We start from the raw sequence: 576,716 nt of genomic DNA, 5'->3' as shown, positions 1-576,716 counted from the left end.
CTTCCCCATACTCAGGGTCTGTAAATTCCATATCATGTATTTGTGTTTACCTGCCAGTTAGAGCACATTTTGGGCAAAATTCATCCAATGAAGTTCCTTTTGTTATTAGTATTGCTTTAAAAATACCTGCTATTTTTTTTTTCTCAAGGTGCTTATCTGTGAAGCTGGACCATTGCATCCATCACTGCCCAGTTCCAAAATCTCAGAAGGCCCCTTTTTAGTGGTCCTGTTGTTCAAATAAAATTGTGTTTTCCTCTCAGGCAACTCAGATCGCCTCATTTGTGCAAACTTCAACTTTCTTAGTTGAGAAAACTCTAAACTTTCTATAAGTACTTTCTAGCCTTAGGCTCCCAGTTCATACTTCTCAGGAAATCTGCTTTCCTTTCAGACACAAAGTGACCCATCCCAGGTGTTTCCAGGACCAGACTAACATTTAGTATATTGGATTAGATAGGTGGCATTTAACAGCCCAGTCCTATGCTTTTCAACCCCACAGATGTAGCTCTGCAAAAATGACTTGCACTATATCCTGCGGGTGGGGTGGGGGCAGTCCCAGAGGTGGTTGATCATCCAATCAAGAGACAGGCCCAAAATCTTCTGTCTGACAGCCCAACCCTATCCACACTTTCCTGGGAGTAAGCCCAATTGACTCTAATGAGACTTACTTCTTATTAGACATGCATAGTATTGGGCTGTGAGTGATGTAAGGAAGTCACTGAGTGTTCTGAGGCCACTAAAAAGGTCAAAACAGTTAGCCCAAGTGGTAGGTCATCAGTTGGATGGAATCTTCTTGATTGCAGTGACCTCACAACTTCAGCTGGATAGAACCCTTGTGATTGCAATGTCCTTGCACCTTCAGCTGGAGCAAACCTTCTTGGTTTACAGTGTCCTTGCACCTTCCCTGACCTCCTGCCATCTGCTGGCATTTAGCAGCTTCAACTCTACTCAAAATGGAGGCCACTCCACAAAATGGAGTCCAACCATGGCCTAGTCTTGTTTGGTTTTCTACACCCAGTAGCAATGCAGCTATGCCGATTAGGTATGCACTGCATCCTGCAGTGGTGGCTCCAAAATGGCTGCTGATGACTCTCTGGGCATGCCGCCATATGGCCATTTAAAGCAGCAGAACCTCTGTTTCACTGTCAGAACTGCTAGTTAGGACTTGGCTGTAAATCAACCCCACACACAAATAAAACAATATTTCTGCCACCACCTACTGGATTATTGAGCAGCAGAGACTTTTTATACTGGATCCAATTTCCTAGCTGAGAACAGAGTGGAAATAAAATTCTTTATAAGTTTTGGATGCAGAATCAAATGATTATAGTGATAAAAGGATGTGGAACTCATCTAGCCCCAAATTCAGCATGATTCTTCCTACCTTAACAATGTAGCTCAGGACTTCTCAAACTGTGAGTTGCGACATACTTAGTGGGTCACAACCTGATTGGCAGTGGGTTGGGAAGCTGAAAGTGATGAGATAACAAAGAAAATGCATGGAGCCCTATGAAAAGTGAACCTGAGCCACACTGCATGTTTATTCATGAGACGATGAATATGTCTTAGTCCATTGCGAAGGGCAGGACAAGAGGAATCTGCCACCAGAATGGTCCTGATCCAATGAACGCAGCCCCCCAAAAGCACCCAAAAAGGAAGTCCCTCCTTCCAAGTTGATGAATGAATTTCCTATGGAAAGTGAAATATGTTTGTTTTTACTCATGAGTAAGCAACCATGCCTTGGCTTGTGTTGAAGGGCAGGCAAAGGGTGCAAGGCTGCCCAAATGGACCTGACATGATGAATGTGGAGCTCAATAAATTCTCCAGAAGGCAGGCCCCCCCCCCCAAAAGGATACAAACAGAGACTTGAGCTAGTAAAGTGATTTTTTTTTTTTTTTTTTAGTCTTTGAAAGCTAGGTGGGACCTAATAGTTTGCCATTATAAAAAAAATGTGTTCTGGTGATTTGGGAACCACAGCTTTACTGGAAAGGGTTGCTGTCTTTTCCAAACTCTTCCTCACCCCCTCATGTGTCTCATTTTCTCTCCTCATCACTCTAGGGTTTTAGTGGTATGTTAAGTGGGAAGCTTTGAATCTCAGTCTAGCCCAGTAGTTCCCAAACTGGTGGGTCGCAACTCAGTTATCCCCACCCCTTTAAGAGACAGGGAGGAGGGGAACTGCAGCAATGCAATCCCTAGGATCCTGCTATTGCCAGGGATGGGAGGAAGGGTTTGCACTTACCTGCAGCCAGTTCTGCAGGGCTCCCCTTGCCTGCAAATGTCTAAAAAAAGAAAAAAAAAACACAGATGAAACAGGATGTGCTCTTTCTTTAAAAGACTTTTGCAGGCCCTGTAGAGTGCTCCCCAGATTCCCATCCCCCCCCCAGACTACAGCGCTGGCTGTAGGTAAGTTTTAAAAAAAACACCCTTCCATTCCTGACAGCAGCTTGAATCTGGGGTTCGCATTGCTGCCTTCCCCCCTCCTCCGCACATACTTATAGTGCTCCCAACTCCCTTGTATGAATTTGGGAAGCACTGGTCTATCCCAAACAAAAAAAAATGTTGGATTTAAAACTGATTTTGTCCCAAATCACACTGAACTGGTTTAAATAAAAGAACTTAAATTGGACTGGCACTGGGTAGGGCTGACAATCTTACCAATATTTTTTTTTTGGGGGGGGGGGGGTTTGAGGTTTTTGCAGGCATGCTGCAGAGAGAATTCACTAGGTGGAACAGGAACAGGGCTTGCTTCCCCGTCTCATCTCCCCTTATTTATTTGTTTTACTGTAATATTCATAATTATTTATTTTATTTATTTATAGTCCTATCTAGAAAAATGGAGCAATTTCAGAGCTTGCTGCATTCTCAAGAAAGCACTTCCTGCTTGATGATGTCATTTCTGGCCATGATATCACTTCCAGGTTAATGATATCACTTCTGGTGGGTCCAAGACAGATTGTCATTGTGAAAAGTGGGTCCCAGTACACAAAGTTTGAGAACCTATTTGGTGTAGCTCAAATCGTATAAGATTCAGCCTGTGATCACCAATATTGTTGAGTTCTATTGTTAAGAAGAAAAAGGAAGCAACCCACCACATCTAGTCAGTATAATCAGGGAGTGAATTCCAACTTGATCCAAAATATGGCCAACTCTTGAATCCCAAACATGTAGCAATGACCTATTCAGCTCCTCCCTCCATCCAGAGAGGATGAATGGAAATGAACTGTGCTCATGAAGCAAACAGATAGATACCAAGATGACACCTGTAGCAAGGTAATAGGTATTATGGTAATCAACAATTTGAACAATGGCTGCACAACTAGAATAGTCCCAAGCACAGCAGAAGCATTGCTTCCACAGTGGCAAGATCTTCACTGAGTAGTTTTATGCCCTGAGAAGGACAGGTGACTTCCAAAAATGAAGTTGCAAGGAAATGGAAGGCTTTGCAAACAACACTTTGGCTTGCTGTTGTATTGTGGCATCACTGAACAACCTTGATTTGTGTATGTTGCCTCTAAGCTAGGGCTCTCTAAGGGAACAGACAGCCTGACATCATAACCGCAAAAGAGGACAAGGCACCCCAAAATGTAGGACATCCAAGAAAAATGTAGAGCATGACAAAATAAAAGCCAAAAACACTCATATATTGATTTCATATGGTTAATTTAAACACTATATTATTATTAAATTTTTAACTATATTACATAGAATTTATTAATTGCAAGAAGACTATGTGCTACCTGCAGGGGTCTGCTCACAGGGAAAAGGAGGACATTTAAGTTCTTTTCCAGGACATGAGGTTAAAAGAGAGGACATGTCCTGGAAAAAAGAGGGCATCTGGTCATCCTGGCCTGATGCAGTTGGTGCACTGATGTACCAGGGGTAGCTAAACTCCTCACTTGATAGATGTGAGATCTCAGTTTCAAGTTCAACAGCAGATAACCTGCCCTTGGTCTCAGATAGGTCTTCAGAGTTCTCCCTCAGCAGAGTTTGGATAATGCTGGGATATTGATGATTCCCATTCACTTAAGATCATTGTAACAGATCTTGTAACCCAGTTATGGGGCTGGGTTCTATCAGCAATTGGATTCCAAAGATGGCGGCTCCCATTTCCATGTAAGATAATGGTGCTGATTACTGGTTCCTTGGGTTGAATTGTGTACTTAAAACATTAAGGTGGTGCTATCCTTGATTTGCCAGACCTGTGTGGAATGGTTGAGACACACGTTGTCCTAAAGTTAAACTTTCACTAGTTTTAACAAGAATGCCCATCCATGCCATTCCTGGTGAGCAGCAGTGATCTTTCCTGGTCTTTTAAGGCAGGAAAGTTCAGGCTCTCAACTGGTACCTTCCTGGGGCTGGAGATTTGTTGACTGTTAGTTGGCATTTTGAGGTTACAGATGATGCCTTGGTATCCGCGGGGGATCTGTTCCTGGACCTCCTGCAAATTCCAAAAAACCGTGCATAAAAATCCGCAATTTGGTACCCTATAAGGCTTCTGAAAGTGAGTGGAGCTTGTTGCCTCCATGGGCCTCAGAAGGCCTTCTCTGGGAGGCCTTAGAAGATCACCAGGTTTTGTGCAAAAAGTGCAATTTTAAGGCCTTCTAAGGTCTTTGGAGAGCTGGGGAAGTTCTCCCAGGCCCTTCTAAGGTCTTATAAGGCCTTAAAACATCACCTCTGGTTTTCACAGAAAAACAGAATGACCTTCTAAGGCCTCCCAGAGAGAGAGAGAGAGAGAGAGAGAGAGAGAGTACAGAGGCTTCAGTTGGTCATAATCTGGCTCAATGTGGGTCCAGGGAACCCACATTGAGCCAGATCCACAGGTAGCTAATCCGCAGATATGGAGGCCCCACCTCATTACCTCACAGCCCAGTCCTATCCACACTTTCCTGAGAGTAAGCCCCATTGACTCTAATGGGACTTACTTCTGAGTAGACACGCATCGGATATAAGCAGGTGTTTTTTGCTTTTGTTTGTGTGTTTGCCTACCTCAGACTGTTCATTTGGGTTTGATGGTTTTGTTTTTTCTCTTTTGGCATTTTTGGTCACTTTTGGCACATTTTGTGTGAGGTACACAATGAGGGAGATTGGCATTGGGATTTTGGTGTGCACACTACAGTAAGCAGAAGTCAGTGGGTGAGCCTGGACTGATCCCTAAAGGCTGCCTTCCTGAGCGAGGCTGGCTGGTGAGCCCTCAGGCTTGGTTTGCACAGTCAACCTTAAAGGCATTCCAGCTGGGGAGAGCCAATGCAGTTCAGCTGCCTCAACCCTTCGGGATTAGCAAGGAGAAGCTTGGGCTACCTATTTTGACTACAATTTTGAGTCATTGTGGGAATGCCCAGAAGGGGAAGAGATGGTCATGTGTTGTAACCCCTAGGTTAGATGACTGCATAAAGGGGGGGGGGATGAGTTTGAGGTTTGGCACACTACAGATTTGATATGTTTTGATTGGCTTTCAGTAAGTGGCCTAATTTTATTCCAAGGCATCTGTCTTGTGTCTTTATTGCGGGGTGCACAGGCAATGTAGAGGAATTACCCCTGCTTAGTGGGTAAGAGGCACTTTTTAAGTGGGTACTCTTCTTTTATTTAGCAGGGGGAGACTAACTGGCCCTCCTCACCCCAGCAGTGTCTTTTCTAGTGGCTCTCTGCTGGTGTTCTTTGGCATCTTTTTAGATTGTGAACCCTTTTGGGACAGGGAGCCAAGTGTTTAATTTTCTCTGTAAACCGCTTTGTGAACTTTCTGTTGAAAAGTGGTATATAAATACTGTTAATAATAATAATTATAATGCCCTCAAGATATACTTGGGAGAAGTGCTCTGAGTATCAGAGAAAAATGGGATTCTGAAGGAGTGAAGCTATTTTGAGATTTGGAGGGGTCACGAAAACTGTGGGAATTTATACCAGCCCTATACACAAATCTGAAAAAAGCATCTTTTAGATTTTTTTAAACAAGACTCATAAGTTTTATATTGGCAAGAATGTATTCACAGAGGAAGTTGCTTTGCAATTCAAAAGGATTATTTTTAAACCATCATTATTAAGTATACTTGATATGGAACAATAAACCTGTATTTTTTCCTCAGCAATAAAGAAGTCAGCCTTTATCAACCCTTTGAGGATGTAGTAGAGCACAGATACCAATGAACACATAATAAATAAGCCACTGTGCCTTTTTCGCAGAGACAAAGATGGGTTTTTAGATTCCACAGTCTTCGGTTTTCAACTGCTCAAATGAAAAACAGATATGATATTCTGACAAGGACTGCCTGAAACATTCATTGCCATTTAGCAGTCAGGAAGGCATGCAATTGTCCAAATAAGTAAATGCGCCTTCCCAGCATGCTTTTGTGTACTGCGACAATTGCCTCAGGACAAGTAGAACTACAGAAATGCTTTCTAGGAACACAGTGCAAACTGGTATCTGAAGGAAACTATTTAGAGTTCATAAATGGATAAATGTCCATTTATCATGGACATAAATGTCATGGATAAATGTCAAGAGTTAGAGAAAAACAACAACATTACTGCATGTCTCAAGGTAACAATTCAGAACACCGCCCAATGCCACCTTGGCACCACCACCCCTGCATAATTACAACAAATAAAAAATAAAAGCACCACTTACCAACATGCTTCATGCAGTTTCTTCAATTACAGAAGCGCAGGACTTTTGGTTTGATTTAAACCAGCCATTTTCAACCACTCTGCCATGGTGGTGTGCCATTCATAGTGTGCCATGAATGGTCCGCAGGTGTTCCTCGGGTGTTTGGGGGACGGTCTTTTCTTAATAGGGTCATTGGGAGATGTAAGCTCCTTACAGGCAGTGCAGTGTGCCTTGTCAATCGCAAAAAACAAAACAAAAAAAAACACAAAAAACTGATGGCATGCCTTGACAATTTTAGTGCCTTGGTGTGCTATGAGATAAGAAAGTTGAACAGGACTTTAAATTTAAAAGGACTGTGTGAAAGAAGGAGCTCCTTTGTTCACATGGTGCCTATAAATCAAACTGGAAGTTCTGATCTTCCATGTTTGAAGGAACCATGTCTGGATCAAAATAAGGAGGCAGGTGATCCACTTTCCACTTGCTTTTGGGGGCAGAAAGCAAATCGGTGTGTGTTGCTTCCATGGTAGATAAGAACATAAGAACAGCCCCACTGGATCAGGCCATAGGCCCATCTCGTCCAGCTTCCTGTATCTCACAGCGGCCCACCAAATGCCCCAGGGAGCACACCAGATAACAAGAGACCTCATCCTGGTGCCCTCCCTTGCATCTGGCCTTCTGACATAGCCCATTTCTAAAATCAGGAGGTTGCGCATACAATCAGGAGGTTGCGCATACAGATAGTGGCGGAAGACACCCAAGTGAAAGACACCTCTCTCTAAGCTGTCTTATCTCACCTAATGGATGGGCCACCACGGCTACATGTGAACAACAAAACAATAATCTTGTTTTACAATACAAGTACTAGGGGAGGTGAGCGTGATGTTTTTAGTTTAGATTTCACTGCTAGTGAATTTGTTTCAGACTTTTAGATCCTAGTCCTACCACCACCAGGCTGTAGCATGCAGACTCATGAATATAGAATACAGAATTTTGTACCTGGTAGAGCATAACATGCAAACAGAACCTACATAATCATATATAATCCATGAGCCATCCAGCTCTAGTCCATCCATGAGGCCAACTGAAGCAGTCACCTCAGGCAGTGGATTGGGGGGCACCTATCTCCTAGCAACAAGCCTCCTCTGCTTTTCCTTCCACTCCCAAACTGGAACAGCAAGAGGGTAGAGCGGAAGAGGAAATGGGGGGAGGAGACTGCTAAGCTTAGGACAGTGGTCTTCAATCTTTTTCATGCCACGACCCTAACAAACAAACAAAGTATGAGACTGGGAACCCACTTCAATCCCGTCCCCACCTCTCAGGATGCTATTTGTCCACTGTCAATCCTGTTGCCACCCATTCTCTGCCTCCATTATACCTGTTCACTGTAACCAAATATTCTTATAAGAGAGAGTAGAAAAAGTTATCATGAAGCCTGGTACTAGTGAAAGCTATTTTGATACAATCACCTTTAAACAACTCGAGCAGGACTGGGACAACACAATCACCTGGGATCTGAAGGGGTACACCAGATCAAGGCCTCTGAGAGGAATTTTATCAGGGGGTACAAAGTTTCTTTTGGGCCCCTTTGCAAAGGGGGAGGGGTGAAACAGAGTGGGGAAGGGTGGTGATAGGAGAGCAGAATGGGGGCAGGGAGGGACAAAACAGGGTGGTGGGAGGGTGAAGACACCTGGAAAAGTCTTTGGAGCCCAGGTCTACCCACCCATGTAGCATCGGCAACTAGATACAGTAATGCGGAAAACCAAATACACTCCTAAGCCTCTCTCAAATCTTTTAAATATAGAAAATCATGCAGAACATTCATCATTGGCATCCTCAGTCTTGGAAGACTATGGTATCGCGCTATGCAAAGTGGTTCTAGAACGGCGTCTAGTGTGGCTGAAGAGGCCAATTTGGGAGTGACAATCCCTTCCACACTGGGAGCAAGTGCAGTCTGTTCCTGGTGTGTCTCCCTGGCTGTGGGCCTTCCTTCTTTGCCTCTTTGCCTCAGTCTGTTGGCCAAGTGTCTCTTCAAACTGGGAGAGGCCATGCTGTACAGCCTGCCTCCAAGCGGGACGCTCAGAGGCCAAGGTTTTCCATCTGTTGAGGTCCATTCCTAAGGCCTTCAGATCCCTCTTGCAGATGTCCTTGCATCGCAGCTGTGGTCTACCTGTAGGGTGCTTTCCCAGCACAAGTTCTCCATAGAGGAGATCCTTTGGGATCTGGCCATCACCCATTCTCACGACATGACCAAACCAACACAGGCATCTCTGTTTCAGCAGTGCATACATGCTAGGGATTCCAGCTCCTTCCAGGACTGTGTTGTTTGGAACTTTGTCCTGCCAGGTGATACTGCGGATATAGATGCCTTCTGTTGCAGTTCCAAAGGCATGCTTCAGCAGGACAGTGAAGAAAATCCCAAACAAGATCAGAGCAAGAACACAGCCCTGCTTCACTCTGCTTTGGATGTCAAAAGGGTCTGATGTGGAGCCATCAAAGACTACAGTGCCCTTCTTGTCCTCGTGGAAAGACCTGATGATGCTGAGGAGCCTGGGTGGACATCCAGTCTTGGGGAGAATCTTGAAGAGGCCGTCCCTGCTGACCAGGTCAAAAGCTTTCATGAGATCTATGAAGGCTATAAAGAGTGGCTGTCGTCATTCCCTGCATTTCTCCTGCAGCTGTCTACCATATCAGTGGTGAACCTGTTGGCTCTGAATCCACACTGCGATTCTGGATAGATGCTCTCTGCAAGTACCTGGAGCCTCTTTAGTGCAACTCGGGCAAACAGCTTTCCTACAACGCTAAGGAGAGAGATGCCATGGTAGTTATTGCAGTCACCCCTGTCGCCTTTGTTCTTGTACAGTGTGACGATGTTTGCATCCTTCATGTCCTGTGGTACTCCACCTTCTCTCCAGCAGAGACAGAGGATTTAATGCAGCTCAGTGGCAATGATCTCTCTGCAGCACTTTAGGACCTCAGCAGGAATGCTGTCTTTCCCAGGTGCCTTGTCAGAGCCGAACAGAGCCAAACTTCCCAGTGCCAAACTGACCTAAGCAAGTGGGCCACGAACTGTGATCAGCACCAACTCTAGCACTGAAGTCACCAAGGATGAACAATGACTCTTTCTTGGGGACTTTCTTGATAGTGGTGGCCAGGTCGTCGTAGAATTTTGTCTTCATCTTCTGCTGGAGCTGGCCTAAATATTATGATGGTAAAGTTCTGCATCTTCCTGCACTGGAGATGCAGAACATTACCATCATAATATTTAGTCTCACACTAGAATGGAAAGTATCCTGTGCATACCAAAACTTGCAACTGCAGGAGCTGTAGTCCCACAGCTGCATACCTGATCTCCTCTATACTCCTTCATGCTAAACGGATCCACAAGCCAGAGAGCTACTGTAGCAGGCCAGGTCCTCCCAGATTTGACACTGTGTTAAGGAGTGTCATGTATGCATTCCTCAGACTAGCATATATGGCTTGCCAGTAGCTGCAGCCACACACTCATGGTAGTGTCCCCAGCATCCTATGTGAACACCAAGTCTGAGTGGACACGAAAATGTAAGATCCCAGGAAGTTTCTGGGCCCCCTCCTTTAGCTGCTGGGCCCCCTTTTTAACCCTGGGCCCGGGTACAAATTACCCCCCTCTCTTAGGCCCTGCACCAAATACCTCCACCTTTACCTGGTGGTATTCTAGCATTCAGCGTTTTTATTCAACCTTTCAAAGGTCTTCAACATTTTTATTCCTTTAAGTTGCAGGAAACCAATAACTGAGGCATTGCAACCCTATTGGGGTAATGACCCTAAGACTGAAGAACACTGGCTTAGAAGATTGGAGAGTGGGAGGAGCAGAGGCTGGCCCTTCATTGGGTAAGGGGGCAGTATTTGGCATGTCACTTCATGTGTCAGGAGGGCTTGGGACAGTCCAGGTGTCATCGCAACTGAGAATTGGGGGAAATGCAAGAACATGCAATGAATGCAGGAAAGTAGCTTTGTTTCTGGAATGGGAACAAATGTATGACTGAGGGCCCAGTCCTATCCAATTTTCCAGCACTGATGAAACTGTGCCAACAAGGCGTGCACTGCATCCTGGGGTGGTGGGGGGCAGTCATGGAATGTTTGTTCCCTAACCTCGGAGCTGCATTGTGGCTACATTGGTGTTGGAAAGTGGGATATGATTGGGCCTTGTATTTTCTCTTGGATTACATGGATTCCAGGATCTGACATGGCAGTGGGAATGAAATAATTTTTGGGGGGAAGGCAAGTGTTTCAGAAGTGGGGAGAGTCATTGCTACATAGGAGGAGTTGGTGGTTACCTGAAGGCCACTCTTCTGAAAGGGTGAAACAATTGGAGAATACACAAGTGCAAAAGACCCATCATCTGTCCCTCTTGCCTTCATATCATCCTTGGTGGGGGTCAGATTTGACTGGCAGTGCCTAGTTGGATAGCTGCTGCTGACCTGGTTAGTTTTTTTTGCAACTGTCTCCAGATGCTTAGAATTTGGATGTAGCCAAGCCCTGTCCAAATTATTATTGTATTATTCCCAGAGGCAGAAGCCTCAGCTTAAGGAGAGGTAACAAATATGGACATTCACGACCAGGATTAACAGCAAGCTACACTGGTGAGGAAGGGCCAAAGGCTGAGCTGAACTGAACGTAACTCAAAACCTCCACAGCTGTTTTCATTTTCCTCCCTTCAACGCAGCCCCTGTGTGGCACTTCAGGGAGAATTATGAAAGTGGTGTGTAATTCAGAGAAGAAATGTCCTCCTCGACTCCACCTCTCCCCCTGCCCCTGTGCTGCCTTTTCCTGAAACAGTGAAAACGGCTGTGGTAGATCATTTTCTGTTCAAGGGAAATCTCAGGTTCTCTTTAATATAGATTGGTTGTGTAGCTTTCAATTGTATCTAGCTCCTGATTTGACAGACTTGTTCTGCTTCCATCTTCTTGTAGATCAACTATCCATTAACCTATGAAACCTGACATTTGCGATCAAAAAATAGTGTTGACTTCAGTGGAGGCAGCATTGTTTATTGCCACTGAGGAGCTGGAAGATAGCACTGAGCTGTTTGGTTTATGTCAGGGACAATGTTTCATGAATATCTCGCAGGGTTGAAAGGAACATACTTTTTAAAATGTATGCAATCAAATCTAGGCAGCTTCTGGAAGCTTAAATTGGTTTTCAGTCATTGTATTTCAGCTCCTGAAAGCTGGTCCTGAAAGCCAGGACCTCAAGGGTAGCGTTCTCTGAAGTGCTACCTGTTTCACACGCAGGGCCAGCTAGGCAGGCGGAGATCAGGGGTCTCAATGCGTAGATGAGACAGTGGTGTAGGGAGGAGGGGTTTAAATTCGTTAGGCACTGGGGAATGTTTTGGGTCAAGCAGGGCCTGTACAAGAGGGACAGGTTTCACTTGAACCAGAATGGAAGCAGACTGCTGGCGCATAACATTAAAAAGGTGGCAGAGCAGTTTTTAAACTGATCCCTGGGGGGAGGCTGACAGGAGCCAAGGGTCATCCGGTTCATGACTCCTCATCCCTATGGGACGAGGATGGAGAGGTTAGAGAACAATAAGGTAAAGGCAGAGTAGGAGAAGAAATTGGGAATGGTAGCATGATGGGATGTGATAGACGGTTTGGGACAATGAGAGGATGCAGGGATAAAGGAGCTAATAAGCAGCCCATCCTGGGACATTCCATGTACAAATGCTTTTATGCAAATGCCCGAAGTCTCCAAGCAAAGATGGGAGAACTGGAATGTCTGGTGACAAGGGAAAACATTGACATAGTGGGCATAACAGAAACCTGGTGGAACGGAGAATCAGTGGGATACCGCAATCCCAGGCTATAAACTCTACAGGAGGGTCAGGGAGGGGCTGGTTGGAGGTGGGGTGGCCATTTATGTTAAGGAAGGGATAGAATCCAGCAAAGTAGAGATTGAAGGTGGGTCTGACTCCATAGAATCTCTATGGGTTAAATTACCAGGCCTGAGGAGTGATGTAATACTGGGGGTGTACTATCGTCCTCCAGACCAGAAACCGGAAGGGGACCTTGAAATGAGGAAACAGATCAGGGAGGTGACAAGGAGGGACAGGGTTGTAATCATGGGGGACTTCAATTATACTCATATTGACTGGGTCAATTTGTGTTCTGGTCACGAAAAGGAGACCGGATTCCTTGACATGCTAAATGACTGAGCCTTAGAGCAGCTAGTCATGGAGCCCACCAGAGGACAGGTGACTCTGGATTTAATATTGTGCGGTACTCAGGACCTGGTTAGAGATGTCAGTGTTACTGAGCCATTGGGGAACAGTGATCATGCTGTGATCCGTTTCGACATGCCCGTCGGGGGAAGAATACCGGGCAAATCTCTCACAAAAACCCTTGACTTCCGACAAGCGCACTTTCCTCAGATGAGGAGGCTGATTAGAAGGAGGTTGAAAGGGAAGGTAAAAATAGTCCAGTCTCTACAGAGAGCATGGAGGTTGCTCAAATCAACAGTAATAGAGGCCCAGCGGAAGTGTATACTGCAAAGGAAGAAAGGCTCGACTAAGTTCAGGAGGGTGCCCGCATGGCTAACCAGTCAAGTTAGAGAGGCCGTAAAGGGCAAGGAAGCTTCCTTCCATAAATGGAAGTCTTGCCCTAATGAAGAGAATAAAAAGGAACATAAACTGTGGCAAAAGAAATGTAAGAAGGTGATATGGGAGGCCAAGCGAGACTATGAGGAACACATGGCCAGCAGCATTAAGGGGAATAATAAAAGCTTCTTCAAATATGTTAGAAGCAGGAAACCCGCCAGAGAAGTGGTTGGCCCTCTGGATGGTGAGGGAGGGATAGGGGAGATAAAAGGAGACTTAGAGATGGCAGAGAAATTGAATGAGTTCTTTGCATCTATCTTCATGGCAGAAGACCTCGGGCAGATACCGCTGCCCAAACGGCCCCTCCTGACCGAGGAATTAAGTCAGACAGAGGTTAAAAGAGAAGATGTTTCACCTCATTGATAAATTAAAGATCAATAAGTCACCGGGCCCTGATGGCATCCACCCAAAAGTTATTAAGGAATTATAGAATGAAGTTGCTGATCTCTTGACTAAGATATGCAACTTGACCCTCAAAACAGCCACAGTGCCAGAGGACTGGAGGATAGAAAAAGTCACGCCGATCCTTAAAAAGGGAAAGAGGGGGGACCTAGGAAACTATAGGCCAGTCAGCCTAACATCTATACTGGGTAAGATGGTGGAATGGCTCATCAAAGATAGAATCGCAAAACACATAGATGAACAAACCTTGCTGAGGGAGAATCAGCATGGCTTCTGTAAGGGTAAGTCTTGCCTCACAAAACTTTTAGAATTCTTTGAAAAGGTCAGTAGGCATGTGGATGCGGGAGAACCCATGGACATTATATATCTGGACTTTCAGAAGGCATTTGACACGGTACCTCACCAAAGGCTACTGAGAAAACACCACAGTCAGGGAATTAGAGAGCAGGTCCTCTCCTGGATTGAGACTTGGTTGAAGACCAGGAAACAGAGAGTGGGTGTCAATAGGCAATTTTCACAATGGAGAGAGGTGAAAAGTGGTGTGCCGCAAGGATCTGTCCTGGGACTGGTGCTCTTCAACCTCTTCATAAATGACCTGGAGACAGGGTTGAGAAGTGAGGTGGCAAAGTTTGCAGATAACACCAAACTATTCCAAGTGGTGAAAACCAGAAGTGATTGTGAGGAGCTCCAGAAGGATCTCTCCAAACTGGCAGAATGGGCTGTAAAATGACAGATGCGTTTCAATGTAAGTAAGTGTAAAGTCATGCACATTGGGGCAAAAAATCAAAACTTCACATATAGACTAATGGGTTCTGAGCTGTCTGTGACAGATCAGGAGAGAGATCTTGGGGTGGTGGTGGACAAGTCGATGAAAGTGTCGACCCAATGTGCGGCAGCAGTAAAGAAGGCCAATTCTATGCTTGGGATCATGAGAAAAGGTATTGAGAACAAAACCGCTAATATTATAATGCTGTTGTACAAATCTATGGTAAGGTCACACCTGGAATATTGTGTCCAGTTCTGGTCGCTGCATCTCAGCCGCCTTGGGTGCATCTCAGCCGCATTGGGGAGAAAGGCGGAATACAAATCTAATAAATAAATAAATAAATAAATAAATAAACTGGAAATGGAAAAGGTGCAAAAGAGGGCAACTAAGATGATTGGTGGGCTGGGGCACCTTCCTTATGAGGAAAGGCTATGGCATTTGGGCCTCTTCAGCCTAGAAAAGAGACACCTGAGGGGAGACTTGACTGAGACATACAAAATTATGCATGGGAAAGATAAAGTGGATAGAGAGATGCTCTTTACACTCTCACATAACACCAGAACCAGGGGACATCCACTAAAACTGAGTGTTGGGAGAGTTAGGACAGACAAATGAAAATATTTCTTTACTCAGCGTGTGGTTGGTCTGTGGAACGCCTTGCCACAGGATGTGGTGACAGCATCTGGCCTGGATGCCTTTAAAAGAGGATTGGACAAGATTCTGGAGGAAAAATCCATTATGGGGTACAAGCCATGATGTGTATGCGCAACCTCCTGATTTTAGAAATGGGTTATGTCAGAATGCCAGATGCAAGGGAGGGCACCAGGATGAGGTCTCTTGTTATCTGGTGTGCTCCCTGGGGCATTTGGTGGGCCGCTGTGAGATACAGGAAGCTGGACTAGATGGGCCTATGGCCTGATCCAGTGGGGCTGTTCTTATGTATTTGTGTTCAATAATATCAGGCACAAATCCAAATTATATGTATATAAATGTTAGTAGTTTTTGAAACGCAGTGTGTGGGAGAAAATTCCATTGTGTTTCTGTGCTAAAAATATTTGATCTTCCCCCTCTTTCCCCTCCCCCTATGGCAAGCCCCATAAATGACACAAGACAAAGTCAGCTCATTGATTGGGCTGTAAGTTTCACTACCGCTTCCAAGGAAACCCTTGGGTTTTAAGGGCTCCTTATCACTAGAGGAGCTATCCCTAGAGGGGAAGAGGCTTTCCAAGGTAGCCTCCTCTGACTGGGCTCCCTAATTTTGAATGATGGCAGCAAGTAAGTCTACCAGTTTGTCAGCAAAGGGACTGAAATGGAGAACAGGAGGCTGCATGTTAGATGCTACAGGGGTGCTATGCTCCGGTCAGCCTTTTGGCTTCCTTTACAGTTTTTCTATGATAAAGTGGAGTCCAATAATACAGGTTTAAAGGTAAAACATGCCACAAAACAGAACAATAAATATCCACTAAGCTAAGGGCCACTCTTATCCTCGTCCACCTTAAAAGGTGCGCACTGCGACTAGCAGTGGGAGAGGGCGACACAAAGTCCTCCTAGAAAGCCCTGGGGCTGCGTTTGGATCTTCTTGGACACAGTAACGAACCCGCCCTTCACTGCATCCCTGGGCAAAGATCTGTGAAGCCACTCCTCTGCACGATGCCCCCCCATACTTACCCAACACAACGGCGCCTCACATAATGCTGGGAAAGCCTTTTGAGAAACCGGACGTACTGCTTAAGATCGCGTCAGAAGCTTCAGAAGGTTTCCCGCATGGTCTGGAGTGCTGCATGGACACAATGCTCAGGGCATTTACACCCCCCCCCCCGCCTGTCTCTAGGCCTGCCACTGCTGTTGACCACTCCAGACATACCTGCTGTGGAAGAAAAACATAAAATAAAATGTATGCTTAGGGTGGAGTAGTGTTTAACTAGAAAATGAGAGAGGCATTTGGTCACAAACATACAATAAGAGATGCACAAGTCTGACTTTCATTAAAATAAACACATACACACACAAAAACTGAAAACACCATTCCCAGTGATGTAGATGATCGGACTTTCATTTCCACAGTATTCATGGAAATTCACACAAAATGGCTGCCTCTCAGTGGGGTTTATTGGCAATTGACCTAGTGATGTTTTGCAAATGTCAAAAGCGCTTAGCAGGAAATGTTCTGGTGTGGTATATATATATATATATATCTCATATCAAGCTTAAATGTTGAGGTCACTGAATGGGTTCTGACTAAATTCTGCTCTGACAGCACTGGGCTCATTTAATACAAATGAGTAAATTATGGTAGCTGTGAATTGTTGTTGCCTTCAGATTTGATGATCACAAATATGAATAAACAGACACTCCAACTTAACTGACTTCTATGAAAATTGAAATATACTGTAAACTTACAGATAATGGTAGCATCTGCTTGCCTTCCTGAGTGTATTCTTGCCTGTAATCAAACCCGAGGAGAGCCAACAGCAGAGGCTGAGCCAGGAACACGTCCAGGGCTCTTACTGCTGCCAAGGCCCTTGTGAGTGGGGGACTATGGCTCACCTGCATGTAATGGCATCTGCTTCCTTCCCCCACTACCTGATCAGCATTTTCTGGCTTATAAGGCAATGGGAATAACTAATGGGGAAAGTCCTCCTCCTTTCTGGCTATTCTGGGGGGGGGGGGCATGGTGTCTGGGAATTTAATCTGGCCAGCTCCAGAAAAGAAGACAGACTACTGCAAAGGTTACGACCCTCCGCATCACCCTGACAGCCACATGATGCATACCAAGCAATGGAAGCGGAAGCAGATGCCACAGTGGAGGCGCATTTTCCTTTGTGCTGAGAACTGCCTGAGGAATGGGGGGGAGAGTTGGTGCAGCATGTGTGCACATGTACACACTGTACCTGAGGGCCCCCACCCAGCTGACAATGACTCTGCACTCACTTATGGCATATTGGCCATTCTGGGAAAGAAGTATCCCAGCAATACTGGCAGCAATACACGGACTTGAACGTACGTTGACATATACTTGAAAGTACAGACTTTTTGAAGTGGTTCTATTTTGCTCCCAAAGTACTATGTACTATTACTAGGCATTCGACCATTTAGTTAGCTATCAGAGGAAAATGATGCTTGCAATGACATTGTAACTACTAATCAAATTCTATACAAAGCCCAATCTGATGTAACTTCTTCTAATGGGGCAGATTGGAATACACTCCTATCCAGCGGGGGAGGGGGTTTCAGGCCCTGAAAGACTCCTCTCAGTAAGGGAGCATTTGGTCCCTTGCCTGTGGGTAAGTCTCCACTGCCTGGGTTTACTTGGATCTGTGCAAGCTACTTTACTGGTGCATGTCCAAGTGGCCCTGGGAAGGTAGAATGAGGCTGGGAAGGGAGTAGGATGTTGGTGATGCCACTGCCACAATACTGCACTGTTTCTGGCCTTGATCCACCCTCCCCTGCCCTGTCTCCTACCTATTCAGCCCTCTTTCCTCCCCATTCTGCCCACACCTGGCCTTGCTGCCATCTGACTTATCTGTGTGGTCCTCCTGCTCTGCCACTGTTTGCTGCAGCTTTACTAAAATAGCTGCTGGTGGCACATTGTGCCCAAAACCATTTTACAACAGCAGAACTTTGTAAACTACAATAGTGGAACCGTGTCATAAAAAACATCTGCCTGCCAGCTTAATCCTGGATAGGATTGGACTGAAAGATTACTAACAACATAACTTTTATATTGTTGTCCAGCCTTCAGATGAATAATTTTCTCCATGGTACTCCTGTGTCAAATTTTCAGCTATTACAAAAGTTCTTCAGTGCATGGAAGTCAACTGAAATTCCTAAAATTATGCTCTATTAGATCATAATATTTAATAGACAGCAAAGTTCGGTGGGCTGAATACTGGGCTGAATTAGCTGTACTGATCTCTGTGGAATTGCACTAGTAGGAAATGTTTCCATCAGAGGTCTACCACAGAGGAAGAATTGACAGCTGTTTTAATTCAGAAGTGATTGCAGCAGTATTATTCTGAAGAAATAAGTGTGAGGATCTAAGTGTGAAAGCGGTTTAAAACAATCCCAAACTAGACTGTAGAACAGTAATATTCCACCTTTGACGTTGAATGTGATTTCTAACATTATAAAAACTATTTTTAGATAAGTGAAAATAGTTGCTTTTCTGGACTGTGTCAAAGAGTCATATGAAACTCACATCATTCAGAAGAAACTATGTTAATTTTGTTTAATAATTTGTCAAGATTGCTACCTAGGAGGTCTCGAATGGTAATGCTGTGGTATGGGTGATGTGGGAGTCAATACTCTGTTCAGCCTATGACGTCGTGTTTGTGGAACAGAGCTGTAAATGTATTTCTTCTGCTGTGGTAACCTATATAAGAAAATTACCACAGCTATGCTTGTGAAATTCAGGCCTGTGCTTATGATGGTTTTGTCACACCAAGCAGAGCTAGAGTTACTACATTTTGTTTTCAAAAATATCAGTCATAAAGAACAGGCAACTCAAAATAAACAGGGCTTGGGCATGAAAATGTACAGGCTGGTCAAACGCCAACTAGGTAGTAGTCCAAAAGAAAACAGTTAGTTTGACTAAAGGTCAGAAACAGTGCACTCCTATGCACGTCAACTCAGAACAAAGCCCCAGTGAGTTCAATGGGACTTATTCCTGGGTGTATATGTAGGATTGCTGTCCTAATCTAATCTCCCAAGAGATAAGCGAGCTCACCTAGGCTGGAATAGAAATGGATCCGAATAAGGCAAACTGGGGAACTGTTTAGCTTAATCTGAGCCAATCTGAATCTATTTGAACCCCATCACAATCCTGAATCAGGGATGCAATGTTCCCTCCATTGCCCACCATTCTGTGAGCCTCCAAGCCCACCCTCACATCCTTACAAGTCTGCTTTCCTCCTCCAGATGTCTCCTTTCACTTTTCCCTCCTCCTCCTCACCTAGCTGCTTTCCTGGTAGGGCACAAACAGGAAGAAGAAAACATCATGCCTCCTTCCAGAGCTGCTGCACATTGTGCCAGGCACAAGTAGATGTAGGAAATGTAGTTTTCCCAAGGATTACTGCAGATGTCAGTGGCCCCTGGGGAAATAACATCTTTCATCTGCTTGGAAGCTCCTAACATGCTCAGCTCATCCAGTTTATTTTAAGCAGAATGCCACAGAAGGAGATGACACTGGAGCTCAGGGTAAGGGTGGGGGTGAAATTGATCGGATGGCATTGTCTCTCCCTCTTTGCCCATCCTGGCTGCTTAGTGGGTGAGGAGGAGGGCAAAGATGGCTGTGGCGAAGTGTGATTCTTCCCTTCTTCCTGTAGTGGTGCAGGCAGAAGGGGTGGGCTGCCACTGCCCCTCAAGCAGGAAGGGGATTGGTGGGCAGTGAGCTGGAAGAGGCCAACAGGCAAATATGGGGTCAGAGCAGCCCTTATTACTTTGTCATCCTCCAACCTGCAGCTTGAAGCAAGTATTTGCTTGTGGGGGACTCCTCTTTAATCTAGCAGGGGGAGAGTAACTGGCCCTCCTCATGCCAGCCATGTCTTTTCTAGTGGCTGTCTGCTGGTGTTCTTTTTGCATCTTTTTAGATTGTGAGCCCTTTGGGGACAAGGAGCCATTGGTATTTGATTTTTTTTCTGGAAACCACTTTGTGAACATTTTCTTGAGAAGTGGTATATAAATGCTGTTAATAATAATAATAATAATAGTAATAATAATAATAATAATAATAATAATAATAATAATAATAATAATAATAATAATAATAATAATAATAATAATAAATATTATTTCAGTCAACATTATCACTAGGCTGGCCCTGTGGGAGACACACATCTTTTGCTCACTGTAGTTTGTTGCTATGGCTAACTTGAGCTATTTTGTGGGTGGTTGTAGCATATAACTGACCATTTTGTGGATGTGCTGCTATAACTGGGCAGTAGCAACAGATGCTTTGGGTAACTAGCATGATCTCTCTCTCTCTCTCTCTCACACACACACACACACACACACACACACGCACATGCACACGCACACGCACACGCACACACGCAGGCAGGCAGATAGATACATTCACCTTTCCTGGCTGCTTATGGACTTCCCAGAGGTAACTGGTGGATGACTGTGAAAAGCAGGACACTGAACTGAGTAGGCCTTTGGCCTGATCCAGGAGGCCTTTTCGCATGTTCTTATGTTCACCTTGAGCCTTTTGGATGGGATGTTTAGGAAGTTTTGATACTGCACCTTTTCCTAGCAGTCACACAGTCATCCTGCCATTTCAGTACCATATCAACAAGGCAATTAATTTGATTGTGTTTTGGGATTTGGGCCTTGATGGAACAGATTTTGAAATGAAATCTGGCTGGATGCTTTCATCTCCTGCTTGAAAAAGTTGCCTAGTGACATCCCAAGCCCTCCAGAAAATGAACAGGAAGTCTCTCTAATTGTGCAGTCATCTATTTTGAGAAATACTCTGTGGCAATTATCACAAAAAGAGATCAAGAGGTGATGTATAATGATGAAGAGTAGCCATCAAGCAGCCTATTTACCTGGGGCAAGTGATACTGCAGAGCAGGGATGCTGTTGCAACTTGGAGAATGGAGCTCAGGATGATAATTGCTCTTCAGTTATAGTAACAAATATCATGCTTGCAATTTCCATATTTTTGAAGCCCTTTGGCTTGCAAGAGGGTTGCACAGGCACAGAAGCTTAAGGATCAGACTTTTTGTTTTTTCTCTTCAGCTTGTGCTGACTAGAATATTAAGGCCACAAAGTTAGTTCTTCAGGGCCAAATCCTATCCAACTTTCTAGTGCTAATGCAGCAGTATTGTCTAATGGTTGTTGACGCAGCCTCTGAAACCTGTTCTAAGCCAGGTTTGATTGTTCTTCTGCTGAATTTCTTTGTGCCTCCAACCTGTATCCATGTCCTGTTTTAGATTCCATCTTCTTACTCAGGCCTGGCTCAAGTCTAACAGGTGTCTGAGGTGGTGCCAAATTCTGCCACCCACAGCCATTGCGTACCCCCTATGCACCATCAGGCAGCATTTCTTCTTTCCCCTGGGTGCCATCCACGTCTTTATTCTTTCCTATCCCTCTCAAATTCTCAGTTTGAAAAGCCTGAAGAGTGGGCCTAAAAGGAACCATATCAGTAGAAGAGAAGTCATTGGCCAGTACCTCCCCTCCCCTCTGTATACTTACTTTAGGAAGAAGGGGAAAGAGGAAGTTGTGGCTGGCACTGGGCACTCTTTCTCTTGGCCAAACTGGGTGCAGAAAAGAGAGAGGGCAAGGCAAGCACCTAGCCTGGAGGTGGTGACGGTGTTCTGATCAGAAGAAGGTCTCAGCAGCCTTCTCTACCAACCCCAATGCCTTGCCTGCTTGCTCATAGCAGCAATGCTGGAGGGAGAGTGTCAGTCAGTGAGAAGAGCATTGGCATATATGGCAAAGTGGTGGTGGGTAGCAGGCTGGAGGAGGTGGTGGATAGGCAAGGAATATCCGTTGACTGAAGTAGCCTCTGCACAGGCCTCATTGCTGAGTCGGCTTTGTCATCCCTCCAATAAATGGATTGACCACCACAGCAGTATATGTTCTAGTGAAACCGCAATCCTATGCCATGAACCCTTGGCAATGCCAGTTCTGACTCACTTTCTTGAAAATCAAAAAAGCACTGCATGACCTTCCCTGATCCCCAACCCAATCCTCCCCATCTCAATCTTGTTACTCCTGCCCAGTGCTCCAACATACTGTTGCCGGGGGAGCTGCCACTGCACAGTCACTGCAGTGGCCTGGCAGCGGTCTGATAGCACACAACATGCTGCAAACCATGCTGCACTGCTGAAATGCAAGTTCCTGCAGATGGGGAATAGCACTGGGCAGTAAGCTGTCTCCTCATGGTGGCAGTGGCTAGAGGTCCTGTGAGTCTCTAACTTCACGCCTTATGGCTGTGGGGCATTAGACCTTTACTGTGGGAATTAAGCCACAAGGCACGCTTTCATTGTAGGAAACTGACTCTAAAGGCACAATCCAAACTATGAGTTAGGCTGGCACAAGTCCCTTGCTCCAACCTAGGAGGTTCGCAAACGTGCCCTTACCTCTGGAGGAGCCGCTTTGGGCACCTATCCTGTGCTGGATACAGAGCAAGCCAAGAGGCTTGCCTGTTCCAGTACAGGGTAGGAGTGTGCCCTAAGTCTGGTCGCTGTCCATACAGTGTACCCAGATGTTCCAATCTGAAACCATTGTTGGTTCGGAGGCAGTCAAAAATTGTATACAAAACCCACCGCACAAACCTTAATAATCTGCTTAAACGTCTTTAAACTGTTCTAAAGCAAACACCATCACCCCTGCTGACAACTCACATACCTACTTTGTCAAGCAATGTTATTATATACATAGCAGGGATTTAGAAACCTCTGAAGGCTGAAGTCTGAAGCAGAAATGCTGACAGCTCCTTACCACATCATTTCAAAGATGGGAGGTGGGGAAGGGGGGTTGTGGATGTAACTGGCCATGTTCTTGTGCTAAAAAATGTTTCCCTTTATTGACTTAAGGATGCAGCCAGATAAATGGTCTTCCTGTGCATTCATCTTGAGTGTCCAGCCAAGATGGCACAACTGACACAGGAGAAAATATATGAGGTGTCTGATGTGGATTGTTTCCATAAGTAGGGCTTGATTTCCTATTTTGTACTCAACCATCATGTGCCATGCACTTACAGTGCAATCCTAACTTGCTCTCTGGAACAGGCAGGCCAGCGGATTGCCGCCAACTTTACTACTTTAAAGTTGCCGCCAACTTTACTACTTTCCCAGAGCACCAGGGTGCTGAATGGAAGGGAGGTGGAAGCAATCACAAGGGAATCCAGTTGATGCAGTCCAGCTCAAGCACAATGTGTATATTTGTTGGGGACCATGAAGGGTGTGTATGCAATTCTTTTTAATAATAATAATAATAATAATAATAATAATAATAATAATAATAATAATTTGAATTTTTATTAAGGCATTTTTAAAAGTCTTATAAGAGAAACAATAACCAGTAACAATGGGTGGTTCTGATGATGATCATCAGACCAGCCGCTCAGTATGTGATGAGAAGCAAATGTGCACAGATTATGTCCTCCCACCAGGCATTTATTATCTCACAGAATTAAAGGCACAATTCCTCTCCCAATAACTAGGTAAAGAGGAAACACAAGCATGAAACATTATACCATTGCATGTACCATAACCTAGGAAGGGGTCCTCCTGAGTATTTATCATGATGCTGGTCTAATCCAGCTGTATTCTGGTTAGCTAAGGATGAAGTAGGATTATACTGCATCAGAAGTTATTCGCTGAAAGACACTATGGATTACAACACTCAAACTGACTTTATATGAGGTCTTGCTTCAGTCCTCAGCAGGTGCAAGAGTATTGTGGGTCCTGTCAATTTTAAAGGAGGTAAGCTGGTTTGCAGCATCAACAACTTTTGTGCAGTGCTAAGAAAATAGCATACCTGTAGTTCATAAGGAATGCGAAACTGGGAATTGAGAACAGACTGTGGTGGTTTCTTTAAGGCTTACTCGCAATAAATTCCATGTGTTCCTCTTGCTTCATGTTTCTTCCTCCTGGCCAGAGAACTTTCTTTGTAAAAGTCTGTAGGGAAAACATGCTACCCATTAGATTTATGCCCTTAGAAGTCAATGTGTTAATTTGTGCTGTGCAGTGGAGAGGCAGTGTTGCCATATCGTCATTAAATTAAGATGTGCAGGCCAGATGTGGAATCCCGATAGGACGCTTTATTGCACAGTGGGTCTCGCCTGTTGATTAGCCTTCTAGACATAGCAAGCAGACCTCTTCAAGCTCTTCTGCGTACGAAAGAGGGTCTATTTGTATGTCTTCAAATTATCTCACCTTTGGTGTGTCTGATCTTTGCACAGCATGATCCAATAGTACTGCTTCATGCTTTGGATTAAGACATGTCAAGGCTTTGTAGAAACTATAGAGAAGCAATCCTACTCACATTTATAAAAACTTCAGATTTTCCATAAAATGTTGGTGCTTTTGCATCTCTATTATCAAAAAGATTTCGACACAGACAATGGAATGAGGAAGTACGAGATATTCTCATATCATAGGAATGTAAAACTGTGGTTTCAATATGTGTCTAAGGCAAATTTCAAACTGTTTTTGTTTCTAGATTTTTTTGATCTGCTAAGGTAACCAGTGCCTAGCTCTTTAAAAATGGAATCTAAGGTCAATAAATATATCTGCATTGGAGAACACATATGTCCACTATAAGAGAAGAACAGAGATGAAAAATTCATACACGAGAAGAAGGATTTTTAATCAGCATAGAGCAGTATTAGTGAGTCAAACAAAAGGGTTATTTAGTCCACTGTTCTATGGGAGCAGTGGCCAATCCAGGATGCGCAAGAGGAAGTTCAATGTATTGATTCACTCAACCCAAATCTCATCTTCAGTATTAATGAATGCCTTTGCCCCTGTGTACCTGTCTGAGGGCCCAATCCTAACTAAATAGTAGCAACCCCCATCCCTGCATCTTCTTGCTTAATATTTAATTATATCATCTCAGATATATGCTAATAAAGCATTCTGATCTGAATACAGGTGTGAACCACTTAAGAGGGCTTGGGCATGAAAATGTACAGGCTGGTCAAATGCCAAATGTTATGAGATTTTGGGAGCAATCCTAACCCCTTATGTCAGTGCTTTCCAGCACTGACCTAAGGGCAATGAAGCTCTGAGGTGAGGGAACAAACATTCCCTTACTTTGAGGAGGCCTCTGTGAGTGACACCCGACTGCAGGATGCAGCACATGTCCCATTGGCACTGCTATGCCAGTGCTGGAAAGCGCTGACACAAAGGCTTAGGATTGCGCCCTAGGTTGTTAAGCGAACATTCAGCCCAATCTAGTGCATTAGTTGTGTAAACAGACACTCCCTGCCAGACACTAGCTGGCTGCACAGGCTACTGGAGATATATGGCCTCTTCTTTGCATTAAGAACCTCTTTGTTGTGTGAACAGACCCTCTGCTGCAGGTTATGGGAGTCCTGACTGCCTCATTAAGAGCCTCTTTGTTGTACAACTACCATCATATACGTGGTCCATCGTTAAGTGGAAGGTTGTTAAGCGGTGCACGCCTGTATTTAGTTGGTACAGTAGTATGCAAGGTGCTGTATGGATTATAGCAGTGACTGAGAGTCCACACCTGTGTGTGTCTGCTCAGACATAAATCCCATTGTGTTCAGTGGGGCTTACTCAAAGGGAAATGTGTAAAGAATTACAGCCTGAGTCTCTTTCCCATAGGATTTAAAGGCCACATTTTTAGACCAATATGGATTTCATCTGGCTGTACACCAAAACAGTAATCTGCCTACCTTGTCACATTCCAGATTGCTGCTCAGTGTGCAATGAAATGAATGGAGGAGGAAAAACAGTTTGACTGCATTGTGCACTGAACATTCAGGCAGATGAGGGAGATATTGAATGACCACTTTACTACGCAGCTATCTGTAGCACATACTAGAGTCTCTTAGTCCATCACATGCTGAGGATGGATTTTGAATCATGTGAATTAACCCTACTTAGTAAGCAACACATCCATTACCAATCAGGTGGAAATGAAGGCAATTGGACTAAATCAGCCATGAACTTTACACTTAACTGGATTGTGATGTGGGTTGTAAACTGGGGCCAGATCCTTAGCTAGAGAAACTTGGTTTGTTTATAGTACAATGCAGTTATGCAAACTCAGTGTGTGGACACTTTCCCACCCTTTGTGTGACCTTCCTCTTGGTCTCTGGAGTGGGAGCTGATGATGGCAGGAATAGTTTCACACCTGTTCTTAGAAGTGTCATTCATTGCTCAGAAAGGGGCTCATGTTTACAAGCAGTATTGTCCAATTTGAGGAAAATGGGATAGTCTGACCTACAGCCCAATCCTCCCCCTCCCACAAATGCAGCAATGCCAAATGACTATCACTGCATCCTGCTGGAGGGGGCGATCATGGAGGTCTCATGGGGTAAAACAGCATGGCACAGTCTACTGGAACCAGCACCAGTGAAATTGCTGGTGTGAGTCTATGTGGACCCATGTCATGAAATCGGGAAGGGGGTTTGGATTCCGTGGCTGTCACTGCCACTAAACCCACCCCCTTCTCAGATTGTGCTGCCCTCCCCCGCTCTGTTTTGCCCTTCCCTGCTCCATCTCACTTTCTCCGTCATCCTACTTGAGTTGGTGGGCTCACACTGGATCCAGCAGTGTGTGGGAAATAAGTTCTGCCAGCATGTGAACCCAGTAGGATTGAGCTGCTAGTATCCTATCTTATCAGTTATAGGGCACAATCCTAACCCCTTATGTCAGTGCTTTCCAGCACTGACATAAGGGCAATGCAGCTCTGAGGGAATGGAACAAACATTCCCTTACTTTGAGGAGGCCTCCGTGAGTGACACCCAACTGCAGGATGCAGCACATGTCCCATTGGCACTGCTATGCCAGTTCTGGAAAGCACTGACATAAGGGGTTAGGATTGCGCCCATAGTTGCATTGCAGCTTTCTATTTATTTATATAATCAATTAATTCTTCAGACTTTTATACTGCCCTTCCTATACCAGGTGAAATGGGGCTGGCGAGTCTGTAGAATGGGGCAGCAATGGAGGCATGGAGGAGGGTGGACTGGAACTGTGAAGGGCCCATTTCAGCAGCAGCATTGATCTCTAAAACAGAACCCAAATCCCGGGCTTGATCTGCCTTCGTGGGTCCATGCAGATGTATGCCAGTGATTTTGCTGATGCAGGTCTAAGTAGACCCTCCAGGCTGGCAGGGGCTTATGCCAGGGCAAGGGAACAAATTTCTCTTGCCCCATGAAGCCACTGGAGACCAAAACCCTCACTGGATGCAGTGGGTGCCATGTTAGTGCTGCTGCATCACTGCTCAGGGAGTTATGGTGGATTGGGCTGTGAGTTAAATACATGTGGTTCCTGCAAAATAAATCTTTAGGATTAGAGATGCTAGGAAATGTTTCAACTTGAATGTCTCTTCCCACTTGCATCGCTTTCAGGGCAATCCTATAAATGTTTCCTCAGAAATAAGTCCCACTGTATTCAGTGAGTCTTTCTCCATTCTCTACATCTTTTAATAAAATCTATATCAGTTTGTCTCACAACTTATTGGGATATTAGAGCAATGATTGTATTACAGCATACATTAAGAAGTAATGATGTTCTTTCATAACTCCTGCTTATATCACAGAGGAAATGTAGGGAATCTATGCATTTCCACCCTGTATCAATATTTTTCTGTCAGGAGGCAAGTTGCCCCAATGGGCTCACTATGACCCACTGCAGCACCTGACATGGCATCCATTAGCACCACCAGCATGGCTGCAGGTCACACCCCCACCATCCCAAAGGAGCACACCTGACATCTTGTTTACTCTGGCAAAGGGGACACCACATCTGGGGCTCAGGGGGTTGCAGAGGAGGCACAGAGAGAGAAGGAGGTATATGACCAGCAGTTGGACATAAAAACCTTGCCACTGGCCAATGTTGAAGGCTAGTTGCCAGGGAGTAGGATGGAGGGCAAGCAGCATACATCTGCCCCAGCTAGGGAGGGCTGATGAGCCCAGTGACAGCAGCCCAACCAGTCACTCCATGGAGGAGGACTGTCCCTTTCCCTTCTTAATGCCTCTTAGTGCTTCAGAGGCGTCTGTGCCAGAACTCAGGGGAGCATCCAGACATGTCCAAGACCCCCCTATGCCACCTGGGGAAGTAAGTGCTACATTTCTGTCTTCCACTGGTTAATAAAAGGTTGATCTACTGCTACCAAATCATAAGGATTTGCCCCCACATTTTACTGCAGTGACCTTATGAAAAATACTGCGTAGTTTACAAGCTTTGAAACAATCAGAACACCCCTCACACACACACACACACACACACACACACACACACACACCTTAATGTACAAGATGGATTACTGCTCCATGGGTTGATGAATATTGCAAATGGGGCTCCTCCACTCAGCAGAAACTCCCTTTTTACAACTCATTACAAGATGCTGTTATATGGTTTCAACTTGTAGTGTAGATTATAACAAAATATGTTTTGAATCTGTCCCCAAATAGCACTAAACCCTCAAGGGCCTACCACAGAAGTGGCAGATCTAAGTTCTCTTTAAAATCAAGGCTCTAGCTTCCCCTCCTACAGGATATGACTAAATCTTATTCATATCTTGCGGTAGGAGAATAGATACTTTCTCCTTCCATTGACTCTTTATAGTTTACAGATCGGTTTCTTGTATCCTGGACTTTATACATAAGGAGATACAAAATTCATTCAGCCATTTTGATGTAAAACAAATGTGTATGTTTATCTATTGTTCTGCCAAGCTCCCTGTTCTGAGCTTTGCCTAGTGATCCGATGGCCCCTTAAAGGCTAATTAATTGACTACAACTAGATCTGCCTGTACCAGCAGGAAGGAGACCATTAGGTGGTTTGCATGTAAGTCTGCAGGGTCCCAGCTCTCCAAGCAGTAGTCCTTCCAGGTACATCAGCAGCACCTCAGGTCTCCACCACTCCACCACTCATTAGTCTGTCTGAGGAGTCAGTTAGTTAGTGAGCCGGATAACACAGGCCAACACACATTTTGCTTCCTTAAACATTACACCAATTCCTGGATATATTTGGGGTGCCAATTCAAAAAATGGCATCTGTTTTGCCCTATCACGTTTAGTTTTGGAAACATGGCATAACCTCTTTAGTGAATGGTTCAAGCAGCTTCCTCATGAGGCGCTGGGAGCCCAGATCTACCCATTGTAAGTATGGGTGCTGGGAGCCCAAGTCTACCCATTGTAAGTATAGGCACTGTGAGCCCAGGTTCACCCATTCTAAGTATAGGCGCTGGGAGCCCAGGTCACCCCATTCTGCCAACCTATACACGCTTTTTTGAGGGCAAGCTCAATTGAACAAAATTTGAGTAGGCATACATAGGGTAATATAAACAAATAGCACTTCTCTCCCTAGCAATAAGAGGATAATAATAATAACAACAACAACAACAACAACAACAACAACAACAACAACAACAACAACAACAACAACAACAACAACAACAGGTATTTATATACCGCCTTTCTTGGTCTTTATTCAAGACTTTTTTCAAGGCGGTTTACATAGGCAGGCTTTATTTAAATCCCTTATTAAACAGGGATTCTTACAATTGAAAGAAGGTTCTTTCTTTCAAGAACCACTACATTCAGGTGTTTCATTCCGATCTGGCTTCACATTCTGGGATCAAAGTACTCTTGGTTTTCCCCTCCTTCTCCTCCCCCCCCCACCCCAAGCAAATAGAGCTAAAGATCAAGTAAAAGCTGCTTTTGCTGTGGTCTCCCCAATCTGCTCTTTAAAGCCAAAACAAGGAAAGAGGAGCTGCTGTGGAAAAGGTTCCCCCAGGATCTCACTCTAGGACACTGTTTCATCGACTAAACTCATGGATATTGGGTTTTGCAACCATATAAAAACCCATGTAGAACACTCCAAACTCATGAATTTAGAGTGGAATGAATAGGAAAAAGGGATATTCTGTGGCACAAAACCCACAGGATAAGGAAACCCGCTTGAATATTACTTCCTAATGTGACTTACAGCCCAATCCTAAGCTTCCCAGCACCTGGAGAAACAGCAGCACCAAAATGGTGACCGCTTTATCCTGCAGGTGCTGGGAAGCTGCTGTTAGCAGTTAGATATGTGTTCATATGTTTTTATTTGTTTTAAATTATGTTTTTAATCTGTTTTAACCTGTTGTAAGCCGCCTTGAGTCCCTTCGGGGAGAAAGGCGGGGTAATAACAACAACAACAACAACAACAACAACAACAACAACAGTATTTATATACGGCTTTTCAACTAAAAGTTCAATAATAATAATAATAATAATAATTATTATTATTATTATTATATATAATTATATATATATATATATATATATTATATATATATATATATATATATATATATATATATAATTATATATATATATTATATATTATTATTATTATTATTATTATTATTATTATTATTATTATTAGTCTCCTTGGGTGAAGGGGATATTCATCCTGTTACCCCAAGTAAGGGTACAGACCCTACAATGGGCTTCCTCAAGTCTGCACTGGCTGTTTTGCCAGTGCGTGCAGGGGAAGCTCCATGTTGGGCTTGAAAGCCCAACACAGAGGATTGGATCCAGCGGAGGAGGACTCCACCTGTTCCACCCCCCTCCTGAACTGGTTCCTTCTGTTGTCCCACCCTCTCCACCCCAGAACACACTCCCCCAAAGCCCTTACTGCTGCCTGGTGGTCTCACTTACCTCTGGGCAGCGTCCTTCCAGTGCAGAGCCCAGCGCTGACTTGTGCTGAACTGGTGTCAGCACTTCCTCATCCTGCAGTACCATAAACGTGCTTTATGGCACATTTATGACACCTTATGCCACTGCTGGAACTCAGCGCTATGGCCCTATACGATTGGGTCCTTATTCTTTGCAAAATGCCCATTGCCCAAAGGGTTTCTGCACATTTGGTTTGGGTCTTAGCTTTGCTGTGGATGTTTTGCTTACAACTCTGGTCCCCATACTACTGGCACATCTACCCAATTCAGTTGTTTTAGAGCATCCAGAGATAATATCACCTGTGGTGTCTGCAGGTCACATACTAATCTGAAAGTGGGGAACAAGGCTCAGTACATACTGTGAAGTGAAACCTAGTGATGTTTAAGCACATCCAACTCTTTTTTATGTTGTGTTTCCTTGGAGTTTGGGGTTAGTAACAATGGGATTTAATGGATTTTTAAAATAGTGTAATAATGACCTCTGCTCTGAGCAGTAGCTCAGAGTCCATCCTGAGGGCTGAGTGCAGTTGAGTCAGAAGAACCAGACTCACAGCCCAAGCCTGAGCTACCCGTGCACCCAGGTCTGGCAGCTCCATGGCGGGCTCCCACCGGATCCTGCACCTCCCGCACTACCACGGGAGGCTCCTCAGGAGAAGGGACATTCGTCCCCTTCCCCAAGTAAGGGAAGCAGCCCCACAGCGGGGCTACTCACTTTAGCGGCAACCTTTTGGTCGCCGCTAAAGCAAAGGTGCTCATGTAGGCGCTCCGCAGATCTGCCTCTCCCCCTCCCCAGACACGCCTCCCCCACACCCCCAGCCATGCCTCCCCCCTCCCCAGAACACCTCCCCCACTCCCCCGACCACGCCCCCACCTCCCGTTCCGCAGCCCGGCGGTCTAGGAGACCGCCGAACCATGGAACCCGGGCGCCAGCCCAGCTCCAGCTGGTGCAGGGCTAGCTCCAGTGGGAGCCCAGCGGTAAGCCCCGCAAACGTGCCTTACAGCATGTTTGCGACTGTGGCACGTGCCGCGGAGCTGCGCCATGGACCACAGGATTGGGCTCTCAGGCCCAACTTGACACCTGGCATCTCAATCTGACAGTCAGCAGATCCTCCCTTGGGTCAGAAATCCAAGTGGAGATCACAGAAACAAGTTCTATCCAGCTGGGAGCTGAGCCCCTTGAGAGCCAGTCCTATCAATGCCCAGAACCTCATGCTCTCTCTAACCTGCAGCTCAGCACTGCCAAAGGGCCAGAAGAAGTGTGGAGTGATGGAGGAGTACAAGTTTTGGTCTGAGGGCTAGCCTTTCAAATCTTTCCACTCTCCAGGCAAGGAGACAGAGCTTCAGAGGGGCCATCTAGAACTTGAGTTACTCACCTTATTCTGCCTCTGGCCCTTGGAGCACATTGCTAACTTGGAGCTCTCCAGGGTACTGCAATTATGTTAGACCTTGACTCACAACACCTTGTCTTGTCTCATAGGCTCCCCCTTGAAGGACAGAACAGGCAGGTTTTTTTTTACATTGTCTTCCCAATTCATTACCAAAATTATTATTTATTATTATTTTAAATGGAAATAGTATGGGTCTTTTCTCAAACTCTGACTTGTAACAACATTGATTCAAAAATTCAGAATGCCAGAACCTTTTTGTCCTTGTTGCTCTCAAAAAACAGACCCCCCCCCCCCGAATTCCCACACTAATGCTTCAATATCTTGACACTTTCTGTAGCTACTGCTTGGCTTGCTGTACTGTAACTGACCCCAGACATTTTTTCCTTACCGGCCACAGAATTTATTTGACACTTTTCACATCACTTCATTTCATTAGTAGTTTGGGATGGAAAGTTTATAAAAGAGCAATAAAAAAGTGAATAGATTATTGCTCCCAAAGAAAATGAAACCTAAGTCATTTAAGCAAGAAGGAATTGAGGATTTGGCTAAATCACACGAGGCATATGCTAGAGCCATTAACACAACATAAAAATATAAGTTTCCAATTGTTCATTTCTAGCTATAGAGAACCATGACGATGCAGTGTTTTTCTTGCCCACTATTCATAAGAGTGGCAACTGTTTCATATTGGTCTAGAACTCTTCACCTAATCTATCACTGCCATTATTTTAGTGTAAAATATGCTAAATAGGTTTTGTGACAGAGAAGTCAGGACTGACCATTTCACATTTCAGAAATGACACATGATAGCACTAAAGCAGTGGTTCAAAATCTTTATAGCCCCATGACCCACCTTCAGTGCGGAGCTCTGTAGACTGGACGTTTTGACAGCATCCTGATGACATGATGACATCACCCTCTCATCGCAAAACATCTGGGTAGTTGAACTTTCACATTTTTTTTTTACATGAAAATCCTGTTTCCAGATCATGCTTTTGTCAGCGAGCATGTTAGAATTTAGCCATAATGAGAATTATGTGAATGACAGCTGTTTCCTGAATGTGACTAGTCACCTGTTGCTTTTGAATGCTGTTGTGGGCAGAACAGTAAGTGATATATTTCAAATTCTGCACAAAACACTCAAAAAAATTTATCAGGGCTGATTAGCTTAAGTGAATCCATGGTTTAGATATCCAATCAATTGGTTTCTTTATTGTTCTCATTAAAAACCTGATTCCGAGGTGATGGTCAGAGCTGCCCCCACTCCTATGGCCAGTAATTAACCCAAAGAGTTGGTTGTTTCTGGCTGGCAATTCTTTAGGAGTAGTTGTACCATCTAGAAAGAGTGAGCGCCCCATTCTTGTTCATCCCTTAAGCATTTGTTTGGCAGATTCCATGGCAAGAGAGGAGAATGAAACCATAAATTGTTGCTAGGAAACAGCCTAAGGGCCTCTAAAACCATTTCCAGGTCAGGCTGCAAGTGGTTCAGAGGTTGAATTGGAATGAAACAGGGAGGGCGCATAAAGCTATTGGATAGGTAGACGAAGTACACAGCATACAGAGAGCAGTGACTAATTTGGGAGATGAAAGTTCCCAGAAGCTGGCTGAGCTCCGCATGCCTGTATTCCAGATTGATTTGGGGTTCAGTGCATGTGTGACATGTGGAACTGACTACCAATAATACATAAAGATCTTTCATTAAAGTCTTTAACTTCTCTGTCATATCTCACAGTCTGGGTGACGGCAAGGGCAAAGGTGGATTTTTTTCTTTCTGTTAGCAGAGTCAAGATTTTAATCTTTCTTTGTGCTTGTAAACAAGGAACCAAGGCATGACACTTGCATCAGGTCAATACAAACTCCATAGAAATGATCACATATGTATGAAGATTCCTCAGTCTTATTCAGAATGAAAACACTGGTTAGTCTAGTTCACTGACATCAGCAGCTCTTCTCCAGAATTTTTATCATGTCTTTTGTACCCAAGATCCTTTAACCAGAGATACCAGGAATTAAAGCCTGAAGTTAGTTCCTACAGCATGAGCTTTAGTCCCGAATGGTAGCCTCTCCCCTTGTTTATCAGAAACCACAGAGATTCTTTCAGAACAATAGCAGAGAAGGAGGAAATCTACACAATAGAAAGTTCACACCATTTTTGCACCTCTTTGCAAATATAATTTAAATGGATGGAAAATGCTAAAGCTTTGATAGAGCAATATCCAGTAATCATTCCTTCTTTGTGCCACCAGCAGACCTGAACTGTTTGCCTGAACATAAATATAAAATGAATGGATTAAAAATACATTGCTATCAGACTGTTACCTTGGTATAATAAAAAGGTATTCAACGAAACCCTGGAATTCTATTATATTTGTTATTCTATCATTTTTTTCCTCGAAGAGCCTTCTAATGCTGATTCCATTCCTAGAGTTCACAGTTAGGGCAAGAAAAATAGCTTGCTGACCCCACCAGTAAATGTAGTATGATTATTGATGGCATCTGGCTTCCCTTCTTTTTGTACAGTAAAAACAAATGCCTAGCATAAAGATAATTGAGTTTAACCTGTGAGCAAATGTAGGAGATGAAGTTTTGTTTTCTGAGAATTCAGCACCATAGTCTTTGAACCCATAATAATAGCATGTTTCTTCCTTGTTATGTTTTGTGCCATTTGGTTCACTTGCAAAATTATTCAGTGAACACTATTGATTTACAACTCGAGTCAGAAGCCTGTTTGAAACAACTCATGGGAAAATGGTGTTGAACTCACTGTGACTTCACACACCTGGCTGTTTTAACTTTTATAATGACAATTTGCAAAGGAAATCACATCAAATTACTGAACATTCAGAGAAGCCATTATATCTGAGTAACTCTAAAATATGTTTATGAACACTCCTGGAATCTTGAGGGAGGATCTAACATGTTTGTTGACTCATTTCAAAAATCTTTCTTCTATTCTGAATTCTGGATTGGCTAGATGAGAGAGCACCATTTCAGAAGAGGTTCAGTCAAAAGCTATTTGCATTGGCTGCCTCTTCAATAAACACACATACTCTAAACTCAGTAGAGCCATAATTACATCCAGATCTCTCCAACATTGGGCTGATCTGGAGCCAGTTATGTACCATGGGTGCAGGCATCTATCAAGCACATGAAAGTTCAGTGTTATGTTGCAATTGTCCTTCACCACCCTTAGAACATTCACTTTGCACAAACCCAGAGTGAACTCTGTGATCTGAGAACCCAATCCTGAGCTCAGCGCACCAGCTTACTGCCGGCACGCACTATTGCAAGCATGACATAAGGCACTTTTGCGGGCCCCAATGCTGGGCGGTTGCCCATACTAGCCCAGCACTGGCTGGCACTGGGCTAGTGCTGGGCGGGTGCCCGGCCTCCACTGCTTAACGGTCACACGGACCACCAAGCAGTGGAGAGGAAAGTGGAGGCGGGGAGGCGTTCTGGGGAGGGCGGAGGCAGGCAGAGGGCGGAGAGCAGGTGGAGAGGAGGCGTAATGAGGGAGGGAAGGAGGTGGGACCGGTGAAGCAACGCTTCACTGGATCCTGAGCCTTTGCATCAGGCTCAGTGCCTGATACATAGGCTCTTACCTCACCGCCAACCTTTTGGTCAATGGTGAATTGAGTAGCCCCATTGCGGGACTACTCCCTTTACCTGGGAGAAGGGGATGACAGTCCCCTTCTCCTGAGGTGCTGCCCCGGCTGCAGTGGGTATGCAGGATGTGTCGGCAGCTGTTTTTGGTGCCGCTGCAGCTGCGCGCCCCGGGAGCTCAGGATTGGGCTCTTAGTTGCTCTGACATCCCCTCTCTGCTAGGTGTCCCTATCATATTTGTTTATTCAAGGCACAAGCATAATTAAAAATGATTGAAAATATAAGAATAAAAATATACACAAAAAGAACTGCAGTAGGGAGCACAACTCCCCATGGATGATGAACCTGTAAGGAGACTGCAGCCACATCTAGAATAAGCAAACTTACCTTATTTGAATCACAGGGATCACCACCTATCACTGCATCTGCTGTGGCATCAGGGGTTGGCCAGGTTGAGCACTGGCCAAGGGTCCAGCCAGCCAGGAAGACCTCTCTCAGTACCATTGGTAGAGGCAGTACTTGATATATGATATCCTGCTTTTGTGTAAGGTTACCAGATGTCCAAAGAGCATATGCCTGTACAGTAGGGAATGCAAAGACAAATAGCCAGTAAAGACAAATAGCTTTGGATTGGGGCCCGCCATCATGCTTTTCTCCCACAATATGTGTTCACTATATGAACTTCAGGGCCCAATCCTAACCAACTTACCAGTGCTGATGCAGCCGTGACAATGGGGCACTTGCTGCATTGTATGTGTGTGTGAAGTGGCAGTCACAGCAGTGGCGTAGCTAAGGGGGTGCAGGGAGTAGCAACTGCACTGGGCAACAAGTTTTACGGGGGCAAGAGGCTGAGCTTGACACTAGTGGCCAAAATTGTGAAAACTTTGCTATGTATGAATAATACCATCAAGTTATATACCATTGGAAAGGTAATTTAATGTAGAATACAATGAAACAAACTGCATTGGAATATCAGTTTTCTATCAGGCGTTCTGGCCAACTAACCAGAAAGTGAAAACACAACTGCCTTGTTGAGCAAAAAGTGGATTTCAACTCAAAACTGACCTATGAGACTGATTGATCTGAGAGCTAATGAAATATTATGATACAGCATGGAACCAATGAAGTGTTAATATGAGTCAGCTCTCATTTCCTTGTATCATGGTATAGTTACTTCTGCTAACTGGGTAAAGAGGCACTTTTCCAAGTGGTGTTCCTGTTATATTTAGCAGGGGGAGAATAACTGTCCCTCTTCACCCTAGCACAATGTCTCTAACCAATAAGAAGCACACTTTTAATTTATTTACTTAATTAATTAAATTTGGTTTTGTAGTGGAGGGGGCGGGGCTTCAAAATCTTCTTTTGATCCCAGGTAGCAGATAGATGCCTTAGGGCCCAATCCTATCCAACTTTCCAGCACTGGTGCAACCATAATGCAGCTCTGAGGTGAGAGAACAAGTGTTCCCATACCTTGAGGAGGCCTCTGTGACTGTCTCCCCACCACAGGAAGCAGTGCATACCCCATTGGCACAGCAACACAGGCACTGGAAAATTGGATAGGATTGGGCCCTTAGCTATGCCACTGGCTGGGGGGGCAAGTGAGTGGTGAGCTGCTGGGGGGAGGAGGTGGATTTCCCCCTGATTTTCACTTTTTTAAAAGCCTGGGTGTGATGTCACTTCCAGTTGTGATTGACATCACTTCCAGGGGGCATCATTTTGAGCCTGGCACCAGGCGACATGATCATTAGTTACGCCACTGAATCACAGAGTCCTGCTCAAGATAGTAGAATGTTTGTTCCCACAGGGCTGCATTGCAGATGCATCAGCACTGGAAAGTTGGATAGGATTGGGCCCTCAGTTTCCTAAAGAGGCCCTGTATCTTAAGTGTGGTTCAGAGGAAATGGAAAGAATGAATAAGAATATTCTTATCCCCTGGGGGCTGAGGTTAAGAATAGGCCCTCAGTTTGGTTGTACTTGTCGTAAGAGGTGACTGCGTAGTTGAGGCTCGTCAGCCTGGGAAGGCAGCTCATCTGAGAGAAGAAAAACTCTGATCCCAAACCTCCACTGCCTTGTGGCCACATCCAGTTATGGAAGAGGCTTCAGGAGTCAACCTTGAGGCAAAATCTGGAGCCGGAGTCCCTGAGGCAGTTCATGGCTGAACACAGTCACGTTCTGGCAACTCCTGCGACGCCGCTGGAACCAACCGTATTAGCCTCTGCCTTTCCATTGGACCATTTCAGCGACATGGAGAGGGGGGATTTGCTGCATGGGAAACAGTCTATTCTCCATATTATTATTATTATTATTATTATTATTATTATTATTATTATTATTATTATTATTATTATTAACAGTATTTATATACCGCTTTTCAACTAAAAGTTCACAAAGCGGTTTACAGAAAAAAATCAAATGACTAATGGTTCCCTGTCCCAAAAGGGCTCACAATCTAAAAAGATGTAAAAGAACACTAGCAGACAGCCACTAGAAAAAGACACTGCTGGGGTGAGGTGGGCCAGTTACTCTCCCCCTGCTAAAAAGAGGAGCACCCACTTGAAAAAAGTGCCTCTTACCCAGTTAGCAGGGGTTGAACATCTACTTTACCCAGGCTGGAATATCTACTTTACCCAGGCTTCGTGCTGGAGAGGACACTCTGTTCCAGAACAGGGTGCCCAAACCCCAGCCCTGGGGCCACTTGCGGCCCTCAAGGCCTCTCAATGTGGCCCTCAGGGAGCCCCCAGCCTCCAATGAGCCTCTGGCCCTCTGGAGCGTCATTGGAGCCCACATTGGCCCAACGCAACTGCTCTCAGAGTGAGGGCGACTGTTCGACCTCTCACATTAGCTGTGGGATGAGGGCTCCCTCCACTGTTTGTTGTTTCACATCTGTGATGCAGTAGCAGCAACAAAGGAAAGGCCAGCCTTGCTTTGTGCCAGGCCTTTTATAGGCCTTGAGCTATTGCAAGACCTTCATTCATTCATTCATATAAGTTCATCTTTAATATATTCATTCATGTAAACTTATGTAAATTTATTCAAATTTTAAATGTAAATTAATTCTTCCCCCCCCCGGCCCCCGACACAGTGTCAGAGAGACGATGTGGCCCTCCTGCCAAAAACTTTGGACACCCCTGTATCCAGAACCACCATTCAGAGCGCGATACCATAGTCTTCCGAGACTGAAGGATGCCAACAACAGGTTCAGAGGAACTGGCAAATAAAAATAAACATGTTTTTGGTTTACTAAAAGCATATCTTAATCTAAGCTAGCATGCTTACTTGTTTAGGCAGAGGGTTTCCCCAGCAGGTAACAGAAAATTTAGTCTTTCCACCCTGAGCCGAGAGGTGGGATGACAAAACTGACCAGAGAATTAGCCATAGAGAAGAGAAGTAATGCAATCCCTCCAGAGGCATATAGCTTATATGTGTCCAACTGTTAATGCCTTGCTGCAGTAAGGACGTGGCATGCTGCCTTAACCATGCTGCCCAAATAGGTGCAGCACAAGTACCTTCCAACTTCTGCTTCTAAAATAAGAATCAGCATAACCCAAAAGGTTGATAGCAAAAAAGAGGGAACTGACTACTTAATGGGACAGTTTAAAAGGGTCTAGGGCAGCCATTTTCAACCACTGTGCCATGGCACACTGGTGTGCCACAAATGGTCCCCTGGTGTGCCGCAGGAGTTTGGTGGAGGGTCATTTATTAATAGAACCGTTGGGGATATGAGCCCCCCACCAGCAGCAAGGTGTGCCTTGTCAATTGTCCAATAACTGATGGTGTGCCTTGACAATTTTAGTACCTTGTCAGTGTGCCATGAGATGAAAAAGGTTGAAAATCATTGGTCTAGGGAAACAAAATGTTCTCTTCTTCTTCCTTGCAAAATTATGACAGAAATATCACAGTCAGCTGAGATGCAAGAAAGTTCTGACAGGTCAGCCATGCCTCTTAAGGCCAAAGCAAGCACACACACACTATGGAGGCAGGCTTCCTATTGTGAGCACCTCTTATTGGTTAAAAACACCTATGTAGCAGTGGGTTTATTTATCACATTTTTTATACTGTCCTTCTTCCAAGGAGCTCAGGGTAGTGGACATTGTTCCTTCCCTCCTTTTGTCCTCATAACAACCCTGTGAGGTAGATTAGGCTGAGAGATAGTGACTGCCAAGGTCACCCTGAAAGCTTCATGGTTGAGCAGGGATTTGACCATGGATCTTCCAGGTCTAAGTCCAGCCACTACACCATCCCACTATTTGGGGGGAAATTGCTGCTTCAGTGGCAAATTGCCATTCCAGGGTGGGCAATTTTCAACTTCAAAACAGCATGTGGGGGAGGGGGAGATCAAATTTCCTTGTCCCTGTATGTCTCAGTCACAACTGCAGTTGGCCTCCACACAGGTTTTTTATTTTTTTTAAAAAATAAGATGTATCTCCAGTAGAAAACATGACTATCTAATTTGACCCCTTGTGCACATTATAGTGATACAGTCTTGAAGTCACTGAAAATGAAATGTCAGTTCTGCATCTGGGGTTATTTGTGCAGGGCCTCCTTAGTAACAAACACACAGGTTTTCTGTGAAAATGTTTCTGCACACATGAAACTCCACCAGCCTTAGTTGGGAGAACCATGTTCTTCCCTCAGTTTTATTCTAAGAAAACTGGTAAAACCAGAAGTAGCAAAAAATCTAGACATAGCAAACCCATTATTAAATCCTTCAGCCTCCCTTTAACTTCCTCAAATTAATGGCAAATATTTGAGTAGAAAAGATGTTGCTCAGCAATAACATTGGAGTTGGCCAGTTCCTTTTGCTTAGTGGGAGACCTCATATTATAGCTTTCTAAGCCCCACAGTTAGAATTAGGAGAAGTGTACAGATTTGTTTTTCAAAAACTGAAACTAGAAACTCCAATTTCTCCAATTAGGATAATGCATGTGTATCAGCCTCATTTTTGCATACATAATATAATCTGAAAATTTTGTTTGAGAGTGCAGAATATTCTGTGTATAGTATTCTGGGATTTTATTTTTTTATTTTTTAATGAGATATTTTGATAACAGCAGCAAAGATATGATGGCAGATGTCCTTCAGCATGTGCTAACATTTCTCTACAATGGCAAAAGCTAGCATTACACTGATGTAGTATGAAATAGGCAAGATATGAAATTTTAAAGGCCCAGTATTACAGTATATATGAAATACAACCAGCCCAATCTTACCTAACTTCCTCTCCCCCTGATGCAGGAATGCCAATGGAACACACTCTACATCCTAGCACAGTGATTTTCAACCTTTTTCAACTTGTGGCACACTGGCAAAGCAGTAAAATGGTCAAGGCACACCATCAGCTTTTTGACAATTGACAAGGCACACTGTTCTGTCATTGGGGGCTCACATACCCCAATGGTCCTATTGATAAATGACCCTCTCCCAAATTCCTACGGCACACCTGGGGACCATTCGTGGCACACCAGTGTGTTAAAAACTGTGGTTTTTAACCACACAGTGGTTAATAATGGCTGTCCTAGAGTGAGGCGCAGTTGTTAAGGTCTCAAGGCAAGGTAACATTTCCCTTTTGTTCCCTTGCCCTGGGGAAGGGCTCCACTTTCTCTGCAGGTCTCCTCAGTCGCATACCAACTATTTTGTTGGCATGGAATCAAGGAGTGTAATGGCAGTGGAAAGAGAGAAGGAGAGGGATAGGATTCGACTGGATGTGTGTGCCACAAATCTTGCCACCTTCCTCCCCCATTCCACTCCACCCAGAAACTTGTTCCTATCCTCCCAACCCCATACTTCATACTGCGTGCCCCCACAGCTACTCAGCTCGTGCCAGCAGATAGAGTCTTCAGCGAGACAATACAAATGGCAGAAACAGTTTGGCTCTAAACCCAAAAGATTAATAAATAAGGTTCCAAAGGTTATGTGGCATCCAGACTCTAAAAGCTATAGTTATTGTGAACTTTAAAAAAAAAAGGATTCACTGTCTAGTGATAAGAAGACACGTTCATTTCATATTCTTATGGTTGAAAGACCAAATACTGGATATCCAAAACTTTGCATTGAAGGGAGTGGTTTATTAAACTTTGGAATTTGGCTGCATTACATAAGAAAACAGTGGTTTATGCAAATAAAATTGTGGGGAAACTGAAGCCAGTAGTTTTGGGGGAAAATGAAAACTTTTTCTGAAAATTTTGCAGTGCTAAGCAAAGTAACCTCGAAAGGAATCCTTTTCCTTTGTTGTTGTTTTATGACATGGTTTTGAATATATCTATGAGATATTTATTTACATGTATATATTACAATTATTCCTCGTTTAAGATCTGTTGTACATATTTATTTAAAAGATTTATATACCACCTGCTTCCCACCCATGCCTTCACTCTCTGGCTGTTGGCCTGGGTGATACCCTTTCATTTTTATTCACTGTATAAAAGCCATACAGGTCACAGGGGGGATTTGAAGGAGAGAAGAGCTGCAAGTCCCTGGGATAGAAGCAGAAGTAACCCCCCTTGCCATCTGACTTCTAGCAAAAATGGCAGCCTGGGAAGAAGTCAGTCACAAGCTTGGCAGTGGCACTAGAGGATGACCAGGCATCCTGTAAGATGATTCAGAGTGGAATGCCTATTTTTACTCCATCTGTCGAGAGAGACTATTTTGTGAATGGAATGCATACATTTTTATATAGAAATAAATCATAACTTTTAAAGCCAAGAAGACTTCCTTTATAGCACAGACCAGAGAAAGTAATTCCTTCCTCATGCCACTTAATTCTTAGCATAGTCTGAGATAGTCTTTCGGAAATAAAAATATCAAGCCTGCAGACACTGAACCATGGTGTCTTCTTTTGCTTTGGCTGAAGAAGATACATAACCCTTATGGAAGAGAGCCATCACTCCTATCTCAGCTTCATGAAGGCTATTGGTCCCTCTTTCTGTCCCCACTTTTTTAAAAAGCATTTTATGATTCACAACTAGTCACAGCATAAGACACTGTTCCACTTCACAGCTTTGATAAGAACACCGGGAGGCCTGAATCCTCTTCAGCTACTCCATTTCCATTTCCGAAACCAGACAGTTACTTGGTTGAATCTGTCAATAAATCCCCCTGAGAGACCTGGACCATTAAAAATTATCTCAAAATTAGAGATCATTATAAACAGCACTAAAAAGTGCTGCGTTGGACATCCTTGGTGTAATAAAAATTCACATTTTCAATCAAGAGAAAATAGAGAGGTTGCCAGCAAATACTTCAACTGATCAAAATGTAAAGTGTAATATAAATATTCATACCCATTTCTCTTTCAAAAACTGATGAAAAGAACATTCTTGAATACCATATTATGGCACGAAGCCAAAACAGGCACTTGTTGTTACTATGGGAATGAGCAAAAACAGTGCTGAAAGGGCCGCTTGCCATAAATATGGATGGATTTTTCATGATTAGGAGTCCCTACAGAAACCAATTTGCCAAGCCTAAGCGATCTAATTGAGGGCAGTCATTGTGATGGAGAACCAAAATATACTAGACTTCCATTTTCGTATTAAAATGCCATGCCTGGGTTTAACATCTCCAAGTGGTTATTTTAGTCCTTTCTGAAAAAACAATAGCTTGCTCAGGATAGAGTAACTCTGTTGACCAGTATATTATTGAACTTGCTTGTCTCTGGGAAATGGGACCACCCGGTCTCAATAGGGTTTTTTTTTTCCCTACTTGTTTGAAACATTTCACAATTAAAGCAGAAGAGGCTTGTTCTGTAGTTCTCACCTTTTGTGGCTGTGGCACTGAATAGCTTCAGAAACAGAGGGACACTTCCCCCCCTCCCCATTGAAGTCTGGTGTAATTTTCCTTTGAATGGGCTCTCATGATAAGAACAAGGGAGAAGGGAGGGAGTCACTAGATGGGGTGGTATGCAATAAAGCTGGTGATTGCACAGTCCTCCACCACCACAAAACAGGCCCCCAACTCTCAGCTTTATGGTAGCACAATTGGCCAGCACAATGGATTGAAGGGAAAGCTAGAGAAACACAGAGAAGGGGTATAGATATTAGTTAGCTGATTGTCCCTCTTGGTATGTTTCGAGTGCTGAAATGTACAAGTGGCTGAGAACAGGGTCCCCAAACATTAGGCTGAAAAGCAGTGAATGAGGGGGAAAGGATGCTCGTAATGGATCAATCGTGCCTATAGAATGCACCTTTGTGGCCCAATGTATAAGATAATATATAGCAGCTGTGTTATAAGCCAGCAAAAAAAAAGAATGTACAAAGCACAGCATGTCTCAATAGAGTTTGTTGTGGGAACACCAAAAGTTTAAGAGCCAAAAGAAGACTAGAATCTTTGCATTATAATAATTGTCTTGTATACTGCTGAACACAATTTCAGCCCATATTCATTCCTATTATAGTAAAGTGTTGCCTCAACAGAACTTGGTCCACAGTTAATTCAGGCATATTTCATTAGATCTATTTCAATAACCAGCCAACAGAAAACTTGTGTTGTTTTGACAGGAGCTGCTAAGATCATTTCCCTCTGATCTGAAAAATCCCGAAAAAGTTCCTTTGGAAGTTGAAGATGATTTCCTTGGATTGAGAGTGCAGGCTTCTGTCCCAATTGCAAAGTAATCATTTACAGGGGAATTGATGAAATCAGTATTTATTTTTTGAATTGAAAGATGTCATGGTATGAGCCAGTGCAGAAGCCAGCATTTTGCACATTCTCAAAACCACCTTCTTCTTCAGCCCCTGTAGAGATGACATGAACAGCAGTTGCTACTACTAATGTGGAAGAAGAGACGTGTGGGCTTCAGCATTCAAAAAGTGTTGTTTTAATGTGTTGATAGTTGCCTTCCTTAACATGTTCTAGGACTGCTCTTTAGTGCTTGAAAATGAGTTTTGAGTTGGACACCTGGTAAAATTAGGATTTAAATTGGGCGCTGATATATAATGAAAATCAGGAAGAACCTGTATCATGCAAAAACTCAGCTGGTATTCAAGCAGAAATCTTTTTTTTTTTTTTTTTTTTTAACCACAGCCTTTATACTACCAACACATGCTGCTTTTTAATCAATAAAGTCTAGGTCTGGACAGATATTGATGCTTAGCAAAATATTCCAATGTAAACAAATTACGCAAAGAAATTAAACAAATATTTACATTAAAAATTTTGATCACAGAATTTAGATATTCTGGCCCAGAATAAGGTCTAGTGATGGAAGGTTGTACATTTATGAAAATTGTATGAAAATGAATGCATAATCATGATAGAGCTAGGTACCTAGGTTATAAAAATGAAAGTGCCGAGATTAACCTGGATGTGAAAGATCTGTTACTAGGGAAGGATGGACCAGTCAGAACAAGATTTGTAATGTAATATAGAAGTAACAGAGGACAAACCATATTAAAATCATCAGCTGGAACCATGGAGTACAGCCAATGAGACCACACTGCTGGCCAGACATCATCTTAAATAGATTATTCAAACAAATATTAATATAAGTTGCTAGGATGGAATATCTTGCTTAACTGCTAAAACTCACTGCATTTAATGTGCAAACCAGTGATTAATAACAAATGTACATACAGAGCAGAATGGAAACCAGAGGAATATTGTAGGAGTCATTAGCTTGCAAGGCTTAGCCTTTTATTTTACTTGAATTTGCTCTGTGGTCAGATGTTCCAAGCTCTGAATACTTCCTTGGTGGCCTCTCTGTATTAAAGTTTGATTTTTTTTTTAAGGAGTTTTTTTTTCTTTTCTGTTTGCACAAATTGCTATGCTATCAGAGGGATGCTTTTCAAAGGCCAGAACAAGAAAATCCTCATTTAGGATTATGGACATGACAAGAGGTTGAACTCAGGAATTTCTCAGATTACGGGCACAATCCTATCCTGCACTAGAACAGACAAGCAAAGATGCTTGTGCTGTATCCAGCACAGGATAGGGGCCAGAAGTGGCTCAGACAGAGGCAAGGGGAAACTTTCCCCCTTGCCCCTAGGTGAGGTCCACTGGACTCTAAGGGTCTCCTCACGCTTATACCACCTCCTGAGGTGGTGCAAATCCGAGGAGAGCAGAGCAACTTGAAGCCGCTCCGTTCTCCCCGGGAACGGGGGTTGGGATCTGGCAAAACTTCCAGATCCCAGCCCCGCCTCCCACTTCCCACCTGCCTGCCCCCAGAAGTAGCTTTCCAAAACTGGAAGTAGCTTCCATATGCTTCTGCAGGCCATTCTGAGGGCCATGGAGTCCTGGCATGACACAGATGAGACATCTGGAGCCACCTAATAACAACACCACCAATGCAATGTAAGGAGTTTTCAGTTACTGCACAGCTACTCATATATGATAGTCATATACAGATTGTCATATATGTGGTCTGTCATTGGTTGGAATGTTAAGCAACACGCCTCTGTGTGTGTGTTGCAGGTATGGGGGGCTTGGAGGCATTAGGACTTGGCTCTCATATGATTTCACTGCTGTTTGTATGCCCTGCATGCTATTTTAAACAGAAAAAAAGGTTTCATTGAAAGTCAGTGTTTAAAATACTGCACAAGAGAATGAATTTGCTATCTGAACAAAGTCTTAAAGACCCAACACCCACCCCCATTGTTCCATTCAATTTCTGTGCCACCTACCACTATTTAAAACCATATTTACAAATGTTTATAAGCACATCTAAAGTAGTCCACAATCCAATTCCAGAATCTCAAGTCCAGGTGAGTGCTACTTTTTGACTCTCCAATCAGTGACGGGCCATATATGCGATGCTGCTGCTGGCCCCTAGACACCCCCTCCCCCAACTTCTGAAGACAAGGGGAACTCTGGAGTTTTTTCTGAGCCTCACAGAGGCAGCGTGCAGTCATGTTCTGCCTCTGCGAGGCTCAGAAAAGCCTTCAGACCTGAGGGGAACACAACTTCCCCTCATCTTCAGAGGCCTCGTATAGCGTCAAGCCTAGCTTGATGACGGGGGTGCCCGTTCGGATCCCTGACACTAAGAGACTTACCACTGTATTAAGATGTAATATTTAAACAACCAGTCTTAAAACATTCCCTTAGTGTATAAGATGTGAAGAACAGAATAAAGCAGTGTTTCTCAAACTGTGGGTCGTGAGCCAATTTCAGGTGGGTAATGGGTGGGTCCCCATTCATTTCAACATATTATTTTAAATATATTAGACTTGATGCTACCATGGTATGTGTCTGCATTTGGGGAAAACTTACAGATCTGTACTTTTAACAGGCTACTCTCTATATGCTTTTAACCATGATAGTCAAGGGGGCTTACTCCTGGGTAAGTGTGGATAGGATTGCAGCCCAGCAGCCCAATCCTCAGCTGCCTGCTGTGCCCAGGCTTGGTGGCTCCGAGGAGGGCTGCCGCTGAATCCTGTGCCTCCCACACTACCGCGGGAGGCACCTCAGGAGAAGGGGATATTTGTCCCCTTCCCCTGAGTAAGGTAAGCAGCGCTACAATGGGGCTACTCTCTTTAGCATCAACCAAAAGGTCGGCGCTAAAGTAATGGTGCTCGTGTAGGGCATGCAGCCCTGCACGAGCGCCCTGGATCCTGCGGAGCACAGCTCTGCAGAACTGCCTCTCTTCCTCCTCCCGACATGCCTGCTGCCTGCCCCCTGGCACACCTCCCTCCCCGGGACGCCTCTCCCACACCCCCATCTCCTGTTCTGCAGCCCGGCGGTCCAGGAGACCGCCGAGTCGCGCTAGCCCAGCATGGAGCCGTGCCACGAATCACAGGATCAGGCTCTAAAATTGTTAAAAAATTTTCATGACATCGCTTCCGGTGGGTCCTGACAGATTCTCATTCTAAAAAGTGTGTCCCAGTGCTGAAAGCTTGAGAACCGCTGGATTTGGATCTGGACTCTTCCTATTCAAGTGACCACATGTCCTTAATGCCTATTTTCCTGTTCTTCCTCCTCCAACTGGGGTGAGTATTCCTCATTTCTCCAATGTTTGTTTGGCTCTTTTCATTTCCATTTCTCATTTATCTTTCACCAGTCACCTCCAGAGCTGTACAGCCATGACTGTTTGTTCACCACATGCTTTACATCCAGTTCCAACTCCTCCGTGCTAATTTAGCAAGACTTAAGTACTTGGTTTTGTAATGAAAAGATTCCTTGGAGTATTACATCTTGGTCCCTCCTGGCTCTTTCATCAATGAATCATATTTTTGCTCATAATTGAAGACATGCTTCAAAGGTGGAGGGGCTAATTTTGTGTACAGGGCTTTGCATGGACAGCCCCCCCCCCCAATAGCCTCTCCTGTTTATTGGTAATCAGACTGGATTATAAACTGTGAACATAGATAACCCAATGATAACTCAAAAAATATAGAATGTATCAGGGCAAGTTCAGTTAAGCATGGGATTCCTGGAGCTCCATAAACAGGTCTATATGTGCATTGCTTTTATTGACTTAATATGGCTTCCCAGCCTGCTGCATGTATCCTAGTACTGCATCCAGGAAGTGAATACCCAAATTTCAAACTTTCAAATAAGGCTATGTGGTTGGGCAGAGTTTTGAATATCTGGTGAGTAAACAAAGAACTGTTAGAAGTTAACCAAAAAACCATGATGTGATTTCCAGCACATCATACAGAAACACAAATTACATTCTGAAGGACTGCCTGGCTACTTTAGGATATATGCCAAACATAAGTCAGGGATAGCAGGGCTTAAAGTAGGAGTCTTGATGTGGCCAACAGACACCTGTGAGTTTCAGTGTTCCACCCTGCCCCAGGCTCAACACACCAAAGTTGCCACTTCGCATGATTTCCCTCCCCCCCTCCCCTCCCCAGGCAAATGATCTGACTCTACAGAGCACTTTGATGGCAACCAGCCATTATTTGACTTAGCAACTGTTTATCTGAACTGCTTCTGTAGCACTCCTGCCTCCCTGCTTCAGAAACACGGCATCTGTATCCCATCCCTGGGATTTATTGCCTTCCTGTTCCTGCCTCAGTTCATACCTTCCTTGCATGTCCATCCCACCTTTTGCTCCTTTCTGTTATTTGCCTTTGGCTCTGTTAATGGTCTAGGCTTCCTACTTGCACAGAAACCTATTGCTCCACTTGGATCCTGATGACCATCTTTGCTCGTAGAAAACTTAAAGTAACTTCAGAAACAAAAAGAAGTCTGTTCAGGAAGGAGCAACATTTCTGACTCTATGGAGGTTTCACAGTAAGGATAGTTACTAAATGTAATCCTAAACATACTTGCCATGTTTTCAAGCTCTATGGAAGGCCACATGGAGTTCCTCATTCAATTCAAGATTGGAGACTTCTTGTGCACAGTCCTATTGCTTGTATCGAACATCCCCCAGTGTAAAAGAAAATGAGGAAATCTGATCCAACTGACCTTTGTGTGCACACTGGAGCTACCATGTTGCACATTTGAGCTGACAGACTGGAGTTAGCAAAATACAGACCTTCTGTGAGTTCCTGCTTCTGGAAATATTTTAGCAGTACAACAGTCTCGGCTTATACATGAGGGCTCATCAGTTATACCTCATTTCTAAAATAAAATACATGAATCTAAGGTTACATAAAGTGCTGGCATCCTTTGTTTCTTCCTTTTCTATAGGGTCTAAAAGGCATGTTCCCTTCACATCCTGCTTACACTTTGCTTACCCCCCCCCCCCGTATTACAAGATCATCTTAGCCAGCCAGCTTCCCACATTTATGCATATATAGTTAACCTCGTCTGTTTCTCATACCTCTCACATTTGTACATAAGCACTTCTGGGGCCCTCACTTGAAGTTCCTTTGAATTACTTGGCAGGTGGTCAAAAAGTTTCTCTGCTCCCATTCCTGTTATACATGAATCACAGTGTGCGAGTGCACAATCCCCATTTATTTCTTTGATATTTTCTCATTTATTTTTCAGCCTTCAGTAACATTATGCCACAGAAGAGATTCACAAAAAAATAAAAAAATAAAAAAAATGGAACTCTGCAAAGGGGCACAGCCTCACTTTGGCTCTTCAGATACAGAAGCTCCAGGCTTCCTGAAAGTACCAGGAAAGTTGCAAATTCTGAAACCAGTCAACCTAAATTCTGCAAATGAAAAAAAAAAAAAGTCACATGATCAGAAGCCCCATTTTACAGTGTTATTAATGAAGTTAAATTAGGTCCAAAGAACACAGAGCTGGACTTTCTTTTGGAAATGTTGCATTCTAGTTCCATATATGCCTCTGGCTCATTTTGCAGCCTTAGACAAATCTTCACCCTTAGAAGTAAAACAGGTATAAATACATAACTGAAATCTTACCACCCTTTGCAATTTAACCCTGAGCTTCAAACACTGGCCCAAAATGATTAGCAGTGCAGCCCTATGCATGACTATTCAGAAATACGTCCCATTGCATTTAGTAGGGATGACTCCCAGGAAACTGTGTATGGATTGCAGCATTAGTTACTGTATTTATGAATGTTATTTTAAGTCTGAGCTTTGGTGAGTCTGCAATTAGAAACAGTTATCACCCACTGCCATTTTTGTTGTTTTAACAGCCCAGTCCTATCCTGGATTGGGCGGTCATGAGGAGGGCTTTATGATAGCAGAAGAGTTTTCAACTGCCATGAACTGATTGCTGTTGGCTTACACAGTACTCCTTCAGTGGCTAGTCTGTGAGTGGTTGGTTGGCAACCTTTAGTCTCGAAAGACTATGGTACAAGCCTACAGCACCCGGTATTCCCAGGCGGTCTCCCATCCAAGTACTAACCAGGCCTGACCCTGCTTAGCTTCTGAAATCAGAAGAGATCCGGCATGTGCAGGGTGCCATTGGAAGCATCAGCACTGCAGTTTCACTGCTGGACCTCACCGTGCCCACCAAACCTGGTAATTCAGCAATGGGGGTGGGAGATGGGCAGGGTGGGGGAGGACTGGGGCATAAATGGGTGGGGAGGAAGAGGAAGCAGGGATGGGAAGTAGTGGCAGGGGTTGAATCCAGTGGCAATTATGTGCACACTAGGCGGCCCCAGGGCTTATGCTGTAAAAATGTTTTTTACTTACCTCCCATTTGCACCACACTGGATGCAGCACATGCCTTTTTGATATGGCTGTATCGGTGCTGCTGGTGGGGAACAGGACTGGGATCTTACTGTTCCTTTTCACTGCTTTTATTATCTCTGTGGTTTTTGTTTTGCTGTATTTTATTGCGTATTTGTATTTTAAATTATTGCTGCCTTGGGCATCCCAGTTTTGGGAGGAAAGGTGAGATATCATAATTTAAATAAATAAATAAATAAATGCATCTGTCCAAACGTCTTTGCAGTGGACCACAAGATGGCACAAGGTCTTATCTGCCTCTTACTTCAGTTAATTCTTGCAGGCATTTTTTTTTCCATTAATTACTAGGAATGCAAGAACCTCATAAATAAACACATGTATCAAAAGCTCTTCTCGAGCAGATTCTTTTGGTACAAAGCCTGCAAGCAGGGCTCTGTAGAACATATCAATGTAAGGAATATCTTCTCTGGTACATGGGAGATCCTAAAGTGAAACTTCATGAGTTGCTTCTGGAATTGGTGAATCCTTGGTAGCTCATCCAAGTTTTTGCAATGCAAGTCAGGATTTGTGAGCAGTTTCTATGTGAAAAGTTATTCCCAGAAGAAAGTCAGTGAAATACCAACAAGCCCTTGTTCTCGCCAGTGCCACTTTTTTCTATTTGAGCATATCATTGTTCTGTAGGAGGGAGTGCCTGTGATGCATAAGCTTTAGGCTACCAGCATGATGGAGATTGTCCTCAGAGAAGGCCTGTTCTGATCTTATGCAATGAGGCATCTTCTGAAACCAAGATGACTTTGTTTAGGTTATACAAGACCAAAGTGGAGGTGACTTTTCTGTTGGCTGTTCCTCTAGACCAGAGGTTCTGGGAGAGCCTTTGAAATTTCTTCATCCAGAGTGACCAGTTTTCAGGGTTCTGGAAATCAAATTCTGCTTGGAGTGTTAGAAACTGGCTAGGGTCAGGCTGGCCATGACAGCAGTCTATAGCGCTTGAAGCTTTGTTTGGATTCACCCTTAATTCTCTGCCAGGGTGGCCAGATGTCATAAATGCAAAAGAGGACAAATAACCCTAAAATGCAGGACATCCAATAAAAATGTAGGAGTCAACAAAATAAAAGCTAAAAACACTCATATATTGATTTCATGTGGTTAAACACTATATTAATTATTAAATTTAAAACTATATAACATATAATTTATTACATACAATTTATTAATTACAAGAAGGCTATGCGCTGCCTGCTCACACAAAATAGGAGGACATTTATTTTCTTTTCCAGGACAAAAGATTAAAAAGGAGGACATGTCCTGGGAAAAGAGGACATCTGATCACCCTGTTCTCTGCAGGTTGAGCTGTCTCAAGTCTGCTTCTATAGCAGGGATATGCAGATTGTGGCTGCAGCAGCTGGGGGTTCCTTGTGCTGCCATCTGTGTTTCCTGACACTGTCAGGTGGTCTCTGTTCTGCAGAGGCTCTAACTATTCTCCATATTGACATCATGTAGAGTTAATGGAGAGCCTGAACACCACATTGAGGTAAAAGTGAAACTAACTTTCATTGTGCACATCCCCTACTCCAACAAGTAGACCCCTTGCAAAGTGTCACCTACTGGTCCCAGTGCTTTCACAGCTAACATCCCCAGCTTCTGCAATATGGGCACAACAAGCCTTACTTGCTTGTTGTTGCTAATTGATAGTAAGAATTATATCAAGAAAAGACTTACAGTCCAAAACTTTCCACACTTTCCTGAGAGTAAGCCCCATTGACTCTAATGGGACTTACTTCTGAATAGATACACATAGGATTGGGCTGCCAATCTTTGCACTAAAAAGAAAAAGGCACTATACAAATGCAAAGGACCGTTATGACCTACCCATGAAATTCTGAAACATCCAAATATTGAAATCTTTTAAAACAAGATCACCAACTAGTTAAATGATTTTCTGCAGAGAGCTGAGGTTTCAGCATCTGCATTGGCAGCAACAACTGTGGACTTTCTGAACAATCTGATTAGATAAACAGTGCTTCCTGAACTGGCTGAAAAGAAAAATGCCTTGTCATCTTTGTGCTAAGAAGACCCCCAACTTTGCAGTAGATGGAACGTGGACTAAAAAACTGCTGAGCCAGACTTACTTTGAGACCAAGAAGAAAATGGATATAACAACCCTAGACTTAACGAGTTGATGGGAAGTTTGTATTGAAAGAAAAATATTTGAGACGGCAACCCATACCAATGATCTGAGAACAGAGACAGATGCCCATTAGGGATTTGACTGATATCTGGGAGTGTGTTTTGTTTTATTTGTTTTTATTTTATTTTCATGCTTTTACATCTGGCTCTTTTGCCATATTAATGATTTAAGGAATGATTATTGTAAGGTTGAATTTCCTTTTAAAAACGTCAGAGTTCCATCCTGGAATTTGTTCCAGATGCTGGTAACTAACACTGAAGCAATAGGCTTTAGAAAGATAGTCCTTTCTGAATCAGGATGACAGCAAAAAATGTGAGCAGACCAATGGGCTTCCTCTTAGCTCGGTTCTTTATAGGCTATCTGATTCTCCTGCAGTTTGTTTAAAATTTTTACCATGCAGATGTTCCTCTGGGTGACCAATTTTTATAGTTTTGAAAAGATTATATCAGTTTTCCATGGTATTGTGTTACTGTATTTCTTGGATTTTTGAAATAGCACTTGAAAGGCTAAATTTCTTAATCAGACATTACTAGTGGAATGTAGAAAGAGAGGTTAAAAAGCCAACTTGGCACAGAGAATTAAACACAGGTCCGTAATAACATGAAAGGAAAACAAAATACATCGACCAAAGGATGTTGTTATTGAATGAAAGTGGCTAGGAACATGCATATTTTATTATTATCAAAGGTGTTAAAATATATAGATAGCATATGTTTGGCACAAGCTGATTTCGTTATACAGTTCTGCAGTATTCAGCTGTCTTGGGTAAAGAAACACACACTATCACTTTGATACTGGAAAATGATTATGAAAATGTTAGTTTTGGGCCTAGTAGTCAAAGGCAAAAGCTGCCTTGCATACCGACAAGGTCTGAGGATACAATCTGAGCTGTTTCCAAAAACAATTCTTGGCAATTGTCAGGTTTCACCCCTATCAATAAACCTGTGTAGTAATGCTTTGTCCTCTTTTATCTTCCGCTAAACAGAACTGACAAGGAGACAAAAGACTCAGAGTGGCCTGATGCCATGAAATCCACATGTAGATTTCCAGCAAGGCTCTGTGGTTATAAAAAAAGTGCTTTTTGCAGCAGAGTATAAATGACATGTTGATCTATTTCTGGATTTGCATCCAAGACCAAGATCAAGGGCATTGTTTACTCTTTGGCACTTAGAAGTTGTGGTTCAGACACTCAAGGCTCTCAAAGGCTACATCTGCATTACAAATGTAAACTGGTATTGTACTGGTTTAATGGTTATGGTCTCCTGCCATCACATCATGCCACCCAAGCAACCTTAAGAACTGTAGGGCTCTGTAGCTTGCAACACCTCTGCAAACCTATACAGTAGTCTTACGAATTTCTTGGGGGAAGCTATAACATCCATCTATTCTTAAAAACCATTTATGGATAGCAAAACCCATATGTACCTATTGACTCTAATCATTGAGAACTCACTGTCTTGAGAGTAATCATCTTTCCCTAACTTTTCCTGGCACAGAAATGCCAGGATTTTTACAATCATTCAGGAAATGGTGGGGCCTTGGTACTGCAAGAATGTTCATTGTTCCCACAGGCTAGCTGCACACGACCAGAAAGTTTGATGATATTTCTGATATTCTTGAAATCATGGATCAGAAATTAGTCATGGTTCTGGCACTAGTCTTTGCACTAGTTAGAAATTCTATGCAATTCTGCCAAGGGCAGACTTCCTTTAGGCTTGCTTAGATGTAGGTCAGCACTCACAGAGGTGCTTTGCACAAAGGAAATTGTGTACAATTAGGTATCACTACATGTTTTGAATGTATATACTGTTTCACAATAGGTCCTTGGCACAGGAACCGATTTTGTGGTGAAACAGATGCACATGTTCAACCCATGGATGAGGTAGCTCAGAGCAAGGTCAATGTATAAAATATTACTATTCTTAAGAATATTTATATACCGCTTTTCAACAACAACAAAAAGTTCACAAAGTCCTTTACAGACAAAATCAAATAATTAAATGACTCTCTGTCCCAAAAGAGTTTGCAATCTAAAAATATGCTGAAGAACAGTAACAAACAGCTGCTAGAAAAGACACTGTGCTTGGGGGAAGAGGGACAGTTACTCCCTTCCTGCTAAATCTAAGAGGAGCACCACTTGAGAAAGTGCCTCGTTGCCCAGTTATAGCAGGATAAACAATAAATTTTTATTGTTTCGTTTATTTTAAGCCATTTCTGCCCAATGTTATATATACACAACAGGGATCAAATGTGTACACCTGGGGGCTGGACAGAAATGGGTTAATTGGATTTCATTCACAAAAATCCAAGAGCTGCCTTACTTCTGTTATTGGATTACAAAGGGAAAGGTTGCCAAAGTTGAGTGTTTTTTGTTGTTCTTGAAGTAATTTCTAAAAGGGGAAGATAAAGTTAAATTTATGGAGTTGCTAGAGTAGACGGGATTTTGAGGACCTTTTCACAGAAAGCTTGCATCTTCAACCAGCACCAGTACCATAGTCTAAAGCAGCCTAGATGGGAACAGACAATGAATAAACAAGTTTATTTGTAACCATGTGTAAAGCAAACATATGCAAGGTTTGAGATTGGAAGGACTCGCTTACTGCAACCATAAAGCATAGCACATAAGAACACAAGAAGAACCTTGCTGGATCAGGCCAAGCGTCCATCTAATCCGTTCTAGACTATCTAGTCCAGTGTTTCTCAACCAATGGTATGAGTACCACTGGTGGTACTTGAGGTGGTGTCTGGTGGTACTTGCAGGACTCCCAGAGCTCTGCAGCTTGGCAGTGAGACCAACAATACAACATGACAAACTGCAGTAGGAGACTCGGCACAGCTTGGCAGGCAGAGCTCTAATGTGCGCTTTTCACAAACTCAAAAAATCCCTCCTGTCCACCCTCTCACAGGTGTTTGTGGTGTTGCGTCTGGCCTCCCAATCTGGAAGTAACTGCTGATGACAACATCGCCAGTTACTACCAGTAGTACTTCCAATAAGTGGACTATGCATGTGGTAGAGGGGGTCCACCCTGGGTGCCACCCTGATGACAACATCACCAGTTACTACCAGTAGTACTTCCAATAAGTGGACTATGCAGGGGGTAGAGGGGGTCCACCCTGGATGCCACCATCAGGGGATGACACCACTAGTGACCAAATCGGCTAAAATTGCAGTTGTTAGGAATAATACCAGCATGTTATATACCATTTGATGTGTAATTTACAGCAGAATGCAATGAAACAAACTGGAGTGAAATAGCTATTCTATTAAAAGTTATGGCCAAAAAACCAGAAAATAAAAATGCAACTCTTGTGTAACAAAAAGTACAATTTCCTTAACTCAAAATGGACCAATGAGACTGATTGTTCAAAAACCCAATGAGACATTATCATGACACAGCATGGAACCAATAAGGTGTTAGCAGGGTGACATCCTGGGGGGGGTGACACCAGGGGTGGATCCAATGTTTGTGTTTGGGGGGGGGGGCATTAGCAGTACCTTAATTCCAGAGCCCAGGTCAACCAGGCCAGTAGACCTGGGCTGCTGGTTGAAGTTTGACCTCTCTGGCCAAGGTTTGATCATCAGGTAGACCTGGGCTCGTATTCGGACTTGGAGACCAGATCTACCTGCCAGATAGACCTGGGCTCCCATTCTGGCTGCCCTCTGGAGCCACCTCTTCCAGGCAGATAGACCTGGTCTCTCGTCTGGATTTGGAGCCCAGATCTAATTGCTTGGTAGACCTGGGCTCCCATCCTGATTGCCCTGTGGAGCTCTCTTTTAGGCAGGTAGACCTGGGCTCCTGCCTAGACTTGGAGCCCAGATCTACCTACTGGAAGGACTGGGCTCCCATCCCAACTGGTACATGATTTCGATTCCCATTGTGGCAGCCACTCTTACCCACTGACAAATTAATTTTGTCATATGGAGGTTGACAAAAATATATGGGCCCTGGGTGTCAAATGACCTAGGTATGCCACCATGACTATGTGAAGTGGTACAGTGGGGATCAAACATTAAGAAATGTTGGTCTAGTCCATCTAGAACCATCTAGTCCAGCTTCCTGTATCTCACAATGGCCCTCCAAATGCAACACGTCTGCATCTCTATTGGTCTGTTTGTTCATCTATTACAGGTTGTTTTTTTGCAGCTCTGAAACTTGAGACAATACACAAATATAAAACAGCATACAGAAAAATATCATACAGGTTAGGCATCCCTTATCCGGAATTCCAAAATAAGGAACTTCTTGTGCGCAGAAAGAAATAAAATCAAGTTTATTTGAAAATAAATTTTTGCCTAAAGAAATAAAATCACAAACTGTGATTCATCAACAAACCTTGTTTCATGCATAAAATTATTAAAAATACTGTATAAAACTACCTTCAGGCTATGTGTATAAGGGTTATATGAAACATAAATAAATACTGTGTTTAGGCTTGGGCCACAAGATCTGTATATAAGATCTGTGTATAAGCAAGTATTCCAAAATACAGAAAAATCTGATATATAAAATACTTCTGGTTCTAAGCACTTTGGATAAGGGATGCCCAACCTGTAGTAAACCAAGTAAGTAATTATTCAGTTCTCTCAAATATTTCAGAAGATAAGATAGATAGGTAGATAGGTAGATAGATGGATTACACATTCTGCCCCATGCTTGACCATTAAAGGTATTACAGGTTACAGATGACTCTGCCACACTCCAGGAGTGTGACCTGGCCCCTGAGATCTGGTTAAGTAAAAAGAGAGCTAGATCTTTTAACTTGGAGGTCCCAGTTTCAGTACAGAGCATAGTGGTCATGATGGCGGCAACTTACAATTGCTAAGTTAATTTAACATGAGGTACTATGTTTGTTTTAACCAAGACTTGCACATTTGATTTAGAAGAAAGAAGGGTTTTTTTTTTTCTAAAGCCATATATGAGGGATCATTAATGTAAGCCCACCCTGGAATTGAGGAGATAAAGCAAGCTGATACCTTGCCAAGCTAACATATTACAGGTGTACACCACATGAGCAGGTGAAAATGCAGCTTTGGAGGCGTGATGACAGTTCTCTGCCCGCAGTCTGTTTGCGCATCTGTTATACATTTAAAGAGGTTTTTTTTACTGAGTTATTTTAAAGATATTTAAGCCTTTGCAGTAAAAATTTAAGAGAACACATGTTGCGGAGGGTACGTCTGTGGGTGGGCAGGAACAGCCTGCTTCCCACAGGGGCCCAAGACAGGAGTCCTTCAGAAGTTGTTCATATCAGTCATTCGCTTTCCTAGTTCACAGATGAATCCAAGACCTGCTGGATAGCAGAACCCCAAAGGGTAGAGTGAAAACTGGAATGCATAGACACATATTTGGTAACAACATCTACAAACACACAACGTCAATGAGAAGGGAAAAAACCCACAACCTTTTCATATGAATTGGTTTACACAAATAATACATCATACACAAACTGCAAGCAATTCATAACAAGATCAAATATTTATGAGCACCCAGATCGTGTCTCAGTCCAGAAAGACCTTCTTCAAAACATATTACAGAACTATATCTGATTACTGTTAGTGCTAAACACTACTGTATCTTGCAAGGCAGATTCTGCTAAATTTTGTAAGACAAACTCCAAATGAGCTGAGGAGGCAGCTGGGTATGGAAAAAACAACAACCTTTTCAGATAGAGGTCCACCCCCCCCCCTTTTTAGATTGTCCTCTACATTTCCTTGCCTGTCCTCAAACTTCAAAAATTGGAACTTAAGCTCAACAATGAAAACCAGTAAATAGCTATGTATATGTAAAAGGGCTGACAGGGTACTAGCGCAGCTGTGTGGCTACTGAAGTATATGGTTGAGGGCAGGACAATTCAGTCAACCCAAAACCAAACTGCACATTTACCAGACTATCTACTCTTAAACTGAGTTTATTCTAAGGTCAGGAATCCATATATGCACCTTCCTGGATGTTTGTGACATTTGTACAGGTGTGGCCGCTTTATCTGCAGATCTGCAATCTGCGGATTTGCCTTACTGTGGATGTTGAACCCACAGATGACTACCCCCTGCAGATCTCCCTGACGTGAGCAGAACCTCATTCCAGCCACGTCTGGGAGCCCTTCTGAGTCTCAGAAAATACGCAAAATAGCTGGCGTAGATCTGTAGAAGCCCATAGGGGCTCAGGCATCAGTTGAGAAGGTAAGTAAAAATTTTAGTTACCTTAAAAAAGCTTAATTCTTCTAGCCCGCCTGGTCCCCTGCTGGTGCACAGGATTTGATGATGAAGTTTTCACTGGTGACCATAAATCCTGTGTGCTTGCAGGAGGTAGGATTGTACTGCCAGTGATTATGACTAGCCCAGTGTCATGCACTGAGCTTCTTCACAAGCAAAAATCATGCAGGTTATTGTGAAACAAGGTGGCAATCCTATGCATGTCCACATAGAAGGAAATCACAATGTGTTGAATGGAACTTACTCCCAGGAAAGCATGTATATTGCCTGCAGCCAAGATGACTGCAGGCAAAATGAAAATAACAGAATGAACTGAACAAACATAAAATTTGTCTGGTAGCATCTCATTGGCAGGTCATGCAGTGATGAATTAAAAGGCATGGAAATTCCTGTTTCAGTCCAGATTAAATCCTTTTCTGGGGCACCGTTAATACACTATGGATGTCTATGAGCCCAATCTTATCCCCCCCCCGGGGGGCCAAAAAGGCTTGTGCTGCATCATGCAGGAGGGGGAGGTTGATCAGGAGGCTTGGAAAAGGGCAGGGAAAATATTTTCCCTTATTTCTGGGTAAGCCTCCTGATCACCAACAAATGTCCTTGGACCTTCACAAGCTCTTGAGCTGGTTCAGATCTGAGGAGAGAAAGGAGGTGTGTCAGGAGGCAAAAAGGGGGATACCATACTGACTCAGGTTGTACATGCCAGTATACACCCCCTTCTGCCTCTATCATGCTCCCTCCCCCACTGCTGGTCCCGTATGCATGACAGGGTTCATCAGCAGAGTTGCAACACAGCCATTTCTTGCAGCAACACTTACAAAATGGCTGTCAATTGAGCACTCTGTATATCGGCAGTCATTTTACCACAGCGAAAGTGTCACTGTTAGTCTATATAAACCTAAGCAGGGACTTTCATGGGGAGGGGCTGTGACTCAGTGGTAGAACACATTTCTTTTAGAACATTCTACAAAGTTTTGCATGGAGAATGTTCCAGGTTCTATCTCTAGCATTTCCAGGTGGGGTTCATGAAGAATCTATCTGGTGTAGCCACTACTGGACTAGATTAACATGTAGTCTGACTCAGTGTAAGATAGTTTCCTATATTCATTTACTTATCCTGTGACTCCTTCATAGCATTCAGACCAATGTCCCTCAACAACTATGCAGGATAAATAGTTTTGATTGTTTATACAGTTTTCTGCCTATATCTGAGAGCATGGCCACCTTCTGTTACATGAACCCTTGGATAATGGAACACTTTATAACAGACTCTTCTAGAAAGATGCATACTGATTATACATTAAAAAAAAATTATACCTCAAGCCCTCGGTTTGGCTGAGGCTTCTTCTACATCATCCGTAGTCTGGCAATTAAACTGGCTTCAAGCATATGTGACATGCAGTAGTATTTCAGCCAAAAAATGGAAGTCTCACACACACACACACACACACACACACACACACACACACACACACACTTACTATTCTTTATAAACCAATAATATAAATCAAATAATTTTATTGTTCCAAAAGATGGGTATTAATCTGGCTTCAAGCATATGTGACATGCCATAGTATTTCAGCAAAAAAATGGAAGTCATATATATATATATATAAAGTCATCCTCTTGTTGAGTTTTGAGACTAAGCAATGGTTTCATTTCTCCTCACCTGGTCCTACAACAGACACAGTGGATGGAGGAGATCACGTAGGGATGCAGACACCTTTTGCCCCTATTTTCCCTGCCTGGTGTCATAAGGGTGTCTTTGCAGAATCCAGAAATTCCATGAATAATGTTATTCACACTAGGGGAAAACTAGATGAGATAGGCAAGCTGTTATTCAGGAAAGTTTGTCCACCATTACTTATATTCTCATTGAATTCCACTTGATAAACTTCTGAGAAACCCAGCGGTTTCCCTGGGACATGATTTGAAAACAAACACAGTGAAGGATAGAAAAATGTTCATTGTTGCTCAGATCAACATTTTGATTTGTGGCTTTTGTGAGTCCCCAGTTTCGTTTTCATTATTTGTCATTACGCTCTTTATGATATAAGATCTGCAATGACCACCTGCTCTGCTGGTTTCCATTCCGAGAAGGCCATTCTTCCAAGCAAGAAAAATACATGAAAGTTAAGTATCATATTTACAGAACAAAGAACCACACCAGTGAGAATCCTCTTCAAGGGGAAGGGCTGACTTGAACCATATTCGCAAAGAGGCATATTGACACAGGGTGGATATGCAATATCTCTCTGTGAAAATTAATTGGAGATTAATGTAATTTTCTTCCAAGTCAACAGTAATTGGTACTGAAAGGTTTATAAGGGTTGAGAAAATGAACATTTCCTGTTGTGGTTTCTGTAATGTAGCTCTAGTTGCAGCTGGGTTAGTACCTTAGGCATGTACATGAGCACATAACACTATTCTCAAGGAAGACTGTATCAGTACTTAAACATAAGGCTATAAATTATGCAATGTATTATCTTGTTAATATCTTGTGGAATTCAGAAGCCCTGTGTCTCTATCCAGTAAAAACCCAACAGTTTAAAAATCAAACAGAATAAGCTTAGAACAAAAGGCAATTTAAAAGCAATCCTACCTTCTCCCCATGTTTTGGGTGGATGGGGCTCAACATGCGCATGGCAGCTGGTGAAAGAACAGGAGAGGCAGGACGCTGCTTGGTTAGCATCAAGCACCTCATCAGGGGGATCAAGGGGATGTGGTTATCAGCCCCTGATACTCTATCCAACCACCTTTGTGCAATTCACAGGTTAGTATCCACTCAATCCTTTGTAGATTGGAATTAACAGGTCAGCTAATGAGGGCAGAGTAGGAATCTCCCCCCTTGATCAGAATTGTTTATGGGGATAATGTTTTTGTACACAGTGATGAAAATGGCATGTAGGGTCTGTCACACTACCACAGAGCTGACACTCACTTTGTCCATCATAAGGGCACAACCAGTGTCCAAGACAAACAGCAGTTTGTCCCAGATCTGTCCCAGATCTGTCCCAGATCAGCAGCAGTTAAGAGTTTTACTCAGGCAACAGTTAATGAGTCAAGTAAGCAGAATTTAAAAGCAGTAAAACACACCAAGGAGTGTCAGAAAACCTGAGAAAACAAGAACATGTTTGACCTGGCACCTCAACGAAAGCAGCAAAGACACAAGACTAGGGAGTGCCTTAGAGCTCAATCCTGGGCTCGACGCGCCGACTTACTGCCAGCGTGCACTGTTGTAAGTTGGCCAGTGCTAGGCTAGCGCCAGGTGGGTGCCCGGTCCCCGCCACTCAGCGGTCGCATGGACCGCCAAGCCGCGGCAAGATAAGTGGGGGTGGGGAGGAGGTGTTCTGGGGAGGTGGAAACTGGGCAGAGAGATTTTGGTATTGGAGAACATATGAACTTATTTAATGGCCCAATCGTATCCAGGGCTGGCCCAGAGCATGCAAAACTGCTGATGGAGGGTGAAAAGAATGCTATTGGCCTGATGGGGACAGGGTGGCTTGGGAGAGGAAAGTCAAGGAAATTTTTTCTTCTCCTCATAGGCTGCCTGGTCCCCAGTGGGTCTTCTGAGACCTATGCCAGCACTTTGGCTGGCGTAGGTCTTAAGAGCCTTCTGGGGACAAGTCCAGGCTGGGAAGGGGAGATATGTTCCAGTGTGCATAGCTGCCGCCAAGACCCACCCTTCTTCCTCCACTCAGCTTGGCCTAATTTTCACCCCCACCCACCCCTAACCCTATCAATCTCCAAAGGTGAAAGACAACCTTAATTACTCCAATGGAGGTTCAGTGGCCCACTGCTGCCAGCTCTTGTGCCCTCACTATCAGGCTGCAGAATGACAGAGCATGTGTAGCAGCACCTGCTGAATTTTGCAATCTGCCAGTGTAAGGCCTGGATAGGAGCTGAATCAGTGGTCCAACACTGTGGGTTGCATGCGACCCGTGGAGCTTCTTCTAGCAGCCCTTGAAAAACCCCACTGCATCCACCACCTCCTCCTGCTTCAGTAGCTTTTCAATCCACCTGCCACACTATTCTGGTTTATCTTTTGGAGAAAGAGAAGCTGGAATAGAACAGCAGGAAGATTGAAAAGTCCAGCCATTCCATCTACCTCCTCTGCCTCTTGTGCCACCACCTCCTCCTTGGGTGACTTTATGGCTCAGAATCCAAAAGTAATTGGCAGTGATGTATTGGATTACTTCTAATTGTATACAATTACTTCTGGATTTGTGCCCGGGGGGGAGGGGGGGTGGCGGCGCCAGGGTATTGTGGCCCCCTTAGTTGTAAGAGTTGATCTAAATAGTCCAAACAGGACAGAAGCCCAGATAGGATTTAAATGCTTTACTCAGACCTGCAGGATCTTGTTCAGCAAATTATTTTCAAAATGAAATTTGTTTGCATTTGGCAACTATAAATGAATTCCAGGTTTGATATTTGTCACCTTTAAAGAAGAAGATGAATGACAAATTCTGTATATATTCTGTTGTGGAATTACACATTCATTACTGGTCCGAGTTTCACAAAAAATATTTAAGCATACAAGTACATGAAATTCCTATAATAATATATGATATGTCTCCTCATACTTACTGAAGTTAAGAAAAAAAAACTGACAGTTCACTGATCTATTTCCTACACCTTATTTTGGGACTATAGAAAGCATAGCAACAATGTGAAAGTGAATAGCTCCATAAAATAATATTATGTGTGGTAATAAAAAATTCCTATGCGACAAGATATTTTAATTTAAGGGCCCTGGATTTTATAGTATTTCAGCTAGTTTGGAAGGCACAGAATAATCAGATATTCTTCTCCAATCTAGAATGAAGATTATCTTGGAAGAGAAAATATTTTCTTAAGCTTTTACTGGAGTATCATCAAGGTAGAAGTGATCAGCACTGTAATTTCCTCAGGATACTCCTCACAAAATCCAGCAGTTATTGGTGACGATAATCAGAGAAAAAGATAGGGGAGTTAATTAAAAATGAAAGTGACTGACTCTAGGTCTGTCTTCTTATTTCATCCCAAACATGGAAACTTCTCCACCATCACTACCTTCTATAACAGGGATGGCCAAACTTGCTTAACATAAGAGCCACATATGATAAACTTCAGATGTTTAAGAGCAGCAATATTTAAGAAGCATTAAAATGTTTCAGCATATTTACTCACCATGAACATTAACAGGTTTTAATTCAGTGGACTGTCAATTTATACCCAGTAAATAATTATAAAGCATGGAAATTTCTTATTTACTTTTTATATCAATTGTGATGCAAAAAGGAGCTCAGCCAACATACTTGCGAGAGCTGTGCATTATATGTCAGAGAGCTGCAAGTGGCTCTCAAAAAGCTGCAAGTGGATACCATACCTAACATCTAGTAGGCAGATCAGTTAAGGTAAACTTACACGAGTATATTTTTAAAAATCACCATGAAGTTACTTTTCCATCACTCTTCTACATTTAAGGTTTTTTTGGAATGTGGTTCCACAAATCAAAATGATTTTAATGATTCAGATTTTAATGATTGTTCATTTTCCAAAATGTGGTCAAATCTTGATTTCATGGCCTGTTGACATATGCAGAAGAAATCTTCACTCCAGGAGACAGGCAGCCCAAACCTAAGCCTCCCAGCACCCACAGATCCAGTGGAGCAAAATGGTAACCACCAGATCCTGTGGGCACTGGGATACCACCAGAGGTCTCCTCGGAGGAAGGGAGCGTTTGCTCCCTTATCCCAGGTAGGCGGCAGCCGGTGGAAATGGGTCTCCTTGGCTCTGCGCCCACGTTTGGTAGGGTGCAGAGCTGAGGAGACCCATGTCCGGTCGCCCAGCTCAGGAAAGGGGTTAGGATGTGGCGGAAGAGGCTGCTGCTGTCTCCCCCCATGGCCTAATTATCCCACCATCCTTCCACCCTGTCTGCCCACTCCCCACCTCCCTTCCCAGCTCCAGAAGTCTTATCGCTGGCCGGTGCTGGAGAAGCGCCATCCATCCATCTACATGGCACTGAAGCTCAGCCCCCATTGGCGCTGGCTCAGCGCCGGCACTCCCTCCCCCCTTTGTGCTGTGAACATTCTTAATGGCATATTTGCAACACCCTGCACCGGCACTGAGCAGCAACACTGGCACTTCAAGTCCTCAGAACTGAGCTCTGAGGCCGCAATCTTATCCACACTTACCTGGGAGTAAGCCCCACTGACTATAATGTGACTTAATTTTGAGTAGACTTGCACAGGATTGGGCTCTCAGAGGAAGCAGGTATGTGCAGATTAGGGTTATTGATTATCTTGGGGCTTTGCTATTCCTCCAAATGCCATCAGTGTTGTTCCACTGTGGGAAGGATATACCAGTCCCAAATACTCGGAAATGAAGTCCTAGTGATCTCCTGGTGCACCAAATTTCAAAAGTTATATACTTAGGATCAAAGAGTGCAATCCAAGGCATGTCTACTCAGAAGTAAGTGCCACTGAGTTCAGTGGGCTTACTTCCAGGAAAGTGTGTATAGGGTTGCAACTTTAATCAGATGAAATCCCTTTGACTGAAAACAGTTTTGAGTTGTAGAGTATGAAAGTCATGGGAAAGTATAGGACGTATTTAAAAGGGAAATTCCTTCAAAAGATGGGGAATTTAATAAGGGTTTGATTTTGATTTAATTGATCTAAGCAGTTGGAAGACATTTCTACTGAAACCAGCACAATTTTCTTGCAAGTAAACATGTCTAGGAAGAATTGGGTGACAGTGTATTCAAAAATCAATAACCCCCAAAACTTCATGCCCAAGTTCTCCGTCTCAGTCCTGTTGAACCAGCAAATTCTTGGGGAAAAAATAGCTTCCAGAACTACATGCCACAACATGGAGAAGTGTGGCTCCTCAAAGCTCTTGAGGCTGGAACAAAATCACTTTATAGACAGAGAATGAGAATTAATATTGCATGGTTCAATGACAGGAGCCGCTGTAAATGTTAATTGATTCTTTTTTGGAAACAAGTCATTTCCCAAAAGACCGTGAGAAAAGGACTACATGAGGAAATAGGGAGCCACCCATTCCGTAACCTTTACAGCATGTGTTCATCTTCAGAGACAGGTCTCTTGTTCAGTGGGGATATCTATAAATTACATGAGGAGTCTGTGTGGACGTGTATGGAGACATATGGAGACCTTGTGTTCCCAAACTGCTCTCTCCCCCTCCCCCTTGTAATTTACAGTGATTCCCTTGTTGCTGTCATGTCTGACCATTAAATTACCAGGGGGAGTATTCTCTTGATTTATTTGTTATGAAACCTGGATAGGAACTTATTGAAAGCCCTTTGGTGAGAAGGGCAATCTTCATTTGAGAGTGTGAAGGCAACTTTTTTTAAATATATAAAGCATTTAACATCCCAGTCACAATTCATCCCAAACCAGTGAAGGAAACCTAGGTGGAGAAGAAGGTTTCCCCAAGAAGTTCAACTTAATTACAAGCACAAAAAGCCGCTGGACCAAAGTCAGGAGATGCATGAAGGATGCAGATGGTCAAGAGAATGGCAGTAACTGCGCTTCGGAGTAGTTTTAAATCACAGAAGCACCACTGTGCATCTAACAGGAACCAGTTTCAGGACAGTAGTCATGTCAGTCTGTTGTAGTAAAAATGTCAAACAGCTCTGGCACTGATATTATTATTAACTTTATATCTATATCTGATATATAGATATATTAACTTTATATCTATATCTATATCTATATCTATCTATCTATATATATATAGATATCAGCTGTGGAAGTTTGGAGTTTTCATTGGATAGAGAGCCCACTTCACCAGATGTACAAACTATGTAGGCACATGGGAATTCAACAAAGAAGTTGGATTAATGAACCATCTTTTGGTTGGAATTGGGTAACAGTTTTTAATTAAAAAATATACTAATATTAATACAAGTAGTAATAGAAACTGTGGGTGAAACAAGGTATATTAGGAGAGGTATTTCCCTGTTTGTATCACAAAGGAGGCATGCCTCTTCAGAGAAAATGCCTGGGTTTTGCACCATGTAGAGTCCTGACCTGCAGGAGGGTAGAGACTCACCACTGGATCTGGGACAACTGGACTATAGCCAGAGCCAGCAAGTCATGATCCCTGGGTCTGCAAACAAGGGAGCCACACTTTCTGAGCCTGTCACCTAGTCACACTAGGTGAGGGGAAAGCCCTGACACAACAACCTATGTCCAGCATCTGGTGAAGGGTGTGCTGCGGTATTTTCACCCCACACTCCTGGGTTGGATGTGGCAGGCATTTACCTAAACAGCCCCAATGGGAAAAGAAAGCAAGGTGAAATAACCACTACTCTCCACTCAAAGCGGAGCAACAGCGGCAGCTCTGGGGTGAAGACTGAACCACCAGGCCCACTAGCCTTAAAGAACAAAAAGAATAGCGCTAAAGCTTGTTAAACAGCTCAAATACAGTAAGTGGCAAACTTGCCAATAGCGAGCCTCTGCCTCCTCAGGAAGTAGATGCCTTTCCTACAACCCCAAGACATTGACCTCCTCCCATGGGATGAAAGGAAGATGGGGCGGGGGCCACAGCGGCTATATATGGCCTTTGCGGCAAGAGGCAATAAAGGTTGAGATGCAGCCATGTGTTTAGTGCTGATGTAAGATCCAGTGATGTCATCAAGCCGTACTGGGAGACAACCCAGGAAGGGGAGGACCAAAAGCTATATAAGGCTCTCAGGGCCAATGGTGAGGCAGTATCTGGACAGGCTATGTGAGAGCTGATTGATATCTGTTCCCTGGGGTTGAAGTTGGGCAGGGCTAAGCCCAGGGAGGGAGCCGGGAGGACAGTATGCCAGCAAACGTTCAGATAGGGAATGCCTGCACTCATGAACAAGAGCTGCCCTGCCTGCATTGTTATTAATGCCCACTTAATTAAGCAGGATAAACTTTCCTAGAATGGGACTTCAGAAGATACAACTTGCTTATACCAGCAGTTCAACTTCATTCTCACTTTTAAAAATCAACCAAGGTTTTCTTTGTTGTCCTTGTCCAAGTACCTTCATATCATTCCTTTTCTTCTCTCCCTTTCTTTATTCCTGTAAACACGTTTTGAGAGTGTCTTGTACACTGTTATAAATAGTACTCATGTTATGCAAAGGAAAAAAAAACAGAGAACAAGAGCAGGATCATATTATTGATTTGCCTCTCAACACCTATCATTGGCCAACTGGCTTTCCAATCAAGGCCTATTGATTTTATCTTAGGACTGCAAATGGGAAACTGGAAATGACTAAGCAGTTAAGTGAATCAATTAAGAGGTTCAAAATAAATTAAATGATATGCTCAATTAATCAGGCAACACTTTTTCAAAAGTTTACTTTTAAAATGTAAATGCTTATAAAAACTGCAGACAGCAGGCACCTGTGTGGCAGTCTAGCAGCGCCAATGTGGCGTTTGTTGCATACTGATTTGGACTGCATGCGGTAAGGGAACATTTTCTCCCTTCCCATTGGGTAAGCCCCTGCTGCCTCCATGGGTCAATGTGGACCTGTGCCAATGATAAAGCTGGTGCAAATCCATATGGACCTGTGAAGGCATAATGAGCACAGAAAGCGGATGACAATTCAGTGGGTGCTGCTGCCACTGAACCAACTCCCTTCCTGGGCCTGATCCACCCTCTTCTTCACCCTGATTTGCTCTTGATCGCCAACCTTTGGGCTGGTGGAGAATCGAGTAACCCTGTTGCGAGGCTATTCAGTTTACCCAGGGGAAGGGGACAAAAGTTCCCTTCTCCCGAGGAACTGCAGGATGTGAAGGCAGTCATTTTTGGCAATGCTGCAGCCCTGTGCCCCAGGCAGCTCAGGACTGGGTTGGGAGTATCCTGCAAATGATCAGAGGGAGAGTTCCAGGCATACAGGGAAGCAATGGAGAAGGGGTGGAGCCTACTGAGGAAGCAGAACATTGAGAGGCTGGGGAAGCCAAAGCAATGAAGGTTATGGAGCTGGATACAAGAGCAGAGCAGAGATGCAAGAAGGTCTAGGTACAGAAAGAGTTTCTTTCACTGTAAACCACACAAATGATGTTTCAAGTTATAACTTTGTTGCCAGTGCTTATTTTCAAATTATATTTCTTTCCATCCCAAGTCAGCTTTAGTTCATTGATTATTGTTTTTCAAAAGAACCCAAACTTTTATTTTAAAAAGATAAAGGAAAACAGGAAAAGATAAATATGTTGCAAGAGAGAGTGAGATTTCCAAGATAAACCCACACAAATGCACGATTGTGCTTCTTTTACCCAATCTGCAAAATAAAATAAGAGAGGTAGTGGGTAGAAGCAAAAAAGAGAGAGCCTACACTGAGGATTAGAAACCAAGCAAATCAATTAGTCATTACTGACATAAATTTCCCTTTCTTGGGGACGTTCAAACTTCTCATATCCCACGGATGAACTCTGAAGCACCTGCAGTAGATTTCTTTTCAGTAAGGAGATTATAACTACTGTAGATGTTTTTCCAACAAAAATACAAGGTAGACAGAATAATGTGTGGAAGAAAAGAGACTACTTATGTGACTGCTATAAATTGCTTGGGTAATATTCCCCCTTGCTGAATGCCCCACATTACAGGATGTGCATTTCTTGAAGCTCTCCATATGGTTTGGAGTGAATGTCATTCCCTTCCAAACAGGATGAAAACTAAAAATGCAGCATCATAGCACATTACATTGTGAACTTGTTGTGCATAAACGTTCAAGTATTTAAAAAAAAATGTTTTGAAAGCTCATTCAGTTTGTGGCTTGCGTTGAGTTTCATTCCAGGACTCACTCAGAAGATTCTAGTTTGTTTCTGAAACTCTTTTTGTCTTTGTGTTTAAAAATCTTACTTCTACTGGACTTTCTACTGAAACCAGTTGCATATTGTTGCTCCTGCCACCATCAACACAGTTGGCAATTAAAATAAATGTAAATTTTAAAATTAAAAAATACAAAAAAAAAAAAGATGAATGAAAGTGAACCTCCTTAATACAGCATATGTTCTACAACAGATTAGGCAATAACAGATGAGGCAATAATGAGTGTCCCTTGGAATGATGAGATGGATGATGAAAGAACCAACTTTTTTCCTGTCTGTTGGGTCACTGGAGGCTTCTCTCTACAGCCTTTACTCAGCAGCAGATACACAAACTGCTACATCATGGCCACCTTCTTCATTGAATTAACATTTGTAAGAAAGCCCATTGGCATGTGCTGGAAGCAAGCCCTGTTTATAGAATCATTTATCCTGTGATGACAACACCCAGATTCATTTCAGGCTCTGATTAGTCTAAAGGGGATCTCTGATGTATTCAGGGCTAAATTGGAAGCTGAAGACTCTTGAAAAAGAGCTAGTGCTCCCTAGTAAAATCTGGGGTTGTTGATTGAGTTCTCTTTCCTGCTAGGATAAATTATAATGTGAACAATAGCCGGGTTGTTATCACTGGGATACAGAACTGGGTGGAGTGTTGAGTTCCCTGGAGACATGCAATAACCTGTAGATGACCTGAAACAGACAGCAAAGAGGTATGGCTGACATTTCTTATCCATGTATGGGGGGAAGAGAGAGTATTGTTATCTAAGGAAAATAATTCTTAGATAACAACTAGGGATGCTGCCAAATTCCAGAGTGTTTGACATTTCTACAATATGTAGGGATTTCATTTTGGATGGAGATTCTTCCAAAATGAAACTCTGACTGCCCAGACTCCATGTAGGTTCTGAAGGGTTTCAGTACATTTCTATGTAAGTACAGTGATTTTTGGCATGGTGTAGACCAGGGGTGCCCAAACCCCAGCCTGGGGGCCACTTGCAGCCCTCAGTGCTCCCAGTCTGGCCTGCAGGGAGCCCCCAGTTTTCAATGAGCCTCTGGCCCTCCGGAGACTTGCTGGAGCCCATGCTGACCCAACACAACTGCTCTCAGTGTGAGGACAACTGTTCGACTGCTCACCTGAGCTGTGGGACAAGGGCTTCCTCCACTACTTGGTGTTTCTTGTCTGTGATGCAGCAGAGGCAGCGAAGAAAAGGCTGGCCTTGCTTTGTGCAAGACCTTTTATAGGCCTTGAGCTACTGCAGGACCTTCATTCATTCATATAAGTTCCATCTCTACTATATTCATTTATGTAAATTTATTCAAATTTTAAACATAAATTAATTCTTTTTTTCCTCCAGCCCGCAACACAGTGTCAGAGAGATGATGTGGCCCTCCTGTCAAAATGTTTGGACACCCCTGGTGTAGACTGATAATTTAATATACCACCCCATGCACTGAAGCATAGATATGCATTCTCCAATGTCTCTGATGTGAGATTGGCTCGATGATGTCACTAGAGAGAGGTGAAAAGCGGTGTGCCGCAAGGATCTGTCCTGGAACCAGTGCTTTTCAACCTGTTCATAAATGACCTGGAGACAAGGTTGAGCAGTGAGGTGGCCAAGTTTGTGGACAACACCAAACTTTTCCAAGTTGTGAAGACCAGAAAAGATTGTGAAGAGCTCCAGAAGGATCTCCCCAAACTGGGAGAATGGGCAGCAAAATGGCAGATGCATTTCTATGTAAGTAAATGTAAAGTCATGCACTTTGGGGCAAAGAATCAAAACTTTACATATAGGCTAATAGGTTCTGAGCTGTTTGTGACAGGAGAGAGATCTTGGGATGCTGGTAGCTCAAAGAAAGTGTCAACCCAATGTGTGGCGGTAGTAAAGAAGGCTAATTCCATGCCTGGGATCATTAGGAAAGGCAGTTCTGTCCAGTTCTGGTCACCACATCTCAAAAAGTATATAGTAGAAATGGAAAAAGTACAGAAGAGAGCAACCAAAATGATTAGTGGGCTGGGGCACCTCCCTTGTGAGGAAAGCCTACAGCGTTTGGGGCTCTTCAGTCTAGAAAGAGGCACCTGAGGGGGAGAACATGATTGAGATATACAAAATTATGCAGGGGTTAGATAGAGTGGATAGAGAGATACTCTTCTCTCTTTCACATATCACCAGAACCAGGGGACAGCCACTAAAATTGAGTGTTGGGAGAATTAGGACAGACAAAAGAAAATATTTCTTTACTCAGCATGTAATTAGTTTGTGAAACTCCTTGCCACAGGGAATGGTGATGGCATCTTGCCTAGATGCCTTTAAGAGGGAATTGGAAAAATTTCTGGAGGAAAAGTCCATCATGGGTTACTAGTCATGATAGGTGGAGTTACACGTCATGATAGGTATGTGCAAATTCCAGATTTTGGAAGTAGACTACCTTGGAATGCCAGATGCCGGGGACAGCACCAGGACGCAGGTTGTCTTGCTATCTTTTGTGCTCCTTAAAGCATTTGGTGGGCCACTGTGAGATACAGGAAGCTAGACTAGATGGGCCTTTGGCTTGATCCAGCAGGGCTCTTCTTATGTTCGTATGTTCACTGAATTATCAGTGTGCCAGGCAATAGAACAGCTTCAACAGAAGGCTTTCCAGGTTCCATTTTGGAACCAAGTTTCAATTGCAGCACTACAAAGGAAAGGGCACCCCAGTTCTCTGAGTGCAAGGAAATTCTAGGGAGTGTCTCTTTATAGGTCTCTAAGAGAGTCAGCACTGTCAGTGAATGATAATGGATTACGCACAGATATTTTATTTACAAATATAAAAACAGAGGTTATCGGAAAAGATACTCCAGTTGTTCAGATTCGAGAGGTAGTGTCGCCAGGAGGAAAAGAATGAAGACCTCTTTCTGTTGTGGCACCATGTCTCAGAAACCAACTACCAGAAAATTTGAGAAGAGCCCCGTCATTACATGGTTTCTGGCAGGGTTTAAAAACTTATTTATTTGGCATTCAAGGAGGGAGGAACCAACTAAGGACCACTTTTAACTTCTGTTGCTGTTTTATGTTATTGCTTTTATGTTATAACTGTTTCATATCTTAAGCTGCTTCTGTTTCATTTTTGTTTGTTTTAATGGTTGCGCAGCGCAATCCTAACCCTCGGGTTAGGCTGGCACAAGTCACTTGTGCCGACCTGGGGGTGTTGCAAAGGTGCTGTAAAGCATGTTTGTGCCAACTTTAGAGTCGGGGAGGCCAGCACACAGTGTTCCCGGGGTGGCTGGGTGGGCAGGGAGCAGGAGGCAGGGCTAGGATCCGGTGATGGCTCAGACATGAGTAGACCCATCGGGGCCAGTGCAGTGCAATACGGGGTAAAGGGAGAGTTTTCCTTTGCCTTGGATTGTGCCAGTTCTGGCCCCATATGTGTGCTGGATGCAGTGCAGTCCCGCCAGCCTGCCCACTCCAGTGCAAGTCAAAATTGTGCCCTTAATCTAATATTTTTATTCTAATGATTTAATGCACTTTAAAAAAATTCTTATGTTGCGCTCTGCTTTGAGCACCAGAAAGTAAATCTTATAAATAAATAAATAAATAAATAAATAAATAAATAAATAAATAAAAGACACAAAGTGGAGGAAAGGAACTGGTGGATGATAATCATTGAAGAAGTTGGAGAAGGAAACTTAAGGAAGTCTTCTGAACTGCTTCTGAACAAAGACTCAGAAAGCTGACTAGTTAGTGGCAATCTTTGGGTAGTGATTCAGCAAAGCATGAAGAACAGCCCAATCCTATGCTCGCTGCCTGCCCTGTGGGGTCAAGGAGGCAGCAGGAGTTTTCCTCAGTGCAAAGAAACATCGGTTCCCTTTAATATTAATAATATTAATCCATTTAATATTGGATTTTGTGATCATCGCCATGTATACACCTTATAAGGATGTGAGGGGAAAGGTATTTAGCATATAGTGGAAAGGTAATGGTAAGGGAGTCAATAGAAGGAGGAAAGGGGCAGGTTTTTGTAGGAGTCCTTCCAGTTACCATTAAAAATGAATTTCCTCACAAATGATCAATGGGAATGGGATTTTCAAATCCTCCTGTGATGTTATTTAAAGAACGGTGTGAGGAGTTTAACAGAAAGGGGAGGTGGCAGATTCTGCCTGATCTATGTCTAATCCGTCTCCCTCCCCCACACGTCCTCCCCCACACCGCACAGCTTCATATTAATTTCACTTCTGAGTCTGTAATCTTTGGCCTATTTACTACACTGGAGTCGTTCAAAAACAAACATGGCTTTGGTTCAAGTTAGTGGTGACGCTTCATCAGCAGTGCTGCCAGGTGGGCAGGCAGGCTGTTTAGAGGAGGGCAAGAAGGGGATCACTTTGGTTAATTTGAAGTCATAGACTAGCCACCAAACTATGATGTGATCAACCTTCAGTGTCATCCTGCACTTCTCTCAAAATCTCTTGCTTGCTTTCTGCATTCAGAGAGTTCCTGGTTAGCACTTGCTGTACAGGTCTATGACCTTTTTTCGAAATTTTTTTCTTGATGAGTTGATTTTGGCTACTCCCAGGCATTCGTAAAATTCCTAGGGAACTGAGGTTTTAAGCAAGGCTTGTAAAAGGAGGGGAAGGGAGGTGGGAGAATGGGTTGGGGAGGAGAGTTTTCCATTACCATGTCACAGCTTCTCTAATGGGAGCCTTACACCTTTCAAATCCTTACCGAAACAGCAAGCTTCTGAAAAAAGGAGGGGGGGAGGACAGTAAAATGCTTCCAATGGCCTTTATTTTTCACTCAGTGCAGCAAGCCTGGACCCTATGCGGAGAGGTCTCTCTCTCTGTTTCCCTTGTCAGTCATTCTTCTGAAGCTTTTGGTCTTCTCAGCAGGTCAGTGGAGTTGGTGAACAGCTTAGAAAGCACAGGGCATCTGAAACAAATTAGATCTGTTATAGCCACCCAGAGACCGATGATGGATGGAGGTCTGTATTTACAGCAAAACTAATTGGCAACATACACAGACATCTCCCCCCCAAAAAAACTATATTATTTTGCCAGACTTCAGAATCACTGGGACAGTTTTATAATTGTACAACATTATACTGCTAGAGATAATAATATTAAAAAAAAAGGAACAGTGAAAGTTTTCAATCTAATAAAAGTATTTGACCGGAGAGTTAAAAATAACAGGGAGTAAAGAGCTTGATTTGGAATTGAGTTCTATGCCTGGACTTTTCTTTGCAAAAATGTTTCCAATTATAAAACAATTCAGAAAGTGCTATATTAATAAATGTCCTCTCCTCTATTTTAAACGTGAAGTGGATAAAGGAGGGGGAGAAAAGCAACGGACAGTTATTAAAACATAATTTAATATAACCTAAGTATATGGCGTATACATATATACATACCCCAGATGGAGTCTGTTGCACTGCAGAATCTAAAACAATAGGAAAATGTTGACTTTGTAACTGAAGTGTGAGCTACTGATTTTTCAAAACAGTCTCTCTTCCACCCAGTAACATATTATATGCAACAAAAAGTAAATGCAAACAAGGCCTTTGACTTGCACGTTGTGGGCATGCCACTAGATTTTCTGAAACAAAAGAAAAGAGGAGGAGCTGAAAAGGCACAAGAAAGCAATGACCTGAATCGTAACATGTTGCATTGTTGAATCTGTTTTTACTAATAACTTATCTGTACATTGTAAGCAGGAAGATACCACTGGCAGCAATGTTAGCACTGGGTTGGTGGGGATCTGGGGGCAAAGTCCTGCACTGGGCTCCTCATGCTACAGTCACTGAAGATTCTGCCCTACTGGGAAGTTTTAAAAATTTGCGCTCCCAGAATTTAAAAAATTTCATGCTCCTGGAATAGCCCAACAGCAATTTACCCTGGAATAAATGGTTTGAGGACAGCACCTACGCTCTTTCACAAAAAAATAAAATATGACTGTATATAGTTGGAGGCTTTGTATTGGATTTGAATGAACATGACAATTATTGCAGCCTGTCTACTCTCATGAGTTTTCCTGGTGAGGACAAGGGATTTCTCCCCCCCCCCCCACACACGTTTTGATTTTTCTTTCAAATGAACTCAGCTTAAGGTCTGAAGTTGGATATTTATGACAAAATGTTAACGTTGTGGGCCTAAGAATTTTTGCTTACAATAAATTCTCCTGACTCATCTTTGGCAGCGTGAATAGGTCTTACAAGAACATGCAGAATTTAAAGTCCTTGTATGGCTACAGCGATGTTGTGCAGCCCCAGTGATGCAAAAATATTGTAACAGTTTCTATAGAAATTAGATGCTAGATGTTCTTCAGGAAGGGAATTCCTGATTATGTATTATGTAAATGCTGTGCTTGCTTCTTAGTTAAGCTCTCCGAGAATCTCTCTTCTGGACCTGGGAAGCTGTGCCTTGTATAAACAACTATCAGAAAGCACCGGAGTATGTGAACACTTAGCTCTGCTGAAAACACAATCATTGTGTTATTCCAAGTTGATGAAAACACCCTCCACAGTTTTCCCTCACAAGGTCCACATGCCAATCAGCGTTTGTCAGTGATATAATTTTCTCTCATAAACACAACCTTTGTACAACTTCCACTCAGAGTAAATAGACATAATTCCCAAACCAAATAACACACGTCGAAGGGAAATGGAGATTATACAAGGAGGGAGGGGAAGGAGAGAAGTTATATGAGAATAGCCCTAATTGCAAGTGTATGTGTGCAAGGCGGGGCAGAGAGGGCCGGGGGAAGAACATCTTCTCAGGAAACAAGCAATGGAAGGGGGAGCTGGCTTATTTCTTCACACTGCAAAGAAACGAGGTAAGGCAAATATTTGAGGGAAATGTTTTTATGCTTGTTGATGGCTTGAGACCACCAGGAATTGCTGAAAGAAGGATTCAGGCTGTTTATGGGACAAGGAAAACATTTGTGTTGCTGACCTATCTAGAAGGAAATGGACAACATACATTGTTCAAGGAATGCGGTTTCCAGTCCTTTATTCTTTTTGCCCGAGGGCCTAAATGGGGCCCATTTTTTCCAGTACAGAATGAAAATGTCAGGATTTGGCAGGGTAATTCTATCCAGTGCAGGATACTGATAGAAAAGAGTCGATGCACCATCCAAATCCATGCCTGGGCACTTGTGTACATGCTTGTTCTAGCAATCTCATTCAACAGAATGAAACCAAATCAAACCAATTGACAAATCAGCTGAACCAGCTGATGTTTCTTTCATCTCAAACTCACAGATGTCTCAGAATCTCAGGTCTTTTTTGAAGGAGAAAAAAACAGTTCTGATAAATCTGGAACATAGTTGATTATTTGTGTTTCTGTTCTGCACAGTTATATTGTGCTTTTTTTTTACATTTCAGTGCCAAATGCTGAGGTGATCACGCTAAAATACTTCAGACATGTCCGATACTGTATTAACATGAGACTCACAGCCTTATAAAATATAGTGTGCAAACATTCTTCGATATATCATGCTGGCAAACAGAAAAAAGTAGCATGTTTTTAAAAGTGTCCAAATTGGAGGTACGTGTTACCCATGTCTTTCTTGGTGGAGGAGTTAAGTGCCTTGTAACTAGATCAGTAGTTCTCAAACATTTTAGCACCAGGACCCACTTTTTAGAATGACAATCTGGGCAGGACCCAACGGAAGTGATGTCATTAGCTGGGAAGTGACGTCATGGCCAGAAGTGACATCATCAAGCAGGAAAATTTTTAGCAACCCCATATGACAAAATCAAATAAATTAATTAAGATAAACTTTCTCCAATGTGATTAAGCACAACCCCCAGGCACAAAGGGAGGGACAGTCCATGTGCTTACACTTGCCACACTCTTCTTAAATCATAGGGGGCTGGTCCAAGCAGCCCAAAGTCATCTGACTCAAACCTGTATGTTCAATGGTTACAAAGAATTTGCCAAACAGCAGGCTACGATTAAACACTGAACTGGTGTAGCTCAGTGGCTAAGAGATTGATCAGTACCCAATCCTATCCAACTTTCCAGTGCTGAACTTTCCAGTTCCCTTACCTTGAGGAGGTCTCCATCACTGCCCTCCCACCACAGGATGCAGCCTGCATACCTTGTTGGTATGGCTGCATCAGTGCTGGAAATTTGACTAGGATTTGGCCCTGAGATGCAAGTCAGAACTTTCTTGGTAGAAATCTTGCCTCTGCCAGGAATTCTCATTCAGTGACCTTGTGGCATGCAACCCTCTCACCCTCAGGTCCCCCATTGCAATGGGGGTAATACAGCAGTGCTTGAACAGAAGGGGGAATATGTTCTTTGAAAGTTGTGTGTTGCATGAAAGAAGCACTATTGGAGACATTGTTGATCAGATCATTGTTGATCAGACATTGAGGCAGGAAATAAGTGCTGAATGACCCAAAATGCACTGCTCCTATTGATTAGAATGGCTGTCAATCATGCTGGGACAAACAGCACTATAACAAATCAGCAGTAAAACAGAGTTATAGAAGGTCTGGCAATGTATATATTTATAGGTCTGCTGAAAGAGCAAGAATAATACATGTGAAGAGGGTTGCACACTCAGGATGCTATTCAAATGCTAAGTATCTTCATCAATACACTAGAAATAAACATGAATATAAAACAGTGTTCTGGTTTATAATAAGTGTAAATACTGTAACTGAAGAAACATGGATGTCATGGCAAAGTTGGATGTACATTGAATAATAGCTGCTATTTTTGTTACCACTTCTAAATAGAAGCTCTTGGAAAAAAATAAACTTCTGAATAAAGAAGCTCTTTTTTTTTTTACTACTGTGTTCTATTGAGATTTATTTTTGTATATTTGGAGCTGCCTTGAGTGTTCCCTATGGACAGAAAGGCAGGAGAAAAACATTTTAAATAAATAAAACATTTTAATTAACATTCAACACATCTATAAAGGGTTGCATTGCAATAAATAATATTCTTATTGTGGTTATTAAATAACATCCTTATGTAGCCAAAACATGAGCTTTTGCCACAATCCAGCATAAAGTTATGTGAGCTTAAGCCCATTGAAGTCAATGGGCTTAAAGTTATTCAGACTGGTGTTGGATTGATTATTTTAAACACAAAAAAAACCCGTCTGGATCAGATCAAAGGCCAATCTCATCTGGCATCCTTGGCCCACTTCTTTCCCTCCATTGCTCCTCTGGAATCGGCATTCAAGGGTACCCTACGACTGAACCCAGAGGTAGAGCATAGCCATCCTGACTAGTAGCCAACAATAGACTTGTTATGCATACATCTGTCCAATCCCTTTTTAAAGCCACTCAAGATTGACCATCCCTTTATCATCGGGCAGTGACTGATTATCACAGACTACCAGTTGTGTGAAGAAGATCTCTTTTTGTCTGTGCCTCTTCCACTTGGCATTCTGCCCATAAACTTTTCTGACCTTTTAAGCTGTCTTATATATATATATATATATATATATATATATATATATATATATATATACACACACACACACACACACACACACACACACAATTAATTGGTGGCTGTTGTTGTTTTTGTTCTAAATCATCTACTGCTGGTTCTTATTGTTTTTCCTGCTTTGCTGTTATATTTATTATTAATTTGCTGCTTTTAGCCAATGTGATTTTCTTTTTTGTATTTTTTTTTGTAATGTTGCCTTTTAGCCTTTGTTATTAGGTGCCTTTTCCCATTTTAATAAGAGAAGGTAGGATCTAAATATTTAAATAAATAAATAAATAAATAAATTCTACTACTACCCAGTTGCATGGAATGACACTGGTTCTAATACTGAGAGAGAAAAAACAAACCTCTCTCTCTCTCTCCACACCATACATTTGTTAAGTCTCATCATGTCCCCCTTTCCTCAGTGTTGCCACTTTTCATCATAAGGAAGATGTTCCAGCTCTCTTGATCCCATTGGATGCCCTTTTTTGCAGTTTTTTTTTTCCAGTTCTACAATATCCTCTTTGAGGTGTGGTCATCACAACTGTACACACTATCCCAAATGTGGCTCCACCATTGACTTGCATAGGGGCAATATAATGTTAGCAGTCTTACTCCTGAGCCATTTTCCCAGCATGGAATTTGCCTTCTTCACCATTGCTGCACATGAGTCAGTGTTTGCACTGAGCGATCCAAGTTCTTTACATAATTAAAGAACAAGTTATATATTTTTGTTCGAAGATCAGCAATTTCATATGCAAGTTCTAGGGTGCATGCTATTCAAACCTGATGATTTGTTAATCTTTAATCCATCCATTGACTGATAAAGGGACTGATAATGGGGAACCTCATCCCTTATCAGTTCGACCCAGTTCTTCCAAAATCCTCTCTGAGAGTTCAGGTATTGGTATATTTGCCATAAGTCTTCTGTGGTGAAAACAGATGTAAAGAATCCATTCAGTTTCACTTTAAGCTTTGCTTTTACTCCTCCATTATCTAATGGTCCAACCACTGCCATGGCAGGTTTCCTTCCTACAGTGTATTTAAAGACGTTTTCACTGTTTGCCTTGCTGTTTTCAACCATGCACTCCTTATATTTCTTTTTCATATCCCTTAGTATCAGCTTACATTCCTTTCACTTGTCTGTTCTATGCGGTTGGGCAATCCATCCATTTTCTGAAGGAAGCCATCTTGCTTTTGTGTAGTTTGCGTGATTCAACTCATGAGCCCGCTGGCATCCTCTGATGATGATGCCTTCCCAATCCAAATGATGACTTGTGCCAGCACAGGCCCCCTATGTCAGCTCCTTGAGTGTCAAAAACATACCATAAAGCACATTTGTGCTGATTTGGGAGCAGGCCACACTGGCCTGCTGGTGTGATATCCTGTCCCTTTGCCAACTTAGGAAGGTAGGTTTGCACCAGGTGGCACAGGGGGTGGGAGAGCGTTGCGGGAAGACTTCCAGGGTGGAAAGGGTTCATTTCTGGACAGGGGAGGGCAGAATGGGGGGAGGATCAGACCCAAGAGGGGGTGGGATCGGCAGCGGCAGTGCATGCCGTATCCTAACTTCTGTCTGAGGCAGTTTCTGTTTCCATAAGGCTCATGACATTCCTTGCCAGCTATCACCTTGTCAGTTTTGCAACCAATCAAAAATTGGGCTGCGACCAACTGGTGGGTCACAACCCATATATGGGAGAACCGCTGACTTAGCTGATGCAACAGCTCTGTCAGTGAGTTTCCAGGCCCAAGGGGCCTTTGAGCCACTCCCAGCCCAATTTCCAGGCTTCTTTGGAAGGCCAAACTGCAGTCCTTTATCAGGTCACAAATAAGGGAACCCACAACATTTAAACCTCTATAACTCAGTCATTACTTCTTGGAAATTCCTGAAATTTGGCCAGATTCCCTAGGTTGATTCTTTATGCCATATTTCATGCTAGTAGAACAAATCATCTTGATTGTATGCAGAACAGAATTTTCAGGCTTCATAACAAGAAGACTGGAAAAAAATCCCATTACCTTAACTCTGCAGTTGCCTTCATAGCTGCCACTTGATTCATCTGACACTGATGGCAACACTCTGCAAGAGAGCAATGCGTCTCTTATGAGGATCCTTGGGGGGGGGGGGACAATTGGCACAAAGTGTCCTCCAGGATCCTCATCATATACAAACCCTCTTTCTACATACATTCTACATAATGACAGGAATTTTGCTAGTAAACATAAGAATGGTCCTGCTGGATCAAATTGAAGGTTCTTTTAGTCCTGTATCCTACAGTGGCCAATCAGATGCTTCAAGGAGTTACACAAAAAGTCCTCTCCTGCCATTGCTCTCCTACAATGGTATTCAGAAGCACAGGTATGTATTTTCCTTTTCCTCAAAAATGAATGCTAAGCAGAATATTGCTCTTTCCACAGTTCACACAGATGGTATAATTCTAACAGAAAAACAAATGACTTTGCTGTTGTATCCATACTCTGAGACACCTTTTAACAAATTTTATTTTGCTAAAATACAGATTTCAACATGCAAAACAAAAGGAGGGGTTTTGTTAGACTGTTTCACAGATTCAAAAATCACCAAGAAGAATATTCTGAAGATCTTTTTTCAGCCACTCATGACCATCAGCTGTGCTCATTAGAAAAATTAAAAGAAACACCCAACAATCTGATCTCTACAGTTTGTTTCCAAGTTCATAAAAGCAATTTAAGAGGCAACATCACATGATTTCTGAGAACTTGGAAGACATTACTATGATTGTTCTCACCCCGACTCCAGCTTTTCATTTCTTTTCATGGCAATTCTGCATTTTTATTAACATGGTTATCCAGAAAATTGCATTTTTAAGATGCTGGTTACCCATCTGAAAGCCATTAGCTGTTCAAAATAACTGCCATGTGATCCCATAAGATAAAAGGATACCAGATTCCTTAAAGGACAACAATCAGGACACAAAGGACTTGACAGATGTTTGCAAAATTCAACCGTGAGCACAGAGGCTGTGATATAAGCCAAGAGTCTTGATTTGACATATCAAATCAGTCTGATCCTAAACATTTTGACACAGAAATAAGTAAACCTGAAGCAAGAATAGGATTGCAGCTTCAGTGGAAGTCATGCAGTGGAAACAAAGGAGCATTATTTTGCTTTGGCAGTTATATATATTTAAATAATAGTCTTTCTCCTATATCATTTTGCTCAGGAGTAATCACCACAGATGCACTTTTTAAGAATGTGAACTCAGGGCCCAATCCTATGCAGTGCGTTCCAGCTCACTGCCAGTGCTCACTGTAGCAAATGTGCCCCAAGGCACGTTTGTGGTCTCAGCTCTGGTGCTAGCTCAGTGCTGGGCTAGTGCTGGTGGAGCACCAGTGCTCCACTGCTCGGTGGTTGCACGGACTGCCAGGCAGTGGAGAGGTAGGTGGAGGCATGGGGGAGGCAGGGAGGAGGCATTCTGGTGCGGGGGAGGAGGAGGGAGGGTGGGGGAAGGGCAGGTGGAGGCATGCCAGGGGGAGGGAGTGGGGTGGGAGGGAGGTGGAACCAGTGGAGTTTTGCTCCACTGGATCCTGAACTTTCTGTTTTGGGTTGGCAACCTTGGGGCCTTGGGTCACCATAGAATCGAGTAGCCCCATTGTGGGGCTACTCGCCTTACCTGGGGGAAAGTAGTCATTTTTGGCACTGCTGCAGCCCTGGCTGCTGGGCAGCTCAGGATTGGGCTGCTCTTCAACACACTGAAGAGCAGAAATTCAAAGAATCAGACCCCCCAAAATAAAGCTGAAATCCAACCTTGCACAAATTTAAAATTCAACCACACTTCTGAACTCAAATTTTTCTTTTCAATTGCAAACATTTCCAGATTTTGCTGGTTTCCTAAACTCTAACAACTACTGGCAGTTTTATCTTCATTTTACTGGAAATGGACTGATATAGAATTCGACTGTATCACAACCATATATCCTGTTGCTTTATTCATAATTCTGGAGTAGCTGTAATAGAGTAGGAAAAAGAGACTAGGCCTGGTTCATGATTAACATATTAGTCTAAATGAAGTTTATCTCCCTTGAGGCAGTTACGTGTGTGGGCTTTCACCATGCAAACTAGCAGAAAGTTGATCCTGTTGCAAACACGTGCTACATATTACCATATTTACATTTTCCTGTTTGGAAAGATGGGAAGCTTGCAGAGGTCCTAGGTTAGGTGAGCCGAGAGTTGAAATCTTAAACCGTTTCATGCTTATTTATTTTATGATCCTATTGGGTCCAGTGTTTATCCAGATTGTTCAACCATCTGGATTAGATAATTTGTTGGAAATTAACAGTGTTTGATGGTTATCAGCCTCAGAGTGATTAAAACTGGTTGAAAATTTATGGAGGCAGACAGAGATATCCTTGCACTGAACAGTGGATTTACTTCTACAAAATTCTGATCTCTGGCAAAGGGATTGAGCATTACTGAAATTACTTACCTCTCATCATCCAACAGTACAAAGACTGTGTATCCAGACTGTGTACACTTGTACCTGTGTACAAGGCAGTGCCTCTGTGTACAAGGCACTTCTCAAACTGCCTGGGAATACCGGGTGCTGTAGGCTTGTACCATAGTCTTTCGAGACTGAAGGTTGCCAACCAGAAGCTGAATCTCTGAACAGCCTTGATGGCTGTATAACATTACTTTATCATACTGGTAATCCAGTTAGGAAACCTGGCTGCATGCTACAACAAAGTTCAGGCACTATTCAACTGACTATGAGCGCAATCCTAAACAGTAGCAACACCAGCGCTTTAGCACATCTGCGGCACCCAAAAAGGGGGGGTTGCTGGCACTGGGCCAGCGTCCATCAGTGATGAACCTCAGCGCAGCCCAGAATACTGGCTGGGGCTTCAGCAGTGCCAGCCGGTGATAAGTAATATTGGGGTGGGGAGTGGGTGGAATGGGGCAGGAGGAGGTTGGGGCAGGGGGAGAAATTGGGGCAGGACTTACAGGCTCCCACCTGCTCTGCCAGGTTCTGAATTCTGTGTCTTGCCAGAAGGACTGCCATGCAATCAAGTCTACTCTGGCAAAATAACCAACACAGACTTGAGAAGCCCCATTGCGGGGCCTGCAGCTTTCTTTGGGAAAAGGGTACAAAAGTCCCTTTCCCCTGAAGAGAGCTCTGGAGGCTGCCGTGATGCCGCAAGATGCAGCAATGGCTGCTTTGGTGCTGCTACAGTGCCACCTACCCAGTATTTTCCTAAAAGTATCTATTCATTTCTTTAAAATATTTATAATTCCACTCTTTAAGACAAATCCTCCCAGGGAAGCTAATTTTTGAATAAAACAATAAAAACAAATAAAATCGCAGTATGAAACCACTAAACAGAAGGCTATGAAGGGCCGGAATACTTTATCTGACATGACATAGGGCAACACTTCTCAAACTGTGGATTGTGACACACCAGTGAGTCACAACCTAATTTTTGGTGAGTCACAGGCCTGCCACAATCAGGAAGCTACAGGGTAAAATGGCATGTGACCTGGAAGATGCTTCCGGGTTGCACAGGTAATTAAACCACTTCGCTGGCTTCATTGTGGTGCTTTTGGATCCAAAAACTGGTTACAACTCACCCCGCAATAGTCATGATACACTGTTTGAAAACTGCAATACAATGTGGCCAATGAAGTGGAGCATGCACCAGTATGACCTGAAAGCAATTTCTGGGTTGCATGCGCCTTTTACCCTGCAGCTTCCTGGTCATGGCTGGTCCCAGATCCACCATAGATGACATAGGGCCCAATCCTATCCAGTTTTCCAGTGCCAGTGCAGCTGTTCCAACGGGACATGTGTTGCATCTTGTGGTTGGGGGGCAGTCACAGAGGCCTTCTCAAGGTATGGGAACATTTGTACCCTTATTTCGGAGCTGCAATGCAGCTACACTGATGCTGGAATGTTGGATATTCCTGACCTCTGGCATGCACAAGGAATGAAGGAACAAGGGCTACAATCCTACCTGTGCTTACCTGGTTGAAAGTAAGTCCCACTGATCTCATTTGGACTTACTTCCACATAAGCATGCATAGGATCAGGCTGCAGATATTATATTCCTTATTAAGGAAAAAAAACAAACACTTTTTGGGGGTGGGGGTAATGAAATGCTTTCTTTTCAACATCTTGATGCATTAAAATCATATTGATGTTCAAGATGTGTGGGGCCCTCCCAGGCCATTATAATATATATTTAACAGTTAGAAATAGAGCCTGCCACTGTGATGCCACTCTCCCCCAACATGTTCATTATACATGCCCCAACATCTTTTCACATCTATGGTAAAGTGATAGTGCTTACAAACACTGATGTCCCCAGCAAATTCTAAAGGAGTCTGGTAGAGTTTAAATTAATGAAAGGTAATTACTAGAATTTTAGGGTACAAATATTTGTTTCTTGAGTATCCAAAAATATTGGTTCATTTTCTTCCACGCCCAGAATAAAGACATTAGCCTTGACTTGTGGGATCGATCAGGGTCGCAACTTTCCTAATTAAACTTGCAGGTTCTGCAACTAATTACACGTCTTCACTAGCCTTCCCATCCCTGCAGGCAGGTGTTAATTTTTAGGCACAGCTAGAAAGCATATTTTTCGGTTCCCAGAGTGGTGACTGCACCAGTTGAACCAAGAGTCTTTGATTTTCCAGCTGCCAGTCTTATTTGGGCAACCCCACACTGGCTCAGAGCCAGGATGAAGCCAAGCCCAACCCTTCCTCCTTATTGTCAACCCCCTTATGAAATTTGCTAAGGTGGCCTCTGGCAGCATCACCAGTCTCAATGAGCCCGTGAGAATACATGAGGCTACCACTCCCCAAAGATTCTCAATTCCAGGGCTCTTCTTATGTTCTTAATGTTCCTCCTGTACCAATCTAAAAGACAAACAAGAAACCCTACTTGATTCTGTAATTGGCTAATCTCAAATTGCTGGTGAATGGGTAGATAGGTAGATTGCTGCCCAATTATCCAGAGAGGAAAGGGAGGAGGATAGGATGTCAATTTACACCAGTTTTCCAGCCAATTCCACAGCACAGCCAAGCCAAACAGTTATACCCCATTTCATGCTATCTTTCAGCCACCTTCCTTCCCTACTCAGTGGTAGAGCAAAGCTAACCTCTCACAACTCTACAGTACTGATGTCTATTGACAACACAGCCACAATTAGTGCATTCTCTTTAAAGCACATACAGCTGGTACGAAGCTTTTCTTAAGGAAAAAAAATGGTGTAAGAGTCTGATTTGGCATTTTTATAAAACATCAAACATTGAGAACAGAGATGACCTGCACTGTCAACATCATTGTATGTTACAGGAGTAGTAATGAGCTACAAAGTCATTCTGATAACTGAGGAACAAATCTGAGATATTTGACTCTTGTTGCCATCTTGTTGGATATTTTGTTTGATTCTTCATGACTCACACATGTAAATACCAGATAATGAATAGATCCCTTTGTTATGTATTCAGTTTATGGATGAATGCAGCTTAAAAAAACAGTTTATTTCAAGTCTGATGCTGACTGTAAGAACTCCCTTCATCATTCCATACAATTTACAGTATTTCTTTTCCAACAAACATCTGCTCCATGAAAGTCTCTTCACTAAAATTCCTGCTTGCAGTTCAGAAGCCGAAGAGTTCACAGGGCTTTCATTACTATCTCTGGAGAGGTAAAGAACTCTTGACTGCTGTGACTGCACTGTATGACAGTACATTTCCCTTACTGCCTTGTTTAATTAACAGTCCATTCCTGTTGAGTATTTACGATGGCAGATCTCACAATCTGCTGCCATGCCACTGTGTCACCTTAAACGTCACACTGCTGTTTTGTGTATCGGAGCTGCAGGTGTAAACATCTAGTTGCCACACACCTGCCACAGAAGGACCCAGCCCGCATCACAGCAGGTAAGGTGCAACTGTGGGCGAATCATGAAGGGTTTGGAGGAGGATCAGAGCAGGGACCAGGGATTGCAGGGGGTGGTTCAGGGGCAGGAAGGGGTGGATCTCAGTGGCAGCAGTGTAAGCCAGATCCTATTCGTTTTCTTGGCCTGAAATGCCCCCTGCCTCTCCTCAGGCTTACACCAGCAAAATAGCTAGCATGGGGCCAAGGGAACCCACTGATGCCCAAGTGGACTATGGTGAAATAAGGACCTCTCCCAGGCTGATTGCCCCTTCTACCATAATGACCAACGTGCACCCTGTCAGTGTGTCTACTAACATAAAATGGTGGGGCAACAAGGTTGCACTGTGAAAGCTATTCATAAATTTCAGCTGCTATTCTAACAATAGTTACAAGGGAGTAATGTCGCACTGAATGCAGCAAGACTTAGTTCTGAGGAAACATGAATAGGATTGCATTGTTAAACTCCAATCATTTATCTTATCTCTTTTTTTCCTTATTTCCCAAATATTATGTTGCCTTTCACTATTAGTTGATCATTCTAATTTCATTATCTTTGGACAGCAGAATTTCCATACCCCCAAAATATGGGCGCCTCTTTTGCACCAGTTTTTGCTTGTAAGATCATCTACCAAATGCCAAATTATGTCCAGATCATTTTAATGCAGATAGCTCTGTCTTTAACATGCATTTCTTTCCAGTATTGAGATGAACCCACAAGAAAACACCTCCACATCACAAACCATTTGTATGAAGTGCTTCCCACATTGTTGTGGCAATTTTCATTATGCCTAGGGGAAAAAAATGTGCTGCTTTTTCATATTCATGCTGTCGTAAAAATCGCCAAACCTGATTGAGAAGATGCTACACCCAGATATCTCGCAAAACAGAGTTATCTCCGAGCAATGACATTTCAAGAGGCTCCCATGCCACAATTTGTACGCAGCAACTGGCCCTAAGACTAGTGGTATCAAACCTTCAATGTACAGAGCCTTGATTCTACTATGATGAAATTCATCTTTTGACACAAGTTGGAGTTCTTTGCTATTTAAAACAAAAAACAAAAAACACATATGACTTATCCCATTGGCATCTGTATTATAATGTCAGAGGATCAAATTAGCATGCATATTTCCAAGAGTTTTTTAACAGAATGTTGAACTTCTTCCCTGAGCTTTCATTCCCAGCCTGTTCTTTCTAGGCATACCTTATTCTGAAATTGCCACTAGTAAACCAACCGAGATTTGTGCTAAGAGCATGTCATTATGTCAAGTCTTCCCAGCACAGCCTCGGTAAATATATATTCGGCAGCTACTTTGCACTCATTGACATTTGACAGTGTACTGATATTTTTTCCCATTAGCATGCTTTTTTCATGAAGAGCACTTGACCTAGGCCAAAAATATCCCACAACTTTCATCATTATTTACTAAGTGCCAATGGCACTAAAAAAGAAATTCAGAATTTCAGATGCCGCTAAAGTTTCACAGAAACAAGAGGTCCATTTCTAGTGCTTAAGTATCTTGTTGGCACAAGATAAATATGGCACTGGATTTAATTAGGAGATATGATAGCAGTACTGACGCAGAAATTCCATGAGGAGGTGGAACTAAGAGTGCACTTTGCATTGAAGACTAACCTTTCTTTTGCAGGCAGACAGCAAATGATGTAATACAATTTGTCTTGAACATGCTGAGAAGTGTTTCTGTTTTAACTTGGGTCAAATCAAAACCTGATGCTTAGAAAAATGTACCTGTTTTTTGGAAAGATGTACTAATCTTACTATTCAGTGTCGCTTTAAACTGAAGCTCAACAATTCAATTTGCTTGGGAACTTTTCTACTGTTTGACCCTAGAATTTTAAAACTTCTTCCATGGAAGAAAATTCTATTGAAATCAAAAGTGAAGCTGGGGGGGGGGGCACAATGGTACTTTGCCACTGCTGCCCCAAATGGCTCCAACGATGGGGAGGGGTCACTTACGTAGCACGTTGCAGAGCATGTCATACTTACCATGCCAAAATGGAAGGGACAACTTTCCAAATAACTATGTTTAGTGCTTTGGCTACAAAACTATTCTACAACATTGTTAATTACACAGGACTACAAAATTGAGGGTCAGAAAAGCTTTTCCCAAACTTTATGGTGGTTTGATATGAATTTGGGGTGCCGATTCAAAAAATGGCATCCGTTTTGCCCTATCACGTCTAGTTTTGGAGATATAGTATAGTCTCAGCAGTGAATGGTTAAAGCAGCTTCCTCACGAGGGAGCATGGTGTAGGCTTCCTCATGAGGAAGCTGCTTGAACCATTCACTAAAGAGGCTATGCCGTGTCTCCAAAACTAGACATGATAGGGCAAAACGGATGCCATTTTTTGAATCGGCACCCCAAATATACCCAGGAATTGGTGTAACGCTTAAGGAAGCAAAATGTGTGTTGGCCTATGTTATTAAAGGCTGCAATCCTAACCACACTTTCCTGAGAGTAAGCCCCATTGAACAAAATAGGATTTACTTCTTAGTAGACCTGGTTAGGATTGTGCCCAAAGTCACTGACTAATCCAGCACAAATTCCCGTGCGGTGATGCAGTGGGGCCAGTGTGAGCTGAGCAGATGTTTTGCATGTTGGAGGTCTGCTCTAAGGTAAGCCCCAGCTCAGACCTGCGCAAGCTCTATAGGTGGCACAAGTCCACACTGCCCCTTGTCAGAGGATCAGGCCCAAGAAGGAGGATAGGCTTTAGCATGTGCAGCTGTCAAAACTTTCTTGATGGCTAGCCCTAGCTAAGCATGTGCTATACCAGCATGGAGGATGTGCTGGATTAGACACTCAATTTGTTATCCAGGACAGGCACTTGGGATGGATAGACTAAGCATTTGAATAAGGAGGCACATACATACCAAGTAATATTTCTGCACTCCTCTATTTTTAAGTTGTGGTTTGGATGTTCACAACCTGAACATGCACTTCAGGGTGCTGCTTCTTCCTCATGTCACACAAAAATATGCTGCTTTTCAAATAAGCATATCTTACATACAGCATTTATTACCTAAAATTCAAACTTTATTTAAATAATTATTTGAACAATTGATCAGTGAGTTATTCCAGCTTGGTTTACACTGTATACACCTTTAAAATGCTTCCTCTTTCTTATCTAGGTAGAAGAATGTACATGGGGCACAAGAAGTTTCAGTTCAAGAGTATTGTTGGTTTGGATTCAAATTCAGAGTCCCTTTATGTGTGTACACTGGGGCTTCCTTCATCTTCTCCAATGGCAGCTTTCTGTGTTGCATGAAAACCCACTTTGAAAGATCTCCTGAATTCCAAGTTGTCAGGCGGTCATGGGAGGTTGTAGAAGGAAGGCATTTGTAGAGTTCCTCAAGTCTTGTTGCATCCTTTACAATATATTGTTTCTTCTGAGGTTTCCGCAACAGAAGATTTTTCTTATTCAACGTAATGACAGGGATTTTGCTGATCTGAAATAGTTATCACATTCTTGTCTAAAGAGTCAAACCAGGTAAGAATCAGCTCTGAAGAATGGTATTGGTCAGTTATTAATAATCCTAAAAAAAATGCATTATGAATAAAGTTTCTGACTTATAGAGAGGTTTTATTGGCAGTTAATAAATTTAACAGCAATTAAACTTAAGTTTATGACACTGACCAGTCAAAATGACTAACTCGGTCTTAAGCTGGTGTTCTGCCAAATTCTCGACTCCTTCCGACTACACCAATTTGTCCCGTCCAAATATCTCAACTCCCTTCTAATGCCCGCTTGTTGGCTAATTAACACCCTCTTTATCTCTAGAACAACCGCTGTGGTGTGCAAAGGAATGAACACAGAACTCCTTATCTATAGCAACTACCCAAATTTATTGCTGTGAACACAGACACTCCCTGCAAGTCCTCTTGTCCAGAGGCTTTCCCTCCCCAAAACTCCACTTAACTCAGTGGGTAAAGGTCTGAAGCCTCCAATTCAAGTCCAATCTGGTCTCCAAAGCACAATTCAGTCTTCCCAGTCTTCTGTGTCCTCCAGCAGAGTCCTGGCAGTCCCCTTCTCCTGTAGGTCTGGGTCAGGTAGCCCTCTTGGTCTGGTTCCCTCTGGGTCAGGGTTCAAGTTTCCCTCTGGGTCAGCATCCTGCTTCCAGCTCTCCCTCTGGGTCAGCTTCCAACTAGGTCAGCATCCCATTCTCAGCTCCTTTGGTCTTTCTGAAGCTGCCTTTTATCCTTTGTGTCCCATTAAGTGCAAATGCAGCTCAGCTGTGAGCTACCTCCTTAGCTCATTTGAAGTCCCATCAAGGTCAAATGAAGCTCAGGTGTCCAACTAGGTCTCCATTGGCCTTGATTGATTACAGCTGTGGAGCCAGCCCTGCCCTTCCCAGAGCTATCAAACAGCTGTCAAAACATGGGATCACTGTCAACACCACATCATCCACCTGATGATCTTCTGATCTTCCGTTATAGCTGGCGCAGTGGTCTCTACGCTGGCCAGGGGTGTCACAAACACTCCTTGAAGAAAGTCTGCAGCACCCAGAGAGTAAGTAGTGCTGGTGTGGAGGCCTGCACCGCCCTGTTGATGCTACATCCTGAGGAGCAACTGCCAGAAGAGGTAAGAGCTGTGCCAGGCGTTGGAGGGGCAGATGTAGGGTTGAATGGAGGCAGGAGAGGGAACACTTTTGGATGAGGGGAGGGCAGATTGGGGGCAGGAGGGTGACAGGATTTGTGGAGCAGGCTTCCACCATATCCTAACCTGCTTTCTGGGCCTATGAGTTTTGCATGTGGCTGCTCAGACATGCACCAACTAAATAGCTGGCACAGTTCCCAAATAGCCCCTTTGGGCTACCCCAAGGAGACCTCCAGCCTGCTCCAAAACTGCACTGGATATAGTGGAGGCCATGCAGCCCTGCTGCACCAGCGCACCTTAGGATTGGGCTACCCATCAGATATTTGGGAGTTGCTTGTATTTCATAAATAGATAGCAAGAGAATGATAGAAATAGGATGGTAACTTCCAGATGTTTGCATACTGATTGTCCACACTTATTGATTGTCCAATCACAGTTTTGTCAGGCTGTAAAAAAATATGGAAAACATATTGGAAATCATAGCTTGGACTGTGCAGATTAAATTCTAAGTAATCATACAGATTGGTCACATCTCACTGTTTTGATGGCATCTTGAACGGCTATAAGCTGCTGAAAAACGTTAGCATTCATAAATGCATCTGAAAGACAAGGTTGGGCTGCTTACTATTCTAGCAGATTAATGTCTTTCCCAACTTTCATCTTGCGTCAGTGGAAATAATGAAGAACATCACTATTAAGCCAGTGAAAATAAAATGGGTGATGTTCAGATTATTGTACTATATCTAATACGACTAGATTGACATAATTATTGGTGTAACTTCCACTCCCAGGAGTTCAAAGACAGCACCTTTACCCTCTCATACTCAGTGTTGAGTCAGTGTTTCTCAAACTGTTTCTCCAGCTGTGGGTTGGGACCCACTATGTGAGTCACAAGCCAATTTCAGGTGGGTCCCCATTCATTTCAATATTTTATTTTTAATATATTAGACTTGATGATCCCATGGTATCTGACTGCATTAGGGGAAATGTTACAGACCTGTACTTTTAACAAGCTACTATGTATATTCTTTAACAATGACAGTAAATGGGACTTACAGCTGGGTAAAAGTGTGTAGGATTGCAGCCTAGGATTGCTAAAAATGTTCCTGCTGGATGATGTCAATTCCGGTCATGACATCACTTCTGGTGGGTCCTGACAGATTCTCATTCTAGAAAGTGGGCCCCTGTGCTAAATGTGTGAGAACCACTGCAATAGTTAACAAAGTGTACAGTATTCATGAAAGTTTACAGAGAACATTAGAACACAGGGACCTTCAGTTAAAGGGGTGAAGAATTAACTGATCGGCAGCCCAATCCTGAGCTGCCCGGCACTGCGGAAACTGGCGGCTCCAGAAAGGGCTCCCGCCGGATCCAAAGCCTCCCGCACTACCGCGGGAGGCTCCTCCGGAGAAGCGGACGTTCATCCCCTTCCCCTGCGTAAGGGAAGCAGTTCCACAATGGGACTGCTCACTTTAGCGGCAACTGTTTTGTTGCCACTAAAGTGAAGGTGCTTGTGTAGGGCGAGTAGCCCTACCCAAGCGCCATGGATCCTGCGGAGTTTGGCTCTGTGAACCCACCTCTTCCCCGCCCTGGGAACGCCCCCGACCACACCTCCCAGCTCTTCAGAACACCTCCTCCAAGCCTCCGGGAACGCCTCCATTCCCCGTTCCGTAGCCCAGTGGTCACAGGCACCACCGAGCTGGGGAACGTGGGTGCCCACTGGGCAGTAGCGCGGCACGGACCACAGGACTGGGCTCTTAAGCTGCAATCCTAACCTCACTTTCCTGGGAGTAAGTTCCATTGAACACAATAGGACTTACTTCTGAGTAGACCTGGTTAGGATTGTGCCCTTAGCCTTTGGTTTAAGGAGCTATTCAGGTCTTTGTTCTTTTCTTTGGATCCCATTTGCACCTGGTTCCCTTTGATTTTTTTTTTATTATCAGATACTTTCATAAGGAGAAGCCATGCTGATGGCACCAAAATTATAACTTTTACATTAAAGGTAAGATTCTCTTGTTTCCTCCTGACCATCCTGCCCTCCCATCCCTTGCCTGGATGCCTTTAAGAGGGCATTGGACAAATTTCTGGAAGTTCATTACAGTCTGCATAGTAGGTATGTGCAAGCTCTTGGTTTTAGAGGCAGGCTGCCTCTGATTGCCAGATGCAGGGGAGGGCACCAGGACGCAGATTGTGTCTGTTCTTGTGTGCTCTCTGGGGCATTTGGTGGGCCACTGTGAGATACAGGAAGCTGGACTAGATGGGCCTTTGGCCTGAACCAGCGGGGCTCTTCTTATGTTTTTTTGTGTCATATTTTGATCCCAATTAGGGATTAGCCTAGCCTAGTGCTGGTGGCTGAGCCTAATCTGCTGCCACTTGGAAGAAATGTCTTCATTTTGTTGGCTGGCAGGGAAGAGAAGGAAGCACACACACACACACACTTCAGGCTGGTGTTTCCTCTACTCTCACTTGGCAAAGGAAACACTCCCAGCTGTCTGTTCACCTGCTCAAGGGCAGGAAGGCAGGGGGGTCCAGGTGCACAAGTGCTGGGGGGGTTATGTAAATGGTATCCAAAGGCCTGGTACAGTCTAGTGCTGACGCTTATACCACCACAGATAGAAGATCCTGTAGTGGCTCCTCCTGCAAAAACAGATGTGCCAGGAAGAAAGCTAGGCAACAACATCTCACTGATATGCTAATTTTGTACATGGCAAGATGTTTAACCAAATATGATGGAGCATTCACAACTACAAACCTGCAATCCGCACATATCTGCAATCATGCGGAGCTGCTGCGCATTCATGTTGCCTCCAAGTTCAAGAGCAGAAGCCAAACCTACCAAGTGATTCAGCCCATTCATTAGGACTGCATTTCTTCAATTATCCAATTTATTCTTAAAACCTAATACCTAAAACCATCAGGAGTCACTTATGAGTAACATGGTAGGAATCGTACTAGCCCATCACACATCCAACCATATTTGCTGGAGCCAGGACTTGGCTTGCAGAATGGTTCATTACTGGATAAAATATGGTTATGCTTAAAGCGTGTTTATTTTTTGATTTTTTTTTCCTTTCTGTCTAATGCATTTAGCTGGTTGGACTCTCTTCAGCCGAATGCTAATATTTTGACAGACACAGAGGCAGCCTCTGAGAGACTCATCTATTATCAATGGTATTCTTCACAAAAGAAGTGCCTGGATTAATGGACATGTTATGAGCCAGGACTCATAGCATGTGAACATATCAGAAGGACTGTATGTGGATGAGTACATTTGCAGAAGCACTTCCAAGTTGCATATTTTATGAACTCCAACTCAAATCCAATTACTGTCATGCACATAATATTAACCAAGGCATATCATTCCAAAGACATTTTGAGACTGCCTGGTGTGGTGGAGGAACCTTATGTTAAGTCTTAGACAAAAGGCTACCCAACGGGCTAAGAGCATTTCACTTCCAGGCCAGGAATGGGAACAAACTGGTTCCGATCCAACTTAAAATTCCATTAAGCAAGTCTTCTGAGAACCTCTGTTCTAACTCTGCTCCATACGAGGGTCATGGGAATCACATGGGAATCTTTTACTTGCAGGCACTGTGCCCTTAAAAGATCAAGCCCTTAAAATCAATACATGGAAATGAATTTTCAACATGGAGTTGTTTTTTTTCCACCTTCCATCCCTTGCCTGTGTGAGCCCCAATTACCAAATTGGGGCCCAAATTAAAAAGGTCTTATACAATACTTTCAAAAGGCTTGCGCTCAGTGGCCCCAGCTTCGCCTGATCCCTGTTTGTTCTTTCTGCTTCCTGAAGGTGTTTAGTGCATCTTCTTCTGCCTTCATCCTCTCTATTGTACATCCCATTCTGACTTACATACCAAAGTTTGGGACGCTGCCTGCTTCCGTGTGGTCTCATGGGGTGCTGGAGTGATAGCAGGCTGATTTTTGGCTGCGGAGGCTACAGTGCTGGAGCTGCAAACGAGTTCAATTAGCAGTTCAGAGCCGAGACCCCACACACTGGGCCTGGGGGAGGGAGGGGGAGCTGCCATTCTTCCATCCTCACTCCCCCAGGGTGAGTGCGCCGACCCCTGGCACAAGGGTCATGCCACACCGCAGACAGAGCTGCAGCTCAGGAAAATCCACAGATCAGAGATGAAATCTGTCGCCCATTCAATCCCCCTCCCTTGTACAACTCAGGGGGTCGAATCAGGATCATTTGGAAAGCATTTGCTAACATATGGATTGCCTTTAAGCTGAGACTTTTTTTAATTTGCTGCATTTCCCAGTTTCATTTCTTAATTGTGGGTTGGGTTTTTCTTACTCTTGTTTCCTGTGCCGGAGAAAGCATCGCTGCAAATATAAGGTGAGGTCTACATCCTAAACCAAATAGACCATGACAAGCCCTTCTTCCGTCATGTCGTTTCACAAAGGCAGACGGCGAAAGGACAAATATTCTGAACCTCCCATGAAGCCACCTCCTTGCCAGCAGCCAATTACAGCAAAAGAACCTGCATTTATCGCATTGAGGACTGTCAAATAAAATCTGTAATTGAAAAACAAGCACCAGTGATTTCTCCCCCCCCCCCAAAAAAAAGACAGTTATTAGGCTTGATGCTTTTCAAGTACTGGAGTAGTCACCCCCCCACAACCCCACCCCAATCAAATCCTCATTTGGAGAGGGGAGCCCATGTTGTCCTGCTTTTCTGACCCTTTATGCCACAAGGAGAGCAAAGAATTTCCTGGATTCAACACTGTTCTGATGTTGCTGCTTGTAGGGACTGACAGCCTCATTTCTACCCACAGAAGTCCAGAGGCATCTTTATAGTATTATATAATGAATTGGAAGCAAAGGATGGGGGACAGGGGGGTTTTGCACTCCTTTGGGAAGCAGTACATGAAATAAATTCTTCTGCGAAAAAAAAATTGCAGAGAACATTGTGGGAGGCTACTCAGAACAATACGTTACCACGGCCTCATTCAATAACAGCTTCCATTTGCAAAATTGTCCCCGCACAGAAAAGCCCGTGTCTGCACACTAATTTCCTTCTTCAAAATGTTTACATACAGAGGAGGTACCTAGATGAACGACTCATTTCACATGTTTACCTGCAAACAGAATGGAACACAGTGTCTTGCTCTGCCCCAGTAGAAAGTGTCCTACCCCCACTTTTTGGTATACTTTCTCACTGATTTACTCTTACTTTTCTGAGCAGAACTTTTTGACTGAACCATTTTTAATAACAATGACGACCTCTAAAAGAACGTAGTTCATTCATTGAGTTTGAAACTTTTGATCGATGAATTCATCAAATGTCAAACAATTTCAGTTGCTCGGTGTAATGCAATATCTTGCAATTTGACAAGAAAAGTTGGTACTCATTGCTAAAGACGAAAGACTGTTTAAAATATTTCATTTTTCATCCCATTAATAGTAACACATATGCAGCAACTGTTACCCTGCACATGCCTGATCTTGTTTGATCTTGGAAGCTAAGCAGGGTCAGGCCTGGCTAGTACTTGGATGGGAGACCGCCTGGGAATACTGGGTGCTGCAGGCTTATACCATAGTCTTTCGAGACTGAAGGTTGCTAACCATACACATGCATATCAAAATAGCGTCAAGAAATAAATAAGTGTGCCCTAAGGTTCCAGCTCTTCTGATAAAATGATTCCAAATGCCAAACTAACTTTTAACTGATCAACCCACCAATTCCAGCTTTCAAGGTCTGTAGCCCTAATATTAAACCAGTGTTAAGTCTGAGCAAAAACTCCTGGGTCTAAAAGCAACAGTGTTTGAGGTGTGCTGAGGTTTGTGGCCTACATCAGCCCTGTTCAGGCAAATGTAACAACGGACACAATCCACACTGTTGAAACTTCTTAAGAATGTGCCAGCAAGCTCCACCCCATCATATTCCTAGCCCTGCTCCTCCTGCTCTGTCTATGGAAAGGATTTATCTGCAGCAACAAACATTTTCCACAAGGGAATAATGCCTTAGTGATCAACTTTCTAGATTAGGGACTTTCCACAGCCCAATTCTTTACACCAGCACAAGTCAACACCAGCCTTTACAAAGTAGCACACAAATACAGATCTTCTCTCTAGCACAATACTCTGTTTATCCTTTTAATCAGTGATCTGCTGGGGGCCAACCAGAACCAGTGAGGATGTGTCACCACTGCTCAGATTTCTGCTACTTAAGAGGCAAATGGAAATCATCTTTTGTCATTTTTCTTAGCAGGCCCACTGTAAGTGTCTGGAAATAGTAAGTGGAGAGAATTGTGTACAATTTTGTACTTATTTACTTTATTTACTTATTTAATTATTTACTTATTTACTGATTTATACACTGACTTTCTCTTATGTAGTTTGTTTGTCCTTGTATTTACGTGCCTCTATTTTTTTAAATTAAGATTGAGCTAATTTCTTGCAGGAATCAAACGATTAATTGAACACTCTTATCAACTCTCATCTTCTGTTCCTCAATATGAAACCCCACTAAATTGTTATCCTTCCTTACAAAGGGCGCATAACTCTCGTCAACTGGGAAGCCATCAGTTAAAACCAAGATGGTCTCTTCAATCATACCACAACTCATTGGGTCTTTCCCAAGAAAATTGGAAATAAACAAATTTTCTGGGAAATTCGCATGGAAGAGGGAGGGGAATTCTGACATGGTTCGTGCCAGTGGTCAGTTAACATGCCTAGTTTAATATGACTGAATGCACGTTATCACGTTAACAGCTAAAAACACCCTTTGAGTGCAGCATAAGTGTGCTAACTAATGCTTTTAGAGATGGGTGGGTGTGTGAGTGTGTGTGAGAAAGAGCGAAAGAGAGAGAGCGCGCGCAGCTGCCAAAATGTCAAATAAACTTGATTACTTGCTTTAAACTGATTTGCAGCCTCATTCGATGAATGTTTATTTGAAAGTAAGTCTCACTGAGTGTAACGGGACTTACTTCCAAGTACATGTGTATGGGACTACGACTTTAATCTTATTAAAGTCAATGAGACTAAAATCAGCTTAAATACAAGCACTTTGACTTACCCGAGTTGTGGATCAGTCTCTTGGTGTATCTAATGCCTGTGACTGCAGGCTTGCATTTTTGGATATATTCATTTTTGTATATTTGAATTTTTCTAGATGAGACATTCATGCATTTATTGAATACAAACACGCATTCACATAGAAAGTAAACTGTGCAATACTTTCCCCAAATCACTGTAGACTGATTGGGAGATTTTTCAAGTTGTTAAAATACTTTATCACTAATTTCTTTACCTAGAGGAATCATAAAGTGTGATTCAATGTTTTATTTATGGCTGGTGAAAAAGTCTAATTTAAAAAAAACAACTTTTTATAAAGTTTTTGCTTCTCCACTTTCTCCCCAGCTGAAAACCATTTCACTTCTGTAAAAAACATTCAGATCCCATGCTCTCTCCCATCTGCACCTTATTTGTACAAATGTTCCGTGTCTTTAGAAATCATCTTCAAAACACACACACACACACATACAAAACAAGAACCCTACACCACCAGCCCAGCCCATATTGTGCTTTAAACATTTGTGAATATTTTGTCTCTCTCAATATGGGAAAAGCTCGAAAAGGGAGGAGAGGCCAGGAGTTGCCTGGAGAAGTAGGGTTTATTCACTCTCCTGAGTCCCCTCTTTAAAGCTGCTTTGCAAGGCTCTTTAATGTTGGGCAAACTGAAAAGAAAAACAATAATTAGAGATAATTGCTTGTGTCCAAACACAGGCATCAAAGCCTTTGGGACTCATTTGTCCTGAGCTTTGGTGTGTGATCCAGAAAAGTGACCCGTATTTTATTTAGAGTGGGGGGACACATAGAAAGTGGCAGATGGAGGGACCCCTTTGCACTTACCATCGGCTCAGCTGTGTCTGCCAAGGAGAATAGGCACAGAGGCCAGGACGAAAGGGAAAGAAAGAAGGGTCACAAGAGGTTGAATAATTACCAGGGTAAAGGGTAAGGGAGAGGGAATAGTGGAGGGTACTTCACCACCACCTTGGAGTTAGCTCTATGTATGTGGCAGGCTGTCTGGGGGCCGGCAGGGCGGGCATCCGCTCTCATTAACTCCATGTTTGGGGAAATCATACACATTAAAGAAAGAGGAACCTCATTAAGATAACTCAGATCTCAACGAAAGCCCCCAGTACTGACTTCAATGGAGGTGGTGAAACACCACCCTCCGTTGAAAGGGGGTGACCCGAGAGCAAAGGCACACACTTGATTTTAAGAGATTTCAGATAAATTGCCAAAGATTTGAGGAGAAGAATATACACAACATCCTAGCTCCCTGTTTATACAGAGGCGCACCCCTTTTGCCAAAATTTAGCTAGGGGCTTGTGAATGTTCCACAATGGCCAGCTGAAAACATTATAGAGAGAATCTAATTCTAAAAACTGAATTGGTTCTATTTGTTCTTTGGTCGTTTGGGGGATAAGAATGGAAAGGCAAGTGGGAAGACGGTAGAGCGACTCACAATTTTGTTTTCTGAACACAATCAAGAGAAAGAGATAGGAGATCAATAGTGGGGGTGGTAAAACAAAAGTAATTAATTCGCTGAAATGTTTGCTTAAACAGGCCTACTGTTGGTACAAAAGTTGTGATTTAGTTTTTCCTATTAAAACTCAGCATCTGACTATAGATTTTATAGTTTATTACTCAGCCTTCTTCCTTGCTATGTTTTTAAATAGTCAGCTGGTTAAAAAGGATATGGAATTTTTTTTTCTTCAAAATAAAAGGGAGGGGAGCTTTTGCTTTTTACCCACACACACACACACATGCACACACACTTCTTTTAACAGGAAAACCCACTAAAATGAAAAGATCTAAGCATTCCTTCCTGAATGTGTATGTTTAATATTAAGAGAGAAAAACCTCTGTTGCAAATAAGACAACTCTGAATCACCAGTTGAACAGAGTAAGCTGAACAATGGCACAGCTCCAGAAAACCTTGTAGGCTGCATTTACAAGTCATTGGTTTGTATGATAAGTTAGAGTGAAGGTTTCTAGCTGCCCAGCCTGCCTCTCTGTAATGAGATTGTAATGACCTAAACGATCTGTTGATGAGGGACAATAAATCTGTCCTTTTCATCCTGTCATTTCCAAGGACCCTGAGTAAGGTTATTGGCTTAAAATAAACTCCTGTCCATTTAAAAAGACTTTAAACAGTAGGTGGGTGGGTTTGAATTGATGTTCCTGAGTGATCACCATTCTTAAAATAAGAGGAATGTGTTGCAGAAAAACAATTGTAGATGGTATTAGGGGTGTGTATAATATGATTCAACGTTTACAGGCAACTTTCAGCTGGAAATCAGGACTGTAGACATACGATGTTCCTTCTACATATCACGTGATTTCTAATGACTTCTGTTGCATGTGAAAAGTTGGACTCTTCCTAACTGCAGGTTTCTAATATGGCAAAAATTTCACGTCATATATTATTGCTGCACACTGTGTTTACCACAGACAAACTCTATTGATGTGCACTCTTCATGTGGACTATTTGGAAGGCTACAGAATAAAATCAGAATTCTATTTGCACACTGTGTGCCTAGACTAAAACTTTATTCATTCACTAATCGATATGGTTCTATTTGAACTAAGGCTCATAAATATAACCATATAAAAGTCACACTCACACCTGGAAAGCAGAAAGAGAAGTAAAATCTTTAAAACAACTTGTTAGCCATGACATGTTTTACTCTGTACAGACCAATGTTGTGACTGGAACAACACTGCAAAATTCAGCATTGAAAAAGAAAAAAAAATTAAGCCACAACTCAGCAAGAAGTGTATATACTCGTATTTCTGTGCATGCAAGTATGTCAATCTTTACTCCAGGGCAGGAGTAACGCAGAGGAAAAAATGAGCTGTGATGTGACAAAAGAGTAACTGGCCCTCCTCACCCCAGCAGTGTCTTTTCTAGTGGCTGTCTGCTGGTGTTTTACATCTTTTAGATTGTGAGCCCTTTTGGGACAGGGAGCCATTAGTTATTTGATTTTTCTCTGTAAACCGCTTTGTGAACTTTTGTTGAAAAGCGGTATATAAATACTGATAATAATAATAAAAGTGATTCTACCTCCTCGGTGGCAAGTTGTGTTTTTTTTATCAATCTACATTTCTTGTGCTGAATGTGTTCATTTATTCATCAGTGCTTTATCATAAGTATGCAGACCATTTAATTGGGATTGAAATAATTAAACCTGTAGTCCTATGCACAATTTTGTATGAAATTCTGCTAAAATTGGGGGAACTATAATATTATATGACTTGGTCATAAGACTGCAATCTGTCTGAGTAAGGTTGCAATCCTACGCACAGATTCCTGGGAGAAAGCCCAGTGAACACAGTGGAACTTTCTTCTAAGTAAACATGCATAGGATCGCTGTGCAAGTTCAACTTACACATGCCTGTTCATCACTTAAGGAGCAGATGTGTAGAACAGCCACCATAGATTCCAGATTATCCTACACAGTCCCCATTTGATCTTGCATTACCTCAAAGGCACAATGAAGAGGGCACAAGGTGAAATGTCTGTATGTGTGAAGAAGACCCAGAAGGAAGAATTAAATTCTGCAATACTTGTAACTGTAAACTGTAATTTGTAAAATGAAGATTTTTGATCAGATTTCCATCAGTGCAATGGTTCTTGAAAAGAAAAAAAAAAAAACACCATTGTTGCAAATTGCACAATCTCTGCAAACAGATGTAAGTGAACAGTTCAAAAAAATACATGATGGCTCAGTTAAAAAAAATTAGCCATTTGCAGTTTCGTTAAAATCATCTGACTACCATTATTGTCATATTTGTCTTGATCCATTGAAGTTATTGGCAAGTTAAAAAAACTTCACAAATAAGCTAAAACAATGCAATGCACCAAAATCATTCTTTAAAACAAAAGGCTGTAAGATAAATATATAAGGCATGCAGATTTATGTATCCTCTAGCAGAAATTTAATATGGCTTTAAAAAATGCTTTTTAAATGCTAAATGCTTTATTTAAACAAAAAGGTTTTTTAAATGCTAAATGCTTTTTAAAAAGAAATTATAAATATTTTTTAAAAATATATTATAATATACTTCAGGAGTCACACAACCCAGTATCTCTTGCAATGTATACAGTATCAGTCTGCTATTCTGTGAGCTGACACATTTCGGGGGGGGGGGGAACCCTTGCCAAGCCAAGGGTGTGTTTGAGCTCAACTTTTCCTAAGCGCACATGCGTGAGCCTGAATTGGTGCACAGGGGCTCTGAGATCAGAGATCAGACCAGGGAGAGAATCAAGGGAGCAGCATGACAGACCAATCCTATGCATGTCTACTCAGAAGTAAGTCCCACTGTAGTCAATGGGGCTTACTCCCAGGAAAGTGTGGATCGGATTGGGCTGTGAGTCTGTCTTGCTGGCAACTGTGCTGATCCGAACTGGGAGGCAGCCTTGCCTCTAGCAGCGGAAGGGACCGGGAGGAGGGCTACTGGGGGGCAGGCATCGCACCTTTACCTTTTTTTCCCCGGCGACGACTGCTCCGTGAAAGCTCCAGCCGCGCCACGCCAATTACCTGCGCTCTCCCCGGCTGCGAATCCCCGCGGCTCCCTTCGCTCCCTTCAAAAGACCTGCGGCAGCACTCGGCCGCCTACGCGTTGAAATAATCCCAAAGCGCCCCCTAGGCGTGAAGGGGGAAACTGACGCGTCGCTTTCTGCCTTTCCCAGCACCAAAGTTTTACTAACTCTAACGCGGTTTCCACTTTCTCCCTGAATGCTACTATCTCTTTCTCAAGCAGGCTAGACTTGAGGGGGGAGGGAGAAAACTTTACTCAAACTTTACTCAGAGTCCTCACAAGAACCCCACTTCTTGCCCTGGGGAGGGGGAAAGTGAAATCAGTGGCGTAGCTGGGGGTGCAAAGCACTAAGTTTTGCAGGGAGCCTATTTTCGGTGCTCAAGCTAACCGTCCCCTTCAGAGCCATTCTGGGCAGTGGGAGCAAATCGGAAGTGAACACAGGGTGAGTGAATGGGCTACAGCCTGCTACTGTGATTCCTCCCCCTCCCCCCCCCACACAGAAGAATGCACATGGCTGTTGTTTCAGGTCAACTATTATGAGATGCCTTTTAGGAAAAACCAATCTCATAATCTCATAATTAGTTTACGTATTATGATTACCACATGGAAAGAAGACATGTGTGGATCCCCTTTGTCCCTCTCTAGGTGTGTTTTTGAGGAAGCAGATTTTGGTACCTGGATTCTGCTAAAATTTCAAACTGGATTTCAGAATTCACTGGGTTCCAGATTCCTTGATGCCTCTCAGAGGACATTCATGACCAATCCTAGAACAGCCATTCTGGAATCATACAGAATAGCATGAAGTGGAGATGTCAGACCTTACAGCACATGCATAAGGTCTTGTACCTCCCATGGAGGCCTGAGGCAGCTCTTGATGATGCCACAAACTGGTGCATCAGGCTGAAGGCCTCTACATGTGCACTGATGAGGCCTAACTCCGCCCAAGGCCTTTTGAAACATGCTAGACTGACAAGGGATTCTAGAAAGTGCTACTGAAGAATGCTAGCTATATCCACTTTTGAACCTTGGCTTCAACTGAATTTCCACAGTATCTCTCACACAGCAGTGGTTATGGCATACTGGATGGTTCACAAGCAGTAGGTCAACATGTGGACTGAGCAATTTTCACCATGATGCTACAAACTGAATGGGCGTTAACCTGTCTAAAATCATATGGCAGAGCAGGAAAATGGTTTCTTCTGTCTTGGCCTTCAACATTTTACCTACATAGATGCCTGAGTATACCTTTGTCAAATGTATTTAAATGCATTGCATGCTTTGAAAGTTATTTTCAGCTACCTGAAACCGGGATATATGCTTCTATTGTCATGACCACAATAGTCATATTGTGGCCATGACAGTGAAAGCCTCACCAACTGAAGACTGCATTTTGATAACATGAAGCAAAAACCACAAGTGGCATTTGCACGCTCCACCCTCTAACCATTTGCTCTCTTTCTGGAAAGCCTATGGAGCTAGGTGAGCTCATTCCCTTCCTCTGTCCTTCTTCATTATCTGGGCTACACAGGGAAGCAGCTAAGGTCAGGCAGGATCTCACAAAAGAGGGGGATTATTTTTAAGAGGGGAGAGTTGTTTGCAAACATACCAGCTTCCTATGGCAGGAACCATTGGCACAATTACTTGTGTCAATATGGGTTTACGATCTGACTATCATTTCCTTGACTGTGGCATTGTTTAATGATGGGGGATGACCTTGAAGTTACTTATTAGATACACCTGAACCAGGCAATAAACTGAAACTGACTAGCTAAAGTCATTTACATTCTCAGCCCCATCAGACAACAGCCTCCAGGGCAGTAAAACCTTCAAGAAGTGGGGGAGTAGAAGACATAGAAGTGTTTACAAGTCTGTCAGCACTGTGTTTTTCTCTCCCTAAGACCTCTGATCCTGGTATCAGCTGTTATTCTAAACCAGGGGTCTCCAAACTTTTTGGCCAGAGGGCCGCATCAAATATCTGGTGTGGTGTGGAGGGCTGGGAAAAAAATTTAAATATAAAATTTAAATAAATAAATTAGAGATGGAACTTAGATGAGTGAATAAATGAATGAATGGGCTCCTTTATTCAACCTCTCTGGCCCTCAGAACACCCTCCAGACACAATCAGAGCACAGTTCTGGTCATGTTCAGTTGAGTGGGCCAGAGGCTTTCAGGGGACAAGAGGTTGGCCGTGGGCCAGAAAGAGGCTTGCTGTGGGCCGCATCTGGCCCCCGGGCCAGGGTTTGGAGACCCCTGTTCTAAACCACAGGGATCAGACTAACAGAGAAGTTGGTTCTTACCATGGTCAACAAATTGCCACTGTTTTGCTGGGAAGAAATTGACTGAGTGCAAAGCTTATCCAACAGAGTTAAACAGTATAGACAACAATTTTTTTAAAATCTACTTTTAATATATTTTCTTCTCTTCATTTTGCTTTGGTTGGATGATTTTCTTTTCTATTGAGGACTTGTATAGATGACCACTGCCTCTGGGAAACAGGCCCAAACTTCTCCCTCAGTACTAAGCTGGCAAGACTTCATTTTTGAAATAGTATAGCTTAATGACTTGTCAAATGTACATCCTGAGAGCCAGGGTGGTATAGTAGTTCTGGAGTTGGATTTATTCAGGTTGAAATTCCCACTCAGTGTGTGTGTGTGCGAGAAAGAGAGAGAGAATATAAAAGGGATGTGGGCTCTAGTGCTAGGGGAGGGGAAGCTTGTATCTGTTTATTTGAAGTTATTTTCAAATTAAATTACAGCTGTCTTCAGAGACAAAACAATAGACTTAACAGTTTAAAACTCCTGCAGTACTTTGCTCAACTACAACAAATCTCTAACACATCAGCAAATAACATTTCAGTTTGTACTGTAGGTGAGAGATGGCAAATATTGGTGCAGTGCCGTGGAAATGAAACTAACAGCCCAATCCTATCCTGGGCTGGCCCAGGGCAGGCAAAGGTGCTGACACAGTCTCTGCCACATGCTATGGGCTGGCTGGGAACCAAGCAGTGAAGGAGAGGGTTTTTTTTTTTTTAAAGGAGAGGTAAGTAAAAAAAACCCAATATTTTTTTAACCTAGTTATGCTACCACTGCCTGGTCCCTAAAGGGCCTACTCAGATCTGCACTAGTTCTTTGGTTGCTTTAAATCTGACTGGGTCCAAGGGGACATGAAGTGGCCAGGCTGAGAGCATAGGATATCAATGCTAAGATCAATATCTGCCCCCAGGCTACCATCAACATGCACCCAGTTAGTCCCAATCCCTGCCCTGATCCTCATTCAGAACACCTCCTCCACTGACCTGCTTGCTCTGGCAGGGGGTTTGCATTCCATTGGCACACGCACAGGGCTGCCAGCCATTTGTTTTTGTGTCCCTGGCCCGCATGACATTGCAGCAGCTGTCATGCAAAGCCTCAATAGGATTGGGCTGTTAGCTGCAAATCAGAACTCCCTGGTTTGCATCTTGCCTCTGGTGTGAAACTCACTAGGCTGTCTTAGAGTCAAATTGCACATTGCAATAAATACATGGGCTGCCTTTTTAGAAGATCTGTTTTCATTAAAAATACAGCTTGTTGGAATGGATCGTAACCATGGTGGGGCAAAGCTCTGCTAGCCTCTCATCATGGTTTTGCATCAGATTGCCACCCTCCCATCATGTGTTATTTTTAAAGAAGACAAACTGTTAAAGGTCCAGCTCACATTTTTTTTCATAACGTGTAGCTTGGTCCTTAGGTAAGCCACTCAACCTCAACTGTAACAGTCATCATTTGATAGGAAATCTGCACAAGACTGACCCTCCTCACTTGGTTCAAGGTGACCCATACAACTAGGGCAGAGTTTTAAATAAAATAAAAATACCCTACAGCAGTGGTTTCCAAACTGGGGTGTTGCGATGCCCCAGCCTGAAGGCCCTGTCCTCTGCCCCCTTAAGGGGCGGGGGCAGGGAGGAGGCAGTGACACGATCCCCAGGATCACGTCACTAATGGGGCTGCAGGGACTGGAATGCACTCACCAGTCCCTGCAGCAGCCATCCTGGGGTGCAGGGAGCTCTGCGCGAGCGCCCGAAGGGCTCCCCAGACTTCTAAAAGTGAAAGTGGAACAATTGTGCTCCCACCAAGACTTACTGTCCTACAGGGATGTTATAAGAGTTAAGATAATACAAATAATTCAGTTAATATAATACAGATAATAAGATAATACCACTTTGCATATTTGAAAGCACTCTTAATGGGACACAAAATATTCTAAAAATATTCTACTGGGAAACCTTCTTACAAAACAGGCCAGATTCATTTAAATGCTGTCAACTTCACCATCCAAAAGAAAGAAAGAAAGAAAGAAAGTAAGTTTCTTGAAACACAAGGCAGTCTTTGTGTATTTAAGTACAGTAACAGAAACATAAGTACAGTATTTTGCTTTTCTTTATGAAGACCTACCCATTTGGTAATGTGGGCAATACTTATCTTTTTAAAGGTATTATTAATTTTTAAATTATGGGGCAGGGTCAATGTTCCACACACTTATCTAGTTGAGACCAGAGGCAATTACATAAAACCACACATGACTCTTTGTCAGAAGTACTGGTTGTACACTTAGGGGGTAAAATCAGGTTTAAGCTATTATTATTAATTATTATTATTATTATTATTATTATTATATTTTCACACAAGTAGATCTAATTGACTCGTTTTTTTTATCCAGACATCGAGTCCTTCCCAATGACCTGGGATGCCTGACTTTTATCCTGTTTTGCTGTTATAAATATCGTGCAAGATGTAAACTTTACCCAGTAAAGCTACTTTTTGTATTTGGTGGATTGTAATTTCTGTGGCCTCTCTGCTGTTCAGGTGCTCTTCAAGGTGTTTTGGAGTAATGCTGAGGGCACCAATCACACTGGGATCACTTTGGTCTTCTTCTGCCATAGCCTTTCAGTTTCTATTTGTAGAACTTTGTATTTTGTTGTTGTTGTTAACATCACAGCCCTCCTGATGGTGGCTGGTATTTTCTAAATATCAAGTTGTTCCCAAGGGCCTAGGATATCTACACCAGCAACAGCCACTAAAAGAGTCGCTGTGCTGGGGTGAAGAGGAAGAGTTTCTCTTCTCCTGCTGAATATACTGAAAGAGGAGCATCGCTTTAAAAAGTGCCACTTTGCCCATTTAGCAGGGTAGCTTCTGAAGTAGCTTTAGAAGAGCTGCTACTAACCTGAACAAAACAAGTGTGCATCTTTTACAGTGGAAGTTGTTGGACTGATTTGTTGAATGTTCAGATTAAGATTCAGCCTGGCTGGCAGACAGGTTGTGATAAATAGGTACCCTTGAATAACTGGCAGGAAAAAAAGAAACCATTATAAACTCTCATGTTGATTGCAGCTGCCTCCAGTGTTTGAGAACTCTCTATTTAATGTCTTGTAGGGTTATTTAATGTTAAGTAGTGCAGAGCAGAATGGATCTCTGCCTGTGCCGTGGCAGAGGAAAGGAAACTGTGGGCAGGATCATACTTAAATCCCTAAATGTTGTTTTAACTGGGTGGGGGATTACACTGCAAACAATAATGTATAAGCAATATGCCATGACAATCAAGTGTGACTAAACTGATATTCATCCTGCCTGCTAAGTTGCTTTCCATAGTTTTTCTCTGTATACATTTTTTTTCAGCATGCATACCCCACCCAGCCACTCAATGTTTTTCAGCCAGAGCTCTGCTGTCAAAGGCACTTTAGTAGAAATAGTTCAGGACGTCTCCCAAAACATAACATGGAAAACTTAACTGCCTTGCTCGCTCTTTGATTTAGAGTGACTTCCATGCAATTTCAGGGATAACAATGCAAAAGGGATGACATTGCGAGCAAAGGAATGGCATTTTCCTATGGAACACATGACACCAACCTGGACGGGAGGGAATGCATCCCATTCTGTTAGTGGACTTGGTACCTAGGGATCTCTTTGGGGTGGAGGGCTGGGTTTTCAAAAATTGAGCAATCAAAACATGCCATGATTTGAATACGCTGAATATCAGCAACGCTGCTTAAGGCAAAAAAAAAAAAAATGTACATAGAGAACACAGATGTGCAAAACAACAGACATTGTGAAAATTGGCTGAATTCTGAGCCAAATGCAGTACAGGCAAGGAGTGGGAAGGCAAAAGGGCATTTTTACAATTCTTGTTGGGAAGGGGGGTGCAACCTGGAATGCCGTCCGATGCTGCCTCGGGTCCACCACTGCTGCCTCTGCACTTCAAAAGTCAAAACTGTGCTCCTTTCTGTGCTCCTTTCACAGTTTCTTCAACTGCAGAAGTGTGGGACTTCCAGTTTATTTAGAGGGGCTGCACAATAAAGCAGCTCCTTTGCTCACACAGCCCTTGTAAATAAAACCGGAAGTTCTGTATTTCTGTGCCTGAAGAAACCTCACAAGGAATATGGTAAAGAGGTGGACTTTCCACTTGTCTGTGGCCATCTATGGCAGGCTGGAGGCAAATGGCAGCAGACACAGGTTGAAGAATATTCAAAATCTGCTCCCCCCCACACACACAATTCACCATTGAGAGAACCTGTATTACCTCACCTAATGCATGGGCCACCCTAGTGCATGCTTTCTTCAGCATCCCCCTCCTGCCCCTGTCCAGAGCATGGAATCCCAGCATATCACTCTCCATCACACAATTCCCACACAAGACTTTCAATTTCATAGGCTTCAGTCTCTATGTCAACACTATGCCATCAATTTACCTTCATCCACTTTTGAACTCCAACAGAAAAGCAAGGTTATAATTTCCTTCATGTTGCCCACCCACATTCTGACCTCCTGGATGCAAAGGTCAGAAACTACCTTAGATCCAACAGCTTTAGATACTTGCAATTAAAACTGAAACTCATAAACCTTCTGTATACATTAAAATGTAACACACATCTCACTGTACCTGAGGAGGCCAGCAAGAGTGTGCTTTCACTGAAGGGTGCAGGGAATCAACAGTGAATCAATAAATGTCGAAAATTGACAATACAACGCTTTGATTAGCTTTATGATTCAGAGGGTTTTGTTTCTTGAACCACCCTGTGGTAAATGCCAGTTAAAATTTGGTGGGTCAACTCATAATCAGAAGAAGCACCCATGCCACATTACTAAAACTACTTTGAAAGAACCAAAAGTATTAAGTTGCATTTGATATTGCTACAGTCTATGACTGAAAGCTAGGTTTATATTTTTCCATTTTATGTGCAAATTGCAATCTTAATTGATTTACAGCCCAGTCCTGAGCTGACTGGCGCACAGGGCTGCAGTGGCGCCAAAAATGGTTGGTGCCACATCCTGCGCGCTCCGGGCAGCTGCTGTTGGCTCCTCAGAAGAAGGGGACTTTCGTGCCCTTCCCCTGAGTAAAGCTCCGCAATGGGGCTTCTTGATTGGGGCTTCACCGCAAAAGGTTGGCGGTGAATCAAGAGCCTCCATGTAGGACAGTGTGCCTAACACAGAGGCTCTGGGTCCGGTGGATAAAAGCTCAACTGGTCCCACCTCCATACCAGCTCCCTCTCCCGGAATGCCTCCTCCCTGCCCTTTCCCCGCCTCCCCCTTCCCTGGAATGCCTCCTCTCCGCCTCCCCCAAACACCCCCATTTACCTCTCCACTGCTCAACAGTCCTCGCAGCCTCTGAGTGGTGAAGCTTTGGTGGCTGCCCAGCACTAACCCAGCGCTGTCCAGTGCTGGGCTACCACTGGTGCTCACCTGGCAGTAGGGACTGCAAACGTGCCTTATGGCATATTTGCGACAGTGCGCGCCGGCGGTAAATCAGCGTGCACTGTTCAAGATTAGGCAGTGCTTTCTATAGAGAAAAATGTGGTCCTATATCTAGGACCATATATGTTGACAAGCAGTTACCACATCCAGTGGTGGTCTTATAACTGCATCAATATGTATATTCAGGTTTGCATGTGTTAGTGATCAGACTAAATGTGGATTATTTAGGGGCATGTAAATATGTAGCATGTGTTTGATTGTGTAAAAGGATGCAACATATTGAAAAGTATATGTGCACAACAGCTGCAGTTCCACAATATCTGGGAGACTGCAGACCAGATAGTCCTACTTTATTGGCTGCTTCTTCACATACCATGTGTGGTCTCTATGCACTCTCTGCTTGGTTGATCATTATAGCCTACTGTGAATTAAAGAAGAAGAAGAAGAAGAAGCCTAGACTAATGAAGGGAGAAAATGGGAGAAAAGACCTTGCCCTTCCCTCAGGTAAGAATTCATACTTGTCACTGATGCAGGGTGAGGTACTGCAAACCATGAGCAGTGGCGTTACTAGGATTCGCGTCACCCAGTGTGGGAGGCCTGTGCATCACCCCATGTAGTGGGTGGGGCAATGCCCCAGGTGGGCGTGGTGATGTACCATCGCCCTGCCCCCACCGGTTTTTTGGCTGTACCTTTTGTTATAACACAGATATTTCAATGTGGTTTGTTTAATTGCATTCTGCATGAAATTACGCATTGATTGATATATAATATGATAGGATTAATCCTCCAAATTCTGATTTTAGTGATTTTGAAAACTTGTAGAGCCTCACACACACACAACCCATGTCAACTTACTAACACCTTATTGCAGCAGTTCTCAAACTTTTAGCACTGGGACCCACTTTTTAGAATGCCGATCTGTCCAGGATCCTTTGGAAGTGATGTCATGGCCAGAAGTGACATCATCAAGCAAATTAAAATAAATAATTATAAATAATCAAATTAAAATAAAACAATTAAATAAGGGGGCACCAGTCCTGTTCCACCAAGTGAATCTACTCTGAAGTAAGTCCCATAGTGGTCAATGGGGGCTTACTCTCAGGAAAGTGTGGGTGGGATTGCAGGCTGTGAGCCCAATTCTATGCATGTCTACTCAGAAGTAAGTCCCATAGTGGTCAATGGGGCTTACTCTGTAGTCTGCCTGCAATAACAACCCCCCAAAAAGAATCAGTGAGATCTTCAGCCCTCCCAGTGCCCAGTTTAAAGTTCTTCTATTTCAGGCAAATCAGAATAAAGACCCACCTGGATTTGCAAGTGCAAAACAGAAAACTTTCCCCTTACCATTCAAGCCTCTTTTTTGTTCTTGGGGGGGGGGGGGGCTGCCTTCTGGAGCAGCTCCATCAGGACCCTTCTGTTGTCCTCACATTCCCCTTTGCCCCTTTGTGCTTGACTACCAGCCAAGCACGTCTGCCTACTCGCCTACTCTGTCTACTCGCGAGGAAATGCGACTGTGAGGTTGCTTTGCTTTCCATAGGGCTCCATAGACTGGGAGGCAGGCAGCTGGGAGTGAGGAACCTCCTTTTCTGGTGTTTTTGGGGGCTGCACTCATTGGATGAGGACCATTCTGACGTCCTTGGAGCCTATCAGCCTGCCTCAAGTCCACCTACTCGTGAGTAAACGCGGCCACGTGGCTTCGTTTCTGGCTCAGGCTAGCAGCTGGGAGGGGGGACATTCTCTGGTGTTTTGGGGGGGTTGCATTCATTGGATCGGGACCATCCTGGTGTCGTTGGATTCCTCTCAAGCTGCCCTTTCCGACGGACTATGGCAAGTACGCCTACTCGCGAGTAAATGCGCGATACAGCTCACTTTCACTTTCCATAGGGCTCCATTCATTTTTTTCCTTCCGGTTTTTTGGCCATAACTTTTGAAGGAAAGGAGCTATTTCAATTCTGGTTTTTGCATTGCACTCCGCTGACCATTCCGCATCCAACAGTGTTTGGCATGATGGGGTAGCCCCTAACCCCGCGAAGTTAGCGCATCCTCCCCAGGGCATGTCACCCCCCTGGTGGGTCACCCCGTGCGGCCCGCACCCCCGCACCCCCCTAGCAATGCCAGTGACCATGAGCATAGTCATGGTCATCTAAAAGTCAACTCTGTCGGTAAAAATCAACACACATTACAAAACACAATTCAGATGAAATTTCAACAATGCCTAACAGGGTCATTGATGTTCATTGAAACTCATGTAGGACTGGCTCAAGTTGTGTAACTTAGGGTGCAATCCTAACCAAGTTTCTAGCACTGACATAGCTTTGCCAATGTGGCATGCACTGTATTCTGCAGTGGGGAGGCAGTCAAGGGGGTGTCTTCAAGGTAGGGGCATGTTTTTTTTTTTTCCTTACCTTGGGGTTGCATTGCTGCTAAGTCAGTGCTGGAAATTTGGTTAGGATTGCACCCTTACTGTCTTCTCGAGATGAACTGAGATTTGTTCCATTAATCAGAAAAACTGCATTTTCCAGGGGCATTTCTAGTGTGTTCTCCAAGTTGTCAAATAGTGCACAGTCAGAAAGAGGAGAAGCTTCTTTCTGAATGAATCTATCACCTTACACCAGAATCTATAGGAACCATTGCTCATTTATAAAAGGTAGGATTCTTTTCCCTGTGTCACAGTGGTGAATAGTGCCACTGTCATACACACATTTGCGTGCAAGGCAGTGCACAAACATAACACGAAGATAAAAGGCATATGAGGGGGAAATGCTTACATTTCAGAGAAATTCTATAATCCCTGAGGTTCAGAGATATACCCTAGCCAAATAAATAAACATACAGTTCCAGCCTGCCATTGATGTATGGATAACCGTACCAAGGAGGAATGAGTTTCAGCTTTCACCTTCTCTTGATGGTGAGTTAGTGATTGCGCTTTCTATTTTGTTGCTGCTGTTATTGTTCAGAAGAAAATTATATTTGAAATGGAAGGTTAAAGAGCAGCACAGGCTGAATCTGCAGTAGGGGAAATGTGATCAACCTATTTTAGAGATGCTAATGATTTCAAAAAGCCCCATTTCCTTTTGATAAGATTTTAGGAGTCTAATTTAGAGGTTGGATCTGTCAGATTCCATCCATAGCTGATAAAAAAGTCAGATCAAAGGTTGACCTATTTCTCAAAGCATAATAGTTACCTTGTGCAATTTACAGTCTGGTGTTAATCTCAGTGCTATCATCTGCCTGCCCTTGCTGTTAAAGTGCACTTAGATTTGCCTCATGTTAATCTTAGAACTGGACAAACAAAAAAATAAATACTCTTGCTTAGATATAGGGTACCTTTTAGATCTGTGCCAATGCTGGGAGCTACCATGGATCTAAATGGTGAAACAAAGTGTCAATTCAAGCTGTATGTGAGAACCATGGGTATATCTTATTATCTGCTATTTACATAACACTTTGAATTATGTTGTTTGGTATAATGAAGTGGAACATTATGTCCTTTTTCAAAAAACCAATAGGGAATTGAGGCTTATAGCTACTGTAATGGCTCTATTCGGATGCTATGGACTTATTGCTGGTGTTATTGGTCACACAAGGTCCACGAGAACACTGCCAGGCTCTGTCATCAGCATGGTAGCACCATTCTTGCTCTCCCCATGGGCAGTGTTTGTTTAAAGAGGCAAAAGCTGATCTCTGGGAGGAAGTATCTCTGTGATTTGGAAAGGCTGGTATTAAATAAATTAAAAAATACCATTAATTTACTGTAGTACAATATTTCATTTGCATGTGAAGGGTTGGTTTGGTTGAACTCCTTCCTACATTCAACCCTACATCTAAGTGTGAAAACTGAACAGTATGGGACATGGAATTTGCCAACTCACATCTCTAGTTGTATGCAGGTGGCGCTACTTCAGACGTATAATCAGAACCAGCTGATGGTCTCTGGTTGTTTCCATCGGACATAATTTCTAATAGCTGTTAACAGACCCATCAATGAATGGATCAACTTCTTTTTAAAGTCCATCTAAACTAGTGAAGTATGGCAAGTAGGCATGAGGAACAGGGCCTATTCTGTAGTGGTGCCAAGACAATTGATTCTCTTTTGAAGGAAGTCTGCCAGATCCCATCATTTTTTGTGTTTCAACAAGCACTGAAGACATGTCTTTTTCAACAAATGTTTTCTGGTGTGTTTCAAATCATTTCACTGATTGCAACTGTATCTACTCGAATCTTCTTGACATTTGCTGCTCTTGGGCATTAAAAGTTGTATGGTTTTTTTTCTATTTTTGGTATTGCTTTGTGATTTATTACATTGTTCGCCATCTTGGGTACCTTGTACTGAAAGGAAGGATCAACATCTGGAAGAAAAATACATTTATATCGAGATGCTTTCCATTTTATTTCCAAGTCTGAACCTAATAAGAATTCTTAACACTGATTTTTTTTTCAGTTCTGCATCACAACAAGCTGAGGTTGTCACAGACCTTTCCATCCCAAACGTAGATTCCAGATATCTGACAGCCATTTTGTGCATTATGTATTGCACAGTGTACCTAAAGTACACTTTAAACTGTAGTTGGATAGGCTTACTTTTTAAAGGGGAAAGTGTGAAGGTTTGGACTGTGTGTGTGTGTGCACATGTGCTCTGAACCTGTTTTGTAATTCCAATCTTCATTCCCTGACAACAACCTTAATAGCCTAAATGAAGCAGAACTGTTCAGAAATCTACCATCTCATGTTGTTTAATGTGTAGAATGACTCTTAAGATAAGCCATTATAGAATCCAAGATTAACATTTTGTCTTCAGCAATCACTGCTATCTTAACTCCAAACGTACATGTCAACCTGATGTGTTTCTTGAACATCTCTTGTGATGTGTCATGCATCGCAGCGTCACCCTTTGCCCAACAGGGAAACTAACTTGGACTCTAGAGCCAGCACCATTTAACCTTGGAGTCTTTAAGTCAACAACCTCTATCTGAAGAGGCACTCCAAAGCGTACACATTTTATGCTTTAACATGGCTGGTAAATCCTGGGCGGTTAAGTCAACTTAACCTTCATTTATGAAACTTGTGAACCCAATGCGGCTTGTGCAAGGAATTATGGACGAGTCTTTGAGAGAGGAGTGATCACTTACAAAGACAGAGCATTGCTAATGAGTTGACTGAGAATTGATCCTTTTGTAATTTGGCCATTTATATGCAACTCCTCTTTTTGGCACACAGCCATAGGTCAAGCCTACTTTGAACTGTTCTGAAATCCCCAAGTTTGTCAAGCAAGGTCCCAAAGCCATGGCAAAATGATATTTTAGAAAAGCAAATATTGTCCTGAAGGGGGTTGAAAAGGAGGAGGGAAAAACTGTTTATTTTAGAGCTTGTTCTTTAAACTGGACAACTGTTTCCTGTTAATAGGCAGTCTCTCAGCAACTGGGCTTCAGTGAAACAGGAAAGATCTCCGAGAAAAAAAAGAAATGTCAGTAGATGTGTTTGCAATGTGTGGGAGAGATGGCAAAAAATACTAAGGCCAAGGCTTCTTACACAAAGCAGCTATCTCGACCCTATAAGAACTTGCTAAAACACAGCATGGTTACTAATGGTAACCAATCATAAAGCCACACACTGTTGCACAGTCTTTAATGTCATAAAGGAGAAGATGCTTTTGCTATGTGTCCCTGGAAGCCCAACACAATGTGGAAATCTGGAATGTGACAAATAATGGAGTTCTCCGGGGCTGGATTGCCACGTGCAAAATATGCCTGGAGGATGCACCTCAGGGCTACCACTCTATGCTTGATTACCCACACCTGAGTCCCATTGATGTGAGGCCAGATCTAGACATTGAAAGGGCTCCTGTCATGAAGAAATGCTCAGAACAAAGTGTTCTGTCTTCAGCCACACAGCCACTGTTTCACAGCAATGGAAAAAGCCACATCTGGGATGGTGACAAATTAACCATTGAACTGTTGTTTACGGGATACTGATTGCAGGAAGAACAAAATGACTATAGTTCCATCTCTCCCAACTGTGCACATGTGTATTGCATAAGCCCACACAGAAGTTCCATGAGTTTTTCCTTGACCAGGTAATAGCACCCTATCACCTAGGGTAGCATGACTAGCGAATGTCAAAGTTTTCAGATTGCACCAAATTATTCTGGATGCTGAGAACCAGACCAGACTGCAAAGAGCTTCCAAAGAAGCTCTCCAAACTGGTGAGTAGTCAACCAGGTACCCAATCAGATTTGGCAGCTAAAATTACCAGGAGGTTAAAGTACATTAATCTTAAGGACACGTTAAAGTGTTTGGAGCTTATTAGTGTTTGGATCTGATGGGCAGCCCAATCCTAACCCATGCTGGAATGGGGAGGCCAACTGACCTGCCCCGTATCCAGAGTGGGGTTGGAGCTGCCTGTGGCTTGGCCCAGGGCAAGGGGAATGCATTCATTCCCCTTATCCCAGGTAATGCCACAGCAGCCCCAATGGGGCTACTTGAGTCTGCACCACCTTAAAGGGGTGCGCAGGTCCGAGCAGCCCGGAGCGGTTCTGGGTTGCCTGGGAGTGAGGACAGGATCTGGCTTAAGTGCCAGATCCGGGTACCACCCCCCACTCTGTCCCAGCCTGCCCACAGACCTGCCCGCCGCCCACCTTTCCCCTGTCCTGCAACACCTCCAGTCTGCCCATCCCTCCCACCCTCCCCAGACCCCTGTGCCGGCCTGACTTGGCTGGCACAAACCTACCATTCCAGGGCTTGCTTCGGTGCAGGGAGGTGTCCCTGCACTGGCCTCCCTGATTCCCAAGTCATTGCACATGTGCTTTATGGCACATTTGTGACACTCATAGGCCTGCGCAGGGGACCAATGCGTTGACCTAACCCAAGGGTAGGATTGCACTCTGAAGCTTATAAAATCAGGTATGGTGTGGAGAAAATGGATAGAGAGACAGTATGGCAATCTCCTTTGAGGCATCAGTGAAGTTCCTATAAGCGCAAGCAGGAGCTTGATCATTTTCTGGAGGGAACATATGCCTTCAGGAATGTCTGAGTTTCACTCTTTCTAAAACATGAAATCTTAGCTCAAATATGGGTGGGAGGGTGGGGGGTCGAATGATCTTTCTCTGCAGATTCATTGCATCTGGTGGGATGCCAAGTTACCCTAATCATCAGTAGCTTTCCTATGCTCATGTGGAATGGGCTAGCTTGACTTCATCTGATGTGTTTAGCTGGCAATTCTGCACCTTGTAATTCATGCCTTCATAATTTATTTAGATTTTTTTTGTAACCAGTAACACATGCTACATGATTGAAAACTTAAATGCTTAAAAAATTGAAATAATAAATTATGAGTTGCAGAGGAAGTCACAAGTTAGGAATTAAAAAAAAAAAATTGGCAATCACTTCACCAGCATCAGAAACATGTAATAACTTGATTTCAAACTTACTATTTGGAGATGAGTAAAATGCATTGACTTCATGCCATACTGTGACTTCACAGAAACATGGGTAAGGCTTGAGAAGGCTGTCCAGTCCAGATAATGTCAAAGTTAGGGCACAATCCTAACTTGTGCTGGAAACAGGCAGGCCAGTGGACCAGTGTTGCATCCAGCGCATGACTGGGACTGTCTGAGGCTCGGCCTGAGGCAAGGGAAAACTTTTTTCCTTACCCATGTCACATAGCAACAGCCCCAATGGGTCTACTTGGTGACCCATTGATGAGGTGACGCAAATCCGAGCAGCCTGGGACTGTCCTGGGACATCCGAGAATGGGGGTAGGATCCTGCATAACTGCCAGATTCCGGCCCTGTCTCCCACTCGCCACCTGCTGCCTACCCTTCCCCCGCCTGGAAATGCCTCCCTCCTGCTTCCTCCCTGCTCTCCCCACACACTCTCAGACCTTCGCACTAGGCAAGTTCGGCCGATGCAGCTCACCTTTTACCTAGGCCTGTGTTGGCACTCTCTCTCCCCTCAGAGTGGTGCAAAAGTGGTTTATGGAACTTTTGTTACACTTCCGGGCTGGCACAAGGGAATTGCATTGGCCCAAGGACCAGTTAAATTGGGCCCTAAATTGCATTGTGCCTTTCTAAACGTTGGGTATAGTTTGACCCAAAGTTGGTGAAAGGGAGATGGATAGATTAAAAGTGTACTGGTCTGGTCAGAACACAGTAAGCATCAAGCACGAAGATATAAAAATCCTCCCACAAAGAAATAAAATGGTGTACATCAAACCTCCTGCATTCATCCTAAGGGTTAGAGATGGCAGACTTCCAACTGGACTTACAGTCCAGTTCTATAGGGCACTTATAGCAGGAGAACTCCCAGTCTGCTGCCATAAGAACCTATCCATGGCCAGACTTACCTGGCCCAGGGAATGGCCTGTCTGACAGGCACAGGGTCAGGTACAGGCCAAGAGGGGCTAGAGAGAGTGGGGCATAGCATGGGCCATCAGCCCATTGAGTGAGAACACTGACCCACATGACAAGTACCTGCAGGATCCTTCCTGTACCGTGGAAGAGGAGGTGTAGAACCCAGAAGGTAACCAGGGTGGGTGAGTGGAATCAGGAAAGGGGGAGAGCTCAACCAAGGCAAGTGGTCCAGGGATGAATGGGCTGGCAGAGAGCTGGAGGTTGGCTGAAGGAGAGATGCCAGAGCCCTGGGAGAGTGGAGGACTGGTACAAAATGTAATGAAACCCTGTCCCTACATCTGCTGTGAGGCCTAGGGAAGGAAGAGGGAGACAGCCTAGAGGAGACAAGTCAGGTGGGTGTGGCCCTGGAAACCCTATGTAGGGTACTCTCCCTATACAGCCAGGGACCTCAGTGATGGACAGAAGCCCAAGACCTCCCTTCTTGGGGGCCCTGGCATTGCTGCTGTGGTGTTGTAAAAGGCATACTGCTGTTGTGCACTTTGTGACTGCTGGCAAAAATGGCTGGCAGTCCCTTGTGTTTGGCAGTGGCTCCTGGATGCCGCACTGGAGCTTGTAAGGTGGGAGAGGGGGCAGTTCTTGGGCAGATTCAGGTGGGGAGTGGTGAAGGCAGGGGCAGCAGGAGGTATCCACTAAAACTGAGTGTTGGGAGAGTTAGGGCAGACAAAAAAAACCTTGCCACATGATGTGGTGATGGCATCTGGCCTAGATTCTTTTAAAAAGGGATTGGACAAATTTCTGGAGGAAAAGTCCATCGTAGGTTACAAGCTTAGGTGGTTGTATGCAATCTTGTGGTTTTAGAAGTAGACTACTTCAGAATGCAGGTGCAAGAAAGTGGCACCAGGATGCAGGTCTCTTGTTGTCTTGTGTGCTCCCTTAGGCATTTGGTTGGCCACTGTGAGATACAGAAAGCTGGACTAGATGGGTCTTTGGCCTGATCCAGTGGGGCTCTTCTTATGTTCTTATGGCAACAGCAATGCATGCTGAGTCCTATCCTCCTTTCCCAGCCCCAGCCTACCCGCAGGAGTCTCCTTAGAACTACCCCAGCTAAAGAGCAGCGTTGCAGGCTATGGACTGGCAGGAGATAGGAATCTGCCTCTCTCCTCCTTTTTTGATTTGCTTATCATTCAACCTGAAGAAATTCGGGAGAACGCAATAATTTGCTGATTACTTTGTTATATTTTAGTTGATCCTAGAAAAGATATTAACCTTTTTTTGATTTTTGTATTTTTTTTAATGGCCTAACGGCTCTCTACAATTTTTGTGTGTCCACACAACCACCTTCCAAGGGAACCTTATCCCTGATGCCAGAGGAAAGTCTTCAGTGTACGACAGTTAGAAGCCATTGGGTGCCCTCTAGTGGCGACTAGAGTATGCATGTCTTCTCTACTGGTCCTCCCTAAGTAATGCATGAAGAATAGTGGCATGGCAATGCTCTTATTCTCCCTTTTCCCAGGGCTAAATCATAATATCTTCCTCAGCAGAGAAATGGCTGTGGTTTGTAGTAGACAGTGGATCAAGCTGTGAGATGTGCATTGAGAAGTTATGGGTTCAAATCTGTCCATCCCTGAACTCAGCAGGTAGATTTTGACAGTATTCTCTCAGCATTGGCATTATCCCTCTCTCACATTCAATATGGGGATAATGCCTACTGACATAACTCCTTATATCAGTGGTTCCCAAGCTGGTACCAGAAGCAGGACATTCTTTCTTAAGGGGAGTGGCCCTGCTTCAATGGCAAGTGCTGCAGAGATTGTAGCGCTGCTGCCACCAAGGGCTTTTTTTACTCACCTTAAGGGGCAGCTCTAGCCTCCAGCAGGGTGCTAGAGGCTCACTGCCCCCTCTGAACCCCTCTGCAGTTTACCTTATCTCCAATCTAAAGCTACTTCTGGTTTTCAGGAAAAATAGGAAGTACCTGTAGAGTGGAGATAAGGGCTTTGTAAACAAGTTTACAAAGGAGATCAGAGGGGACTGCAAGCCCCCAGAACTCTGCAGGAGGCCAGCGTTGCCCCCAGATAAGTAGAAAAAGCCCCTTGGCAGCAGCAACAGTGCTGCAATCTCTGCAGCACTGTCACTTCCTCCCTTCCCACCCACACAAACATTTACCTGGTTCCAACTCCCCTGTGGGAGTTTAGGAACCACTGCCTTATTACAATGTGGTAACTATACCAAGTTAATATATGTGAAGTAAATGCTAAGTGATGAATCGCTATGTATACTATAATATTCACCAAAGTCCCCAACACAGACATCTCAGTATGTCTGCAATAGCAACAGCCCTGAACTGTGAAGCCCTGATTTGAAGCCAGACCAAAAGATGGAAAGATCTGGATGCATAACCTGCATATAAACACAAAGGCACCAGAGTGGGTGGTACAGACCACTGTACAAAAATTAAGTAGGTTGACATCTGGTCAGTGTACCTCCTGAAAATCCCAGGTAAGCTACTTTGAATTCCTTGGTGGAAGAAAGGTACTCCTACAGTGGTTCCCAAGCTATGAGCCATGGTTCCCTGGGGAGCTGAAGAAACCAGTCAAGGGAACTGCGGAATCCTCATGAAAACCCACCATCCTATACAATGTAAAGGATTGTAGCCCTAATGGGGAGCTGTGGCCAACAGCCCAGTAGGTCAAAGGAAACCACCAGTCAAAAAAGTTTGGGAACCATGGTCTTACAGTATTCCGTTGCTCCATCACAGATACTGTGAATAAAAAACAAAATTTCCTTCTTTACTCACATTATAATCTTTCTCCCCCACCCTTAAACATCAGCAGGTTGGAATTTCAACCAAATCAGCCTCCAAATGCTGAAACTTTTCAGTACTACCATTTATAAACACTTGAATTGTAACTACTTTATAATGGAATACTGCCATACACCAGTAATATACCTTAAAATACAAAAGAAAGCTGCATCTCAAATGGACTTTTTTTTTCTGAGACAAACTTTACTTCCTCCAGTTTATTTATTTGTTTTTTACATTGCTTTTCTTCCAAACAGGCATCCAAAGCATCTGTAATTCAGTGCTAGAGCCTCTTGTTAGATAAGATTCACTTACCATGTGCTGCTAGGTCCTAAGTGTTGGCTCGAACTGTATAGGAAAGAGGCTGTTGTCTTTGGCTATGTAGTGGGTAAAGCATTTGCATGCTTCCACAGTCTCCACAGGGGAAAAGTCTGGTGAATGCTGACTGCCAAACCCATGGTTGTTCAACCACATCCAACAGACCAGCCAACTCCCTGTGCAGTTACAGTCACCATATGGGATGTTTTAAGTACTTACCACACAATCAGAGCTTCTCTGTACCATCCAGTGATTGTGAGCTGTATAATCCATACCTCGTTCCATTTTTATCAGTGTTGGTGATCCCCCTTAAAATGGGTCCCTATAATGCTCCTTTGCTATGAATTCATGGATAGCATGAATTCATGCTATTTCCCCTGGGGGTTGGGGATAAGAATAGGCCCTCAGTTTGGCTGTACTTGTCGTAAGAGGTGACTAAACAGCCACCGGGTAGATGGGACTCATTAGCCTGGGAAGGCAGCTCATCTGAGAGAAGGAAAATTCTGATCCCAAACCTCCACTGCCTTGTGGTTACATCCAGTTATGGAAAAGGCTTCAGGAGTCAACCTCGAGGCAAAATCCGGAGCCGGAGTCCCGGAGGCAGTTCATGGCTGAACACAGTCACGTTCTGGCAACTCCTGCGACGCCGCTGGAGCCAACTGTATTGGCCTCTGCCTTTCCATTGAACCATTCCAGCGACGTGGAGAGGGGGGATTTGCTGCATGGTTAACAGTCTATCCTCCATATTACTTTACCCAGGCTTTGCGCACTGGAGAGGACACTCTGTTCCAGAACCACTTTTCAGAGCGCAATACCATAGTCTTCCGAGACTGAAGGATGCCAACAACATGAATTCATGGTCATCCATGGTCATAGGGAAGTGTTAGGCTAAGAGCAGTGTACTACCTCCAGCATCGCTGGATACCCTTGAGATACAATAAATCCACTGAAGAATTCTAGGAACACAAACCTTTCATTTTTCCAGGAATAATTCTGGAGAGAAACTTTGAGAAGCACCTAGTTGAAATCTCTTACTACTCGTGTGAATCACTGTAACTTCTGATAGGCCTCACCTCTCATAACATAACATAAGAACATAAGAACAGCCCCACTGGATCAGGCCATAGGCCCATCTAGTCCAGCTTCCTGTATCTCACAGCGGCCCACCAAATGCCCCAGGGAGCACACCAGACAACAAGAGACCTCATCCTGGTGCCCTCCCCTACATCTGGCATTCTGACTTAACCCATTCCTAAAATCAGGAGGTTGCGCATACACATCATGGCTTGTACCCCATAATGGATTTTTCCTCCAGAAACTCGTCCAATCCCCTTTTAAAGGCGTCTAGGCTAGACGCCAGCACCACATCCTGTGGCAAGGAGTTCCACAGACCGACCACGCGCTGAGTAAAGAAATATTTTCTTTTGTCTGTCCTAACCCGCCCAACACTCAATTTTAGTGGATGTCCCCTGGTTCTGGTATTATGTGAGAGTGTAAAGAGCATCTCCCTATCTACTCTGTCCATCCCCTGCATAATTTTGTATGTCTCAATCATGTCCCCCCTCAAGCGTCTCTTTTCTAGGCACACACACTCTCTTTGTAGACTTTCTGATCTCCGACTCATCACATTCTTCTCCCTTGCAATCTGTTCCATAGAAAGCAAAAGATCTTGTATTCTTCCCACCTACACATATTTCTTTGAAATGGGGACAAATAAATTTTCTTCTGTTGACTCAAATGGGTGATGCAGTTGTAGCCTGGAAGGTAACTGGATTTTGCCATCTAGTGGATAACATTATTATTCCAGCCACTTTTACAAGAGATTTCCTGTCTTTAAAAGGAGAATAGGGACATTGACGTCCTAGTTTTTATTTCTGGTTATAAAGAATAACCACAAGAATCTGTTTTTAAAAGAATCAACAAAATGACTGCCCATGCTTTGTGTCAAAATATTGCTATCACTCTCCCAAACTCCACTGGGTTTTTAGAAATAATCTCTAACTTCATGGAAGAAAACACAAGGTGAAATAGTTAAAGTGGAGAGAGGCTATAGCTCAGTGATGGATCACATACTTTTCATTCCCAAAGTGTCACATTCAATCCCTGACATCACCAGTTAAAATAGGGAAGCTGAGTAACAGCCATGATACACTGGTGTGCCGTGAGTGGACCACAAGTGTTAAATAACTATCACTTATAAATAGCGCCATTGAGGGATGTGACCCCCCCCCCCACTAGCCACATGGTGTGCTTTGTGAATTGTCAAAAGACTAATGGTGTGCCTTGACAATTTTAGAGCCTTGTTTGTGTGCCGTAACATGAAAAAGGTTGAAAATCACTAGTCTAGCCCATGACTATCCTCTTCTCCATGCTTCCATTTCCACACATCCCCCCTCTCTTCCTTTTCCAGTCCAGGAAGCAGGAGGAGCAGAAGATGCACATCATCAATTAAGGGACACACACACACACACACACACACACACACACACACACACACACACACACACACACGACATTTGGCATGCTGCTCAGGTGCCAGGAGATCAGGGCTGTCCCTATGTGTGGAGGTGGGGTCTGGCCAGAAAAAGGAAAAGAGTGGGGCAGCAGAAACCTTCAGTATGTTTTAGATATGCAGTGATATATAATATGGTTAGGATGACCACATATTGCATGAACATAATACTTGCTCACTTAGTACTAAAGATGCCACCTGAGGGCCCAATCCTATCCAACTTTCCAGTTATGGTGCAGCCGCAATGCAGCCTCAAGGTAAGGGAACAAATGTTCCCATACCTTGAGGAGGTCTCTGTGATTGCCTGTCCACCACAGGATGCAGTGCATGCCCCACTGGTACAGCTACACCTGGAAAACTGGATAGGATTGGGCCCAAAGTCTCCAACTCAAATTTGGGAGTGGATTTGCACTTCAGTCCATGACCACAGGTTGAGATCAAAACCAAGCCTGGATATTTTGTTGACATAGTAGGTTACAGAAGACCCTGAACCAGTGTCATATAAAGACACAATCAAATCAGTGCAGGATACAGTATGTACTTGGTATGATCTACAGCAGGGGTGCCTAAACCCCGGCACGGGGCCACTTGTGGCCCTCAGGGGCTCCTAATCCAGCCCGCAGGGAGCCCCCAGTTTTCAATGAGCCTTTGGCCCTCCAGAGCCAGACTTGCTGGAGCCCGTGCTGTCCCAACGCAACTGCTCTCAGTGTGAGGACAACTGTTTGACCTCTCACCTGAGGTGTGGGACAAGGGCTCCCTCCACTATTTGGTGTTGCATGTCTGTAATGCAGCAGTGGCAGCGAAGAAAAGGCTAGCTTTGCTTTGTGAAAGACCTTTTATAGGCCTTGAGCTACTGCCAGACCTTCATTCATTCATAGAAGTTCCATCTCTACTATATTCATTTATGTAAATTTATTCAAATTTTAAACATAAATTAATTCTTTTTTTTCCTCCAGCCCCCAACACAGTGTCAGAGAGATGATGTGGCCCTCCTGCCAAAATGTTTGGACACCCTTGATCTACAGTATCGATGAAGCCTACAAGGTGATCACTGCTCCAGGTTCTGGTAAATGAGGTGGTAAAACCGTTTTATTCGGAATGCAAGACAGATTTCAGAATACATTCTGGAAATTCACTGGAATTTGGAAGGAAAAAAACCATAGATTTTAAAGGTTGCCCTGGAACACTGTGCATTAATGGGATCATCTGATGCTCATGAACTGTTATTGGATTACTCTGAAGTACGTGACAACAAGGTAAAACCTACAGTTTTTCGAAGTTGTATACACTAATAATTTTGAGACCAATCATACTATAAAAACGTAATAGCATTCCAATTTCTTACTGTTTAGACACTGCTGTATTCACTCAAGATTTAATGGTTTAAACCCCATAGCCATAGCTAAAGGTGTGATTTTTTTCAGTGATAAAATCCAAAATCTGTGAAAAAATCAAACACCTCTACATACTGGTCACTGTAGGCTGGTTGGGCTGGACTGGGGGGGGAGGGTGCATGGGTAATGACTGTGGCTGCATCTGCTGACACTATACCACCTAACTATGGGTGCAATCCTAACCACTTATGTCAGTGCTTTCCAGCACTGGCACAGCGGTGCCAATGGGGCATGTGCTGCATCCTGCAGTTGGGTGTCACTCACGGGGGCCTCCTCAAAGTAAGGGAATGTTTGTTCCCTTACCTCAGAGCTGCATTACCCTTATGTCATTGCTGACATAAGGGGTTAGGATTGCGCCCTATATCACCTACCAAGTACACTTTTAAAGCTATTATAATTTATAATTATATTTTATAAAAGTGCATTCTTGGAATAAAAACACATAATACCACTTTCTGCATTTTTCCTCCTTAGGGAAAACCAAAATCTGCTAAATAAATAAATAAATAAATTTAAGAACATCTCTAGCCATAGCAATATTAAAATCTATAGAACAAAACAAGAGTTACATTTGAACAATAACATAACCAATATAAGAAGCACATATTCTAATCAGAATTTGCTATGCAGTGTTTGGTGATCCTCTTGATGAATTCTCCTTTTGCTTTTGAGAAGGTGCAAATGCTTCGTTCCAAATTCATAGAAACAGAAAATTTGTAGCATTTCTCTATTTTTGTGTGGTTGAGGCAGGGGCAGTGATTATGAGACTATAATCAACTGAGGCTTCACCAGTGCAGGGGTAATAATAAGATTGCACAATTGTCACACATTTCAATCTTGGGGTGTGGGGTAGAAGCATATTGAAGTTCATAATCTAAATTCGCATTGTGAATTCTATAGATTCCTCCTTTCTTTCTGCTTTCTTCCTTACTGACCATGTCAGGAATACTGAGTGGTTGAACAAGTGCAGTGTGCTACTTTAGGGATGTCTGGTCGACTCTTAACACACACACACACACACACACACACACACACACACACACACACATTTGTAGGTTGCTTTGTAAATGTTTTAGTATCCCCACTTGACTATATTTATTACTTGTTTATGGAATATACCTCCTGCTAAAGCCAAAGTTCACTGTAATGGAAAAATGTTAAGTATTATTGTTAAGAGAATTCGGCTGCTATTTAACTTGGCTGCTTTTCAAGGGGTGCTCATATGTACAAGAGAATGGCATATTCTGTGACTGAAGAAACACATAAGCTGCAAGCCCAATTTTACAACCCAAACGGATGTTTCCCCAGGCTCATAAAAGGTGCCCTTTAAGTAGTAGCTGTTTTGCTAAAGCCGCTCCCACACCTGCAATGGCCTTGTAAATGAACTTGGAATATACAGTCCTAAGTCTCCTTGTAAAAACCAAGATCAACACAAGATTTACACAGGTTTATGGATTGACTTTAAAAGTTAGTTTGACAATGGATCCTGCTATCAAAATCACCTCTGGCATTAACTGAGGATTAAATGGTAACTTGACCCCCAACACCACTGTATTGTAAGGCCACTGGTAAAGAAGATGTGGTCAACTTGAGCCCAACAAACTCTACTGAAGAAAGAAGAGGTTCCAGGGTGAATTCTTAGTGACAGAGGAAGTTAAGTTTTGCACAAAGAGGGCAGCACAGTGTACTGGAAGTCAGCTGCCCAGCCAATTGTATTTATGATATGTCCGATATCTAAGACTTTTTCATTGTTCCCGGTGGCAGTCAGGCTTATTGGATACCTGGGCATAATTTAAGGAACAAAAGTGATTTTGGTATTCAAGAATTGCAGTGATGGTAATTTTTTTCTCATATTTTATCATCACACTCAATGGTACTAGAAAGTCATCTTTCTGTCCTTGCTGTGCTCTACTCAAAAAGTAGAAAGCTCCCTCCCTGTGCTGCATCCCTGATCCAAACCTTTCTACTTACTTGCAGTTGCTTTTAGAAGAAGAAAGTTACATCAGAAGAATCACAGATCACTCACCAAAGCAAACCACCTGATCTGTTAACTGAACTTTGCTGTTTGAGAAAATTTTTAAAAAGCCATTGGCGATATTAAGACATAGTGGCTTAATATTAATAGTAATTTCCTATCGGCCTGGCACGTATCCAATGGATAGTACAGAAATGAAGCACTGTATTAAAATTGCTATTGTAGTGGACTTACTTAAGAGCGAGAAAGTTTGTGCAAATGCATCTATAGGCAAATATTTATTGTGTCTTGGGGGAATTTTATTTACTTTAGCTGACTGAAATATGTCCCAGACAGAACAGAACAGGCCTTTCTGGAACCCTTGCATCACAGGGGTCCTCTTGAGCACTGTTGCATTTGGGGCCACAAAAGCATAATATTCCTTGCTGGCGGTGATGGAAAAAGGTTTCCAGTATATTGTTCTGACAATCTGTTTTAAGAAGCAGGAGAAGAGTACCTGGGAAAAAAGAGAGAAAGAGGCAAATGGTTTGTTTGATCTGCTGGCTGAAGTCTTTTGTTGAAAACTCACAAGTCGGTGAAAGGCAAAGGGAAAAGAAAAAAGAAAAATCTTATTATAACACTGCACACTGAATTATTGTACTCAAGGAGCAGGCGACAGCCCACCTGCTGTATCTAATCTCTTGTGGTTCAGTTGTTTGGAAAACAGGACTTTTGGTACAACCTTTCTCAAGGCGGCCTCATTCCATTTTCTGTGGGTTTGGTGACACAGAAGATCAATCAAAGAAAAAGGTGTTTGCTAGTTAAGTGAGGAATAAATTCAGAAATGTTACAAATGTTTTTAAAATGTCTTCACAAAAACTTTACAGTTGATTACAGTTGATGGCAAATTTTGATAAACCCCAATCCAGCAGTGGATTTTGGTGTCAACCTAGAAGAAACCCACTCTAGGATTCACCAAATGGCAGGGCCAGGATACATTCCCCATCACAACAGATGGCAGAGAGCTCGGCCTTTTGACCCTAGCATGCACTAATGATATAGTTGGCCACTGTTTGCATCAAGAAACCTCTATAAAACCCTGTGACCTAAACAATGTTAATAGCCCTCTTTGCCTCCTTTGTGAAGTCATCAAAAGGGTCAAAACCATTATATACCATGCGGAAACTTTAGGATCTAGAATGTAACATCAGTGTTACTCAGTGTAACATCAGCAAATGTCTGGGCTTTGGAGATAACTGGTAAGGCTGGTATAAAGGGGCCCTATGTGACAGTGGTGCTGGTTAATGTTGAATTTAGTGGGACAGTCATGGGGACATATGGACACTGTGCACTCATATCCTTTATAGGAATTATAATTAGTTGAAGATATTGCCTAGTACAGTTGGGACCTGGGTATCTGTGGGAGATCTGTTCTTGGACCCTTGCAGATTCTGAAAATCACTGATAATCAAATCTGCAATCTTCAGCCCCTTAAGCCCTCCAAAGGGAACTGGAGCTGTGCTTCAGTCCCCTCCAGAGGCACCCGCTGCCTCTGCGGACTTCAGAATGGCTGTTTTGGCCAAAAAAATCACTACTTTCAGTTTCTTGAGGAGAAATGGAAGTCATGTTTTTATGCCATAAAATATGGTTTTTTCAACTAAAACATTCTGTAGCTTGCAGAGGCAGTGGGCAGGTGTGTGCTGCCTTTGTGGGCTTCGGAAAGCCCTCTGGAGGTGACAGGAGCATAGCTTCGGTCACCTTTAGAGGTTTCAGGTGGGACCAAGTCTGGCCCCACTCAGGTCTGGATAACCGCATTTGGCTAGATCCACAGATGTAAAATCCGTGAATAAACATGGTCCATCTATACTTTATTTGTAAAGAAATGAATGAGTAGATTCATTTGTAATGAAATGAATGTTCTGAATGAGTAGAACATTTCACTTTTAAAATTTTTTTTATCTCAGAGCCTAATCCTCTCCTTTTCCCTTGCTCTAGCATGCAGCTACTGCTCTGAGTGGGGTTCTCCCTGTTTCCTGAGGAAGCAGCCTGGAAATGTGTGGCTTCTCATATTCAGAAGGTATTTTACAATGCCATAAAGTACCCAATAGGGTTAGACTGTCAATTAAATGTTGGAAGTATGGTTCATTGGTAAAGACCTACAGCTAAAATGGAACATGCAAGACACATGCCCCATTCCTATCCCCCCCCCATTACCTGCTGATGGAGAACATACTGCATTCAATGGTTGGGGGCGGGGGGGGGCAATCAAGTGACCTGCCAGAGGTAAGTACAAATATTTTGACTTACCTCTGGGTAGGCCTTTCAGTCACCAATGTGTCTCCTAGGCTAGCTATGTAGCTAGCCTAAGGAGAGATAAAGGGTAAAGCGGGTTGGAAAAGAGGGGGTAGGATCTTGGTAAATGCTTGTGCCACCAAGGATCCACCCCCTCCCTGCCCAAAATTACTCTGTCTTCCCCCCTCTGCCACAACACAACCCTGTGGACAACTTACCTAGAGCAGTGGAGCCCCCAGGAGTGCTGCCACATGTTCCTGCTGTTTGTGGCGGCAGCCCCAAAGTGTGCAACGGCAGACTGGCTTTAATGCCACCATAAAGGTCTTGCACTGCTGGAACGCGGGTTCCGGCAGCATAAGACACAGATAGGATTGGGCCATAAATGTAAATAAATTAAAAGAAAGAAATATAGTAAAATATCTGTATCCAGCACCCATTAGCCATTTATGCCCTTCTTTTCTGAGTTTTCACATTCCAGAATCAGTCTTTAGACGTTACACTTATATTTGTGATGAGAAGTTAAGCCACAAATTCAGCACCTCCTAACATTTTGGTTGCACTTAACTGCCTCTAGATGGCAGTATAGCAGTAAAGAATACATAAGCAGATTTTTCATCTCCTTAAGAGTGACATTGCTATGGAGCTCATAAAATGAATTATAATGATTAAAACATTCGTTATCTGGATTTAACTGAGCAATTAATTTATGTCTTACAGGTTTTTAGTTTTGTGTCTTTTAATTATGGTCCTTTTCCCCCCATTTTTATACTTCTACTACCAAGGTACGTATGTATTACTTTGCATTGTATTGGCATATACATGGGAACTACAGAGCCCTGAGGATCTCTGGTGATGAAACCTCACTGAAACAAATGGATGCTTCATCATCTTCCTATATATGGCTTGTCACATAAGACACTCCTAATAGATTGTGACTATCTTGTGAGTGCTGTACACAAAGCAGCATTTCATAACTGATATCAAGTAGTCCTGATATACATACAGTATTATAAAAACTGAGTAGAATTTCAGTTGCATGTCCCAACTTCAAACCTCTTTCATGTTTTCACATTTTTCTGGCGCTATGCTTCCGTTGGGCTCTTTTAACCCTTTGATCCATTTTAGAAAAGAACAGGAGTCCAGTCCTATTCTCCAAATATGCCAGTGTAGTTAGTTCCACATACACAGGTGCAATGTCAGCCCCACCAGCATGGAAGCTCACCCACTGATAGATGTGCAATGGACACTGGTACAACATCAGAAAATTGAAGTGCTAGCTTTGCTTGGATGTCATTTGGACAACTCCACCAGCAAAGGGGCCAAATGGGGAGACTGGGGTATGATGTGGGAGAGACAAGGAGAAACTGATGCATGCTGTATCCCAAGCACATCAGATGGAAATGCCTCCCAACATGAAAAGGCACTTGGCACACAAAGGGAGTACTTGGCAGAAACAATCTTTTGTCCCCTCTTAACAGATATGGTGAAATATTTGGGTTACACCTGTATTCTCAGAAATCTCACTGCTCCAGGAGGTCTCCATACACAAACACCCAACTGGAACCACTACTTCATCAGCCCAACAGGAGAAGCGAGCACTATGCACACCACACAGATAAGCAAAGAGGGGGAGAGGGAATTCCATGCTGCAATGTATTGATGCTACATTTCTGTCTCATGTCTCTATCCCCATCTGACCCCTAGGATTATCACATGTGTCTCTGCTATCAACTGTGTTGCCTGACTATCCACCTCTTTTGCAACAGCAAAGAAGAGGGGAGTGTCTCTTCCCTTTTGGCAAATGCCAGGGATTCCAACCATTGGTATGGCTGGCCCAACACTTATTTGAATCCCTTTTGTTCTTCAGGACTGCACAATTGCCACAGGGGCAGAACAGTGGTCTTCTCCTGAACTCCAGTGCACTACCCTCCAGGAGAGGAGCAGGTAATGTTCCAAGCCTCCATTCTTGCCCCCAACGGAGCAAAACTGCATGTGCACTCTGGTGGCACCAGACTCCCTTCCAAACACTGAGTGTACATCTTAATCCAGAGAACAGGGATGAAGAATGCTGTTGTTAAATCCTTGTTTCTCTTCGTTCATCTCAGGCAGCTGGCCCATAGGCAAAGACACAGTGCAGACCTCAAAGGAAGCCTACAGCCTGCCTGAAGGAACCAGTGTGCTGACCTCTCCTTCCAGTCAGGTCCCTGTGCCTTTATAAATTCCATAACCAACAGTGAACCAACAGGTGCAAACAGACATCTCTATCCCTGATACCGTTCAGTAAACACCTGGGCTGGATCACACTAGTTATTACTTTGTTAGCAGACAGGGATCTGAGAGGGGGAACACTCTTCAGTGATCATGAGCCCCCTGTTTTCTGGTACCATGTTCTATGTTGGGCAGAGGCCAGTATATGGACAGCCATGCCAGCAGGAGCTAGCAATGAAGCAAAGGACATGGGGTAAGTGTTAATGTGAGTGGAGCTGTTGAAGTAGGAGCTCTGTGTCACATGCCAGCCCAGTGATGCACCCATGCAGTGTCCCCTCTGATAGGTACATGTACAACAGTTCCCCAGCCAGGTGTTAAATGGTGGCTGAGGTGATCTTTGCCTCTCTCCTGGGTGGATAGGGAGTAGATTTGTGGAGTAGCTGGTGTGGGTTCTAGACCTGCCTGCATGCTCTGACCTGGCCCTGGATAGGACTGGGATGTTAATATATCAAAAACAGTTGTAAATCCTACATAGATATCTCTCTGGGGAGAAAGAGAGAATCTCCAAAGTTCAGGGCAACAAACAAATAATGAGACTATCAGGATCCAGCCAAAGTGAAAAACTTACATTTCCAACATGTGGGTGACATCCAGCTCTTTCTCTCTCTGTCATTTAATCCCAGGGAGAGTGTTGAAATCCTGGAACACTGCCTAGAGGCAGTTGGGGACTGGATGAAGATCAGCAAGCTGAAATGACATCTGAACAAAACGGGGATCCTCCGGGTTTGGAGAACTACAATCGGGTACTGGACTGTTAGCTTGTCCTGAATGGGGTTGGACTTGTTCTGCAAGTTTCCAGTTTGGGAGTTCTCCTAGATTCTTCACCGTTCTTTCCAGGTGATGGCAGTGGCCACGAGGATCTTTACTCATTTGAGGCTGATACATTAATTATATCCATACTTGAGTCAGATGGTCCATGCCTTGGTGACATCACAACTTGACTACTGTAATGGATAATCTTTGTTTTAGGAGCTGCCCCACCCCTTTCTTCCACTTGGACTTGCTCCAGCCACAGAGCTGGCACAGGTCTGAGGAGACCCATCTTGGAATAGGAGGCTTACAACGGGGTGAAGGGAATAATTTCCTTTTCCCTTCCAAAGCCTCCCCCCCCACACACACACACGCACGCGCGCGCGCTGGATACAGCACACTCTTTTTTTGGCACAGCTGCACCAGTTTAGGGGGGGGGAGATAGGATGGGATTCAAATTCCTGTGGAAAACAATGGCACGGAACAAAATGGAAGCTAACATAACTTCTCTTAACTTAGGAAGTTAAGCCAACAGTTGTTGGCTTGTTCTACTAATCAAAGTGTAAGTAGGGCTAAATCTTTATTTAGTCACATTTACAAATGAGTGTGTTTGGCCTTTATGCACGCATCAGAGTTGTTTCCAGTGGAAACTTTATACTTTGTTATCTTTGTATTCCAGGTGCCTCAGTTCGGCTCCAGTTTTTGTAACAGCTTTTACTGCAGATAGTAAATAGCTTTTCTAAAGGCTTTTCAGTCAGAACAACTCAAAAGCACAGTTGAAGAATGCCACAATGAAAATGGCAATAGAATACGAGTTCTAATATGGAGGAGGGGGTCAGAGAAGACAAAACAAAGCAGTATAATTTCATCAAAATGCAGGGTGTACATCCACAGAGTCTTGCACTAGGTCCTTTTGAAGTTAATAACATGCTGTGAGGATTGAATGACTCCAAGTATCAGGCTATCAAAGAAATGCTTTTTATATTATTATTGGATAACTGTAGGCTTTATAAGACAATTTGCTCTTCACCTTCACTGAGAAAAGCAGCTACTTAAGGCAAAGAAGAATGCTATGATCAAGAAATTAGGAAGCATTTCCATTAAGTGATGATTGAAAGGAAAGTAGAAAATTGCACTAAAAATCCATTTAGCCATTATCCAGAGTGTCAGGAAGTTAGGCAGCCAAGCAGAAAGGATCTACCAGATAGAGAATGTGAAGCTCTCAGTCCAATGCTGAGGCAAGGAATGAAGGCTAATTGCTGCCTTGAGTTTTTTACAGAGCCTGAAGGATGTGGAGCCAGATAGGTCTGCCCAATTGACATGTCTCAGGAAGTCACCTTCTCTCACTGCTCCCATCCAATATTGGCAAGCTATCTAGAGGGCTTTTGATATTTATCGCTTGTGAGGCCTCCCTGTGGGGGAAGGGGAGGGCCTGCCCGGCCTTTCCCAGGGGGACCCCCTTGTGGAGGCCTCAGAATAGTTCACCAGAAGAAGGGGGGGTTGTGTCACCCGGTTCCCCCTCTCTGGGTTGCCAACCTCCTCTCACCTGGAGCTGCCAGGGTTGTTCCTGAGAGGGCTGGGAAGGCTGCTGCCTTTGCTCTGGTCTCTGCCTCTGGGGGGGGGTGGGCTGGCCCTGCCCACCTGGGTGCTGTAGCTCTGCAGACGATGTCGGGAGGTCCAGTTGTGGGCCCCCGATGTCATAGCCAGGTGCCCTGCCCAGCAAGGCAGGTCCCGGCTGGCTGGGCGAGGGAGTGCTCCCCTCTTCCCCAAGGCAGGGGAGGGGCGGCTGCCTGCGTGGCCTGCGTCCTGTCTCCCCCCTCCCTCCTCCAAGGCAGAGGGAGAAGCGTGGGGTTCAGCACGCCGTGTTCCTCTGCTGCGCTTTGCCGCTTACAGGAGTGCCCAGGCAGCATATGGGGAAGTGGCCCCATGTTCCACTGGCTTCCTCCCTGATCCTCTGGCCCAGAAGCCTTCTCCCTGGGTAAGTTGGGGATTTGTGGGAGGAGGGGAACCCCGACATCACTCTAACTAAAACCAAGATATTGCCAGCATTTCACCTTTTTTTTGGGGGGGGGGGGTAAATTATGTATCTCAAATTTTGATGTAAAACTTCAAATGCCTGAAAATCTCCAAACTGAAGAAAATTTTCCATTGGTTTGTTGGTGTCACCAGCACTGGCGTTCCTGGACGGGGGGGGGGGGGGGGGAGAGCGAAAACACTAAGTTTTACAGGTGCCTGAACACCTGTGTAAAGTGGCCCTTCACCTTCAGAGCCAATTGTGGCTGCAAAAGCAAAGCGAAGGTGTCTCCTCCATTTTGCTTTCACAGCCACAAATGACTCAGGAGGTGAGGGAGAGAGACCGCTATACACAGGCATTTAGGTGCCTGAAAAACTTAGCATTTCCCCCCCCCCCCTTTCAGGAACGCCAGTGGTCACCAGTTTCAAATGACATTTCTTAGGCTGTAATCCCATCCCCCCTTTCTGGGAGTAAGCCCCATTGAAAACAATGGGTCTTACATCGGAGTAGAGATGCATAGGATTTCACTTAGGCATGTGCATGAATGATTTACAATAACTCCCTCCCCTTATTTTTCTTTCTCGTTTATTCCTTCTAGGCCAATTGTAAGGAGGGGCAGAGAGTGGTATGGCAACATTTTGCAAATTTCTGGTGGGATTCTGGTTATCAATTCAGATAACTTGGCCTTCTCTACAGTTTAAACTGTATGGTCCTGAGCCTAAAAACAAAACAAAAAATAATGGCAACACTGCCAAGACCCACCTGAGATCAGTTTCTGACTCAGTTTTTGGCCCTGACCCACCTCTGCTCTAATACTCACTCACTCACTCACATTTTTATGCTTCCCATTCTCCAAGGAGCTCAGGGTGATGGTTTCTCCTTTCCTTTTGTCCTCACAACACCCCTGTAAGGTAGGTGAGGCTGAGAGATAGTGACTGGTCCAAGGTCACTCAGGAAGCTTCGTGGCTTAGCAGAGATTTGAACCTGGATAAAGCATTTCCAGAGGGGAAACCATGTTAGCCTGTAACAGAAAAAAAAAAGCAACACTGAGGTCGTAATCTTATGCACGCTTTTCTTACAGTAAGCCACACTGGACATAATAGACCTTACTTCTGAGTAAACATGCAGAGGTTTGCACTGTCTTATGGCACCTAACAGAGCCCAATCCTAACTGGGCTTTATGACCGCTGTAAAGCTGTTGTAAATGACCACATAGTGGTGTGTTGCATGCACCACTGGTACTCATTTCAAAACTACTGCTGCAAATGGCAATGGTGTTGGAGGCCTGCTACCACAGCCAGCTATGAGCAGGGGCAAGCGTTGGGAGGAGTAGGGCTGGGAGGGAAAGGAATGGGAGAGTGTCTGAGTGGGGAGGTTGGCAGTTGGGAGGTGAAACGGAGGAGGGGGTGGATCCCAGCGGCACCAGGATGTGGAATCTGCTCCCATTCATCTCCCTTACTCTCCTTGGTTATGCGCCAGCAAAATGTCTGGTGCAGGACATCCATTGGGGCCACAAAGGACTGTAATACGTTTATTGTAGCAAGCAAACTGCATACATTTTGTGGCCTGTAATCCATGGTTGGTTATGCTGCAATAAATGCGTTAGTTCTTAAAGACCCCAATCCTATGCATGTCTACTCAGAAGTCAGTCCCATTGTGTTCAGTGGGGCTTACTCCCAGGAAAGTGTGTATAGGATTGCCACCAAAGTTTCACATTTTGATGTTTCTAATAGAAAGACTACCTTCAAAATCACAGTGGGCATGGGCAAATCACAGCTAAGCACTTTTAACTGATTCCAAAGGGGAAATGGAGCACCTGCTTAAAACATTTAAAATAGTTCATGTACATTGTTTCAGTGATTGTCCTTACAACCACCTAATGAGGTAGACTGCTTTTCTCCATACTACAAATAGAAACAGCGGCTGAGAGAACAGTGTTTTGCCTCATGCTGTCTTGCATGCATTTTTTGCGTCATATGTATTTAGACCATATATTATCTCTGCCAGCTCATGTTTTAAGTAGAATCATGTGAAATTGAGAGTCGGGTATATATAGAAGATTAGCAAGTATCCTTTTAGTGTCAACAGCTTTCAGAAATTCCGTGATGATTCAGTCGCACTCTAAGCTTTAGCTCCTCAATGTGTTCTCTGAGATATGCTTAGATGGAACATGGCTTTGTTTTATACAAAACTAGGGGCTTTAGCTTGAATCCGCCACTTCTTTTCACTAATGACACAAAAGCCTTTACAACAGCAGCACTGACTTTTCCAGAGCATAATGCTCTCTCTTAGAATTAAGGATAATACTAACAAAGGCCTTAATCCAATGTCAGCAGAAATTAATAGAAAAACATGAAATGGATTTTGAATTGGGTTTCCTGATGCAGCTTCTTTCTTTTTCATTGCATGGGGCATTTTATTAATTATACTCCAACCTATACAGCCTATATGGAGAAAGGCATTATCTCATTCAGTCACTTGATCCAAATAACTACTGGGGTTATGCATGCAGTTTAAGATATGGCTCAAATTAGACAAATTCAGGTGTTAAACTAGGATTTCAAGCTCCCCTCTCCAAAATCGGGGGATGGGACGGGGCGGGACAGTTAGATAAGAACATAAGAACAGCCCCACTGGATCAGGCCATAGGCCCATCTAGTCCAGCTTCCTGTATCTCACAGCAGCCCACCAAATGCCCCAGGGAGCACACCAGATAACAAGAGACCTCATCCTGGTGCCCTCCCTTGCATCTGGCATTCTGACATAACCCATTTCTAAAATCAGGAGGTTGTGCATACACATCATGGCTTGTACCCCATCATGGATTTTTCCTCCAGAAACTTGTCCAATCCCCTTTTAAAGGCATCCAGGCTAGACGCCATCACCACATCCTGTGGCAAGGAGTTCCACAGACCGACCACACGCTGAGTAAAGAAATATTTTCTTTTGTCTGTCCTAACCCGCCCAACACTCAATTTTAGTGGATGTCCCCTGGTTCTGGTATTATGTGAGAGTGTAAAGAGCATCTCCCTATCCACTCTGTCCATCCCCTGCATAATTTTGTATGTCTCAATCATGTCCCCCCTCAGGCGTCTCTTTTCTAGGCTGAAGAGGCCCAAACGCCGTAGCCTTTCCTCATAAGGAAGGTGCCCCAGCCCCGTAATCATCTTAGTCGCTCTCTTTTGCACCTTTTCCATTTCCACTATGTCTTTTTTGAGATGCGGCGACCAGAACTGGACACAATACTCCAGGTGTGGCCTTACCATAGATTTGTACAACGACATTATAATACTAGCCGTTTTGTTCTCAATACCCTTCCTAATGATCCCAAGCATAGAATTGGCCTTCTTCACTGCCGCCGCACATTGGGTCGACACTTTCATCGACCTGTCCACCACCACTCCAAGATCTCTCTCCTGATCTGTCACAGACAGCTCAGAACCCATCAGCCTATATCTAAAATTTTGATTTTTTGCCCCAATGTGCATGACTTTACACTTACTGACATTGAAGCGCATCTGCCATTTTGCTGCCCATTCTGCCAGTCTGGAGAGATCCTTCTGGAGCTCCTCACAATCACTTCTGGTCTTCACCACTCGGAAAAGTTTGGTGTCGTCTGCAAACTTAGCCACTTCACTGCTCAACCCTTTCTCCAGGTCATTTATGAAGAAGTTGAAAAGCACTGGTCCCAGGACAGATCCTTGGGGCACACCGCTTTTCACCTCTCTCCATTGTGAAAATTGCCCATTGACACCCACTCTCTGCTTCCTGGACTCCAACCAGTTTTCAATCCACGAGAGGACCTGTCCTCTAATTCCCTGACTGTGGAGTTTTTTCAGTAGCCTTTGGTGAGGGACCGTGTCAAACGCCTTCTGAAAGTCCAGATATATAATGTCCACAGGTTCTCCCGCATCCACATGCCTGTTGACCTTTTCAAAGAATTCTATAAGGTTCGTGAGGCAAGACTTACCCTTACAGAAGTCATGCTGACTCTCCCTCAGCAAGGCCTGTTCGTCTATGTGTTTTGAGATCCTATCTTTGATGAGGCATTCCACCATCTTACCCGGTATGGATGTTAGGCTGACCGGCCTATAGTTTCCCGGGTCCCCCCTCTTTCCCTTTTTAAAAATAGGCGTGACATTTGCTATCCTCCAGTCTTCTGGCACCGTGGCCGTTTTGAGGGACAAGTTGCATACCTTAGTCAAGAGGTCTGCAACTTCATTCTTCAATTCCTTAATAACTCTTGGGTGGATGCCATCAGGGCCCGGTGACTTATTGATCTTTAATTTATCAATGAGGTCTGAAACATCTTCTCTTTTAACCTCTATCTGACTTAACTCCTCGGTCAGGATGGGCCGTTCGGGCAGCGGTATCTGCCCGAAGTCTTCTGCCGTGAAGACAGATGCAAAGAACTCATTTAATTTCTCTGCCATCTCTAAGTCTCCTTTTATCTCCCCTTTCCCTCTCTCACCATCCAGAGGGCCAATGGCTTCTCTGGCGGGTTTCCTGCTTCTAACATATTTGAAGAAGCTTTTATTATTCCCCTTAATGTTGCTGGCCATGCGTTCCTCATAGTCTTGCTTGGCCTCCAGTATCACCTTCTTACATTTCTTTTGCCACAGTTTATGTTCCTTTTTATTCTCTTCATTAGGGCAAGACTTCCATTTACGGAAGCTTCCTTGCCCTTCACAGCCTCTCTAACTTGACTGGTTAGCCATGCGGGCACCCTCCTGGATTTAGTGGAACCCTTCTTTCTTTGCGGTATACACCTCTGCTGGGCCTCTATTACTGTTGTTTTAAGCAGCCTCCATGCACTCTGGAGAGACTGGACTCTTTTTACCCTCCTTTTCAACCTCCTTCTAACCAGCCTCCTCATTTGAGGGAAGTTCGCCCGTCGGAAGTCAAGGGTTTTTGTTAGAGATTTGCCTGGTATTCTTCCCCCAACGTGCACGTCAAAACGGATCGCAGCATGATCACTGTTCCCCAATGGCTCAGTAGCATTGACATCTCTAACCAGGTCCTGCGTACCGCACAATATTAAATCCAGAGTCACCTGTCCTCTGGTGGGCTCCGTGACTAACTGATCTAAGCCACAGTCATTTAGCACGTCAAGAAATCTGGTTTCCTTATCGTGACCAGAACACAAATTGACCCAGTCAATATGAGGATAATTGAAGTCCCCCATGATTACAACCCTGTCCCTCCTTGTCACCTCCCTGATCTGTTTCCTCATTTCAAGGTCCCCATCCGATTTCTGGTCTGGAGGACGATAGCACGCCCCCAGTATTACATCGCTGCACAAGCCTGGTAATTTAACCCACAGAGATTCTACGGTGGAGTCGGACCCACCTTCAATCTCTACTTTGCTGGATTCTATCCCTTCCTTCACATAAACGGCCACCCCACCTCCAACACGCCCCTGCTGTCCCTCCTGTAGAGTTTATAGCCCGGGATTGCGGTATCCCACTGATTCTCCGCATTCCACCAGGTTTCCGTTATGCCCACTATGTCAATATTTTCCCTTGTCACCAGACATTCCAGTTCTCCCACCTTTGCTCGTAGACTTCGGGCATTCGTATAAAAGCATTTGTACACAAAATGCCCCAGGATGCGCTGCTTATTAGCTCCTTTGTCCCCGCATCCTCTCATTGTGCCAAACCGTCTATCACATCCCATCACACTACCTTTCCCAATTTCTTCTCCTACTCTGCCTTTGTCTTGTTGTTCTCTAACCTCCCCATCCTCATCCCATAGGGATGAGGAGTCCCGAACCGGATGCCCCTCGGCTCCTGTCAGCCTTCCCCCAGGGATCAGTTTAAAAGCTGCTCTGCCACCTTTTTAATGTTATGCACCAGCAGTCTGGTTCCATTCTGGTTCAAGTGGAGCCCGTCCCTCTTGTACAGGCCCCGCTTGTCCCAAAACGTTCCCCAGTGCCTAACGAATCTAAACCCCTCCTCCCTACACCACCGTCTCATCCACGCATTGAGACCCCTGATCTCCGCCTGCCTAGCTGGCCCTGCGCGTGGAACAGGTAGCACTTCAGAGAACGCTACCTTTGAGGTCCTGGCTTTCAGCTTCCTGCCTAAAAGCCTAAATTTGGCCTCCAGGACCTCCCAGCTATACTTGCCCACATCGTTGGTGCCGACATGCACCACAGCCGCTACCTCTCCCCCAGCACTGTCTACTAGCCTATCTAGACAAGAAGTAATGTCCGCAACCTTCGCACCAGGCAGGCAAGTCACCATGCGGTCCTCACATCCGTCGCAAACCCCCCTCTCTATGTTTCTAATAATCAAATCCCCCACTACAAGAAGCCCCCGACCCCCCTCCCGCCGAAGAGTATCCCGAGTGCATTTGGATACGGGCCCATCCCCTGGAGAAGGGGCCCCCCCAGGGGATTGTTTCCCTCCTCTCCAGGATGACGTCCTCCAGTCCCGAGACTTCCCACCCGGGCAGCCGAGGAGCTGCACGCCTGAGGTTGGGACGAAGCCTGATCGTCCCCAGAAGTCTCCCCACGGTCCTCCTCTGCCTGCCTGCGCTTCTCCAGGTCGGCCACCAAGGCTTCAAGGGAGCGGATGCGTTCCCTGAGACCCTGGAGCTCCTCGCACCGAGGACACACCCATGACTTATGCCCCAGAGGCATATAATCATACATGTGGCACTCGATGCAGAACACTGGATAGCCCCCACCCTGCTGCTGGCTGTCTGACTGCATAGCTTTTTTGTTGTTGTTGTTGTTGTTTTATTTAGGGGTCCTTTTATAAACCCTACACTGTATAGCAGCCCTCTTCTCAAGGGAAGAGGAAGGGCAGTGTATGGGGCCCTGGCCTCCTCGCCCTGCTGCTGAACTTGCCCAGATGCTAAACTCTTGTGCCTTACCTGGCACTTAGTTCCCGAGGCACTTGGTTCCCAGAGGCCACACGCGTATGGAGAGAGCCTCACACGATGGCCGGCCTAGCTTTATACTCCTGGCTGGCTCCTCCTCCCTCCTTCCTTCCTGATTGAAAGGGGGCTGGCCTTCCCAGGTGAGTTTACAAAAGCTCAGGAAGGCAAACGGCTGCTGATGGGCGTGACCTACTCTGCAGGCTCCTGAATGGACTGCTTGGATTAGCCTAATGGGGCTCTTAATGGGTTGGGAATTGCCCCTTACTAGGTTCTTTCCCTCCTAGTTCTGTTCTCTTAGACTGGACTGTTTTTGTAACCTCAAGCTAGTTTTTATTTGGGTTTGTTTAATTATTTATTGCTCTCTAGATCCTGTGTCCTGTGTCCCAATTTACTAAACTATTTAGGTTATGTTCTAACTTAGATTAGGTTTAACCTGGGTTAAGTATAGGTTTAATTTAAACAAGTAGAAAAAACCTGCTTTCCTCTTTATCCTCCTCCCTCCCTTCGATTAGGTGCTACCTTAGGTGCAGCTAACTTTCAACTTTGATTTAAATGCCTGACCCTTGGGCTCTTACTCATGAGTAGGACTCTGCTCTTACTCACGAGTAGGATTCTGCTCCTCCCTTATGGTGCTAACTTTCAATTTTGATTTAAGGTTGATTTAAAGGTAAGGTTAAGGTTAGAAGACAGGCAGTTAGAAAGACAAAGCGTTAGAATGAGTACACTTACCCTCTCGTCGTCTTCCTCCTCCTCCTCCTCCAAAACTCAGAGGTCTCCTTGCCTTCTCCTCGCCCAGATGCTAAACTCTCGTGCCTTACCTGGCACTTAGTTCCCGAGGCACTTGGTTCCCAGAGGCCACACGCGTCTGGAGATGATTGCACTGTTGCCGCTGCACCCCAGCTCCAACTTGTCTTTTCCACTGCAGGCTCTTGAGCCTTACTGTGAAACCAATGTCATCTTTCCAAGCACATCTACACTTAAAATAGTAGTATGAGTCAAATATAGTGACACTATCTGGGACTCAAGTACTATGAAGATGGCAGGGGCTAGGAGGTGGATCAGGGTTAGGGGTGAATACAGTGGGCAGCAACTCTTTCCCTACTTAATCATCTGGCACAGTGGTTTCCAAACTCCTATGGAGGAGCCATACCACTTAAGTGTATGCAGGGACAGGGCAATGGTAGCGACAATGTGATCCTCAGGATCACACCACTGCCAGATTCAGAAGGGTTTTTCCCCCTAACTTTCTGAAGTCAACACCAGACTCCTGGGGTTGTGAGGAGCCCCAATGATGCCTTTGCAGGGCTCCCCAAATTTCTGATTGAGTAAAAATAATTATTGGAAACCACTTCCAGTTTCATAATTAAAAACTGGAAGTGGTTTCCAGTCATTATTTTTACACACTTGGAGGCTTGGGGAGCCCTGCGGAGGCATCTGCAGGGCTCCCCCACCCACAGGAGCCTGGAATGACTTCAGTAAGTAAAAACAAGCAAAGCAAACCCCAAAATAGAAAAAAAATCCTTCTGACAGCGGCAGTGGTGTAATCCTGGGGGCCACGTCTTTGCCATTGCCCTGTCTCACCATTAAGGGTCCAGAGAGGAGTGTTTCCCTGGCTGGTAGGTTTTATGATCCATCAGTTTGGGAACCACTGGTCTAGCAGCAAATCCCTGGGTCAGAGGGGTCACTAAAGTTGGTGTCACCCAGTGTGAAAAATCATGGTTTCACTCCCATGGATCTCCTCCCATACCAAACCATGCAGAATCCTTAGTAATTTTTTTTTTACTAAATATCATAATATTGTAATATCACTGAATGTAATGTCAATAGTAGTAACAAACAACTAGCAACATAAAAATTAAACCTTTAAATTACAATATCATAGACACATTTAGGATCAAAATGCACATATATCTATTAAAAGGTTGCATGCCATCTTTCACTTTCTTCTGACTTGTGAAATAAATGGTTTCCTTGCTACATTTATTTCACATATCTTTTACCTAATGGATTGCTTTGAGAACAAAATAGCTCTTGCATATTCGGTGATGTAAATAATTTTAATTGTAGCCTTCAAGATGCTACAGGACTCTTTTGATTGTATCTTAACTCTCTCTTCCATGAACAGAAGACACTTCCAATGCAAAAGGGAGCAGATTTACTTACCATTTCAGTAAGGGAAGATGGAGAACAGGATGGGCCAAATGCATAGCATTTAGCAACTGGCACTCACCTCCCTGCTCTACCCATTGAATTGGAATTTGACTGAGATCACTGGGACAATAGCTCTTGTTGCTAGTGCCCAAAATTAGAATGTCCAGGCAGGAGGAAGCCACCTTAGGAAATCCAGATTACTAGAAAGTCCCCAAATCTGGGGGACCCCTTAAAATTTGACAGCAGAAAGTGGATAGTCAGAGCAAACTAGCTCCTTCTAGAGTGAATTGAATCCAGGCAGACAAAAACAGTAAAATAAAGAAAGCATTTAAAAATATACAAATTGATGCAAGGAGAATAAAAAGGAAAGAACAGAGCATGCTGGCAACATGCAATAGCCAGGCAACCAAGTAAAAGGGGTTTGGGACAAAGGTTGGCATGGCAGTTAAAAGGCAAACTGAAAACAAAACAAAACATTAACAAGATTGTTGGGTACTTTCTCTACCCTAAGTACTCATTCTAGTCCAGGGTCTTGGTCATTACACTCACTCCTAACTGGGCAACTGGGCAACCCCGTTGATGCTTTCAACCCACTGAATGAAAAATCAGACCAAATGTGTTAGGGATATGTGCATGACTCTGGTTTTTATAACCTCTGGGCATTAACCAGACTTTGCCTGTGGGTTTGGATACTGGGAGTGTCCTCTGAAGCCCTTGTCTTCCCCACGTTTGAAACTCAGAATGGTTTCACAGTCCAATAAAACTGGTTGAACATCAATGACTTTGCTGCTGCTCAGTTTGCAAAAAAGAAGGGCAAACAATGAACAGGGTAAACATGGCTATGGCATCCAATGTCTCAGCTGCTCCTGCAGGATGGGGAGGCATCACCAGAACCTCTGTAGTGGCCAGTAGATCCAAAATAGAGAAAGAGGCAAACAATTGGGGGAAATCAGGGCTTCTTATTACATCCCCTTAACCCAACAACCCTATAACTCTCTGTGCTCCTGACCCTCTGGAATGGATTGGGGGGGCCAGGGGGCAGTTCTCGTCCATGAGTCCTTATGATGTAGCTTTTTGTTGCTTTTGCTTGCTTTTGCTATAACCGTTTCACATAGCTAACTTTCCAGCAGTTATTTCTGCTATCTCCTTTAAACGGGAAGCTGAGAGTATATTGCTTCAGGAAATATAACTTCTGATGCCTCTGTAAAAATGAACTTGTTCTTCAGCAACTTACCCTTCTACAAGCTAATCATAATTAGCTAGCACTATGGTTACCACTATTTTTGTGATGTGTTTAAGCAGGGGTTATGGGTTATGTATGTTTTAAACTTGAACCCAGTGTTACATTTTATTGGATTTTAATTAATTTATTGCTTTACTATAACTGCATTGTTAGCTTTTAATGTTGTATGTTGCCTCAGGTGCCTTCAAGTAAAAAGGTGACTTATTAATAGAGAAATAAGTAAGCATGTGTGTATATATAAAGCATATAGGAGCAGAGGAATTTTTGTGGAAGGAAAGTCACCAAATGTACAGACAGTTAAACAAAACACACATGCCTTTGAGATTCATAGCAGCTTAACAACAGTAACAACAATAAAATGGATATTTATAGACCACTGTGAACATTCAAAGCATTTCACATACATTGTATCCATCATTCTTGGAATAATCCTGTCAAGTAGATCAATAATATTAATCTGTCCTTCATGGGGGTATGTGAGGCTCAGGCATATAAGGCAGTGGCCTGTTTTTGCGGCAGATTTGAACCCAAAGGGCGCCGCTAAAGTAAAGGCGCTCGTGTAAGGCACGCAGCCTCCACGAGTGCCTAGGATCCTGCGGAGCAGAGCTCCACGGATCCTCCTCCTGCCTGCCTCCAGGCACGCCTCTGGCACACACCCCCTCCCCATGTCATGCCGGCCTCCCTGCCCCCCTCCCTGTGTCACACTGGCCTCCCCCCTACCCCATTTGCCGTTCTGCAGCCCGGCGGTCGCAGGTACTGCCAAGCTGCAGAATGCAGGCACCTGCCGGGCAGTGGCTCAGCGCTGGCCGGAGCAGAGCCACCTCCAGCGGGAGCCCGGCAGTAAGCCCCGCAAATGTGCCTAACGGCATGTTTGCGACTGTGGTCCAGACCACAGTGGCATGGTGCGGACCATAGGATTGGGCCCTGGGTCACTATGTTAGAGTAGCTTTTAAAAAGTAGGTAAACAACAACAGCCCCTTATATTCAGATATTGGTACTGTGGTTTTTAAAGTGATGGATTGTCTCTATTTAACAGGGGAGTAGTGACCTCAACAAAGCATCTCCTGCAGTGGCTGTTTCACATTGGTATGTTTGAACAAGACACTCCAATAAGTAATAGTGTAATGCACACAGGATTTACACAGGTATCTGTTTGTGAGTGTGAGGGCCCAATCCTATGAATCATTAGCATTGGTTCTGAGCTCCAGCTCCAGTACTGGTGCTACGTGTTGTAAATGTCCTGTAAAGCATATGTATGGCACAATGGGAGGAGGGGAAACTGGCACTGCGCCCAGTGCCAGAAGAATGCCGCCCGGAGATGAGTAAGACCACTGGGCGACTGTGCAGGCTTTCAGGACAGAAAGAGGTGTTCCGGGATGGGGAGGGGAAGGGGCTGGAGTGGGAGGGGAGACTAGTGGAGGCCTCCTTCACTGGATTCTATCCTCCATATTGGGTTGGAAAGCCTGGCATGGAGGTTCTCAAGTCTATAATGGCAAAATAGCTGGCACAGACATGCCCCATTGTGGGGTCTGTGCCCTTAGTTGGGAAAGGGGACAAATGTCTCCTTCCCCTGAGAAGGACTCCAGCGACTTCCTGGAGCCTACTGGATACAGCAGTCACCATTTTGGTGCTACTGTTTCTCTAAGTGCCAGGAAGTGTAGGACTGGGCTGCCTGTGGCCATAAACCAATTTTCCTTCAGGTATAAAATACACAGATCCCATTTATCTTCTGCCATCTTATGGGCCTCTTCAGCCTAGAAAAGAGACGCCTGAGGGGGGACATGATTGAGACATACAAAATTATGCAGGGGATGGACAGAGTGGACAGAGAGATGCTCTTTACATTCTTGCATAACACCAGAACCAGGGGACATCCAGTAAAATTGAGTGTTGGGAGGGTTAGGACAGACAAAAGAAAATATTTCTTTACTCAGCGTGTGGTTGGTCTGTGGAACTCCTTGCCACAGGATGTGGTGATGGCATCTGGCCTAGGTGCCTTTAAAAAGGGATTGGACAAGTTTCTGGAGGAAAAATCCATTACGGGTTACAAGACATGATGTGTATGTGCAACCTCCTGATTTTAGAAATGGGCTATGTCAGAATGCCAGATGCAAGGGAGGGCACCAGGATGCAGGTCTCTTCTTATCTGGTGTGCTCCCTGAGGCATTTGGCGGATCACTGTGAGGTACAGGAAGCTGGACTAGATGGGCCTTTGGCCTGATCCAGTGGGGCTGTTCTTATGTTCTTATGCCTTTATATTTTATCACCACTATTCTCCTTGCCACCCTCATTATCATAACTGCATTGCTCTTTGTGCATCAGCTGAACCTTGCTTCTCTCCTACTAAGCCCTTTGAGTAGAGGGTGTTTCCTATACAAGGAGACTGGAGTATGTTAAACAACGATGGAGGTTCCCCACTTGTCAGTCTTTAGAGATCCCAGGGCAATTTGTTATTAGCCTCCCACTATATTCCTAGATGACTAATCGGGTCCAATCCTATCACACTTTCCAGCACCAATGCAGCCATGCCAATGGGGCACGTGCTGCATCCTGTGGTGGGAGGGCAGTCATTGCATGACTCTGCATTGACAAGGACTAAATGGTGACTTGACACAACAAAAAAGACAGTTAACTGACATAGTTACCATTAATGTTACTAGAATGAGTAACTAGTTACTAGAATGAGGTTTTCATAGCCCATCAGGAATGACCAGAAAATGGTAGCTGAAAAGCTTACCAGGAAGGAGACTCTGAAGCTACACTCAGAATTCAAAGCAAGATAACCAAACCTGGGTTTCCAGGGTTATATGCCAGGCTGTCGTCTCTGCAGCTGCTACCTGATTTATCAGTTACAATATTTTATCCTAGCTTTCTAAATACACCTGCCTAAAATAAACGTGGAAAAACAACAGTACAAAGCCAATTAAAACAATAAAAATGCAGTCAAAAACAGCGGCTTGCCCAAGTAAATAACTTTAAACCAGGCTCAATAAAGATCCAGTGTTATTCATCAGACTACAGTACATCCTTAAAAAGGAAAGTTTTACGTTAGTATTTAAAAGATTGTGCCAAAGGGCTTAGAGAGGCTTTTCTCAGCCAATAGCTCCAGAATGTGTGGCCTGCTCCACAGATGGCCCTGCCACATCTCTGATGAACAACTTTCTTTTTAAAAGGAGGCTGTGTGTTGCCACCACAGTATGCCTCTGAATACCAGTTGCAGGGCATCAAGGGCAGGAGACAGGTGTGCCTTTCTTTCCTGTTTGTGGGATCCTCACAAGCAACTGGAGGGCCAATGTGGGAAACAGAATGATGGACCTGATGGGCCCTTGGCCTGACCTAGCAGGGCTTTTCTCACATTGTTATGAAGAGACTATATAAATCAAAGCCTAAGAATTGTAGGATGTCAAAAATGTAGCATTTTAATACACAATAACACTCAGCACGAAATCTCAGCTGTAGCACTGATGCTTCTCTCAGGCACTGCGATCTCTAGCCAGGTCAGTTGAAAGTGACCAAGCATTTCAAATACCTGAGCTGCTTGTAGTTGAATGGGGCATGCTACTAATTTTTGGCAATTCATAATTCCAGTACGCTATCCCATCTTTTTGGCTCACTTCTTGAAGAGAGCCTTGAAGAACTCTGTGGTGCAATAGAATGTTCCAAACAAATCCTGCAGGCTGCCAACTCTCTCCCCTTTTACTGCTGCCTCTGCCTAATGGACTGGTGATGCCGCTGGAGCCTGTGTGTTCCTTTCTTGAAAACACTTATGCAACTGTCGGGCATAATTTGGAAGCCTTCACCACTTCCTTGTGGTTTTGGCAGTCGGGAGCACTCTTTATTTACTGCGAGTCAGCAGCCGAGCACTTAGCTCTTTTTATCTTTCTTTCTAATCCTTCACCACTGTTCAGTTCCATCTGCTGCCATTTAAATCAGATGGAACTCGTTTGCAGAGTCGCTTCATTCCATTCGTCTAAGGGATGGATTGCAGTGTATAAATGATGCTGATGTTTTGCACAATTTTCAATTCAAAGAGTACATGAAATGATCTGAGCAGAGACTCAATAGAAGAATGTAAGAATTGTCCTACAGGATCAGGCCGAAGACCCATTTAGTCCAGCATCCTGTTTTCCATAGTGGCCAGCCAGTTGCCTGGGGGAAGTCCACAAGTAGGAGATGAAGGCATATCCTTGGTTTGTTTAACTCAAAAGATAGGCACAGGGCTGGCCCATCCATGAAGCCAACTGAAGTGGTCATCTAACAACATAAGAAATGCCCTGCTGGATCAAGCCAAAGGCCCATCTAGTCCAGCCTCCTGTATTTCACAGTAGCCTGCCAGTTGCCTCAGGGTTCACACAAGACAACAAGATACCCGTGTGCTTTACACTCTTGCATCTGGCATTCAGAGATAGCCTACTTCTAGAATAAGGAGGTTGCACATACCCATCGTGACCTGTAACCTGTGATGGACTTCTTCCAGAAATCTGTCCAATCCCCTAGGCCGTGCCATTAATTTACATGTCATATTTCTCTGACAACAGCACAAAGGTAGGTGCAGAAAGTTTAAATCTAGAAGCGAATTAGTCCAAAAGCAAGGAAACATTTATTATTAGATTTATTATTAAATACAAACACTTGGAATCAGAAAAAGAAATGTTACTAAAGTCTCTCATGGGGTACAACGCATACTTTTTTGAGGTCTTCAGTTCCATTTTTCAAGGTCAAGTTCCAGGGCCTAAGAGACAAGCATGAGCCTGAAGTATGTGTTAATGAAAGGGGGGCAAATAGCAATTTGACTCCATGGTAGTAGCATCTCCTCAAAAAGAAGCACCAAATGACACAGGAGCTGCTACTCTGAATAGAAACATGCGTTTTACTCAGAAAAACATGTCAGGATTTTGGGAAAAGGTGACTATGACTATCCATCCCTGGTTCCACTGACTGGTACATTTCAAGTTCTTAGAGACTACAAGAGCAAAGACTTGGGGAAAGGGAGCTTATTCTACACTGAGGTTTCTATTCTCCATGCTAATAAAGGGTGATATGAATTCAAACCTCTTCAGTTTTGGACCCATTTCTTTGGACAGGAAGGATACATTTCCTGCTTGGTACCTTTTGGCTAATCAGACAAGGAATTGTCTCTCCTACAGCATTTAAAGGGATTATAGTAGCCCCAAAGGCCTTGTCCTATGTGGGGAGTTTGACTTTGCAGGGGTGAGTTGTGCTCATGGAGGCCATGCCTCTAGTCCGGATCAAAGCAGAAATCCTGCTGGAATGTGATGAAACAAGATATTTGTTATGGAGAACAGCTGTACAAACTTATTCTGGCCTGCTCCGAGTCATTGCTGTCTTGTGACAATCCCGGTCCTCTGCTTTGTCTGGGCCACCTCGCATGGAGCATTGTTGGATTTATCTGTTCCATCCCTACCTTGTGAAGCCTCTCCTCCACAGGGCTCCCTTGTGACAGACTTACTCCATTCACCCTCTTTCACCTGGGGGAGGAGGCGAGCTCCCAGTTGGGCTTTGGGCAAGACTGTGATTCTTCACCAGGCAGATTTTGGAGCAGCGGTAGCTCAGGCTGGGTGCAGACTATAGTCAGAGTGGGGTAGCTGGGATCACAGTTCTGACTGAGAGGTCCTGTCCCCCTACTGGGTTTCTGAGAAGTGAGCACCTGTCTCACTCTTCACCAGGCCTTTCCTTTTGCTCTCCTCCCAGTCAATTAAGGGTTCTCCCTTTAGCTCCCTGACCTACTTCTTCTCTAATGGGCTCAGGTGGGCCTTTGGCAAGAGGAGTATTGGCTCTACCTGACACCATGGTCCCTGCCTCGATTACCTCTGTTGGATTAGATCTTGTCCTAGTAATCTAGTGATGGGGTTCGGTGCCCCTATATAAAGCACCTGCCTGCTGCACAGGGGGTTGCTCCACCAGGTTCTCACAGAGAGCATAATAATTAACTAGGGAATAATTAGCTAGCCAGGATAATGGGGGAATGGGGGTGAAAGAGCCAGGTCTTTTTGATTGAGTAAGCAACAAAATACATATCCTTTAAGGACTTCCTGTTTTGCAGGCCACCAAAGTGAAGTTGGGGGAAAGGAGAACCTCCCTAGAGCAGTGTTTCTCAACCAGTGGTACAGGTACCACCAGTGGTACTTGAAGTGGTGTCTGGTGGTATACATGGGACCCCTGAACACCTGCTGCCCAGCAGCAAGACAAGGAGCACAATTCCACGAACAGTGGTAGGAGGCTAAACTTGGTAGGCAGAGCTCCAGAGCATGCTTTTCTGTGTTTGAAACAGTCCTCCTGTCCACCCTGAGCCTCTGACCAGTGTTTGTCGCATTGTATCTGGCCTCCCAACCCAGAAGTAACTGGCAATGTCATAAACAGTGGTACTTTGAATAGGTGAACCATATGCAGTGGTATGGCAGAAGACAAATGTTGAGAAACACTGCCCTAGGAGTAAACATCACCAATAGCCATTGATAGATCTATCTTCTACAAATTTGTCTAAGGCTGCAATCCTATACACTTTTCCCTGGGAGTAAGCCCCATTGAACACAATGGGACTTACTTCTGAGACATACATAGGATAGTGCTAGTAAAGCACTGTAGTCCATAAATTGTGTACTGCCAGAAGATGGACTTTTGTCTGCCAAGTCAACACTGACAATATGTTTCATAGAATGACCTTAATATTCTCCCTCTCTTTTTGTACTGGAACTGTATAAGGGGAAGGGCTTGCTCTACCTTCCCACACTATTAGTGCTGCCACCTCTAGCACTCTGGTAAGTTAAGGAAAGGGGTGGGGTGGGGTGGAGGTTCCAACAAACTTCTCCAGGTAGAGAAGAACATTGTAGGGTCGAGCTATTTGCCTCTCCTGTCAATGGGAGCTTTTTGAACCTCTGAAATTCTTCTCCAAAGCTAAGTTTCCTGAAGTTTTCTGGCTTTTCTGTTCTGAAAATGTTGTCATCACACAACACATAATTCACTTGTGGAATTCACTGCCCTGGAGTGTGGGAAACAGCCACATAAATGTTTACAAGATCATTTTCCTAGGTAAAAGGACAGCTGAGCTTAATGTGGTGTTGTGTTAACAGCTGAGCTTAATGTGTCATGTTGTGTTAACAAAGATGCATATTCATTCTTTAGAAAAGCTTTTATTAAATGTGAAAGGGGGGGCTTGAGTGATAACGTGCTCAAGGTAATTGACAGATAACATCCCCTCTCACACAAGGCTGCAAAGCTTTTTACCTTATTGAGTGTGTGTGTGTCTGCCCACTCATATACAATAACTGGAAAAGACTTAGAACAAGCGTGCTGTTCACCATCCTTTATGGCTGGCGGTGACCTAGAGTAGTTGAAAAGATTTAACATTATACCGCATAGAGACTTCTGTAAACAGGCAGGTTGCCATGCTTCTTAGTTGTTTTTTGTAGCTGATGTTATTCTGTGAGTGGGTTTTCCCTTTGTGATCGTGGATGGAGTTATCAAAAGATTTGTGGTCTTTTAAAACACAACTAATATTTGGAGCTGTAGAGTTTGCTTTATTTCATTTTTGTTTTTCCAGCAGTAAATGAGAGCATATCCTGTCACCTTTGCATTATGTTTGCAATTCCAGATATTGACCTATGGAGATTAGTTTTTCTTTCTACTAATGAGGGCAGTCTGAACAATCTAACAGGAAAGCCTCTCTTTGGGGCTTCCTTGTCACAGCATTTTTTGAACCAATTGGGGATTTGGACTCTTTCAGTGCTGAATTAGCTAACTGGATGTTGTCACTATCTCTTCTTCCTGGACTGGAAGGAAGCCTTCAGGCATCGCTACTTGTTTCTGGGCAGGTACGGCAGGCTGGAGCTTCATTTGGGGGAGAGGAAGGACAACTCCTCGGTGGAATGGTGAAACGGGAACGCCTTTCCCGTTGTGCAGCCTAATCTACCCTGCCAGTTTCACTACCCACCAAAAATTGGGTTGTGACTCACTGGTGGGCCACGGACCCACCGAAAACCACTAAGGCAGTGATTTTCAACTTTTTTCATCTCACAGCACACTGACAAGGCATTAAAATTGTCAAGGCACACTATATTGAAAGCAGAGACTTGCATCCCTCAGTGGCCCTACTAACAAATGATCCTCCCCAAACTCCCGCGGCACACCTGCAGACCATCCACAGCACACCAGCGTGGATGACCATCCATGGCACACTGGTTGAAAACAGCTGCACTAGGGGATCACTGAGAGCCCAATCCTATCCAATTTTCCAGCTCTGGTTTAGCTGCATTGCAGCTCCGAGGTAATGGAACAAATGTTCCCATAATGTAAGGAGGCCTCTGTGGCTGTCTCCCCATCACAGGATGCAGTGCATGCCCCATTGGCACGGCTGCACCAGCACTGGAAAATTGGATAGGATTGGGCCCTCAATTATCTGAAAATTTATATCAGTTTTAACTTACATTTGGTATTGTCCACTATAAGAGTATTTACTGAACATGCCTAATGTATAATTCTGTCTCATCTCTTCTTTAAGAAGTATGGAAGTAAGAATTGTACTGCTGGATCAGGCCTAATTAACACTGCAGTCCCATGTATATCTACTCAAAAGTATGTCCTGTCCAGTTGCATGAAACTTATTTCCTGTTCCGTATGTATTGCAGTCTGTTTTCTCTTGCTCAGACAAAGTACTTCTGGAGATCCCAAAAGCAGATTAGAAGGAGGGACAAGCAAGCACCTCTTGTTTCTGTATTGTAATTGAACTGAGAAGGTCTGGCTCCTCTAAGTGCTTTATCTCAACTGACTTCACAAACAAGGCTGCCCCTTCCTGATGAATCATTATTTTATTTTAAGACAGAAATAAATTCCTGACCACATGAATGCTGGACATCTCATTGATATTTAGCCAAATCAGAATCTCTGAGGCTTTCTCATGGTGGCTCTCCAATGCAGTTTTGATTTTTTAGATTCTTCTACAATGGATCGGTCTCCTGTGTCTCCTGGATCTTTGTCTGTGAAGGGGCTGATATGGGTCTCCCCTTTGCAATAAAACCCTCATAAATAACAACTTCTTGTTCTTGATGTAATTCATCTGGTGATAATGGCATCCATAATAGTGGTCTTGAAAGAGTATCTACTGTCATTAATTCTTTCCTATGCATTTCTTGAATGTTATTGTCCAGAGATGAAATCTTTGAACCCTTAGGGGAAGTTCATCTAGGAAGGCAAGGGGCTGATGATATGTTCCTAGGGTAAACACCAAGCCATGATGCATGTCTATATCATTGTCAGTATGTTTTCTACCTGGGGACATCTTGTTTCTGCTGGTGTGACTACTTTTGAGAGAAAAGCAATAAAGGTTTCAACCCTCTTCAGAGGTTACAGTTTGGGGGGGGGGGTAGAATGAACCTGTTGGTGTGGGAGAGGGGTTGCAGGTGTGATCCCACTGCCCCCTTAGCGCAGTCACTCTATCCCAAATCCATGTTGGAAAAGGGATTTAATGTCTTGTACTTTACAATGAACATGACACTCTTCCTAGATCAAGGGAAGAAGCCCTTGCAACATATGCTTCACAATAGGGTCATGCTGGCCTAAAGCTAAAGGGTAGCCAAATGTCATTTTTTGTTTTTCAGTTGAAAACTGTGCGTTACACAAGGTTCTTCTCCCTTAATAAATCTCTCATTAGTTTGGTGATTGTTGACAAGCTTGGTACAAAACAGTCAAAGAATAGGAAATAATTTCAGACAGCTGCATGACATCTTTGTGGCTCTGGGAAGCCTTTGATTGCAGTTGTAGTTGAACAATCCAGCTAGAAGCCTTGCAACACAATCACCACCCTAGCATCATAAGATGAACTTGAGCATAGAAGCCGTTTCCATTCAGTGGAATCTTTGTATAGTTCAATATTTCATGTACTTCCAAAGCCTAAAATATCATTTGTATGATGGAGCACTGTCACCTGGGCCCAACCCCGGTGGCCAGGGTTTCCTCAGGAGCAGGGGTCTTCTCACAGGTAGGGACGTCCTGGGGGGGGCGGGGTAAGTCACAAGTACTGCCAGGACTCGGCCCCCAGGCAGGGCATCTCCCTGGGAGTAGGGCCCAGGGCCTCCTGGGAGCAACCAACAGCCATGTGGCCAGAAGGGGTGGGGCCAGCTAAGCCAGACACAGGCTTCATAAGCAGCCTGGGCAGACTATTGACAGGCTCACCCTTTCTACTACTGTAGCATGGCCTAAATAGCACCGGCATCATATCATTTCTGTAATTCAACATAAAATCTTTCTTTGGTCTTAATCATTCAGTGGTTGTTGGTAGGAATAAAAGGCAAAGGAAATGTACATTTAAATGAGAGAGGGGGGCATAATATACAACATTACGCTGTGAATTCATAACAACTTTATTCATATATTACATTACAAAAATATTTTGACCAAATAATGTTAGAACACATCCTTTTTGTCATTAATTCCATAAAAGAGCTTACAAAACATAGAGAAAGAGAAGAATATCCCCCAAACAGGTTGTTTTTAAAAAACATATTTTTATTGAGAACTGATAAAGTAGACACTTTGGATTTCAATGAGTTAATAAAAGTAACTGGGAACATGTCACAGCCTAATATTATAAAAGAGTGTGTGGTCTGATTTAAGAAACTAGGACTTAATGCATACCACTGAGAGCAATTGCACGGCCCAACCCTATCTAAAGGAAGTGTCAACAGGATACGTGTTCAGCAAAAGCGCTATAAAAACACTTTGTGGTAGTGCTGGCAGGAAGACTGAATCCTTCCTGCGTGAGTCAGCCAGAGCAAGTAAGCTTGTAAGGGGGTTCGAGGGAGGTTGAATGGAGTGAGCGGTGGGTGGAATGAGAGAGAGTGGCTAGAACAAGGTGGTGACAGGGTGGGGAGAAGGGTGGATCGGACCTAGGAGGGTGGCAGATTCAGCAGCCGAATTCTTACTCTGTTCCCTGACCTGATCCGCCTACATGGATCAACATGGACATGTGCCAGCGATATCACTGTTGCAAGTTTGAGGTGACCTGCTGCAGCTGCTGGGGCTTACCAAGGGATAAGGGAACAAATGCCTTCTTACCCCAAGGAGATCTCCAGCAGCCAGAAATTCCCTTGGGATGCAATGGAAGCCGTGCTGATGCTGCTGCCTCACCGCATGGGAATTTAGGTAGGATTGGGCTGCCCAGGGTGTAAGGAGGACTACAGGAAATCACACACCAAATTTGGCAAGCTTAATAAGAATATCAGGCTTGATAAAACTGAAGGTAGAAATCAATACATGAAGGATAGAGATCCATGTGGTGTTCATTTTGCTCAATTATTACTTGGGTTACAAGCCACCTAAGGAAAAGGGCTCTTAACATCATTACAGTTGCTGCTGTTTAATTCAGTACTTTGGAATTTTCTGATACACAGGGTAACTCCGGGGAAAAAAAGACAATTCCCCAACTGAGAATTACTTTATTATACTAATACTCCCCATATTAAGGCTGATCTGTGATTACTTATCCTGTTGTCTAACCAATACCACAAATCTAACAGCACAACCCTATCCATATCTACTTAGAAGTCAGATTCAGCTCAATGGGGCTTACTTAGATGTAAATGTGTATAAAATTGCTCACCTAGGGGCCCAGTTCTACCCCCCCCCCCCATAGCTTGCAGTGCTGCTGGCAGAGCATGTGCTACATGCTAAGGGGGGGGGGATTTGACAAAATGGACCAGGGAAGGTAAGTAATCTTTTTTACTTATCTTCCTGCAGGCCTCCTGGCCTCTAATGGGTCTCCTTGGACCTATGCCAGCTGCATACTCAGGGGGCAATTCTGGGCAAGGAAAAGGGGATAGGATCCTAGCATGCATGGCTGCCACTGAGATTATCCCTTTCCCACCACCAAACAGCTCCCATATCCAACCCATTACCTGCCCCCAATCATCCCCCACATCTGACCTATCTGTTCTGGTGGGGCATCTGTAAGCTAATGTTGCACATGTGGGGCTTCTGGCTATTTGCACTGTTGGCCCTTGGCCACACAACACATGCACTACTGTCATCCACCACCATAGACTGGGCTCAGATATGTAATTATATTCTGAGTATGCCCTACATCTGAGCTTTGAAAGTCAATAAGCAAAGTGTGTGAAACACCAATAAATAAAACATTGTTCTTATAATATCATAATCATGAGTTATTGCCAGCAACATTTTAAAGAAGACAGCATATCACAACTTGTGTGACCCACACTGACAATATGCTATCTACAAACACATGACTCAATTTATAATTTTTCAGAAAGAGGTTCTTCAACTATCAATGCATGTGAGGTTAACAACTTTAGGTAAATATTGGCAAAATGAGCACAAAGAATTAGACAGATGCCTTTTAAAAAAGATAATAGGACTATAGATTCATTTCTGAATGGCAAGGTTTCAATAGTTAGCAAATATTTGTTTATAGTTTCGTTATTCAGCATCGGCTGTCTCAGAAATATGGAATGAATTAAATCAAGTTTAGTTTTAAGTTTAGCTTAAGTCAAGCAAACAAGTTCACCTGGTTTACTACAGGCTCCAACTTTGCACAAACAGCAGAAAGAGGTGCACAGAGATGGTGCATCAATAATGCTGGAGGGAGTCAAGCATTTGACAAGGCTACTTGAGGACAGGTGTTCAACTTTTGAGGTGTTGAACTCAAATGATCAAGCTTTCTAACTCATATTGATCAATAGTGTCCTTCTTTTCTGGGAAAAAAATAGTGCTGATGACAGTTCTGATAGAACTGACCACCTGCTTGGAACAAGGGATTTGAAATCTCAGGACCCTATTCTCCCCTTCACTCATCCTCAAGTGATCAAGATGGCATACTGAATATAGCATCTTTCTGGGACACTATCCTATTATCTAATATTTCTAGCTTGTTAGGCACCGAGGTGTCATTTTACATTTTTTATTTTATGGACATACTATAAAACATCTGGCTGGGAGAATGGCTCTAAAGTGCAATGTGATTGTAATATATCAAAATTAAGGCACTGTGCAGAAGCTATTAATGGAGGCTTCCTCACCAATGGCACTTTGGACACTAGCCTAACACATGACACCAGCACCAGCTTGTTCTTTCTAGTTTGTAAACTGTAGTGAATACAAGTTATATCATTAATTTAACCTTTTTTGTGATATTGCAACTTATAGTTACAAAAATGCAGTGGGACAATTGCATTGAATTGAATTGATTGAAATTGAATTGAATTGAAAAAGTGGCTATCTGTGCCAGGGTTTTCCAGCCCTGAAATTCAGCAAAAGGTCAGTCGATGACTAGTTTCAGCTAGGCTTTAAAAGTACAGTTTGTTTGGGTCACTGTTTTTCCCCACACATATCCAACAGGGGGAGCCGAAAACAGAGAAAACACTCCAGCAATCAGAAGCCATATATTAACACTGTACAGAATGTATGAGATAGCTACACTCTCCTAAGGAGAAAAGGCTGATTCGTTAAGGAAATGTGGTTCAAGTACAGGTTTTGTCGTCATGTTCATCTGCAAAAAGTCCTCTGTTTCCTATTTCCTTCACTTTAAAAACACTTATGATTGTTGTGAGATGATCCCCAAGGAGTTTGAAAGCTGTTAGCCTTGTATGTCTGGGGCCACCATGTGGGCAATATTCTTATTGAATGTATGTGATGGTTCAGTTTCAAGGCCTTCTCTGCTGTTAAGAGTCAAATGAAGCTCAGAATGTGACCATTTAAGCAAATTGCCGTTTCCAAAGCAGGTTTCCAATACGTGACCCGAAGCAACAAACATTATGCAAGGTGAATGGCTCCTTGCCAAAACAAACATTTCAGATCTTCCATATGCCAAAATGCACAATGCAGAAATGTGCCACAATGCATGTCTGAAACTCTCACCGGGGCAAAGTTCCATGTTTTTAATTATATCAATAAAAAAAAAAAAAGTGTGCTGGAAAAAACAGCACCGTCAGCTGACTCATCTGAATGAAACCTGGATGCCCAATAAATAGAAGCAGAACATATGTTGGTCTTTTCTGAAACAGGCAAAGTCATCTGAAAAAGCAAGTTATTTCCTAAAGAGTTTCCTACTGGGACAGGAGGTCATTAGACATGCTGTAAATCCGTAATGTGACCTAGTAGGGAGCGTGTGTGATTTATTAATTGGCACCATAGATGTGATGCAAAATGCAGTAATACCGAAAGAGTGGGTAGAAGAGCTTTAGTGCGTTGTCCCTGGCATGGCTTGAACCTTATTGTGGCTCCCCTGTACAGCTACCCTGATTGTGGTTTCCCTTTTAAGTGGGGAAAAACCAGATTCTAGGGAGAGGTGTGATTGGTTTAAAAACAAGTGTGTTACTAACTGATAAAACAAACCATCCTATTGGACCATATTACATGTTTACAGGCATGTCCAGCCTGATCCCTATGGCCTATTTTCACTTGAAACTCAAGTAAAGACACTTGTTGTGTTCCATGGAGCTATAATGCTCTAAAAATAAGAGCCATTCCTTTAATATAAGGAAACCACTGGCAATCTAACGTTTTACTGCAGCACTACAAAGGATTATACATTATCTTAGACCCTGCCCATGTTAGGTCTTTGCCCTGGATAATTAAGTTTGGTTTACAGATGAGTACAACTCATGTAAATCTCATTTTAGGTGGTTTAGGCAACCTGTATGTAGGCTGCATGTAGGCTTACTCTTTTCTCCCTCCTTTACTCTTTTCTCCCTTTCTTCCCAGTAGAAAGAAAATACTTGGCCTGATCTTTCAGATGGAGAAAACCTCTCCACCTCCATTTGGTCTTGGTCTGAACAGGAAGGAAGTGGAAAGATGTGCCTGCTAGGCTGAAAGAATGAAGGAGGCTTAAAAACAATTATACTTTTGCTTCAGTCCAATATCTCAAGCATGAACGATAATGTACAATATTACAATGCATGCTGCTCATATAGTAGGAACTGTAAACATCCTGTAAACAATAGGTTTGTGGGCAACAGTATGACCTCCCCCACCCCCTCCACCAATTTATCTCTGTCATCATGATCTTCACGCTGCTCCGGATCACATGGGAAGGCTCTGGCTTTCCTCTTGGTGTTCCAGGAGTGTGTGGCTTTGCATGCTGCCAGAACACCTTTTACAACTGACTCTGACTGCTTTATGACATTCAGCGCCAGTGGAAGAGGAGTGCTGCCGGCAGCTGATAAGTATAGGAAAGTCTCAGAAATCAGAAAACAAATAAAGCAAATTTATTATGGTTTGCAAATCATTTTTTTCAAGCCCATTTCAGGGAAGATGCAAGGTTTTTCCACATTTGGGTGGAAACACAAGGGTGACATGTTCAACAGTGAAATCTTAGCACCTAATTGACTACAGTCCTTTGGCCTATGGGATATTTCCAGTGCAGTCCTCACTGGGGATCAAGTTTTCCATTTCTCTTCTAGAGAAGTGGTTCCCAAACCGTGAATCAGAACCCACCAGTGGGTCTCAACCTGGTTTTTGGTGGGTTGTTAAGCTGATAACAGACAAGGAAAATGTATTGGGCTCTACGGAAAGTTAAACTGAGCCACGTGTGCATATTTACTTGTAAGTAGTCAACTAGCCTTATGGAAGGCTAGGCAAAGCGAAATGCAAGGCCACCAGAATGGTTCCAATCTGATGAATGTGGAGTTCAACAAATGCTCTAGAAGGCCCATTCCCCCCAATAGTAAAAAGAATGAAAACTGAAGCTTGAGTGGCTGGTAAAGTGAAGCTTTTTCTCTTTTTTTGGCTAGGAAAGTGAGGTAGATTCCGAAAGAGTGTCATTTTAAAAAGTGGGTGCCAGCGCTAAAATGTTTCGGAACCACTGTTCTAGAGACATGTGAAAGTCATGTGAAATTATCTTCTTTGTTTCCCCCTTGAGAACCAGAAATGTGAACAGAAAACTGAAATCTCATTGTTCTAGTCCACACTGTTTAGTACACTGAAAATATTTTTTTTTCAAGTCCCAGCCTTTGAAAACTGAAATTCAGGAGAAAATTCTGAGTCGGGAGCCCCACAATATTGTGCCATCTTATCAGATTATGAATTTAGCTAATATTAGTGTACACTGAAAGTCAACATAGAGAATATTAATTTGTCCTTTGTCAGTACAGATGAACAAGGATGCCAACATTTTGCAACAACAAAAATAAGTTTACCAGTTGAATAAATACACTATTTTTCTTTTTCTTTTTTTAATATATGAACATATATATTTTACAAAACCCCATAGCAGTATGGGAAATAGGATCCTTCTACAAAAAGAAGATGTAAGTCAGTGTACAAAATAAAGCTTTAGAGTTTTAAAATCATAGCTGGGCAAGGGAGACATATACCAGTTAATTGAAGGTGCTGCTGTTCCTTTGCTCTGAAGGCCCAGGTGAAATCATTCATTGAAGACATCCATTATCAATTGGGAGATCGCCACTGTTCCCTCTTCTGCATATTGCACTTAAAAATACTTGTCTGGTCAGGAAGGATCCAGTAGATCCAACAGAAAAGAAGCCACTGCCAACCAGACAGAAGCCACTAAAGGTGATGCTATGGTGCTGCCTGTAGCAGAGCTTTTGAGATGATGGCGAAATGCAAGGTCTGGATGCTGATCCAGGCGGTTGGTAAACCAAATGGCTGGGTTGATTGAGATGTAACCATTTGTTATCCGGATGTGGGAAGGCACTGTTGTTGTGCTAGAAGAGAACACATAATGACAAGATTAAAACATGGTTTCTGTCCAGTTGAGAAGGAGTAGGAAAGCATGGCTAGATCCTTGCATACTCATGTTATGACTGTGGCGGAATTGGAGCAAAGCAAGTCTAATACATTGTGAGCGGAAGCCACCGCAAGTTGGCTTTTCATGGGGTAAGTTGGTCTCATGAAAGGAATCTCCTATAGTTAACACTGCCATAAAACAAAGAGACAGAAGACATCCTTTCAGTTTGTCATAATGTGGTTGCTTGTTGTTTTACCATCAATCAATCAACAGTATTTATATACCGCTTTTCAACTAAAAGTTCACAAAGCGGTTTACAGAGAAAAAAACAAATAAACTAAATGGCTCCCTGTCCCAAAAGGGCTCACAATCTAAAAAGATGCCAAGGAATACCAGCAGACAGCCACTAGAACAGACAGTGCTGGGGTAAGGTGGGCCAGTTACTCTCCCCCTGCTAAAAAGAGGAGCACCCACTTGAAAAAGTGCCTCTTACCCAATTAGCAGGGGTTTTTACCATCAATTACCATCAATGGCTGCTGTGGTGTGATTTGCAGTGTGCCTTGTCAAAACCAAACAAACCAATTCAAAATGACAACAAAAAAGTGCAAATTTTGCATTCTCAGAGAAATGTCAATTCTGTTTTATGAGTGAGGTTTTCTGAGTCGCTCCATCTGATGGTAACATTTGTCCCAGGGAATGTCTGAGGATAACATGCCTGAATATCCATTGGGGGGCATGGCGGTGCTGAAAATATATAATATACAAACACATCAAATAGAGGAGCACATCTTTAGGGCACCCACTGATACTCATGCAGGCTGACTGTGGGCTGGAAGGGTTCTTGATATCTGTGAACTGGTGTGAACCAGTTGCTGATTTCATTCCAAGGGGGAAAGGGGCTAAACTAGTCACCCACATCAAAGCACTCCAGACCAAGCTTATGAGGTTCACTCACTCACAACAGCTTTGGGTGGCCATTTTATTGTTTATTTGTAGTGTAACAAAAGGGAACCCATTGGGTAGGTTTCAAGGATTTCCACCAATTCATGACCTCCATTTTCTTTCTTCTGTTCCCCATCACTTCTCACTCAGGCTTTCCATCCCTTATTCTTTCTCTTGGCCCTCTGATCCTTATCCAGCCTTTCCACTTCTACTTTATATAACAATTATGCTATACTGCTATTCATAGTTAAACAGCTCCATATTTAGTTCCGTGTAGGGTAAAACTGGCTTTGTATAGTGTCAGGGAATGGCTTTTCTGAATAACAAAGCATTTTGAAAATACATTGTAATGATTACTAATAAACACAAATGCACTTTGATGACACCAAGGGCCTCATTTAACATAGCTGATGAAAGTATGCTGGATAAGGATTAAAATCAATATACAATGAGTTTTCCTTGAGGAATAGACCTTATAGTTGCAAAAATAAAGGACTGGTAAATTGCAACTCTGACACAGTGTAAATGCTCCATATAATTAATCTGATTTGAATGTGGGGGCTCATTCTCATGATCTTCTGCATGTGCTTCCTATTTATTGTCAAAATAAAAGTCACCATTTAAAAAGCAGATGTGGAGTATAGATTATTCTCTTGTGGCTTTTGTTGTTGCTTAAGGTCTGAGAACAACTAATTGTCTTCCTTCAGATCACTGAGATGTTACCAAACTATTGTGAATGCCATCAACAGCACTTTGTCAAATGAGTTTAGTAAAATAACAAAAATAATCAAAGGGCAGTCATAGAAGCATAAAATTATAGGATTGGAAGTTGCCGCGGAGGTCATCTAGTCCAACTTTCTGCTCAGCACAGGATATTTCAAAATTTATTCATTTAAAATATTTTTACTGCTTTTTCTAACATTCAAAGCAACATAACACAAGGAATAAAACCATACAAAAGAAAAACATCAGAATAAAACATTAAAATAAAATCATTAAAACAGTTAAAAATGATGATGATATAAGAGCATATTAAAAATGTAACACAGCTATAAAATAAGAGCTGCCACTGAAGTTAGCAAGGGATGCTTAGGAAATATCCCTGACAGAGGGTTATCCAGCCTCTGCTTGAAAATTTCCAATGAAAGAGAGCCCACATCTGCATGGGAGAGGCTTTTTCAGTATTTGGGCAGGTGTTACAGTTAGGAATGTCTTCTTGTGTACTTTTTCCTTAGTTATACTAAAGAACTTACAGGTTAAAATGTTTGTTACTGGTGAGTAAGATAGGAATACGGCCTAAGTCTTACTGAACACAATGGGCTTACTTCTGAGTTAAGTAAATAACATCATTTTCAAACACCTCTGCTTATATCCCAATCTTATGGGCTGTATAGATCTTGCATTTTGCCATCATAAAGGCCACAGTGGTGCTGTAAATGGCATGTTGCTGCTGTGCACATAGGAGCTGCCAGTGCATATGGCCAGCAGGTCCACACATCTGCTACCAATAGACCTGGCCTATGCCAGAGCGGTTAAGGTAGTGTCAAGGGGAGTATGGGCAGTTTGGGGCAGGGTGGAAGGAGGGGAAGGGTGGTAGATCTCAGTGGCAAGGGCATGTGCCCATTTCCTATCCCTGTCACAAGAACTGACCCAAGCTTTTTCCCCCACCACAGAATCAAGAATTTTAAAATTGGCAACCTTTTAGTTATCTATCCCAGATTAACTCTTATTAATCCTGACCAGAGTGGGCGTCATAGCTCCACCTGCATGGCAGGACAGTGCTACTGGAGCCTTATGGGGACAACCCACTTGGTCTTGGAGTGATGGCTTGGCTACTGCAGCAGTGGTAGTTCAACATTCAGAAGGGGAGGAAAGAAGGGGGCAGAGCCACTAAGGGCCTGGGAGAAGAGGAAGCAATTCAGTGACTTTTTCTGCCCCTCAGGGACCCTCCCCACATCCTGGGTTGCATACAAGGGCCCCAAATGCTACAAACACATTCTCATTAATGTTCCTTTTCCCAATTTCCTTGTGAAGATGCTGGAATATCTCTGGGAAATACAAGTATTTTAAAAATGGTGTCCACTGAGAAGCAAAAGTGATGCCATAAGTCAGGGGTGTCCAAAGTTTTTGGCAGGAGGGCACCATCATCTCTCTGACACTGTGTCAGGGGCCAGGGGAAAAAAGAATTAATTTACATTTAAAATTTGAATAAATTTACATAAATTAATGTACTAGTGGTGGAACATATATGAATGAATGAAGGTCTTGCAATAGCTCAAGGCCTGTAAAAGGCCTTGAACAAAGCAAGGCTGGCCTTTCTTTGCTGCCGCTACTGCATCACAGATGTGAAATAGCAAGCAGTGGAGGGAGCCCTCATCCCACAGATAATGCCAGAGGTCAAACAGTTGCCCTCATGCTGAGAGCAGTTGTGTTGGGCCAGTGCGGGCTCCAGCAAGTTTCCGGAGGGCCAGAGGCTCATTGGAGACTGGGATCTCCCTGAGGGCCGCATTGGGAGTCCTTGAGGGCCGCAAGTGGCTCCAGGGCCAGGGTTTGGGCACCCCTGCCATAAGTTAATTCTCAGTTGATTACAGAGGGGTGACTGCCTCACACAATCCAATCATTCTCACAGACATGGCTTTGACTGTGAAGAAATGGGTTTGATTCAACTATGGCTTTTGATACAAATCCCACTTTTTTGGCTTTGAGTCATATTTTCACCTTAAAGATTCCATCTCTACTACAGCAAAAGTCTAGCCCCAATAATACTTTAAAGAAGAATAATTATGTTTGAAGATGGTGGATAAAACATGTGGCGATCAAAGAGATCAATAATAAACTTGATTTTATATCAGAGGTTGCCAACCTTTTAACTTTAGAGCTCCTGAACCTTTAACAATTGTGTAGAGGAAGGAATTTCTGCAGGTGTGAGATGCTTCTAAACAATTGTTAAAGGTCCAGGAGCCCTAAAGTTGAAAGGTTGGCCACCTCTGTTTTAGATCAAAGGAATGGATGCAAATATCACCTTTGGTTCTGAAAACTAAGCAAAAAGTTATGGAATATTGCTGAGACATATTTTAATTTTGCCATCTCAAGAAGCTGTGCACCCTCACTGACAAATTGGAATGAAACATCTCAATCCTCATCACCCTGGTTCTGAGGGGATACCATGAGGAAACAACTCATCCCCCCTGACTTGGACAACATACATCCACCATAGGTAAACTTTGATGGAGACAATGCTCCTTAGAAATACTTTAACAGTGTTATTTGTATATGCTAGCAACTAAGGTCATTGAAACCAACTCTCTGTGTTGCATTTGATTCTTTTCTGTGTAACACGTATAGTATTTTTTATGGAGTCAGAAAAAATACTAGTTGTTCAGTAAACCTTTGTCTATTGAGTTCTTGATAAGAATTCATTCTGATGCTGTATACCTTGAACATGTTGCCCTGGGAACAGAGAGGTTCACATCCTTCATCGTAAGCTTCACACCTTTCACTTACACGAGTAGCTTACAGCTGATCTAGGGATGTGAAAATCTTATCTATTGGGAGCACAGCCTGTGACAGCATGCCCTTTAAGTGATTACTCCATCCCCAACCTAATGATTTAAAGATGTGAGAGTCTTTTCTGATTTGGCAACTAGAAGAATTTCATCCTTATTAAAACCAGTCTGTCAGGAAACTATATATCATCCATTAAAAAAAGAAAGAAAAAAAAAGAAACTTAATTTGAAAATTGCTATAACTGTTCAAGGTTATGTAGCTGGAAAACGGCACGAAGTGCCTGTGTGGTCCACACAGACAGGAGATGACAACATTAATTCTTCCTTTTGCCCTCCTCCCCACTACCTCAGAAATGCTTTGATGCTTTTGTAATATTTTGGGAACGTCCTTTCATAATTCCATAGCATGACTTACCACCGCAGTTGACGCAGCCTCCCCTGAAGAATTCATCCCATTTTTTATCCAAATCCCTGCGCTGAGACAAGGCTTTCTGTGTGTGTCGTTTATTTTGCCAGCTCTTCACAGACACCCAAGGCAGAATGAATTTAATCATAGACACAAAGCTGGGATGGTAACACTGTCTCATAAAAAGTTCACTTGCATTTCTGAGCTCATATCAGTTGTGGCATTTCGGGACTATGGCATTAATGCATGCATTTATTCAATACAAATCTATACATATGCAGGCTAAAAGAGTCAATTGATTATTTAGCTACATGAATGGCTTGAAATGCAAACTAAATGAACTCTGATCAATTGGAGCTTGTAATCCAAGGTTTGTAATGTTCTACGGTAAAATTTCATACCGTTTCCTTGTCCAGGGTGGAGGGTTTCTTTATCTGCAGCTGGGAGAGTAAAACTTGTCAAAAGGGTTACATGTAGCTGCAAGGGACTTTTGATATGACTGCTAAGGTACTGCTTTGGTCCACTGACTTTTATGGGGTATGTGGCTATTCTGTGGCAGCACCTCTGACCATCACGCATGTTCTGTGGCTTCTCCTACAGCAACAGCTGAAGAACAGTTTGAGAACCACTAGTTAGCATTCTCCTTACAGCACAATCTTATGCATGTCTACTCAGAAGCAAGTCCCGTTGACTTCAATGAGACTCCCAAGCAAGTGTGTATAGGATTACAGCCTTGATCTCTTGCCCATAACCAAAAATGCCTGGGAAGAACATTACCAGTCCAATTCTAACTAGGACTAAGGTGCCCTAGGGTGCAGAACGCAGTTCTGCTGCAACACTTCTGCAGTTGTAAATGGTTGTACAGTGGGCAACTTTGGTGCTGGAGAACTGCTGCTGGCTACTTCCAGTAGCAAGGTAAGTTGGCAGTGGGAGCTGGGTGGAGAGAGGGAGAAGCGGGAAAGTTTCTGAACAGGGGGCAGGCAGGAGGTGGAATGGACAGGGAGGGGTGGAATTTGGTGGCACCAGTATGCACCAGATCCTAACCCCATTTCCTGTCCCCTCCCCTTACCCTCCTCAAACCTGGGCAAGGAAACATGTCAGTAAAATAGATGGTGCAGATGTGAGAAGATCCATTGAGGCAGCAGAGGCTTGCCCCAGGATAAGGAAATAAAATTCCCTTATTTCTTGAGAATGCAGCTGGACTGTCCCATTCCCTCCCCAAGCAGGATACAGCGTGTGCTCCATTGGCATGGCTGCATTGGCAGTGATTGAGAATTCTAGAACAGGAAGGATGAAATGCACTATACAGCACTTTGGAGCTCAGGAAGAATTAGGCAGTTTTGGTTGCTCTTGCTTCCCCTTATTAGCAACATGGTCCCAACCTTCTAGCCTCCTCAACTGTTACCCTGCAGATGCCCAATATCGTCTGATCTTGGAAGCTAAGCAGGGTCAGGCCTGGTTTAGTACTTGGATGGGAGACCGCCTGGGAATACTGGGTGCTGTAGGCTTATACCATAGTCTTTCGAGACTGAAGGTTGCCAACCAACCTCTTTCCTAGTTTGGGATTGAGCAGACTTCACTTCAGCTATCTGTCGCCCAAAACAGCTGTAGCACTCAAAAGGAAGTTACTCAGTCAAACACACACATGGGGAGTAAAACCGACAGGTGTTTAAGTTATAAAGTCACACATCTTCAGGCCACTGTCCAACATGTGTTTCAAGAACCATTGTGGGAAACGGCTCTTAGCCTAGGGAATTTTGCCATTGCAAGGAGCTGAGAGATGAAAACTGAAGCCCTTTTAAATCTATGATTCATAACTGCAATAATTTTTTTCATCACAGTACACGAAAGACTGAAATAATACTTTTGAAATAAATAGCTCATCTACATTACAAACTTTAAAGGGCATGAAGAACCATCATGCAATAGAGAGTACAAGTACAGATCAGAATCTACTGCCATTATAGGTAACAAAAAAGATCTATAGATCTCGTAGATCTATATTAAACATCTATATTTAAACAACATTTAAATTAACAGCACACTCCTATGCATATTTACTCAGAGGTAAGTCTCACTGAATTCAATTGGACTTACTCCTAGGAAAGTGTATACAGGTTGAGATAAACAAGTGGTCATCTACAGCAATGCTTCTCAAACTGGTCCATAGACCAGTGACCAGTTCAAGACCCACTGGCACATGTGTGCATGAAATACAGCTAGTTCATAGCACACTGGCAAAAAGAAATTGCTAGCCAATACTCAGCAGGTACTTTGAGAACCACTGACCTACAGTATAAACGTGCTGTTCTTGCTACAGAAAACTACAAGTGCTTGGAAAGCTTGTGCTTCTCAGATTATTTTTCGAAGCTAACCAACTCAAAAATGCATCATCTTACAAGTGAGAGGATAAGATGGCAATTGTATATGCATTGCTTGCCTGATTTACCAACAGTCCAATCCTACCTTGGGCTTATGGTGGTGAACCTTGTGAAACAGCACTAAGTCCCAGGTCAACATGAAAGTCACACCGCTGTTGTGCTGGCCAGGGCCACCAGCACAAATTGCCAGAGGCTCCACACGCGCAACATTGGCTTTCTAAAATCCTGCTGGCAGTGGTGGGGCAGTAAATCAGGCAAGCAATGGATATACAATCATCAACTTATCCTCTCACTCCAAATCTCTTTCCCAGACCTGATGTGCTTGCATGAATCAGCTCAGTGATATCCTTGGCACAGGTCCAAGCTGCCCCAGAGTGGCTGCTGGGACTTACCCCAGGGCAAGGGGACAAATGTCCCCTTCTCCTAAGGAGACCTCCAGTAGCCAAAAATCCCCCATGGGATGCAGCATAGTCCACACTGGCACGGCTGCATCACTGCACAGTATTTGGTTGGGAATGGGCGGCCTATTCCTCACTTGAACAGAACACTTTTGGAGTCGTACAGGACAGTTTAAAATGTTTCAGTCCATTTTTATGAGTTGGAACTTTCAGGCAAACTGGAACTAAGATATGATTAGGAAACTGCCATTTGCCTAAAGTACTGATTAAATGCCCCAACAAAATACAAATAGGATTGAAATTGTCATTAACAAGCAACATATAATCATTTTCAGAAATGATCATCTTCTGGAATAACTTAGTTTTCAGTAATTTGAATAAAATCAGCTATGTTATCACAACCATGGCTCCAGCATCCACCCTCTGCATTTTATAGATGTGAATTCATTTATGAGGAGTGAAGTACCAGTAACATAATCTTTTCAAAGACATCCTTTCTAAGGACTTTCTGTTTCCGAAAGACTGCCTTCTACATTGTTACAAGAGGCTATAGCTGTCAAGATTCTCCCCAAGATCGGATGTCCACCCAGACTCCTCAGCATCAACAGGTATTTCCACGAGGACATGAAGGGCACTGTAGTCTTCGATGGCTCCACATCAGACCCCTTTGACATTCGAAGTGGAGTGAAGCAGGACTGTGCTCTCGCGCTGACCTTGTTTGGGATTTTCTTCACTGTCCTGCTGAAACAGGCCTTTGGAACTGCAACAGAAGTCATCTATCTCCAGACCAGATCAGACGGAAAGCTCTTCAACCTCTCCAGACTGAGAGCAAAGTCCAGCTGAAATGTCTGCGTAACTTCCTCTTTGCCGACGATGCAGCTATCACCGCCCTCTCTGCCAAAGATCTCCAGCAGCTCATGAACTGTTTTAGCAAGGCCTGCCAAGACTTTGGACTGACAATCAGCCTGAAGAAAACACAGGTCATGGTTCAGGATGTGGACTCACCTTTCTGCATTGCAATCTCTGCACATGAACTGGAGGTGGTCCATGACTTTGTGTACCTTGGCTCAACGATCTCAGACACTATTTCTCTGGATACCAAGCTAAACAAACACATCGGTAAAGCAGCTACCACATTTTCCAGACTCACAAAGAGAGTCTGGTCCAACAAGAAGCTGACGGAACATACCAAGATCCAGGTCTACAGAGCTTGCATCTTGAGTACACTTCTGTACTGCAGCGAGTCATGGACTCTTCGCTCACAACAGGAGAAGAAGCTGAACGCTTTCCACATGTGCTGCCTCCGACACATCCTCGATATCACCTGGCAGGACAAAGTTCCAAACAACACAGTCCTGGAATGAGCTGGAATCCCCAGCATGTATACACTGCTGAAACAGAGACGCCTGCGTTGGCTCGGTCATGCCATGAGAATGGATGATGGCTGGATCCCAAAGGATCTCCTCTATGGAGAACTTGTGCAGGGAAAGCACCCTACTGGTAGACCACAGCTGCGCGACAAGGATATCTGCAAGAGGGATCTGAAAGCCTTAGGAATGAACCTCAACAGATGGGAAATCTTGGCCTCTGAGCGTTCTGCTTGGAGGCAGGCTGTGCAGCACGGCCTTTCCCAGTTTGAAGAAACACTTTGCCAACAGAGGCAAAGAGGCAAAGAAGGAAGGCCCACAGCCAGGGAGACAGACCAGGGACACACTATACTTGCTCCCAGTGTGGAAGGGATTGTCACTCCCGAATCGACCTTTTCAGCCACACTAGACGCTGTTCCAGAACCACCATTCAGAGCGTGATACCATAGTCTTTCAAGACTGAAGGTTGCCAACAACAACAGCTGTCAAGAATGTTGTCCATATTTGTTCAGTTATGAAGAGGCAGTTAAAAGTAATAAAAGAGGATATATATTTTTGAACTGGTGCATTAAGTTGAATGCCTTTTGGATATGATATGTGTTAGAAATCTGTATCTGTTTGTATCCTTTTGTATTTTGATTAAATGGAATAATAAAAAAACTGCACACAAAAGTTGTATGTTTTGACAAAAGCCTGCAGCCTGGCTGTTTTGCTTCTTCTAAGGCTGACAGATGCAGAGTGACTAACCTGACATATCCACTAAAGAGCTGACTCACGCCCAATCCTACTGAACTCACAGTGTGGCATTGCAGCTGTGCCAATTTGGTGCCTGCTGTATCTGGAAGCCTTCTTGGAGTAAGGAAAAATATGTTCCCTTGCCCTAGGGCAGGGGTCGGCAACCCGCGGCTCTGGAGCCGCATGTGGCTCTTTCAGCTGTCTGCTGCTGCTCCTCGGGTGAAAGTGACAAAGAGGGTGAGAAGAGGCACCTGTGTTGGGAGGGCAGGCTGCTTCCCTCCTCTCCCTTCACCCCCACCTGCCCCGCATTGGTTTCCCTTTTCAATTTTGCCCGCTCTGCAGGCTTAAGCTCCCTGTTTTTCCCTTCCCCAACTCTCCAGCAGGACGCCCTCCTCCTCAGCCATTGTGAGCCATTGCAGCGTGCCTTTCCCTGAGCAGGTGCAAGGAGAGGCTTTTCCTCCATAGCAGAGGAGACATCCTGTGTGTCTACTCAGTAGTAAGCCCCATTACAGCAGATGAAGCTTACTCCCAGGAAAGGGTGCCTGTGATTGCAGCCTTGGAGCCTGCTCAAGGGGTAGGAGCCCGGCAGGTCTGTTCTCAAGCAAGCCCCGCTGTAGTCCCTGGGCTACTTCCAGGAAGGCGTGGAGGGCTGTAGCCTCAGCCCCCTCCTGTGCAGGTCTACTCACAAGTAAGCCCCGCTGTAGTCCCTGGGTTACTCCCAGGAAGGTGTGGAGGGCTGCAGCCTCAGCCCCCTCCTATGCAGGTCTACTCACAAGTAGCCAGTGAGGCTTCCTCCCAGGAAAGTGTGGAGAGGACTGCAACCTGAGAGCTCCAACCAACTTGTCTGCTCAGAAGTCCCATTGTAGTCAATGGGGCTTACTCCCAGGATAGTGTGGAGAGGGTTGCAGCCTGAGGGAAGGCAGGCAGGGCAGAAGCTGGCCTGTGGCTGCCCCAGCTCTGGCTTCTTCTCTTCCCCACCTCTGGAGTCTGTGTCCTTTTTTCCTTCCAGCAGGTTGCCTCTAGAAGGTGGGGGGAGTTCTTTAGTATTCATAAGCAAATGTCATAACCGCCATATGTATTGGAATCCTGGAAGATCTGGTGAGGAGGTAGATGTGGTGTCAGCAGTGGCCCCTTTAAGGGTAAGGCCTGGGCATCCAGCAGAGTGTGCTGCACAGCTGCAGCCACTTGAAGGCAATAGGGCCCTCAGGGATATAAGGAGCACCTGAGGAAGGGGGTGTGGGTTGTAGATGGAGTGCAGGTTGGAGAGGAGAGGCTGGGCTTATTGACTTTGACTCTCTGACTGATTTGACTGACTTACTTTGGAATCTGACCTTGGACTGTGACTTGGCTTATTGACTTTGGACTCTGCCCTGGATACTCTGACTGACTTTGTGACTAATGGACTGCTGGAGACACTGGAGTTTGAAGTGTGGCTGCTGTGCCCAAGACCTGCTGACGACCCAGGGTCTGCTGTAGTGGTGGGAGGCTGCTGGCAGGAGAGAGGACCTCTGCAGGTTGAACAGGGGAGCTACCCTGGAGGTGGGGTCCAGCAGGACTGCAGGGCAGAACCAGGGTCCTTTGTTGGGGGAAAGAAGGGGAGCTAATTTGCTTAAAGTGGTCATAATTTTCCAGGCAGAGAATGGCCTTGGAATCAGGCAAAACACCATAGAGAACTAGGTGTCTGAAAACACAGGACAAGAATGTATGACAAAACTAACTAAAAGCTACAAGAGGGGGCTACATTATAAAAATGGGACCTATAAGAGCGTAAAGGTAAGAAAAAAACTACATATGCAGTGTTATCTTCATTTTAGATGTCAATAGGGTTTTGTGGCTCCTGAGGTTTTTTCCCTCCGGAAAATGGGTCCAAATGGCTCCTTGAGTGTTTAAGGTTGCCGACCCCTGCCCTAGGGTAAGCCCACGGCAACCTGCTGGGTCTGTTGGACCTGTACCTGTTATATCCCTGACGCAAGTCCATGTGGACCTGAGTTGGGGGACTGAGGCCAGGAAGGGCAATAGGATATTGGTATGTGCTGTTGCTGCCAATACCACCCCATTCCTGGCCCTGATCTGCCCTCCTCCCTATGACCATTCCTCACCTCCCCATTCTGCTCCCTCCCTGCCTCCCTCTCACCCCTTACACTAACTTACTAGTACTGAAGGGCATCCACTGTTTGCTGGCTTGTGGACCCAGCCTCTTGCCACTTGCTGTGGCAGCCAGACCATGCTAAATGGCTTGTTGCATTTTATGAAAGCCATAAAGGCCCTTATGCCACTGAAATGAGCATTCTGGTGACGTGAGGCCCAAATAGGATAGGGCCAACAGTTTCTCAAAAATCTATCTATATCATCCTGCAATTTGTAGAGTTTATATTCCAGTCTGCCCTCAGTGCCAAGAAAATCTTGGAAAGCTGGAACTGCAGACATATTCCTTGCGTTGCACACAGTCGCTCTGTTTGCATTTTGCATTCCTGTGCAGTTCATTAAGAATGAAAGACTAGGAGCCATTTTTGGCATATCTGAGCATAAATGAGCTACATGTATAAAAATGGGGCAGATCTGACCCAGTAACACATGTCTGAAGTCAAACAAGGCTATCTGCTAACAAGAGATGGAGACTTTTAAGTTAAAATGAAATTACTATAGAAAACAAAACTAGGGAGAGGAATGTAGGCAGCCAGGACAACTAGCCTTAACCATTGACTTAAAGAATATTTGTTAATTTAAAAACATTTCTATCCCATCTTTTCTCCTGTCACCGGGACTCCCAAGGCTACCCACAGTGATACAACAAAACACAATCAACATGTTAAAAATACAACAATGAACTCTATGGCAACATCCAGGAAATGCAATTAGAATCTCAACAAAACATAACTGGGAAGTCTGGCCTGGCCTGGTGTTGTATTTATCCCATGCTTTCCAACTTCATATAGAAAACTTCCCTGCTAGGATTAGTGCCACCTTTTTAAGGGAAGTGAGAAATGCTGCCTGGGAAGAACTGCTGAGTGGACTGACATGAAACTGTTCCTCACGGCTTAAAAGAGCATAGGCTGGATTTTACATTGCTCCATCTTCTTTTCCTTATTGGACGTGAAAGTAGAATGAGACAAGTTCTTGATGTGAGAGGTACAAGGAGGAAGCAAGGTGGTGCTGGAGTGCCATCTTCTGAGCACTGAAAAACCTTCTCAGCACTCTTTCAGGGTCAGAGATTTCACTAGCATTGCCACCATAATGGTTAGAAACTTGCTTTTTCCACGATGGTGAAGATTCTCCAGATGTTGAATTCTACCCCAAATGGGATCTCTAGTTGCAATGCAGTTCCAAGGTAAGGGAACTGAATAATGCAGCTTCAAAGGAGAAGTGAACACTGGAGGCTCTGACAGTCTTCTCCAACTCAGACACTGATGTCTCCACTGAATTCAGTTTCTATCTCAATGGAGATAGGAAAAAAAGCTGCAGCACCTGCCTAAAAAAATTCTTGTGGCAACACCACCATAACAAAAGATGCTCTTGCATCAGGCCTTTGAGCTGCCATTTCTAATGGGATCTCTAGCTAGAAATGGCAGCTCAAAGGCCTGATGCAAGAGCAAATATAAAGTTAGTACCTACTGAACAAAGACATTGTGATATAGTCCATGTTCATTTGATGAGGTCATCACCACCACACTTGCAAAGTTCTAGAAGTAGAACACAAAATCAGGACATGACAATTTGAGCAGTGAAATGAGCAAATTACTTAGGAGTCACTACCCTCATTGTCCCAGTAGTGTAAATGCAGGGGATGGGGAAAAAGGACTCTGCTGATTCTACTGTTTCCCAAGTCATGTAAAATATTTTAACAACGACAAAGCGAGAGATGATGCAACGATCATGTGAAGGTGACTTTGCAGAGCTAAAAAGAAAGCAAAGGCCTGGGTGTGAGCACTAAAATTCCTTGCCTGTATTTCAATGACACAATGTCTAAGCAGCAGGAATTTGAGACCCTGTGGTGCAAAAAATGACCTCCACCTTTTGCCTACTTATCGTAAGAAAATACATGAAGAACACATGTTCAGAGGGCTTAATTAATATATCCTGCACACCCTGACCAGACAACTAATCCAAAAAGCTCTAGTAAAAGCCATCCAGAGAAAAGGAATATGTCGGCAGAGACAATGAGTGAAGAGATTTACTTCTTCCTCGCAGACACTGTTGAGTTATCCCATGCCATTATTTTACTTGCACGTCTTGTCTACATCCATCTTATTTATTGGGAAACAAGAGCTGCCAAGAGCAGATGTTGGACCAATTGCACAGGTGCAGCCTCATGGGCTTGGGCAAGGTTGTGCTGATATCGCTGAGAGGTGGATATGATCCTCTTCTATTAGCTGATTTATACCTCAGTCTTCTTGCCAGATGAGGAAGAACAAATACAAGTGCATTAAATTTAGAGGCTACTCAGCGGATTACATAATACAACTTGGCTATCTTGAGCACTTCTCAGCACCCCTTTTTGCTCCAGGGGACAGAGATTTTCACTTGTTCAAACAGCATCTTCATGTTTGTGAAAATGGAATCAGAGCAAGGTGTTTATTCTAGATGATTTAATTTTGAATTAAAAAATAGTCATCAATAAACAATAAAACTAGCATTTTATTAATAGAATTATTACATAATACTTAGCAACCCAATCCTATCCAGGGTTTATGCTGACAGATCACGCAATCCATCAGCATAAGTTCCAGAGTGATGGCACAAAGACCGCTCTGTCATTCTCTAGGCCGAAGACTGTCAGAGCAAATGGACATGGGCGACAGCAGCCTTCTGAACCTCCTCCATCCTGTGCTGCCTGGTAAGTCCTGGTTAAAATGGGGGAGGATCATGGGCAGTTTGAGACAGAAAGTGAGTCAAACTGGGGGTGGAAGGGGGAGGGTTTCAGTGGTGTCGGTGCATGCCAAGTTCCTAACCTCCTTTTCCTGGCCAACACATCCCCTGATTCTCCTTGCACTTACACCAGTAAAAAGGATACACCAGTAAAAAACTTACCACTCCTGGGTTGTCTGATCACCCCCTCCCCAATAGCATGCAGTGTGCGCTCTGTCAGCGGCGCTGCATGCTATGGGCTGGCAGGCAATCAGATTGGCCTGTAAGTTATAAATTTTAAAATGTGAAGGAAAATCATACTATTAAAGTACAGGATTATCCTCATGCTTGCTAGGGGATCAAGTGGCCCCATTTTCAGTAAAGGCTCCTTGGCCATGAAGCTTCCTGGGTGATCTGGGGCCAGTCACACACTTTCAGCCTCGTCTACTTCACAGGGTTGTTGTGAGAACAAAAGGAGGGGAGGAACCATGTATACCATTCTGAATTCCTTGGAGGAAGAGTGATATAAAAATGTGGAAAAATAAAATAAAAATCACCTAGGCCTCTTCCAAAGAAACTTAGAGCACAATCCTAACCAGGTCTACTCAGAAGCAAGTCCTACTTTGTTCAATGGGACTTACTCTCAGGAAAGTGTGGTTAGATTGTAGCCCCAGCCTCTCTCTTCATGAAGACAGGCACCATAGCTTCACACAGTGTGGAAACAAAACACAGTGGAAAACATTTGAGTTCATTTAGTGAAATTTGCCTTTCAGGAGCAGTTAAATGAAATTAAAGGTTTGTTGTGATTGACAGCATCCTGTTTGTACATGGCCTGCAAGGAACTGGGCATCCAATTTTGGATGGCTGAAAATACCAGCACAGTTGGTCAGGTTTGCTACTACTGGCTGACCAATTAGTGCAGTGTGTTGCACTCATCTGCTTTCATCACACAACTCCTTTGTTTTTTACTTTTAAACTGAAAGAGCAGTCACATGTAAAAGAAGCTGATTGTTGCTAATATTTCTGCTGTCTTCTGGGATTTAATATTCATTGTTAGAATACCACAAAATGCCATTCTTGGTGTTATTACTTTGCTTTCAGTATGATTTGTCTTCCACACATACCAAAACAAAAATAGGGGAAAGCAAAACCAACCCACAAACTGTGGGAGTAGATGGAATGCCTTGTGAGAGAGTTCTCTTTTGGAAATTATAAAACATGGGTACAAAACCCACTTGCAATTGACAATGGAGGGCTTATTTAATTTTAAATTTTAAAAGTTTAATTTTAAACTTTTAATAATTTTAAACTTAATTTTAATCTAAAACTATTTAACCTACCTTTCTTCACACTTAGCATGTCAAACCAATTTACATATTAAAAACATCAAGTATAAAAACAATATGTCATAAAATCAGGAGAGTGAACAATAATAATTAAAATCGTGTAAAAGCAGTTATATTCATGGTGAAACATAAAAAGTGAAAATACATAAGTATCAGTAATCTAGAGCAACCTGATAATGAAAACTCTGACAACACTATTTGTGTTTACTCAAATGCAATCGTCTCCATCCCCCTCATAACATGTTACTTTGTACAACAGCAAAGCAATGAGTTTGTTGCATTGCATCTGGCCACTCCATCTGGAAGTAACTGGTGATGACATCATTGTCAGTTACTTCTGGTGGTTCTTCCAATAGGTGGACCATGCAAAGTGGTATGGAGGGAAACAAATGTTGATAAATGCTGGCCTAGCTCATTACATCACGAGATTCAGTGTGGTCTAGCTGGACCAGGGGTGTCAAACTCGTTTCATACAGAGGGCCAAATAGCATTCATCATGTCTGCTGAGGGCCAAAAGTGAAGTCATTAGACAGAAAGTGATTAAACAGGTCATAACCAAAAATAAACACTTAGCTGCAAATGACAGAAGAGAAAACATGCAAAACTTGATCATATTTCAAGATAAGGGACAGCCCAATTTTTATGTGGACTGCCCTTTCAGCAGTAACACCTCAGCACTGATCAGAAGCTGAGAGCTGGATAAAAAGCTTTTGAGGGTCACATCTGGCCCCCGGGCCTTATGTCTGACACCCCTGAGCTAGACCATCAGACGTGGGCCTGGGAGATGCCTGCCTCCAATCAATCTGTTATACAGGAATAATAGTGGCCTCCTCAGAGAATCCTGTGGTGCTAAACAAGATAAGGAATGTAATGCCCTCTTCACATCAAAGTGACATAAAATGGTTATTACAGTTGTAACTTTTCAACAACAATGTTTCTTTTTGCCACAACTTCCATTCTACCATATTCACCCAGCACCTAGATATGTTGATAAACGAGCCACAAGTGAACTGCCTTCCATTTCCATTCCTACTGTATATCTAGGTATGAACTGACTGCAGAAGCAAACATGATCTTGTGTTCTATGACTACTATGCATTCTTGCACAGAAAGCAGTCTACTGCCTCATTGTAGACCTTCACACCCTCATAGAACACAGTAGACAACCATTATTTTAGAAGTATATATCTCTGTGGTTCAACAGATTGTTGCTAATATACTCTTTGGAAATAAACCATGTTTTTCTCTGCACCCTGCTTGGATCCACTTCAATCAACTGACCCACTATGCTCTTGAAGGATACATCTAAATGACTTTCTTTTTGACTTTGAATCTCTGATTTCAGCACCTGCTGGTCCTCCTCATTGATTCACACAGCTGCAAAGGACTGCCCATGGACCAGCACAGGGTGTGTAATTCACACAGGTGGCTGTCCACAGTGAAAACCACACCTTTTTATAATACAGTTCCCAAACTCTCAGTTGTTCCTAGAGTACTCAAATAAAAGTATGGGGATATATTACCCAAGAAACCCTGAAGGTGAAGACTATGAAAGTTGAAAATTGGTAAAAATCACCGAACTCAGCTTACCCATCTTCTATCCGCACCCAGAGATCATTGAATTGTCTTTGGCGATGGTTTTTATACTGCTTTTTATGCCACTTCTTTTGCCGGCCAAATTCCTCCAGCTGACTGATGCTGTCTGGCAGTAGATGTGGAGGGAGGCTGTCATCCTCACTGGACTGAGGAGGCACTGAAGAAGATGGTGGTACAAGTTCCACAAAATGGACAGCAGGTGCAGATGTGGCCAAGGAGTCCCTGGAGGGTAGGTTGATATTTGTCCCGGAGCTGCAAAGCAAGTTTATGACATGTGATGTGTGAATCTCTGGTCCGTAATACTAGCAAACTTCAGACATGAAGCACTGCATGGATTCACCATCCATATACTAGGTACAAGAAAAAGGTCAGTACACAATGTGCATGTTTTGTTCTGATGCAATGATGGCTGTACCCCTACTCGAGAATTTTTTTCATTCAAGAAAAAATATGTTAATATGCTTTTATCTGTTTTTAAATTATGTTGTTAATCTGTTTTTTGATTATGTTGTTTAATCTGTTTTTAACCTGTTGTAAGCCGCCTTGAGTCCCTTCGGGGAGAAAGGCGGGGTAAAAATAAAATTATTATTATTATTATTATTATTATTATTATTATTATTATTATTATTATTATTATTAAAAGTCTGGGGGCATAGAAGTTGTGGTTCTAGCTCTTCTTTTCCTGTAAGACTCTTCTCCTATACTGGATACATAAGATACTATCCTGAGGTAATGTGAGAACTAACACTACTCAAGGCAACAATTTAGTTGGAATTGCTTTTATTGACAGCAGTTCAGCAATGAATAAGCTCAAGAGTTGGCATAAGATAATGGTTAGAGCAGTGGTTCTCAACATTTAGCACCGGGACCCACTTTTTAGAATGAGAATCTGCCGGGACCCACTGGAAGTGATGTCATGACTGGAAGTGACATCATCAAGCAGGAAAATTTTTAACAATCCTAGGCTGCAATCCTACCCACACTTACCCAGAAGTAAATCCCATATACTATCAGTGTTTAAAGCGTATACTAGCATGTATTCACTGCTGAAACAGAGACGCCTGCGTTGGCTCGGTTATGTTGTGAAAATGGATGATGGCCGGATCCCAAAGGATCTCCTCTATGGAGAACTCGTGCAAGGAAAGCGCCCTACAGGTAGACCACAGCTGCGATACAAGGACATCTGCAAGAGGGATCTGAAGGCCTTAGGGATGGACCTCAACAAGTGGGAAACCCTGGCCTCTGAGCGGCCCGCTTGGAGGCAGGCTGTGCAGCATGGCCTTTCCCAATTTGAAGAGACACTTTGCCAGCAGTCTGAGGCTAAGAGGCAAAGAAGGAAGGCCCATAGCCAGGGAGACAGACCAGGGACAGACTGCACTTGCTCCCAGTGTGGAAGGGATTGTCACTCCCGGATTGGCCTTTTCAGCCACACTAGACGCTGTGCCAGAACCACCTTTCAGAGCGCGATACCATAGTCTTTCGAGACTGAAGGTTGCCAATACAAAAGTAGCCTGTTAAAAGTACAAATGTGTAACATTTCCCCAAATGCAGTCACATATCATGGTAGTATCAGGTCTAATATATTAAAAATAAAATACTGAAATGAATGGGGACCCACATGAAATTGGCTCACGAACCACCTAGTGGGTGCCAACCCATAGTTTGAGAAACACTTGGTTAGAGTATTTGACTGGATGAGGAGACCCAGTTTCAAGTTCTGACTCAGTTATAAAGATCACTTAGAGATAAACTGGGTCAGTCACTATACTTCAGTACAGGGGTGTCAAACATAAGGCCCAGGGGCTGGATGCAGCCTATGGAAGCTTTTTATCCAGCCCTCAGGCTCTCAGCTGCTGAGCCAAGCTGAGGTGGTACTGCTGAAAGGGCAGCCCCCTTGAAAATTGAGCTCTCCCATAGCTTGAATATGATCAAGATATGTATATTTTCTGTCATTTGCAGCTAATGAGTTCCCAAGTGAGAAAAAGTGCTTGTTTTTGGTCATGAACTGTTTAATGACATCACTTCCTGCCTAATGACGTCACTTTTGGTCCTCAGCAGGCGTCATGAATGCTATTCGGCCCTCTGTATGAAATGAGTTTGACACCCCTGCTTTAGTATAACAGCCCAATGTCACCTAACTTCCCACACTGCTCTTGCAGAGGCACTCACAGTGCATTGCACACACCATCGACAGCCATTTTACAACAGTTCTGTTTGTCATAAATCCCCTTGCCTTGAAGTTATAACCTACTTCATTATTATGAGGATACAATGAGGAAGTTTCTTCAAGGGAGAATGAGATATAAACAATAATGAGCTGCTTACAAAAGCACAGAGGAAACCTCCTGAGATGTTTGAAAACAAGGTTGCATAAGCAGTCTGCAAAATTACTTTAGAAATCTGCTTCAAAGAAGGAGGCACTGTATTAGATTATATTCCTTTCGACTCATATGAGTCTTTTCTTGGAAAGAAAAATGTCCTTGTTTTGTTAAACCTGGGTTTTTGGTAATGGAAAGGGACATGTGACATGACAGCTTTATACCTCATGACACCATTCTGCTACTGCTCCAGGACCATTCCCAAATATGAGCTGAAGTTGCTTCATCGTTTCTCACAAATTTCAGAAATATTGGTCAGTTTAAGTATTCTTCACATCTTTTATATACACATGCACACAAACACACACACACTTTCGACAGAGAAGGGTCCCAATATCTGTGGATCAGGTCCAGGCCCCCCCAGCACGCACGCCCCCTCTGGAGGTGAGGGGAGCTCTGCTCCCGGAGAGGCCTCTGCCAAGCTCAGACTGAGCTCAGGAGGCAAAAAAAAAAAAAGCTACTTCCGGTTTCACAGAGAAACTGGAAGTGATGCTTTTAATGCCTTACAAGACATTAAAACCTGTAGGGCTCCCCTGGGCCTCCCAATGCCTAATAAGGCATCAAAAAAGTCACTTCTGGTTTCTCTGAAACTGGAAGTAGCATTTTTTTTTTTTGCCTCCTGAGCTCGGTTTGAGCTCAGCAGAGGCCAGGGACGGGCATCCCCGGCCTCCGCTGAGCTCAGAGGCCCCTCCAGAGGCAAGGGGAGTGGAGCTTCCCTCACTTCCAGAGGGGGGCATTCCCTGGGACCCCGGGGATGGGTGTTCACCCATATTCACAGTTTCAGGTATCCGCGCGGGGCTCCGTTCTGTAACCCTGTTCTGGAATCCCCATTGGAATAAAAAAAAAAAATCAGTGGATACCAAATCAGTGGAAAAACAGCTTTCAAGTCCCAATTCCAGGTTTCTTGTTCTTCCATTGCTCCTAATAGAATAATTTCATTCCATTAGATTCCATTATTCACCCCATGTAGTGGCTGAATACGGAATAGCTTCTGTACTGATGCATTCTAGGGTGACAACAGAGAAGCAAGAAATCAGGAAGTGGGTCTTTAAAGCTAACTTTAACCCCGAGAAGCCTGGAACCTGTGCAGTTTAACAGCGTGATGGTAGGAAATGGGATTTTAGTACTTTTTTCCTTGTTACAAGGCATTTAAATGTGGACCCTGGTATCAGTTGTGAGTCAAATCTGTGGAAACCAAATCAGTGGATACTGAGGCACCACCTGTATATAGTCTGCTATAGGTTTGCTTTTAGGAGACAACAATGCACCAAAGGATTAGAAAGTTTCAAAATGAAAAATAACATTCTCCACACTTCATGCACACATTTTCATAAAAATGACTTGGGGAGTGGTGCCCCCATTCTGGGAAAGAATCTGATACTTTCAAGAAAAATCCTGGCTTCTGTCGCATTTTAGAACGAAATAACCTAAGTGGCAATGCCCCTGATGTTTTGTCTGAGTGACTACAGTTATGCTAAAATAAGGGACAGATGACAAGCCTGAGGGGAGAAGGGTTTAGCACACAGGAGGAGTGAGATCCTCCATATGGTTCATGTTACTGCAGAAGCCAAATGATTCTCGAAAAAGATGGGTGATAGCTGTCACAAGCCATCCTCAAGTGTAAGAAGACAGCACTTAAAGTTGTCTGCAGGCAGCCTCACTTCACTCCCATGGGCAGAGCTCACTCTTAAAACATGTGACAGCAATGCACATGCCAGCGATATTCAATGTAATCCCCATTTGTTATCAAAAAGTGATGAACTTTTTCAATAAGGTCACAAAATTGCTGTAGGAGGAATTGTGTTACTTGTCATAACACAAGTCCAGGCTGCCCCTGTCCTTTCACACTGATTGTACGGAACAGCCTCACCTCTCATTCATCTCACTCCTTTAATGTCCTTATTGGTAAAAGGGCCCCCTACTCAGGTTGGTTGTTGTCTGAATTTTGAATTTGATTCAGGGAGCAATTGCATGCATTACATAGTGTAATTTGTAAGCCTAGAGCAGTGGTGGACCTGGTGGGGGGGCAAGGTAGGGGGGCAAAAGCCCCAGGTGCTGTTCTTGCTGAGTGTTCACTATGCCCGTGCACTGCCCCTTGCCCGAGCCATTCTGTGGGCAAGGCTCCTCGTAGTGTTCAGCAGTGAACAAGAAGTCTTCTGAGGCTTCCCATGCTGTTTTAAGTAGTTTCGTTAGGAAACTGGAAATGTTGTTTAAATATTAAATATTGTTTAAAACAGCAAGAGAAGCCTCACAAAGCTTCTCAACCACTGCAGAGCATCACATGATACTCTGTGAGTATCTGGGGGGGGGGGCGGCATGTCGCAGACCTGCCCCAGGTTGCAACGAGGGCAGGTTCGCTACTGGTCTAGAGATTATGGATCTCAGCTATGGCAATTTGCACAACCTGAAAGATACCATCATATTCAATTCACAGCTTTCTTGTTACTCCTCTTGCCTTTTCTTCCAGAGAGGATGTCTGTACACAAACTATGTGGACTGCACAACTTCTTTCAGAACAAAGGTTAGGAACTGGGTAAGCTGGCATCAGTTAACTAATTTCACTATCAGTGCATTGTTATACATGGCAAATATCACAAATCCAAAATGTGGCTATTAAAGAAGCTGAACAACATTGAACACCATGAACAATAAGCCTAACAAATTCTGTTATCCCAAGAACTACACAACTGCCCTTTCATCACATACTTCCACAGCCACACAGACACAGTTGAATTGATGTGGTGGCAGTCACTGTTGCGCCCTTCCCCATAGATTTCAGACACTTTTTTTCTCACTTGGTTCAGCTTTTACATCAACTTTGACACAACAGCTGCTGTCTTTTCTCTGTTCCCTCTGCTGTCACCAGGAGCCATGGCAGATATTTCTCTTATTACAGATGAGATGACTACAGCGAGTCCTAACTTATTTATTTATTTATACAGGTATTTATATACTGCCTTTCTTTGGTCATCAGATTTCTCCTCAGTCTTTAATCCAAGGTGGTTTTCATAGGCAGGCTGTTCTAAACCTTACAATTGAATAGTTCTAGTCTTTCATAGAACTCCTCGTTCCAGCTGGATTCCTTCCCAGTCTAGCCTCTCTCTGGCCCTTCGCCTCCCATGCTCCACTTGATGGCAATTCCTCTCTGCCAGCTAGGGTCAGCTCATCAGTATATCAGCGTGTCCTCAGTTCTTGGGTACTTCCAGTTGTTTCAAACTGGCAGCCTCTGATCTTCAGGCATGCAAGGCGGCAGCTCTACCAACTGAGCCAGACCTCCTGCCCTTAACTTTAAGTTGTTTCATTCAATGTTGTTTCATTGGTTGCTCAGTGGTTGGTCAGTTGGTCAGTGGTTGGTCAGTGGTTCTCCATCATCTGACCTCCACGTCCTCCAAGGCTACTGGAGGACCTTCATAGGCCTATTGGAAGTCACTTCTAGGTCACACCAGGCCCACGACCCACTTCCATGGCCTTGTTGCACCCCAGAATGCCTTTCTACGAGGGATTATGGGGTGCAACAATGCTTTACAGTGTGACAGTGAGCCCACCACTTGAGAGAGTGATATTGATACTGCCTACAGTAAAATTGGTTGTGTTATAAGTCATTTTGCTTAAAGCTGCAGTTTCCAAGAACTTATCGACAACTTTAAGTTAGTACTTGCTGTATTCTTTTTCCTTCCAGGTGGAATCTTCTTAGTTCTTCCCTTTGAGTCTTCTCCAGTCAAAGGGGAGAAGGGATTATATTAGGGATTGCTGAAAGAGAAACCAGCAGGGAAAGGGTGAAGGCAGAGGAGCAGCTGGAAAGGAAGAGGGGACAGGGAAAGAGAGGAGTTAAGTCTCCAGTCTTCAGACAACTTCACTTTTTCCCTGCCCCCTCTTTCTCTCCAGCAGTCCTTTTGCTCCTTTGCCTTCACCCTTTCCCTGCTGGTTTCTCTTTCAGCAATCCCTAATTCCCATGGTCACCAGAACCTCCCAGATAGTCTGCTGACCACTCCTTATACAGGGTTTGCTACTAGATATTTTGCTTATTCAGGTTCACTGAAATCAACAATCTGGGAGCTCATGCAAGGAGACCTTTCCCCTGAAGCAAGAAGGATACTGAAGGAATTGCATGAACTAACTTACAACCCTAAACTTTAAAACTGGCAATGGGTAAAATTCATGTCATGATTCTCCCAAAACAATCTACTTTGGGTTTGATGTGGATTAGGCCTGAATTTGCTCATTTTAAAGCTTATCTTGGTGCTTTTGGGAACATAATGAGGCTTCAAGGCCTCAAAGTTTCCCTGTGAGTTTATCCCTTTATCTTTTTCAAAAATGTACCTTCCAGCAGCAGTGGTGGGAGAGATGTGAAGGGGTGTGTTCATTTCTTTGGCCTTCACTAGGTCTTTATTTCAGGAAATTTCAGGTGGAAATATCCTTGCCTTATTAAATTTGTCAGGGTTTCTAGTCTCAAGCCATTTGAATATTTGCTTATCTGCTGGCAAATCTTGAGGTCAATGGTTCCCAAAGTGTGCACCACAGCTTCTGAGGGCACATGGCGAACTCACAGGGGTGCTGTGGCACCCGGCGGCTTCTTCTTCCAGCTCTCCTGGGCACCACCATCTTGGATCACACTGCTTTAGAGTCTCATGAATCCTAAGGAGTAGAGCCACTCATGATTGCTGCTGGATGCGGAACATTTTGTGGAGAGGGAAGGGGAAGCAGCTTGGAAGGAGACTATTCAAGTGAAATTCCAAAGACTTTTCACTCAGCACTTAATCAAATTAATATCTCTGAACTGATTGTTTCATTTATAAAACCTTTCCATCTCCTCTTTTTCAAAATTCTCTCTATTCCTACTTAAAATGGGTATATACTTCAGCGCGGAGGCATCACTAGGGTTTGCATCGCAAGAGCTCACTGTGTCATCCCCATGCTGGACCTCTTCCTGTACCAGATCATACAGAATAAATTACAATACCAAACCCACAGCCTCAATGCAGTGGCATCATTAGGGTTGGTGTAAGCCCCATTAACTTTATTTAGTTATTTATTTTAATATAGCACAGTACAGGTCACCCAACAAATTAGTAACATATAAAAATCCACTGGCCAACTTGGTGGCACTCAAACAACTGAATAAGGGCGCAATCCTAACCCCTTACGTCAGTGCTTTCCAACACTGAAAGGGCAATGCAGCTCTGAGGTAAGGGAACAAACATTCCCTTACTTTGAGGAGGCCTCCATGAGTGATACCCAACTGCAGGATGCAGCACATGACCCACTGGCACTGCTATACCAGTGCCGGAAAGCGCTGACATAAGGGGTTAGGATTGCGCCCTAAGACTTTTAATAGTAGCTCTGATACAAGGAAAGTTGACTCATACTAACATTGGTTTTGTTCTGTGTCATAATAATGTCTCATTGGCTTATCAGAACAATCAGTCACATTGGTCAGTTTTGAGTTAAGAAAATCTACTATTTATTACATACGGCAGTTGTGTTTTCCTTTTCTGGTTAACTGACCATAACATTTGATAGAATATAAACAATTCAACACAGTTTGTTTCATTACATTGTGTCTGAAAGTACTTTTCCAATGATACATAACATGATGGTATTATTCAGAAATTCAAATTTTCCAAAATTTTGGCCTCTCGTGGTGTCACCCCCTCCCAAGGGTATCACCTGGTGTGGTCCACACTCCCCACACCACCTAGTGATGCCACTGCTTCAGTGGATAGTTCTTAAGCATGTCTGCAGTGTGCCACTGCTCATCTCATAGAGATGCCTCCAGTCCATTTTCTGTATGGCCTTCATTCCACATTCCTGTCAGCACCACTTTGAAAATCAGAAGCTGTATCTTTCTCGAGAGCTGCATTCATGGAGAACAAAGTTTTACCAGACAAATCTTATCACTTCAGACCTATTTTCATAAAAGCAGTGAAGTGATTGCTCCCACTGAGAGTTTGAATAGGAACTATGTTTCATAATATACTCTCCCCAAAGAAAAGAATTGTAGTTCTCTTACTGTCAAGAAAACTCCATTATGCAATAAACCGAAACACTGGGAAAATGAAAACCACTTGTGGTGTCCTTCCCTAGAGCACATTATGTCACTCAGAAAACATCCGCCTTGGCATGTTTGTTTTTTTTCATTGGGGGTTTGCTTATTTGTCTGGAAATGCTTTTCTCCCTGTGCCAGGTGCCTGAGATGGTATCTCGGCCATTCATTCACAGCACTTCCTAACGCCTAGAAAGCTATGTAGCAACACCGCCCTTCTCCCCCCCCTTCAATTGGCTTGGCAACTACTGCAAATTACGACTGAAACCATGGATGGCATCTGGCCTAGATTCCTGCAGTCATGTTACTTGTATTTATCCACTGTTCCATGCCAGGTTGTTTTGGAAGAGCTTCCTCTACCAGTATGCTAGCCTGCCTTCTCTTAGTCTGTGTATACAGCACCAACAATTTTGTTTAGTGACTTGACCAGAAGTTTTGTTGGGGATGTTAGCTGTTCATTTCCAGTCACATGCCAACACTTCACATTAGCATTTGTTACTTCACATACTGAGGTAATTGCTACCAGTTGACCAGCTGTTTTTTAGGGCAAGCAAATCTTACCAGTCGATCATCCAGGAGGCCAGTGGGTATCTCTGAATGAAGTATTAATGACTCCAGAGTATTCTTAATGGAGAACTTCCCTAAAAGATGGGCTAACCATAAGGGTCTTGTAAACTGACTTTCATTTCCACTTGATGGGAGGGATTGAGGTAGGGGACTCAATCCACCTCCCTCTGACTGTGAAGGGACAAAAGAAGCAGCTTACAAACATTGACTGGCAGAGTTGAGCAGGGAGAGGCAGACAAGCCCTGTACAGACAAACATAATGTGGACACTGTCCGTGCAATGCTTAGCATGCCCACTAAGCCACATCTCTCCTAAGCCCTGTCACCTGCTAGCCATGCATTCAGCATGTCTGCACTGACAAATGTCATTCCCAGGGAGTCTTTCTCCCTATGATCTGATTGCCCAGCCTTCCAGATCGCAGGAAGAGAGGCTTTCCTGACATAGCGTTTGTCAGAGCAAATGCTGTACACATGCACAGCAGAGCTTAGTGGTTATGTCCAGGACTAAGGAGAGGGGGCAGTGGGGGGAGCAAATCCATGGGGCCCAGGCTTCCTTCCAGGGGGCCTGGGCCATAACAAAAACAAAGAAACAACAGTATATAGTACACATCAAATTTATTACAAAATAAGTTTGGTACCTCAATCTCAACCTATCTAGTCATGCCAAGTTAAAACCGGCAATTAAAAACTTTTTTAAAAAATGTAGGAACATCTGATTTGTAGGAAAATTTAGGAGGGGGGCCCCAATCTAGCATCTTGCCCTGGGCCCAATCCTAGCTGTCAGTGCTGGGGCAGGGCACGTCCTTAACTCCCCTCCTCACCCAGCATCATGAGGACAACATCCAAGTAATGTTGTCAGAACAGGGTTACCAAGACAATGAAAATGGAAGCTGAGAGAGGCTGAGCTGGGAACTCAAGCACCTTCAGGGTGCAGGAATGACACAGGGGGTGGGACACCCCTCATCATTTTTCTGCCTCAGTGTAACCACTTCTGTCTGCCCCATGGCTGGGCCAGTCCTGCTCTTTTCCTAAGCTGGGGATACGTTTTTGCTCTTTGGGAGTTGGTAGAAGTTGACAGAGAGTTAGCATTTCTACCCTTTGAGCATTAAGTCATATGCTCCAAGAGCCCTCAGCGTGCTACAAGTGCTTGACTTTAATGCATAAGGAGTACAAATGTTTTTTCTGGACAAGCATGAAACTGCTCACCTATCTCTGAAATGGTTGACTGCTGTGAAAAACAAATAGTAAAGACTTTTAAAAGTAGAACAAAAATCTGGTTCAATAAACTGAACAAGAGTTGTGGTTTTCCATAGAAAAAGCAATGTTGGTCCACTTAAGTACCATACTTAAGTATGGAGTTTGTGGCTTTTCTTCTCTAAGAATTTGCTTCTTCTCTCTGAATTCCAGAGTAATTTCTGTCTAGCACTTTCACAATACTTCCTAATATGGGAAATTCATAAGGTGCAATGCGCACATAATGTATTTTAAGGATAATACCATCACTCTAAGACACAAATGAAGTTGATTATGTCTTCGGGGAGAAAGCAGGAGAAAAAAATATTCCTGGAACTATCTCTGGGCTGTGCCAAATTCCTAGCATTAGCTGGCTGGCATTAGCTGGTGGAGGGGAATCAAATAATGATATACCACAGACAAGAATTCTCAATGTATATATAGTGTGGTTCTAGATCTAGTTTACTATTCCAAGAAAGGGAGGGTTTGATGTGTACTAGGTACAAAATTAAAAGTACAATCCTATGCATGTCTGCTCAAAAGTAAGGCCTACTGTGTTCAATGAGACTTACTCCCAAGAGTGAATAGGATTGCAGCATAAGAGCTCTTCCCCTTGGAAGCAAGCAATGGATATCTGTAATTTCAGATTATAGCTCTTTTAAAAATGAGGAAGGCTAATGGTGCAAGCCTAACGTCTACTCAGAAGCAAGTCTCATTGAACTTAATCTTACTCAAAGCCCAATCCTGTGCTTGGCAGCACGGCTCCGTGCCGCCAAGCACTGTTGCAAACGTGTCGTAAGGCATATTTGCCAGCCTCACTGCCAGGCTCCTGCCAGTGCTAGCCCAGCTGGGCTAGCGTGGGGCGGTTGCCCAGCTTCCACGGCTTGGTGTCCTGACTGCTGAACTGCGGAACTGTAGGCGGGGGCGGGGATGGGGAGGAGGCATTCCGGGGAGGGGGGAGGCTGGCAGGGGGCGGAGAGAGGGCGGGGAGGAGACGTGATGGGGAGGTGTGACACGGGGAGGGGGGTGGGCTGGAGGCGCGCCAGGGGAGGGATGGGAGGTTGGTCCACGAAGCTCTGCTCCGCAGGATCCAGGGCACTCGTGTAGGGCTGCACGCCCTACACGAGTGCCTTTACTTTACCGCCGACCTTTTGGTCAGCGGTAAAGTGAGTAGCCCCATTGCGGGGTTGCTTACCTTACTCAGGGGAAGGGGACGAAAGTCCTCTTCTCCGGTGATGCCTTCTGCGGTAGCTTGGGAGGTGCAGGATCTGGCGGCAGCCCTTCTCGGTACAGCTCAGGATTGGGCTGCCCCTTACTTACTTGCTTACTCACAAGCAGGCATTTGAAAGAAGAAAGGATTGTAGTGGAAGAGTCCAAGTTTGAACATTTAATTGCAAAGTGTCATCTTTTTCTCTTGTGCCTTGGTCTACATCTAACATATAGCGCCTATATGTACTGACTCACTCATGCACCTGGCAATGAACTGGTTAAAGCTCAGTTCAGATATAACTGGGTTTTGCTCCGGTGGAGAAGGAAAAAAATCTTTCCATCATAGAAATGAGGTCTCAGACAATATATTTTCAATGGGAAAGTAACGGGTAAAACCATCTAATGGCATGTGAGACAACACAGTGATGGGCCTTTGAATGTAGAAAACAGCCTGATCCTAAGCATGTCTACTCAGTCAGAGCACATTACACCTTTACGACACCCAGCCCAACGCTGTGGCTGTCGATGCTCTCATACCATAGGATTGGGCTGTTAGGGGTTTATTGCCAACAATGAGTACTTTGAATGTGCTTGGAAACAATATGGTAACCAATGCAGACTGAACTACATGAGAATAATATGCTCCAAAAACAAATCCCATACAAAGCCCTGGCTGTTGTTTCTGTCATATTTAGGAGCGTGTTTCTTTTACAGATAGTTCAAATTTTTTTATACAAATCTTTCAAATTTTCCTTTGCTTTGGATTGTAGTACATCAAGAACAACAGGAAAAAAATAAATCATCTCCTTTCTAAGTGACTTCTCCTATTTAATTAAGTTTGCAGGAAAATAAGCTGATCATCCTCTTATTTTTTTTTTTCCTTACTCAGGATAAAGGATCAGTTTGTGTGCAGTCAATTGGCTCACAATCTCTAACACATGCAGTGGTGGCTCCCCAACATAGGGGAAAAAAGAAAGGAAGCTCTTTTGCCTGCACAAAAAATACTGCGCCTCAATCTCTTACTTGTAGAAAACATACTTGCAAGATATCCATCTAAAAAGATACCCATGAACTGCCTCCATAGAGGAATTCCCCCCCCCCCTTTCCCACAATTCTGACTGGCTTTTGGAAACATTCAAAATTTTCCAAAGGCTGCCCCAATTATCAATACTTATCCAGAATATTTGGTTACTTTCAGATGTAACAAAATTGAACGTAGAACCAACAGACATATTACATAAGCTCAAGAAAAGAGTATGTTAGCATTCATCATTCATCTTCTACTGTTTAAAATTTATTAACTGTTTATTAAGCATCTAACCGGCAGAGGAAAGGTGGGATAAAAATCTTTTAAATAAATAAATAAATAAATAACCCCATAAAGATAACTGTACTCTATAGCTTTCAAAAGTGGAACAAGGAGCAGTGGTAATGAATTGTGCGTGCGTGCGTGTGTGTGTGTGTGTGTGTGTGTGTGAGAGAGAGAGGTGGGGACTGGTGAATAATTACATACAGGACAACATAGATTTTGCTATCTTAAAAATTAGACTATCTCAGTGGTGTCGCTAGGGGTGTGGGCCGCACCGGGTGATGCGCTAGGGGGGATGTGCACTGGGGGGATGACACACTAAAATTGCAGTTTTAGGAGCAATCCTATCATGCCATATACCATTGGATGCAGAATTTCTAGCAGAATGCAATGCAAAAAACCAGATGAAATAGCTCCTTTCCTTCAAACATTACGGCCAAAAAACCGGAAACCAAAAAATGCATGGAGCCCTATGGAAAGTGAAACCGAGTTGTATCACACGTTTACTCGTGAGCAGGCAAACTTGCCTTAGTGTGTTGGAAAGGGCAGGCTGAGAGGAATCCAAGGACACTAGAATGGTCTCTATCCAATGAATGCAGGCCCCCCAAAAAAACACCCAAGAAGGAAGTCCTTCCCTCCCAGCTGTGAACGTATTGAGCCCTATGGAAAGCGAAGCTAAGCCACACGGTCGTGTTTACTGCCGAGTAGGCATACGTGCCTTGGCTTGTGATCAGGCCAGGCAAAGGGGAATGTGAGGACACCAGAATGGTCCCAATGGAGCACAACAAATGCTCCAGAAGGCAGCCTCCCTCCCCCCCACTAAAAAGGACAAAAAAAAAGAAGCTTCAGCTGGTAAGGGGAAAGCTTCCTATTTTGCACTTGTAAAGCCAGGTGGGGCTTTATCTTGATATGCTTGAAATAGAAGAACTTTAAACTTGGCACTGGGAAATCTCACTGATTCTTTTTTTTTTGGGGGGGGGGTGTTACTGCAGGCAGGCTACAGAGAAAATTCACTTGGTGGAACAGGACTGGCTCCCCCTTATTTAATTATTTCTTTTATTTTAATTTAATCATTTATTTTAATTTGTTGATGATGTCACTTCTGGCCATGACATCACTTCCAATGGGTCCTGGACAGATTGTCATTCTAAAAAGTGGGTCCCAGTGCTGAAAGTTTGAAAACTGCTGCAATAAGGTGTTAGTAAGTTGACATGGGGTGTGTATGTGTGTGAGACTCTACAAGTTTTCAAAATCACTAAAATCAGAGTTTGGAGGAATAAGACCATCATGTTATATATCAATCAATGTGTAATTTCATGCAGAATGCAATGAAACAAACCACATTGACATATCTGTGCTCTATCAAAAGGTACAGCCTGTCAGCTTGAGTTCTGAGTGCAGCAGAACCACAGCTTACAAGTTGGTTCAGGGAGCAGGTGTAGAGTGATGATTCAGCAGAATCAGCAAGCACCTGGGACAGGCACACCCTGGGTGTGACCAAGCCAATACTGATTGGCTGAGCTGACTATATAAGCTTAGTCTGCTGGAGCCTCAAGTGCAGCAGTAGGGGAGTTGATGGAGGTTACTGGTAGACTGCTGCCTGTGACCGAAGAGGCTGGATACTGTATGTATATGATATTACTGACTTATGGACTGAACCTTTGACTGTGTATTATTGGAAACTGATTTGGACTTGTTATACTGGAACTGACTGTTCTCCGTGCTGACTCTTGGACTGTTGAATGACTACTCTGAATGTGATATCCCTTGCTCAATACAACTGCTGAAAGTACTCTGCTGTAGTTGATGTGTTTTCTTGCAACCTGCTCACATTGGGACAAGACTGACAACCTACTTCAATCATCTCATAATTTAACATACAAAACCTTTAACCTTAACACAGCCAAAAAACCAGTGGGGTGATGGTACATCACCATGCCCACTACCTGGGGTGTTGCCCTGCCCACAGCATGGGGTGACGTGAATCCTAGTGATGGCACTGCTATCTTAAAAATTCTTGGGGTTCCATGGCCTTTTCACGAGGAGGCTGCTTAAACCATTCATTATGAGGCTATGCCATATCTCTGAAACTTGACATGATAGAGCAAAACTGATGCCATTTTTTGAATCAGCACCCCAAATTCATATAGAACCACTATCAATTTTGAAAAATGTTTTGCTGACCCTCAATTTTGCAGGCCTGTGTTATCTTAATAATCACCTGTGTCCAGGTAAAGTTATCCAGGCCCTAAGGCAGTGTTTTTCAAACTCTCTGGGAGTTTGGAAACTGCTCTAAGTTCTTGCAGGGGTGGGGGAGAGGCAGCAGGGGGAAGGCAGCAATCCCCAGGATTGCACCACTCAGGGAACTGCAGGGGCTTGGCTGCACTTACCAGAGCATCCAGCAGCCTCCCGGGGTTGCGGGGAGCCCTGCGCGAGTGTCTGCAAGGCTCCCTGATTCTTCAAAAGGGAAAATGGAGCAATCACGCTCAACTTCCGGTTCAGCGTAGGCTGGGCACGATCACTCCGCTTTCACTTCTAAAGCATCAGGGAGCCCTGCAGGTGCTCACACGGTGCTCCCACACCCCGGGAGGCTGCAGGAGGCTATGGTAAGTGCAGCCCCCTGAGTGGCAAAATCCTGGGGATTGCGGCACTGCCTCCTCCCTGCCTCCTTGCTGTCCCCACCCCTTAAGGGGGCAGAGGTCAGGGCCTACAGGCTGGGGGGCCCTGATGCCCCAGTTTGAAAAACCCTGCCCTACGGTAACCTTCTCTTGCATTCTTCTTAAGCAGATATGGTTGGCAGTGACCAGAGACAAGTCCTTTGCTATGATGGCCTGCCATTTATAGATTTCTTGCGTTCAGACTGTACACTAACGGCTTTATTTATTTAAAATATTTGCATCTTTAAAGGGAATATAAGAGGTAAACAACAGTATTTTAAATCTAAATCTAAAACAACTATCAAAATGATCAAAACCCAAAAGAACAAGAGGAAATACAAGGGGCTGAGCAGCAATCCTTCATTGCCATCTTTTGAAATCTACCTACTATTTTAAATGTTTTCTCAAAAATGTATAGCTTTCAATTGCTATAATATTAACGTTTTGTTTGGGTTTTTATGGTTGTAGCTGCGATGGCTGGTTTTTATACTGTTAGCGCTTGTTTGGGTGTGTTATTTTAATTCAGTGATACATTTTTAGGTTTTAACTGTAAACTACTTTACCTAAAATTTTATTTTAGAAAAGTGGTAAAGAAATATATAAAATAGGTGGGTTCACCAGGATAACATACACGTTACCTTTATGTGCAAACATATTTTTCATTACCACATGTAAGAAATCATTTTTTTCCCCTTGAGATATGTCTAGGCAACAATATTTCAAAGTAACAACACCTCGAGGATACCATTGCAATTCTATGCAGATTTACTCAAAAGTAAGTCCCATTATATTCAGTGGGCCTTACTCCCAGGAAAGCGTATAGAATTGCAGCCTAGAACAAGCAGCAAGCAGAACCTATCAATAAATAAGATATTTAAAACTGATCACTAATGAGCCAGGTCTATAATCCAGACAGAAGTGAGCTTGTGCTCTTGCACAAGCTATGGGCAGAATTAGGTGCACAGGCTTCTGTGTATGGAACAGATTCTTGAGTGGCAATTTGATTTTTCTTGAGCAAAGTCCTTGAACAAAGAGCTGTTCAGCAGCACATAGAAGTTCCCTAGAATAGATCATGGCCTACCACTGTAATTCATGATACATTTACTTTGGAGTAGCCCCACAAAAGGCGGTGAAAGCACACTGAAGCAAGTCTGGTGCAGTAGCCTTTGTAAGTCATTATTAATGGTTTCAACACATGCTGAACCACCAGTGCTGTTAGGTTTACAGAGATTCACTTTGGACACCGTTCAAGTTCAAATGTGTGAGGCATTGAAACTTGATGGTGTAATGATGCTGGGAATGCAAAGAAGTGCTGGACAGACCTGAGTGACTGCAAACAGACTGCAGACTTCGACAGATAAACCAGTGGTCTCTCAAGACGCATGATACCACTTGATACTTCTGTAAGCACTTGGGATGGTACAAAGTATAGCAGGACTTTGTTCCAGAGGGATATCAGTGGAAGTTGAAGAGCTCCTTCCACAAGACAAAAGTGCAGCATGAAAAAAAGCAGGATGACATTGCAATCACTGGGAGAGATTTAGATTAGACTGTGCTAACTGGGCAAAGAGCACCTTTCAAAGTGGTGGCTCTCTTATATTTAGCCTGGGGGAAGAGCAACAGTCTCAGTTAATCCCACTATAGTGCCCTTCCCTGATGCTTTTCATTGGTGCCTCCACTGTGTCTTTCTAGATTGCAAATCCTTTTGGGATAAAGAGTTATCTTCATAAGAATTTGTGAATTTGGTGGTGGTTGTAAAAAAAAAAAAGGTATTCTATATAACAATACTCTGCCAATGTGATTGTGAAGAGAGAAAGGTAGATTTTTTTTTTTAAACTAGAGCTCCTCTACTTGTTTAAAGTTGTTGCCACCACCATTCTTGGGTAATAAAGTACGCAACACACTGTAAGCAAAACAAAGATTGAATTACAGGTTAAAACAGGGCTCGCCAGACTCCAGTCCATAGGCCAGATGTGGCACTCTGTATAACCCCTTCCCTGCATGAATGGCACTTACCTTTCCATGGTGGAGCCTCATATTGGTAGTGGCACTCTCCCCCAAAATGTGCCCCAACTTACCGCATCTGCCTGGAAATCTGGGTGCAATGGCTGATGGGTGACAGACTCCAGAAGTAGGAAGCCAGGGCTCAGTTCGGGGGAGAGCAGCGCCGCGACCATGAGGCTTCCTAGCAGAACAGTAAGCACCATTCACCTGGGGAATCCTTTTCCAGCACACGGCTATCTCTACTTTAGAGACCGCTGGTCTAAAACTTTAGCGAGATTTTGAAAAGACCATATGCCTGGCACATATGAATCTGTTAGGGGAGGAAAACATGACTATATGCCTTTTTATTCTTACTGTATACCTTTGGGGGTAAATTTGACTACCATAAAAAGTATTTTTTGTCTTCCAAAGACCCCATTCTCATTCGTAGTTAAGAGAATTATGAAGAAGTGACCAGAACACCTAAAAAATTGCTGCTTCCTTATGATTTTCTTTATGATCCCTAGGAAGTTCACTACAGGACAGTCATTTGAAAATTCTTCTGTGGGTAGATATATTCGTGGTGGTAAACCACCATGATATTACTACCAGATTAACAGACTTTCCTAAGCACAAAGAAATAAAAGGATGCACAGAACTCATCTTGCTACTGGATTTGTGTGACAGCTCCCAACGGAACCAAACTGAAATCAATGGGATATTTGTCTCAGGAACCAGATGAAGGTTTTGTTTTTGGTTTTTTGTTTTTTTAAAAAAATCCCATCAACCTTTTAAAAAAGCATTTCCCCTCATTCTTTTATCAAAACTTCAGAACAGTTTTGACAGAAAAGTTAACTTTTATAACCGAAAGATAATCGAAGCTTTAAATGTAATAAAATCACAAAGAAAGCTATTTTATGAGCAGATGGGAATTCCTCACAAATCTGGTGTGCATATTTCCAGTTACCAATTTCTAAAGCATTAAGTGTTCATACTCCCTCAAGTTTAGATTAGACGAAGAATTTGGATACGTGCATGCTATAGCGTTCTGATTAATCCCTCACCCATTCCAAATTGGAATGACTGCAAATCACACTGTCACATAAAAACAGGTGAGGGAGGGAGAATGGGAACCACATATGCACATCAGAAACCCCATGTCCACCACAAATCAGGGAGGGCTATTGAGGCTACAAATTTGGATAAGGGTTCCCTCTGGCTTTACAAGCTCCCTAAGAAAGGATCTTATGGGCCAACTGATAGATATTTATAAAAATGCCATTTGAACTTGGTTTTATAAATTGAACTTGGTTTCTAAATTAATTCCTATTTTGAGTGAATGAGAGATAATCACAGGATATCCAGCAAATATTTTCAAAGTTATCGTGCATGTGAACTAATAAGGAGTCAGGTGTCCTTTCTGTCTTTTTTGATTGCTTCAGGATTCCCTCCCTCCAAGACGAAACACAACATATTTATTTAGTGAGCTTTGGCATTTTATTCTTGCTACATCAAATCTGAAGAAAGTGGACACCATGTTATAAATATCTTTTAGTGCTTTGATTCAAGGTAACAGCAAATATTTTGATTATCACTTTCCAGATTTTTCAAGGGGAAAAATGGAAAAAATAGAAGAGTTTTTTTAAAAAAGAAGTTCCACTCAGTAAAATTCCAGCAAGCAAATCAAATACTGCAGCTGCTGCCCATTTAATTTGAAAAGGCAGATAAAAAAGAGCAATTCAGGAAGCACCTGTGACCAGTGATGACTCTCTGTTGTTGCAAATTCTCAGTATCTAGCCTGTCCTTCAGCTATAAGCAGTACTGTGCGCCCTCCACAGCTCTGTATGCTGGCGAGATGGACTGCAGATTATATTTCCTCTCTGTTGAATTCTAGAATTAATAATCTTTTCTTCATTAATGGAAGTCGTGAGGCAATATTTTTGTTGTTGTCCTTGAAATCAACAGGATTATCAGCAAATGCTGACGATTGTGGAAACAGTATAGGGGTCCTTTCCAAAAAGAGGAATCCACAATGGCATAAATGTAAGAGAAAACTGAATTTGGGATCAAGACACTGTGACACAAAAAACAGACTGTTTTTATTAGGGCACAAACCTAACCAACTTTCTGGTTAGGATCACTGGTGCATAGCTGTGCCAGTGGGGCATGTGCTGCACCCTGCAGTTGGGGGGACAGTCACAGAGGCCTCCTCAAGGTAAGGGAATGTTTGTTTCCTTACCTCATCATTGCATTACCCTTATCTCAGTGCTGGAAAGTTGGTTAGGATTGCACCCATAGATTATTAAACTACTTTATTTCACTTGTCTAAGAGTCTTCACATTTTTAGAGCACCTCTATACAGCTAGATAGCAGCCATTTTGGCTTCCTATGAGAGCAAACTTCAAAAGATGATCACAGCCCTTCAAACCCCTTTACAACCCAATCCATCACAAATTCCCCCATGTCAATACAGTAACACCAGTATGGCTTGCACTGCATCCTGTGGAGGAGTTTAGCAGGCAGAAGATCTCCCCAAGGCAAAGAGACATTTGTCCCCTTGTAAGCCCCAGAAGCTGCAATGGGGCAACTTGGACCTGCGCTAGCTCAATCACTGGCAAGTTTGCATGACCTGTGTCAGCAGATCAGGCCAGAGAAGGGGATAGGATGCAGCTGGCATCACTGTTGCCACCTCTCCTGGACCTGATCTGCCCACCACATCCCCAATGCTGCCCCCCTTCTAGCAGTAGAACCTACCAGTAGCCAGTTTGCACCATGCTGCTGGCGGCATATGGTTTTATGGCTGTCAGCCATACAACAACTGCTGGTGGAGAGGCTGCTGTGACAGTAGGGCCCTCATTGCACTGGCCTAACTGGTGGTACACGGGCATTCAACAAGGATAGGTTTGAAACATTAATCTTATGAATACATTATGATGTTGGCATAGTGCATTATTTAAACACCTGCATGTCTTCTGTTCGTCTGTTTCCCAGGAACAGGGGAAATGATGGTTAAATAAGCTTACTTTTCAATTGGTTGTCCTGAAGGTACGTGCTCTACTTCGAATCCAGCTTGTCTCAGCACATCAATAACAGTGTTGTTGCCCAGGAAGTGACCTAAAAGACAGTCAGAAGTCATTCAAAATGCTGACAAACAGCACTCTCAGGCATATTCTAGCTTGCAACCTGATCACCTAAGCGAAAGATCTTATTTCTTTTATAGTTGGCCTTATAGTCATGCCCAACAGTCACAGGATTAGTATCAAAGTAAAGAATTAATTGAAGAACAAATTAGAGACTTGACTTCTTGTGACAACTTCAGTGTTCTGGGGACCTAGAAACCACTTACAATGCTTAAGCTCAGTTTTGCCGAGTTTATACATTTTAAAATCTTCCATACAGAGTGATCTTACTACTACAGAGGTGTGAAAGAAGACATTATTAACAGAGACAGCTATGCATTCAGTCTTCCCGATATTCTGTTCACACAATTTCTACTGCTCAAAAAGGGGAAGGGAGAGATCACGTGAGCCCGTGAGTAGCCATGGCTATTCGGATGTTATTTCTGCCATGCAATTCCAGATAGTTTTGTGTGGGATATATTGAAACCTATGACCAAGTCTATATCTTTGACATATGCAGATTTGAATCTTTCTCTGACTGTCTGAGGCCCCAATCCTATGCCAGCCTTATGCTGGTGCCATTGCCACACCATCATTCTGCAGCCTGCTACTAATGGTGCACAAGCTGGTAAGCCCTGCAGCACCAATAGCAAGCCACAGAACCTTTGGTGGAGGAGGTAGATTGGTGGCGGGGCAGACAGGGATGGGGATTGGGCCAGGTTAGGTCAAATTTGAGGGCTGGAGTAGGTGGATCTTGCCAGCAGCTACACCCAAATCTGATATCAAATTATATAACAAATATATCAAATAATCAAATTATCCCTTATATCAAATCTTATCCTGACCCATCCTGACCCAGATCCACCCCTGGAGACTCTTCAGACTTAAGCCAACCAAAGAACTGCCACAGGTCTTATGTGACTCACTGGGGACCAGGTGGCCTATGATGAGTAAAAAAAAAATGCCTTTGCTTATCTCTCTCAGACTGTCTGGTCCCTGGCTGGCCCACAGCAAGCAGCACAAGCTGTGATGGTGGTGCTACATGGTCTGGGCTGGCTGGGGTAGGACTGTGCTGTGATTATAGGAACATGTCAACAAAAACAAACCAGTTTTCAAATTACACCACGCTTTTTATCACAGAGATGCATGGAGGCAGAGAGTCAGCGACTCATGTTGGATCCAATTCCCCTTTCACCTAGTGACAAAACAACCATCATGTTTTTCATCACAGCCTGATTTTCTATCTGTAATGGTCTTACCTCTTTGGACTTTTTTTTGAAATTGACTTCAGTTTCTTTCTCTGTCTTATGATTTATCTCATCCTTTGGTCAGATATCAGCTATCTATCTAGAAAAGGCCCAATCTGCAGTAATCCAGGATGATACTTCCCTAGAGAGGCCACAACCCCATAGTGAAATGTCAGGGAGCTCTCCCCCCCCCCCCATGTGGGACCTCCTGTGTGAAGAAAGGCCACACAACACTTGCCTTTCTCTCTGCTTTTGCTTCCTCTCTGCTGGATGGACTATTTCGTTCTTCAGCAAAAACAAACACACTTAAGACATTTCTAACACTCCAGTCGCCTTCAATTATGCTTAAACACATCCTTTTTTCTGTCTCTTGTGATAAGGAACCAACAAGCTCAAATTTCTTCATGCAAAGACTTATTATCAGGCTCACAAAACAGATGGGATCCATATTCAGTGGTGTCACTAGGCTTTGCGTCACACGGTGTGGGAGGCCGGCACGTCACCCCCATGATGTGCAGTGCACCCCCTCCTGTGCAGTGGGCGGTACCTCTAGCGTCGTGCACATGTGCGAGGCTCGTGCACATGCACGACGCTAAATCTAACTGCAGCCGAGTTCAGAGGTGCCTGTGAGCCCTTCCAAACTCAGCTGCAGGTGCCTCTAGCGTTGTGCGCATGCGCGAGGCTCAAGCACACGCATGACGCTAGATCTAACTGCAGCCGAGTTTGGAAGGGCAGGAACTTGGCTGCAGGTTTGAGGCTGTGGCGTCGTGTGCTTAGTAAGCGCACAGGGGGCGGGGGCACGTGGCGCATCACCCCCACACAGCGCGTCACCTGGTGCGGCCCGCGCCCCCCTAGCGATGTCAGTGTCCATATTCACAAGGTGCAGCAATGATAGAGAGCTTACACCTGGATGATCATTGTGATGTACATCTAATAAGTGACCATTATGTGTCATTTGCTGCGCATTCAAGCCTGATCCAAACCTTGGGCTAAGCTAGTGCAGGCCCCCTGAGATGGGTAAGTTTGCACCGGGCAGCACAGGGGAAGGGTGGCAGGAGGGCATTCCAAGGGGAAGAGAGGGGCATTTTTGGGCAGGAGGGCAGAATGGAAGGCAGATCGGGCCCAGGAGGGGGATGGGAGCAGCAGCACATGCTAGATCTTAACTCCCACTCCCGGCTTGGCAGCCTTACACTGGCTGCTTGGATTTGCACCAGCTAAATACCTGGTAAAGGGGAAAAATATATCCTTACCCTGAAATGACCTCCAGCCTGCACCTAACCTGTGCTGGATACAAGTGCAGGTTAGGACTGTTCTCTCAGTCATCAATAAAGCCACAAGAGCCACAGTACCTCAGGCTGCCGGATACAGGCATCCTTCCAGAGGAATTGTATATTATTAAGAGTACACTATATGAGTACATTATATATAAGAGTACATTATATGCAGTACACTCTCACACACATAGATCCCACTTTAGCAAGGGGGTCTGCATGCTTTTTCCTATAGATCTTCTTTGCTGGCTCAGGGTAATATTGAAAATCTCAGAATAGTCAAGACTGATTTTGACTCCAACTTCTTTAAAATCTTTTTCTTCCTGTTTACAGTACAATGAAAGCATGATAATCAGTATCAGTTGTACGGGTGATATGCGTGTAGAAGTTGTAATGCTATTTGCAAGAGCGATATGGAGGTTTCTAGCCAAAAGGCACTTTTCAGAACACTTAAAAGAACACCCCATGAAATGAAACTTAAAACAAAAGCAGACAATAAAGCTCAATTAAAATGACATCTGCAGGTCTCAAACTGATCCAGCATTCCACCCACTCCTTTAGAGACGCAAATAATTCTTTGATTCTGGTTCACAAAGTGGTTTACTATAGCAAAGATGAGAGCCCCAAAAATGTGTTACATGACCTCAAAGGTTTGAGTGCTAGGACACTGGTGAGTCATTAACTTGATGCAATGGTAAGCATCCAAGAACTGTGGCTTATTTTATTTTGTTAATGCAAAGCAGGAACAAACAATGGGCCCAGATTCTGCCACCTCACCATTACAAACATTTTCCAAAAATACTGGCCCAGATCACAGTCATTTCCATGACAACCCAGTCAGTACTGCTTGTACATACAGGTTTCTTGAGTAATACGTGGCCAAACTCAATACAAATTCTTAAGAAGAGAAAATAGTATTGCATTGTGAGAAGAAATCTTGAAACCATTTAGTATTCTGTCACCCCACCAACTTCAAAGAAGTTTTATACCAGTGGTTTGAAGATTGTGGCCTCTCTCCCATCTCTAAGCTAAGTGATTTGAAGAAGTTTTTGGCTCTATAACTGAATTCAGTCATGGATATCTCTTTTCCATCTGATGTCAAGTAAAAGATTGCAACAGCATTCACACAGATAAACTTACAATAAAACCACTCTACCCAGGCAATCCTTTTTTTTTCTAATCCACATGACTGAGTTGCGGTCCAGCCTCCTCTTAGTCCAGCACGGCAGAAAGAAACCATTCTTTTATGCATGAATACAGCCAAATACAGGTGGAGCCAAATACAGGTGGATTTTATATCTGCGGATGTGGCTCAACAGGGGTCCTTTTGAACCCGTGTTGTTGCCAGACTTGCCCCACCTGAATCTTCTGTTGCCGGAGGGCTATCTGATGCCCACAGAGGGGGTGTACATCCATCCATGGCCTCTGCGGGCTTTAGAATGGACAAAAAAAAAACACTACTTCCGGTCTCCGGAAGGAAATCGGAAATGACTTTTTATTGCTTTATAAGGCCTAGGGAAGACTTACAAGGCATCAAAAAAGTAGCTTCTGGTTTCTTCAGAAATAGCATGTTTTTTCGGTTTTTTTTTTTTTTTTTTTGCTTTCCAGTCATTTGGAAGCCCACAAAGGCCACGGGCGGATGCTCACGGCCTCTGCAGGCTTCAAAAAGCCCTCTCGAGGTGACCAGAGAACAGCTCTGGTAGCCTTCAAAGGCTTTAAAAGGGCCAAAACTGCAGATTTTAGTATCCACGATTTTCAGTACTCACAGGGGGTCCAAGAATGGATTCACTCACTGATACCAAGGCCCCACCTGTACAGCTACCTAAACATTTGGGAATACATATGCTCTTTGCTTTTCTTTGCATTTGGAAAACCATGAGAAGGATTACGGTACATTGGCCAAGTTTCAATCTAGAGACTTCCCCTTTACCTTTAAACATACAGCTGAATTAGAGACAAGGCAGTCACAAGCTTTTTCCTCCTGGTCCTGTAAGACAGACCTATCCCACCTGCCACATTACAAGAAAGTCTCTGGGTATGTCACATGGTAAGAGCAGGTGGGGGCAACAGATGACAGAAATAAGAGAAAGGATGTATGGCTACCTTGCTTCTTGATTCAGCAGTAGATTTAGAAGTAAACATGGGAATGTCTCATTTGGTGGGGCAGAGAATAAGCAGAGTAAGAATCATTGCAAGACCCTCCCCCAGTACAAAAAGAGATCCCAGCCACCCAGGCTAGCTGCTGCCAATTAGGTACATACACAAAAGGAGCAGAGGCCTGGATACAGTTTCAAAAGAAAAGGTTTTACTCACAAATCATAGGATATGTACAGGCATCTTCTGATAAGGATCAGAGGCCCTAAATATGGGATGAAGGAACCCTAAAGCAGTTCCCTTGTGTGCAAGTGGGGGGGGAGCCTGCAAGTTGAGGAGCTACAGCAGAGTGTGCCCATTCCCCTTTGCAGTCTAGAGATCGAGAGAGCATGCTTAGATGAGAGGAAGGAAATAGGATTAAGACCCCACCTCTCGCAAGATCCACGGAGAGGGACAGGTAGAGGGTCTCAGGTGATGGACATCACACACTGCCCTCCATTCCTGAAAGAGCTGTTGCATCTTCCAACAATTTTCATCCTGGCAACCCCATTAACAAGGGTTTTTCTGCCCAACATTAAGGTCACACTGGTCTGATTCTTACTGAGGTGGTCAACCTGTGCCTGGGCTATACCACTTCAGACTTCATCTCAGGCTTCATTTGATTGGAAGTTCTCTACAAAAGAAGTGCAGTGAGGATTTAACTTTCTGCATCTGATGGATTGTATTTCATGAACACTTACGCTGTAATCAATGGGTGTGCCTTTAAGGCACTTCAAGATGCTTTGTTGTTTTTGCATAGAAAAGAAAAATCCCTGCAAATCCAGAATTAGATTTCAGAGAGAAGGCTGGGTGAGAACACTCTTTCCTTGAAATCTAGAGTTCTGTATGTGCAAGGAAGGCACAACTATGGCCTGCCTTGTGCCCTCCACCTCCTCCCAAGGGGGTACATCATACAGGTTGGGGAACAACATTAGTCCTATGAAAAGTCCAGATTCTTGAAGGATGCTACTGAAATTCAGAATCTATGGAGGGGATGATACACAAAGTTAGTAGGAAGGGGAAAGGTTCTTCAAGACCAGGTGCGTGCCTCATTACCAGTTTCTGCTTGCGGCCTTCTTTTCATTGTGTTCATACTAGCAAAGGCATGAAGACCAAGGTCTCAGTCCTGATGCTGCCCTTTCTTACTGTGACTTTGGGTCTCCAATGCCACCCCTTACTTAGGGATTGGGGTTTGAACTGGGGATCTCCCGACTGCTGCCTCTCCCCCTTTCTTTTGCTGCTTTCTAGCCCCTGGGGTGCCTCCTGGTTCTTTTCTTCTTCCTCTTCCTCTCTCTGAGTTGTCCCATTGTTCCTTACTGTACTCTGTCCCTTCTCACCACCTGATCTCCACCTCTCCCCACTGTTCAACCTCTTTGCTTTCCTTCTCCCTTTCTACCTCCTGTATGTCCTCTGCATCTCTTCTTTCTACTCATCTTCTTTGCTCCTCCTGCCTCTCAGTCCCTTTTCTCCTTATCAAACCTGCCACCACTATGATCCTGCCTGCCACTTGGAATTGCCATCAGCGCCAAAGCTTACAATATTCCAGCTCTCTGAGGGCCTAATCCTATCCAGTTTTCCAGTGCCAGTGTAGCTGTGTCAGTGGGGTGTGCACTGCATCCTTTGGAGGGGAGGCAGTCATAAGGGAATGTTTGTTTCCTTATCTTGGGGCTGCATCGTGGCTACACAGGTGCTGAAAAGTCGGATAGGATTGGGCCCTCTCGGTGATAACATCAAGTGGCTCTCTTGGGTCACTTGGCGATAGCATCATTGCCAAGTGCCAAATGGGGAAGGTGGGGCTGTGACAGGCCCCATGTGGCTCTTACTGCTATGGACGGAAACACCCACCTATACTATGGAACCATTTAAGCACAGGTCATGTGACTCAGGAACAACTAGGCTGAAGACTTCCTCAGAGCATCAATCTGTCTTGGAACATCAGTGGGCCACTGGGTTTGAGCATGTTATGAAACACTGTGCTTTAAGATTTATTTATTTATTTTACTTATTTATTTTCCACATTTTTATACCACACTTCCTCCAAGGAGCTCAGGGCAGTTTACACAGCTGCTCCTCCCCTCCTTCTTGTCCTCACAACAACCCTGTGAGGTAGGTCAGGCTGAGAGAAAGTGACTGGCCCAATGTCACCCAGGAAGCTTTGTGGCTGAGGGGGGATTTGAACCTGGATCATCCAGCTCTAAGTCCACCTCCCAAACCACTACACCACCCTAGCTCTCTACACTCACTACACTCACCCTAGCTTTAAGATATGCATCACAATTTTACAAGTATGGTCAGATGTGAGAAACATTCCTTACACTTAAGCCACTGTGAAAATTCGCCTCCCCACAACAAAAATCAAATATGGAAAAGCCACTCTTTCGCCCCCCTCCTCCCTTGGCCTAGTTCCTGCTCTGTTTTCCGCATTAGGAGAAAGGAGTTACAAATAATGACATCAGCTATACAACAAAGAAATGGGTGCCAATGTTCTGCTCAATATGGACCAGTTCCCTGACAAACATCAACTGATTATTTCCAGCAACAGTTCTCAAAAAGTAGTAATTTTAGGTTTTTTTTTTTAATACTTGGTTGCTTTTGCCAAGTAATTCATTTTTTAAAACGATAATTTCTGCTACCCAAAATTAAAACCTAAAGTACAGTTTATTCCAAAAATATATGTAAAACACACAATCCTTTGGTAAGGTTGCTTCTGTGTTGCTGTTCAACATGTACTGTGATCTGGACAATCCCTCGCAGTATTATTCTAATTTATTGTGACAGTTGATGAAAGCTAGGGCAGATGAGGGCAGGATATCTATTTGATTGGGGAATACCTAGCATAGATGCAATGAAAAGAAGAGAAAAAAAACATATGGTATTGCAATTTAATTCTGTCCATAAGCATGAAATGAATACCATGCAAATCCCTTAACAAAATATCAGCTTTAATAGTTTCAGTGCTGATGATGATGATAAAAAGGGGTGTGTGTGTAAGAACAATATAATGCATAGACTACCACTGATTGGAGAATGAGCAGTTCAAAAAAATTCTGCCTTGAGATTCACAAAGAGGTAACAAGCTAGCCTTGTTAGACCATCTGTCACAACAAGTCTGGTTCTATTGGCTGGTTAAAGCCAGGATGCAACGTGGATGACTCAGACTTGTGTTGCAAAAACACACGTTTTTTGCAACTCATACAGACTGGAGTCACTCATGTCAAACACTTGGGCATTGACTCGTTTACCCTAAAAATGAAAAGACTCAATTAGACTCAAGTCAAGACATGCTTTTGTGTGTGCTTGTGACTCTGTTGTGTGTGTGTGCTTCCTTTTTTCTGCCACTTCCACGACTCAACTTGTTTCCCAAAAAGACTCGGACTTGAGTCAAAATGACTCAAAAAAGGCTCTGAACGAGTTGCAGTGCCTACCATTATGACTTGTGGGTGATTCTAGTCAACAGGGGTGGAGACTCGAGACTCAACTCGGGGTGTGGCTCCATCAGATCCATGGTTAAAGGCAGCCTTATATGAGGATAGCGTCATATCAGATTTTAATAAGGGTTGATTTTTTATGTGACCGTTGCTGTTATTTGGGGAGGGAGAGCTAAAACAAATGCCCAGTCTTATTCCTTTTTGTGCATTTTTTTATGCCTTTATAAGTCAATCTTTCCAACATACCTGAAGCTTCTGCAGCATTTTTTTTTCTTTAAAAGACTTCTTCAGGGTCAGTCAGGATGCACAGAATGAATGCAGTGATCTCAAGCCTACATGTTATCATGGCACCACACAGCCAATTAGAACTGACTGTGTGACAGTGTCACTGAGGTCAAACAAAGCTCTCCTGTTGCCCTCATTCTAAATGAGATGGGGGGCAAGAAATGCATCTCAATTGACTGGAAAACTGAACAACTGACTTTGTTGCCCACTGTTTTGCATCAATGAGTAGAAGGCAAGAGAAAGGGGACCTTCTAATACTGGCAGGGCCTGTTGATATTGGGCAGTATACTCTCATTTGTCAGCCCAACCGGATCAGGTAATCTGGGGAGCCAATACAGGTCCTACCAGGAAGGCTTATATTGGTTGAATAAGGTTTGGCACTCAATTGGAATACTTTACCAGCCAGGGTAGTTCTCTACAGACTCCACAACTCTTTCATTGTCTGAAACTGTTGCCTCACCTGAAGCTCTATCTTGGCCTGCCTTGCCTTGCCTCACCTAAAGCCTTGCTTTTTCTTGCCTGAAGCTCTGCTGCCTCTCACCTCACTTTACCAGAAAGCCTACTATGATCTGCCTTAAGCTTTGTCTTGCTGTTTGCATGAATAGCTAGTGAGCTCCTGTTTTCAGCCCAGCTTGCCTGACCCCAGCCCTGAGAATAGCAAGGAACACGCCATCTCTGACCTTCACCTGCACACAACTATGTGAGTCAATCCTGCATAGGAATTCCTCCAAGGATTGCAAAACTGGCGATTGATTGTCAAACTCCCTTTGAACAGGTATGTTCTTTGAATGAGTTCCAAATAAGATTGCTCCTTCCAGACCCATCTCACCAATCCATTTGAGAATGTTCAGGTTTGTTTGGAGCGTGTGCACAAATATTTGTCAACTGTCGGTTTGCACATGCTCTGTACTTAGGGAAGAGAAAGTAGGATCGCTTGCAACTGCTGTCCACAGGCACAGCTACCACTGTTTGCTCAGGCCCAGCTAGTGACTGACAGCTGCAGCTTTGGCAATCTGTTGCTCTAAACGTGGTTTGTTGCCTGCTGCTCCTATCAGTTCCCCTCCCCAGCAACACACAGGTGGCATGCTCATTTGTGCGGGTGCACACAAACACGCAGAGGCCGAAAGGTTCACTTTCACCTTGACTTTGCGAATTGCAAAATGAGTTCTTACCAGGTTTTTGCTATTACACGTGAGCAAATGTTCCAATCTGCAGGCAGGTCCGTTGCACATTCTTTTCTATCTGAAGGAGAAAACCAGCTTAACCAAGTAAGCTCTCTAATGCCCCCCCCCCCTCTAACTAGGCATGTATGAGAAGGGTGTGAGATAGGTTCACTCTGGCCCAGTTTTATGCTATTTGGCACGGCATTTTGCATGGAGGCTGACAATATAGACTCATTAATGAGTTAATTCAATAAAAAGCATCTTCTCATTCACATGGGATCACGCAAATGTTATCATGCATGTCTGATGGGGCAAAAGTAATGTTTCTAAATTGTGTGTGAATGCTTTATCTGGCCCGGGAGATGCCCTTTGAATTACTTAAGCTTACTCACTGCAGCATTCAGTCATGTGGAATTAGAGGTAAAATTGTACAAAAGAGAAATGGATAATTCCCTCACAAAAGGTGTTCATCAACAGTGCCTTTGAAGCTCTGCAAAAGGTGGGGGGAACCTTCACCCTTGTTAGGCCATTAGCTGACACAGAGCAGAAACCTAAACTATTTCCATGCACACTCCAAGCAGAGTTATTTTCTGCACAATTAGTCATTAAAAGGGCCAATGTAAGCAGGGTCAGGAGTTCTTGCTTCTTTACATTCCCCACCAAATGCATCAGACACGTGTAGCCTACTGGTCTCTTTGCCTTGGAGAGCAGCAGCGGCCTCTGTCCCGATTTCTCCTAAGTCACCAGTCTCAATACATTTGGCAGAAGGACAGTGTTTACTGTAGTTCAACTTAAGCAACTGAAACAAATACAGAATGCAAGTACTGTATATTCACTACTGTTGAAAATATTTACTGGTTGCTTTGCTCCCTTTGTCAAATTGTATATTTTTGAGACGGATCAATGGTAACACTGGCAGCAGCCGAGACATCTACATAACAAAGAGACGCCACAGTATTGTGGAATATTTTTCTAGCCTCTTTGCTAAGTCCTTTTATTTTATACAAACTCTCATCCAAGAATTCTAATTGCTCAAGTTCTCTGGAATGTTCACACTTTGCTTCAGGAACTCTTTCGACATATATGGTGTTTTGCTCTTACTGTGGTATGGCTCTAACTCAGTGGTTCCCAACCTTTAGGAGACTGCGGACCATTGAGACGAACATTGGAATTGTCGTTGATCACATGCAACCCCCTCCATCCCCAACACACACAAAAATACAGTTCAGTTTGGTAGCCCATGGGGGAGCGCTCGGCAAGACACTGGAAATGCCAGCTGCAGGAGATCCACTCTCTGCCCTCTCTGGTGGTCCATGGATAAGCATCTCACCAAGTGAGTGCTCCTCCACAGATTACCATAAAGGTGGAGAATGACCCTCCCACAGCTGGCACTTCAGCAAGCGCTGGACCCCCAGATAGAGTGGAGAATGGACTACCTACAGCCACAGCCGACACTGTCTGTGGGGAAGCGCTCATTTGGTGAGATACTGGAATTGATCAAAGGTGATCATCTTTTTTCCCTAAGACCTTGGGCACCACTTCTCAGGGTCTCATGGACCAACTATGGTCCCCAACCACAGTCTGGGAACAACTGCTCTAGCTGCAGTGTGATACAATGTTCTGAGAAACAAAGCTTTATTTTTGTGCAGGTTCATTGCTGCTAGGTGAGCATAAGATACATGGTCTGATGCAGTGCGTCATGAATAGTCACCTTAGTGGGCCATACTAGGCGAAAACAGCAGGCGTGATTCAATGTACTTCTGTGAGAAGAACCTGCAACATGTTGGCAAACTACACTCCTCTAGACAATGCTCACGATATGTTGCCACTTTGACGATACAGATGGAGAAATCGTTTTCTGGTCCTGTTTGATCTTAATCCCTCAGTGAATAGAGGCTCTGGTTGACTCATAGCTGCTTTCAGAAAAAGCCATTGCAAGGAAAGTCATAAAGCAGAGAAAAGGCCAAAACTAAGTTGCAGGATTTTGAACTTGAAGTCCCTGCAGACTAATACTCTGTTCTTTCTCTAGCCCTGATCACCTCTCTTCCTTCCCTTGCAATTGTTTGATCTTACAAAATACATTCTGAACTAGAGTCACGCTGCAGCTGGGTGGAGAGATTGCCGGCCAAGAAGTCAACGAAGGTTTCCACAGATCAAGGATGGCATTTCTAAGAACAAATTGTGGTCCCACCGGTGTCATAACAAACTGGACTGTAATTCTGCACTCACTGGCGAAGCCCTGAAATCTGGACAGACACTCAGGGAACTGTTCCAACACATTATTTCTTGCTGCCTTGCAATGCACAGAAGACTTACTCAACACTGCATTTTGGCCTACAATTTTTGACTTTGCTTACTTCACTTAGATCTTTTTTCTGTCTCTACCCCACGTATCTTTTGTTAATTCTCCCTGTCCAGATTTCACTTTTAATTCCGGCAACACACTTGCAAGTCATTCCTGTGACCCTGCCTTCTTCCCAAAATCATTTCATGAAGAAGCTTTTTCTTCCTTTGTGCTCACAAGTCAGACATAAAGTTGTCACAAAGTGGTTCAGAATTCTATGGCTATAACCATACCGCTACGGCGGTAACAGTTGCAGACATGCCTTATGGCATGTTTGTGACAGTGCATGCTGGCAGGGTCAGGCCTGGTTAGTACTTGGATGGGAGACTGCCTGGGAATACCGGGTGCTATAGGCTTATACTATAGTCTTTCGAGACTGAGGGTTGCCAACCATGCTGGCAGTGAGCCAGCAAACACTCCACAGCAGTGTTTCTCAAACTGTGGGTCGGGAGCCAGCAGGTGAGTCATGAGTCATTTTCAGGTGGGTCCCCATTCATTTCAATATTTTATTTTTAATATATTAGACTTGATGCTACCCTGGTATGTGACTGCATTTGGGCTATACTTTTAACAGGCTACTCTGTATATGGTTTTAACAAGGACAGTAGATGTGACTTACTCCTGGGTATGTGTGGGGAGGATTGCAGCCTAGGACTGTGAAAAATTTTCCTGCTTGATGATGTCACTTCCAGCCATGACATCACTTCCAGTGGGTCCTGACAGATTCTCATTCTAAAATGTGGGTCCCAGTGCTAAACATTTGCGAACAACTGCTCCACAGGATTGGACCCTTAGAATACTGTGCAGATTATTGTGCAGAAGACATCCTGCAGAAAAAGGAAATGAGGGTTGATTCCAGCTTCCACCCTTTATTTCTGTGCATCTCCATTGGTCAATGTTTCACTCTCTGCCTGGGAATTTAAAACATCTTCCTGTTTTAATGCCAGCTCTACATTTCAATTTTTCCCCCAATTTGCATTGTTGAAAGCTTTTAATTGTACCCTACTTTGGGAATCCAATGGGCTTGGAAAGTGGGGTTAAAAATAAACCAAGCAAGCAAACAAAACTGGTAACTACTGCTACAAATACAGCTGGAGTGAAGGCTCTAAAGTAGTTCCACTCACATCAAGCCACTGCCGGATGCTGACCTAACACGCAGGAATACTTGGATTAAGCAATTTAAGTCAACCTCACAGATAAGGCGAGGGCAGGTTTTCAGCCAAAAATCAAGGAATATTCCACAAACCTCAGATAAGTGGGGGGTAAGACTTGGGGAATGGTGCTTGTGAGGAGGAGTTGCAGCTTGCTCTGGAGCCTAATTGAAAGAGGAGAAAGGATCTGAGCCACACCACTGTTTTTGAAGACATTAACAAGGTGCTTATGTAGTTCTGTGTGCCACCCCCCGCAAAGCAACAGAATTGAACATTGCATTGAATTGCTAAAAAAACAAAAAAATCCAGGTTTGAAACTGCAGAGAAACATTTGCAGTTTTAAAAACCACTCAGAATAAATGCAGCACCAATATAAAGCAACAAAAACAGCTTACCACAGCACAATTGCTGCCAGACAACTTTTTATAAGTTGTTTTAAGAGGCGCTCCTGGTTTTGGAGTTAAAGAACATGCTCAGAAGACTCTACAAAGGAGCTCTGGCAAAGCTGCCTGTTTGTAAGCTGTCTACAGTCACTCAGATGTTCCTCAGATGCTTTCACAGACCCCCCCACCACAGGCACTTCTAAAGCTCCTCCAATCTTCTCCTGGCTACAACCACAGCCTGAACAGCCCTGACCCCTGAGTGATCTGCAGATAAGACAAGGTGTCAATCTAAGCTTGATTTATTGATAGAAATTTCTTGCCTTATATGCAAGTATATGTACTATAGATACTTGCCTATAAGGCAAGAAATTATAGGATATAATTATAAGAAATTAATGTATAAGAAAGCACAAAACACAAACGAACATAGAAAGTCCCATCTTTTGCTTTTCGGTTGTATAGTCCTCCATATTGCTCTTTCATCCTTGATGATACAGATGTTATCACTGTCTGATAGTAAGTTATAACTGTGACTGCAAAGAAAGTTATAGGATGTACAAAATTGAAATCTTCCCAAGGGAGGCAATTAGAGGTAGCTATATAGAAGCATATTGTATGGGAGAAAACCTGTCACCACATTTTCCATAAATATCACCAACTTGTCCCCTCAGCTGGACGCAGGCAGATAACCTTGAAATGAAGTGTTTCATATCCCACTGTAAATCCCCCAAGCACTCCAAAGCTATTTTGTATGGGGTAAAAAAGCATTACTTGCCAAAGCCAAAAGAAACATAAAATGGTTTTCAAACCTCAGAGCTCTGCCTTAATTCCCATTGAAGCAGATAATCTAAATGATGTGAATGGGTTACTAAAACAAACATTATGATAAACCCAAATCTGACCTCAGTCTTCTAGAGTGCTGAGGAAGCTCTATATGTACTTAAGACTATTTAATGAATTTCAAAGGATTTTGCTCCAATCCTATCCCTCCATGGAGTAGCACAATGCATCTAATGGGGAGGGGTGATCAAGAGGCCAGCTCGAGGTACGGGAACTTTTGGGTTCTTGGCCAACACCCAACTGGGACAACCTCAGATGCCACCCATGATTAGACTGAAATCAGAAGGTCTCTTATACAATGTTGATTGCTCAACCTACCTCAATCAGTTAGATCTTCCTCATTCACTATTTGTCATTGTCTTAGGCCAGTGTTTCTCAAACTGTAGGTCATGAACCACCAGTGAGTCCTGACCTGATTGTTGGCAGGTTCTGAAACTGACAAGCTGATAGCTGACAAGGAAAATGTACTGAGCCCTATGGAAAGCAAAACTGAACCACATGTCCACACATAAGCAAATACTCAATTTCTACTCAATGCCACCAGACTGATCCTGATCCAGTAAACAGGTAGCTCAACAAATGCTTCAGAAAGGCACCCCCCCCCCAATAGTAAAAATGATAAAAACAGAGGTTTGAGCATCTGGTACAGAGAAACTTTTTTTTTTTTTGTCTCATAAAGCTAGATGTGTCTTGATAGAGTGTCATTTTAAAAAGTGGGTCCTGGTGCTAACGAATTTGGGAACCACCGTTTTAGGCTGTAGAGATTCTAACACTCATGCATATGGACCACTGGATAACAAGGAATGCGTTTCCTGAAGGGCTATTGCCCTGCTGTCTTGCTTAATGCCTTACCTGACTCATTTATTACTTGATTATTTCCTATAAATGAAATACTGTAGTTGCAACTTGAAAAAAAAGACTGGCAAACAAAAATATACTTCAGTAATTTACAAACATAATGGTTGGCAACAAAGATGACATCCAGTGTGAAAGTAAACAAGACCTCAGCCTATATCCTAAACACCATATGCAGAAGGAAGCGCTCTTTCCCATCTCCTTCCTCAGCACCCCACTGCATTGTCTGAAAAAAGTCTCTCCTGAGAGCTGGGGGACCCTGGGAAACAGGTTGGAGCATGGAGGGCCACAAAGGAAATCATTGAAAACCATGAGTGGAAATAGTCTTCTATATTCAATAAACTTACATCCTTGCTGAAGCAGAAAGTAAATTTGTTCTAGTACATTTAAAAAAAATTGCATGAATTTTAAATTTCAGCTTTTCTGTAATTCCTCAGATCTTAGCCACGTAAAAATTTGTCAGTGCTTTTAGGAGTATCTATTCTCTGCCAGCTTTTCCCAGATGTGATTTTTACAGCCACTAATAAGCACAAATCACCTTGTTGTGACTCCTGTTTTCTGCAAAGTTCTTCTCAAGAAGGTTCAAGAAAACTGCCAAAGGGCTGCCAACTGGCATTCTGTTATTTATTTTACCACATCGCTTGACCCCATTCAAAACTATTTGAAATTCAAGAAGAATGTGATCCTTTAGAAAGAGAAACATTGCAGTCATCATGTCCATTTTACAGGAAGTGCTTGGGGGTGGGCACTCGACTCAAGTTGACTCGACTTGAGCCATGCAAAAATGCTGGTTTTGTAAACTCAAGTCACTGACTGCAACTCAACTCGCAAGTTGGGATCAGTGACAGGAAAAAGAGTTGAGATTCCAAATATCTTGAATCCTGACTCTCTTTAGTGTGTGTATCCCTCCTCCTCCTCCTTCTTCTTCTTCTTCTTCATCACTTTCATGTCACGCAGAAGACATTGTGGACAATCCAGAAGCTGGTCTTCAGACCAACAGCAGCAGCAGATATGGTGGGAGGATAGGTTGGTCCCAGGAGGTGGGGGCTGGGGGGGGGGTTGAGGGAAGGAGGAAGGCTTTAGGTTTTTTTTTTTTTTGGCTGCTCTTTTTTGTTCCTCAAAGTGACTGACTTGGGACTCAAAAGACTCAAAATTTTTCTCAAGTCAACTAGTGATGGCTGCGTGCTATGACTTGCAAGTTGATTTGAGGGGTTGCTGACTCAGAACTTGACTTGCAACTCGGGCTCAGTGACTTCAGTACATCCCTGGAAGTGCTTGCTCTCAGCTGCACTTGGTCAGCTTTAATAGTCTATTAGTCAAACAAGTTATGGTGAGTGGCACTCTCAAAACTCAGGTAATTATGTGGCTCAAGTGCTTGCAAAGGAGCATTTCACAAACAGCAAAACCTTCTGTTTAACTGATATTAAAGACCTAGACCCATATCACTTTGCAGGTGTGAATTCCAATTTGTAGTATTGTTCTTCATACTGCCAATTAAGGAACAAAAGCTCCTGTTTTAATACCAGTAGGCAGAATCATTCACACATGTGGGTCAAATGGACACATGGAGAGTTCCATTCTCAGCTGATGAGTGATGGCATTAATTAGATTATGCTGGATCATTCTCAATATATTTGGGCAGTGTTTAAGCAAGGCGAGATTTTATTTTGAGGACTGACTTGGCAAATCATAGAGCGTAAGACATTCAATACAACTTGGCATTTCCAATATTCCTCATTTTCCTCACTCACACCGGAACTGCACGCACCATGAGCTTGGTCAAGGTTGCTGATTTGGAAAGGACGGGGCATAGTAGGAAAGCAGACCGCTAGTTTTCATGTTATGGATTCCACAAAACGAGGAAAAGTAGAATTCCATGGTGAAAACTGGTTATCTGGATTATACGTAAACAGTGCATTTGGCTGTTTGAGGCACTTAAACAAAGCACTGATGCACAAACACTAACAAATGAAACTTAACTCTATTCCTAGTGTTGCCAACATTTTTGTTGACCACCTACTCCTCGCTCAGCAAAAAGTCTGGAGACATGAGTGTATGGTGATGCTTATCTCTGTACTGAGGAAAGCTTCACTTGCTAATCTCTGCAGACGAAGCTGCTGCTAAAGGCATCCCAGCAGGAGATGTGCCTCCTCCTTCTCTCCTCCTCTGTCAATTCTACATGCTATTTTTGTCCTGTTTGTATTTGTGTCAATACATTTGGCAGGCACAAGGTGATATAGGAATAACAATGAGTTACCTGAAAATATGAATGAAAATATCTACACATTCCGCAGGCCCGTTTTATGCATTTCAATGCCTCTTTGCAGATGTCCTATTTGATATTGTATGTATAACTTTTGTCATCATTTCTGGGAATCCTGTTTCTTGTTTAACTTGCTGATTGAGTCCAATAAATCTTTCAGCATAGTCACAAAGTAGTAGAAGACTGATTAACACCTCTTTCTTTTTGACCACATTTTAACCTTGATTTTCAACTCACCCACCAGCTTGCACCCCAGACCTGGAAGTTTAGTGGCATTGTTTCTGCTGTTTACTGTTGGCAGTGTGGGATGCCCCACTCCTGCAACCCACTAATGAAGTGCATTGCTGGCTGTCTGCTTCACTACATTTTTTTTCCCTAGAAAGAACACAGGCTTCAGGAATTCATTGCTTTGCAAGTTCACAGGTCACAGGCCCAGCATTGCACCTGAAATTACTGTGCTTTTGGCAGAAACTACCCCTTTCACGTGTTCTGGGCATTGGCTACCTAACGATCTTAGAATAGTGTACAGTACTATACAATCTTGAGAAGTTCATAAGAGTTTAGAAACAGAATGGAAGACTATGAGTTCAATTAAGAGCAAGAAACACTCCATTCCATTATTGAAACTCAATGAAAGCCCCCAATCATTTGTTTATTCAAAATCCAGCTGCACCCACTTAAGAATCTGGCTCATGAATTTAAAGAATGGGGATCAGGTGGGGGAAGAAAAGCACAAATGTATAGGAAAAATTAATATTTTCTTGGTAAATAAAATGAACCCTTTTCACTAAAAGAAAACCATTTTAATTCTGCACAAGGAATTGTATACAGATAAAGTGTCAGCCGCCCTCATTGTTCCTCCTGGTCCTTCAATGTTAGGGGCAGAGCAATGCTTTCTTTGCAATAATCAAGGATGGATGACTCACAGTGCTGTACTGCATAAACAGATTCTGTTCTCCTGCCTAGCCTAGCCCATTGCTATTGCAAGGACATCTTGCATCAAATTTTGATTCCCTGAATTGCTTCAAGGAGAATAGGGTATGAATGTGATAAAATAAATGATAATAAATGCCTGGGCCTCTTGTGTGAAATCCACTCCATAATAAAAAAATAAAAAAGGCACAAGAAAGCATGAAAAAATGAAGGGGAATGACCCCCCTCCTCAATTTCATTGGATCAAAAGCCATAAGAAAAATGAATTCTGTAACATTCAAGAATCTAGGTTTTACCCAAGCTTTCCAGGTTTAACAAAGTATACTGTAAAGATCAGAAGACCTCCTTTCCAATAATATTGATTTTATATCATACTAGAAATGCAACTCCATGAGTCAAAGTGCTAAAAATCAGAGCAGCCATACTGGAAAATTATCAATGAAATCTGAGCCAATCCTAACTAAATCCCATCCCGCCCCCAATACAGTCATGCTAGTGGAGAACATGCTGCAACCAGTGGGGGGGGGGGAGCAATCTGGAGCTCTCCTCAAGATAAGACTCTACTATTCCAATGGGTCTCCAATGGCTATTTTGCTGGCACAGAACCAAAGAGAGTAAGGGAGAGAGAATAAGGGAACAGGGTTAGGGTCCTGGCACACACCGATGCCACTAGGATTGACCTCTTCTTCCCCATTCTGAGTCCCACATGCTGCCTCCCACAACAACAGCCCCCCTTTTGGGTACTTGTCCTCCTTAATTTGGGTGTTTTAGATGGAATTTAGCTGGAACCTTTTCAAGTAACAAGAGAAGTTCTGCCACCACATTTTCAGGAATAACAAGCTGGAAGGATCCAGAAAGGTAAAAGCAGATGGAGCAAAAAGTAGATTGAGCCTATGGGGACCAGGGCCAGAAAATGGAAACTGATGGATGGAAGAACAGAAAAAAAAGTGGAGGCAGACTGGGAGAAGTGGTGAAGAAACTACAGTCAGAGCTGCCCACTTCATTGCGATTTTGCACAGAACAAAATGGGCATGATTGTTGTGTGACAGGCTCTTGTCATTTGTGCTTCACCCAAGAAAAGCAGATTAGGAGACAGTGAATGAAACACACACTTGTAATGCTGTGCAGTGTGAACACCTGTACATTATTAGGTGATTATGAGCAGCAGATAACGTGAAATTGCTGCCCTGCCGCTAGTCACTCAGATCCTCCAGATGACATCATGATAAACTGAAGACGGTGTAATAAAAGGAGACGTATTTGTTTCCCTACTCTACTGTGGAAAAATGCTTTTCCTGGAGTCTTCCAAAATAGCTGGCTGCCTTGTTTGCATGAGGTTCAGTTCATCTGAAGGAGAAAATATTCCCCACCTGCCTTATGGATTTTTGTTGGCAATTTTATAAAGTGGATTTAGTTTTTTCAGTTTCTTTGCATGAAAGCCATTTGCTACAGATTGGCTCACCATTCCTTTCTATTTCATTATATAAATGCTCTGGCATCTGCGTGGTATATTTCATCCAGCCTCCACACTTTTTTTTTTTCTGTAGCCAACTATTTTTTTCAAGAAACAAACCACTTTACACTGCAGCTAGTTAATCCAAGAAGAACAACAAAAAAATGGAAGTTGTTAGGCTAATGATAAAAGGCCACAATACAACTGCAGACTGACTCTCTCTCTCTCTCTCTCTCTCTCTCTCTCTCTCTCTCTCGTGTGTGTGTGTGTGTGTGTGTGTGTGAGAGAGAGAGAGAGAGAGAGAGAGATTGCTGACTTTATGGGTTTAAAAGAGAGAGAGAGAAAAACACCCACTAGACACAATGAAGATGAGTTCTGATGTGTTAAATAAATTGCCTTGTTTTTCTCGCAGTCAATCGGTTTTAATCCCAGCTAACTGCATGCGGATGGAATATCTGGAGGGAAAGCAACAGGAATTGCACATTTCATATTATACATAATCAAATATTGTATTTCTGTGGAACCCATTTAAACATTTTTAAAAGAAATGATATAGATATGCATAATGGAAATGAATAAAATGTCAGTGAATTTTTGGATATTAAATACTGTTAGGAATGAAGATGAAAAGAGTAACTCTTATCAAGAGTAATAAACTAGGGGAGAATTACTTAGGCTCCCTAAACATGCTTTTTGCACATACATTTATTCCCACATGAATGACTGTTAATATTGAGGAACGAATAAGAAAGAAGACAATATGACCCAATCTCTGCTTTCTTTGATCTGATCCAAACTCCATGTGCAAAGCACAATTAGAACCTCTGTCACCACTGAATCACACCATGCTTGGTTTATGCAAGCAAAGCAAAGACCTCTTCTGTTTGCCACATCTTGCTTTCCTCTGCCTCTCATGCCCCCTCGCCTCCTCCTTGCCAACTCCGCCTCCTTTGCTCTCTGTGCTCTCTCTTCCTCACCTTCCTTTTCCTTTTCTCCAGCAACCCTTTTTAAGGACATAAGGAAAGCCTGGCTGGATCAGGCCAAAAGCCTGTTAGTCCAGCCTCCTGTATCTCACAGTGGCCCACCAGTTGCCAGTGATACCAAGCCGCGGCTGCCAACAATGGGGCTTCGTAGGCAGCTTGCAAACTGCCACTCTGCCCTGTCCTGGATTTACCTGCTCCAGCAACTTGTCGGGGAAGTAATGCTGCAGGCGTGAACACACAGGCCTTCCTGCCAGCATTCCTAGCAGCACGCTGACTAGCATACTGTCAGAGCACCTTTTATGACTGGCTCTGACTGCCTTATGGAAGTCAGCACCAGCACAGGGGGAGCGCCACCAGTAGCCAGCATGCATAAGACTGGCCCCTAAGTCATATTTACAACAACCATGTACAGCAGTGGTACCCAAATTTTGACTGGCGGCTCCCTTGACCTACTGGGCCACTGGCCACAACTCCCCATTTGGCCTACAATCCTATACATTGTATAGGACAGTGTGTTTTTTTGCAAGGATTCTGCAGCTCCCCTGGATGGTTCCTGTGGCTCACAGTTTGGGAACCACTGATACACAGTGTTGTATTCCCATTCTACTAGGGTGGGGGGTCAGAGTTTAGATGCTGAGAACAGAGTTTTCTAGTGACAACATGGCTCACACTCATAGCTACTACAGCCCTCCAGGGTAGTTTATTCCACACCCCACACCCAAGGGTTTTTTTTTTCAAAAAATTGTCAAGGTGTAGTAAGCACATGTATGAATGCTTTAGAGACATGACATCTCAATCAGAGCTCATTTGTTTTTTATTCCACACTTTGGTACTGTGCTACCTTGCAACATATATATGGGCATGTGTAACAGTAAAGGGGGAGGGAACATTAATGCTATCCAAGACGAGCAAGGAAAATGGAAAGCCAAGAAGTCTGGGCCATCACCCAACCAGACGTCTTTAAAATCCGACATATACTTAAAACTTTTTCCCCTCCTTCAAAAAAATGTGCCTAAATTTTCCAAAGTGTTTATGACTGATGTCTGCCCACAAGAGACTAGGTTAGATGAGATGGAACTGGCCCACGCCATCAAAAGCTTCTCCTTCCTGAACTGGGGAACAATAGATTAAGTGTCTGCACATGGGACTGATCCACAGTTATTCAGCTTCTTCCTCCAAAATTCCAGGATCTGCTTCTAATTACTTTGGAAGAAAGGTACACATTTGCTGGCTGCTCCCCTCCCACCTTCTGCATCTTCTACTTAAGGGCCTCAGACACCTTTTCAAAACACCTGCTCCTGAAGGATGTGAAATATTGTCTTGATATAATTCCAGGCAAATGTCTCCTCAGTACAAAGAAGGAAAAACATTCCTTTTTTTGCACCCCTTCCCATGAGATTATCTCTCTGTTCTTACAGATACAGGTGACTATGGGGATCTGACCAGAAACATTTTGAGCCAATTTATCTTAAACATTGTGAATCTCACAGTACTGTAATTGGAACAGACTGTAGACAATTGAGTAAGGGAGCTGAGAGATAAGCAAGAGACCAGGAGACATGTTTTTGTAAATAACAAGTGCTCTTGTACATTGTTTTACTGCCATTTGTTCTTTTGTGTTTTAATACAAGTTTTAGACTTATTTAGTACAACATTGTTGATATGTTTAATTTTTGTACACATCACAAAAAGAATGAACAGAGTTCAGATTCACATATTCTAATGCACACTGGTCAATGGCATCACTAGGCAGATTCAGGCCGCAGCATGTGACACGCACAGGGGGTGACGCACATGGGGGGGTCATGGGCTAAAATCGTGGTCACTCTGAATAATACCATCATGTTACATTTGATCCAGTATTTACAGCAGACTGCAATGAAAACATCTGAGTGAAATATCTCCATTCTATCAAAAGTTATGGCCAAAAAACCAGAAAACAAAAATGCAACTCTCTTATGTTACAAAAAAAGTACCTTTCCTTAATTCAGAAGGGACCAATGAGTCTCATTGTTTGAAGAAGCAATGAGACGTTATTATGACACAGCATGGAACGAATAAAGTGTTAGTAAGGTGATACTGGGGGGGGGGGCTGTGACTCTAGTAGTTACCAAAATTGCTAAAATCACAGTTTGTAGGAATAATACCATCGTGTTATATACCATTTGATGCATAATTTACAGCAGAATGCAATGAAACAAACTGTTTTGAAATGTCTGTTTTCTATCAAGAGGTATTGTCAAAAAAACAGTGGGGGTGGGGCAACGGTACATCACCACGCCCACCACCCATGTTTTTGCCCTGGCCACATGGGGTTGACAGTCTGGCCTGCTGCACCGGGTGACACAAATTCTAGTGACACCACTGACACTGGTGGAAAGGTTTGAAGTGGGAGAGGATAGACTCACAGTGGCCAGAATTTGATGTCTTTTCATAGATTCCCATCTTTCCGTGGGTCACTGCATCTTTGTTGATCCTTCTCACAGCCACTTGCATCAGAATAAAATCTATATTTGGACCAAAGGCTCACATTATGCATCAAAAACCAGCTATTTAAAAATATTGATGCCAACTGGGCAGAACTTGCTAAATGTATTAGAATTTGGGTACCTGTGTTAGAGAATTAAGGGGCAGTGGTTGGGAGAGAATTCTCAATGCCATTCCCATGATCCAAAGTTGCAACCTTTGTTCTTAGACCATTACCAGACATTGACATAAACAGGGAAGCCCGTACTTTTGAATCACTCTGCATTTCCACTGGAGTCCATGTCCTAGTGCAGGGATGTCAAACTCATTTCATACAGAGGGTCAAAGTTAGCATTCATGGTGCCTGCTGAGGGCTGGAAGTGACATAGAACCCAATCCTATGCCTGTCCACTCAGAAGTAAGTTCCATTATAACCAATGAAGCTTACTCCCAGGACAGTGAGCATAGGATTGCAACCATAATTAGGCAGAAAGTGACATCACTAAGCACATGATGGCCAGAAATAAGCCCTTTGTTCTCACACAGAAACTCATTCGCTGCAAAAGAGAGAAGTAGCTGCGATATAAGAAAGCTCAATTATCAAGCTGGGACAGCATAATCATAATGGAGGTCAGACAAGTTGCTCCTGGGGGCTGCATTCGACTCGCGACATTCGTATGACACGGGAAGAGCATTTGTACAGAGTTCAGTAGCAGAATGTGTGCAAATCCTTGGAGACATCAATTTGCTCAGGGCCAGCTTTTAGGCAACTGGGGAGATTTCGCCCAATTGGGCTCATACATAGTTGAGGGCCTGCACTGCCCTTCCGCCCACCACTGCTTCCAACAGGCCCAAAATTGGGTCACTTCAGAAAGAGCTCCCACCCACTGCTGCTTCCAATTGGCCCAAAATTGGAGTCATGCAGACAGCAGCATGCACACCTCACTCTTTCCCCAACTCGCAGCTCCCAGCACCACCCTCTCCCTCATCTTGCTCCAGTGTGGGCTGCTGTGGATGGGACAGTCAGGGAGCGCTGCGGGCTGGGTGCGTGCTCCCTCCTCCCTCCAGCTGACCTCCCAGGCACCTATTCTGCACAACCACTAAAGGTACAGGAGTCCTAGCCACTTGCACAGAAGTAACAGATTTTTTTGTTTTTATTTGGTTCCATTCAAGCTTTGAGCTAAAAAAAAAATAGTAGAGGGGATCCCACAAAAGTGTTGCCAATTGGGCCCCACAGCTTCTAAGGCCAGCCCTGAATTTGCTTTCATTGCCCTGTGTTTGAACCTGCCTCAGGACAAATAATTTATACAGATAAATAAAGATGGGAGATGAATGTTATCTTGATTTTAACGGCCTGAGACATTTTGTGTCCTCTGCAGGGCAAGGGTTTGGTGGTGAAACCCAGCATGAGTTCCTTGAGCTATCAAATATCTGGCGTGTTGCCACAAAGGCCAAATGCTGTTGTGCTTTTCACAAATTTCCATTCTCCCATCAGGTCTCAGAGCTCTCCAAAACGTAAGGTCTAGTTTCGACCCTTACCAGCACAAGAGGTTAAAAGCAGAAATCAAAGCTGGCTGCCTTTAGGTGCAATGCTGAGGTCCAAAGCACAAAGTTGCATTCTCATGAAACTTTCCTGCAGGGCTAGGATGATCAAAGAAAATGACACTGCTGTATCTGGTAAAGCTACAGAATTTCGCTGACTCTTGAATGGGATCTCACATCTGATTCGCATTGCTTGATTTGCTGTTGGGATGGCAATGGAACCAGGAATATAGCACTGGCTTCTAAAATACTGGTACTCATTCCATCATTCTGCCCATGGGGAATGCGAAGGCTTCATTCCAGGGTGGTTTTGCAAGACTGTAGCATTAATCCAGAATAATTCTGTCCACCAATGTCCTTAGGCATCAGAATCTCAGTTGCCTGGTCTTTGACTTTGCTACTTTTGTAATCCAACTTCTGTATTTTTCCTCTCAAACCTGATCTTCATGGCTCCACATTCTTCTTGCACTTGCCTGTATCTATAGCTGTTTCATCCACAGTACATTATTTTTTTTTTTCACCTGTCTCTGGCATCGTTATGTATGACTCCTTAAAAACCCATTAACATGTTCTGGCTGCATTCCAAAAGAGCTAACAAGAATGTTAAATCCTCCATCTCTTTTCTAGTTTGATAATGGTACCTTAGAGCTTTCCATTGGCTGCTAAAGATACTTTATCTAACTTAAATGTTGCAGAAAATTACACTTGGGGTCAAAGCCTGCATGCCATTACACGGGGGAGGGAAAGATCCTGCTGCTATAAATTCACTTCCCTAATTCCTGATGGTTGTTGGTATATATGAGGCTCAGCCACAACCAGGGTTGAGTGTGTGTAATTATATTAATGAGCTAGGTAATTGATGATAACTGATGGAGAATGCTGAGATGAACCCGAATCCCTTATTAAATATAAGCTTGATATTTATAACTGAGGGGCTAGTATAAAGGGTGCAAATGTCAGAGTGTAAGAGCAACAAAACAATTGACCTGCTCTAGTGAACCTCTGGCAGACTGTTTAAACTGCAGTACCGAATAGGTCAAAAAATCAAAGGCATTACTTTTTATGGCTCCTCAGTAAAACAAGGACTAATTGGTTGACGCTACAGGGAAGTAGATTTGGGCCACCAGTGGTGGGTGTTGTAAAAGTGCCACAAGGCACTTTACCACCAATGGGAGACACCCAGTGTTGGCAGAGAGGCCAGCACCAGTCAGTGTTGGGTCTCAGCGCTGGAAGGATGCGTCTGAGGAGTACAAGGAGGTGAGTATGCCTACTAAGTGGCGGGGAAGCTTTTTGGGCTGGGGGAGGGAAGGAAGGGGGCAGAACTGGGCGAAAGGAGGATGGGCCAGTGGGCAGATCAGATCCAGAAGGGGGTGGGGACGGCGGCAGAGACTGCTGCCAAATAAAATGCTCGCTCCTGAGCTGTGGTTGGCAACCTTCAGTCTCGAAAGACTATGGTAGAAGCCTGCAGCACCTGGTATTCCCAGGCGGTCTCCCATCCAAGTACTAACCAGGCCTGACCCTGCTTAGCTTCTGAGATCAGACAAGATGTGGTTGGTTTATGGGCCTCCTTGGTTCTGCACCAGCTAAGTAACAGGTGCAGCTCCAGGAGAACCCATTGACTCCAGCAGTGTTCTACACAGGTAAGGGAACTGATGTTCCCTTACCCAAAGGAGACTCCAGTGGCTGCTCTGGCCCTTCAGGATACAGCAGCTGCCATTTCAGTGTTGCTGTACCTTGCAGTACACCAGAGCACAGAACTGGGCTGCCCGGCTAAACCTTAAGAAGAATTTGCTAACTGTACGAGCTGTCCAGTACTGCTTGTGCAGCAGTGGGCTCTTTCTGCTTGGAAGTTTTCAAACATAGACTGGATGATCTCCTGTCTGGGATGCCATATCAGTTGCCAGTACTGTACAAAGGATTGGATTAGATTATCTCTAACATCCCTTCCAACTCTAACATTCTATAATTCTATGATATCAAAACTTTGCAATTCTCCATATTTGATGGACATTGAGATTATATTATCCTCATACGTGAGTCAAAAGCACGAACAGATGTTAGCAAATCTTTCTGCGTTCCTCTGGGACAGGGAATAATCTTCATATTCCTTATGATATGTCAACTTCTTTGAGAACTTTTAGTTGAAAAGCCCATATATATTCTAAGCCAATATTTCCTGAACCGGTGGGTCATGAGCCAATTTTTGGTTGGCTGTGAAACACTTTTAAAACACACACACACAAAACCTTTGCAAGCAGTATTGCCTGGGTTGTGGAAGAAAACTGTTAGCTGGAATGCTAACCTGTGGTATGAGGTAATCTTCATACCTCCAAATTAAAATGTCACATTTTCTTATTTTCTCCAGTAATTTGCATACCATAGTTTAAGCCTTTTGTCTGGCCTGAAAGTCCCTAACTGCACACCTTGCTCTCCAGTTTATGTACCCTGGAATGACTGTAAAGATTTGGAGGAACAGTCCTTGAACTCCATTTCTAGGGAGAGTCTAGCAAATGTCTACATACATATACTATATGTAAGGTCTCATGCCTTGGGAGCACAGGGCCCCAATTATTATAAATTAATAATTTTGTCTAGTGGGTCCCGGTGCGAAAATGTTTGGGAAGCCTTGTTCTAAACAAAAAATAATTAAAGGATTCTATTCCAAACTAGATAGTATTCTTTCCTTCTGAAAAAACTGGCCTATATGCTTTAAAGGTTTACATTTTTTAAGATTCTTCTACTTGGACAATCTGGAATGGTTGAGGTACTGTTCTGCAAAGTGGCAAAACGATTTGTGAAGAAATGCATCCCTCTGGGATTACACCAGAACTTATCACTCAGGCATCATTACTAAACAAATATGTCAGACTGACTGGAAACAATATGGAACATGCACATCAGCTCTCTGTCCACCCTTGCTCCAACAGGGAGCAACAGGTGTTTTCAGAAACATCTGCAAGCAAGGGCAAGGAGGGAGGAAAGAAACCCCAACATGCAATCTAGATAAATCTAGATAAATCACCATGATAATTCCAACACTTACCAATGTGAAACATGAGAGAAGATAAGCAACATGGGGAAAAAAGGCACACCAAACTAGGGTTGGAAGCACCAGTGCCAATATCCCATGCCTCCCCATAATTCTTATTTATCCCATACAAGTGAAAAACAAAACCAGCTTGATTTGCAGTAGCATTTTCAGTGGCTTATAATTCTATAAATCAGAGCATCAGCCACACTACTCACACTCCTGGTGAAATTTCTCACATGGAGTAACTGCAGGCATCTCTCTCTCTCTCTCTCTCTCTCTCTCTCTCTCTCTCTCTCATATGTTTTGTGTGTATATGTGTGTGTGAGAGAAAGAGAGAGAGAGAAAAAAATTGAACATATAAAAGAGGTACATACCTAAATTAGATTATAAATATAATAAATTCTATTCAGTCAAATCCTACTGCTCTTAGGAAGTAGGGCAACAGTATATCACAGTGTGGCAGGAAGGGAGTAGCTTATTGAATTTCCCCATGGCTCACTCCCAAGTCTAGCCTCAGTCGTGAGAGGGAAGAAGGATAAATCATCTTGAGTTGTTGTCCTCTTTCCCCAGTCTTTGGCTTCCATTCTTTCCTGTTCACTCTAGGCTGCTGTAGAATTCCAAGGCTGATTCTCCCTGACCAGTGTTTGACTGGTTTATAAGCCACCAACTAGGTTTATAAGCCACCAGGTTTGACAGGAACCTCCACCACATCCTGTGCCATCTGGGCTTTCTGACATGAGAGGACGTCCTGCCTCTGCAAAGGGGGCACACCTTTCTGTCTTCTTGCTCTCCCTCAACTAGCCTCTTCTTTGGTTCTACTGCTGAGGTGATCAGGGCATTATCAAGGTGTCTGACCATATTTGGCAGCCTCCCATGACATGCCATCAGGCTTTCTCCCAAGAAGCATGCCATGTGTAATATTGGAGGGTCCCTCCACAGCGCACATGCTTGAACAGCATCATAATGAATGCTAGCGGTGACTAACAGGAAGCAGGAGTTCCTGCTTCCTTTCATTCTTTCTATAGTGTGCGGGCTAGTTGCCTGCACCTTGGGTTCTTCAGTTATGCGAGACTGTCAAACAAGAAGCACCCACCCTGAAAACACTTCTACAATAAAACAAAGGTAATACAACGGGCATGTGGCGGCCACTATCCACGCAGGTGTCTCTCCGTACCTGTGGTTTCCATATCCATGGGGATTCCCCAAACAGAATCCTTGCAGATATGGGGGACTGCCTGTATTTTTCAAATGAAAGGTTATTTAAACTTTTTAAAAAATTAATAATTTCAATAGGAAGGCCAAATGATATTTCATGAATTTTTGCTGACTGACAGAAGTACCACCTTCCAGTGACCTCCTTTTGTTAAGTGACCCTGGAGAAAAATCGTTGAATGGATGACTGTGCAACCTGTCTTCCAGCAATCAGCCTGAGTAGTCTCTTTCATCCTATGTCAAACCAACTGTGACCTATTTATTCAGTATTGGCTCCCTTTCTGCACTGAGGGTACACGTTCTAAAGGAAAATGATCAAATGAGATGGACCGCATCAGACATAATGGAAAGTGAGGGGCTAGTTGTGTAGGAGGGGATGAGGCAGAGCTCAGCATGGGGCATGTCCTACAACACGTGTAGTGAAGTGATTAGCAGAAGTACTCAGATGCCACCTTTGGAAACCTTTTCAAATGATCTTATGCAAGAAGGAGCATCGGGTTCAACGAGGGGCAAACTGGTGAAAGGGTCATAAGCATCATTCTGCCCTGCAGATGTGACAGTATGTAAATTGTGTTACATGTATGCATTTACCTGGGAGTAAGTCCTATTGAACACAGATGGGCTCACATCTGATTAAACATGCCTCTGCTTCTATTCTAGTTTCACTTTTATATTTATTTGGGATATTTTGTAATCCCAACTTTCAGTTTTTATACATTTGCTTTTAAAATTATTTAAATTAAATTAATTATTACTGTTCACTCTTAGACTTCAGGAGGAAATGAGTTGCATCTTGAAGTATAATAAGTTTGAAAGAAGTAGAAATCAATAGTACAGGAAGACAAACAGTCTAATAAAGTCTAATTAATCCCTTTCTGCCCAGCCCACAGGTGTACACTTCTGATCCCTGTTGCATATATGCAACGTTGGGCAGAAATGGCTTAAAGTCTAAATAAACAATCTAATAAACAGTCTGATCTTTTTTGTTGTATAGACTTTGGGTGCAGTCCTAACTCTGACTTGGCCCAGCCCAAGTCCCTTGGGCCAGCCTGGGAGGGTCACAAATGTGCCGTTTGTGCCTCCTCGTGGGGAAGCCAGGCCAGCGCTTTGAGAAGCGCCGGCCTGCGGAGGCTGACAGACACCTGCACGCCGGCTTCCCCTCCGGTCCTTGCGTCGGCCCCGCAGGGCGGACGCAAGTGAAAAAGGTAGGCGTGGGGGAGGAGGAGGGAGGGAGGCATTCCTGGGCGGGGGGGAGGGAGGGCAATGGGCAGCTCTGGTGGCGGGTGGGTGGGGAGCAGGAGGCAGGGTTTAAATCCGGCAGTTATGCCAGATCCCAACCCCTGTTCCCGGGGAGAGTGGAGCGGCTTCAAGTCGCTCTGATCTCCTCAGACTTGTTCCACCTCAGGAGGTGGCGCAAGTCTGAGGAGACCCATAGGAGCCAGCAGCCCTTACCCAGGGGTAAGAGGAAAAGTTTCCCTTTGCCTCTAGCTAAGTCGCTGCTGGCCACAATCCTGCGCTGGATACAGCGTAAGCCTCCTGGCTTGCCTGTTCCAGCGCAAGTTAGGATTTCACCCTTTGTTGGGCATAACTAAGGAGGTGCAGCTGTGGGATGAATCATGGCACTTCAGATTGTTTTGCTGCACCACTAGCGGCGGGGGGGGGGGGTAAGGGAAAGATTCAGAACATCCATCCATGTTCCTCTTTTGTGGGGAAGTGCATGTGCGATTCCTCATAATTCTTGTAATGAAAGGAGATGTTAACTGAGGGCCCAGTCCTATTCAACTTTCCAGCACTGGTGCAGCCACAATGCAGCCCTGAAGCAAGGAAACAAATGTTCCCTTTCCTTGAGGAGACTTCCATGACTGCCCCACTACTTCAGGGTGCAGCGCGCACCCCATTGGCATGGCTGCTCTGCTGGTGGAAAGTTGGATAGGATTGGGCTGTGAGTAGCCGTACATAGGCATCCAATTTGGGATTTAAATAAATAAATAAACAATTTCAAAATTCTTAAATGTGATATTCAGGAACAACGAGATTTTCAGTGAGCCTGTGCAATGGTAATCATTGTGCAAAACAGAACTAATTAGTCTCCATCACTGCCTCTCTTGCAGACAGAAATTACCACAATAAGGCCAATGAATATTAATATAAGTGACATTTCCTAATCACTGGAGGACAAATCCAGAGTATGTGATGCCCCTGCAACCCTCTTGTCTGAATAGCCATATCAACCTCATAAACTTCTGTTACATCAATATTGTTCCTGTCTCAGCACTCAGCCTAATTAATTCAGATGCAATCAATGTGGAGAGGAAAACACTTTTACAAAGTGCCGCTGATGCAGCATCTCTGATGGCATTTTAGGAGTGGGTTAATCAAATGCTAATCAGGCAAAAGAGAGCTCAGGCAGGTGTTGAGAAAAATAATCTAACATGATTACAATGCCCCAGACCTGGTTTTATTGTCATGCTGTAAAGACACATCTTGATAAAGGCCACAGGTTATTCTCCATCTTGTTTTATTTAATATGGGTCACTTTAATTGCCTCATTATTTGTTTTTCCAATTGGGAGTACTTGAAATACTTGCAATGTGGAATCCATCATCTCTCTGCCTGATCTAAAGCACAGTCATGCTTCAGTCAAAATGACACGGTCAGGGTATTTGGTTGCAGAGCTGGGGATGGAGGGGGTAGAATAGTTGTTCAAAGCTTTAGTTTTTGATTTTTCTCATACTTTTCTGCACTGAAACGTATTACCACACTGGGGTCATAACTTGGAAAACAAGATGGGCATCGCCAGCTAGGATACTATACTAGTAATACTATAGATTGGAGATGGTATACGAGACTGAGAAGTAATGGCTTGTATGTAAGGTCACTTACGGCCCAATCCTATGGGTTTCCAGTGCCATCGCTTGATGTCGTAAATGTGCCATAAAGCATGTTTACAGCACTGTGGTTGGAAGATTGCTAGTGCCAGGCCAGCGCCAATTGGCACTGGGCTCAGCACCGAAAAGATGCCAAACAGAGGTGAATGAGACTGCAGGCTGGTGGTGTGGCTGTTCGGGGTGGGGAGAGGGTAGAACGGGGGAGGACCTGGGGCGGAAGGGGGGGTGGAACTGGCGGAGGCCTCTGGCAAAACAGCCAGCGCAGATGTGAAAAGCCCCATTGTGGGGTCTGCACCCTTTCTCCAGACCTCCGGATGCGTCCCGGCACGCATAGGATACTGTGATCGCAATTTTGGCACTGCTGTTCCTCTGGATGCCAGAAAGGTTAGGTCTGGGTAGCCCATGGGTTACTATGGGTGTATTAAGGGCCTCCTCGCTCATACTCTTATTGTATTTTACCAGAACACATTTTGAGTGCGAAAGCCAGATCACTGTCATTCTGTTTGGTCCTTCTACAGAAAAACAAAGGGAAATTCCCAGTATGGTTTCTGTTTCTAGTAAGCCTCTTTTTGCAATTCAGAAATGAACACTTTCCAGTGAAAAAAGGAGGGAGGGGTTCAATGGTTCCTCTACTGAAGCACCCAACCACAGTGTAAAGTGAAAGGGATCTCTGTTTTGCATCATCAGGAAAATTGTTACAAATACCTTAATCAGAACCACACAATGAAATATCACTTGAGAGCCCCTTTTGGCAGCTGACATCTAAAAATAGCTCAGATGCTAATTTTAGCAGTGTAACAGTATCCACTGAAAGTAGTCAAAAATGGAAAGGCTGAGCAATGCTGTGCTGAAGCAGGAGTGCATTGGCTCTGGGGGCCAGTTCTGACTTTACAGGCACTCTGATTCTGAAGCCAGGTTCTGTGGATGGGCACCCTCTTCCCCTAATTGAATATTTGTGGGGAGATGGCCTTGCCTTTCCTCATGAAAGGAAAGCTTCCAGCATAAGCTTAGGAGCAGTAGTTTCTTCAGGAGACTCCACCTGTTTCAGAGTGGAGCCTTCACAATGAAAACAGACTGGGTGGACTGTCATTCAGATTGCTCCTGGAAGCAGTAGACAAAGCCAGTATTTAAACAAGACTTCATTCCACCACTGCTGATAGTAGACCCCCAGCCCCATTGCTGCCCCTAACATTTTCATAACATATTGTGGGTTCCTCCAAAAGTGATGACACTCACTGCTCATTTTTGCCATCCATGTAACTATTGGTCAATATAGGGAAGGGGACTTTCTTTTTGGACATCTCTGTTGACAATACTCATTCTTCAGATCTAGACAGCCAATTGTATACATCTGTTTATAGACGTTCATGAATGCACAAATACAGGCATGCTATTACTGGTATAACAACCACCGTCTCTCTAAAGCACTACACTCCTTCCAAACTCTTTGCTTTGTGGGTGAGCATGCAAACCTCCTTTGAATAGTCACACTCATGCAGTCCACTACCACATGTATGGATTTATGAACTGGTACATTAATCCAATACTAGAAAAATAACAGAAAAGATAATCTTTGACCCTTTCTGAAGTCATACACACTTGTTCCTGAGCTCCCTTTTTCTAGTTCACGTGAAATGATGACACAATAGGCTACCATCATCAGCCACAAATAGGACACACAGCAGTGATTTTCAACCAGTGTGCTGGGGCACATTGGTGTGACATGAATGGTCCACAAGTATGCTACAGGATTTTTTTTTTTTTGGGGGGGGGGGTCATTTATTAGTAGAGTCATTGGGAGATGTAAGCCCCCCACCTGCAATGTGTTATGTCAAAACGAGTGTGGGCCTTGACATTTTTAATCACCTTTTCAAGTGTGCCATAAGATGAAAAGGGTTGAAAATCTCCAGTGTAGGAAACTCAAATCAATGACTCGGACTTGAGTTGCAAAAATGCTTGATTTTGGGTGATTCGGCAACTCGTGAGTCGCACACAAGGAAGATTCTGAAAAAGACTTGAGTCGGGTGCCCCCTGACTGGCACTCATCCCCACGCATGCTGACTTGAGTCTGCCTGTGACTGGGGGTGATTGCTTACTGTTTTCCCCATACAGTAAGGCAATTTGGTGGCTGGATAAGGCAGGTCTACCAGACTGCTGTTCTGTGTGCCAAATGTAAGCAACCAGTCAGACAATGGGGCAAGGGCCAATCAGGGCAAAGTGCTGAGTCACTGCACCGAACAAGGAGAGATGGGAAAAGCTGATGCAATCCCTGCCCAGGATGGTGCAATGACATTTCTCAGTGATGAGGTCATTGTGCCCTCCCCTCCTCGGCTGACAGGAATATAAATGTCCAAGAGCACACTCCACTGTGTGGGTTGTAGGAATGAGTTGCTACACGAATCTCTGCTGGTCTGACAGCTGATTTGTTGACTACTTGGACTGTTTGCTGGACTGCCTCTGCTTGCCGATTTCTGGAATTGCCTTCTGCTTGTAAATACTGCCTGTAAATAGACACTGGTGCTGGGACTTCCCTGGGTCTTGCCTCTTTTTTTGGCATCCTCCCCTGTGCTCTGAGCACCACACGCTGCAGCTGCCAGTTTACGCTTCTGCTATCTCTCTGTTTTTCCCATTATCTCTAACAGTTTTCGCTGCATGAAAAATCTCCTGGGGCCATCATTTTGACCAGCGAACAACAGGGAGTTCCAGTCAGGCAGAGAAGGGTTAATGAATTGTGCAGGAGGGAGGAGGCGGGAGTGAGCTCTTTTTCTCTATCTCTGATCAGAAGGAAGGAACCAATGATCATTGGATAAATTATGGGCATTTGGATATTTTCATTGGCTGAGGGAGAGCAGAATCCCAAGGGGATTCTTGCCTTACAATTGGCTGCAGAAGCCCAGGGAGGTGGCAGAAAATGCTTTTGCCTGATTCTGCCTTCCAACCTCGTGGCTTCTTGGCTGCATTGTTATGTGGGGGAGCAAGCCTCATTGAATGACCAGCCACAGTAGAACTACTTCTGAATAGAGCTACAAGGATTGGGTCATCCTGGTAAGCCTCCCAGCTGCTGCTTGTGACCCTTCTCCCTCTTGCTGCCTCTGTCTCCACTCTCTCAGTCCCCCCCACCCCTTCTGCCCTGTTTATAGGTGGGTGGGGACAGCAGGAGAGTGAGTAAACAAAATTCTGACAAACACACACCCCAGCAGCAGCCCTGCTTTTTCCACGGTAGACTTTTTAAAGGGGGGGAACTTGACTCGAGTCTAATGGGTGACTCGAGTCACTAAAGGATGACTTGGAAAGTGCCCCCATTATGACTCATTTTCGAGTCGAGTCATGGGGGGCAGTGACTCGGTGACTCAACTCGTGTCAAGCACACTGGAATTTCCCATCACTGAAAATCCCTGACATAGAGGAACAGTAGACTCCCTACAATGATGCCAAGAGATCTCAACTCATGAAATGCTGGGAAATGTAGTTTTCCTGGCATTAATTTCCAGAGCTCCTTGTAGCTAGCATGCAGCCATAGCGGAATGCCAGACAGAAGAGAGGGGAGGAGGAAAAGTGATCCTTGTCCTTTCCCCTGCTGCTGGAGCAAAAAAGGAAAATGCTGCAGAAGGAGCTTATGGTGAGAGAGGCAATTTGCTGACAGATGATAGGGAATTCATGGCGGGAGAGATCTGAGGGAGGAATTCAACCCTGTCATGCTCCCAATAGTATCAGCAGAGGTGTTACAGGATCTGAAATAGGCCTGGAATTACAAATTGCTCATCTACGTCTCCTTCTCTTTCTCCTCCATCTCCTTTTTTAAGTTGGGAGTAGTTATTTTTCCCAAGCCCAGTTTGAAGCCCAATGGTGGTGGTGAGGGTCACAATAAAGAGCAGTATCTTCAGCATGCTTCCAGCACATCACTTTTTCTTTTGCTATGTTCAAGGCTGTCCACAATCAGTTAGAGAACAATGAATCCTACAGGATATGTGAACCTGCCTAGTATGGAGTAGTCTTGTCTTTCTGGATGAGCATTAGACACGGGGACTGAATTCATCCTGCCCTCTGATTTGAGTGTGAAAATACCCAACCTTGCATAACACTTGTCTCTCTTGGTGACCACAAGAGGGGGACAAAGCACCACATACTGTATGTGCCACAGATGCAGACACTAAACCTTTAAAAAAAAAAAAAAGTCTCATGAAACTGGATCAGAATTACTGTTTTCATTGTTCTGGTCCTACTCCTGAAGTAACCGCTCCTATTCAGTGCAAGACGACTAAAACAGCAACAGGAAAAATAGCTGGAATGAATGGGACCAGGGGAAATCACTCTCCTTGGAATGTGAGCTGTCAGCAAGGTAGGGCAAAATCAAGAGCTATAGAGAAATCTACAGCACCGTAGCTTCAACCTGCACCCCAACAAAACACAGAAACAAAAAATAAAATTTTTCACTGGCAGTTTTTTGAAAGTTCACTTCGATGTACTAATTCTGTTTTAGGGTTGTTGCATTCTTTCCTTTTTTCCTGATTGATCCCATTCTCAGGAAAGAAAAAGCAAATATCTCCCAGAACATCTGAGTCAAATATATAACCACTGGCAGCTTTTGGTTTTGCATTTCACCCTGAGCTTTAACTGGCAGGAGGTAGCAAATTCATGAGCCCCCTCCCCTTTTTCCAGCAGAGCCGAGCAGGAGGGAGGGAGAAACTTTGACAGGGTTATATCTCTGGCAAGGAATGGCTTTCTGCAATGTTAATAATCACTTTCACTGGAGATGCTGTAAAGTGGATCATAATTCACTCCTTTTGTGCAATAAATGCAGGACAATTAAAATCCAGGTCTTTTCAATATTTCTGGTAAAAATCGAGGGACAATCTATCATTGCCTGTTTATGTACGGCATAGGAGAATTAACAAAGAAAAAGCAGATGTGCTTGGTTATGTTGTCTCATCATATTTTCCCACAGTTGGGGCTATTCAAGTCTTCATAACCAGCAAGCTGAAGCACTAATGTGATCTAGCAGACTGAGGGGAGGATTTATATATGCAAGATGTAGGTTCAATTCCCTGTGCAACCATCCACTTATTGGGAAGATTTGAGTCAAACTACAGTTTATATGTGAGACTGGTGACTAGATCTCCTGATATTTTTATTTTTATTTTAAAGTTGACCTGATGCTGGAGAAAGGGCTGTTTAATCCTTTCTGCACTCCATTTTCCAGATAGTCCCTTCAAAGTTGCTGTTAAACCTGTGTGTGTGTAATGCCTGTATTTCAAGGTAATGTTGAATATGGGTTGTAATGCAATTTGCAAGCTATATGCATAATAATATATAATTTATTCCAACAGGTGCTTCCTCTTTCCTCACACTCTAGTTTTGCTTTCTTGGATTTATTAGCCTCTATTTATTAGCCTGATCCAGCTTTTTTGGGGGGCAGGGTATGTTAATAGAATATCTTAACATAGCAAAACCCTAATTTTTGTTCTGATGGCAGCTTTTCTTGTTTCAGTCTACAAAATTGTTAATACTGAGAAAAGCCTATAGTAAAACTTTGCTATGGAATCTTTGTAACTGCTTTTTGAACTTTCCGCTGAAAAGCGGTATTTAAATACTGATCATCATCATAATCATCATCATCATCATCATCATCATCATCATCATCTATCAATGATGGTGCCTGGTTCTGGGTGGGGGGGCTAAAAATTCTGCTAAAGAGGTTTGCCCCAGTTGAAGTCTACTGATCTTGAAGAGCGGTTAAGCATCTCAATAGCCTCCCTAAAATGTAATGGAAAGGAGAGATGCAATGGGTGTCAGTGGCGTACAAATGGGGGAACCAGGGGGGCATGGGCCCCAGGTGCCAACTGTAGGGGAGTGACACCACTAGTGACCAAAATAACTAAAATTGCAGTTGTTAGAAAAAATACGATCATGTTATATACCATTTGATGTGTAATTTACTGCAGACTGCAGTGAAACAAACCAGAGTGAAATATCTACATTCTATCATTTAGTTATGGCCAAAAAAAAAAAAAAACCCAGAAAACAAAAATACAGCTGTCTTATGTAACAAAAAGTAGATTTCCTTAACTCAAAACAGACTAATGAGACTGATTATTCAAAGAGCCAATTACATGTTATGACACAGCATGGAACCAATAAGGTGTTAATAAGGTGACACCCTGCAAAGGGGGGGGTGACACCACTAGTGACCAAAATTGTGGAAATTGTGATTTTTAGGAATAATACTATAATGTTGTATATCATTTGATGCATAATTTACAGCAAAATGCAATGAATCAAACCACATTGAAATATCTGTGTTCTATCAAAAGCTACAACCAAATAACCAGAAAAGGAAACACAATTGCCTTATGTCACAAAAAGTGGATTTCCTTAACTCAAAACAGACTAATGAACCTGAACCATGTGAGCTGTTATTAGAGGTATTAAGACACAGCATGGAACCAATAAGATGTTATTATGAGTCAGCTCCCTTTTCCATGTGTCAGAGATAATATCTGAACTCTTATTCAGTTGTGTGAGTGTCATCAAGTTGGCCACTGTTTTTGTTGTTGTTTACTGATCAGTCTGGTAACTTGTACTGTTCTATAGTTAAACAAACAAACAGATAAATGGGGTGACACCATGAGTTACCAGACTGGGTGAAACCAACCCTACTGATGCCATTGGTGGAAAGACTGGGTGTCACTGGCTTAGATGACTTTTAACGTGGATTCTAAACATTCATAGTGGACCATGATGGCAACACTGAACCTCCAGGTGCAGGGGCAATATGTCACTGAGTCAGGGACCGATCCAGTGTTTTGTGCTGGAAACATCAGCACACTTAATTCCTGAGTCCAGGTCAACTAGGCAGGTAGACCTGGGCTCCTGGTTGAACTCTGGTCTCTCTGAAATTTACTGGGTGGGTTGACCTGGGCTCCTGCCTAGACTTGAAGCTCAGATTAATTAATCTTATTGTATGGGGGGTGTAAAAAATGCATGGGCTCCAGGTGCCAAATGATCTAGCTAGCTACACCACTGATAGGCATCATTTGCACATTGGTGACTTAGTATTCCCAATTCTGAGATAAACTTCTCCCCAGCAGATTCATGTAGGTGTGAAACAGAATCTGGGGCAAAAGGAAGTCCTGCAAGTTAACAGACCAAAGACTAAGGTGTCAAAAAGGAACAACTCAGTATTGCATTCTGGAACAATTCCTCCAGGAAGAATTAGCACACAACAAATCCATAAGTCTATCCTAGCTGGATGATCGAGAATACAGTATTATAGTATAGTATAGTATACAGTGGGCCAGTCCTATCTGCAGGCTCCACATCTGCAGATAGAAAATATATTTTAAAAAATTTGCTTACACTGCTGTAGCTTAATTTGCCTCATACCTGCCCATTGACACAAGATTAGGCAACTTGAGTAGTCTTTAGGCAGTTTGCCTAAACTTTTACAAATTGCGTAAAGTCTAAAGAAACTTGCCTAAACTTGCGATAAGTGAATGGGCATGAGGCAAAAGAAGCTACAGCAAAGTGAGAAAATTTGAGCAGCCATGGAATTTCTCATTTATGAAGTATTCTGAACCAAATCCCTGTAAATAAGGAGGGCCAATTATACTGATTGAGGATATAAAAAACTGTTGAAAAAGAACAATTAGGAGCACACTCCCCCTGTCCAGTTACCAGAATAGGTCATCCATCAGAACAACCAAGACTAACCCTAACCCAACTTGGGCCCGAAAGTGTTTTGAAATTGAGTTAGAAAGCCATGTAACCTGTTCATCTGAGGATTCAGAAGATACTTCCTTAGACATGATACTTAAAAAAAAAAAAAAAGACCATACACATATTCTGACTGCATTGTCTGTTCTTTATTATGCTGTGTCTATTTAGATCATCCTATCCTTTATCACTGTTATCAGTGGCTGTTCTATCCCCACAGTTGCAACAGCAAGGCATGGTGATATGACTGAATTAGCCCTCGTCTCTTCTCTCTCTCCCCTCCAACTTTTTAAACTCCTCTTTTCATGAGTTGGAGTGCGCCACATTGTGAAAGCTTTGCCTAGGGTGAATGCCAAAACTTGATGACTGAGAATTTGCGGTCTGAACAGAAAAATCACTGTCTTTTCATCAGATTTTCAAACCTTTCCTCTAGCCTACAGGATGCCACTTTTGAATGTTATAGTTAAGAAAAGCTGGTTGACCAGATAAATTTCAGAGTACCAGGCTTTAGTCACAGTAGGCTGCTTCCAAAACACTTGTCAAGGGGAGAAGGCTAACCAAGAAGGAGATGAAAGACTGATGAAATCATCATGCTGCCTCAAGCTAGATGGAAATGCCAACAAGTAGTAAGAGTCTGGCAGAGAGTGAGAATGGGGGGGGGGGCAGGGGGCGGGAAGGCTATGGAATTGCTTTCACAAGTGTTTAGGTTTATTTTGCATAGTTTAGGGTGAAAGAACATGTGATTTCTGGCATGTAAAAGATTTTCAGTTCACTTTTCCCTCCGTTAGGCTCCGTATTGTAAACCAGAACAAAGGGAGGAGCTCTTGATTCATGACCCTCCAATTCAGACACTCCTAAAGAGAATAAGGAGCAAAGAAGGAGCTTGTCATGCCCATGCACAAGTCAATAGTGGGCGCCACACATGCAATATTGTATATTCATTTTGAGAAGGATATTGAAGAACTGGAGAGCTGGAAAAGGTGCAAAGAAGGGTGATACAGAGTGTTTAGGGCTCTTTAGCTTAGAAAAAACATTAAGGGACATGACTGAGATGTACAAAATGATGCATGGTGTGTAGAAGCCTTCTTAGCTTGAAAAAAGGTGATGAAGCCTGCAAATCTTGTATGCACTTATCTGGGAGTAAGCCCCACTGAAAATAATACTTTCAAGGAGTAAAAGGAGGCGAGGAGAAGGCAAGTAGACCTCTGAGTTTTGGAGAAGGAGAGGAGGAAGACGACGAGAGGGTAAGTGTACTCTTTCTAACTCTTTGTCTTTCTAACTCCCTGTCTTCTAACCTTAACTTTAACTTTAAATCAACCTTAAAGCAAAATTGAAAGTTAGCACCTAAGGGAGGTACGTAGGTCTACTCTGAGTAGGAGAAGAGTCCTACTCATGAGAAAGAACCCAAGGGTCAGGCACTTAAATCAAAGTTGAAAGTTAGCTGCACCTAAAGTAGCACCTAATCGAAGGAAGGGAGGAGGATAAAGTGGAAAGCAGGTTTTTCTACTTTGTTTTAAATTAACCCTATACTTAACCCAAGTTAAACTTAATCTAAGTTAGAACATAGCCTAAACAGTTCAGTAAATTGGGACACAGGATCTAGAAAGCAATAAATAATTAAACAAACTCAAATAAAAACTAGCTTGAGGTTACAAAACAGTCCAGCCTCAGAGAACAGGAGGGAAAGAACCTAGTAAGGGCCAATTCCCAACCACCCAGGCATAGTCCATTTTAGAATTTCAGCATCACCACCTTAGGAGGTGATAAGAGCCCCATTAGGCTAATCCAAGCACTCCGTTCAGGAACCTGCAGAGTAGGTTACGCCCATCAGCAGCCGTTTGCCTTCCTGAGCTTTTGTAAACTCACCTGGGAAGGCCAGCCCCCTTTCAATCAGGAAGGAAGGAGGGAGGAGGAGCCAGCCAGGAGTATAAAGCTAGGCCTGCCATTGCGTGAGGCTCTCTCCAGACACGTGTGGCCTCTGGGAACCCCTAGTGCCTCTGGGACCCGAAGTGCCAGGTAAACTGAGAGTTTAGCATCTGGGCGAGTTCAGCAGCAGGGCGAGGAGGCCAGGGCCCCATACACTGCCCTTCCTCTTCCCTTGAGAAGAGGGCTGCTAACCAGTGTAGGGTTTTTAAAAGTACCCCTAAATAAAACAACAACAACAAAAAAGCTATGCAGTCAGACAGCCAGCAGCAGGGTGGGGGCTATCCAGTGTTCTGCATTGAGTGCCACATGTATGATTATATGCCTCTGGGGCATAAGTCATGGGTGTGTCCTCGGTGCAAGGAGCTCCAGGGTCTCAGGGAACGCGTCCGCTCCCTTGAAGCCTTGGTGGCCAACCTGGAGAAGCGCAGGCAGGCAGAGGAGAACCGTGGGGAGACTTCCGGGGACGATCAGGCTTCGTCCCAACCTCAGGCGTGCAGCTCCTCAGCTGCCTGGGTGGAAAGTCTCGGGACTGGAGGATGTCATCCTGGAGAGGAGGGAAACAATCCCCTAGGGGGGGACCCCTTCTCCAGGGGATGGGCCCGTATCCGAATGCACTCAGGATACTCCTCGGCGGGAGGAGGGTCGGGGGCTTCTTGTAGTGGGGGATTCGATTATTAGAAACATAGAGAGGGGGGTTTGCGACGGATGTGAGGACCGCATGGTGACTTGCCTGCCTGGTGCGAAGGTTACGGACATCACTTCTCGTCTAGACAGGCTAGTAGACAGTGCTGGGGGAGAGGTAGCGGCTGTGGTGCATGTCGGCACCAACGACGTGGGCAAGTGTAGCTGGGAGGTCCTGGAGGCCAAATTTAGGCTTTTAGGCAGGAAGCTGAAAGCCAGGACCTCAAAGGTAGCGTTCTCTGAAGTGCTACCTGTTCCACGCGCAGGGCCAGCTAGGCAGGCGGAGATCAGGGGTCTCAATGCGAGGATGAGACGGTGGTGTAGGGAGGAGGGGTTTAGATTCGTAAGGCACTGGGGAACGTTTTGGGACAAGCGGGGCCTGTACAAGAGGGACGGGCTCCACTTGAACCAGAATGGAACCAGACTGCTGGTGCATAACATTAAAAAGGTGGCAGAGCAGCTTTTAAACTGATCCCTGGGGGAAGGCCGACAGGAGCCGAGGGGCATCCGGTTCGGGACTCCTCAACCCTTTGGGATGAGGATGGGGAGGTTAGAGAACAACAAGACAAAGGCAGAGTAGGAGAAGAAATTGGCAAAGGTAGCGCGATGGGATGTGATAGACAGTTTGGCACAATGAGAGGATGCGGAGACAAAGGAGCAAATAAGCAGCCCATCCTGGGGCATTCCATGTACAAATGCTTTTATGCGAATGCCCGAAGTCTACGAGCAAAGGTGGGAGAACTGGAATGTCTGGTGACAAGGGAAAACATTGACATAGTGGGCATAACGGAAACCTGGTGGAATGTGGAGAATCAGTGGGATACCGCAATCCCGGGCTATAAACTCTACAGGAGGGACAGGCAGGGGCGTGTTGGAGGTGGGGTGGCCGTTTATGTTAAGGAAGGGATAGAATCCAGCAAAGTAGAGATTGAAGGTGGGTCCGACTCCACCATAGAATCTCTGTGGGTTAAATTACCAGGCTTGTGCAGCGATGTAATACTGGGGGCGTGCTATCGTCCTCCAGACCAGAAATCGGGTGGGGACCTTGAAATGAGGAAACAGATCAGGGAGGTGACAAGGAGGGACAGGGTTGTAATCATGGGGGACTTCAATTATCCTCATATTGACTGGGTCAATTTGTGTTCTGGTCACAATAAGGAAACCGGATTTCTTGATGTGCTAAATGACTGTGGCTTAGAGCAGCTAGTCACGGAGCCCACCAGAGGACAGGTGACTCTGGATTTAAAATTGTGCAGTATGCAGGACCTGGTTAGAGATATAAACGTTACTGAGCCATTGGGGAACAGCGATCATGCTGCAATCCGTTTTGACGTGCACGTTGGGGGAAGAATACCAGGCAAATCTCTAACAAAAACCCTTGACTTCCGATGGGCAGACTTCCCCCAAATGAGGAGGCTGGTTAGAAGGAGGTTGAAAGGGAGGGTAAAAAGAGTCCAATCTCTCCAGAGTGCATGGAGGCTGCTTAAAACAACAGTAATAGAGGCCCAGCAGAGGTGTATACCGCAAAGAAAGAAGGGTTCCACTAAATCCAGGAGGGTGCCTGCATGGCTAACCAGCCAAGTTAGAGAGGCTGTGAAGGGCAAGGAAGCTTCCTTCCATAAATGGAAGTCTTGCCCTAATGAGGAGAATAAAAAGGAACATAAACTGTGGCAAAAGAAATGTAAGAAGGTGATACGGGAGGCCAAGCGAGACTATGAGGAACACATGACCAGCAACATTAAGGGGGATAATAAAAGCTTCTTCAAATATGTTAGAAGCAGGAAACCCACCAGAGAAGCGGTTGGCCCTCTGGATGGTGAGGGAGGGAAAGGGGAGATAAAAGGAGACTTAGAGATGGCAGAGAAATTAAATGAGTTCTTTGCATCTGTCTTCACGGCAGAAGACCTCGGGCAGATACCGCTGCCCGAACGGCCCCTCCTGACCGAGGAGTTAAGTCAGATAGAGATTAAAAGAGAAGATGTTTCAGACCTCATTGATAAATTAAAGATCAATAAGTCACCGGGCCCTGATGGCATCCACCCAAGAGTTATTAAGGAATTGAAGAATGAAGTTGCAGACCTCTTGACTAAGGTATGCAACTTGTCCCTCAAAACGGCCACGGTGCCAGAAGATTGGAGGATAGCAAATGTCACGCCTATTTTTAAAAAGGGAAAGAGGGAGGACCCGGGAAACTATAGGCAGGTCAGCCTAACATCCATACCGGGTAAGATGGTGGAATGCCTCATCAAAGATAGGATCTCAAAACAGATAGACAAACAGGCCTTGCTGAGGGAGAGTTAGCATGGCTTCTGTAAGGGTAAGTCTTGCCTCACGAACCTTATAGAATTCTTTGAAAAGGTCAACAGGCATGTGGATGTGGGAGAACCCGTGGACATTATATATCTGGACTTTCAGAAGGCATTTGACACGGTCCCTCACCAAAGGCTACTGAAAAAACTCCACAATCAGGGAATTAGAGGACAGGTCCTCTCGTGGATTGAGAACTGGTTGGAGGCCAGGAAGCAGAGAGTGGGTGTCAATGGGCAATTTTCACAATGGAGAGAGGTGAAAAGCGGTGTGCCCCAAGGATCTGTCCTGGGACCGGTGCTTTTCAACCTCTTCATAAATGACCTGGAGACAGGGTTGAGCAGTGAAGTGGCTAAGTTTGCAGACGACACCAAACTTTTCTGAGTGGTGAAGACCAGAAGTGATTGTGAGGAGCTCCAGAAGGATCTCTCCAGACTGGCAGAATGGGCAGCAAAATTGCAGATGCGCTTCAATGTCAGTAAGTGTAAAGTCATGCACATTGGGGCAAAAAATCAAAACTTTAGATATAGGCTGATGGGTTCTGAGCTGTCTGTGACAGATCAGGAGAGAGATCTTGGGGTGGTGGTGGACAGGTCGATGAAAGTGTCGACCCAATGTGCGGTGGCAGTGAAGAAGGCCAATTCTATGCTTGGGATCATTAGGAAGGGTATTGAGAACAAAACGGCTAGTATTATAATGCCGTTGTACAAATCGATGGTAAGGCCACACCTGGAGTATTGTGTCCAGTTCTGGTCGCCGCATCTCAAAAAAGACATAGTGGAAATGGAAAAGGTGCAAAAGAGAGCGACTAAGATGATTACAGGGCTGGGGCACCTTCCTTATGAGGAAAGGCTACGGCGTTTGTAGTTTTATAACTACATCTATAAAGGGGATGTAGTTAACAGACCCATTCTAACAGGCAGCCAAATCCTATCCTCACCGACGCCCAGAGTTACAGCTAGTGCCAGGAGCCTCTTCGGGCTAAGGGAGTATTTGCTCCCTTACCCCAGGTAACTGCAACCAGATCCAGAACCCCATTCGGGCCTCCCAGCCCAACGTGGTGTCTCTCAACTCTGCACCAGCAAAATAGCCGGAGCAGACTAGAGTAGCCCCATTGAGGGGCCTGCACCCTTACCCACGGGTGTCCCCTTCCCCCCGAGGAGATGCTGGTGGCTGCCTGCTGTGATTAGGATACAATGGTCTCCATTTTGATGCCACTGCTCCTTTGGGCACCGGGCAGCTCAGGATTGGGTTGCCTGAAAGCATATGTTTTCTAAACAAACAAATAAATAAATGGTTTGCAAATTTTAAGAAATGAGTCGCTATGTTCAGTTTTGAGGAAACGTGCAAGTTTACAACACTTGTATCCCAGTTATCGGAACTGTGCCTGAAATCTGGAGTTTCTGGTTAACATATTAAAACAGAATATCTATCCACTAACACATTACAAGGGTGTTTCTGTTGTTTTCACAATCAGTGACTTTGAATGTTACATTGAAGCATGAGAAGAAAATGCATGAATAAGCTATATATCTTCTATTTTGCTTTTGAAGTCTCCTGACAAGGGTAAACTTATGGATCTTCGCCATGGGAAGATATTTGAGCTGTATCCATGGTGGAAATGCATTAATTCCCCCCATTGAGTTAGCCGTACTCTTTTGTTTCCATGCCATATGTGAGCACCTCAAGGTTGTACCGTGTAGCAGAAGAGGGCAGCTATTTATCAAATCCATATGAACATTCATAATTAGCAAATGGTTAGGAATATTGCTCTCAGACGTCCTTGTAGAATGGAACATGCTTCCTGAATTAATGCATCATATTTTGTACAATGATCTACCAATTACTAGTAGTTCTGATGGCTCCAAATAGTGTGCAGATGTTATGGCTAACACCTCATTCTACTGCGATTGCCCATTGTAGAAAAAGAAAGGGGTCACCACAAACCCACATATGAAAAGTGTGAATGATACAACCAGTTCATTGGAACTCAGTGTACTACCCTGTTCCCTTGAGAAAAATGGCAAATATTCAAACCTCTTAAATTAAATGTACCCAATGCTTAATCTGTGTGCTGGGGGGCAAGGTTTGTTTTTTTTTTTTTTTTGGTTTGTTTTTAAACTGTAAAAGTTGTATTTTCAAAAAACACAGGAATATTCTCATGTACTATAATTACACTTTTCCTTGTTTAAATAATTCTCTATCTACCAACAGTGGCTGAGATCCAATTCTAGAGCTATTTACTTATATAAGTAATTCTAAGGAAGTGAAACATCTCAAGATCTGAGAATGGTTCTAACGTTGCTGTAGTATATCCTATTGCCACAGGTAGAGACAACAGTGGCCATGTTGGTGCTGAAACAGAAAACAATAGGGCACCACATGAATAACTGGTCTGGGTTTTAGTCTTTATTTTTATAGAATTGTATCACTTCTACCTACAATCTAAATCATGATTGGCCTCCTGCTTCTTTAGAATTTGAAAGAATCTTTTGTTACACGCATTTCATAATTGCTTCATCTAAATCCAGTAAGTGTAAAAGTGCAGAAGGACAGGAAATTGATCCCGGGATCTCTAAAGATATCAAGGGGAAAATGTACTAGATGTCATTCTTCATAAGCCAAGTGTTTGTTTAAACCATATTAGTTATAGGCAGACTGAGGGGCCAACTTTTGGATGAGAAGTTTTGCAAATATTTTAAGTAGCCTTTTAATTGACCCAGTTTGACATTAAAAGCACTCTCTAAACTCTTGATATTGTTAGCCATTTAAGATAAGTGGCAATAAATACAGATTAATTGAAACCCATGAAATGAAATATTTGAGGCAACAGCAAGGCCATGAAAAGGCCCTTTGTGCTCTGGTTGGATGCCAGGTTGTACGCTTGAGTTAGGTTAACAGAATCTCTTGTCAGACTCACTGAAGCTTTTGGTAGCTCACGCTGTGACCATCTGCAAAGACAACAAACTTTGGGCAAAGGCAAACGGCATGATTGGCAAGTCTTAAGAAAAACAGAAATGCTGGGAGGAAGGGCTCCTATTCAGGGTTGTCAGGTCTATGGAGTAAGGGTAAGAGACTGGAGAGGAAAACACTGGTGTTTTCATTGCATCTACTGAGTGCCTTTTCAAAATTGTAAGCCCAATGCCTTTAAAGGATCCGCTGCAATATTGCTTCACATGAACATTTGGCATTTCGAAGGCAGGAGTTTGAGAACTCACTTGGACTCACTCATAGTGATGTGTTGGTGTGATTTTTTAAAATTGTACCATCTCACTAGGACCAACAATATCATCAAGAAATTATACAACAAGCAGAACCCACTAGAACAACTTGAGCATTTATTGCCTATCTTCTAGACCAGGGGTCTCCAAACCTTGGTACAGGGGCCAGATGTGGCCCACAGCAAGCCTCTATCCAGCCCATGGCCAGCCTAGAGCTGTAATTGTGGGGTGGGTAAATGGGGGTCCATTTAAGTGTGTGCTTTATTTCTTGGACTGTGTTGGTGCTTGGAGAAATCCTGAAAATTTGAACTCATTCATTCATGTATTCATTCATCTAAGTTCCATCTCTAATGTATTTATTTAAATTTTATATTTAAATTTTTTTTTCCTGGCCCTAAACACTGTGCCAGATATTTGATGTGACCCTTTGGCTGAAAGGTTTAGAGGCCCCTGTTCTAGACAGCATTACAAAGAAGCAACCGTATAGCCTGTAAGTTTATTTTTGCTTATTGATTAAAGATCCAATCCAGGGAGTAAGTCCCACCACAATCAGTAAAGTTAACTTCCAAATAACTATTCTGTGACTGAATGGTAATAGTGGTTCCTGAAATGTGTCAAGAGTTTGTACTGAAGCTAAACAATACATATAGTGCCCCATTAAGTTTGTTCCTTCCCACATAATAAGCTGAACATTTCTGTACACCTTTATCACACTGTTGCAAAGTTTCTGAAAGTTGAATGGGTGCTGGCACAGCAAATCTGGTGGAACGTCAACCTGAGCACACTTCTCACAAACTGAAGTTAACTTGGAAAAGGTTCACCAACTATACACAAAGAAAGAACAGATGCGGACACGAAATGCTGAGAATGCTTTGGTGAATTCTAGGTTTATTGTTCGCTACATCACGTCCCATCCATGGATCAAATTAATTTTCCATTCTGATGTTTATTTATGCAAGTACATTTTTTGGATGAACAATCACGGTGAGAATGCAAATGTATTCTGCAGTTCACAAATGTTTTAGTGGCACAATCTACACTGGTGAGTCCATAATTGCTCTTTTCACAAGATAACTGTTATTGTTATCTTGATTCAAGAGTCTCAAAGCAACAAGTTTGTGAAATTACGTTCAGGATGTTTCTGGTAACTCAAAATTCCTAGGTCAAATGCAGCCAGTATGTGTCTCAGTATTGGGAATCTGTCATAGACCTCCCTTCGCTACCACCTTATACAGGGCCATCACGGTCTTTAAGCCCCATCATGGTCTTTAAGCTTTAAAGCAACAGTAGACAGTAAGAGGAAAGAGGAAAACAAAAAGGGGTCCTCTAAGATGCGTAAGAGGTGGAATTGTTGTTTGCCCAGATTGGCTGTCTACTGCCTGAGTGACAGAAGTATGCAGCCAAACACTTTAGACCAGTGGTATGCAGACTGGGGCGTCACAACACCCCAGCCTGAGGACCCTGAACTCTGCCTCCTTAAGGGGTGTGTGTAGGGGGGAAGACAGCGACGCGATCCCCAGGATTGCATCGCTAATGGAACTGCAAGGAGTGGGATGTACTCACCAGTCCCTGCAGCAGCCTTCCTGGGGTGGGGGGAGCCCTGCGTGAACGTCTGCAGGGCTCCCCAGCCTGCAGAAAGCGAAAGTGGAGTGATGGCGCTCCACTTCCACAGCCAGAATCGCTCCACTTTTCACTTTCTGCATGCTGGGGAGCCTGCAGACGCTCGTGCAGGGCTCCCTGCACCCCAAGAAGGCTGCTGCAGGGACTGGTGAATACATCCCAGTCCCTGCAGCCCCGTTAGCAACGCGACCCTGGGGTTCGCTTCACTGCCTGCCTCCCTCCCCTCCCCTGCAAGCTCCCCTGCTCCCAGAGAGTTTGAAAACCGCAGCTTTAGACTGATGGTGGCAGTATCATCTCTAAAATGCATTCACAATGGCTCAACAACACTTTTTGTATGGACTCCTTAGTGCTTTAAATCCTCTACTTTGGATATCTGGAGCCAAAATTTCAGAAGAAGAGACTGCTGTTCCATCTAATCCTGTACCCTTTATCTGACAGCTGCCAGTTCTGTTGTCATAGAAAGCATGTATAATGGCATATGGCAGTAAATCAATTTCAACAGCTTTGGGGATGCCCTTAGTAATGTATGTCCTATCTAGCTGAGTGAACAGTTATTGCAGTTCTTATCTGTTTGGAGTAACCTTACCAGTTTCACAGTGTTCCTCCACTGGGAAATGAATTTATACTAAAAAAAAAAAAATGCAATTCGGCTATTTCTTACCACCTGCGATAATCGTACATGCAGATGGCATTTTTCTTCTGATTTGTACTAAGGTGTCTGAAGACAAATAAAGCCTGCCTGACCATAAGCGGAGGATAAACCCTGCACATGCCTGATCTTGTCTGATCTTGGAAGCTAAGCAGGGTCAGGCCTGGTTAGTACTTGGAAGAAAGACCACCTGGGAATACTGGGTGCTGTAGGCTTATACCATAGTCTTTCGAGACTGAAGGTTGCCAACCGTTCTAGCTGGATAAACCCCTGACCAAGAGAATAAACTACCAATTTTTTTTTCTGTGTACAAGGAGCTTATTTTCATTTACTCCAGTCTGAGGAATGATGCCTCACTGACGAGGTGCTGTGAAGACAGAAGCAGCAGTGACTTCCTGCAGATGAGAGGTGAAGAAAGATCACCAGGCTTTGCACTTCTGTCTATGAGCTTCTGCTCAGCTGCTTTGCAGAAACACACTGATGGGAGGGATGGGACGGGACAGGACTGAATCTTCATATCAGCATTCATTTTGCTTCTGTAGTGACAACATTAGTTTTTTCTTTAGCCAGAAAAAATAAAGAACTTATGGGTCAAATCACATCTGTAAAGCTTTCAAGAAAACTTAGCCCATGCATGCTGTGAAGATTTTGCTCTTCTGCCAGAAGAGTAAAGTTTTGAACTGAAGTTAAGGTAAAGATCAGAAGTCTTCTGTGATGGTTCTGCCTGCAATGAAGCGTGGCATCCAAATATGTCCCTGTCCCACCCTCCCACCACCCTCTCCAACACCCAGCTTTGGCTGCCCTTGACCGGCACAAAGCTACCTTCTTTCAGTGCTGCAGAGGTTGGATCTGGTCTCCATGGGCCAGCACACATCCTTGTGCCAACCCAGCCTCCTCTGCAGCAGTCGCAAATGGGCCTTATACCACGTTTGAAACATTCCTGAGCTGGTGCAAGGGACTTGGGCCAGCCAAACGAATGCTCAGGATTGCACTCTAAGATACCTTTTTGTCCATAGTCCTTTCAGATTGGTGACAATCTATGGATTATTTGTAGCTATTTCCAAATGTACAACCATTTGCCCATTTAGTATTCTGCATTTTCTTTCTAGAATAAACCTTTCAAGAATCTCCACAGATTTCCCAAATACACACAGCTAGACGGGGTCCTTGCATTTGTGAAACATTAATACACCCTTCTCTGTGTAGGCTTCCCAAGTTCAGCGCCACAGATGCCAACATCCTCCTCTGCACAGCTAACTTTCTAATAACTTGAAGGGGTTATGTCAGAAGCGAGAAGACAGAAATTGTCTATTTCAAAGACAAGGCCTTTTGAGCATAACTACCCTCACAGCATTTCCTTTTATTTCCCTTTCTTTTTTTCTTTTCTCTTCTTCTTTTCTCTTTTTTTCTGCATCTCTTTTCCTACCACGTATGGTAATGATGACGCAAAAGCATTGTGATATTCAAAATAATAATAATAATAATAATAAATAATAAAAAAAAAATCCGGATTGCTGAGGTCCAGTTCCTCCTGAAAAAATGTGTGAGCAATTTCACATCTAATTTGCATTTCAAATGACATCCACAGTGTGAAGATTGATCACCGAATTGGTTATTTGCATGCACAATGGTTATAAGTATGCCAGCCAACTGAGACACATAAACACACATGACTGTGTGTCATCCTGTGTTGAAAGGCAATCTTAAATTAATCCATTTTGTATTGTTAGTAGCCAAATGGGTAACAACAATTTAAAAAAAATTCACTTTGTTTTCAAGCTGCCTGCCTGCCCCATCTTTTCCCCCCTACCACACAGTTCTATGTGACAAAATTTATACCAAAATGTAATATTTATATTTAAGACATTTACCTAGCCTTTCACACAATGGCTTCAGGACAGCTTTCAATAAGATTATTTTTAAGTAATAAAACATAAATATATTATTAAGAATATTTTATTTACCAGGAGATTAAATCACTAACAAATAAAAAAACAAGGAAGTGACCAGTAAGGTTTCTAGTACTTGCTGGAACTCCTGCAACTGGGGAAACCATATGGTCACCTACATATAGCCCATCTGCAGAACTACCATTTCACACCCACAGGACCTCCATCTGAGTGGAGGTCACTGCCACTCTTCCCCTCCCCACAGTACATCCTCTTCTGTTCCTCTGACTTTTTCAAAGCTCAGCACAAGTGGGAAGAGGAAGCAACTGTCAAGGCAGCTGCTGTTTGAAAATGGATAAAAATAATAATGGATAAATAATAATGGATAAATAATGTGCCACCAGATAAAGTAGGAAAGGCAGGGAGCATGCACACAGGGAAAAGTAAAGCAGGCCAGCATCAGCAATGTACTAGTCAGGCTTGCGGGTGGGAAAGCTTGGCCTGCCATGCTTGTTCTAACTCTCCAGGTTTGTACATAATGTGCAATAGTAGGTTGTTCTTAAAGTGAAAGCAAAGAAATTCACTGCCCTCCTCTTACTCACAGAGGAGGGAAAAGGGCAAAGGAGAACAAATGAGCTCAAAACTCACCACAGCTTATTCACAATCATTTAGATTTAGATTCCTATGCATGTCTGCTCAGGCATAAGGCTGAGTGATGTCAATGGGACTAGCTCCCAGGTTAAGTGTGTAAAGGATGGCAGCCTAAATCATGGTTAAATGACTGCATGAATCAGGCCAGTGACAAGCAGTGAAGTTCAAGGCTGGGGAGGCACAGCACATGGAGCTCCAGAGTGATGTCATGCTGTAAGGGGCAGCTCAGTGTACATGGAAACCTCAGTGCCTGTGCAATCACAGCGAAGGCCGAGATGTCACTGTTGGAAGCTGCAGTCTCTCAGAGAGACTCGGACAGTCTCAGAGAGTCTCTCTAAGGGACTACATTTTGTAGCAGCAGCATCTCAGTTTCCCTGGTGATCACACAACCACTCAGAAACTGGATGGAGTGTACACAAAATAACAGGGGAGGCTTAGCTGACACCCCTACCTGCACATCCGTGAATCAGGCCACAAAACTTCTCACCAGAATCATCACAACTGAGTCTACAAAAGGCACAAAGAGTCAAAGCACCAGATGGCCTGTTCAGGTCCTGACCTGGGTTTTATCATCGTGAATCTTAGGCATGGACAACATCATGAGGCTATTTTGAGACACTGACAAAATAATATTATTAAATGATAGTAGTTCGTCCAAGCTGGAAAAGTTTTACCATAAATCGCCTTCTGGCATTCACACTAAAACTTTGTCTTGTGACAACAGAACTGTCATTTCATATCAATAAACAAGAAGTACAACTCAGGAACTACAGCAATCTCATGAAAGTGACATTGCATGTGACTTCTAACTAAGAGAAAAGTTCTGTTGAAAGTCTGGTCACTAGTTAAGGGACAAAATTCCTGCTACTAGGATACAACTGTACATGAAATGCATTGTGGCGTTATCTATATAATGTGCTTTCAACTGAGATAAATCCTTCTAAATTTTTCTACTCTGCTTTCTTCTTTTACTTTGTGGATTAGAAGGGTCAGTTGTGACTGAAACACACAGCATGTTTACACATGTTGGCCACATCTTCCACAATTAAAGGTTAGTTTCCTGGAGTCCTTGGACTGAGTGAATTTGGAAGATTTGTTGATAAAACACACAAAAACAGAACAACATGCTACATCTTTGAACTGGGGCTGGGAGCTCTGAAACAGTTAATCCACCCTTTTGTACTAGAGTCATGTTTATATGACATGACTTAACTCCCTGATTTTAGAAGCTCACCCCTCTAGTGCTTGGCTAAAAACTATTTCCTTCCTTGATGATAAGGCTGATAGCAAACTTTATCTTCTGTAATGGCTTTTGAATTTGAGAGGTGATAAATACAACCATCATCCAAAAGTAGCAAAGATAATTTTTAAATAAAGGGCAAAGCACTAATGAACATAAGAAAAACTTCAAAAAAATATAATGCCCAAATTAATGGCATGCATAAATTCTGTTTGTTATCATACGTGTTATTCACAAATTATTTGTCCATAAAAATGAAATAAACCAGAAGACCTTTTTCTTCTTAAATATTCATTTTATATGTATATGCTTTGTTGCCAAAATATTAACTCTTTTTAATGGCACACGTGCTCCAGGCTATTTCTCAGCTGTTGAAGACACTCAAGAAACTCCCTGTTTCACTTCAACTCCTACAAGTTTGACTGGTACAATGTACTGTCTATCAATCACTTGAGTTCACGAGGGTGAATCATTCTAACAAAGACCAACTCCTCTCCAAAGTGTGTTAAGCAACCCCATTTATTTAATTCCCAAAGGGTGATAATCAAGCCTAATGTTCTGGAATTGTTCTTTCCAGATAACACAAATACACTACTCAAAGGGCCAGAAACTGTGCTCTAAAAAGATCTGCCAATGCAAAATCTAATTTCTACAAACACAAAACCATGCAATAAAAATAAATTGTACAACTTTATTTATCTGATAAGTTTGCAATTTTGTATGCATCACAGAATTTGCTTCATTGCAACACTTCTTAAATTTGCTTACTTGGCTTCATTGTACAATATTTTGAATTTTGTGTTGGGTTATTTGATAAATGACTAGGAAGGAATAGCTAAAAAACAGCCCAAAATATTGTATGGATCTAGAAAGAATATTATATTAAATGACAAATTTATATTCTAATCATTACAATCATCTAGATCAGGGGTGTCCAAAATTTTTGGCAGGAGGGCCGCATCATCTCTCTGACACTGCATCGGGGGCCGTGGGAAAAAAAAAAATCAATTTACATTTAAAATTTGAATAAATTTACATAAGTTTGCATAAATGAATATATTAAAGATGAACTTATATGACTGAATGAAGGTCTTGCAATAGCTCAAGACCTATAAAAGACCTGGCACAAAGCAAGTCTGGTCTTTCCTTTGCTGCTGCTACTGCATCACGGACGTGAAACAGAGAGCAGTGGAGGGAGCCCTCATCGCACAGCTCCTGCAAGAAGTCAAACAGTCGCCCTCACGCTGAAAGCAGTTGCGTCGGGCAAGTGTGGGCCCCAACAAATCTCCAGAGGGCCAGAGGCTCATTGGAGACTGAGTGCTCCCTGAGGGCCGCAAGTGGCCCCAGGGCCAGAGTTTGGGCACCCCGATCTACATTTTCAAAGGTTGTAATCTAACCTCTTTCACAAAAAGAATGAATTTCCATTTGTGTTTGAGGGGAAAGCAATCATCATCCTTTTTATCCCATAATCCCAGTGTCCTCTGAGTCCTATATAACCCTACTCTGAAGAGTCCCTCAAATTGTCCAAAGACAGTTTTTTTTTGTTTTTTTTTTTTGGGGGGGGGGGGGGGAAGAAAGTGAATGTACCAAGGAAAGGAAGTTTGCTTCTGCATGCACCCTTCCATGAGCACTTTTTGGGACACAGCCCCAAGATTCTAACACAAATATTAACAGTGAGGATCTGTTAAATGTGCCAAATTCCAGTCCACTGCATCATTCACAATTTCCCACTGAATAATATTTCATATTGATATTGCTGTATTTTGCTAAGAATGGTGAGGAACAACAGCGGGAAAGCTTACTCATAGTAGTAGAATGAGGAGTGAACAAAATATGCCACTGCTAATTTTTTTCCCTTTCAAACAGGGTGTCACAAACACAAGTCTTCTTTGTTCCACTACCTGACCGCACTTCACTTTTCCAACAAAATGTCTCTCTCCACGAGCTCTAGATTAACGAAAGTCTTGTCCAATCTGATTGGATCCAATGGGACCATGTAATCTCAAATCCAAAAACATTGCCTTAAACTGAAACAGCAGAACAGTTTCCAACTGGTTGAGCAATTCAAGACATTCACATATGCCCTCAATGCTAGTAACGTAGCCCAGAGTGGTCTCCCTCATGGAATCCAATCACATGCACATTGCCATACAGCACAATTTCCAGACTCTGAGTCATTTTTGTTGACATTTCTGGAAGCTTCCCAATTTGTATGAGCATGAGAGTGTGGTGTATTTCAGTGCAACTGTGGGGTATGGTTTTGGAAAACAATCCTAGGGGGTTTCCAATAAATGAAATTTGAGCACAGCTGTAACAATGGTTTAGCACCACAATCATGTAATACATGGCTGTGGGGAATAGAGATATTTTAGAACAGGCTATGGAAGTTCAATGCTGTCTTGCACTGAAGGTGACTGTTAAGTGTTACTGTAATTTCACCTAAGAGCCTGTTCAAGGTATAACAAAGTAGAATTCACTGATTCCTCATTACCCCAGCCTAAAGTGAGTTGATTTAAATCTCACCATCACCACCAAACTCATGTGGTGGCAGTAAGCCAACATCTCTTAACCACACTCCCAATCCACATAATTGGGGATTATGATAATGGCCTACTGTGTATTGAAGTTTTAAGAATTACAAAGATCATGTATGCCGAATACTTGGACCATCTGGAAGCAGCTATGCTCAAAACTAGCCCAGGACCTCCCAGTGCATGAGGCAGTATGCCAAATGCTGTCCTCCTTACCTGTTGATGTGCCAATCTCCCTCTAGTCCACTACTCTTCTCCACATTTCATCCTCTGTTTTGCCCCCCTCTTCCTTTTCCAAATCATAGAGTGGAAGAAAGAGGAAGAGCACTGGAAGTGAGTGGGTAGAATAGATGCTTCCCTCAGATGGATCAACCCTGACTACTCGAATGTCTTACTGTTGTGTGACGAAGAATACTAACTTGGGCAGGAGATATGGTCTGGTGGTTGAGGTGAAGGCTGCCCAAAGAATGCTAAACAGGAGTGGTCCTGGTTGAATTCCGGATGGGAGACTGAAAGCTGACAAAGCTGTTGTGAGAGGACAGAACCAGGAGGAGTTGCTGTTGTGACCTTATTGTGAGAGAGTGCTCAGCTGACCTTAAGCTGCTCCTGTGGGAAGCTTGGAAGGCATATGTTGACCATGCTGTGTGAAGGATTCTGATGAGCTCTACGAGTTGCCGATAGAACAGTTATTGTAAAAACCCATTTGTAAAAATGAGTTTAGTATAGCCTGCCTGAAAGTGGTGGTATACTAATGCTGTAATTATGATGATGATGAATAATCTGGCTCATAGTAAGAGCAATGTGTGATTCTTATGATAGCCCATATCTTCTATCTGCAATTTTAAAGGATAAGACATGTAGTGTTGGTTTATTGTCATCACTACTCATTTGTTGATGATGATCCTCATGATGTGGAATGAGGAGGTATTCCACCTGGAATTCCAGGTACATGCCTGGAAATGATCACCATTATTGTGGTAGCTGAAAACTGTGCTACGTTCATTGCCAACACTGCGACCAGGAACTTGTGTGATTATGACTGTAACTTGTCCCACAGAAGCTAATGCTTGCTACCAGACCCACAAATACCCATTCCGCTGGTAAACTATTTTTTAAGTAGAACCAGGATTGCATAATTTCATCCAATTTGGGGCTGTTCCAGTGGGTTTAGGGCTATGCCCACCTATGGCTTAAGCGGACAGCTGCTGTTGCAGGGATACCAGCACTGTGAGTGTCACAGGCTGATTTAAGCTTAGAAGTTGCTTCTGGCTAGCTGCAAATGTATTATGGATAGCTCAGGTCACACATAGCTTTCTCCACATAATCTAATGAGTCACACAAGAAAGGGGATTATTTGTTCAAATGAGAAGTTGGCGAATGCTACTATTCGCCCATCCAAATGTTATTTTTAAGGGGGACTTGCGCAGCTGCAGAAAACCAAACTTTCCCACAGATTTTTTTTTTACTCCATATGATATGGGCAGGGGGCATTATATCGTCTATGGTATTATCTAGATGAAGTTGTGGATAAAATCTCAAGAAAATAATTTTTTAAAAATAAATTGGACATTTCATGGATTTGGGATAATTCACAAAGTTGTCAGAAATGCCTATTCTGAGTTTAATCCTTCCCAACAACAATAACATTTTTAAACATTTCTGATCATTTTTCTTTAACCAATTTCCGTCCGGTGCACAGGGGTACACATTTGATCCCTGTTGAGCATATGCAATGTTGGGCAGAAATGGCTTAAAGCAGCCAAGTGCCATTGTTTAACAAGTCAAAAAATTCCAATCCAATAACTGCTGTTACGCAACCACACTAAAATTTATGTTCTACCTCAAAGACCCATCATCTTCCCAGCTGTTAATTATTAACCACTTATAATAATGCTAAAGTTAACATGATGACATTCCCACTGTGTCATTGGTTGAACAATAAAATATCAGTAGTTGCACAGAACGACATGGCCGATTTACCAAAAAATCAATGGTTCCATACCACTGAGCCCTTTTTATCTTTCAGATCATATCCTGGCAATAAAGGGATGATAGAATTACTATTTGTTTTCTTCGCAGCATGGCTTACATTAACTGTGACAAAAGGAGAACAAACTTTGTGCACAACTTTCTTTTCCACACTTTATTGAAATGATGCTGCTCAATAAACAGCATCTGTTTTCAGTTTGGGAAGGAGGAGGCAGGACCACTCCAAGTGTTTGCGATCATCTAATTCTCCCAGGGTAGAGCAGATCGCAGAAACCTGACACCCTAAGTGGATATGCATGAAGTAGGTTTGTACCTATTGTAGAAACATGTTGGCTTCATGGGAGGCAAATAATAAATTGGAAATTCCAATGCTGGACTGGGGCCAGAATACATACAGGGGACTGGTGTGTATTCCCACATGCAATATGTATGTTGTTGCAAACACCCCCTCCCCCTCCTCCAAGAGATGAATAATGGTTGGAGTTCATTTTAAGGTCTCCGTAAATGAAGGGACTCCACTGCTGAATTTGGATCCAATTGTATGTCAATTTTCTAAACATGAGAATTGCTCATTTTGCTTCACTTCAATAGAAACGTCATTGCCAGCTGTGAAATGTTGGATCCTGTTCCAATATGGCATTCCACATGTCTCCCCGGCAGCAAAGTTAGCAAAAAGGCAGATTCTTAGATTTCAGCTTGAATCTACAAGGAGCGAACGGCAGGTCTTGCAAGACTGCACTTCACAAGCCTGCGGCAAATTAGTGGGCAGACAACCTTCCGTGATGCAGTGAACACCATTGCAAATAGTAGCTCAGGCCCTTTTCCATAAAATACTGTGGAAAAGGCTGAAATAATTGTCTACTAGTAAGGAGAAGTAAGAGTTGTCCAACAGTTTCTCAGCTACTGCAGACTGTAAAACAACTTTCACAGAACTAATTTAAGGCTCATAGCACTGAAGGCTTAACTCTGTCATTCGTTGTGCCAACTAAGGACAGTTACATTGCTACAGTGGGAGAATCAGTGCACAAGATATGACTCATATTCTGATATTTACTTTGCCTGAGTAAAGTTGGCATTTATTTCATAGGGTTTTTACAGTAATTCTCTCTCTCTCTCTCTCTCTCTCTCTCTCTCTCTCTCTCTCTCTCTCTCTCTCTCAGAAAATTTACATGAAACAGTTTATCATCAAAGCAGTGCCTGGCTTGACCTTGCCAAAGTCCTGAGATGATTTATGCAGATAGGCACTCAAATTTCAGACAAAGTGGAGTTCAGAAGCAAATCTCGGGATTCCTCCCAAGTGAAATATCTGAGACTGTTCAAGTAAAGCCAACTACTTTCTGTAAGACAAGTGAAATTTCTTTCTGCATATCCTTAGAAAGGGAGGACATAGTATTTCACAGGCGGAGAGTAACTGACCCTCCCCCCTCCAACACACTGTCTTTTTTAGTTGCTGTTTGCTGGTGTTCACCTGCATCTCTTGTTGTGAGCCCTTTTGGGACAGGGAGCCATTTGATTTTCTCTGTAAATCACTGTGAACTTTTTAGTTGAAGAGTGATATATAAATCACCATCATCATCTTCATCTTCTACTACTACTACTACAGAGAAGTACTGCTACTAGGAACAAGTAGTAGTAACTGTTGCTGCTAGTAGTAGTAGAAGAATCCAAAACATGCTCCATAATAGGGCTTTTTTTTTGGTGATCAGAAGTGCTACTTTAATACATCTGATTCCTACATGCTATATCATGAGACCCGAACCAACTTGCCCACAGTTTGTAGGAACCACTTTTTCACAATACATTTCCATGCACCTGCGACCTGAATGTGAATCTAATCCCATTCAGTCTGACTTCCAGGCTGGGTTTGGTACAAAATGGACTTTGTTGTTGGATACTGTTTGCCAGGAGAGAGACAGGGGAATGCTCTGTCTCAGGCAATGACTATCCCAGACCTGCTATCTTAGATGCCAAATATCAAACTTGGAACTATCTGTTGCAAAATATATGATTTATTATTGAATGATGGCCCTGGTCCCAGTGCAATCTGATAGGAATGAACTACCTTAAAGCAAGGATCATTGAATGTATGCAAAGTGCTTCAAATATTCTTAAATGCCATACAGAGGCTAAGTATTATTATGCTGGAAATTAGTACATCTTCATATTTTCTGGCATTTGTTTTTATATAGTAATTAATCATGAACTTGGGATCAGTGGGTTACAAAAAAACATTAAAAATATGTTTCCTATCCTTTGACAGCTAAGCTTATGAATCTGCATATTGATTATTATGAATATAATGGTACTTAGAACAAAAATCATATTTCTTAAACCATTCCCTTGCTTGCTAAATAGCATTAAGAAGGTGCTTAAAATTAATGATCTTCTTAAGTCCCTTCTAAGTCAACAGGCTTCCATCAAATGACTGATTTCCATTTACGGAGACTTAGTATTGGTGTGGTCCAAGAGTGGTTTGTGATATGAGTGGAAGAGAAGCAAAAACAGTTGGCCCAGTCTCCTTTTTGCCCCTCCTCTCCTGTTGACTTCCACTAAATGGAAGTTCTTTATATCAGTGTTCGTCAACCTTGAGATAGGGACCCCAATGGGGTCTTAAAGCCTCAGTTGTGGGGTCGTGACAACTTTTGGGAACAAAAAAGGTTGATGACTGCAGCACCACCATGTAAAGGGGGAAGCATCTGATGTGCCCCTTCAGGAACCAGGGGACTGTCTCACTCCTGCTCAAGTTCTCAGCAGTTGTGCTAAAATAGCTTTCACTAGTGCCAGGCTTCATAGTAACATTTTCAGCTCTCTCAAATAAGAACATTTGGTTACAGTGAACAGTGATGAGAGAGCATAATGGTGGAGGGTGGGAGTGGTGATGTGAGTAGGGGGTGGGCAGTTGGGGTCCCAGGAAGGGGATAGGATTGACAGATCCCCAGTCTCATTATTTATTTATTGAAGTTGTGACACAAAAAAGGTTGAAGACTACTACTTTATATGCAGCTTCCACGAAAGCAGCCCACTACCTTAGGAAAACTTTTATTTATTATTCCACTCCTATACTGGGTAGGGTAGGATTGGCTATTAACTGTGGAGTGGGAAAATCTCCAGATTCAGAAACCAAGGTAAGAAAAACAACAAGAATAAATGTTTACCAGAGATCTTGAAAAGGGTTTCAATAAGCAAATGTATTGGAGGAGAAACCATTCTGGAATATATAAATATTCCCTGAATGGTCCAGCAGTGGCACAACATTTGTTCTGTTGCTGGGCTTTTTACAACAGCATATCAGGAGCTGATCTGTCATAAAAGGCTCATCGGATTGGGATTTCAAGCAACGGAAGAAAAGACACCTTTACCAGACAAAGGGATGTTGGACCTTCTTTTTTTTTACTTTTGGGACTGAGATTTGTTGTGGTCTTGTCATTTTAGGGAACACACTTAACAACAGGAATACATTCAACTCCTGAACTAAAACAGGACATAAATGAGACCCAATGCAAAAGTTACTTCCATCACTTTCAGCCCAAGCCTATCCTTCCCCCTGCTGGTACAGCCACACACAAAATGGGCATGCTGAATCCTGTGGGAGGAGGATGGATCAGGAGGTTTCAGAGGCAAAAGGGGATATGAACCACCTTACACTCCCTTAAGCCTCCTGCTCTGTAATGGGCCTCCTCAGACCTGCAATTCCACAAGTGTAAATCCAAGAAGACAAAGGGATTGGGGAGGCTGCTGAAAAGTGGGATAGGATCTGTCATGTGTCATCACCGCCAGAATCCACCCCCTCTTGCAGCCTCCGCGCATCTATTCTCTTGCTTTCCTGGCAGCATCCCAGCAGTGGGCTACTCTGCACAATGCTCGAGCGCCCTTTATGGCTGGTGCTGACTGCTCTACAGCGGTCAGGGTCAGCAGAACATGAGTTCCAGTGCCACCCAGGCCTTTAAGGATTGGGCCATTAATTTTATGAACGGATGCCTCCTTACTACACGTGTTGTAACTGACACATGTAGAAGTTAACAAAACACGTAAATGTCCTACCTGCTCCAAAGGCAAAGAAGAAACTCTTCTCAGTGTTGTCCCTTAAAAGAGCCATCACCCTTTTCCCCATTCTCTCATTCCGCTTGTAGATGAGTTCCTGCCGAAAGTAGCTGTCAATCTCTTGTGCTGTAACCTGCTCGTGTGGAGGAAGTGTTGCATTGATGAAGTTAGGGAGCTGAAATGGAAAGTAAGAGCAAGTGTCAGGAAGAGACCATGCCAGATGGGAAGATAAATAGTTACCCAACAAAAAAATGTTATAATGGAAGATTCTGGAGAACTGAGAAGGTGGTGACTTTTTTGTTTGTGGCAATTTCCTGTTCTATGCTACTGCAACCCCACAAATGTGACTGAATGATGGTGCATGAAGTTTTGCTTGTGGAAAAGAAATCATATGACTTTGACCATTTGCCGTCTACCAGGATCTATCACAGACAGGGTCCACCACAAGGAAGAGGATTGTATGCACCCATTCCCAGTGGCTAATGTATTCCAAGAAAATGTAGACATAGGTAATTCTCTTGGGTTACAAAACCTAGTCAAGTATAATCAAAGAAGCACCGAAAATATCACTATGCAACCATGGTTAATTCAACTGTGGAATGTATAGCACCAAATACAACTGAGTAAGCTGTGTTATGTTGCTGCTGCTGCTTTTATCACTAAAGGTGTAGCAAGAGTTGTGCCAACATGCTATAGTTCCTGCCCGATAGGCTTATAATCCACATTAGATGGAGACAGCAGGGATAGATCAAAGATGAAATGTGAACCAGCATTAATAAGATGAGAGGGCAGTCCTGCTTGTGCAAGGGGCAGGGGCAGATCTACCATGAAACTAATGAAGCTTTAGCTTCAGGGCCCCTAATCCCAAGGGGGGACCAGAAGTGACTATAGTCCACATTGCATAAACATGTTGTGTCTATTGTTACAGCAGTGGTTAATTTAAAAAAAATGTGACATTTGCTGTGGAGCAACCCCATTGAAGAAGATAACAGTTGCTTGTTCTTGGTTGCAAAGGGCTTCCTTGTAACAGTTCAAGCGTTAGTGCCCTAAAAATGTTGGTCAGCCACTGGCACAGAGGGCCCTCTATCTTTCACAAACTCCCTTTCTTTCTGCAGCCTCCTGTGATACACCTTGTTTCAGGGGTCTACCAAACCTCACGAACAGATTTTCAAGGGGAACAGAGGGCTACAGAAGAAATGCGGAGGTAAGAATTTGGATCTAAACCATTGGGTATACTCACTCTTTCTGCTACAAAAAGCAGGAAGGCTCAAAACCGGAAGTCTCTTTATTGAGGGCACAGTAAACTATCACTCAGGACTTCAGGGATTTGTTTTGTTTTGGTTATATGTGTCTGTGTTTTAGATACACAATTTTATTGCTTAAGTATTTCACATTCCGATCCCTTTTGGTATCTTTTTCAAATATAAATACATGGCTCATATGGTGTAAACAAAACCTTCAGAAATTAGATGGTGGGGTATAGCCTAAAAAATTCTTATGTGTATTCTTTGCAGAAAAATGCTTACAAAAGAGATTGCGTCTGCTGCTACTTCAACCCTTACCAAAAAGATCAGGAAAAGCAAAGGCTTTTTTTCATTTTCTGCTCCTGGGTTTTCAGGACATCTTTGTACATCCCACCTCAGCCACAGAAGAACAGCCAAGACCCCTGGCAAGCAATGACTGCAAGTTGTCCTCATCCACACACCGTGGAATGAGGAGCAGGCACTGTAAGCACAGTAGCTGACAACAATCTCCACTGGGCTGGAGAGGATGGAGGCCCTACAGACCCTCACACTCTCCTCCTGACTCCTGAAGAAGATCCATCTGACCACCAACAAACCTGAGTGGCTCAGCTGCAGGATCTAGCAGATATTCAAAGACATTGGGGCAAAGACCTTCCGGTTGTTCTCTGCTTCTCATTGGAGAGAATTAACTCCTATGAGTAGTTCCTGGGTCTCCGATTGTTGATTGCTGCCTTCCAAGTAAACCAAAACTGTTCTACCCTACCCCTTATGATGTGAGCCTGCCCCCTTAAGATGATGCCAGGGGATTGGGGTGGGGGTTCCACATATCTTCTGTAATCTGTGCCATTACCATGATACGCCATCATGAGCCTAAGCAAGAAAGTGTTTTTCAAAGAACATGTGAGCAATTCTATCATAGTTTTCCATAGTTCTGCACAGATTAAGAGGATCACACAATTAAGATTCATCACTTTAACTCCAAAACATGGCTTTTAAGGGTGCTACAGGATTGCATTTTTAACAACCTCCAAGTTACCATGACTGATCTGTGGCTTGGAGCAAAGCAGATAAACGGTTCAAGAATGTTCAATCGGCTTTGCAAAGTAGGGTAATCACACCCGGAGTGCTATTGCTTAGTTCATTAATCATAGATTCTTCTCTGTCTCTTAGCTCTTTTCTACGGTTTGACATGCACCATGTTTGGCTCAAAGAAAGCAGCTGCTTCTTGTTGATTTACGGAACATTTTGCTTCCTTAACCACTGGGACTCAGGAAAGGGTCAAATGCAATTAGTTGTGCTTTAATATTTAATATTTAAAAAACAAATCATGAAAAGCACAGTTTTGAGCATTCATATGGAGAACCATATACACTGGGATGAAAGAGAATTTCAATTTCAGTGTTTGTTTTTTTAAATTTACATAAGAAAAAAAATAGTTTTCATGTCTATGAAATTCTAAAGTATAGTCACCCCCCTGTATTCACAGACTTGGTTTCCACAGTTTTAGGTTCACAAATTCTCCCCGCCACAATTCATCTCATTTGTTTTGCTCGCCTGTTTGTAACCTTCCAAACTGTTTCTTCCCAATTGTTTCTCTTGTTAGCACTAGCAAGTAGGAGTGAAAAGGAACTAGTCCAGAGGGTTAGTGTAGAGCAAAAATAAGTTTTTTTTTTCTGAAAAGCAGTTTCGGATGTTTGTGATAGCAGCAGTAATATATCCCCTGCAGATACGAGGGGGGATGATGACCGTACTACACCTTAATATGTATCATATTCAACCAAAGTGTTGATTTACTCAAGAAAACAGCATGCTATTGGAATTCAAGGGGGGGGGGAATAGGCTATGGGCTGGAGACAGATCACATATTTAGAGAGGCTTTGTTTCCCAATAGGTTTACCAACATTCCAGGATTGGCCTGGAATCTCTAGAATGTGGCATCAACCAGGAGACTACTGAAAGCAATTCTGGAGATCTGAACACGGTCTGCCTGAAATTTATTCTGGTGTCATGTCATTGACACCTTTCTGGGGGAAAAAAAAAGTGTCCAGTAATTGCTTCAATCAGAGTTGGTAAAGATTTCTCTTGTGCCACTGCCATCCCTGATCAAACAAGTATCTGAGCCAGTTCAAAAATCTGTATATCCTGTGAAAGAGCACCCCTGCTCTACAAGACTATTGTCTGTCTTTGGTCAAAACTGTGAAGACAAAAGTGTTTGGTGCCAGTATTGTTGAAGTAAACCTAGAGATCTCAAAATCTGTCAACTGATGGGCTGTAGCAATTCTGGTCTGAGTCAAAGTAGTGCCTGGAATGGTAAGCAAATTCCACCCCCCCCCCCCCAAGCTAAAGTGTTAGTGTGTATGCCCTATATCCACACTTGTTAGGGAGCTGAGTTAGGCAAGTTGCTTTACATCACCATTAGTATCCCTTGTGCTCAAGATACTGTTTTGGTCAGTCTTCAAAGAAAGGTAGCTTCCAAAATGAAGTTGCTATCAAAAGCACTTCTCTATATAGCCAGGATGATGTACGAGCCAGGATGGTGTAATGGTTCAGGAGATGGACTTAGGACCTGGAAGATCCAGGTTCAAATTCCTGACAGCCATAAAGCTTCCTGGGTGACCTTGGACTAGTAACTATCTCTCAGCCTTACCTATCTACCGCCACCTGACAAGGTAGTGCAGATCTGAGCAGAACAGAATGGCCAGGGGCACACCATGCTGCCCAGGAATGGGGCTAGCATCTGGCATAACTGCCAGATCCTGGCCCTGCTTCTCGTTTAAGCCCACCCAACTCCAGGAACACCCTTTGCCCACCCTCCCTCTGACCCGAAACCCCTTCTCTCCACCCTTCCCAGGCCCCCCTAGACCTCTGGGTCAGCTGTGTTTGGCCGATGCAAAACCTTATCTGGCTGGGCCTGTATCCAGCACGAGGAGGTGCAAGGAACTTGTGCAAGGGATTTGCACCACCCCAAGTGCTGGTTTGGATTGCGCCCATACTTGATCAAGGAGAAACTGTACAATGCAGAATACAACTATGCAGTACAATACAGCTATGTGAAAAACATTGTCATATGAATTCAGTGTGGTTCTTGCCTGCACAAAGAGAATGTTCTGATGCTAGTAATGAAGGTTGACAAAGTATTGCATTTTATAAAATTACTGTAAAATATATAACTTGGACACAGAAGACACCTGCTTGCTGTGATATATGGACATTTATAACATCTGGTGGAATAATTTATGGCTATTTTAGCAATAGCACCACAGGAAATAAAGGTGGACAGTGTGGGACTTTATGACAACTGCTACTGCTGGCTCTTCTCTTCCATTTCCAGGATCTGTGAGCTGAGTTCTCAAGGCATTCCTTTTTAACCAAGACTAGCAGTGCATCATTCATTGTATGAATGGCCCAGAGTTTCTAGACCAACCCCAAACTTTCCAGCCACTTCTACGGAAGAGTCTGTCATACAGGTGATAGTGAACTTCCTAGGAACCTACAAGGACCTAGGTAGATATTAAGTATCTTATGATTCAAGTGACAACAATGCGACACTCATTTGTTCCTTGCCCAGAGATTTGCCTTAGCGGCCCGAGAGCCCAATCCTGAGCTTGGTGCGCTGTCTTCCTGCTTGCATGCACTATCGCAAACATGTCGTAAGGCACATTTGCAAGGCTTACTGCCAGGCCAGCACGCATGCTTGCCCAGTGCTGGCCAGCGCTGGGCTAGTGCCAGGCAGGCATCCATCCTCCACCGCTCAGCAGTTGCACGGACCACCGAGCTGTGGCACGGCAAGCGGGGGTGGGGAGGGGGGTGGGAAGGAGGCGTTCCGGGGAGGAGGGAGGCAGGTGGACGGCAGAGAGAGGGCGGGGAGGAGGCATGTCAGAGGGAGGGAGAGAGGCGGGTCCTGCGTGTTCGTGTGGGGCTTGGCACCCTACACAAACTCCTTTACCCTACCGCCGACCTTTTGGTCAGCAGTAACTTGAGTAGCCCTATTGCGGGGCTACTTCCCTTACCCGGGAGAAGGGGATGAAAGTCCCCTTCTCCCGAGGTGCTGCCTGCAGTAGCCCGAGGGGTGCAGGATCCGGTGGGAGCTGTTATCGGTGCCGCCCAAAGCTGCATGCCCCGGGCAGCTCAGGATTGGGCTGTGAATGAGTCTACCTTGACCTGTGCCAGTGACTTTGCTAGCACAAGTCCGTGTGAACCTGGGAAGGAGGAACAATGCCAGGAAGGAGGTTAGGATATCAGTGGCACTGCTGCTGCCATTACTGCCCCTTTCCCAGCCTCAATCTGCTCCCTCCCTGCTCAAGTATCTGCCCCATTCCCCTCCTTCCTGCCCTGTTCCTCTCACCTCCTACCTCCCACCTGCCCCCCAAGCTGACTTACTGATACTTGGGCTTCTTGGCAGGTTGCTAGCATGTGGCTAGTGCTTGTGGTGGTGGCTCAGCCATGCTCTGAAGTATGTTGCCATTTGTGACAGCCAGAAAGAAAGTTGTGCTGCTGGAATGCAAGTTCTGGCTGCACAGTGGCCCAATAGGTTGGGCCCAAAATATGGGACACAGACTCAAACACCACTTCCTATGGATTTGTTGGGCAGTAAAATACATACAACAGTGGGTGTGAACTTTCTCAAGGGATGTTGTGAAGGCAAACACATTACAGACTATAAAGTGTTTGCAAATTAGATATATAAGTGGTGCCTCTGTATCTGTGAGGGATCTGTCCCCAGGTCACTCGCGGACACTGAAAACCGCGGATAATGAAATCCATGGTTTTCTGAGCCCATATGAGTGTCGACAGCAACTGGAGTCTTTCTCTGGTCATGTCTGGAGCTGTTCTGAGTGTTGGAAAGACTGCACATGATGGCACGTAGTCTCTTCGAGACTCAGAAAGCAATCCGAAGTGGTTTTTCTATGACTTCTAGTTTAACCGGAAGTTGCTGAAAAAATGCTCTGGGTGTCAGTCTGAGCCTCAGAGAAGCTATGTGCAGCGTCCGGTACAAGAGTCCAGTCGCTTCTGGGAGGTTTACAGAGGGGCAATCTGGGGATTTAGTGTCTGTGGTGAGGCAAATTCACAGGTGCCAAATCCATGGATAAAGAGGCCCAACCTATACTCCTCACATTAATATTAGAAGTAGTATTACAGGAAGGAACTCTTTGCCAAATTATGATGCTAGGTGCATGAGAAGCAAAAAACAGGGAGGAAGGAATGGTAACAATCTGGCATGTCAGAAAAGACACACACACACACAGAGAGAGAGAGAATATTTATGGCTACTGCAGTTATACTAACTGTACATAAATGGTTTGGCATTTGATTTTGCAGGAAATCAGATTATTAAAACATAAACTACATTTGGGGGTTCAACTAACAACATTATCTTTCCATTCTCCCTGAGAGTCTAGTCGCTTTCTCCAACATAAAAGAAGCCAAACCCATGAAATCCCTGTAACTTCCGCAAGAGTATACATACCTACTCCCACACCAAACTGCCTCCCCAAAGGAGTAGTGCAAGAAACAGAACTTGGGTTTTAACTGAGTCAGCAGTTCCATGATTGCAATGACTTTTCCATGAGGCCAGCACCACTCAGTGTCCCACATTCTGGATGCAGTAGATCTAACAACATGGCTGTATATTACAGCAAGGAATAGGAGAAAGATACTCCCTCTGCTATAGATAGAAATACGCTGTATTTAGCATATGATTTCGAACGGCGCATGTGAACATACGGGACGTGAACATACGGGAAAATTCCAATTTTCATGGAATTGAGGCTGATTACAAACACATCCATAAATCAAACAGCTCCAGGTCAACACCATCTTTGGAAACAGCTTTTCACACAGCACAAAACCATTCTAGATTTCTTAGTAGTATCGTGTCAATCTCTAATCTACTGGTTAACAGTGAGTGTTGGCCATTTTCTGTGTCCATAACATTAGGTGGGTTCAGAGGACTGACAGCCCAATTCTATGCATGTCTACTCAGAAGCAAGTCCCATTAGAATCAATGGGGCTTACTCTCAGGAAAGTGTGGATAGGATTGGGCTGTGAATCCACCCATGATTATCTTTCCATTCACCCTGATGCCAGTGCAGAGCCCTTTGTTGGGAAATCTTAAGAAAGTGAAAACCTTTTGATAGTAGCGTGGAACTGAGATTTCTTAAAAGCACACTTCCACGCAGAAGCAGATCTGTTTTACTGTTGGGATCATTTATTTAATTTCTTTGTGCAATTGTGCCTTTTTAAGCACTTCAACACTGTGTAGCACTGTAGCCAAATCAGCTTCTGGCATGTTCACAGCAGAAAACTTAAAGGATTCCAATTTTTTGCTTTTTTGTCATAAGGATCATAGCAGGCAGAGGTCCATGTAGGCTCTTGATCAGGTTGTCTCGTACTTTGATGAAGTATGCCGCCGACACCACAGCTCCAGAGACTCAAGGTCAGGCAGATACTCCAGGTAAAGAACGAGGCACAGACATGGCAGTGCTCCACCACCAAACGTCCTTTACTTGAAGATATATACAATATGTACAGTGCAAAGGCAGCTCAGCAAGCAAACAGCAAAGATAGCACTTTCCTCAACGCTCAGTTTACCAACTCCACCGACGTAGCTTCCCGCAGACACTCCACATAACATCTCCCACACAGCAGCTTGCATCTCCCACAAGCTGCAATATATATTGGCACTGGCCAATGAGAGGCGGGCTACGATCTGGTGACTGCACGACTCATTGTCTGGTGACATGGTATTGCAGGGTATTGCATCATCTCTGCTGTGCCCTGTTGCATCAGCCAATCCCATGATGCACCTGGGCTATACTACATGTATGCAGGCCAAGACATCAGGGCCTAGCCTTGCTCTATCCAGCCTGTAAATTGACTATAGGCCTGGGGCATATATCATAACATACTTTGAGATTGCCACTCTGCAGTTTGCTATTTGTGGCTGAATTGAGAGATGATGCACCTACGGTTTCTTCCACCTGGGCTTTCCCCTGGTCCTTCATTTTCCCACCTGGGATTTCTGCTTACTGTGGTAAGGGGAGAACTTGGGGGTGGTGGAAATGGCCACAGCTACTTCTCTCCTGATTCAGCAACAGATTTAATGGTAAATGATTATTGTTTTAGGAAGAAGTCATAGGTGCAGTCTTTTATCGTGGACCTGATTACCCTATATACACCACCCAGAGCAGATACTAGTTTTAGAACCATTAATGGATAGAAGAATCAGTCTTGCTTCACTATATTGACATGGTCAGGGAGACCAACACAAATTTCTTTTTGTTATCCGCTCCCTGGATTGTTTTACATATGTCAGCTGATACATGAAAGCATGAACCAAGAGCACACAAATGAAAAATAAAGAAATAACATTTTGCACCTTCAGTTTTAGAAGAGTCCACCATTTAATGGAACTGTGGAGTTCCATTTTGTCCCACAGAGTTACATTTCCATGTGTGACTGCTCCAACCATACGATGGAGGCACCTGGAGATGATATCACCATCAGGTGTTGTGGAGTTGATTGAGGTTGAAGACAGCTGGTCAGGCCAATGGATTGAGAGAGGGTAGAGCCAGCAGAGGGTCTGAGGAGATTCATACAAAGCCCCAGGGCTTACTGGGAGGTAAGTAGAACTAATTTTGACTTACTGCCTATTTGCCCTTGAATTTCCCACCACCACCAGATGCAACACGCACCTTTTGGGCACCGCTGCTTCAGCATGACTGGCAGGGGACAGGATTGAGCCTTAAGCCCCATTTATTTCAATGGACTCTGCTCTGACAACTTTGGTGTACAACTTGAGATCAGAAATATGTCGGTTAGAGTTCTGATTCATGTTCTGAGAATCATACTCAACATCTACCAGTCCCTTTTCCCCATTGCTGTAATTTTTGAAAGAGACTCTGAGCGTTTCGAACATGTGGAAGAGTTCAAACATCTCTATTTTTCTTCCCAAAACTTTGTTGTTTTTCACAAAAATGATCCTGCAATTTTAGCACTAAAACACTTGCATTCAAGCTGCCAGGACACGGGAGCCCAAGATGCTGATCAAAGAGAGAATATGGCAATAAAGGGGATACCCTTGTGGCCAGGAAGTTATTTTTATCTAACCTATGAAAAATGTAATTCTATTTCCAAGGCATTTCTCCCATTGAACCCTCTTCCTATTAAATGGGAAAACAGACTTTAATGGATAAAGGAAGCAAAGACTGAGATGTTTCCTTGCTAGGAGTAGCGTATGATTTAGTTGGGAAATGGATGTGTGCTTATCATCTTTGCCAATTTTTCTTTTTCCCTTCAGATATTCGTGGCTGGAAAGAAATGCTAACAAGAAAATTTCAACATGGATTTTATCAACCTCAATACAGTGTGATCCAAAAAAGAAAGCAAAAGAATCTTTAGAAGACTGCCAGATTTCACCAGTCAATGACAGGGAACGAGCAAATATTTGTTTGTTTAATTATTTGATTTGAAGAAGAGTTCCTACAGGGTCAGGTCCGGCCTGAGCTAAAATGGTAACCAAAATGGTACCCTAATTTTTCTTTCCCTTTGTTTGTTTTGTTTTCTGTGTGCATCAGCATGATCACACCCTGCCCCCCCCCCCGGACCACCCTCATGATGAAGATCGCATTGCTGCCTTTGCCATTGCCACGTCCCTTAAGGGGGCAGAGACAGGGCTTCTCTGGTTGGGGTGTCACAATGCCCCGGTTTGAGAACCTCTGCTGTAAAAAGTGACTAATGCCAATTGTGGACATGTCATATTCATTCCTTTGCATGGCCATGATCTTTGCATTGATTTGGGATTAAATTAATGATATGAGCGTTCTAACACAAGTTCTGTATATACAATCTAAGATCAACAAACCCAGAAACCCACCACCTGGACAGCTTATTTAATTTGGATCAAGATCTGTATTAGATATATTATCACTATATGTAGATTCTTTTATTCATCATTTTGTCTTCTACATATTGCCTATATAAGAGGGACAACAGATTTTATTAACAAAGCAGAAGATTATTCAGTTTTTCAGAATATGGTTCTTGTTAAAGTGGATGTATGATCTTTATATATCACATTCCTCAAGAAGAAGCCAGACTGTGATTGAAAATACTTCAATTTATTTTTCAGTTTTACTAATGCCAATGAATGATTAAGGATTACCATGCAATTTCAGGAAAATGCACTGTATTGGGTTTATTGAATTGGTTTCATAATGCTCCTGAATTAGATTATGTGAAATAGGACAAATGACAGGCATCTCATTGGGCATTTGGAACTGTTCAAATATGTTTAGGATGTTGCAGTGAGACACATATATGTATGATACTGAATGATCTTGTACTTCACTCTTTGGAAGATAATGGCCTTGTTCAGAAAAAGCTACTGTGAGACGTGGGCAAATCCAAAAGCCACAGTGAGACTTAGCTCATGCGCTCTTTCCTCCTGTCTTCCTATTTCATCTATGAAGAGAAGAAAGTTATAGTTTCAGTTTGTAATTTGGAACCATGGTTCAAGATTGGCTCCAGATTCCAAGGGGCTCTTCACAATCTGCCCTCCATAGCCCCCTCCTACCTGGGTGGGTCGAAACAGTTATTCCGTCACCACTACACAAAGCTTATAGGCACAGAAGTGGCCTCAGGCATCAACAGTCAGTCCTTCTGAAAGTCCTGAGATCTCAGCAGCTGCCTAAAAATTCTGACCTCTAAGATCTGCTGAGGTCTTATGGCTTATATTGAATAAAGTAAAAGTGAACTTTTGCCAAAGTTAGTTAAAGCAGTGATTTTCATCCTTTTCTCTCTTATAGCACACTGACAAGGTGCTAAAATCATCAAGACACACGGCCTGTTTTTTTTTTTTTTTACAACTGTCGAAACACACCATGCTGCTGATGGAGCAGGGTTCACATCCCCCAATGGCCCTACTAATAAATAATCTCCAAACTCTTCCAGCACATCTGTGGACCATTTCTGGCACACTAATGTGCCATGGCATAGTGGTTGAAAATTGTTGGTCTAAAACCTTCAGTGTAAAAGAGACTATGAGACTGTGAGACTATGAGAAGTCCGGAGACAGTTTGATTATAGGTAAAGGTTGTTTCTGGTAAATAAGATAGGATTACAACCTAGGTCTTACTTAACACAATGGGTTTACTTCTAAGGTAAATGCCGTTTTCAAACACCTCTAATTATAGGCCCTGCACCTCATTGGTTTCTGTAAGCCAGCTAACCTTGTAACCAGCCCCTCTCTTGCTGCAGCAGTTTTAAAAATCAAACAAGTCTCAGTTTCTCCTTAGGGACAAAGTTCCATGCCAATTCTCCTGCCCTGTGTTGTGTCTAAACTTAAAGGTGATAAGGTAATGTACCCAAAGTGCTCTAAATATGGATTCCATGTGCATATTTTTTTAACCCATGATAAACATGTATGCCATTCCTTGAAAAAGTGAAAACCTTGCTTATCACTCAACACTCCACCTAATGTTCTTGCACTGTACATTTCATACTTATTGTAGCCAAGCATTCCAAAGATAGTTTTCATTGCCCAGATCTGGAGGTTGTCCAGATATTGAACTCAATTTTCCCCCCAAAGATAGACTAGAAGCAAAATAATGATGTCATTAAGACTTATCAGGAGCCTGAAATCTTTTAGGACTGATCTGAGGGTGGGATGTCCTGATAACACATTTTAAAGGGTGACATCTTTGCAATTTATAGAAAATGAGTCTGCACTTATGGCACACAAATGCCCTCCTTGAAGGGGGGCAAAGAGCCAGGACCTTTTTCTCTTTTATATAATGGAACTTTAAATCATTAGGATTTTATATGGCCAGATGAACCAACATAGGAAAGTTTCATAGTCCTACTAGAACTTCAAATCAGGGTCCCCTGACAATCTTTCCAGGAATGAGGGTGGGGAAAAAAACTAGTTGATTTCTATTGTTCGAGCAAGAACAAAAACAAGGATTTTCTTATTAGGAGAATACAAATTTCTACATAAAAACATAACCCCTTTCATTTATCCTGCTATGTAAACCATTTTGAGAACTTTTTTCCTTGAAAAAGCTCTCTCTCTCTCTCTCTCTCTCTCTCTCTCTCTCTCTCTCTCTCTCTCACCTGGGTCACTTCATAGTAACAACTGAGTAAGAGCAGCAGTATAGGCTATTTATTTGATGCAAAAAGAAAACTCTTCCTTGACAGCGAAGGGTATCCTTCTCCACTCAGAAGACAATGAGAAAGAAAAGCATTCCTTTCCTATCTTTATTTTTAAGAATTGTTCCATATCATTTTGACTGCCTGCCCAGAAAGTCCGCAGTAAATCTATCAGGTGAAGCAGTCCTAGGGGAGTCAAGTATTTGCAGAAGTGTGTATAAGAAAGTGGTCTGTTTCCTGTTCTATTTCTCTGTCAGGATCCAACTGAAGAAACTGCTCTGTTTAGGAAAGGACTTACATGACTTGAGGAAATTTCGGAGAAAAGATTGTTAGAGAGGCACATCACAGAAAGATTTTGCTCTTTTTTTGTCACTTTTGTTATTGGTTCAGCATCTCTGATGCCCCTACACTTAGAATGGTTGGGTGAGGTTTCCTTATTAACTAACAGCACATTCCTATGCATATCTACTCAGAAGAAAGTCCCATTGTATTCAATGGAGCTTACTCTCAGGAAAGAGCGTATAGGGATTGCAGTCTAATATTTTGCTTGTGTGGCCATGCAAGCCTAATGGAGCATTCCACTGGTTATAGTAGCCACTGTGCAGGCCAAGAGTATTGTAAATGTGCTGCAAAGCACATTTCCAACTACTCTAGGGCAAACTGTGCCAGCAGAAAGGCCTGTGCTGGACTGCTGTCTCTGCATCTAGATCTTCAGCTGCCAGTGGAGGTGAGTACTCTGCCAAGCGGTGCAGCAGGGTGACAAGACGGCGGAACGGAGGTGACAACGGGCATGACAGGGTTGGAGGGCAGAACGAGGTTGGGACAGACCTGGGAAGGGTTGTAATTGGTAGAGGAGGCCTCTGGTACATCCTAACACCCTTCCTGGGCCTGGCAACTTTACATGGAGCTGTTTGGTTTTGCGCCAGCCACTTATCTGACACAATTTGAGTAGACCCTCCAGGCTGAGGCTTTATGTGGTAAGGGAAAAACACCACCTTACACCTCAAGCCTCCTCCTAACCAGTGATGGATTCAGAGCAGACCACTCAGCCCAGCTGTGTCAGTGCAGGTTAAAGGTGGGCTGTCAGTCAGATAAGTCAGTCAGGGCGCAACCCTAACTCACTTTCCAGCGCCAATATAAAGGGAATGCAGCTCCGAGGTCAGGGAACAAACATGCACTTACTTTGAGGAGGCCTCCATGAGTGCCAACCAACTGCAGGATGCAGCACACGTCCCATTGGCACAGCTGTGCCAGCACGGGAAAGTTGGTTAGGATTTGGGCCTCAGTCAGATAGGAGAGCTACACTTGCACCTAGTAACACCTTGTGCCTTGTTTGAAGGGCAGGGTTTATTTTTCTGTTTGTGTAACTCAAACTCAACAAATACTTGGGAGTGCTATAAATGATTCAGATTAGGAAATAAAAGCAGACTTTTTTCCCAAGCAGAACATGTTAAAGGAATTTGCTTATCCAATTTTTCCTCTCCAGATTTATTCATTTTCTCTATCCAGATTTATTTCAGTTCTAGGTGGGAACCATACATATATTTCTAGAAACCACTGACTCAGATACCCTTCATGCACATGGATGCACACACACTCACGGAGTGCTACACAGGAGCAAATTTTTCATGGTGTTGTTCCATGAGGCTGTTGTATATGTGCACATACAAGCCTGCACTAGATGGGTGGAGCCAAACATTATTTCCCCTCCCCCCAGCCAATTAATAATCACAAAGGACAGCAATGATCACATGGGAAATATTCATTTGATTCATTCTGACAATGTTGTTGTGGTGGTGATGGTACTTGTATGCATACCGCATTGTAACACCATGGGAAGCAACTCCCATAGGTTTCATGGAGTTTTGTGATGGGGACCTCAGTGTGGTGGTTCATGGGACCAAGCTAAGCGACCAAGAAAATAAACTATGTTTCCTCCTTGGCTTAAATGTAGGTAGTAATTTCAACGGCCATCTCTTTTTACGCTAAAACCTAGGCCTTACAACCCGTCTTCTCCTTAACAACATTGGCATGGATCCTGTACAAGATGCCTAGACAAGCTCAGCATCATGCAGGTCAAAAACAATGTCTGATATTACAAGGAAGTACACTGATATGCACAATTGCTTTGATGGTTTCATCACTGGGGATGAGTAAATATTACATTTGTCTTGAAACCGAGGAGCTGATAATTTTACTTTTGGTATTTATAGCTTTCTTTGCTTCTGGTCCTGTCATCTTTTGTACAGAATACTCAGAGAAGATTTGCAATGAGCCATAAGCTATCATAAATCTCTGCGCTAAGGTCAAGGTGGTCACACACCAACATCCCTGTGGAAAACAGCAAAGGGATGTATTTTACACACAACATTTGCTTCCATTTAAATCTCAGAGGGTACTACAGCAACAACCTTTCCCCTTCTCTATTCCAGAAGCATAACAAGCCCTAAAGCTACGTTAAATAGGACAAAAAGGTTACCTGTAACTACATAGCTGGGATAATCATGAATCCATAAAACCCAATAACGTTTTTAACAAGAAAGCAATATCAGGCACAACCTAGTAAGAGTTTGTACAGGCAATACTGAGGCTCTTGCAGAGGTTGATGGAAATCAGAGTATTTAAATTTTCTGTGGCTTAAATGTATTTTAATTTTTAACCTATCATAATCTATTCTCAAAAGCGCCATTAGCCTGTGCTGGAGTGCCCTAATTGTGGTCACTATCTTGCTTTTCTAGTGATGGTAAAACTTTTATTAGCTCCAGAACATGGATGTATAGCATGTTCTATTCTACGTTTTAATGCCTTGACTGATTTCGGTAGGCTGTAGAACAAGCACAGAATTGTTCAAAAATATAAGCTACAATCCAACCAGAGATAAGGGCACAATCCTAACCAACTTTCCAGCAGTGACATAGCTGTGCCAATGCAGTGTGCACTGCATCCTGCAGTGGGGAGGCAGTCAAGGGGGCCTCCTCAAGGTAAGGGCATGTTACCTTACCTTGGGGCTGCATTGCAACTAGACCAGTGCTGGCAAGTTGGTTAGGATTGCACCCGAAGACACTTAAGTCCCATTGATTTCGGTGGCAGAATTTCAAGCAATGACACTTAAATGTTTTCACTTGGGTGAATCATATTCCATCTCTTACCCCGTCTTTCTACCAAATATTCCACAAAAGTTATATTTGCACAAGCTGTACATGTGTGCGTGACTTCGGAAGGGCGGAACTTATAAAACCGCACACGTTCTCTAACAGTTCTCTGTGATACAGAAGATCTAAGAGAAAGCAAAGAATGCTGTCCAAACTCATGCGACACATAGATTATTATTGGATGATGACATCTTTGGGAAGTTATTTGGCCTCATAGCCTATTTACATAATGCTCACATCCTCTTCAAATACAAACTCAATTATTACAAAGTCTTTTGTTCTAATGAGGGGGAATTATGTTCAAAGGCCTTCCAAGCACTTGCAATTAACTTTCATTTATATACATTCCTCTGAAAGCTTTTCAGTCACTCGCCAAGCCAAAACACACACAAAGCCACTTTAGAAAAACAGAGGTAATATCAATTGTCTCACCAGGAAACCAGACACATGTGGGGAACATAAGCGTTTCCAAGGTGCAAGAAGGACAAAGAGAAGTGTAGGAAATAGAAGAGAGAAGGCTTACAAGATGATCTAGACTACTTTAATCCTTGCTGCGTTTTAGCACATACGTACAGGACGATAAAATCAGTCTCAGGTTTTGTGACATAAACTGCAAAACTCTGTGGCCAACAGCAGGAACAGCAAACAAACACTGCTATCTTGTACTGAGTTAGGCAGATGGTCCATGGAGCCTGCTATCAGTTACTCTGACTTGCTCCAACATCTTTGTTCGAGTTGCTGCCTGGAATGCTGGGACCTTCTACTAGTCACTGAGCCAGATCACAGAAAAGGAATTGGACTGGAAAGGGAAACTCAAGGATTTTCTCTAAGCCCATTATAAATTTCAATTTCAATAAACTTTATTAGGCATAAAACCCATTATAAATCAGACCTGGTTCTGTTCAAGCAACCTGCCACCACTGTTCTCTTCCCTGGTGGTGGGGAAGAGACTATAACAGGGACTGTGGGCCCAATTCTAATACGGGCCAATGCCAGCGCTGAGCCCTAGTATCGGTGCTGCATGCTGTAAATGTACTAAAAGCACATTTATGGCACCCGGGGAGTAAAGCGTGCAAGTAAAGAGTGCGGGCATTGGGCCAGCGCAAGTCAGGCACTGGTCTGAGCACTGGCAGGAAGAGGATGCACCGCCACTGGGGGTGAGTGTAACCGCTGGGTGGCAGCGTGGCTTCTGGGGGGCGGGGGGATGATGGAACGAGAGCAGGGAAGGGCGGAACGAGAGTGGGGGGAGGAACTGGGACAGGAGGTGGTTGGGACCGGCAGAGCTCTGTTCTGCTGGATTCTGAACTCCATGTTGTGTTGGAAGACTCTCAAGTCTATGCCGGCAAAATAGCTTGTGGGGCTTGGGGCTTGTGCTGCAGCGAGTGCCAGGAAGTTCAGGATTGGGTTGTGTGTTAGGTACCTATTTTATGGTTCCTAACAAACCTAACTCTTCTAACAAAGGATTATCTCAAGCACTACGTGATATTGAAAGGCAAGTGGGTGAGAGGATTATGGGCAACACATCCTATAGATATAAGAGGCCAAACATTTCCTTCTCTTTTTTGCTGGGCAAAGGCATTCAAGTTTTGAGCCTGGAGAACTGTGAACGAGAGAAATGAAAAACGAAATTTTTGGTCAGAAGCCTCCGGACATTAAATTCGTATAGATGTCCACCTTTCCAATGAATTAAAATTATAAGACCATAAGAACAGTCCCGCTGGATCAAGCCATAGGCCCAGCTAGTCCAGCATCCTGTATCTCACAGTGGCCCACCAAACGCCCCAGGGAGCACACAAGACGACAAGAGACCTGCATCCTGGTGCCCTCCCTTGCATCTGGCATTCTGACATAACCCATTTCTAAAATCAAGAGGTTGCACATACACATCATAGCTTGTAATCTGTGATGGATTTTTCCTCCAGAAATTTGTCCAATCCCCTTTTAAAGGCATCCAGGCCAGAAGCCATCATCACATCCTGTGGTAAGGAGTTTCACAGACTAACTACACACTGAGTAAATAAATATTTTCTTTTGTCTGTCCTAACTCTCCCAACTTTCAATTTTTGTGGATGTCCCCTGGTTCTGGTATTATGAAGACAACATACCTGTGAAGTATCATGATTGAATATGACTGCATTGAGGTCTCCACAATTGTAGTGCTTGATGAGATCTTCGGTTGTATAAGGGGCCTGTAAACTGCCTGCTCGAAGACTTTCATGTTGTAACAATGTTTGGTTCAAAGCAAACAGCACCTGTATATACATGGAAAATAAATCTATGTTATTTTGTTGAGAATCCATGAAGTCAGGAGTAAAATATATGCATAGCCAAATGAATCATTTGGGAACTTTGTAAAGGAGGCCCCAAAATGACACACATCAGAAAGGGACAAAAGGTTTCATTCAGAATCTGGGGACATTTTGCTAGCTGAAAGTGTGAATATTCATGCTATTCTGCGTGTGTATTTTCATATTCTCAAAATTCATTCATTGGTAATTGCTGATTCCCAACTCATAGCCTGATGTTCTTTTCTAAAATAATGTTTTCAGCTACTCATCCTCTCATTGTTCCTGGTTGGAAAATGACACCCTACTGGTCTGCTGTAAGAGAGCTGGTTCACTCTTTTGTTCCTAGATCCACACAGCTGTGCTTTAAACAACCAGGATTCCCAGGCATGTAGAAGAAGGATAAAAAGGGAAGGGGGCGGGAGGAGAGTGTGTTGGCTCAGCAGACTTCAGGTTGTGTTCATGACTCAGTGAATCATGGGTTGTATGAAACAGGCCAATGAAATGCTGAGAATTGTTACAGCAATCCATACTGTATTTTAATGACATTGATGAGGTTAAGGGAGTATCTGTAATATTTACTTGCTTGAATTTTTACTTGTTTGTCAGCACTCCCCTCCATCTACACTTCTGAGGCTGCAATCCTAACCACACTTTCCTGAGAGTAAGCCCCATTGAACAAAATAGAACTTACTTCTGAGTAGACCTGGTTAGGACTGTGCCCTGAATCACACATATGATGGGGAGAGAAGGTCAAATGAAAATCTTTCCTTTACAGCCATTTCTCCTACCTTTGACTCAGAATAATTCACTGGAAACTAGATCAGTATTTTTCATAGTAGCCTGACCTAGATTTCGCAAAGCATGTGAAAAGAAAAGAAAAAACTCTGCAGCATTTTTGCAAAGAGTCAAGCAGTACCTTCAACTTCAAATTCTTGTCCAATTTATACTACATTGTAACCATCTTTTGACAATGACATAAAATAAAATCTGATAGACCAAGGGGCAATTTCCGGTAGTACCAAGAGACAGATGCACATGACTATGCCGCAGCAGACTGGGGATCACCACCCACAGGTTTTTATACACTTATCCCTCACTTGTGATGCACTCTGTGCCTGTTTGAAGACTCACATTTCCCAGGGAGTTAAAAATTTTCTAGTATATACTCCTACAGTATAAGTAATGGGTAGTGTCATGAAAATTGCTCTTACTGTAAACATTCTTTTCTTCCAATCAACTTCTTCTGAGCTTTTATTTTTATTAGTCTAATATTCAGAATCCACAGGAAATCCTTGGATGAGCTATTTCCTCCCCAGCCTACAGGCCTCAAAAGTAAGAAATCTTTTAAACCCATGTTTTTTGCAGCCTGTTTAAATTAGAGAGATGCTAATCTCACATTTTATGGGTCATAGAAGATGCAGAAACCTAGACTGGGACACTTGGGAAAGTTTTTGGACTTCTGAATAAAAGAATTTTCAGAGAGGCTAAGATGGGATGATCCATTTAACTCCTGAACCACAGAAACTCTTCGGTGTACTCAGCTTCCCATAGTAGCCAATTCAAACTATTTCCACAATCTGCCCTTAAATACACCTAGGAGAATTTTTGCTGCATAGCGATGGCATTTCATTTTCCAGCCAACATTCATTATGGCTCTCCAGTGAAACCACATTTGTTCTTCAGTTTTAAACTGCCATCATTTTAGAAGGAATATTAGATTTCTGCAACTGCTAACAATGTAACCGTGTGGATAGCACATTAACATAAAATTTCAACCAACAAAGCACAGGAAAAGAAGATAAAAAAAAACTGCAAACCAATTGTTGCCACAGGAATCACTGGTGTCGGATGATAAGCATAAGAACATAAGAACGGCCCCACTGGATCAGGCCATAGGCCCATCTAGTCCAGCTTCCTGTATCTCACAGCGGCCCACCAAATGCCCCAGGGAGCACACCAGATAACAAGAGACCTGCATCCTGGTGCCCTCCCTTGCATCTGGCATTCTGATATAACCCATTTCTAAAATCAGGAGGTTGCGCATACACATCATGGCTTGTACCCCGTAATGGATTTTTCCTCCAGAAACTTGTCCAATCCCCTTTTAAAGGTGTCTAGGGTAGACACCAGCACCACATCCTGTGGCAAGGAGTTCCACAGACCGACCACACGCTGAGTAACGAAATATTTTCTTTTGTCTGTCCTAACCCGCCCAACACTCAATTTTAGTGGATGTCCCCTGGTTCTGGTATTATGTGAGAGTGTAAAGAGCATCTCCCTATCCACTCTGTCCATCCCCTGCATAATTTTGTATGTCTCAATCATGTCCCCCCTCAGGCGTCTCTTTTCTAGGCTGAAGAGGCCCAAACGCCGTAGCCTTTCCTCATAAGGAAGGTGCCCCAGCCCAGTAATCATCTTAGTCGCTCTCTTTTGCACCTTTTCCATTTCCACTATGTCTTTTTTGAGATGCGGCGACCAGAACTGGACACAATACTCCAGGTGTGGCCTTACCATCGATTTGTACAACGGCATTATAATACTAGCCGTTTTGTTCTCAATACCCTTCCTAATCATCCCAAGCATAGAATTGGCCTTTTTCACTGCCGCCGCACATTGGGTCGACACTTTCATCGACCTGTCCACCACCACCCCAAGATCTCTCTCCTGATCTGTCACAGACAGCTCAGAACCCATCAGCCTATATCTAAAGTTTTGATTTTTTGCCCCAATGTGCATGACTTTACACTTACTGACATTGAAGCGCATCTGCCATTTTGCTGCCCATTCTGCCAGTCTGGAGAGATCCTTCTGGAGCTCCTCACAATCACTTCTGGTCTTCACCACTCGGAAAAGTTTGGTGTCGTCTGCAAACTTAGCCACTTCACTGCTAAACCCTGTCTCCAGGTCATTTATGAAGAGGTTGAAAAGCACCGGTCCCAGGACAGATCCTTGGGGCACACCGCTTTTCACCTCTCTCCATTGTGAAAATTGCCCATTGACACCCACTCTCTGCTTCCTGGTCTCTTTTCAAAGAATTCTATAAGGTTCGTGAGGCAAGACTTACTCTTACAGAAGCCATGCTGACTCTCCCTCAGCAAGGCCTGTTCATCTATGTGTTTTGAGATCCTATCTTTGATGAGGCATTCCACCATCTTACCCGGTATGGATGTTAGGCTGACCGGCCTATAGTTTCCTGGGTCCCCTCTCTTTCCCTTTTTAAAAATAGGCGTGACATTTGCTATCCTCTAATATTCTGGCACCATGGCCGTTTTGAGGGACAAGTTGCATACCTTAGTCAAGAGATCTGCAACTTCATTCTTCAATTCCTTAATAACTCTTGGGTGGATGCCATCAGGGCCCGGTGACTTATTGATCTTTAATTTATCAATGAGGTCTGAAACATCTGCTCTTTTAACCTCTATCTGAGTTAACTCCTCGGTTAGGAGGGGCCGTTCGGGCAGCGGTATCTGCCCGAGGTCTTCTGCCATGAAGACAGATGCAAAGAACTCATTTAATTTCTCTGCCATCTCTAAGTCTCCTTTTATCTCCCCTTTCCCTCCCTCACCATCCAGAGGGCCAATGGCTTCTCTGGCGGGTTTCCTGCTTCTAACATATTTGAAGAAGCTTTTATTATTCCCCTTAATGTTGCTGGCCATGTGTTCCTCATAGTCTCGCTTGGCCTCCCGTATCACCTTCTTACATTTCTTTTGCCACAGTTTATGTTCCTTTTTATTCTCTTCATTAGGGCAAGACTTCCATTTACAGAAGGAAGCTTCCTTGCCCTTCACAGCCTCTCTAACTTGGCTGGTTAGCCATGCGGGCACTCTCCTGGATTTAGTGGAACCCTTCTTTCTTTGCGGTATACACCTCTGCTGGGCCTCTATTACTGTTGTTTTAAGCAGCCTCCATGCACTCTGGAGAGACTGGACTCTTTTTACCCTCCCTTTCAACCTCCTTCTAACCAGCCTCCTCATTTGGGGAAGTCTGCCTGTTGCAAGTCAAGGGTTTTTGTTAGAGATTTGCCTGGTATTCTTCCCCCAACGTGCATGTCAAAACGGATCGCAGCATGATCACTGTTCCCCAATGGCTCAGTAACGTTTACATCTCTAACCAGGTCCTGCATACCACACAATATTAAATCCAGAGTCACCTATCCTCTGGTGGGCTCCATGACTAGCTGCTCTAAGCCACAGTCATTTAGCACATCAAGAAATCCGATTTCCTTATCGTGACCAGAACACAAATTGACCCAGTCAATATGAGGATAATTGAAGTCCCCCATAATTACAACCCTGTCCCTCCTTGTCACCTCCCTGATCTGTTTCCCCATTTCAAGGTCCCCATCCGATTTCTGGTCTGGAGGACGATAGCACGCCCCCAGTATTACATCGCTGCACAAGCCTGGTAATTTAACCCACAGAGATTCTACAGTGGAGTCGGACCCTTCTTCAATCTCTACTTTGCTGGATTCTATCCCTTCCATAACATAAAGGGCCACCCCACCTCCAACACGCCCCTGCCTGTCCCTCCTGTAGAGTTTATAGCCCGGGATTGCGGTATCCCACTGATTCTCCGCATTCCACCAGGTTTCCGTTATGCCCACTATGTCAATGTTTTCCCTTGTCACCAGACATTCCAGTTCTCCCACCTTTGCTCGTAGACTTCGGGCATTCGCATAAAAGCATTTGTACACGGAATGCCCTAGGATGGGCTGCTTATTAGCTCCTTTGTCCCCGCATCCTCTCATTGTGCCAAACCGTCTATCACATCCCATCACGCTACCTTTGCCAATTTCTTCTCCTACCCTGCCTTTGTCTTGTTGTTCTCTAACCTCCCCATCCTCATCCCATAGGGATGAGGAGTCCCGAACCGGATGTCCCTCGGCTCCTGTCGGCCTTTCCCCAGGGATCAGTTCAAAAGCTGCTCTGCCACCTTTTTAATGTTATGCGCCAGCAGTCTGGTTCCATTCTGGTTCAAGTGGAGCCAGTCCCTCTTGTACAGGCCCCGCTTGTCCCAAAACGTTCCCCAGTGCCTAACGAATCTAAACCCCTCCTCCCTACACCACCGTCTCATCCACGCATTGAGACCCCTGATCTCCGCCTGCCTAGCTGGTCCTGTGCATGGAACAGGTAGCACTTCAGAGAACGCTACCTTTGAGGTCCTGGCTTTCAGCTTCCTGCCTAAAAGCCTAAATTTGGCCTCCAGGACCTCCCAGCTACACTTGCCCACGTCGTTGGTGCCAACATGCACCACAGCCGCTACCTCTCCCCCAGCACTGTCTACTGCAACTACAGTAGAACCTCCAAAGTTGACCACCTCTCTATAATGACCACCTCCTTAAGTTGACCTAATTTTCACAGTATGAACAGACACTGCATATACACTATGGGAGACCAACTTCTCTATATTGACCACCTCTGTAACTTGTATCTTGACCACTTCGACCATTGCACAGTGTATTAATTTACCCTCCGTAAGTTGCCCACTGAATGCGATACTGTGGGCCTGTGTTTTGTCTGGTTTGTCCTATCTTGGAAAAGCAAGAAGCCACGCGATAATCCCTCCCCTACGCCTGCTAGCGCATACTGCACATAGCCGACAGACCTGCGCTGTCTGCTGATTGTACCTGGACATGTACCAAGTTGTGAGGGACATGAGGTTGCTTGAGCATAGTGAAGCCACTGTCCTTTCACTTTGGTTCCCATCACCAGTGCATTACTTTACACTTATATTGAAACATATCTATTTTGCTGCCTCTTCTCTTGGTTTGGAGAGATCCTTCTGGAGCACTTCATAATCTCTTCTGGTCTTCACTACTCAGAAAAGTTTAGTGTCATCCACAAACTTGTCCACCTCCCTGCTTATCCCTGCTTCCAGGTCATTTATGAAGATGTTGAAAAGCTCCAGTTCCAGGACAGATCCTTGAGGCACTCCACTTTCCACCTCTCTCCACTTTTTTTGTCAATTGCCCATTGACACCCACTCTCTGTTTCCTGATCCTCAACCAGTTCCCAATCCATGAGAGGACCTGTCCTCCTAGTCCCTGACAGTGGAGTTTTCTCAACAGCTTTTAGTGAGGGACCGTATCAAACGCCTTCTGGCATTTAATGAATCTGAGGAGACCCAGTGGAGGCCAGGCAGCCTAAATAAAAAAGTGTTTTGTTTTGTTTTAGCTGTCGGGGCTATGTAACATGCTACATGCTATGGGCTGGCAAGGGATAGCATTGGTCTGCCTGTCTGCTATGAAACCAAGTTTTTTTTTTTTTTTTTTAAACTTACAATTTTTTTTAAGCTTATGAATTTTCAGGGATTTTTTAAAACACTGATTGTGGACTGTTTATTCTCTGTCTCTTGATATAGATATAGATGGTATAAATAGTAAGCATTACAAAAGGATCAATTCTCATTGATGTTTGCAATAAAGCTTTTTAAAATCCAATCTAAATAATAACTTGGCCTTGCATTTGTTGTCCTGGGAGCTAAACATGATAATATTTAAATGCCGTTTTTCCCATATGTTGACCACCTCCCTATGTTGACCAATTTCCTCCAGTCCCTTGGGTGGTCAACTTAAAGAGGTTCTACTGTATCTCCTTACTTTTGAGAATCTCTTGCATTATAGACATAGAAAATATGGGTTTTTGCCCCTTAGACACCACTTTTTGCTTTAACAACAGGCAGCCTGCATCTTGCATGTGTTAGATTTGCGCAAATTCAACTTCACGCAGTCGGCAAACCAAAAACTAAAAACCAGCAGTTTAAATACTGCAGGCAATTCCATGGACCATTCTGTTTACTAAATAGAAGCCCTGGAGGAAGCCTGAGATAGAAGAATAAAGTGGTTCAGTCACAGTTCCTTCCTATGTTTTGTTACTTTTAAAGATCTGAAGCTGAGGAAAATGGAATGGAAGAGAAAGTGTGGAGGAGAGGACAGTAGTGTGCTTGAATATTAGAAATGCACAGGTCAATCATTCTTCTCTATAATTCCCTTTCCCCTCCATCCTCCTTTTTCTAATTCACTAGAGAAAGATCTCTAGATATCAAATGCTAGGAATTGTTTAGCAGAGCAAATAACACGTGCTCCCCACTGTTCTTTCATTTGTCTATCAGCTTTCCAGTGACAGCATCTTATTTATACTACCTATATAAACCACAGTCAAGGAGGGTCTTTATGCTAGCAAGATGCAATGCCATCCCTTCAGCCCTGCTGACAGGTCAGTGTAATGGTATACCTAAACCTGAGAGACTCTGCAGAATGACATGTGTGGAAGTGTTTGAACACATGGTTCTTTCTTGCTCTTTAGATCAAACCCCACGCTGGAAGTTTCTTGCTTCTATGTTTGTGAACTTCAGCGTTTGGGCTGACGTGGGCATTCTCCATGCCTTCTTATCACTAGAGGAGAGGGAGAAACTAGAAAATGTAGCCTCTTTTGTCCTCGCTGTTCTGAGCTCCAGAGATGGGTTTCAATTATAATCATGCTGATTGCATTGTGGCTGAATAGTTTGGGATTGTTTATATGTCTGATCTAATTACTTATTACTGTACAATTGCTAAAGTGTGGATTTGTCTTAGCCGTGTATATATTTTTGCTTGGGATGTTGATACTGTTTCTAATTGCAATAAAGTTTCCATACATAAACTAATTCAGGGAGTGAGAGGAACAGTGACTGGCAGGTAAGGGGAGGCAGCATTTGACAGTGGTGTCACTAGGGGGCTGTGGCTTGTGTCGACCACACCAGGTGCAAGCCTCAGCGGGGGATGACACACTGCCCAAGGCTCTGTTTGGCCATCTTCAGCTCTCTTCTGCCTAGTTGCCTCACACTCTCAGCAATGATTGTGTTTTCATTGCTCGCCTGCAAGAACGTGAAGGAACTGCACCTGGGGAACGACTGCCAAATGGAGGTGATCCAGAGGTAGGCCTATCACATTAAAAGCAATATGATAGGGCAGAAGGATTCCAACATTACATCACCCTTGAATTTCTGGAACACCAAGCTCCACAAGCACAGCACCAGGTGTGATGCATCCTTGGCACTCTGCTTCAGCCTCTGAGATGACTTGGGCTGACCCCTATTACAATGCAAAATATTTTGCCCTCTGTGAAAGCACAGCCAGCGAGGCAAATCTAAGATGCAATCCTGGGCACAGTGATTTGGGAACAGTACAACTCCAGATAACTCAGTGGGATTAATTTGGGAGTAAATATGCTTAGGTTCATATATTTAAGCCTGTACATGTCAGCTTCAAAGAATAAATGCCAAAGAATAAACGTAACAGGCTACCTTTGTGTAATATTACTCCAAAGCATCTGTATTGGACTGAAAGTGTCTTCAGAGCAGAATGGCATTGTCCATATGTTTCATGAAAATAATAGTTTAGGCACCTGTAGAAAATTGTGCTGCTGTGAGTTGGATGCCCTTTTCCAAGCAGGTCACCAGCTTAAGAGGAGAGGGAGTTTGGCTGCAGTCCATTGCCAGTAGACTTGAGAGCAGCACCAATAAATCCAAAGGGACGACTTTAGAGTTCAGTGGCTTGTGAACTGCGCCCTTTGCTTGTTTGGCCTTGAAATTATCATGACATTTGGGATTTGAGCTTGATCAAAACACATTCCAAGAACACAGCATCTCAGACAGAATTACCACTTTTCCAATTAGGAAACAGAGAGAAACGTACAGACATGTGTGTAGAGAGGTTGGGTGGGGTGGGGTAGAGACTGAGACTTTTCTGTAAAAGTCCGTTCTTTGGTGGATTTTGATCACACTCAAAATCTGGGAAAGAAATATACTGCACAGCGACTTGGGATGCAAGGCTATACACACTTTCCTGAAAATAAGCACTATTGAGCACAATGGAACTTGCTTCTAAGTAGATATGCATAGGATTGTGCTATTAGAATGCCACCTGTTTCGAGGAATCATTTGAAGCTCCCCATAAATTGCAATCTTTATTGTACCACAAAGTCTGCAACTACATTCTGAATATGCTTCTTATAAAAAGAGCTAATCACTGTAGCTAACAGCAAGTCAGAGTTCTCCCCCACCCCTGTATAGCTGCTTATGTTTCTCCCTTTTCAACCTTAAAAACTATGTAGTGGAAGTTATTGTGACCAGAGGCCAAAAACTGCCTATCCTATCCCCATGGAAGTGTCTTGTCTGCATACAAAATTTTCTTTGGATACTGGCTGATGGTCCCAATCCTCTACAGGCTTCCTGGAAGTAAGTCCAATTGAACTTATTCAGATACTTCAAAGTAAAGAATAGGATGAAGACTGGGCAATATCAGTTGACAAGTTTCCATGGAAAGGACTTTATCTACACAATACTACAAATGTAACATTATTTTAAACTTGTATTTGTGTTTAGGGAATTACATCCCCCTCCCCCAGAGACTTCTGATTCCCTTCACTAAAATCTTGCTTCCTAGAGAGAAGCCATGTCAGTCAGAACAGTTTAGGTTTGTTCTTTAGACTTGCCTTCGGCTGTGAAGTCTGTTGGAATTGGGTTGTTAAAGGTCAACTAACTGGCAAAAGAAGATGGCTCATTGGCAGGTGCTTCAGGGGATTCCTCCAGGTTCAGCATTCAGAATGTTGTTATCTTTATTTCTGTACCACCTTTCTTTCATGGTGTATGCAGGGATACCAAGTGGTGTCCCATCCAGGCCTGGCCAGACTCAGACCAGCTGCACTTTGGCAGTTTAGCTGCCTCATCACATGCTTTCAGACCTGTACCTGCAGAAGAAGAAGCACTAACAGCCCAATCCTACCTAACTCCCTCTGTGCCACTAGCTGCACCAGTGCGGGGTGTGCTGCATTCTGAGGGGGAGTTCCAGGTCCTGGAGGCCTTCTTGAGGTGTCCCCTGATGGGTCTACTTGAACCTGCACCAGCTACTTTGCAAGTGCAAATCCTAGTAGACTTGAGTCAGGTGATCAGCTGGGAAGAGGAAAAGGATATCGGTAGCTCACTACAGCTGATACCACTCCTTTCCTGGCCTTGATCCACCTCCTTCCTGCCCCAGTGTCCTCCCCATTTCTCCCCCTCCCTTTTCAGTCTATCCCAATGCCCTGCCCACCGGACCGCCATGCTGACTTACCAACACTGGGGCTTGTTGGCACGTGGACACAGCTGCTTGCCACTTGCAGTGGCAGCCAGGCCACGCTGTATGGCGTGTCACTATCTGCAACAGCCATACTGCATGCTGCGCCACTGTAACTTGTGTTCCATTGGCACAGCAGCCTATTAAGATTGCGTTGTAAGCATACATCTGTGTGAGGGTATCCAGAAGGGGGGAGGAATAAAACAGTGAGATTTATGTTTCTGCTAGTCACAAGGAAAAAGACATCCCAAATCCATTCTTGAGACTATCCAAATGCAAAACGTAGTTAAATACCAAGGCAGTTATGTGTTGCGCAAATCTAATCATTAGTTTCCTGAAGGAGGTTCATTTTCTCCTCCCCATCCTTAACTCACCTTCTGTTACAACAGGGGGTTGAGGAATTGTGAAAGCAACCTAGATGAGGTCAGTGTCAGGGAAACAACCTCAGAGAAACAAGTCCAGGGGGAGCCACTTAAAAGACTCCCCCAGTGTCAGAAGGAAAGCCTGTCTGAGCCTGACATCCCACAATGAGGAAAGAGCTTTCTTAAAGGGACAGTGAAGGAAGCAAAGCCATGAAATCGTCTGCTAGAATTTCTGTTTGCAAAATCAAGCCCCCTGTTAAAGTTCCTCATAAAAGCCACTCGCCTAGTTGGTTCCATATGTTCTCAAAACCTCATCATTATTGCTGCTGAAAGGCAGGAGTAGTTAATAGGCTGTGGTTTGGCAGTGACCCGAGGAGACCTTAAGACCTTGATTTTTCCCTTTCAAATTGCTAATTAACCAGTTTAATAAAATGGCTTGAAGCTGACCAAAGAACTCACTTTAACCACTATGTGTCCTACAGTGCTTTGGGGTTATGAAGCTTGGAATGATACATTTGTGCCAAAGAGATGCAGCTATGGGATTTCAACTAGGTTACTGTGCGCTGCGCGGGAGCAAGCCAAAAGTTGCATGGAATCGAGGGAAGATGAAACTATCAGTACCCTATACTCTCCCCCCCCCCCCGTTAGTTACATGATCATGGCACAAGGAATGCAAGGAATGCCAAATGGGGTACTTAAATGACAGCCTAGTTTTTCCTCACAAAGTGAGCACCCTGATACTTAAGAAATAACTGCTGCATAGCAGTTGGGGGGGGGGAAAGGATCAGATGTGCATACACACCTGACCCCAACAATACATGTTCAGCGGAAACCTCCAGCTGGCTGGCATGTGCTATATCCAGTGCGGGGTTGAAGGTGGAGGGAACGCAACTCAGGGTAAGGGGATATTTATCCACTTAACCCAAGTAATGCCCAATAGGGCTACTTGGATCTGTGCCAGTGAAATCGCTGGCACAGATCTGAGCAGCCTGGAGTAATGCTAGGCTGCTTGGAAGGGTGGTTATGATCTGGCTTTAACACTTAAGCCAACTTAAACACAGGTTATGATCTGGCTTTAACCACTCTGCTGGTCCCACTCCTTTCCCAGGCCCACTGGCCTCCCTACCACCTGCCCTGAAACACTCCCATTCCACCCTCTCCCTGCCCTCCTGAACCCCCTACGCCAGCCTCCCCAGGCTGGTGCAACCTCACCTGCTTGGGCTGACACAGAGGCTGGATGCAGCCTCCATGGGGGGGGGGTGCATGTCCTCACACTGGTCCATCCGACTCTACCAGAGGCACAAACATGCCTTACGGCATGATTGCAACACACCTGGGCCAGACCAAGGGACTTGTGCTGGCTCAACGTGAGGTTGCGATTGCACTCCAAGTGTTGGAAGGGAAAGTGCCTCTTTCTTTCAGGAACCTGTTTTGTACACTGCTCTCCTTTCTGATTTTGTACTCACTCTCTGAAGACACTCAGTGCATTCATACAGGATGTTAGATGCACCTTAAATTAAATCAAGTCACAAACATCGTACTGGAGGATTTATAGGCAAGGCAATTACTTTGCTTACTATCTGAGCATCCTTGCATATCAATTCTGAAGAGGCCCATGGCTTTTTTAAACAGAAATACCTATTCACATTTTCATATCATTAAGTGATTTTCTCTAGTCTAGAGTTTAGTTTTATTATTCCAGTTTTGTCACTTAAAAGCCATCAAATCTTCACAAAATGACTTCTAATTCCTTAACACCAGTGAGTCTGTACAGTAAAATTAGAATTTTTTTTTTTTAAAGAAAATATGAAGAGGACTGCAGCCCAAGGACAAAGCTATCTAGGAAACTAATCCCAATGAAATCAGTGCCATAAGGGATTTAGGATTGTAAACCGAAATCTTTCATTTCTGATGCACTGCTCTTCTGAACAAAGATCAGATGTATAAAATTGACTAACCAGCCTTTCCACCAATGAGGGAACTTCTCTACAGAGGGGAAAGGCACAGACGTTCCTCATTTCTGTGCATTCCACAGCCTTGACAGGAAAAGTCTGTGGAGAAACCCTAAAAGGGACTCCAACACAGCCCCCCCTGCCCCCGATAATAGACTCCAAACTCTGTGTTTCTTGTTTCTATTAGTCAAATTGGTATGAAATTTCTAAGGGGCTCAAAGAAATATTTTTGAGGTTAAACAACAAGGCTCTCTGACCACAAAAACAATTACTAATTTGTAGACAACAACAAAAACAGCTTTACAACAAACATACTTTCTTCCTTGATTGATTCTGTGTTGTGTTCGCCTGAGCCAATTCCTGCTGCAGTTAAGGGGGAGAGGGGGGAGAAGGGGGTGGTTGAGAAACTATAGTAGTTATGGAGCAGATCTTAATGTTCTTAGTACAATGTTTTGGTTATCTGACAAAGACAATCAACCTATCAGATCCTAGGCATGTTTTCTTGGAAATAAAGTTGCACTGCATTCATTGGAGCACATTCCCAAGTAAGGATGAACAGTATTGCAGCTTAAGGCCCCTTGGGCAAGGACCAAACAGCTCTGCCACAGCTGCATACTTTGCATGCAGAACACCCCAGGTTCAAATCCTGGGATCTTCTTTTAGGGCTGAGAAAGATGCCAAAGGTGCTGTTTAAAATGTGGCCAGCTGGATTAAGCTACAGGCACCAACAGCTTGATGCAGTGTAAGGCAGATCCAAATGAGATTTTTTTGTTTGTTTGTTTACTGAATATATACCCCACCTTTCTTGCCTTGGGTACGCCTTATACCCACCCCACCTTGGGTAAAGGCACTTGAGGTGGCTTACAACATTTTAAAACAATGACAACAGTAAAAACAGTAAAACCAGAGACGACCAATATATCATAACAATCACCAATCATTTGTCACTGGAAGCTGAAGTGGCATCAGTAGAATGGTATGCCTTTCACAGCTGTGGCCTTCCTGGAAAGAGATTGATGACCAGGGTCATTTATGCTGATAGCCTCCAGGTAAGACTACTTTGTTATACCTGCCTTTGAAGACTGCTCAGATACTGCAATGACTCCATTACACAGCTGCTAGCCTCCAACTGTGCTTGGGCAATGGGAATATGACAGTATTTAACAAGATTCAGTGCACTCTTGCATTGAGATCATGTTTGGAGGCCATCCTTCCAGGAGCCCCCAGCATCTGCATGAGGCAGGTGCCAACTGGGGAGAAGGCCTTCTCGGTTGTGGTGCCCTGATTACAGAGACTTGGCTTGCACCTACATTTATTTACTTTAAGCACCAGGCAAAACCATTATTTTCACAAGCCTTTCAGTGTCTGATGAAAATTTTAGCGTCCAATTCAAATTAACTTATGCTACCATCTTATTGATTGTTTTTATTTTATTGTGTTTTTAAAAGTTTACCCCCAATCTTATTCAGGTGGATTACCAGTGGAGCATGCGCTCACTGGCAGGAAGGCCAGAGCCTTCCCACATATGCCAGCAGGTGGAGCAATGCCAGCTAGAATAGGTAAGTCTGGAGCATGGGTGGGGGAGGGCGGGGAGGGTGGTGATAGGGGTGGGATGGACAGATTGGGAGCTGGGCTGGTAGTGGTAGGGCATGCCGCATCCTATCCCCCTTCCTGTTCCTGATCAGCTGTCACTGTTCAATGCAGACTTGCACCAGTGATATTGCTGGCAGAGGTCTGACCCTTTGCAGCTGCCCAAGGAGACCTCCAGCAGCCAAAATTCCCTCACAGGATGCAGCAGCCCATGCTGGCACCATTGTATTGGCATAGGGGAATTTAGGTAGGATTGGCCTATTTGTTTTATTTCTCCTTTCTGTGCAAACAACCCAACAAATACTTATTGAAAGGTGGTAAATAAATCTATCAAATAAAATAAACCTTGGATGTGCCTGATAATCACATGCTATGACCTGCTAATTTACCCCTGCTTACCCCTGGGGTAATTTACCCTCTTACCCCTGGGGTAAGAGGCACTTTTTCAAGTGGGTACTCCTTTTTTTTTAGCAGGGGGAGAGTAACTGGCCCACCTCACCCCAGCAGTGTCTGTCCTAGTGGCTGTCTGCTGGTGTGGCATCTTTTTAGATTGTGAGCCCTTTTGGGACAGGGAGCCATTAGTTATTTGATTTTTCTCTGTAAACCACTTTGTGAACTTTTAGTTGAAAAGCGGTATATAAATACTGTTAATAATAATACGACCTACAAAGTGATCCCTTGCACATACTGCAAGGTAACCCTACAGAAGTCAATTCTGGGAAAAGCTCTTTTAGGATCATGGCAGATTGCAAGCCCAGTTTGAGGCTGATAAATAGTGGTTTGTGTAGGACTGATCAGCTGGTTCATGGGTGAGAAGAAGGACATCACAACTCGTAAGAGTGAATTTGGGGTTCTTGTAATTTTAAAATCTTATCATACTTTTAATGATGGTTGTGAGGCATATTGGATGTCTCAGTTGGATGAGGGAAGGTGAGGTGTGTTTTAAATAAATAAATAAGTTGCCTCTTGCCATACAGATGAGATGGAACAATACTTCGATAATGCCATTTTATATTTCATCAAAAGTAACACCAGAAAATACTTCACAGTATTTTTTATTATCATGTCCTGTGAATGCTGGGGAAAAAAATTAATGGAGTTAAAGCTTGTTAGTTTCTGAAAAGTATTCAGTTGAAGAGTTCAATGGACCACATCCAACTTTTTCCTGCATCATTTAAAAACCAAAACTATTAATCAAATCCTGAAAGTAGCTTGACCCCTCAAGTGTATAAATGGCATTCTGCAGAACAAATTGGATATGGAGTGTGCATGACCTCATAAAAGCACCATGATCTCAATTTTATTTGAGCTCCACCTCAGCTGATTTCTAAACTTTTGGAGTTCCTCAGTGTACACTGGTGTGTGTGATTGCAATTAAGTTTAGCAAACCTCTTACATCCTCTTGTTAAGTAAAGAAGCATACTCCTTACCATCAAATTACTCCAAAGATCTACTTACTACCAAAGTACAAAATTATTACAAAGATCCAGTAAAAATTAACTCTGTACTTAGTTTGTATTTCATATTTTCTGAAACAATGTGGCAACACCAAAATGACCCAAAAGTAATGTGAAATGATAGGCAATGATAGGCAGATCATTGGCAGATAGGCAATGATTGCCTATGATAGGCAGATCATAGACAATGATCTGTTTTACCAGATCGTGGACAGGAGGATTGGTACTGATATTGAGCTATCTGTAGATATGTTCATGAATGAAATGAATGTAATACTTATTCAAACCCATTTTTCATCGTATTTGGCGTGATGTTCTAATTCTTTGTTGAGGGTTCTGGTGTGATCCTGTTATTTTTGTAAATAACCCACAGGAAGGGGGTTCAGTGGAGATATCCATTTAGAAAATCAAATGCTTAGAAAAACACAAACACCACTTATAGATGTAGCTCTGGCTAAGGGCATTATCAAGAAAACTGATAACTAGGAATTTCAAACAAGGAAGCTTAGATGTTATTGTTCACAAAGACAACAGAAAATTCCAGTTATACAGTGGCCTAAAATAAACCATAGTCACTAAATCCACATGGAGTTACTATGCTAGCAATTTAATTTTCATTTTTGTGTGATTGGGCGCGCGCGCACACACACACACACACACACACAAAACACTTTTAATTAAGTTAAACTGCATTGTTTCTGCTTTTTGTTTTTCTACAGGAGAAAACGAAACTATGTCTGAGAAACCAGGTTTGATATCAGACATAATCATGTAAAGGCAATTTACCTATTTAAAGACATGAAAATATAGTACATTAGCAGAAACCTTAAAGGTAACAACTGTTATACTGAGGCTGCAATCCTAGGCACACTTATCTGAGTAGACATGCAATTAAATTTAGCAGGATTTTCTTCTGAGTAACAGCCCAATCCTATGCATGTCTACTCAGAAGTAAGTCCCATTAGAGTCAATGGGGCTTGCTCCCAGGAAAGTGTGGATAGGATTGCGCTGTTAATTGGGCTGTATGCGTTTACTTTTTTGTTGTCCTACTAAACCAGGGGTGCCCAAACCCCAGCCCTGAGGCCACTTGCAGCCCTCGAGGCCTCTCAATGAGGCCCTCAGGGAGCTCCCAGTCTCCAATGAGCCTCTGGTCCTCCAGAGATTTGTTGGAGCCCACACTGCCCCGACACAACTGCTCTCAGCGTGAGGGCAGCTGTTTGACCTCTCGCGTGAGCTGTGGGATGAGGGCTCCCTCCACTGCTTGTTTCACATCTGTGATGCAGCAGCGGCAGCAAAGGAGAGGCCAGCCTTGCTTTGTGCAAGGCCTTTTGTAGGACTTGAGCTATTGCAAGACCTTCATTCATTCATATAAGTTCATCTTTAATATATTCATTTATGTAAACTTATGTAAATTTATTCAAATTTTAAATGTAAATTAATTCTTTTTTTCCCTAGCCCCCGACAAAGAGTCAGAGAGACGATGTGGCTCTCCTTCCAAAAACTTTGGACACCCCTGTACTAAACTGATACCCGAATCTAAACCAGGGTTGTGAAACAGAAACGCCTGCGTTGGCTTGGTCATGTCATGAGAAGGGGTGATGGCCGGATCCCAAATGATCTCCTCTATGAAGAACTCGTGCAGGGAAAGCGCCCTACAGGTAGACCACAGCTGCTTTAGGAATGGACCTCAACAGGTGGGAAACCTTGGCCTTGGTGGGAAACCAAGTGTCCCACTTGGAGGCAGGCTGTGCAGCATGGCCTCTCCCAGTTTGAAGAGACACTTGCCCAACAGACTGAGGCAAAGAAGCAAAGAAGGAAGGCCCACAGCCAGGGAGACAGACCAGGGACAGACTACACTTGCTCCCAGTGTAGAAGGGATTGTCACTCCCAAATTGGCCTTTTCAACCACACTAGACACTGTTCCAGAACCACTTTTCAGAGCGCGATACCATAGTCTTCCGAGACTGAAGGATGCCAATGAAAGGAAACAACAGTTCCACAATTTTAACTATTCATTCTGTGGCATGCATAGTGCATCACTCGCAGCCATTTTGGAGCTGCCACCATAAATAAGAGTGGTGCCAGAGACCTGCTCCAAAAGTAAGATGGCTGTGGGGGGGGGGAGCAGAATATGGCAAGGAATGGGGAAGTTTCTGAGCAGAGAGGGAGAGTGAAGGAGGTGGAATGGGATGAATTCCGGTGGCACCATTGTGCATTACATCCATATCCTATTCTCTCCATCTTATTCTCATTGGGCTTGCCCCAGCACAACAGATGGCACAGATCCAAGGAGCCCCATTGGGACAGTGAAGGCACCAATCAGGGAATTGCCAGTCAGGGAATAAAGTACACATCTTGAGGGGGCCTCTGGATTCCCCCCCCCCCAGCCAGGATAAGCACTCCATTGGCACAGGTGAGAGGATTTAGTGATGATTGGGCTGTAACAGAAAATCACAGTTTAATGAGGAAAGACCAACGAGAAACAATTAAAAGAATTGAAAGACTGCCACTGATTGCATTGGTCCGTCTGACTCAATGAATTTATTCCCCTGCAAATTAATTGTAACATGTAGACCTTTGCTTCAGGCAAAAAGTCATCCTTTCTGGCCTGGCATACTGTGGTTAATGTTAATAGAGTGGCACCGGCATAAAAGAAGATAACCGGAAAATGTCTTTTATACCATTAAAGCAGTGGTTTTCAAACTGGGGCATCGCGACGCCCCAGCCTGAAGGCTCTTGCCTCTGTTCCCTTAAGGGACGGGGGCAGCAAGGAGGCAGGGACACAATCCCCAGGATCGTGTCGCTAATGGGGCTGCAGGGACTGGGATGCACTCACCAGTCCCTGCAGCAGCCTCCTTGGTGTGTGGAGAGCCCTGCATGAGCATCTGTAGGGCTCCCCAGCTCGTCAGAAGTGAAAGTGGAGCAATCTGTATTCTGCAAAGAGGCTCTGGTAGACCAGCAACAGGAAATTTGAAGCAAGTCAAGCCAAGAAAATATGAAACAATAATAAAGAATGCCTCTGAGCATGTATGAAGGGTGCTACTGAGAAACAACAGCCCTTCCCTCCCAAGCTGGATTCCAGGTCAGAGATTGTGGCTGTTAGTTGCGGCTTCTCTCTTTTTAGAAATTAAACACTGCTCTTCAGATCACTAAGAATATCACCACTTGCAATCTCTGGAAACACCCTCTGAGACAAGAAAGTGGTGAAGGGGATTAGGCATATAAATCAGTACTCAAATGAATTGGAAACATGGACTTTAATCACGGTCTAATCATATCCCTGCTCCTCTCAGTATATTCTTTCATTGGTTTTAAACTTTATACTTCACTTGATCTATCATCCACTTTTATCAATACCCAGTTGACTCATCTAAGTAGAGTAGTTTTCATCTGAAAGCCCCACGAGACAAACCAATTAGTCAGTTAAGCCTGTTGTTGAAACATCAAGAAGCCGCCCTTGGCAGTCTGCCTAGGAGCAAGAAGAGCTGTGCCAGTGATCAGGTTCCTTCATCTTAAATATGCACATTGTCACACTGTAAAAGAACATTTGCAAAAAAGAGCAATTGCGCTGCTTTCTAAGAACCCGAAATCTTGTCGGTGGGAGTTGCTTATGAAAACATTGCCACCTAGCTTGATTCTGCTCCTTTGTCAGAAAATGCAACAGAAGAATTATTGGGATGTACTGTAAGTCTCTCTGATAAGTTAAAGTCCAGCAACAAATACCAGGATGGGGAGTGAAATTGGGACCAGTCAGAATGGGAGCCAAGTCTACCTTGCAGGTAGATCTGGGCTCCAAGTCCGGATGGGAGCCCAGATCTACCTGTCTAGCAAAACTTGGTCACAGAAGTCAAAGTTCAACCAGGAGCCCAGGTCTAACCATCTGGTTGACCTGGGCTCTGGAGTTAAGGTAGTGCTCCTGCCCCCCCCCAAACACAAATACTGGATCTAACCCTGGCATCACCCCCCCTCCACAGGGTGTCAGCTTGCTAACACCTTATTAGTTCCATGATGTGACATAATAGCATCTTATTGGCTCTTTCAACAATCAGTCTCAGTGGTCCATTTTGAATTAAGGAAATGGTATTTTTTGTTACATAAGACAGTTGCATTTTTGTTGTCTAGTTTTTTTGGCCATAACTTTTGATAAAATGGAGATATTGCACTCCTGTTTGTTTAGTTGCATTCTGCTGTAAATTATACATCAAATGGTATATAACATAATGGTATTATTCCTAACAACCACGATTTTCATGATTTTGGACACTATTGGTGTCAGCTGATGCCACCCTGAGGGTGGCATCCAGGGCAGACTGCCCCCCCTGCACCCCGCTAGCTACACCACTGGTGCCAGCCTCTGTTCTTCCTCCTCTTTGATGCTCTGGTACAGGGGTGTCAAACTCATTTCACATAGTGGGCCGAATAGCATTTATGGTGCTTGCTGAGGGCCAGAAGTGACATCATTAAGCAGGAAGTGACATCATTAAGCAGATGATGGCCAGAAAGGAGCCTGTCCAAGGAAGCTTTCTAGCCTGCTTTCCCTCTCTCAGACTTCAATCCTATAGGTCTCCAAACTCAGAACCACTACAGTAAGGAAAAATCTTTCCCTGCGTGAATGGAGCTTACCATTCTGCAGGACAGTCTCTTATCTTTGGTTCTGATCCCCCTTAAATTTCATGAAGGGCAGCTGTGTCTGCCCAGAAATCCAGGCACAGAGCCTGCTGGGGCAATGGGCAGTGGAAGCAGCTTCCCAGAACAAAGTTTAGGGGAGAACTGAGAGAGATAAGAGGTTGCCCCTGGAATGGTAAGCACGTGGGAGAAGGGTTTGCACAGGTGCCGGATCTGCCCTTTGGGGTGGGGTTTGGTGCCCGCTGCTATACACATATCTAGGAGTACGTCCCATTGGGTTCAACATGCATAGGATTGCACTATGCATCTCTCACAGCAGCTTGCTCTCTTATTCTGTCTCTCTAGTGGAGAAAAGCTGGCTGAAAATGTACACGGCCATGTGATATGGACTTGAGAAAGGGGGGAAGATGCTTGGGTTGTGGCACCTTTTGTGCATAAGAGATACACCCCTCAAGGCACTGCCTCAGATGGAATGAAGGGTTGGGCTTGACTTGCTTCTAAGAGGAACACCTGGTATGAGCAATGACAATGCCTGAGGCATCTTGTCTTGTGACTGAGCCAGCCCGATTAGGAAGGATCATCCAGAAGTCTTCTTTGGATGGATGTCCTAGGCCAGGGGTGTCCAAAGTTTTTGGCAAGAGGGCCACATCATCTCTCTGACTCTTTGTTGGGGGCCAAATTAATTTACATTTAAAATTTGAATAAATGTACATAAATGAATATATTAAAGATGAAGTTATATTAATGAATGAAGGTCTTGCAATAGCTCAAGGCCTATAAAAGGCCTTGCACAAATCAAGGCTGGCCTTTCCTTTCCTTTGCTGCTGCTACTGCATCACAGACGTGAAACAGCAAGCAGTGGAAGGAGCCTTCATCCCACAGCTCACGTAAGAGGTCAAACAGTTGCACGCTGAGAGCAGTTGTGTTGGGCCAGTGTGGGCTCCAACAAATCTCCGGAGGGCCAGAGGCTCATTGGAGACTAGGGACTCCTTGAGGGTCACAAGGCCTCTATGAGGCCTTGAGGGCCGCAAGTGGCCCCAGGGCCGGGGTTTGGGCACCCCTGTCCTAGGCCATAGCTTTCTTCTCTGTACCAGCAGCACAACACAAAAATAACTCACACAAGGGAACCTTGTGATGCACAAGTGATTGTGCCTCATAATAATGCAGTAATAATTACTTTCTTCCTAACAATTAATTGAACCAAAGTTCAACAGTGAGATTAGGTTAGCTTGAGCTCACAACAAGCAACGTCACCCACTGGGCCCCTGTTTTAAAGCAGTTCTCCTTTCACACAAGGAACAGCTCTTGGGTTCTCTGTTCCATCAGTAGTAGCACCTCTGATCCCAATTGGAGGATGCATGTAAACAACTATGAACTGGGAGCAAAGTATTTCTTACCAAACCTTAACCAAGCTTCCACTCCTGTGCTTGTTTTATGGATAGCAACAAGCCCAAGGAGGATATCTTACCATAGGAAGGGGGTACTTTTGCTGGTTACTCTTCTTGTCCTCCTCACTTTCGACAGCAGAAATTATTCTGCCCGGACTATTTATTTTATAGTTGTATCATTCAGGTAGACTGAGCATTGCAGTTTTTGGTTTTATAATTCCATGTTGCTGAAAACGTTCAAAACTTTGGGTGAAAAGGGATTTTTTTTTAAATTATCCTTTACCTATTCAAGCTACATGGAAAAAAAATGCATGGCACATATGTTTTCCTCATGTTAGATAAGAAAAGCTTTCCTACACACCTGCAGTGATCAAGGTTTGAAGCTCTCTTGACGCTTCCTATGGGGGAAATACAAAGTCAATCTATCGCCTTGTGGAAGGAAGCATGAGAGCTGAATCACAGAACAAGAAAGACGGGAAACCCAGCTGATGCTGTTATTCTTCCTGGAATCAGGTCAGATTATGGATGTAAGATTGCACAGGATTTATTTTCTTATGTAAATGTCTCTTCATATGGCATTAGCAGCATATGTTCATAAAACTTTGAAGTGTATTAGTAAACCCAGAAAGACCCAGCATCAAGGGGAAGAGAACCACATGGGAGTGAGGAAGAGGAGGACAAAGAGGCTTGAAGGGAGGGGACTAGATGAAAGTTCTGTGTGAAATTCTTGGTTGAGTTATTGAGCTGAGTCATTCACAAATCCTGGTAAGTCTTTTAAGGTGAAAGCAAGGAGCAAGCCAGGGGCTTAAGGGAAGTCCTCCAAAAACTCCACAATTTCCAAAAACCAAATGATTTGGACTCCCTCATGGAGCCCTCATCCCCTCCTTATCATATTGCTACAACATGATACGATATTCTTTGAAGCAAGTGGTGATGAGCTTTGCAGAAACATCCTCAAATTGCTTGCAGACATGTACGGTTTTGTGTTCATGGCAGTGAAACCCACAAGTGCTATACTACCTTGACGGGGTAATGTCCCAAACAAAAACACACATGTCTGGGGGGGGGGGGGTTACCACACCCAAGTTGGGCAACACTGTTATAGAAGGTGTCTGTTTTTCTAAACAACAGAGGTTTAAAATAGCCAATATGATCCTAATATGACAAAACCAAAGGACTTATTCTGAATTGTCCAAAAACAGTGCTGCAGGATTGGGTTCTCAGTTCCCATTTCTAAAAGAATGGGCGCTGACACTCAAGGCTTTGTAAACACTAGGCCTACTGCCCTTGCTTCATACACTGACCTTCACGGAAATGAATCCAGCATTTGCTTAAACCAAATCTTATTTCTTTGCAGGTAAGCACTAACACTGAAAACATTTTCCAGGGTCACCCAAAGTCAGGATATGCCCCAATTATTCCCTGCCCATGTCCTTCGCCATGCGTTCCCACTTTGGAGTTAGGTCAATGCAGGGAGAATGTATGTCCAAAAGACTGATGAGGGAGACTCGGCGTAACCTCTGTAACAGCAGCCAGCCACTGAAATTCAAAGGATCACAACTCCAAGATTTCTGTTATCAAAGCTCTGAAAGGACAGCAAACAGGAGCCATCATAATTCAAACAGAAATCAGCTGGATGCAAAGCATCCGCCCCTCCTTAGGGGTATCCCATCTGTACAGATAAAGTTACACTACTGAACTTTCTAACATAATCCTTTAGGGAATCAACTGGAGCATCTGTTAAGTTTGTAGAGCTGCAGTGAAAGTATTTCTCTCTTGGAGCTCATATTTCTTGAAAGAAAACTAAAACCCTCCTTCCCAGAGACCAAAGCTGATGCATATCTGTTCAGGGTAGAGATGAGGCTGAACAAGCCTAGCAAAATGACTCCGCACAGCCTCCAGACAAAAAGCACAGCTCTGAGAAGCACATTGACCAAGAATTTCAACCCTGTTCAGTTTGCACGAGAGCAAAACCATCCTTCATCAATGCCCAAAAAAGGCTTAGTAACAAATTCTTCGTATCCATATTAGAGATTGGTGCTATAGAATGTCCAATACTATGGATGGCATTAATATACTTTCTCATATTGTATAACATGATGCAGGATCATATTTAATGGACTGATAAAGGTCTTGCACCCCAATCTTAATTGCATTTCATTGGAAATCCCAATAAAATAGAATGGCTCTTTTGGGATCGGGATGCCACTCAGATAGGTATTACTAGACTTATTTAGCAAGTTGTATAAGTGCCTGTAAAATCATGTAGGTAGTCACAGAGCAGCAGGAATGTATATTCCCATATACGTGTGTTCTTCTAACTGACTTATCACAAGACTGAACGTTGGCATGAAACATTGGCAAGCCTGGTTTACACCTGAATAAACCCTAGCTCATTTCCAGTTAGTTCCTGGTACAATGTCTGAAGTTCCCATTTCCATGCTTCAATGTGACCCTTGGTAATACTCGTAACATGTGGATGCTCATGTGGCTTTTACCTCTGACCACCCAGCTTCTGAACCTCTCTAATACTGTTGCCTCAACTGCTGGCCTCTTGGTATTTTGGCAGACTTGGGTAAAGAATCTTTGTCTCTTCCTTTTCTGAGTCGTCCAAATGTCAGTGGGCTTTGCACATTTGATGTCCTGTCCCTTTGTCCTTGTGCTTCGCCATTCTCAAAAAAACGGATCCTACACAAACTCTCATTCATCCTGAATGTAAGAGCTAGCAGCTTAAATGATCACTGACTAACAGCAAGCTGAATATATTTGCTTGGGGAAAATCCAATGAGAAACTGGTCATGTGTTAAAACACCTACTTTCCATACATTCATTGCTAGTTTGTTCACCACAGAATCAGCCTTGTTAGACTAGATCTTTTATGTGATGTGCGAAAGTTGTCTAAGGATACAAGCTGACGGATTATTTTTCAAGTAGCAACTCTTGTGGCTCCCCAGCTGTATCTATCCTTTTCTTGCTCTTCCCATCCCACCTCCTGCCTGATTTCTGAGGAGAAACGTATTCTTGGTGTCTACTACTGAAAAGGCCACTCTCTGTCCCCTCTGATTTCTTTCCTGATTAATATTGATGTTTTGTAAATATGTACACATGTGGCAGCAAATTGGCATACACTGCCAATCTCAGAAACACTTCATAAATCCCAACCAAGTTGCTGCTTCTGTGGTTGTGCGGTGTCGGAAATACTCCAGCAAAACTGTCCAGCTGCAGGCTGCTTTGCATTTGGAAAGTCAGAATGAAAAGATGTAAAAGCAGCCTTAGAGCAAAGTGGTTTCAAGGGTTTAAAGCAGCCATTTTCAACCACTGTGCCGCGGCACACTGGTGTGCTGCAAGTGGTCCATAGGTGTGCCAAAGGAATTTGGGGGAAGGTCATTTATTAGTAGGGCCAAGAGGGGATGTGAGCTCCCTGCTGGCAACATGGTGTGCCTTGTCAATTGTCAAAAACCTGGTGGTGTGCCTTGACCATTTTAGTGCCTTGTCAGTGTGCCGTGAGATATAAAAGGTTGAAAATCACTGGTTTAAAGGCACAGAGATGTATCTCTGGGGGTGACAAAAAGTCATTTTTCCCCTAACCCAGTGGTTCTCAAACGTTTAGCACCAGGACCCACTTTTTATAATGAGAATCTGTCAGGACCCGCTAGAAGTGACCAGAAGTGACATCATCAAGCAGGAAATTTTTTACAATCCTAGGTTGCAATCCTACCCACACTTAACTAGGAGTAAGTCCCATTTACTATCATTGTTAAAAGCATATACATAGTACCTGTTAAAAGTACAGATCTGTAACATTTCCCCAAATGCAGTCCCACACAATGTCCCACATCAAGTCTAATATATTAAAAATAAAATATTGAAATGAATGGAGACCCACCTGAAATGGGCTCACAACTCACCTAGTGGGTCCTGATCCACAGTTTGAGAAACACTGCCTAACCTATTTCTTCAGCTGCTTCTCAAACTAAAAAGGCAGCTCAGTACAAACATCTTCCCAAAGATATAACCAGCATTATTCATACTGTGCATTTTACAATTTCCCTGGGTCTTTAACTTTACTGACATTAAAGAGAATTTCTCATTGAAAAGAAGTACAAATTGACTTGGCAATTTGTCATGCTATCATTGTTTATCAATTATTATGAGTAAGTTGATTATTTCATAATAAAAAAAATATTCAGTGGTCAAAAACACCTAGACCAGTGTTTCTCAAACTGTGGGTAGGGACCTACCAGGTGGGTCGCGAATCAATTTCAGGTGGGTCCCTATTCATTTCAATATTTTGTTTTTCCTATCTTAGACTTGATGCTATCATGGTATGTGAATGCAGTTGGGGAACTGTTACAGACCTGTACTTTGAACAGGCTACTCTATATATGCTTTTAACAATGATAGTCAATGAGACTTACTCCTGGGTAAGTGCGGGTAGGATTGCAGCCTAGGATTGTTAAAAAATTTCCTGCTTGATGATGTCACTTCTGGTCATGACAACATTTCTGGTGGGTCCTGACAGATTCTTATTCTAAAAAGTGGGTCCTGGTGCTAAAAGTGTGAGAACCACTGACCTAGACTGTTCTTTGAGAAATGAGGATGCCCATACAATAGTGTAACCATTGTGACCTCCTCCTCCTCTAACCACAGGGGAGGCTCCATCTCAAAGGATTGCTGTAAGTCATACTGGGGCAAAGAGAATGCAGTGAGGCAAGAGAGGTTTAGCTTCAATTGTCCCTTTATGAGACCTCCCCATGAGGAGGGAGTATTACAGCGGAAATCTGGGCAAGGCCTTTGCCCCAATGGGTTCCTTCAGCTGAGAATTTGATACTAGCATCTTTGGGGGCTTCCCAAGCATGTGGTGCCCAGCAGTCCACTACTGGAAGGGGCCTGTGGGGATACTAGTGGGCCACAATCAGCACTGGAGAAAGAGTTGGGTCTTGCAGAGTGGGATCCACCCAGTTGGGGGGTAGAGGCTGATCATAGGCTTGCCTCATAAGTCTAAGGGAAGGCAACTTTATGTTGTCTCTGGTCATGACTGGCGCCCTGCCCCCATAGGGGTTCTTAATGTTGGGGACCCTGAGTCCTGCCTCTCTCCTTTATGTGTTCCTCTTTGCTTCCTTTCCTCCTTGCTCTCACCCTTGTCCTCTCCCTGTTGGCTGTCTAGTCCGTCTTGCCCCATGTTCTTTCTCCCTAGGTATGCTGCTACCTCCTTGCTCACTGTAGCTTCCTGCAAACTCTCTCCATCTTCCCCTCCAATCTCCAACCCCCACCTTCCTTTCACCCATTCACTACTTTCATCTTCCTGTTCCACTTTGTCCCTCTCTGTCTCATCTCTCCACCTCCTCTGTCTTTCTCCTTGCTCTCCTTCAGTGACTCTGCCATTTTTCTGGATCAGGCATGGATCCAGAGGCAGTCATGCATGCTAGTTCCTGTCCTTCTAACTCTGCCCTGGAACACCCCTGGCTCTTCTCAGCTTCATAGCTGGCATCGACCCAAAGAGACCCATAGCCAGCCAGAAGGCTCATACAGGGCTAAGTAAAAAAAGTACTTAATTTAGCCTTCACACTCACACACACACACACACACACACACACAGAGAGAGAGAGAGAGAGAGAGAGAGAGAGAGAGAGCGCATGCAGTGCAGCCTGTGTTGGCATGGCTGCATGCTATGGCATGGAGGATAGGATTGGACGGTTGTTTTTATCAAGCTGATTTTAGTTTTACTGCTTAAATAATAGATTTAAACAACCAAGTGCTTTATGAAGATAAAATTATAAAACAGAACAGTTTCTCTTGACTAGACATGGACAAATGACTTGTTGGAGAGAAAATATTAACTGCATTAGTTGAATCATTATGTACCTCAATGGATTACCTCAGAGTCATCAGCTAGGAATGCCACTTCACAATAGATTGCCTAATTCCATTTCCACATTTTAGACTGTGATTAATCAATTAAGCACGTGGATTAGTGCAGCTAAACCCATGTGTAAATATTGTACAGAATGCTTCTGTCCAGGACCAAGATAATAAATTAGGTGTAGTGGCTGAAACTAATTTTAGCCCATGGTGTTATCCTATATAAGTAATAAGGAGTGGAAATTTTGAAGAACTGAATTTATCCAACTCATAGTGGACTAAGCAGGACATGTGTGTGTGTGTGCATGCATGAGAGAGAGAGAGAGAGAGAGAGTGTACATAAGTTTTGTACATAATGGTCCAGTCAAGCTCTTGATTTAATTCATTGCCTGCTAAGAGATGACAGAAGAGCTCTTAGTGAAATCTGTGCAGTGTTACACATACAAACACTTCTCTCCCTCCTCCCTTCTCAACAAATGTAGACCTGAGCATTCCTTCTTCAGTCAGCGTTCCATGAAACATAAGCTGATGTTGACATAAGAATTAGGGCTTATGACTGAATAACAGGTCACTGACAGAAGTATAAAAGACAGAGAATCGAAATATCAGTGACCACACACAGGCAGGCCCTAGAATATGCTAATGGTTTGTTCCAAAATTTCCCTGCCCAGTGCCCAGGTGGAGTAAACAAAGAGATATAGAGTGAATCCAAAAGCAAGGCTAACCAAGAAATTACAAGTAAAATATATCATGGAAGAGCAGCACATGCTGGAAGTATGTGTAACTTCTTCAAGAGGTCATTCTGTATGGGACTCTGTAGATGAGTATGAATCTCTTGGGGAATGATACATTGGCACCCAATGGCAGCTTCCATCTTGGGTAGAGTGGGGGATTTTTAGTAGGAGTGTGGTGGAGGAAAAGGTCAACCTGATCTGGATCAGGTGTCTAGCAGCAATTTTTTTTCCAAACAAAAAAAAGAATTGGAAGCACAATGATACTTTTAGCATCATGTGCCATTTGGCCTTTATTTCTGTTGTGGTAAAGAAATAATTGTTTCTCCTAAAAAAACATATCAGTTGCTCTGAGAGGTCAGAGATAGCCATGACCGAACCGGAAATATAGTGGAAAGGAAAGAGTAGCACAAAAACAAAAACCCTCTAGAAAAGACAAAAATCTGATTCTCAACCATTTCAGCCTGTGGCAATTGCAAGAAAAAAGATGTTGTGCGCCAACTTCCACCCACATCAACTCCTTCTGAGAAAGAAGAGTGATCCTTGGCACGCAGAGAATTCAGCTCAGAGGTGGCATTGGGCAAATTACCATGAACTTGTCTGTATGCGTGGGTCAGCAATATCATGAGAAAATCTGAATGGAGGCTGTTTTCTGTTCTGATGACTCAGTGTAGCATGTGAAGAGGGAAAAGTTACAAGCAAATACTATCTCTTGTCTCTTTCTTCCACATACATTCTCAAGCACAAACTCTATTATCTTTCCTACATTCCCCTCATTGGCAAATTCACACCATTCTCTTATTCTCTGTATCTCTCTCCTCAAATGACACCCAGTCTAAACCATGTTGTTCCTCTCCAAGTTGCTCAGACACCTTATCTCCAGAAAGGCCTCTCTTTGCTTAAATTCTTTCCCCTCTTTTAATAGAACTACCACGTTTGACCCGGATGGCTGTAGGAGATGCAGTAATTCAACAGGTGTCATGGTGATACAGGCCTGGTGATACAGTCTTTGGGAAAGGTACATCTGCTGAAAATCTTGCAATGCAATCCTATGCATGTTTATTTAGAAGTACATTCCAGTCTGTTTAAAGGGGCTCAGGGCCGAATCCTGTTCAACTTTCCAGCACTGATGCAGTCGCAATGCAGCCCCAACATAAGGGAATAAATGTTCCCTTACCTTGAAGTGGCCTCTGTGATTGTCCTCCCACTGCAGGATGCAGTGCCCACCCCGTTGGCATAGCTGCATCAGCACTGGATAAGTTGGATAGGATTGGGCCCTCAGTCCCAAGAAAGAGCCCAGGAAAGTGCCTAAGATTGCAGTCTAAATGTCTGTATTAAGGGTGCATAATCTTTGCCAGGGAAAACATCAATTTTTGAGCCTTTTACACATGGGCTGTGACAGCACATGTGCTTTCACAGGGCAAGGTCAATGACTATAACTTACCTGATGGCAGAGTAGCCACCTTGAGGTGTAACTTTCAGTGGAATAAGGAAGATATTTAAGTATTGAAATTTGATATTTAGAATAAGAGGAAGAAGGTGTCTTTCAAAAACTGCCCCCCATTAACCTTTCCTTCTTTTTCCAAGAGAACTATGTTTAGATAAAGTAGGGGAGAGAACCCTATTGATGTTGCTATTTAATTTCTTTATTTTAAGGAAGAAGTGAGTTGCCTCCTCCCTCACCCTGGTTCAAGTACAAAAGTGGGCAGTCTGATGACAGCTGTGAAATGGCCATGGAATTCTCAAGTTACACTTCTTCAGAGAACGACAGGAAGTGAAGGGAAAGTAAACAAGGAGACCCAGAGTCCGTCAATTCGAGGAGTTAATTGAAAAATTGCACTCACTTAAAATAAAGTCAGTATTAAAAAAAAACTTATATAAATAATTAAATGCCAATGAACAAGCAGCCATTCAATGGGGAAAGCATGGAGATTTATAGGCTCCATGTTAGCCAGCGTAAAAGAGGGCCAATGGTCATTTGAAGTTGCTGTTATTTCTTCTTAATGGGAGCTCCTCAAACATGCCCTCCGCTTTTTATTGCTAGGACCATAAGTCTGCGGCTGTTAAAAAAGTTTTAAAAAAATTAGGGGTTTCCTAAGTGAGAGCAAAATGTGTGATTGGTCTATGTGACCCCAAAACACACCGGCAGCTACTGTGAATTCCCCAAGGGAGCATCAGCCCTTTGTGAAATAGGCGCCTTTCTTTTTCTTGTATAAATTATTCCTTTATAGTCTTGAACTTCTGAACCTCTGGGTTTAATAATAATAATTCTAAATGTTTCAATAGAAAGAAAAATGACAAGACTGTTCTGAACAACAAGCAAACCTTTTAAATTATAATTCAGTATTAATGGAAATTATCAATTTAGCTGGAATTAGTGCCATACTTTGAAAGTAGAAGTATCATGATTAGAACTCTTTTCTCTGTTTTTTTCTCCTTTCAAAGTTATAAAAGAGACCATTTGTTTCCTTACTCTATATCAGGCCACAGCCTGTCCAATGGGCTACTTGGATCTGTGCAAACTGAGTTGCTGGGCTTTCAGGCCTAGGATGGTGGTTAGTATACAGCGGAGGCCATCATGAACTGGGACTTTTTTCCTGACAAAATCTGTTGCTTAGGAAGTTATGAAATTAAAAAATGACTGGCAACTGCCCTGTCACCACCAATCATGATGATGCTTACCACTGATGCTTTTCTTCCGCCATCCATGGAACTTGGAAGGCTCCCTGCTGCATCTTTTGATATACAAGCCGTGTTCCACTGCAAGAGCTTACATTCTCCTGGTGGCGTGCCATGCTCCTATGTTACTCAGAATTCTATTGTCCAATATGATGGGGGAGGGGCAGGAGGAGTGCATATTTATTTGTGAGCACAACGCATAGAATCTGGCCTTGGGGAAGCACCTAGATCCCCCTTCCTGATTCCCTGGAGGGAGAAATGTATTCAAAAATAAACTGATCATTTATCACATCAATCCCAAGAATACTCCTAAATCCAGCCGCATTTCCCCCCATTTTTTATGCCGTTGTGGTTTACACAATGTGGCACAATGTAGCTTACACATTGCGGCACAGCACAGCACTTACATTGTCGTGCAGTGCAATCCTAAACTACACTTAGGCCCGCACAAGTCCCTTGTGCCAGCCCAGGAGGGTCGCAAATGTTTGTGCCTCCTCACGAGCAAGCCGCGCCAGCACACCAAGGTGTGCCATTACACAGAGGCTGAATCCATCCAGGAAACCGGGAAAGGTTTCCCTGGCGCAAATGGCACTTACTGTTCTGCCAGGGAGCCTCCTCTTTGCGACACTGATCTCCCCCAAACTGCACCCCAGCTTGCTGTGCCTGCTCAGAAATCGAGGTGCAATGGCTGCTAGGGTGACAGAACCCAGAAGTGGCTGACTGGGGCACAGTTCAGGGGAGAACGACACCATGAACAAGAGGCTCCCTCATGGAACGGTAAGCTCCATTCATGCAGGGGAGGGATGAGGCAGGGCGCCGGATCTGGCCTGTGGGCCAGAGTCTGGAGACCCCTTCTGTAGTCTTTTAATGCCTTCAATGACCACTTTGCTTTTAGATCAATCATTTGACCTTTCCATGTATGATGCCACCTACACTTCTGGTTTAAAGTTTGCTTCCTGAAAGTCTACCTGATATCAGTTGTATAAAGGCTTTAAGTTACACAGTAGCAAAAGTTGTCCACCAATACTGTGACCACTGGCATTTAAATTAAAGCCCATCCATCATATGCATGTGGTCAGAACCAACCCTAAATTAACTCCAGAAACTTTGTTCCAATATATTTATTGCCACTAAGTAGGTACATAAAATATAGCCACAAAAGGAAAATAACTATTATGAAAAATAACATTGGGGAGGGGAAAGAATCTTTCAATGATAAAGTGAAAACTCAACAGGCTTACAACCTAACTGCCAATTCTATGCTCGGGATAATTAGAAAAGGTATTGAGAACAAAACAGCTAATATTATAATGCCCTTGTGCAAATCGATGGTAAGGCCACACCTGGAGTATTGCGTCCAGTTCTGGTCGCCACATCTCAAAAAGGACATAGTGGAAATGGAAAAGGTGCAAAAGAGAGCGACTAAGATGATTACTGGGCTGGGGCACCTTCCTTACGAGGAAAGGCTATGGCATTTGGGCCTCTTCAGCCTAGAAAAGAGGCAACTGAGCGGGGACATGATTGAGACATACAAAATTATGCAGGGGATGGTCAGAGTGGATAGAGAGATGCTCTTTACACTCTCACATAACACCAGAACCAGGGGACATCCACTAAAATTGAGTGTTGGGAGAGTTAGAACAGACAAAAGAAAATATTTCTTTACTCAGCGTGTGGTTGGTCTGTGGAACTCCTTGCCACAGGATGTGGTGATGGCGACTGGCCTGGATGCCTTTAAAAGGGGATTGGACAAGTTTCTGGAGGAAAAATCCATTACGGGGTACAAGCCATGATTTGTATGCGCAACCTCCTGATTTTAGAAATGGGTTATGTCAGAATGCCAGATGCAAGGGAGGGCACCAGGATGAGGTCTCTTGTTATCTGGTGTGCTCCTTGGGGCATTTGGTGGGCCGCTGTGAGATACAGGAAGCTGGACTAGATGGGCCTATGGCCTGATCCAGTGGGGCTGTTCTTATGTTCTTAACCTCCTGATTTTAGAAATGAGCTATGTATCAGAATGCCAGATGCAACAGAGGGCACCAGAATGAGGTCTCTTGTTATCTGGTGTGCTCCCTGGGGCATTTGGTGGGCCACTGCGAGATACATGAAGCTGGACTAGATGGGCCTATGGCCTGATCCAGTGGGGCTGTTCTTATGTTCTTATGCTGCAGAATGAAACCAATTTGCAGCTCCTCTGTTAACAATGCCCTCCAAACTGTCAGAAGAGCTCATTTTGCTCTATGATAAACAGCCCACACCAGTCTGGTCATGATGTTCTGCAAACCATTTCAGTTTACAAGTGTTAATCTCTATCATTCTTGTAATTGTAAAGCACCTTTTGTACTCTTTTGTTACTGTTTACTTTGCTGAACCAACCACTCTATTTATTGTTTCGACCAGAAAGGCAGGTATGGAAAGCACCGTTTTCGACTCCATTTAATCAGAAAGATGCAAAGAATTCTCTCCTCTTTTCAAGTGCCACTTTCCTTCACAATTGGGATGACAAATCATGGCCAACAGAGAACTTTCTGTCATGCAGTAGAGGTTAAGAGCAGCATTAGCCAGGCCCCTGCATGCCACGAGTTTCCTGGCTGCTTCTTGGGCTTGATCTGATGGATTTTGTGGTGGCCTTGTAAATTGGAATGACTCATTCTGAAAGGGCAAAGGTGGCCAGGCCTCATGCTGAACTGCACATGTTTTCTTGAAAGGAGAACTAACAAAAGTGGGTTTTGCGGCAGTTCAGCAAAGGAAGAAGACATCAACAAATTGACAGAAAGCAGCTTCTGGGATTTTGTAGCCCAGCATGGATCAGACATTTTCATTGCAGAGCTTGGGGGTATGAGAGGAGAATCCTCTGTCACTCAATATAAAGAGCAGCAGGAGAAAAGAGCCTCTTCTAAGCTATGCAAATCACATTAGCTAATCACACTTGGCCTTTCACCAGTTACAAAAAGGTTTTAAAGACTGATAAGGATTATCTGGAAGACAGGAACTTTGTACAAAATAATCCCAAGTATTAGCTGGAATGTCTAGTGTGGATGAATGAATGGCAATACCAAGGTCATGCATCTTAATGATGAACCACTGAGAATCCCATACAAGTGCACAGAATGTCACAGAAACGAGGCAGATAAAATGAAGCAATCCTGAGTTTAGACATGACCTGAAAAGAAACTGTATATACTTGCTGATATTTCTCCCAAATTGATCTCTAAGCTCTCAAAGTCTATCGATGTATGATCATAAACACGCAATTGCAATTCTGTCTTTTTTCTTTTCTTTTCTTTTCTTTTTTTTAAATTAGCCATTGTTGGTAGGATGTAATGTAGATTGAGCCCATAATATTGGCATATGGGGAGGGGGTAAAGGCACCAACAGAGGCAGGGCATATCAGGCACTGGCTGAAAGCCCTGCCCCACGAGGGCCCAACTGACCCCTGAACTTTCTGAATTGCTAGCAGTGGTAGCACTAAATCTGCTGTAAGGAGTAGGGATGGGGTACCAAGGGATAACCAGTGTAGGGCTTTACCTGGCACTGGGGGAGTGTTAAATGTTCTCAAATGTCATTTTCATGGGGAACACTGTCCCCACCCTCAAACTGTTATTTCTATAGAAAATAATTGCTATAAAAATTAGAAGCTGCTATTGATACAACTCCCCTCTCAGAAAAAGGGAGAGGTATATTTTGTCACAAAAATGGTGCAGGGAGAAAAGGTTAAAGTCCCCCTCCACAGCCCCCCCACCACAGCGTCAAGTCAAACCACTCCTGCAACACTATTTTTTAAAATGACAAAATTGTGATGACTTTTTAATCATTATGATTTGATCCTTAGTTGTGCACTGTCAAAAAGTGCTCAAGTTAAATTCCATATTTAGTCAGGATTTAAAAGCAACAGTTTGCCTTTGAGTGTAGCTTTCATCCTTTGAACTCTGTCAGCATGTGTAAGGTTCTCTGATGTTTCAGCCATTGTTGCTACTTCTTTGGTATGCTACAGGCTTATGGTATTATCTACCTGAGGTCAACAAGACAATTGCAATGTTAATTAAGGCAAACAGGAATTAAAGCTTCTTTAATTCATTACACCTGCCATTTCTCATTTCTCTGCCATTGCATGGAAAAGAGCATCATGAAGCTTGAAAGCATCTATTCCAGCGTTTTCAACAGCACAAGCTATCTAGATCCCAAAGATTCCATTTTTAGGCAAATACATGTTCTCCCAGTTTGGATGTCACCTACATTCTATGCATTCTGAGAGGGGAAAATGAAAGGGTGCAAATCCAACACCTCTACAAGATCCTACTACACATAGAGGTGAGACTGTAAAAATATCATCCCAATAGTTTCAACATTTTCAAAAACGAATTGTGATTATTATTTGAGTGTTCTAGAAAGAATAACTTATTAGCACTTTTAAAATGATAGTTGCCTGGGACGTTGGCTTAGACACAATAAAGCCCAGGTGCAAATTCAGATTAAGAATCCAGTCCTATAGGCCTTGAGCACTGGTGCTAGATACTCGGTGTCATAAAAGTGCTGAAAAGTGCTTTTTGGCACCCAGCAAGTAAGTGGTGTCCTTGGAATTGCTGGGTATGATGCCATGGATAATAGCGTTTAAGATCCTTCATACACGGATATGGGATATTGAAAAACAAGAGCTCCTAGCTGATGCCCAAAAAACCTGTTCCCCACTTCACTTTGGATTACCCTGGGCGGCTGATTTCAGCAGTAATTATTTAAGGCAGGGGTGCTCAATAGGTGGATCGCGATCTACCGGTAGATCGCGAAGCAAAATGAGTAGATCGCGGAGTGCCAACCCCCCTTCAGGTGCCTCTGGGAGGAAACGCTGGGAGTAAGGCCCATTGTACTCAATGCGGCTTACTCCCAGGTAAGTGTGGCTAGGATTGCAGCCTCACAGCCTAATCCTAGGCATGTCTACTCAGGAGTAAGTCCTGTTATACTCAGTGGGGCTCAAGGTACACCAACATACATTGTACACATAAATGTTATATGTTATGATGGCGCGAACATCGTAAAAAAAACTCTGGTAGATCTCCGGGCCTTGCTGGGTTTCAAAGTAGCTCTCGAGCCAAAAGAGTGTGAGCACCCCTGATTTAAGGGCACAATCCTAACCCCTTATGTCAGTGCTTTCCAGCACTGATATAAGGGCAATGCAGCTCTGAGGTAAGGGAACAAACATTCTCTGACTTTGAGGAGGCCTCTGTGAGTGACACCCAACTGCAGGGAACATTGGTTCCCTTACCCCAAGGAGATATCCTGCTCGCTCAGTTGCAGCGCTGGATACAACAGGGCCATACTGCGGCAGCATTGCATAGGATTGGGCTGTAAACGAAGACAAAACCCCGAACCTAAATACAAACCAGATCTCTGATACCTACACACTACCTTTCTTGTTACTTTTAAATACCCTGATTGTGTGTGCACAAGGGTGTTTAAAGTGTATTACAGGACAAATAAGCCATGCTAAATTATCATGAACATGCATTGTTCAGGCTCAGAGCAGAATACCTTCATGCAGCATGCAATATCATTAGTATAAGTATTAAGGGAGTGGAGATTTACGGTGGGATTCCCACATATGCCAATAAATCACAGTTATGAGATTTTGCATGCATGTGGTAGCCTCACTGTAAGAAAGAGCAGGAATCTGGACAAATAACATAGGAATTGCCATGTTAGCTGCAAAGACATCACTTTCCTGAGTTTTACTGTATTTATTTTGATTTTATAGTTTTTTTTTAAAGGCCCAGCCCTAAACCAGCCTACCACTCCATGGGGCTCAGTGAAAATCTAATTGCACCCACTTTGCCAGAGTAACTTTGATGTTAACCAGCAGTGCGGGACAAGTCGCCTCATTCTTCCCCGTGCTGGGACCTGAATGCAAATGACTTTTGGGCACTGCTGGAAAAGTGGCACATTACACATTAGGAACAATTTCGTTTATGAGCCCCTAGGCAGGTTTATTTATTGCATTGCAAATATTGCTACATATTTGTCTAGGTTGAAGGTATGATGTCATTAGAATTAAAATGGATTTTGTAGCACGGTGCATGCCAAAATATACTTATTTCTGTTGTACTTTAAAAATATATAGCTTCGTCTCCCTGCCAATATTATCACTGGATCAAGATGTCCAAAAGGCCACAGAGTTCCATGCCATATTAAACAAGTTGGACACAGAACATAGGAAGTTACCTTATACGGATGCCTTTAAAAGGGGATTGGACAGGTTTCTGGAGGAAAAATCCATTACGGGTTACAAGCCATGATGTGTATGCGCAACCTCCTGATTTTAGAAATGGGCTATGTATCAGAATGCCAGATGCAAGGGAGGGCACCAGGATGAGGTCTCTTGTTATCTGGTGTGATCCCTGGGGCATTTGGTGGGCCGCTGTGAGATACAGGAAGCTGGACTAGATGGGCCTATGGCCTGATCCAGTGGGGCTGTTCTTATGTTCTTAACCTCCTGATTTTAGAAATGAGCTATGTATCAGAATGCCAGATGCAAGGGAGGGCACCAGGATGAGGTCTCTTGTTATCTGGTGTGCTCCCTGGGGCATTTCGTGGACTGCTGTGAGATACAGGAAGCTGGACTAGATGGGCCTATGGCCTGATCCAGTGGGGCTGTTCTTATGTTCTTATGTTCTTACAGAGTCTCAGAACAGAGGTCCAAACTGGGGCTGTCCACATGCAGACCGGTGTTCTACCATTGACCTACAGCTCATCCCCTTGACTAGTTACCTATTCAAGTCTTCAACAACCAGTTTCTAATCTTTATCCATCTTTGAGAACATCTTTGTATAGATGAATTGTGCCAGATTCATGGCTTTCCTATCTATTCAGGTAGGGGGCTGCAGCTGATAGTGGATATCAGTTCTATCGCATACTGGATACAGATTTGGTCCCAATTTTTGTTTTTTGTTTTTGTTTTTATTTATAAATTTAATTTATAAACAGAGCAAAAAGAATCACCTTGATCATGCATTCAATGGATGCACTGAAAGGACATGGTGGTGGCATGGCAGCCCACCCACAAGAGCATTTGAGAGTGTAGGAGCCTGCTGCCAGGCTGCAGATGCCTGATCTTGTCTGATCTCAGAAGCTAAGCAAGGTCAGGCCTGGTTAGTACTTGGATGGGAGACTGCTTGGGAATACTGGGTGCTGTAGGCTTATACCATAGTCTTTCGAGACTGAAGGTTGCCAACCAGCCATGATTATCTGCTCTATAATGGTCTCCCCAGGAGACTGTTCATGAAGTTACCATGATGAGCACAATTAGGGCAGCCTTTCAGGGGGAACCACCAAGATCATATCAATTGCAATGGCCCCTATGAAAAGCCTCCCCATCTCCCATTTCCATAACGAGTACCTCCACATGTATTTGTTTATCCTGCCTTTCTACCTCTAGGTGGCTTGCACATCCCAAACCAGCTACAATAAAACAAAACATATGAAGAATTTCAAAAACATTGTGAGAAACATAATCAAAGGAGAGCCAAGAGGTTGTGCTGAAACAGCCAAGCAAGGCTTCGGTTGGTTCTAAAATATTGGCAGTGAATGGACTCGTCACACCTCAGATGGCAGGGAATTTCCGACTTTAGGAACCACTTCTGAGAAGGTTCTCTCATTACAGTTGAACTTCACATGGTGGCAGGGCTGGCCCACCCATGAAGCCAAGAATGCAGATCGTGTAAGGAGTGAGTAATGGATTCAGAATGCCTTTCATTCATAACCTGTTGCTGCCTCCTTCCAGCCCATCACTGAAGTGAGCCACAATGATCTGCTACCCCTTCACTAAAAGCAAGTGGGATCACCTGGTTCCTTACCCTTCTTTGAGCTGTATAATTCTTTAGCAAAACCAGGAAATGCAGAACCTCCTGTTTTGTTTAAAGGAACCATGTGAGGTAGGACCAAGGTAAGGAACCATCCACCTCACCCCTTCCTTATATGGTTCCTTTAAATAAAACTGTGTGACGATCAATGAAAGAGGCATTTATTTATTTTATTATTGCTTAATGGAGCATTGAGAGGCTGGGCCGCATTGAGAGGTAGACCCAATTGTGCTGAATCATGGTGTGACCCAATTGTGCTGTGCCCTCTGATCATGAGCACTGCTAAGCCATGAGCCAGGCGGTGGACCCATTTATTCCCAGGATGCTTGCATGAACCTTGCTGATTGCCTGAATTGGTCTAATCCTACTCACTCTGAGACAGACACTGACCACCACGTTGCTCATATTTTTATACATGATCTTGCTGTTTCTTTATTCAGTTCTTGGTTAACGATAAGCATATTGAAGGCTAGCAGTTGTTCGGAAAGGCAGGCTGCAGCTGTAATTCATGTAAGCAAGGTCAAAGAAAAGAGTGTGTAATGGGTGAACAGGAGGGGGTGCAGAGATGAATTATGAAGGGTGGCTTTCAAGACCTTGGTTATTTTACAGATTTCCTCTATGGGTTCTTTTTTATTGTTGACAATGCCCTGGAGCTGTCCACTTGAGCGGCAAATAATATACTGTTACCGTTTATGCCACATCATAAACAGTCAATAAAAGTTAGACTGTGCTCGCCTCACACAATATGGTGCATTTCTTGCCATCTTTTCCTTTGCACTGTGAGATGAAGGTGTGGATAACTTGCAAGAAGAACACACCACCCTTTTCCCATCCACAGAATGACAGGGGGTGCCGCGGGGTTCCCCTTGTGTACGGAAGGAGTGTAAGAAAGCTCAAATGAAATTGCTACCAAATTAGTCTCATTTCAAATTGACTCCATAGAAATCTGAATGTTCACGAAACCGTTCTGGATGAATTTGCAAGTTTTTTGTTCATAGTGGTTTTCCTTTTATTGTGCTTACTTTTTAAATTTAATTTGTTGCAGGAAAACCTTTCTCTCAATTTTTTCAAGGCAGTGTTCTTGTTTTTTTTATTTTGGAAACAGCCCCTCCTCCCAAACAAACCCATCTTTGGGTAAAGTACTGTAAACTGTTTCCTTGGATCTGAAAATGTCTCTTTTCAGGCATTAGGCACAGAATATCAGATGCCCAACTACAATTTCTTGCTCTTTACAGAAGCATGTGAAAAATTGTATTTTCTAAGAAAACGTCCACTCAAAACCAAATGATGTGAGTAATTCAAAGGCAATTTCCTCATATTTCTAGGCAGAACAACACAGCTTCTTTATCGGAAAGCAATAACACCTATAACAAATCTAGTGCAGTACATGCAAATAAAGTAGCAGCAAAAATATACTGGCATCACACAGGTCTAGATGCTGCTTAAATAACTGGAGCAAAACTGAATTTGACCTGAAAGAGTAATGTCTGTGCAAGCTTTCCATACTTCATGAAGTGCTTCTGGAAAACAGAAGGTACTTTCACACCAGGCCAATCCAGGGCTTATGTGAAGCTCATTTCTTACTTTTTTTGCCAATCACAACATGCTCAAATCGCAAGATTTGAATTGGATGATAGAATCAAGTAGGAGAAATTTGCCAACATTTGGAGTTGTATAAAAGTCCTTCTGTGTCTACTGCCCAGTTGTCATTTTATCATGTGGTTTCTGTCTAGACTAACATTTATTGGTATCAAATACACATACTGGAATTTTAGCAGCAGATACTGGAATTTGCAACCGTGTTCAACCTGTCAAAGATTTCATTAGCTGGTGTAATCAGTAAAAATATAGTAGATTCACAAAGAAGGAAGAAGCTGTTTCATTTTATCAATGTTATCCATGTCATTTTAACTTCAGAACAGGTGAACAAGAGGAAGACAGAAAAACACTTCGCTCTCCAGTTGGTAAATTGGCCTTGAGGCAATTCTTTTTGAGCTTCTGAAGGAAAGGTGTTGAGAGTAGGCAAGGGAAAGCATTCAGACTTAAGCTGGAGAATCCACCCAAGTCAAGTTTTATTACAACCTAGCAGGAAGCGTGCTTAGAATCACATCCTATTACTTACACTCCCAAGCAGTACCCTTATCTAGAAAGCATCAAGATGCAATGTATGGCAGCAGCATTGCTTGTACTTACACCAATGTAAATCACCAGCTTTGTGCTTAATGGACTCAACATTTATCCAAAAGTAATCAGGTGGAATGAAAAAGCCGCCTTCAACCTACTCTCTTTATTAAAACAGTCATGTATAGTGCCCCAGGCCCTATAGGTTGTTGGTTTTAATGAATACTCTGAATATTCCATATCATGTCTTACACACTTTATATTTCAAAGTCAATAAAGAGAGTGGGAGAACCCAAACCAAGTCCAGCATTAATCTGACCATCAAATGTTCTTTGCTTGCTTTTTTTTCAGGTTCATGCTCTATAATTTTAAGTTCATGGTCTTTCATGTTGTGGCAGGAACTGTGAGCAATTTTATGAAGCAGATGACAAGATTTGCTTGAAGAAATAATCTTTAAGGGGTGCTATTTTTGACTGGCTACCAGAAGCCCTGATATAATGATCCTATTAATGTGTTGAATCCAGAGGGCCCTTACTCATGCCAAAATGCTCTAGTGTAGTGGTTCTCAAACTTCTTAGCACAAGGACCCACTTTTTTAAACAATACTCTATCTGAACCCACATAGTGGGTTCCCACCAGACTTAAAAAAAAAGAAGATTAAGAGCCCGATCCAATCCGCCCCTCCTGGCCGGGGAGATCAACACACCGCTTGATAGCAAGTGCGAATCCGTGGAGACCCATTGGGGCCACCTGGGGATTACACAGGGCAAGGGAGCATAAGCTCCCATGGGATGCAGTGATAGCTATTTCAGCACCACGGCAGCCCTGGGAAGCCACTGCAGCCCTGGGAAGCCATGGGTCACTGCAGCACTGGGAAGCTTTGAACTGGACTGCTAGAAAGATTCTATTTAATTATTCTATTTAATATTTAATTATTTATAAGTAACAATAACCAGAAAAAAGACCCTCAAAGTTTACCCCTCTATATTTACACATACTTGCAAACTGCAAGAACTCAGCCCCTCGTGGGGCAGTTAGCAGCTATCTTGTAAACTGCAGAAACTGAGCTCTTTGCAGGGTGATTAGCAGCTACGGAATCTGATTTTCAATATCCTCAGGGCTTGAGGTAATCAGTTATCTGATCTTTCCATCCCCCTTTGGCGACCCATCAAACATCAGGTCGTGACCCACCACAGTTTGGGAATCACTGTTCTAGTGCTTGTGAAAGGGGTGCTTTAGAATTGGCATAAAAAGTTGGAACAATGAAGAAAAGAAAATCAATCCCATTTTATGTTCATAAGGAATAACTAGCAAACGCTTTAAGGGCGCAATTCTAACCAACTTTCCAGCACTGGTATAGCTATACCAGTGGGGCATATGCTGCATTCTGCAGTTGGGAGGCAGTCATGGAGGCCTCCTCAAGGTAAAGCAATGTTTGTTCCCTTACCTCGGAGTTGCATTGCCCTTATGTCAGTGCTGGAAAGTCGGTTAGGATTGCGGCCTAATACTTTTAAATTTAAAATAAATTAACACCTGTTTATCCTTACTGCTGCTGCTGAGACTTTTATTTATTCTTCATTTATTTTGCTGTACCTCTGTAGGTAACAGAGACTTCAAGAGCATTGGAATCATCAATAGCCTTCTCGCTGGCTATGTTTTTCTTCTCTAGAATACTCCAGGAAATAATCCCATGTCATGTAAGTTCTTACCTCACATATTCTAGACAAAAATGGTGATCACAAAGAAAATGGTGAGTCAGCCAATGGAAAAACTATCAGTGCTTTAAGCACTGCTGAAGACACTGCTGAGTGCAGAGGCACAGTTAAAGATCAGTTTAAACAAGAAAAATAAAATTCCTGCACTGTCATTTATTCCAAAATTTCTTGTCAAACTCTGCTAGGGGAAGACCTTCTACCACTAGTGAAACTTTAAATACAACCCATTATTAATCATGCTTGGGTGGGGTATATGGGTTGGCAGCCATTTGACTAATTCCCTTTACAATTAAAAGGCTACTTATACATGATCAAAGAGCAATACTGCTCTGGGGCAAGACGGGAAAGAGGATGGTGCTGCGAGGGCGGGGAAAGAGCGAGAAACACATGCTGCCTTCTGTACAGCACCAATTTCAGGCCAACTGGAAGCAGCGGTGGACGGGAGTTGCTCTCAAAGTGACCCAGTTTTGGGCAACTGGAAGCCATGGTGGGCAGAAGGGCAGTGCGGGGCCCCACCATGCGCAGGGCCCAATTGGGCAAAATCTCCCCAATTGCCTAAAAGCTGGCTCTGACTGCCAGATTCAGACAGAACCATTCTGAGAGGCTCATTCTTCATTGGGTGTTCATTACCATGCTCACATTAAGCTGAAATCACGATATACATATTTCTTAATTGTAATGACAGCAAATAAAGCTTGCATTGTCAAATGCTTTCTGTTTTGTTGGCAAAGTTCAGATAATTTTTTTTTTTAAGAGAAGAAGAAGGGTAGAAAGTCCTACTAGTTAGGGCCTTCTGAAATAGGCAGTGTGATCTCTTCAATTTGTGTAATAAAAAACATTCAGTCTGAAAATGAAACCCTGAAATTTGTGAGCAGAAAATCTGCTGCAAATCAAGGAAGGGACACAACAAAAGGGAATTTCACCTAAATCTAATTTATTCAGTGCTACTGCATTTTCCCTCTAGACACAAAAATGTGGTTTTGAAACATGACTGAAGATTATTATAGACCATGTTGGAGTGAAGCTTAAACAGGTTTGGTTTAGATTTAGATCTGAAAGGTTGGTGACTTATTCAGATTATTGTAGAACTTTCAGATGTGGCACTGAAAGATAAATCTCCCAAGTGCTGTTATCACCATTATAGCCACACCCCTTGCCATTTATAAATCAGGCAGCAGCCTCCAGCTCCTCTAAAAAGTTTGATAACCACTGTAGTTAGACCATAACCACAATACAAACATTCCTCATGGTTGAGAGAGTCACAGGATATAAGTGTTCCCCATTCACTTCAATACAGAACAAATATAATTCCATGAGATATATTAGCATGAAGTTGTTGCCATTTTTTGTTTAAAGCAAATTGCTTCCTTCATTACTTCTTAGCATAGCCTGACCTGTAATGAGTTATCAAGCTCTCTTTTATGTATAAATGCTAGCAGGAGATGTCATAAGAACATAAGAACAGCCCCACTGGATAAGGCCATAGGCCCATCCAGTCCAGCTTCCTGTATCTCACAGTGGCCCACCAAATGCCCCAGCAAGCACACCAGATAACAGGAGACCTGCATCCTGGTGCCCTCCCTTGCATCTGGCATTCTGACGTAGCCTATTTCTAAAATCAGGAGGTTGCACATACGCATCATGGCTTGTAACCTGTAATGGATTTTTCCTCCAGAAACCTGTCCAATCCCCCTTTAAAAGCACCTAGGTCAGATGCTGTCACCACTTCTTGTGGCAAGGAGTTCCACAGACCGACCACACGCTGAGTAAAGAAATATTTTCTTTTGTCCGTCCTAACCCTCCCAACACTCAGTTTTAGTGGATGTCCCCTGGTTCTGGTGTTATGTGAGAGTGTAAAGAGCATCTCTCTATCCACTTTATTCTTCCCATGCATAATTTTGTATGTCTCAATCATGTCCCCCCTCCCAGGCATCTCTTTTCTAGGCTGAAGAGGCCCAAACACTGTAGCCTTTCCTCATAAGGAAGTTGCCCCAGCCCAGTAATCATCTTAGTCGCTCCCTTTTGCACCTTTTCCATTTCCACTATGTCCTTTTTGAGATGTGGTGACCAGAACTGAACACAGTACTCCAGAAGTGGCCTTACCATCGATTTGTACAATGGCATTATAATATTAGCCGTTTTGTTTTCAATTCCTTTTCTAATGATCCCCAGCATAGAACTGGCCTTCTTCACTGCCGCTGCACATTGGGTCGACACTTTCATCGACCTGTCCACCACCACCCCAAGATCTCTCTCCTGATCTGTCAACAGACAGTTCAGAACCAATTAGCCTATATGTGAAGTTTTGATTTTTTGCCCCAGTGTGCATAACTTTACACTTACTTACATTGAAAGGCATCTGCCATTTTGCTGCCCATTCTGCCGGTTTGCAGAGATCCTTCTGGAGCTCCTCACAATGACTTCTGGTCTTCACCACTCAGAAAAGCTTGGTGTCGTCTGCAAACTTAGCCACCTCACTGCTCAACCCTGTCTCCAGGTCATTTATGACATATTTATGACATATGACATGTGTCACTCCGAAATACCCTGGTGAGCAATAAAAACCAGATTGGAACTTTACTTAGGTGAAAGGGATGAGAAGGATGTGGCTTTGAATTTAGCCACAGAAAGCTTTGAGTTTTCTTGAACTATTCAGCCTTGGGTGCTGCTGCTGTTCCCTGTGGGGATTGATGCTTCCTGCTCGTGTATTTGTGATTCCCGCCAGTTCCATCTGCATATTTGAAGACACAGGCATTCACATGGAAGCCAAGCCTGTTAAGTTGTCCTACCACAAGGGGAAGTGAAGAGCATGGAACAAAATGCCTACCGGTGAAATGGCAAGATTTTTTTGGTTGAGCACATTTTCCCTAAATGGAGTGATTCTCCTGCAGTCCTGCCTTGCATTTCTAATTGGCTGATGGGCCTCCACAGTGCCAACACATTAAAAGCACCATGCAGAGAGAAAGCAAGGACAGCCAAGAAGGAACCCAAACTCAGCTAAACTGATGGAAACTTGGAGCATGGCATTGTGCAAAGGAGCACAAGAGTACAAACACTGATGTTCTATTTACTGGGTGGGGAAGAGATTGGTCAGACGCACAGCTAAGTAGCAACTGTGACGAAAAGCTGCAAAAATAACAGCTGTCTGGCATATTCACGAAGGCTGCAAACATTTTCCATGCCAAGTCACTCCAGGTAGAACTCATTTCAAGCACCGAGTGCCAGCATGCATTTCATGGACGCGGCACAAAGACCCTCTTGCTGGCCTCTCCCCACAGTGGGGAAATTCACTGTCTGTTTGGCAGTGGTTGCAGCTTGTGGGGCTCACTCCCCTTAGTCCATGAAGGTCTAGTTTTCAACAGGCAGGAATGAATGCTCAGGGAGAATAAATGGCAAATTGTGCCCACAAGTATTTGCGGGGGGGGGGAATACTTTATATTTCCTCACCTCAACGCTTGTGTCAGTGCCCGTGTACCACATCCAATAAAGTAATTGCAACAAAGTCGTGTGAATCATCTAACAAGTTCATAGTGGGAGTTGTAAAATCACACAGAGAACGGTTTGTACCAGTCACAATTACTGTAAAACTAGAGAAGACTGGAGGAAATCTGAAGCACTGAAGGTTATCCACTGTTGTGGGTAGGCACCGACGCCAGAATAAGATTTGGTGCTCATCCCAGGAATGATGCTAAAAGCAGAATCGCCAGGGTTCGTATGCCAGCCAGCTGTAACATTGTTGTGCTAATATTATCCTCCTGTGGGCAGCCATACTTCTGCCAGCACCCATCTGGCAGAACATAGAGCAAGCCCTTTGAGTAGTTTCAACACGATAAGGCTAACTGGCACAGTCCATGTCTTCACTGTCTGTAGATAACTATAGTTTTTTGTGGCATCCCCATAGCTAGCATGACATTTTCAACTGCTCTTAGATCAACCCCCCCCCCCCATTCATATGCAGAGGACTGGAGGGCTGTACAAGGGGAGACGGTAAGGAAAAGCAATTGTGGTTTGGTGGGCAGCGTCATTAGCTGAGTCAGAGAGGCATGATAAGGTCACTACTTTTCAGTCTAGCCCAGTGATTTTCAACCTTTTTCATCTCGCAGCACACTGAAAAGGTACTAAAATTGTCGAGGCACACCATCAGTTTTTTGACAACTGGCAAGGCATACCATGTTGCTGGTGGGGGGCTCACATCCCTAATGACCCTACTAATAAATGAACCTCCCCTAAACTCCCACGGCATACCTGCAGACCATTCTTGGCACATCAGTGTGCCATGGCACAGTGGTTGAAAATGGCTGGTCTAACCTACCTCAAAGGAATGATAACCCTCAGGTATAGTGGCTCAGCTCCTTGGAGGAAGGACAGAAAACTGATTGATAGCAGAAGCTCTGCTTCAGGGATCAATCAGGGATTTGCTCATGGTAGCATTAGGGAATCACATGGAAGAGCATATATAGACATAGTCATATACACATATAATCCACAGTGTGGAGGACAGGTGGGGTTTAAAAACCTATTGAATAAATAAATCAGATCTCACACTGTGTGTGTGGAGGTCAGGGGCAGCAGGTGCGGTCCTGCCATTCCCCATATGTATTCAGCCTCCATGATTTTGAAGGTCTGATGAGGACTTGTTCCACTGCACATACACAGTCAAACAATTTAACTAGAGTTTTCTGGACGAATAGTGCTTCCAGCTTCAGACGACTGTGGTGAAACAGATGTGTCAGCCAAGTTGGCAGCTGCCACATATGCACACTGTGGTTCAATATTGCTTGTGCTAGAAAGTTACAAGGCAATGAAACTATCCATAAATGGACTCCAGGCATGTATATAAAAGACAAGTATGCCAGATTTTGATTTCATTAGTGATACTGTCTCCATAAGCAACATCATAGATGAAAGAGATGGGGGGGAAGTCTCTGCAGGTGAGAATGGAACTTTGGCTTCCAAACCTGGACTTAAATGAAAGGCGGCAAAGACATTAATCAGAGAATTGGCATACAAGCAAAATAATACTTGTGAGAGAAAAGGGAAATCAAAACAGAGCCAGATTTAGGAAGGTTCAATGACAGACTACTAATGAATAAACGTATGAAAAAGTTGAAAGGGGAAAAAAGAATGGCTGCTGATGTCCCCTAAATCTACTCATGCCAGTTCACAAATATTTGCCAATACAAGATTTTGTACAAACACACCATCAAACACAATATTGTATTGTGTTTGTGTAATACAAACACAATATTGTATTGTATTGCCAATACAATATTTTCCAATACAAACACACCATCACAAAAGCCATGAACTCAAATCTTGTACACACTAGCCACAGTCTTCTAGCATATGCAGACATGCACATCCTGTCATAGTCTATCTCATTAAATACCATATGTGAGGAAAACTACTTTACACTAAACCAGTACACTGATTCATGCGAAGTCTAACTGGCCACATTTTGTGTAGTTGAAAACCCTGGTTTCTTCATGGCCCTGTGGCTTGTGCAGAGCTGGTAACTGTGGTTTAAATCTGGCTTCCAAACCAAGATGCAGAATCAGAGTTTGAAGTTGACCACATCCTGGTTTGGAAATCAGAGCTAAACCACATTTCCAAGCTTTTTCCCAAGCCATGGTTGAAAAATTGAAACATCAATTTTGGCTCCCTGACACATACAGGAAGGCAAAGAGAAGAAGAAGCACAAGAGCCCATGGGTCTGCAAAGTACTGTTTATCGTGGGAACCATGGTTTACCACCATGTATGAATGAGATGATTATATGGCAATACACTAGTGTTTGAGAGATCAGATTGATCATTGATCATACTCCTGCAACACAACATATGATTCATTGTCCAGCTCATGGATATCACATCTGGATTAGATCCCTGAGAGCAGCAAGTGCCTGAACTGCATAGCTTTGGTGGGCAACTAAAGCCAGCCCTGCAAATAAGCTTCAGCCCACAGTGAGTTTTTATGACTGAGCTCCCGAAAAACACATTTAAACTGGAAACACTGACACAATTCAGGCTTCAGTGACATAGAAAGCTGGCAGTGCCAACATTTTACAGGAAATATCAGTCACTGGAACTGCAGCCAAAATACAACTGGCATCATCTTGTATGAAAATGCATTTACCATTCCAAACTCTCATTTTATTCAGGCAGCACTGTGGCTTCATGCAAGACCAATGTAAACGCCAACAGGAAAAGTCTAGAATGTGATGGTGCAAATTGCCCTGAAGTAAACCTTTACTATTTGTCATATGTCCCCAAGGAGCCAGGTCCTATCCAAAGACATCATCCATGCCAACCTGTGTCTCAAAGAACTGCTTACAATTAAAGAAAAATTATGAGTGCTCAAGGGACTCTACTATGTTTACAGGGTTGGGCCAGCCAAGAGGTGAGGTGAGGTGGGTACAGGCAGTGCCCTCTGCTCATTAGCCACTTTTGCAGCCACCTCACCCAGCCCCCATTTGCTCTCTTACCTCCTCCTTCTTCTGCTCCTCTATGTTTTGAAATGGAGAGTGGGGAGAGTGTAGCAGGGAGAGATCAGGGAAACAAGGGAAACAGGAGAAGCACTGCCCGCTGTTACTTCTCCTGGCTTTCTTATCCTCCTCCTGCTTTGCTACAATGCAGAGTGGTAAAACATAGAATGTCTTCTATTTCAAAACATAAAGCAACAGAGCTAGGAGGAGGAAACAGGTATCCTGGCTAAACCAGAAGGCCTTTCTGCTAGATGAGGCATGGAAGAGATAGCAGCAGTGGTGATCCTATTCCCGTTCCCTGATTGTGACAATCTTGCCTCCTCCATGAGAAGAAATGAATCATTCTAACATCAGATTCAAGGCCAGAATTCTAACCTGGAAAGAAGGTGATCACACCAACACATTAATAAGTAATTTTCAGGTATGACTGGACTCTGCAGAAGCAGCATCGGCCAATTCATATGGGCTGCAGGGTTACAAATCCACTTGTTAATAAGTGAACTGTGTACATACAATAGAACAAGTTCAAATCTAAAGATCTGTAATCCTGGACTGAAGCTCTCTTCACCCCTAATTTACACCTGATCATGCCTGAAACTACAGATAAGACAAGATCAGATCATAGGTCCAACAAGTCCAGCATCTCATTTCACACAGTGGCCAACCACATGTCCTTAGCAGGGCACAGAGCCTCTTCTAAATACTGTGAATGATAGTAGTGAATATTCTGTTTTGTTCTACACTTCTGCAGTGTGTGACCCATTAAACCCAATGCAGTTCACCAACCAAATCTACAATCTCACCTGGGGTACACTAAGCCCTCTGTGTTTTGGCCAACTTACCTGCCTGACTACAAAAGTTGGATATAGTATTGTCACCTGGCAGGCCACAGCACATGTATGTGCACAGTGTTTGATTCAGTGCGTCACAAATTTGGCAAGCTTGCTATATTCCATTGTGTCACTATTCAGAAAAGGGAAAGCACAAGATTAATGACTAGTCAGTAAATGTGCCAGAGGGTGGCAGAGAAGTAATGGAATTTTCATAAAAAGTTTTCAAATTAAAAAAAAAAAAGTTGAAATCCTATAATGCTATTTTGAAATTTTTCATTAATTTTTTTAAATGAAAAATTCCACAAGTGCTCTTTCATGCTTGCACTAAAAATTGAAATAAAAAATAAAACAGACTTTTTGGAGACTGTGATTTAATCACACGCTGTGCTTGCTAATACGTTCTGTTGCGTTCAACATTCTTACCTACCTCTTAATTCAAGAAAAATAATAGAAAAGGTAACAGATTTAACAGAAGGGATTTCTGGAAGTGGGATTGGCACTTATTAGTTGAAATGTCTTCCGTTTTCCCATCCTGCTGTGTTTTCAAAGCTGCAATTCACTGTTTGCCACCTAACCCCAGTGGAGCAATAAAAAGTTAAAAAGATGAATTCAGATGTTTTTGCCCTATTAAAATAATGTCATCAATGACTTCACTTCCTAATGTGCTATATATGTCATTGTCCTAAACCGGCCAGAAGTATTAGCAAACCTTGTTGCCAAATTTCACAGAGGAATTAAGACTGACTTATAAGCCAACTGTAAATATCTGATCCTTTTTAATGAGGTGAAGAACACCAGACTCCCTCCCACCCCCCCACTCCTGAGCCTAATACACTTTGCTTTGAAAAGTGAGAAACGACATACTTGACAGAACTTTTAAAAGAAAACATTGTTTGCCACAAGCATACTTCTCTTTGCCTGTTATGAGAAGGAACATAAAGGAATGTCAGGCCCTAGTCAGGTTCAGAGATAAGCAGTAAGGCTCAGTTCAGTTCCAGAGTGGACAGAAAGGAAACTGAGGGATAGATAACAGAGCTGGGTCAGACAGAAGTTGGGTCCAGTGGAGCAGATAGAGAGTAATGAATATGGAAGCTTCGTTGCTGAATCAGATCATTGCTCCATTTAAGCTCAGTATTGTTTTGAGCAGGGATCTCCAAACTATGGCACAAGGGCCACATCCGGCCAATTACAAGTTTTATCCAGCCCTCAGCAGCTTAAGGTATTTTTTTTCCCCAGCTGCACAATTGGACAGTGAACACATATACTGTCCACTGCATTTCTTTCCATATGTCCTGAGTGGCACCAGCATGGCTAACCCTCATTTTCAGTCACCTGGACCATATGCTTTAAGTTTATGATCCTCAAATCATAATTATTCAATGTTAACTTCACCCCTGTTGATAAAACAAATTGGGTTTTCGCATGTTGACTTTTCAACAACACTAAAACTATCGCAGTGAGGAAATAGTGTCACTTTTTGCACATGCATTAACAAATCACAACAAACTGGGTTTCTGCAATGGATCAGGCAGAGAAAGTGTACCATGCAACGCTCACCTCTGCCCTATATAAAGCTGATTTATTTATTTATTTGCTTACTAGGGGCGCAATCATAACCACTTATGTCAGTGCTTTTCAGTACCTTCAAAATTATCCATACCATTCAAAACTTTGCAAACTTCTCTCATGTCTTCCTAATTAGAAATTATATGTTTGCAAACTTAAAAAAAAAAAATTATCCTTCCTTTGCAGAGGGAAGTTGCCCAATCAACAGTCATTTTAGCTGATTCTCCAGCTCTGCAATATTCTTGTGGAGATGGGACAATTAACACTGATGACATATACACAATCACACATACGATGACATTATGATACTTGTTTTCTGTTCAATCCCTTTCCTAATAATTCCTACTAAACAATGTAAAAAAGAGCAATAGGACATAATACTGCTATCGCTCATTTCCAATAGCACTCAAATCCAATGATCCCCATTCAAAGTACAATAATACTTATTATTAAGACCCCCATTATAGGAGACAGTCTGAGGCTGAAATAATTAGTTGCTTATCTAAAGCCACCTAACAAGTTCATGGATGAGGTAACATTTGAAACTGCAACTTGTCTCTACTCATGTCTCTACTCATTTGCATACACACTACACCACACTTGCCTTTAGCTCTTTAAAAGCACCACAAAATCTGATGTTTTCAATTTTATTTGCACAAAGACGCCAGGATTTCTTTCCTGGCAATCTACAAGTCATGCAGACTGAATCAGTAAACTTGTGAAGATAGGATTTGTTTCTGCATCAATGTGCATATATTACGCTGTCCATGCCAATCCAATCCAGTATGCATCTCATTCAAACAAGTAAGCCATGTAACCATGAATGCATCTGAGTAATAACAGAGTTCTTCTTACACTGGAACTGAAGTACATTCTTCAGTTCTGACCTGGGATACAGGGGCAGCCATAATGAATTCAGATGACCCAATCAAAAGGCAGAGAAGAACCCAGCTATAGCCGTTTCTGCCTTACAGCAACTGGGTATAACTAACTTGGAGATTACAAATCATCTGTGCTCCTAACTGCAGTTAAAACAACCATTTCACTGAAAATGTTTTTTAAAATATATGAATAAGTATCATTCATATGAAACTTCTTCATGAATTTTTCATAGCATTCCACACTGGGCTGAAGGTATCTGCTTTATATATGTCTAATAGATGCAATTTACTTTTGTTTGAATAAAGCAATGGTTTATTTTAACTGTGTCTCATTCGTTTCAGCCTGTGACAGTAACATGAGAAAAACCGTGGCATGATGGTGGCATCACGGCAAGTGATGACGGCACAAGACTAAAGGACTTTTGCTGGTAAAATCATGCTTATTGGATTTTTCTGGACAGTCACCTTCCTTCGTTTTCTTCCTTATCTTGCATTTTTCTCAAGGCAGAGAAGCACCTGACGGAAGTAACTATAAAAGGTGTGCTCTCCTCTCAAGAAAACCAAAAATACTGCTCTGTTGCTATATAAAGATCTAGTTTTTTTAAAATTTATGCTGTTGTTGGCCAACTTGTCCAAGACTTGTATTCATGGCATATAAACAAGGAAAGAATCTGGAGTGGAAAGCTGAAGTGGTGGGGGGAAGACAGGATCCCTGCCCATTGACCACTAGAATCCATACTCAGAAATCTAAATTGCTTTTGATTTAGTGGCCAACCACTTTACAATCACTGAGCTGCAGCCATAGAAAACTGCACATTTTCTTGGCAAGAGGTGAAAGGAGAAAATCCTTCAACCTGAGTTACTTACGAATCTAGCAAGCATTTTAGTTCCATTCTTTTCCAAGCTTTCAATTTCCAAATCTTCCTAATGTAATTTTCTTCCCCTGAAACATTACTATGAATTAATGCTCTTGCTGCATGCTCTTAAAAGCAGTGTTGAGAGAGAGAGAGAGAGAGAGAAAAGGCTGGAACGACTCGTGAGGGCATGGGAAAGACTGTAGTGTAATTAACACTGCTGACTCTGACAAATAGATCCCCATCTTGACCACCAGAGAAGCATGCTCATAGTTTTGCAGAGATATCTGTGCACTTCTATGTTTATTTATAAACTAGCCTGAATTTCGTTCCATGCCTTGAGGCTGTGCAAACTGCCATAATGAAAGCGTGTCTCCAGGCCTGATTAGCAAAGAACATGGGGCAATATTCTGTCCATGTGTCTGGCATCCCCCACTGGTCTGAATGGGACAAATTAAAGCTGGTGACATATTAAAGACTTAACACCACAAGCATTTATGCCCACTGTCAATCATTTCATTTCCTTCCAAACCACAAACGAGAGAGAAGAATAGCCCAGTGCTTTGAGGATTATTGAATGCTCAAGAAGGAATTGTGAAACACGAGAATGAGAGAGAGAAAAAGACAGATTGCCAAGAGCTGCTTAGCGCTCAAATATATTTCTTAGTTGATAAATTATTTCCCCGGACACACAACTGAAGTAACAAGAGAAGACAGGAAGCTGAAGATGGGTATCAATGTAAAATATGTTAAACACTCTTCCAGATAAGTATGTTGAAACCTCATCCTCTGAATTATTTGAAACTGACCTAAACTAAAGCAGAGAAGTCTAAATCCGGAATATTCAGCGTTGCACTGTCTACTGATGGTTGCACTCATCCTTTAGAAAATGCTGTTTTTAAAAAGTGTTTCTTTTCGCTAAATAAGCAATGACAGTATTTCATTTGCTCTATTCATTGAGGGTAAATTGGTACAACTATTTTTCTCCCACCAGAAGGTGATTGCTGCCTAGTGAGATCAATGTGAAATTGAATGACAGCACTAGGTTGTTGGGGACCTGCAGGAGAGCCCTTTGCTGGGTTGAACATGGCGCTACACATTCACCCCCTGTTGGTGTGTTGGGCACTACCACTGCCACCATACCAAGGATGTAGGAGTCCACCTGGTCAGATGGATCCTCTGATAAGTTTGGGCCCATCTCACCAACTTCTAATGTCACCACTGCTAAGAGCCCAGCATGCATTTGTTTCACAACTCATCAGCTGCCTGACTTGAACCATGTCATTAATTATTACCTTACAGCCCAAGCCTATGCATGTCTACTCAGATGTAAGTCCCATGGTAGTCAATACGACTTACTCCCAGGTAAGTGTGGAGAGGATTGCAGCCTTAGGGCCCAATCCTGTCCAACTTTCCAGCACTGATACAGCTGCAATGTGGCCCTGAATTAAGGGATCAAACGTTTCATTACCTTGAGGAGACTTCCAAGACCGCCTCACCCCACAGGATGCAGCGCTCACCCCATTGGCACAGCTTCATCAGAGCTGGAAAGTTGGATAGGATTGGGCCCTTAGTTACTTATTAATCCAAAGGAATTGCAGTTGGTTAGATCGTTTAGTTTGTTCATATTTCAGATTTGCTGCAAGATTTTCCAGTCCAATGATATAGTTCCATGCCTTATGTGAAGCAATCAGCCTTATGTGAAACAATCAAGTCACAATTCCTGATTTAAAAGATGTCAAATATAAAAGTATTATATAGTGCATAGAATGAATGTATATCTACAATCTGCAAGATGCAGTGGAGATTATTAAGAGCCCAATTCTGAGGTCCGCGGCACAGCTCCGTGCCGTGGACCTCAGTCACAAACGTGCCATAAGGCACGTTTGCGGGGCTCACTGCTGGGCTCCCGCCAGAGCTAGCCCAGCGCTGGCCGGTGCTGAGCTAGCGCCCGGCAATCACCCGAGTTCCACAGCTCTGCGGTCTCCCGGACCTCTGGGCTGCGGAACGGGAGGCAGGGGTGTGGCCGGGGGCGTGGGAGAGGCATTCCAGGGAGGGGGGAGGCATGGCTGGGGGTGTGGGGGAGGCGTGTTGGGGGAGGGGAAGAGGCGGATCCGCAGAGCTGAGCTCCGCAGGATCCAAGGCACTTGTGCAGGGATGCTCGCCCTACATGAGAGCCTTTACTTTAGCACCAATCTTTTGGTCGCTGCTAAAGTAAGTAGCCTCATTGCGGGGCTGCTTCCCTTACTCGGGGGAAGGGGATGAATGTCCCCTTTTCCCAAAGAGCCTTGCGTGGTAGTGCGGGAGGCGCAGGATCCGGCGGCAGCCCTCTGTGGAGCTGCCGGGTCCGGGAGCTCCAGGCAGCTCAGGATTGGGCTGCCCCTCTATTTATTTTGCTGATATCCAGTGAATGTACAACAGCATATACAGAGTTCTCAGGCATTTTTCAATCTAGGCATCTCAGACCTGTTCATCTGCTACAAAGTTGCTATATAGCTAGCTGCTATACAGGTGTGCCCCCATATCTGTGCAGGGTTCCATTTCGGAATCCCCTGTGGATACCTGAATCCATGGATACAGGGGATGCCTCCCCTTGCACAGATACAGGCTGTGCGCCCCTTGCCTTCACTTCCAGTTTTTCAGCAAGTGACTTCCAGTAACTTCCAGTTTTTTGGAGGGTTTCCCTGGTCCTCATAATACCTTTTAAAGGTATAAAAACACACTTCCGGTTTTGCCCCAAAACTGGAAGTTACATTTTTTTTCACTTCTAACAATTATTCTGAGTCCCGTAGAGGCTGCAGGTGAATGTGCACGGCCTCTCCAGGACTCAGAAGAGCCTCTGGAGGGTATGGGGCCCCATCTGGATCCACAGTTAACTGAAACCATGGATATAGGATCCGTGGATACAGGAGCCCCCTGTATGTAGCTAGTGTAGTATAGTGGCTAAGGGAATCAAGCCTTCTTCAGTTCAGATCTTGTCCATGCCATTAATTCTCACTAGGTGGCTTTAGGCAGCACCTTCCTCAGTGCCCCAGCTGCAACACAGGGATAAAAATACATATTCGCCTGTTGTAACATCGTCGGGATAGTACATGTAAAGCACTGTATGTGCCCAGAGAGCACTATGGATATATTGAGCATTATTATTAGTATTTTGGACAATGCTCTGGGGCAATATAATGGGAGGACCTTATGGCAGTTTCAGGAGCTAGTTAAGGTCTGGCTTGGTAAATGATGGTGTCCAAACACTCATTATCCTCTAACTGGAAAAGTAGTTTGGAAGCTCTACTTATTTCTAGGTCATCCCTTGACTTCCTGACTATTGAACAAGTCATTCGCTAGCATTTGATTAGGTTTTTGGCAGAGTTCCGATGGCAGCTGTATAACAGGTGAAAATGCCACAGATGAAACTTTACTTTCATTGTATCAGAGACTGGAAAACATACTTTCAAGCATTTGGGGACAAAAACATTCCATTTCCAGGTCTGCATTGGAGAAGTAAGTAGGCAAATTCTAACCTGTAGGAATTGCTGCATGATACATTCAACATGTGATGGGGGAATGGGATTATACCATTAGCCCACCTGTGATGACCTTTACGCATTATTTTGTAATTAAGAACATTTACATATTCTTAATAATATATACATTTTTCAACCCCAAAAAATTTCACACAATAATTTACATAGCAAAAATGATAGTGTATGGCCTATGCAAGAGCCTCAACATAAACACAATATATGCACATAGGCTCTGTATATGTGACTGGGAACCACTCCTATTCAAGGGTCTCCAGTTGTCTATTCAGAGCTTTGGCATGTGAATTGGAAATGGAGGGGCTTTTTCAATGGCTCTACTGAATGTAGATAGAGGGCAGAAATCTCATTCCCCTTCCAACCCTACAAATGTTCCAGAAAAGCACATGAAGAGTTATTCCATGCTTATAAAAAAAAAAAAAAGTCATTTCAACCCCACATCTTATTGCTGAAAATTTTGTAGCAGGGCAGACTTGTTTTGCAAATGTCCTCCAGTGTGTACTCGTAAGTCTTTATGCAGAACTCTTGCCACTGTGGGAAGGCCTTACAGTGAATTATGTGATAATATGCCCTGGGGTGGGAAGTTCCTGCTAACCTCAGACATTTAGTCATTGGTTTAAGCCCTAGGGGACTATGAAAGTTTACGTCCCTTATAAATTTTATCCTGCTTAATGCAACCATGGCATCCATATAAATGTCTAATCCTTCTTGAATACTAAGTGCCTGTAATATAGGCAGAAACTATCTTGCAGTGAAGGTTTAGAAACATCAAAGTAATCCGCAAATATCAATATTCTGTTGTCAATGTTTCAGATTGTATAATTGGCAGTATAATTGAGTCTTTAAAACAAGTCAAAACAGGAAACAAACATACCCTGAAGGCATTTGAGAAATAACTCTAATGCTACATCAATATGTGGTCCTGAATGGACATCTATCAATTTTATTCTTCATTATGTGAATAAGACAGGAACAAAAGACCATCTAGAGGGATCTGTAAATTATTCACAGAGGAGACAGCTGAATGCTAACAACCCCACACAGAACAAACTAATTAGGGGCCCAATCCTATCCAAATTTCCAGGACTAATGCAGTCGCAATGCAGCCCCAAGGGAAGGAAACAAACATTCCCTTACCTTGAGGAGGCATCCATGACTGCTCCTCCACCATAGGGTGCAGTGCACACCCTATTAGCATGGCTGCATCAGTGCTGGATCATTGGATAGAACTGAGCCCTAAGGTTCTGTTATTGCAAGATAATACTTGGACCAAAACGATTAAGGTCTATAGTAGCACAATCAGTAGTAATATATGAACATAAGTGACAATGAACATACATATGCCTACAGGTATATCTAAGTCTGAAATCTTAGGGCGCAATCCTATCCTGCACTGGAACAGGCAAGCCAGGAGGCTTGCACTGTATACAATGCAGGATAGTAGCCAGAAGCAGCTCAGCAAGAGGTAAGAGGAAACATTTCCCCTTACTTCCAGGTAAGGGCTGCTGGCCCCTATGGATCTACTCAGACTTGTGCCACCTCCAGAGGTGGCGCATGTCTGAGGAGAGTGGAGCAGCTTGAAGCCACTCTGTTCTCCCCGGGAATGGGAGTTGGGATCCGGCATAACTGCTGGATCCAAGCACCGCTTCTCACTCCCTGCCCACCCCCAGGACCGCCCACCGCCCATCGTCCCCCTGCCCAGGAATGCCTCCCTCTCGCCTCCTCCCCACCTCCCCCACGCCTACCTTTTCCTCTTGTATTGACCCAGCCGGGCCGATGCAAGACTCGGTGGGGAAGCTGCCACAGAGGCTGGATTCAGCCTCTGTGTGTTGGTATATCTGGATGCGCCAACGTGGCCTCCTCGTAAGGAGGTGCAAATGTGTCTTATGGCACATTTGTGACTCTCCCGGGCCAGCGCAAAGGACTTGCGTCAGCCCAAGGCGCAGTTTGGATTGCGCCCTTACACACTTACCTTGGATACACTTACCTCAGACTAACAGGGCAATCCTATGCACATCTACTCCAAAGTCACACTGAGTTCAATGAGGCTTATATCCAAGTAAGTATGCAGTAATGATTGCAGCCCACCAGTTTATATGATGCAGCAGCACCAATGGAGCACATGCTACATCCTATAGTTGGGGCATCACCTGGCTGACAATTGGTCTTCTTGGGGGGGGGGGAAGGGGCCAGCCAGCAGCTGAACAGACGTGCCTCTCTCAGGTTCTTGAAAGGCACTCTGCTTTTTCCCCAAAAACCGCTGATCCAAGGAGGTCCGAGGATTGTTTGTCAGGAGAGACAAACTCCTCCATGTGATGACATGATTCCTGAGGAGATAAAGCCCAGCCAGGAGGCTTTCCCAGGAGATTCCGCCATCTTGGCAGCAATGGTGAAGAATGCATTTTGAATCAAGCTGAAGGCCCTTGCAGGGAAAGACGTTGAAAGACTTAAGTAAGTGTCATTCCGTTTGTGTATGCCCTGGCGTGGACCGAGTAATTTGATCTATGATATGATACATGTATGATGAATGAAAAATGATATTAAGAGGCAAATTTAGAAGAGGAATTGATCAAGATATGTAATGATTTATTAGTTTTAGTGATATATGATAATGATATATGATTTCCTGCACCCTTTGTGTTTTTTGTGTAGTGAAGTGTGTTATGTTTTTTGTGTTATGTGTTCTGTTTATTTGTTTATAGTTGTTTCTGGAAAATAAAAAAATAATAATAAAAATTGGTCAATGCTCAAGTTATTTAGCCTTAGGGGGGAAGGTGCAGACCAGAAAAGAGGGATAGGATATTGGCGTGCATGACTACTGTCAAGATCCAGCCCCTCTTGCTCCTTGCCCAGCTGTTCCCCATGCCAACCCACCCCCAAACTGCCTACACACCATCCTCGCCACTCCCTTACCTGCTCTGGTGCAGCTTACTTGGGCCATTAGTGCACATGCAGGGCCTCCAGCCATTTGTGCCAGTGGTCCTGCAGCTCACAACAGTGGCATGCCTTTTGCGGTGCTGCAAAGGCACTTACTGCAGTGGATTGGGAGATCCTTCGCTATAAGGGCCCAAAAAGATTGGGCTGCCTGTCTTCATTGAGCTCAATGGGATTTTCAGCTGAGTATACTTGCATAGGATTGCTGTGCAATACATAGGATTGCAGGGCAAGGGAGGCAATGCTGACATACACAGTTGTGCAATTTGCACATGTGCATGTTTAGTTATCAAAGTGTATGGTGAAAAGGACTCATTACTAACTATAAGTAACAGAAATGACACAATATTCTGCTCCAGACAGAAATGGATATAGAATTGATTTTTTTTCATGATGGAACTTGACCAAAACTGATAAGAGACTTACTGAAATTAAGTGGGTTCACTCAAGAGTTAACGGGTTCACTCAAGAAGATTTTCCTGATGCAGCCATCCTCTTGGCACAGCCTACCTCACCCACAAAGCTTCTGAACACCTCTGAATGTGATAGGTTTGCCAACATAATCTGGACCTCCAGAATCTGCCGCAAACTCCGGAATGTTTATGGGATCAGGGTTCAGCCTGAAGTAGCTCTTAAGGTACTGCCCCTTTAAAATATAGCATGCTGTGACCATACAACCCCTAACTTCTCCCTCCACCTCCTCCATCTCAGTTCCATTCCCACAATGCAGGATGGAGATCAGAAAAGGGAAACTGAATGGAGCAGTCACCACCATTATTCCCACTTTTTTTTTTTTTGACACAGCAGTGATGGACGAAGGGGTATGCTTGAGTTCCCCTATTGACTTGCCACTTGCTTGTTCCTTCAGCTATGGAGGACTGAAAAAAAAGCTAGACTGAGAGAGCTTTCTCTTGGCCTGGCTTCCTCTCCTAGCCAGGTGATCAAAAGAGTGAGCAAGCAGCCAGGTGGAAGTGATTGACAGCCAGCCAGCAGGCAGGTGGGACACTGCCTTTCTCCAGCCCAATGCTTGAGGCAGCTGCTTCACCCTGCCCAAGGAATGGACCATCTGTGGGAGATTCAAAAGATAACCAGCTCCGTGACTTTTGTTTCAGGTAACCACACCTCATGTGCACCCACATTACTAGTAACTAAAAATTTTGCAAGGACTTTCAGAAAACAGAGACTGCAAAAACACTGCCAACAGTACATATTTGAAACTTTTAGGATCTAGATAGAAAGGCCAGTAGATATCATATATGTATCTTCATAGATATCTTCAGTAGATATCATATATGGCAATGCAACCAGAATACCAAGTGTGAAATCACCATTATGCACATGAACATCTGTTTCCACATTCATACCTATTCGAAGTTCATAATGGGTTTTGCTTGCAATTGCCCTCCGTACATTAGACAAACCAGGATTAGAAGCCTGAGTGATTTCAATGAACAGGGAATGTGCTCAAACAAACAAGCTCTTCACACAGTGCACATGGAACACATTAACATTTAGAGGCAACACAGATTAATTTTCTGAAGGACATAATGCATTTGAATGTAAGAAAATACTGGCACCATTAAGGATAGACTGAAAACTTATCACCATGAATTGACCACTGGGAAAAGCTACATGAGGTCTCATTAACTGTTCAGAATAGGAAAGCCACAAAAGGTGAACACAAAAAGAAACTTGGAGCAACAGCCATGATCATATGTACGAGTTCTACACTGTTATAAAGAAAATAGTGTTTCTTATGCCAATGGTCGAAGTGATCAAAAGAGTGAGCCTTCCCCCTGGCCTGCTTGTCCTATTTGTATAGTGACATTGAAAATATACAGGAGACACTGCTTCTTCCACTGTGAGGAAGATATTGGGCCCTAAAGCCACAAGGACTACTGAAGAGGAAAGAGGGACAAAATGTGCACACTTGATGTGCTTTGGCTGTGCCCATCCTTCCCCCTCCTGTTACACAATGAAACTTGGTCACCAGATCATGCACATGTTGGGGGAGGAGTTGTCCAAAATGCTGGTATTTGAAATTGGACAAATGCCACATGCACAAGTATGCAATGGAGTCCCAACGTGAGAGAAGGGGTGTCACTTCCATAACTGCGCAAAAAGACATCTGATATTGTTCAACATATCAGAATCACCCAACCTGATACTTTAACCAGGATCGCTGCTATCCATCTTGTAGCACAGTACTTGCATTTTGAGGAATATTGAGTACATGTTGCGTTTTTAACATGTATTTTAAAAATACTGTGTAAGGTGAAAACCAGTTTCTATCTTGATGACCAATGATGTTGAAAAAGGGTATGGTTTCTTTGAGTTATCGCAAGGATATTTGTGGGGGGAGGGGAGAGAAAGAATCTATCTAAATACCTTAAGGTAACTTGGGTTGCTTGTATGAGTCATCTTGACAGGAAAATCTTGGATGCTCTGCACAATCCCTTAAGAAAGCCACTCCTATCCAGTCTCCCAATCCTGTTTTTGTGGGAGCATTCAAGCATGCAATTTTGCACTGCTTTTTGATTACAGGTGTGCACCACTGAATGATGGGGATGCATTCTTCAATCCCTGTTATTATGTGTAGGTCGTTAAGCTAACATTAGGCCCAATCTAGTGCCTTTGTTGTATAAACAGATACTCCCTGCCAGACACCAGCTGACTACACAGGCCACTGGAGATAGATGGCCTCTTCTTTGCATTAAGAGCCTCTTTGTTGTATAAACAGACACTCTGCTGCAGGCTATGAGAGGCCTGACTGCCTCATTAAGAGCCTCTTTGTTGCACTTTGACCACCTTTGTACATGCAGCCCATCCTTAAGCGGAAAGTTTGATAAGCAACACATGCCTGTAATCCAAATGGTAATCCAGCAACAGACCGTTTGTGTCTAAGAGTTATTCTTGTGCAACTCTTGGGTCATTTTTTCATCGTTTGGAGTTGGTACTTTGCTGACATGCTTAACATTTATTTATTGCGTTGATGCTCCTTTTCTAAACAGAAAACATCTCTGTTGCATCTGTTCGTACATAGCTGCTTCTGCCCACACTCTGATGGCTTGTAAATAAAATTGCCCTTCAAGTGTGTACTTGCTTACCCAGAGAACTAGGAGAGGAACACAGGCTTGGCTTCCATATCCTAGGAAAGAGAGGTGGGTAGCAAAGATTACTTCAGACCACAGTTCCAAGGTGTAAATCAGCTAAGGATTACAGCATCAATTGCCTCTGAGTGGCTGTGTTCACACTTTGGCTAATACTGAGTGATGGACCCCATTACTCAGGGGTAAGCCACAAGCCCTTAGACGTTCCCTATGCACATAATATTTTCTCAGCCTGAATAACTGATCTTTAATGAAACTATTTATGAAAGGAAATTAAATTAAAAAGGAATGCTAGTCACCCGGGTGTTGCACCGGGAGTGGGCTATGCGTCTGGGAAAATGGAGACTCGTAAATTGTATACAACACACACTGAATGAAGGTCTTTGCCCTTTAAAATTAAGTGGCAACTAGCTTCATATTAAAGATATTACACACACATAAACACACAAACAAGATGTCATATTCTCCATTTCCTGTGCATAAATCACTGTGCATAGCCCAATGTGCATTGAAGGCATGACATAAAAGGGAAAGAGTTTGGTTGAGAACAGTCGTCTCTTGATATATTGTGCCTGCATTTTTTGTAGTAGAAAATACTGGAGACTCTGGAGAAGGTGCATTTTTTTAAAAACTCTGGAGTTTGAGACAGCTGAGATCTATGAGCCCCCTGTTTGCTCTTTCAGCTACTCAAGTGAGAAGGGGACTCCCATGTATGAAGAAAATGGCCAAAAGCAATGTTTGAATTGGTTCTCAGATATTTCATATGGCTGATCCTATTTGTGCTGTAGGAAACCATTGTGTAGAACATTCATAGGCCTTCAGGATAACTCAGCTCATTCTGTAACAAGCTGACAGTTTAAAGCTGCATCTAATTACTCACGCCTTAGCCCCCAAAGTCAAGGAGATTTTTGTACACGCAAACGTCATTTGGACTGCATCCTTGATAGGCTAAAAACAAACAGATAAAGGTCTCTGCATGGGTCAGCCAGGGCATGAAGCAAATGTGATGACTCTTGTATTTCGGAGCCTTTCCAGACAATGTTTGGCAATCATTGTGCAGTTGTTCCTCAACTCTTGAACAAGAACCAGAATTTTGTTGTTGTTGTTAATACTTCTGTTCAAGGGTTATTGCATTCCCACCACCACTCAAACTACAATGCCTTTTAGCAGGGGAAATAGTGTATCTTCTATCACTGATGGAGTGGCCAAATCCAGCAGAAATTTTTCCTGGGATTCTTTTTCCAAACATGACAGAATGTTATTAAGTCAAAGAGACCTGACAAAATCTTCAGGTCATCTGGAACTGAATGCCAATTCCTAGAAACCTCAGACCAGTCGGAGGGGAGATGTTAGCAACCAGATCTAGTAGCATATCTATTTTTATCACAGCTATAGTGTGGAAGGAGCTCATTCATCCATTCCTTCCTTCAAGTAGCACAGAGTACAATGGGCTTCCTTATCTGTGGGTTTGGAACACATGGATTTGACTCAGTGCAGGGACCATGCTGGAACCATGCTGGAAAGCCTCACCTGACCTTCTGGTAGCATCCGAGATGTGTTCTGAGGTGTGGGGAGAGCCTGCCCATGCCTCAGAAGGTCTCCCAGAAGTGTCAAAAAGGCACTTCCAATTTTCACCAAAAACCAGAAGTGTCAAAAAGACACTTCTGGTTTTTGGTGAAAATTGGAAGTGCCTTTCTGAAGCCTCTGGGAGGTGTCCTGAGACACGGGGAGGCCAGGCATGGCTTCTGCTAGCCTCTGAAGGCCTCCCAGAGGTTTCTGGGAAGCACTCTGGGTTTGTTGAAAAATCAGAAGTGCCTCTCAAAAGCCTCCGAGAGCCTTCTGAGGCATCAGAGGCCTCCCCACACGTCGGAACGCCTCTGGACATGACTGCAAGGCACTTCTGGTCATGCCCAGAGGTCCTCTGATGCCCCTCTCTGCAGATTTATTTATCCACAAATTTTGGTATCCACGGGTGGTTCAAGAACAGATTCGCTGTGGCTACCGAGGACCATATGGGGTTCCCATGGTGAATAACTCTGGAGGCTGACTTCATAGGACACATTCTGGTAATTCCCCATATCACAGTGGTATACTGCAATCCTACGCATGGTTACTCTGAAGTAAGTACTGCTGAGTTCAATGGGACTTACTCTCAGATTAGTGTACCTAGGACTGCAGCCTCATATTGCACCGAATTGCAAACGCAATTGTAGAGTTTCTTAGAATGGAAAGAACTTGTAGTATTTGGAATCTTATTTTAATGAACATATAGAAAATATACGTTCTATTGCATTTTCCAAATATGTTGCTTGCTATTTGGCAAGTAACTTTGATTCTATAATGCACAGCTTGCCCACTCTTCTGAGAGAGTGGTGCTTACAGAGCGGTGCTACTTGAGTTGCTTATCTTTGTGGACTGAACAACTACAGTTGCAGAAAATAACTGCAATCCTTTTACCCTTCCAAAGCTGCTCTGCCAATGCTCCTTGCTCTCTGCTATTTCCATTTGGTCAGAGAACTGTTGACAATATGTGTGTATCTGTGTGCACACGGCATAATGCATTGCTATATGTTCTGCATAGCCTTTTCCCTTCTCAATTAACTAGAAAATCTCATAAAATGAAAATATATAATGTGCCCCCAAGGAAAGTCTGCATACATCAGACACTGCGAGCATGTAGGAGGAAATGAAACTGATATGTTCATATTTTCCTCTGTGTCCATTAAACCAGAGTAAATCTGGTTCCCTGAATCTATGAAGTAGAACATTTCTAGTAATTCAAATGTTTTGAAGTAAAGGCCCAAACTCACAACTTTCTTAATCCTAGTTTACATAACTCATGATATACTGGGGGAAAATGATGGGTTGCTCCAACTTGGGCAGCAAGTAAGCAAGTGGGACTGGCACAAGGGAAATGCACTGGCAGCCCAGGGCTTCTCCCAGGGCTTCTGCTAGTCTCACCACTAAATGGGGGGTTAAAAGGAAGAGGGGTGGATGATCAGGAGGATGGGATGAAGATAAGCTAAAATTCTTCTCTGGCTTTGATGTTAATACAAGTCAGAGAAGAATGGTTGGCAACCTTCAGTCTCAAAAGACCAGGCCTTTTTTTCTAATAGAACGCACCGGAACGGTGTTTTGGCACCTTTTAGATAGGACTACAATCTACTGCCTGCAGCAATCAAGACGAGACAGGACTACAAGGAGAGAGAAGAGGCTCATGATCTGCCCTGCAATGCTCTCCCCACGAGGTACTCGCAATTCCATGGAGGGCGGTGCTTCTCATGGACACACCCATTTCCTCTCTCAGCCAATCAGAACCCTGGGGTTTGCGGGCGGCTGGGAGGTTGAGATTCGACTCTGGGTTGAGGGAGGCAGGGCGGGGTGAGCCAATCACGGCGCTTTATGAGTCAGAAACGGTTGCGGGGCAACGGGACTTCCTTCAACACAGCTGCTCCTGGGACAGTCCCGCAGTGGGCCAGCGGGACATCGTAGATCCCGCTTGCCCACCCCATGCCACTTTCACCTCCCTTTCCATTATACTCAGCATAGGGACCAGCAGCTGCCTATAGGATATACAGGATATATAGGATGCCTATAGCTGCCTATAGCAGCAGCATAGGGACCTCTCAGCTGCAGCCATGAGCAGCGAGCAGCTGAGAGGAGGGTGGAGGGGGGCAGGCTTCAGAGGGAGTCATCCTGCCAGCTCAGCCCCTCCCATCAGTGTCTCTGCCTCCTGCATCAGTTGCCAGCCAAGTCCTAGGCATGTCTACTCAGAAGTAAGTCCCATTAGTCAATGGGGCTAACTCCCAGGAAAGTGTGGGTAGGATTATAGCCTCAGAGCCCAACCCTATGCATGTCTACTCAGAAGTAAGGCCCATTATAGTCAATGGGGCTTACTCCCAGGAAAGTGATGATAGTATTGCAGCCTTAGAGCCCCATCCTAGGCATGTCTACTCAGAACTAAGTCCCATTAGAGTCAATGGGGCTTACTCCCAGGAAAGTGTGGCTAGGATCACAGCCTGAAGCCCCAGTGCCCCACACTTACTGGTCAACCAGTTGCCACTGTGAACTAGCCAGCAAAACCGACCTGCTGCTAGCGTGCAAAGCTTTAGCAGCAGGTTGATATGCAGAAATCCAGCTGCTGAAGCTTACCCTGCTGATAAACACCACTGGAGTAGGAGCTGGTGGGAAAAGTTGGCAGTCTAATCCCAAGGGAACTCAGGCTACAATCTTGTCCACACTTCCCTGGGAGTAAGCCCCATTTAATATAATGGGACTTCCTTCTGAGTAGGCATGCATAGGCTTGGGCTCTCAGGCTACAATCCTATCCACACTTTCCTGCGAGTAAGCCCCATTGTGACTTGTGAGTTCCTGTACCTTGTTGTTGTTGTTGTTTTTACAAAAAAAAAAAAAAGCACTGCAAAGACTATGGCATAAGCCTACAGCACCTGGTATTCCCAGGCAGTCTCCCATCCAAGTATATGGGGTTCAAAATGGGGCTCTTCTTCCAGGTAAGCATTGCGCATTATGAGTCCCCCAGTGTTAGATCTGAGTCATCTGAGCTGGCATCACTATGTGTAAGAGTTTTCACATAAGACACTAAAACCCAAATCGTTACCAACTTTCCAGCACTGACATAGCTGTGCCAATAGGGCAAGTGCTGCATCCTGCTGTTGGGTGGCAGTCATGGAGGCCTCCTCAAGGTAAGGGAATGTTTATTCCCTTACCTTTGAGCTGCATTGCCCTTACCTCACTGCTGAAAAGTTGGTTAAGATTATGTCCTAAAAGAGCACTCCTGGAGTACTGAATCCAGTTCTAATCGCCACATCTCAAAAAAAAACAAAAAACAAAAAAACATAGTGGAATTGGAAAAGATACAGAAGCAAGCAACCAAAATGTTGTAAGGAGAGTCTCCTCGAATATAAGCAGGCAAGGCAGCTGTGGTGCTTTTCCATTGACTACAATGCAGTGGTTCTGTCTCACCTGCCACACCCGCATCACATGTCCCTCTCCAGCCCAGTATTAATTTTCATTGCTTGCTCCTCCCACACGCTAGATCAGGGGTGCCTAAACCCTGGCCCTGGGGCCACTTGTGGCCCTCGAGGACTCCCAATGTGGCCCTCAGGGAGCTCCCAGTCTCCAATGAGCCTCTGGTCCTCCAGAGACTTGCTGGAGCCTGCGCTGGCCCGACGCAACTGCTCTCAGTGTGTGGGCGACTGTTTGACCTCTCATGTGAGCTGTGGGATGAGGGCTCCCTCCACTGCTTGCTGTTTCATGTCTGTGATGCAGTAGCAGCAGCAAAGCAAAAGTCAGCCTTGCTTTGTGCAAGGCCTTTTATAGGCCTTGAGCTATTGCAAGACCTTCATTCATTCATATAAGTTCATCATTCATATATTCATTTATGTAAATATATTCAAATTTGAAATATAAATTAATTCTTTTTTCCCCCGGCCCCCGACACAGTGTCAGAGAGATGATGTGGCCCTCCTGGCAAAAACTTTGGACACCCCGCTCTAGATTGAAAAAAAGAAGGGCATGGTGTGGAACTGTGAAAGACAGGAGAGTGGTAGGCTAGAATATCACTGTAGTTTTTCTTATGGGTAAAGGAGATGATTAAGGTAAAATGAACAATTAATCCACAAAAGGTTGATATGTCAAAACAGTTCTAGACAATTTGAAATGCAGGGTTTCAGATCAAAGTGGACTGATTAGAATGGATCTCTGTCTTGTTCTGAAAACTAAAGAAATCCCGCCAAAAAAAAAAAAAAAGAACTGCAAAAATACTTACATTTAGAACCAAAGTCAACATAAAGGTGATTTCAATGGGCTTAAACACATCTATCGAGAAGGAAGGGGGGTTAGGGCGTTGTGTTTTTTAATTATTTTTTTTATGAAACACTTTTTTCTGCTGCTTTCCAAGGCTTTGATAAACTCCTACTCTGTTTAAAAAAAATAATAATAATAATTCACATTTTGGAGGTTGTAATAAAAATATGAGAAAGAAATTATGTATGGAAAAATCATTACATTATAAATTGGTTCCACTGTCCAAAACATGTAGGAAATGGTGCATATAAAACCCTATATGAAGGGTCATTATTACACTGTGTCAGAAATGAAATACACACTAACACACTACAGCACAATTTTCCTTTCTTAACAACACAGATACGTCACTGAGAAACTTCATAAATTTGATCTACTCCTGTGATTTAATTGCCTGTGGCCGTCACCAACAAAGTATTCCGCACTGCAGGCACTTTGCTTGGATCTCACATATTTTACTTTTACATATGTAAACTTCCCCCACCCTAACAAAAATTTTACATCTATTTTACATAACCACTTTACAAGTGACTTACAGAACTCATGTTTGTGATTTCCTTTTTCAAGAATGGATTTATGCCCCAGTAAACATTGGACCGTTTCTCCCTTCCTAAGTAACTTTTGTTTATTTTGGAAGAGAACTTACAGTAGACTTTTTGATTAGCTTTGTAGTGTGTTGGTAACTTTTCCCGTTTTACAAAAGTGAAGGTTTTTCTGAGGATTTTTTTTCTTCCACTTTGCACTGTGTGCTCCTGCTTTTCTGCCAGCTTCCATACGACATCAGAAGCTCCTTATAGGCAGGTTTGATAGAAAGGGCATTTGAGAAGCGTGAACACAGCATCAAGAAGCCGTTCAAAGTCTGAATGACCAATTACCACACTAGTTTTTCAGTTTGGTCCTACATCCTTTGTTTACTCATTTTTTATGGAGCATCCCAACATCATCCTTTCTAAACCATCCAATCCTAGTGTTTCTTGCACTTCTCTCATATGTTTTGTCAGACCTGATTTGTGGCAAGTTTTTGTCGGGCAGGGGCAATAAAACGCAATTGCAGCTCTAGCCTGCCCAGTGTAGAGAGACTATTAGGGTTTTTCAGGGCTGGTGAATGGACCCAGCAAGGTGGATCAAGGCTGGGAAGGGGAATAGGGTATCTGCAGTGCCATTGCCATTGATATTGCCCCCCTTCCGACCTCAATTTGCCTTCCTTCCTGCCCCATTCTGTCCATCTCCCACCTCCCACCAATCCATGGCATTTACTTCTACTGGTGCTCATGGTTTGCGGCTGTGGTTACCTGCCACTTGCTGCAAAGGCCTGGCCACACAAAATGTCACCATTTGTGAAAGTTATAAACATGAGTTCTGGCACTGCTGTGTGCCCATAAGATTGGGCCATTGAGCCATTCCACTACACGACAAGAACTCAGGGCTGACAAAAGGTGCAGTCCTAACCCTTTATGACAGTGCTTTCCAGCACTGACATAAGGGCAATGCAGCTCAGAGGTAAGGGAACAAACATTCCCTTACTTTGAGGAGGCCTCCATGAGTGACACCCAACTGCAGGATGCAGCACATGTCCCATTGGCAACACTATGCCAGTGTGGAAAGCACTAACATAAGGGGTTAAGTTTGCATCCAAAAAGAGTTAGAGGAAGATTCGTAGAGATAGGTGATGGGTGTCTGCTGCCTTTTAACCCAGCAAATTATGGATTATTCATTCATTCATTTTGTCAGCAAAGCACAATTGGTAGTATAAACTACGATCACAGGATAATTGTTAGCATTTGCTTCCACCTGTGCATTTTAGGTAATAAATATGAAAATGATTTTTGTCTAACTCATCACACATCCACCCACTCATACACACACACACACACTACAGACCTGCTCCATCCATCTTAGTAATCATGGACAAAACTCTCAAATATGAATAGTCTGTAAATGAACAGGTTGTTATCACTAGGGCAGCTTTTTGAGGGTTTAAGAACTGTTGGTAAGTTTTGGCAGGGGCAGAGACTGGGAGTGGGAATGTGCCCCTACAGCATCACAGTGATCGCGGCACTGCAGGAACGGAGGGGCTTGTCTACCTACCTGGAGGAGATCTGCAGGCCTCAGAAAAGGTCCAGGAGGCCCACAGCCCCTCTCCAAGTCTTCCTAAAGCTTGTTATTGCTCCAATCGAAGAACACTTCTGATAGCTGTGCAATAACTGGAAATGCGCTCTGACCTGCAGATTGGAGTGATAACAAGCTTCATGGGGACCCACAGAGGGGGTTGAGGGCTTCCCAGACTCTCTCCAAGGCCTGCAGAGACTCACAGAGCCAGAGGGGCAGAGAGAGGCCCCTCCCCCCCCGTAAAGAGACAAGCCCCTGGATCCCTGCAGTGCCACGATTGCTGCAGCACTGTCAGAGCACCCATTCCTGGGCCACTCCCCTTAAGGGGCAATGACCCTTTTGTAATTTCAATGGTGGGTCATGACCCACCACTTTGTGTACTACTGCACTAGGGTAATAAACCTGCCATCCTATATACACATAGCTGGGAGTAGGTCCCATTGATCTCATTACTTCTGAGTAGACATGCATAGGCATAAGCTGCAAGGGAACTGGGGACCAATTTTCCAGTAACCCATTTCAGTTTCCCTTGGTGGGAGCTTCTGGAAAGCTGATATTACAACCAAAATGATCCTAGTTATTCCTCATCCAAGGTCCAGCAGGCAAAGCTGGGGAAAAATTTGATCCAGACTGAAGGTGCTGGCATATTATGCAAGTCGAAAGGCCTTGCAGAGTAACAATTGAACGTTTAAGCACAATGTATCTGCAGATATAATACATTACATATAAAGACCTTTTGGGAAGTAAATGAGCTTGATCCCCCATATCAATTTTATTCTAGTTTACATATATTAAAACTGCATATTTTTCATGATTATTGGGCTCTTAGCTCCCACAAATATTCCTCTTAACTAAGCCTTTACCACCCCATTTCAATTAATGGCATTAGTGTGGCAGTAGTGTTTTGTTTTGTTTTTTTGTTTTTTTTAATTCAAAGGAAATTACATCTTTAATGGAAATTAATCTCCCAGGTCCTTTGAAATAAACCATTTGAAACTTCCTGTAGGCATGACAGAGAAGCAAGTATTTTTAGAAGGACTGCATAGCCAATTTCTGGGTCTCATTCAATAATTTACAATATAAAAGCAAAACGTAACTATTTCCCTTATGTATAATTTGGCATGAGACTCAGAGGCATACTCATTGCAGATGGGGCACCAGTCTAGAATATGGTTACTACCTGGGGATCACAGGGGAATTGCAAAATGCCACAATGAAACCCACTGCACATTCACTGCAAAGGTAATGTCTGAACAAAACCCTTAGATCTGAGCCATGCCAAAGTCGAATAAGGGTGCAAAATAGAATCAAAAACATAAAACGTACAGACAAGAGCATATTTATGGCTGGATTTTTAGGAAGTTCAGCTTCGATTTCTTTCGAATAGAGTCTAGATGTGTTAAAAGCTGCAGTGCAATCCACAGTTACCTGAGAGTAAGCAACACAGAATGCATTGGGACTTAATTCCAAGTAAACATCAAAGAAATGCACTGTAAAAGTATTTGTTTATTAATTGACACAATTACATGTAGCTCAAACCTGCATTTGCACAAGGTCATCAATCCCAGTTTAGAACTCTGTGATTCAGCAATCCAAACAAAGCCCAGCAGTCTGTAGGCAACCCAGCAGGGACTTGTTAAACCTCTTAATTTTTCTTTTTCTTTTTTTTACTGTACCAAAGAGATGCCATTAATAGTATTTAGTGGTCCTCTTGTGTCCCCATTTCTCAGAGCTTTGACATTCTGGTGTGTTATTAGTCTCAAAAACAGGCCAATTCAAAAAGGTGAAACAATGCAAATATTCAAAGTTTCAAATTGACAGTCAAGGCTGGCACAATCCCTTTTGGAACCTAAAGCAGTGTGCCAAATGCTGCCCCACCCTTACTTGGTTCTTTGTCAAACCAGAAATGCCTTTCAGAAGCCTCTGGTCATCTGCACCTAAGAACTTCTTCCTGTCACATCTGGGAGATTTAGTGAGGCCCTCCAGATATGGGTCAGGACCTGCGGTAAGACAAACTGCAGGTCCCAAACCCACAAATAAGGAGAGCCAACCTGTACTGTTTACTTTGACGGGCAGATACTCTCCAAGGACTCAGTCAGAGGTCTTTCCCGGGCTTACTTACTGGGGTCCTTCTAAGTGGATGCCAGAAATTGAACGTGGAAGCTTTCATATGCAGGGACGTGCCTGACCACTGAATTATGGCACCTGCCCATTACAACTGCACACTTACATACAGTTAATATACCAATTATGTTGCCACCTTCAAATGAAACTTAACGTAAATGATTCAAGAAGGAGAAATTAACTTTTTAAAGCACAATTAAAGACTGAAATATAATATAGTTAAGCTTAAATTAGTAGTCATAAGACTAAAATAGTACTTCAGGGATTATACTAGCAGTTCACAATTAAATGTTTGAATTGAGGAGGCGTTCCAGGGAGGGGGGAGTCAGGCAGAGGGCGGGGAGAGAGCGTGGAAAAGGCATTATGGGGAGGGGGAGGCAGGGAGAAGGCGGGGAGGAGGCATGCCGGGGGGAAGGAGCAGGGAGAGAAGGAGGGAGGTGGAACTGGTGGAGCAAGACTCCACCGGATCCAAAGCCTCCGCATCGGGCTCACCGCCCAACACAGAGGCTTTTGATTTCACTGCTAAACTTTTTGTTGGCAGTGAATCAAGTAGCCCAAACCAGGGCTACTCACTTTAACTGGGGGAAGGGGACGAAAGTCCCCTTCTCCCGAGGAGCCAGTGGCAGCTGCCCGAAGTACACAGGATGTGGCGGCAGCCATTTTCGGGGCCACTGCAGCCCCACACCCCAGGCAGCTCAGGATTGGCAGAGGTAAATGGGGGGAGGCAATTTAATTCTGAGTAAATGTGTAGGATTATGCAGAAAGTCAGCGGTGGCCATAGCGAATTCATATCACTCCAGTTTCTGGAGACAAGCTGTTTTTGTTGGTTGGTTGGTTGGTTGGTTGGTTGGTTGGTTGGTTGGTTGGTTGGTTGGTTGATTTAACCATCTATATTGTGATTCAGTCAAGGTTGAAACACAGTTGTTTACAGAAGCAATTCTGCCAAAGGGAACTGTTGGAATGTTTCACTGTTTGAATATGGTGCTGATAGCTCCATTTAGTGCATAACATGGTGGTTGTCAAACCTTTTAGAGACCCTAGAGGCTGCTGCCTGATTTATAAATGCCAAGAGCTGTGGCTATAATGGTGAATTGGGTAGCAGTGTTCTGCCCCCCCCCCCAAGTAGCAGCTTGTTTAACTCTTGATGCACATAGCCTAATTTTCTCTGTCAGTTTCACAAACCAGCAAAAAATGGGTCATGACTCCATTGGTGGGTCCTGGGTCCACAGTTTGAGAACCGCTGGCATAACATGATCACCAGAACAATAAACTTACCATAACTGTGAAAAACACAGCCATATTTGTTCTCTGAATTGAAAGCAATCTCAGAAGATTAAGGTGACAGGCAACTAGAAGGATCAGAAGATCCTGATACTAGGTTACTGACATTAGGTGTTCTAAAGATCACCCAGAAATGAAGAGATGAAATCCATTCTTCACTGAGGCCAAAAGTAGTGATAACTATTCTTCTGAGATCTGAAAACTGCTAGCTCAGCTAAAGTGCAAGTAACACCACTTGGGGTGAGATAGTATTTCCGGAGTGGCCAGTGTTCCCCTTTCCAACCAGTGAGTTCTAGCCTGGGACTCAGCACAAGTACTTAACTGCTCCCATCTCCTCAGTACCATACAGCTAGATGTGTTGAGAGAGATTGCCTGAGCACCAGCACCACAAGCCCCAAAATACTGAATGAGTGTGGCAGGCATATCCCAGAGAGATTCATTTCCCAGATCTCAAAGCCCTAAGACGGTGATTCATGAGAATCCCCTCTTGATATTCTCTCTGTGCCCACACTACTCACCAAGGATCTACTCTATTGATGGGAATTGTCCTATAGGCCATTACTAAACCTTTCCAGGTAAGACAGTGCAAAATAGCCAGTGTGGTGTACTGGTAAGAGGGCTGGTCTTGGCCCAGGAAGATCCAGTTTCAAATCCCCTCTCAACCTTGAAGCTTATTGGGAGACTTTGGGCCAGTCACCACCTCTCAAACTAACCAACCCCACAGGGTTGTTGCAAAGATAAAAGGAGAGGGAGAAGCCATGTCTGAGCTCCTCATAGGAAGGGTGATACGTACATACATACATACTTACGTACATACGTACATACATACATACATACATACATACATACATACATACATACATACATAAACAGGCTAAAAAGTCCATTACCAACTTCCCAATTCAGAGAAGAGGAAAGCATTCCTACTCCCTCTCCCAGGGCTGTTGGTATTGTACAGAAGCATCAATTCTGGACTGACAGGTGCTGAACACCTGCCTAGCTGTGTGCGGGGTGGGGGGGGGAGGACAGGCATGCACCATGAACTTTAATTCTAGGAAGATGTTTTCCAACTTGATAGCTCTCATTGGACTTCCGTTTCAAGAGCCATGCTTCATTCGGAGCCAAGAAAGATTTACAATTGCATGGTACAATTATTCTTGCAATATATTTAGTTCAAATTAGTTAAATATGCCTGTCATGGCCAACAGCTGCCTGCCTGGGACTGCAAAACAATAGGGCTGTCAAAAATCCTAATGTGCGAGAGATTTGTGGGTGTACACAAGTGGATGTGAGCATGAGGGACTTGGTGTGTGGCAGAGATTCCATGTGGATGTGTAATTTGCTGGGCATGCAGGCAGGGTATAGTGACCAGAGCTGCAGAATTCCACAATTTCCTACAGGTCTCCTCAGCTCGCGTCAGCCTTATTTCTGACCTATTGGATCGTCAATCCCTGATATAATACTAGCTCAGCCATTTTCAGCCACTGTGCCATGGTACACTGGTGTGCCACGAATGGTCTGCAGGTGTGCCTCAGGAGTTTGGGGGAGGGTCATTTATTAGTAGGGCTGTTGGGGGATGTGAGCCCCCACCAACAGCATGGTGTGCCTTTTCAATCATCAAAAAACTGATGGTGTGCCTTGATAATTTTAGTACCGTGTCAGTGTGCCATGAGACAAAAAAGGTTGAAAATCACTGTAGTAGCTGCTCATGGAAAAGACTGAAAAGGCTCATGAAAGAATGACAGGAAATATCTTGCTCCCCATGAGAGGAAAGCCCTTTATAATTAATGTTGGATAAACAAAGGCCCTTATCTATAAACACTTTTAATTAGAAAACGGCCAAAATGAAAGTCCTCGGGCTACCTCGGCCCAAAGGGATTAGCATCAATTCAAGCACTGCCTGATCAGCAAATAAGAGGTCTTTAGTACCCTAAATTCCTCAGCTCTGGGAGTCTTCTCAGTCTCTACCTCAGCTCATTGTGCTGGTAAAGCCCTCTTCTTGGAGCTCAATAGAGGATCAATATTTGCCTGCACTCTCTTAGACAGAGGAGAAGGAGAAAGAGAAAGAGCCCCTTTGATACAGGCAGCATCTGTGTTTGAATAGCTACATGTTAACACACAACAGACTCTCACCAAACAGACCTCAATGCTGACAGGTCAAGGCAGAACCAAAGTCACCTCGCACCAGAGTGATCCTGGTGTTTGTTTAGCCATGTTCATACCACAGCTACTAGATTGGTGGGGAGTTAAGAGGAAGACATGTATATTGACTGAACCCACAGAAAGGACATTAGGAAAAGGGGAAAAGGGTCATGGAGTAGTAAGCCTGCCTTTCATCCAGAGAGCAGAACATTTACAGTCAGGGCTGCCATAAATAGAACATGCAATATGATTTATGAGGTTTCTTCAGAAATGGACCATTTGTTTTGCAGAGAGGGGCAACTGGAGAATGGCTCATGAAGGCAGCTTATCTGTGTCTGCATTGGCCTCCACAGTGCAAATAGTTATTGGTTGCTGTCATTGTTAACAGCAATATCAGCATCTGATGCATGTCCAAAGGGTAAGGCCATCTGCCTTGCCCATTTTGCCTAGAGCCTTTGCCTACCACAAGTGGTGGTGTAAGCCAGCACTGACAGTTCATTTAATTGAAATAACCCCCTGTGGATCAGCCTGTTGCTTCCATGTTTCCAAATGTTTGCTGTGGTGCCCTTGATCCTCACCTCTAACTGTGGCAGAGCAGACATGAATAACCTCATACTGGTGCTGGGACAAATTGGTGCCACATTTGCAAACTTGAGACTTCTCTACACACTGTCCATCCTCAGATAAATTCTCCCTTGCCCTTTCTCTTTCCCCTCTATCACATTTGATGCTGCTCTCAAATATATTATTAATTTGGAAACCCCGTAAAACTTTATAATCAGTCATGGATGCAGCATGGCTGTTCTTCTTTCCTACATCAGACTCGCATTTTTGTTCCTGGTGGAAAACCAAACCTTTGGCTTGTGCAATGGCCACCCACATTAAAGAAGGGGGTGGGATAGAAACAGGATTTTTGTAGGCTCCAAAGTTTTCCTTGTAACATTAATAAATGAACTATTGTTTCCAATAGGAAGGGGGGGAACCACACTTCAGTAACATTTCATATTGGTAAAATTGCAGTTCAAAATAGTTTGAAACCCCACTGCTATAAAGCTCCCTGTGGTTATTTTATAGCATACTCTCCAGAAACATAATTAATATACCTTCATAAGTTTAACAGCTAGTACCAATAAAAGAAATGAATGTCTGTTAAGTTGTTGATTCTTATCAGTTTCTCAGAGGGCAATCCAAACTCACCACTGTGCCAGCCAAGGGTGTCACAAATGTGCCGTAAACAGTTTTACTCAACTGTTCCCTCAAACGATTGACCAAAAAATTAAGAGTCCAGCCCTATCCCCTCCATCCCCTGCTGATGCAGCCATGCCAAAAAGGCTACCACTGCATACTGCAGGACAGATTGGGAGGTTTGGGAGAGGTAAGGAAAATATCCCCATAGGCTTCCTGACTGCCAATGATCTCCTGGGACCTGTGCCAGCTCATTAGCTGCCAGGTTCAAACATCCAAATAAAGTGAGCCTACATCTTATGTATGATTGATTTGTATGGATTCAAGCATATGCACACACACCCCCAAAAAAAGACAGAGAAAAAATTGAAATAGTACAGGCAATTCTGTACAATTCTGTACAATTCTGAATGGCAGGCAATTCTGCCTGCCATTCAACTTACTCTGTTTATGCTCCAGAGCAGGGGTGTCCAGACTTTTTGGCAGGAGGCCCACATCATCTCTCTGACACTGTGTCAGGGGCCGGGGAAAAAAAGAATTAATTTAAATTTCAAGTTTGAATAAATTTACATAAATGAATATATTAGAGATGGAACTTATGAATGAATGACAGTCTTGTAATAGCTCAAGGTCTTGCACAAAGCAAGACCAGCCTTTCCTTTGCTGCCACTGCTGCATTACAGATGTGAAACAGCAAGTAGTGGAGGGAGCCCTTGTCCCACAGCTCACTCGAGAGGTCGAACAGTTGACTGTCATGCTGAGAGCCGTTGCATCAGGCCAGCACAGGCTCCAGCAAGTATCCAGAGGGCCAGAGGCTCATCGTAGACTGAGGCCTCCTTGAGGGCTGAATTAGGAGTCCTTGAAGGCCGCACGTGGCCCCAGGGCCGGGGTTTGGGCACCCCTGCTCTAGAGCGAGCCTGAAATGAGAGAATGAAGCTGCTGTTCCCTCAGTCTCTGCATGTCTCTCGTACAGTGCTTTTTGTTTTGCAGGGACAGTATGCATTTATTGGATTTAAGGAGTTTTGACTATACATGATTTTGGCTTTACACACCAGCCTCGGAATGTAACCCTCACGTAAGATGTGGATTGACTGTAATTTTTTTTTTTTAAATGTGAGCAAACATTTTACATTTTAAGCAAAATCAAAGCAAGAGAACTTCCTTGGCTGCTAAATATTTATCCTGTCTGTCAAGCTATTGACTCAGCATTGAGTCAAAGTGGATGTGATTTTTTTCCCTACAAAACATTAAACTACAGAGTGCTGGCAAATACATTTCAGGGAACAGAATTTATGTCTTTGATGGGGCTGGTTTGGGGTTTTTTTATATGCCTTTCAGATACACAGAGATGCTTGTATGAAAATTAATTACAATGAAAGCTGCACATGTTCCCAGTCTCATTGGCAAGCCTCAGCCAATATTCCTTACAAAATAGACATTTAGAAATCTGGGTGACCTTCTGATCCATGTACCACAGACATCGTGTTCAGGTTTTGATGATTCATGCCTCTGTTGGCAGTACCTGGTTAATGCCCAGTTGGTTAGCAGAGGACTGGGTAGGAACAAAAAGGTCAGTTCATAGAGAAGGTGTGTGTATGCATGTAAATACATAGATAAATGTTCATACTAATGGGCAAAGAAACAAATCCCAATTTTCATCACCAAAATGATGTGTTTTGGGTTGCTCCATTTATTTCCATGAGTTTGCTTTGGCTTATGTCAATGGTTGATTTGGTCCCAAATGTAAAGTGCCAGCGAGAACATTCAAAAGCGCACACTATACACTATTATATATCAAATGAAAAGCACCACGGAGCCACTTTTAAAAGAGAGAGAAAACTTGCACATTTTGGTAACTCTATACTGGAACTTTAATTGGATAGAAAGTCTCCACACTTGGCCAAGGCTTCCAATATAAAATATGAAGGGGAAATCATGAATGTTAATAAGCCAAAGTGACACAGTGAAGGATTGCTACTGTTTCTTGGACAAAACTCCAGCCATAGTACAAAGAATTCCACTGGTGATTCAATTTCCACATGTGTTGTGTACTTTTACTAGCCAAGAAAAGTGAAGCTGTAGTTTGACTCGCCTATTCACTATTTCCTATTTGTCTGGGATTTTTCATTATTTAACTACCTTGAACACTGAAAAAAGAGCAATAAAACTTTGGTATGCACATTCAAGACAGCATTCTACATTTCAAATGCAAAACTTGTCCAATCCACCCATCTCTTTCTGAGTGCTGCAGGAAAGATTTAAGCTTATTCATTGTGATCTCATTTTCATCCAAAACTATTCTACTTACAGAAAAAGATGAAGTAGAGGTAATATGCATGCCCAATTAATTATTGTTTTATTGGACTTTAGACAAACTGCTTTGAGCACACATGCATATGCAAGTCATTTCACATCGAAAGATCTCAATGGAGTCTATTAGGGCAGGGGTGCCCAAACCCTGGCCCGGGGGCCACTTGCGGCCCTCGGGGCTTTTAAATCAGGCCCTCGGGGAGCTCCCAGTCTCCAATGAGCCTCTGGCCCTCCAAAGACTTGCTGGAGCCCGTGCTGGCCTCTCAGCAAGAGAGAGACTGTTCGACCTCTCACTTGAGCTGTGGGACAAGGGCTCCCTCCACTACTTGCTGTTTCACGTCTGTGATGCAGCAGTGGCAGCAAAGGAAAGGCTGGCCTTGCTTTGTGCAAGGCCTTTTATAGGCCTTGAGCTACTGCAAGACCTTCATTCATTCACACAAGTTCCATCTCTAATATATTCATTTATGTAAATTTATTCAAATTTAAAATGGTAAATTAATTCTTTTTTCCCCCCGGCCCCCGACACAGTGTCAGAGAGATGATGTGGCCCTCCTGCCAAAATGTTTGGACACCCCTGTATTAGGGTAATCAAATTCTGATTGACTGCCATAAGCAAAGTCATATATTTCTTGTCCCACCTCAGTATTCTCCATTTCGGCATTTCATCCACCAATGGCGTCGCTGAGGGTGCAGACCACACAGGATGATGCACTCAGGGGGGTGATGACAGCACTGCTGGCAAAAACTGTGAAAATCTTGGTATTTTTGAATAATAACATCATATCATTCGATGCGTAATTTCAGGTAGAATGCAATAAAACAAAACAAATTAAGTGGTTGTATGTCATCAAGCTGGTCACTAGTTGTTTTTTTTTGTTGTTGATTATTGATTTGTTGGATGACCTGTATAGTTATACATTAAAATAAATAAAGTTGTTTTGGATTACATCAACCCTAGTGATGCCATTGCATTGTGTTTATGTGTAAGAGATTAATTTATTAATTTAATAATTTATTCTGTATGGTCTGGTATGGTCCATCATGAGGGTGACACAATGAGCTCTCTCATACGGTGACACAAACCCGAGTGAAACCTCTGCATCCACTGATTAAAAATGCAGATATAGCCTTAGAGCCCAATCCTATGCTTGTCTACTCAGAAGTAAGTCCCATTATAGTCAATGGAGCTTACTCTTAGGAAAGTGAGGATAGGATTGCAGCCCGGCAGCCCAATCCTGAGCTCCCATGGCATGCAGCTTCGGTGGCACCGAAAACGGCTCCTGCTGGATCCTGTGCACCACGGGCATAAGGTCGGCAGTGAAGTAAAGACGTTAATGTAGAGTGCTGAGCCCCACATGAACAGACAGGATCTGGTGAAGCAGAGCTCCACTGGACTTGCCTCCCTCCCACCCCGCTCCCTCCCTCTGGCACACATCCTGCCCACCCTCTCCCCGCCTCTCGCCTCCCCGTCATGCCTCCTCCCCACCCTCTCTCTGCCCTCCACCTTCCTCCCCCCTCCCTGGAACACCTCCCTGCCTAACCCCCGCCCCCGCTTACCGTGCCGTGGCTTGGCAGTTCATGCGACCGCCGAGCAGTGGAGGCTGGGAGTCTGCCCAGCGCTAGCCCAGTGCCGGCCAGCACTGGGCTAGCACAGGCTCTCGCCCGGCAGTAAGCCGGCACATCGAGCCCAGGACTAGACTCTGAGATGATCAGGGAGATGGAAGGAATGGAGTGGGATATGGGAGATGAGGGGGACATTTGAAGAGAAGATCTTAAAGGTTGGAATGGGATGGATATGCCACATCTCCACTGTGGAGGTTGACCTGATTTACCAACAGAGTGCGATTTCAGCTATTTTATTCAATAGCTTCTTCCAATCAGCTCTCCTCTCAAGGTTCTGAACTGAAACAAAATTAAAATGCATTTCCGTTTCTCTGCTTTACTCCAGCCTTCATATCAAGCCTGCAGGACAGGGGGGAATGCACATTTTAAATACATTTCAGAAGTTCCACTGGATTTTCCTTTTCTCGTTATGTACAATTCTCCCTTGAACATTTGCCTGCAGCCTTGCAAGGAATATGAAGTGAGTTGCCAATAGTGTTAACAAGGGGCTCATACAAAAGTTTCCTTTGAACAAATAATTCCTTTGGATTTGAAGTGCGCCTAATGCAGATGGGAAAGAAGAAAGCCTGCAGAATGTATTTGCTTGTTTTCTGGGCTAATCTTTTCTCACACCACATCCAGGCAAAACGGCCTCATGAACAGCAAATTCATGTGCATGTACTGGGAAAGGTCTTCTTTTTTTCTGAACTGAGCTATTCATATTGAGCTATTCATATTGATTCATATCTCAGATATGCTGGTCTTTTATCATTATCCTTCATGGAACAAGACAAGTATAAGTGTCCCTTGAGTAGCCGCATTTGCCAAATGGATAGGTACGCTGCCAGGCAGTGGGGTGGCAAGTGGAGGGCAGAACTGGAGGTGGTATATCTGCAGGGGAGGGCAGGGAGGAGGGCAGTTCAGGTCCAGGAAGGGGGCAGGATAACAGAGAAGGCCTCTGCTGCTTCCTAACCTCCATTCCAAGCTTGAAAGCTCTGCATGGGGCTACTTGTTTTTGCACCAGCATTTGAACTGGTCCAGATTTGAGTAGCCCCATTGGGCAGGCTGTGGCTCCACACAAGGTAAGGGAATTAATGTTCCCTTGCCTGGAGGAGACTTCTGGCTGCCTCCCTGCCTCCACTGGATACAGCCGTGGCCATTTTGGTGCCACTGTACTATGGGACGGCAGCCGGGTAAGAACTGCGCGGTTAGTTATTGGAATTTTCCACCAGTAAGAAGAAAGAGTAATTGGTGAAAATGTGGGAAAGCTTATCAATGGCCAGTGCCATTCTGTTGGAACAAACAAGTCAAAAGAAACTAAGTATGTTCCTTCTAATAGCCCCCATATGAACAACAATATAGCCTTCCTCAGTCAATAAATATCATGTTGGCAGCAGAGGCAAAAAGACCATGATGTGAAATCCCACTGCATAACAGGGAGGTTTTTTACCAAATCCAGATGGGTATAAGAAGTATCTATTCTTAGCATAAAAATGAATTACTCCACTGGCGTTATCCAGTCTAGCCTAATTGCCAGGAACTTCCTGACACGACAAGCCATGCTAATAACTCACTGCAGTGTAGGAAGTATTAAAAATCAGGAGTGGTAAAACAATTTTAACTTTTAAGTATTTCTAGGAAGCATCTGTAATGCAGAGACTATTGTGACATGAGTCCAAGATTCACTCCCCCTCTCCACACCTGCCAGAGGTTTGCATTTTGAATTCTTTGCACCGGTCACTGGTAGCAGTGCCAACACCACGCTGGGCACCTTGAGGCAAAGCGTTTACTCGTTCCCTGTCCCCCATGGCGTTCTACACTCTGCTGAGGTATCAGGTCCTGCCTCTGCCACCAGTACCGACAATTCAGAGGCTGACGCTGCCAGGTGGCAGTCATGGCCCTTGGCTAGTACCCAAACTGGCCAACCCCTTGGTTGGCATAATAGCGATGCTGCTGTTGCTGCTCAACTTTGCACTGTTAGAGGAAACTGGAATACTGTCTGGTTAATATTAAGTAAAGGTTAAATACCATTTACCTGGAATTCCTAAATATGGAATATTCTGAAATACGGAACCTTTTTGAGCACTAACATGACATTTTTCACTTTTTTTTTTTTTTTTGCTTCGCAGGTCCTCAGAATGCCTTTTAAAAGCATAAAATCATCACTTCTGGTTTCCATGAGAAACTGGAAGTCATTTTTTTTTCACTAAACAGGCATTCTGAGGCCCACAGAGGCCAAGGGCAGATACAAGTGGCATATGCAGACCTCAAAATGTCCTCTGGAGGTGACTGAAGTGCAGCTGGGTCCTTCCCATGGGTTCAGAACCCACAGATTATGAAATTTGTGGGTCCTGAATCTGCAGAGACTGAGGTTCGACCTGTACTTGATTTATACCAAGTGCATTCTGAGCTAGTTTAGATCTGGCACTGCTTCATGTCAGCCAATGAGGGAGCCTATAATCAATGTCTCTCTCAGAAAAGAAAAATGCCACAGGGGAAATCGCAAATCTTGTGCCACTCAGTTTGGATTCCCTTCAGTTCGGGTTCTCTTATCTGCCAGCCTATCATTTCCCTTACCCCCACATGGTTTCTCTTCCAGTTCGTCGGCTGTGTGGTCAGACTCTGGCACTTGGACATGTATCATGGCACGTTGTGTGCATGGCGGTGGTGTCGGAATTGTATTTCTCCTCCTCCAGCTGCATGAACAATTCCACAAAGTAAAATGTGGCATCCAAAAGCCTCCATTCGCTTTGCTCATTAGGGATGTTTTCTCCCTGGCCAAATACTTGTTAGTGATGGCCTCACTTCAACCCAAAAAATCCGTCTTGGGCTGTAACAAAGACAACACTCATGCTATTTCAGCATTGTGGTGAACATTCCTTAGCATCTCTTAGCATTTTTGCGTATATGTTGCTTTATTTTATTCATTTCTTTCTCCCACCCACCCGGCTCTGTATATCACAATCCTTTGCTATGACAGAGATTTATTGCACTGCAAAATGTCGAGGCTCTTGTGGTTTATTATTTAAAAAATCCAGGGACTAGATGTGGTTAACCATTTGCTGAATTCAGGGTTTGAGCACTGACAAGAAAAACGCTTGACACTCTTACTAGGCAACGTTATGTAAACCCCATAATGTTCAGGCTCCCCCATCCCCACATATACTTGCCACCTACTTTATATATTACTACTGAATGAAAGGCCAATAGGTCGGCTACGGTCTCTTTCCATTCACTTTTGCCTTTCCTCAAAAAACTTTAACCTACAGAGTTCTGATGTTCTTGTCAGTGACATGTTTGCTTTCCTTGAGAGTGTCAATGAATTCACATACTCATACAAATACTTAATAAATGGGCAGCCCACTGCAGTGTAAATTCCCTCACGCCAATGAAACAGCACCTGCCCAGTTTGCTCTGCATCCCACAGGGGAATTTATCAGGCAGGAGGTGTCTCCAAGGTAAAGAGACATTGGTCCCCTTGCCCAGGGGTAAACCCCAGCAGCTGCAATGGGGAAAATCAGAACTGCGCTAGCTCAATTGCTGGCATAAGTTTGTGTTGCCCCTTGGAGGACTGGGCCCAGGAAGGGAGATAGGATGTGGCACATACCAGTGCTGTGGATACCAACCCCTCCTGGGTCCAATCTGTCTACACCTGCCTCTGTTGCTGCTCTCCCCAACCCTGTTGAAAAGGATTTTCTTTTGCATAGCAATCTTGTCTGCTCTTGAAAGCTAAGCAGGGTCAGGCCTGGTTAGTACTTGGATGGGAGACCACCTGGGAATACTGGGTGCTGTAGGCTTATACATAGTCTTTTGAAACTGAAGGTTGCCAACCATTTAGGATCCACCCCACAGGCCATAGTTTGGCAAATGCTGCAATAGAGAAACCTGTACAAACCAGTTTAAAGCAGAATCGTCAGCAAAGAATGCCACCAAAGGAATGTTTGTTGGAGACAAAATAATTTACATTTATAAAGCATAATGAACCATACACAAAGTTTTCCTAGCAGGCTTTTATCTTCCCAGGGAGAACAACACCAATTCCAGCTAGAAAACAATATTAGGAACAAGTTATCAGAAACAATTTCACATACAACCATATATGTATAAATGAAAGCCCAATACTTGGAAGTACTTAGAACAATAGATTGAAGCAGGTGGTGGGATAATCCCACAGGGTAGCCTACTGCAATAATGTCCACATTCAGCATCAAGAAGGTCGGAGATGGATAATTCTCTTGTGTTTAGGCATACTATCTAAGCATTCACTTTCCTTCCCTAAGTGAATAGCTGAAGTAATATTCACTTTATGAGGCAATCCTTCAAGTTTCTCTGGTAAACTTTGTTTGAATGCTGCTATTAGAATTCAGTTTCCTTGTTTCCTTTCTCAGACACATCCTCCCCAGAAATGATCAATGCAATGATAGCAGGGCTTTTTCTGGGCTCTATATATTCTGGACTCCCTGGAATACCCACTTTCCAATAACTTGACTTCCACTACTGACGATTTATACTGGTAAGGACAAGTAACAGTTAACTAGAAAACTAAGCATGGGGAAAGCAGCAGGAACATGTTGACATCGATAAAATGTTCCAAAAAGCCTAAGTGCTTGGAAGAACATTGTCTAAACCTATTAAGAAGATTTTGCAGTCTCACCAGGGTTGATAGAATTGGACTTTGAAAGCCTGCATAGTAAAAGGGTGTCTTTTAAAATATGCCATTCTATCATACTGCATGATAGTTATAATTACTGCCTAATGTTTGGAAAGAGACTGTGGAATGAAGTGCCAGTTCTAAAAAGGAAATTTGAGGCATTTGCTTAACCATCAGAAAACCTATTCCTCAAAAGTAAATGCACATGCCTGTTGGATTGCTGAACATGTGTACAACCTTGATTGATGTGTGGGTTTGTAGAGATCACTGAAGACACTCTCTAATAACGTTCAAACCCAATAAAATTAGGTCAGAATATAGCTGGAAACATAAGACACAATCCTATGTTTTTAAACTACTAAACCCGTTCAGTACCCTGTATTAGAGCTCATAAAGTTAATGACATGATAGTAAGATTGCCTGAGCTGGACAAATGCTTTTAGACAACATGGAAGCTATCCTAATAACGCCACCGGCTTTGAGAAGCCAAGGAAACACCAAAGCTATGGCATTGGCAAGGATGTGGTTTGTCTGTGGCCTTCCCACCCCTCATCTCCTAACTACCACAATGTAATTTTTACTGGGTTGTACTGATCTGTGGGTTTTTAAGTGATTGGAGTGGACTCAATAAACAGTTATTGCCTCCGAGATATGTATTTCTGTTGCTGCTGCCCTCTGATTTGTGCTTAGAGAGAGACTCAACTCCTTAGCCATAAAAAGGACTTCTGATTAGCGAAGATTTCACTATTCAAGCATTGACCAAACGCTGCAAGGTGTACTTTGCATACGTGAGTCGTATTGCAGTGCTATGGATTAGATTAGATACACCTTGAGATGTTTTCCAATGGTCACAAGAATGATTCTCCTTATCCTCTCCTTTTGCCCTTAGTTTCAGTTCCACGGCAGTCATTTGCAAATGATACACATTTTCAAAATATTCCATAGAGTTTGGCACAGCTATCACTTCCAGTATGGACTCTCTGCTTTGCACTTCAAAAGCTCTGCCAGAGACATGTAAATGAACCTAATTGGTTTTTCTTTTAAAAGTCACATCTAGCTTCAATAGTTCTGGTGCCAAACAGGCTTAAATCTGATGTGGCATCTTTGTTCTCAATCCCCGCCATCTCTATGAAGCACAGATATAACCAATTAGCTACTTCTGAATCTTACTACTGAGATCTTCCCACTCAGAACTTCTAAGGAAAAACTAATTGACTTTCTTCCCTCCATTTTAAAATGCAAAAGTTTGACTTTCAAGATGCCCACACTTTCCCCCCAATGCTATATTCTAGTATGTGGTTAGCTAACCAGATTTATCCAAAATGAAACCAGAGAAAGGAAAGTTTATAATATATTCAGGCTCTCAAAATAATTTTTCCCTCTGGTAAATATCACAGACAGTTTTCTTAGAATTGCCTGAAATAAAATTCCTAGCAGTTATTACAAACAAACATGGATCTGGGGGCAACGTTTAGAACATTTTCCAGGAGAGTGACTGATTTTGCTATTCATGCACAATAATACTTATACAAAGATTATTATATGCAACACCACATTCTAGTCCAACTGTTAATATTAACCATAACACAAAACAGTCTGAATCATTTATTTGTCTCGAGTCTTAGCACTTTTTCAACAATACAAAACAATTGACTCTAATAAGCAAAACAGTGTGCCTGGAAGAAGACCAAGTGAGTGACAGCAAAAGCCTACCCTTGAGATACACCAGTGCACTTCCATGTACATTGGTGCAACTGCAGCCCTGCCAGTGTTGTTTTTTACCTCAGCTGGCCTCAGGGAGGGACTTTGTAGGAAGAATGTCCTCTCTGCTCTCAGGGTAGAGAGAGAAGGGCTCTCTCTGCTCTCTCTCTGCTCTCATTCAATTTTTCTTGAGCTCCAGGGGGTGGGGGCAATCTTCAGTAATCATGAGTCCCCTGCTCTCTGCTGCCATGGTACATGGTGGGCAGTGGGGCAGTATGTCAAGCAGTATATCAGTATATCAAGCAGGTATATCAACAGTACATCAAGCAGGTACCCAGTGGCATGGCTAATGGGGTGCAGGGGGTAGTGGTTGCACTGGGCATCAAGCTTTAGGGGGGCAACAAGCTGAGCTTGACACTAGTGACCAAAATTGTGAAAATCTTGATATGAATGATATATCATGTTATATATCATTGGAAAGGTAATTTAATGCAGAGTGCAATGAAACAAAAGGCACTGGAATATCTGTTATCTATCAAAAGTTATGACCAATTAACCAGAAAATGAAAACACAACTGACTTGTGGAACAAAAAATGGATTTGCTTAACTACAAACTGACCTATGAGACTGTTTGTTCTGAGTGCCAATGAGGCGTTATTATGAATCAGCATGGAACCAATAACTTTTTATTTATTTACTTAATTAGATTTGATTTTGTCATCAAATCTACAGGAGGCTACAAAATCTTCTTGGTTGCAGATAGATGCCTTAGCTATGCCACTAACTCGGGGGAGGCAGCAGAGCAAGTGGGTGGTGAGCTGCTGGGGGGAGGAGGTGGGTTCCTCCCAACTTTCACTTTTTAAAAAGCCTGGGTGTGACATCACATCCAGTTATGACATCACTTCCGGGGCAACACTTTAAGCTTGGCACCAGGCTACGGGATCATTAGCTACGCCACTGCAGGTACCAGCAATGTAGTAAAGGTTGTGGTGTATGTGTAGGTATGGCTAGCTGGGCAGGCTACTGCAGTCACATTCCAGCCTGGTGATCGATTCATGCAGTGCTCTGATAGGTCTATGTGATATGGCATGCCAGCCAGGGAATTAAGGATGTTGGGAATTATTCTGAATAGGATTTGCCCTGAGTGAGTAAGGCTGCAATCCTAACCAACTTTCCAGCACTGACATAAGGGCAATGCAACTCTGAGGTAAGGGAACAAACATTGCCTTACCTTGAAGAGGCCTCTGACTGCCCCCCAACTGCAGGGTGCAGCACATGCCCCACTAGCACAGTTATGCCAGTGCTGGAAAGTTGGTTAGGATTGCGCCCTAAGTTATATTGTCATGCGACTTAACATAGTTCAAAGTGGAAACAGCAGTATCCAGAGAAAACAGAAGAGTTCTGCTGAGTCAAACTAAGAGTTCCTCTAGCTATGTCTGAGTACCATCACGATGCTAGTTTCTAAATGCCAGATGATCTACTATTAGAGGGCTAGCTTGTAAGATATAATCACCGCACTTGCCTATAAGTTGATCCCACAGATAAGTCGAGGGCAGGTTTTGAGCCAACAATCATGGAATTTTCTGTGACCCTTGGATAAGTTGGGGGTTAAGCTTAGGCGGGTGTCTGACTATAGTTTTGTCTGATTTTACTCGAGGCCAGATCCTGAAAAATAACCCACCACTAATTGTTACCTAAGAACTGTAGTCTCTAATTTATTAAAAACATAGTAAAAGATCATAAGATACATTTTTATTCTTTTTAAATTCTGGTCTTCACCACCTTTTTGTAAACACTATCGGAGTAAGTGCACTGTAAACTACATACCAGTAGAACAGTGGTTCCCAACCTGGTAGTCATGTACTCCAGGGACACTCAACAGGACCTTTAGGGGTACTTGAAAAAGAATGGCATAATGGCAGAAAATGGCAGGTCATGCTCCAGAATGCCTTGCAAGGACCAGCAAGGCAGGAAGGGAGGTAGCTAGTTGGTTATGAAAGCCCCACCAATAGCTAGTTTTTGGTCATCAATTCATGTACGAACCAGTGATTGAAAACCAGCACAGTAAAAAAGCTGAAAAATAATATGGAAAGTGATCAATCACCCAGAATTTCTCAGCACACTTCTGGGGCAAAACAGTGCAAAGGCAGAGTCTTCTGTTCTTCAAACAGATAAAAAGAGATAACACTGTGATAAATACATGAAGTCTGGGCTTTCATATAGAGGCGATGAGGGCTTGTATTGTTAATTACAAACATTTTGCTAATATGAAGGGTACAATCTATGGAAATGGGCTGCCAAGGGATATGCAAGTGAAAAAGGTTGGGAACTCCTGCAGGAGAACCATGAATCAAATCCACTTTTAAGGTGTCTGGTGTGTTAAGCCAGAAGCTCTACATACAACATACAACCCATAACACATAACTGGGAGTGTGCAATTCAATTCACAGAAGAGAGATGCATCTGCATATATTTGCAACCCTTTTTACTCTGAAGTAGACCCCCTGCTTTCCATGGGTGTTATTCTTAAGTAAGGGTGCATTGAATTGTAGCCTGCTTCAGATGGAAAGGAGGATTCCCATCCTGGTGTTTCAAAAAACAGACCAGCTTTGCAAGTATTTGCAAAGCAGAACCAGGCTGCAGCAGAAGGAAGGAGAATAAGAGATTAACAAATTGCTTCTAAGGAGCTGTGCCTGCCTGCTGCTTGAGAAACTTGGCCCATGTCTGCCCTTGAGAAACAAAACTGTTCAGAGTTGAAAGGCTCTTCTTATATTTCCCTCTATCCCAAAGTGGCCCTAACAGACATGTTAGGTCATGCTAACACACATGCGTGGTCATGCTAACAGACATGATAACAGACATGCGTGGTCATGGTGTGTGCATGTTCTGGCCCCTTCTCTTCCTTCCAGGAGGGTCAGGGCTAGTTTCCTTGTTTGAACTGCCCCTTTCATGCTGCAGAGTACCCTAAACACAACAGCAGCCATGTCTACAGGGAAGAAAAGAAACCCTAAACATCAAAGACATGGATATGATTTATCCTGGAAGCAGAAAATAAAAGTTTTTAGAGGGAATATATGATAACAGTTTGTAATATCTCTAGACTTTCACAGAGTAGAGAATACATTATGAAGGCTACTGAGGAAAATGCAAGAAATAATGGCTTCAAATTGTTACCCACAGATTTAGGCATCTGTAAAAATGGCTGGGAATTGGAACAAGCTGCCCCGTTAGGCTGTAGACTATTTTTTCTCTAGAGGTTCTTAAGAGGAGGCTGTGTGGAAGGCTGCCAGAGCAGTGGTTTTGTTTGGTTTTTTGCAGGTTATTTGCTTCAGCTTTGTGTCATTGTGCAACCATCCCAGGGGCTCTGTGGAGTGGTGTGGTTTTGAGTGGAAGCCAAGGCAGGATATCCAGATGGCAGAGAAGTTCAGTTGCTGCTGCTGGGCCTGGTGAAGTACTGAGAGATGTTGCTGTAATGTACTCCTGCAGTACAGGGTTTCTGCTTCACATGGTACAGCATCATCCTGTTCCCGCACATTGAAGCACAGCGGCAGAGATGAGTTAGGGCTTTGGAATCTTCCTGTCACAGGGGGAGTGCTAGATATGTTGCCCGGGACACAAAGTGCTCCTTCAATAAATGAATGGAACTTCTTCAGTACCTCCATCCAGTCCACAAGTCAGAGCTCCATCCAGAGCCATCGCTGGAGGCAGCAGTGCCCATGGCAGTGACATCACAATGTCATGACATAATTTCCAGGCTCTGCATCTGAGGGGGAGATGTTGGTGGCAGCGGCAATCCCACAATCTGGTCATCCCCCCTTTCCCTCCCCTTCGGAGGCTCAACAAGAGCTTCCAAAGGAGAAGGAACGGGACAGCAGCTGGACTGCGGGGCTGCCAAAACATGAGGAGGTGGCGGCGGTGGTTCTGTGATCAGGCCAACCCCATGCCTTCTAGTTACTTCAGTGGCACCCGCTTTCAAGTGGCACCCAAGGCTTGCATATGCCTAGCTATGTCTCTTCTGTGCATGCATGCAGACATACAGAGCCTCCCTAAAACTCAGGTGATTCACCTCTTCAGGTATACAAAGCGTTTCTGCAGGAAATGGAAATTGGAGCATGTGTGCATCCACATAGGTGTACTTAGATGCACACACACAAACCCTTCTCTCTCTATATATAGCCCTTCTCTATATTCCAGTCAATATATTTGTTTAAAATTTTTTTTTACACAAATGCACATACTCACAAGTACAATTCCATTTTCATGCCTTTCTCTTTCAAAATGAAAACCACAAACCTGTTGGCAAGTTCATGCAGAAACGCGATGGGGGGGGGGCAGGGGAGAGAAGCGATTGAAAGATTGAAAAATAGAAACACTGAACTAACAGCGGCAGCAAGAAAGGTGGCCCACAAGGGTCATTTCACTTCAGTGACACAGTTGCTGTTGTTGTAGGCCTCAGCGTGCTGTTCCACAATCAGATTGTTTGTAGTGATAATCTCAAGTCTTAATGACATTTCTATGCATTAACAACGTGGTAAAACTTAATAAGACTCCTGCCTTCAATCTGTTCTCCCACCCTCAGTCTCTGAATGAATTACAATGTGTAATGACTCACATGCTTCAAGATTAATTTAGGCACTTGGCATCTGTTTTCGCTGAAATCATTTTGGCACAGGCTTCCTAAAAACAGCTAATCTATGTGCATTTCACAAAACATGTTGTTTGTTGTTATGGTGCATTAAGGGTGTTTAAAAAATTGCTATGGTTTTCTGGTATCCGGACATTTTCTTCCTTTCTATTAGTATTACTACTTTGTTTAAGATACCATAATATTCCTCAGAGCAGATTCTGGGGGCAGGGGATGCATTCACTGCTGAAATGCAAGAAAACAGTTAACAATGTTGTTGCCTCCATTACAAATTCCTATCCCCATAACTTCAATGCAAACAAAAATAGTAAAGCCAGGAAGGTGGATACTGGGAATAAAATAAGAGGTGAGGAGTGGGGCAGTGATGGGAGAGGCAGTACAGTAATTCTCCAGTAATTCTCCTTTGACATTTCTGCCTTAATGGGTTCCAGAAACATCATCATTTCAAGTCAGCGTGAGGTTGTTTGACTGATTTTCACCCCTGATAAAACACAAAATCAGAGCCTAGGTGCTTAGGTCTATTGGAATGTCATGTTCCCAAGTGAACAATGGAAACAGGATGGGCAGGCTGCATAAGTGGGGGAGGTAAGGTGTAATCTTGCTCCTACTCCCCACCATTCATGGAGGAGCAACTGGAGAAAGTATTGATTTATCTGACTCAGCAATTACTCTTATTGCAAGACAAGGAAAGATTTCAATAGCGGCAAGACAGCTTCCAACTTTTGGTCCCTCTGCCCTGATCTCAGCTCAGCAACTACAGTAATTCCAATTGTGTCATAGGAGCACACCTAATTAAAGGAAAGGCTCTGTTTCCAAGACAGTCAATTCAAAAGTCTCCTAGCAGTAAACTCTCATCTAAGATTAACAGCATTGTACATTTATGATGGAACTTCGTAAGCCATCTTGAGCATTTGTGTGTGCGCAGCAGAAGATACCTTGACACCCCTCAAGGGGTGGTACCCAGGACCCTCTACCCCCCCAGCTCTCCCTTAGCTACACCACTGTATTTTTCTAGCCTAGAGCAGTAGCTCTCAAAGTGGTGGGTCGTGACCCACCATTGGAACCTTAAAGGGTCACTTTCCCATTAAGGGGAGTGACCTGTAAATGGGTGCCCTGATGGTGCCGCAGTGATTGCGGTGCTGCGGGCACCCAAGCACATGGACACATACCTGGGGGGACTGTGCAGCCTCCTGGAGGGTCCTGGAGGCTTGCAGCCCCCTCCGTGAGCCTCCCCTCCACTGTAGTGGGCTCCGATCAGCAGTCAGAGTCTACTACTGGTTTGTGGTCAGAACTGCAGGGTGTGGAGCTTCCAAAACCAGAAGTGGGCTCCAACTGCATATCAGAGCCCACTGCAGAGGAGGGAGGATCACCGAAGGGGCTGTGAGCCTCCAGTACCCTCCTGGAGGCTGCATGTTCCCCCCAGGTATGTGTAAATGCACCTGGGCGCCTGTGGTGCCATGACTGCTGCAGCGCTGTTGGGACATTCTGCCCATTCCAGTCCCTGCCCCCTCAAGTACTTACCCCAGGTTCTCAGACTCCCAGAGAATTTGAGATCCACTTGCCTAGAGAATGATAATGACATATACAGTTTCAGTTTCATTCAGAAATATCACCTGGAAAAATCATTGTCATACTGCAATGATGTCTCCAACAGTATTTCCTAGTTCATGAAACGCACACACATGCGTCTGGCCTGGATGCCTTTAAAAGGGGATTGGACAAGTTTCTGGAGATAAAATCCATTACGGGTTACAAGCCATGATGTGTATGTGCAACCTCCTGATTTTAGAAATGGGCTATGTCAGAATGCAAGATGCAAGGGAGGGCACCAGGATGAGGTCTCTTGTTATCTGGTGTGCTCCCTGGGGCATTTGGTGGGCTGCTGTGAGATACAGGAAGCTGGACTAGATGGGCCTATGGCCTGATCCAGTGGGGCTGTTCTTATGTTCATGCACACATGAATTCATTCTCCTCTATCTTCCACATTGGACAAAAACAATCTAGAGGTCCAGCCTTGTTATACACAGATTTTTTATACACGGATTTGACTCAACATGAATGGCCCCTGCAAATGAGAAGAAATGTGCTGATCCCTGGAGAAGGGGAAAATGCATCCCTTTAAAATCAGTGTAGAAAACCAAACAGTCCTTTAACAATAGCCTCCTTAATGAGAGAGGGCAGCTGGCTGACAATCCCTCAGTCCTTCTCTCTCCAGGCAACCTCTCCCTTCCCCCTGAGCACATGAAAGAAAAGTGATAGCTTTGCATTGGTGAGGGGAGGGACTGAGTGAAGCGCTTGGAGGACCGACTGATTGACGGATTGTCTTCTTAATGATTCTTATCTTACATCACAAAGGTCAGTAAGGCTGTTTTCACTGGAGCAAAGAAACTTTGTTTTTTAAATTGATTTGCTATGGTGCATTTTTTGCCATCCACATGAGTGCTTGGAACAAAATCCACATGAATAATGAGGCTCAATCTGTAATTGTCAAACTTTCCAATTTCAAATTCAGCACTATCTTATTTTGTCCTTCTTGCCAAATGTAGTTTATCCAATCTATGCCAGAAAACATGTCCTAGTGCTACATCAATTCCTTGAAGAACTTCTCTTTATTGTGACAAGAGGGTAACTACAATAGAGGTTTACTAAGGCACTCCATGGAGCAAGGTGAAGTATCATAAAATGAATTACTGTAAAACTGGAAGATCTAGGCTCTGGGCATCCTCTGGAATTATTCATTTGCAGCTTGGATTCAGTTTGATATGGGACAGCTACAACTAGAACCAGGATATGGGGAGGCATAGTGTCATTTTTTTGGTGGGTTGCAACAGAATGATGACTCAGGTGAGACTGGCCACCTGTGACCTGGATCACTTTTAACAGTTCCCTGTACAATGTGGTGTGGTTGTCTTGTTTCAGCCATCTGTAGCTATTTGCCCTACAGGTACCTTCTATGAGCATCTTGTTGCTCCTGTTCTGTTTACAATACACTGTGGTCGGGATTGTGTCAGCTTAATCTACCAGAGGCTGGTGCATGTATGAATGTATGGTCCCTCTTTAGAATATAAGAGTAGAATTCCATGTCTTATGAGTCTCGGAATTATTGCAGGAGTGGAGGAGGCCACGGGAGATATCCCTTTTATGTTCCTTTATGGGATGTCCTTACAAACTGGAGACACATATTATGGTTGTTCTACATCTTCCCCAGTAATTCAAGCACTTATGAAAGAAATTCATCACTCATATACTATCTAGAAAAATACAGGATTGAAAGACATCATGGACAAAGTCACATAACTAGTTTCCGCATTAGTTAGCAGACAGGAGATAGTTACATCAGCTAGTGATATGTCAATTCATTTGTTCCTGTATATCTAAATCTACACACTGCTTTAAAAAAAAAAAAATCTGGAACTGAGCCTAAAACAGCCTCTGTGAACCAATCAGACTGTCTGACAGAACACCATCCACTTGTTGGTTTCTTGGCTGACGATGGCAAAAGAAAGTGGATTTTCATTTTCACAAATGAGGCATGGATTGTAAAGTACCTGAAACACTGAAAATGGCTATGGAAATATTATTTCTAGTAGTAGGACTGTAAAAACTACCTCACAGTACTTGATTGCCTGATTCATGAAACAAGGTTGATAAAAACTTCACAAAATCTCAGTGATTAACTTTTTGAGCCAGTTTCAGTATCAATAAAAGAGTTAAACTACAGAAGGCCTGCCTGGAAAATGCCCAGAAAGTCATACAAAAGGAAAAGATGAATGTAGCTTCCTCAGTGTAGTGGACAAAAGCAAGTCAATGTAGAGTAAAAGAACATAAGAAGATTTGGATCAACCCAAAGACCCATCTTGTCTAGAATCTTGTTTTCCTCAGAAGCCAACCAGATCTATCCAAGGAGCACACAAGCAGGACATGAAGGCAATAGTCCTTCTTTGTTTGTGCCCCCTACCAACAGGTATACTGCCTCTAAGATGGAGGCTTCAGTGACAGGACCACGGCATCCTGAACAACTGTGTCTCAGTCAAACATATCCCCATATTGGCTATTTCCATATCTTCTTTTTGCATCCTGGACATTGGTGTCCCAATGCTTACTGTTACAATAAAAATAATTCTAAAAAATTATTATTTTTTTAAAAAAATTAAATTTTTATTTAAAAAATAAAACAGATGTAGTGTTTTATTTTTAAAACTCAAAGTTAGGGTTAGAGCAGGGGTGTCCAAAGTTTTTGGCAGGAGGGCCACATCGTCTCTCTGACATTGTGTTGGGGGCCAGGGGAAAAAAAGAATTAATTTACATTTAAAATTTGAATAAATTTACATAAGTTTATATAAATGAATATATTAAAGATGAACTTATATGAATGAATGAAGGTCTTGCAATAGCTCAAGGCCTATAAAAGGCCTTGCACAAAGCAAGTCTGGTCTTTCCTTTGCTGCTGCTACTGCATCACAGATGTGAAACAACAAGCAGTGGAGGGAGCCCTCATCCCACAGCTCACGCGAGAGGTCAAACAGTCGCCCTCACGCTGAGAGCAGCTGCATCGGGCCAGTGTGGGCTCCAACAAATCTCTGGAGGGCCAGAGGCTCATTGGAGACTGGGAGCTCCCTGCGGGCCGCATTGAGAGGCCTTGAGGGCCTCAAGTGGCCCCAGGGCCGGAGTTTGGGCACCCCTGGGTTAGAGTATGGATATGGATAAGAAACGTAGGATATATAACATGGAGTTTGTTGCCCAGTCATAGTGGAATGCAAATAACCATGATGTAAAAAAAAAAAAATCAGCCAGCAGTGTCCAGAGATGCCAATGACCAGAATGCATTTGAAGAAGACACAATCACCCAGAACACAAATACCCTAGTACTGGAAGCTTCACAGGCTAACATTGCTAACAGCTGTTGACAGACCTGATATTCTCCACAAATATGTTGAATCTTCTTATGCAGCTATCTCAGGGCCCAATCCTATCCAATTTTCCAGTGCCGGTGCAGCCGTGCCAATGGGGCATGCACTGCATCCTGTGATGGGGAGGCAGTCATAGAGGGCTCCTCAAGGTATGGGAGCATTTGTTCCCTTACGTCGGGGCTTCATTGCGGTGGCACAGGTGCTGGAAATTTGGATAGGATTGGGCCCTCAACATGGTGGCTACCACCACATCTGATGGCAACAAATTTCATAAATTAATTGAGTAAAGAAGCACTGTCCTTTGTCCTGAATCTAAGGGTAATGCATTTCTCGAGTAACCCTGCATTCTAGTGTTATAAGAGGAGAAAAAATGCATGCCTATGGACCTTCTCAACATCATGTATAATGTAATACACTTTTATCATGTCTTCCTTTATTTGCCTTTTTCCTTAGTTAAATAAGCAAAATGTTTTAAGGCCCAATCCTATCCAACTTTCCAGCCCTGGTGCAGCTGCAATGCAGTCCGGAGGTAAGGGAACAAATGTCCCCATACCTTGAGGGAGCCTCTGTGACTGCTTTCCCACCACAGGATGCAGTGCTTCCACTGACACAACTGCACTGGCACTGGAAAATTGGACAGGATTGGGTCATTAGCCATTCCTCATAGGGTGAGCATTTCAACCTCTTGATGATTTTGATTGGTGCTTCCTGCCTTTTCTAACTCTATAATATCTTTTTTGAGATCATACAAACTGGAGGGGTTATCACTGGGATTCAAAATTGTGCAATTGCTACATGTAATTGCAAATAAAACACATAATGCAGAAAATGCAAAGGTAGCTCAAAAACAATCACATATGTAACAGCTGGCTCCTCCATATCTTCTACTAACCTGTTCAGCCATGAAAGAGGTATATTGGGACTTTAAAGCGAGCTTTTCCTTAACAGCACAAGCACAAGTAAGCCTCTTGGCTCTTCCACTAACATTTACTGCCTCTACAAATCTCTCCAAAATACATCAGCCCAAAAATTTTCGCAAAGTAATTGGAGAAATTCCCATTCATTTTGCCAAAGCTGAATTAAAACCTGTGTTGGAGCAGAGAAGAAATAGAAACTGGATTTGAAGAATAATCCAAAAGCTATTGAAGAGAATGGAAATGCTCGCTTTTCAGTCAATGCCCCATTTGGAGGGTATGAAGTATCTATTAGCATAACAGCTCTGTGTCTGTCTAGACTGGTCTGTTCCAGGCTCAAAATGTACTGCTGAGCAAATATGCAATAATCTCTTTTGCCCTTTAGAAAAGAGTTTTCAGACCAAACCAACAATCTTACCCAAAGAAATTAAACCATCTTTATAAGATGAAATTCACTTTGGACACTATTGGTTGGCCTGACAGACTATCGGCACAGTGTTTTTAATCAAGAATAGATATTCTGCAAAAAAAAATCAGGAGCGTCTATTTTCCTGCTAATAAAATTGGGAAGAGAGCTTCAAACCACAGGCATACTTGCTTCAATAAATGCTATTGAGTTTTACCGAACATGGGCCAGGATCCAACGAACTGAGCAACCTAGTTCAGCCTGCCGAGATTCTGTATGCAAGATTTTGGATGCGTGTTGCTTGAACTGGATTGCCCTATGCCATATGGCAAACTGTTTCTAAATTTGAGGGGAATTAAAAAGTAATTTGCAATATGGCATGGGGGTGTGCTGATCCAGGAAAAAAATATAAGGTCTGAAGAAAAAATCTCACCAGGGAAGCTCTTGGCCACGTAGGAATGTTTGTACCCCAGCCTTCAGTAAACCCCTTCCAAGGTGTTACTCTCAAATTGCAACCTCCAGTGTATTTCTTTATTTAAAAAGGGATAAGATAAACAGAAAAGCAACAGGGACTACAAATGCAATCTCTTTTTTTCCAGTTACCACGTTGAACATCTGGCAATCAGCACTACAGACCAAGGATGAAATCCTGTTCATAACTGGGCTGCTTCAATGCCATTAAAGTTTCAGTTGGATTTTAGTCCCTTAACTGTGTGCAGGATGAAAGCCTTAGGGAACTCTGGGGTCCAGGCATGTGACACAATCCAAACCAAATATGCAAACAATGCTGCAGAAAACCGTATTTTTCAAGTACTGTATTGCTTTCAGCACTTCGTACAAAAGCTCAGATTCAAAAGTACTGAACTGTCTTATGTCTTCGCTTGTGCTAAATGCCATGACAATGGAATGTCCACACACAGCAGGAAGGATACATAACTTATTTTCCATTTCCCATAGACCACATGTGTCACAAATAACAGAAAGCAATATTTAAGTCTGCAAAGGAGGTGAGGGAACAAGGTTTTTATTCTGTCGTTCCCCAAGCTTACACACTGGAGTAACAACAGATGAATGATTGTTGTGCGTCATACATGCTCTCTTGTTCTCTCTTTCGCAAATTATTGCGAATGTAACAAATTAATCAATGTTTCCCAACAGGCTTGAAGAAGTGTGCAAAAAGTCATATTAAAAAAAATAAATCAATGTCTGCCAACATAAACAGACGTGTGCCCATTGGGTGACAATCTTGTTCCATTGTCAGGAATTTTCATTAATTCAAATACAGCACATTTCTCCCCTTCCCCATTTCATGTCACTTGGCTTTTGATCAAGCCCTCTGTATGCATGCTACGATGATTGCTATTTATTATTATTTTATTTAATTCAGATCAATGCCGTATGTAGTTTAAAGACTAAAAACCAGGAGACCATTTTAAAAATTAAATCTTAATTAAAATCTCTTCCAAGTAGCGTTATCACAAATTTCTGGTCATCTGTGAGCCAGCTGGCCCATATGTTCTCTCTATAATAGAGGATTATTTTAAAGACATAATTTGAATGGGGATTCATGAATTATTCACTGTCCATCTTTTCAAATGCAACTATTTCCTCTTTTTCACATTATTTTTTTCTTCCTGAATCTCTGAGTTTATTGAATGAAGGGGGGGGGGGAGGAAAAAGAACCAGATGTTTTGACTACAGAAAAGAAGTAAGGAAAGAACATAGAATTCTGCGTTTAAAATGACCAAACAGTAACTAGGGAATATCAGCTCTGGCATTGGAATTCATAATGTAAATCAAGCATATTTGACATCATTTTGTTAACTAATGGATTTCATTTGGGGTACAAAACTGGTGTTATCTTTCCAGAATTCATACTTTTCAATCATGGAGTAGGGTATAATATGAGGAAGCACATATAAAGCATATAAGGAAATATAAGGAAGCATGGGTTGTTAGAGAGAGACTACATGGAAGCACATATAAAGCATATAAGGAAATATAAGGAAGCATGGGTTGTTAGAGAGAGAGATGGGTTGTTGGTACATAAGAACTGAAAGTGAACATGTGACACAAGAAGAATTGGGAACTGCATGAGTGTCATCTAGTTGCTCTTGTTTTCAAGTCCTGCATGCAATTTTCAACCACAAGATCATGATTCAGACAAAAATGAAGCACTTTCAAAACCCACACTTACAAGACCCACACCCATTCCATTCAGACCTAGGGATGACAAACTGAATCATTTTTCCCAAATGATGGGCAATAAGTTGGTTTCTTTCAAGCCCAGTCTAGACGCTCTCATTGATGTCACTAAGGCTGTGATGGACTCTGATTACCTCTCCTACAAGCCCCCAATACCTGTCACCCCCTCCCACTTACACCTATGGCAGCAGCAACAGCAGTGGCCGAAAGGTCTTGCTGGCACCAGGAATATGGAGTTTTCAAGACTCCTGAAAGCCTTTGAAAAGATAAGATGCACCTTTGGGAGCCCAGGCATTTTGCTGTAGCAGCAATTCAAGGTGGGAGAGAGGGGGGAAAGAGATGGAGAGAAAGTTTCCATACTACCACCAGATAAGAGGTGGGTGGGAGGGCGGATGATCTGGCTCAGATCACAATCCAAACCACAGAACAACTCCTGCATCATAATACTTGTCCTGAATTGGAGGAAAGCAAGGCAAGATGCTGAAGTCAGGTCAATAGGAGAATTATAATCCTATCCTATCCTCCCCCTGCTACAGCATGCAGGCATGCTAAAACAGGCTGTGCTGCATGGCGTGGTGGTGGGTGGCTCAGGAGGGACAAATATTTTCCCTTACCCCTCCATGAGCTCCTGGACTGCCAATGGGTCTCCTTGGACCTGCATCAACTGGTGCAGGTCCAAGGAGACAAAGGAGGCATGTCGGGAGGCTCTGGAGGGGCGAGAATCCTGGCACAAGCCACTTGCGCTGGTATACATCTACCTCCTCCATGTCCCCTTCCATCCCCTCATCTACCCCATTCTACTAACCCCTGCCCTGTTCCACCCTTATCCCATGTCATGTTCCTCCCACCCTGCCAGGTAATAAACATCACCAGGGCTTCTCCTGGCCACCACCATCCATGGGGTGCTCCTTGGCACCTGAGTTTGCAATGGCCCAGAAACCCATGGCTATGCATGCTTCCGTAATGGTATTTAAAGTGCACTCTGCCACCACAATGCTAGTTCTGACAGCGAAGACCAGCATAAGACACTCACTAAAATCAGTGGCTCTTAAAATCCTTAACTTTAGGTCATATGCATGTCTCTACAGAAAAAAAAAAATTGTATCTGCAGCAATTGTTATTTTTAGGATATTGAAAGCAAACTGTCAAAAAGCTACAAAAGACTATGGTTAGAAAAAAACAGGAATGGAATTTAAAGGAGAGGGGATTTGTACTTTCCTGTACTGGAAACACATGGTTTGGGCAGTTCTCTCATTCGGGAAAACTACAAAAAGTATATGTATCAATATTTCAGGTATATTACTATAATATAAGACAAGAATCATGAAAACAAGCACAAGCTACTAAAATAAATTACATTATATTATAGCCACTGATCTATTCAACATACAAAGTACATAAGTCACAAATGATGAGCTTTCATAATCAAAGGAATTTTACTTGTAATTCATGTTTAGTAATCAGCATTCATTATGCCATATCTTTGGGGGGGGGGGATACTATTGTAATATATTCTTTTTGAGTTTGATGTATACCTCCCCAGGCTAGCAAGGGACAATATGCACATAAAGACCAGTTTTGTGCTGAGCTCTTTCCCAATGCACTCCAGATTCTGCTAGGGGATATGGTGAATTCCCAGTAGCATGAGTTTAGCATGGGCTGCTTCCCTCATTCATCAAGCTGTGTACACAACAAAAGCTTTACATACCTGCCACTGCACTCAGCAAATGCCCACTTTGCCCTGAAACCAAACACTTCATTTTCTTCTCGCTCAGATGTCTATAATGTAACTGATAGTTCCGGTCATTTCAGCAGAGGAAGGAAGAGGACTCCATAAGGACACCTGAGGTTCTATGGATTTGATGTAAAGACCAAACACAACTCATCACTAGAGGTGTTTGTTTCTGATGAATAAAATAGGATTACTGCTTAACTGAACACAATAGGTTTATTCTGAGTGAAATAAATAACACTATTTTCAAATACCTTTACTCAAAGCAAATATTTAAATCTTTTAAAAAATTGTTTTTTGTTTAAAAAAATCTTTTAAAGAAAAATCTTGTGAAGAAAATTTTTTTTCTTTATGTTAGAATAAAAAAGCTACTATCATATACTGATTTGTCTTATACAATTGTATTACTTCTATCAACCAAAACTAAGGGCATGATTTAGCCATAGTGAACAACTTTAAAGTCCCATTGATGGCAATGGGAACATTTTAAGCATCTGCAAAATATTTGACAATCTCCAAGATTCGACCTCTTCCTCTCCCAAGTAAAGTCATGATGTCAAGATGTCTTGCCATCATTACGGAAAGCATTCCAGGAGATACAGGTTTTTCTTTGTGTACCATATTTCTTACACCTGCCAATTGTAAAGCTTGCCACTGAATTTTAGCCATTTAGGTAGGAAAAAAAATCCCTGATTCAAAAAACAGCTTGATTGTTCCTTGTAATGAATTCAGTTGGAACAGCACAATCATAGAATAGGAAAAACACATGTAACTTTGTTACACTAAAAGATGAATAAATTAAACAGTGCTTTACAACATAACATTCTAAATGGCTCTTACTTGGGTAAGTGGCTAGCTAAGCAGACAATTTCTGTGCATCTAAACTTCATACCATGAAAATTGGACATCCAATTAGGTGCTGTGAGGAGCTTCCACTTAAATGCATAATTTCAAAATTAATGTAAATTAACCTAACACGGAACATACTACATAACAGCATATCAGAAAGCTCATTAGCCTAATGTGGTTATTCTGCACTACACCCCCTTTTCCTTAAGGATTTTCTCTTTTTCTCTTCTCCTGCCTAGAAACTACTGATGTTTAGGGTTTCTTTGTTTGAGTGTGTGCAGTGATAATCATTTGATTCAAATGAGACCATTTGATTATCATTTGATTCCCCTTCTCAGTTATTGGATTTTTATCTCCCCTTCCCCACCCAAAAAAACCTATACTGTATATTGTTGCACCTATATCTGTGTCTCACTCCTCATTTCATGCTAATCCATTCAGTTGTCCCATGAGCTGCTACACAAAGTCCCTGTACAGGTAGTCAATTTCCCTGTGTGTTAACGTGTTTTTATTGTGCCTAGTAACAAATGAGACACATAAACTTTAGGCACCAGCCTTGACATGTTCTGCTTGGTGTTTGAGGGAGGAGCAAACTCATGGCAGAATTCTTGGGACCCTGTTTTAATTAATACCTATAGGCCTTTCTTGCTGCTGCTATGCTGTTGCTATTATATATTTTCTTAATGACATCATCAGTATCATTGTAATTGTTTTTGAATATTTTTATTTACTGCTTTTAACTTCTAAGAAAGACTCTGAAAATAGGCAACTTGTTAGTGTCCAACAGTTCAATCCTGAGCTGCCTGCGGTGTGGGGCTGCAGCGATGTCAAAAATGGCTTCTGCCACATCCTGTGAGCTCCGGGCAGCCACTGGTGGCTCCTCAGGAGAAGTGAGTAGCCCCACAATGCGGCTACTCGATTCTCTGCCAACCAAAAGGTCGGTGGAGAATCAAGAGCCTTCGTGTCAGGTAGTAAGCAGTAAACAAGAAGCAAATTCCCAGAAAGCTGTGATTGAAATGCAACAATGCCAGAGAGTATGGTCGGGCCACTGCTGGAAGCAGCAAGCAACCAGGTTCACACAGCAATAGACTGCAGAAACCCATCGCCTCACATGAGGCTGTGCAGGAGCCAGGAGGGAGGTAGGGCAGAATAGGGCAGGGTGGTAGAATCTGGAAGAGATGGGGCAGGGATGTGGGCAGATCAGGTTCAGGAAGGGGGCTGGTTCAGCGGCAGTGGCACCCACCAAATCCTAACCTTCTTCGTGGGCCTGATCCACCTTCAAGTATCAACACAGACTTGTGACAGCGATTGGCACAGGTCCAAGTTGACCCACTGGCCTGGCAGGAGCTTACCCTGGAGGAAGGGAACAAATGTTCTCTTATCCAAAGTAGGCCGCCTGAAGCAAACACTCCTCTGCACGTGCCATGTTGGCACTGCTGCATCGTCAGGCAGGGAGGTAAGTGGAATTGGGTTGTTAAGGCCAAATCCTATCCAACTTTTCAGCACTGGTGTAGCCATGCCAATGGGGTGTGTGCTGCATCCTGTGGTGGGAAGGTAGTTACAGAGGCCTCCACAAGAAAACAAACATTTGTTCCCTTGCCTAGGGGCTGCATTGCAGCTGCACTGGTGATAGGAAGCTGGATAGGATTGGACCCTTAGTCTCCTTGTCACTTTCTCCCAAAAATCAATGGTCAGAGGCTTTACAATGATAAATTGCCAAGGGATCAGCTTTGAGCAACAACTGCATCTGTATATGTGTGAACTGAAGATTTACTTTAAAACATATTTATTTTACCTTTTATTTATTTGTAGGTAGGTAACAGGTCTACTGCTGAAGGACAAAAATTGTATGTCTCCTCATGGGTGCGTGAGTGTGTGTGCGTGACTCTATATTGCATAGAGTCATTTAAAAAGCAGACATGCCACTTCATAATTTGCATGGCTGAAGAAGAGAGTTGATAGTGATCTTTCCAAACACAATATTCTTGTGTAATGAGAGTTTATTAAAAGTCAGAACTTGGACATAAGTTCCACTATTCAGACACAATTTCTATTAGTTACATATTTCCCATGCAAATGAATCAGAAGACTATAATCAACCCTCCCAAACATTCCATCAGTTCCATGGAATAAATTGGGGGGTAAAGTAGTATTTATTTTGAAGGCACATCTCTGGCTGGACAACTGAGGATTTTGTAAAATCTAAACTGTCAGGTTTAATTTTTGATTCTTCACAAGACATGCAAGTAATCTCCAAAACATTCTGAAATTCTTGTCTATAGCACAAATATTTTTGTACTGGTTTTAGTATATGCATTCCCATTTGTACTGATCCAACCTGGCTTTCAAAGGGGAGCAGCATTTCTTTCCTGATTACTTATTAATACACAGTGAAAAAGTGACCTAATTTAGGGCCCAACCCTATCCAACTTTCCAGCCCTGATGCAGCCACAATGAAGCCCAACCCTATCCAACTTCCCAGCCCTGATGCAGCCACAATGAAGCCCAGATGCAAGGAAACAAACATGCTCTTTCCTTGAGAAGGCCTCCGTGACTGCCCCCACCACCACAGGATGCAGCGAGCACCCCATTGGCACAACTGTATCAGTGCTGTAAAGATAGAATTGGATCCTAAACAGATGATATAGGAATAGTGGTTTTCTCATCTAAGAGCGCAGAGCTCTTTAGATTGATTCACAATCCCAATAGATTCGTGAGAGCAGAGGCATAACCATGGTTATCTGGCATTCAAACTGGCTGCATCAGCACTGGAAACTTGGAGAGGCTTGGGTCCTTTGTCTTATCTCACAAGATAAAGTTCAATTAACTGGTTGTGATGATCAGTGGCTCAGCATATAAGAAAAAAAAATATCACTCACAGACTGCATGCAGATTAATGTTTTTATGTAGCAATGGGCTTGACCGGGTAGATAGGACTCGATAGCCTGTGAAGGCAGCTCATCTGAGAGAAGGAAAACTCTGATCCCAAACCTCCACTGCCTTGTGGCTACATCCAGTTATGGAAAAGGCTTCAGGAGTCAACCCCGAGGCAAAATCCGGAGCCGGAGTCCCTGAGGCAGTTCATGGCTGAACACAGTCACGTTCTGGCAACTCCTGCGATGCTGCTGGAACCAACTGTATTGGCTTCTGCCTTTCCATTGGACCATTTCAGCAATGTGGAGAGGGGAGATTTGCTGCATGGGTAACAGTCTATCCTCCATATCTACTTTACCCAGGCTTCGCGCACTGGAGAGGACACTGTTCCAGAACCACTATTCAGAGCGCGATACCATAGTCTTCCGAGACTGAAGGATGCCAACAACAGGGCTTGACTTCACTTTATTGCTACAGTGTTTCTGCACTATTCCTTTCCAGCACCAGCAGCTTGAGAACTCAGCAAAGGTAATGGAAGAAGACTATTCTCTATTTTCCTAATTGTTCCCTCCCTGAATCAGGCTGCTTGCTCAGGAGTCAAATATAGGGTCAAAAAACTAATGCATACCTAAATTCTTGCCTGATGTGTCAGTGACAAAACAGTGCAAGCACACTAATTTGCAATGTAAAATAAAACAGCAACTGTCTCCTTCCTATCCAATAATGATTCATTGGGGAACTCAAGAGGGAGTAGGTATACTATCCATGAATATTTTGTATATGCAAATTACAATAAATGTAGATTATAATGGGGAAAAAACCAAACTAATGTTTATAAGAGATTTCAACAATATCTCATTGGAGATGAGATAAACATTTAAGATTTTTTTTTAAAAAAAAAAATCAGTATCTATACAGGTGGTGCCTGATCACCTGCAAATTTTTCACCCACGGATCTAACTCAGTGCAGGTCCCCAAACCTGCACTGAGCCCTGACCAGGCCTGAACTGAATCTCTGAATACAACCGGAACACAGCTCCAGTCATGTCTGAAGGGTGTTTTGAGGGTTGAGGAGACCTCTTTGGCCCTCCGAATGCCTTCAACAGCATTCTAAGAGCCCAAACTAGTCACTTTTGGGTTTTGGTCAAAAACTGGAAATGATAATTTTCAGCCCTTAAAAGGCATTCGGAGGGCTGGGGAAGGCCTCCCCAGATCTCAGAACACCCTCTGGGCATGACTAGAGAAAAGCCTGTGGGTTTGATTTTCTGTGGGTTTCAGCATCTGTGGGGGTTCCAGGAATGGCATGTTTCGGCAAACCAGGGTCCTGGGAACATTCCAGGAATGGAAGCCTTGCACAGCCAGAACTAGCATTCCAGCAGCTCAAGGTCCTTTATAGCTGTTGCAAAATGTCAACAGCACGCAGCTGTAGCCCCACACCAGTACCCTGGAAAGGAGCAGGAGGGGATAATATTAAATAACCATCAACAATGATTATTATTATTATATGCCTACGTCATATGTTCCTATTCTTGCAAGAACTTGTAGAATATTGCAACTGTCATCAACATTTGATAGAGCTGTTAGCACAGAATATCTTTACATAAGAACATAAGAACAGCCCCACTGGATCAGGCCATAGGCCCATCTAGTCCAGCTTCCTGTAACTCACAGCGGCCCACCAAATGCCCCAGGGAGCACACCAGATAACAAGAGACCTCATCCTGGTGCCCTCCCTTGCATCTGACATAGCCCATTTCTAAAATCAGGAGGTTGCACATACACATCATGGCTTGTACCCTGTAATGGATTTTTCCTCCAGAAACGTGTCCAATCCCCTTTTAAAGGCGTCCAGGCTAGACGCCATCACCACATCCTGTGGCAAGGAGTTCCACAGACCGACCACACGCTGAGTAAAGAAATATTTTCTTTTGTCTGTTCTAACTCTCCCAACACTCAATTTTAGTGGATGTCCCCTGGTTCTGGTGTTATGTGAGAGTGTAAAGAGCATCTCCCTATCCACTCTGTCCATCCCCTGCATAATTCTTTATGTCTCAATCATGTCCCCCCTCAGGCGTCTCTTTTCTAGGCTGAAGAGGCCCAAACGCCTTAGCCTTTCCTCATAAGGAAGGTGCCCCAGCCCCGTAATCATCTTAGTCGCTCTCTTTTGCACCTTTTCCATTTCCACTATGTCTTTTTTGAGATGCGGCGACCAGAACTGGACACAATACTCCAGGTGTGGCCTTACCATAGATTTGTACAACAGCATTATAATATTAGCCGTTTTGTTCTCAATACCCTTCCTAATGATCCCAAGCATAGAATTGGCCTTCTTCACTGCCGCTGCACATTGGGTCGACACTTTCATCGACCTGTCCACCACCACCCCAAGATCTCTCTCCTGATCTGTCACAGACAGCTCAGAACCCATCAGCCTATATCTAAAGTTTTGATTTTTTGCCCCAATGTGCATGACTTTACACTTACTGACATTGAAGCGCATCTGCCATTTTTCTGCCCATTCTGCCAGTCTGGAGAGATCCTCCTGGAGCTCCTCACAATTTAGGCTTTATGCGAGCCTAACTGGTCATATAAATTTCTTAATATCATGGGACTCACACTTGAACATATTCTTATGGAGAAAGTAGTTGGTGAATGGTTGGTCTTGACCACCCACCAGCTCATGGTTGCTGTGAACTGTAAGGCTGTGGCAGCTTAAAAAAAACATCATCATCCGGTTGAGACTGTGGCAACCTAACAATGTTTGTGCATACTTTTAATTCCCATCTACTTCCACCATGAAAAACATGGTGCTCACATCCATCAACATTCCAAACAGGAATTTCACTGGAACCACCACATGTACCACAAAGCCACAATATTACAGTTTGGCAAACACTGTTAACAAAATCCTATAAAAGATATAACACTCTCAGAGCCTATTTGTGTAACCTGTGGCACATACTGGAATCCGCAGAATTCTCAGCTTGTATTTTTACAAGAAGTCAATGTTTTGTCCTGGTATCTGGAAAGGAAAGGATATGATAATGCAATACCAGTTGCGGTGTCAAGGCACGGGAATTATAAAGTAGTGTTTTAAGGCCCCACAAAACCTAAGGACTAACATTTTCAAATGTCATGAAGAAACTCCCTTGAGATTTTGAACATTTTGCATTAGTTATACCATAGCTCTCTGTCACAGATTCGGTTAGAAATATAAACAGGTAAAAGACATTTCCAGTGTGCCAGCAAGAACATTTTGTGAATGTGAAATGTCATAAAATGATGCAGGCTTAAGGTTTTGTGTAGAAATTGTTCCAAATAAAACGAGTAAAAACATTCGGTTAATGATGACACACACATTTTTTTTCCAATAATTTTGACTTAACTTGTAAAAACACTGTTGAACTAACACCTGGATCTATCACAAGAAAATTCCTTTATGCCTATGGACCCTGGCTTAATATGCTCTATGTTCTTATACATTTTGTGAAAATTAAATCCTTGAATTTGAACTAAAGCACAATTGTGTATTATATCCAAATGCAGGAAGGGAAACTGGGAAAACCATCCAAGTTAGGGAAAAAGAAACCAGGATCAAACCATGGATTTAGATGTGTGTTTGTTTCCTAACTGTGGTTTGAAGTAAACTACAGTTCTCAAGTTAAAATGTAGCAGTGAACTACAGTTTACTTGCATGTGAAAACACTTTCCCTCTCCTCCTCATGTGTGCAAAAGAGAAGATAGAGGGGGAAACCTTGAGTTTCCATTCCATCTGAACTGGACCTTGCTCTTACGAGCCATTTTGACACAAGACTGCAGAAAATGTGTGATTGCTCTTAAGTAGGGTAAACCTAAGACGCCCATGTTTGTGGTTATGTAGCTAATCCCTAACACAACAGTAATACACACAACTGGATACAGACTGAACATTGCTACTTTGCTTCAGAAGCAATTCTGTAACCAGTTGTTCAGGGCTGGAGTTGTAAATGGCTTTCTTATTTTTCCCATTTGTATGTGAACACAAAAAGGACGCGAATGACAGGAAATTCCTTTGGTTTACATATTGGTATCCAGCTAGATGTGTAAAGTGGGTGAGAAGCAAATTAATCACAGTGGTTTTGAGGTTTGAGATGATGGCAGGAAGAATGAACTCGTTCTAACTTTGGTTTTCATATGGAGTGTTAGAACCAAGAGCAGGAAAAAAGCTCTCCTTCATTAAAACCCGCTGAATTACCACTAAGGAATACCGAGGCAATAGCTGACCCATATTCATTAGGATATAGAAAGGAATACGACTTTCATTAAACAGAGATGCCTGTTATGGTATTACATCCATTTTGAGAATATTGTTCAAAGAGTCAGAAGGACTATTTACCCATTAAAAAAAAAATATGTTAAATAATAACATGATTAGGGCAATATAGAAACCGGAGGGCTTACAGGAGGTAGGAATATACTGAACTCCTGGTAAAACCTGGAGTCACCTACGGGTCTCTTTGGACATACTCTAGTTTTGGTGGTACATGTCCATGGAGAGAAAAGGGGCAGGGAACTCTCCTCCATGGAGAAGATAAAATATGGTACATTCCATTGCTGCTGGATCCACCCCCTCCTGCAGTCTCCTCACCCCATTCCTCCCCCGCCCTGCTCAGTTTCACCCCCGGTCCTCCCACTTCCTGTCCATGAGCTGCCCCTACCACTGCCTTATATGGTCTGATAGGGTCTGGAGATGAAGGGTCTGATAGGGTCTGGTCACCCTCTTGTGGCAACACTTGCAGAATGGTCACCAAGAAAGCTCTGCGCTCTCCACTGGCAACCATTTTACAACAGTGGAAGTGACTTCGAGCCAAATCCTATCCAATTTTCCAGAGATGGTGCAGGCATGCCAATGAGGCATGTGCTTCATCCTGAAGAAGGGGAACAGTCATGGAGACCTCCTCAAGGTAAGGGAATATTTATTCCTGTTCCTCAAGGCTGCATTGTGGTTACAAGGGCACTGGAAAGTTGGATAGGATTGGGCCCTTCTTCTGTCAAAAGAGGCTCCACGTGGTAGATTTGCTAAAATTTGTAGTTATGTAACAAATTATATTGATTGCCAGCAATTACCTTCTGCAATCCATTTGCAGACCCAAGTCATGTCAGTTTTTCTTTATTCTGTAATTTTCTGACACTTTTTGGAGCATCCTAGATCCCAAAAGTGTGGCAGGTTTGAAAATGTTGAGATATTGACTAATGTATTAGGTCATTTCCATCAATACAGTTTTGAGAAAAAAGACCACATGTTCTGCAGTACTTCCCATTAGAAAAAATACAAATTGACTTACACCTCAATCCTATCCACACTTTCCTGGGAGTAAGCCCCAATGAATCTAATGCGACTTACTTCTGAGTAGAAATGCATAGGATTGGACTGTAAAAGATTAATTTGAATATCTGTGACACTTCCAGTGCAATCCTAACTGCACGTTTGGCTGGAGCAAGTCCCTTGCACCAGCCTCGGAGGGTCGCAAATATGTTGTAAAGCATATTTGCACCTCCTCGTGTGCAAGCCACACCTGCGCACAGAGGTGCGCTGACAGAAAGAGGCTGAATCCAGCCTCCATGGCAGCTTGTGGAGTGAGTCTTGCATTGGCCCAGCTGGGCTAATGCAAGGCTCTGCGATGGGCAAGGAGTAGGCAGGAGGGAGGCATTCCAGGGCAGGGGGGAGGGAGGCAGTGGGCAGCCCCGGGGTGGGCGACTGGGGAGCGGGAGGCAGGGCTGGGACCCAGCAATTATGCCGGATCCCAACTCCCATTCCTGGGGAGCTTGGAGCAGCTTCAAGCAGCTCTGCTCTCCTTGGACTTGCGCCACCTCAGAAGGTGGCGCAAGTCCGAGGATACCCATAGGAGCCAGGGTGACTTACCTGGAGGTATGGAGAAAAGTTTCCCCTTACCTCTGACTGAGCCACTTTGGGCATCTATCCTGCGCTGGATACAGCGCAAGCCTCCTGGATTGCCTGTTCCAGTGCAAGATAGGATTGCAACCTAATTCATTCAAAACAATTTTTTTTTAAAATTATAAGAAAAAATACAAAGTGGTACAGTAGTAAGTGTTGTTAAGTTTGATTCCTACCAAAACAAAACTCAAAAAGAAAGGTGTATATGATCAAGAAGGAACAATGTCTTGGGAAAGAAAGTTGTACTTTTAAAATCATAAGTCTATACATTTGCTTCTTTGACTGTTTACCTTATTTGAATGACTCTCAGATTTTACAAAAATTAACATTTCTTTGACAATTGCAATAGATTTACAATGTGAAATGTTTCAGCTTTCTTGATAATATGTTCAGCATCAAAGGTATTTGCACTTCGCCCCTACGTATGAATTAAGGTGGGCTATAAGGGGGGGAAAATGAATCAAGCAAGTGACACCCCTCTTAATTCTTTTTCATGTTAAATTTACATCTGGTTATTATTGAATGGAACCTTTCATGTTTTAATAATAAATTGTCTTCTCCTGCTGCAACAATGTCCCTAGACATCTTGCCTCGGCCAAAATGTCTTTGGAGAGCATCTGCTTTTGATCTATGAGAGTTTTGGAAATTTTGAGGATCTAATCTCCAGCCTCATTTCCACAAAAACAGCATTAAAACTTGTAGACGTTCCTTAGCAGGAAGAATCTCATTGCACTTACAATCAACAGTCCCCTTCATTAGTTTTCTTCTAGTTTTTACTGATATATTTTCAATAGCAAGGAAAACAGATCCATCTCTTTACAGAAATAATTTTGTGTATGGGACTTCAGTTATCATGTGAGGGCCCAATCCTGTGCTCGGTGGCTTGGGTCCGTGCCACTGAGCACTGTCCCAGCCTCACCGCCAGGCTCCCACCAGTGCTAGCCCAGCGTCGGCCGGTGCTGGGCTAGTGTGGGGCAGTCGCCCAGATTCCATGGCTCGGTGGTCTCCCGGACCGCTGACATGCAGAATGATAGGCAGGGACGGGGAGGAGTCGGGAAGGGGGGAGGCCGGCGGGAGGCAGAGAGAGGGCAGGGAGGAGGCTTGATGGGGAGGTGTGATGCGGGGAGGGGGGCAGGCTGGAGGCGTGCCTGGGGGAGGGATGGGAGGCGGGTCTGTGGAGCTCCACTCCGCAGGATCCAAGGCACTCGTGTAGGGCTCCACCCTAAAGCGAGTAGCCCCATTGCAGGGCTGCTTACCTTACTTGGGGGAAAGGGACAAAAGTTCCCTTCTCCCGAGGCGCCTTCCACGGTAGCTCAGGATTGGGCTGCTTGTCATTTATTGTTGTGTTAAATATGTATTGTTTAAAAACTCAACAGATGGGCCTTGAGGCTGATCTACAAGGGGTCCCCTCTCCTGAGGCTATCACCAGGCTTTTGACATGATATAGAAAGACAAGAGATTCTAGGCGCAGCACGGAAAAAATGCTCCCCTTTGAATTTTCAACTTAAAATTACAACTGGTCAACAACCAAAATATCTGTCCCTCCTAATGTGTCCCCTGGAGAGAAGGGCACATTGTAATGTGACCCCCTCTAATGACTTACTTGGCAGATTCAGAAATGCCTCTGGGGAAGATCATTAATGTAGCTGCAATTTAGGTGAAGTAGAATCATCCATACACATTATGTTGCGCTGTTCCATATATCAAGCGCTAAGACAGCAATTTCTCTCTCCCTTGCTCAATGCTAAAACAAGGCATTCTGAGAATGCTATAATTCAATTCCTTCTGGCAGGTGACGTCGAGCATACAACTCTCTCAGTCGCACAGTTCTTAAATTTAAGTAATTTGAATCAAGCCAAGCTTTCTGTACCAAGCAACCACTGAGTAGATTACATCTTGGCAATACCTGTAAAGTAACTGATTGTTTTCTGTCTTTTAAATAATTCATGTGCGCACATATACATATATTTGTGTACTGCTTGGGTTTGTGTTCTCTCTATGGTTTCTGTACAGTCTTCACCTATCAAATGTTTATGCCTAATAAAGGTTTTGTTGATTGTTGATTGATTGAAACAATGTATTGAAGGTGAACTTTCCCAGAGAATAGCACACTTGCTTATACTTCATATTAACAAGTAAAGCATTGCATCAATTTCAAAAAATGTATCATTACGAAGACCTGTCAGACATTAATATTAATATATTCATGAACCTCAAACTATATTAATGTTATATTGGTTTTAATATGGTCAATGCTATTCACATTTAAGGTCAACAACAAGGATGCAATATGCCGAATAAATTAGAGGTAGAGTACACGGGAGACCCCATATGCACAGATCATGGAACAACAGATTCATTACCTGCAGATTGGGTACATGGGGTTCCTCGTGTATGCTCACTCTGGAGACGAGGGGAGCAGAGCTCCCCTGGTCTCTGTAGGGGGCACATGGGGGGACAGTTTCACTTAATCGCAGGGGGGGGTATCCACAGTATCCACTTAATCGGAATATGGGACCCCCGCAGACACCAAGGCACACATGTACCAAGAAACTAAAGAGGAATCAGTAACATTCCAATACTGATAACAATGAATTTTATAATATTCATTTGTTTTATTTTTAAAGTTTATTAATGTGTTAAAATGACACAATGTATTGTCTTGGCAGGGATGGTATCTGGATTGGCAGGATAGCTGAGAGCTGGCATAGGGCCCTGGGCAAGATACCTGATTGCCCCTTCCTTCCTAAATTTCCCTACAAACCATGTGTTACAATATTTTTTAAACAAGTTTTTAATTGACAGTTTTAACTTAGCATGAGAAAAATTGAAACTAAATGAAAATATTAGAATGGGATAATTTCCTTACTTTGAGCAGTGCTATTGCATTTCTTTTCTTCCACCTCAGGGAAGTCTTCCTCATTTGCTTTTTCTTCTAATAAGAATGCATAGGCATCCAAGGATTGACTTTTACTATTTCCTGCATTACTGTGTGATGATTTTGAAACAAATCCCAGATGAAATAAACTTGCCTGGTCTTTAAAAAAAAAAAAAAATTCCATTTTTTCTTTTCAGTGCTCCAGACTTATATTTGTACTCCATACTGTTAATGTCACATTCAAACAATGCCTAAACACATGTAGACTTGATCCAAAGCCATATGTTCTAGACACACACTAAACTCGAAGAAGGGGTGGCACTGATTATTGGGTCCTTGGAATTGGTTGTGTTCATTTTTCAGCTTCTAGAGCTAGAGTGTGTTTTTTTTTTTTTCTCCTAGCACGACCACGTTTGTTTTTCACATTCTAGCAGCTTGCCATGCTAGCAATTTGAATTGCGAGCTCGAAGCTATTAAAAATGGCCACCTCCATGCATTTGATGTCTACTGGCAGAAACCATGCATTCAATTTCAATGACTCGTCTATGACTGGGTGCCATTTTATCCTTTTTAAGTGAGCTGCGCTAGAAGCATACTACAGGTGTGCTAGAAACGTCACTTCTTCCTATCTGCTGTTAGAAAAATGAATGCAGCCTCAGTGAACTGAACTGGATGACTTACCATACTACTGAGACCTAGTAGTTCTGCTCTGGTGTTTCACTTTCCATGTTTGAATTATACTATGTTGGTGCTTATAGTGAAGACCAGGGCTGCATTTCCAGCTTTAATCTGCTTTCAATGCACTTCTACTCCCCAGTGTATTCTAGAAGTGTAATTAAGAAATCTGAAAGCTCAGACTTAACAAACTAGCCTCCAGAATGCATTGGAGGAATAGAAGTGCATTGAAAGTAGATTAAAGCTGTAACGGAAACACAGTGGATAGGGTGAGATCAAGGTACCCAATTTTTTTTTTAATGAATTTGTTTTGTACAGTATAGTTTGTTTTGTCATGGTCCAGACCCCAGGGATATTGCCCCCTCGCCACCCTCTCCTCAGGCCTGTAGGCTGGGCACTAGACTAGAGCCTGTAGCTATTGCAGGGCCAAAGTGGGTCCCATGTGGATACCAGGGCAGTGGTAGCAGACAGTGTACCACATGGGGACAGGCAGAGAATGCTACATGGAGCTCCATATATGCCTTTGTCCCAGGACACTCAGAAACCTGGTGGAGCCATTGCAGCTTGGGATGGCATCTTGGATCATGTGAGTGTCATGCGAATTCTTGTTGTTTAGTTATCAGTCTAAATGTCTGTAGGGAATAAAATAAGCAGACAAATCAACTCACTAAATGAAATTATGAAAAAGACAAAAACTACAAATTCTGAATGGCTACAAATATCAAATGTTTTTGTGTGGTCAGGTCACAATGTCATGCAATCATTTTTCCAGAAAAACTAATCACAGCAAGTCAGGCAAAATAAACCACAAAATCTTTGGATAGGCCAAACATGGGCCTGAAACTCAGTATTTTTTTTTTAATGGTATCATTCTGAAGCATTAAAAACAAAAACAAACAAAAAACAAAAAACTCTGTTTCAGATTCATTTCTAAAGTTCTTAGGTCCCATTGGGACATCAAAAGTAAACATTGCATGTTTGGCTGCATGGGTGGCTTCTTCTTTTTTAATAGTTTGACGCCAGCTATGAGAATTGATTTAACACCACACCCCTCCATTTGGAACTGACAGCCATTATTCATAAAATGATGGTTGCTGATTTTATGCAGCCGCACCGACCTTTTCCAGTCATCTCACAGTAGGGTCTATACATGGAAGTATGTGGTCTAGACAGATGGACTCTACTGCCACCATACTTTAAGCAGGCAAGATTTTGGAGCTGGTCCAAAGCGTGAGAGCATCATAGTCCAGCATGTGTTATCTCTTCAGACAATCTATTCCCATGTGGATGAGAACTATCTGGTCGCTGCACAATAACTGCATGATCTTGGCATGCAGGGATAACCATGGAGTCTCTTCTGGTTATTGTCACATGTACTCAATTTCTTGGAAAATAATCACATTAATGCTACGAACAGCAGAGAAAATGTTCTGAGTTGTTTTTGATGCATTTTTTTAGTTGTTATAAAAAGCAGAACAACAGAACCCTATAAAAATATATACCAACATTCTTGCCCTCAGAAGGCTATTACCTGTATCCTTCAGTACTGTAACACAGTTAGAGTTCTGCAAAACTTAGTGCTGCAAAATTAAATATGTCATTTGACAAGAATATCTAATTACTGTACCCTGATGCCAAGAGAATTTTTTGTTCCTGTGTGTGTGTCACGTGGGAATACCACTTTGTCAGGAATGTCCGTTCACAAGAATTTTGTGCTCTCTGATTTTGTTCTACTGCAGGGATGGGAACTTGAGTCAAGTGACTCAGGTTTGAGTTGCAAAACACATATTTTTTTGCTGACTCGTGTACATTTAAGTCACATGTGCCAATTACTCCGGCATGGACTTGAGTCTGAGGTCACTGACTCAGAAATGAGTCAGACTTGAGTCTGTGTTTTGTTTATGCTGGTCTTTGACTCAAGTCCATCTGTGTCTGGGTAAACTTGCTTACTTTTTCGCAGCATGACTTCTGGGGCATCATTCAGACCAGGCAAGTAGCAGGAAAATTCTAGCCAGGAGGCAGGAAGGGTTAATGTTTTGGTTATGAATCAAGCAGGAGACAGGGGGAACGGGAGGTGGGAACAGGTTCTCCTGTCCATCTCTGAAGGAACCAATGATCATTGGAAAAGGATTTTTCCCTGGATGAGTGAGGAGAGAAGGCGGGGGAGAAGCAGTTCCTAGCCATCAAAAAGAAACTTATGGCTCCAGCAGGCTTATGGAATGACCAGCTGCAATGGGACTACTTCTACTAGAGCTACTGGCTCATACTGATAAGCCTCCCAGCTGCTGCATGCGACCCTCCTCCTGCTTGCTGCTTCTGTCCCCCTCCCACCTTGGTGAGCTCAGGCACCTCTCAGTCCCTGTTGCTCAGTGCCCGGTGCCCTGGCATGCCTAGCGCTCCTTCTCAAGGCATGTGAAGGTTGTGTTTTGTGGCTAGGGTTCATCAGGAACCAATTGGAGCATTCTGCGCTGCTGCCTTCACTCAAAAAACAGCAGAGTTTACAGATGGGATGGGGACATCAGGGAGTGTTAAATGAGAATTTTGACACGCATACACACCCCGCCTGGAGCTTTGTTTTTTTCCGCAGAGCTGTACCTGACATGCGTATCAAAAAGTCTCCTGACTCGAGTCAAACAGAGTCCCAAAAATGCTCTGGACATGCCACCCATTAAGACTTGTGCATGAGTTGAGTCAAAAGAGGCGGGGACTCAGGATTTGACTTGAGTCTAGTCATGGAGCACATCCCTGTTCTACTGTATAGTCCAGGGGTGTCAGACATAAGACCTGTAGGCCAAATTCAGCCCCCAGAAGCATTTAGCTGCCTCCTATTATAATTGGCCTCTCCCAGCTTGATAATTGGGCTCTCTCATATCTTGAAAATAAAATATTTGCACATAATACCCTCATGTTATATATCATTTGATGCATGATTCAATGAAAAATGTAACGAACATTTGCACATTTTCTCTTCTGACATTTGCAGCTAATAAGTTCCCGTGTGAGAGCAAAGTGCTTATTTCGGGCCATCATCTGCTTATTGATGTCACTTCCTGCTTAGTGATGTTACTTCTGGCCCTCAGCAGACACTATGAATGCTAACTTTGGCCTTCTCTATGAGACGTGTTTGGCAATCCTAGTATAGCCAATTAAAACTGAATGAAAGTAGTAACGATTCATTGTTTGGTGAACTTGGTGGTGGGGGAGTGAAGGAAAAGGGGAGTGGGGGAAATCAACAGATATTTTATAGACATCAGTGGACCAGATTGGTTTTGTTTGTGGCTCAAAATCTTTATGGATGGTGGAGTTACTTTCTTTAGGTTGCTTTGACCACCCCGCATTAAACAGAATGCTCTGAAATGCTGAATGCCAAACTATATTACCAACAGTTTTACTGCCTGGAAAAACTCTTAAGCAAAACCCAAATACTTTTAGGATGTTATAAAACTTGACTGGTGGGATGAAAAAGTGGTTGGGCTGGAAATCTATGAGAAAGTTCTAGCCCTCTCTGAGCCTCATTTGTTTTAGGAAGTGCTTGTGGCTTAGGGAGATATAAGTCAAGTTTGGAAACTATTTTTCAGTTCGCTAGAGAGTTTTGATCAAACAAAAAGGTCTAGGTTAGGCAACTGGAAACCAGTGCTAGCTAATCTGTAATTTAACTGAGCTACACTTGACTATTCATAATTCATCATAGATAGTGCAAGATGGTTATATTCCAAGTCTCAATGTTTTTTGACAATTGACTTTGGGTGGGAGAGATCACATTATAGAATGGTAGGAATGGAACAAATCCAATGAATAATCCATTCAATGCTGCTATTTTGAGCAAGGATTCATTACATGTCAATAATATAAAAGTCCAGAATTGTTTCTGTTAGGTTTAAATCTGGAGAAAATAGTAGTTAATGATAGAGCCTTATTATGGTATATGGTGACTGCAGCAAGGATGGTATATGCAAAGTACTGGAAACAAGATAAAGTCCCCGATATAGACGAATGGTTACAAAAGATTATGTATATAATGGAAATGGATAAGCTCTCGAGAAGTTTGAATGAGGAAATGTCAGAGAAATTTTACTCGGAATGGCATAAATTTAAAGTTTATTTGGAGAAAAATTGGGAGGTTAGGGGTCTATTATGGTTATTTGAATGATAATAAGAGCTGTATAATGAACAAGAGTTTAGCTTGGTAATAAATAAATTTTGGTATAATTTAGCCTGGTATAAATTAAATTTGCAAATGGTAAAAGACGCTGTGGGAAGTCCGAGGTGGGGAGGGAGGTGGGGAGTGGAAATGGGATAAAGGTAATGATTGAAATGAAAATAGTTGATTTGGATTTATTGAAGATACAATGTATTGTGATAATCTCAATAAAAATGTATAATCAAAAAAAAAAACAAAAAAAAAACATTTCACCCTCCACTAGTTACACACTCAAATATCAACCTGGTGTCTCTTTTGCAGATGCCTGCATTTAATCTTTACAAATCTAGAGCCTAATCCAAACTATAGGCTGCCATCAGGACACAGTGCCATTGGCACAGGCTCCACTCCACTGCATGCTGAGGGTGGCCAGAGACCATGTGGTAGGTAAGGAAGCATTTCTTTTACTTACCTTACTCTGCACCTGTATAGGCCTCTATGGATCTAATCAGACCTGCACCAGGTCTTTCGCTGAAAGACAGGGGAGCATGTTGGGACCAAAATGGAGCGAAGGATTCTCAGTGGAGCTATCACCGCCAATGCTCACTCTCCACCTACTCCCACCATTCCCCCCAAGGCCATTGGTTGGCAACCTTCAGTCTCGAAAGACTATGGTATAAGCCTACAGCACCCGGTATTCCCAGGCGGTCTCCCATCCAAGTACTAACCAAGCCTGACTCTGCTTCGCTTCCGAGATCAGACGAGATCGGGCATGTGCAGGGTAACAGTTGCTGCTATCCCCACCCCATTTCACCAGTCCCATTCCACCCACTCCTCTGGTTTACCATTGGTGGTGGTGGCGGGTAGCTGGGTCCAGGGGTGAGCCTGTAGGGCCACCACCATTTGTGGTGGGGCTTCTAAAATGGTTGCACTATGCACATCTCCAGAGGCCATTTTACAACAGCAGAACTCTGTTCTGCTATTGTTAAAGCCGGTCCATTTCTAGTTAAGATTGGGCTGTTAGCTATGTTAAATTCCTTTAAGACACACACCTTGACTCCTATCCACTTTGCCTCCATTAAGCACTTGACACTAGATTGTGCAGACCGATGCAGAGCAAACATTATTACAGAATCTTTTGCATCTCGCCTAGCAGGAAGGGACCCTTTCTTTCGAGGCAGCAAGATCTTTTAAAAATGGTTTTTAAAAAAACTGTTAAGCCACTGAAATGAAAAGTGCAATCAAGATAGCCTATCCATGTCAGCATTCATTCATGCTCACTCTTGCAGATTCCTGTGCTGGAATGGAGGGCTTCTTAAACTGCTAATGCACACCAATTTCTTGGTAAGCTCTAAGGTACAAGGTTAAGAAGATTTTGATATAAGAGCCTACGAGGACTATTCTATTTAAGAAAGCAATGCATCATGGGCTGTGCACGAAAAGATGTTGAGTGGTCAGGGCAGATGAAAGGTGGTTCAGGATTGGGCACGATGACAGCAGTAAAGGGAAATTAAATACACTTCGGGGAAATGGAAGTCGTAATCATATTGGTTTTGCAGCTCATGAATTCTGAAAGGCTGATGTGAGGAAACAGAGGAGGAGAGTCCTTAGAGTCAGATTTTAGAGCCCTAGGAGTTCCTATCTGACATTCAAGCCTCTTAAAAAAATTATGAGAGTATCCAGGAACTTCTCTCTCCCCTTCACTTTTTTTTGGTTTGATTTATGTCCACTGTTATAAGTACAGTGTGAGAAAACCACAAAGGGTTATATTTGAAGAGATCTGTTCCCCAATGCATGACTACACTGCAAGAGGTCAACTACAGCTATCACAGAACTATAAAATACAAATCAAGTAGACAATCAATTAATCATATCCAACCAACCAAATCCAATCAAGACAAGTCTGGCTATTTTGATAACCTTTGGGTACTCAGAGTTTGTTTTTAAAATGCTGCCACATTGGGCTTGTGACACACTTTCTTAGAGAGCTACTGGAAGATGTCAGTTGTTTCCATAGGAAATGAATTAGTGATCAGGGCTGGTTAAAACTATAGGTCAGGTTATTCACAGAAACGGACTCACAAATTGGGGCTCTTGTTTGGGAGTTTTTTGCTCAGGAAAATGTGTTCACTTTTATCCTTTCACTTTAAAAAAAAAACCTTCTTCCTTGGAATACAATAAATGTCACCACAAGAAAAGGATTCTGGGAACATCTGCAGGTCTTTTTTTGAGATTTGCTTTGGCTTCAAAAATGATCCAATTTCTTCCCAATATTGGGGTCATTTCTGAGTTAATGCAGAGTGAGCAGGGAAGAGTTTGCCTTTCTCTACAATAAAGCAGTATGAAATCATTTAAACATAACAGAAAGACTAACAATAAAACATTTTAAAAAACCCACAAAGGATTCAGTGGTCTGGGAAGCCTCTCATCAATTCATCCTCTAAAGGCCAGATGCAATAGGATGCATTTGTATGATAGACAATAGCCTATGAACCAAATCCTTCACAGATACATCTATAGCTCCCCAGTGATGACAAAATGTGTTGTCACAATCCAGAAAATTGCTGTGGCTGTAGCTGGTTCACATACTATAGATCTCCACATGAATATTTCTTTTATTTGGGAACCATAAATGTACATAGAGTCCTCTTGTAACATGTGAATCAATCTTGATTCAGACCAAATCCTATTTTTATTTGGGATCATTCTTGTGCTGTCCATTTTATATGTTACTTGAAGTGGCAAAGGAGCATCTAGAAAGAATGCACATCTTCCCAGAAGTAGTGGTGGTGAAGAGCCCCTTTTCACATTTCAAGACAGGGCTGTAAGCAGAAATGTGAGTGTACTCATGCTTCCAGTTCATTCTTTCTTTTCTTTTACTCCCCTCCCCTTTTTGCTACTCTGGAAACATGAGAAATGAATTTAAGATGAAAGATGAAGGGACAGTGGATTCGTCTACAAAGACTTCCACTTTAATATACTCCATAATGAGCTAGCAATTATTTTGCTCCCCAAAGTTAACAAGGCAACAAATTCTGTGTGGTCAAATGTTCATAAACGTTATGAAAAACACTTAGTGAGTTTAGTGGCACCATCAGCAAAGGGTTTGAGAAAAGCTATGAAGAGCAGCCACCTTCCATGTCCACACCTTTGGTTCATTCATTCATAAAGATGCCTGATCTTGTCTGATCTTGGAAGCTAAGCAGAGTCAGGCCTTGTTAGTACTTGGATGGGAGACCGCCTGGGAATACTGGGTGCTGTAGGCTTATACCATAGTCTTTCGAGACTGAAGGTTGCCAACCAACCATAAACATTCCTATATACCAGAGGTTCTCAAACTGAGGTGACCCCAGCCAGGGAAGCTTTGCGCTGCCCCCAGGGGGTTGCTATGGCAAGCCCCAGGCCCCCTCTCCAGACCTCCCCACACCTAAGTACTATAAACTACACTTGTAACCCACTTCTGATTTTGTAGCAAAAATCAGAAATGGGTAGGGAGCACAGTTTAGAGCAGTTTGGAGGTGTGGGAAGGCCTTCACAGGCTTCCCAGAGAGCCACAGCAACCCTGGGTAAGTCTAAAAAACCTATTTTGTCTCCAGCGGCAGCACAATCCTGGTGATTGCATTGCTGCCACCTCCTCCAAAGACTTACATCAACCAAAATTCTCCCTGAGAGTTTGGGAATTGCTGCTATATACCATGTCTACGAAGGAAACAATATCACTACAAAGATGTGGGCAAAAGGTTGTTGTATGACAAGTGTATTGGAGCAACATACAACAAAGCTGCTCTGCGAACTTTTTCTCTTGAAAAGCAATATGTAAATACAGTTAATAATAATCACACTGAATGAAACTGAGGCTGGTAATGGGGAAAAACAGAACAGGAAGCATAATTGATCTGTGGATGGCACCGAGTTTCAAGTCCACCTAGACTAGGATTGTTCAGGAGTGTATACAGGCCCAACCCCTTACTCAGGCTTCTGCTGCCACACTCAAACTGTTCCCCCAGCTCTCCCTCCTTCAGAAGGCAGAACACAACAATGGATGTGAAAAAATGACAACTGGAAAAACTTGAGACCCCAAATAAATAATATTCTGCGGGCCCAATCCTATCCAAGTTTCTTGCACTGATACAGCCACACGAACGGGATGTGTGATGCATCCTGTAGTAGGAGGTGGTCACAGGGGCCTCCTCAAGGTAAGGGAATAAACTTTTCCTTACCTCAGGGCTGCACTGCCATTTCAAAAGTTGGAGCAGCTGCAGTGCTGGAACGTTGGATAGAATTGGGCCCTGTGCCTCCATAAACTGAGACTACCATTTCTGCCATCTGCACTATTCTCCTGCTTGGTTTCAGATTCATGCAAATCCGATTGCAACATATGGTCGTCTCTGAAAAATTGACAAAATATATCCTTTTCCTTTTTATTTATATTATGCTTTATTAGAACCACATCGTATTTTAAGCCTCATCAATGATAACCAAGGAGTGGAAAATACTGCATCCAACTGAAAAATCAAGGCCCTTTCTCAGCCGCGAATTTCCATCACTTCATGCTGAATGACTGCTATGTTATTTTATTCTGGTTTTGATAATCTTCACTCATGGTCTGCTCCAGAATATGCATCTGACGGCGAGACAGATGATGACAAAGCATCTGAAAAGGATTGATTGATGCTGTCCCTATGAAAATGCCTATACTGTAATTTCTTGCTCTAATGTATGTGGAACACACATTGAGTGAAGATGTCACATGCAGTACAAGCATGCCCCCATATTGGCGGAGCTTCCATTCCGGAAAACCCCGCAGAGAGCGGAATCCACAGATACAGGCCCCCCCCCGGGTGCCCCCTCCGGAGGTGAGGGAGCTCCTTTGGAGGGTCTTCTGAGCCTGCAGAAGCCTCACACATCCATCCACGGCTTCTGCAATCCTCAAAATGACTATTAGATTGAAAAAGGGTATTTCCGGTTTTATCATAAAACCAGAGGCAATGTCTTATTGCCTTATAAGGCATTCTGAGGCCTGGGGCTTCCCTGAGGCTTCCCCAGACCTCAGAATGTCTTATAAGTCAATAGAAATGTCACTTCCAGTTTTATCAGAAAACCAGAAGTAAGATTTTTTTCAATCTAACAGTCATTCTGAGGCTTGCAGAGGTTGTGAGAAGATGTGCACAGCCTCTGTGGGGCTCAGAAGACCCTCCAGGGGCAAGCAGAGCTGTGCTTGCCTCGCCTCCGCAGGGGGCACACAGGGAGCCCCACGGACCCAATCCATGGTTAACTGAAGTCACAGATATGGGATCGGCAAATACGGGGGTCCTCCTCTACCTACATTTTCACACATCTAGGGCACCATCTAGATCATGTCTAGGTTTTATCCACTATGGCAAACACGTGCAAACATTTGACCTGCACTTTTTTCATTTAAAAAAATGTACCCCAGTACAGATGAGTCTAAATTCAAGTAATTTAGTAATGGTCAGTTCTTGTATTATGGAAGCTATACATACTCTGTGTTTAATACATCAATGGATCAAGAAAGCATAACACTGTGTTACAAGATTTGAACAATTTTGTGTTTATCTGAATATGTTGATGTTTCTTTATTAATTTTGGTGTGAGGATTTCAAAAATGCCACCATTTTTGGTATAGCATCAATAATTTAGCCACAGTTTAAGCTATGCAGTTGTATGATACAGTGTGTTCTACAATGCATTCGGCAATTGGATGGATAAGAAAACAACTGCCTGTTCAAAGATAACCAGTAGTAATACATCTGTGGTAATGTATCAGTCAGTGCTATTATATCAAATATACATCTATTTCAAGACAAATGTTTGTGAATGCATGGACTTGCTTTTCACTGCAACCTATAGACATTTCCTCCAGAATATTCTTGGAATACATCCAGTCTTTCATGTCAACTCCACAAGAATAAATCCAGGGTAGTGGGCTTCTGGATTGCAGCTTTACACTCTAGCAGTGACTTTTGTGGTGATGGTTGTAACTTTTGTTTCATTCAGGCTTCTACCTGCTCCATTTTGCAACTTCTTCCAGAAACAGCCTGAGTGGGGGACATTCTGGGTCTCTTAAATCATAGCATATAGCAGCTTAATTTTATTAGAACTAGGATAGCATCTCTTGCAAAGCATTAAAAAGAGCCTCTGTTTTCCAGCCCAGATTCCCAAGTTATCTGGGACACATTTTAGAAGTCTCAAAAAGTGAATTATCATTTCCTTTCCTTTAGACATCTCTGGTTTGACTAGCTGTAACTGAACCCAAAGTAGTCATTTTGTATGAAACACAGTTCAATGTTATGTGTTCACAATGAGAGCTGGATCAGGCATTTGGAATTACATACACAGAAGAAAAGATTTATATCAGTGGTTCATGTGCTATTCCCAATTATCCAAAGCCTCCACTCTGCTTCATACCATTATCTATCCCAGTGTTTCCCAAACAGTGAGTCGGGATCCACCATTGGGTCACAACCTGATGGTTGCTGGGTTGTGAAACTGATAGCTGACAAGGAAAATGCATTGAGCCCTATTGACACTGAAACTGAGTCACACATGCATGTTTAGAATAGGCAAACATGTCTCTGTCCACTTTCAAGGGTAGGCCAAGGGGAACATAATGGCACCAGAATGGTTCTGATCTGATGAAAATGGAGCTCAACAAATGCTCCATAAGACAGCCTCATAGTAAAAAAGATAAAAACGGGCTTGAGCAGCTGGGAAGATGAAACTGATTTTTTAAAAACCTTGTAAAGGTAGGTGGGTCCTTATTGGGTGTCATTTTAAAAAGTGGATCCTGGTACTAAAAGGTCAGTGAACCGGAGGGGGCAGGGCCAGAAGCAACTGAATGGCTGTGCTTTTGTGAGCTCTTGAAAGCTCTTGGGAAAGCATGCTATTTCCTCCCAAAAAACTGTGAGTCTCCGAAGATCTGTGATCAGGAGAGATTTGATCCTACAAATGGTGTACGGTTTCGGAAAAGAAGGGTCCAGCCAGGGGCTGTTTTTCTCCAAGGGAACCCAGCTATCAATGTCGGTGTTGGTGAGGATTCATCTTGAAACTAAGCTGAAGGCCCCAGGCAGGGAAAGACATTGGAAGAACTAAGTGAGTGTTATTCTGCTGTGTGTCTGGCATTGATTGATTAATTGACTTCCTGATTAAGCTTTTGCCCGAGGGAAGAAGAAGGAGGGGCAGGTTTTCCCCCTCTGGGAAGAGGAAAAAGGGGGGAGGCTTTCTCCTTTCACTTGTTTGTGTGAGAAGAAGCTTTGGAGGAGACCTGCTGAGCATGTAATGGAAATATGAGAGCATAACTCTAACTTTACAAATCTAAAACTCATTGGATTAAAAATTAATCGTTTTGGAATATAAACTCTGCTTTGGAATGCTCAAGTTTCGTTTTCCTGTGGAGATCTTGGAGTGCCTGTGGAGAGGGCTGGAGATCTGCATTTCTTTGTTTTGCAAATGTGGTTTATTGTTTTGAATTCCTCTCACTATCTCTTGGAAGGGAATGTGGTTGATATGGCAACAAATGTAAGCAATAGAATCAAAACAACAGAATCAGAAGAATAGAACATCGGGGACATCTAGTGGAGTTAAAAAGACATTGCAAGGACAAGAACAGAACTTGACAAGTGAAGTAAGGAGGACGATTTGCTGAGGATATCTAGTGGCATTAAAAAATATTGCAAGGCAAAGGTTTATTTGACCTAAAATTTCCTTGTGTTGGTTTTTATGGGTGAACAGTTGATATCTTGATGATGTGATGTGATATAAGGGTAACTGATAGTGATATATGTGATAACAGATATTTGAGTTTTACAGGAAAGAAGACATAAGAAGGAAGAAAAAGGATGGCAGGAAAAGGAGCAAATGTTAGGGGCTCTCCCACCCTGGAGTCAAGCTTGGGAAACTAACACAGGAGGAACCAAAAGGGAAAGATTGGAAGCAGACAATACAAGACAATATAGAAAAATTAGTGGCAATGGAACAGCAGCACACAAATCAATTTCTGCAGGTTCAAGCTAGTCTGGATGTTTTAACTGCACAGCTAAATGATCTCAGTGTGCAACTGAAAGCTGCTAAAGGCCAAGCAGATGAGAATACACAAAAGATTAGAAAATTAGAAAAAAAGACAACAAAAGATCAATCTAGAATACTGGAGATAGAACAGAACCAATATGATGGAGAGGCAACTTTAATGGAAATTCAGATGGAGAGTGCAGCTCGAGTGGTGAGAATACAAAATGTACCAGAACAGAAAGGGGAAGATACACGATGTCTGATTGGTGATTTAATATCAGAGTGGATCGACATGCCAACAGAGGATTCATGGATCTGGATTCAGCGAGAAGAGTGAACACTTTTTATCTAAGAAAACATGAACTACCAAGAGAAATCCATGTGAAATTCATCAGAACTTTTTACAGAGATAAAATATTGAAGATCTCACATGAAAAGGAATGGATGGTAGAGGGTAGCAAAGTGAAAATTCTGAGACATGTCCCATGAAGAGTGAGAAAGAAGAGAAAAGAATATGAAGAGCTAGCAAAATTTTTAAGAGGAATGCAAATACTATATAGATGGTTTCTCCCGGAAGGTATGTTTTTTCAATTCCAGTCACAGAGATATAATATAAATTCAACAATGAAAGCAGAAAACTTTTTGAGTACAGTGATGAAAGGTGAGACGAGAACTGAAGAAACTGAGGAAGAGGAACTGAGAAGAAAAGAACTAGAAATTGTAGAAATGGAGCTGGAAGAAAAGAAATCAGATGATTCAGAGATAACTGAGGAATCAGAAAAGGAAGAAACTAGAGGGGCAAGGAGGCATTCACCGATAGCCACAAGAAGAAGACAAAAAGAGAAGGTGAATAGTAAAAAGAAACATGATGGTTAAGGGAGGATGGAGTATTTACTCTGTCAACATAAATGGCTTAAATTCACCTCAAAAATGAAAGAAAGTCTTCCTTCAATTGTAAAAGTTAAATATGGATAGGTCATAATATTACATTAGAACAATGGGAATAGATTTGGAAATATAATATAAAACTTATTAGAGCAACAAATTTTAAAGAAAATGTATATAAAATGTTTTATAGATGGTACATGACACCAGTAAAACTGGTAAAAATGAATCAGAACATATCAAAAAATTGTTGGAAGTGTAAATGTGTAGAAAGGACATTTTATCATATGCAGTGGACATGTAAAAGAAATGCAAGTATATTGAAAAATGGTAAAGAATCCAATACAAGAGATCGTTGGATTTACGATATCGCTGAAACCAGAGTTAATTTTGCTTAATATTACCTTAGATATTATAAAGAAAATGATGTGTATTTAGTTACTATGATATTAACTGCTGCAAGGATTTTATATGTTAGATACTGGAAAGATATTAAAATTCCAATGAAAGATGAATTAATAGAGAAAATAATGAATGTGACGGAAATTGATAGGCTTACAGAGATTTTGGATCAATAGTGCAAACTGACACAGACAGAGCAATGGAGACCATTTTATGCTTGGTTGAAAATGAATATAAGATAGGGCATTTAGATTATATTGTATACATGATATATTAGATATATTATACAGGATATGATATGATAAATGATATTAAGAGGCTAAACTAGAAGAGGAACAAGATTAGAAAATATGTATTGATTGATTAGATATATTGATATATGATTGCTTGCACCCTCCAACGGTGTGTTTCTGTTTGTTTGTTTTTTGTGTTGTGCATCGAGTTTGTGTTTGTTATGTGTTTGTTTATATTTGTTTTTATTATGGAAAACGATAAAAAAAATTTTTAAAAAGGTTTGAGAACCACTGATCTATTCAATAGTAATAGTAGTCGTAGTAGTAGTAGTTGTTGTTGTAGCAGCAGCAGCAGACGCAGTAGGCTAATAGTAAGTAGATGAGTAAGTAGATGGCAAAAACATAATCATTGACCAAGCTGCACACGTTTCAGTGACTATAGCTGTGGCATTTTGCTGTTTTACCCATTGCTGCAGAAAGATTTCCTACTTTATTTCTACAAGTATATAAAACTTTGCCAATCAAATGTGAAGGAGGGACTGCAATCATCAGGGTGGTCTTGGAGCAGAGAACCAAGCTAGATGAACAAATATGATTGCAGGATATAATAAAATTGAAAGCTTCCTCCCAGGTCACTCTCACAAAGACTCTTGGAAGAAGACTGAGAACAAAAATAAAAGCTATTTCGCAAGAAGCTGCATTCTGCCCACCCAGAGAAGACAGACATGGTCGCCAATTTTCCTCGATTATATCCTTTGCGTGTGCACTTTAGAACCACACAAGGTGAAAACTAACCCTCTCAAACCCAGGGGACATCTGAAATACACATTAAATGAGCAGCAATTTGATTACTTCATAGTTAGGTAACACAACTTGATTCCGTGTTTTGTTTTGTTTTTTGCTATTAGTTCTGCTGTCAGAGTGAAACAAAAAGTATAGCGATGAGTTATATTTTAGAAGGTTGGATAAATATTTGACCTATATGAGTTAAAAAGAGTTAAAATACTCTTTCAATGTCTTTATCACTGTGAACTTTTCTAGACGCTCTCTGAGGATTTCATTTTGCGTAAGTTTTGGTAGTCTCTAACTGTAGTGGATATGGTGAGGAAACTAATTGCTTGCCATATAAAGGGCAAAATGTTTGCTTTCCTCCATTTGTGTAGGTCTACCCAACACTTACCATAAGTGAGATGCAAGCATAGCTAAAATGCTACTGGATGGGCATCATAAAGGCCACTTAAACTACAGACTGAAATGGATTCAATAGTCATTTCCTTTTGTCAGAAAAGTTTGGAATTGTAATTCTGTGAGAGACTAGAGACATACCCATACAGTACAGTTGGGACCTTGGTATCCACAGGGGATCTATTCCCCAGCAAACCCACAGATAGTCAAATTCATGAGTCAGCTCTCCCTGCACCTCCACGACAGTCTTCCTGGAGGCCTTCTGAGGCCCAGATCTTTGCGTCCGCTTTTAGCGAACGTTCCAAGCCTCGGAGAGCGCTGTGCAGGGCTGTGTATGGCTCCCCGCACCTCCTGCAGCCTGCTGCAGCCCTGCCTACATAATGTGAGTGCAAAGCAACCTCCCTCGCCCCCATTAGCGATGTGATCCTGGGGATCACGTCGCTGCCCTAGCCCCTCCCCCACAAGAACTTACTGAGGAAGTAAAGCTCCCTCAAAGTTTGAGAATCTCTGGCAGGGAGAAAGAGAGCACTCACAAGGATGCTCCCTGATAATCACAATCCCTTTCTCATAAGGGAATCTGGTCCTCACAATTGATGCATCTCTTGGAGTACTGCAGAATTTCCCCTGCCATGCTGCAGTACTACTTTCTGGCCAAATAATGGCTGTTTTCCATTCTTTTCATTATGCCCAGATTTTTAAACATAGCTGAAGGCAGACTCCAGATGCAAATTAATTTTCAGCCCAATCCTAACCTGTGCTGGAACAGGCAGGCCAACTGGCCTGCACCATATCCAGTGCAGGTTAGGAGGTGGCTGTGGCACAACTCAAAGTAAGGGGTATTTATTCCCTTACCCTATGTCGCATGCCAGTAACCCAATGAAGTTACTCAGATCTGTTCCAGTGAAATCGCTTGTGTAAATAGTCCAGAGTAATGCTGGGCTGGCTGAGAGAGGGGTTAGGATCCAGTCTAAGTTGCTGAGGCTGGTTCTATCCCCCTCCCAAGCCTGGCCTACCCCCTAGCTCACCCTCCCCTTCCCAAAAAGCCCCTGATCTACCCTCCCACTATTCTTTCCAACCCCATGTGCCAGCCTGCCTCAGCTGACATAAACTTACCCAGTTGGGGCCTGGATCCAGAGCAGGGAGGCTGGCATGCTTCCTTGCGCCAGTCCAGCTACTCCTCCTTGCAGTAGCTGCAAATGTGCTTTATGGCATGTTCACGACACTCCTAGGCTGGTGCACGGGACTTATATATTGCTTAAATATATCTATATTTCCTTTTAAAGACATATTTATCTTTGACTCTCCTTGTAATGGTTTTGAAAACAGATACAGGTCCCACCTCTGTATATGTGGATTTGGGGCTGCAGTTTAAACCAACTCTGTGTTCCAAAACCATGATGGTGCCTGGACATGAGCTTTCAAGATGTGACCAGAGGTGTTCTCTGGTTGCATCCAGGAGCCTTTCTAAAGCCCAGAAAGGCTGTGAGTGGCCTCTATGGGTCTCAGAAAGGACCCTGGAGGTGTTTAAAGGGCACTTTCAGTTTTCAGCGAGAACTGGAATTGCCCTTCCAATGGTTTCTGAAGCCCAAGGAGGTTCCGGAACAAGGTTCTGGTTGTGTCCAGAGCCACTCTTGAACCATAACGTGCACATTTCATTATCCGCTTGTTTTCGTATCAGCAGAAGGTCCAATCTACCTGCAAGCTCTTTTCTGCAAGTCCTTCCAAAATTAATAGGATATGAGTAAACAACTTTGCAGAGACCATAATAAGTGCTCTGTAACTGTGGATCAATGTGTGAATCCAGTGCAGCCTCCTTCACCAACTAAAATGGTGCACATGTTGCTTTAAGAGTCAATACATAAAACCAGATCCCACCTGCAGGCTGCTTTCAGTCAGTTCCCAAAGGTGGGTGCCTCATTACAATAAGGTGAGGAGCAACTCTTGCAACCAAGTCAGTTAGTTAGTTGGCAACCTTCAGTCTTGAAAGACTATGGTATCGCGCTCTGAAAGGTGGTTCTGGAACAGCGTCTAGTGTGGCTGAAAAGGCTGATTCGGGAGTGACAATCCCTTCCACACTGGGAGCAAGGCCAAGTCAGCATAAGGCCAAAAATGTGCTCCTCATATGCACTACTTTCAGAAAAGAATGCAGCCCCCATGTATATCGCACATTCAGAGGACAATTTTGCACCTTGTTTCAGACTAAAGAGTCACTCTTTAGTTTTCTTTGAAACCTTTGGGACAAAACTAAGGCGTGTAAATGAAGGAAACATTTCAAGAAATCCACTCTAGAACAAAGCATCTTTGTTCAGCTACATAAGGGGAAACTCTGACACCAAGAGGCAGTAGATGCCAAAAGTTCATTGCTAAGTTCTGACCTCTCTGTACCAGCATATGTCATCCACTTCCGATCGTGTCATCAAGAAGCACTCAATTTCTGACTATAAAAGGCTTGTTCTTAATTGAAGTGCAAATAATGAAGTCCTGTTTCAATCCCATTCCTTGTTTGTAATGGATGATAAAAGGCCGTGAATAACTGTATGGGAAACCACCGCCATTTCTGCTTTCTCACAAACCAAAAGCAAATACAAAGGCATCCAAAACATCAGACTCCCCAAGCTGTCTAATCTGTTGTTGCCGCTGCCTGAGGAACATCAAAATACATTGGCCAGGTGAGCAAGGTTTGGACCCAAATCCCCCAAAGTCTGGAAACAATAAGTCCATGTTTTGGGCTCGCTTTACCATAGCTACAAAAATCTTAATCCAGATGGTATATTTGATGTCTGCTGTAAATGCAGAGGCTATGGAAGTTAAAAAGAACTTTGGCACCAAAATCATAATTCACTCCCTTCAGTTAATCAAGGACAACAGCTTTACTTGTAAATGATAAGTCATTAAAACCCCTTAAAGATACTTATCTCTGGGTAGACAGCAAATCAGCTCAGGCTGACTGAGTATGTAGGAAATGAACCAAGGGCTCTCCATGCAAAACCAGCTTGTAAGTATCTTATTTTATTTGGTTCTAGAATTTAATGATGCCATTGACCTAATGGTCTTCCCTGAGTTGTTATTGCTTTGGAGTATGCTTTATTTGAAATGTTAATCTGACAACTAGTTAGCTAGTCCTTGGAACAAATTTCACTGAATAGTGAAACTAACCACTGGTTGTCTAACAGCTTTGGAATGACAGTATTGTTAGCACCCAATGGTAGTCAGTAATAATGGTTAGTAGCATTAGTCATATCATTTACAGTGATGAATCTCTGAAGCAAAAGCTTTGGGGATTTCAGCCTCTGACTTTAATCCTAAACTCACATACCAAGAAGTAATCAGTTTCATTGAAATCACTGTAACTGTGAAAGACTGACCCATACAACCAAAGGCATCTGCCTTTTCTGTGGCTTGGCCAGGGCCGGCCCATACATGAGGCTAATTGAAGCAGTTGCCTTAGGGCAGGGGTGCCCAAACCCTGGCCCGGGGGCCACTTGCGGCCCTCGGGGCTTTTAAATCAGGCCCTCGGGGAGCTCCCAGTCTCCAATGAGCCTCTGGCCCTCCAAAGACTTGCTGGAGCCCGTGCTGGCCTCTCAGCAAGAGAGAGACTGTTCGACCTCTCACTTGAGCTGTGGGACAAGGGCTCCCTCCACTACTTGCTGTTTCACGTCTGTGATGCAGCAGTGGCAGCAAAGGAAAGGCTGGCCTTGCTTTGTGCAAGGCCTTTTATAGGCCTTGAGCTACTGCAAGACCTTCATTCATTCACACAAGTTCCATCTCTAATATATTCATTTATGTAAATTTATTCAAATTTAAAATGGTAAATTAATTCTTTTTTCCCCCCGGCCCCCGACACAGTGTCAGAGAGATGATGTGGCCCTCCTGCCAAAATGTTTGGACACCCCTGCCTTAGGGAGTAGATTGGAAGGGGGTGCCTATCTGTACCTGCCTACTTGCTTCCACTGCTTCCTTCTGCTTCCACTGCCTGGATTTGAAAAGGTAGAGAGGAGCACAGAGGAAGAGAAAGGAAAGTGTTGAGCTAGAATACTGAAGAATGGGAGGAGCAGAGACATATCTGGGTGAGGAGCTTTTGGCATGCCGCCTAATCCAGAGAGAAAAGCTAGACTGCCACAGTCCAACAAGGTTTTAAAGGGATCTTGAGCCCCCAAAGAAACAAATGGTTTTGGTCCCCCATCATTAGTGATGCTTGTGACCTTAAAGGGTTGCTCAATTGTCCCTGCTAATGCTCTTATCAAATTGTTAAAATTCAGTATATTTCACTGCACAGCCTGGATTCTGGCTAAGGTGAATGGGGTGGAAGGCACAATATGTTCATGAACATATTCTAAATATTTCAAGCACAGATTTCAACATGATAGAAGCATGGAAATGGTTTTGCTAAAAAGACAGTGTTCCCTTTTGCTGACTTGATTGGTCAAATCAGGGCCCTGTGACTTCCATTCTCTAGTATACACCCAAGACTATTTCATATCGCCTGGTCTATTTCACAAACAGCATTGCTCCTGATGACCCAAGGGACCAGCCAAATTGATTGCCCAGTAGAGATGGCCATTAAAGAAAGGTTAAATGAAATTGCACTGGAAGGTTTTGGGAAGGCTTTCAAGTGGCTGTTTAAGACACAGATTGCCAGTAAGGGCTCTTCCCTAGGGCCAGTTTCACTGTGTATGTTCATCATAACTGTTCCTTCTTGTACGTGTTTTTTATTATGTCTTTGTGCAGGGAGGAGGGGGAGAGAAACCCCTTTAATAACACACTGAACTGAAAACACAGAGATCCATTTGCAGAACAATGAGCAGAGCCTTAGTAACACACCTCACTTCAGAGCTGATGAGTCGCGCAGGGCTACATCCGGCACATCATGCTAGAAACTCTACCACACTGTAAATATTTACTAATGACACATGCTGCTGATTAAATCCTTCCTTACCACAACACCTGACTACTTGCTCTCACTTTCTCTCCCAAGAGAGACTGTGGCTGCACAGTTTTTACATTATGTCATGCTGCACACAGTGCCTGATGAAATATACTAACGCAGCTCCCTAAATAATAGCAATCACTCTGTGTCATAATCAGGGCATCCACATTCCTTTAATTTAAGAGATCAGATGCATTGTTTCAGCACACCCTACAGGATGATCTGAGACCAAAAAAATGGCAGGGGGCCTGCACTTTTAACAGCTGTGAAAAGTGGGAACATGGGTTCAGCTTCCCTGGCAGTTGCAGTTTGCCAACAGGGGTAAGAAAAATTGCACCTGCTGACATTCTTTCTCCTACATAACTATTGAAAGGCACAGAATCCTGGGCATCCAGACTCAGCAGCAAAAAATTAACAGGGCCCTTCAACTGAGACTCTGCTAGATGTCAGGATTTATCAGGAAATCAGTGTGGGTGGATTGTACAGGCTGTATGGCTAGAATCATGCCAAGGATGTTCTAATGGTATGATAGTGCAATTGTAGGCATGTCTACTCAGCAGTACTTCCCACTGAGTTCAGTAGGACTTACTCCTAGGGGAATCTGCATAGGATTGCATCCTTAAAGAGGGAAAGGGAGAGAGAGAAAGAGACCCATTGTTCTCTTCTGTAAACCCAAATTTAGTCCTCAATGAATTAAAAGGCAATGCTCATGTCAACTTATTTTCTCAGATTATTTTTTTCTCTCTCAATAGGGTTTTCCATTTTTATTTTTCAAACACATTAACATAGTGACGATGTCAAGAAACCAAAGGACATTAATAAGATAGTCCAACAAATTATAGCTCCAATCCAGCTCCAGGACACATTTACACTCCAATGTAAATGTGTCATCTATATCAGAAAACAGAATGGGATAGGTAGCATGATTGGATGTACATCCACATCTATGTTAATAGCTTGTGTAACATCATCCTTCAATGGATAATTCCCTTGCTAGATTGGGGTTGTGTAAAATTAAGCACTGAATACTTTTCTCATTCATTCATTCATCCATTCATTTCTCACTTGATTTTTCCTTCAAGGCAAAAAAAAAAAAAAAAAAAAAAAAAGAGAGAGAGAGGAGGGAAATGACAAAGAGACTGAAAATGAAAGCAGTATCAATATTCCAATGAAAATTAGTTTAATCCATTTCTGCCCAGCCCATAGGTGTACACATGTGATCCTGGTTGCATATATGCAACGTTGGGCAGAAATTGCTTTTAATCTTACACCATGTATGAAATGAAAATGTTTAATAACATCCATTTAATAATGATTGGAAATAAATCTGAGAAAAAGTTCCAGAATTTCTTAATTTATGTTAACATAAACTTTTTTTTTTTAAAGTTTCACTGTACAGATAATTTTCAAGTGGGTGCTCCTTTTTTTTTTTTAGCAGGGGGAGAGTAACTGGCCCACCTCACCCCAGCACTGTCTGTTCTAGTGGCTGTCTGCTGGTATTCATTTGCATCTTTTTAGATTGTGAGCCCTTTTGGGACAGGGAGCCATTTAGTTATTTGATTTTTCTCTGTAAACCACTTTGTGAACTTTAGTTGAAAAGCGGTATATAAATACTGTTAATAATAATTAATAATAATTTGTATCTCAGAATCTCTTAAAAAATACTAGTCTGCCATTCATTGCTGCCCATAAAATATTAGCACAGAGGTCAGAAGACTCTGACATTGATTGTGTAACCCTGCACATTACCATTCCACTGTTTATTTTCTCTTCCTCTCTTGAGAATCTCAGAGGTTTTTGGAGCAGGAAGAGGGGCATCTAACACAATCCTCCAGCCACCTCTCAACAATGTACTTAATCCTGCCTTTCGGGCACTGGTTGTCTACAGTGTAAAGGCTCTTCTCCTCTCCCAACAGAAGAGAACATGAGAATGCTCTACAAAAGCCAATATTATTTGCAGAGATCACCATTCTCTACAAATGTAATGTGTGCGTTCCAAAGGTTTATTGGGTAAAGTCCTCACACAATGCAATTTTCCCTGAGCTTTAAAAACCAGATTTTATATGTAAAAGTAGCACAATTTGTCAACAGCAATACCTGTGATGATCAATATACCATGTTTAGAAAGCATTAAGGCCACCAGGGGATCTAGGGTAAAGTAGATGGTGAGATCTATAGAGCATTTGGAAAAATGTTTGCAAGCAGGGATAGGAATAAGATAGGAATACACTGAATAGCTCACTCACAATGGAAAGTACGTGTCAAAGATGATGAGCAGAATGGAAAAAAAGATGGATAATAGCCCAGTCTTTTAAAAAATCGCATTGCCAAGTGAAACAAGTGCATTATTTAACACTTAATGTTATGATTTTCTTTTTTTGAATTTTACCTTTTACTTCTTGTGAACTGCCTTTTAACCTGTGAAGTGGAAAAATGGCACATAAATTTTAGGGTGAACACAAAAATAAGAATAAATGGGTTAGCACAGCAGTTCCCAAAATGAGGGTCCATGCCCACCAGTGGGTCATGACCCAATTTTTGGTGGTTTCGCAAAACTGACAGGGTAGATTAGGCTACGTGCATCAAGGGTTAAACAACCTGCAGTATGGGGGAGCACAGCTGCCCAATCACCAGTGTAACCAGACAACTTTAGTGGCTGGTAAAATGAAACTCATTTTTTAGGTGGGTCCCAATGCTAAAAAGCAATTTTGGTGGGTTGCAATAATGAGCTGCTAAGTACTTTCAATAGGGAACAATGTATCTGTGTGCCAGCTAAGCAACAACAGAAATTCAGCATCCAGGAAAGTAATTGGGAAGGTTGTGCACATCCCTAATATAAAGTTATGTTTTTATTTATTTATGTAGCACCATGTACATGATGCTCTACATACAGTTTTTTAAAAAATGACAGCTTTCTGCCCTAAGGGAATACAACGTAGAATTTTATCAAGCATTTCAGTCTAGATTCAATGCAAATTCCTTTGGTGAACTGTTCTTTTGTTACCTGTGTGGTTGTGTGCTGCATATATCAGGTGTTTCTCAAGTGGACATGATATTTTAAACTCAGTTTTCCTTTTACCATAAGTATACTTATGGTTATTCTAAAACCTCATAATTCTCCACTGATCTGCTCCAGTAAGCGTGGGAGGATGTTGATTGAACAGGTGGTGGAGAAAAAATAAAAGGGACTGCAATACATATAGCAAAAGACCACAGTCAAAGTCCCCCCCCCCCCCCAACAATCTCTGCAAATTAGACAGGATTGATGGTGGCAAAAGATAGCACAGGTAAATAGACTTGCTCACAGGGGAGACTCTTTTATTGATAGATAATGCCCTTTGAAGTGATTAGGGCCTGATTTTTCTGAGGTCGGTCTGTCTCCTACACACACACCTACCCCCCTGTGTTCCTGAATGGATTATGTGACAGCCTGTCGATCTAGCCTGACTGGCAGAGGCCCATCCTGGCCAGCAGAAGTCAATTAATCCTCTGCTTACACACACTTTTCCTGAGCCAAGCTAAATTTTTAAAAGCGGAAACCATTCTGTTTCAAATTCTGCCCTTGCACTTTCACATCCACTCTCAAAGAAAGAATGTGAATTCAACACATGTGTAACGCACACATTTTTTAATAAGCTCCAACACTTGACTGGGTTTGGGGTTGTTTGTTTTTTTGTTACAGCAAAATAGAGCAGCTTTGCCCCAATGGCTCCAGTTTAGATATCAAGAGAGACAGATTAGCATTTCTGACAGGTCCACTGGGACCGGAAGAATGAGCAGCCCCTCTATAAAGCAAAGGTCAAATCGATGTGAGGATTTTCCTGATCTCCAGGAGTTAAGTGAGGTTGCAGTTATTTGATTGCAATTCTCCAGGGCCAAATTCCAAAATGCCACAGTTGCTCAGTTGCCTTTATATTATCCATCACTCAACATCAGCCATTCTTAACCCATTGTATTCCGCTGGGATTGACATCATGTAAGCTACTTTTCCTAGCAAAGGTGACTTTAAAAATTCCACCACTCAAAGTGCATTTGAATTATAGTCCTGAAAATCAGAATTATTGGATATACAATATGCATCTCTTGAGGAGCTCTCAAATGAGAGTCCTACTTTTTCATTTTGTTTTTTTGTTAGAGTCAAATTCCTTGTTTAGGAATTCCTTGTTGTTGTGTAGGCAACAAACAAAGGAGTCACTTGTTGCTTTTATTATTTCGAATAATAATAATGGATTGGTTATTTGGCTTATTTCAGATCTCTGAACTATGACAATCAGACAGATTTTAGGTGCTTAGGCCAAAAGAAGTGTGTTTCGTGGGTTAAACTAGTAAGACTCAAAAGACATATGCTGATTTATGGGCAGGAGGTCTGGTCTAGAGGGTAGAGCCTCCATTTGCCTGAAGATAACATCCACAAGGTCGCCAGTTCGAGGCCACCGGCACCGTGCGACCTTGAAGCAGCTGACAAGCTGAAGCCAAGCTATTCCATCTGCTCTGAGCATGGAAGGATGGAGGCCAGGATGGAGGCCAGATCAGAACGAAACATCTGAATTGTTGTGGCTCTTGAAAGATAGAGCCTTCTTTCAATTGTAAAAATCCACTTTAAATTGTAAAAATCCACTTTCAATTGTAAAAACCCACTTTTTCAAGTGGGTGCTCCTCTTTTTTTTAGCAGGGGGAGAGTAAGTGGCCCACCTCACCCCAGCAGTGTCTGTTCTAGTGGCTGTCTGCTGGCATTCTTTTGCATCTTTTTAGATTGTGAGCCCTTTTGGGACAGGGAGCCATTTAGTTATTTGATTTTTCTCTGTAAACCGCTTTGTGAACTTTTAGTTGAAAAGCGGTATATAAATACTGTTAATAATTAATAATTAATAATCCCTACGGGGATTTAAATAAGCCTGCTTATGTAAACCGCCTTGAATAATGTCTTGAATAAAGACCAAGAAAGGTGGTATATAAATACCTGTATTATTATTATTATTATTATTATTATTATTATTATTATTATTATTTTAACTGAGGATCTGAACCATTCGGTTTAAGGCAGCCATCAACTCTAGACTGACTAGGGTCCATTCACCATTTCAGCATTAATACATGTGTCACTGCCTACAAGTTACTTCTCTTTGTCAAGTGATCTGATCATTAGCCATCACGTTAATTGCCTCTGGTTTTCATCTTGCTAAGTATAAAGAGTTAGCCTTCCAGGTGTTCTTTAGGGGGTGGTGACAAGGCTCTACCCCATTTTCTTCACAGAGGACCATGTTACTTGAACCATGTGTCATCACCTGCTGCCCACTTCAGTTGTCAAACTTCCTCTCTGTGCTAAGAGAAATGGTCTTGGCAGTGGCTTTTTATCTTTCTGAGCATAGTCCAGTCAGCCTGGATTTCTTCAAAATATCTCCCATCTGCTTCCTATTTGGAGTCCAGCAGCCATTCAAGGTAGATGTATTCTCCTTATTTATTTAATTACGGTCTCATCCCCCGGGATCCTTTCTTTCTACTCCAGTTTTATTATGCCTGCTCTTCATTTCCGGAACATTTTTGAGTACCTGTTTTACTGTTTTTCATGACTGGGCTACACTACCAGCTCCTCCCTCTGTCAGTGTTATCTACACTGCAGACAGTGAAAAACCTTGTCTTGACTAATGCCCACAAGACACCATTTTGGCACATCATAAAAAAACAGTTTAGACAAGTTCTTAGCCTTAAACATGAGTTAAAGTCCTTTATAAACTATTTGCTATTTTGGAAAATTTTGCCTCCTTGCATGTCATGTTTGCTAAAGTGACACTAGGTATAATGTCATGTAACATTTGCGAGAACCATTTGTTTTGGGCAGATTAAGATGGTATGTGGGCAAATTACATGTTCTACGCTTGTATGCAAGTGTGATGGGAGAGGAGGCATTGTAAGGTAGAAGTGGTAGGCAGAAGTAAGCTGTGCTTAGAACCCATTGATTCTCCCTTCATATTTTAAAAAAACAAACCAAAAAGAAAACCAAAACCATCATAATTGAAGAACCCCCCAAAATTTCAAAAAATATGGCTGATTGCAAAGTTGATTCTATTTCTTTCTGTGCCACAAGGTGTAAACTAATCTGGTTAGATAAAGAAACTTGATTTCACTAAATTCAGAGTAGACTCACAGAGAAAGCAAGGTCACGTTTGCCACTCTGCCTAAAAAATAGAAGCGTTTCATTAGAGTAGTGGTCCACAAACATTTTCAGCCTGCGGATCCCCTGATCCCTGTGGCCATTGATCACGGCTCCCCATTAAATTAATTAATACTCCAACTTTCTCCCCAAAGGGCACCCAAGGCGGCTTACATAACCCCACTTCAATTATCTCCAAAATTGAGATGAAGGTGTTATAATTATACAAACAACTATAGAAAAAGTGAATTTGAAGGCACCAGGGAACAAAAAACTAGAGAAGCCGGAGCTGCCAGTACCCTAGGTTTGTTAGCAGCAAACCTGGAGGATTTTGGAAAGGGACTTTTTTGTTTCTTGTAAGGGGGGGAGAAGTGAAGAAATTTGCTGGGGAAGAAAAAGACTTTGTTTTGAGTGATTCTGCTTATTGCATACTGATGAGAAACAGAGACCCATGCTACAATCCTAAACACTCTTTCCTGGGAGTAAGACTCATTGAACACAATGGGACTTACTTCTGAATAAACATGCATAGGATCATGATGCCAGAGACTGTTTATCTTATAGTAGCAGCCAATGTGGGATGCCAAAAAGAAAAAAAAAGTCAGGAGAAAAAAAGGGGATGGCTGAAAAGTAATGCACATTTTTTTAAAAATCATTTTGGGAGACAAAGCTTGACTGATCAAGTGTGGCTTTTTTTCTTTTTGAGGGGATGGAAGGAAGAAGAGAAAGATGATTCTTGGCTAAGCTGACACAGAGTGAGACCACAAAGTAGATAGTGGGGGGCATACACCCTGACTGAAGCACACACAGATACCACCCCACTTCCCCCAGACTTGACAGAGGAATGCAGACTGTGGCATTTGGACCTTCCCCCCCACCCTGCGACTATGAACAGACTGTCAGCCCAATCCTATCCACACTTTCCTGGGTGTAAGCCCCATTGACTCTAATGGGACTTACTTCTGAGTAGACATGCATAGGATTGGGCTCTGAGAGCCCAATCCTATGCATGTCTGTACAGAAGTAAGTCCCATTCCTGTCAGTGGGGCTTACTCCCAGGAAAGTGTGAATAGGATGACGTTCTGGGCTCCCTCCCTCCTAGGTGGAGGGAAACCCCTGGCTGCAGTGCACTTACTTGTGGAGCCCCCTCTAGCTTCGAGTTTCCCTCCTGGTCTGGAGCCTGCTAAGAGGAAAACGCACACCTCCCTCCTGACTGGGAAGAAGGCCAGAAACTAGAGGGGACTCTGTACTGATCAAATGCAGCACCCCCCCATCCAGCCAGCCTCCTCTCCTCCTGCTGCAACCAGTAAGCCAGGTCCCGCGCTGAGCGAGCTTGCCAGTCGGATCCTCTCTGGCCTCGGGCTCCCCTAGGTCTGGAAAAGGTTTGACTGGCAAGCACGAGCCTTCTCTGTACTGGGAAGGAAGCTTCCCTCCCAGTACAGAGGAGGCGCCTGCTCGCCTTCTCGCTAGCCAAGCCTTCTCCAAATGGCTGCTGACCGACCTCTCTCTCCAGGGGTAAGCCTTCCACCACCCCCTCTCCACCATGTTTCACACTCCCCTCACCTCATACTGCCCCACCCACCTCATTCACACCCGTAGCCACTGCTTTTTCCCATGAAAGCAGCAAGTAGGGAGGCCGCTATGTGCAGCTGAGCTGCTATATTCACTTCTGTCCCCGGGACGCCTCACGCTTCTGGGGGCTTTCTCCGCCTCCCCAGACCATCGCGACGCACAGATTGAAAACCTCAGCATTAGAGTGTTACATTCTGGGATTCCTCTTTCCCTGATAATTACTTGGATTTGGGAGAACGTGCTCAGAGGTAGAATTAAAAAAAAAAATGAAATGTACTTAATTGAAAAACAAAACTATGTATATTCTCCCCCCCCCCCAAAAAAAAAAAACCCTAACATTTCCTGAAGCTATGAGTTCCACATCATTGGAAGTCTATTTACCATATGCATGAAAGACTCTAGGAACAACAGAAAGCCATGCTTAAATGCTTCTGTGCAAATACAGGGTGAGTAAAAATAGTCTGGGGACTGGAAGAGAGTAATACTGAGAAGGCCTGGTGCACAAGGCCTGTTTCACTCATCATGAATTCAATCTGGGAAATTATCAGAGATATTCAGCATGAACAATGAAAGAAATTGTAGTTCCTAGTTGGAACAATTGTGCATGCATAAACTATTCATATTTACTTTGATCAAGCTGATTCTAGAGAATTGGCCCTACCTAGACATAGCAGGGAATTCCCATAGGATCCATCATCCTAGCCACCGCCACTCCTTATTGGCTACTGCAGGAGTCATGGCAGCCTCAATGTTCACTTAGGGAAATCACATGATTCTAGATTTTCCTAAGTGAATTTTGAAGTTGCCATGACTTCCACCACAGAAAAGTAAATTCTTCCAGGAACACTCTAGGAACCCTAGGAGAATCCCTTTGGCCTCTGGTCAAAGGAGAAATAGTCTAGCTGAGCATTTTCTCTTCTCCCATAGGTCAATATTACCAGAATACTCTTAAGTGACAGCAGAACCTCAGCCGCTGGAAGCATCTTGGCCAGGCACTTCCTGGCCAAGAATTTGCTCCCTCATAGGCTAATATAGCCAACATGCTAGAGGTAGGAAAGGTGGCAAAACAAAGAACCAATTGCCCACCCAGCCACTGGCAAACCTGCCTGCTTGGGAAGCTAGGGGGTGGTTGGTAAGTCAGGGAAAGGAGAGGTGGGCCAGGGCAGTACATATATGGTGCCCAATAGATCCAAACTCCCACTAGTTTACATACAATGTTCAAAAACTTGGTAGCCTTCATGCAATAATGGATGGAAATGCCACAGTTCTTCAGCATGCCAGTCCTTGGACTAAGCAGTGGTTCCGATCTTTTTAACATCACTCTTTCCTTACATCGACTACAAAGTTCCATCATTTTTGAGAGGTAAAAGGTACTGCATCTTATTTTCTGATATGATATTTCAGAATATGCAAATATTTGACATTTAATACGTAATTTAAATAACAGTCATAAATATTATTCCATGGAAGTCATAAAATTGGTTAAAAATCATAGAAGATAAAATTGTGAGAGTATGTAGTCCTGAGAAGGGTAAACAGAAAGAATATATATAACAGAATATAAATATATCAAAATATATATCTATCAGAAAAAGCCTGGAGAATATCCAGCCAACCACTTTACTACTAAAATTTATCACACATCTCACATCTGCAGTGAGATGGTTTTGCTTGGCAAATACTTCCCTCAAAGATGCCGGGCAAAGCTGAAATAGTTTGAAGGTTACACTTGGTTGCGGTGAGTAGCCAATGCTTTTGATGCCTTGCCAAGTGTATCAGAACCTCTTTGGTCTGGAAAGTGGGCCAAAAACATTACAGTGTGAGACTCTGAAGCACTCAGGATTAATCAAACACTGAAGTCAATTGAAGCCTTACTGCTTACATCCGGGAACAATGGCATGTCCTTCTGCGGATTTCTCTTTAAAGGATCTTTCTTATTGTTAGGTGTTCACATTTTTAAGATCAAGCCCACTGATTTTTTTTCCTCCTAGGAACCATGAGGTCTACCTGGTAATGGGTTTGTTCTGTTCCACAAGACATTTCACATGGTACCATCATGGATGCATACACAGAGAAGTGGTCAAAGTCTTCCTTGGTTCTTCCCGTTCTCTACCAATGTGCTGACATTTCATTTATAAACAACATTTCATTTATAAGGATGCATAAACTACATTCATGATAAAGAGAACATATTGCTAAGAAATAAGGTCCAGTTAACAGAGGCAAAAGGGCTCCATGCAATCTCTCCCAGCCACATTACCCCAAGCTCCAGGGATAGCATGTAGTAGAACTGTGTATGAACTGGAAATCCACAAATACCATTGTGGTTTCTGTGACCACTTTTTGCTTCATACATTTCTCCATGCAAATAACTGGGGACAAGTAGGAGAAGGGTTTCCTGGAGACCACCTGTGTAAACTAAGCATTGCAACTTTTTGCATGTGTCCCCACAAGGTCACCATCTCAGTGGAAGAAACAGGAACAACTAGCCCTAAGATACGCCAATATCAGTAGATGTTTCGTAATCCAAACTCATTGACTCTTCATAATGGTGGCATTATTCAGAATGTGTACATTGTTTTCACTAGAATACCCCTTCTCACAAACCACTGACTTTTCACTCCATGATTCAGTCACCCTAACTGACTTGCTGGATCAGAACAAGCAGCTCAATCCTACTAGGCTGTCCCGCTGGTGGAACAAGCCTTCCACCAACATTAACTGCCTTAGGGCGCAATCCTAAGCCCTTATGTCAGTGCTTTCCAGCACTGACATAAGGGCAATGCAGCTCTGAGGTAAGGGAACAAACATTCTCTGACTTTGAGGAGGCCTCTGTGAGTGACACCCAACTGCAGGATGCAGCACACGTCCCATTGGCACTGCTATGCCAGTGCTGGAAAGCACTGACATAAGGGGTTAGGATTGTGCCCTTAAGGAAGTTGCAAAATTCATTCCAGCCATGGCTGGAGTCGTGTGCTGGAGTCATGTGCTGCTGAAGTGCTGGTGGGTGGGCCAGAGCCTCCTCATGCATGCCAGTAGACCAGAGAAGGCCCACTGACACAGGTAGAATGGTGGGGAATGTGGGATTGGGAGGGTGGGGGAAGGATGGGAGTGCAGAAGGAAATTGACGGGTGGGGATAGGTAAATCAGGACCATGAAGGGGGCAGCAGGGGGCATGAAGCAGGGGGCATGAAGGGGGCAGCAGCCATCAAATCCTAACCCTCTTCCTGGGAACAATCTACCTTCATGGGTCAACTCAGACCTGTGCCAGCAATATCGCTGGCACAAGTCTGCCTTGATCCATGAAGGTGGATCGGCCAGCAGGGGCTTTTCTGAGGGGAAAGGAACAAATGTTAGATCTCCCAAGGCCAAAACTCCCATGTGAGACTCAGCAGGCACTCCATTGGCACCACTGCATCACAGTGCAGGGAGTTAGGTAGCTGGGCAGAAAACCTAGTAAGTTCAAAACTTAGTTTCCAACAATGGCCAGGCAGATGCCCCTGGGAAAATTAAAAGCTGGGCATGATGTGAGATCACCATCTTTTTTGTCTCAAGCATCTCATTGACTTAGAAGTGGAACATGGAAGTTCCACTCCCAAAATATAGCTAATAGTAGTCACTGAGATTTACCCTTCATGATTCGGCTGCTTTCTTTAAAAGAGTCATCTAGGACAGTGGCCATCCACACATCTTGCAGTAATTAAAATCCACAAATGGATTAAGCATTTGTATGAAGAACTACTTCTTTTTCTGTCCCGAGCCTCCTGCCAATCAACGTTATTGTCTGACCCTGGGGTCTTTGCAAAAGAGAGAAATTCCTGCCAGTTCTCTTTTTCACACAGGACAGAATATTACATATCTCTATTATGTTTCCCACAGTTCTAGTTTTTCTAAACATAAATTCCAACTTTTTCAGCTATCTAGGGAAGATGTTTCAATCACTTGAAACACAAATACAATATATATAATTGCATATGGTAATATTCCCACCCATTCCCCCCCATATGCATCATCATTAATTTACTTACACTGATTCTCACCTGTTGCTCAGTCACCATCTTGGAGACATCCCTTCAGAGATGTTCCCAGTTTATCTTGCACTTGACTTTCCTGAACAATTCTGGTGCCACTCAGGTCCTGTTCTGTGTGCCTACACCAGTTCTGGGGGTATGCATTAGGAGCAAGGTTTCCTTAGTGGTGGTGCCAACTTTATGGGATCTTCTCCCTAGTGTTAGCGCCCTACAGAGGATGCCTGGCCCCAACAGTGCTGTTCAACAAAAGCTGGAGTTTTAAAGAAGGCCTTTGGCGTCAGTAAACTCAGCTCTTTCCCTGCTCTTCTTTACTGTTTTCCTGTTTTGGTGACAATTGCTGGTTTTGAGTTGTTGCTTTAATCATTTGATTATTCTCTGATCTGCTGTTGTGTTACCTTTGGTAATCTTATAGGGCAGCGGTTCTCACACTTTGAGCACCAGGACCCACTTTCTAGAATGAGAATCTGTCAAGACCTACCGGAAGTGGTGTCATGACCGGAAGTGACATCATCAAGCAGAAAAAATTTTAACAATCCTAGGCTGCAATCTACTCACACTTACCCAGGAGTAAGTCCCATTTACTATCATTGTTAAAACAATATACACTGTAGCTTGTTAAAAGTACAGGTCTGTCACATTTCCCCAAGTGCAGTCACATACCATGGGAGCATTGAGTCTAATATATTAAAAATAAAATATTGAAATGAATGGGGACCTACCTGAAATTGGATCGTGACCCACCTAGTGGGTCCCGACCCACAGTTTGAGAAATGCTGTTGTAGGGTGATGGATTTTTTTCTGTTTCTAACAACATTTTTGGTTGTGAACTGCTTTGACTTACATATCAGATGAAGCAGGATATACTTTTAAAAAACAGAACAAATAATTTGCAAATTACTTATGCCAATACTCTTGAGCAGCGGTGCTCAAACACCGGCTCTGGGGCCACTTGTGGCCCTCAAGGCCTCTCAATGTGACCCTCAGGGAGCCCCCAGTCTCCAATGAGCCTCTGGCCCTCCGGAGATTTGTTGGAGCCTGCACTGGCCTGACGCAACTGCTCTCAGCATGAGGGCAACTGTTTGGCCTCTCACTTGAGCTGTGGGATGAGGGCTTCCTCCACTGCTTGCTGTTTCACATCCATGATGCAGTAGCAGCAGCAAAGGAAAGGCTGTTCTTGCTTTGTGCAAGGCCTTTTATAGGCCTTGAGCTATTGCAAGACCTTCATTTATTCACATAAGTTCATCTTTAATATATTCAATTATGTAAACTTATGTAAATTTATTCAAATTTTAAATGTAAATTAATTCTTTTTTCCCTCTGGCCCCCCCGACACAGTGTCAGAGAGACAATGTGGCCCTCCTGCCAAAAACTTTGGACACCCCTGCTCTTGAGGGACTGTAGTCCCACCTCAACATTTTTTTCCTTATCACTAAGTTCTTGATTGTACAGCTACAGTTCTTCTAAGCACATATTCAGGTTTCTATATCCTTCAGTCTAAATCTAAATAGCCAAGGAGTGAGTGCATTGAAACTGAAAAGAAATTTCAATTAAAAATGCAAAGCCTCAAGTAGTCAAATAGCATATATTCATCTTCAACTAACATCATCAATCCAAATATGGGGTACAATTGATAATATATAGCCTAAGCTAATATAAAAGTATGGGTTTAAAGTGCAGGAAAGTTTAGGGGGAAAACTATAAAAGAAGTTGGCAGAAGGCAGAGATGAGTTGTAAAATCATAGGCTTTGGGAATTTTAAAGAAGCATGCAGTTGTATTAGTTTCAGTCTAGTTAATCCTGCCTATAGGATGTTGGACTATTATTTCTTTATTATAGTTTTTCACCCCACCTTTCCCATATAAGGCAACATGGTTCTCCATCCATTCCAATTTCATTCTTACAACAGCCCTCTGAGGTAGGTAAGGCAAAGAGATAGTGATTGGCCCAAGAATACCAAGTGGCTGAGTGAAGATTTCAGCCTGAATCTTCCCAATCCTAGACCAGCACTCTAACCACTACACCAAAAAAGCTTTTATTGGACTAACGGCCCAATCCTATCCAACTTTCCAGAGCCAATGCAACTGTGCCAACAGGGCATATGCTGAATCCTGCAGTGTGAGGGCAGTCATGGAGGCTTCCTCAAGGTAGGGGAATATTTGTTCCTTAGAGCCGCATTGGCACCGGAAAAATTGTATAGATTTGGCTCTAAATGTCCTTTAAGGTGGTTTGCAACTATGAATCTATGGCTGTGTGATGATATAAATACAATAGTGGTTAGTTCATTTCTATAAAGCCATCATGTACTAGAATTTTTTTCTATTAATTTTCATATTTAAAAGCTCAAACAAGCAAGAATTATTACCTTTCAAGAATAACCTCCTTCTGCCACTTTACAAAAAATAATCCTGTCTCCAGAAAGACAATTTACGTATGACCACGTCATTCCTCTTCAACTATATCTCTTCCTTCTCAGACAAAAGGACAATCAGCAAAAAATCAAAAAGAGGAGGAGACATCCTGGAGTCTAAAAAGGTAGACCAGCAGCCAAGACTTTAGTCACTAATATTAATATACCAAAAAACAACAAAGAGTCATGTGGCACTTGAAAGACTCAGGGCACAATCCTAACCCCTTATGTCAGTGCTTTCCAGCACTGACATAAGGGTAATGCAGCTCTGAGGTAAGGGAACAAACATTCCCTTACTTTGAGGAGGCCATGAGTGACACCCAACTGGAGGATGCAGCACATGTCCCATTGGCACTGCTATGCCAGTGCTGGAAAGCACTGACATAAGGGGTTAGGATTGCACCCTAACACATTTATTGTAGTATCAGATGGGCTGAAGTCCATCATACTTCAATAAATGTGCTAGTCTTTCAGATACCACAAGACATCTTGCTGTTTTCACTGCAAAAGATCATGGCTATTGCAGGGTAGCTCAAATTTTACAAGCAAGCAAATAAAAAACACCCAAAAGGACAAAGTGTTTTATCCTATGGGTTTCCTTCCATCAGAATGTCTGCAGGTAGAAGATTCTTTCCACAGGTGGGAGGAAACTTTAGGATACAACCCAAGAGCAGCATATTGATTAAATAAGTAAATAAATAAATAAATTGAATAAATAATGGGCGGGAAACAAAGGAAGAATGCAGAACATGCGAGACAATGAATCAGCATGAGAAATAGCTCACAAGATCCTTTACTGAAATGCAGAAGAAGGAAAAGAGAGAAAAGTGGGTGCTTAAGTTCTCTTTCGTAATTTAATTTCCCTCCTCCCAGTTCTGGTCCCATCAGACTTTGCCTAACCAAGGAATATTGGATCCACTAACTTCCATTGTGCTGGCTAACAATAAACTACAGGCACATTAAAGCTCTGATCTCACTCCAGCTGCCTGAAGCAAAACTCTAAACCTAGTAGCGGCATGCCTTACACTATTAAGCCCTAAAACCGACAAAGCCGGGAGGACAATTGGAACTCCATCTTCCAGCGATTTCTTCTTGCTGGGGTTGTCATTAACTTGTTTGATTTAGAACAGTAGCATATTAATGGATGCTGGGTTTATTCTTGCATTACGTTCCAAAGCTGAAGTTTTCATTACCAAAATGGAAACATGATGCCTTGCGTGTAATTACTGCATATGACCAAAAAAGAAAACAAAACCCACAAGCAATTTAAAAAGTGGCGGGCTATGAGTCATGTTTACTGTAAACAGGGCTGCTTGTTGCCAGATGTCAGCAGCGCACAACCATCACTGCCTTATTCCAGGCGGGGGAAATAAAAGCACTAATGTTGGAATTAATTTTTTCTCCATTATTTTTGATGAATGTTCTATGTACAGATTCTTAAGCAGCAATCTTTTATGCACTAAGCTGAAAGGAAGCCCCACTGAACTTAATGGAACTCCGAGCCCAATCCTAAACATTGCGCACCAGCTCAACCACTGGGCTAGCTCACAGTGCTGGGCTCACAACTCACAGTGCTGGGATATCGCCAATGGAAAGCCGGTGCTCCGCTGCTTGGCAGTCGCCTGAACTGCCGGGCAGTGGAGAGGTAGGTGGGGATGTGGGGAGGAGGTGGTGTTCTGGGGCAGAGGAGCGGGAAGTGGACAGGGAGGAGATGTGCTGGGGGAGGGAGCAGGGCGGGACCAGTGGCGCTGAGCTCTACTGGATCCTGAGCTCCATGCGGGCCCTATGGCCCAACATGGAGCTCTTCGATTTTGTGACATCTCCAGAGCTACCATAGAATCAAGTAGCCCCATTGCAGGACTGCTTCCCTTACCTGGAGAAGGGACAAATGTTCCCTTCTCCAGAGGAGGTGGTGGCAGCTACCTGGGATGTGCTGGATGCCATAGCAGCCGTTTTCACCATTGCGACAGCCTCATACTTCAGGCAGCTCAGGATTGGGCTGCCCCATCTGAATAGAAATTCATAGGACTGTGCCATTAGAATGAGAAAGGAACTCGATCCTTGTTTTTAAAACACAAGTATAACAGCGTCCTCAGTTGGGGTGGACCTATGAACAATCAACCCCCATGTGCATTCACTAATCATGCTACAGCTAGTTGGGAAAGTGGTTTGTTTTCAGTCATTGATAATCATTATAAAAATTCCTGGATTATCCAGGCAATATTAATCAATTGCCAGTCCCTACCTTGCTGTGTTTGGAGCATTGTTAATACAGAATTACTGATAGTGACAGTGGTGTCACTAGGGTTTACGTCACCCAGTACAGGAGAAAAGCACGTCACCCCCATGATAGACCTCCTCCCATGCAATGGGCAGGGCAACACCCCAGGTGGTGAATGTGGTGATGTACCATCGCCCCACCCCTGCTGGTTTTTGGTCTTTTGATAGAACACAGACATTTCAACACAGTTTGTTTCATTCTGCATGAAATTATACATTGATTGATATATAACATTATGGTATTATTCCTACAAAATGTGATTTCAGTGATTTAAGTTACTAGTGGTATGACCCCTCCCTGCTGGGTGTCAACTTACTAACACCTTATTGCAGTTGTTCTCAAACTTTTAGCACTGGAACCCACTTTTTAAAATGACAATCTGTCCAGGACCCACCAGAAGTGATGTCATGGCTGGAAGTGACATCATTAAGCAAATTAAAATAAATATTTTTAAATAATTAAAGTAAAACAAATAATTAAATAAGCAGAAGTCAGCCCTGTTCCACCAAATGTAACCTGCCTGCAGTACTCCTCTCCCCAAAAGCAATCAGTAAGATTTTCAGCCCTACCCAGTGCCCAGTACAAGTTAAGTTCTTATGTTTAATCCTTATTTCAGGATCCACCTGGCTTTGCAAGTCTAAAAAAGAAAAAAATTCACCTTACCAGCTGAAGCCTCTGTTTTTATCCCTTTTAGAGGGGGGCGCCTACCTTCTTGAGTATTTGTTAAGCTCCATGTTCATCAGATAAAGACCATTCTGGATGCCTCATATTCCCCTTTGTCTGACCTTCCACACGGCTCCATGCATTTTTTGTTTTCTGGGTTTTTTGGTCATAACTTTTGAGAGAATGGGGATATTTCACTCCGGTTTTTTCATTGCACTCTGCTATAAATTCCACATCGAATGGTATATAACATGATGGTATTATTCCTAAAAACTGTGATTTTAGCTATTTTGGTCACCAGTGCATGTCACCCGCCCCCCTGTGTACATCACCCAAATCCCCACACCTCCTAGTGACGCCACTGCAGATGGAACCTTGGTATCCACTGATTTGTTATCCACTGGTTTGACTCACTTCTGATACCAAGGTCCACCTTTAAATGCCTTGAAACAAGGGGAGGGAGCACAAAATCTCATTTCCAATCTTTGCACTATTATATAATTATAATTTCATTCCATTAGATTCCATTATTCACCCCATCTAGTGACTGAATGCTGTGTAGCATCTATACCATTGCATTCTGGAGCACTAATGGAGGAGCAAGAAACACGGAAGTGGATCTTTAAAGCTATTTTTCCACTGATTTGGTATCCACTAATTTTTTTTATCTGGAACAGAACCCACATTAGAGAATGAGGCATGGCCTGTAAAGACATACAGCCTCATGATACAGGGTAAAGTTATTTCATTTAATAGGCCTATTCCACCTGTTCATGTCTGTTCAGTGGTGGACTGACCAGCCCAACTACTTTTGGTTTTAGTGAATAGTGAAAAGAGTTAGAATCACACAAATCCTTCTCCCTTCACTAGGGTTAAGGGTCACTGTTAATTTCTAAGTGTAAAGTAACTGCATATGTTCTACCACTTTTGAGGCCTTGTTGCCTCACAACTGCTTCCCTCATTGGCAGTTGTGTTGCTTGCCAATGGCCATCCATATGCCGCTGCAGCTATGCGATTGCTGCCCCCTTGCTGCCCCCTTGCTCACCCTGGGTGAGTCATACATCTCACCAGCAACAGTTAAGCACACCAAAGGGCCATTGGACTCTTTGGGCTGAAGTGTTTATGACTCAATGATATTAATAGAACATTTATTACGTACTTCTGATGACACAGCTGCCAGTTCTTTAGCTGAACCTGGCGTTAATGACTAGTTGGGACCCACCCAGGGTCCTAGGACATCGCAATATATTTACAAATAATGTGTGCTGAACCAAGCAAGGTGGCTGAACCAAGCAAGGTGGCTTTTTGAATTTGAGCAACAGTAATTTTGCCAATGTTCAGATGCTTTGTGATTCAAGCATTTTTGGAACTTCACCTAATGTTTCAATCAATACTGGGGTAACCACTGCTATGTCAAAGATGGCCACTTTTTTTTTCTATTATTATTAATGTCTGGTGCATTATGCACCAAAAACTTATCCATTATTCAAAAATCCCATATGATATTCACTTTCTCATTTTCTATCACTGTTTCTGGTCTACGCTCCCACCAATTTTTAAATGTTTTAATGTTGTAGTTTGCACACAAATTCCAATGGCTCATTTGAGTCACTGTATCATGCCTTTATTTATAATCTGTGTGATCTTCTTGCAGGAACTAAGTATATGATCATTATTTATTTATTTATTTATTGGCTTCTTTGCACAATCTGCATTTTGTATCATTTTATGATTTTTCAATTCTGGCCTTTATTGCATTTGTTTGAATAGCCTGCTCTTGGGCTGCTAATATTATTATAATTATTATCAGATTAATTTAATAGAGAATGTTTCACTTGATCTTAGCCAAAAGGCTGAGAAGCAATTATTATTATTAAAATTTATATCCCGCCTTTTCCATGCCAAAGCAAATGTCCAGAGTTCCACAATAAATGTACAACAACAATAAGTAAAATCATTAAAATACACAGACAGAGCAGAGGCATGGGGGGGGAGGTAACTATTTGGTCCAGAAAAAAGCAGCCAAGCCTCAGTACTATTACAGAGGTGCAGGAGCAGACAGCAACCCATCATTGAAATGCCAGACAAGACAGATGAGTTTGAGCCCTCACGGAAAAGTCACAAGGGAGGGGGAAAGTTCTTTATTCGTTGGAAGGGAATTCCATAGTTGTGGTGCCAATCTCTGAATGGACTAGATGTGCCAACTATATGCTGTACACACATGCTGCAGCCCAAAATGACATCCTTGGAGGAGGTATTCACAACAGGTTCTCTGTCCATGAAAGGATTCCCTAACTACGCTGTGCTTCCTCTGGACTTGGATCTGTTCCACCCATTAAATTAAAAGAAGCTAGGAACTCCTGAAGATACAAAGAGCTCCACTGGTTCTTTGATGTCAGGCTGAAATGCTCTTCACTTTGACCTGCATTGTCCTGACAAGAGTGAAAAAACAGTCATTTTGGATTGGAACTGGAAACCTGTAGGCTTTGGAGATAATAATCTGACATTCCCTTCATTAACATGCAAAGACTGTCAGGCTGTTCTTGTAAATCATTACTCTTTCAATACACTGTGCCAGGTACCTCTCTAAACAAAAAGACAAGCACAAACAGTGTCTCAAGGAGCTCGCAGACAGATTTACACAAAAAAAGTAATCAGACTAGGGGCCAAACTCTCTGTGATGGCGGCAGACCCAGATTTTGAAACCTGGAGCTGCCTCAATCAAGTCAACAGCAGGAGGTTGGCTCTGATTTAAAGAACATAAAGGGGTATAGATAGGGGCTGCTAAAGTCTTTCACACTTGTTACTTATCTGTCTGTAGTCTGTGCCCCAAGGTTATTTTTCCTCCAACCAGGCTCCTCTGCTGGAGTGGGTCCTTTGGTCATTTCCATTCAGGTAACTGCACTGTATTCCTGCACCTGAGAGGTTTTTTGTTCTTCATTTTCTATAGCGGTGCTGCTCCTTCATTTTCTGACTATTCCTGAGTGGGCCTACGGAGAAATCAATCAGCTTGCTCAGGGCATGATACCCCTCCCCACTTCCTGGTTGATTTGTGAATGGGGCTTATGGATCCAAGAATAAACCCAAGAAGAAACACACAGCCATTGCACCTAGCTTGCCATAACAAATGCAGAAGAAAGAAGACAGGTATAGGAGAAGCAGAGATAATATCACAAGAGTCCCAGTAGGATTAAATGCTTTTAGAATCAGTAGCGATATCTACACTCTAATGTAGGTTCCCAAACCAGCATTCTGCTGAAATTGGGAATGTTTGGATGGGAAGCATTTCTAGGGGAGAATCAGCACAGGAAGGAGGCCTGCTTAACCATCCCACAATCTGGGAAGTCTCCCCTGCAGCAAGATTCACTTCTGGTCTGGGAGTCTGGCTGGGGAAAAAGAATGGTTAGAAGTGGCCAGGAGACAAGAAAGAAGGCAGGTGGAGGTGTAGTCACCCTCTGCCCTCTTCCCCTTTTGCCTGAAAATATGCTGCAGCCCACCCAGCCCCTCCATTAACTTTGAGACAAAGAGTTGCAGGACATGCCATTTGAAGGAGGTTTGTCATTTAGTTGCAGAGCACATGTTTTGAAAGTCAAAGAGCCCAGGTGCAACCCCTGCCATCTCCAGATACTGATGTGGAAGGAACAGCACCAGAACCAGGGGACATCCACTAAAATTGAGTGTTGGGAGGGTTAGGACAGACAAAAGAAAATATTTCTTTACTCAGCGTTTGGCTGGTCTGTGGAACTCCTTGCCACAGGATGTGGTGACAGCATCTAGCCTGGATGCCTTTAAAAGGGGATTGGACAAGTTTCTGGAGGAAAAATCCATTATGGGTTACAAGCCATGATATGTATGTGCAACCTCCTGATTTTAGAAATGGGCTATGTCAGATGCAAGGTAGGGAACCAGGATGAGGTCTCTTGTTATCTGGTGTGCTCCCTGGGGGCATTTCGTGGGCAGCTGTGAGATACAGGAAGCTGGACTAGATGGGCCTATGGCCTGATCCGGTGGGGCTGTTCTTATGTTTCTTATGAGTGAGACTCTGCAGAGCTGCTTTCAGCTGGTGTTGGCCTGGGTCACCAGAGTCTTAGAACAACCCTTTACCCTCAAGCTTTTGCCTACTGCAAGAGGAGAGGCAGCAGAAGTGGCTCCCTGGTCATCCTTCAGGAATACAGTCACTCAAATGTTTGTCCAGTTCTTCTCAGGCAGACTCATTCAACACCACTGTCCCCCAGGAGTGCAACCTTTGACTGGTCCTGCTCCTGTAGCTTTAACAGTAGTCTGACCCCAACGAACTGAGCAGGTGAAGTTTTTCTCATCATGCTAGGAAAAGCTTGACTTGCTTTGTTTCTGTGTATGAAGTTTTTAAAGGCATAGAAACAAAATAAGTTTTTTTTTTCTTTTGTGTAAACAGCAACCCTGCTAATCCCGATAAACCAAGTCACCCCTTTGCCGTTTCACCTTGCAACAGTGATTTTCAAACTGGGGTATAGCAACACCCCAGTCTGAGAGCCCTGAGCTCCTCTCCCTTAAGGGGTGGGGAGAGGGGGACAGCAGAGACGCAATGCCCAGCATCGCCCCTCTGATCTGGGCGCAGCGGCACGCTGCCACTCACCGCTGGCTGCAGCAGCCTCCTGGGGGCTGGGGGAGCCAGGAGCCAACCTCAGCAGAGCTACCTACACAGCACAGAACTCTCCAGAAGGCGGTCGTGACCACTTCTGGTTTTGTGATCAAGAAACTGGAAGTGGTTGCAATAGCCTTCCGGGGGGCTCTGCGGTGCATGGGGAGCCCTGCATGGCTGCGTGGCTCCCCCAGCCCCCAGGAGGCTGCTGCAGGCAGCGGTGAGTGGCAGCGTGCCGCTGCGCCTAGATCAGAGGGGCGATGCTGGGCATTGCGTCTCTGCCTTCCCCCCCGCCCCCCTGCCTTCTGAGCAAACACTTAAGTGGCTCTCAAACTCTCCCAGAGAGTTTGAGAACCACTGCCTTACAGAAAAGGTGACCATTGTACAAATAACTGAAAAACCCATCCGAGTGCCAAAAAATGCTATGGTACCCAGCTGGGAATGTAGAACATTTATGATATGGTGCACATGTGCACAGACACACTGAGAGAAATGCCTGTTTGACAGTCATGTCCTGCTTAATCCTCCACTTATTTTCCTTCTGGTTTATGTAGTTTTGTGTGTCGATCATTTGTTTCTAACAAGTATTAGATCGTAGTGGTGATCGTAGATTAAAATCATACTTTGGGGAAGAGTCAAACAAAAAGAAAAAGAAGCAGGTCGGATTTCTTAGGGCCAAATTAAAATGTATTTGGATAGAAAATGGTGTGTATACACTTAAGCAAAATTAGAACCCAGATCCCAATTGACACTTGATCAGCTTTCATATCAGCAAGAAAACCTTGAGATGGATGTTCCTAAGAAATCTGAGGGAAAAGATGTGACTGAAGCTTATATATTAAATCTGAATTCTACAGCCCCAAGGTTACTAATGCATTTCTCTGTAGCAGTGGAAGCCCTTGGCTACTTTTTGGCAAGGAAAGCATTAATATCACCATCCAACCTTTGAACTCAAACATACGCAACACAGGTGTCTGCTCTCAGCACAGATGTTACCTGGCAGGTCAACTGCTGATGAGGGAAAACTGTGTCTAGACTCAGCTGGAGTGAATTACTTTATCAGAACATTCAATAGGGACTTGTATGAATGGCTGGCAATGTTTTTGGCTAACCTGAGCATCATACTCACTCTGGGAGGAGGGGCAGGGCTGCCAAAGACCCTGTAGCTTTCTCTGGCTTGGAGTGGGATATTTAGAGAGGCTAAGAGAGCCTGCTATTATAGCATTTACCTACCAATCCTCATGGTTCAAGCCAGAAGTCGACTGCTAACTTTTAGGCATTGGGGAGAATTCTCTTTGGACAATTTATCCATACCCGCTCAGATTTCATGCACATGAAGTCTCACTAATCTGAAAGTGCCTCTGGCATCCAGCTTGTGCCCAGTGGTAAGAACTCCGACATCAGAGAGAAGGCTAGGCTAGCAGATGTAAGCCTTTTGCATGACATGTGATCTTTTACCTGAAGGTGCTTTCAGTCTAAGTTACCTCTCCCCACTTCCCATCCCACACACTTGAAATCTGAAGCCACTGCTCTCGGGGTGGGCGCAATGACTGATCTTTGAATCAGTCATTATTACTGTAGGTTTCTCAAAATCTCTGCCCTCTTGATATAATGCTGCTGCTCAGAACTGGCCCAAGACCTCCCAGTTCCTAAGGCAGCATGCCAAATGCTACCACCCCTTACCTGGTCATATCCAGTCTCTGTTTCTCCCACTATCCAGACTGGAAAAGGAAGGGGGTGAAACAGAACAGGAAGTGTGGAGGAGAGGAGAATGGCGGGCTAGAGTATCAGTAAGAGTAGTGGAGGCACACAGGTGACTACTTCAGTCAGCCTTGTGGCCAGGCTGCCCCTGCCCCTGACTCCTCAAATCTGGGTGCTAAAGATGTCAAGAGTCAAATCACTGCAGCTAAAGAGCACTTTGGCAGTTCCTTAGTGTGAAAGACCTTGGTGGTTATTGAGGCTGTGATTCAAAACTTTCCCTTCTGGCCTTCTGCGCTCAAAGCATCTGGAAAGATGCACGAGTTCAAATGGACATCAATTCACCACTGTCCCTGCACAGCTGTTCTCTGGATGCCTGTAGCAATGGTTGAACTCGCTCCACTTCCCACTGGATTTATTCATCAGGTTTGCCACACCAATGTCTTGGCTCCTTGCCACAACACTCTTTAGGTTCAGAGCTCACTCCTGCCATAGGATAAAAATGTATACGTTAATGCTGTTTCTTGCACATTTGATTTACCACTTCATCATATGAAATTAAACTTTCCTTCCACTATCCAGATTAAGTATGTCTAATTATTGAGGTGTGCAGAGAAATTTTGTTTTCCATCCACGATCTGAACAATGAAAACAAACATATTAAAACTTCTGCTTTAATTAGACAAATGCTGCATTTTCTCCTCTGTAGCAGTTATTAATTTATGTTCCTGTGATGTTTGGTCTGGAATGTTTATTTGTTTTTTGTTTGGCCCTCTATAGCTAACTGTAAGTCATACAGTTCCCATGGATGTACCCCATTACCTGTGGTACAGTGATAATAGGTGGTTTTGTTCATGCATTCTCTCTTATTATGCTGTCTTATTATTCTCTCTTATATCGTGCTTTATATGAATTAGGGTGCAATCCTAACCCCTTATGTCAGTGCTGGAAAGCACTGACATAGCGGTGCCAATGGGACATGTGCCGCATCCTGCAGTTGGGTGTCACTCACAGAGGCCTCCTCAAAGTCAGGGAATGTTTGTTTCCTTGCCTCAGAGCTGCATTGCCCTTATGTCAGTGCTGGAAAGCACTGACATAAGGGGTTAGGGTTGCGCCCTTAGTTTTGTTGTTGATTGCTAAAAGGATGGAGGTAGCAAAGCTATGAAATTCAGGCTTTGTGGCTGAAATTACAAAAGAAACCGCTACTATGTGAACAGGAGCAAATGTTCCATGCAGGGCTGAATGAAATGCATTGTGGTCTCACTATAAGTTGTTCCTTCCTTGCGGAAAAGGATCAAAAGCAAGATGAGGCAGTGAGGGACTGGATTTCATCTGCCCAGGTTTTTTGGATGCGTTTGTGGCAGCAGCAGGCAGGGTTTGTGTCAGCCTTGCAGGTGGCCAGCACATCACCACTAAGATGGACTTCCTCCCATGCAGTGGGCAGGGCAAGCCCCAGTCAGTGGGCATGGTGATGTACCATTGCCCTGCCCTGCTGTTTTTTTTGGCTATAACTTTTGATAGAATAGAGATATTTTAGCACGACTTGTTTCACTACATTCTGCGTGAAATTAAGCATTGAATTATATATATATATATATATATATATATATATATAACATGATGGTATTATTAGAAAATACCAAGATGTTAAAAATTTTGGCCAGTAGTGGTGTCAAACCCCCCCCCCCCCAGTATGCATCACCCGGTGCAGCCCACACCCCGCACCCTCTAGTGATGCCACTGACAGCAGGTCAGGCAGGAGCAGTGTCGACTGGTGGGTCATGTTAGGCTGCCCCTGTTTGTATCTCATCTGAGCAATAGTTAGTAGACACCCAATTCTAACTTGTGCAGGAACTGTGAGGACAGCTGGCCTGTCCTGTATCCAGCACAAGGTTGCGGCCCAAAGTGGTACAGCCTGGGGCAAGAGAAATCCCTTACCATGGGCAAAGCCGCAGCAGCCCCAATGAGGCTACTCGGATCTGCGCCACTTCAAGAGCTGTGACAGGCTGCCTGGGAATAGGGTCAGGATCTGGCATAAATGCTGGATCCTGGCTTCATCCCCCTGTAACATGCTGGCCCCTTTAAGGTTTTAGTTGTTTGAGGCTGTAGTTATTTTGTGCTAGCTGGTATTGTAATTACTGAAAAGAGAGAGATGCTGCAAATTTGGTTGGGGCTATAAAAGAGAGTGGAATAGAAGAGGAAGAGAGCTTCATTGCTAGCTTTAGGTAAGTTCTAGGAGTATGATTCTTCTTTTCTTTAGTTCTTGAACTGGCATTTGAATATGTGCTTCTCCATTAACAATTATAAATGGCCTTTCTGTAAATCTAAGTGTGGGGGTTTCTGACTTGCTTAATAAAGTAGGGATATTTGGTGTGCTCCAAATATCTGGTGTGCTCCCTACCTGGTGTGCTCCCTGGGGCATTTGGTGGGCCGCTGTGAGATACAGGAAGCTGGACTAGATGGGCCTATGGCCTGATCCAGTAGGGCTGTTCTTATGTTCTTATATTTTGCAACTTGTTTTAGTTTTGTTTTTTTTTAATCATTGTTATGAAGGAACTGAACACTCCCCACCCCATCCAGCCCTTCTCTTCTTTTCCTTGGGCTTGAAGGAAAAGGAACTTAAGTCAGTAAATGTGGGGATGGGTATAGGACCATAATACCCCTGCCATCCTGCCATCCGCCCTCGCCTTGCCTGAGAACACCTCCTCCCCTGATCCCTGCACTGACCGACCTCAGCTGGCAGGAACTTATCCTGTCCCACTGCTATGGAGGCTGAATCTGGTCTCCGTAGGCCGGCACACATCAGTGCACCGTCCTGGCTAACTCTAGAGGAGGCACAAACATGCTTAACAGCACATTTGCAACAATCTCCAGCCGGCATAAGGGACTTATGCTGGCCCAGCACAATCTCAGGATTGCACCCTAAGTCACATAGACCATCAGCCAGCTATATCTTCAAAACCAAGAATGGTTTATTTTTGAAACCAGCATTAACAGGCCAGGTGCAACAAAATCCATATTCTTGACTTTTAGCTCAAGCATAAAAATAGCAAGCGCATGTTAACCAAGTCAGTTATTTTCTTAACAGAAACAGCCCTTGAATGAAAATAAAAAGCCAGATTCCTGAGTCTTCAGCAAATCTATTCCAGATTTTCACCAAGTGATAAGTACAAAAGTACTTCAGTTCTCATCAGCCAAAAATGCTGTAAAGTAATGTTGATTTCCTAACATACCAACAAGACCAGCAAGAGGAAGCATTGTTGTAATGCGAATCCTGGACTTATGCAAAGTGACATTAAGAAGCTTCAGTGAGGAAAGAAAAGAGACCATTTTCATATCTACACATGCAAAGCTACCCTGAGTCCATTTCAATATCTAAACATGCAAAGCTGCCTTGAGTCTATATAGCCCAGAGCTGTCCACTCCAACTTGCAGTAGCTCTCTGAGGTTTCTTTCAGCCCTTCTACCTAGGGTCCCTTTAACTAAAACTGCCAGAGACTGAGTTTGGGACTTTCTCCTATAAACTATGTGTTCCAATCACTGAGCTTTAGCCTTTCCATAAAGAAGACTACCGTACTTAATCTAAGATCAGTCTAGCCTTTAAATGACATTCTTAAATCGAATGACTGGATCATACACCCTCACAGCTATTTGCAGCAAATAGCAGCTTCATCTGGGAGGCAATTTTCAAAAATTGCACCAAGGAAAGGGAAAATGGTACCAAGGAAAGGGTGTCAAGCCCCATCTCCATGGTCCTGATATGGTTCTTCCCACCCCTTCCCTAGCTGCTCTTTGTTAGTGACACATTATACAATTATTGTACTATATAGTTCAGTCCCTTATCACATTGTACTGTTCCACTGAGCAGCATAATTGCAGTTTCCTTTCCCCTTAGTCAAAAATTGCAAGAGGGAAGTGAGATGAATTGATGATCTGATCCTTTAGGACAAGCCCATTTATTCTTTGGCAGATTGCATGCAAAAGAGATTTTTCTATAAAAGACCATTAAAAAAAAACATGGTAGTAAATCTGATTTATGGTTGAATTCAAACTATGTAGCTGTCTATATCCTCTAGATTACAGAGAGATTTTAAACAGTGAAACAGTCATTATCACTTGGTGTATGGGATTTGGTGGGATTTTGGAGCCTGATCCCTGTAATATTTAAACTGCAGCTGTTGTGTCAGATGGTTCCATATTGTTTTCAAGCCAATTGTGTAATCTGCTTTTAGTGGCAGTATTATTTTCATTAGCAGGATATGGGAGGCAGGCATTGAAGTAAACTAGTCCATGAAAGAGATTTGCTTATCATTTTCTCGTTGACTTTCCTTCATATTAGGCTATTCCACCCTTCCAACAAATAGAAGCAAATTAGGATCCAAATTCCTCCTTTGGCTCCTAAGCCATTTTAGCTATATTTTCTGCTCTCTTCTGAGGTTATGTCCTGGAACCAAATTAATGGTCTATGTACTGTTTCATTCATACTACATTCCTTTTACAGGCAGTATCTTATCTTGACTCCAATTCGCTTTAAAAAAAAAAAATGCTGCCCATATTTGATTGCTGCCAAATCCAAAATATTTTCTTAAATTGAATTTAATCACATGTTGGATTATTTGGGGGTTGATCAGTGTTGGAGGAAATTAAAAAGTAGTTTCCTCTTTGGGGGGAAGCAGAGTAGCTTAAGCAGCGAACTCCCCCTTTTGGGTATCACCCCAGGGAACCACCCTCACCTGGCTGACTGCTATTCAATGAAAAAAGACAAAGAGGCAATGGTGTGTTAAAGTTGCAAAAAGAAGTTGTTTACTTACAGTTCCATTAAGTGTATATTTACACCATCTGATTAGGATCAGAGGTTCAGCTAACGTAAAGATAGCAAGGCCCTAGAGCTGCCTTTCGCCCTGCATGCCATGTGCTCAAGATGGCACACACATCGGAGCCCTGCTGTGTGCCATCTTAACAGGTCAGTGGTCAGAGGCCAAGAGAGGAAGTGCTCAGAGGAGAAGGGAAGGATAAAGGGTTAGGGCCACACCCCACAAGGGTCACAGAGAGAACAGGTAAGAAACAAAGAGTAGAGTCTTGAGGACTGGAGTCTGGAGGAAAAATCCATTATGGGTTACAAGCTATGATGTGTACGTGCAACGTCCTGATTTTTCAAAATGGGCTATGTCAGAATGCCCAATGCAAGGGAAGGCACCAGGATGAGTTCTCTTGTTACCTGTTGTGCTCCCTGGGGCATTTGGTGGGCCGATGTGGGATGCAGGAAGCTGGACTAGATGGGCCTATGGCCTGATCCAGTGGGGCTGTTCTTAGGTTCTTAGTCACTGGGCCATAGCTTGACCCCTTCTGGGCAGCTGACGGAGTTGCACCAACTCCAACAATCAGAAAGTCGATACTACTACCTTATCTCAAGTAATGGAATTATAAGTAATCCTTTTTTTAATGTGACTGAACAACTAATTTTGGATTGCAACAAGATTTCCTGTTTTATGGCCATGTGTGAAGGGAAAAGGAGCAATCTCTGTGGTAAATGATGGTATTTTTAAACAGTAGACCAGTCCGGATCTGTCATTGGGAAGATGGTTTCCCATGTGCTTGAATTTCACAATGTATATCACAACACATATTGGTTACTTGTAATGAATATTGTGCTATGTGGAAAATATTCTTTATTATACTTTCAGTTTTTATCTCACATATACAGTAGTTATAACACTGTACGTTGCTAACAGCTGACTATTGTTTTCAATATACATTTTAACAGATATTTGCCATTCTCTCAAGCATCACTGTTTTATTTACTGTATTTTAATTTTTTTTATTTTACAGTTTGGCAAAGAAAGCTCACCAGAGGAAAACAAACTAAATATCCAGCCAACTTCATCACAGTTTGTGAAAATGATGGAACAGTACCCAGCACCTAAATTAATAGCAGATGAATTCTTTGCATCAAAGTTAGTTCAGCTGTTAGCCACATTAAAATTGAATTAATTACAATTATGACAATTTGAAACAAAAATGATCAGCATTCAGACCAACACCCAAATAGTCCAATGTTTGATAAATTCAAAGTAACAAATGGTTCGGATGCCAATAATTAAATGACTGAACAAAGTATTACAATTATATTGATGCATCTGTAAGATCTGCTTTGTTTTAGTTCAAGTGTGATGGCTCTTAAAGGGACCTCAACCTCCATGTCTCTTCTCAACTGCCTTGTTTCCTGCCCATTCTGATAAGCCGCTTCTCTGACATCTATTCTATACACTTGGGCTGCTCTTTGGATAACACCATCACCCACCCACCCCCTCCACTTTCCTAACCATGACATTGCCTTCTGGGTTGTCCGCTGCCTTATCTTTGTTTATGGGCAGCCTTGTTTTTGTAGTGTCAGGTTGATGCCCCTAACAAAGAATTCCAAGGAGGAATGACAAGAAACAGAAGATGGTCTGTCTTTCTGGACACAAATGCACATCCAAATTAAACAAAGGAATCCCAAGGCTCAGATAAACTTAGATGTACTAATTGGTGTCTTTCTGTGGCCTTATTTGGCTTCCAAGCGCATTGGGTTTGACTATAGAATTGGAGAGGATAAAGTGCCTGGTATTTTTAATCCCTATTACCTTGCAATATTTTTTGACCTGACCCTGAACTATGACGAAACACAGTGACAGGAAAGGAAAGGGCCACTTTCACTAGCCTGTGCAGATGTTCACCTCGCTCAGCACATGCCCAGCACTCACACAGTGGTTGGGATGTCAACACAATTGTCCTCATGCATGGCCTTCAGGCACTGATGCTTGTGCATGCATACACTCCAGCCTGGCAATCCACAACCCCATTCCTACACTGTACGGTTTGTGTACTTGGGATCTATTTTCCAATCAACAAGTGGATGTTTGAGATAGAAAACCGGTTAGGCCTGTCACGGAGATTGTGATGTATGTTTGCATTGAACTACTAAGGGAAGCAGTTTAACTTTCTTTTAATTTAGCCTTCCTGCTCTGAAAGTTTCACTTCTTTTATGGGTGTGTGCTTAGGTAAAACAGAAGTTGGAGACTATAGTCTTGTCCCGCTCCACCCAGTTCCAGCCCTAAATGTAACACAGGCACACGACCTATGGATTCCTCTTTACAGTAAAAGCCTCTGCCACTAGGGAGCAGATCAGGGCCATTATTCACTTATACATCATCAAATGGGTCCCATCCAAGCTTCATCTTATTAAGACCACAATATGAATTTTGGATTATAAGTTTCCATATATTTTGCTCATAATTATATAGCTGACCTCTTCTTTAACAGTGCATTTCCAATTTTATCACCAGTGTAATATACTGAAATAAGATATATAGGCAATCCCCTCTTGGCTGAAGCTGGTTTTGGCTTAGAAATAAATTGAACAACTTCCCACCAAACCAAGTAGTTGCTTGACTTATTTCCAAGCCAAAATGGAATGTTCTCCCACCATGACCATGAAGCCCAATTCCTCTGTCTGACTCTATTCCTCTATGTGCAACTCACACGGTCGCCTCATGCACCAACCACTCTCCACTTACTCTTTTAACCCCACATATTAGCTGGGCTGGAGACAGCAGCATCTGTAGCAATGTTCCAGCAATGGGAGGCAGGAAGGAGAGAAATATCTCCCCCTCTCTCCTTGCCAGAGCCTGGCACACTGTGTAGCACTATGCCAAGATAAGTTGCTCTAGGTAGTCTTTGGGAAATGTACATTCTCCAAGGACCACCGGCACTGCAACATGTGGTACCTACTACTTCTAATACCTTCATCCTGACACAGTTCTACACAGGGAACCTTGCATCAGAGTGTAGAAGAAGAGATTTCCTTCCTTCTCTCTTTTCTCTGCCTGGGTAGCACCACTTAAAAGGTTTTAAGGGGATGGGGGCACACTGGAAATTTTCCTTCAACTCAAAATTTATTTCAAGCCAGAAAAAAATCTAGGGGTCTTAATGCTCACCTTAAGAGTTCATGTACACATATCCAATGCCTACATTAAAAAGTTTCAATGGCAAATTTCATTGAAAGCAAGAAAGATATCACAAATTGCATTTTGTTTCTGTCTAGGGCTTATAAATAAACCTCAGTCTCACAGAACATTTCAGTAACAGGCTTACGATTTTTAACAGTTACTATTTTTGTTTTAGTCACCAGGTGGCAACACATAAATGTAAAAACACCCAAAACTTGGCATTCTGCAAAATTGATTTATGATCTGTAATGATACCTGTCTGTAAAATCACCATTCCATTGATGCAACCGTACCTCTGCAGCCCCGCACCTGGGGCAAAGCTCTGCGATGGCGCCCCCTGCGGGCTTTCACTGCCCCCTTGGGCAGAAATCTGCCCCCCTACTCACCAGAGGCTCACGGAGCCTCACGTGACCCTCCTATGCCGGGGAAACCTCTGTGAGGTTCCCCAGCGCTATAAACTGTGCTTCTGGCAAACTGGAAGCATTGTTTCCACCTCTGTCAGGAGCCTCAGAGAGGCTTCCGCAGGGTCCCAGCTTTTGCCCCGTCCCGGTCTATGGCAGGCACGCAACTGCATTGATGTAACAGTATGTAGCATTTGCTAAAAGTACTCCATTTGTATCTATGCCTCCAGATTATATCTTCTAGATACAGTGGTGCACCTGCATATACAGGTATAACCTAATTATTCACAGATTTTTCTACCTATGGTTTTTTCTCAACGCCATGAGAAGGGCCCTTTAAATTAAAGGAAAAAATTTGTTTAACAATAGCCTTGTTAATGCGAGAAAGGGCAGCCACCTGACAATTCCATCAATCATTCTCTCTCCAGGCACTTAGAACAGCTTCACTCCAAAGCAAGAGACTCCCTTCCTTCCCCCTGAGTGATTTTCTGAAGGAAGGTTGCATGTACCTTCTTGAGTGAACCTCCCTCTGCCTGCGAACCCCAATTCTGAGCTTGATTTCCCCACCACACATGCAACTATTTTTGAGAGAAAAGATGGACTTTCAAGTAGAAGGATGCCTTTTTCCCCACACATTTTGCACATGTCTAATTTGAACCTCAGCCTCAACATGAGACACAACCTCAATAAGTGGATACTAATAAAGGAGAAGGAAGAGGGGCAGTTGCTATCTCCGCTGTTGTACCCCCTTCCTCTGAATTTTTGTTTTCCTGGAGGGATTTGCGGCTTGTGTGAAAACAAAACCAAGAAGGGAACAACAGGTGAATGTCTGAGTGGGCAGATGACCAGTGGTTACACGCATTCCTCCTTTGTTTACCTTCTCAATTTGTTGGTAAGAAGAAGGAGCAGAATCACCAGTTGCAGCCACTTTTAACACAGCCTGAACTAAGGAGGAACTTCTGAGAGTCTCCTGCCCACTAGATCCCAGAGCTAGCACTCATGCTGGAAAAGGGTAAATCCCTTTCCTTTAAGGACACTCGCATACTTACCTTTCCGGTGCTTCTGGTTGCTATATATTTTTTTAACAAAGAACTGGCTCCCCTGCTCCGAGGAGGACGTGGCAGCTGCCTGGAGCGCACAGGATACAGCGGCAGGCAGCTCAGGATTGCGCTGTGGGTCCTCTGTGGGAACTTCCTGAGCATGCATTGGGCATTATCCTTGCCACTGGTACCAAGGGCTCCAAGGTCAGTACGGTTCGGCAGGCCCTTTGATAGGCTAGGACCTCACATTGACCAGTTTCCCACTTGGCCAACCCTGATGCCACCTCTATCAGTTCTGTAACAGGTAGGAATCCAAAAGGCAATTCCTTTTCTATCTCAAGCACTCTGTCTTTATGGCAAAGAAAGCTGCCTTCTTGAATTTCTCACTTAAAAAGTGCAAGAGATCTGTTGTAAAACTAGGTTGATTTTGAAAGATTTTTTTTGAGGGGTGTAGGGTCAATGATCTCTGGCTCAGGAAGATCTCTGGTTCCAGAAGATCTCAGCTCTGTGAAGTTAAGAATTACATATACACATACTGCTGACATTGACTTGCTTGTTAGTTCTTGTATATAACTAGATTTTCTGATAAAAATGAAGAAGAAAATGGAATTTGTGATACTTGCACAATGAATCAGCATACTTTGGTGCAAAACGATGCAGCAAAAACAATGGGGTATCTGACTAGTATCTCTCCATCTATTTGATTTGTTGACTAAAGAAGCTGTGGGTGCAGATGTTGACAGGCTCTCACTACAGCACTGCAGCCTAACTGGAAGGAACTACCCTATACATCACTTCAGTATAAAGCTGCTTACCCCCAGTAATGCCCGGCAGCCATGTGCAAGAGCTGAGATTTGGCCCATGATGCATAGATCCCCTATGTGGAACGGCTGGAGAAACAGACAGTAATATAAAAGCAAGGTTAGTCAGCAGGGCTAGCAAAGGCAGGAATGCTTTCTTGGCAGGCTGTGCCAGACTGTAAGGGTCAGCTGAGTTTCCATTGAAAATGCTAGCGATTTCAGTCAGGATCCCAATCTTTCCTTGCACTTAAAACAAAAAAGACCTATTTTTCCCACCAGCTTCTCTGAGCAATATTCACAAAGATTCATAACAGCTAGCCCTGAGAGATCAGCTGACCAGCCAGTCAGGTGGAGGATGCTATAGGAAGCCACAAAAGCAACTCACTCATCCACTTTGGGTGCAATCCTAGCCAACTTTCCAGCAGTGTCAACAAGGTGTGTGCTGCACCCTGTGGTGGTGAGACAGTCACAGAGGCCTCCACAAGGTAAGAAAATGTTTGTTCCCTTACCTTGGGGCTGCATTGCAGCTGCATCAGTGCTGAAAAGTTGGATAGGATTGGGCCCTTAATGTGCTTCCACAGCAATGTTCAAAAGGGGACGTATGCCTCTCCCTATATGGCTATAATCCCTGGATGCAGGATCATCCCTGAAAGGGAGATGCAGAACAGACCTAACAAGGGAAACATGACAGTCGCTACTTAAGCACTTCATACACTAGCTGTTAGTGTTCTCAGGTCAGTATACGATGTAGTATTCAAACTGTGCTCAGATTGGCTGGTGACATCTTCGCCTTGCGCATCTTGCCCTTGAACTATTGTTCTTATCTGCTGGTTCCTACACTTTGCTTGTACTAGGACACAATCTGGATAAAAGGAGCTGCTCTGTGCTACTACAGACTGGCTACAGAGCAGGTGTGGACTGGCTTCAGGCTGGTGGTGTTTTTTACTAGAGCTATCCCAAAATCCACCTGCTGGAGCCCACTGCAAAATGGCAGCTCAAAACAGGAGGACATACACTCCAAATTCAGAAAGAGGGTGCCTCAGGAAATAGTTTTCCAGTTCTAAAACTGTCCTTACCCTCTTTCACACAACAATCCACTTCTGGTTTTTTGTCAACTTTCCTTTCTTTCATTAGTTCTTGCAGAAACAGAGCTGGGGGAGTGAAGTGGTAAGTATGGCACTCTCCGTAATGTGCCATGTAAGTGCCCCTCCCCCCTCAGCAGCAGAGCCAAGGTAAGGTACTATTGCTGCTCTGAATGGCTCTGACATGGAGAAGAGGGGCCACTTACACAGTTGCGGAACATGCTGTACATACCACTCCGCCCGCCTCCAGCTCCGCTTCTAAGGTCTTGCTATGTTCAACAAGTGGAAGTCAGATAAACTCTCACCCAATCACCCAAAGATTCTCCAGCAGCTTCTCATCCGATTTTTGTAGCCCAAGTTTAGAGGAGCCTCTCCTAAGTGACCTTTCTATACATCCCCAGACCTGTTCCAATTTGTCTTTCCTATGCTTGCTGAAAGAGAACCAGCTGATAAGCAAATGAAGATAAATAGCCGTATCATTGCTGTGTAGGCAGTGTCTTGTTTCTCTAAACAAAATGCATTGCAAGAGGAGATGGTAGAGTCTCCCTCGGCCTGAGCAGCAAATTGCTATGCTGTGTTTTTCATTTAAATAAGTTAAATACACTGGGGACGGCTGGAATGGCAATTACAATTACACTACCCATTAGGATGCATTAGATTACATTAACCCAAAGACCTCTCAGGTTCCCCACAAACTTATACAGGCAGAAAAGCAGTTTAACAGCTGTAACCTGCCAATTAAATAAGTATTGGTATTCAGCTGATATGTTGTTTATAAATATTTTGTGGGTGTGCTTTGCGCTTTTATGGCTGCATGACAATGCATACTGCAGTTTCCAAATCAGAAGAGAGGAATTTTGGGGGAAATTTCATAAGGAGGAGAATGTTAGCCTTTCCAGTGCCTGAGCTGGATGAGAAGCCAGGACTTTATAGCAAAATACTGACTTCCTTGCTTTGTATCATAACACACAGGAAGGCAACAGTTGTTTAATGAAAGGAAGTTGCCATAGTACAGTGGTTCCCAAACTGTGGGTTGGGTCACAACACAATTTTGGTGGGTCGCAGAGCAGAATCTCTAATGAAATCTAGTGATGGAAAGATCAGATAACTAAGAGCCCAATCCTATGCATGTCTACTCAGAAATAAGTCCCATTATAGTCAATGGGGCTTACTCCCAGGAAAGTGTGGATAGGATCGGGCGGTCTCTGCCTCAAGCCCTGAGTCTATTCAGAAAGATAGCAGCTAATTGCTTTGCAAAGAGCTCAGCTCCTACAGTTTGCAAGCCTGTGTAAATACAGGGATATAAGTGTTTGAGCATCTTTTTTCTGCTTATGATTCTGCTCATTATTACCTGTAAATAAAAAATATTATTCCTTTCTAGTTTTTTTTTAAGGCTCTTAAAACTAGGTGGGTCCCAATAGAGTTTCATTTTAAAAAGTGAGTCCCCATGCTAAAAAGTTGGGGAACCACTGCAGTAGTATATTCATAAGAGAAACGACACACAGAAACATGACAAGAGTGTGGTATAATCTAATCAGGTTGAAGTACATGCCAAACATTCATTCATTGTAAAGTCACGGGACTACACCCATCAGCTTTCATGGAGAGAGAATATCACCAATTTATTTATTGGCATGATCAAAATGAATAGTGAAGTTATGGCAATGGTACCTCAGAGGCACATTGCTTTTTCAGGTGATTTACAAAATTAACCAGCCATAATCTCAGTGGGACTTATTCATAAGTAGGTAACTATAGGACTGCACTATAAGAGCCCAATCCTATCCCTTGCTAGATTGCATGATGCAGCATCAACAACACAGTGCATGCTATTGGGGGTGTGTGTGACCAGGTGGCCCACAAGAGGTAAGTAAAATCTTTTTTACTTACCTCCCATAAGCTGCCTGGCCATCAGTGGATCTCCTTGGCTCTATGTCAGCTATTTGGCAAGTCCAAAAAGGGATCATTTCAGCCAAGAAAAGTGGGTTAGGATCTTGGCAAGCATGGCTGCCCCTGAGATCCTCCCCTTCCCGCTCTCTCCCTGGTCCCAGCCCTGATCCTGCCCAAAATACCCCTCTGTGTGTGTCTCTGGGTCACAGTCAAATGTGAGAAATATAATTGCTTAACAGCCCAATCCTTGCCACGCCATAGCATGCAACAGTGCCAAGAGAGGGGAAGGGAACCAATGGGGATGGACCGGCCCTGCTACTGACCATGATACCACATATTCATTTCAGTCAATAGGCTTGCAGTAAAAACTAGTTTAAAAGGGTGGTGATTGATTCATTGCTTTTTGATCCAAAATAGTACCAATCTTACACTGAAAGGAAATGGGGAAAACTTATTCAGGTATGAGAAGTTTAGATCCTTTGATATTTTGGAATGGCAAGTCATGGAATTTTAACAGGAAGTGAGATTTTTGAGTTCTCGAAAGCTCAGTCTATATAAAACAGAATTCCAACCCCACCCTCATGCATACAGTTAGGCCAAGAATTCAAGCCTTTAGATTGTGCATTGATTGCCTGAGCTTGCCTGGCAGAATATAGCATTCTCTACTTTACTTAGCCTATTGAGGCTTTCTATGATATTTATGCTTGGGTGTCTAGTGTAACAGCCCAATCTTATGCAAATCTACTCAGAAGTAAGCTCCATTGTGTTCAATGGAAGGGGGAGGGTGACTCCCAGGAAAGTATGGATAGGACTGCAGTCTAAGAATCTATGAATCTGCAGAAAATTCAAGCTTAACCTGGCTACATAAATGCTCCATTTTCCACATCAATAAAGTTACAGCAAGCAACGCCGTGTAGAAAAATGACCTTATTGTTTATAGAACATGAAAAAGTGAGGTGACACAATATATGGACCTTTTAAGGGAAACAGGCTTTTCATTCTTTCTGCACAAGCCCAGCAAACCCAGCAGCAGGCTTGAGATTTCACAAAGCCTGCTAGAAAAGCATCAGGCTGTCAAAGCAATTTCATAGGGAGACGCTAAAATAAACACCCTGCCTCTCTGAAACCTTTAATGCTTGAAGGACCTTGAGGTCGTTTTCTGTATAACATGCCCTTTACAAGGCAGAAGGCAGGCCTTGGAGTTTCAACGCCACGTGGAGGGCATGCAGGCCAGCACTGCCAGAGTGCTTTGAAAGGACCAGTTAAAAGAGAACCACCAGCCTGTTCCCCCAAATGAGGTAGACCACAGGCAATGACCTCAAGAAACCCAAAGTAGCTCACACTGGTTGCAATTTGGTTCCAGTTATATTCCATATTCCATATAACTGCTTCAGCTAAGCACAATCACGACCTTACAATCAGCATCTAAAGAATTAAAGGACTCGTTAGAACTTAGTGGCAAAATTCTTTTCAGAACTGTACTGCTTTGGGTTGGGTAGCTGTAGCACTTTGTGTTGCAGGTTGCATTCTTGCATGCTTATCCAAGAAAATAACTCCCCGCACATGGAACCATAGCTCCTCAGCTGCAGACAACCCTGAATCGTGACATACTAGGTTTTTAAATGCATAGGGCAGTGGTTCACAAACTTTTTCAACTGGCAACTCCCTTGACCTACTGGGCCACTGGCCATGGTTCCCCATTGAGGCTACAATCCTATATACATTGTATAGGGTGGTGGGGTTTTGGATAAGTTTCTGTGGCTCCCCTGGCTGGTTTCCGCTGCTCCACATGGAGCCATAATTTGAGAACCATTGGTGTAGAATGATTTTTCCTTCCATGGGAAAACATTCAAATGAGAAACCTGCTACCAATCTGTTCTCGCCCCCCCCCCCCACAGCCTGAAGTGGCACAGTCCAAGAACATAACTTTATCACTTGATTCTACACTCAAGCCAGCCCAGGTAACCTTTGCCTCTGAAGTGCTCTACCTGTCTCAATCCACTTACGGAAGCTTCAAGACATGCACATTCAAAGAGTGACCTCACTCTGTCATCTGAGAGCAACTTGAAATGAACTGGGCAATTGTCACATAGTCACTTCTTCTGGGAAAGGTCAATTTTGTGTTCAGAAAGTTCATTCTAAGTTAGTTCTGAGCTGGCAAAGCTCTTTGTGGTTTCTTCCCTATGGAAAGTGGCGGTGAGGGCAGAGTGTGATGTCGCCACTTTCCAAACACATCCTTGTTCAGTTCTGTTCCACTGCAGCTCCTGTTAGGGAGGCTATGTTTATGGTGCCCACATCTATCCCACCAGAATTACATTAGGAAGACTTGACCCATCACATACCAATGTAGAGTTCACTGCTGAAAAACAAAGATGTACAACAGTGCTTGCCCCATCCACTTATTGTGGGAACCTAGCAAAAATTAAAGTACTGTTAGCATCTGTATTGTGGAGATCAGAGAACCAGAAATAACACTCTATAAATTAGAGCCACATGGTCATTCCTTCTAGTTTTCATTGCAGGTATGCAAATCGAAAACCAAAAGTATCTATTACTGTCATTACAGTGCCTAATTCTTTTTTTTTTTAATTATATCTAAAATATTGTTGCCAGTTTGTAAAAGGCTGTTTCTTTTCCACAGTTCTATGAAGTAGTTACTACTAACACAAGAGAGGGTAAAACATGGAAGTTAGCCAAAAGCAATACAATATGAGTAACATCTGGAACCAGAAAACAAAAATCTGAAATATTTTTAGGGAAAAGAGGCTTACAAGAAGAGGCTTTTTTTTTTTTTACTGCAGAATCAATGCTAATGCGGAATGCTTGAGGCAATATTAGATAACGTAGTTATGAGAGCAGACATCCACTGCTCCATAAAACCCCCTGGAACAGACACACTCACACCTACAAGCTCCCAGTTTTTCAAAGATTACAAAGACCTGAAGTTCTCCATAAGGAATCACTTCAGTTAATTGTGAATGCAAAGGTTATTCTCTACCCCCCCCCCCATTTCAAGATATTTTGTGCTTAACGTCCTTCCAGTTTAAGAGGCTTGCCATCTGAAATCTGTGAATTAACCCTCAGATAGACATTCAAACCAATGACAAACAGGAACATTTACATTTTGGAAATTAAACAATAAATCATCAATCCATAATGATTCATATTTAATCCCACAGTCATCCTTTTAGAACTTTTTTTTAGGTTTAAATTCTGTTCATACATTGTTCATACATTGTTTCATTTTGTTAGCTTGTCTTGTTTTGTCATTGCCATTCTTTTTGTTTAATATGCATTGTAACAATGCATTGTAATATGCATTGTAACGTAAGAAGGGGCATTTGGTGGGCCAGGAAGCTGGACTAGATGGGCCTATGGCCTGATCCAGTGGGGCTGTTCTTATGTTCTTATGTTAAAGGTAGTTATGACTAAACACCACTGAAATCAATGCAACAAGTTAATTGTGATTTAATTAATTAATCAAATTAATTGTAATTAATTGTGAAATTAATTTAAATTGAAATTGTTACTACTACGTACCTTTCTTAGAATACAACCATTTACAACCACAAAACTTGAGTTACAAATTACTATCATTATTTTAAAAAAATTAATTCTATCCCACCTTTCTCCCTCTAGGGACTCAAGGCAGGTTATTACACAATAAAAACAAACGAATACAAAAACGTTAAAATGCAGCAGCAATGAAACCCAGGGCACAAAAAACAAAACAGAGAGAAAAACAGAGCATAGAAATTGCCTGTGAGAGGAGCTAAGTATTCAGTGTCTGATGAAGCACTGGCAAGAAGGGAGACAGTCACACCCTAGAAGGCAGGAAGTTCCATAATGTTGGAGCCACTACTAAGAAGGCCCTTTTACATGCCACCACCAACCAAAACCCCAAATATGGCAAAACCCAACCACAACCACAACAGAAGACTCTCTATAGCCCACCACTCTTCCCTTTTCTACCCTTCTTTTGCTCCATCTGCCTCTTGCTTTTCAAATCTACACAGCAAAGCAAGGAGCAGCAATAGCAGCAGCAGATGTGATGCAATGCAAAGCACATTTGGTGAGGAAATGCGCCATACACAAGTGAGTGGGAACCAGTGGGATACCATAATGCCCCAGTGTCAGATGTCACTTCTGAATTCTCCCAGAGGAGGTGCTGATGGTAGCAGCTTTTTGGTCTGGCTGCCACCTCCCCCTTCCACCACTTGATGTCACAAAATCACTTTGGGGTTCTCCTGAAGAAGACACTGGCAGCAGTGGTTTCAGGAGTAGGTGGGGCCAGGATCCTGCTGTTATGCCAGATCATAACCCGGTTCCTGGGTCAGCACCAGGCTGCTCGGATCTGTGCTACCTCCGGAAGTGGCGCAGATCGAGTAGCCCCATTGGGGCTTCAGTGGCTCTCCTCAGGGTAAGCAATTCCTCTTGCCCTGGCCTGAGCCACTAAGTGCCTGAAACGTGTGCTGGGTACAGCACAGACCTGCTGGCCTGCCTGTTTCCAGTGCACGTTAGGATTGCATTGTACAAGTTTGATTCAAGCCCATACTAGGTTGCCTCATCTGCTTTCTTAGGGTGACTATGACTTGTTTCTATAAGGCCCTTAATATTGCACTAGGGACTGGTTCCATTTAGACCTGTCACTTAGCTAATTTTGACTCTCAGGCTATGTGCTTCTTGTAAACTCATCCTATGTGCCAGGCATGAAGCAACTGCAAAATATGCCTATACCTAATTGATTTCACAACTGCAATATGAGGTCTTCTCTCCCTCCCCCCCCCCCATCTCTCTTAAGAGAATGAGAAGATGCAACTGTTTATAACTGAACATCCTGGCATTTGATTAGGCAAGATGGAACAAAAGAAGAGTCCAACCCTTGATTTCAGGTGCCAAAGTCCCATCCCCCCATATTGCTGTCAATGCATGGCTCCAGGTGATTCATTTGTGCCCATCTATGTCACTCTTTCTTGACATGAACAACATTGGAAAGAATTACCAAAGTTGGCCAACTTTGAAGCCCTAGGCACTGTCCCCAAAACTGCTAGGCACTGTCACTGTGAACTATACCTTGACAGTTCTTCTGCAAAAGGTTGTGAAGTCACATTCTTGTCTCTGCTGCTGATCTGCCAGTTCAGATGGATTTCTTTGCATCAGAAGTCATCACAGGCACTCAGAACAATGTTATCATTAGATGGGCTGTCACCCCATCAGGTCCTTTGGGTCACCAGATCTCCCATGTTTGCTAGAGGGAAGGGCTAATCCATGCCTCTTCACAAACTTCATTAGCATTTATAAAGAAATGAAACTGGGAAACCTGATGTGCCAGACGATGATTGTCACGAGCACAAATATTTGAATCTGTTTGCCAAGCAGCCTATTAAGTACTTTTGATGTTGTTGGCTTCTGCCAAGCAACATCAGCATAAACACACACACACACACAAAAACAGCCAGCACACTTTTTTTGACATTGAGAAAGCCATAGATATTAGGAGGAGGCAAAGAGATGCCACAGAGCAGTACTGTATGTCGCAACAGAAAAATATACAGCATGGCAGTGAGGATTCAATTCTGCAGCCAAAGTCAGTGGAATAGCCTCTTATTTCAGGATTACTAAAATTACACAAAAGCCTTTGGAGAGGAACTTTGTCCAAGTACTCAATACCAACTGGATCACCTCTATTTGCATGCTTGCTGACACTCTCAAAGAACTGTAGAAGGCAAGGCAAGATTTACCATAGTGATTCTTCTTCAGCAAGCCTTGTTCTTCTAAACCAGTGGTTCTCAAACTGGTGGGTTCATGTAACACTTCCCCCATCCCTTTAAGGGGCTGGGGAATGGGGGAGGCAGTGACAGGATCCCCAGGATTGCTTCGCTAAGGAGGGGTGCTTTGTACTTACTGTTAAACAGGTAGGGCTGCAGGAGGCTGCAGGAGGTGCAGAGAGCCCTGTGCAGCCCTCCACAGTGCTCCCCCCTCCCAGGCTTGGGAGGTTCAGTCAAAGCAGGCACAAAGCACTTCCTGCAAAACGGAAGTGCTTTGTGCCCACTTTTACTGATGATTTCAAGCCTGAGGGCTGAGCTGGGCTCCCCACACCTCCTACAGCCTCCAGCAGCCCTACCTAGTTAAAAGTAAGTACAAATCACACCCCTTGCCCCCCTTAGCGAAGCGGCATTGCTGCCCTAGCCCCTCCCCCGCAAAGACTTACTGAGGGAGTAAAGCTCCCTCGAAGTTTGAGAAACTCTGTAAACACTTCATAACTTGTCTTTAATGATGCTTTCCACCAATTACCTGGAACAGATGTCGAGTTGGCCGACCTTATATAATGTATCACACAGACTTCGCCCTAGATCCCCTTTGAAATACTGGTGTTGCACTTGTTAGCTTCCAGTGGCATGGATGCCGATTTAAAGGATCTGTTACATATTTTTTGCAACAAGGTGAGCAAGTTCACATTCAAAAGCCAGGATAGTGTAGTGGTTCAGGAGATGTACTTAGACCTGAGAGATCCAGGTTCAAATAAATCCATGCTCAGTCATGTAGCTTCCTGGGTGACCTTGGGCCAGTCACTATCTCTCAGCCTCACAGACCTCACAGGATTGTTGTGAGGACAAAAGAAGGGCAGAAGCTAGGAGGAGGAGCTAGAAGGTACACCACTAGGAGCTCTTTGGAGGAATGGCAGTATACAAATGTGATCAATCAATAAATAATACATTTGAGTTCCTTAAGAACTTCTGGGCGGAAACCATCTGGACCAAGTGATGTGTTAATGTTAATGTTTAATTTGTCTGTATACGCCAGAACTTTGTCCCCTGCTTCTTTTGTTTGACCCAGTTCATTAGAATCTATCCTGGAGACGATCACTTCAGGTCCAGGTATCTGCCCCATGACTTCTATAGTGAAGACAGATGCAAAGAGTTTGTCCAGCCTCCCTGCAATCTCCTCTTTTAACTTCCCTTTATTCCCTCATTATCCACTGGTACCAGACATCTCTCTGCCAGTTTCCCTGTTTTTGATATAGCTGAAGAAATGTTTATTGTTTGCACTGCTGTTTTTAGCACTGCATTCATCATATGTTTTGTTTGTTTACATCCTTTACAGCTTACATTTCTTTTGCCAGAGCCTGTGTTCCTGTTTGTTGTTGTTTTTCCACCTGAACAGTTTGTGTTCCTTTTGCAATCCTCATTTGGGTCATTTTCTGAAAGAAGCTTCCTTGATTCCTCTTAGGAGCCATGATGGCCACCTTCAGGACCTGATCATGCCTTTCCTATAGCCCAATCCTAAAGATGAGCCAGTCATCTGTGCCGGCTCCTGAGTAGTGCAAACGTGCCAGCAAGCACAAGTGTGCTGACTCAGGTGTCAGCGGGCAGCGCAATCCTGAGCTGCCCCGGGCGCCCAGGCTCGGTGGCACAGGGCTGCCACTGGATCCTGCACCTCGCGGGCTACCACGGGAGGTGCCTTGGGAGAAGCAGCCCCGCAATGGTAAAAGGCACTCGTGTAGGGAGTGCAGCCCTCCATGAGTGCCTTGGATCCTGTGGAGTGGAGCTCCGCGGACCCACCTCCCATCCCTCCACGAGGCCCGCCTCCAGCCCGCCCCCCTCCCCGAGTCATACTTCCTGTCACGCCTCCTCCCCGCCCCGCGCCGGCCTCCCCCCTCCCCAAAATGCCTCCTCCCCACCCCCATCCCTGCCCCCGCCTACCATGCCATGGCTTGGTGGTCCTGGAGACTGCTAAGCCGTGGAAGCTGGGCAACCGCCCCGCGATAACCCAGCACCGGCTAGCATGGGCGGGAGCCTGACAGTGAGGCTTGCAAATGTGCTGACAGTGCTCGGTGGCACAGAGCCATGCCCCCGAGCACAGGACTGGGCTTTGAGCCAGTGCAGAGGTCTGCGCTGGCTCAGCAGAGCCACATCCAGAACCTGCACCAGCCAGAGAAGGTGAGTTTCTGCCAGGCTACACAGAGGGTAGGAGAGGGCGGCAAGAGGGTGTTCTGGGGGGGGGACAGGGCTTTTTTGGGTGAAGGAGGGCAGAACAGAGGGAGGATTGGGTCTGGGAAGTGGTGTGGGCAGCAGCACATGCTGAATCCTAACTGTTACTCCCAGTCCTGGCAGCCTTAAACAGGCTGCTTGGATTTCCATCAGCGCAGATCTGAGTGAATATTCCTTATCCTGGGGGTATCTCCAGCAACCCCCTGACCTGCATTGGATATAGTGCAGGCCACTATGATCCAGGTGTACTGGTGCAGTTTAGGATTGCGCCCTTAGTGGTCTTCATTTTCATTGAGCCTAAATTATAGCGGTACTAAATAAGTTCCATGCACTCTGGAGAGGCTTGTCCTTTTTGACTTTCCCTTTCTGCTTCCTTTTCCCTAGTCCTCTCCTTTTTTAGAAGTCCCCAGCATCCATGTTGGACAAATTTATATATACTAATTAATGTTGGTCAGAATAAAAACTCCAGAAGGACATGCAGAGATCTAGACATGCAGCACAGGAAAAGCTTCCAATGTGTGTTGTAATTCAAAGGATCACAAAGATTTAGGGCTGCAAAAGGTATCTAGCTCTCTGAACTGATTTGGGATTGTTAAGCCATTTCTGCCCAAAGTTGCATATGTGGGCTGGGTAGAAATGGGTTAATTTAGACAATGCTAACCAAGAGCCCAAGCCTATCCAACTTTCCAGTGCTGATGCAGCTGTACCAATGGGGCATGTACTGCATCTTGCAGCAAGGAGACCGTCACAGAAGCCTCTTCAAGGTAAAGGAAATTTGTTCTGCATTGTGTTCTGCAACCTCTGGGCTGCATTGTGGGCACATCAGTGCTGGAAAGTTAGATAGGATTAGGCCCTAAATTATTACTAACAAATCAGTTCAGTTCATATGTGTCATAATGGCCCATGAACAAAAACCACAGCACGAGCTGACCAATGTGAGAAGGATCCACTTACCATCGCAGTTTCAGCAATCTCTCAGCCACTTTTTCTACTCTAGTCACATCTGCTTTATGAAAGAGACATGTGAATAATCCCTCTGCAAGCATCTGAAAACACAGGGATTTAGTTCAGACAACCCCTAGGCTGTAAGAGAAGACAATGCTTCTCCTTCCACAAACCTGCAACATTCTGCAAGAGGTGCAAAATATTTCCAAAGCCTCAGTAAGCAGAACATAAAAATGTCCTAGAAACTCCTGGAGGCAGATTTGCAAAATCTTGAGTTTATATCTCCCCTTGGTATTTTTTTTTTTTTTTTTATGGATTCAGTGGCCATAACTCTCTCCAGACCCTGAACATTCAACTCCACCTTGCCCAGTCAAAATTAAAGTATACAGGCAAGCAGTCAAGCAGTTTATTTTTCAGAAGGGCTTTATGTTATGATATAAGGAAAGCGTCTGAAAAAAGCAGCATGTGCCGTTCCATTACAAAGATGTGAACTGGTGGGAAGGCCAGTTAAAATTATTAAATTTCTCGAGGCTGAGTTTTAGCTGCACATATATAAGTCTCCAGTCTCTCCAGACACCCTGCTAAACTACTTCATGGAGAATGCAGTGAATGCCTTTGAAAGTGAGGCTGAGTTATATCTCGGGCAGTATGTCCCTTTTCACAGCCAAATCACTTGATTTAATAAAGAAAAACTCAATTTTGGACTCATACTATTAGCAGAGAAAAAAGAAAATGTCAATATAGTCAGTTAGCACCAGCACAAAAACTGAAATACTAAATCCATACAGCATCACATATTCTTTTCTCAAACAAGAAGTAGCTGGATCCACAACCTCGCTGTAGCCTACAGAGCTACACCAACATCTACAACAGTGATTTTCAACCTTTTTCATCTCGTGGCACACTGGCAAGGCACGAAAATGGTCAAGGTACACCATCAGCTTCTTGACAATTGACAAGGCACGCTGTGCTGACAATGGGGGCTCTCATCCCCCAATGGTCCTATTGATAAATGACCCTCTCCCAAATTCCTTCAGCACATCTGGAGACCATTTACGGCAAACCAGTGTGCCTCGGCACAGTGGTTGAAAATGGCTGGTCTACAACATCATCTACATGTGGAGCTTAAAACAGTTTTGTGGCCTCTGTTCAGGGGTTGTGTAGTTTCAGAGGTTTTTATCATATGGCAACCCAGATCTACAACAAGGGTTGCAAACCATCCTTTATTATGCTGTCCAACTAGTTCTGTTAACATAATAACATAACTATTATGTTGTCCAACACATTCTAGCAGGTAACCACTACTGGGGTCTGAAAAGTCATTGAGGGTGCAATCCTAACCCCTTGTGTCAGTACTTTCCAGCACTGGCATAGCAGTGCCAATGGGACATGTGCTGCATCCTGCAGTTGGGTGTCACTCACAGAGACCTCCTCAAAGTAAGGGAATGTTTGTTCCCTTAACTCAGAACTTCATTGCCCTTGTGTCAGTGCTGGAGAGCACTGACATAAGGGGTTAGGATTGCACCTTAAGTTTCAGAGTCAGCTGACTCTAGTCTTAGATCCAGAAGTAGTTTCAACCAGACTCTATTTCACCAATGACCAGTGTTGGGAACTCAAGTCAGTGACTCGGACTCGAGTCACAAAAATGCATGATTTTGGGTGACTTGGCAATTCGTGAGTTGCGTGCATAGAAGACTCTGAAAAAGACTTGAGTCAGGGCCCCCCTGGCTCAGCACTCATCCCCCACCCCCAAGGGGGTTCTTGCCTGCAAAAGCCCATGGACGTGGGAGAAAACTCTTTTGCCAATTCTGATCGGAAGGAAGGAACAGAAGATCACTGGAGAAAGGATTGGGTTTCTAATATTTTTATTGGCTGAGGGAGAGCAGGAGGAGGAGCCCAAGGGGGTTCTTACCTTACAATTGGCTGCAAAAGCCCAGAGAGGTGGGAGAAAACTCTTTTGCTGATTATGCTTTCCAAGCCTCTGTTGTTACTTTGGAGAGCAAGCCTCATTGAATGATTGGCTGCAGTGGGTCTACTTCTGAGTACAGCTGCCAAAGACTGGATCAACCTGATAAGCCTCCCAGCTGCTGCTTGTGATCCTCCTCCTCCCTCTTGCCACTTCTGTCCTGGCTCTCACTCAGTTCTTCCCACCCTCTCTCCCTGTTTACAGATGGGTGGGGACAGCTGGGGAGTGTTCAAAGAAAACTCCAACACACACAGAGGACGACAGCAGTCCCATTTTTTCAATGGCTGGCTTTTTAAGGAGGGGACTCGACTCGAGTCCATTAGAGTCACCCAAGGGGGACTCTGAGACTTGGAAAGTGCAGTCATTTTTTAGTCGAGTCATGGGGGGGCAGTGAGTTGGCAACTTGACTCGAGTCAAGCCCTGCTGGGTTTTCCCAGCACTGCCAATGACCCATGAAATTTTCACTTGCCTGACAGTTCTAACTCAGCAGGTTCCATCTTGATGTAACTGGTAGTTTTGAAATCAAAAGTTGGCTACTCTCATTCACACAAGCATAACATTCCAAGTTATTACACCTAGTGGCATACCTAGAGTGTATTTCACATACAGGGCAGACTCAAAGCCACATGTAGACCTAGCCTTCACGTCGAGGACACACACACACACACACACCCCAGTGGAGGCCAGGGCTACCAGCCATTAGCAAAGCAAAAGATAGACCTGGCCTCCACCTGGGGAATCTCTTAAAGCAAAGGGTGGACCTGGCCTCCATCTTGAGATGCCTCCAGGGAGACCAGGTCTATTGGCCACACAGTGGCATATTTGCCACCCTGGGTGGATTTCACCCCCTTGCCCAACCCCTGTTATGCTCTCTAACTAACTTGGACTAATTTGTCTCATTTTCCCATCACTGTGAAATCCATTTGACCAGGACACAATTCTCCAGGACACAAATACCCTAGTGCAGTGGTTCTCACACATTTAGCACTGGGACCCACTTTTTAGAATGAGAATCTGTCAGGACCCACAGGATGTGACATCATCAAGCAGGAAAATTTTAACAATCCTAGGCTGCAATTCTACCCACACTTACCCAGGAGTAAGTCCCATTGAATATCATTGTTAAAAGCATATACATAGTAGCTTGTTCACAGTACAGGTCTGTAACATTTCCCCAAATGCAGTCACTTACCAGGGTAGCATCAAGTCTGATATATTAAAAATAAAATATTGAAATGAATGGGGACCCACCTGAAATTGGCTCGTGACCCACCTAGTGGGTCCCAACCCAGAGTTTGATAAACACTGCCCTAGTATCAAACAGATAACAGGTAAAAACATCAGTAGCAAAAATAAGCGTGATGTCCCCTCAGCAAGTATTTGTATGAATGCAGGAACTCTTCAGTGGGAATGTCACCCCAATGGTGACATGGGTTGACACCCCAACAGGAGAGGAGAATCGCACCACCACCTCACAGAAAACTTCAATTTCACTCGAGGAGAAATTGAACAGAGGGAGAAAAAACAGATTCTGTTATAAGCCCAGGTGGCTACGGCATGTATATTTTGTTGTGCAGAGGTTGTCAATTTTACACAAATGGGACAGAACATTTAAATATAAATATTCTTCTTCTCCTTAATAATAATAGCAACAATAACAAATCCCCTACATTTTTGCATTCATCAAAATAGTCAAGGGGTATGTGGGTTTCATTTCTGAGAAACTGAAGCTACTGAAGAATAATATAACTAGAACTCACATTTCCCTGTGCCAGCAGAATGTCAGTGTTCAAAATGCACAACACAGTATGAAGCAGACAGTATTTTGGAACAAGTCTGACACATAACACATAACTAAAAGCTTATTTTTCCAACATGTTTTCTAGGTAAAAGGTTCCACTACTTTTTCCCCTTCAGTTTTCTTTAAATTGTATTTGTAGTCTAATTCTTCACAGAATAAAGAGAAGGGAGGTTATTTGTATGAGCAACTGAGGCAAAAAAAAATGTTACTTGCCCCCCTGAATGACTCTCAATGACAGTGTTTTTTTCAATAACAGTTTCCCCAGGGAGAGTCTTAAAGTCAAAGCTGCTACACTGATGTAAGCAGTTAATTCCTCCTCTCAGGTGCCATACAGACCAGTTCACAAACCACATGAAATACCAAGAATTTCCTACACTGAAACCTACAGGTGGTGCCTACAGGTTAGCATGCCTGTGTGTAGAGAGTCACAGAGATCAAGTATGCATGCGAATTTGACAGTAGGCACACATACAATTTCCAGTGCTCTACATAATGGATTTAACTCTGTCTAACAAAATCCTAACTTCTGAGGGTTTATTCTTCTGAATACAGTTATAACAAGGTTGACAACAATGCAAGATCACAGCTTCAGGCGATTATCTCCTGCTCCTGGTTTAATTCCTTGAACAATGATAAGTATGAGAGATGTTAATGTGACCAGGAGTTTGTAGTCTGAATTACTAAGATGATGCATGATGCACGTTGCACAACCCACAAAGCAGATTTTGCAAACATCAAGTTCAATGTTAATGCATATTAAAATATCAAGCATGTGAAGAGTGAAACTGGACAATAGTGAGGAAAGGAGAGAACTGGCAGACAAGATGGCTGGTTATGGTCATGGTTGAGGAGTGCCTCTGGCCTGGATCTTTTCTAGCTCTATTTATCTAGATTTGGAAAGACCAAGGCCCTTCCAAAATTGAGAAGGGTGGGTTTTGTTCATCACTTGGTAGATCAACAGGAGCAGGGATTGTGTCAATCATCAGCCAGCTTGGGCACTGGCTGAGGTGTGGAAGTTCAATCTTCAAAGAGTCCACCGGACCAGGCCAACACTTCAGGTGGAGCAGGCAGGGAGGCGTTGCCCCAATCCAGCATTACTGTACTTGTGGCAAAATTTTACTAATGCTGGCCACAGCAAGGCTAGAATCTGGGTTCTGCCCAAGCAAAGTTTCTGGTCTGAGCTGGAACTGTTTGATTTATTATCAGGCTAGTTCAGGAGGAACCAATCCATAGACTTGAACAGGAGGAGCTATGCCCTTTCCTCCTCCAGTCTTCAAGCTGGAATGACTCATCTAAATGCAGAAACCATCAATGCAGAAACCAGGATGCTCCCAATGTGAATCTCAATTGATTTTAGTAGGTATGTCAATGGCCTGAGGGCCTCTATCATGCAGCCTGGGAGGGAACCAAAGGGGAGGCAGGGGTCACAAGAGGACTGACTTCTAAAGAGCAAAGAAGCTGAATTACTCCTATTGAGGAATGCTGTAACTAGTCCCAGAAGAATTTAGCTTCATTATTTGATCAAAGTTATATTCTTGCTCTACATCAGTTTCTCAACATTTGTCCTCTGCTGTACCACTTCACCTGGTGCACCTATTTGAAGTGCCACTGAAAGTAATCGCAAAATATTGACAGTTACTTCTGGATAGGAGGCCAGATGTAGTATGACAAACACCAGTAAGAGGTTCAGGGCGGCTGGCGGGGCTTTTTAGAGCATGGAACAGCATGCTTTGGAACCTCCCATTGCTGTTTGTTGTGTCATGTTCCTGGTCTCACTGCTGGGCAGCAGCTGTCCAGGGGTCCTGTGAGCACCACCAGACACACCTCAAGTACCACTGCTCTACATGAAACAAAATAACTGTCAGTACCAACAGCAAATGATAGATTGTAAGAACATAATAACAGCCCCAATGGATCAGGCCATAGGTCCATCTAGTCCAGCTTCCTGTATCTCACAGAGGCCCACCAAATGCCCCAGGGAGCACACCAGATAACAAGAGACCTCACCCTGGTGCCCTCCCTTGCATCTGGCATTCAGACATAACCCATTTCTAAAATCGGGAGGTTGCACATACACATCATGGCTTGTAACCCGTAATGGATTTTTCCTCCAGAAACTTGTCCAATTCCCTTTTAAAGGCATCCAGGCCAGATGCCGTCACCACATCCTGTGGCAAGGAGTTCCACAGACAAACTACACACTGAGTAAAGAAATATTTTCTTCTGTCTGTATTAGTCTCCCAACACTCAATTTTAGTGGATGTCCCCTGGTTCTGGTGTTATGTGAGAGTGTAAAGAGCATCTCTCTATCCACTTTGTCCTTCCCGTGCATAATTTTGTATGTCTCAATCATGTCTCCCCTCAGGCGTCTCTTTTCTAGGCTGAAGAGGCCCAAACGCCGTAGCCTTTCCTCATAAAGAAGGTGCCCCAGCCCAGTAATCATTTTAGTCACTCTCTTTTGCACCTTTTCCATTTCCACTATATCCTTTTTGAGATGCGGTGACCAGAACTGGACACAATACTCCAGGTGTGGTCTTACCATCGATTTGTACAACGGCATTATAATGTTAGCCGTTTTGTTCTCAATACCTTTTCTAATGATCCCAAGCATAGAATTGGTCTTCTTCACTGCCACTGCACATTGGGTTGACACTTTCATTGAGCTGTCCACCACCACCCCAAGATCTCTCTCCTGATCAGTCAGACAGCTCAGAGCCCATCAGCCTATATGTGTTTTGATTTTTTGCCCCAATGTGCATGGCTTTGCACTTACCTACATTGAAACGCATCTGCAATTTTGCTGCCCATTCTGCTGGTTTGGAGAGATCCTTCTGGAGCTCCTCACAATCACTTCTGGTCTTCACCACTCAGAAAAGTTTGGTGTCGTCTACAAACTTAGCCACCTCACTGCTCAACCCTGTCTCCAGGTCATTTATGAAGAGGCTGAAGAGCACAGGTTCCAGGACAGATCCTTGGGGCACATCACTTTTCACTTCTCTCCATTGTGAAAATTGCCCATTGACACCCATTCTCTGTTTCCTGGTCTTCAACCAGTTCTCAATCCATGAAAGAATCTGCCCTCTAAATCCCTGACTGTGGAGTTTTTTTCAGTAGCCTTTGGTGAGGGACCATGTCGAAAGCCTTCTAAAACTCCAGATATATAATGTCCATGGGTTCTCCCGCATCCACATGTTGTGGATTGTTGACCTTTTCAAATACTTCTAAAAGGTTTGTGAGGCAAGACTTACCCTTACAAAAGCCATGCTGATTCTCCCTCAGCAAGGCTTGTTCGTCTATGTGTTTTATTATTATTAACAGTATTTATATACCGCTTTTCAACTAAAAGTTCACAAAGTTTTGAGATCCTATCTTTGATGAGGCATTCCATCATCTTCCCTGGTCTAGATGTTAGGCTGACCGGCCTATAGTTTCCTCGATCCCCCCTCCTTCCCTTTTTAAAAATCGGTGTAGCATTTGTTATCCTCCAATCCTCTGGCACCATGGCTGTTTTGAGGGACAAGTTGCATATTTTAGTCAAGAGATCAGCAACTTCATTCTTCAATTCCTTAATAACTCTTGGGTGGCTGCAATCAGGGCCCGATGACTTATTGATCTTTAATTTATCAATTAGATCTGAAACATCTTCTCTTTCAACCTCTGTCTGACTTAATTCCTTGGTCAGGAGCGGCTGTTTGGGCAGCAGTATCTGCCCGAGGTCTTCTGCCATGAAGACAGATGGAAAGCACTCATTTAATTTATCTGTCATATCTAAGTCTCCTTTTATCTCCCCTTTCCCTCCCTCATCATCCAAAGGGCCAACCACTTCTCTGGCGGGTTTCCTGCTTCTAACACATTTGAAGAAGCTTTTATTATTCCCTTTAATGTTGCTGGCCATGTGTTCCTCATAGTCTCGCTTGGTTTCCCGTATCACCTTCTTACATTTCTTTTGCCACAGTTTATGTTCCTTTTTATTTTCCTCATTAGGGCAAGACTTCCATTTATGGAAGGAAGCTTCCTTGCCCTTTACGGCCTTCTCTAACTTGGCTTATTAGCCATGCGGGCACTCTCCTGGACTTAGTGGAGCCCTTCTTCCTTTGTGGTATACACTTCTGCTGGGCCTCTATTACTGTTGTTTTAAGCAGCCTCCATGCACTCTGGAGAGATTGGACTCTTTTTACCTTCCCTTTCAACCTCCTTCTAACCAGCCTCCTCATTTGAGGGAAGTCCACTCGTCAGATGTCAAGGGTTTTTGTGAGAGATTTGCCTGGTATTCTTCCCCGACGTGCACATCGAAACAGATCGCAGCATGATCACTGTTCCCCAATGGCTCAGTAACATTGACATCTCTAACCAGGTCCTGAGTATCGCACAATATTAAATCCAGAGTCACCTGTCCTCTGGTGGGCTCCAAGACTAGCTGCTCTAAGGCACAGTCATTTAACATGTCAAGAAATCCGGTCTCCTTTTCGTGACCAGAACACAAATTGACCCAGTCTATATGAGGATAATTGAAGTCCCCCATGATTACAACCCTGTCCCCTCCTTGTCACCTCCCTGTTTCCTTATTTCAAGGTCCCCTTCCGGTTTCTGGTCTGGAGGACGATAGTACATCCCCAGTATTACATCACTCCTCAGGCAATGTAATGAAATCTTCCACTCTCTGCTAAACTAGCATAGGCTCACTAAAGCTCCTTTAACGACGTTGATGATCTGCCCTGTGAATACTGACTTTTAAAATTCACGATTTCAATTCATGTTTTTCAATGGAGATGAGATGCAGGAACCGGCCTACAAAGGCTTCCAGTAACTGCAAATTTGCAGTTTCTCTGCTCTTGCTTCACTCGTTCCCTTTGCTGACTTTGCATCCTCTGCATAGTGAGACCATTATACGCGCCTAATATAAAATAAATATTCCGTCGCTATTCTCATGTTACCACCTATAAAGGCAAATGTCTGTGAAAAAAATCAAAGGCAATGAAAATGTGCTTGGTTGCAGAAAACAAACCAAGAACTATCAATGTCCATTGGGGTTGCTCAAACTTCAGTACGATTTTCTCCCAGAAGAATTATCCCTTTCTTTCTCCCTTACATTCCCCCCCCCCTCATTCTTTTTATATCCTGGTTTCCTAACCCAATCTATGTGCAAGGCAGTCTAATTTCAAGTTTTTGTGGACTTTATACTGAGCAATGATTCAAATACGTCCTCCTAAACCCAACTCTGCAATTCTGGCTTTACGAAAATAGTAAAGCTGCCTTTTGTTCGATGTTTTTCAAAAAATGTATTTACCAACATAGAGAACCAGTGCAACATAAGAACAAAACCTGGCAGCCACGCTTTCACCAAGGACCACAACAGTCACCCAGCAATTAAGTGCCGTTTTTCCAAATGATGTTTAGACTTCATGGCTGTAAAAAGAATTTGTTTTCTTTGCTGACTTCAAAAACTCACTCGCTGCATGTGATGCACAAGTAAATGGGACTTTAGGAACTCAACAAATGATGTACCATGCAGTTTAGCATACAGTACCCACCTATTTTCACTTGGATGTTTAAGTGGTACTTCCTTTCAAAAACTATGGCACCGGAGATGTTTTCCTTTCTGTCGTTGGATCTTTTGTAAGCACTGGAATCAAGATGGAAAACATTTACTGTCCACAGGTTGTATTACTAAGATTCAACAACCAGTGAGCTTCATGAGAAAATACATCTCATCTCAGTTGAAAGAAAAGGTGCCTGGGGCGGGGGGGGGGGCATATGATTGAGACATATAACATTATGCAGGGGATGGATAGAGTGGATAGAGGGGTGTAGTTTTCCCTCTCACACAACACCAGAACAGGGGACATCCACTAAAATTGAGTGTTGGGAGGGTGAGGACAGACAAAGAAAATATTTCTTTAACCAGCCTGTGATTTGTCTGTGGAACTTCTTGCCACAGGATGTTGTGATGGCATCTGGCCTAGATGCCTTTAAAAGGGGATTGGCCAGATTTCTAGGAGAAAAGTCCATCACACATTACAAGCCGTGATATGTATGTGCAACTTCCTTGTTTTAGAAGTAGCCTCCCTCAGAATGCCAGGTGCAAGAGAGTGGCAACAGGTTGCTGGTATCTTGTAGTCTTGTGCGTTCCCTGAGGCATCTGGCAGGCCATTTCAAGAAACTGGACTAGATGGGCCTTTGGTCTGATTCAGGGGTGCCCCAACTCCGTCCCTGGGGCCACTTGCGGCCCTCGAGGACTCCCAATGTGGCCCCCAGGGTGGCCCCAGTCTCCAATGAGCCTCTGGCCTCCTGGAAACTTGCTGGAGCCCACACTGGCCCAACGCAACTGCTCTCAGCATGAGGGTGATGGTTTGCCCTCTCACGTGAGCTGTGGGATGAGGGCTCCCTCCAGGAAAGGCCAGCCTTGCTTTGTGCAAGGCCTTTTATAGGCCTTGAGCTATTGCAAGACCTTCATATAAGTTCATCTTTAATATATTCATTTATGTAAATGTATGTAAATGTATTCAAATTTTAAATGTAAATTCATTTTTTTCCCCTGGCCCCCGACACAGTGTCAGACAGATGATGTGGCCCTCCTGCCAAAAACTTTGGACACCCCTGGCTCTGATTCAACAGACCAGATGGATTTTCTTCTTATGTTCATCTGCATTCTCACTAGTATATTATGCTCAAAGGCACTTGCATACCAAGATGGTCAACTTCCCGTTCAAAACATGTTCACATGGAATATTGATAGGGTGCGGGGTTTGCATAAATGAATGATATTCAAGTTAAATAATCTTTTATAGGGTGCAATCCAAAATGCGCCCAAGGCCTGCGCAAGTCTCTTGTGCTTGCCTCCAGGTGTCACAAAAGTGCAAAAGGCACTTCTGTGCCACTGCAAAAGGAGATAGGCCAGTGCGCAGACATGCGTCGGCCTCTGGAGGCCAAATCAGGCCCTGCTGCACTGGTGGACAGGTAAGTATGTACTTGCCTGTCTTGGCCAGCGCAGGGGCTTGGGGAAGGCAGGGGGAGGGCGGAATAAGAGCATTCCAGGGTGAGGGAGGGTAGGCAGTGTGTGGGTCCATGGGTGAACCGGGTTCGGGAGGGGGATGGAGCCACAATCTGTCATGTAGGCCAAATCCTAACTCCCCTCCCAGGTGACGCAGCCTATTGTCAGGCTGCTCGGATCTGTGCTGCCTCGATTCCCCTTGTTTGGCCCACTGCCAGTCCCAACTCAGCGCTAGATACAGTGCAGGCCAGCCAGCCTGCCTGTTCTAGTGCAGGATTGTATTGGGCTGTTACTCATATAGGACTGAATCTTGGAAAAGCTAGAATTTCTACAATCCCTGCTGAGGTAAGAGAATATATTTCGTTTTTGAATTTGCTTTTTGGACTGTTCCGTAGTAGGCTTTTCTGCAATATATTAGTAAGGATGTATTGGGAAGGCAACAACTACAAGCACGTCCCAAATGTATATATCTGTAGTCACCTACCTCCTCTGAATAATAATACAACCTGTTAAAAGATATCTTGACATAAAATGTATGCAGCCTTCTGGGTCCTGAACCTTTAAGAGGTGTGACTTGGGCAGGACAGGGTTCATAAACGCAGATTGATTTGGAGACCTGCGCCACCCACCTCCTCTCTCTCTCATAGCCAGGACTGGAGGACTAAATACTGAATTTAAAAAAAATGAAATCTTACAATTTTGTTTGCAAGTTTTTGCTTCATGATGTCTCCAGTGTTTGAAACTCATCCAATTTGGGAACAGAATATATTCAGTTGCCACAGTTTAGCACAGCATAATGTGTTTATGGTGTTCACAGACTGAAGAGATCTGACAAATGCTTTTGCTCTACATCCCTTGTCTTACACGGAGATCAGTGCTCACTGTGTAGGGAAAATGTCATGTACAGAATGATGCTAACACTAAGTAAGGTGTCACTTAGGAATAATCCCACAAGCCATTCATTTACATATTTTGTGTAATCTAAATGCAGGCAAATATGAAAACGTCCACTGGATTGTGCAGGGGTTGGACAGGTCAAACTGGCCAAGTGACAAGCCTAGGGCAAACTCCACCCTGCCACATGTAAGGTAGTAAATTAAAGAGGTGAATCACATGGGTGAAGTACTTTGTAGTTGGGACAGAACAGAAGCCACTATTTATAGAAGCTGGTAGAAACAAGATTAATGAGGGAAGAACAGTATTTTGCAGAAGATGCAGTTTCTGTTGTAGGTTATTTAGGAGTTCTCAACCATATCTTGTCAACTGTTTTGTGACACTTGTTCAGGTATGCAAGTATACTTGTCCATCAAAAGTATTATTCAGTTAAAATGTTAGCAGCCAATAGAGAACGTTACTTCTGTTGCTCATAGGAGACGATCAAAGCTCACATACCAATATTAATATCCAAACAGCACTGTTGGGACACATTTACACAATTAAAACATATTTTACCAGAGCTATTCTTGGGGTTGGTAACAATGGCTGTTCTCCAAAAAGTGCTCCAGAAACAGAAATTAAATAGTGTGCTTTTATTCATATGCAAACACACAAAATATCATTAAGACTTTTTCCTTTACAATTCATGTCATATGGCTATTTCCCTGAGCCCAATAGACATGAATCACTGTACAAGACCACTGATCTTCTCAGAGGAGGAACCACTACCCAGACGTAATTATATATGGTCTGAGTTTGTGGTGTTTTCATTTTCTTTTTTTCAATCTGATGGTCTAGGACTAGGAAATGAGGAAGGTCACAAATGGTTTTACATTGATGCCTATGGGTAGTAGTGAACTTGTGGTACTCCTCCTATAGCACAAGCCTATCCATGTGTACTCGGAAGTAAGTTCCACTGTATTCAATGAGGCTTACTCCCAGGAAAGTATGAACAGGATTAGAGCCCAGATGTCATTTTTGCTCCAGATGGAATTCACAGCTCCCACACAAAGTGACAAGCATATGAAGAGGTAAACAAGGACAGATAAGAAGCTTATGAGATTGTAACATTCATTCTAGTTCTCCTTTCTTGTTGGCCTTAAAAGGCAAAAGAGGAGAGGGTTTTGCCACAGCTAACATCCTGTTCAAGGATCACACCCCTTCTATTTTAGGGGCTTATAAAGACTCCATTACCTTGCTATCTGAGAACCTAACAATCTGTAATTCATTTATAGGCACAACATTCTTGTGAGGGCAGAAAGGGTAGTTTACTGTCACCATCTTAGTGATAGGAGAGATACCACAAACCATATATGTATAATTCATACTTATGTGTAATGTGACAAGAGTATATTAATGGAGTTATGTTTCTCCTTTTTTTGCTTTGTATAATCATGGAAACATGATTAACCAGGGTGTACTAAACCTCTTCTTTCTATGAAAATAGTAAAAAAAAAAAAAAAGGAGTCCCTTGAAGAACAAGCATTCTCACCCTAGATGTTATAGTATATTAAAATGTAATAAATGTTTCAGACCTGTTCTAAAAACAGGTAGAAACAGAATGATATACCAAGATCTGAGAGCATCTCCAGTGCCTTCCAGAAATTATGGTTCTCAGACCTGATTCCCCACTTAAAAAACAGCATGTCCGAACACTTAGCTTTGGCCAGCTTTTCACCCAAGGAAATCCATTCACATACTGTGGCAGCAAAAGAGGCAAGGAATGCTCCCTAAGGGTGCATCTGCTCAGGAACTTTTTTCTGTATTTGGTACAGATCCAGGGCCAGCCCAGCTATGACATGAATGATGTGGCTAACATGAGTGGCAGATTCAGGGTAAGCTACATGCCAGGCCTGCTGCCTCTCTCCAGCCCGCCACAGACAGATTGGCATTGATCCATTTCCCAGTTGCTAAAAGTGAGCAGGAAGTAGATGCTTGGCTTCCCTACCTCCTCACCTGTACAAGCTGTATACAGAAAACAGAAACTGTCTCTTAAACTCTTAAATGTATTCTCAAGTAACTACTGATGCTTTTATAAATATTGCAATAGCAATAAATCTAAGGGAAGTGGGTTTGAAGCTATTGCCCAGTAAACCAATGTAAATTGAAATTCTCACAATGATCTCCCCTTTTAATTTTACATTTGTCAGGCAGAAATGGTTGTGTTTTACTGATACGTGATGGGTTCCTTGCATGTATATATTATCCATACAAGACAGGAAAATAAACTGTAGCCTATTTGTTCTTTGCTTAATAGGAGCAATGAGGAAGATATTAAGATTTTTTTTTTTTCCATTCAGACAGCTGCCAGAAAATTAATTGCTCAATATTGGAAAAAGCTGGAGGACCTAAGATTACAGAGTGGAAAATTAATTGCTGGAGAAATATGAAATGTTTAAAGTGGAAATTTTTGTAAAAAGTTAGAGGTGGGAGGATTACATTTATTAAAATCCTGCAAATGATCAGTCTGGGTTTTTTTCAGTATTGAATAGGCCTTAGGAGTGGACCTCAACAAGTGGGAAACCCTGGCCTCTGAGCGGCCCGCTTGGAGGCAGGCTGTGCAGCATGGCCTTTCCCAGTTTGAAGAGACACTTGGCCAACAGTCTGAGGCTAAGAGGCAAAGAAGGAAGGCCCATAGCCAGGGAGACACACCAGGGACAAACTGCACTTGCTCCCAATGTGGAAGGGATTGTCACTCCCGAATTGGCCTTTTCAGCCAAACTAGACGCTGTTCCAGAACCACCTTTCAGAGCGCGATACCATAGTCTTTCAAGACTGAAGGTTGCCAACATGGAACATGAATAGGCAGAAATCAACTGACAATCAACAGTTGGGTAGACATTTAATGCTAATTAATTAAATTATGAGATTGTATGTACATGAGATTTTGCTTTGTGTTGCTGTTTTTCCTCATCTGTTATCCAATGAAAATTTGTTGATGGTTTTGTGTGAAAGGGTCAATGTGTTATAACTGCTGTTATATAATCATACAATCATTTATTACAATCTTTTAAAAAATACAAAGCCTCACATGTCTGTGGGAAAGATGTGCATCTGTCTCTGTGTGTCAGAGAGAGCGAGGAGGTGAACTTCAGTTATTACAGTCTGAGGTTTTCCAGACAGCAGGGATATAATCAAAATTTGGTGACTTCCAGCCCAGTCCTAAAGGGGATGGCCATTGTCCGAGCAAGTCTTCCACTGGTGCTGACTGCCGTACAGAAATCAGCACCATTTGTAAATGTCATTCCAGCAGTGCCCTGCATCAAGCACTGTTGAAAAACTAGTGGGAAGTCCCAAGCCTTCCCACCCTCACCAGCAGAGCTGGAGCCAGACACTGCCAAAGGAAAGGTAGCTGGAGAGATAGCAGGGCTAAACAGGGTTGGGGAAGGACAAAATGTGGCAGCAGTGGGGAAGGGCGGAATGGGGTGGTGATGGGGCAGGATGATGACAGATTGATCTGGAAAGCAGCAGTGGCTGCCAAATCCTAACCCCTTTCTCAAATTTGATACTGCGTGTAGGTCCATGCAGACCTGTGCCAGCTATTCAGCTCTGAGTGTAGGTCCAAATAGATCCCCCTACCCATGCCATGTAGGCTTAAGATTGTCCCCTTACCCAGAGGAGACCTCTGCAACTTCCCCACCCCCAGAGGATGCTGTGGTAGCCATTTTGGCACCACTGTATCAGCAAAGGGAAAAGAAGGATTGGGCTCTTTGTTTTGTTAGGGTGTGGGGGCTCCCAACACGACAAATCTGACTCTGCTAAATGATTTACTATTTCCTAAAAGCAAAATTTATTTCTCCTTCAAAAACCCCAATATGAAAAAGGACCTCTGATGGAAGGAAACAAGTCAAAGTTAAGCACTTTTATGGGCCCATTGATTTATATGAGAATGATTTATATATGTGCTAAAACTTCTTATGAAAAACCAATTGCTGAACTTTAGCAGGATCATACCTAAGGTGAGTAACAATTTGCAATACCTTTTAAATCTGTATTTTCTCCTCCTAAAGCTTTCCTAAGGGTAATCCATTCCACTGGATGATCTCTAGCAATACTTTGTTCCTGACAGAGGTCTGTACTTTAATGCTTCTAACAAAAAAATTAAACCAAGAATCCACCAAGGTGCCAATCTTATGCACACTTATATGGGGGTAAATTCCATTGAACACAGTGAGACTTACTTCGGAGCAAACTTGCATAGGCTTGTGCTGTAAGTGTAGTTCATTTGCAAGGCTCATTAAAATAGATGGGCTAATGGCAACCTGATTGCCCAGATCTTCTTGTTGCAAATGGGCTTTTTCAGCCCTGCCCCAACCACATTCAGCTAAAGACTTTTGAGCTCAATAGAACTTACTTCCAAGTAAGTGCACTCAGTCAAACTAAGGGCACAAGCCTAACCAGGTCTACTCAGAAGTAAGTTCTATTGTGTTAAATGGGACTTACTCCCAGGAAAGTGAAGTTAGGATTGCAGCCTAAGTGCACTTATGGTACAGTCCTATACCTGTCTACTTGGAAGTAAATCTCATTTAATTCAATGAGACATACTCCCAGGAAAGAACATATAGGATTGCATCCTTAGCAGAAGTAATTCTGCTGAAATTTGTGTTTTCTAATTCTCAGCCTTAGTCTCACTCAACAGATATTTTTCACTAAGTAAGGATCAAGTTGTCTTTTTCTCCACTTGTGAAACTCTTTTGAAGGGGAAGGGGGGAAAGCAAAGAAAGGAAAGGGAGCCAAAGGGCATATCAAAATATGGTCCTGTGTGTACATTAATGTTTCCTGCCGCTCCGCTATGCCAAGACCAGCTTAGCAAGTTCAGCTATCTGTCAGGCCCCAAACATGATGGCCACCCATCAGCCTTTCATTCAACAGCACTTGTAGTCTCGGTAATTCTATCAATAGAGGTAATCAGAGCTGCCTTGTCTCCGGATTTGATAGAACAGCAGGAGCTGGGAAATGAAGACTGACATGGTTAACAAAGTTACTTCTGCCACTTAATGTGGACTGAAACAACCGAAAAGCAGGACAACACTGTTTATTTGTCTACACACGAGAAAAGAGAGGAAGAAGGGCAGAAGGGCTAAATGTGAAGTCTGTGGTGGCACAGAGTTTGGAAACGTTTTTTCCCTGTGAGGTTGCCCTAAATCTCATCAGATCCACTGAGATATTTTGAAAGTCTTTGCATTTCTTCCACCAAGGGTTGACATAATGCAATCTAGATAATCAAATTCATGACTAAGAGAGAGAGAGAGAGAGACCTAGGCAAGGCCTTTGTTTACCTCCCATTCAATCCATCAGAGTTACTTCCCATAGAAGGGAAAAGAGCCTTCTTTCCTATGGAGAGATATTCAAAGAACAGCTTTAAAAATCAAGATGCTAATGTCAAGTCCTCAGCAAGGCAACTTTTGAAAAATGTAGCAAGAGGCTAAAAGGCTTAGCCTCCGACTGCAGGCGGATTAAGGATGCATACAAAAAGCCACTGATAGAAGATGAAAGAAGGAAACTGAAAATAAAGGAGAAATAAACTCAGATGAAGACAAAGCTGGGAATACTTTTTGAAACCAACTGGTTTACATCGGGCGATTGACCAGAACTCTGGAAGTTAGTATAGGGGTTCGTGTTTTGCCACTGCTCTGTATAGATCACACTGCATGAGAGTGTTTGTTCATTCTACTTTAAAGCAGTTGGTAGTGGTTCTGGTTTTAACTGGAGCATTTGGGCTGGGAGAGAAGGTTTCAGCCCTTTCCCTCTGCACCATTTGCTCAATTAAAAAAAATCTACTTCCCTAGAAACTGGCATTAGACTCACAGCAGAAAAAAGACAGGCCTGATATAGTTCTAGTCATTTTCCACAGTAGAGCTACTAGCAGCTTCCAGAACTAATGTTGATCATGAAACTGACATGGGATAAAGGGTGTAAAAATCCTCCCCCAGCACTGTTGCTCCTGTTAAAATCAGAACTCTTTAAAAAGAAAAAAAGAAACATCTGGCAAAGTAATGGTTCTCCAGATCTCCCAAATCAGGTCTGCTTTTACCTTCTGTGGTTAATGTCCACACAACGAAGTGCAGAGACTCACACCTGCCTGGTGTGGCTAACAATCTTTTGCATTGGGGTCTCTGTCTTAAACCCAGATGTGCAGTGACAAGCTGAGATATCTCCAGAATGCATGTTTATGCGCCCTCATTTTGCATGGGATCTAATTGTTAGCATTAAAACAGATTATGGAGTTCAAATGAGACCAGCTTCCACAGTTTAGCATGAAACAGAGAAAGTGAAGAATGCATTTCCAGGGAAATGAAAACCTGGTGCAATTCAGGTTTTTGTAGCAATAGCAGATAAAGCCAAATTGCATGTTATGTACACAGTCCATTATGGGATATGCAATGCTTTATCAGCACTGGAAAGTTAGCAAGGATTGGGTTGTAACTTGGTTTATCATGGCATGAACTGCCATAGGGACTATGGGGCTATGCTGTTCTGGCAAAGGGTTTATACACAATATGTGTAAATATTAATTTAATGGGTTTGAAAGCTATTCTATTAAAGTTATCATTACCACACCTCCTATAAAAGGTATAATCTCTGAAGTTTCTAGAGTAGGCTTGTACCACTCATGACCCATAAAGCCAAATGTAGATCACCAGCTGTGCTTGATGGCTTCTCAGAGCTCTGTGAATGACCTGGCTTTGCTGTCTGTCTCCATCTGCAAATGGGGGGACAGGGGCCTGGATGGGAAGGCTTTCAAGTAGTTAGCAGGCTTTAATATATGACTATTGAACTGAGTTTGGATTGATGGGTTACAAATTGTGCAAAATTGTTTTGGAGGACACCCCTAAAATTTCATGTTCTAGAGAAAGTGATCACCACACTACAGCCACTATCCATTATGAATGGTGTTTACTGTTCTGCTGTGTTGCTGCTGATCTTGCCTGCTGATCTGTACAGAACGGCACTCTGGGCAGTTGCATCTGCCTAGAAATCCGAGCGCAAAGCCTGCTGGGGCAACGGTCAGTGGACACAACTGCCCAAAGCATCATTCTGTACAGATCAGCTGGCAAGATTAGCGGCAGTGTGGTGGAATGGTAAGAACAGCTTGAAACAGGGAGGGTGCAGCCATCCCAAGTCTAGAACCCTAGAGGCATAATCCTTCCCCAATGAAAGCTAAGTTGAAATAAATGAGAGTAGTGCAAGAGCATATGTATACAGATACTACTGACTGCATACACAGCAGAAAGATGATCAAATACAATTTATTGTGACAAAATAAATTTCACTTAAAGCATGTAATACAGCATAATTTTAAGCAGTGGTTGTGACTCCACGGATATGAAACAGAGTGAGTTTTCCTCTGTACGTCAAACAATCCATTAATGTCCCAGTTCTATCAATTGGCTTTAATATTAAAATTATATGTGATGCGTGGCCCAAAAGCTCTGCCACTGCAGGTAAGGTGGCAGACGGAGCGTTTTGTGGGAAGACTGAAGTGGGGATCGGGCTGGGGCATGTTAAGGGCGGGCTGGGGTGGCAGCAACAGTGCTGATATCCTGTGCTGTTGCCCCCCTCAGACCTACTTGGATTTTCACCAGCAAAAGTTGCGTAGATCCAGGTAGGCCCATTGTGGACCAGAGAGGGGTAGGTAAGTATAAACATTTTGGTCCCCTGCCATCCCATAGCATGCAGCAGAGGCTGTATCAGGGTGGCTGCATGCTATGGGTTGGCCCAAGGTTGGCCATCAGTTTCAAAAACGACAAGAATTCAACATCAGATGAAATAGATGTGGATAACTAGTTCTATTTACATTTTTGGTAGCATGAAAGATAGAAAGGCAAGGGGGAGAAAATAAAGTGCAAACCACTCAAAATGGAAAGGTGGTAGAGAAGCAAACTCTTTTTCTTTAGTAAGTATTTAAAAATAGGTTATATTAAAAACAAATGCTTAAGGATGTTACAATACAGCATGCCTGCTAGGTCTTCGTTTCCAAATTTTTCAGATTATATATTACAATTAAAGTAATGCTGAAAGCAGGTTAAAAAGCAGGCATTCTACTGATGCCCATAACAGACTTTGGGCTCTAAACGATCACAGATGTTCCCATCGGCCTAGACATACCACTGGAATACAAACTCTGGTCAATTCCTAATTTCCATCGTTAATACCACTAATTATAGGTTTCTTCGGAGAAGATCCAAGATTGAGAATTAAGAAAGGAAATCTAGTTCATCGTAATCCATTCCTTTCAATTAAGGCTGTAATGCACTGAGAAAAGCAATTGCTAGACAGAATGATAACATTACAAATTGCTCCCTTTGAACAATTTGCCAGGTGCCATGTGCAGCCAGCTCTTGGACAGCACAGAAAAGGACAGGGGAAAAAAGTTAGCTGTATTTCATTTCCTCCCATGTTGCCTCAGAATAAGATGCCTTGTCAATCAGGGAGAATTTTCAAAGGCACCTTTTAAAATCTAAGGTGATTTATGTATCATGTGCTAATCTAAAGCTCGCCTATCTGATGCACATACAGAGGGCAGAAATAAAAGCCTTGCAAGCTTAGAAGACATTGATAGCATCTTTTTGCTGCTGTGTGGAACACAGTCAATGTAGGGTAAATACCTTGACACATAGATTTGTTAAATATAATGATTAAGAATATTGAGACAAGTTGGTTAAAAATTATACACATATGTATAATAGATATAACTTAAAATGTTCAGTTTATGCTTTTGGCAGGTATCTTGTTCTTTGAGATTTTTTTTAAAGTTAGTAACAATTTGTCTGCTTGTACTTTTGCTACTTATGTCATGAGATCTTTTGCAGGGTAACAAGTCAAAACAAACAAGCCAAAAAAAAAAAAAAACCACCCTTGAAAAAAAAACCCTTAAATGAAAGCATGTTATACAAAAGCACTAACACTTGGTGCTCTGATTCTTAATGTAGCACTTTCGTAGCAAGTACTTCAAATCTGAGACAGGGAATTTTAAGACTCTTCAAAAGTTTTCCTAAATAAACAATGTTTTCTTAATGAACACATTGTGAATCATTTCTGGATCATATCTATTTTCATCTTTATGCAGAAAATGTAATAAAAATAATAGGATAATCTCAAGTGGAGTCAATTTTTTTAAAAAAGGTTCACATTCCAAGAGATTCTTTTTAAACTGACTTTGACCTAATAGAACCTTGATGTCAACAGAGGTATATTGAGTTTCTGCCTAATTACTCTTAATTTAGGTTTCAGGTTGGGTGTACTTGATATACAAAAGTATAAAGTTTGCTCTTTGGGGAAAGCTGTATAGCAAAGATTTGGTGCAGTGTACAAATAAGTGAATATGTAAGTGAAATTCAGGAAACTGAATTTCCTTTAATTCAGTTTACAGATAAATAGAACCAAAAAAATACTTATGGATTCATTTTCTGCCACCAAGTAATTGAATTTGTCTCATTAAAAATGGATTTTAAATGTAGTTTTTATTGGAGCTGGGCCTTGTTAAAGAATGTTCAAGTGCTTAGGCATGGTTGAACTTGTCAACAATATTTGTTGTTCTCTTAACAGCTCTCTCTAAACTTTAAAAAAAATGCCACACATCAGTGGCACTGTAATTATGAGCCTGTTACTTAACAGAATGGTGAAAGAAAAAGAACATTGTTAATCAATTGGCAACACCATTGTAAACATTTGTACCAACCTGTCTGCTTCCAAGACCAGAATAAGAGAACAGTTCAAAGAGCTGAACTGCTGCAGGTGATTATTAAACCCAGGTGGCAATCTTACACACATTTTCCTGGGAATAAGCTCCATTGAACCCAATGGAACTTACTTTAGAGTAGACATGCATAGGATTGTGCTGCCAGTCCTCTTTGCCAGTGGAGGTTAGATTAGAACAACATTTGCAAATGGTTGGCCACCATAGAAAAAACTGCCGCCCTAAAAAGAAAGGATAAATTGCAAGACCACTTCATGAGCTGTAAAGACATTTGTACACAGGGCTCTGTCTGGAATTAAGCCTTTCCTTTGGAAAAGGAACCACTTGGGAGTCCTTTAAAGCAGGTTGTGTAGTTATCCCCAAGTGAAGGCCTGGATCCCTTCATTTCTCATGCAGAGGTGAATGCTCTTTTGCTGGCATCACAAGAAAAAAAAAGTCTGAAGGTATTTGTACAAACAACCAAGGCAACAAAAAACCAGGATATACTGCCCAAGTAAATCCTAAGTGTCTTTTTGCATGTTTCCCCCATTTTATTCCATTCCAGCCCTCTATTTTTGGCAGCGCTATCAACTAATTACATATTTTCACAGGTGATATTTTGGAAATGGTTAATGAAAAACAGTTGCTCTCTCCAAATAACACAGACAATCTCTTCCTCGGAGAAGCATCTGAAGCCCATTACAGAAATCAAGAGATACACATAAATTGTTTACAGCAATCGCATCAGCAGTGGACACCCTGCGCTTTCACAAAGGACAGCTCCAATTTGAAAATCCCTATTTTAAATGTGATTTTAGAAAATCAGTTAATCAGGATAATGCATTTACTCTTTCAGCCTGCTGGCATACACAATTCAGCATTTGGCATAAACAATGCTTCAAAAACGAGATTATACAGATTAGGTGTGAATACAATACTTAGGAATTCCCTAAACAATTTATATTCTGGATTGGTATCTGGCTACAAAGATAAGATCTCTGCTCAGAAGGGAAGAAAAAGAAGTCTGTGCCCATTGCATGTTCAGAACAGGATTTTTAAAGGAATTCATCACCTTAAAGACAGCCAAAAGTTGCTTCACTTTACACGCCGTATACAAAATCCACTTCATGATATTTGGAAACATGAAAACAGTAAATATATTCAGTCTCTGGAAAACTCCCTTGGAAAACTCCCTTTCATAGAGCCAATGACAAGATTTCTGGAACAAATTTTGATCCTGAAGCTCAGAAAAGACTGCTACACCTTTCATGGGATGCAATCTACACCCAAGCCAGCCAGCTCAAAAGAGGCCATGCAGAAGAGCATTCATGTTTAAAAAAAAGCAGGTTCCACACATGTTCATAGGTATCATTCCACATTAAAAAATGGGGGTCACTTCTTTATAAAAACCAGCCATGACAACCTTCATCTTAGCAATACTAACACCAGACAACTGTGTTTGTTTAATGGAGGGAGACCTAACTGTACATCTACTACCTTTTTAGCTTTTGATCATCAACTTCAAACACTGCCTTTGAATGTTGGATGCCATGCGCATCGTGTGTGACAGAGAGAGAGAGAGAGAACAAGCAAGTGAAACACTGCGGCATTGACACAGTCTCCACAATAACTTGCTCTGCGTTTTCATGGAACATCTGCAATAGGGTGCATCTTTCACAGACATCCTGGGCCCACTTGAAAGTTCCATCACTATTATCTTCTAGTTAATCTCAGTTACTTGATCACAGACAACATACACTATACAGTATTTCCTTTGAGATGAACTTGTATGCAGTTGTGGTGTGACATAAGCGGAAGGTGAAAGCTACCTTTTCATCATCCCAACAACATTTTTTGAGAGAGAAATCTGTTGGGATACCAAAAATAAACCAACTCCAAGGTACAGAATCATAGAGTTGGAAGGAGACTTCACATTCTTGACTGCATGTTCATTTCAATCTTAAAGATTTGCCTATTGCTGAACACTGGTCATTTTCCAAGGAAGTAACTTCTCTTATGATTGGTTTGATATGATAAAAATGATGTAGGGTCTCTGGACCTCCTTACCTGGGAGAAGTTCAATCCATTCAAGGGATGGCACTGCTCTTCCACCCGCTCCACAGCTCCTGTCCTTTTCTTCATCCTCTCTGCCTCCTGGGCCAGGTAGAGGTCCAGTACTGGCACTCCCCGAGAACGGATGTCCGTTTCGGTCAGAGAGTTGACCATCAGCATCACCCAGACAGGTCTTTTGCGCTCCCAGTTTCCAGCGATAGCATTGAAGAGGTAATCTGCATAGAGCCCTTTGCCCCGTTGATCTGGGGTCATCCAGTGAGGCAGCATCAACTTGACGTACTCGAGGTGGCGCTTGAGGCGATGGTAAAGGTCCCGAGGAAGCACGTCTTGCAGATTCTCCCCATGTGGTAGCAGCTGACAACTGGCCAGACCTGAGAGGGTGTAGGGGTCCGTAAGGTCCAGCTCAAAGTATACGTTGGAGCTAACTTGGAAGGCCAACTTGGAGTTGTCAGGGACAAAGTCCCACACACGTGTATAAGGCACATGGATGGTTCCAAACAGATAGGCAGGAGGATCCCTCCGGATTGACCAGAGGAAAGAGTTCATGTCTCTTTGCTAGGGAAAAAGAAAAGGAATCCAGTCAGCTCTAAAGACAGTGGAGAGGCCACTGTAATCAGGATATGCCAAGCTTGATGCATGTTTGTATATAAGTATCAATGGTGCACACAGGAACAGAGCATTTACACTATGGTTGTCTTCCTAAAACCACATACCCTGGGTTAAATTTGCAAATTATGTCAAAAACTGTCATTTTACACTACACCCTAATCCTAGATGCTAACATGAAAGCAATTTACAATATTTACGGATGAAAGCAAGTTCCAGTGAAATCACTGTAAACATGTTTAGGACTGAGACAGCAATTTACAACGTGTGGGCCTGAGAGTACTGTATATGTAGCAAGTTGAGCCAGAGTTCATCTGTGCTGGAATAACTCTTTGAAAATCAAGAGAACTATTCCAACATGACTGTCTAGAGTAAGTGGTTTCTGGATTGCATCCATTGGGTCACATACAACATCCTGCAATTAAATGTGTAGAAACTGCACACTTCAAAAAGAAGGATGACATCTAGGATGAATGGTCAAGTTCATCTAACTCTGATTCCTAATTACCCTCTAATATCCCATATAGTTAAAAGGGTGGTACAAGTGAGTGGATTCTGATTTAAAGCTGTAAAGTGGATATTTATGCAGGAAATGAGAATTAGGGAATCACAGAGAGAGAGAGAGAGAGAGAGAGAGAGAGAGAGAGAGAAAGAGAAAGTATCTGATCCTGGACTTCCCACCTGAGGAAGAAGCAATTCACAGCAATGAATTGGGACCCTGCCCTGTGCACTTCCCAGCTGGGAGCACCCCAGCAAAGTGGGATGGGATGGCACTGCTGCCTGACTTGGAGGACCCACTGATGACCACTCCTAGCGTGGGGAAGGAGTGCCCATTGACCCCCAGGACCATATAACTCCCATCATGGTCCATGATGAGGGGCAGAGCAAGGCTGAGGAGAGAGTATGTGAGCAGCTAACTTCCCCAAAGTGATCAAACCTTGGGAGCTATCATGGCCGAGGAGGAGGAAAAAAAATGGTTGGCAACCTTCAGTCTTAAAAGACTATGGTACAAGCCTATAGCACCCTGGTATTCCCAGGAGGTCTCCCATCCAAGTACTAACCAGGCCTGACCCTGCTTAGCTTCCAAGATCAGACAAGATCAGGCATGTGCAGGGTAACTGGATGCAATAACCCTCTCCCAGCCATTATCTCTCAGGCCTAGGGTCGGTGCTGTGTTCCTCAACAGACCCCACTGGTACTGCAAACTGGCAACCCAGACTGGGACAACAGTCTGTTGTGACAGGGCAGGCTGCAGACCTCTTGCTCAAGTTCCCAGCACCCCCCTATAGTGAGATGGGGCAGACTGAGAGAAAATCAGAAAGCCATAATCTATGCAATCCCTTCTTTGGTGAAGCAAACACAAAGATGCAGATGGTGACAGAGGGTCAGTTATTCTACAGCAGTAATAATAGTATAAGGTTGTGTGTACATGAACTTCTCAAGCTGTGTTCTGTCTAAACTAACATCTTCTTATATCTAGGCAGACATCTTTCTTGGGGCAGACCGATTAATTTATTACTTTATTTGATCTACACAGAAACCTGCAAAATACATTTGGTGTAACATTTCAATTGGTAGCAAATATATGTTGACATATAGTTCATAATACAGGTGGCAATCTGGATAGGGCCCAATCCAAGCTGGGAAGTCATCCTGCATGCGGCCCTTTGTAATGAATTCTGCTTAGATTGTGTCCATCATTACCAATAGCACACGCAATCGTCTCTCCCGCCCCCCCCTGCACCGCTCACTGAAGCTGAAGAACTAAACTAAAATGAAACGTAGCCTGACTGACTGACCAACAGAATGAAACTGTGGGTCTTGTGATTCCTGAAAGACTTCACCTTCTTTCCATTTCAAGATGCTGGGAAGCACAGACAAATATGGGAAGTCCATTAAAGGATCTGCAGCGGCAGAAAGGCCATGTTGCCAAAATGGGAAGAATGCCCAAGGAACAGGCATAATCCCCATAGGAGGAGGGAAGAAAGTGTCCCTGGACAGATTTCACTCAAGTGGTTTGTGTCTTTTTGAACTGCTGGGATCAGGGGGCAATGTGGTTTGGAGATGTAACACTGATGATGGGACTGAAAACGAAAAAAACCTGAGCTTGTCTCAAAGGCACCTCTATACAAACGATGGAAGATGCCCACCAAGCACAAAAACCTGGACGAACCTGGTACCCAGAGAAGGAGCTCTGGACAGGCGAAGTGTCCTGACCAGCCAGGCTGAGGCTACTAAGCTGTTTCCAAACGTCACCAGCTCCCTCAAGGTGCTGGGGGCTGGTTGATGCCCAGCAGGGACTGAACCCGTCGAGGGTTGACTTCCCTCTCCCGCTGTGCCGGGGGGTGGGCAGCAGCAGTAGGGGCCGTCTCAATCTGGAGATACCAAGGTGCCCAGGAGCGGAACTGAGAGACTGGCTGCTTTTGTGCTGGCCTGACGGGGCAGGGGGGAACGCAGCCCCCACTGTGAGAGTGGCAGCAGAGTGACCCCCAGAGGGGATTCGGGGATCTCCCCTGCAGGGGCACCCACCCGGCCACCCCCCGCACCCCAGACCCGCTGCCTCCGCTGGGTGGTTCTCTGCCCGCGCCCCGACCCTCCTGCCTCCCCCCAGCTCACCGATCGGGGCAGCTCACAGCGCCCTGGCTCCGTCTGCTGCCGCCTCCTGGGCTGTGGGCGAGCCGACGCCGGCAGAAAGCCCCCGAACAGAAAGCACATCAGCGCCAGGTGGGGCTGCATCCTGTTCCTCCCGGGGGACCCGCCTCGCCGGCTGGCTTGGAGGTGCCTCTCCGCCCGGGCTCGCCTCGGGTGCCTTGATCCCCGCCGGCCTCAGTCCCGTCCGCATCGGACAAGTGCAAGAAGCGAGGAGTCGGCGGCAGGCAGGCAGGCAGGCAGTCCTTCCTCGATCGCCGAAGGGGGGCTCAGATGGCCCCGGGACGGCGCTCCCCGGGATGCCTCCGCTGACCCCCGGCCTCCTCCATGCTTTGGGGGGCAAGTGGGGACTTTCTGCGCTGCCCGGGCTACTTTTGGCTTCCAGCGAGTGGAAGGAAGGAGGTGGGAGAGTCAAGGGTTTTTTCCCTCTCCCCCCTTCTGGAAAAGGGGGTGGGGGTGAGGATCCTGGCTTGGGACGCGGGTGGATGGAGGGAGTGCTATTTGAACAGGCACGGGAAGGCGGGCACTGCTGTGGATGTCATCATGTCAGTTGCACACACGCAAAAGCCAGGAGGCACCAACTTCACACGGCAACTACTTCCACCAAACTTTCCCCAAGTTTCCTCTTCCACTTTTCGGCGGCGGGCGGGCTGGAAACCCCGCTCGCCACTAGAGGGCGCCTGATTCACAACCAAACCTCCCAGTAGCTAGAAGTGAAGCGGCAGGCAGCGCTCCCGCGAGGGAGACACTTGGAGCGTGCGAAGTGCTGATCTGCAGCGAGGCCAAAGCGAAGGCTGGGAAAGTGGCAGCGCCGCAGCTCACTCGCCCTCTTCTCCCAGCCCTGTTCGTAGTGGCTGGAGGACGAGGCAGGGCACTCCAACCAGTGACAGCCCAATCCTAGGCAGGTCTACTCCGAAGGAAGTCCCATCAGAGTCAATGGGCCTTACTCCCAGCCAGGAAAGTGTGGTTAGCGTTGGGCTGTGAGGCTCCTATGGAAGCTGTACTGTCTAGCTAAGCCTCAAGACTTTCTGTTGTGGACAGCTGCTTGTGCTGACTCCGTGATGAGAGGAAAGCATTCTGGACATCCTCCAGCACTTTGCACATGCTTGGGTCAACTTTCTTCTTATTGTCTACACTCCTTACAAAAACCTCTTTTCCATTCTAAAAGTTCTCAAACTCTGCCCCAGGGAGTTTGTAACCATGGCACAAGTTAGCCCCCCCCCCCAAATAGGAGTGGTCCTTGATGTATTAAATAGTGTTTGCATTCTACAAACAAGACCATCATTAGGGCTGAGGCAAGGCAGGAATACTTCTGGTGTACTAGCTTTCTACAAAAGGGGAATCTCTCTCTTTAATTTTACTCTTACAGCATTTTGAGGTTTGTTCTAAACTTACTATTGTCCCAGATCCCAAAGGTGAAAAATTGCTGCAATTATACTGAGGCCTGCCAGTCCACAGCAGGGTCTCTGAGAAGAATGTTATCAGGGGGTACAAAGTTGCTTTTGGGCCTTATATTAGTACTGGCCAGTCTAGGTGAGAACAGAAAATGCAAGATCCCAGGAAATTTCTGGGCCCCCCTTTGGATCCTGGGCCCCCTTTTTGACCCTGGGCCTGGGTACAAATTACTCCATTTACCCCCATCTCCTAAGCCCTGGTCCATAGAGCCTAGTAAAAAGGGGCCACTGAGCCTGCAGCTGATGAGTTAGTAATCTCTCTCTCTCTCTCTCTCTCTCTCTCTCTCTCTCAATATGTAGAGACAGGGCCCAACCAGCTTGCTATCACCCTCACTTTTTGTGGGGGGGGGGGAAGAGGAGAGTAGAAGCACAGCTGTGGTGGCAGGAAAGGAACCCTGGCCAGTGGCGTAGCTAAGAGGGTGCAGGGGGTAGCAGTCGCACCAGGCAACAAGCTTTAGGGGGGCAACAAGCTGAGCTTGACACTGGTGACCAAAATTGTGGAAATCTTGGTATGTACGAATAATACAAATAATATGAATGTTATATATCATTGGAATGGTAATTTAATGCAGAATGCAATGACACAAACCACATCAGAATATCTGTGTTCTATCAAAAGTTAAGGCCAATTAACTAGAAAATGAAAACACAACTGCCTTAAGAAACAAAAAGTGAATTTCTTTAACTCAAAACTGACCTATGAGACTGGTTGTTCCGAGAGCCAATGAGATGTTATTATGATACAGCATGGAACCAATAAGGTGTTAATACAGAGGAGGCAGGTCTCCCCCCAATTTGCACTTTTTAGAAAGCCCAGATGCGATGTCATTTCCAGTTGTGACATCACTTCCAGGGCATCATTTTGAGCTCTGCACTGGGCTACACATTCATTAACTATGCCACTGACCCTGGCCAAGTCAACCCTTCCCCCTCCCCCAACTGTCATCTTCCAAGGGTGGTATAGTCCTGGCCCAGCCTGTTAGGCAGATTGCCATTGGCAGATCTCCACCAAAAAGGGAAACACCAAAGGGAGTTGCCCCTTCAGAAAGGGGCTAGGGTCTCCTCCTTTTCAACCAGAAACCTTGTGAAAGAAGGTGAGGGTTTGGGGGTGTAGCCCTTGTGGGAAGGAATAGTGGGACATTCAGGACTCCTTTGTTGCTTTCCCAGCATCTACGTGGGTGAGGCTTGGTTTAGTTTACTATGATGTGGGTTTATGTTGCTGTGTGGGTCTGTGCTGTGTGGCTCTCTCTTTTCTTTACTTTAAGTGGGGTTTCCTGTTTGGTCAGTTTGGCCTTGCGAGAGTGAGGACCTCTGTTTGGTTTAGGGGAAGTGGGAGAAAGAGTTGGCTATTGGCACCACCTTTGAGAGGGTGATAGGTCAAGGGAGATGCGGTGGAAGTTGAACTGGCCATTCCAGGGGAAGGATGGCTAGTCATAGACTAGCCTTCAAGTCTGCCCTTGAAGACTGTCCAGAAGTTGCAGTGCAGAATGAGATGGCTTATAGGCTCAGAAGCAGATATAGTTTGACTCTGCCTGTCCACTGCTCCTGGGTCTACACTGTCCACTGATCTGTTTCTAGGCCCAATTCAAGGTGCTGGTTTTAACTTTTAAAGCCCCATAAAGTTCAGGACCAGTATATTTAAGAAATCACTTTCTCCCATATCAACCAATCTCTCCTGAGGCCAGCAGAGGGGAGGCCTGTTTTGCATTCTGCCTCTGGTAAAGGCCAGATTGCCAGCAAGGAGGCAAAGAGTCATATATGCAGTGACATTTTTATTCTAGAACTCTCTCCCAGCAGAATTAAGACCTATCTCCCTGTTAGCCTTCCAGCCTTTTCCACCTGGTCTTACCTTCTCACTTAATTACTTTGGTTTTGATGCTCTGTTCTGTATTTTGTTTGGATGTACTGTTGCGTGTGATTATTTTATTATTTCAATTTGTATTTTGTTCTTTTACATTTTATTATTATTAATTTTTACTATACCGTATGCCATCTTGAGCACACCAATTTTGCAGGGAAAAGCAAGATATAAAGCAAATACAGAAATATCTGAGTTTCATAAACAGCCCTATACAAAACCCATTTAAGTAAGCCCATTGGGATTTCCCTCCTAGCAGGTATGCTTAAGATGGAAGTCTAAATATTTATGTAACCAAAGCATGTACATCTATGCTATAGGTCCATCTATACCTTTCAATTAAAGGTCAGGGTAGGCCCAATCTTTTGGCCACATGCTCCACGCCTTGAAGCATGACCCAATTCCCCAGTCTTTTCTTGGGTCTGCTGGCATTTGCTTAGTCTGGTGGAGCAATAGCAGAAAATCTCAGCACTGCTCTGACACTGATATTCCAGGCAGTGACTATTTTTCTTGGAAAGGTTTGCCAGGGCAGTGGGGAGGTGCCCAAATCCAGCCTGAGAGAGAGAGAGGGCCATCAAGTCTAAATGAGGGTCATCAAGGATGATTTGAAAAAGAGTGCCTATGTACTTTCAAAAGTGAAATATAATTCATGTTTCCTTGTTTACTATGTCTTCTGCATGGGTAGTAATCAGACCCATTGTGTGAGTTTTTTTCCTGCGCCCAATGAATTGTTGATTATGGGCCAAATGGTACCACTGAAATGAATGGAACTAGCAGTGACTAACATGAGGCATGACACTGCCCCAAGAACATTCTGAATAATAACAGCTACATCACAGATATTGGTCACTGTGGTTACAGTGCTAAACAGCTGTGACTGCATAAAATGAATCAATGGGAGATGCTGGACATGAAAAACAAATCTCATTTGTTTGACTTGGATTCCATTTCTGCCTTCTAGACATTAAAACAATATCTGCCATATCAACTATATATAAGTGAAATCAAACCCATAAACTTATCAGACAGATTCCACAGACAGGAGGCACACAGGAAATGCAGTCATATACATTCAATTGTTTCTTAAATGGTTAATGGTAAATAGGTACTTTATTAAAGTGTTAAAGATTAATTGATGTCTCAGAGCCTAATCCTATGCAATTGTGGATAGGATTGCAGCCTCAATTACTTATTCCTCAATATGCATGTTCATTTATAGATGATTAGAAGCTGGCAGGTCAATAACTAGTTAAACCCATGATTACCTATAATAAGAATATTTATATATTGCTTTTCAACAATACATACATAGCACTTTGTAGCTAATATATATATATATATATATATATATATATATATATATATATATATATATATATATATATATATATATAGTTTTGGATGCTTATCATATCTACATATCAAATCTGAACACAAATTCAGTTTAAGTGCTTTGAAGTTCCATTTGCATCCCTATTGTAATGCTCACTTAAACAACTATGGATGTTGTAATTTAAGTAGTATTGAAATGAAGGGCACTGGTTTCAAAGGACAAGAGTTATGTGACTATGACATTAAACCCATTAATTATCTTTATGTATATAAGCACACAAAACAGCCTTTGTTCACAAAGAAGATGGAACTAGCACCTTGGTGTGTTCAGAAGCTTCTGGGTGACACTAGCTTTTCTAATAGCAACTACAGCCACCTATGAAGGAGCAACTTCCACCCCTTTCTTAGTGGGTGTACAGGATGCTGTGGGTCAAACTACATGTTAAGGAATGCATGCGCTGGCACATGGCTTTTGGTAAAAATGTTGCAGGGGTAGGCAGTCAAAGTAACATTCCCGAGAGGCAGGAGAGCTCTCATACTTGGCCACTACTATGGTTACAATCCAGATGACACCTCAACCTTCCCTCCACACTACTTATAGTAGTAAAAAGGCTTCCAGGAGGAAAAGAGAGGCATGGAAGGGATTTCTGTAGTCTAAGTTATCCCAGCCAAAAGGTGCTACAGTGACTCAGTGTTTCTGATCATGTGGCAGTTCTGTTTAGGACTCCTGTGTGAGCTGAGACACAGGGGCAATTGCACAGCTACTGCCCAGTTACGCAAGTGTTTTAATTTGGAGATGCTAAGCTCCTGCAGCAATACACACTCACCTGTAAATCCTTTTAGGTCTGAATGCTAAACCAAATGACAGCCCTGTGGCTGACCAACATGTTTTGACCAGCCCACTGAGTTCTGTGGCATTATAAATATGCACACTCCATCCCCTTCTCCCTGCTAGGCACACTCCAACCCTCTTCCTTTTGGTGGACTGTGGCACCCCAGATGGAACCAATGAGTGAATTTCACACCTAAAGTGGGAAGATACACAATAAAATCATAGAAGTTTGTGACGTTCTTTATATCTTTTTTAAAGCGCTGTTTCTAGTCTTGATGGTTGCTTAGATATGCATCTAAGGCCACAATGCTATATACACTTTCCTGGGAGTAACTCTCATTGATCACAGTGAGACACTTCTAAGTAGAGATACATAGGATTGTGATGTGTGGCTACAATCCTATGCATCCAACCCATGGTGTGCCAGGATAATAATCTTGGGTGCCGCATGGCGGTGGCAAAGTCTAAACATTCTGTGCCACAGCTTCCTATCTTCACACCCAATCTCTGCGGAAGCCCATGCCAGGCAGCCACTTTCACTGCCAATCATCCCGGAAGGCTCTGTGTCCCAATTTTCTGGGGGATGCGGCTGCCTGATGTGAGTTTCTCCAGAAATTGGACCTGAAGATAGGAGCCTGAAGCACATAACAGTCAGGCTTTGTCACTGCTGTGCTGCACCTAAAATTATTATCCTGGCACACCGGATCTGGCCAGGAGACCCGAATTTGGAGACCCATGCTATAGACCAATCTTTTTCAATTGGTGTGCTGTGGCACACTGGTGTGCTTTGAATGGGCCTCAGGTATGCCACGGGGCCAGAGGAGAGACAGCAGTGGTGTGGCAGAAGAAGCAGCTGCCTAGAGCCTCATGCAGTTGCACAACTAAAAGAAGTGCCCAGTCAGAACCAACCGCTTTGCACCTGTTTTGCTGGACCCCCAGTCCAAGCTTTGCTTAGAGAACCTATGCACACTTTAAGCTAATTAGTTATTTGATTTTTCTCTGTAAACCACTTTGTGAACTTTCTGTTGAAAAGTGGTATATAAATACTGTTGATGAATAATAATAATAATAATAATAATAATAATAATAATAATAATAATAATATTATTACCCCTAATTATAATTATTACCCCTGGGGGCTGGGGGCCAAGAATAGGCCCTCAGTTTGGCTGTACTTGTCGTAAGAGGCGACTAAACAGCCACCGGGTAGATGGGACTCGTCAGCCTAGGAAGGCAGCTCATCTAAGAGAAGGAAACTCTGATCCCAAACCTCCACTGCCTTGTGGCTACATCCAGTTCTGGAAAAGGCTTCAGGAGTCAACCTCGAGGCAAAATCAGGAGCCGGAGTCCCTTAGGCAGTTCATGGCTGAACACAGTCACGTTCTGGCAACTCCTGCGACGCCGCTGGAACCAACCGTATTGGCTTCTGCCTTTCCATTGGACCATTCCAGCGACGTGGAGAGGGGGGATTTGCTGCATGGGTAACAGCCTATCCTCCATACCTTCTTTACCCAGGCTTCGCGCACTGGAGAGGACACTCCAACTTCGCCATACGGCGTCGGCACAACACGGGAAGCAGCAGTTTACCGGTTATAAGTCTTTGCTCGATTGGCGTAGAGCATGACGCCAGGGGCTGCTTCCGACGGTGGGAGAGATCATTGCATCTCATTGGGCAGCTACCGCCCGCCTTAAGCTGGGCAGTCCCCAGCCAGTAAGGTGTTGCCTCGCCACGGTCCGTTAACCTCATGGGGTGCGTGGGGTTTAGGGTGAAAACCGACAAGCGGATCGACAACTCTGCACCATGCAACAGAAAACAGAAAACTACTGCCCTAAAGCTGGGCACCTGGAATGTTAGGACAATGACACCTGGCTTCTCTGATGACCTGCAAGAAATAGACGACGCACGCAAAACAGCTGTCATCGACATGGAGCTGAGCAGACTGCAGATGGACATCGTCGCCCTTCAAGAGACTAGGCTGCCAGATTCCGGATCTGTCAAGGAGAGAAATTTCTCATTTTTCTGGCAGGGAAAACCACCAAACGAAACCAGGGAACATGGCGTTGGCTTTGCGGTCAGAAATACCCTGCTGAAATCCATCATCCCACCTACTGTGGGAAGTGAAAGAATTTTGTCCCTGCAGCTCCAGTCATCAGCAGGACCTATCACTCTCATCAGTGCTTATGCACCGACTCTGTCGTCTCCAGCAGAAGCCAAAGACAAATTCTATGATGACCTGGCCACCACTGTCAAGAAAATCCCTGTAAAAGAGCCATTGTTCATCCTCGGCGATTTCAATGCTAGAGTTGGTGCTGATAACAGTTCATGGCCCACTTGCTTAGGTCAGTTTGGCACTGGGAGGATGAACGAAAATGGCCAACGCCTGCTAGAGTTTTGCTGTCATCACGGTCTCTGTGTCAGCAACACATTCTTCAACACAAAGCCCCAACATAGAGTCTCTTGGAGACATCCAAGATCAAAGCACTGGCACCAGCTCGACCTGATCCTCACCAGACGCTCCAGCCTTCCCAGCATCAAGATCACACGCAGTTATCATGGTGCTGCCTGCGACACTGACCACTCCCTGGTGTGCAGCAGAGTGAAACTGCAAACAAAGCGACTGTATCACACGAAAAAGGAAGGAAGACCTCGCATTGATACCAGCAAGACCCGGGATCAGAGAAAAGTGGAGGAATTTGCACAAGCGCTTGAGGAATCTCTTCCAGGCCCGGCCGACGCAAACGCATCCAACAGATGGGAACATTTCAAGAATACCGTTTACAACACCGCCTTGTCCATATTCGGCAAGAAGACCAACAAGGCGGCAGACTGGTTTGAAGCCCACTCTGAGGAGTTGACACCAGTCATTGAGGAAAAGAGGAGAGCTCAAGCAGCATACAAGGCCTGTCCCAGTGAGCGCAACCTGCAGGTCCTCCGAACTGCTCGCAGCAAAGTCCAACAGACTGCCAGGAGATGTGCTAACGACTACTGGCTCCAGCTCTGTTCCGAGATACAGATAGCAGCTGACACGGGCAACATCAAGGGGATGTATGATGGTATCAAGCAGGCCCTAGGTCCAACACAGAAGAAAATTGCCCCTCTGAAGTCTGCCACAGGCGAGGTCATCCAGGATCGGGCGCAGCAGATGGAACGCTGGGTGCAGCACTACTCTGAGCTATATTCCAGAGAAAATGTAGTCACCGAAGAAGCACTGAACAACATTGAGTGCCTGCCTGTGCTGGAAGAGCTTGACAGTGAACCAACCCTAGAAGAACTTCACGTGGCCCTGGACTCCCTTGCCTTTGGCAAGGCACCTGGAAAAGACAGCATCCCTGCTGAAGTCCTAAAATGCTGCAAAGAGATCATCGTCACTGAGCTGCATGAAATCCTCTGTCTCTGCTGGAGAGAAGGTGGAGTACCTCAAGACATGAGGGATGCAAACATCATCACGCTGTACAAGAACAAAGGTGACAGGGGTGACTGCAACAACTACCGCGGCATCTCTCTCCTTAGCGTTGTAGGAAAGCTGTTTGCCCGAGTTGTACTAAAGAGGCTCCAGGTACTTGCAGAGAGCGTCTATCCAGAATCGCAGTGTGGATTCCGAGCCAACAGGTCCACCACTGATATGGTATTCTCCCTTAGGCAACTGCAGGAGAAATGCAGGGAACAACGACAGCCACTCTTTATAGCCTTCATAGATCTCACAAAGGCTTTCGACCTGGTCAGCAGAGACGGCCTCTTCAAGATTCTCCCCAAGATTGGATGTCCACCCAGGCTCCTCAGCATCATCAGATCCTTCCACAAGGACATGAAGGGCACTGTTGTCTTCGATGGCTCCACATCAGACCCTTTTGACATCCGAAGCGGAGTGAAGCAGGGCTGTGTTCTTGCACCAACCTTGTTTGGGATTTTCTTCGCTGTCCTGCTGAAGCAGGCCTTTGGAACTGCAACAGAAGGCATCTATCTCCGGACCAGATCAGACGGAAAGCTCTTCAACCTCTCCAGACTGAAAGCAAAATCCAAAGTCCAGCTGAAATGTCTGCGTGACTTCCTCTTTGCCGACGATGCAGCTGTCACTACCCACTCTGCCAAAGATCTCCAGCAGCTCATGGATCGTTTTAGCAAGGCCTGCCAAGATTTTGGACTGACAATCAGCCTGAAGAAAACACAGGTCATGGTTCAGGATGTGGACTCACCTCCCTGCATTACAATCTCTGAGCATGAACTGGAGGTTGTCCATGACTTTGTGTACCTTGGCTCAACGATCTCCGACACTCATTCTCTCGATGCCGAGCTAAACAGGCGCATCGGTAAAGCAGCTACCACGTTTTCCAGACTCACAAAGAGAGTCTGGTCCAACAAGAAGCTGACGGAACACACCAAGATCCAGGTCTACAGAGCTTGCGTCCTGAGTACACTTCTGTACTGCAGCGAGTCATGGACTCTTCGCCCACAACAGGAGAGGAAACTGAGCGCTTTCCACATGCGCTGCCTCCGACGCATCCTCGGCATCACCTGGCAGGACAAAGTTCCAAACAACACAGTCCTGGAACGTGCTGGAATCCCTAGCATGTATTCACTGCTGAAACAGAGACGCCTGCGTTGGCTTGGTCATGTCGTGAGAATGGATGATGGCCGGATCCCAAAGGATCTCCTCTATGGAGAACTCGTGCAAGGAAAGCGCCCTACAGGTAGACCACAGCTGCGATACAAGGACATCTGCAAGAGGGATCTGAAGGCCTTAGGGATGGACCTCAACAAGTGGGAAACCCTGGCCTCTGAGCGGCCCGCTTGGAGGCAGGCTGTGCAGCATGGCCTTTCCCAGTTTGAAGAGACACTTTGCCAACAGTCTGAGGCTAAGAGGCAAAGAAGGAAGGCCCATAGCCAGGGAGACAGACCAGGGACAGACTGCACTTGCTCCCGGTGTGGAAGGGATTGTCACTCCCGGATTGGCCTTTTCAGCCACACTAGACGCTGTGCCAGAACCACCTTTCAGAGCGCGATACCATAGTCTTTCGAGACTGAAGGTTGCCAATACAAAATAATAATAATAATAAGCTGCTTTGTGTTCCCCCAAAATGGCCAGTACTGCACTGCTGGACCCCACCACCAGTTTACCTGTTCAACCTGCAGAGGTCCTTCTTCCTCCTCTCTCCTGCCAGCAGCTTCTCCAGCCACCACAGCAACAACTTGTTCCTCAGCAGGCCTTGGGAGTAGCAGCCACACACCAATCTCCAGTAGTTTGTTCCAGCAATTCTCAGAAGTCCATTTACCCATCTGTCCACCAACAGGTCCAGCCAGTCCATTAATCTCTCAGTTTCCTTCCTCCAAGCTTTCCTCCTCCTACAACCTGCCAAACTTCCCCTTCAATAGGTGCTGCTTTTATTCCTTAATGACCTGGTTGCCTCTAGTGGCTGCAGCTGTGCAGCATACCCACTGCTAGTGAGAGCCCTGGGGTTAACCCTATGCTTGCCTGCCAGAGCAAGGAACCACTGTTGACACCACATCCTATCTCTTTGAGGTACCTTGTGCATTTCCATTAGAGCACCTTACACTGTGGCACGCTTAGAAGAAGTGGCCAGAAGCTGCAGCTTGGAGCCTCACTGTGCTTGGCACATGCCTGCTTCCCATTCCTACTGTTCTCACCAGAAGCACTGCGGTTCTTGTCATAACTTCCTAGAGACCTGAGAGCAGAGTCCCTGGTGTTCTGTGCACACACAGTGCATGTGAGTGAATCACATCCCTGAGGGAACCCCGGGGCTTATTGGCTATATTTAGCACTACAAAATGGAAGTTAGATGATGACAATGAATCATTTAATGTAATTCAATAATTCTTTGTCATGTACTTTATGAATTAAATGTATTTATTTATAAATTTATAATAAATTTATGTATTCATTCATTGTAATGTAATAATTTATTGTACTTAGAGTCCAGTCCTGAGCATGGCTCACCAGTTTAGCCCTGGCGCCCACCATCGCAAACATGTCATAAAGCACGTTTGTGAGGGTTAGCGCTGGCCAAGCGCCAGAGCTAGCCCAGTGTGAACCCCTGCTGGGCCAGCGCTGGTGGGAGGCTGGTAGTCTGCTGCCTAGCGGTCCAGGCAGTGGAGAAGTGAGTGGGGGTGCGGGGGGACTTGAGGAGGAGGCATTCCATGGTGAGGTAGGCAGAGGGAGGGTAGCAAGAGGGTAGGGGAAGGTGTGGCGGGGAGGGAGCAGGGCAGGAGGAGGGTGGGACAGGTGGAGCTTGGCTCCACCAGATCCTGAGCCTCATGTCAGGCCGCGCGGCCCAACACAGGGCTCTCTGATTTGTGCTGGCTCCAGAACCGCCAGAATCAAGTAGCTCCATTGCAGGGCTGCTTCCCTTACCCAAGGGAAGGCGACAAAAGTCCCCTTCCCCCAGGGAGCTGCCATGGGCTACCCAGTTGCGCTCAGGATGCTGCAGTAGCTATTTTGGCGCCGCAGCAGCCCTGTGCTTTGGGCAGCTCAGGATTGATGGTGTGCCTTGACAATTTTAGCACTTTGTCAGTGTGCCGTGAGTTTAAAATCACTACCATAGACATTTACCTGGGTGTATGTACCGGTGAACACAATAAGACTTACTTATGAGTAACAGCATAATATTCAGAAATAAGTTCTCTTGATTTCAATAGAATTCTCTCCAGAAAAGTACGTATAGGATAGCAGCCTGCATGTGCTTCCAATATCAACAGGAAATCAGTTAAATTATGTTACAGAACCAAAAGAAATATTCCTGGAGAGACTGACATTAATCTGGCAAGTGGGTTTAGATTCCTTTATGCCAACTCATGTCCTGTACATTGTCTTCCTTATACTGCTAGAGGTGTCACATGGTCGTTTTTGTTTTTTTTGTTTGTGTGTTGGAGAGAGGGGAGGTAAATTCTCAGAACTTATTTTTAAGTTGCTTTAAGACCTGGCCCTTAGAACCAATAAAGTTGTTAAAATATTGAACACCATCAAAGACAGGAAAGGTCCCTGTTCAGTTCATCCTACCTATCAATTGCTGCACCATCAATTGCTGTTTAAATACGAGATAAAGGCATAACATGTTGAGCCATTGAGGCAACTTCTTGTACTACTGGCAGATCTCTGCATGCATCTGGCACCACTAAGACCCAGTTTTGAAGAGGATCCTGAGAGCTTTGGCTAGACTTGGATGATAAGAAATCTGCAAAAGTTTACAAGCCCTCCAGCAAAAAAGGAGCTTATCACTGGTGATTATGCAGCGTCAAACATTTGCACAATACACAAAACAAATAGTGGCTGCTCAGTTGAGCATTGGCAACAACAGTGAGAAAGAACTTCATTTTTTCTTGGAGTCTTAGGAAGGCATCAGATGGGCACTGAGTGTGGCGGAACCTCAAAGAATGAACTTCAAAAGGAAGGGAGTGGAGCAAGCAGGGCTCAAGTGGGTATGATCTGAATAAAAAAGGCCACCCTCACTTTCTGATCAACAAAGGTGGCCCTGGGGGGAGGTGAAGACCCAGGTTTCATAAGAACAGCCCCACTGGATGGGGCTAAAGCCCCATTTTGTCCAGTTTTCAGTATCTCACAGTGGCCCACCAGATGCCTTCATTGAGGAACTGGAGGGACCAGGAGAGGAACAGACCATGGATAGCCACTGCTTTCTGAACTAAGGAACAGATTTCCTGAAGCCAGCCAGATGCAGAGGTAGAATACAGAAAGCAACATTCCAAATTGATGAACAGCTGGCTCAGGCCCTCTTCTAGAAGACAGAAAGTGTACAGGAAACTCAAGCACTTGCAATCTGAGGGGGGGGGGAGGGAACCATTGTCTGCAATGTGCTCTGTCAAGAACAGCAAGCATCAGAGTTCATGCAGAGTTTCCTGTGCAGAGGCAACAGAAGGAGGCAACACCATAATTATCATGGTGATGCCAAGAACAGCAAAACCAGCACAGCTCAAAGGATTTACAGGCTTCAGAGCGAGTTAGTACAATGCTAGTGTTCAGAGGTTGTCTTGGCCACATGGGCTCTGACATGGGCAGTGTTTGACCTGCATGACCCCGATGTTGCCTGTGTGTGAATGCATGACTTCAGCCTCTGATCTCCAACGTGCATAGAAGAGCTACACTAAATCCTACAGACAAGAAACAGTGTATAAAGGGCATTGGTCAGTTGTGTGCAATTAATATACTACAAACTTCCAATGGTTACATGGTCAACATTTTATTTATGTATGGGCACAATCCTAATCCCGTATGTCAGTGCTTTCCAGCACTGACATAAGGGCAATGCAGCTCTGAGGGAAGGGAACAAACATTCCCTTACTTTGAGGAGGCCTCCGTGAGTGACACACAACTGCAGGATGCAGCATACATTCCATTGGCATGGCTATGCCAGTGCTGGAAAGCACTGACAAAAGGGGTTAGGATTGTGCCCTTTATTTCTGTCTGATGTAAGGTGTGCAGGAAACATGCATTTAAACATGTGTGCCTGCTGCTGAGTGCCAGCCTGGAGAGCAAATTACCAGACCAGTCCTGTGACAATGGGAAGGGCTGTTGACATGAGGTTACAGGTCCTCTAGACATGAAGGCCACGCTTTTCATTAAAAAGTCACATTTCTGATCTTCGCCATGTAATGAACCCCCCACCCACCCCTTGATTAAACCTTGAATTTAGTGCTCCAGTATGGAGTGCAGCTTGCTTGAAGCTTAAACCATGCCTCTAAAATGGGGATGAAACTTTACAGCTCTAAATCCTGCTGGAACAACAGATTTCCTGGTTTATGACCACAGCGACTTCCCTGGATCCCTGGTGGCCTAATCCTACTACCCTCCCCCCCACCAGAACTAGTGTTTCAGTAGTGGGGCACACTTTCTGGATGTTGCAAAAGGCCTTCCCAAAATGTGCGAGCTGCTTGCTTCTGGAGCGCTGATGGCAAGGCTGGAGTGACCCCATGCACGGTGGCAGAAAATCAAGAGGCCGCTGACCCAGGTAAGTTGGCAGGAGAGGCAGGATGGGTGAGTCATTTTTTACCCGTCCAAGGGGATTGACTTACTCAGCCCTTTGTGGCTATGGCCCCTGCAATGCTACATCTCAAGTTACACAGGTCAGAACGGGTATCATTTTCTAAGAGGATTTCCTGCCAAAGGCAGGAGGTTGGACTAGATGACCTATTCGGCCCCTTCCAACTCTATGATTCTATGATTCTAAGAACCAACAAAAACCCATCTCTGTGACTATGAAAAGGGCTGCCGGCCCATCTTTGTGTCACGCAGTTATACTGGTTGTGCATTTTGCGATTGTCTCTGTCTTTTTTCTTGTGTTGGTGAGAGTTTGTGTGTGAAAGGCTTTTCCTATCATTTAACCTTTTCCTGGAAGCCCTAGGTTGGCAACAGACTTCCTTTAGGTCAAGAAATTCAGTTAACATCCACCTCAAGTGTTCTTGAAGACCTCGGGCATAAGACCTTGGTAAGTACTGCAGGCCCTGCAATGAGCCATGTAAGCGCTCCCACTTGCCATTGGAGCCATTCCGGGCAGTAACGGCAATGTGTAGGCAATGTGCATCACCATTTGGCTATGCTAATGTGTCCCACTCAAGTGGATGAAGGACTTTTACAGCATGTTCCTGAGCTTACCCGTTGCCTGAAACCGGCAGTCTAGGCTACAGAGAGCAACTTTCAGCTGCAGTCCTTTGACCATGGCACCAGACAGCCTAACTCTTCTTTTTTCTAATCCCTTTTGTTGTCTAATTTCTTTTCCATTCATATTGCTTATATCTCAAATTGGTCCATAGGACTGATTTTTATGATGCACCAGATTTTGTGGCATCTGAAAAAATGCTGTAAGTCTTGCCTTTTAGCTGGTAGTGCTTAACTGTGAAAAAGAAGCTAATCACTCCTTTAATGCAATATAAAAGAAGGACAATTAATCATACTGAATGATGATGATGCAACTGTCTTATTGTCATACAGTGACCAGTTTCCATGGGCTAGTAGAATTTCAAGTAAATGCCAAAGAGTGAAGATCACAATTTGTCTGCCCTTCATGTTGACATCCCACCTCGGTCTTAAGTTCTGGCCTCAGAGGCTGACTTTTTCAAGGCCATCTCTTTTGCGACAGCAAGGAAATTAATTCTTTCAGTGTAATTTTAATTCTCTCCCCCCCCCCCCTTGTAGATCAGTTCCATATGTCATTGCACTTTGCACAGCAGTTCTGAGCAAGCCTTAGAAATGTTATAACCAGCTTCTAATGTCAATATTTACCCAAAAAATTTTTTAACTACATTGTTCTGGTATTTGGAAATGTGCAACTGTCTACGTGCTACTGCAGGGTCTTAGTTGAGAGTTAGTTGGAGCATCTATTAAACAAAACTGTGAACAGAGAATATATGAAACTATATATGACAATCAAAGAGAATTAAGAGAAAAGCAAGATGAATGTACTAATCCTGTTACATGCAGAAGGCACAAAGTAGTGCAGGGATAATCAGAACTAACAATATTAGTGCAGCAATATTTAATTGGAAAATTTTAGTAGCACAATTGGGAAACATCACAATGAATATGTTTGACAGGTCCTTCTCACCACTGTTGTTTCAATTTCTCCACATTTTGGAAGCATTGACTGGAACATTCTTTCAATCTGAGTTGCACGCTCAACAGTAATCCATATTTCTACCGCCATTTCATTATAGAAAACTGAGATCAGAAATTTCCCATCTGTTGATCAAATAAACACAAGTCCACTTAATGATAACAACACTATGTACTCTGTCTCAACATTCTTGTACATTTGAATTCTACCTTGAAAATGTGTCCACCTAAATAAATATTGAAATTTTCATTTGTCTTTATCTCACTTGCGTGTCTGTGACATCAGACTTCCAGAAAACCAGAGAGCTATCCAACCTAGGAATTGGGGCATGCAGGACTACAGACAACAGAGTTTCGATTCCATTAGAGTGACTCATTCAATTTTCTAGTTAATCACACTTTCTTGAAAGAGAGTGTGTTTCCAGATTTCCTTTCACCCAGAACATGTTTCTACTGGACATATTACATGGAAGTGACACAATGAATGGAGTCCTGCATTCTATGATGATTAATGATTGCAGAAGTCTAGGCGTCCTAAACAGAAACACAAAACTGGGCTGAAGATGGGGCATGAGGAACTTCAGAAGAGGTTGCAAGAGCAAATTATTTCAGGAGATGGAGCCAGATTTAATTTATCTGCATTTATAATCACAAAAACTGAGACGTGTGAAAACAAGCCCTCAGAGCAGTGTAAAAGGGATGTGGCTGACATAGGTCCTCCTTTGTGTTAGCAGGCAAAAGGCATCAGATTATTGTAGCAGAGTGCCAGGAACTTGAGAAAATGTGGCCAAACAGTCTGAACGCTTGCAGTTTGTTGCGGAGGTTCTTTCTCTGCAGATGGCCACAGGCAGGCTGCTGTCTACTCCTTTTGGAATCCTCCCTGGATCCTCAAACCAACGTGCGTACCAGAATGGACTCAATCACTCAGTTGTTGGTGCCAGTGATAGTAATCTGCGGGTTTTTGCATGGTGGTTTTGTTTTCCACAGTTGTGGCAAATGATGCCTCTAGCGGAGAAAGCATGTTTGTGGGGATAGGAGCCTCTACAGTTGTAGCAGGTAATCTGTGCCTGTCTTAATTGAGATAAGCTGAGCTTTGTGAGATTGATTATCATCGTGAAGACAAGTGGGTTGATACCTGTTGGAACGCTTCTGGAGTGCATCTGCAGTTTCTATGTTTAATCAAGGGGTTTCCTTGTTCTCTTAGTTGAGCATGTCTTTCAGACATTTCATTTGCTCAAGCAGTGTCCAGATGTCAAGGAAAGGGAGCTCCTAGGAGAAAGCAGGCTGACTGAGGGAAGTAGTGCCTGGTGATTAGCACATACACACTGTTTCCTACTTTCTCTCTACTGCAGTGGTTCTCACACATTTAGCACTGGGACCCACTTTTTAGAATGAGAATCTGTCAGAACCCACCGGAAGGGATGTCATGACTGGAAATGACATAATCAAGCAGGAAAACTTTTCACAATCCTAGCCTGCAATTATATCCACACATACCCAGGAGGAAGTCCCATTTGCTATCATTGTTAAGAGCATATACATAGTAGTTTGTTAAAAGTACAACAGTTGCCCAGCAGTATAACATTTCCCCAAATTCAGTTACATACTATTGGAGCATCAAGTCTAATATATTAAAAATAAAATATTGGAATGAATGGGGACCCACCTGAAATTGGCTTGCAACCCACCTGGTGGGTCCGAACCCACAGTTTGAGAAACACTGCTCTACTGGACCAACAGATGAATGGGAAAAACCTTGGTTTTTCATATTCACTGCCACCATCTCTGGCAAAAGAGACCAGGAAGAGGGGAGCTATCTGGAAGGCCATAGGTTGCCAATCCTTGTCATAAGTTTTGCCTCCTGAGTTTGCCTGAGGACAGCCTTGAATTCTTTGTGCTCTTATCACATGGCTGAGCCAGGTGATGTAAGTAGGTACAATATTCATTAGAACTTTTGCCTTTTTTTTTGTTCTTTCCGAAAAGTATGTTGTTCAAATAAACTGTACATTTCTGTATGGTTTGAAATGGTTGGTAAGTGCTAGCTTTGCTTTGCCAAAATCATGATTGCTTACTGTGCCAAGATTTAGGAGTCATTTCCCACTGTCACACAGAAATTTTACCTCGGTTTCCATTTTCTCCACTTTTTGCAATAAATACCATGGTGCCTATTCTATAGTGGGAACACATGAGCACCTTAGAGAGTAAAACACTGTGTAAGTACACAAGTATTACAATAACAAAATTAAATTGGAGTTTATTTTCTCTTTCAGAGAAACCGTTCTGCCAAATTCCTAGGGTGTTTTACATAACAAATCTGTTGGTGTTTAATTCTTACTTGCAGTGTAAATATTGCTCTTTGATAAATTGAATTATGCATACATTTACGTGATATAGATATGGCATTGAGAGCCCAATCTTATCCAACTTTCCAGCGCTGATGCAGCCGCAATGCAGCCCTGAGGCAAGGGACCATTTATTCCCTTGAGAAAGCCTCCATGACCACCACCCCCTCCACTGCAAGAGGCATCACATGCCATGTTGCCTTGGCTGTAGTGACACTGGAAAGTTAGATAGGATTTGGCACTGAATGAACCTGAAACATTTGTCCTGTCCTCAGATAGACTCAATAATAATAATAATAATAATAATAATAATAATAATAATAATAATAATAATAATAATAATAATAATAATAATAATAATAAATACAGGTATTTCTATACTGCCTTTCTTGGTCCTCAGATTTCTCCTTAGACTTTATTCAAGGCGGTTTACATAGGCAAATTAAATCCCCGTAGGGATTTTTCCAATTTGAAAGAAGGTTTCTATCTTTCAAGAAACCACAACATTCAGATGTTTCTTTCTTGATCTGGTCGCACATTCTGGCCTCCATCCTCCCACGCTCAGAGCAGATGGAATAGCTCGGCTTCAGTTTGTCAGCTGCTTCAAGGTCGCATGGTGCCGGTGGCCTCGAACTGGCGACCTTCGGATGTTATCTTCAGGCAAATGGAGGCTCAACCCTCTAGACCAGACCGCCTGCCCGTGATGACTCCATGACTCCATCATGTGATTTTAAGTACATTTTCATCTTCTTGTAATGGAATCGCCCCCAAATTTAACTTACATCAAGCATCGTGAACAATAACTTAAGAGAACATAAAAACGGCACTTTGCCAATACAAACCCAGAAACTGAATCTGTATGTTTTCTTTCTCCCTCTCTTTCCAACATTAATAAGGTTTGGAATTTACTTTAGTTTTTTCCAAAAAAAGAAGAAGATTCCCATAGATAGATATATTACTGTTTTACCAGTTAAATAGCACTATCCAATTTTCTAGTTTTTATGGATATCTTGCTAGCTTCTATTTTCCTTAGCTATGATAGCTTTGATTTCACAGCTATAAAAATGATGGGCAGGTGTCGTGCACAAAGTCCCATACATTTAAGTCATTTGTCTAGGATCAACATCTGATGTCAAGCTTAAGCTGTGATGGGAGATCACATGAGAGCTGGTGTAGCTCAGCAGGTAAGAGCTCAAGCTGTGAATCAGGATGTCCCCACTCTCCCCACTGCCTCCCCACTGTCTCACCTCTGCCTTGAACACTAACGGCCCAATCCTATCCAAATATCCAGCACTGATGCAGTCATGCTAACAGGGCAGGCATGCATCCTGTAGTGGTGGTGGGTAGTCATTAAAGACTTCTTCAAGACTAGTGAATTTTGCTCTCTTATCCTGGGGCTGCACTGTGGCTGCATCAGTGCAAGGAATTTGGATAGGCTTGGGCCCTAAGTGGCCTTAGGCCAGTGGTTCCCAACTTTCAGTCAGGTTCTACCCCCTTACAGAGGGTAGTGATCTGCTGGGGACCCACAAGTGCCATTAGTACAGTACTTCTGGGTTTCGCTGCTGCAACTGCCACCAAATGCACATATGTAAAAAATCCCTTTTGGAAATACAGGTGGAAACTATTTTTCCATGTTAGTTCTGTGACTTGGCGCGATTAACAAAAAATGTGTTGTGCTAAATTCCATAGACTTACGCAAATACACTGCAGCCTGATACTTCCGGATGGAAGGAAACTAAGGCAGCTGTTATCAGTCCCCTCCCCTCCACTCCATACTCCCCGTTGCCAGCTGCCCAGCTTCTTTCACATGGAATGCTGATCTTTTAAGAGTCCAGTCTATGCATTTCTACTCAGAAGTAAGCCCTATTCCAGTCAATGGGGCTTACTCCCAGGAAAGTGTGGAGAGGATTGTAGGCTATATCTTATGCTTTGCTTAGTGGGAAGGCTTGCTTGTGTGGTGATTGCCTGCAACATGGGGGGGGGGGGTTGCTTCTGCCAGTGATTCTGCCGGTTGCTTCTGCCATGTCAATGGGGGGGGGGAATTTGGCAAACACTCCCTGGGTTTTTTAAAGCAATCCCCTTTGTTGCTACCACACCTGCCCCTGTGTGTGTGTGTGTGTCAGTGAGAGAGAGAGAGAGAGAGAGAGAGAGCAAGCGAGCACTCCACCTTGCTCCATGTGTTCTGGCTACAGAGATTTTCAGCCCCCCCTCCCCCTCTTCAGCCTCTTTGCTGGCTCAGGGGCTCCAGGAATGTTACTGTTCCTTTGCAAGGGGAACCTCTTCCAGGGCTCCAGGGCTATTTCCCTGCCTGGGCAAGGCAGAGCCTTTTTGCAGTGTTTTGGGCTGCCTGGAAATGGAGTGAGACACCAGCACAGGACAAAGGAGGCAAAGTGTGTGTGAATTTCAGTTCCCCCACCCCATTCGTGTTGAGACAAATCAGATAAAAAATCTGTGGATAAATAGGCTGCACCTGTAAGAGTTATTTCCAGAGGTCTCTGCCTTCTTCTCCTCCTTGCCCCCCCCCTGGCTGCTTTCCTAAGCAGCTGGGTGGGTGACCTTAAAGTTGGTGGGGCACAGTGGCATCGCTAGGGGGGTGCGGGCCACACCAGGTGATGCTCAGGGGCGTGATGCGCACCGGGTGGATGAAGTGCTAAAATTGAGGATTTAGTAGCAACACTGTCATGCCATACACCATTGTCTGCATAATGTCCAGCAGAATGCAATGCAAAAAACCAGAGTGAAATACTTCCTTTCCTTCAAAAGTTATGGCCAAAAATCCGGGAAGAAAAAAAATGCATGGAGCCCTGTGGAAAGTGAAAATGAGCCGTATTGTGTGTTTACTCGTGAGTAGGCGGACTTGCCATAGTCCGGTGGAAAGGCCATACTGAGAAGAATCCAACAGCACCAGAATGGTCCTGAGCCAATGAATGTAGCCCCCGAAAAACTCCCGAGAAGGAGGTCCCTTCCTCCCAGCTGTGAGTGTATTGAGCCCTATGGAAAGCGAAATGAAGCCACGTGGCCACGTTTACACGTGGGTAGGTGAACTTGTCTTAGTCTGTCAGAAAGGGCAGGCTAAGAGGACTCCAACAACGACAGAATGGTCCTGATCCAATGAATACAGCCCCAAAAAACACCCGAGACAGAGGTCCCTCCCTCACTCCCAGTTGCGAGTGTATTGAGCCCTATGGAAAGCCACACAGTTGCATTTACTCGTGAGTAGGCAGATGTGCCTTGGTTTGTGATCAGGCCAGGCAAAGAGAAATGTGAGGACACCAGAATGGTCCCGATCCAATGGAACTGGAGCGCAACAAACGCTCCAGAAGGCAGCATCCCTCCCCCCCACTAAAAAGGACAAAAAAAAAAGAGGCTTCAACTGGTAAGGGGAATGTTTTCTATTTTGCACTTGCAAAGCCAGGTGGCTCTTTATCTTGATATGCTTGAAATAGAAGAACTTTAAACTGGGCACTGGGGAGGGCTGGAAATCTCACTGATTCTTTTTGGGGGGGTGTTCCAGCAGTCAGGCTACAGAGAAAATTCACTTTGTGGAACAGGGCTGGCTTCTACTTATTTCTTTTACTTTAATTTAATTATTTATAATTATTTATTTTACATTGCTTGATGATGTCACTTCTGGCCATGACATCACTTCTGGTGGGTCCTGGACAGATTGTCATTCTAAAAAGTGGGTCCCGGTGCTAAAAGTTTGAGAACTGCTGCAATAAGGTGTTAGTTAGTTGACACGGTGTGTGTGTGTGTGTGTGTGTGTGTTACTCTACAAGTTTTCAAACTCACTAAAATCACAGTTTGGAGAAATAATACCATCATGTTATATATCCATCAATGCGTAATTTCATGCAGAATGCAATGAAACAAACCACACTGAAATATCTGTGTTCTATCAAAAGGTACAGCCAGAAAACCAGAGGGGGCGGGGCGATGGTACATCACCACACCCACCACCTGGGGTGTTGCCCTGCCCACTGCAAGGGATGACGCACAGGCCTCCTGCACTGGGTGATGCGAATCCTAGTGATGCCATTGGTGGGGCATGAGGATTTTTTCCCCACTGCCTTCTCTATCTCCTCCTTGTCTACTCAGATTCTTTTTCCCCTTGCTGCTTCCTCACCCTCTTCCACCTCATCCACCTTCCCAAAGCAGCCAGATGGTTGAAAAGGAGGGCAAGGTGGCAGGGTGTGAGGTTCTCCCCCTATTGATGTTGCTGTCACTGCCTCCTCCTCACCCACCTAGTTGCTTTATTATGGGCAAGGCAGTGGCCACATAAGTTTCCTATGAGGTACCATTTTCATATTTCTTAGCACTTCCACTACCACCTCTTCCTCACCCACTTTGCTGCTTTCCAGGTGGCTGAAGAAATGGGCAAGGCTGTGGCAGTAAGACATGAAGTTCCTTCCCACCAACCACTCGGCTACTTCAGGGTGGGCACGGAGGATGGCAAAGCGACAGTGGTGGCAGGCAATATACAGACATGAAAAAAAGGAAAAGGCTGGGGCTCATCACAACGTAAGGGAACTAATGTTCCCTTACATTGAGGAGGCCTCCGACTACCACTCTGCCCCTGCAGGATTCAGCGGCAGCTATTTTGGTGCTGCTCTACTGCAAGATGGGCAGCCCGGTTAGGATTGGTCTGTATAAGACTATACTAAACTCAAGAAAATATTATCGTTACATACATAAAGATAAACGTCAGCTGTTTTCACATGGCTGTTACTGCACAGCACATAATTGCAATAGCTATTATCAAAGTTATTTAACCCAGGCTCTGTTTGGCTCAATGCTCTGCACGTTTACTTGGAAGTAAGTCCCACTGTGTCCAGTGGTGTTTACTCCCACAAAAGAGTGCAGTTGAGTGCAGTCTAAAATGTTGCATGGGTGTATCTGCAAGATTGGTCTTATTTTGCAGACATTCCAAAGATCGGATATAAATAATTATCAGAGACATCTATGAGCTATTTTGGAGACAAGCAATGGCATATTCTCACTAATGGCCATTTTCCTACACATGCAATAGTTCTCACATACAACTCCATTTGGGTATTTTCCCCTATGCTCAGCCTGTGCAATTAGAATATAAAAGTGTAGTCTGCAAAATTTTCCTAACTTAGCTGGTCCCTCTTACCCCAGGAAAAAAAGTTAAGAGTTTTGGTGCATTTGTTCTCCAAATTTCAAAGCGGAATTCTGCAGACCTGATCACCCACATTGTTTGCTTTTGGGAGGGTCGGCATTGCCCAAGTTACATCCCAGACAGCCTCTTTTTGGCACTGAAGCTTTGTTTGTGCCAGACAAACAAAGCATCTGCCTTGTGGGTTGTTTGTATTTGATCCATTCCAAACCACTGCAGCTCAAACTTTATAAAAACAACAATCTGGATTGATGTGCTAAATATGTCCAGTCGGACAAACTTCAGATGCTGACAAGAGTTGGATTTTTGGCTCCCTTTAATGGATTTTCTTTTATGCATTTTTTCAGGCTGATATAAATCAAAGATAACATAAACAAATTCCTCATACTTTCCATCACCAGCCCCTAGTAAACGGGATTTTTGACCCGCCTTGAGGTAAATTTACTTAGCTATACTTGTCAGTATTAATGTTTATGTTTGATATTTAAAGGGCCATCGTCACGCTAAACATCATATACATTTAAAGCATACCACTTTTACGGAAAAGAAAGAGCAGCTATTTAATATGATTGTAACAACCACAATAGTGCAAGCCCATGGATGAAAGTACAACACAATGCGTTGTGTAGATATAATAATGGTGATATCAGTTCCTGGATATTGCAATTACAATATTTCATAACACCTATTTATTTAAAGAAGGGGTGTCAAACTTGTTTCATGCAATGGGCCAAATAGCATTCATGAGCCCTGCTGAGGACCAGAAATGATGTCATTAAGCAGGAAGTGATATTACTCGGCAGGTCATGAGCAGAAATAAGCACTTTTTTTCTCACTTAGGAACTCATTAATTGCAAATGAAAGAACAGAAAATGTGCAAATCTTGATCATATTTTCAAGATATGGGATAGCCCAATTATCACGCAGGCTGCTCTTTCAGTAGTGACACCTCAGCATAGCTCAGCAGCTGATGATGGTGCTGGAAAAGCCCTAGGGCCAGATAAAAAGCTTCCGCAGGCCTTACGTTTGTCACCTCTTATTTAAAGCACTTGTACTCTGCTCCTCAGGAGCCAAAGCTCCTTGCAGGCAGAGATGAATTAAATCAACCAATCAGAAATCTTTACAATAGAAAAGGTGGTTTGGGTAGTTATGCCTTTCTGGTCTCTCCTCCTCCCAGGGCAGTGGTAGGTCTATACTGAGTTAGACCAGTGGTTCTAAAAGTGGTGAGTCGTGACCCACCATAAGAACCAAAAAGTGTCACTTTCCCCTTAAGGGGAGCGACCCATAAATGGGTGTCCTGACAGTGCCGCATGCAACCAGGCGCATTTACACATACCTGGGGGGACTGTGCAGCCCCCCAGAGGGTCCTGGAGGCTCAGAGCCCCCTCCGCAAGCCCCTCCTCTGCTGCAGTGGGCTCCGATTTGCAGTTGGACCCCACTTCCAGTTTTGGCAACCGTGCTCCGAAATTCCAGCCGCAAACTGCAGGTGGACTCCGACTGCAAATCGGAACCCGCTTGCAGCAGAAGGGAGGCTTGTAGAAGACCCTCTGGGAGGCTGCACAGTCTCACCAGGTAAGTTGAAATGTGCTTGAGTGCCACAATGCCGTGATTGCTGCGGCACCTTTGGGTCATCTCCCCCATCCCAGTCCCTGCCCCCCACCAGCACTTACCCCAGGTTCTCGGGGCCTAAAGAGTACACATCAGCTCACTGCCGACATGCACTATTACAAACATGCTGCAAGGTACATTTGTGGGCTCTAGCTCCGGTAGAGTGCCGGTGCTAGCCTAGCGCTGGCCAGTGCTGGGCTAGTGTCAGTGGAGCACCGGACTTCCACCGCTTGGTCACACAGACCACCAGGCAGTGAAGAGGTAGGTGGGGATGTTGAGGGAGGCAAGGAGGAGGCATTCCAGGGTGGGGGGGAGACAGAGGGAGAGCGGGAAGATGGTGTGGAGGAGGCATGCAGGGGGCACGTCGGGAGAGAGGTGGGGCTGGTGGAGCTTTGCTCCAACAGATCCTGAACCTCTGTGTCAGGCTGGCCACCCGACATGGAGACTCTTCATTCTATGACAGGGGTGTCCAAACTTTTTGGCAGGAGGGCCACATCATCTCTCTGACACTGTGTCGGGGCATGGGGGAAAAATTAACTTTTCAAATTTGAATAAATTTACATAAATGAATATATTAGAGATTTAACTTATATGAATGAATAATAGTCTTGCAATAGCTCAAGGCCTATAAAAGGCTTTGCACAAAGCAAGGCTGGCCTTTCCTTCACTGCTGTTGCTGCACAGACATGAAACAGCAAGCGGTGGAGGAGCCCTCCTCTCACAGTTCACATGAGAGGTCAAACAGTCGCCCTCATGCTGAGAGCAGTTGCCAGTGTGGTCTCCAGTTAGTCTTTGGAAGGTCAGACGCTCATTGGAGACTGGGGGCTCCCCACTGGCTGGATTGGGAGACCCTGAGGGCTGCAAGTGGTCCCTGGGTTGGGGTTTGGGCAATCCTGTTCTATGACAACCTTCAGGTCATTGTACGTAGAATCGAGTAGCCACAGTGCAGAGCTACTCACTTTACCTGGGGGAAGGAGATAAAAGTCCCCTTCTCCCAAGGAAGTGGCAGCAGCTGCCTGGGGCATGCTAGATGCAGCAGCAGCCATTTTTGGTGCCGCTGCAGCCCTGCATACTCAGCAGCTCGGGATTCGGCTGTCTCACTCCTGGAGAATTTGAGAACCACTGAGTTAGACCATTACTAATTGGTCCATCAGAGTAGTATTGTCTACACCAGCGATTCTTAGCCTTTGGGGTCTGCACACTTAGGGCTTGTATGAAGCAGATCCAGAGAGCATATGTGGTGCTCCCAGAATTAAGAACACAATTAGCCATGATACACTTTTTCTTTTTTTTTTACTAGATGAAGCCATTAAAAAAAATTGAATGTGATTTGAGTTTTGCCCTGCCTACTGATGTGGGCAAAAAAAAGCCAATAATATATTTTCTTACTGACCACAATATTTCCATCCTCTCATTGATTTTCTTGTGAGTTTTCTTCATTCTGTAAACTCTTTTTTTTTTACTGAAATATAATTTTTTAAAAGTTCCTCTTTTTTCCCATATGCACAATGCAATTTCAGGACAAATTGCAATAGTAATAATTGAAATAAAATAAAGCAAAATATTCTGGGGTGGGGGTGAGCACTTAAAAATTCTTCTGGGTGTTCATGAGGCACAAAAAGTTAAGAAATTCTGGTGTACACTGACTGGTCATTGGTATCTCCAGGGCTTCAGAGATGGTTCATGCCCTACCTGGGCATGGCAAGTGCTCTACAACAACCCTTCTCCATTATTTAATTTAAATGTACACATTGCTTGTAATTCAAAGCTGAAGTGAAAACAAAATACCACTCATTAACCAAGTAGCCAAAAATACATGGCAGAAGGACAAGGTAGCAAACACTGGCAGACTCCTCTATGGGTATGCACCGCTTAACAATGGGGATACGTTCTTCAAACCCTGTTATTGGGTGCATTTGTCGTTGCCTGGACAGCCATGAATGGCAACCGGGTTGTGCCCCAGAATACCTTGTGTGGCCAGGAAAGCAGGAAGGAGGAAGCGGATGAAAGCACGAACGAAACACGAATTTGCCTGTCGAGCTGGCAAGGAAGGAGGAATTCAAGCTAGTCTGGTGAATTTGCCAGGACCACCATTATATACGCAGTTCATCGCTTGCTTGAAAATCGCTATGTGGTGCATTACTTAGAGGGAGAAAAGAGAGCAAAATTTTCCTAATGAGTTGTCCTTAGACCTAAAATGTGTACAGTCACTCTTGTTCCTCACCTTCCCACCCAGGAATAGGCACCTCACATTGAAAAACAATGCTTTCTATCAAGTTTCCATTGGCTTGCTACTTATACTTGACTACATCTTAAGTGGGAGAGTCAGTATAACAAGCGCAGACACAGACATTGTTTGAAGTGGTTACAGCCACCCAGAAGCTACAGGAAAGAGTCTTCTACTTTAATTAGTAGCAACACATTTAAAATTAACTTTCCCAGTGCAATCCTCTGCAAAGTTAGGCACACCTAAGCCCATTGATTTCAGTGAGCTTAGTGCACCTAACCTAAAGAAACAGGTTCAAAGCTAAAAGCTGTTTCACTTTCTGCAGTCTTAATGAGATATTAATGAGGCAATTAGGGGTTTGTAAACACGGTGCCAGAGATACCAACTAAGCACCAGCAACAGGAAAAAAAAATCCCTTTGCCTTTCAGGGTTGTACTGTTCACCATCCCCTGTGTTATTTTGCATTTATAAAGTAATCTATAAAAAGAACATCTTTTACTAATTTTAAATATGTGGTTCTCTCTTTTTATCTTTTCCTGATCATCTCTCAGCTAACAATACAAGGGATATCCCATGAAACTGGTTGTTGTTTTTTTTAACATACAAAACCCTATGAAAATCTTGCATTTGTCCAGCACTTCCAAAAAGTGCTCTAGAACAGCTTGTTTTCCTGCTTCTGGCTCTTATATGAAATACATGCAATTAAATCCAAAACTCTGTCTGCCATTTTCTCCAATTGTTCTTATTTGATTTAAAAAAAAAGAAAAAAAAAAAAAGACCAGCCCCCTCCCCCACTCAAAAAGCAGGCTAAACTTCTAAAAGGATAAGAGGTTATCTATTAGAAAGAAGTGATCAACCAAATTCTGGCTTTGTGATTACTTAGATTTAGAGTGCAATCCTATACCAAAGATCCGCTGGTGCAGCGCTCCCTGCAGCAGCGGAGGGTGTTACAAATGTGCCGTAAGGCATTTTGTGACACATGGCTGGCAGGGGGGCATGTGCCACCCCACCAACGCTGCATCTATGCCTTCCGACAGACAGCACAGCTATGGTCACACCCAGAGGCGAAGGGGCAGCAGGAGGGTGGTTCAAGGGTGACCGGGGGCATTTGTGGTAGGGGAGGGCATAATCAGGCCTGGAAGGGAAGTGGAATCAGTGGAGGCTTCCTCTGCCATATCCTATCCTCTCTCCTGGGCTGGCAGCTTTTCATGGGACTTCTTGGACTTCCACCAGCTATTTAGCCCTATCCAAGTAGCCTCATAAGGTAGGCTTTGACATTACTCAAGGTAAGGAGAAAAATGTCCTCTTACCCCATTAGAACTCCAGCCTGCTCCTGGCAAGCATTAGATACAGCAGAGGCCGTGTAGACCTGCCGCACTAGTGTTTGTTTGGATCGCACCGCCCACTCTATCCCAATATTCTGCATGGGTTACAGTTCAGGTTCAGACCCAGACAGTGCCCTTGTCTCTTTAAAAGCTACCTAGAAAGGTAATTTTCCCAATGGAACTTTTCCAGTCACAGCAGTACAGAGGGGACAGCACCACAGAGGCTGTTATCTGTCAGGCTGCTGATAAAGCCAAAGGATCAAGGGCAAGGAATGGTGTCAAACTGGCAATTCTAGCACTATAGGCCAACAAATCAGTGATTTTCTTTCTCCCCTAGTGCTTGGCTATCAACAAAATAGTGAAAGAACAAGAGATCTGCAAAAACCAAGTGCAGTGGAAAAATATTTCCAGTCTTTTTTTAAAAAAGAAAACCATGTAGACTTGTCTTAGCCAAGCGAACATTTTTCTCTGCCTTTGACTCCTTCTTAGTGTGGAGCACACTGTGGTCTTTTTATGGAGGAACCCCCTGCTACTTTTGTCAGCCTACTGTCCTTAAGTGCAATAATACGGGATTGCTGGTCCATTAACACCTACTTAGGAACAGAACATAGATGTTTTAGTGCTACTGGTGGCCCAGTTTTTCCTTCTTTTCTTTCATTCATATAAATACTTCAGTTGAAAATAGCACTGCTGCATTTTAGAGGAGTTAGTTTAGAGGACATCCAAAACCATGTGCAGTGTGATCCTGCCCTAGTTTACTGGCAGGTAAATTCTACTTGTTTCAATGGGATTGACTACCAACTAATGAGTATAGGATATCGTCCTGCAGCCCAATCCAATTTAAGACCTGTTGACACATGTTGACACAGGGAGCCAGCATGCTGCTGGGAATGTCAGAGCCTTCCAAGGTGTGCCTACAGAATGACTGAGGCCTGTCAGACCAGGTAAGTTCAGCACAGAGTGTTAGAATGGGGCAGGGGGAGAGCAGGGAGGGGACTGAACAGGGCAGAGGGAGTGTGGAATGGGTGGCAACATGGGTGGGGATAGGTAGATGTCCCCTTAACCCAGAGGTTTTCAGATTGGGGCATCACAACTCCCCAGCCTGAGGGCCCTGGCCTCTTTACCCTTAAGGGATGGGGGCAGCCAGGAGGTAGGGAGGAGGCAGTGTCACAATCCCCAGGATTGCGCTGCTCAGGGGGCTGCAGGGGCTTGGCTGCACTTACCACAGCCTCCCGCAGCCTCCCGGGGGTGCGGCGAGCCCTGTGCGAGCGTCTGCAGGGCTCCCTGAGGCTTCCAAAGTGAAAGTGGGGCAATTGCACCCCGCCTCCACAAAACTGGAAGCTGAGCGAGATCGCCTCACTTTCACTTCTGACAGGGTTGCAGGGACTGGGGTGCACTCACCAGTCCCTGCAGCAGCTGTCCCTGGGTGCGGGGAGCCCTGCACGAGCTTCTGCAGGGCTCCCCAGGTCAGCAGCAGTGGAAGTGAACAATCGTGCTCTGCCTCTGCAAAACCGGAAGTGGAACGTGATTGCTCACTTTCACTGCTGCTGACCTGGGGATCTCTGCAGAGGCTCGCGCAGGGCTCCTCCGCACCCAGGGACGGCTGCTACAGGGACTGGTGAGTGCATCCCAGTCCCTTCAGCCCCCCTGAGCGGCGCGATCCTGGGGATCACGTCGCTGCCTTCCCCCCGCTGCTTCCCCCCCACCCCCGACTTACTGCAGGTTTCAAACTCTGGAACAGTTTGAAAACTGCAGTCTTAACCTGAAAAGACCTGCAGCAGCCAAAAATACTCTGTGGAATGCAGCGTACCCCACACTAGCAGCACTGCATCACCATGCGGGAATTTACTTTGGATTGGGCTGTTAGTCTTATGAACATGAGCTTTTTTGCAAGTGATGTTCTACATGGGGTTGAGATTTCACCTTTTGGCTTTTACCTCTCAATATGAGAAAAGAGCACTTACTGAGAGCACAAGCTCACACATGTTTCCTCAGCAGTAACTCCTACTATATTTGGTGGACTTACATTCAGTAAATATGTTTATCATTGCAGCCTGAAAGCTGATCAGTAGATCCCAGGGACCTGAGTGACTAGGGGACACTAAACTTGGTCAGTTATGAAATGTTCAGTCCTACCTTTATCACTACCAATGTGCATCAGAATGGCTTCCAACTATCACTACAGCAGGCGGTAATCCTATGCACACTTACTAAAGAGTAAATTTCACTGAAATCAATGGGAGTTCCTTTTGAATAAACTTGCATGCTCTAGATTTAAATTCACTTGCATCCTGTCCTCAACTATAGTCAGAAACAGACTGAGGTTTAGAACCCAAACTAGATGGAGAAGAAGCAGAGATTGGGTTCTGCCAGTGATGTGATGAACAATTACAGATTATTGCACCAAGACTTTTCACACAAACTGTTCAGTTTCCATGAAGTTCAAGTGACTACCATCCCACTGTTTCAATGCCTGAATTAATACATTAAAGTTGATCAGGAGGGAGGAAAAGACAGAACTCTGTATATTGGAAGATTGGTGCAACATCATCTATAGGACTCTGAAGGACAGAGTACTGTCCAGTCCATCTACCTGTCCCTCTTTGTGGTTCTTGCAGGGGTATGTCCTTTGACTCTACTTCCTTCCTGTCCTTTCCCCTATGTTCTCTCTCACTCTCAAGGCTTTAAGAGGAATAGACATGCGCTGCTAATGAGCGCATCCTAAGGAGAAGAAACATGTAACTTACGATCTGTAAGTAAAGTTTTTCTTCTTGAAACTTTCAACCAAGCCTCCACTTTTCAGGATGTGTGGACCACCTGAGAGCAGTTCATCAAATGCCTGCTAGATGACATGGTCATCTTTGAGGTGAATAGCTTTGCGCACATCAGCTCTCATCTCTGTATACTAGGTGCAACTTTGTATATATAAATGAGAGAGAACAAGGAGACATTTTGGAAACCATTTATTATATTCTCATCCATACCATAAGCTTTAGAATCTTACCCCCCACCCCCGCCTAGCAGGCACAGGTTCAGGTCTAATTGAAATAATACAAATGAAGGACTTGGACCTATAGTTACTGAAACAACTTCCAGGTGTTGCCATTTCATCTCAAAGCACCAAGGGTTGTTTCAATTAGCTCTGAAGACAGAAATTAGGCTTCTTTTCAAGAACAAGGAAGCTTTGAGATGCAAATAATCTCTTTCAGTGCTCATTCTCCATGCCTTTCTACACTGGCATAGAAAGAATGTCAAAGAACATTTATGGTATCAGGAAGAATATTTACACACAATTTTTACTGAGGAAAAGTAAAAATGTTCAAGTGTGTTTGTGCATCTAAATGAGACATTTGTCTCTCCAAACAAGAGATTTCCACCTTGTTGCAAAAGGTATTTGTGATCAAATAAGAGTCGGTCAGGAGTTATATAAAGCAAAGTCTTTTTTATTCAATGCACCTTTTTAACTTTCTCTATTCTGTGTTCTTTTCCCAATTTTTGTTTTTGTGCTAACTCTCACAATTTGTGGCTTTCCTCTTTCACTCAGTTATTTCTCCTGCTGTATTAACTTTACTGCTTCACTTATCTGCACCCAGTGGCATAGCCACGGGAGATGTGGTCTGCCCCAAGTACCAGCCATAATAATTTGCTAAGGGGGTGCCAGCATTGCTCTCCAACCTTAAACATGTTGCAGCCCAGACAGCAGGAGGTCCCATTGGAGACCGAAGAACAATGGGCAGGAAAGGCAGTGGCGCTTGCTGTGGCTGGAAGTGCCACATACCCAGTGCACCACAGCCAGCCTCTCTCTCCAGCAGTGGGTTCTGGCAACCCATACATGACATGTTACGTGATGTCATCATCACGTAATCACAAAACTTTTGCATTGCTGAGCTCTACACAGGGTGACACCACCCTCAGAGATGCTGCTGTTTGCATCTCCATTGATCCATCCCCAACAATTTACCACTTTTTGCTTGATGTGTCATTGCTCTGCACAAGTAAAGTGCTTTTACAGCCAATGTAAAAGGGGGGAGGCGTGGTCTTCCTCATGGGAGGTAAAAATTATAAACGCTATTGCTAGAGAGAACATGCCATTGACTTCAGGGGGACATATTTCAGAGGACTAAGACACATGTCCACCTTAAACCCTATCATTGGGGCAATTATGTTTGATAGCAGTTTGGGACAATCAGGGTCAGAACTGCAGTGTGTGCACTTCCACATTTAACCCCTGTCATTGTCCCAGGCCAAATTACCCCCCTTCCACAGTTGCTATTTCCCCCAAGAGGAAAGCTCCTCCCAATGGAAGCTTCTTCCCAGGAAAAGCAGTAATTGCAGAGGAAGGGGGATCTGGATCATGATCATAGTGGGGCAAAGGGTAGAAGCCAGCATGGTCTTGATCCTGATTACAGCCTGCATGGGCTGCTACTTAAGTTGTAAAAGTCAAGCATATGAGTTTAATAAAAAGTGTAGTCTGGCCCTTAGGAAACATAAGGCTGGGACATAGAAATGTAATTGGATGGTAGATCATTGTAGATGGCGGTCTTTATAAAGGTCTGTAATGATTAAGATTGCCAGAGATTTGCTCTCATTTAAAGTTCTTGTTAAGATGGACAAGGTTTGCACAGCAGCTTTGTCTGAACCCTGACAATCCTCTTACCAATCCTGAAAGTACTTGCTGCATTATAAATCTAGTAGTGATCCTATCTATACATCTAGGGTTGGGTATTGGCCAAGGGCTCACTCAGCCAGGCTAGCCCCTGAATCCTTAGGACTGCTGGCAGAGGTAGTGCCAATGTACCAACAGGGTGAAGTTGGTGGGGTTGCTTTGCCTGGGCCTTGAGTTCAAAGGGAACCTCAGATGTAAACATTTGTTAATTAATGTATTTATTTTTGCATCTCTATCAGATCAAAATGTGACATGTCTCTCAGTTTTTATTTTTAGTATGGCTATAGGCCTCAAAGAAGGAAGTGGCTTCTCTGGACTTTAGAGAGGGCCTGACTGTCCTCATTCCCCAGAACATATATTCTGGTTCTAACCCAGTATCTACAGTAAGTCAGGATGATTTGTGAATTAACAGAACACTGTTTCTTATTTCTGCATTTCATTCAATATTTAGAAGACATATTCAATTGTGGTAGACACAGTTTGGTCAGACTTAAGATAGATCTTCTTTGTAAGTCTTATTTTGCACTCAGATTCATGTCACCACATATCTAGTCTTAACAGTCCTCCTTAAAAAGAGTGCTCTCTCCTTACCTGTACAGAACATAATGAGGGTGCCAAATTTCAGAAACCTCTAGCTCCAAACAATATTCTGAGCCACACCTCAATGTTGTCTTTATTTCTGAGATTTAGAGCCCAATCCTGTGGTCCGCACTGCGCCTCCGTGGCGCGGACCACAGTTGCAAATGTGCCGTAAGGCATGTTTGTGGAGCTTACCACCAGGCTCCCGCCGGAGCTGGCTCAGCTCCAGCCGGCGCTGAGCCAGCGCGCAGCAGGCAGTGGCGTTCCTCAGCTCAGCGGTCTCTGTGACTGCCAGGCTGCGGAACGGGAAATGGGGCCATGGTTCGGGGCATGGGGGAGGCGTTCTGGGGAGGGGGGAGGTGTGGGAGCAGGTGTTCCTGGGGGCAGGGGAGAAGCGGGTCTGCGGAGCTGAGCTCTGCAGGATCCAGGGCGCTCGGGTAGAGCTGCTCGCCCTACATGAGCGCCTTCACTTTAGCGGCAACCAAACAGTCGCTGCTAAAGTGAGTAGTCCCATTGTGGAATTACTTCCCTTACTTGGGGGAAGGGGACAAATGTCCCCTTCTCCCGAGGAGCCTCCCGCAGTAGCGCGGGTGGTTCTGGATCCGGCGGGAGCCCTTTGTGGAGCCGCCGGGTCCCGCAGCTCTGGGCAGCTCAGGATTGGGCTGTTATTTATCTGGCAGTCCTGATCCATTTGCCAATTTTACATTTATGATTTGCCTCTTTCTCTGTACGATTTAAGTCAAGGTTTCACACATTGCTAACATATGTTTGCCTCTTATCTACATTAATTTACTGGAGAATCTGGGTCAAAATAGATTGTGTGGTCACTGGCATTTTACAAACATGAACAGACACCCCCCTTGCTCGCTCACCCCTCTCCATTGCCCAGACATACAGGGCTGTCAATTGGCTGCAACCAACTTCCTTGTGGTTGCATTTGGGCCTCCCTGAGGCCTCAGCGTGTTTGGGGGAACCACTTCACACTGTGGACTGTAATGTGTGTACACCAAAACACCAAATAGAATTTAGTGATCACAAGGCTAGATTTTCTGTAAAGGCTAACAGGATTGCATTACCCCAGCGATGCATACACCAAAATGGTTTCATACAGAGGGCCAAAGTTAGCATTTATGGTGCCTGGTGAGGACCAGAAGTGACATCATTAAGCATCATGATGGCCTGAAATAAGCACTTTGTTCTTACATACAAACTCATTAGCTGCAAATGACAGAGAAAGAGAAAGAAGAGAAAATATGCAAATCTTGTTCATATTTTCAAGATATAAGAAAGCCAAATTAGCAAGCTGGGAGAACCCAATTACAACAGGGGCCAGATAAATTGCTTCTGGTGGCCGTATTACACCCATGAGCCTTATGTTTGACTCCCCTGTATTACACCATTTGAGCATTTGTCTCAGCACTGCACTTGCACTTGGAAATCATTGACCGGCTAGCAGGAAAGGCACTAATAAGAATTACTATTAGTAGTAGTATCATATCCAAATTACATGAAACACAGTTGTAAACTGGTGTTGAGCAACTGATACAAGTCTCAGACTGAGACCTAAATAAATAATAATAATATTTGATTTTTTTCTGTAAACCGTTTTGTGAACTTTTAGTTTAAAAGCGATATGTTATTATTATTATTATTATTATTATTATTATTATTATTATTATTATTATTATTATATTGGTAGTGAACAATAACAGGACTAAGGTTACTAAATGATCAGGAAAAAAATGTACTGATTGACAGGTTTTTGGGCCTCTAGGCAAGTTCCAGAATCATGCCAGAATTTCTGAATGACAGTTAGCAACATCATGTTCGCATGCAACATAATCCTAAACATATTATCAAGAAATAAACCCAACTGAGGGCGCAATCCTATCCTGCACTAGAACAGACAAGCCAAGAAGTTTGCACTGCATCCAGCACAGGATAGGGGTCCAAAGTGGCGCAGCCAGAGGCAAGGGGAAACTTTAGGCACCCTGGCTCCAATGGGTCTCCTTGGACTTGCGCCACTTCCTGAGGTGGCAGGAGTCCAAGGAGAGTGGAGCAGCTTGAAGCCGCTCCAAACTCCCTGGGAATTGGGGTTGGGATCCAGCATAACTGCTGGATCTCAGCCCACCTCCCTCTCCCCACCTGCCTGCCCCCGAGGCCACCCAATGTCCGCCCTCCCCCTGCCCCGGAATGCCTGCCTCCTGCCTCTTCCCTCCCTCCTCCCCGCCCACCCCAGAGTCTTGCGTCGACCAAGCTCAGCCGATGCAAGACCCGGTGCCTCCATCGGTGGGGAGGTTTGTGCCAGCCTCCACAGGCCTGCACACCCCTGTGTGCCGGCCTTACCGACTCACAATGAGGTGCAAACGTGCCGTATGGCATATTTGTGACCCTCCTAGGCCAGCGCAGGGGACTTGTGCCAGCCCAAATACGTCTCTGGATTGCACTCTGAGTTTATAGGACTTACTTTATAGCAACTGTGGTTAGGATTTGCATTCTTTGTGAGCAGGCTTGAACTTGCTGACCCACGCGCATGCAAGTAGCCAAGGTTAGCCCCCAGTTCTTCATTTCAAATGCTGATGCATGAAGGACTTCATGTGTTTGTTCATTTTATATGAGAAATTTCTATCCTTTCCTTCTTGTAAAATATTCAAGAGGTTCACACTATTAAAACAATAAAAAAGTAACTACCGTCCCTCGAATCCTTTGTCTGGTGCATAAGGTGAATGCAAAAGGCTTGCAGAAGCTGGGCAAACAGATGATGTTCTCAGGCAAGTTACTGAGTTACAGGGCGACACATGTTTGCACAGGAATGTTTGCACTCCAAACAATTCCAGGCGCAATCCTAACCCACTTTCCAGCACTGGCATAGCTGTGCCAGTGGGGCATGTGCTGCAGTGTTGTGGGATTCTTTTCAGCTTGTGCAGCCTGAGGATGTGGACAGACTCCTTTGGAGTGTGAGGCCGTCTGCCTGCCTGTTTGACCCTTGCCCAGCTTGGCTGATAAGAGCTGCCCAGGGTGGACTGGCTGAGTGGACGGGGAGGGTGGTCAACTCTTCTTTGGGGGAGGGGACGTTGCCACCTGCTTTGAAGCGGGCGGTGGTTTGCCCCCTCCTGAAGAAGCCCTCCCTGGATTCCACTGTGTTGAACAACTATCGGCCAGTCTCCAACATCCCGTTTCTGGGCAAGGTAATTGAGCGGGTGGTGGCGGCCCAACTCCAGAGGGTCTTGGATGAAGCGGATTATCTGGATCCTTTTCAATCTGGTTTCAGGCCGGGTTTTGGGACGGAAACTGCCTTGGTCACCTTGGTGGATGACCTACGCCGGGGACTGGACAGGGGGAGTGCGTCCCTGTTGGTCCTGCTGGACCTCTCGGCGGCTTTCGATACCATCGACCATGGTATCCTTCTGGGCCGATTGGCCGAGCTGGGAGTTGGAGGCACTGTTTTGCGGTGGTTCCACTCCTACTTGGAAGGTCGGTCCCAGATGGTGGTGCTGGGGGATGCCTGTTCGACACCCTGGCCCTTGAAGTGCGGGGTGCCGCAGGGTTCAATTCTGTCCCCCATGCTATTTAATATCTACATGAAACTGCTGGGAGAGGTCATCCGGAGGTTTGGAGTGGGGTGTCATCAATACGCTGATGACACCCAGCTTTATCTCTCCTTTCCTCCACACTCCAGGGTGGCGGTTGAGGGCCTGGAGCGCTGTCTGGAAGCAGTGAGGATCTGGATGGGGGCTAACAAGCTGAAATTAAATCCGGATAAGACAGAGGCTCTCCTGGTTCGGAAATCCTCGATGCAGGTGCTGGATTATCGGCTTGCTCTGAATGGGGTTGCACTCCCTCTGAAGGAGCAGGTCCGCAGCTTGGGGGTCCACCTGGACTCGCAGCTGCTCCTGGATTCCCAGGTGGTGGCTGTGGCTAGGGGGGCCTTCACTCAACTTCGGCTGGTGCGCCAGCTGCGTCCGTACTTGGATCGTGCAGACCTGGCCACGGTGATCCATGCTACGGTGACATCGAGGTTAGATTATTGTAACGCGCTTTATGTGGGGCTGCCCCTGAAGACAGTTCGGAAACTGCAATTAGTGCAGAATGCGGCGGCCCGTGTGGTCACTGGAACTAGGCGGTTTGACTCTGTCAGCCCGCTTCTCCGGGGGCTGCATTGGCTGCCCATTTGTTTCCAGGCCCAATTCAAGGTGCTGGTTTTGACCTTTAAAGCCCTATACTGCTCTGGGCCAGGCTATCTTAGAGATCGCCTACTCCCGTACAATCTGGCTCGTCCTCTCAGGTCATCAGAGAAGGCCTTTTTACAAGTGCCGCTGCCTAAGGAGGTACGTGGGGCGGCGGCAAGAAATAGGGCCTTCTCGGTAGTGGCACCAACGTTGTGGAACTCCCTTCCCCTTGACTTGAGAATGGCTCCCTCTCTGGAGACTTTTCGACGAGGCCTGAAGACCTTGTTGTTTAATCAAGCCTTCTGACTTCATGGCCTTTTTAACACCTTTTATACATCTTTTAGTTGCTTTTTACAGGCTTGATTCCTCTAAGTACTGCTGTTTTATGCTCTTTTATTCTGACTTTTATCTGAGTACTGTTTTTATGGGTTCTGCTAATGTGTTTTTTAATGTGTTTTTATCTGTTTGTGAAATTATGTTTTAATCTGTTTTATACGTTGTTAGCCGCCCTGGGTCCCTTTGGGGAGAAGGGCAGGATAGAAATAAAGTTTTATTATTATTATTATTATTATTATCCTGCAGTTGGGGGGCAGTCACAGAGGCCTCCTCAAGGGAAGGAAATGATTGTTTCCTTATCTCGAAGTTGCATTGCCCTTGTGTCGGTGCTGGAAAGCGGGTTAGGATTGAGCCCTCCATCTCTTTATCTAAATGGTTGAACTCAAAACTGCTTAGGAAAAGGTTTATAAAAGCCCTATTAATTTAAGATTACTACTCATGCAACTTGAAAAATATTAATTTCTTCTCTGGCATTTCATTTTTTCCTCTAATCTAAAAAAGGAAAAGAGTTTTTCCTTCTCTCACTTAAATTTAGAGACACTCTTTGCTCTTAGCTCATTTTTGTGAGTAACTTCACACCATTCCAGTCATTTACAGTAGTGAGTGTCCTACCCTGTGAGAAATCCCATTGGTTTTCAACAGGCCTATCAAAAGGATAATGTATTTACCCAGGGTAGCAATATCAGTGCTGGGCTCCTGAAATAAAGGGAATATGTCAGCAGTTGTCAGATAAAATTGTTTAAACACCTTCAGCAAATGTGAACTTTTTAAGCTAATGTTCCAGAGTGTCTGTTAAAAAGATACCATAGCAGCAAAACCCAAATCTCTATACACTACAGGGAGGGGTGGGGAGGACAAAAAACAGGAGCAATAGTGTAAAGCAAATAAATTATCATCTGAGCAAAGGTCTAAGGCATTCATACCCTCACAATGTGAGGGAATTGTGGGATATAAATACATTCAATACTCTGAGGGTAGGTTTATAGCAGATCCACACTTACCCTTTTAGGACAGATGTATCAATGTCAGAACTGGATTTAGCTTTGAAACAACCATTTGTTCCTGTTTCCAAGAGAAGATGACTCTGCCAAGTGCTGATTGGATAGCCCTTATGACAATGACAATGCCACCTCCCCCGTTGGCTGTACATAATACTGATTTGCTGACCCTTCCATACAAAGCAGGAGAAATTTTTGCCCCCCTATATACACACTAAAAAGTATTTTAAAAAATCAATTGACTTAAGAAAAGTGCAAAATAAGCATTTAATGACTTAATGGCTGGCACCTGGAAACAAAGAAGTTAGAAACCACTAAAGCCTATTCTGAAGCACAATAGGCAAAAGGAATAAAATCTGAGTTCAGAGCAGATATGCGGTTTCATTGAGGAGTGAAGCCAGAGGGAAGTCATTGAATTAAAACATGAAGTCTGCTTGTTAGGAGAGGTACATCTGCCTCAGGCCTAAAAATTTTCCGCAGTAACTCAATTTAGAACATTATTTACTCTTTGGAAGGAGAGTGGGAAGAAATAATTCCCTGTGCTTCTTGTTTGAGCATCTAACCCTGCTATTTTCAACCTTTTTCATCTCACGGCATACTGACAAGGTACTAAAATTGTCAAGGCACACCATCAGTTTGATAATTGACAAGGCACACTGCACTGCTGGTTGGGGGTGGGGGTTCGCATCCCCCAATGGCCCTTTTAATAAATGACCCGCCCCCAAACTTGCACAACACACCTGTGGACAAATTGTGGCACACCAATGTGCCATGGCACACTGGTTGAAAATCGATGATCTAACCCTTTTCTGTTGGCATAAATACAAGCACACTGAATATTGGACAAGGAGTGACTGCCTTTTCCATGTGTATGCACTATCTACATAAAGAACAAAGCACTTTGCTCAGAATTCGACTTGAAGCAAAACTGACAACTCCTCTCTCAGCAAGGTTCAGGTTTCCTTACTGAAGCATCAGCACTCCTCATGTCTAATCTTACAAGTTAAGAGTAAAAATGCTTTGTCATTGTGCTGAAAAGCCCTTAGCAGTTCTATGCACAATTTAACTGTATACGCATGACTATAGCTGGGTTTGTCCCTTTGTTTTCAGGAACTGCACCAATCTCCTTATTTCAGTATGTAGTTACCTTACAAGCTGAGCAACCTGGAATAACATGCTTTGAATATCTTCACCAGTATACCAAGTATCTGCTGGCTACTCTAGACCTCCTTGAAATGGATTATGGAGAACAAGAGGCATACTTATTGCATGCACCCACAGCCTTGGAGAATGATCCCAGAGGCTGTTTAACCCTCACTCATTTTAGCAAAGGTCCTGGTTAAGATGCACTGCAGTTGGATCACCAGTTGCCTATATTTTTGGGACAGGTTGTAAAACACTCCCATTGAGTCTTTTATCCTGGGCACAGAGTGAGATGCCTACTACATACTTGGCTTATGTGGAGTCTTTTACTCCCATGGAGTCTTTTATCCTGGGCACAGAGTGAGATGCCTACTACATACTTGGCTTATGTGGATGACAAGAGTGATTTGCAAAAGCCATCTTAAGCTAATGAATAGAACTACATCTGGCAATCCTTGAAATAGAACTGAAGTACACACATAAAAAAATATTTCTAACTGTTTACTATCCATGAAAAGTTTACATTAGACTGAGCCACCTGAGTCTTCTCCCAACATAAATAGAATCTATCAATGCCGATTAAACCATTAACCCTGACAACTGAGGCTCTCCAGAGATAAATGTTATCCGAATGGGATGAAAAAAGAAACTTGGAGGAAAACCGATGTTCTTTGGTAATGCACTTAGGACACATGAACTCATCTTCTTGGGCTCAGTATAATTCTTTGATAGTAATCCACAGTTGCTGTGTGTTGGCTAACACACACAGAAAAGACAAGTCTTTGACTGCATTATCATTTTAGTTTAATAGTTACTATGACATTTTGGTTCACTACAAGCAAAGATCTTAGTGTTCTTAACTAGAAGTGTTTAAAGCTAGCCTGTCATTTAGAAGTTCAAACAACATGAGCTTCAAATGTCTGCCATTTTTCAAGATGATATCTTGAGAGGGAAAATGGAACTGGGAATGGTGGAAGCAGCTCAGAAGACTAAGGGCCCAATCCTATCCAACCTTCCAGCACTGGTGCAGCCTCAATGCAGCCCCAGGGTAAGGGAACAAATGTTCCCATACCTTGAGGAGGCCTCTGTGACTGCCTCCCCACCATAGGATGCAGGGCACACCCCATTGACAGAGCTGCACTGGCACTGGAAAACTGCATAGGATTGGGCACTAAGATTTTGAACTGATGACTTAACTAGCTATATTGATTCAGTTGCTGATGAGTTCGTTGTGGCTGCAATCATACATGTATCTGCATATTCATTTTACTCAGAATGAAAGTCTGAAAAAGCAGTGTTGGGAAGAAGAGGTCTAACCTAGTCTTCTTTTTGATATATTAGTTTTAATACTATGCAATGTTCTCTCCCACACCCTTGGATTTCCTCATGGGAAACATTCAGCCATATATGGGCCCAATCCTATCCAACCTTCCAGCTCTGGTATAGCCACAATGTAGTCCTGTGGTAAGGGAACACATGTTCCCATACCTTGAGAAGGGCCCAGGGGTTGCCCCTCCACCACAGGATGCAGCGCACACCCCACTGGCGCAACTGCACCAGCAATGGAAAATTGGATAGGATTGGGCCCTAGTGTGTCTGTACTAGCCCTGCAATTATTCAGCACCTAATTTTCTGTTTATGTGAACTAGACTAGAGTTTGTTCAGTTTCAGTTCCTAACATGTACATTTTCTACCTAAATGTTCCTGGGTCGTATGAACTCTACAGGTCCACACAGCAACATGCCAGGTACATTAAGTGAAAAATGTTTTAATAAGAACTACTTCTTTCCCAAATAGTCAGAAAACTTTAAAGCACTAAATGCACTTTTGTTGAAAAATAGAATAGCAGCATCATTTTTTCTTATGGCCTTGCTAATGGCTCTGTAATGACAAAGGCAAAGAGACCATTTGTTAAAAAGCAATGCACAGACTTTGCATTCCATTGGCTTTCACTGAACTAGACGCTTAAATACTTTGGGACCCTTTGAAAACTGAAGTCATAATTATTATTTTGACAATATCCCTTTAAAATTACTAACTCCAGGAAAGTCTACTTATCAAGGAAGGCAAGAGGTTCCAAAGTAAATGGACCTTTCAACTTGGTGCTTTTGTCAGTTCTTTTAGGCTGCCAAATTTCATTTTTTTTACCTAACAGTAGAATTCCAACCATTAAGTGTTTTCCATTATACTCCTTATGGAATGTTACTTTTTTTTTATTTTCCAAAGCATTTGTGGGTCGCCAACACCTTCTGTCATCAACCCACGACTGGAATTAAGGGAACACCAGGATAAATAATGCATTGTTTTAAATCCTAAAGCTCTCCAGTCAGCTAGTTTTTCTATAACATGCCTAATCCTTTCCCATGTGAAGACTTTTGACACATCAAAAGTTCATAGTCACAGCTTGCAGTGTTGACTTCTTTAGCCCACTTAACTGACAAATGTGTGCAGATTGTCTCCCTCCCCCCATGATCTTCTAAGATATGGTTAGGACTCTTAAGATGAAAAAGTAGAATATTTGATTAAAAATAATGAGGGAAAATTTTCTCACAGGTCTCCAAGGGTTGTTTTACATATTGATGTATGCTTTTTATTATAAGTTACATTACCATGGAGTCCTGAGAGTTTCTGGGCATTTATATTTGTACCTAATGAAATGTCCGTTATGTGAATTCTCCCCAGAGGAAGAAAGAGTTGGAAAGTTGCCTTTGGTGAGATCTCAGTTGCTTCATGCAACTGAAGCTGGCCAACGCACCAGTGAATGTTCTGAAGTTTCATAAGATTCAGGAGTAAACATGGCTTTCCTAACATAAGAAGGGCAACCTAATCCTACCTAAATGTCTGTGTGCCAATGCAGTGGCACCAGCACATGTTACACTACATCCCACAGGGGATTTTAACAGGTAGGAAGTCTCCTTGGGGTAAGGGGACATTTATTCCTTTGCTTCGTGGTAAGCCTCATGGCAAGGCCTGGAGACTACATTGCCACATGCTTTACAGCATGTTTGAAACAATGGACACTGGCAGAACAGGTGCTCTACTGGTGTGAGAAGAGGTTAAGAGTGGGCAAAAAAACTTGTAGCGTCTGTCACATCCATCCCCTGGGTAGAATCAAGGGGTGGAGCTACAGCCTTGCTGGTGCAGGCTTCCCTGGACTGGGTACGATGTGGAAGAATGCAAGATACTGCGAAAAGTGGTCTGCATGTCCAGTTTAATCATGTCAATGATTTGACAGTCATAAAGGAAGGGGTGAGTCCTGTTACATCACAGGAACCTACACCCAATGTCCATCAATGCAAGGTGTGATGCAGTCTCTGGACCCCATCCTGGGGTTGCTGAGACCTTGGGGAAGGTGAGACCTTAGGGAAGGTGGACCTTGGCTGCTGCTGCTCTCTGTGCTGGCCCTGGTCTCCCTTCAGGTCCCCTCAGAGGCGGCTGGTAGGTATTGGTCCTGAAAGAGGTGGTGCAGCTGGTCTGGAGCCAGAGGTATGATTGGTGGTTGTTGGGGAGTGTTGCCTCTGGAGCCCCTGGCTGAGGTTCTGCTTTGGCCCCTTTCTGTCCCTTGGGTGGCTTTGGGTCAGTCTGGCTGACCTCCAGGGGTACCCACCTGCAGCAGCTGGCCTGATGCTGCTGCACCCCAAAGGTTAGCCCTGGATGTAAGCCCTCCAGGGGCTGTGATCCAATGACCTGTTGTCCAGGTTTCCCCTCAACGGATTGCTAAGGGGGAAGGCTTGGTGCCTGCTTCCAAGATGAGGGTTGCTCCTTGAGGCAGCACCTGTGGGCTTGCCTCTCTCTCTCTCATCACCTCTTCTCCCAGGGAGCCCCATGGCTGGCTTGCCTGGTTCAGCCCCTTCTGGGATCTCATCTGGGCCAAGATCTCACGAGAACTCGGACTGCAGCATAAACCATCCGCGTCCTCCTGCGGCTGTGCAGCGATGCAGTTTGACTGCAGGGTTGCTCTGGTGGCCGGCACCTTGCCCAATGGGCGAGCAAGTAGGTCCCATCAGCCGCATTGGAGCCTTGGCCGGATCAGGGCCGCCACCTCCCCACATCACTGGCCAGCCCAGGTCTCACAGGCCCCCCTGCCTCATCCCTCTGGGTGCCCAGGTGACACAGTCTACTTTTCTCCTTTTGGTCTCCCATTCTTCCTTTCTTGAGCTCTTAAAGAACTGGAAGTGAATGTGGATATTTGGGGGATAATTGTTAAACAATACAATAATTTGGGTGAAAAATTATGAAAAGGCTAGTTCCTGCATTACTGTGTCAAGGTAAGAATGGGTAGCCCAATCCTAGGCTGGCCTTTGCTGCCTCCAGAGCAGGGCTGGGTTGGATTACAGCACAACTCAGATTATTAATTATTATTATTATTATTAACAGTATTTCTATACCGCTTTTCAATGGTATATATGCTTTTCAACGCTTTTCACAAAGCGGTTTGCAGAGAAAATTAAACACTTGGCTCCCTGTCCCAAAAGGGTTCACAATCTAAAAAGATGCCAAAGAACAGCAGCAGACAGCCACTAGAAAAGACACTGCTGGGGTGAGGAGGGCCAGTTACTCTCCCCCTGCTAAATAAAAGAAGAGCAGCCACTTAAAAAGTGCCTCTTACCTTACTTAAGAGTAAGGGGAATTCATTTACCTAAAGAGGTGGTGTAGAGCCGAGCAGCCTGGTGTAAGGCCAGGCCACTTGGAAGGGGGTTAGGATCTGACCTAAGTGCCGGATCCTGGCACCAGTCCCCTCCCGGGCCCAGTCCTTACACCAGCCCACCTGCTGCCCACCCTCCCCCTGGCCCCAGAACACCCCCTGAAACACTCCCCCCTGCCCTCCCCAAGCCCCCGCGCCAGCCTTCCCAAGTCAGTGTTTACTTACCAGGTCTGGGGTTGAATCTGGGAAGAGCAGGCCATCGCATGTCCTTCTGCCATTGCAGCCTGGCCTGAGATGTTGCAGAAGGCACTTCTGCAACAATACCCAGAGTCCCTTGTGCCAGCCTTGGATGCAGTTTGGATCTTACCCTTAATAACATAGGAAAAGTCCTACTGTAGAAAGCCAAACGCCCATCTGGTCCAGCATTCTGTTTCCCACAATGGCTCACAAGGTGCCTCCGGGAAGCTGACTTAGGAGAGAAGCCTTACTTCTCTCCCACCATCTCTCTCTTGCAACTGGTATTCAGACCCATTCTGCCACTGAACTTGGACACAGTGCACAATCATCATGACTGGTAACAATTGATAGACTTGTCCTCCTCGACTTTATCAAATCCCCTTTGAAAGTCATCCAAGCTAGTGGCCATCACCACATCTTGTGGAAACAAGTTCCACAGACTACTTATAGGCTGTGTGAAGTACATCGTTTTGTGTGTCAAGATGTGGGATGGCAGCTATGAAACCTTTTTCTTCTTGCACACATTCACAAATATCTTGCATACATATCACACATGACTGCTATCAGAAAGACCCATGAATTGCAAACTGGATGCAGAAATGGGTAGTCATCCTTTTCTTTAATGTTTATCAGAGTTAAACAGTTCCAAGGTTCTAAATGGCTAATAGCCTGATGAGTTGGTGAATGAATTCTCCAAAGATATACAAATTCCACTAAGGAAAAGTCCAGCCCAACTCCCATGTTAATGTCTCACTAATGACCCAGTTGAATTAAACAGAACAGCTGAAAATGATCAGTCCCTTGTAAATATCACCACATTACAGAAGGAGAGTTGACCTTAGAGGGATTATAATGTGCACACACACATGTGCATGTGTGTGAGTGTTTTATCTCTAGAAGACATTTTCAAGAGGTTGAACATAACAATTTAGGTGCTGACATGAACTGTAAGCAGAAAATCAGCTTGAAATATTAGGCCAATAATATGGATAATATACACCCTTTTGTGGTTCTGCAATCCTTCTAGTAGAATTACTCAGTACCTTCTTCTACCAGCTGCAATAAGAATAGACATTCTGTAGTTTTACAGTCTCCTCTACACTATGGAAATACACTGTATCTTAAAAACAAAAATTAGTTATTTGAAAAAAAAAAGTGATACAGAACAGTGCATCTGGGTTACATTTAGTGAAAGAGGGAGGAAAAAAACACTAGTCTTCTGGTCAACCAAGTTATCATAGAGATGCTTTGAACATTGAATTTTCTAGAGCTGGTGCAGTTGTGCCAGTGGGGTGTGCGCTGCATCCTGTGCTGGAGGGGCAGTCACTGGAGCCTTCTCAAGGTATGGGAGCATTTGTTCCCTTACTACGGGGCTGCAGTGTGGCTACACCGGAGCTGGGAAGTTGGATAGGATTGGGCCCTGAGTGTCTTGTTCTTTCCTTCCTGGAACTGATTTTTGTCTATGTGCCTGGTTTCAAAATCAACTACTCCACCTGGGAAAGAACTTTTCAGTTATCTGCAAGGATGACAAGATGCCTCTTTCAGTTTAACCTGGGTTCACTGTGACTGTGGTTTGCAAACTCTATTCCAGAGAATCCTGGGTAGTTTGAAAGCTTGTCAGTAGTTACTCAGTGATAAATAATGGCAGGCAAGCTTTTAGTTCAGGGATCCTCTTCCACAATGCATTAGGTGTGTTCTGGACAGGTGCATTCTCTATTCATAAAATGCAACGGTTGACAAAGCTGAACCTGCACAGCTAATTCCAGGAGTGGCTCCCATTTTTTTAGAAGAGGATGGTGCACACCCCCCCCCCCGCGTTTACTACCATATGCAATTGAACCTCCTCTGGAGAGTACACAGATAACGTCTATTCTATTTCCACTGAACTCTAGGTAGATGATGGCAGCAGCTTTTCCTCCACCTCTGAACAAAGGGCAGGTGATGCTGACTCTTACTTGCTAAGAACTGCAGCAGCCACCAAGAGGGAAAGGACAGATGAAGGAACAGCAAGTGATACTCCATACCACAACTGACTTATGCATTTGAATGGGCAAGCATTTGAGTAGCAAAGGCAAGAAGAAGCAGCCACCACTTGCTTGCTTACCAACCTGCACCCTGTGGGCTGTGAGGGCACAGTTTCTGTTCCCAGTAGCCATTGCTACTTGATCTTGCACCTGCACAGGTGAATGAGAGAATGAGAAGTGGCAGCAAGCAGCAATGGTGCAAGTGGCAGTGCATGGAAATTGATTTTCATTAAGAAAACAGTAGAAAGAGTTAAGCCTTCCCCCTTCTTGCACTGGAGTTCAGACCTGGATCCCCTCACTTTGTGGGTGCTATTTTTCAAAAAAAGAAAAGAACAGTGAAAATTCAAGCATCTATTTAATGGCACACATCATTTGGCCTTAATGGTGCATTTACATTGGTATACACGTGATTCCAAGTCTCCCTAAATGCAGAGGATGAGGAATGGGGGTACCCATTAAAGGGGCTCTTCAACAGATACTGTTGGCATTATCATCTGGCACTTATACTTTGTTAATCGTATGAAATGAGGATCAGACTACATACCAGACAATTTATTTACAAAAATATCAGATAAGATAGCGTGGAGTTGAAATTGTCTTTAGGAACCCTTGAAGATGATGCTATAATTTACATAAGGATATGAAACCAGGCTAGTAAAACAGCTAAGTCTGAACATTCCCCTTCCCTTGAAGTATGTGCAGCAAAAAGAAAAATGAAGTGTTATTCCTATGACCTCTAACATAGCAGATATACTCCAGAAAAAAAGTTCAAGGGAAAAACCTGATGGGTAGAAAATATAAGCTGCAGTGAAAATGCATGAAATAGCTTATTGTATTCTTATTGTCAAATTTAAGTTTAATAAAATTGAGTATTTAAAAAAAGGATAAGATATCCATTTCTTCCCCCCCCCCCCACATCTAACAGACAAGAATACTTTTCTTTAGAAGATCAAATAAGTATAAGAGGATACCAGCATTTGGATTAATTTTATGAGGTCACATAGTTTGGTAAAAACAGGAGCAAAGGAAAGTAGATGATAATAAAAATACTTATTTATATAGAACATTAAAGTGTTCAAAGCACTAAGAACCCAGTCCTATTCCCTCCCAGCAGGGGTTGGATAGGGAGGCTTCAGAGAGAAAAGGGGATTTAAATTTCCTAATCCCTCCATAAGCATCCACTTTGTAATGGGTCTCTTTGGACCTGTGCCAGTGATTTTGCTGGCACAAGTCTAAGGAGATGGAGGGTGCGGAAGCTTGAAAAAGAGGGGATAGGTCTGGCACATGCCATTGGCACCAGATCCATCCTGTCCCACATCCTCCGTACCTCCCATTCCACCCCTTTCCTGCCCTGTTTCACCCCTCTCCCCTCTTCCACAGTGTTTTATCCCCTTCCCACTCCTGCCACTGCCTTACTTGCTCCAGCAGGTGCTGGGCAGTCCAACCACAGTTGTGGAGTGCTGTTGCTTCTTGTGCTCCACTGCTGTAAAGCCCTGCATGTGTTGGCCCAGTCCTAGATAGGATTGGGAAGTAAGTATGTTATATGAGCAAACCTTATACGGTGACCAATATGAATATTACCATATTGCAGATGTGCAGCAAGGGCTGCTGGTTTTATGAAGGCCATCTCTTGAGTCCATGGCTAAGATAAAATTTGGACCAAGAACATCCCAGCTTATAGCTCATGTCTATGCAAATTGCATCAGTTAAATTGCACACTTTATATTCATATTTATACAGTGTGTTTTCCTGTGACACGGATTACAGTCTGGGAAAAGTAACCTCAAAGAATCTGCAAACATATGTGATAAATTTGTGAGACTCTGTGCGTGTCATCGTCTACAGTCACAGCCAAATGAGTGTCTGAAAAATAATCTTCAACTGATGTTTAAGGTTGTATTGGCTATGAATTCTGAAAGTCTCTCCAGATTCAGGTTTTCACTTTAACTTTATCATTTGGCAAGTTCACCTCACTTTGTGACTGTTAGAAACATTGATGCTTTCCCCCTTATTCAACATCCTAACTTACCCCTCTCCTTGCGCAGTCTCACTCACTCTCCTTTTCCTGCCCATCCTATCACAGGCCTAAGCACATTCATTTATTCTTTACAGCAGCAGTTCTCAAACTGTGGTTCATGACCCACAAGTGGATTGCAACCCAGTTTTTGGAGTGTTGTAGGGCTGGCATGACCCAGAAGCCTCAAGGCATTCTAAGCCATGTCATGCAACAGAATGCCCTGCAATGTTGCTTTCTGGGGCACAGCTGAGAAGTCACAAGGCATTCTGGGCTGCAGTGTGGCCACTGAGGATCATGAAATGTGTCACAGTGGTAAAACGTTTGAGAACCACTGCTTTACAGTATTCACATTAGTTATATTTCCCAAAGCAAATTTATTTATTTACAGTTTAACTATTCCTCAGACTGATAACTGGTGATCAAGAAAAATTCCCCTTTAGAAAAATCACCAAAATTTACCTTTTTCTTCAGGGGTTTGCTACAATACTATGGATAAAATAAGCACATTACTTCTCCAGTACTGTCTGTTCAATAGCGTGAGTAGAAGGTGGGGAACAAAGGGATACAGTTGAGGGGGAAAAAAATACACTGTTTAAAAACCTGATATCCTTTCTTATTTATAAAAGATTCAGTAACATCCAGCAAAGGCAAAAGGGGGCAAATTTCATTTTCTAAATCACTTCCAAGAAGGAGTCATTTGGCTTTTGTCACCCCATCCGGTTGGTTAGAGTGGAATCTGAGACATGATCAGGTAGAAATATTAGACATTTTCCTTTCATCTGTGAGTGGGTCACTTGCTTCACATGGCTAACACATGTACTACTGCCCCCAACAGCTGTCAAAACAAACATCAGCTGGAGTGTTTCGTTCTGAAGATGGTAAGTCAAGGAGCCCTGGAGGCATGTCTAACAGAATTTCATAGTGCAGATTACCTTTTTAATCCTGTGCCTCTACAAATGAACAAGAAGTAGATGTATGAAGATAGTGAAACTTCATGGCATATTGACCTTTCAGCTATTCAGGGCCAGCGCACTCACGAAGCAGGGTGAAGCTTCAGGTGGTGGCCTGCAGGAGGGGCAAACTAGTAGGACTGCTCCATGTGCAACCCATGCCTCCTTACTACCTCACAGTCCACCATGCAGCCAGCTACAGACCCTGCTTGGCTATACTGGCTTGCTGCCATGATCATACACGATGCCTGCCCCCTTCTACTACAACAGGGAACCAGGTGGTTGTAATGGTCTTCTACTTCCAGATACTAACCAACCTGGACCCAAATGAACCCAAAGTCCTCCAACGCCAGTAATGGTAATTTATTTCCATGCAATAACTTTAAACGCATGGTATTAAGAACGTGCAGAATAAATACATGCCATATAAACACTGATAGAATAAAGCACTTAAAAAACTAATAAGAAAAACCCTAACCCTCCTCTAATAGGTCTTTCTCCCCAATATAATCTAAATAACAACTAACAAGAGACTCAATAAAACCCAGGAAAACTAAACTTCTCCCTTACTAGCTGGGAAAGATTTTATAGGTAGCATAATGTACTCCTACTACTGTCCCATTTAGGGCATAATCCTAACCAGGTCTACTCAGAAGTAAGTCCTATTTTGTTCAATAGGGCTTACTCTCAGGAAAGTTGGTTAGGATTGCAGCCTTAGCCTCACAGATACTTTTAAGTTCCCAGTTATAGGCTCAATCACCCCAAGTCAAGAGAGAAGAAATCGTACAGTTGACATTTAAAGTAAAACAGCCCCAATTCTTACTTTTCTATGACAATCCTCTTTTCACTGTGCTCCCCCTAAGAATATAAGAACAGCCCCACTGGATCAGGCCATAGGCCCATCTAGTCCAGCTTCCTGTATCTCACAGCGGCCCACCAAATGCCCCAGGGAGCACACCAGATAACAAGAGACCTGCATCCTGGTGCCCTCCCTTGCATCTGGCCTCTGACATAGCCCATTTCTAAAATAAGGAGGTTGCACATGCACATCATGGCTTGTAACCGTAATGGATTTTTCCTCCAGAAACTTGTCCAATCCCCTTTTAAAGGCATCCAGGCCAGACGCCATCACCACATCCTGTGGCAAGGAGTTTCACAGACCAACCACAGACTGAGTAAAGAAATATTTTCTTTTGTCTGTTCTAACTCTTCCAATACTCAATTTTAGTGGATGTCCCCTGGTTCTGGTGTTTTGTGAGAGTGTAAAGAGCATCTCTCTATCCACCCTGTCCATCCCCTGCATAATTTTGTATGTCTCAATCATGTCCCCTCTGAGGTGCCTCTTTTCTAAGCTGAAGAGGCCCAAACGCCGTAGCCTTTCCTCATAAGGAAGGTGCCCCAGCCCAGTAATCATCTTAGTCGCTCTGTTTTGCACCTTTTCCATTTCCACTATGTCTTTTTTGAGATGCGGCGACCAGAACTGGACACAATACTCCAGGTGTGGCCTTACCATCGATTTGTGCAACAGCATTATAATATTAGCTGTTTTGTTCTCAATACCTTTTCTAATGATCCCAAGCATAGAATTGGCCTTCTTTACTGCCGCCGCACACTGGGTCGACACTTTCATTGAGCTGTCCACCACCACCCCAAGATCACAGACCACTCAGAACCCCTATAGAAAATAGGGACCCCTATAGAAAATAGCTCAGCTCAGAGCCCCTATAGAAAATAGAGCAAGTGCAAAGAAGATAGCAACAGTAACGCCCTAATCACATTGTTTGCAGTGGTGCCAACAAAATGTCCTTGTCAGTACTCAATCCTTTCAAGTAATCTGGGCAGGTGGAGAGCCTGGAGAGTGATAGGAAGACTTTCTCTTCTGAGCCAGTCCTCAGGCTCTCCACCTACCTGGCCTGCTTGAAAGGATGAAAAGCTGGCCAAGAGGATTATAGTGTGAAGGAGGGGATGCAGCTGATGCATGTTCAAAAGCTCTAACAAATGAAAAAGGGTGGATTTTCATACTGCCTCTGATGGGAATTAGATGTGGGCTGGAACTGCATTCCCTGTGAACAGGCAATCTGTACCAGCTGAAGTTTCCGGACAATTTTCAAAGCCAAACCATTTATGGTCTGTGATTTATGACCAGTCTATCCAGCCTCAGATATGTGCTCTTTTACAAGAACATGTTGATCAGAATTTAGTTATGAATTTAAAACATTCCTGCAAATGAGTTTGCATCTCTGTAAGTAAGTAAGTTTTCAAAAAAAACCAGTACTTGGATGGGAGACTGCCAAGGAACACTGTGGATTTCACCTTGAGCTCCTTGGAGGAATGGCAGGCTACCAGCACAGCTAACAATGGTATTTTTAAATATGTAAAACATTTTTTTACCTCTGAGATTGTACATGCTACATATTTTATGGCTACTAGCCCTGCTTGTACTTGAGGAAGAATAGGAGAATTTGCACATGCAAAACAAAAAATAGCACATTAAAAAGGAATGCCTAAAAAAAATGCAGAATGCAGCCCAAAAATGGAGTACAGATGTCAGAATATCAATTTTAATTAGTGCATTACAGCCCAATCCTATCCACACTTTCCTGGAAGTAAGCCCTATTGACTTTAATGAGACTTACTTCTGAGTAGACACGCATAAGATTGGGCTGTTACTCAGTAAAGATTAACAATGTTATCCTATCTCCCATGGACCCAGTGTGTGCAGCACCACTGATGGAGAATATGCTGTATGTATGGGCCAGTCAGGGATCAGACTCCAGAGGAAAATAAGTAAAGACATTTTTTACTTACATGCCTTTAAGCCACCTGATTCCAAATGGGTCTCAGACCTACACCATCTCTTTTGCTGGCATACATCTAAGCAGATTCTGGGGGCAGGTCCAAGCTGGGAAGGAGGATCAGATCTGGTGTGCACAGTTGCAACTGAGATTCAGCACCCTCCCACCCCCAAACTGCCCTGTACCCAGTCTATTTCCTGCCCCAATTCACCCCATACAGCTCCCACCACCTACTTATTGGTGTCAGCAGAGGTTCTGCAGGCTGGTGTCATCCACGTGCATCCTCCAGAGGTTTGTGCTGGCAGTAGTGGCTCGCAGAATGGCAGAGTATCTGTCAGGTCAGCAGCCTAATCTTACACTTGAGGATCAAGAGCTCTGCCAGTGTAAGACCTACACAGGACTGGGCCAGAAAAAGGTCAGACTGCAATCCTATACACCAGCGGTTCTCAAACTTCTCAGGAGTTTTATTCCTGAGGTCTTTGCGGGAGAGGGGGTGAAGGCAGTGAAGCGATCCCCAGGATCACATCATTAACGGGGGTGTAAGTGGGATACTTATACTCATGGAGGGCTGCTGCAAATTGCAGGAGGTGCATGGTATCCCGCACAGCCCCCTGAGGGCTCTCTGAGGCTTAGAATGTACAAACTGAGTGATCGCAAAGCACTTCCTGTTTGTGAATGCATTTGAACATTCCAAGCCTCGTAGAGCCCTGCAGTGGGCTGTGTGGGGCTCCTTGTACCTCCTGCAGCTTGCAGCAGCAGTCCATGAGTATAAGCACCCCCTTTACGTGTTAGTTACATGTTACCCCCTTTAACTGTTAGTGACGGAATCCTGAAGATCACTGCCTCTCCCCTTCCCCCCGTTAAAGGGACTGGGAGACAGGTCACAGCCCACCAGTTTGAGTATCACTTGTATACACATTTTCCTGGGAGTATGTCCCATTGATGGAGCAGTCTAAAATGATAATAACACTGCCATAACACAAAACTGGGCTTAAAAAAATGACAAAACATGATATGCAGCTCAATTAACGAAATAACATCCCCATGTAGCTATTAAAGTAGCTGAGGAGTGCCTGTGATCATCTCAAGTGCTTCTGACCGTGTTTCTAAGCAACAAACTCCCTTGGAACAATATTGCTTTCATGGGCTGAAGAGTCTTCTGTGCGTGCTCAGAAGCTGCCACGGAAAATGCATGGAGTCCTATGGAAAGTGAAACTGAGCCACAGTGTGCATTCAGTCGTGGGTAGCCAACCATGCCTTAGTAGTCCATTGGAAAGGGCAGGCCTAGAGGAATGCAACGCCATCATAATGGTTCTGACCCAATGAACACAGGCCTCAGAAACATTCGAGAGGGAAGTCCCTCCCTCTAAGCCGATAAATGCATTGCACTCTGTGGAAAGCAAAACAGCTACACATTTGTGTTTACTCATGAGTAAGCAAATGTTTAATGGTTCCTGGCTTTGTAGGTTTGTTTTATTTCCCTGCACTTTAAAACCAGTTTGTTTCCATAGCAATTCAATGCTATGTTCAATTCTGTTGGTTCAAGTTACTATCTTCTCAATGTTTTAATTTGTTTGTGTTTGGTAGCATTGGGTTCATTGTAGTTGTTCATACAAGTAGCATGCAAATTGTAAATGGCTGCTGTATGTTTAATTCAAGCAGTTGACTATGTAGTTGTGCTCTTCAGGGGTGTGTGTGTGTTTTAATGCCTGTTTTATTCCTGTCTTGCTGACAGCCGCAGAAATAAAAGCATATATACCACCTCTATGACAATGATTACACTTGATAAAAATGCTTTAAGCATTGATTAAAATATTAGTTTGGAATAAAAACACATAACACCATTATAACACCACCCTTTTTTTAGAACAACACCACCATCCATGAAAAAATAAAGCCGTTTTAGATTGCCTCTACCCATTGAACACTGTGGACCTTATGCGTGAGTAGGGAACTGTAGGATTGCTCTATAGGATTTCTCAAGTAAAAAGTATTCCTAAGTTGTGGTCTTAGTTTAAATCTTACAATTGTTATTTTGAAACATCTTTTGAGTTTGGGTATCAAAATGTTTCTTAAAAGTGATGTTGCAACAGCAGTGGACCTCTCCAGCCCTGCGCCCGGGGCAAAGGTCCACGATGGTGCCCTCCCAGCGGGCTGTCACCGCCCCCCTTGCTCAAACAGGTTGCCTCGCGCAACCTCCAGCTGTGTCGGGAAAACCTCGATGAGGTTCCCCAATGCTTTAAAGAGGCTTGAGTGGGGTCCTACTGGTTGGGGCCTGGGGCTTTTGCCCCATCTCAGTCTATGGTAGGTCCACTGCTATGTTACCATCATAAACACTCTTATTTGGAAATAATATATTTTGAAATCAATCAAGCAGTTTGCAAGCCAATGTATTTAGGATCAGAGTGCGGTTGGTGGAAGCAGTGCAATCTAAAAGTCCCTAAATAGTCAACCTCACTTCTTGGAAGAAAGAACTCAAGCAGAAATGTTATCACAAAAACTAATCTTTTGTTCCTAGCATCCAGTTTATATTGAACTGATGTCCCAATGAGATGCAATTGTCCTGGGGCAAAGAAAAGTTTCCTCATTGCTTTGTATGCCAGTTTCTCTGGATCATGCCTTTTATATTAGTCACTATCCATTGCATAATAAGATCATAGACCTGTAATGGGAAAAAGTAGCAAGGGTATGTCGTCCTGTCTCTGCCAGAGCATTAGCTGTTCTGCCAAGCAAGACATCGAAGCATCTACAACTTCCATCAATCTGTTTCTTATCACCAAAATATGCATCGTCACTTAGAGAGGAAATCCCAATATGGCTTGGGAGGCTCCACCCCATTTAAGTGAATCCCAGGAATCCAGCAGAGGAAAGGCTTACTAATGGAAGTAGCCATCTGGCATCCCAACTCAGCCAGCAGCACACTGTTTTCAGGATTAGCCTTCATTCCTGAGAGGTACCTTGTGGAGAAGGGCTTTTCTCTTGTACAGTAGGGTTGAGCAGAGCTCTGAGCCAGATATATAACAAAAGAAAACCTGCTTAAGAGCTCTTGTCTGTGTGCTGGCATGCAAACAGAAGTCCTGGGATAGGAACCCTCTGTCAAGTAGAAATGCAACTGTAAGAGATTTCAATCCAAGAACACAGATGGGCTCTTAAGACATTAAAAGGATAATATCGAATCCCCACCAAAAGATTTTTATGGTTCCCCAGCAGTAGAAGAAAGCAATTTTTTGGGGGGAGGCTGGCATTGACAGATGCAACATCAAAGGCAACTCAATACCCAACTTGAAAGCAAAGAAAAACTTTTCTCACAATTTATTATCCAGAGTAAGCAGGTTTGCCTACTCCATGCACTAGAGACCCATTTTCCTCTCACTTACAGGGCAAGCCCAAGACCTCCTGATAACTGAGGCTGCATGCCAACAACTGCCCTCTTCACCCAATGAAGTGCCAGGCTCTGTGCCCCCCCCCACTCTCCAATGTTCTTGCTCAGCACTCTCCTCCCCTCCATACTGCCTTTTCTTCTCAGACCCCTCCTTACTTTGGTCCTTCAAGAGTGTCTGCTTGTGTAGAATATTTGACTCTGGAACCAGAGGCAGATTAACAACTGTATTAATGATGGAGTAGTGGTTCTGGAGTTGCACCTAGGCAAATTCTCACGCTGCCATGAAGCGTTCTGGGTGACCCTGGACCAGTCACTGTCTCTCAGACTCACCTACTTTACAGGGTTGTTGTGAGGACAAAAGGAGGTAAGGAACCATGTGAACCTCCTTGAGCTCCTTAGAGGAACATAAAGGAGCCCCTTGAGCTCCTTTTTCACATATTAAAAAAAAATGTGAAATAAATAAATAAATAAAATAATGACATCCAGGTTCTGTGAATATTTGACAGTAGGAATCAATATATCTCTTGTGGGACAATATGAATCTCAGGTAGAGTGACAAGTAGATCTCCTTGTCTTGGAGCTTCTGTGTTTGTTTTATTTAATGTTAATAGCAATCAATTAAGTGATTAATAAATTAAATCAATTAAATAGTTATATAATGATCCTGACCCCTCCCATGCAGAAATGCCCCTTCCCCACCTCCATTCCACACATCCTGCTTCCTGTGCTGCTTGGCACAGCAGACACTTCTGCTGGCAGCCTCAGGTCAGGATACAGTGTCAGTGGGACACTGACAGCCTTTGCGCCGGCGTTGCTTACACACAAGTCATCACAAACATGCTTCTTAGCACATTTGCTGTGGCTGCTGCATTAGCAAAGCATAAAATTGCACTGTTAATGATGTTTTAATTTTATGAACTGCCATGTAATTTATGAAGTGTTTAATAATTTTATGGTTCTGTAAGCCTCTTTGGGTGCTTTTGGGGGAGAAAAGTGGAATAAAAACTGAATAATTGACAGGATTGTCCCTTTTGGACAGTTCACAGTGGAAGTAGTTTTTGCCCATCCACCCCCCCCTCCCGCCCTCGCCCCCAATAAACACACAAGGCAGCTGCTTGGGATAAAAATTGGACCACTTTATCGCAAGCCAATCAGAACAAACAAAACCTGTAGTAGGCCAAGCCACACAACTCATCCTCCTTTAGTGTGGGCATCTAACCGAGGGCAGAGAGCAAACAACTGTCTGTTCCCCTTACTGACTCAAAGCTACAACCCAACAACAGATGGTCCAAACTGCTTCATGCCAACCCTGAAGGGTTGAAGCATCTGGACTGCACCACCTCCCCCAAGCTGGAAAGTCTTTGAGGTTGACTGTACTCCAAACCTTGAGGGCTCACCAGCCAGCTTCACTGAGTCAGGCAGCCTCTACGGAGGATCCGTACTGGCTCAACCACTGACTTTTGCTTACCTCAGGATAGGCCCTGAGGTATTGGCCCACACAAAACCTGCCAAAAAATGGACAAAAAGCTTTAAAAAAAAAAAATCACTGAAGCCAACTGAACAATCTGGGCTAGGTACTAAGGTCAATCAAACAGGCAACAAAAAATTCTTTCCCAGCTCCAAAGGCAACCACATAAACTCAGACTGCACAAAAGGACAGTGTATAGGGGGTCAAAAAGCTGGAGCAAACACTGAATAATGGCTAGCTAAGCTCTGCTCCCAAAGGTAAACACCAAGTGGGACTCTGGAATTTTTCACCTCAGTCTCGTGCACCAGAAAAGCTCCTCCCCTGTGTGTAGAGCTAGCATAGACTGGACGTGTCACGGTTTCACTAGCTTGCACTAATTTCCCATTTCACTCCACTACTTGCTAATTTCATGCTCTTATTTCAAAGACTTTCAAAACATTGAAGCATTTTGGAGTTGAGGTTAAGGTCTTTGGTTAGAACTCCCTGAAGGAGGGTCCTTTTATGTTCCCTTCCTGTTTCATCTGTTCCCTAGCACTTTTCCCAGAATTTGACTCCACCTTTTCCAATCAGCAAGTTATACAAATGGGTGGTAAATAAGTTATTTACAGATATTTTGTGAAGTTGATTCAGTCTGTGGTTGGATTAGAACATCAGATGTACATTATTCATCGTTGCTCACTGTGACAAATGAATCGGTTTCTATGATTGCACAAATCTTGGCGAAGCATGAGAGAACAGGTTTGAATAGCTTTTCCATTGGAATTTTGAAATAGCCTTTATTATAAAACTTTTAAGGGTTTTGAACTTTAAGCACCTATAAAACATTAAAAACAATTAAAATAGTCCAAACCTCTGACTAACAATATAGCCAAAAGAAATCTCACTCTGTTTTTTAGAATGGATCTTGTGGATGTTCTTTTGCCTGCTAAAAAGAGCTGTTATTCCCAAGAATTTGGATTTGGTGTAGCAGAACAGCAGTAGCGTTTCCTAATGGCCACAAATGCTTGAGATGAAAGTGGTCAAAACAAAAGGAATTCACAAGATGCTCAGTGACATCCAGATGTGATAAGGTAAGGACATAAACTATTAAGGTAGTAGCCTACCACATAAAGAGGTTGAGTTTCTACTAGAGCCCATGAAAAGGTATGTGTGCAGGGGGTAAATTGCGCCCGGGCTCACGGTCAAAAAGGGGGCCCAGGAGACAAAGGAGGAGGCTAAAAAATTTCCTAGGATATCAGAATATGTTTATTTATATTGTGTGAAGACTATCATTCACATTTCATGTAAACCTACTCCATAGTTTTCTACATCGTAAAGGTAGGCGGGGGGAAGCGGGGAAGAGGCGGGAGGGAGGCATTCCTGGGTAGGGGGAGAGCATGCAGGTGGGTAGAGGGAGGCGGGCTGGGATTCTGTAGTTATGCCAGATCCCAACCCCCATTTCCGGGGAGAATGGAGCGGCTTCAAGCCTCTCCTTGGACTTGTGCCACCTCCAGAGATAGATACAGAATCCTGTATTGGCATAAAAAATAAACAAATTTACAACTTATATACATTTGGTCAGCCAGATAACAAATCAACTTCTCAATTGCGCAGCACAATGAGCTGATATAGGAAAGTTGCCACAGTGTCTGTTATTTCCTCAGAAGAATCAGTTAGGAGGTAGCGTATCCTTGCCACGTCTGTAAGTCCTCCCCTTGTTCTCAGTATAGGATCCAAATTTCTTTGACGGATCACGAGTAGAAGGGACAACAAAGAATGGAATGGACAATAGTCTCAACACAACCCAGCCCACAAGTTCATCGCCTTTCAGCATGAGCTATCTTCTGAAATTTTCCAAAAAGCATGGCTGACGGGAGCACATTAAATCTAGCAAGGGAGGAAGCTCTCCTTTTTTGATAAATGTGCAGTGAATAAATATATGCGGTTACTTGACCATACAATGTAGGGATCTCCAAACTTAACAGGGAACCTGCAGAGGTGGCACAAGTCCAAGGAGACCCATAGGGGCCAGTGGCCCTTACCCAGGGGTAAGGGGAAAAGTTTCCCCTTGCCTCTGGCTAAGCCGCTTCTGGCCACTATCCTGCGCTAGATACAGCACAAGCCTCTTGGCTTGCCTGTCCAGTGCAGGATAGGATTGCACCCAAAGTCTGTTTTCATTGTTGGATGATAGGCCATGACCCAAGAGTCAGAAACTAGAGATAAGAAATACAGAAATGTATGCACATGTGTACACAAACGTACAGCTTAATTTTTATTAGTTTAGGTGAGTTGCTGTCTGAACTGCGTACAGGTATAACCTAGAAATCCATGGATTTTTTACCAGTGGTTTTATCTCAAAGCAGTGAGAAGGGCCCTTTAAATTAAAGGGAAAAAGTGGTTTAACAATAGCCACATTAATGCGAGAGAGGGTAGCTGGCTGACAATTCATCAATCATTCTCTCTCCAGGCACTTAGAACAGCTTCACTCCAAGGCAAGCAACCCCTCTCTTCCCCCTGAGCATGTATATATGGTTACCTATGGTTGCATGTATATATGGGATTACCTTCTCAAACATATATAGTTCGCTTGTAGCATTAATCTATATATGTTTGAGAAGGTAATCCTATGTAATAAAAGGGCTGGCCAATCCATGAGGCCAACTAAAGAGGTTGCCTCAGGCAACAGATTGGTGGCGGGCGCACCTCTCTCTCTGCCTACTTGCTTCCATTAATTCTTCACTCACTCCCTGGTTTGAAAAGGAAGGGGGTCAGAGAGGAACAGGAAGTGTGGAGGGGAGAAGGAGGAGGATTTAGAATATTGGAGACTGTGTGAAGTAAAGCCTGGCAAACATCAGGTGAGGGAAGCAGTAACTGACATTTCATCTCAGGTGTCAGGAAGTCTTGGACCAGCCCTGAAAGGGACCAAGTGATGAGAAACTTCTTAATTCAGATGACTTAATACTAGGTATAATTAGAGGAGGGTTTTTTCAGTGATAATGAAATAAAAACACATAACACTGTACTTCTCACTTTTGTAAAAAAAAACAAAAAACCCCAATATCTGTGGAAAAAATAAAACCATTCTCTAACACCTCTACATAATCTCTAACACCACTACACACATGTGGCTGCATCTACTGACACTATACCACTTATATAACCTACCTAGTACATTTTTAAAGCAATTTTAATTTATAATTAGAATTTATAAAAATGCACCCTTGGGATAAAAACACATAACACCACTTTCTGCACTTCTAAATTTAGAAAACAAAGGCCAAAATCCTAACCAACTTTCCAGCACTGGCATAGCGGTGCCATTGGGATGTGTACTGCATCCTGCAGTTGGGTGGCACACATAGAGGCCTTCTCAAAGTAATGTTTGTTCTCTTGCCTCAGAGCTGCATTGCCCTTATGAAAGTGCTGGAAAGTGGGTTAGTACTGTGCCTGAAATCTGTGAAAAAATAAAACTGTTTTCACAGTTTTCACCTCTAGGTAGAACTCACCATCATTTAAAACCTGAAGACACTGGGTAGAAACTGGACTGGCAAAATGTGAAAACCGACTTAAATTTCAGCATTTTACAACGAATCCAGTTTTTTTCCCCTCCCAGTTCCAGAATGAAGTTGATTCTTTTCCCCAAGTTAACCTCACACTGAGTTTGTCCAGCATTGGCTACTGATTTAGAGACCTGCTACCCTGAATTTATTAATACATACTTTGCTCCACAGGCCATGGTGCCCCAGAATGGGAACTTCATTTATAGCAGGAAAAGTCTGCCAGCTACCAGAGAGAGGTTTGCTTAGAAGTTATATCTGCCTAATGCCTTTTTTTGTCTGTTGATCTCTTGAGTTTGAAAACATATCCCTGAATGTATCTCTTTATTCAGGTCCTTTGATGCATGCCAGGGACTGGATATGCTTACATTCCAGCAATGAATGGGATCCACACCTGCAAGCTCTGTCCTGGATATAGGTGTATCCAATAGGTCTAAGGTGAAGCTGCTCAAAGCAAGAATACCCACTCTGCAAGCGTTGACTGAGAAAGAGCTGGAGTTGTCTTGGAAGTGTTTCAGGTACATGAAAGAGGTAAGGAGCAAAACAGAAAACAGATATTTGAGAGGGAGAAACAAGAGGAAATGGAAAGCAAAGAAACCCCTATGTTTGGTGTTTTCCACAAGAGATTAGTACTTAGGATTTGCTACCAAGAAAAACTGGCCAGAGCCCACCCCATGATGACATGGAAACACTTAAAAATGCCAAACAACAATTATGATTCTTAGTGTTCAGAGGGAAAAGTTATTTTTAAAAGTGTTTAACTTTCCAAGCTTTAACAGATGATGTTTCTGTTTCATCAAAAGCTAAGCGGAGAAGCTTCAAATAAATCAAATTGTTCAAAAGTCAAAAGAAAAATGGAAGAACAGTGGGTTGTTGTTTTTTTAAGGGGGAAAGGATCATAGAAACAGTGGAAATGATAAAAATGAAAGTAAAATCTGGTATAGGAATACTGCATAAAAAGGGGGGAATAAACTGAACACTAGTATGGACAGACCACTAATTCTGCAGACACAATAGTTTTAACCCTGAGTCTATGTCTGATGTTCATAGGGATACAAAGATGACACATTAGGAGCAGTCACTACCAGGAATGTGCTGGATTGCTAAAGAGCAATGCCTGTATACTGGTACTGTGCAGGCAGTAGTTGAAGCTGCAATGATCAAGAACCAGCGCAATAGTTCTGGTTTCAGAGGGCAAGACCTTGGGCTGAAAAGCAAAGAGACTAGCAGTGGAACTGCTGCACCAGCCTACTGGGCAGCAACCTTTTCTCTGGATTTGCAGAAGAGTCAGATACTGCAAGAGCCAAAGCGTCAATAATAACCTGAGCACTTTTGTGTCTTTGTGAAGGTTCTGCCTGAGTTCATTTGCGATGTGTCAGTAATTTTTGGTGTGGGGTTGCTCAGATATCTTGTAGGACAAATGGGGCTGGACAGGAAAAGAAAATGTTTTGCTTCTATGGAGGAACTAGATTCCATGTGCACTACAACAGAGGTGTGTAAACCAGTGCCAAGAGGTGAATGACAGAGCAAGGAGCTGTGTGTCCATGTGCCTGTGTGCGTGTGTGTAGATTACACGCAGATCTGGAGGCTCAGCTGCCATCTTACTTGAGAAAGCTAAACAGGATGAGCTTGGGTTTCGCCTTGGATGGGTGACTGGAAGCCGCTGGTTAGAGATGAATGAATGTGGCAGAGTATGAAGGAGTCAAGTGCCAAGAAATGGATCACATCCTGAGAACTAGCCTGAAGCATGTTTTGCAGCTGTGTGTGGAAGCTTAGAAAGCACAAGAAAGCCACAACAGTTGCATTGTGAAGGGAAACATCTGGAGAAATGGAGGATTCAATGAGTTTCTCTTGTAGAATAACGCTTGTATACACCCATTTGAAAAAAAAGGGGGGTTTATGGTGAACCTGCCTATGAGACTCAAGTCTACAAGAAAGGCTGTATATGAATGATGTAATAAAAAAATAAATAAACCTTGCGATCTTCCTCACCTGGAACATTCTCGGATCCTAATGACATCAAGTGACTGTATCTAAGTATGTTTTAGAGTGATTGTACACTGTTCAGTGACCATAAGACTTCACAATAAAGGTACTATTCAATTTCAAAAAGGTGAAGAGAATCCCTAAGAGATCAGGAGATTCATGGGCAGCCAGGCTGCATTACCTGCACTGTATCCAGCATAGGTTAGGAGGTGGCTAGAGGCCTCCTCAGGGTAAGGGGATATATTGTGATGGCATCCTTCAGTCTCGGAAGACGATGGTATCGTGCTCTGAATAGTGGTTCTGGAACAGAGTGTCCTCTCCGGTGCACGAAGTCTGGGTAAAGTAGATATGGAGGATAGACTGTTACTCATGCAGCAAATCTCCCCTCTCCACGTCGCTGAAATGGCCCAATGGAAAGGCAGAAGCCAATATGGTTGGTTCCAGCGGCATCGCAGGAGTTGCAAGAACATGACTGTGTTCAGCCATGAACCGCCTTAGGGACTCTGGCTCCGGATTTTGCCTCAAGGTTGACTCCTGAAGCCTTTTCCATAACTGGATGTAGCCACAAGGCAGTGGAGGTTTGGCATCAGAGTTTTCCTTCTCTCAGATGAGCTGCCTTCCCAGGCTAACAAGTCCCATCTACCCGGTGGCTGTTTAGTCACCTCTTACGACAAGTACAGCCAGACTGAGGGCCTATTCTTATCCCCAGCCCCCAGGGGAAATTACCCTGAGAAATGCTCCAGCCTGCCCTTTGGGGCTACGTGGATTTGTACCAGCTATATAACGTTCAAATCTGGGAAGCCCAGTGTAGCACTAGGAGGCCTAGGTCGGGGATTAAGATACGGCAGAGGAGGCCTGTCCCAACCCCCATTCCACACTTCCCCTGCTCCAAAATGCCCCCTCCCCATCCCTGGAATGTCCTCCCACCAACCTCTTCCAGGTCCTGCACCACTCTGTACCTTACCCATTTGCACCAGCAGCACAGGGTCTGAATGCAATGCTGGCAGGCCAGCGCAGGCCATCCCACCAGTGCTGCTTGCTCACTAATCTTTGTTCAGCACTTGACAGTGCTTTTACGATGGTTCACATAGGCGCAGTGACAATGCACTGTGAATCTTATAAAGTAGAACTTGACAGCTAGTGTCATTTCCTGACTTTCTTGTGTTTATCATTTTTTTTTTTAAGATGGAACTCAAAAGGTGCTACTACCCTTTGTTTAACTTTGGAATTGGGGTATTCACAGTTTAAGAAAGATTGCTACTAAGCAGCACTTTTACATATGATTCATTTTGGACTCCCCCAAAATGTAAGCATTATATGAGTGGAGTCATAACAGCCAGTCCAAGAATGTTGCACACAGAACGTGTAGAAGTATTTTCTTCTTGCCATATATTTCCCTTTTTGTTTAAGGTTTCTTCACACTGAGATTAGGACAAATGTGCCAATAGTAACATGGATTTTTATAAACAAGGATAATTTTAGATAAATAGACTTCCTGAGCAGCACTGATAAAATAAATTTTACTCAACTTCCACTGGTTTTTTGTATGTTACATAGTCCATTTAGTCTGAACTGAAATTGGAAGCACTTTTTAGGAACATTTTCAGCAGCAACAAATAGTGCCTGCCTTGAACTTTGTTCCAGCGTGCACCGAAAAGGGGTGAAAATGTAAAGAGGCTAGTGCTGATCTGGAAAGTATTGTCCACACTGAATTGGTTTTGTTTGATTCCGCAATGTTGTCATGTCAGCAGATCTAATTGATGTGGAACCTTGCTGGATAACTACAGTATTGCCCATAGGACTATTCCCAGAAAAAAAATGTGCTGGAGTGAAGCTGAAGCAGAGACCAGAAACAATAGCAGTGAATACAAATAGAAAAGAGAACATCTGAGAGAGTTGCAAAACGCTTTTTGGCTGTCTTCCCCCCCCACCCCCAAATTGCACCACTTCTTTGGCTTCAATATTGATATTGTCAAACATTTGGCACAGTTCTAAATCCATTCAACATTTCTGTGCTTTGTTTCTCCAAATCAAAGTTACAGTAGTACTACTAATTAGTAGGTCCAAAAGCCTTGGAAATGGAATCCTGCCACATATTTTTTTCAGACAAGAATACTAGAAATAGCAACTCTCCCAGACTGTCGACTGTGTGCTAATATTGTACCAGAACTTTGACTCCTGATGGGAAAGGAACAGATCATTCCAGTTTTTTGAATTAAGATTGGTCTATACATTATGCTAAATGTGAGGTTTACCCCTGCACATTTGTTTTTTATTTAAATAACTGCAATAAGGTGGTATGCGGAGAGAATTCCCCCCCCCATATCAAATACCAGGTTAAATAATGTGGTTAATGTAATGTGTAGTTTGGCCCTTATCCTAAGTTTCCTGTTATCCTGTTGTAGGTCCTGTGATCATCGAATATAACTCTGCATCTCCTTTATAGCAAAAGCTGTTTGTAATGCCCAACAGGGCAGGTCAAAGGCCTGGCACCTGATGAAGCATGCCAAATGCTAGACTTCCATACCCGGTGTGGTACCAGCCTCAGCTCCTCTCACTCTCCAGTGCTCTAGTTCAGCACTTTCTCCCTTTCACATTTCCTCTTCCTCTCCATTTTCCAGTCCTGGAGAAGGAGGAGCAGTGGTAGCAAGTACAGTATGAAGACAGATGTCTCATGGATGAGCAGGCCCTAATGCCACACATAACTTAATAACAGTGAAGAGTATGCTGAAAGCTTCCAGAGGGCCTTGTAGCTCACACAATGCCAACTGTGCTCCTTTTGCAGGATTCAGCAAGAGAGGAAACTATTCTGACACAGAGCCAAGTAGAAAATATCTTCTCCTTCTATGTGGTAAAGATTCTTTAAATTACAGGACATTGCAATAATGGAGGAGGGGGGGAGATGACACCAACACCTCATGTTAAAAAACCAGGAAAAATCGGTCAAATCAGTTTTCAAAAGAGTGGTATTTGTTCCTTGATTTTTGGAGCACATATGTTTGTGTGTAATGGTTTTGACAGAGCTGTTGAAGATGTTCAAACTTTTTTGTACAGTGAGATTTTCATGTGAATACTTATTTGCAGACTTTTATTTAATTAAATTTTACTTACTTCCCATTAGCTCTCATATTACCCCCTCCCACCCCTGGATACAGTGCACAACTTTTTTGGTTTCTTGTTGTGGTTTCATCAGTGTGTAGGATATTACATGGAAGGAAGCCCCATTGGGTTCACTTGGACTTACTCCTGAGTAAGTGTTCCTAGAATTTTGGCTTTAATGCTTCAATTAAGGGACTGGAAACCGAACTGCATGAAGACCCATGAATGGAACACATCACAATGTCATGTAGAGGAATGTGATGCCAGGAAAGAGAAATGGGATTAAATTAGTTTATGCTGCAAGAGATGAGCAAGTGCTAAACTCTCTTGGGTAAGAAGAAAGATTAAAAGGTTCAAAAAGAAACTTCTAATGTTTTATTAACTGCTTATGAACCAGTCCTTCCTTATCACATTCTTAATCTCTCAGTGCTATACTCTTGTTAATCCAAAAGTCAGTGCCAAACATTCAACCACTACTATTCAGTCTTAAGAGACAGAACTTTTCCTTTTCTGGGTTCTTCTGAGAGGCACTATCTCTGTTTGTGGTATCTTCTATCCATCCCTCCCCCCCAAGCCATTTAAACATTACTCTGACTGTAGTGGGAGGTGTGAAACCATTATGTCTGTCATTAACAGTGATAGCTATATTACACGGATAGCAATATTGCTTCCTGTGGAAAATACCATATCAAAGTAATCATCTGAATGTATGCCAGGAGACGAAAGAGGAGCAGAGAGAAGAGAAAAATATTCACGGCCTTCGAAGCTTGGGGTGAAGGCTTGAACTCAGCTCTGGCAACATTGTCAGCTTTCTGCACCTGAACTTTCAAATGACATGTCACATTTCACATGGGAAAACATTTGTTTGAAAGAGGGAGTCTAAATCAAGTTATAGCTGCAATCTTCTTTGCAACCATGAGCCTCAAACAGGAAAACCTTCCTTGTTGCGGTTTGACAGTGCGGATAATTGTGACTTTGAAATTCCATAGTCCACCACAGCATCAGTATAGGAAGTGGCGCCAGAAAGTAGAGATGTACCCAGGTGATAACACAAGTCTGGCAACAGGCAGAAACTCACCTGTCTCCAGAGTTCTGGTTGAGGCAGGTTTAAAATATCCATTCATTCATCGCTCACACATGGGAGATAATGCTTTTGGAATCAAACAAGGAGGGGCAGGCAGAAGGTCAATTAGGATCTGTTGGCTGATCTTTGGGTGATTTGTAGTTTAACAATAAAAGTTCCCCTCCCTCCTCCCCATTAAAGTGCTGAAACAGACAAAGTTTGGGGGGAAATTGTTAGTGGTGTTTTGTGTGAAAGAACTGTGAGCTTATCTGCAGAACTGAAAACAAATTCCTGGCCTGAGTATATGCTCAGAGATGCTCTGGTACTTCATTGGGAGTGCCATCTGCTTGCCTGAGCTCAGGGATGTGCAGGAGTCATAGCGCCACATCTTGAGTCGAGTCCCGAGTCTCTGCACCCCTTGACTCAAGTTGCAAATGAGTAATAATGGGAGGCTGTTGCAACTTGTTCAGAGCTGTTTTTTTTTAGTCATTTTGACTTGAGTCCGAGTTTTTTTGAGAAACGAGTCAAGCCGTGGAAGCGGTGGAAGAAAAGCAAGCAAGCACACACACAAAACAGAGTCACAAAAACTTGAGTCTATTCAAGTCATATGTCTTTTTCAAGTCACTGCCATGAGACTTGAGTCAGTCCCGAGTCACTGGCATGCATAATGAGAGTTTCCCACGAGTCGCAAAAAACCTGTTTTATTTGCGTCTTGAGTCCAAGTCTCAGGTGTGAGTTCCTGTCCTTGCCTCAGCCACTATTTTGCACATGATTCCAGTTTGCAGATCTTGGGATTCCACTTTGAAAAACAAAAAAACAAAAACAAACAAACAAAAACCCTACAGGCATAAATCTAAAGGTATATGCCATAAGCCTAAAATCTGCCCACTCCACTAGTTTGGTCAAAGTGGGGTGAGAATCAGGAGTTGTAGGCACCAGCTCAGCAGCAGAAAACCCAAGACTGGTTCTCTCCCATTGGTAAGGCATTAGTACAGGAGCCTTCTTAATGATTAGGCCTTAAGAACTTCTGAGGAACTTGTAAAACTTGACAAATTTTTAATACTCAACAGAGCAACTAGGAGAACTGAGTGGCAATTATTTTGGCTTATGTTTCTGAATATTGAGTGTCCCACTATCTGACACAGGAATTTCTGGTAAGAAAGATACTCTGTCCATTTGCTTGGTACTAGAGTTTTTAAAACAAACCTGAAAACTGTTCATCATAGGTCAAACCTGCTTCTCACTGCCCCAGCCCCAGATCTGAAACTAGTAAGCATTTGGGGCATCTAGAAAAGGGTTCCACATATTTGTGGCTGGAGCATATCTCCATCTGGAACTATGCAGTTATGTTCCAGTACAGCACCTCTTGCCAATGCAAGCACTGAATGGAGCAGTTTGTGTATTCATCTTTAATTTTTTCTTCAACAACATGCAAAAGGGGTGCCCATGAAACTGATCTTAAAGCTTCTGATTGATTTGAAAAGGGAAATCAAAATACTCAAGGTGTGATTTCTCTTGTAAAGTATGTATAGTTCCCTGTTGCTGAGAAATGGATATGCATTTACCCTGGATTCAAAGCATGCTCTGTTCATCCCTTAAGATCTGGGATGGACGCTTTATGACTGTACATGCCAGAAGATGGTGGAAACTACGGGGTCTTTAGAAGGTTGTTCAGCTTGTGGAATTTATTGGCATCAGTACTGAAGCCAAATGCAGCTTCAGATATTGGAGATATTACTGATGCCTCCAGATATTACTGAAAGGCAATTTTGTAATTGCTCCTGCTCTGCAAGTGTGTCATCCTCAGATACATGGATCTCAGTTCTGGAGCCCTGTAGTTAAAACGCTTGGAAGCTGCAGTTGAGTTGCTTCACAGAGGGATGTACTGTGGGAATCGGGAGCGATTTGAGAGTGTTTCATCAGATTTTACAGCAAGACAAACAGTAATATAGATTTTACAGTAATATCTTTCAAATGCCACATGAAAATTACGCTGCTTCCCTCATTTCCAAAAAACCAAGATTTCAACACAAGTGAAATGACAACCACCACTCCCCCCCCCCAAAGCCCAAGCACATTCCAAACTGTTTGAGGATAAAATGAGTAATTTCATATCAAAAATGAAGTTTTAATACTCGTTAGTGGTAGCAGCAGTGTAAGCTACTGAGTTTTGGCTGCATTTGCCAGTGCTCCCTAGGGTGTTCTCTGTGGCGCATTTGTTTTTGCTTTTTTTTACGCACCAAATTTTCTAGCTCATTCTTCAGGCCACCCAGAAACAAGTTTTCATCAAGGTCATTTAGGGCACTGTCCTTTAAAGCCCTATTTTCACTTATTTGTACAGGTGGGGCCTCTGTACCCACAGGGGATTCGTTCTAGGAACGCACATGAATGCCGAATTTCATGGATAATCAAATCTGTGATCGGCCCCACCTGATCCATTCAGATGTGCAATGCCTCTGCAATCTTCAGAAAGCCCTTGGGAGGCGACCGAAGCAAAGCTCAGGCAGGCCCAAGTGGGGCCAAATCTAGCTCCTCATGGGTCTGGGGAGACCCAGGGAGCCAGATTCATGGATGCATAATCCGCAGATATGGAGGCCCCACCTGTACCTATTAATACCAGGGGATGAAACTGGGAGGGGAGGGGAACTGGGGGTGGGGAGGAGGTGAGAAAGGGTGGATCTGGCAGCCATGGCACACATCAGGTACTATCCCCTCCTTTTCAAAGTCCCTTTAGAGACCCAAAGTGGTGGTGTATGTCTGAGGAGACCCATAGGAGGTCCTAGGGCTAACTAGAGGTAAATATAAATGTTTTACATACTTACCTCTGGTTTGCCCTAGGGTAGACCCTGCCTTTTCAGCACATATGTATCGTGGGAATAGGATTAGGCCTGTAATAAAATTCAAAATCAACAGCACAAAGTTTACATGTTTTATTCAGACTAATTTTTGAGTAAACATGCATAGGATTACGCAGTAAATCATTTTCTTCTAAACTTCTCATTAAGTTTGGCTGTCTGTAAAGGCTTAAAAAGGCTTCTCTTTCTTCCTTCTCAAGATTTATTGTCCTTGGTAGGACTAAAGATTCGCCTAAGAGTATTTGGTTCAAATGGTAACAGTATGTTTTCCTCTTTTTTCTGGTTGTCCAAATTTCTGAGCTATATTTTCTTCTGTTCAGCACATGCCTCAAACTCTGTCTGCCCTTTCAACTCTAAACCCCCCTCTGGAGACTCTTTCTCACTAAATCCATCCAACTCTGGAGACTAACAGAGCGAAGGACGCTCTCAGCAAAAGGCATTCCAATTTTGGCATACAAGGCAGCTACTAACATCCACAGGGGTGGATTAAATATTTCAGTCAGAAAAGAGAGACAAATTCCCCAACAGTTCTCTAAAAATTGTGCTGGCAATGCCACCTTTATGTATAGAAACATGTCAGTAACCCTACCTATCAATCTGTTGCCTTTCTTAGGTACCCTGGGAAGAAAATGAATTGTATCACAAAATTCATCTTCTCTTGCATATTCTTCTTCCTTTTAAGGTTAAAGGTAGGAACTCCCTGAGGCAGTTTGTGGCTGTATACAGTCACGTTCTGGCAACTCCTGTGACGTTGCTGGAACCAACCGTATTGGCTTCTGCCTTTCCATTGGGCCATTTCAGCGATGTGGAGATGGGAGATTTGCTGCATGGGTAACAGCCTATCCTCCATACCTTCTTTAGCCAGGCTTCGCGCACTGGAGAGGACACTCCAACTTTGCCATACGGTATCGGGACAACACGGGAAGCAGCAGTTTACCGGTTAGTCCTCGCTCAATTGGCATAGAGCATGATGCCAGGGGCTGCTTCCGACAGTGGGAGAGATAATTGCATCTCATTGGGCAGCTACCACCCACCTTAAGCTTGGCAGTCCCCAGCCAGTAAGGTGCTGTCTCGCCACTGTCTGTTAATCTCACAGGGTGCATGGGGTTTCGGGTGAAAACTGACAAACAGATTGGCAATGCTGCACGAGGCAACAGAAAACAGAAAACTCCTGCCCTAAAGCTGGGCACATGGAATGTCAGGACAATGACACCTGGCTTTTCTGACAACCTGCAAGAAATAGACGACGCACGCAAAACAGCTGTCAACAACATAGAACTGAACAGACTGCAGATGAACATCGTCACCCTCCAAGAGATGAGGTTGCCAGATTCAGGATCTGTCAAGGAGAGAAATTTCTAATTTTTCTGGCACCAAACAAGACCAGGGAACATGGCTTTGGCTTTGCAGTCAGAAATACCCTGCTGGAATCCATCATCCCACCTACTGCGGGAAGTGAAAGAATTTTGTCCCTGCAACTCCACTCATCAGCAGGACTTGTCACTTTCATCAGTACATATGCACCGATTCTGTTGTCTCCAGCAGAAGCTAAAGACAAATTCTACGACAACCTGGCCACCACCATCAAGAAATCCCCGAGAAAGACTCATTGTTCATCCTTGGCAACTTCAATGCTAGAGTTGGTGCTGATCACAGTTTGTGGCCCACTTGCTTAGGTCAGTTCGGCACTGGGAAGATGAACAAAAATGGCCAATTCCTTCTAGAGTTTTGCTGCCATCACGATCTCTGTGTCAGCAACACAGTCTTTAACACAAAGCCCAAACACAGAGTCTCTTAGAGACACCCACAATCAAAGCACTAGCACCAGCTTGACCTGATTCTCACCAGAAGCTCCAGCCTTCCCAGCATCAAGATCACACACAGTTATCAGGGTGCTGCCTGTGACACTGACCACTCCCTGGGGTGCAGCAGAGTGAAACTGCGTACAAAGTGACTGCATCACACAAAAAAGGAAGGAAGACCTCACATTGACACCAGCAAGACCCAGGATCAGGGAAAAGTGGAGGAATTTGCACAAGCGCTTGAGGAAATTCTTCCAGGCCCGTCTGATGCAAATACACCCAACAGATGGGAACATTTCAAGAATGCTGTTTATAACACCGCCTTGTCTGTATTTGGCAAGAAGACCAACAAGATGGCAGACTGGTTTGAAGCCCACTCTGAGAAGTTGACACCAGTCATTGAGGAAAAGAGGAGAGCTCTAGCAGCATACAAAGCAGCTGTCCCAGTGAGCGCAACCTGCAGGTCCACTGAGCTGCTCACAGCAAAGTCCAGCAGACTGCCAGGAGATGTGCTAACGACTACTGGCTCCAACTCTGTTCCCAGATACAGATAGCAGCTGACACAGGCAACATCAAGGGGACATATGATGGTATCAGCAGGCCCTAGGCCCAACACAGAAGAGAATTGCCCCTCTGAAGTCTGCCACAGGCAAGGTCATCCAGGATCGGATGCAGCAGATGGAACGCTGGGTGCAGCACTACTCTGAGCTGTATGCCAGAGAAAAAGTAGTTACTGAAGAAGCGCTGAGTGCCTGCCTGTGTTGGAGGAGCTTGACGGTGGACCAACCCTAGAAGAACTTCACGTGGCCCTGGACTCCCTTGCCTCTAGCAAGGCACCTGGGAAGGACAGCATCCCTGCTGAGTTCCTAAAGTGCTGCAGAGAGATCATTGCCACTGAGCTGCATGAAATCCTCTGTCTCTGCTGGAGAGAAGGTGGAGTAACACAGGACATGAGAGATGCAAACATTGTCACGCTGTACAAGAACAAAGGCGACAGGGGTGTCTGCAATAACTACCGCGGCATATCTCTCCTTAGCGTTGTAGGAAAGCTGTTTGCCCGAGTTGCACTAAAGAGGCTCCAGGCACTTGCAGAGAGCGTCTATCCAGAATCGCAGTGTGGATTCTGAGCCAACAGGTCCACCACTGATATGGTATTCTCCCTTAGACAGCTGCAGGAGAAATGCAGGGAACAATGACAGTCATTCTTTATAGCCTTCATAGATCTCATGAAGGCTTTGGACCTGGTCAGTAGGGACAGCCTCTTCAAGATTCTCCCCAAGATTGGATGTCCACCCAGGCTCCTCAGCATCATCAGGTCTTTCCATGAGGACATGAAGGGCACTGTAGTCTTTGATGGCTCCACATCAGACCCCTTTGACATCCAAAGCGGAGTGAAGCAGGGCTGTGTTCTTGCTCCAACCTTATTTGGGATTTTCTTCGCGGTCCTGCTGAAGCATGCCTTTGGAACTGCAACAGAAGGCATCTATCTCTGGACCAGATCAGATGGAAAGCTCTTCAACCTCTCCAGACTGAGAGCAAAGTCCAGCTGAAATGTCTGCATGACTTCCTCTTTGCCAACAATGGAGCTGTCACCGCCCACTCTGCCAAAGATCTTCAGCAGCTCATGGATCGTTTTAGAAAGGCCTGCCAAGACTTTGGACTGACAATCAGCCTGAAGAAAACACAGGTCATGGTTCAGGATGTGGACTTACCTCCCTGCATTGCAATCTCTGTGCATGAACTGGAGGTTGTCCATGACTTTGTGTACCTTGGCTCTACGATCTCTGACACTCTTTCTCTGGATACCGAGCTAAACAAACGCATCGGTAAAGCAGCTACCACGTTTTCCAGACTCACAAAGAGAGTCTGGTCCAACAAGAAGCTGACGGAACATACCAAGATCCAAGTCTACAGAGCTTGTGTCCTGAGTACACGTCCGTACTGCAGTGAGTCATGGACTCTTTGCTCACAACAGGAAAGAAACAACAGCACATATGGAAAGTGCTGCCTCCGATGCATCCTCAGTATCACCTGGCAGGACAAAGTTCCAAACAACACAGTCCTGGAACGTGCTGGAATCCCTAGCATGTATTCACTGCTGAAACAGAGACGCCTGCGCTGGCTTGGTCATGTTGTGAGAATGGACGATGGCCGGATCCCAAAGGATCTCCTCTATGGAGAACTTGTGCAGGGAAAGCGCCCTACAGGTAGACCACAGCTGCGATACAAGGACATCTGCAAGAGGGATCTGAAGGCCTTAGGAAGACCTCAACAAATGGGAAACCTTGGTCTCTGAGTGTCCCGCTTGGAGGCAGGCTGTGCAGCATGGTCTCTCCCAGTTTGAAGGGACACTTGCCCAACAGACTGAGGCAAAGAGGCAAAGAAGGAAGGCCCATAGCCAGGGAGACACACCCGGGACAGAATACATTTGTTCCCAGTGTGGAAGGGATTGTCACTCCGGAATTGGCCTTTTCAGCCACACTAGACGCTGTTCCAGAACCACTTTTCAGAGTGCGATACCATAGTCTCTCGAGACTGAAGGATGCCAATGAATGAATGAAGGTTAAAGGTGCAAAATACACTAGTAGCAAAATAAAATGAATAGTGACTTTGAGAAAGTATCTGCTATCATAAAAAGTAAATTAAAGTATTACTTTATTGTCCAAAAGAAAAACTAAGCAGAAGTAAGAAAGCAGGAGAAAGTGCTCGAGGTTGCTCTGTGGGAAAAGATGAAAGGTTGTTTCATTATAAATTTTCCAGTCACAGTGTTTTTTTTCCCAAAGCGTAGTTTGTTAAGTACATTTGTTACCTCCTGGTGCTAGGAGGTATGATGTAGCATGATTGATTAAATGCATATTCAAAAGACTTCAGCAAGCTTTTGGTTTAGCAGTTTATTTAGAGGTCTTAGGAGGAAACATTATCATGATATATATATCTTCTTGGTGAAACCCAGGAGAAATTGAATGTAAAAGTCACTTCTAACAGAGCAATTTGTGCTACTCCAACATAATCTGTGTGAAACCACTCCCGTAAAATAATTGCCTGCCTGTTCCAAAAGAAGATATGATAGCCACAACCGGAATAAATTGACTACAACTTCACTGAAGTGAGGATAGATTGAACGTCTCTCCTGGTCCCCAGTGGAGAACACCTCAGTCCCAAGTAAGTAGCTGGTTAGGTCTGGGTAGGCTGTTTTAGGATGTGATTCAATTGTTATTAGATACTTACAGAGGTATTTCATACTTATAGAGTTGGATCCAAAGCTGTGGTTCCTGGGGCCATCTAGCTCACCACTACAATATCGCTCCTACACAAAAATAGTAAATAGGGCTTTAGTTCCAGTGCAGAGCATGCACCTTGCATGAAGAAGGTCTCAGTTTCAATTACTGTTATCACCCAGTTAAAGCTGGGAAGACCCTGCCTAAGCCCCCGAGAGCTATGCCAGCCACTGTAGAGAATACTTTGCTGGATGCACCAATGACTTGACTTAGATTATGCCGTTCCCTGCATTTTACACCCTGTGTTTAGGGCTGCTTACGAAATCCTCCTCTGCTGCCATTTCCCCCACATTTTGAAGTTTTACTAGAAATATTTCCTGGAGCAGAACTCATAAGATTGGAATTCAGAGTTCTCTGAGGTTGTATTTCTGGGACATGACATGTGGGCTAAAAAAAGTACATCCAATCAAACAAATGAGGGCTTATTTGTTTCATGATGTTTCTGTGTTTCACAGAAGTAATAGAAAAGAGTAATAACAGCAGCATTCCCCCCCCCCCACTCAACAGACTGATGCCCCACAACCCAATCCAGAGCTGCTCAGGGTGCGGGGCTGCAGCGACACAGAAAATGACTGCCACCGCATCCTACATGCTCCAGGCAGCTGCCGGCAGCTCCTTGGGAGAAGGGGACTTTTGTCCCCTTCCCCTGGGTAAACTGAGTAGCCCTGCAATGGGGCTACTCGATTCTCCGTCAACCCAAAGGTTGGTAGAGAATCAAGAGCCTCTGTGTTGGGCGGTGAGCCCGATACGGAGGCTCTGGATCTGATGGAGCTTCACTCCACCGTTCCCGCCTCCCTCCCCTCTCCCTCCCCCCAGAATGCCTCCTCCCTGCCCTCTCCCCGCCCTCCGCCCTTTCCTCCCCCAATCCTCCCCCAAATTGCACCTGAACTATGCCACTGCCCCCTTACCTGCTCTGGCATGACCTGAGTGAGCTGTTGGTGTGCACATAGGGCAGGGCCTAGGAGACGGGGGTTAAAGGGGTAATTTGTACCCAGGCCCAGGGTCAAAAAGGGCACTCAGGAGCCAAAGGAGAAGGCCCAAAAATTTCCTGGGATCTTACATTTTCCTATCTACTCAAACATGTTGCCCGCATGGGATGCTGGGGACACTACCAAGAGTGTGCGGCTGCAGCTACTGCAGCTACTAGCAAGCAATTTATGTTGGGCCGAGGAATGCATACATGACACTCCTTAACACAGTGTCAAATCTGGGAGGAAACTGGCCTACCGCAGTAGCTCTTTGACTTGTGGATCTGCTTGCCATGAAGTATAGGAGCTCAGGGACACAGCTTCTGCGGAAGCAAGTTTTGGTACTCCCAGGTACCCACACTTGGTATGCACACCTTCCATTCTAGTAGGAGCCTAAATATGATAATGCTAATTTTCTGCATGATTTTCTATATTAAAAGCTTTTAGAGTTATTTAGGAGTGTGTTTGATTTTCTGTATTAGTGTACCTAGCTGCCTGTGCCAAATGGGTCAGTAGACCTGGGCTCCCCTACCCCCTGCAGGTCTGCCTGCAGGTCTGCCCCCGCCCCTATTCTGCTAACACATTCATCACCCTCCCCCGGTCTGTTTCACCCCTCCGCCTTAGCAAAGGGGCCCAAAGAATCTTTGTGCCCCCTGATAAAATTCCTCTCAGACATAGGGCCTCCAGCAATTTGCAATGGCAGACCTTTTGTGATGCCAGACCAGGACTTAACAGTGGCAGATCATGAGATCCAGCACTGTAAGTCCCAGACTGGATTGGGTTGTAAGTTGAAGATAAAAACAAGTAGAAAGGAAGCAAGATAAATGAGAGTCCCATTAAAGGTCTGCCAAAATTAAAATGTTTTTGTTTTTTTTTCCCCCCACAAGATGGTAGAATCCCCTATTAATTTTTTGGGGGGGACAACAACAACAGAATTTTCCAGAACAGGATGTTCAATGATTAGGAAGGCCCCCCACTTGCATGTACAGTATATGTTAAACCATTTTTGCCCAGCATTTCATATATGCAACAGGAATCAAATGTGTACTTGTGGGCTGGGCAGAAATGGGTTTTAAATGATATTGGTTCAAGTACAAATCCTTGAGGAATTCCACTGATTAATTCCTTCCACTGTGAAAATGGTTTGTTCCTTGCCTCTACTTCCTGACTTACAAACACTTACAGATTCCTAAGAGGGCCCATCTTACCTAAGCTTCCTTAGGAATCTTTGTTGAAGGTCTTTGTTAAAAGCTATTTGGGAAGGAAAAAAGGCAACAACTAAGTGTACACTAAAGCCATATGGAGCTCAAATCACATCTCATATAATTAAAAGTTTGAACAATATTTCTCATATTGCAGACAGAGCCAGCAAGAGAACACACATCTCTGAAATCCCAATCAAAAGAATCTCGCCTTCTGTGTTTGTTGTGATGTGGTGGGCTCATAGCTTAGTACCTCTTGACACCTTTGAGTTAATTGTCACGCTAATTATACATGAAGGAGCCCACAGTCTTAAAGGAAGAAAGTAATTATTGGTGTGGCTGCTGATCACACTTTCCTCCATAACATTCGCCTTTCGAGCCTCTACTCAGGCTCAAAGACTGTAATCCACCTACAAAATGCAAAAACAATTCCTTCCTTGTACACCCACCACCTACACAACCCCACCCAAAGGCCAACATATTAATGAGAGGCAGCTGGGGAAATTTGGAGGTGTGGAGCTGTCAGTCCATCCACCTGCAGATAAGAGATTGCCAGCATTGTTTTCAGGCGGGAGGAAAATGTCCCAAGAGTATTTTCATCTCTGAACACTCAGTGCTCACACGGCTCCAAATGATGAAGACCAGAGACCACAGTGAACTCTTCTCTGCATCTGTTGGGAGGAGAAAAAAAAAGCAAAAGTAGTTTGTGCCAAGGGGAAATGAGGCATCCCACAACCACCCAACCATTCCTTCACCTAAAGGGTCATCAGTTGGATAGCTTTATAACCTCAGCTGTTTCACCGATCTTGTTAACTGACAGCTCAACTTGAAAGGGATTTCTCGACAGGAAACTATTAAACTGACATACATTCTTGTGGTTTTATGAACTAATGCAAAAATGCCCAATTTTATTTTTTTTAAAGGAGAAGAAAAGTGGGCTGTAATTTCCATAATAACTTTTTTTCTTTTTTCTTCAATAAACTTGGGAAGAATCCCAAAGGAATGTGGTTGATTGTGTCGTGTAATTATAGCCTAGAACTTTTCAGAAAATCCAGATTTGTGAACACCGTATAAATATACGTTTAGGTAACCGGATGAGCTAAGCCTCAGAGTCCAATCAAGCACACGCACAGTCGGCTTGACAAAGACAGGCTCAGCCAAAAGACCTGTGAGCATTTGGTGAAGAACACTCCAAGCCTGGCTCCGTACATGTCAAGTGCAGCTGTGGCGTATTGCTGAAATCTCCTTGGAATGGAGACTATCTCACCTCATCAGATGGGGTAGGACAGATTGTCAGGGTTTTTTCCTCACGTACAGCAGAGGATGGTTATAACAGTAGAGTTGAGAACAACTGAAGGGAGTTTAAAGAATGAAGAAACATCTGAAACAATGGCAGGGTTTATTTAGGGATAGCTATTGATTCAAGATAGAAAACAGGTATACAGTTGACAGACCCAGCGCAAGACTTCCTGGCACCTGAGGCAGTGTGCAAAATGCATTGGTGTCACTAGGGGGCTGTGGGGGGGATGAAGACCACACTGGGTGACACCATCAGGGGGGGTAACACCATTGGGAGGGTGACACCAAAATAACACTTGAACTAAATTTCTGAGACTCAGATGTGCCACATCTGGAGAAAGACTGGACTCACTAAGGGACCACTAACCTCTTCCAGAAAATCCATCTGTAGGCACTCAATGAGTACAAGGGCCCTTGGTATTCGGCCAGGCCACAAAGCCAGTCCCATCCTCATGAGAGAACAGGTCTGGAAGTGATGCATAGGCAAGTCTGGAAGGGGTGGGGCTGCCCGCTGCGAGCATTACCACATTGGATGACACCAAACCTAGTAATGCCACTCTAAAATGCCTTCACCTCATCTCTTACCCTCTGTCCAGGATCTGGCCCAGAACCCCACTCACTCAGCTTGCCTGACACAGTCAAGCTCCCAGCCACTAAGCTTTACCACGGGGGTGGTAGCAGTAACACGGGGCTTCCCCATCTTCGGAGCCCCACCCCTTCCTCCTCAATTGCAGTCGGGCCAGTCCCACTGTGATTGAGGGAGCAGCCCAGTCAGGCAACCGACATCTGGGACAAGGGGCCTGTCAGCAGGCCCCAGAGAAGCAGAGGCAGCAAGTGGTCATAGGATTGGGGGCCCAGGAGGCTGTCAGGCCTGGTTGGGAGGGTGGAGCAAGAGGGTGGAGATACTCCATATAACCCCAGGTTAGCTGGTGATGAGGGTAGTATGGAGGAGGCTGGCTAGCAGGTAGGATGCTGGCCAGCCAGTGATCCTGAACAAGGCTGCTGGCAGGGAGGAGGACCAGTGGATGAAGGCATTTCCTCCCCCTGCCTATCTCTGAGGCTACTGGATCCCTTGAAAGGCTGAGAAACTAGAAGGAGCCTGGCCACAACCTTCTCGGGCTCCAGCAGCAACCTCTTGTGACACCCCAATATCAGTACCAGTTTCTGTCCCCCCAAGGTGCCAACACCAGCTGATGTTCCAGTCTCTGCTCCAACCATACTCTGGGTTAGAAAAGAAAGACAGCCATGAAGTGGAAGAGGAAGTGCAGAGTTGTTAGAGCAGAGGCATCAAACTCATTTCATGTAGTGGGTGGAATAGCACCTGATCTCATCTGATCTTGGAAGCTAAGCAGGGTCAGGCCTGGTTAGTACTTGGATGGGAGACCGCCTGGGAATACTGGGTGCTGTAGGCTTATACCATAGTCTTTCGAGACTGAAGGTTGCCAACCAGCATTCATGGCGGCTGCTGAGGGCTTAATGTGACATCATTAAGCAGGGGATGACCAGAAATAAGCACTTTGTTTTCACATAGAAACTCGTTAGCTGCAAATGACAGAAGAGGAAATGTGCAAATCTTGTTCATAATTTCAAGAATGACACAGCTCAATTATTACACTGGGAAAGCCCATTTATAATGGGGGCCAGATAAATTGATCTGGGGGGAGGATTGGCCCATGGGCTTTTTATGTCTGACACCCCTGTGCTTGAGCATTGGACACAGGTGGGCAGTTGGAGGTGTGTGATGGGAACTCCTCAGCCTCATTGATGTCCAGCGCTGCTGTTTAAACAATGCTGTGACCAGACAATTCTTTTTAATAGGTTTGCATGACCAAGGTCATGTGCTGTGGAAATATGAATTCATTTCGTTTATCTTGCACATGCGATTGTGTCAGACTATCAGAAATGGAGCACGATGTTTCATTCATTTATTTTGCTTGGCATTTTTGGTTCATTATAGCATTGTATTCAGTCAGTTCCAGGAAGAAACTTCAAATGTCTGCAGAACCAAAAAAGAACTTGAGTCTGAATCTGGGCCAACAGGATTAGTTCTCTGACCATGACATTTTAAAGGAATATCCAGTTCAGCTGTATTGTGTATAAGGAAGGAACATTTGACTCCCAAAAGGCTTAAATAACTCCTCAACCTGCTTCACGATGTTTTGTTCTTGCTTAAGAATGTGAGTGGTAATCAGCTGTGGACATGGATTATATGACCACATTCACACATTTAGTTCATCAACTAATATTTCTTATGCATGATGCAAATGAGAAAATATGTTTAAAATATGTTTAAGTGACTTCTATGATACATGTAGGCAACTGCAGCAGAACAGGGAACTGAAGTCAATAACCAAAACATCCTACACCCAGTACATGTTTTACAGCCCAATCCTATCTCCCACCATTGAAACTGATGCAGCACTACATCCAAAGGTGGGGGAGGGATCAGGAGGGCTGTCAGCAGTAATTAAAAAAAAAAAATTTTTTTACTTACCTCTGCATAGGCACCTGATTACCTATGGGTCTCCTCAGACCTATATAGCTCCCTATATAGCTCGCATACATCCAAGGAGAGAAAGGGGGTCCAAGGAAAGAAAGGGGTGGGATGAGCTGAAAGATGAGAATTAAGATCCAGTGTGCACATGTGTAGCTGAGATCCTCCCCCTCCAGTTCACTCCCTGTCCCCTGCCTTTCCCCCTCCCCACTTCAGAATGCTCAAAACCTTCCCCTCCTGGCCCTGCCTCCAAATTGCCAGTGCTCGTGGAACCTCCTGCAACCACCGCTGTGCACATCACATCTCTTGTTGCTTGAGTCAGTGGCCCAGCAGCACATGATAGCAGCCCAGCTTTTGCCCTGTTGAAAAGGAACTTGCACTGCCAGAACACTAGTTCCCAATAGGATTGTGGCCTTAGAAAACTGAGACCCCTGCCATTATGTTTTATCATGATAACTATCCCTCTTACACTAAGATCACACACAAAGATTTTAGTATGGAGAATACATGCCCAAACCCAAGTCTATGTGACTTCAAGAAGTAGTTTAAGAACCCAGTCCGATCCCCTGCCACTGAGAACATACTGTGCTGTATCACTCAGTTTAACCTCTGTCCATCAATATAGTCAAAAGATCTTCTCCTTTACTTCAAGCTAATAATAACTCTTATTACAATCATGCTTTTATCATGGCTGCCATTTCCTCTTCTTTTTATTTACTGGAGAACCACTGGAAGGGTTCGAAGAGAACTATTGAGGTTTTTCAAAATTTAAGCTGTTTCCTTGAGAAGAAGAATAGAAGCTGCTTAAGGAGAACACACATCAAAATATGACAATTCAGAACTGTTTCAACTATGCTGTTGATACATGTGGTTTCAGTTGCCCAGTAATAAGTGGTGGTCTGAGATGAAAGAAAGAATACAAAAACAGTTGAGGAAAGTACAAGCCTATCATTAATAGTCTTGATTCACTAATACATTTAACTCCAGGAAGTATCTTGATGGGTAAACTTCAGATCAAATTCTAAACCACTTCTTTGATGAAAAGAGGAATTATCCACTCAAAAAGACTTTATCCTACGAGACATCTTGCATTCTAAAGATGCAATTCATTTTTCTTTTCTTTACTGTACCTCCAACAAAGAAAGTGTTTAGACTTTTGGATTTGCTGGAGAAGTTGGCTCATAAAAGAGAATAAGCTCCCACCCTATATTTTTCCCCCCAGTGGGAATCCTTTTAAACACCTGACTTTCAATCGGGGGGGGGGGGGGGGAGATAACCAAATTGGCTGGACTTTGAAAGTTTCATGAAACATCTTATTGTTTCATGAAACACATTTGTCCCTTTCCTTCGATTAAACAAGAGTAAGTCCCTTTGATTAAACAAGAGGTTTCTGAAGCAGATTTTCACCCCAAGTTTAGAAAGCATTCAAACCCTTTGTTGGTTCTTTTCCAAGGATCAAATGTGTCAACAGGATCAACACACACGTAATGGTCTCTTACATACAATAAACAACCACATCAGAACAGGTTCCATGATGTTGTATAGACACAACGTTTGTCACTGTGTCCTATGCCACGTTGTGCTTTCTTTTTTGGAAGACTCCTTAAAAAATTTCAAGTTTTACCCTAAAGTGCATTGGAACAAGTGAAGCTTCCAAGTACTGTTCTTAGTGAATGAATTCTTAGTGGAAATTAATTTGTGACATTTGGGTGGTTTGCTAACATACATGTAATCCAATGTAACCCACAGCCTAATTCCAAACTGCCTGGCATGCAGGGTTGCCACGGTATTCTAAGGAAACTGGGCAGCCACTGGTGGCTCCTCAGGAGAAGGGTACCTCTTCCCCCAGGTAAGGTAAGTAGCCCCACAATGGGGCTACTCAATTCTGTGGCAGTCCTTGGGCTGGCGTAGAATCAAGAGCCTCCATGTCAGGTCATGAGGCCTGACACAGAGCTCAGGATCCAGTGGAGCTGACCTCCTCTGGGCTGGCCAGGGAACAGGTAGCGGTGGAGAGGTAACCAACAAATGTTTTTACTTACCTACTCTACCCTTCTCTTGTCCCCAATGGGTCTACTGAGATCTGAACCAGCTCTTTGGCTGGTGTAAATCTGAGTGGGCACAAGGGGGCATGTCAAGCCCAGGACATAGGTTTTTGGTGGTGCCACTGCTGCCAATATCTGCCCCAGCCTGCCCTTGACCTCTCCCCAGCTGGTCCTGCTCCTCCCCTGGAACATCTCTCCACTGACGTACCTGCTCCAGCAGTGGCTCAGGGAGACACTGGCTAGCGCTAACCAATTGCACTAGTGACCCTGGCCCACATATCATCATCGTGGCTACTGCACCAGCAGCCAGGGTTTTGCACTAAGGAATATGAGTTCCATCAGTGTAAGATCCCAATAGGATTCGGCCACAGGGGCCACCAGCAAGGATAGTCAATATCAAAGGGCACAGAAGTCCTGTCCTTTGACTACCAGATGTCCCAAAACCCCATATGGTTTCTGAGCTTTGCATATCCATTTTTAAACAACCTATCTCAAAGAGCTGAAAACTTCCTTTTTAAAAATAAAAATAACATCTAAGATGATCAAGAAGCCAAGAGCTGTGCAAAATTCTACCAGTACGCTGCATGGACTACTTGGAAATAGGAACACAAAATACATATGCAGGATTCCATATAAAACGCTAACAAAACATCCAATTGACCATATCTTAGTGAACAAGCACACTCAACTTAGAAATCCACAAACTCATAAACTATGTAAATTCTCATTCTTTATATTAAAACCAACCTAATACTTTTGGAGGAATGCTTGCCTCATGGGGGTTGTTATAGAAAGGGATGTTTGAGAACCACGACCAAAGTCTTAAGTTTTGATGTTTTAATTGGGATCTGATCCAAAACTTCCACTGGCTTCCTTCTCCCTCCCGTCTTCATTTCTTATGCTTGGCAAGTGTTGGCCAGTCAAGTGTCGCCAAAAAAATAAGTTCATGGGAGCGTTTCTATAGGTTAAATCCTGGAGACCTCAGCAGGGTATTTGCTGTGAAAGAGCCTTCCAGCAGAGTTATTAGGAATGCAGAGCTAGGTTGAGTTTTCTTTGGATCCAGCACGTATTTCTGACCCTTCCAAATCTGAAAGACCAGGCCAATAAAATGTGCTTCTCCCCCCCCCCCCCTTCAGCTCACTCCTTTTCCTTTTTTTGGAGAGCCATGGGACCTGCCTGGAGATTTAAAACTGCTGGCAAGAAACAGGTGGCTGGGCAACTAACAAAGATTGGTTAATACCATCTTGGAGGGAAGAATCCAGCTACAGAAAAATAGGGCTATGGATTCAAGACAGATGCAAGATCAAAGGGAATAGCTACTTTCTTTCAAAGCTTGTGTCCTTCAACAGGAAAATGGCTGCTTCCTTTCTTCTTCCAGATTTCTTCCTGTTTGCTGTCCCTTTGAAGGGTGAATCGTTTCCCAGTTATCTAACCCCAAATATCCCTTATAAGCAAGGGTCAGTTTGTTCTTCCAAACGTTTGTCACCGGGAGAAATGCAGATGACTCTGCCATGCTATTTCTAAGTCTGATCTGGAAGAAATGGATCTCAAAATGGAGGCAAGTCATTCCCCCCCCCCCTTTTTGGCCTGAATGTGCTTAAGGTTGTAACGCTGGAAGAGTTATAATAGATACCTTTCTTTTTCTGTTGATTCCTGCTGTCTACCAAGTGTGCATGTCATTCTAGAGTTTGCTTGCTCACTGTACCTTTTTGTCTGACTGACTGGAGAACTAGATGTCACAACTGTGCTTTGTGTGCAGACCAAATTCAGAACACTTTCATATGGGGGATATTGCAGATCCCATGGAAGTGACTCGCAGTATGCCTTCTTCATAGGTTTGTTGTCAAGCACAAACCTAATATTTTCCACTGTCATTGGAAGGTTTGTGTTAAGAGCAATGTCCACAAGTATGAATGAACATATTGATGTTCACGTATAGTAACAAACTCTAACTACATGAGCATGGCATACTGTGGAATGCTGGTGGAGGAAAAAGAAATGCACACAGTGTAAATCAACCTACCCTTATATTCCATTTTCTTAAGGTGCTTTTCTATAACACTTCTGATGGTGGAGTGACGTAAACCCTGTTAATTCAACATGCAGGTAACTGATTGGCAGCCCAATTTGAACTAGTGCTGGCATAGCGGGACCTCACGGCCACTGTCTTATCCAGCACTCATTGGGAGCAGGCTGGAGGTCTCATCCATGTAAGGGGATACTTTTCCCCTTACCCCAAGTAATACTCTAGCCTGCCCAATGGGGCTACTTGGATCTGCACTAGCTAATTCTCTGGCACAAGTCCAAGCAGCCCAGCCGCAGACCTCCGCAGCCCTGTGCCCGGGGCAAAGCTCTGCAATGGCGCCCCCTCACGGGCTATCGCCACCCCCCGTACAGAAATCTACCCTCCCCTACTCATCAGAGGCTCTCAGAACCTCACGCGACCTTCTCCCACATTGGAGAAACATCTCTAAGGTTCCTGACGGTATAAACTGTGCTTCCAGAAAACTGGAAGCACAGTTTCCACCCCCATCGGGAGCCTCAGAGAGGCTTCCATGGGGTCCTAGCAGCTGGTGCCTGGGTCATTTGCCCCAGGGAAGTCTATGGGAGGTACGCAATTGAAGCAGACCCATGTAGGGCGTTCAGCCCTAAGAGAGAGGATAGGATATGGCAGAAGCCTACTCCACCAATACTGCCTCCTCCTGGGTCTGATCTGCCCCATTCTGCCCACTGGAGCCCTGAAATGCCCCCACCTGGCACTTCACTCACCTCTGCTGGCACCCGATCTTTTGAATGCAGTATTGTCGGTGCAGCGCAGGACTCCTCACCAGTGCTGTTCGTTCTCTGGATGCTGCAGACATCCTTTATGGCACATTTGTGACACCCTCGGCCAGCCGAAGACAGGATTGCATTGTGAATTACAGTCAATTCTATACATCAGGCATGTCCAACTTAGAACAGGTCGTGATCTACTTTTTCCGGCCAAAAGTGCCGGTGATCTACCACCATGAAAATTAAGTTTCAAATTGGTTTCAAATTAAATTTTAACCCAATAAAGTCGGAGCATTCCCCTCCCCATTTTTAATAAACCTTCTGTCATTTACTTGGTTGTGATCAGCAGCTAAGCAAATTAGGCAAAAACAAAACAGAGAGACAAAGATCCAGTAAGAACTGCGAGGGGAAATGGAAAGTACATTTTTTCTTAAAGTTTTATTGAGTAATAACTTTCTTTAACTGTCTTAGTAACTTTCTTTAACTTTTATTGAGTAATCTGTGTTAAATTTAGGTCGAGTATTGATCCAGGCTGATCTTGCACAATCTTTAATATTTCGCTCTTGCTCATTAGTGAGACGTCTGAGCCTGCATTTCATCTACCAGCTTTTTGAAGTTGGGTAAATATTGCGTGAGGGCCAGTCTCAGGGAATCCTGGAGATGTTCATCTGTCATGTTGGAACGTTGTGTATTCTTTGTCATTTTCAGATGGGAAAACGCAGATTCACACAAATAAGTTGAACCGAAACAGGAGTGTACAGCTTCACTGCATCTTAAGTTGGGAAATTTGTCTCTAGGCACTAGCTTCCAAAGCGATTCTTGCTCAGCACGGGTCTTGAGAAAAATGTCATTTTTAAGGGTTAATATTTCGTTTTCAAGAGATGGCTTGTTCAATGAGTAACTTTTACTGATAGCAGCTGCAGTTTCTTTAATGTCCACATCTACTTTGAATGGGTATGACAAGTACTACACAACTGTTTCAATTTTTTGGAAGTCACAGAATCTATTTTCGAATTCCTGGAGTTCTAAAAGTAAAAATAAGAGTTCATCATACTGGCACCAATAATCAAATACCACCAAACAATCACCAAAAAAACTCAAACACCTGTCCAGCAAACCAGATAAAATCAAATACCACCAAACAAGTTCAAATACCACCGCACGTGATTTAATAAATTCTGCACACAGTGTAGAATCAACACAAAGGCAAGGCAAAATAAATTTGCAGTGTAGAATCAACGCAAAGGCTAGGCAAAATAAAATGGTTTGAACCAATTCGAAGGCAAGGCATAGGCAAGTTAGAACAAAATTGGAAAAGCCCACCAAAATCACCAAATTCTTGACACTTTGTTGTGTCTGCCTGAAAACGTTTAATGAAAGCGAACTATAAAGCGACCAACGACCAGCACACGACACAACTAATATGGTAAGTGTATTCAGTTAAAGCCCGGGCGAATGGATATTGCCCGGTATATAACACACTTCTAAGGGGTGTTGGGGTGGGGGCAGGAATGGGTGATTCTGAGAGGCAGGAGACCAGGT

At 43.6% G+C, this 576,716-nt stretch overlaps 1 protein-coding gene and 2 pseudogenes across 1 annotated transcript; 1 reads left to right on the top strand and 2 right to left on the bottom strand.

Moving 5' to 3' along the window:
• Positions 1-97,345: 97,345 nt before the first annotated feature.
• LOC136650324 (5S ribosomal RNA) lies at positions 97,346-97,465 on the top strand (annotated as a pseudogene).
• A 65,149-nt stretch (positions 97,466-162,614) lies between these two features.
• TRABD2B (TraB domain containing 2B) lies at positions 162,615-488,740 on the bottom strand. Its single transcript, XM_066624617.1, has 7 exons — positions 488,642-488,740; positions 485,414-485,974; positions 280,852-280,998; positions 263,203-263,377; positions 200,778-200,868; positions 180,371-180,628; positions 162,615-162,831 (listed from the first exon to the last, which is right to left on the bottom strand). The coding sequence occupies exons 1-7, from the start codon at positions 488,738-488,740 to the stop codon at positions 162,615-162,617; spliced, it is 1,548 nt and encodes a 515-aa protein (XP_066480714.1).
• Positions 401,433-401,552, bottom strand: LOC136649795 (5S ribosomal RNA; annotated as a pseudogene).
• Positions 488,741-576,716: the final 87,976 nt, after the last annotated feature.

Source organism: Tiliqua scincoides, chromosome 4 (genome assembly GCF_035046505.1).
Source record: "Tiliqua scincoides isolate rTilSci1 chromosome 4, rTilSci1.hap2, whole genome shotgun sequence".
In the NCBI taxonomy this organism is placed as follows: domain Eukaryota; kingdom Metazoa; phylum Chordata; class Lepidosauria; order Squamata; family Scincidae; genus Tiliqua; species Tiliqua scincoides.
The sequence above is the reverse complement of the archived record's forward strand: the minus strand, read 5'-3'. Positions and strand labels throughout refer to the sequence as shown.

What these genes read in the sequence shown, in the direction of transcription:
- TRABD2B (XM_066624617.1), bottom strand. Translation starts at nt 488,740, where the DNA reads ATGTGCTTTCTGTTCGGGGGCTTTCTGCCGGCGTCGGCTCGCCCACAG. An exon ending in ATGGATTGAACTTCTCCCAG is followed by an intron (nt 280,999 to 485,413) that starts GTAAGGAGGTCC and finishes ATGTATATACAG; the next exon opens with GTGCTGTTTGCTTTGAACCA. An exon ending in TCAATCATGATACTTCACAG is followed by an intron (nt 263,378 to 280,851) that starts GTATGTTGTCTT and finishes TTTCCATTTCAG; the next exon opens with CTCCCTAACTTCATCAATGC.